The sequence below is a fragment of the Aotus nancymaae genome, unplaced genomic scaffold (assembly GCF_030222135.1).
Source record: "Aotus nancymaae isolate 86718 unplaced genomic scaffold, 86718_ANA_hifiasm-v0.15.2.pri h1tg000141l, whole genome shotgun sequence".
Classification (NCBI taxonomy): Eukaryota; Metazoa; Chordata; class Mammalia; order Primates; family Aotidae; genus Aotus; species Aotus nancymaae.
In genome coordinates, this window is record NW_026988556.1 from 1441236 (window position 1) to 2017951 (window position 576716).

Below are 576716 nucleotides of genomic sequence, written 5' to 3' on the forward strand. Positions count from 1 at the left end.
TGCCGGGGTCCAGGGACTCTAGACAGGGTAGGTGCCGAGGGCCTGGGTCTCTCAACAGGGGTAGGTGCCAGGGGTCCTGGGTCTCTGGATGGGGGTAGGTGCCGGGGGTCCTGGGCCTGGGTAGGTGCCAGGGTCCAAGGCCTCTGGACAGGGAAAGGTGCTGGAGGCCTGGGTCTCTGGACAGGGGTAGGTGGCGGGGTCCTGGGCCTCTGGACAGGGGTAGGTGCCTGGTGCCCGGACCTGTGGACAGGGAAAGGTGCTGGGGGCCTGGGTCTCTGAACAGGGGTAGCTGCCGGGGTCCAGGGCCTCTGGACAGGGGTAGGTGCCGGGGACCTGGGTCCCTGGACAGGGTTAGGTGCCGGGGTCCTGGGTCTCTGGACAGGGTAGGTGCCTGGGGCTTTGGCCTCTAGACAGGGGTAGTTGCCAGGGGGCCTGGCTCTCTGGACAGTTCTGGGGCGGGGGACCTGGGTCTCTGGACAGTGGCAGGTGCCTGGGTCCAAGGCATGTGGACAGGTGCAGGTACCGAGGGGCATGGGTCTCTTGACAGGGGCAGATGCGGGGACGCCTGGGTCTCTGGACAGGGGTAGATGCCGGGAGGCCTGGGTCTCTGGACAGGGGTAGCTGCCGGGGGCCTGGTTCTCTGGACAGGGGTAGGTGCCGGGGTGCCTGGGTCTCTGGACAGGGGTAGGTGCCGGGGGGCATTGGTCTGTGGACAGGGATAGGTGCCCGGGTGCCTGGGTCTGTGGACAGGGGTAGGGGCCGGTGTCCAGGGCCTCTGGACAGGACTAGGTGCCGGGGGTCCTGGGTCTCGGGACACAGTTAGGTGCCGGGGATCCTGAGTGTCTGGACCAGGGGTAGGTGCGGGCAGTCCTGGGTCTCTGGAGGGGTTTTGGTGCCAGGGGTCCTGGGTCTCTGGACGGGGGTAGGTGCCCGGGGTCGTGGGTCTCTGTACGGGGGTAGGTGCAGAGTGGCCTGGGTCTCTGGACGGGGCAGGTGCCGGGCGGCCTGGGTCTGTGGACAGGGGTAGGTGCTGGTGTCCAGGGCCTCTGGACAGGGCTAGGTGTCGGGGGTCCTGGGTCTCGGGACACGGTTAGGTGCCAGGGGTCCTGAGTGTCTGGACAGGGGTAGGTGCGGGGGGTCCTGGGTCTCTGGAGGGGTTTAGGAGCCAGGGTTCCTGGGTCTCTGGACGGGGGTAGGTGCCCGGGGTCGTGGGTCTCTGAACGGGGGTAGGTGATGGGGGGCCTGGGTCTCTGGACGGGGGCAGGCGCCGGGGGGCCTGGGTTTCTGGACATGGGCAGGTGCCTGGGTCCAGGGCCTCTGGACAGGGTCAGGTGCCGGGGGGCCTGGGTCTCTGGAAAGGGTCAGGTGCTGGGGCGCCTGGGTCTCTGGACATGGTCAGGTGTCTGGGGGCCTGGGTCTCTGGACAAGGGTAGGTGCCAGGGTCCAGGGCGTCTGAACGGGGTAGGTGCCAGGTGGCCTGGGTCTCTGGACAGGGGTAGGTGCCGGGCTCCAGGGCATCTATACGGGGTAGGTGCCAGGTGGCCTGGGTCTCTGGACAGGGGTAGATGCCAGGTGGCCTGGGTCTCTGGACAGGGACAGGTTCCGGGGCCCTGGGTCTCTGAACGGGGGTAGGTGATGGGGGGCCTGGGTCTCTGGATGGGGGTAGGTGCCGGGGTCCAGGGATTCTGTACAGGGGTAGGTGGGGGGATCCTGGGTCTCTGTACAGGGGTAGGTGCCGAGGTCCCTGGGTATCTGGACAGGGGCAGCTGCTGGGGGGCCTGGGTCTCTGGACCGATGTAGGTGCTGGGGGGCCTGGGCCTGGGTGGGTGCCGGGGTCCAGGGCCTCTGGACCGGCGCAGGTGCCGGGGGGAGTGGGTCTCTGGACAGGGGCAGGTGCCGGGGGCCTGGGACTCTGAACGGGGGTAGGTGCCGGGGGCAGGTGCCGGGGGCCTGGGTCTCTGGATAGGCGTAGGTGCCGGGGGCCTGGGTGTCTGGACAGGGGTAGGTGCCAGGGTGCCTGGGTTTCTGGACGGGGTAGGTGCCGGTGTAATGAGTCTCTGTACAGGAGTAGGTACGGGGGGGCCTGGGTCTCCGGACAGGGGCAGGTGCCGGGGTCCAGGGTCTGTGGACACGGGTATGTGCCAGGGGTCCTGTGTCTCTGGACGGAATAAGAGCCGGGGTCCCGGGTCTCTGGGCAGGGGTAGGTGCCGGGGGGCCTGGGTCTGTGGACAGGGGTAGGTGCAGGGATCCTGGGTCTCTGGAGAGGAGTAGGTGCCGGGGGTCCTGAGTCTGTGGATGGGTAGGTGCCAGGGTCCTGGGTCTCTGGACAGGGGTAGGTGCTGGGGGGCCTGGGCCTGGGTAGGTGCCGGGGTCCAGGGCCTCTGGACAGGGGCAGGTGCCGAGGGGCCTGGGTCTCTGGACAGGGGTAGGTGCCTGGGGGCCTGGGCCTGGGTAGGTGCCGGGGTCCAGGGCCTCTGGACAGTGGCAGGTGCCTGGGTGCCTCTGTCTCTGGAAAAAGGTAGGTGCCGGGGGGCCTGGGTCTCTGGACAAGGATAGGTGCCATGGGGCCTGGGCCTGGGTAGGTGCCGGAGTCTAGGGCCTCTGGTCAGGGGCAGGTGCCGGGGGGCCTGGTTCTATGGACAGGGGCAGGTGCCGGGGGCCTGGATATCTGTACGGGGGTAGTTGCCGGGGGGCCTCGGTCTCTGGACAGTGATACGTGCCGGGGTCCAGGGCCTCTGGACAGGGGTAGGTGACTGGGACCTGGGTCTCTGGACAGGGATAGATGCAAGGGGTCCTGGGTCTCTGGACGGAGTAAGTGCCGGGGGCCTGTGTCTCTGGACAGGGCTAGTTGCTGGGGGGCCTGGGTCTCTGGACAGGGGTAGGTCCCGGGGAGACTGTGCCTGGGTAGGTGCTGGGGTCCAGGGCCTCTGGACAGAGGCAGGTGGCGGGGGACCTAGGTCTCTGGACAGGGGTAGGTACCGTGGGGCTTGGGTCTTTGGACAGGGGTAGGTGCCGGGGGGCCTGGGCCTGGGTAGGTGCCAGGGTCCAGGGCCTCTGGACAGGGGCTGGTGCCGGGGGGCCTGGGTGTCTGGACAGGGGTAGGTGCCGGGGGGCATGGGGCTCTGGACAGGGGTAGATGCCTTGGTCCAGGGCCTCTGTACAAGGGCATGTTCCGGGGTCCTGGGTCTCTGGACAGGGGTAGGTGCCGGCGGCCTGTGTCCGTGGACGGGGATAGGTGCCGGGGGCCTGGGTCTCTGGACGGGGGTAGGTGCCAGGGGCCTGGGTCTGTGGCCGGGGGTAAGTGCCGGGGGGCCTGTGTCTCTGGACGGGGGTAGGTGCCAGCATCCAGTGCATCTAGACGGGGGTAGGTGCCGGGGACTTGGGTCTCTTGACAGGGGTAGGTGCCAGTGGTCCTGGTTCTCTGGACAGGGTAGGTGTCAGGGGTCCTGGGTCTCTGGACGGGGATAGGTGCCCGGGGTCGTGGGTCTCTTTACGGGGGAAGGTGCGGGTATCCTGGGTCTCTGGACAGGGGAAGGTGCCAGAGGGCCTGGGTCTCTGGACAGGGGAAGGTGCAGGGGGGCTGGGTCTCTGGACAAGGCTAGGTGCCAGGGAGCCTGAGCCAGGGTAGGTGCTGATGTTCTGGGTCTCTGGACAGTGGTAGGTGCCGGGGGGCCTGAGCCAGGGTAGATGCCGGTGTCCTGGGTCTCTGGACAGGGGTAGGTGCCGGGGGCCTGGGTCTCTGAATGGGGGTAGGAGCCGGGGGGCCTGGGTCTCTGGACGGGGGTAGGTGCCGGGGGGCCTGGGCCTGGGTAGGTGCCGGGGTCCAGGACCTCTGGACAGGGGCAGGTGCCAGTAGGGTGCCGGGTGGCCTGGGTCTCTGGACAGGGGTAGGTGCCGGGGTCCATTGCCTCTGGACAGGGGCAGGTGCCAGGTGCCTGGGTCTCTGGACACGGGCAGGTGCCGGGGGCGTGGGTCTCTGGACAGGGGTAGGTGTCGGGGGGCCTGCGTCTCTGGACAGGGGTAGGTGCCGGGGTCCAGTGCCTCTGGACAGGGGCAGGTGCCAGGTGCCTGGGTCTCTGGACACGGGCAGGTGCCGGGGGCGTGGGTGTCTGGACAGGGGTAGGTGTCGGGGGGCCTGCGTCTCTGGACAGGGGTAGGTGCCGGGGTGCCTGAGCCTGGGTAGGTGCCGGGGTCCAGGGCCTCTGGACAGGGGCAGGTGCACGGGGCCTGGGTCTCTGGATACGGGCAGGTGCTGGGGGCCTCGGGTCTCTGAACGGAGGTAGGGGCCGGGGGGCCTGGGTCTCTGGACAGGGGTAGGTGCCGGGATCCAGTGCCTCTGGACAGGGGCAGGTGCCGGGGGCCTGGTTCTCTGGACAGGGGTGGATGCCGGGGGCCTGGGTCTCTGGATACGGGCAGGTGCCGGGGGCCTTGGTCTCTGAATGGAGGTAGGTGCTGGGGGGCCTGGGTCTCTGGATGGGTCTAGATGCCAGGGTCCATGGCCTCTGGATGGGGGTAGGTGCCAGGGTCCTGGGTGTCTTGACGGGGGTAAATGCCAGGGGTCCTCGGTTTCTGGACGAGGGTAGGTGCGGGGGGCCTGGGTCTCTGGACGGTGGTAGGTGCCGGGGTGAATGGCCTCTGGACGGGTGCAAGGTGCCAGGGGGCCTGTGTCTCTGGACAGGGGTAGGTGCCGGGGGGCCTGGGACTGGGTAGGTGCCGGGGGTCCTGGGCCTCTCGACAGGTGCTGGTGCCGAGGGTTTGGGTCTCTGGACAGGGGCAGAGACTGGCTGAGCATAGTGTGATCCCTCCAGCTTTGTTCTTTTCACTTAAGATTGTCTTGGCTATACGGGCTCTTTTTTGGTTTCATGTGAAATTTAAAGTAGTTGTTTCTGGTTTTGTGAAGAAAATCAGTGGTAGCTTGAGGGGAATAGCACTGAATTTATAAATTACTTTTTTTTTTCACCATAATGATTCTTTCTACCCACGAGCATGGAATGTTTTTCCATTTGTTTGTGTCCTCTCTTATTTCTTTGAGCGGTGGTTTGTAGTTCTCCTTGAAGAGGTCCTTCACTTCCCTTGTAAATTGTATTCCTAGGTAATTTATTTTCTTTGTAACAATTGTGAATGGGAGGAGTTCACTCAAGGTTTGGCTCTCTGCTTGCCTGAGATGATGGGGTTTTGTAAATATACACTCATGTTGTCTGCAAACAGAGACAATTTGATGTCCTCTCTTCCTGTTTGAATACACTTTGTTTCTTTTTTTTGCTTGATTTCTCTGGCCAGAACTTCCAATGCTATGTTGAATAGGAGTGGTGAAAGCCGGCATCCTTGTCTTGTGCTGGATTTAAAGGGAATGATTCCAGCTTTTGCCCATTCATTATGGTACTGGCTATGGGTTTGTCATTAACAGCTCTTACTATTTTGAGATAGTTCTGTCAACACCTAGTTTATTGAGAGTTTTTAGCATGAAAGGGTGTTGAATTTTATCAAAGACCTTTTCTGCATCTATTGAGATAATCATGTGGTGTTTTTTTTTTTTTTTTTTTTTTTTTTTTTGGTCATTGGTTCTGTTTATGTGACGGATTACGTTTATTGATTTGCATGTGTTGAACCAGCCTTGCATCGCAGGGATGAAGCCCACTTGATTGTAATGGATAAGCTTTTTGATGTGCTGCTGGATTCGGTTTGCCAGTATTTTATTGAGGATTTTCAAATCAATGTTCATCAGCAATATCGGCCTGAAACTTTCTTTTTTTGTTGTCTCTCTGCCAGGTTTTAAAATCAGGATGATGCTGGCCTCATAAAACGAGTTAGGGAGGAGTTCCTCTTTTTCTATTGTTTGGAATAGTTTAGAAGGGATGGTACCAGCTCTTCTTTGTACCTCTGGTAGAATTTGGCTGTGAATCCATCTGGTCCTGGGCTTTTTTTGGTTAGTGGGCTATTCATTACTGCCTCAATTTCAGAAGTTCTTATTGGTCTATTTAGGGATTCGATGTCTTCCTGGTTTAGTCTTGGGAGGGTGTATGTGTCCAGGAATTTATCCATTTCTTCTAGATTTGCTGGTTTATTTGTGTAGAGGTGTTTGTAGTATCCTCTGATGGTAGTTGTATTTCTGTGGGATCAGTGGTGATATATCTTTTATCATTTTTGTGTCTCTATTTGATTCTTTTTTCTTCATTAGTTCTGTTTGTGATCTATCTATTTTGCTTTTTTCACAAAACATTATCATCAAAGTGAACAGGTAGCCTACAAAATGGGAGAAAATTTTTGCAATTTATCCAGGCCTGGGCCTGGGCAGGTGCCGGGGTCCAGGTCCTCTGGACAGGGCAAGGTGCCGGGGGGCCTGGGTCTCTGGACAGGAGTAGGTGCCGGTGCCAGGGGCCTGCGTCTCTGAACGGGGGTAGGTGCCGGGGGGCCTGGGTCTCTGGACGGGGGTAGGTGAAGGGGGAACTGGGTCTCTGAAGAGGGGTAGGTGCCGGGGGGCCTGGGTCTCTGGACAGGCGTAGCTGCTGGGGGCGTGGATCTCTGGCCAGGGGTAGGTGCCGGGGTCCTGAGTCTCTGGACAGGGTTACGTGCCTGGCGCCTGGGTCTCTGGACAGCTGTAGGTGCCGGGGGACCTTGGTATCTGGACAGGGGTAGGTGCCTGGGCCCTGGGCCTAGGTAGGTGCTAGGGTCCAGGGCCTCTCGACAGGGGCAGGTGCCGGGAGGCTTGGGTCTCTGGACAGGGATAGGTGCCAGTGGCCTGGGTCTCTGGACAGCAGTGGGTGCTGGGGTCCAGTGTCTCTGGACAGGGTAGGTACCAGGGGGCCTGGGTCTCTGGACGAGTGTAGGTGCCGGGGTGTCTGGGCCTGAGTAGACGCCGGAGTCCAGGGCGTCCGGACAGGGGCAGGTGCCGGGGGGCCTGGTTCTCTGGCCAGGGGTAGGTGCCGGGGCCTGGGTCTCTGGATAGAGGTAGGTGCCAGGGGCCTGGGTCTCTGGACAGGGGTAGGTGCGGGGGGCCTGGGTCTCTGGCCAGGGGCACGTGCCGGGGGACCTGGATCTCTGGATAGAGGCACGTGCCGGGGGCCTGGGTCTCTGGACAGGGGTAGGTGCCAGGGGACCTGGGTCTCTGGAAGGGGCAGGTGCCGGGGGGCCTGGGTCTCTGGACGGGGGTAGGTTCCGGGGGGCCTGAGTCTCTGGACGGGAGTAGGTGCAGGGGCCCGTGGGTCTCTGGACAGGGGTCGGTGCTGAGGGGTCTGGGCCTGGGTAGGTGGCAGGGTCGAGGGCCTCTAGACAGGGGCAGTTGCCGGGGTCCGCGGCTTCTGGACAGGGGCATTTGGCAGGGGGCCTGGGTCTCTGGACAGTGTCAGGTGCCGGGGTCCAGGGCCTCTGGACAGGGTTAGGTGTCGGAGGCCCTGGGTCTCTGGACAGGGGCAGGTGCCAGGGCGCCTGGGTCTCTGGACAGGGGCAGGTGCCGGGGGGCGTGGGTCTCTGGACAGGGCTAGGTGCCGGGGGACCTGGGTCTCCAGGAGGGCAGGTGCTGGGGCCTGGGTCTCTGAAGGGGGATAGGTGCCGGGGGCCCTGGGTCTCCGGACAGGGGTAGGTGCTGGAGTCCAGATCCTCTGGACAGGGTAGGTGCCGGGGGCCTGGGTCTCTGGACAGGGTTAGGTGCCAGGGGTCCTTGGTCTCTGGACGGGGGTAGGTGCCAGGGTCCAGGGCCTCTGGACAGGGGTAGGTGCAGGGGGACCTGGGTCTCTGGACATGGACAGGTGCCGGGGTCCCGGGTCTTTGGACAGGGGTAGGTGCCGGGGGTTGGGTCTCTGGACAGGTGTAGGTGCCGGGATCCTGAGTCTCTGGACAGGGGTAGGTGCCGTGGGGCCTGGGTCTCTGGACAGGGGTAGGTGCCGGGGGGCCTGGGTCTCTGGACAGGGGTAGGTGCCGGGGTCCAGGGCCTCTGGACACGTCTGGGTGCCGGGGGCCCTCGGTCTCTGGACAGGTGTAGGTGCCGGGGCCCTGGGCCTAGGTAGGTGCTAGGGTCCAGTGCCTCTCGACAGGGGCAGGTGACGGGAGGCTTGGGTCTCTGGACAGATGTAGGTGCCGGGGCCCTGGGCCTAGGTAGATGCTAGGGTCCAGGGCCTCTTGACAGGGGCAGGTGCCGGGAGGCTTGGGTTTCTGGACAGGGATAGGTGCCAGGGGCCTGGGTCTCTGGACAGGGGTGGGTGCTGGAGTCCAGTGTCTCTGGACAGGGTAGGTGCTGGGGGCCTGGGTCTCTGGACAGCCGTAGGTGCCAGGGGTCCTGGGTCTCTGGATGAGGGTAGGTGCCGGGAGGCCTGGGCCTGGGTAGGTACCGGGGTTCAGGGTGTCTGGACAGACGCAGGTGCTTGGGGGCCTGGATCTCTGGACATGGGCATATGCTGGGGGCCTGGGTTTCTGAACATTGGTAGGTGCCGGCGTCCAGAGCCTCTGAACAGGGTTGGGTGCCGGGGGCCCTGGGTCTCCGGACAGGGGTAGGTGCTGGAGTCCAGATCCTCTGGACAGGGTAGGTGCCAGGGGCCTGGGTCTCTGGACAGGGTTAGGTGCCAGGGGTCCTTGGTCTCTGGACGGGGGTAGGTGCCGGAGGGCCTGGGCCTGGGTAGGTGCCAGGGTCCAGGGCCTCTGGACAGGGGTAGGTGCAGGGGGACCTGGGTCTCTGGACACGGACAGGTGCCGGGGTCCCCGGTCTTTGGACAGGGGTAGGTGCCAGGGGTTGGGTCTCTGGACAGGTGTAGGTGCCGGGATCCTGAATCTCTGGACAGGGGTAGGTGCCGTGGGGCCTGGGTCTCTGGACAGGGGTAGGTGCCGGGGGGCCTGGGTCTCTGGACAGGGGTAGGTGCCGGGGTCCAGGGCCTCTGGACACGTCTGGGTGCCGGGGGCCCTCGGTCTCTGGACAGGTGTAGGTGCCGGGGCCCTGGGCCTAGGTAGGTGCTAGGGTCCAGTGCCTCTCGACAGGGGCAGGTGACGGGAGGCTTGGGTCTCTGGACAGATGTAGGTGCCGGGGCCCTGGGCCTAGGTAGATGCTAGGGTCCAGGGCCTCTTGACAGGGGCAGGTGCCGGGAGGCTTGGGTCTCTGGACAGGGATAGGTGCCAGGGGCCTGGGTCTCTGGACAGGGGTGGGTGCTGGGGTCCAGTGTCTCTGGACAGGGTAGGTTCTGTGGCCGGGGGTAAGTGCCGGGGGGCCTGTGTCTCTGGACGGGGGTAGGTGCCAGCATCCAGTGCATCTAGACGGGGGTAGGTGCCGGGGACTTGGGTCTCTTGTAGTCCCACCTACTTGGTCTCTTGACAGGGGTAGGTGCCAGTGGTCCTGGTTCTCTGGACAGGGTAGGTGTCAGGGGTCCTGGGTCTCTGGACGGGGATAGGTGCCCGGGGTCGTGGGTCTCTTTACGGGGGAAGGTGCGGGTATCCTGGGTCTCTGGACAGGGGAAGGTGCCAGAGGGCCTGGGTCTCTGGACAGGGGAAGGTGCAGGGGGGCTGGGTCTCTGGACAAGGCTAGGTGCCAGGGAGCCTGAGCCAGGGTAGGTGCTGATGTTCTGGGTCTCTGGACAGTGGTAGGTGCCGGGGGGCCTGAGCCAGGGTAGATGCCGGTGTCCTGGGTCTCTGGACAGGGGTAGGTGCCGGGGGCCTGGGTCTCTGAATGGGGGTAGGAGCCGGGGGGCCTGGGTCTCTGGACGGGATAGGTGCCGGGGGCCTGGGTCTCTGGACAAGGGTAGGTGCCGGCGGCCTGCGTGTCTGGACACGGGTAGGTGCCCCCGGTCCTGGGCCTCTGGACGGGGTAGGTACCGGGAGCCTGTGTCTCTGGACAGAGGTAGGTGCTGGGTTCCCGGGGTCTCTGGACAGGGGTAAGTGCTGGGTCCTGGATCTCTGGACAGTGGTAGGTGCCGGGGTCCAGGGCCTCTTGACAGGGACATGTGCCGGGGGTCTGGGTCTCTGGTCATGGGCAGGTGTGGTGGGCCTGAGTCGCTGAACGGTGGTAGTTCCCAGTGGGCCTGGTTGTCTGGACAAGGGTAGGTGGCGGGGTCCTGGGTCTCTGGACAGGGTTAGGTGCAGGGGCCTCGACAGGGGTAGGTGTTGGGGCCCTGGGCCTCTGGACAGGGGTAGGTGTTGGGGGACTTGGGTCTCTAGACAGGGGTAGGTGCAGGGTCCTGGGCCTCTGGACAGGGACAGGTGCCGGGGTCCCGGGCCTCTCGACAGGTGCAGGTGCCAGGGGGCCTGTGTCTCTGGACAGAGGCAGATGCTGGGGCGCCTGTTTCTCTCGACAGGGTTAGGTGCCGGGGGACCTGGGTCTCTGGACAGAGACAGGTGCCGGGGATCCTGGGTCTCTGGACAGGGGCAGTTGCCGGGGGCCTGGATCTCTGGACATGGACAGGTGCCGGGATCTAGGGCCTCTAGACAGGGTCAGGTGCCGGGGGGCCTGGGTCTCTGAACGGGGGTAACTACCGGGTTCCAGGGCATCTGGACAGGGGTTGGTGCTGGGGGCCTGGATGTCTGGACAGGGGTAGGTGCCGGGGTCCTGGGTCTCTGGACAGGGTAGGTGCCGAGGACCTGGGTCTCTGGCCAGGGGTAGGTGCCAGGGGGCCTGGGCCTGGGGAGGTGCCGGGGTCCAGGGCCTCTGGACAGGGGCAGGTGCCGGGGGCCTCGATCTCTGGACAGGGGCTGGTGCCGGGGTACAGGGCGTCTGGACAGGGGCAGGTGCCAGGGGACCTGGGTCTCTGGACAGGGGCAGGTTCCGGGGTCTAGCGCCTCTGGAAAGCTCTAGGTGCCGGAGGCCGTGGATCTCTGTACAGGGGTAGGTGCCGGTGTCCAGGGCCTCTGGAAAGGGGCAGGTGCCGGGGGGGCCTGGGTCTCTGGACAGGGGTAGGTGCCAGGGGGCCGGGGCCTGGGTAGGTGCCGGGGTCCAGGGCCTCTTGACAGGGGCAGGTGCCAGGAGGCCTGGGTCTCTAGACAGGGGTAGGTGCCAGGAGGCCTGGGCCTCTGGACAGGGGTAAGTGCCGGGTGGCCGTGGTCTCTGGACAGGGGTAGGTGCCGGGGGTCCAGGGTTTCTGGACGGGGGTAGGTGCCGGGGCCTGGGCCTGGGTAGGTGCCTGGGTCCAGGGCCTCTGGACAGGGGCCGGTGCCAGGGGGCCTGGGTCTGTGGACAGGGGCAGGTGCCGGAGGCCTAGGTCTCTGAATGGGGTTAGGTGCAGGGGGGCCTGGGTCTATTGACAGGGGCAGGTGCCGTGGGGCCTGGGTGTATTGACAGGGGCAGATGTGGGGGCACCTGTGTCTCTGGATAGGGGTAGGTGCGCGGGGCCTGGGTCTCTGGACAGGCGTAGGTGCCAAGGTTCCTGGGTCTCTGGAAAGGGGTATGAGCCGGGGGGCCTGGGCGCGGGTAAGTGCCAGGGTACAGGGTGTCTGGACAGGCGCAGTTGCTGGGGGTCCTGGATCTCTGGACATGGTCACGTGCCGGGGGCCTGGGTCGCTGAACGGGGGTAGTTGCCAGCGTCCAGGGCCTCTGGACAGGGTTAGGTGCAGGGGTCCTGGGTCTCTGGACAGGGGTAGGTGCCGGGTTCCTGGGTCTCTGGACAGGGTAGATGCCGGGGACCTGGGTCTCTGGACAGAGGTAGGCACCGGGGGCCTTGGGTCTCTGGACAGGGCTAGGTTCCAAGGGGGCGTGTTCTTGGGTATGTGCTAGGGTCCAGGGCCTCTCGACAGGGGCAGGTGCCGGGAGGCCTGGGTCTCAGGACAGGGGCAGGTGCCGGGGGCCTGGGTCTCTGAACGGGGTTAGGTGCCGGGGGGCCTGTGTCTCTGCACGGGGGTAGTTGCAGGGGGCCTTGGGTCTCTGGACAGGGGTAGGTGCCGGGAGGCCTGGGTCTATGGACAGGGGTAGGTGAAGGGGGGCCTGGGTCTCTGGACAGGTGCAGGTGCCGGAGCGCCTGGGTCTCTGGACAGGGGCAGGTGCCAGAGCGCCTGGGTCTCTGGACAGGCGTAGGTGCCCGGAGGCCTGGGCCTGGGTAGGTGCCGGGGTCCAGGGCCTCTGGATAGGGTTAGGTGCCGGGTTCCTGGGTCTCTGGACGTTGGTAGGTGCCGGGGGCTTCTGTCTCTGGACGGGAGTAGGTGCTGGGGGCCTGGGTCTCTCGACAGTGGTAGGTGCTGGGGGGCCTGGGTCTGTGGACAGCGGTAGGTGCCGGGGTCCAGGGCCTCTGGACAGGGTAGGTGCCGGGGGCCTGGGTCTATGAACATAGGTAGATTCCAGGGTCCTGGGTCTCTGGACAGGGGTAGGTTCCTGAGGGCCTGGGCCTGGGTAGGTGCCGGGGTCCAGGGCCTCTGAACAGGGTCTGGTCTGGGGGGCCTGGGTCTCTGAACATAGGTAGATTCCAGGGTCCTGGGTCTCTGGACGGCCGTAGGTGTCAGGCTGCCTGGGCCTGGGTGGGAGCCGGGGTCCAGGGCGTCTGGACAGGGGCAGATGCTGGGAACCTGGGTCCCTGGACAGGGGCAAGTGCCGGGGGCCTCTGTCTCTGGAAGGGACAGGTGCCGGGAGCCTGTGTCTCTGAACGGGGGTAGGTGCTGGGGAGCCTGTGCCTGAGTAGGTGCCGGGGTCCAGGGCCTCTCGGCAGGGTTAGGTGCCGGGGGGCCTGGGTCTCTGGACGGGGTAGGTGCCAGGAGCCTGGGTCTCTGGACAGGGGTAGGTGACGGGGGCCTGGGTCTCCGGACAGGGTAGGGGCTGGGGGCCTGGTTCTCTGGAAAGGGTTAGGTGTCGGGGTCCTGGGTCGCTGAACAGGGGTAGGTGTTGCGGTCCTGTGCCTCTGGACAGGGGTAGGTATTGGGGGACCTGGGTCTTTAGACAAGGGTAGGTGTGGGGTCCTGGGCCTCTGGACAGGGGCAGGTGCCGGGGTCCAGGGCCTCTCGACAGGGGCACGTGCCGTGGGGCCTGGGTCTCTGAACAGGGGTAGGTGCCGGGGGCCTGGGTCTCTGGACAGGGGCTGGTGCCGGGGGCCTGGGTCTCTCAACGGGGGTAGGTGCCTGGGGCCTGGGTCTCTGGACAGGGACAGGTGCCTGGGGGCCTGGGACTCGACATGGGTAGGTCCCGGGATCCAGGGCCTCTGGATACGGGCAGGTTCCGGGGGGCCTGGGTCTCTTGACAGGGGCAAATGCAGGGGCGCCTGGGTCTCTGGACAGGGATAAGTGCTGGCTGGCCTGGGTCTGGGGACAGGGGTAGGTTCCCGGGGGGCCCGGGTCTCTGGACAGGGGTACGTGCCGGGGTCCAGGGCCTCTGCACAGGGCTAGGTGCCGGGGGCCCTGGGTCTCTGGACAGGGGTAGGTGCCGGGGGCCTGGGTATCCGGACAGGGGTACCCTGGCCAGGGTCCAGGGCATCTGGACATGTTCAGGTGCCGCGGGCATGGGTCTTTTCACACGGGCAGATGCGGGGGCGCCTATGTCTCTGGACAGAGGTAGGTGCCGGAGGGCCTGGGTCTCTGGACAGGGGTAGATGCCGGCGGGCCTGGGTCTCTGGACAGGTGTAGGTGCCGGGGGTCCTGAATCTCTGGACAGGGGTAGGTGCCCAGAGCCTGGGTCTCTGGACAGGGGTAGGTGCCGGGGGGCCTGGGTCTGTGGACAGGGGTAGATGCCGGGGTCCAGGGCCTCTGGACAGGGCTAGGTGCCGGGGTGCCTGAGTCTCTGGACAGGGGTAGCTGCTGGGGGCGGGTGTCTCTGGGCAGGTGTAGGTGCCAGGGGTCCTGAGTCTCTGGACAGGGGAGGTGCCGGGGGCCCGGGTCTCAGGACAGGGGTAGGTGCCGGGGTCCTGAGTCTCTGGACAGGGGTAAGTGCCGGAGGCCTGGGTCTCTGGACAGGTGTAGGTGCCGGGACGCCTTGGTCTTTGGATAGGGGTAGGTGCTGCGGGGCCTGGGTCTCTGGAAGGGGCAGGTGCCTTGGTCTCTGTATAGGGGTAGGTGCTGGGGGGCCTGGGTCTCTGGAAGGGGCAGGTGCCGGGGGCCTAGGTCTCTGAACGGTGGTTGGTGCCAGGGGGCCTGGGTCTCTGGACGGGTAGGTGCCAGGGGTCCTTGGTCTCTGGACGGGGGCAGGTGCCAGGGGGCCTGGGCCTCGGTAGGTGCCGGGTTCCAGGGCCTCTGGACAGGGAAAGGTGCTGGGGGGACTGGGTCTCTGGACAGGGGCTGGTGCCGGGGGCCTGGGTCTCTGAACGGGGATAGGTGCCGGGATCCAGGGCCTCTGGACAGAGGTAGGTGACGGGGGCCTGGGTCTCCGGACAGGGTAGGGGCTGGGGGCCTGGTTCTCTGGAAAGGGTTAGGTGTCGGGGTCCTGGGTCGCTGAACAGGGGTAGGTGTTGCGGTCCTGTGCCTCTGGACAGGGGTAGGTATTGGGGGACCTGGGTCTTTAGACAAGGGTAGGTGTGGGGTCCTGGGCCTCTGGACAGGGGCAGGTGCCGGGGTCCAGGGCCTCTCGACAGGGGCACGTGCCGTGGGGCCTGGGTCTCTGAACAGGGGTAGGTGCCGGGGGCCTGGGTCTCTGGACAGGGGCTGGTGCCGGGGGCCTGGGTCTCTCAACGGGGGTAGGTGCCTGGGGCCTGGGTCTCTGGACAGGGACAGGTGCCTGGGGGCCTGGGACTCGACATGGGTAGGTCCCGGGATCCAGGGCCTCTGGATACGGGCAGGTTCCGGGGGGCCTGGGTCTCTTGACAGGGGCAAATGCAGGGGCGCCTGGGTCTCTGGACAGGGATAAGTGCTGGCTGGCCTGGGTCTGGGGACAGGGGTAGGTTCCCGGGGGGCCCGGGTCTCTGGACAGGGGTACGTGCCGGGGTCCAGGGCCTCTGCACAGGGCTAGGTGCCGGGGGCCCTGGGTCTCTGGACAGCGGTAGGTGCCGGGGGCCTGGGTATCCGGACAGGGGTACCCTGGCCAGGGTCCAGGGCATCTGGACATGTTCAGGTGCCGCGGGCATGGGTCTTTTCACACGGGCAGATGCGGGGGCGCCTATGTCTCTGGACAGAGGTAGGTGCCGGAGGGCCTGGGTCTCTGGACAGGGGTAGATGCCGGCGGGCCTGGGTCTCTGGACAGGTGTAGGTGCCGGGGGTCCTGAATCTCTGGACAGGGGTAGGTGCCCGGAGCCTGGGTCTCTGGACAGGGGTAGGTGCCGGGGGGCCTGGGTCTGTGGACAGGGGTAGATGCCGGGGTCCAGGGCCTCTGGACAGGGCTAGGTGCCGGGGTGCCTGAGTCTCTGGACAGGGGTAGCTGCTGGGGGCGGGTGTCTCTGGGCAGGTGTAGGTGCCAGGGGTCCTGAGTCTCTGGACAGGGGAGGTGCCGGGGGCCCGGGTCTCAGGACAGGGGTAGGTGCCGGGGTCCTGAGTCTCTGGACAGGGGTAAGTGCCGGAGGCCTGGGTCTCTGGACAGGTGTAGGTGCCGGGACGCCTTGGTCTTTGGATAGGGGTAGGTGCTGCGGGGCCTGGGTCTCTGGAAGGGGCAGGTGCCTTGGTCTCTGTATAGGGGTAGGTGCTGGGGGGCCTGGGTCTCTGGAAGGGGCAGGTGCCGGGGGCCTAGGTCTCTGAACGGTGGTTGGTGCCAGGGGGCCTGGGTCTCTGGACGGGTAGGTGCCAGGGGTCCTTGGTCTCTGGACGGGGGCAGGTGCCAGGGGGCCTGGGCCTCAGTAGGTGCCGGGTTCCAGGGCCTCTGGACAGGGAAAGGTGCTGGGGGGACTGGGTCTCTGGACAGGGGCTGGTGCCGGGGGCCTGGGTCTCTGAACGGGGATAGGTGCCGGGATCCAGGGCCTCTGGACAGAGGTAGGTGACGGGGGCCTGGGTCTCCGGACAGGGTAGGGGCTGGGGGCCTGGTTCTCTGGAAAGGGTTAGGTGTCGGGGTCCAGGGTCGCTGAACAGGGGTAGGTGTTGCGGTCCTGTGCCTCTGGACAGGGGTAGGTATTGGGGGACCTGGGTCTTTAGACAAGGGTAGTTGTGGGGTCCTGGGCCTCTGGACAGGGGCAGGTGCCGGGGTCCAGGGCCTCTCGACAGGGGCACGTGCCGTGGGGCCTGGGTCTCTGAACAGGGGTAGGTGCCGGGGGCCTGGGTCTCTGGACAGGGGCTGGTGCCGGGGGCCTGGGTCTCTCAACGGGGGTAGGTGCCTGGGGCCTGGGTCTCTGGACAGGGACAGGTGCCTGGGGGCCTGGGACTCGACATGGGTAGGTCCCGGGATCCAGGGCCTCTGGATACGGGCAGGTTCCGGGGGGCCTGGGTCTCTTGACAGGGGCAAATGCAGGGGCGCCTGGGTCTCCGGACAGGGATAAGTGCTGGCTGGCCAGGGTCTGGGGACAGGGGTAGGTTCCCGGGGGGCCCGGGTCTCTGGACAGGGGTACGTGCCGGGGTCCAGGGCCTCTGCACAGGGCTAGGTGCCGGGGGCCCTGGGTCTCTGGACAGCGGTAGGTGCCGGGGGCCTGGGTCTCTGGACAGGGGTAGGTGCCTAGGGGCCTGGGTCTCTGGACATGGGTAGGTGCGGGGTGCTGGACAGGGGTTGGTGTTGGGGGACCTCGGCCTCTGTACAGGGGTAGGGGTTTGGGGACCTTGGTCTCTGGACAGGGGTAGGTGCGGGGTCCTGGGCTTCTGGACAGAGGCAGCTGCCGGGGGTTGGGGTCTTTCGACAGGGGCAGATGCCGAGGGGCCTAGGCCTTGGTAGGTGCCGGAGTCCAGGGCCTCTGAACAGGGGCAGGTGCCGGGGCTTAGGTCTCTGTACAGGGGCAGGTGCCGGGGGGGCCTGGGTCTGTGGACAGGGGAAGGTGCCGGGGGGGCTGGGTGTCTGGACAGTGGTAGGTGTCGGAGGGGCTGGGTGTCTGGATAGTGGTAGGTGCCGGGGGGCCTGGGTCTCTGGACAGGGGTAGGTGCCGGGGGGCCCGGGTCTCTGCACAGGGCTAGGTGCCGGGGGGCCCGGGTCTCTGCACAGGTGTAGGTGCCGGGGGGCCCGGGTCTCTGCACAGGGGTAGGTGCCGGGGGGCCCGGGTCTCTTGACAGGTACAGGGGCCGGGGGGCCTGGGTATCCGGACAGGGGTACCCTGGCCAGGGTCCAGGGCATCTGGACATGTTCAGGTGCCGCGGGCATGGGTCTTTTCACACGGGCAGATGCGGGGGCGCCTATGTCTCTGGACAGAGGTAGGTGCCGGAGGGCCTGGGTCTCTGGACAGGGGTAGATGCCGGCGGGCCTGGGTCTCTGGACAGGTGTAGGTGCCGGGGGTCCTGAATCTCTGGACAGGGGTAGGTGCCCGGAGCCTGGGTCTCTGGACAGGGGTAGGTGCCGGGGGTCTTGGATCTTTGGACAGTGGTAGGTGCCGGGGGGCCTGGGTCTCTGGACAGGGGCAGGTGCTGGGGCCTGGGTCTCTGAACGGGGGTGGGTTGTGGGGGCATGGGTCTCTAGACGATGGTAGGTGCCGGGGGGCCTGGGCCTGGGTAGGTTCCGGGGTCCAGGGCCTCTGTACAGGGGCAGGTACTGGGGGGCCTGGGTCTCTGAACGGGGGTAGGTGCCAGGGGGCCTGGGTCTCTGGACAGGGGTAGGTGCCGGGGGTCCTGGGTCTCTGGACGGGGGTAGGTGCCGGGAGACCTGGGCCTGGGTAGGTGCCAGGGTCCAGGGCCTCTGGACAGGGGCAGGTGCCGGGGTCCTGGGTCTATGGACGGGACACGTGCCAGAGGCCTGGGTCTCTGGACCAGGGGTATGTCCAGTCCCGGGGGGCCTGGGACTGGCTAGGTGCCGGGTGTCCTGGGCCTCTCGACAGGGGCAGGTGCCGGGGGTTTGGGTCTCTCGACAGGGGCAGAGACTGGCTGAGCAGAAGCTCTTTCGTTAGATCCCATTTATCAATTTTGGCTCTTGTTGCAATGGCTTTTGCTGTTTTAGTCATGAAGTCTTTGCCCTTGCCTATGTCCTGGATGAGATTGCTTAGGTTTTCTTCTAGGGTATTTATAGTTTTAGTTTTTATGTTTGCGTCTTTAATCCATCTTAATTTTTGTGTAAGATGTAAGGAATGGGTCTAGTTTCTGTTTTCTGCATATGGCTAGCCAGTTTTCCCAGCACCATTGATTAAATTGGGAACCCTTTCCCCATTGCTTGTTCTTGACAGATTTGTGGAAGATCAGATGGTTGTGGACGCGTGGTGTTATTTCTGAGGTCTCTGTTCTGTTCCTTTGGTCTACATATTTAGTTCGTACCGGTACCATGCTGTTTTGGTTACTGTGTCTCTTTAGAACGGTCTCAAGTCAGGTAGTGTGATCCCTCCAGCTTTGTTCTTTTGACTTAGGATTGTCTTGGCTATACGGGCTCTTTTTTGGTTTCACATGAAATTTAAAGTAGTTGTTTCTGGTTTTGTGAAGAAAATCAGTGGTAGCTTGAGGGGAATAGCATTGAATTTACAAATTACTTTGGGCAGTATGGCCATTTTCACGATAATGATTCTTTCGACCCACGAGCATGGAATGTTTTTCCATTTGTTTGTGTCCTCTCTTATTTCTTTGAGCGGTAGCTTGTAGTTCTCCTTGAAGAGGTCCTTCACTTCCCTTGTAAGTTGTCTTCCTAGGTAATTTATTTTCTTTGTAACAATTGTGAATGGGAGGAGTTCACTCAAGGTTTGGCTCTCTGCTTGCCTGAGATGATGGGGTTTTGTAAATATACACTCATGTTGTCTGCAAACAGAGACAATTTGATGTCCTCTCTTCCTGTTTGAATACACTTTGTTTCTTTTTTTTTGCTTGATTTCTCTGGCCAGAGCTTCCAAATACTATGTTGAATAGGAGTGGTGAAAGCCGGCATCCTTGTCTTGTGCTGGATTTAAAGGGAATGATTCCAGCTTTTGCCCATTCATTATGGTACTGGCTATGGGTTTGTCATTAATAGCTCTTACTATTTAGAGATAGTTCTGTCAACACCTAGTTTACGGAGAGTTTTTAGCATGAAAGGGTGTTGAATTTTATCAAAGACCTTTTCTGCATCTATTGAGATAATCATGTGTGTGTTTTTTTTTGGTCATTGGCCAGGGATATGTGCCGGGGGCCTGGTTCTCTGCACAGGTTAGGTGCCGGGATCCAGGGCATCTGGACAGGGCTAGGTGCCGGGAGCCCAGGGTCTCTGGACAGAGGTAGTTGCTGGGGCCCTGGGCCTGGGTAGGTGCTAGGGTCCAGTGCCTCTGGACAGGGGCAGGTGCCGGAAGGCCTGGGTCGGTCTCTGGACAGGGTTAGGTGCCTGGGGGCCTGGGTCTCTGGACAGGGGTATGTGCCGGGGTCCAGGGCCTCTGGGCAGGGGTAGGTGCTGGGGGCCTGGTTCTCTGGACAGGGGTAGGTGCTGGGGGCCTTGGTCTCTGGACAGGGATAGGTGTACGGTCCTGGAAAGGGGTAGGTGTTAGGGGTCCTCGGCCTCTGGACAGGGGCAGGTGCAGGGGTCCAGGGCCTCTGGACAGGGGCAGGTGCCGAGGGTCTGGGCCTCTGGACAGGCGCAGGTGCCGGGGCGCATGGGTCTTTGGACAGGGGTAGGTGCCGGGGGCCTGAGTCTCTAGAAACTGGTAGGTGCCGGGGTCTGGGTCTCTGAACAGGGGTAGGTGCCAGGGCCCTGGGTCTCTGAACAGGGGTAGGTGCCAGGGGCCTGGGTCTCTGGACAGGGGCTGGTGCCGAGGAGCCTGGGTCTCTAGACAGGGGCAGGTGCCGAGGTCCAGGGCCTCTGGACAGGGCTAGGTGCCGGAGGCCCTGGGTCTCTGAACCGGGGTAGGTGCCGAGGGGCCTGGGACTTAGTAGGTGCTGGGCTCTAGGGCCTCTGGACAGAGGCAGTTGCCGGGGAGCCTGGGTCTCTAGACAGGGGTAGGTGCCGGGGTCCTGGGTCTCTGGACAGGGGTAGCCGCTGGGGTCCTGGGTCTCTGGACATGGGTAGGTGCCGGGGGCCTGGGTGTCTGGACAGGGTTAGGTGCCGGGGTCCTGCGTCTCTGGACGGGATAGGTGCCGGGGGCCTGTGTCTGTGGACATGGTTAGGTGCCGGGGGTTCTGGGTTTCTTGACAGGGGTAGGTCCCGGGGGGCCTGCGTCTCTGGATAGGGGTAGGTACCGGGGGCCTGTGTCTCTGGACAGGGGTAGGTTCCGGGGTCCAGGGCCTCTGGACAGGGCTAGGTGCCGGGGGACCTGATGTCTCTGGACAGGGCTTGGTGCCGGGGGGCCTGGATCTCTGGATAGTTGTCGGTGCCGAGGGGCCTGGGACTGGGTAGGTGCCGGGGTCCAGTGCCTCTGGACAGAGGCAGGTCCTGGGGTCCAGTGGCTCTGGACAGAGGCAGGTCCTGGGGAGCCTGGGTCTCTGGACAGGGGTAGGTGTCGCGGGGCCTGCATCTCTGGACAGGGCTAGATGTGGGGTCCTGGACCGGGGTAGGTGTTGGGGTCCTGGGCCTCTGGACAGGGGTAGGTGCCGGGGGCCTGGGTCTCTGGACGGGGGTAGGTGCCGGGGCCTGGGTCTCAGGACAGGGGTAGGTGCCGGGGTCCAGGGACTCTGCACAGAGCTGGGTGCCGGGTGCCCTGGGTCTCTGGACAGGGGTAGGTGCTGGGGAACCTGGGTCTCTGGACAGGTGTTGGTGCCGGGGTCCAGGGTCTCTGAACAGGGTAGGTGCCAGGGGCCTGGGTCTCTGGACAGGCGTAGGTGTCAAGAGTCCTGGGTCTCTGTACGGGAGTAGGTGCCAGGGGGCCTGGGCCTGGGTAGGTGCCTGAGTCCAGGGTGTCTGGACAGGGTCAGGTGCCAGTGGGCCTTGATCTCTGGACGGGGCCAGGTGCCGGGGTCCTGGGCCTCTGAACGGGGGTATCTGCCGGAGTCCAGGGCCTCTAGACTGGGTAGGTCCCGGGGGACTGGGTTTCTGGACAGCGGTAGGTGCCAGGGGTCTTGGTCCTCTGGACGGGGTAGGTACCGGGGGCCTGGGTCTCTTGACAAGGGTAAGTGCCTGGGGGCCTGGGCCTCTGGACAGGGGTAGGTGCCGGGGGGCCTGGGCCTGGGTAGGTGCCGGGGTCCAGGGCCTCTGGACAGGGGCAGGGGCCGGGGGCCCTGGGTCTCCGGACAGGGGCAGGTGCGGGGGGCCTGGGTTTCTGAACGGCGGGGGTAGGTGCCGGGGTGCCTGGGTCTCTGGACAGGGATAGGTGCCGGGCTCCATGGCCTCTGGATGGGGTAGGTGCAGGGGGCCTGGGTGTCTGGACAGGTGTAGGTGCCGGGGGGCCTTGGCCTGGGTAATTGCTGGGGTCCAGGGTGTCTGGACGGGTCAGCTGTCGGGGGCCAGGGTCTCTGAACGCGGGTAGCTGCCGGGGTCCAGGGCCTCTGCACAGGGGTAGGTGCCTGGGGGCCTGGGTCTCTGGACAGGGGTATGTGCCGGGGTCCAGGGCCTCTGGGCAGGGGTAGGTGCCCTCGGGGGCCTGGGTCCCTGGACGGGGTAGGTGCTGGGGGCCTGGTTCTCTGGACAGGGGTAGGTGCTGGGGGTCCTTGGTCTCTGGACAGGGATAGGTGCGTGGTCCTGGAAGGGGGTAGGTGTTAGGGGTCCTCGGCCTCTGGACAGGGGCAGGTGCAGGGGTCCAGGGCCTCTGGACAGGGGCAGGTGCCGAGGGTCTGGGCCTCTGGACAGGCGCAGGTGCCGGGGCGCATGGGTCTTTGGACAGGGGTAGGTGCCGGGGCGCCTGAGTCTCTAGAAACTGGTAGGTGCCGGGGTCTGGATCTCTGAACAGGGGTAGGTGCCAGGGGCCTGGGTCTCTGGACAGGGGCTGGTGCCGAGGAGCCTGGGTCTCTGGACAGGGGCAGGTGCCGAGGTCCGGGGCCTCTGGACAGGGCTAGGTGCCGGAGGCCCTGGGTCTCTGACCCGGGGTAGGTGCCGAGGGGCCTGGGACTTAGTAGGTGCTGGGCTCTAGGGCCTCTGGACAGAGGCAGTTGCCGGGGGGCCTGTGTCTCTAGACAGGGGTAGGTGCCGGGGTCCTGGGTCTCTGGACAGGGGTAGCTGCCAGGGTCCTGGGTCTCTGGACAGGGGTAGGTGCCGGGGGCCTGGGTGTCTGGACAGGGTTAGGTGCCGGGGTCCTGCGTCTCTGGACGGGATAGGTGCCGGGGGCCTGTGTCTGTGGACAGGGTTAGGTGCCGGGGGTTCTGGGTTTCTTGACAGGGGTAGGTCCCGGGGGGCCTGCGTCTCTGGACAGGGGTAGGTACCGGGGGCCTGTGTCTCTGGACAGGGGTAGGTTCCGGGGTCCAGGGCCTCTGGACAGGGCTAGGTGCCGGGGGACCTGATGTCTCTGGACAGGGCTTGGTGCCGGGGGGCCTGGATCTCTGGATAGTTGTCGGTGCCGAGGGGCCTGGGACTGGGTAGGTGCCGGGGTCCAGTGCCTCTGGACAGGGGTATGTGCCGGGGTCCAGAGCCTCTGGGCAGGGGTAGGTGCCCAGGGGCCTGGGTCCCTGGACGGGGTAGGTGCTGGGGGCCTGGTTCTCTGGACAGGGGTAGGTGCTGGGGGGCCTTGGTGTCTGGACAGGGATAGGTGCGTGGTCCTGGAAAGGGGTAGGTGTTAGGGGTCCTCGACCTCTGGACAGGGGCAGGTGCAGGGGTCCAGGGCCTCTGGACAGGGGCAGGTGCCGAGGGTCTGGGCCTCTGGACAGGCGCAGGTGCCGGGGCGCATGGGTCTTTGGACAGGGGTAGGTGCCGGGGGGCCCGGGTCTCTGCACAGGGGTAGGTGCCGGGGGGCCCAGGTCTCTGCACAGGGGTAGGTGCCGGGGGGCCCGGGTTTCTGCACAGGGGTAGGTGCCGGGGGGCCCGGGTCTCTTGACAGGTACAGGGGCCGGGGGGCCTGGGTATCCGGACAGGGGTACCCTGGCCAGGGTCCAGGGCATCTGGACATGTTCAGGTGCCGCGGGTATGGGTCTTTTCACACTGGCAGATGCGGGGGCGCCTATGTCTCTGGACAGAGGTAGGTGCCGGAGGGCCTGGGTCTCTGGACAGGGGTAGATGCCGGCGGGCCTGGGTCTCTGGACAGGTGTAGGTGCCGGGGGTCCTGAATCTCTGGACAGGGGTAGGTGCCCGGAGCCTGGGTCTCTGGACAGGGGTAGGTGCCGGGGGGCCTGGGTCTGTGGACAGGGGTAGATGCCGGGGTCCAGGGCCTCTGGACAGGGCTAGGTGCCGGGAGTCCTGGGTCTCTGGACAGGGACAGGTGCCGGGGGGCCTGGGTCTTTGGACAGGGGCAGTTGACGGGGGCCTGGGTCTCTGAACAGGGGTAGGTGCCAGGTGGCCTGGGTTTCTGGACAGGGGTAGGTCCCGGGTTCCAGGGCCTCTGGAAAGCGGCAGGTGCCGGGGGGCCTGGATGTGTGGACAGGGGTAGGGGCCGAGGGGCCTGGGTCTCTAGAGAGGGTAGGTGCTGGGGGCCTGGGCCTGGGTAGGTGCCGGGGTCCAGGGCCTCTGGACAGGGGTAGGTGCCGGTGGCCTGGGTCTCTGGACAAGGTTAGGTGCCAGGGGTCTTGGATCTCTGGACAAGGTAGGTACCAGGGCCCTGGGTCTCTGGACAGGGGTAGGTGCCAGGGTCTAGGGCCTCTGGAAAGCGGCAGGTGCCGGGGGGCCTGGGTGTTTGGACAGGGGTAGGGGCCGAGGGGCCTGGGTCTCTAGAAAGGGGTAGGTGCTGGGGGGCCTGGGCCTGGGTACGTGCCGGGGTCCAGGGCCTCTGGACAGGGGCAGATGCTGGGGGCCTGAGTCTCTGGATGGGGGTCGGTGCCGGTGTCCAGGGCCTCTGGACAGAGTAGCCGCCGGGGGCCTGGGTCTCTGGACAGGGGTAGGTGCCGGGGGACCCGGGTCTCTGGAAGGGGCAGGTGCCGAGGGCCTGGGCCTCTGAACGGGGGTACGTGCTGGGGGCCTGAGTCTCTCGACGGGGGTCGGTGCCGGGGTCCAGGGCCTCTGGACAGAGTAGCCGCTGGGGGCTTGGGTCTCTGGACAGGGTTAGGTGCCAGGGGTCCTGGGTCTCTGGACGGGGTAGGTGATGGTGTACTGGGTCTCTGGACAGGGGTAGGTGGCGGGGGTCCTGGGTCTCTGGACGGGGTAGGTGATGGTGTACTGGGTCTCTGGACAGGGGTAGGTGCCGGGGGGCCTGAGTCTCTTGACAGGTGTAGGTGCCGGGGGGCCTGGGTCTCTAGACAGGGGTAGGTGCCAGGGGGCCTGGGTCTGTGGACAGGGGTAGGTGCAGGGATCCTGGGTCTCTGGACAGGACTAGGTGCCGGGGGTCCTGAGTCTGTGGACAGGGGTAGGTGCCGGGGTCCTGGGTCTCTGGACAGGGGTAGGTGCTGGGGGGCCTGGGCCTGGGTAGTTGCCGGGGTCCAGGGCCTCTGGACAAGGGCAGGTGCCGAGGGGCCTGGGTCTCTGGACAAGGTTAGGTGCCGGGGGTCTCTTCAATGAGCATAAATTAGATTGTAATTTATAATAAATATAAAGTCTAATTAGAGAAAATGAGATAAAGAAAAGGTACGTCTTTAAATGAGTCTCAAAAGATGAACAGAAGCTTGTCAAGTATATCAGACAACAGTATAATGCTTGCTAAGTCATTGTGCGTGGGGCACAAGGGAGCAGGCAGGTGAGGTATCTAGGCTTCAGCACTAGAGTGGGGAAAAAGGATATTCTGCAGATGCAGTCAGCCTCTTCATGAAAGACCTTGTGCATGATGCCAATGTTAGCCCATGGGCCAGCACTCCCCAAACCGTGACCGTGGATTACCCAGAGGATAAAGGGTCCTAATTTCCAAGGTAAATTTGAGAAGAAGTTTGAGTTACGTGAAGTTAAACAGGATTTTTCTGAAGACCTTCTAAACAGGATTTTTTATATCTGTTAATATACAAATGTATATCACAACCCCTTTTCTCCCGAAATGCCTATCAACAACTCACAGAGCATCCTGTGAAAGATGCTCCTACAGGCAATGGACAAATTTTAAGAAGGAAAAGGACATGATTAGATTTGCTTATGAGAATAATCTTGCTCTCAGCAATGTGAAAAATGGATCAGAAGGGAGGGAGGCAGGCAGATCAGAGCAGACTATTTCAGCAGGCCAGTAGAGAGATGATGAAGTCCCGATGGAAAGGAGTGGCAGAGTGGGTGCAACCATGGTTCAGCACACTAGAGCCGATGACCCGATTTCAAGGAGGTAAGGGAGACTCTAGGAGAACTCCCAGACTGCTGGCATGGGCATCTTTCATTATGATGGAGATAAGAAGGGAGGAGCAAGTTTTTGAAGAGGTTAAGTTTAATTCATATTGATAAAATGATATTAACTGTGGCAGATTCAGGTGAAGATTTCCAGGTGACCATGAGTGGGGCTTAGAAGAAAAGTATTGGATCTATAGATATAAGCATATAGATATAGGTAGAGATATAGATAGGTGGATATAGATAGAGATATATGTTTATGTCTGCATTCTGGGCACAGGAAAGAGCACCCAGAAAGAACTGTAGGGTGTGAAGAGGAGAAGGGAGCCCTTTAGGATAGCAAGAATCAAGCAAGGTTCAGATAAAAAAGAGGCTCTTGGAAAGATGATTGAGAAGGAAAAAATGTTGCCACAGAAATAGAAACAAGTGAAATTAAACCAAAGGAGGAGTCTCCTTCAAGAGGCAGAAGCAGTAAACAGAATCAAATGCAATGGGAGGTTTGTCTCACACAGCAAGAAAGATTAGAATTCAAAAGTATAGATTGAATCAAGTATTAGGAAACCACAGGTAACCTAGGAAAGAATAAAGTAAGAGATCATGACTTAGGTATATAATTTTCCTTTAGATTAATCTCTGTGTATGCATGTTTGGAATCACTGGGGATGATTAAGGCTAATGACCAAAATAATAGTGAAAAAAATAGAAAATTTATGAATGATAGTCCTATATATACTTCTATTGGCTGATTTTGGGTTATATGAAATAAAATCTTATTTTGGTATGAATGGACAAACATGCTAATTATTCCCAGAGCCTGGCCATGTATGTTTCATGTGTAGAAGCTAAAAATACCCATGTGAAGAACAGGGTCCTACAATAGGAAATGGGAAGGGTATCAAGTTTTTTTTAGTTTTTTTACCCTTGGGGGTAAAGGACAGTCAGCTGCTTGTGAGAGAGCCTCCTTTAGTCATCTGGAGCCCAGGACATCTGCTTCTCATGGGAAAGACATCTGTCTTGTGGCCAGGACAGGGCATGAGAGCCCAGTGCCTCTTGGGAGCTACTGAGCAAGCTTCCAACCACAGGGATTGTCAGCAGTCTGCTTGTCGTTGTAAATGCCTTCAAATAGCCTATCCCATAAATTATAGAATTATAGACTGCTGGAAGAGGAGGCAATGCTAGAACTCATATGTCTTCTCATTACATAAATGCAGAAACTGAACCCCAGAAGTGGTTTTCCCAAAGTGAAATACTAAAATCTAGGGATCCCGATTACTAGTGCTTTTGCATCACAGTACAGCAGCTAACAACAGAAGACAGACTTTGACTGTTTACTAATCTATGCACCTATCCAAATGTAGTAGGCAGAATTCTAAGACGACCCCCAAAATTCCTGCCCCTGTGTACACATGCTGTTCAATCTCTTCCTCGAGTATGGGTGGGACTTGTGAATATGATGGGATGCCAGTCCCATGATTAGGTGATGCAGCAAAGGTGGGGGATAGTGCAGATATAATTAGAGCCCCAATTCAGTTGTTTTCAAGTTAGTCAAAAGTGATTATCCTTGAAAGATGTGACTGAATCAAGTGAAAGCCCTTAAAAGAGGGATTGAGCCCTTCTTAAGAGAATGGTCCATCTGGCCTTGAAGAAGTGAACAGCCATATTGTAAACTGCCTAGAGAGTGGGCCACATGGCAAGAAATGACAGATGGTTTCTAGGACTTAAGGATGGTCCTTGACTGACACTCCTCAAGGAAATGGGACCTCAGTTCTATAGTTGCTTAGAGCCAAATTCTTCCAGCAGCCTAAGGGAGAGCAAGACCTTAAAACAGAGGATTATCTGAGTAGCCAGTGAAACTCCTGACCTACAGCAACTGAGATGATTCATGGTGGATGTTTCCCACTGCTAACTTTGTGGTAACTTGTTACACAGCAATGAATAACTAAGACAACGAAATTCTCTCAGATGCAGCATACCTTTAAAAAGATTTCAAAAATGGTATTTACAGGCTGGGCATGGTGGTTCAAACCTGTAATCCCAGCACTTTGGGAGGCAGTGGCAGGCAGATCACTTGAGCCCAGGAGTTCAAGACCCACCTGGGCACCATGGCAAAGCCCATCTCTACCAAAAAAAAAAAAAATACAAAAAGTAGCCAGGCCTGGTGGCATGTACCTGTAGTCCCAGCTAGTCAGGAGACTGAGGTGGGAGGATTGCTTGAACCTGGGAGGTTGAGGCTGCAGTGAGCCAAGATCACATCACTGTACTCCAGCCTGGTTGAGAGTGAGTCCCTGTTGAAAGAAAGAAAGAGAGAAAGAGAGAAAGAAAAAGAGAGAGAAAGAGAGAGAGAGAAAGAGAGAGAGAAAGAGAGAAAGAAAGAGAAAGGAAGAAAGGGAAGGAGGGAAAATGTATTTACAACAGAGTGATTTCTTGAGTTGTCCTTAAAGGGATCCCTATGGTCACTTTTAAATTTTCTATAGAATATGTTTTCCTGTACCTCACCAAGACTCCAATCTGACTCAAGTTAGAGATAATGTGCTAAACTTTTAGATAGTTTATATATAGCTGTAATGCTGTGACAAAACAATGCTTTCTCTCTTTCTTATGATCATCTGGGAGTAGTGACAACTACAATTCTGACAACTAATTGACAGCAAAACAGTTGCCTCATTTTCCAAAAAGGTACTTGCATGTGGATAACACACGAAAAACACACACCAGAAAGTCTTCCAGACAAGGCTCAAAGTGGAGTGACTGGATTGTCAACATTAGTTCTGTGAGAAACATGGGGATGAGAGATTCATTTTCTTCTTGCCTTTCCACCACAAGGGGCCCCTGAAATGAGTATATTTACAGTGTTATAAAGACACAAGGATCAATATCTAAAACAAAATAAAAAAACAAGGCACATATAAACTTAAGGTTATATAATTAGCTGAATTCATAACCTTGACATGTAGAAAATATTTCAGAGAATAATAAAGCACAGAAAGAAAAAAAAAAGGCAAATATTGAAAGACTACATAACAATGTAAAACTTTTCTCCTTGTAAAAATACTACCAACAAAATGGAAAAGCAAACAATAAATGGGGAACCATATCAATAATGTATAGAACAGGTAGAAAGTTGATCATCTTTGAATAGACCTATAGTTGATATACTTAGTAGAAATAGATGCCAATAATATATTAATGAATGCTTACATAGAAATATATTCAAATACAAATATGCTTAAAGAGAAAAATGGGCAAAGGGCATAATCTGAGAATTCCTGAAAGCAAAATACAAATGATCAATTCACCTCTTTTGTCTCTTCCTTAAAATGGTTTATTTAGTAACAACATTTACAGAGAGTTTACTGTGTGCCAGGCACAGTGCTGGGTATTTGTGTAATTCCCATACCAACCTTCTTAAACAGGTTCTATTATCGTTCCCACAGGATCAAAATGGGATCTGGAGAAAGTAGAATGTTTCATCCAGGTCATGCTAGCTAGTAGGCAGCAGACCAGAATTCGGACCCAGATATTTCTGATTCCTAGACCTATGCCCTTATTCTTGTCCTGGGGTCATAATTAAAAGAATACAACATTTGAAAGCAGTGATATACCACTTTGTATCCAACAGACTGAGGAAAATTAAAATGAATGATAATATTTAGTGTGCATGTGGGTAAATGCTCATTCTTAAACACTGCTATAAATTGACAAAGCTTTCTGGAGCATATGTGTCAGTGTGTATGTATCAAAAGCCTTAAAAATGTGCATATTTCTGACTCAATTCTACATCTAGAAATTTTTTCTAAGGGGAAAAATATGAAATATGTGAAAAATATATAGACAAGGATACCCTTTGCAGCATTATTTTAAATAGTGGGAATGTTTATTTATGAGAATTATCATACATTTATCTGTGAGAATATCACATGGAAAAATGCATGTTGCCTTGAGAAATATTTCACAATACTGTATTGCTAAGACAAAAAAGCAAGGGATAAAGCAGTAAGGAAAGTATGATATCTTTTTTCCTCTTTGAAATAGTTATCTTTGGGTAGCAAAGGATGCTTTTCTTTGTATATTTCTGTGTTTTCCTAATTTTATACACTTAGCATAAATTACTTTTACATTAGAAAAGTGTGGCTTTTAAAATTTTGATAATATTTGTAAAAAGGAGAAATTCAGAATGGGGAGGAGAGAAAGCTATGAAAAGGAGTATATACTTTGATGTAACTTTTGGAAGAAAGGGAAACTAAGGCTGAGAGCATCAGGACTTGTACTGCATAATTAGGTTTCTGTGGCACGAGAGACTTAAGCTGTGAGGGTAGGAGGCTTTATGAAATGAGGTGAACATGTTTTGCTGTTTGTAGGTATTCTGGCAAGAAGCTATTAGTACTAAGGATAGAGAGAGGGAAAAACTTATTGGGAAATTGGAATATGAGATAATATGATCTTTCTTTTAGCTATGCTGGAATGCATAAATTTGTACTACTTCATCCAAACATCTTAAAGTACTCTGTGTCTTTAAGATCAACATCCTCATAAAAGGTCAACCCCTCAAAGCACAATAATTTGCTTCTTTTCACCTCTAAACTAATGTTTATCTCTTTTACTTATACCACTTTTCCTGCTTCTCCCTGCCAGTTTATGCCCACAAGAAAAACATTTATGTCCCCACAAACTATAAGCTTTTGGGGACAAAAATCCTGTCATCACTATATACCAACATCCAGCACAGGAATTGGTACACAGTAGATACTTAAGAAATATGTCAATGAATGCATGAATAAGCTTTAGCAAGTTCCTGTGACAGTAACTTTCTCTCAGCATGCATTTTTACTCCATTATTAGATACTTGTTGATATGCTGATTTTCAGTCTGCCATTTCATGTGTATTGTAGGGTCTGATTATAACATGAAATATTCTACACCAGGGGTCCCCAAGCCCAGGGCTGTGGACCAGGTACTGGTCTGGGCTGCACAGTAGGAGGTGAGTAGAGAGTGAGCATTACTGCCTGAACTCTGCCTCCCCTCAGATCAGCGGTAGCATTAGATTCTCACAGAAGCCCAAACCCTACTGTGAACTGTGCATGTGAGGGATCTAGGCTGCATGTTCCTTATGAGAATCTAATGCCTGATAATCTGAGGTGGAAGAGTTTTCATTCTGAAATCATCCCCAATAGTCTGCAGAAAAAAATGTCTTCCATGAAACTGGTCTCTGGTGTCCAAAAGGTTGGGGACTGCCGCTCTATGCACTTCTCAATTTTTTCAGCACACAGAAAATAGCATAATTCATAGAGCATAGTTTGCACTCCTCAATACATATTGACCAATAAAATATTCTTAATATTGTGTGAGTATACCTTTTTATCAGTGACTTCAGGCTTGTCTTCAGTAATCCATTTCTGAATGACATCTGCTGAAGGTGTTCGTTTTAGCTTGTCAGTGAGATGATTTAAAAGCGAATTAACAGAATTTACTGTTAAGACATGCATTGTATTCTCAATTAGATAGTCGTTTAGACGGATAAAGCTTAAAAGAAAAAAACAAATACAACTTCAGTTTTTTATTTTCACTATTTTTGACAGTGCCTCTAAAGCAAATACTTAAAATATAAAATATCATAATTTCTCCTTGAATTTCCATTTAATTATATTATAATATCTGAAATGTATTGTCTAGAAGAGATGTTCTTAGATATTCTTCCTTTTAAAACACAAATATATTCAAATATGTAGCATCAATTCAGTTAGACGTTCTAAATTTTCAATAGAATATTTAAAGAGTAATATAGCTGTTAGGGAAAATGCTCTAGTTTATCTAGCTAAAAGGGCCATAATTATTTTTAAAAGATGTTTTAAAGAAGAAATCAATGCATACAACATCTGTAACTTGCATTCTAATAGTAAAAGTGTAAAATCTTTGCTACTGAATAAATGTTGATGGCAATTGCTAACCCAAAGGTTTGAATTTTATGTTTCCTTACTTGAGCGCTTAGAATGCAGACTGAGTCAACAAGACATTTAGAATAATTCTACTCTGCTCAAGTGGAGCTCTAAGGCCTCTAATACTTCTAGGCCCTCTACAGTAGCCTCAGAGACCACTTCACTGATTTCTGTTGCCACACAGACAATTCATATATAAACTAGCTTACAGTTAAGATGCATTAAATAATTGCAAAAGTTGGATTAAGTCAGTGAGCACTGAATAACAATAATCAGTATTTTACTGTTCCATAGACATGAAGTTTTAGAATGATGAGAAATCCAAATTCTGGAACAGTTGAGGTCAAGATCCAGTTGGGTAAGCAGGTGTCAGAGCTAGTGCTAATGAAAGTCCCCTGGTGAGGTCCTAGGAGGGATAGTTCCCTTTCTGTCTCTCAGTGGCAAATCCCATTTTAGGGATTGGGTGCACCTTTGTGAAGTCATGCAGCTGTAGTTCTTTTGTGACCAAAAAGATGGAGTAAGTCCTCCAGGCCCACTTGAAGAGTTCTATAAATCTGTGTGCCTGATTTCTCCCTGCCACAGCCTGCTGTACTGCGAGTCTCCATGCCCAGGCTGAGCCAGAGGGAAACAAAGCCAGGGAGATCAAAGAGGAGCTCTTGGCCTTGGCCTCCTGCCCTGTATCTATCAGCTCACAGTCCCAGAGCTGCTTTGGTTGGTGGCAGTTTGGAGAGGAAGTCTTCTGGGCCATGCATTCAGGTTACTGTGTCCTGCAAATTTCTCATCACCATTTATGAACAATGTGTTAAAGGGTTCCATTTATTTTTTTTGAGATATCACTTACATGCTAGAAAAAATTCTACTTTTCATTTTAATTTTTCATAGTGTATACTTACGGTATACAACATGATGTTTTGATATACATAGTGAAATGATTACTCCAGTTATGCAAATTACCATATTCATCACTTTCTGGGGCTTAAGTTTTAATGAAACTTGAGAAAGATGGATACTATACTTTTTCTTGAAATAAAGAATAATCTTACCATGTCAGCCTCTTGCAATGATGCCTTTTGCTGGCCTGTTCTATATATGTCATTTTCGCAGAGTCTCCATAAGTGGGCAACTCATATGGAATATTAACGAAACTTACAATGCTCTGCCCTTTATAACAATCTAAGAATAACAGAAGGCACAACAACAAGTGTACCTGTGTAAAAGTTCCATTTCTTTCAATATGATTCAAAGAAAAGATAAATAAAATTCAAAAACAACAAAATATTTTGGTACATGAAGCATTTCAAACCTCCAAAACAGCCCAATTATCCAAAAAAATTTCACATCAAAGCATTTCAACTCAACAAGATTGTAGACGGTTTACAGACATTCTCATTAACAGAATTTGATCTGTATACTATGCTATCTCTTTCCCAGGAACACCTTTACCCTCCTTTTCTACCTACAATTTAGTCATCCTTTATAGTACACATCAACTGAGTCAATCCTAAGGTCAATCCAGCCCCTTAATTTTAACAAACCTATTGTCTGTGATAGTAGGCTGGACATACCTCTAAGCAGAGAGATGCTGAATCTACTCTAAAGTACTTATTAATTAAGATTCTGTATCCAGTTTAGAAATACTATATACAAACAGCAGTAATGGGAAAAATATGCAGTATTTACTACTTCTCTCTCTCCTTCAAAATATATTAAATTTATAACATCAATAAAATGTTTGGAACAATTGAAACATAGAATCATTATTTAAACTTAAGAAAAGTAAACTAAAAAAGGGCTGACATTTTAGAAAGCCACTACTTCTGATATATTGAGGTTCTTTCCCCTTCATACCCTCATAAGGTCCAAATGCACAGTCATCGGGAGCAAATCTTGCAGCGCGCAGAGCAAATCGACAGGCCTTCCTGACTACATCTTTTGCCTCATTTCGAAATTCTCCTAGGTGTTCTGTCACCTAGATATTGTTGAATATGTACAGTTAGCGATACTGAAGTATCAAAACTAGAGAAAAAAGTTTTGATTCTTATAGATAAAATTTGTTACCTCTGCTAGCCGTATGACTTGTGCAGCCTTGAATTCCTGCAGGGTGTAGGTGTGACACTTTTCAAAATAACAAAGTCCCATAAAACTCAAATGATAACACAATTCATTTATTTTAAGAAGAGCTGGTTGCAAATGCTGAATGAAAATAGGAATGTATTATTTAGTAAAAACATTCTGTATTTTAGAAGTATAAAACATTTAAAAAGCAAGAATGGTTATTAAGGATAATAAACACCTGTGTTAACTTTTGCTACAACTACAAAATGCATATATTAAAAGATCACTTCTATAACTCTTTTCTGAAAGTATTCCTTGAATTATCTAATTTGTCTAAATTCCTTTCTTTTGATTTTGAAAACACTTACATGTCTTTCAGCTACTTAAGGAGTAAGGCAAGTAACTTAAAGAGTTGAAGGCAAGTAATAGAAAACTGGGTGTTACCTTAAGTACTTTACAATGTCTAATCATAATGATAATGGAAAGGCTCATCTATTAATTTAAGAGGCAAGGACACAGAAAAAAGCCAAATTTGACATTAAATTGTTATTGGGTAACAAGTTGCTTTGGAAAACTGCTTCATGTTTTCTCAAAAGCTTAAACATAAAGTTGCTAATGACCCAGCAATTCCTCTCCTAGGTATAGGCCCAAGAAAAATGAAAACATACATCTAGACAAAAACTTGTACATGCATGTTCATAGCAGCATTATTCATAATAGCCAAAAATGGAAGCAATCCAAATAGCCATCAATAAATAAACAAATAAAATAGGTATATCCAATATAATTTGCCAATTTAAAAAATGCTATGCTACAACATAGAAGAACCTTGAAAACATTATGTTAAAAAAACAAAAGTCAGTTACAAAGGACCACATATAGTCAGTCTTCTGTATCCTCGGGTTCCACAGTCATGGATTCAAACAACTGCAGATTAAAATGTAGTGGGGTTTACAATGCTTGTGTCCATATTAAAAATGAATAGACTTTTTTGGGGTTATTATTTTCTAAGCAATATAGCATAACAACTATTTACATAGCATTTACATTGCATTAGGTATTATAAGTAATTTAGAGATAGAGATGACAAAGTATATAGGAGGATGTTTATAGGTTATACGCAAAAAAGCCATTTTATATAAGGGACTTGAGCATTAGGGATTTTGGTATTTGCTGGGGTGGTCCTGGAACCAATCCTCTATGGCACTGAGGGACAAGTGTATTGTATGATTCCATTTATGTGACATGTACAGAATAGGCCAGTCTATGGAGATAGAATGTAGATTAGTGGTTGCCTATAGTTGGGGGACGGGACAGGTGAGTCAGAAAGAAAAAGAAAGTGACCACTAATGGGTAATGAGATTTCCCTTGGAATGATAAATATATTCTAAAATTGACTGTGGTAATGGTTGATCAATTCTGTGAATATACTAAAAATAATTTAATTGTATACTTCAGATGTGTGAATTGTATGGTATGTAAATTATATATCAAAACTGTTATAAGAAAATGACATAGGCACAGGTGCCAACAAAACTGGTTATTTTAAAAAAATCATAAAAAGAAAAAATTCAAGGACAACTCAGTATGTCTCCCTTCAACCTTGTCTAGGGGAATCAGCCCTAGTTAACTAATTTTACATATAAGGCTAGTGGTAAGTGTGTGGGTAATTACAGCATTTAATACACATTTAAAATACACATTTTTTTTTTTTTTTTTTTTTTTTTTGAGACGGAGTCTCGCTCTTGTTACCCAGGCTGGAGTGCAATGGCGCGATCTCGGCTCACCGCAACCTCCGCCTCCTGGGTTCAGGCAATTCTCCTGCCTCAGCCTCCTGTAAAATACACATTTTAAGCAAGGATTGGCCTTGCTTAAAATGATGAGAGCTTTCTAGTCTGCTGAAACTAAATTTAAGAGAAGATACTCTAAAGGCCAAAACATCGCTGGTATGAATGGACACAGAATGACAACTCTCAGCACATAAAATAAGAGAACATGCTTTGAGGACTGATAGAAGTAATTTTAAAGACAAATCAAGGATGAACTATTTTACATATCTAGCAACAAATGTATGATATATGTAGTGTTCAATGCATGGTAAAAGATGAAAGATGCTAAAATAACTTCAAATAACTGATGGATCCTCAATGAAATTTGAGTTGCACGTCAAGAAGGTCTGGAATATTTTTTCACAACTCAGAATGCACAGTGGAATGGATGACTTGAGATAGTCCACCTTATATATTTGTCTTGTACTAATATTTATGTTAGCCAGAGACCTTGAAGGTTTCCCTATTGTGTGACTGGTATGCTGATAACAGTCTTTCGTATCACAATATGCAAAGTGAAGGAAATGACTAGTAAAAAGCAAACTTGAGGTAGTGTCATAGAAACAGACAGCTGAGGACCAGAATTCTGAGTGTGATGGTAATGATGACTGCAGTTTATTCCTAGGGGCCAAGTAGGAAACTTCTAACACAAGTTGAAATTCAATGGATAGAAATTTTAAATATGGTCACATACTCTTTAACAGTTCATTTTTCATGATCGTCCCATCATCCGAATTAAATATTAAAAATTTTCCTACTATATGAATCCATTGTAGAGGAAACATATAATATATTGGGAGATACTGACCCATGAAAATGAGGGCCGACTTATTTTGGACCATAAAGTCTAGAGTGTCTCAAAGATGAGAGGAGGTAATAGGGGTTACCAGCCTACTCTGCTCAAAATGACATATAACTTTCCTGATCAACAACAAAGGGAACCACAAATTCAAAAAATCAGAGGTGACTTCTAATCAAAAGAGATCTTTGCAACTCTGTTCTTATACTTTTGCATTTTGCAGCCCTAGTTAAAATGTAGAAACACCTCTAGATTGCCAGACTGTTAAATGACAAGACAGGATGAAAACTGGGAATTCCCTTAAGAATATAAAATATTTGATTTCAAGGACAGTCTATACCAACAGCTATAATAGATTCACACTTTCTTTTTTTGTAAGTAATTATTTTAAAATATGAATGAAAAATACATACAGGATTAACAATGAACAAATTTTTTTGTAGAGATTTTCGACATCCAGTGATTTTCTTGGAGCGGACATTCTTCCTCCATACACTAAAAGCTTTCCATTTCCGGAACAGTGAAAAGATGGGAATCTTAGTGAGTTCTCTGTGATATAGATATTCCTGTTCCCATCGATCAATTTCAATAAATTCAATGTCATCATTATAAAAGTGTGTTACTGCCTTTTGGCTAATAGTATAGTAGTCATTTTTATTGATGTTCTCATAGCTTACAACTCTATAAACAAATAAAAATTGAGACATAAATAAAGCATTCAATATGAAATGAAGCAATTGCATTATTCTTTTTGTTTTAAAGAGATAAAACATTTCTGGGAAACAAACATTATTTAGAGTTAAAAAATTCTAACAAACTACTTTCAGATTAAATACATTACTCAAGAAAATGAGCTGAACAAGTTGGGTTTATTATAAAGATTTCACAACTGTGGCAATATGCTTGATGATTTCAGTTACATGACTTTTACATTAAAATGAATTGACTATAAATTATAAATTTAATAGTACTATATCAAAGCTACCTGGAGATAAGTTTTCATTTATTATTAACTCTTTAGAAACTATTCAATACTAACAGCGTAAAAAAAATTTATGCTATTAAGTATTGACAGAATTATGAGAAAGATGAAAGTAAGGAAACATTAATTAGGTGAGACAAGAATCAAGAACAAGATTATATGTCCAGTTTATCACCAACAAAATTATTATTATTGATAAGTTATTTAGTTCATAATATCTCTCTTTCAACTATCATCATGGATATTCTTCAACTGTATGAGTAACAGAAAACTGATCAAGTAAAGAAGGAAAGCAAGAACAGAGTAAAAACAGGAGAAAGAAATGAAACAATGAAAACAGAGCTGATTCTCTAAAACTGCTTAAAATAAAAATATTCCTATAGCAAAATGATGTTTTCTGTAATTTTAGCTATAATGCTGAAATATTGAATGCAAGAAATATTCAGTAATACAACAAGTGTGAAATATGATATAGTACCTTATTGAAATATATTTTGGAATTTAGGGAAATAACATTTTCTAAAATGCTTCTCTTTCTTAGGAGAGCTTAGAATAACAAGATAAAGGTTAAGGGCAAAAAGAAAGCCCTAAATTGTTTCTATGTTAAAACTATGCAAAAATTACATGTACTAGACAGAAATTAGACAGGAACACTCTGGTGGAAATCGGCTGTTTTCCATGTCTTTCAGTCCTTGGCTCTACATTCGAACCTGTAGTCCACAGCCCTTTATTTTATTTTACTTAATTAATTTATTATTAGTAGTATTCCTACTACTATTATTATTTTTGACATGGAAGTTCACTGCAACCTCCGCCTCCTGGGTTCAAGTGATTCTCCTCCCTCAGCCTCCCGAATAGTGAAATTACAGGCACCCCACCACCATGCCCAGATAATTTTTGTATTTTTAGTAGAGATGGAGTTTCACCATGTTGGCCAGACTGGTCTCAAACTGCTGACCTCAAGCGATCTCCCTGCCTCAGACTTACAAAATTGCTGGGATTACAGGTGTGAGCCACCACGTCCAGGCCACAGCCCTTTTACATAGGCTTCAGGTTATTTGTGAAATCCCTGAAATTGTTGTATGGAAAATTCATGTATATATGTATGATAAGTTTTTAAGACATTGGAATAAAATTCTGTGTTTTGAGTCTATTAAAAAAAAAGTTAAGAACCACTAGTATAAATCATTTTTAGTTTTTAATTTCTATTTTCATTTTAATAAAACTGAGTAACAAAACTATTTTTAAAATTACGGCACACGAGACCAGAATGAAAGCAAACCCAAATCAAGAGCTGTTCATGTGAGCCTGCAAGGAGATCTGGGGCTGATGGTGCTGTGCGAAGTGGGAGAGGAATAGTAGTGCTTTTTTGTTGTTCAATGAAGATCAAGGGGTCCCTTGCCAAATTATTTTACAGTAAAACCTGTCTGAGTCCATCTGATATGTAACTTAGACTTCAAGACTTCTATTAATTTATAAAAGTATGTGTGTCTCATTTGAGATAACCACATGGACTGACTCTGCCAACTTGGGGGCTGCCATGGAAAAACCTTCAACCTGCTTGGCTTTTTTCCAACCTGATCCCACTATCTGACTTTTTGTCTGTGTTCTAATTAACTCACCCCAGAAATGTCAGGAAAAATGCCAGGTATTGCACAGGGCTGGTGAGGAATATGGAATTTATTTTACATGTTTTTCCTTTTCTCATTATCAATAGTTAAAGATAGAATTAGGGTATTCTTGAGGTGATTCTCTCTAAAATGTGAAACTTGAATTTGACACTGAAATTGTAATCAACTTCAGATGTTTCATTAACATCAGGCATCAAAGTTACCTAAAAACAAGAACAAATTGCTGACTGCGGCCCTGGTGCATGTCTGGAAAACTTGCTTTGTGTAGTCTACTGATGGCCCTTCCAGAAGGTGGTCGTTGTGGTCCATGAGTTAAATTCTAACTTGGAGTTCAGTGCCACCTAGAAATCCTTTTTACTTGTATTTCTCTTCTTATCGCAGATCTTCATTCTCAAGCCCCTAAGTATTTTCCTTCTTTACGCATCTCTACTCTTCACTGAACAAATGAACACAAGAGAGCCCTTTGCAAAGATTGGATCATTAGCATCAAAATCATCTGAGGTGCTGATTAAGAATATAGATTTCTGAGTCCAACACAGAATCAGAATCTTTATGTATTCCAAGAATCAAAGACAGTGAGTGAGGTGCCTGGGTCATTTTGATACACAATGTTGTTTGTGAACCACCAAACTTTATTACAAAACAAAAAGAATGTGAAAACAAGGCAAGCTCCCTCTCATACCCTCACTTGAAGTTCAACATACCATGTTTTTCCCCCTCTCATGCTTTCCTCCAAATGGAGATGGAGAGGTTTCACCTCACTTTTCTCTAACTCTAGTTTTTTGGCTATGTTTCCTCCACAACTAACAGTGTGTATAATGTCCCTTTAGCATATAGAAAATCTTTTCTTGATCCTGCCACATACTTAACTAAAATCCCACACTTTTCTTGTTAAGTTTCCTTTAGAATGGTGTGTGTCAATGGCCACATCCACCTTATCCATTCCTTCTTAGAGTTCCTGAAAATTGGTTTTGTTTCCTGCTGCTCTAATGCAATTATTTTCTCAAAGATCAACAGGGACTTCTTTCAAGCCCAATCCAGTCAGTAGGTAGAAGGGTCTGCAGGGTTAGGAAAATATTTGCAAAAAATAAGAAAGTGTATGCACATTTCTCTGTAATCCTAGTCTTAAGACTTTTTTCAATACTGAGAGGTCACCCCCCAGATCTACTCCTTAGACTGGCATGTTTTACTCTACATGCTCTGCCTCCAAGTAGTGATCCATTTCAGGAGTTGAACCACAACTCCTGTGATCATGACTGCCCACTCAGCATTTATTTCTTGGCACTCAGGATCAAACTTTAGCTGCCTCCTAGAGAGTGGTTTTGGATGTTTGTTCCACTAAGGCTTTTCCTTGAGGAAATAATCAGAAAAAGTAGGCTTTAAGAACCAAAAAGAAAACATTTAAAAATGCAAGTACTGTGTTACAAAATTCCTACTTTTCATATAAAGAAGATGACTTTTGGATCTAGTTAACTAGAGAACCTTGGTTAGTTAACTAATTAGATTGAGATGGAAGTCTCAAATAAAATTATATTTAACTATGCTCTACTGTCTCATAATTGGAAAAAATATATGTAGTGCTTTTTTGCTGTTCAATGAAGATCAAAGGGTCCCTTGTTAAATTATTTTACAGTAGAACCTGTCTGTATCTCTGAAATGAAACACAGGCTTCAAGACTTTCATTAATTTATAAAAGTATATGTGTCTCATTTGAGATAAGCATATAGACTGAGAGAATTGTGGGGCCCTTGTGGTAGGTCAATCATTGTCTTATTATTATTAATTTCAGATGTAATGCAAAGTGAACCTACTTTGGGGCTTAGAACTCCTCTGGGGTTTTTTAAAATTTTTCTCCTCCTGATATTTGATTTCCAAAACAATAAAACCTCAATGTGATGTTATTTCAAATAGTTCCATCTGTTATATACTGCAGTGATTGAAAATGCTTCTATTGATTCTTAAACCAATCTACCAGACTAATATTGCAGAAACATAGGTTTTTCTCATGTGACTGTTGTGCTCAAGAACCTTGAACAGCCCCTTATTGCTCCTGTCATTAAATCCAAGTTATTCTGCCAGGTATTTGTGGCACTGTCCTCCTGTTTCACATTAGTTCCTTCTCTGTCCACACAAATCATCCTCTTTAGGCAGGCTGATTTCTTCATCATATTCATCTTAGGTCATGCTTGAATGCATACATATGTCTTTGTTCACCCTGTTACCTCCTGCTTCTTTGAAGATTCCGATTTGTACAAGAAAGTTACTCCTTACGTGCTTTAAGGCTGAATTAGATAAGCTCTTGTGGCCCTATGCAACTCTAAGTTGTCTATTTTCATTATTATATGGCTTCAAGTATTATGATTTGGGTGTATTCATTGACTAAAGGTAAGCAAGCAAGTGCCTGGGAAGAAATAGGCCACTTCCTGAGTTCTGCATTTATCAACCTCAATCTGTTTGATAATGGTCCTTGTCATGACTCAATATGAGACTAGATCTAACCTAACCTGGGGAAGAGAAATGCTTGCTTTACTTCTGGTTTGATTAACCAAAGATGGCAAAATAAGTGGTAAAGAACTCCTTTTTTTAAGAGGAAATTTCCAAGTTTCATCACTAGGAGGGTGCTCTAGGGTCAATGTTTCTCAATGTATCATCTTTGGAGGAGCAGCATGAGCATTATGTGGGAATTGCATATTCTCAGGCCCCATCCTAGACCTATTAAATCATAAACTCTAGGAGTTTAACCATCTGTGTTTTAGCAAGTCTTTTAGGGCTTGAGAACTGCTGCTCTAGGTCCATGATGTGTAACTCTGAATCTTCGAATCACCTGGCAAGTTTTAAAGAAAAGCTCTTGCTCAGTCTCTACCACAGACCAATCAGATAAATCATAAGTAACAGGAATTGGAACCTGGGTGATTCTAATGAGCAGCTAAGGCTAAGACCTACTGCTCTAGGTTCTTCAGATTTTTGTGTGAAATAAAACCATCATCCTCTAAATCACCAGAACTCCAGAGCAGTGCCAGGATGTGTGTGCATGTATGTTTGTGTGTGCATGTGTTTGAAGGAAGGGCACGGAGTCAATCTGAAGTCTAGATCTAACCAATGTTTGCCTTTTATCTGTGTTGGAAAAAAGTAGATCTGATGTAAACTAGGGAAGAGAAATGCTTGTTGTACTTCTGGTTTGATTAACCAGAAGGAAGTTTTTTGATTATTCCAAATGAAAATCCAAAGGGCCCATAGTGTTTCCACTTGCTGACTCAAATTTGACTTAATCGATATAAATTTCTTCATAGATTAGCCTAAGAAAGCTACATTTTGTTAGACAACCTGGTGAGGTTTTTTGATAATATGGCTTCAAAATGATCTGTTCCTTACTACATAATATATATACTTCATTATAAAGTTTTAAAAAAATAATTATAGCTTCACACATAAACTAGAATGGCTCTACTTCAGAAGGTTTCAAGCTGATACCACTGATTAATTTGATAACATTTTTATACAAATAGGATATTTAGGCAAAAGGACAGGTCTGTTACTGCAGTTTACAAATCTATGTTTGAGATAATACAAATTATGCTGCCTGATTTCTCATCTCTTTTGACTACTGTGTTTGCCATATAGATCTGGTAGTTTTCTAGCTTTAACAGAAAATTTTCCATTATAAATGAGCAAAAAGATAAATATCTGTCAAAATTAAATCCATATTACCATGATACCATAAATTACCAAATTACCATAATTTAAGAGAATTGTAGACCTTAATATCAGAAAATGAGTTTTCAAAAATTATTAGGTAATTTCCATTTAGAAGGTTTTTAAAAATTCAAGGATGTAGTTTCAAGGATAGGTTTCATTAATTTAAGAAGTAAAATTATAAAAATTTCAAAAAAAATAAACATTACTTACACTTAAATATGATAAAAATATCTTTGAAAATTACAAAAGTCTACAGTGCTATTTATCAAGATAATTTTATTAGAATATGTTTTCAAATTATGCTTTGAAAAACTATTTTTGTGTTTTAAAAACAATTCATTATGAAATTCAATTAAGATTCAGATTTTTCCCAGTTGGTAACATCAAAAACCAAACAAGAGGAATGGAGGAAAGAAGGGATAGAAAAAATAATCAGAAACATCTAATTGCTTATTTTTTTAGGAACACATAATATTGCCTCAAAAGGAAAACACAAAAAATAAGAGCAAATCAAAAAGCAATGGCAACAAAAGCCAAAATAGACAAATGGGATCTAATTAAACTTAAGAGCTTCTACATAGCAAAATAAACAATAATTAGAGTGAACCAGCAACCAACAGAATGGGAAAAAGTTTTGGCAAGCTACCCATCTGACAAAGAGCTAATATCTAGAATCTACAAAGAACTAAAACAAATATACAAGAAAAAAACAAACACCCCATCAGAAAGTGGGTGAAAGATATGAACAGACACTTTCAAAAGAAGACATTTATGAGGCCAACAAACATGAAAAAATGCTCATCATCACTGGTCATTAGAGAAATGCAAATCAAAACTACATTGAGATACCATCTCACACCAGTTAGAATGGTGATCATTAAAAACTCTGGAGACAACAGATGCTGGAGAGGATGTGGAGAAATAGGAACTCTTTTACACTGTTGGTGGGAGTGTAAATTAGTTCAACCATTGTGGAAGACAGTGTGGCGATTCCTCAAGGATCTAGAAATAGAAATTCCGTTTGACCCAGCTATCCCATTACTTGGTATATAGCCAAAAGATTACAAATTGATCTATTATAAAGACACACAAATATATATGTTCATTGCGGCACTGTTTACAATAGCAAAGATGTGGAACCAACCCAAATGGTCATCAAACATAGACTGGATAAAGAAAATGTGGCACATATACACCATAGAATACTAGGTGGCCATAAAAAGGGTAAGTTCATGTCCTTTGCAGGAACAGATGAAGCTGGAAACCATCATTCTCAGCAAACTGACACAAGAACAGAAAACCAAACACTGCATGTTCTCACTCATAGTGGGTGTTGAACAATGAGAACACATGGACACAGGGAGGGGAGCATCACACACTGGGGTCTGTTGGGGGTTGGGGGGCTAGGGGAGGGATAGCAGGGGGTGGGAAAATTGGGGAGGGATAACATTAGGAGAAATACCTAATGTAGATGACAGGGAGATGGATGCAACAAACCACCATGGCATGTGTATACCTATTTAACAATCCTGCAAGATCTGCATATGTACCCCAGAACTTAAAGTAAAATAAAAAATAATAATAAAAACTAAGCAAGAATTTATTTATTTATTTTATTTAATTTTTTAATTGCATTTTAGGTTTTGGGGTACATGCGAAGAACATGCAAGATTGTTGCATAGGTACACACGTGGCAGTGTGATTTGCTGCCTTCCTCCCCTTCACCTATATCTGGCATTTCTCCCTATGCTCTCTCCCCAACTCCCCAGCCCCCACTGACCCTCCCCTATTTCCCTCCAACAGACCCCAGTGTGTAGTGCTCCCCTCCCTGTGTCCATGCGTTCTCATTGTTCAACACCCGCCTATAAGTGAGAACATGTGGTGTTTGATTTTCTGCTCTTGTGTCATTTTGCTGAGAATGATGGTTTCCAGGTTCATCCATGTCCCTACAAAATATTCCATGGTGTATACGTGCCACATTTTCCCTGTCCGGTCTATCGTTGATGGGCATTTGGGTTGGTTACAGGTCTTTGCTATTGGAAACAGAGCTGCAATGAACATTCGTGTGCATGTGTCCTTATAGTGGAACAATTTATAATCCTTTGGATATATACTGTTTCTCACATAGACAAAACAAACAGTTTTGCTGATAAACTGAGTTTGTCTTAGAAACCGAAAGGAAGTGTCTACAGTAACAATCAAACTCAGTTGGATGGTTCAACAGGAAGGTGGCAGAGGCTGTGTTGTGTTCCCACTATAGAGCTGCTCTCTGGCAGACGGGACTACACAGTCCTACCCACGGAAATATTTTCTGAATTCAGAACATTTAACAAGGTAACTATACAAATATTAGAAAAATAAAATTTCACCCATGGTAAATTTCTGGGTGATTGCGTTTTTTTAAAAAAATGTTTTTACCACCATGAACAACTGGGGCACACCGGGAGTCACTTGCTTGGCTGCAGCACACTTCTTGAGAAGCTTTGCTTTATAGCTGTGTTAAACATTTAGCATCTGGAACCACTGACTGGGCATTTGATACTCACTCAGACTATCAATTTTATGTAAATTGTGTGAGGATCTCATCACAAATTTTAAAATAATAAATATAAGCCATAATTTTAAAAAAGTAATAACACGATTCTCTTTAGTCAGCTGAATGATGAGTAGTGTGAGCCACAGATGAGAGTTCACACCCAGCTAGCTCCTTTTCCCTATTGAATTTTTTTTTTTAATTAAAAGATCTTAAATAACAACTTTAATTCTTTGGAAATGAGAGCCCAAAACTAGAGCCTCTATCACATAGTTCTGGGCCTCTAGACAATCTGTGGAGCCAAAATTTCTGGATCATTTCACTGGAGTCTGTTTTTAGCACTGAATCAGATGGTAAGTCAACAAGTACATGATGCTATAAAGCTGCAAGGCTGAGAGTGTCAATTTAGAAAATGGAAGCAAACAAATTCTTATTAGCTCTTTGGTCACATTTGGATTGAAAAGTATCTTCTCAGGTTATTGAGTTTAAATATGATTTTTGGATAGATATGCCCACTAACACATGATCAATTATTTTCCTCCAATTAGTAAAATCATAAGTGATAGGTTGTCTACTCAAAATATTAAACATATCTCTATGATATAACCCTTGAGCAAGTCCCCTAAAATCATAGAAATGGTCTTTACTAGTATTATTAGTTTCACAAAATGTTTTAAATCTTACTCTTCATTTCCTGCATATATCATGATCTAAATAAAATCTTTTACTTGATATTTCAATGTATGACCATGGAAAAGTGCACAGTTAGCGCACATAAAATCCTTGATTTTATGAGATTCACAATTTTCGCTCTCTGTCAATCCTAAGACAAAAATGAGAGGTTTACTGTCGTATGTAAATGTTCTCTCTGAGCAGGGCAAAGCCTTTCTTGCTGCACACACAGCTAAGTGCTCAGACACTACTGATTCCTACATGCCTTTTGCAGTCTAAATCTCTGCTCACAACTAACTGAAAAAACTCTTCTATAGCACAGGTTTTTAGTGATAATTGGAAAAAAAATTTTGAGCATATTTTTCTCAAACGTTTCATTGCACATTTGGGGTTAAAGCAAAATACCTGTCAGCACACTTTATAATGATATGCATACAGTCAGTTAATAAGGGAATCTTGCAAATAACTTATAACTTACTGTATTTTCTCTCTAAGCATATCTTGCCATAGGTGATTAAGCAATAGCATGACATATCATTTTTAAAAGATTTTTGTTACAGGAAATGCAACTTTAAATGATTTCCATAGTTTAAATCTCAATTTCTCATTTATTCCATTCTATATTGAGAAGCAGTATTTTGCATTTTGTTCAAATTTTTTTTTCTGGAAAAATTCAATAGGCTTATCAGAGAGAGAGATTATTGCTCTAGATTCAAAAATCATAAAAAATGCTTCCACAGCTTCACCACATTTGTTGGATAGTGAAGACATTCTTCAGCAGCAAACTCACAGTCTCACAGTTATTTTATCACATTACTTTTAAAAGGAGTTTGGTATAGCATGACCTCATCTTGTTGACACAGTATATACTATGATTAACTTCCAGTTTAGCTACTGCTAACTCCATAGCATCCAAATCATCATCTTTACTCATAAGGTTATGACATTTGGAGTTAAAGTTAGGGAGGAAAGTTTAACATCAAACCCTAAAATGCAATAATAATAACAAACCATGATTGTAAAATATCTTTCTAAATGAGACCTTACATATTACTATTAAGCATCACTTCTGAGAGTCCAAAAAAGTATAAAACATCAACTCAATTTCCCTAGTAGAAGTGCTCATTAATCTAGGAACAAATCTCCAGAACTGAACAAAAGCACAGTTCTCAGTCTCCTCTTCAATACTTTATCTTGTGCTGGTAAAAAGATGAGAATCAGTTCTACATGGAGCAAAATTTGGCTCTTCTCATAGTGGAAAATGAACATCACAAATAGCACTCCTTAATATCTGTGTTATTAGGAGATTATTTTTTCCCTGAAGAAAAAAACTATGAAAACATTTTTTGCACATGGATCAAGAAGTATGTTTTAAAATCACCAAAAAACCCACTTTCCATAAGTTTCCACTTAAGATCTACAACTTCTTCACCAAAGACGTATAAAAACCAGAAAAGGGAGTAAGGTAGTGGTAGGAATGACAATACTATTAAGGGTTTTTTTTTTTTTTTCATCAAAGAGTTTTAAATTACATTATATGTTAAGTCTTCCATTTAAAAAAAAATGAATTGTCTCATGTTGGAAAAAGCCTCTTTTATACTCCAATTCTTCATCTACCATCTCTTCTCCTTTTAACATTCCCAAATTAATGTATCTGAACTCAAACATGTATTTTTCCCTGATGATTCTGCTCCATTCAATCTTCTGTGTCTCAGCTGTAAAAGGAAAATAAATCTTGGGGCCCCAAAATCACTCAACTAAAGGTAAAAGTCAAGTTGGGAACTGCTTAGGGCAAACTTGCCTCCCATTCTATTCAAACTCACCCCTGTGCTGAGATAAATGCATATCTCATTGCCTCATTTGGAGAGGCTAATGAGAAACTCAAAGGAATGTCTCTTATCTACTTATGACCTGGAAGCCCCTTACTTGCTTTGAGTTTTTCCATCTTGGCCTTCAGTTGTCCCATCTTTCCAGTCTGAACCAATGTACATCTTACACATATTAACTGATCTCTCATGTCTCCCTAAAATGTATAAAGCCAAGCTGTGCCCTACCACCTTGGGCACATGTCATTAGGATCTCCTGAGGCTGTGCACATCCTCAACTTTGGCAAAATAAACTTTCTAAATTAACTGAGAACTGTCTCAGATCTCGGGGTTCACAGTCAACCACAACTCTACCCCTCTTGCTCAGACAACTGGATCATTAAACTCATCCTGTACTGTTTTCTGGTTATCTACCCTACATGTTTGTAAAAACATCCTGTTGGCTTCACCTTTAAATTATTTTCAGAAGAAAACATATTTCTTTTTTTTTTTTTTTTTTTTTACAGTGTTTCGGATTTATTTACTTTTTTTTATTGCATTTTAGGTTTTGGGGTACATGTGAAGAAAATGCAAGATTGTTGCATAGGTATACACATGGCAGTGTGATTTGCTGCCTTCCATATTTCTTATCACTCATCATGATATATCCTTTATCTCTTGTTCACTCTACTGTAGTCACACCAGCCTCCTCTTTGTCCCTTGAGCATGTCAGGTCTATTGCACTTCAGGACGTTTGTATTCACTTCCTGTTGCCTGGAATGCTCATAACTGCACTAGCACATAATTCATTCCTTCTCTTTCAAGTCCTCATTCAAACGCCAGCTTCTCAATGAGGCCCACCCTGATCACCCCAGTTAATTCACAACCTCTTCCTCAGCACTCCCAATCCTCTTTATCTCTATTTATTTTCTCCAATATTTATCACATTTTAGTATTCTACATAATTTACTCATGTACGGTTTATTATTGTCATCCTCTGCTAAAATGTCAGTTCCATGAGTGCAACAATTTTGATATGGATGGTTTACTAATGTGTCTCAAGCACGTAAAACAGTTTCTATTACAGAGATCATGCTCAACAAATTTTGCTGAATGATTGCACTTTCACAAGCATTTCTGTTCTTCCTACAAGTTATTGTTCACTCCTGTTAGGCTCTTTAAGATTTACAACAAATCTATCATTTTAAATTTTGATTAAAACTTTTACTTTAAAGCAACTTGCAGTCTCATAATTATGTGACTTCAAATTGTATCAACAACAAATGTGTCACAACAACACAGAGGAAGTGTGTGTATTTTATTCATCTATACGAATATCCTAAGTTATCAAGATCATTTTATTAAAAAATCCTTACTTCTACTCTATAAAGATGAAATAACATGAAAAACAAATCGTGCAGCACCTACTTTTTATATATTGCCATCCTCTTTTCTCAGTAATTATAAAGTATCAAAAATATGTTTGTAATACTGATTAAAAATATATGGCATAACATTGCATAAATATATGAGAAGCTCAATAATACAGATAAGATGGTTAATGTTTCTAAATGGATAAAGGGAATATAAATAAAAAATACATAATTGTTGCGATTAGGATTAATTTATCATTCGATGATAACCAAAATTATATTTGATTTTTATCATTAATAGTCAATCAATTATGAATAATATGTGCAATCTTATTTGTAATTTTTATGTTAAAGAAATTGTTTCATAAAAATAACTCACTTTAGATTATATGCATCATATTCAATGGATGATCTTGACACTGCAGGGATCATATAAAGAAATCCAAGATCTTCATTTTCACGTATTATTTTAATGATTTGCAAGGGATCACGAATGTTGGCTTTAATAACTTCTTCTCGGTCATGGAAAGTGTACTTAGGGTAAGCTGAAGATCTAGTCCTGAAGAGACCTCTTCTTCCAATACTGGTACGTGACAATTTAGGAGGAGAGGGCTGATAAATCTAAACAAAGCCAAGTTTTGAAAAAAAAAATGAGTCTTTGTACACACTCAAGAGTGACAAAATATGTCCCTCAAGGACTAATTGCCATATTGCATGAGATGTCTAGGCCTCAAAGGCAAGCGTCTTGTCACTCAAAATTTTCAAACCATTGTTAGGGAGCGATATTCTTCCTCATTACTGCCTATGCAGATACCCATCCTTTTCCCACAAAGCAGTCCCAGTTGTCAGCTCCTATTTTAACTCAATGTTTATTACATCAAAATATTACCTGGTCTTTGATATTCTTGGGAGCACTCCACGCTCCTTGCTTGATTGCTCTGCATCTATCTTCTCTGGAGCCTCTCCTCTCAACCTCCCCATCTGTTCCAACAACCTTGATGCTCTTCAGCGAGTGAAGTCTTGGACAGCTGTTATCATAACTCATAATAACTTTACTTCTTTGTGAATATGAGGGGTGGTTATATTGAGTATTGGGAATAATTATACGATAGCCTTAGAGAAGCATTGATTTTATTAACTAATATTGCTTGTTCCTTATACCAGTGCTTCTCAAACTTTAAATGTGCAGTGAATTACCTGGGGTTCTTATTAAAATGCAGATTTTTATTCAGTACAGCTAGGGTGGAGCCTGAGGTTCTGCCTTTCTAACCTGCTCTCCTGGATATGGATCCTGCTGACCATGGACTACACTTGGAACAGCAAGGCTGATTTCCACCCTGCCATGTCCACACACTCCAGCTTTGTACTACTCTCTGGGCTTCACAGTCTGTGCTCTCAGTGCCACTCACCCCCGCCCCCAGAAAACTTGGGTGGCATCACTCACATCTGTTGCTCTCATGGAGGAGGTTAATCATTGTGTTTGAGGAAATTTGACACTAACTCCAAAGGTCATCACCTTGCCTCTCTGACAGTGTAGGAGTAACTGGCTTTAAGATAAAAGTCACCATAGTGGACCTGCTTTGTTGAATAAGTACTGTAAATATATGCATGAGTATTTTATTGCCTATTAACATAGCTGGCAGAGGCTGCCATTTCTGCAGGGATTTATTGCTACAAGCTCTGTGGAACAACTTCTCCAGAAAATTTGTACTCATAGGGAACATTACACCCCATCTCTGATTAAATATACTCTATTGAATAGCAGTTGGAGAGAAGCCTAACAACAAGTTCAGAGCTGAAGGAAACACATCTTTGAACTTAAAAGGCAAATAAAATGTGTCTTTGAATTCTTGGCCAGGGATGGCAGCAATGGCACTGTTCTCTTCTGTGAATGAATAGGCCAAACCTGAACCAGAGAAAACGTATATCACCTTATTTCAATGTTGCAACAAGGGCTAATCCACTTTAGTATTTTTATGAGATTAAAGTATTACTGTTTTAACAGAAAATGCATTTATTTTATTTGTTCTAGTTTTTAAAAAGTCTTACTGCATTCTAAGTGGAAGATGTGTTCCATAACAGGGTTACATATTTTCCTCTGAGCACTAATTTCTCATTATGTAACTCAGTGGGAAAATGTGATTCACAACTTTAGCATTAACATAGGTTCAGATTTGGGGGTGGGAATTAAAGAAAGCATTTATTCATAAAATGTACAATGTCTGTAGTACTCCTCTCTGACGGATGTCCAGTATAATTTGAAAGTCAATTTCTTTCTTAATTAACAGAGGCTTCCAACTTCATTCCTTTCTGTCTTCCTTTATCTCCCAGAAATCCTCCTTGTTGCATTTTTATTTGAAACTCATACTGATAAATCAATATCTGAAAAAGTTACCTTTTTCTCAGAATAAATATCTTTTTTACTTTATGTAAAAATCCCCTTTTCCATATTTCTCTTTAATTCCTCTTTACTGAATTCTTCACTGAGTGACAGCTACAACCAAAAATCATAGCTCACAACCTAACATTCCTTTTCAGCCCCACTTTCATCCAGATGTCTGTACAATTTCCCTCCTTTTTTTAAAATTCAAATTCTTGAAGCCCTCTTTACGGCAAATGAATTAATTTACAGGCAATCAAATCTTTCCTGGCTCAGATCTTTTCTGGAGAAAGAGCTCCTTCTGTCTCCACTTCACTGACACCATAGTAAGTGAGGTTTTGTAATTTCCATATAATTCTTCATATGATTTCATTCTTTCAGGATGATCTCACCCAAACCCAAAGTAAGCTCCTGTCCATCTATCTTCTCCTCAAGCTCCCACCTCTCCCACCTTATCTATCCCATTAACTTTCCACACCTTTTTCTCAACTTAGTGTAACTCCCAAGGGTAGCTTTTATTCACTGACTGGCCCCCCAATGGCCAGGTGTAAGAGTCCTTTTTATTTAGTTTTTCATTATTTTGTACCTTAAACAACCAAAGAGAGCTCTTATACTCCTCTGTGCTGAGTGCTCACTTGTCCACCTACATACCTCTAGACTCTGAAATCCTTGAGGATAGACCTTGTCCTCAATTGTGCACATCTAGCACTTCTAACCCAAAGCTTGGAGCCAAACCAGCAATTAAATGTGTGACTGTCAAAGGATCCTCTCAACCAAAAGCTCAGAGAAATCTTGGCTCTATTGGTATCTTTACTGTAGATATGCCCTTCATATTCTCTCCCCTTACTGTTTTTTTCTTTAATTATCTATAGATATTCATTTAAACGCAAGCTCTGGTGATTTCTTCCCCAAGCTACCATTTCTTTTCTTTCTTTCTTTCTTTCTTTCTTTCTTTTTTTTTTTTTTGAGATGGAGTTTCATTATGCCATCCAGGCTGGAGTGCAATGGAGTAATCTCGGCTCACTGCAACCTCCGCCTCCTGGGTTCAAGTGATTCTCCTGCCTCAGCCTTCCAAGTAGCTGGGATTACAGGCATATGCCACCATATCCAGCTAATTTTTGTATTTTTAGTAGAGACAGGGTTTCACCATGTTGGTCAGGCTGGTCTCGAACTCCTGACCTCAGATGATCCACCTGTCTCCACTCTGCAACTCTCACCAGCTACACAAGTTGTCTTTCTAGTTGGCTTAGTCTCCATTTTATTACCCTTCACCAGGGTCTTCAAAGATTCCCATTTTTGGTAAAAATGATGAAAATTTCAAAAAAGTTAAAACATTCAAAATACTATTATGTCTTCTTTATCATGCAAAAGAAGGTCAGAAGGCACTGTACAGATGCTGAAAGTTTCCTTTATGATTTTCCTCCACTGTAAGAGTTTTCCTTAAACAGGAAGAATGAAAAAATGTCATATTCCCCAAACTCATTATGCAACTTAATAGAAAATGACTTTGCTACTATTTTTATGAGTTAAAAGCATGTTAGCAATGCTATACAAAACAAAATTAAGTTAAAAGAATCAATTAAGTATTTTAATATTATACCTGTATTTTTTTCATAGCATCTTCCTGCTCAAGAAACCGAGTAGATGATGTAACAGAACTTATTTTTGCTGTGCTTACTGGATGTTTAATGATTCCGGAAGTCATTAATTGAGATCGATTCTGTTCATTTATGTATTTTGGCTTTTTACGATCTTGGTAGACTTTTAGCACTGGCTTTGGGAAATAGAGAGACGTGTTAATCTTTTTAACATTCATATAAACTTGTTTCATTTTTCACTACCTTTGGACTCCTTTTCCTGTTGGAAATCGATCTCCTTGTACTAATTTCCTGTGAAAGACACAGTCCTAATAGTAACTACCACCATTGCCTGTCCCTGGTCTATTGCTTAAGTAAGACTTTTCTACCTAGATTCCATTAATTTTATACTTCAAATTATCAATGAATACTTACAAGAATAAATTACAACAGAAAAGGCTCAGAAGTATGAAATCATATACTCCCTAATTGTCCATTACAAACCCCCATCATTTATTAATACTCTACTGTGGGAAGAAGTGCACAATCCTCCCACCAAAATCATCAATCCCCAAAATCATCAATCACTTCTCATAGTCATAACTTATAGAAGATCTAAAAAAAATAGGTGGCATTATCTTAAGCTATCTAACTGAAAACTATGGCAATAAAACCCCCAGCTTTTAACATAATAAAGTGAATATTTCATTATAATGGCTTTTAGTTACTAAGCATTATGAGTTTAATCATGATAGCTAGTCTCTCATATACTGGGATAAGAAAAAAAGGCTTGAGATTAAGTAAAGAAAAGCAGTTAACTTTTCAGGTAAACTGCCTTTGGTTTCAGATGAAAATCCCTTTTGAGCGACTCCTGAAGAAAGGAAAAGCCTAGCTGGTGCTACAGAGATGAGGGAGATCTAAGTTACCTAATAGTGCTAAAAAGGAATAGAGACCAGAATCACAAGTTGAGAAGAAGAAGAAAAGTTGTCTGTTTACACAGGGTGACTTCACGGAGACCAAACAATGATCTATAAATATGATGTTAAGATAAATGCACATTTGGAAAACCCTTCTGTGAAACCTACTGAAATGAGTAAGGAAAACAAATAAGCATATGTTGAGAGATTTCATTACCACTAGATCTGCCTTAGAAGAGATCTTGAAAAGAAAAGTACTAAATACAAAAAGAAAAGACTATTAGCTGGTGCCCAGTGGAGTAGAGGCAAGCTCTACATAAATTGCAGATGTCTGGCAGTTGATACAGGCTGTTGGCTGGGACTTGTTCAGATAACATCTCCTCAGAGAGACCTTTCTAGTCACCCAATCTGAAGTAGTCTCTTCTTAGTGTCTACCACATTCTGTGTGTTCTTTTCTTTTCTTAGAGACAGGATCTTGCTCTGTCACTCAGGCTGGAGTGCAGTGGTATATTCATAGCTCACTGCAGCCTCGACCTCCTGGGCTCAACGATCCTTTCCCTTCACCTCCCAAAGTGCTGGGATTACAGGCATGAGCCACTGCGTTTGGCTTATTTTCTTAATAGTTACTATCACTAGATGAAATTGTTAGAATTACTAGAATGTCAACAGGAATCCTGTCTGCTTTGTTCATTTGCTTTGTTCCTTCCTCAGAGCATGACTCAAACCCTGGCACAGAGGAGGCACATAACAAACAAACTTTTAACATACATGAGTGGATGACACTGGTGACAAGTTGAACAACTTTAATGATCAACAGTTAATGATACACTTTTTTTTTTTTTGAGATGGAATCTTGTTCTGTCACCCATTTTGCAGTGCAGTGGCACAATCTCGGCTCACTGCAACCTCTGTCTCCTGGGTTCAAACAATTCTCTGCCTCAGCCTCCTGAGTGGCTGGGATTATAGGCACCCGCCACCATGCCCAGCTAATTTTTATATATTTAGTAGAGACGAGGTATCACCATCTTGGCCAGGCTGGTAAGTGAAGGCAAATATGTCAGAGAGAAATAGATGTAAAAAGTTTCACACTAATTCCATGGGAGCAAAATGGGAAGGTGGACTTGGTGCCCCACACATGTGGTGGCCCAGGCACACTGAACCCTGGGGAAGAGGAGGGCAGCAGTCAGTGCCACATCCACCATGCAAATGGAGGTGCAGTGTTAAACCAACAACAATAGCGACTTTGCATTTTGTGTTGATTCTGTTTGTATTGGTTTTGTATTTTCTTTGTATTTAAGGTGTCAATTTGTTTATTAACAATTAGAATTAATTCTTAGCATAATTTTTTTTCACATAAAGTAACATTAAATAAAAAATAACAAATTAGCATGATGGATTACGAATGCTTTCCTTCAAGAGAAATCAGTACTCAAACTTAAGTTTGAGAAGCAATAAAATAAGGATTAATATCCATATTTTTTAAAACTTAAAAATAAGCAAGATAAAGACAACTTAAAGTGGACAAAGGTTATGAACAGATAATCCACAAAATAAGTAATATATGTGGTGATGAATAAATGAAAATATACCTAACTTCATTAATAAGATGCAAATTATAACAATGTGATGCCATTTTTAACATATCAGTCTAGCAAAAATTAAAAAAAAAACTGATAGCACCAGGTTTGGCAAAGATGTGAGTAAACAGGTCCTCTCATACACTGTAGGTGAAAAAGTACATTTTTGGAGGGCAATCGGGTAATTTTTTTTGAAATTAAAAATGTACATATAACCTAAAGATACCATTTCTAGGAATGCACCTTGATATGTACAAAGACGCCATTCAACACAGCATTATCTGAAGTAGCAAAATAAAAACAAAATAAACAAAACCAAAAAAAACAAAACAAAAACAAAAAGGAAATTACTTGAACTCACATCAATATGAGACCAGTTAATCAGTACTGTGTTATGGTACCTCTATGCAACAAAGTACAGTGCAGCGGTTAGAAAAGACAGCTCTACATGCAAGGATGAGAAATATTTCTATATGATTAAGTGAAATAAGCACCTAGAAGATCAGTATGCATTGTATAATCTTACCTTAAAACTGTCTATGTTTATAAACACAAATATATATGCAAAAATATTTGAATAAACATAAAACAATCTGAAGGGCACACACTAATGATGGTAGCTAATGTCTAAGGGTGGAGAGGAGAACTTTCACTTTTTAATTTTTTTCCCTTTCACAGCTCCTTTACATACATTTATAATTATCCAAGGGCATAAATGGTTTCTAAAAATTAAGTATTTTCAACATGCACACAATTTTTTAAAGACAAAGGCATGTATGTTGAAAATAATAAAACTATATGTCTAAATATGACATGTTTACTAGATTTTCCAGTGTTAAATGGTACCCTAATATCTAAAAGAGTCTTAAAGCATACATAGTTAAGTATCTGTATTGTATATAATCCTAGAGAGGACTTAGCTGCCCAAAAACTTTGCCACTGAATCCTTTAACTTAAACAGTACCTAGAACTAAATATTTGTTGAATAAATATTTACCATATTTACAACTTCATAAAAAGTTCTTATCTTTTAGCTTTCATTCCTTCTTTGTCAATTCAGTCTAGAAATGACTTCCATCCTCCAAAGCAATTTTGGAACTTCCTCTGTGGCTACAGAGGCTAAAACAATGGTTTTTGAACTTACCAAAGGCTCTAGTTTTTTAGGCTGCTGTTGTTTTCTTGTCTTCTCCTGAGCTTTTGTAATGTGACTAAATGTTAGGATCCGTGTATCAGATTCATTTTCTGTGGATGTCACTCTTCCTTTGGCTTTTATGTTATTCAGTCTTGGAAGTGCAGAATTTTCTTCATACTCTTCAGTATTTGTCAGGTCAGATTCACTATCTGTGGCCTGAAAAGTCATTGTTACTCCTGGAAAGGATGGGGTGAGAAAAAAAAAATTAAAAGTAGATCAAAAAGATTGGGGAAGGAGGCTAGTGGAGAGGGACTTAAGGACTAGGAAGCATTGAATTTGCTCGCTGTCCTCAAATAAAACCCATCAAAGTTACCCCAGTCTTCCCAAACAGAGGATTTGAACCAAAGGAATAAAAAACTAGAAACTGTGCCTGGGCTTCAAGAACCCCTGTAGCTGGGGTGGAACCCAGGAATTTGCATTTCTTACAATTTCTTGGGTGATGCTGCTGCTGCTGCTGATCTGGGGACCACACTGGTCTAGATTTAGAAGGATGAAAGGAAATGCAATTAGTATTGAGATCATTGTTTCTCATCTCCTGGGAGCTTGTTAAAAATGCAGCTAATTCTAATACACACAGTCTGAAAAATACAGTATAGGTATTCAAGAAAAAAGAAGGGGGGAAAAAAAGAATTGAGGGCTCATTTCTGACACAGGGCTTCTGGAGCTTTAACGTGCAGGAGAATCACTTGCAGAGCTTGTTAAAATGAAGGTTCTGATTCATACACTGAGTAGCAAGGTACTAAAACACTAGAAATATAAGCCTTTTGTAATGGTCTTGCACTTCCACCACCACCACGCGCACTTCCACCACCACGCACACTTCCACCCCATTAGATGGGTGGATATACTTTGAAACACCTTTCAAAATAGTGTTAGCACAAGAGGTCTTGAATCAGATGTTGGCAGACCTAGGTTTTATATAGATCAGGGCTGGCCAATAGAAACATGAGAGCTTTGTATGCAATTTGAATTTTTCAAGTAATAGCATTTTTAAAAGAGAAACAGGTGAAATTAATTTTAATAATGTGTTTTATTTACCATATCCAAAATGTAATCATTTGAACACACAATATAAAAATTATAGTGATATTTTATTTTATCTTTTGGTACCACGCCTTCAAAATCCAGTGTGTTTTTTTTATATATGAGCACATTTCAATTCAGACTAGCCACGTGAGGTCTAATGATTACTGTATTTAACAGCGCAGGTCCAGACTTGACTACTCAGAGTGAGATCTTGGACAAGTCTCTTGATATCACTATTGCTTACTTTCCACCCCTCTAAAATGATAAGCAGATAGGAGGCAATCACTGAAATGCGTTTGCAGTGACTTTCTCTGCCTCTTTGAGCCTTTCCTTATGTTCTCTGAAAGCCAGGCTTTGTTTCTGGCCCAGAAATCAGAGCCCAAAGCCGAGGCTCAGTTCCCAGGACTCACCAAGTTAGAATAGAGCAATCGCTGCTGAGGGTCTCCAGAGAGAGCAACGCCTCGTTGGGAGTAGAAAGTCCTAGGTAGCGGTTAATGTTTCCCATTGCCTAGCGACCACCTGGCCTTTACAGATGCACAGCGCCACTGAGTAACATGTCGCTAGGCAACGCCGCAACCAGCCACAACTTTCGGTTCAGAAGCGCGCCAGGTAATCGAACCAATTAGTGTCTCCGAAACATTTCCTACGTCGTTGATTGGTGGAGAGTCCGCACAGCCCGGTTCCGTCTCTGCGCTGGAATTTGAATACTGTGCAGGAGGTGTAGCCAGTGCAGCCAAAGGAGGTTGTTAATTTTGTTTGTTTCTTTGCTTATCGACCACTCGCACCCATCTCAGCCTCCTACAGGAATCTCTTTTCTGTTTTCCTTCAAGAAGCTTAAGACTTGACATGCACTTTAATATAAATTTATCCGAAAGAGTGGAGAATTGCAGGAGAGGAATGTGAGTTGTGTAGACAGATGAGGTCCCACTCTCCAAGGGAACAACCACTCTGCATCCCTGTCCTACCCGCCGACCTCCTCACGAGTGTCCCAAGGCTCAAGAAATGTGGTCTCTTCTTCCCTCAAACTCCACTGTGACCTTCCAACTAATGTTCTTTTCCACTTGGAAGGTGACCTTGGTATCAGGCATAGGATGAGCCCATATTACTTGGTTCCCATACCCTTTCTACCAAAGCAGATCCTGGATCTTATTATGGCATTTAGTCTCACTTAAGTTCCCAAATGACTGTCGCTAATGTTGTATGGAGCGACCCCATCGAAGGCCAGTGCCTGTTGCTTACTCAAGATGCCTTATCCCAGTTACTGATCAGGAGAAGAAATTCTTTTATCTGCCTCGACGAATTCTTACACCAGATGGCCGAGCTCCAGTTTTCAACCTGCTCTCCAAAATGACATAATCACCACTGGAACTCATCATTTTCTTTTGCTCTTTTTGGTTGCTCTTTGTTATCTTGATATTTGTTTCTTGCTCTATGTGAAGTTCTTTACATTACGGTTCTCACAACCTGCATCTTCTCAGTCTTAACATATGCAGGTATGTATTTCATATGCTGGTATGATTCTCATAGAGAATCAACGATAGAGCTAAAATGGAGATTAGAGGTCACATAATCCAACTCCCTCATTTGATTAACAAGGGAATTGAAGCCCAGAGTGGGCGAGTAATTTATTCCAAAGACAAAACTAGGATGCAGATCTCCCAATACCTAATGAGAAACCGGTAACAGCAAGAGAGTAAAGTCAGTTTAGAAAAAATTTAAAGAATTCAGAAAAATTTCAAATGTAGACAAAATAAAGATTAATTAATTCCTCAGAGATGAAAAATACACACAAAACTAATCAGCTAGTAAAATGTAATCATTGATACAAACTAATAATGGAAAAAGAAATTCAAAGCCAACTCAATACATCAAAGCATAAAGTTGTAACAACAAGCAATGTTAGACACACCGCCAAAATAGATTTCATTTCAGATGTGCAGTGCAAGTTTTAATGTTTCCTTCAAAGTTTATGTAATGGAAACAAATCTATTGCTCCTCAATCCTAGACTCCCTTTTTTAGATTAAGTTGGATTTTATACAAGTGTTACCATGTGATCTGAAAGCATTCCAAAAGCAAAGAGTGTGTGTGTGTGTGTTTGTGTGTGTGTGTGTGTGAAGGGTTAGAAGACATAGGCATATAGAGTTTCACAAAGGTATTACTATATGAAACACTGCTCATCAAATCTCTCCAAGCTACTTTTTTAATGTGGCAAGATGTTATCTTCATTATCAACTGACCACTTACTAAATAAATGTAGACAGCTTTGTGTATAGCCTGCTTATTATTCTTATGGTTCTTATAAATAATCGTTACAATTTATTGGTTATTTCTTATGTGCCAAGTACTGTGCTATATACTTTGCATTCATTCTCTTAAGCACTTCTAACAAACATGAAATTCCCATTTCATAGCTATAGAACTAGGTTACAAATGGTTATTTACAAGTTCACATCTTTAAAAGTAAAAGTAAATCAGTTAAAATTTTTTTAGCGTTAGGTTAAGATTTATATACCAGGCCATTTGTGACATGTGTCATTTCACTAATCATTGCACTAACTTTATGTTAGAGATATTATTATACCTACTCCACAGATAGGAAATTGAAGCTTAAAGAGGTTATGTGACTTTCCCAAGTCACTCCAGAGGTAGTAAGTGGCAGAGCTAAGATACAAATCCAGATCTATCAACTTAAATTTCTATATGAATTTGAGCCCAAGATTATTGAATCATAGAATTCTGCTTCTGGATATATAGTGGACTATACTCTGAAAATTATGAATTTGGATAAAATCCGAGGCACATAATTTCAACTGAATTGCAGGGCTCACAGAAAAAAGGGAATCCTCAAAGGTCAAAACAATAATCAGATGAAACCAGAGCAATAAATAACATGGAAGCTGTGGGTGCTGTGGGTGCAAATGCCCATACAAAGAACATATACCTTCAGGGATTAATGCTGAGGAGAAATAGAAGACTAGGCCTTGCTTGAGTCTACATAAAATGGAAGAGCAAACTGAAGTTGTCACATACATCTGAGACTGTTGGAAGAACTATCCCCTCAGTAATAGGTTGGACTAGAAAAAAATTGGCAGTGATGAAAACCTACAGGAAAACCAGTATATTTCTACCTGCAGATCCCAGTTTAAAAATTGTTAAAAATATAATAGTCTCCTCCCAAGAATTTACAAGTATAGACAAAACTCTCTCACCAGTTCTGTTTTTCTTTTTCTTTTTAATTGGATTTAGACCTGAAGAAAGACAGTTCTGGGTTTTTAATTTATACTACCTATGTGGTCTGGGGAAAAAATGCAAGCTACTAGAAAATACTCACGAAGAGAAAGCCATCATCAACACTGAGTCCTTAGAATTCTCACAAGTTAGTTTCAGCCAAATATAAATTTACAATTAAAAAAAAACATACAGGAAAACAAGCCACTCCAAATAAGAGTTAGCAGAACAAACAACAGATTTAAAAGGCAAACATATTATATATTAGAACTCTTAAATATAGAATACATCAAAAATATTTATGAAATGTTCAAGGATAATGAAAATATAAAATTTCACAGTAATTATGGAAATAACATTAGCAAAAGTGGTAGAGTAGGGAACTCTCAAAGTCCATCCTTCCACAAAAGTTGTAAGACTTCAGTGACTTTAGAGATTTCAGTAACCACACGTGACAAAGCATAGGGTTTTTAAATAATAGTTTAGAAAAGTCAGCAACAAACAAATACAACCTACAACAAGCAGAAACAACAAATTCTGAGAAGACAGGAGAATCTGATTTCCGGAGTTGCCATATTACAATATTCAACATATCCAATTTTCAACCAAAAATATGAGACATGCAAACAAAGAAAGCATTGTCCACTTACAGGAAGAAAAAAATTAATTAATTATGAATTAAGATGTTAATTGTAATCATAGGGAAAACACTAAGAAAATAACTAAAATAAATAAATAAATAAAAAGTGAACCAAAATGGCACACTTAAAAAAATCTACCTCATACAAAAGAAGGCAATAATGAGAGAAATGAAAAATAACATAGAAAAACAAATAGAAAATATCAAAAGTAGGTCCTTCCTCATCAGTAATTATGTTAAATGGAAATTGATTAAACTTATCAGCTAAAAGGCAGAATGAATTAAAAAAAAAGACCCAAAAACATATTGTCTACAAGAGACATACTTTAGATTTAAAAACACAGACAGGTTGAAAATAAAATAATGGAAAAAATATATTTCATGCATACTCTAAGGAAAAGAAAGCTGGAGTGGCTATACTAATATTTAAAAAAAATGGACTTTAAGACAAACACTGTGATTAGAGATAAAGGTCCAGAAAAGAATCAATCCATCAAGAAGACATAACAATTATAAATATATTCACCTAACAACACAGCCCCAAAATATATGAAGTACAAACTGACAGAATTATTGAAGGGAGAAATGGACAATTCAACAATAGTTAAAAATTCTATCTTTCAGTAATGATGAAACAACTACTGCTATGGTTTGGATGTGTCCCCAAAAGTATGTATGTTGGAAAATTAATCCTCAATGCAACAGTGTTGAGAAGTGGGACCTAATAAGAGGTAATTAGGTAATAATGGAGACCTAATGCAGAGACTTCATGGGAAGTGGGCTAGTTATTGAGAAGGTTTGTTATACAAGTGAGTTTGGCCCTCTCTTGTTCTCTCATGTACTCTCTTGCCCTTCCATCTTCCATCATGGGCGAATGCAACATGATGTCCCTTACCAGATGCTTCTGGCCTCTCAATTTTGGCCTTCCCAGTCTCCAGAACTGTAAGATATAAATCTTTGTTCTTTATAAATTATCCAGCCTATGGTATGTATTCCATTATAGTCACCAAATTGACTAAGAGATTATAGAAAAGATTAATAAGGAAATAGAATAATTGAGCAACACTATTAACCAAACATACTTGACAAACATCTATAAAATGTCCCACCCCCAAAACAACAGAAAACACATTCTTTTCAAGTGTACATGAAACATTCTCCAAGATAGACCATGTGTTAGGCTGCAGAACAAGTCTCAATAAATGTTAAAAGTTTGAAGTCATATAAAATATCTTTTCTGATCACATAAAATAAAATTAGAAATACGAGGAAACTGAATCCAGCAGTATATTCAAAGGATTGTACACCATGGCCAAGTACAATTCATCGCAGGAATGAAAAAGTAGTTCAAAATAAAAAAAATCAATAAAAGTAATACATCATATTAATAGAAGAAGAGGGAAAAAGACAGCAGGATCATCTTAATTCATGAACAAAAAAGCATCTGATAAAAATCCAACACCATTTCATTATAAAAACATTAAACAAACTAAGAATAGAGGAAACATCTTCAATCTGATGAATGGTATTTGAAAAACCCATAGTTAACATCATACTCAGTGCTGAATGCCTCAAAACTTTCCTAATAAGATTAGAAATAAAACAAGTATGTCTGTTCTTGCCACTTCAATTGGATATTGTACTGAAATTTCAAGCCAGAGAAATTAGGCGAGAAAAAAGAGATAAAAGGCATCCAGATTAGAAAGGAGGAAGTAAAACTATATTTATAAATGAAATTATCTTATATAAAAATCTTAAAGAATTGACAAAATACAATTAGAGCTAATAAATGAGTTTAATAAAGTCACAGGATACATGATCAACACACAAAGGTTAGTTGTATTCATTCCTATGTTCTTGCAATGGACAATCCAAAAATAGAAAACAATTCTATTTAAAATAGCATTGCAAATGATAAAATATGTAGGAATAAATTGAATCAAAGAAGTGCCAGACTCACACACTGAAAACTAGAAAACATTGCTGAAAGAAATGTAAGACCTATGTAAATGGAAAGGCATCATGTGTTCATGAATCTGAAAACTTACTATTATTAAAATAGCAATATTCCCCAAATTGATGTACAGATTCAATACAATCCCTATCAAAACTACAACTGTCTTTTACAGAAGACAAGCTAATCCTAAAATTCATGTGGAATTGCAAGGGGACTTAAGTAGCCAAAATAATATTGAAAAGGAAAAACAAAGTTGCAGTACTCACATTTTCCCATCTCAAAACTTACTACAAAGCTATGAATATCAAAACAGTGTGGTAATGTCATAAGAATAGACATACAGATGAATATAATAGAATACTCCTGGATATTGTCCAAGACCACCAAGGAGGTACCTCTATGAGTCTGCAAAAACCACAGTGTTACTGGGCTTGGGGTGCCCCTCAAGCAGATGCAGCTTAGATTACAACACCCAAGTCCTTTTACATATCTAGAAAGCCTTCTGAAAAAGGATGGCTACAAACAAGTCCCGACAGTGAACACTACAATAAATACCTAATTCTTCAATTTCCAGACACTGAAGAACATGTACTAGCATCAACATTATCCAGGAAAACATGACCTCAACGAATGAACTAAATAAGCACCAGGAACCAATCCCGGAGAAACAGAGATATATGACCTCTGAGACAGAAAATTCAAAATAGCTGTGTTGGGGAAACTCAAAGAAATTCAAGATAACAGAGAGAAAGAATTCAGAATTCTATCAGATAAATTTAACAAAGAGATTAAAGTAATTAAAAAACATCAATCATAAATTCTGTAGCTAAAAAATGCAATAACATACTGAGGAATGCATTAGAGTCCTTTAATATTAGAATTCATCAAGCAGAGGAAAGAATTAGTAAGCTTGAAGACAGACTGTTTGAAAATACACAGAGAAGACAAAAAATAAAAAAAAACTAGTAAAAAACAATGAAGCATGCCTACAGGATCTAAAAAATAGGCTCAAAAGGGCAACTCTAAAAGTTACTGGCCTAAAAGAGGATGTGGAGAAAGAGATATGGGTAGAAAATTTATTTAAAGAGATAATAACAGCAAACTTCCCAAACTTATAGAAAGACATCAACATCCAAGCACAAAAATGTTACAGTACACCTAGCAGAGTTAATCCAAAGAACACTACCTCAAGGCATTTAATAACCAAACTCCCAAATGTCAGGGATAAAGAAAGGATCCCTGCTAAGGGCAACCAGAGAGAAAGGTCCTGTCACCCACAAAGGGAAGTCCATCAGACTCACAGCAGATCTCTCAGCAGAAACCCTACAAGCCAGAAGAGAGTGGGGGCCAATATTCAACATTCTTAAAGAAAAGAACTCTTGAATGTTGACTGGATAAACAATGAAATGAAGTCAGAAATAAAGATGTTCTTTGAAACCAAAGAGAATGAAGACACAACGTACCAGAATCTCTGGGACACATTTAAAGCACTATCTAGAGGAAAATATATAGCAATAAATGCCCACATGAGAAGCAAGAAAAGATGTAAAATTGACACCCTATCACCAAAATTGAAAGAGCTAGAGGAGGAAGATCAAAAATACTCAAAAGCTAGCAGAAGACAAGAAATAACTAAGATCAGAGTAGAACTGAAGGAGATAGAGACATAAAAAAACCTTCAAAAAATCAATAAATCCAGGAGCTGGTTGTTTGAAAAGATCAACAAAATAGACCACTAGCCAGATTAATAAAAAAGAAAAGAGAGAATAATCAAATAGATGCAATAAAAAACGATAAAGGAGATATCACCACAGATTCCACAGAAATACAAACCATCATTAGAGATTATTACAAACAACTCTATGCACATAAACCAGTAAACATGGAAGAAATGGATAAATTCCTGGACACTTGCATTCTCCCAAACCTAAACCAGGAAGAAGTCAAAACCCCGAATAGACTAATAACAAGGGCTGAAGTTGAGGCAGCAATTAATAGCCTATCACCCAAAAAAAGCCCAGGTCCAGATGGGTTCACAGCCAAATTCTACCAGACATACAAAGGGGAGCTAGTATCACTCCTTCTGAAACTATTCCAAACAATCCAAAAAGAGGAAATCCTTCCCAAATCATAAGAGACCAACATCATCCAAAACCCGGCAGAGACTCAACAAGAAAAGAAAATTTCAGGCCAATATCCATGATGAACATAGATGCAAAAATCTTCAATAAAATACTGGCAAACTGATTGCAACAGCACATTAAAAAGCTTATCCATCATGATCAAGTAGGTTTCATCCCAGGGATGCAAGGCTGGTTCAACATACGCAAGTCTATAAACGTAATTCACCGCATAAACAGAACCAAAGACAAAAACCACATGAATATCTCAATAGATGCAGAGAAGGCCTTCGACAAAATTCAACACCCCTTTAAGCTAAAAACTCTCAATAAACTAGGTATTGATGGAAATTATCTTAAAATAATAAAAGCTATTTATGACAAACCAACAGCCAATATCACACTGAATGGGCAAAAACGGGAAGCATTCCCTTTGAAATCTGGCACTAGACAAGGATGCTCTCTCTCACCATTCCTATTCAATATAGTACTGGAAGTTCTAGCCAGAGCAATCAGGCAAGAAAAAGAAATAAAGGGTATTCAATTAGGAAAGGAGGAAGTCAAATTGTCTCTATTTGCAGATGACATGATTGTATATCTAGAAGACCCCATCATCTCAGCCCAAAATCTCCTGAAACTGATAAGCAACTTCAGCAAAGTCTCAGGATACAAAATCAATGTGCAAAAATCACAATCATTCCTATGCACCAATAACAGACTTAAAGAGAGCCAAATCAAGAGTGAACTGCCATTCACAATTGCTACAAAGAGAATAAAATACCTAGGAATACAACTAACAAGGAACGTAAAGGACCTCTTCAAGGAGACCTACAAACCACTGCTCAACAAAATAAGAGAGGACACAAACAGATAGAGAAACATTCCATGCTCACGGTTAGGATGAATCAATATCGTGAAAATGGCCATACTGCCCAGAGTAATTTAATTCAATGCTAACCCTATCAAGCTACCAATGACCTTCTTCACAGAACTGGAAAAAACTACCTTAAACTTCATATGGAACCAAAAGAGAGCCTGCATAGCCAAGTCAATTTTAAGCAAAAAGAACAAAGCTGGAGGCATCACACTACCTGACTTCAAACTCTACTACAAGTCTACAGTAATCAAAACAGCATGGTACTGGTACCAAAACAGAGATATAGACCAATGGAACAGAACAGAGGTCTTGGAGGTAACGCCACACACCTACAACCATCTGATCTTTGACAAAACTCACAAAAACAAGAATGGGGAAAGGATCACTGTTTAATAAATGGTGTTGGGAAAACTGGCTAGCCTTGTGCAGAAAGTAGAAACTGGACCCCTTCCTGACACCTTACACTAAAATTAACTCCAGATGGATTAAAGACTTAAACGCAAGACCTAACGCCATAAAAACCCTAGAAGAAAACCTAGGCAAAACCATTCAGGACATAGGCATAGGCAAGGACTTCATGACTAAAACACCAAAAGCATTGGCAACAAAAGTCTAAATAGACAAATGGGACCTAATTAAACTCCAGAGCTTCTGCATAGCAAAAGAAACAGTCATTAGAGTGAATCAGCAACCAAAAGAATGGGAAAAATTTTTTGCAATCTACTCATCTGACAATGGGCTAATATCCAGAATCTATAAAGAATTAAAACAGATTTACAAGAGAAAAACAAGCCCATTCAAAAGTGGGCTAAAGATATGAACAGACATTTTACAAAAGAAGACATATATGAGGCCAACAAACATATGAAAAAATGCTCATCACCACTGGTCATTAGGGAAATGCAAATCAAAACCACATTGAGATACCATCTCATGCCAGTTAGAATGGCGATCATTAAAAAATCTGGAGACAACAGACACTGGAGAGGATGTGGAGAAATAGGAACACTTTTACACTGTTTTTGGCAGTGTAAATTAGTTCAACCATTGTGGAAGACAGTGTGGCGATTCCTCAAGGACCTAAAAGTAGAAATTCCATTTGATCCAGCAATCCCATTACTGGGTATGTATCCAAAGGATTATAAATCGTTCTATTATAAGGACATATGGACACGAATGTTCATTGCAGCACTGTTTACAATAGCAAAGACTTGGAACCAACCCAAATGCCCATCGACGATAGACTGGACAGGGAAAATGTGACACATATACAACATGGAATACTATGCAGCCATAAAAAACAATGAGTTTGTGTCCTTTGTAGGGACATGGATGAACCTGGAAACCATCATTCTCAGCAAACTGACACAAGAACAGAAAATCAAACACTGCATGTTCTCACTCATAGGCAGGTGTTGAAAAATGAGAACACATGGACACAGGGAGGGGATTATCACACACTGGGGTCTGTAGTGGGGGGAACTAAGGGAGGGACAGCAGCGGGTACGGAGTTGGGGATGGATGGCATGGGGAGAAATGCCAAATATAGGTGATGGGGAGGAAGGCAGCAAACTACATTGCCATGTGTGTACCTATGCAATAATCTTGCATGTTCTTCACATGTACCCCAAAACGTAAAATGCAATAAAATATATATTAAAAAAAAAAGAAAGGATCCTAAAAGCAACGAGAGTAAAGAAACAAATAATATACTATGGAGCTTCGATACATCTGGCAGGAGACTTTTCTATGGAAACCTTACAGGCCAGGAGAGAGTGACATGACATGTAAAGTGTTGAAGAAAAAACCAACAACTTTTACCCTAGAATAGTGTGTCTGGTAAAAATATCTATCATCAAACATGAAAGAGAAATAAAGCCTTTCCTATAAAAAGAAAGCTGAGGCATTTTATCATCACCAGATCTGTCCTACAAGAAATGCATAAGGGAATACTTCAGTTAGAAAGGAAACAACATTAGTGAGCAAAAAAATGATCACCTGAAGCTACAAATTCACTGGTAAGTCACAAAAAAACCCACAAAATATTATAACACTGTAACTGTGGTTTGTAAACTACTATTGTCCTAAGTATAAAGACTAAACAATGCAACAATAGCAAAAATAATAACTACAGCAACATTTCAAGACATGGCACAATAAGATATAACTAGAAACAACAAAAAGTTTAAAAGTGGGGGGATGAAGTCAAGGCATAGAGTTTTTGTTAGTTTTCTCTTCTGTTGTTTCTTTATGCAAACAATGTTAAGTTGTTATGAGGTTAACGTAATGAGTTCTAAGACAGTATTTGCAAGCCTCATGGTGATTTCAAACCAAAAACATACAATGAAGACACACACACACACACACACACACACACACACACACACACGCACACACGAAAGTAAATAATATCACCAAGGAAAATTACCTTTACTACTAGATGATAGGAAAGAAAGAAAGAAAGGAAGGAAGGAAGGAAGAGATGACCAGAAAACAAATAATAAAATGGCAGGAGTAAGTCCTTAGTTATCAATAATAACATTGAATGTAAATAAACTAAACTCTCCAATCAAAAGACATAGACTGGCTGAATGAAAAGACCTATTGATTCATTGCCTACAAGAAACACACATCCCCTATAAAGATGCACATAGATGGAAAATAAAGGGATGAAACAAGATATTCCATGCAAATAGAAACCAAAAAAGAGCAGCAGTTGCTATACTTATATCACACAAAATAGATTTCAAGACTGAAACTATAAGAAGAGACAAAGAAGGTCAGTATATAATGATAAAGGGGTCAATTTAGCAAGAGAATATAATAATTATAAATATATATGCACCCAATGCTGGAGCACCCGGATATATTAAGCAAATACTGTTAGAGCTAAAGAGAGATACAGGCCCCAATACAATAATAGTTGGAGACTTCAACACCCTACTTTCAACTTTGGACAGATATTTCAGACAGAAAATCAACAAAGAAACATCAGATTTAATCTGCAATTTAGACTAAATGGATCTAATAGATATATACAGAATATTTCATTCAATGGCTTCAGAATGCACATTCTTTTCCTTAGCACATGAATTATTCTCAAGGATAGCCCATATGTTAGGTCACAAGACAAGTCTGAAAACATTTTTAAAAACTGAAATAATATTGAGCATCTTCTCTGACCACAAAGGCATAAAATTAGAAATTAATAACAGGAGGAATTTTGGACCAACACAAATACATGGAAATTAAATAACATGCTCCTGAATGACCAGGAGTCAATGAAGAAATTAAGAAGGAAACTGAAAATTTTTTTGAACAAATCATAATGAAAACACAATATACCAAATCCTACGGGACACATCAAAAGCATTACTAAGAAGGACGTTTATAACTATAAGCGCCTACATGAAAAAAGAGGAAGAACTTCAAATAAACAATGTAATGATGCATCTTAAAGAACTGAAAAATCAAGAGTAACCCAAACCCAAAATTAGTAGAAGAAAAGAAATTATAAAGATCAGAACAGAAATAAGTGAAATTGAAACAAAGAAGACAAAAAAAGATCAATGAAACAAAAAGTTGGTTTTTTGGAAAGTTAAACAAAATTGGCAAACCATTAGCCAGGCTAATGAAGAAAAAAGAGGGAAGATCCCAATAAATAAGATCAGAAATAAAAAAGGTGACATTATAACTGATACTACAGAAATTCAAAGGATCATTAGTGGCTGTGATGACCAATTATATGCCAATAAATTGGAAAATGTAGAAAAATGAACACATTTCTAGACACATACAACCTACCAAGATTGAACCAGAAAGAAATCCAAAACCTGAAAAGACCAATAACAAGTAATGAGATCAAAGCCATAATAAGAAGTCTCCAGGTAAAGAAAAACCCAGGACCTGAAGGCGTCACTGCTGAATTTTACCAAACTTTAAAATAATAACTAATACCAATCCTACTCAAACGATTTCAAAAAACAGGAGAGGAGAGAACACTACTAAACTCATTCTACAAGGCCAGTATTACTCTGATAACAAAACCGGAGAAAGACCCACTTAAAAAAAAGAAAACTACAGGCTAATATCGCTGATGAATTTTGATGTAAGAAATCCCCAATAAAATATTAGCAAACTAAATTCAACAACACATTAGAAAGATCATTCAACATGATCAAATGGGACTTATCCCTGGAATGCAAGGATGACCCAACATATGTAAATTAATAAATGTAATACACCATATCGACAAAAGAAATGATACAACCATATGATCATTTCAGTTGATGCTGAAAAAGCATTTGATAAAATTCAACATCCCTTCAAGATAAAAACCCTCAAAATTCTGGGGATAGAAGGAACATATCTCAACATAATAAAAGCCATAAATGACAGATCCACAGTTAGTATCCTAATAACTGGGGAAGAATTGAAAGCCTTTCCTCTATGATTTGGAACATGACAAGGATGCCAACTTGTATCATTGTTATTCAGCATAGTAGTGGAAGTCTTAGTTAGAGCAATCCGACAGGAGAAAGTTACAAAGGACAGCCAAACTGGAAAGGAAGAAGCCAAGTTATCTTGTTTGCAGATGATATGATCTTATATGTGGAAAAATCTAAAGACTCCACACACACACACAAAAACTATTAGAACTGATAACCAAATTCAGTAAAGTTGCAGGAGACAAAAATCAACATACAAAAATCAGTAGCATTTCTATATGTAACAGTGAACAATCTGAAAAAGAAATAAAGAAGTAATCTCATTTACAATAGCCACAGATAAATTAACTCCCTAGGAATTAAAGAAGTGAAAGATCTCTATAATGAAAAGTATGAAACACTGATGAAAGAAATTGAAGAGGACACCAAAAAATGCAAAATATTCCATGTTCATGGACTGGAAGAATCAATATTGTTAAAATGTCTATACTACCTAAAGTAAGCTACAGATTCAGTGGAATCTCTATCAAATTACCAGTGCCATTCTTCACAGAAATAGAAAAGACAATCCTAAAATTTATATGGAACTTTAAAAAGACCTGGAATAGCCAAAGCTATCCTGAGCAAAAAGAGCGAAACTTGAGGAATCACATTACCTGACTTCAAAGCTTTATACTACAAAGCTATAGCAACCATAACAGCAAGCTACTGGCATAAAAACAAACACAGAGACAATGGAACAGAACAGAGAACCAGAAACGAATCCACACATCTACAGTGAACTCATTTTGGACAAAGGTGCCAAGAACATACACTGGGGAAAGACAGTCTCTTCAATAAATGGTGCTGGAAAAACTGGATATTCATATGCAGAATAATGAGACTAGACTTCTATCTCTCATCATATACAAAAATCAAATCAAAATGGATTAGAGACTTAAATCTAAGACCTCAGACTATGAAGCTGCTATGAGAAGGCACTGGGAAAAATCTTCAGGACACTGGTCTGGGAAAACATTTCTTGAGCAATACCCCACAAGCACAGGCAACCAAAGCAAACATGGACAAATGGGATCACATCAAGTTAAAAAGCTTCTGCACAGGAAAGAACACAAAGTGAAGAGACAACCCACAGAATGGGAGAAAATATTTGTAAACTACCCATCTGACAAGAGATTACTAACCAGAATATATAAGGAGCTAAAAGAACTCTACTGGGAAAAAAACTAATAAACTGATTTTAAAAAATGGCCAAAAGATTTGAACAGACATTTCTCAAAAGAAGATGCACAAATGTCAAACAGGCATACGAAAAGGTGCTCAACATCCTTGATCATCAATGTAAATCAAAACTACTATGAGATGTCATCTCACCTCAGTTAAAGTCAGGCAATAACAAACTCTGATGAGGATGTGCAGAAAAGGGAACCCTTGTACACTGGTGAAGGGGATGTAAATTAGTACAACCACTATGGAGAACTGTTTGGGGGTTCCTCAAAAAACTAGAACTTGAGCTACCATATGCTCTAGCAATCCCACTGCTGAATATATCCAAAAGAAAGGAAATCAATATTTTGAAGAGATATCTGTACTCCTATGTTTGTTCCAGCACTGTTTACAATATACACGATTTGGAAGCAACCTAAGTGTCCATCAACATTTGAATGAATAAAGAAAATGTGGTATGTATACACAATGGAGTGTATTCTTTTTATTAAGCCATGAAAAGAAGAAAATCGATTCATCTGCAACAACATGGATGGAACTGAATATTATTATGTTAAGTGAAATAAGCCAGGCACAGAAAGACAAACATTGCATGTTCTTACTTATTTGTGGGATCTGAAAATCAAAACAATTGACCTCATGGAAACACAGAGTAGAAGGATGGTTACTAGAGACTGGGAAGGGTAGTGGGAGGTTGTGGGGGAGGTGGCGATGGTTAATGGGTACAAAAAAAATAGAAAGAATGAGTAAGACCCATTATTTGCTAGCACAACAGGGTGACTATAATCAATAATATCTTAATTATACATTTTAAAATAATTTGAGGAGTGTAATTGGATTGTTTGCAACTCAAAGGATAAATGCTTGAGGGGATGGATACCTCATTCTCCATGAAGTGTTTATTCCCGTTGCATCCCTGTATCAAAACATCTCATGTACCCTATAAATATATGCACCTACAGTGCACCCACAACATTTAAAAAAATTAAAAAAACAGCAAATGGATGTGTGCCTCTCTTTGGTGACAACTGGGAAAATGAAAGATATGAGGGGTGACAGCCACCAAAGAACAGGAATGTGAACCCCATATCTGAGGCTATGGTGGTATTTTTTAAAAAAGAGTAGCATATGAATAGCTGAGCAGATGCTGAGATGGGACTCTGGGTCTGTACAAAATGCAGTACAAAATGCAGTGTGCTCTTGCTTATTTTGCTGCTTGTGAACTCTGCTCACTGTCACTTTGGAAACAAGAGGCCTTTGGCTTGAATCTAGGTGTTTTCCAGAACCTCATTAAATTACTCAGTTTTTTTTTAAAAAATCCAACCTTTCAAATTTTTTGAACTTGAGCAGCCTTCTATTCTAAAACCAAAAATGCTTTAGATATAGAATTTTTTGATGAAGCAAATGTAAAAAAATTCAAACAAATATTAGGGCTTTATGCACAGCAAGAAGCAAGGCTGAGAGTCTAAAGACAGGGTGATGGCCAGACACGCTGCCAAAAGAGCGAGTTCGAGAACCCTATTAGTGTGATAACTGGTGTGAGCTGGGCATGAGACTCCTTAGTCCCTCAGCCTACAGATTCATGGAAGAGGGATGGGGAAAATAACCCAGCTCTAGTATCTAGTCTCTGCAAGACCTTTGGGTAGGGCAGAATGAAGCGCAGAGATTCAGGACAAGTTGTTTGGTTTTCTGCAGGACCTGATTGGTGGTCCTGTGGAAGCTGAGGTACAGAAACCTATCTCATCTGGAAGGACTTTGCTGTACATAGCATACACAGCCCAGAGCTCACAGTAGAGAACTGAAAGGCTGGGAAGGGCCAAGACTTCTTCTAGGGATGTGGGCAATATGCCAAAAGTGGGGAGAGGCTGAGATCTGAAGTCCATGTCACTTTTCAGGGATCACTTGAGTCTGTGGCTGCAATTCTAATGCCATCTACTGCAGGTTTGCCCAGATGCCTTAGCACCCCTCCCTGGTTCCTTCCTGCTTATTTTCGTCCTAATGTTAGGCTTTTGGTCATTCAGTAGTGATTTTGTTGCTAAATTACAGTATGCCTACTCATAAAAATGTTACCATACTAATTTTCTTAGCTTATAAAAATCCAATTTTGCCAACTTGTTTTTACTGTTTTAAAAACTCCCTAGCAATAGCCTTTGACAGAAAATCCTGGGGCAGTTCAATGGCTTATAATTCTGGGTTGGTAATCCTATTTCACAGCTAAGATTCAGAGAGGTAACATTACTCTTCCAAGGCTACCACAGTCAGTAAATTACCAGGAAGGGATGTAGTAACCATATGACCAAGGTATTTTATTCCTAGGTATTAACCCATGCAAAATGAAAGAAAGTCTATATCTATACAAGCACTTGGATGTGAATTTTCATAGCAGCTTTATTTGTAATGGCCAAAGCCTGGAAACAACCCAAATGTCTATCAACAGGGGAATGGACAGGCAAATCATGGTACCTCCATATCATGGAATACTTCTCAGCAATAGAAAGAAACAATTTGTTGATACATAAAACAACATGGTCATATCTGAAAAACATTAGCTGAGCAAAAAAAGCAAAAAAAAAAAAAGAAAAACCCAGACATAAAAGAGTACATATTGTTGTGGCTGGGTGCGGTGTCTCATGCCTGTAATCCCAGAACTTTGGGAGGCCAAGGCTGGGGGGGTCACTAGAGGTCAGGAGTTCAAGATCTGCCTGGCCAACATGGTGAAACCCCATCTCTACTAAAAATATAAAAATTAGTTGGGTGTGGTGGTACACACCTGTGGCCCCAGCTACTTGGGAGGCTGAGGCATGAGAATCACTTAAACCTAGGAGGTGGAGGTTGCAGTGAGCCAAGATCCTGCCACTGTACTCCAGCATAGGTGACAGAGCGAGACTCCACCAAAAAAAAAAAAAAAAAAGTACATATTGTCTAATTACAATTATATGAATCTCTAGAAACTACAAATCTAATTTATAGTGATAGGGAATAGATCAGTTATTACCTGGGGCTGGGAGAGGGGTAGAGATTGACTGGCAAGGGGAACAACAAAATTTTGGGGAGTGATGGAAATGTGTTATATCTTGGTTACTTTGGTGGTTATGTGGGCATATGAATGTCTACAAACTCACTGTACTGAATTTCTTAGAACATGTGCATTTAAAAATATCTTTATTTTTAAATCCTGCTTTTACATTGAGAAAAATGAGTTAGTTTTACATTGAGAAAAATGAGTTAGTTACCTTTAAATTAGCACAAGAAAGCATAAGAAAGCATGAAGTGGAGGGACCATGAACTTGGTGGAGGCCAGGATAAAACAGATCAGGAACACTGCTGAAAGATTTAGTTTTTGATAAAAAGAAATGACATCTGTTCCATGTAGATGGAAGGAAGGTGGCAGTGGGTTAGGTAAAGTGATAGATTTGGGGTCTTATTTATTTTATTTCCTCTCTGAAGCAGGAGATGTGATCAGCTGCTGAGAAGGGTGGAGGTGGGAGTGGTAGAGGCTTCATATAATTTATATGGGAGGTAATGTTTCTTCGGCCTTGGCTGTCCAGTTTAATTTCAGGGTCTGTGAACCGCTTACAATTGTATTCACGTTTGTGTGTGTGCATTTCTTTGTCTATAACATTGATAAGATTCTCAAAAGAGTCTGTGACCAATCACCTCTCACAGATGAGAATTAGACATAGTCTGCAAGTGGGCCGCCCTTAAGTGCTGGCGTAAGTCATGCATGGGCCGCTCAACTTTCTGAGGGGTTAGTGATACCATATTCTGTTGCTTCATCACCACCTTGTGGTCAAATGCATGCATTACAGATTTTTTAATCGGGACAATGGTTTCTTTTTCTTTCTTTTTTCTTTTTTTTAAATTGCACTTCAGGTTCTGGGGTACATGTGCAGAACATACAGGACTGTTGCAATAGGTACATATATGGCAATATGGTTTGCTGCCTCTATCCCCTCAGCACCTATATCTGGCATTTCTCCCCATGTTATCCCTCCCAACCTCCCTACTCCCTGATGTCTCTCCCCTAATTCCCCTCAACAGACCCCAGTGTGTGATGCTCCCCTCCCTGTGTCCATATGTTCTCATTGTTCAACATCTGTCTACAAATGAGAATGTGTGGTGTTTGATTTTCTGTTCTTGTGTCAGTTTGCTGAGAATGATGGTTTCTAGATTCATCCATGTCCCTACAAAGGACATGAACTCATCGTTTCTTATGGCTGCATAGTATTCCATGGTGTATATGTGCCACATTTTCCTTAGGACAATGGGTTCTTAAATCTGAAAGGAACCTGAGGCATTATATGGTCTAATGCCCCATGAGTTATGAGAATTAATAATTATCAGAAAGTTTTCCTTCAAAATATTGAACCTATGTGAATATGTATGAGTGATACACCCTGCCAAGCCTAGATAATTACATTTCAAAACTTAAAGGTCTTTGCAGAGGTGATCTCTAAGTTAATGTTTTTGTGATTTGAAAAGGTCAAAGAGGCTGGATGTGGTAGCTCACACCTGTAATTCCAGCACTTTGGGAGGCCAAGGTGGGTGGGTCACTTGAGGTCAGGAAGTTGAGACCAGCCTGGCCAACATGGCGAAACCCTGTCTCTACTAAAAATACAAAAATTAGCTGGGCGTGGTGGTACATGCCTGTAACCCCAGCTACTGAGGAAACTGAGGCAGGAGACTCACTTGAACCAGGGAGGCAGAGGTTGCAGTGAGCTGAGATTGCCAGTGCACTTCAGCCTGGGGGACAGAGCAAGACTCTGTCTCAATCAATCAATCAATCAATCAATCGTCAAAGAGCTTTTAAACTTAACTGCATATTAGGATCACTTGAAGAGCTTTGAAAAATTCTGATGCCCAGGCCACAGATCATACAAATTAAACTCTCTAAGAGTGAGAGATCCAAACATTGATACTTTTTCTAAAGTGTCCCCTACCCCAGGTGATTCCCCAAAGACACATCTGAGAGCCTCTGCCACAGCACCTTGCTATTCAAGGTGTGATCCATGAACTAGCAGCATTGGCATCACCTGAAAAGCTTGCTAGTCATGCAGAATCTCAGATCCTGCTCCAGACTTTATGAATCAATCTACATTTTAATAATTCCCATGTGGTTCAGTTCACGTTAAATTTTAGAAGTGCTGCTACAGAGAACAGAATGGCTGTCCAGTAAGTCTGTGGGATATGGAAGGTGGGAATGGTGCCTGTAAGGTGGGTTTCTCATCTCTGATCACTTCCAGTTACAGGAAATGCCTTATATCTGTGCCTCTGTTGGAGAGTTCTAATTTTCAGAAAGTTCTGTTTTGGGCAGATGTCAAAATCTACTCTCTAGTCACTTCTACGAACTGTCCCCACACTTTTTTTTTTAAAGTTTGAACTCACATATTGTTCTACCCTTAATTTTCCTTCTTTCTCGCTCCCTCCTAAACTTCCAGTTTCTTTAGTCCATGTATATTTTTCAGAAGTCTCTTTAGTAATTCTACACTAAAAATGGCTCTCAGGACTGAAAGTGGGATTTTGAATGTGATGTGGCATAATGAGTACAGTAGGAAAATGATTTCCCTTCATCTAGAAATTCTACTAATGTCTACTTTTTGCTTCCTGAAAATCAGGATATTAGTCATGGTCTTCGTCAAATGCTACATTATAGAGAATATGTATCTAGCAAACAAACCAATATTGATGGTTCCAGGGTCTCAGATCTTTAATATGTTACCACTAATAATGTCCTGAGCTCTCAGAGAGAAACCAATGTGTGAGTCCTGGGCTGAGGTTTTTTGGACCTTTATCTCCAGTGGAGCCAGACTCTTGTCCCCCATTCTTTTCTCCTAGGACCACATCCTTTCACAGAGACAGCCCTTCCCTCCGTGTGGCTGTCAGGGAAAACCTGCAAACCCTGCCTGCTACCTCTGATCTCACTCTGTCCACTCTATCTTGCCTTTGACTCCAAAATCTGATGAGAAATCTCAGGAGCACGGTTTTCAGCAGAGACGCAGATTATTTCACCTCTTGTTTTTACCTTTTGACTTTGGGGCTCTCTGAGGTTCCTTCTAAAGCTGTTACAGAAGGAGGGAACGGTTTGTCCAAAAAGGGAGCAAAGTCACATTTGACCTCAAATTTCAGCCCTGAGGAACTTCAGGGAATAAACTCATACGCTTAGTGCTGGTCAAAGACTGTATGATTACCTAAGTAAAAATCCACATTCCAAGAAACTAACTGTCATAAACATAACTTTTGATCTTTCTCATCACGTCTTTCCCTTCACGGGCCACGAGTGCCCGTTCAGATTCCCGTCTCCCAGCAACCCTTCCGGGTCCAGGCACAAGGTACGCGGTGAGAAGTATTATTCTAATAGCAAATGAGGAAAGCGAAGGGGCAGGAAACGGGCCTAGGATACAAAGTTCTGGCACTGCTCTTCGCACCTCACCTCACCTCACTGTTTTTTCCTTCCTTGTCTTCAAGTCCCTAGTCTCCCGGGTGTCACTGCCGCTCTCTCGCTCGCTTCCCGCAGCCTCTCTCAAAAGCAACGAACCAGCCGCGGCCGTTAGACTACATTGCCCACAATGCCACTCGCCGGCCAGTCTCGCGTGGGGGTTTTCCCTCGGCTGCTGTTATAATTAATGTTAATCAAACCCAAGTTTCTAGGAAGGAGCCGAATTATTATCTCATTCTCCGATAGGATATCTTTTTATCTTCACCTGCCACCCCTGCTGTTTCGTGAACAATCCTCTGCAGTGGGAAATTTGTTCAGGCGACTACTGTGGCCACCCTCCGCCTCCTCCGGCCTTTGCCCCTGTTAGGTCCCCGGGGGCCTGGGAGTGTCATTGGCGGATGACCGCAATTCTTGCCGCTGCCGTTGACATCGCGACCATGGTCTCCGGCAGCAGCGGCCTAGCCGCCGCCCGCCTCCTGTCGCGCAGTTTCCTCCGTGAGTCCAATTAGGACTCTGTCTTCCTGGCGTTCGCGGGTTCTTGGCCCCACCGGACACAATGTTCTGGCCCAGGCCGTGGCTGGGTCCTCCAGGGCGGGACGTCGGCGGGGGCCTGGCAGCCGCTGGAATTCAGGCTTCGAGTGGGGGACTTTTACGGAGAAAGGAGTTTTTCTGGATACGACAGGAGCGGGGCATGACTTAGGCCGCTGGCAGATGGAGATATTGGGTGGCTGAGCTAGGATTCGGGTCTGGGAGCCCTGCAAATTTAGGAGTTTGCTTTCGGCCCCGCGGTGATGAGTGGCAGGGTGGGGGTGGCGTCTAGACTGGCCTTATTTGGAGTTGGGGGTGAAGAGGTCCAGGGTGAACTTGGTGGGGAGGGTAAGTGTCTGGGTTGAGAGGTGGGGGAAGAGTCTCAGTAGGAAGTTGGGGAGAGGAATGAGAGTGTCCCTACTGCGGAAAGGTTCTACACCTCGACTTCCCCCTCCGCAGGATTGTAACGTTAGGGGAAAGATAGTTTCTATACACAGAGTGAATTGAAATGGCCGCATAGACCCCTAGAAGCTTTTGGTTGGCCGGGACCTAAACCAGCATATTTGCAGTGTCTCCACCAGGCGGTTTGTGAACACATCAGTTCCCGAAAACTTAGCACCCAAGGTTGCTAGTCTTTGAGACATGCTGACTATGGAAAATTCTTGCTATATTCAAAGTCTCTGTGCTTGTCAGGTAGGTTATAGTAGAAAGAAACTTTGGAATCAGCCACATCATGGTTTGAAGTCTGGCTAGTCCCTTTTCAGTCTGTGTAATAACCCTGGACACTTTTCTTAATCTGTTTTTCACCTAATGTTTCCAATCAGATGAAAATATTAACATATTTTAATAAGTCTGATGCACCACCACCTGTAAGGTGATTTTGTTTACCATTAACAATGAAAAACGATTGCTTATTAAAATTGTGACACACCAATGGTTGTCACATGTATCCTGTTTTTTTTTAAAAAGTGAAGAAATATGAATCTTAGAAATGATAATGTGCAGGATGATCTGGGTTCACTGCAGAATAAGTGAAGCAATTTATATAAAGTATCCCGTATGTAGTAAACAGTTTTCTTCTCCGCTTTGCTATTAATTCAGCTGCTTGTGCTGAATATTGTATAAGACTTAATTCCTTTTTTGAGAAGATTACATTCTAAAAGTGTACCTTGATGAGTGTGAACTCTATAGCCAACACTTAGTTGCCAATCACTTGAAGACAAAGGTCTGGCTAGATAACTTTAGCAAGTATGAAATAGTTGGTTTGTTTGGTAAAGCTTCCTGGAGATTCTTATTGTGTAAGTTAAAAGGACAGTTGAGGATGTTGTGACCAGGTCAAAAAGGATTCATTATACCCAGTTATCACTCAGGTCAGTAGGATTTGAGCACCAAGAATGAAGTATATTGGATATGGTTTTAAACCAGCTTAATTTGAATAGAGACTAGGTTAGAATGTAGAAGACCAGATGTGCAGCACAGCCACTGTGTTGGGAAACCCCAGGAAGAAGTTGTCCACCTGTGTCTGTCTCTTCTGTGGTCTTGCTAGTCTGAGGTTCTGAAAGATCCTAGCTTCAGGTAGGTCTGCTGCGTAGAAGAATCTTGAGGAGAAAGGAAGAGTGTCTAAAAGATCTACTTCCTTACTCCACCTTTGGCAGTACTCTCAATCCTCTTCCCATAGAACTGGAAGTTCGTTCTTCCTAGACTCCCAGAACCATTTGGTCTTAAAGTGACCATCTGGTTTAGTTTTGTTACTGGAGTGGGCTTGAATTATCCAAGTCACGTGATTAACTTGTTATTAAGGGTCTGAAATCTAAACCAAGGTATATTCTATATTTAGAGGGGTTACAAACAGCAATGTTTAATGTATAAACACCTCTAAATTCACAAACCTCTAATTCCTCTTTCCCATGCCACATTTCTGAGCCCATTTTCACTTCCACAAGAAATATAGCAGCCACAACATCATCTTGCAAACTTTGTTTAAAGGGGCCATAAATTATTTAGGCTGTGAAGCTAATAGAGCTACAGCTGTTAGGGAATTTTGTTCCCTCTGTTAAGTTTCAACTTATGGTACATTACTTGCTGAAGGTCATAGAGTTGAAATATTGATTAGAGTTAGCAGCAGCAAAGAAACTCAGAGGAGCACTGCTAGAGGACTTCCAGAGCCCTGTTGGAAGGAAAGAAACAAAATCTGTTTTATAGCTTATGAAAAAAGGAAAAGGATCCAGTTGAAATGGAGAGAGAAAATACAATGAAAAAAATGAGACAGATTTCTTCCATGAGGAAGTTAAGGATTTCATAAGCACCCTTGAAGTTGAAATAGTGAAGTGAAGTTTAAAAGTCTTTTTAAAACTGGTCAGTAGTTTCTGTAACTTGAGTCTTTTAGAATAAATAGGGAATAAGAGCTAGTATTTTTGAACCTCAGAATTATGGTATTTTAATGCCAGAAAGTAAACCTTAAAACCCTACTGGTCCCATACCTTTGTATGGCAGATGAGGAAATCCAGAAAGTTTCCAGCCAGTATCAGAAGGGGCCCTAGCACCCAGGTCGTCTGTCTTTGCAGTATCCGTTCCATCAGCATGTACCGTGTGATATTTTCAGCTTCTTTTTTCGAAGCTCTGATTTTTTTTGGCAGTCTCAGTGGTGTGTTGAGAAGGTGACTATCCTATTCAAAGATGCTGCCTTCCTTTTCCCCGTGTTTGCTAAGTGTGTAGGCCTGTTTTTAGAATCAGAGAGCATTTAAAGTGTAGTTTGGAAAAGGAGATCCTCAGCAGTGATGTTTTGAATACTAGTATCTGTTGCCATTGCATCTAAGAATCAAATGTTTATTTCAGAAATACAAAATAGCCTTGATTCAGATGTACCAATGTAGCCATGAGATTTGATTTTCTGACATCAAATTTGTTTTTTCATAGAAACGTAATTGGAATGTTAAAAACAATTTCTCTGAAGTACAGGGCAACAATTTCATCAAGGGACTGCCATGCCATAGACCCACATTTTTTACATTATAACATTTCTTACATTAGGATGTGTCTTATTATTGATATCTTGGTGTTTTTTTTGAGACAGAGTTTTGCTCTTGTTGCGCAGGCTGGAGTACAATGGCGCAATCTCGGCTCACTGCAACCTCCACCTTCCAGGTTCAAGCGATTCTCCTGCCTCAGCCTCCTGAGTAGCTGGGATTATAGGCATGTGCCACCATGCCTGCCTAATTTTAAATTTTAGTAGAGACGCGGTTTCTCCATGTTGGTCAGGCTGGTCTCGAACTCCCAACCTCAGGTGATCCGCCCACTTCATTTTTTCTTTGTTACCAGTAATTAATAGTACTTCTTAAAAATCAATGATATTTTATATTTGATGAAATATGGTACTTACAGCTTATTAACTTCACCCATAAGTCAATATTAAATGAATATATAATTTCACATTTGAATAGTGGGTTGTTTGGGGTTTGTTGGTAAGTGACTGCTAGCTACTCTGCAGTATTATAAGGTCCTGTAGGTATAGACTACAATAGCCTGTGTCTTACATATGCATAATACCTATGGTTAATACATGTACATTTGTTAAATTCATGAGTACGTACATGAATAAATGTTTATCAGGGACACAGTTTGAGAGGTGAGTTGAAGGAGTATTGAGTATTTTATGAATAGAGTCTCGGGTCATTGGTTAGGAACATGGTACTGGTAATATAAGGCCATGGTTTGAGTCCCACCTGGGCAGGTGCTCTTTGGCCATAGCTTGTATCCTTTATCCTACCAGCCATCTTATAAATGATGTGGTTACTATCTGTGGTGAAGAGGACCAGTATGTGGCTGACAGGTACAAATCTATCATCCCTGTTGAAAACGCATCTCTCTCAGGTTACTCAGTCTCTTTGCTTCATTGTCTTTACTACAGTTTGTACTTTTGGTAGTTTTGTTTTTCTTTGTGTAATGTTTAGCTCTTTTACAGGGCAGGAAACTTCATGTGGGTAGGGCCTGAGCCTGTCTTGTTCACCTGTGAATCCCTAGCACCCGGTAGATAGCCTGTCACAGTGAACATCTCAAAGCAGTTTGGTCTACTCATTCTGCATCGGTAATAATAATGATAATAAAACAACTCTTAGGGATATAACACTTGCTCTATCCCAGGCACTGTTTTAAATGCTTTATATATTACTAACTCATTTAATTCTCTCATCAGCCTATGAAGTATATACTATTATTGTCCCTGTTTTATAGTGAGGGCTGCACCTTTACAAATGTATTATATGTTAAAAACTTAGAAGTATATTTGTGCATACTGCACATTATATGTAGACATGGATTAGTATGTTTATAAATATATATAAGATGCGCACAGGGGCATATAGAAAACATTTTTGGCTAGACTTACTTGATTTTAAAATAACATTTTTTCCTTTCTCTTTAGGGAGAGATTTGCCTTTGTGTTCATGTGGGTTGTAAACCCAGTTTTGGGAGTATACCAGACACTGTGCTACCTGGTGCCAGTTTAAGGAGTGATTTCTTATTAACATCACAGTCTCCTGGGGGCAGTTGTTATTCCACTTATAGATGGGAAGACTAAGACTAAGGGAGATCAAAAGATACGCCCTGGGTTATGTGGCTGGTGAAAGGCAGAGCATAAACTCAAGACCAGGCCTGTCTGATTCCTGGGATGATGTTCTCAGCTGCTCCTGGGGACACAGTCCCAAGGCTAAGCTGGACAATTTCTAAGAATCAGAAGAGAAGGAGGTGGTCTAGGATGTGGCAACTATAGCATTCGCCATCAGAAATTATTCCTGGTGGCCAACCTCACCTTTCTTGCTCTAATATTTTATTTAAAATACTTATCAACCAGGCGTGGTGGCTCATGCCTGTAATCCCAACACTTTGGGAGGCTGAGGCAGGCGGATCACTTGAGGTCAGGAGTTCAAGACCAGCCTGGCCAACGTGGTGAAAACCTGTCTCTGTTAAAAATACAAAAAAAATTAGCCAGGTTTGGTGGTGCGGGCCTGTAGTCCCAGCTACTCGGGAAGCTAAGGCAGGAGAATCGCTTGCACCTGGAAGATGGAGGTTGCAGTGGGCTGGGATCATGCCACTGCACTCCAGCCTGGGTGACAGGGTGACAGAGTGAGACTCCCATCTAAAATAAAATAAAATAAAATAAAATAATACGTATTTTCTTATTATTAGTAAAGCTAGGCATCTTGTCACATATTGATTTGCAGTTTGTCATCCATTGTGTTTCTTGTTCATGGCCTTTATCAGTTTTTCTCTTAGGCTTTGTGCTCCTCTTTTTGTTGGCTCTCCATGTTGCCCAGGTTAATTCCTTGTCTGTTAAATGTTATGAAAACACTCCCCTGGTCTGTCACTGCCTTTAACTCTGCCTGTAGTGTGTTTTACTCTGTCTGAATGCTTTCTTTTTTCATGTAGGGAAAGAGTCAATTTGTATTATTTTCTTTGGGTTTCATTTATTTAAAAAATGTTAGCAAGGCATTTGTACTAGATTAATGTAGCTTTGGGCACCAGCAGCATTTTAGGGCTGAACTTCTATGCAGTCCCAATATGAATTTTAGAGAAACCTATGATTTTTATATGTACAAAAATAGATACAGAGTTCTTTTCTCTCTTTCCTGATACATGGGAGTTCAAGATTGCCTTTTTCCAACTCACTGAAAAAGAGATGGACCTTATCATAGTAACTTGGTATAAGTGTTTCTTTTGGAGACCCAGTTTCTTGTCCTGGAATTCAGTGAAATGTTTCCCATGCACCTGCTGTGTATAAGGCACTGACCATATACCGCATCAAGATGAGTAAGACATGGTCCTGACACTCATGGAGTTTACAGTTAGCAGTCCTAAAAGTATTTAGATGGTACTTGAAATAATCTTGAAGTAAATTTAACCTTAGACAATTTTACTTAGAAATAATGTGGTAGGCCAGGCACGGTGGCTCAAGCCTGTAATCCCAGCACTTTGGGAGGCCGAGGCGGGCGGATCACGAGGTCAAGAGATCGAGACCATCCTGGTCAACATGGTGAAACCCCGTCTCTACTAAAAATACAAAAAAATTAGCTGGGCATAGTGGCACGTGCCTGTAATCCTAGCTACTCAGGAGGCTGAGGCAGGAGAATTGCCTGAACCCAGGAGGTGGAGGTTGCGGTGAGCCGAGATCATGCTATTGCACTCCAGCCTGGGTAACAAGAGCGAAACTCCGTCTCAAAAAAAAAAAAAAAAAAGAAATAATGTGGTAAAAAGAGTAAGAATATGTATGCATTCAGTAATATACTATGTGATGGTATTTATTATATACCACATGAAAGTGTTCGTAGCTTCTATTCTACTTAATCTTGGATCCTTTTTAAAGTTCCCCATTATGTTCATAAATCGTGTATATCATGTGAAGATTTAGGAATTCCTGATGTAATGTTCTACTTAAATGTTAATTTATATGGATTAATGTAAGCAAAATTCTCAAGAAGTTGAGGACATTAAATCTTTAATTGAAATGTAAGAGATATTTGTAAGATTGTTTGGCCACTAATGTATGCCTTGTGTTCTAAATTTCACTTTAGGAAATCACTCACCCTAGTAATTTGGTGGCTTTGTCACAGAGATCAGGTTTGTAGTTAAAACCAAAATATGATTAAGCAGTGACAGTGGAAGATTTGCACTGTGAACTACTTTGGTTAAGCAGTGGACAGTGGAAGATTTGCACTGTGAACTACTTTGCATTCTTGAGCAGAAGTGGAGTAGGCTATTTTTAATTGCTTAAGGTACTTCATTGATAATTTGGGTAGAAAAGAAATTAATTAGGGAAAGTGTAGAATCAGTTTGATTTAGTATTTACAGCAGCTAGAGGTTTGCTCTCTTCACCAGCCCAAATTAAGGAGAGTAGCGGAAGGGTTCTAGGAGGAAAGGTGAAGAACTGCAGTAGTGGAGATGTGGGGAGGCTGCTTTTGTGGGAAATCTCCAGCCTGAAATTCTGGGCCTTAAATTATTTAAGGTGGGGAAGAATAAGGAGAATGAGAGTGATTTAAAATTTGGTGAGTTTTACTTGGAATGTAAGCATATTTTGCATTATTTCCATTTGAATGCAAACACGGCAACAAAGAATTTTCTTCATTCTATGATGTCAGCAGTAGTAAAACTTATCATTGATTTGATAACAGTATTGCTTGAAATAGATCCACCAGTTTTTAGGTATGTCATGGTAGCATGGAGTGGCAGGTGACTGAGAGTTGGTTCTTTCTGGATTGTGTTACCTCAAGCTGTTGAGGAGTCAGAAATTAAGGTGAGGAGTATTATAACACAACTCGCCTTTAGGTCCTCCTTACAGCCATGACAGGTTGGAGAGCATGCTTGGTATAAAGAACCTGGGGTGGCGTGGGTTAATCTTCTGGTGTAGATTGAGTTTCTGGGATTCAAAAGGCATTTGTGGTGATTATGTTATACCATCATGGCTTGCTGGGCTCTTTAAGGTTTTCCGCTGGGTTTTAGAGGCTGCTCTGATTGCCGGCATTCCTCCTTTGGCTAGCCTAACATATCTTAGAGCAGTATTCTAGAAAAGGAAGCATATGATGGTCCATAATTCCTTGTCTGGATCTCCTGTGACAAGTTAATTCCTACTGTGCAGGGGCAGCTATCAGTTTAGGTGATATGGGCTCAAGTTAGGTAGCATGGGCCAGGGCTGGGGCAGAAGTGAAGAGAGTTTTTAACTGAGGAGAGGTCGTAACAGTGGCCCAGAAGCTGAATGAATCTCTTTCCTTTCTTTAGGAGCTTGGAGGTGAACTTATATGGGGTTTTAGGAGTGAACTACTGATAGCCTAGGTTTCAATTTGGAGGTAATCTCAATGAGGGATTCATTCCTTAACTCCACCCTCCCACCTCTCACACATACATAGACTTCTCTACCTTGAACAGGGATCCCAAATGCCCAAGGCTTTTTCTTATTTTGGTACTTTACACACCATGCAGTTGTGGCCCACTTTTATATCAGTTCAGATAGATTGTGAGTTCTTTGAGGACTGAGATACTGTCATTCATCACTTTATCCTTAGCACCTGGCATTATGTGACATTATGGTGGTATAGGTGCTCCCTAAATGTTGACTGAATAAATGAATGAACTCACATTTCAATACCAGATGATAACCTTGTCTGGCATCAGACAGGTTTCTTGTCAGGATGGAATGTGATCAAGAATTTCACTCCTTGCCTTTGAATACATATTTTGGATTTGCCTCTGAGATGATAATAGTCTATTAGTTCCAGCTCATCTGGAAGTGGGTCCATATGAGCTTAAGCCTGGTGCATGGATGGGGAGATCACACATGCATGAGCCTCTAAGATGGTAATAGTCTATTAGTTCTAGCTTATCTAGAAGTGGATCTGTATGAGCTTAGGCCTGTAGATGGGTAGATCACACACATCTACATCTATGCATTATAGTTTTCCAAGATTTACTTAATTAGATGCTGTAGGTTCTCAGGGGCATTGCACTGGCTGAGTAATATTAAAAGGCCAGGGGATTAGGAGGTGAGCTGCTGTTTATCACACTTCTGATATACTTTTTATGAGCACCAAAGATCTGATGTTGTAACATCTTGAGCTCCATAGAATTGATCCAGGAGTTCTGGAGTTACTATGAGAAAGTAGAGATCTTCATTGGTCTGTTATTGTAGCTGTGCTTTAGGGATACAGACAGACCTGTCTTTTCTCAGGGTGATGTCTCCTATGGAAGGAGAAGAGAATTGTCTGATCTTTGTTAAGTTAGTGAGTATAAGAATACTTGTAGAGAACCAAACTTTACCTACAAAAAGTATTTTGTTTTAACAAGTAGGTACTCCAGATATCCTGATCATAACATCTGATCTTATAATCAAATCTTCTACCTTCGTGTCTGAAAACTATGATATGATATGACCATTCGTTGAAGATTCCAGGAATGGGAGGGACTGGTAAAGCCGATTCTGCCACTAGTCAGGAATTGTAGCAGGGTAGGAAAGGGTGTAGCTTCTATACAAATATCATGGTTGTAGGTGTTCATCTGGGAGAAGTAGGAGCCAAGGGCAAGAATGGGTCTCACATGACAGCACTGGTGAGGGTGGGCTGTGCTGCATAGCTCAGTAGGGCCATGGTCTCAGGCCACAAATCCCTGCTGTGTCCACTAGCCTAGAGTCAAATGCTTAGCTATGACTGCTATGCCAGACCTTGACCTGCAAAGCTCTCTAATGGCCCCTTGTTGAGCACAGTCCAGTCTGAGAAAGCTGTCTGTTACCTAGCAGTTCTTTGTGTGCACGATATGCTACCCAGGTGGTAAGGGCTAAATCTGAACCTGTGTCCTTCCTGGAGATATAAGGGATTCCAAATACTTCTGCCAAAAGCAGATCTTGTTGCTCTTTCAGTTATGGAGTGTGAGGTCAGGACTTAGGTGGACAGGAGGCAATGATTTAAGGCAGAAAGCATGGAGTGGACTCTGGGCAAATACATGACAACATGTTCTTTTTTTTTGTTCAATAGAGATTACACCTTATGTTCTGTTCTTAGACTTGCTTCATGTACGACCACAATGATAGGTAGAAGTCCTGGCTACTTCGAAGGGGCCAGGGATGGGTCACAGAAAAGGCACATTGATAGTTAGAGGTTTAGAAAGTAGTCCACAATTTTGTCATCTATGTTCTTCCTACTGCTTTTTGAAATTTGGGGAGCTGGTTGTAGTAACTACTTAGATTTCTCAACCTAGGTCTTTTTTTTTTCACAAGCTGCTGCTTCTCTTGTCTACTTTCCTATTTATTTTATCTCTGTTTCTTTTATATGTGAGTCCATATCAGAAGAGATTAAGTGATTTTGGATTGTATTTTAGGTAAGTTTTATTCTATGACTTAACATTTAATATGTTGTTTGTACTAGAGAATGAGTTGCTGAGCGATTTTTACTTGTATTCCTGACAAAGTTTGCCTCTTAGCTTACCTATTTAAAGGTATTAGGCTTTAAAAATTTGGGCCAAATGGGAAACCACGTGGCTGTTTAGTAAACATTATTAATGGGGGTGACAGTTTTCAGTCCCTGGATTTAATTTAAACCATTTATCTTTGAGCCCCAGTTTTTTTTTTTCTAGGAAATAAAAATGATAAACTTTAGCTTTTTCTTTCTCAGTTCAGAAAAAACAACAAGATCATGGTTCTTGATAAAGAGGGGATCCTGGAGAATGGAACAATGTCTTTTTTTGTTTGTTTTTCTAACTTATTTCTGTGGTCTCTGTGTCTTATAAAAGGTGGCATTTAGGTTTGCCGTGATCACAAGATAGCTTGTGCATTACAGGATGTTTTCTTGTGATCAAGTTGAATTATGGTGCAAAGTTTAGAAAAATTATAATGTGTCATTTTTTTTTTTTTTTTCACCTCTTAGTGCCACAGAATGGAATTCGGCATTGTTCCTATACAGCTTCTCGGAAACATCTCTACGTTGATAAAAATACAAAGATTATTTGCCAGGGTTTCACTGGCAAACAGGTATGTGTATCTAGATTTTTATTTTCAAATGTAGACTACAGATATAACAAATTAACTATTTTTTTATTTTTAATATCACAAAAATAATATATCAGATTGTTGCAGAAAAATATACTGTACAGCAATGGATTTGTATCTCAGGAGGAGATTAGTTGCTATTGTCAGCCTATAACATAAAAATTGCATTTAAACTTACTTTGCGAAGGAGTATATTGCAAGCTTACTAGGACTATATTGTATTGGAGGCCCACATACTTTCTTTCAGCAAATACGACACTTGGTTTTCCTATAACGTTGAAACAGATTACTGTTTCTTTGAGCACTAGGTAAACTAGATTCTTGTGTTTAGGTTGTGTACAGACAAACAAACAAAAAAACATATTGTTAAATACAGAATCTCCATATTCAGTGTGGAGAAATGCTCAAACCCACAGAGTCTCTTGGATAATGAGACAAGCAGAAGAACCAGACCACTGACTTTTCCCAACTTACACTCTCTCTGGGACCATGATTGGGACTACCAGGCAAAATTCCCTGAAGTGTTTTAATTTATTCTCATTTATTTATATTCATTGTCTCATCTTCTTTCCTGTTCACATCATAGATTTTGTATAAGTGAAAATATATCTGTGATGTGATTCTGTAATAAAATGCCACCTAAGAATCTCCTTTCCATTTTCCTACCTTTCTACTCCCCAGGAATTCCTTCTGTTAATAAATTGGCATGTATCCTTTCAGATATTTTTCTTGTGCGTACAAACGTATTTATATAATATGTGTTTTGTAGTGTTTATTATACAGAACTGTACTTATATAATGTTATCCAGCATATAATATATATAATGTATATATCTATAAAATAGATACCTAAAAGTAAAATTGGATGTCATATGGTCTGTGTATTTAAAATTTTCATAGCTAAATCGAACTTTAAAACATTGGAGCAGATTTATATTTCCAGCATAGTAGATGTGCAGAATTTTTTAAAATGAGGAAGTACTACCAAATCAATTAGAGTATAATCTCTATACTCTAAGTGTCTTAACCCAAAGTATCCCTTTCTTTATTATTAAAGGAGATATGGCAAGATGAAAGCAGTCAATAATTTTTTTTGTAATTTAAGGTTAATGATTTTTCTGTAATTAAAAGAATTGTCAAGTCAATTCTTCAGTGTTTTGGTAATCTAGAGCAGAGGTGACTAAACTTATTCTGCAAAAGACCAGTTTGTAAACATTTTAAGTTTAGTGGGTCATACAGTCTCTGTTACAGCTACTCAAAAGCATTATAACAGCAAAAGCAGCCATAGAAAATAATGTCAATGAATGGGCCTGGGTGTGTTCCAATAAAACTTAATTTACAAAACCAGGTAGTGGGCCAAATCTTGTAGACTGCATTTAGCAGGTTGTTTCATATAAAATGGTTCTTTTGCTTTTTTACTTTTTTTCTGAAATAACTGAGCCCACAAATGTGTTGCAGTGGACTTTTCTTCTTTTTCTTCTTCCATTCCTCTATAACCTTAAAAAAAAATCTACCAATAACAAAAAATGAAGCACCCACTAAACCCTGAAATTTTGTTCCTGGTAAAAATGGCTGGGTGTGGTGGCCCACACCTGTAATCCTAGCACTTTGTGGGGCCAGAGCAGCAGGACTGCTTGAACCCAGGAGTTTGAGACCAGCCTGGGCAATATGGTGAGACCCCATCTCTAAAAAAAAAAAAAAAATAGGAAAATTAGCTGGGCATGGTGGCGCATGCCTGTGGTTCCAGCTATTCTGGAGACTGAGGTGGAAGGATCACTTGAGTTGAGAAGGTTGAGGGTGCAGTGAATCATGATTGAACCACTTAACACCAACTGGGATGACAGAGTGAGACCCTGCCTCAAGAAAAAAAGGTTTATTCTGATGGCCAAATGTCTTATATGTATGTCACCTCCGTTATATACATTCTAAGGAAAGAAGATCTTCATCCAAGATTTGAAGTGTGTTCTATCATCCCCTTCCCAATTGATGTTATATTTAGCTTGTTTTTTGTTATATATTAATATTATTAGCATATAATCAGAAGATGTTTGATTAACCCAAATTCCCCACATAAATTTATTATATATAATTTTATTTTTCTGTTTGCAAAATATTATATGATCCTGTGACATTTTAAGCTGTGGGCTTTTTTATAAGAACCATTGCCCATGGTGTAAGCACTATTGAGAACTGTCTCCATATTCTAAATTAGGTGATGGTTTGCCTAAATATTTAAATCCAAGGGTAGTTTTAGTGTTTTTCAGCTACTTGCATTTATATTGTTTCTCATTCACTCTCCTTGTTTTTGTTTTTAAAGTAAGTGAGTGTTAATTCCCTAAAGTTAGGTTTGTTGATTCAGATTCATTATAGACTTACTGATGAGGTCTGAAATTTATAGCTTACTTCCACAGTAAATCTGCATATTGTCTTATTAGTTTGTTTTCTCTGTACACACGTTATTTCACATAACAAATGAAAAATCCTTGTATTTTAGGGTAGGTTTCAGCAATGCAGATTTCCATTGGGTGCCATCTTGTTTCTTACACTGGCTTTATAAGTTGCTAAAATTATTCCTATTCCTAATTGTATACTGGCTGGTGATAATGGTAAAACTAAGGAAAATAAGCTTATTTTGAATAGATGTGTTATTCCTGTATAGCACTACTTTGTGATTAAAATTTGGTGCTTTTGAATTTACCTGGCAGTGTAGTCTAGGGCAATGCTTCTCAGTGTCTATAGCAAAAAACCCATGTGGGTGTTTGTTTTAAATTTTCAGTCTAATATGGATCAATATTTTTATAAAGTACAGTAAAAGCTGTAGCAATGTCGTACTGCTATATTTGCAAACATTTTTACTTTTTTTAAAATTAGATTTTTCCCCTCTCTCTCCCTTCCTTCCTTCCTTTTTTTTGTTTTCTTTTTCTTTTTCCTCTTACCTCATTGCAGAGCAGCAAGAGTCTGCATACTATACTTTGAATAGCACTGTTTTAAGAGAGAGAACACTGGCCTGTGGTTCTTTCAAAACTCTGTTCCTGACTTTAGACAAATTAATTAACATGCTTGGGGCCAAGTTTCCTATTTTGAAATAGAATTTCAATCAGAAAATTTCTGAAGTCCTTCTTAAGGCCCTAATTTTTATTCCTTTAATAGAATGTCAATAGTTGGAACCACATTTTGAATGACCACATAGATTCATTCATTTTTCAACAACTATTTATTGAATACCTACTGTATGTTGATTTAGGTGTCATATTGCAATGAACAAAGACATAAATCACTGTCTTCATGGAATTCACATTTTAGTGGTGGTGGGTGGAATGTATCAACAAAATCAATGAGTAGATTATGTGGTATGTTAGAGAGTACAATTGCTGTGGAAGAAATAAGCCAGGGAGATAGTTGGGCGGTTCTTGCCAGGAGTGGAGAGTGGCTGATCGAAGTCTGGAGGTGGTACATTATGAATGACATGCAAAATCTGGTAGAAAGATTGGAGAGGGCAGTGGGCCACCTGGAGGCAGTATCCCATACCTCTGACATGCACTGTGGGTATGGAGACTGTCCTTCAAAAGCAGGAGCAGCTCCCTATGTGCAGGCATTTGACTTGCTGCTTGCTGGTCCTGTGACAGAGTACTTGAAGATCAGTAAAGAGATTGGGGGAGACGTGCAGAAACATGCGGAGATGGTCCACACAGGTTTGAAGTTGGAGCGAGCTCTCTTGGTTACAGCTTCTCAGTGTCAACAGCCAGCAGATAACAAGCTTTCCGATTTGTTGGCACCCATCTCAGAGCAGATCAAAGAAGTGATAATCTTTCGGGAGAAGAACTGAGGCAGCAAGTTGTTTAATCGCCTGTCAGCTGTCAGCGAAAGCATCCAGGCCCTGGGCTGGGTTGCTGTGGCTCCCAAGCCTGGCCCTTATGTGAAAGAAATGAATGATGCTGCCATGTTTTATACAAACTGAGTCCTCAAAGAGTACAAAGATGTGAATAAGAAGCATGTAGACTGGGTCAAAGCTTATTCAAGTATATGGACAGAGCTGCAGGCTTACATTAAGGAGTTCCATACCACTGGACTGGCATGGAACAAAATGGGGCCTGTGGCAAAAGAACTGAGTGGACTGCCTTCTGGACTCTCTGCTGGATCAGATCCTCCTTCCCCTCCACCAGGCCCCCTCCTCCGCCAGTCTCTACCAGTTCAGGTTCAGATGAGTCTGCTTCCCACTCAGCACTGTTTGCGCAGATTAATCAGGGGGAGAGCATCACACATGCCCTGAAACACGTGTCTGATGACGTGAAGACTCACAAGAACCCTGCCTTGAAGACTCAGAGTGGTCCAGTACACACTGGCCCCAAGCCATTCTCTGCACCCAAACCCCAAACCAGTCACAAAGAAGGAGCCAGGTGTACTTGAACTGGAGGGCAAGAAATGGAGAGTGGAAAATCAGGAAAATGTTTCCAACCTGGTGATTGATGACACAGAGCTGAAACAGGTGGCTTACATTTACAAGTGTGTCAACACGACGTTGCAAATCAAGGGCAAAATTAACTCCATTGCAGTAGATAACTCTAAGAAACTTGGCCTGGTATTCGATGACGTAGTGGGCATTGTGGAGATAATCAACAGTAGGGATGTCAAAGTTCAGGTAATGGGTAAAGTGCCAACCATTTCCATCGACAAAAGAGATGGCTGCCATGCTTACCTGAGCAAGAATTCCCTGGATTGTGAAACAGTCACTGCCAAATCTTCTGAGAAGAACGTCCTCATTCCTACAGAAGGCAGTGGCTTTAATGAATTCCCAGTTCCTGAGCAGTTCAAGACCCTAGGAATGGGCAGAAGTTGGTCACCACAGTGACAGAAATTGCTGGATAAGTGAAGTGCCACTGCGTTCTTTGCCCTCCCTTCACACCATGGGATAAATCTGTATCAAGACGGTTCTTTTCTAGATTTTCTCTACCTTTTCTGCTCTTAAAACTGCTTCTCTGCTCTGAGAAGCACAACTGCCTGCCTTCACTGAAATATACCTCAGGCTGAGATTTGGGGTGGGATAGCTGGTCAGTTGATCTTCCGCAGGAAGGTGCAGCTTTTCCATATCAGCTCAACCATGCCACCAGTCCATTCTTAAGGAACTGCCAACCAGGACTGATGATGCATTTCAGCTTTGAGTTTTTGGGCATTATCCTACCAACAAACAGTCCATTGAGAAGAAAACAGTCCCAGGAATTAACAGATCAGAATGTTCACACTGGTTAATCTTTTTCTAACAATGAGAGTGAAGATAGCAGAAGCTGGTGTGTTTCCAGATGGTTCTTCTAATCAAATGAATTTTTTACTGTTGACAAGTGAGGCAAGGGTTGCACTGGACCAAAGGCTGAGGCTTGGCCATCTAGCATTCCACACAAAATTGTTCCCTATAAGCATTCCTTTTATTCTCTATTCCATCCTGGGTCTGCCTCAACCATGCTGTGGCAGTGCCCTTCATCCAGAGCAGTTAAAGAAGTCTTGGACCCTTTCTCTAGGATTCCTGCCCAGCACCTTCTACAGAGATGACTTAAAAGAAAAAAAAAAAAAGAAAAAACACACCATTCCGAGGAGTCTGGCATTCCTGAATCCTCCTTGCCTGCTGGGTGCCTGTTACCTGTCTTCACTGTCTCCTTTTCCCTGTCATGCTCATCAGCTATGGCTTCTATCCAAGCACCTGAACAGAGGACTAAAACCTCCATTGCAGGCTGGTTTTAGGTCTTGATTTACATAAGAATCTTACACAGCACTGCTAATGTAAAGTTCAGTTTTTTCCCTCTAGGACAAACACTTACCAAAATGTGCAACTTTTTTTGGTGGAAGAGAGATTGTCCTGTGATTTCTACCCATTTCCTGAGGCCTGTGGAAATAAACCTTTATGTACTTATTTTTCTTCTTTTTTTTTTTTTTGAAAGAAAGAAAAAGAATAAAGAAGAAGAGGAAAAAGGAAGAGAAAGAGAGAGAGAGAATGGGAGTATTGCTTTCTTGCCCAGGCTAGGATGCATTTTAGTAATGGGTATTGAAAACCTCTTTTATACCAATAATTATACTTGATGTAAACAGGAAGGAATAAGGGAAGAAAATAACAAATGAGCAGCCAACCAATATTTCATTTAAACCTATGAAATGCTATGCAATTACTGAGGAGTGATTTACTTCCAATTATGTAGTCACTTATGGAATAGGTGTGAGGTGGTAATGTATGTTTTATGTATTTGAAGTGGAGAGTTCTATAAATGTTTATTAAGTTTACTTGTTCCGGGTCTGAGTTCAAGTCCTGGATGTCCTTGTTAATTTTCTGTCTCGTTAATCTATAAAATCGTTAGCTCTTCTTGTTACATTGATCCTTTTGCCATTATGTAATGTCCTTCTTTGCCTCTTTTGCTCTTTGTTGCTTTAAAGGCTACTTTATCAGAGGCGAGAATTGCATCTCCTGCTTTTTATTTATTTGTTTATTTTTACTCTCTGATTGGTTGATAAATCTTCCTCCTTCTCTTTGTTTTGAGTCTTTGTGTGTCGTTGCATGTGAGATGGGTCTGGATGCAGCATACCAATGGGTTTTGGCTTTTTATCCAATTAGAATATATATAACTTTAATACTGGCATTTGATGCTAGCTGGCTGTTTTGCCCATTAGTTAGTGTAAATTTTTCATTGTGTTAATGTTCTTTTCTTTTTGATATATTTTTGGAAAGGCCGATATTGGTTGTTCCTTTATATGTATAGTGCTTCTTTCCGAAGCTCTTGTAAAGCAGGCCTGGTGGTGGTGAACTCTCTAAGTACTCATTTGTTCGCAAAGGATTTAATTTTTCCTTCGATTATAAAGCTTAGTTTGGCTGGATAGGAAATTCTGGGTTGAAAGTTCTTTTCTTTAAGGATGTTAAATATTGGTCCCCACTCTTTTCTGGCTTGTAGGGTTTCTGCTGAGAGATCTGCTGTAAGTCTGATAGGTTTCCCTTTATGGGTAACCTGACCTTTCTCTCTGGCTGCCCTTAGTATTTTCTCCTTCATTTCAACCCTAATAAATCTGGCAATTATGTGCCTTGGGGTTGGTCTTCTTGAAGAATATCTTTGTGGTGTTCTCTGTATTACCTGGAGTTGAATATTACCCTGCCTTGCCAGGTTGGGAAAGTTTTCCTGAATGATATCCTGAAGAGTATTTTCCAACTTGGATTCATTCTCTTCATCACATTCAGGTACACCTATCAAACGTAAATTAGGTCTTTTCACATAGTCCCATATTTCCTGGAGACTTTGCTCATTCCTTTTCATCCTTTTTTCTCCAATCTTGTCTTCTCATTTCATTTCACTGAGCTGGTTCTCGACTTCTGATATCCTTTCTTCTACTTGATCGATTCGACTGTTTAAACTTGTGCATGCTTCGCGAAGTTCTCGTGTTGTGTTTTTCAGCTCCATCAATTCACTTATATTCCTCTCTAAATTGTCCATTCTCGTTAACATTTCGTCAAACCTTTTTTCAAAGTTCTTAGTTTCTTTGCATTGGGTTAGAACAAGTTCTTTTAATTCACAGAAGTTTCTTATCACCCACGTTTTGAAACCTGCTTCTGTTATTGGGACACACTCGTAATCTATTAAGCCTTGTTCCGTTACTGATGAGGAATTGCGATCCCCTGTAGAGGGAGAGGCATTCTGATTTTGAGTATTCTCTGCCTTTTTACGCTGATTTCTTCGCTTCATTATATATTTATCTGTCTGTTGTCTTTGTAATTACCGACTTTCTAACTAGGTCTCTGAGCAGACGTCCAACTTGTTGATTCCCAGCGCCGAAATCTGAGCAATCCACTGTGCTGGCCAAAACAGCGGTGTTAAGATGGGTGGTGCTTTTCTGCCCGGAAATCTCCGGACTCTGCACCAAAAACTGGCACTCTAAGGCACCAGCAAAACCGCCGCGCCAGCCACAAGAGTCGCCCTGGCGACACGTGGGGCTCCTCTGCTGGGGATCTCCTGGTCCGTGAGCAACAAATATTCGTCTGAAAGTGTGGCGTCCTCTCGTTCTCTGCGCTTTCACTGGGAACTACGAGCCTGAGCTGCTAGTGATCAGCCATCTTGGATCTCTCTCAACCTTTATGTACTTAAAGTTAAAAAAAAAAAAAAAAGAAATAAGCCAGGGAAAGGAGGAGTGTGTGTAGTCCTGGTGGTTAGGACGGAGGAGAAGGAGATTTTATATCAGGTGGTCAGGGAAGGTCTGATATCTGAGTTAAGATGTAAAGGAGACATGGGAGTGAACCAAGAGGATATTTTAGGGAATGATTTTCCATGCAGAGGGCACAATGGGGCCATGAGGCAGGCATATGCCTGCTGTGTGTGTAAGCCGCAAGGCCAGCATGGCTGGAGAGTAATGAGCAGGCAGGTATGTGACTCTGATGTGGGGAGACAGCTTGTAGATTAACTTGTAGACCGGTATATGGAGTTTGGCTTTTACTTGACTGAAATCTAAAGCAATCAGAGTATTTGATTAGAGGGGTGCTGTGATCTTATGTTTTGACCAGATCACTCAGGCTGCTGTGGAGATTAGATTGAAGGGGAGCAAGACCAATAAGCATCAAGGTTGAAGTAACTTAGACCAATGTGATAGCAGTAGAAGGGGAAGGAGTTGTCGATTTTACTTTGAAGATAGAGCAATAAGACCTACTAATGGATCTGATATGAGATATATGAAAAAGAGAAGAATTAAGGATGACTTCGGTATTTTTGATGTGATGATCTGTAAGGAGTGAAATTGTCTTTAAATGAGATGGGGTAGATGGAGGGGAATGATTGGGAACTCAGTTTTGGACATGTTGAGTTTGAGATGCCTGCTAGTTCTCAAAGTGGAGGTATCAGGTAGGCAGTTGACAATGTGAGTATGGCGTTCAAGGCTTAGATAAGTGGGGTGTATGTGTCTTTGTGTATGTGGAAGGGGTCACCATATGGATGAGATGTATTGTTATGATAAGGGATGATACCACCAAGGGCATGAATTTAGACGAAAAAGAGAAGTTAAGGAGAGAGAAAGAGAAGAGGAAAACCAGGGGAAGTAGAGCCCCAGAAGCCTAGTGAAAAAGAATCTTTCAATCCTTGAAGCTGTTTTTGGTTGTCATAACTGGAGGGGGTTATGACAATTAGGAGGGTGTGGTACTGGCATCTAATGGGTGGAGCCCAGGGATGCTGCTAAATGTCCTACCAGGCACTGGACGACCTCTCATAAGAAAGAATCATCCTTCCAAAATGTCAGTAATGCTGAGGTTGAGGAGGAAAAGTGAATGGATAGAGAAATACAGGTTGTTGACTGGGCAGTATTAAAGGCTTACTTAAGATGAGTGATCATTAATTTAAAATGAGACCAGTTGACATGTTTTCTTTTCTTTTTTTTTTTTTCCCCTCTAGCCACTTTTTGGCTGCACATGTCTAGGCTTAGAGTAGGGGGCAAATTGGATTTAACCCAGGTTGTGGTTTTGCCAGATGTTTAAGTTGAAGTGAGAGAAAGCCAAGGTGGTTGTGGGAGGGTAATGATCTACCATGAATTTTAAACTTGAGGAGTGTGAGCACATGAGGAGTTGAGAAACAGGGAGCTTTTGATCACCAGCCAAGTTTGAAAACAGGGCATCAAAGAGGCCCCTGTTTATAGCTATTTTGGCTTTTCAGAGGCTTGTTTTGCTTCAAGCTTCAAAACTATGTTTAGTAAATAGATGGGCATGCTTCCTGTAGTTACTGTCTGGGAACAGTTAACCTATTTGTTTTTCTTTTCCTAAGTTGCTAGGATTGCTTTTGCTTCTCTTGGGCTTTCCAGTCTGCTGTTTCTCATGGATCTTGTGCTTTTTCCCCTCAGGGCACCTTTCACAGCCAGCAGGCATTGGAGTATGGCACCAAACTTGTTGGAGGAACCACTCCAGGGAAAGGAGGCCAGACACATCTGGGCTTACCAGTCTTTAACACCGTGAAGGAGGTAATTAATGCTACCTGAGTTTGGCAAGACATGAAAAGCCAGGGAAGAGCTAGCATTCTTTGGGTAGAGATCTTAATTGTGTTTCTTTTGGGAGAGTTACTTGCTGTTTGAAAATTCAGTAACCTAGAGAAATTTGAATTGCCGTCAAAACTGGTGTGTCATTTGTGTTTCTAGGTATGCATCAGCTATTAAAGGAAGAAGTGCTGTGGCCAGGCTTCTGTTTGTCTTTTTATCATTGCCTTACTTTTCTTCTTCCAGTATGTTAGTACAAATGTCAGCAACCACCACCTAATTCTTCCTTAGTGGGGACTATGCAGCAGGCACTGTGCTAGGTGTTTCATTCAGATTGCCCCTTTCAGGCCTCACTACAACCCTTGGAAATAGGTGCTGTTATCCTCCTCATTTTAAAGGTAAGGATGTTACTAGTGCAAAGAGGTTGAAGATCTTGCCCATGGTCTGGCAGCTGATAAGTGGCAGGCTTAGGATGGCTCAGAGTAAAGAGTGGTCCCATGTGAAGAAACTAAATTGTAGAGTTATATTTACAAATCACAGTGTCCTAAATTCTCAAATTATGGATTTCTTAATAATACCTTTAAAAATTATTTTTGAATTAAACTTTCTTTGTTACAAAACTGATATGTGCTTTTTCTAAAAATTCAGATGGTATAAAAGGTAAGTAAAGTTAAATTTTACAGTGTCTTCAACGTCTCAGATTTTGCCTCTGTAGGGAGCTAACTTAAGCTTAGTGTGTAGTCTTTCACTCTCTTTTTACTCTTATATGAATATTTACAAAACTAATAGTATTTAAAAGAAACTGTAGTGTAAATTATTGGGTATTTAATTTTAAAAATCTAAGAAATAAACTTAGTTTTTCGGGATGATGTGTTGATCAGCCTTAAATGTATTCTTCCCCTCTTCTTATGCATATTTTTAAGGTATATTTTAAAGCATTACATTTTTTAAGGCACAAATTTAAAGTCCTTCCTGCCTTAAATTCTACTATGGCTGATTTTATAACTTCAAAATATAGAGAGGATATATTTTTTCACAATTCCTCTAGGTCAACTTTTCTTTTGTCATGAGCCTTTTTTTTGCCTTTTTTTTTTTTTTTTTAAGGAAGTCTTGTTGCTAAGCAATCCATTTGTTATAATGACAAAAATAGTTGTGGTGTTTGGAATATTCTGTAAGTTTTTTTTGACCGATATTGTTTATTTTTCACCCATTCTGCTCTTACAAAGAGATTTTTGAATGAGTAGGGTTGATACCTTTCATCCATATGGTTTCCTAGCACAACATTTGCTGTTGTCACAGTCTAGCTTCTGGCAGTATTTGTAGCCTTTAGAGGTAGAGAACTACGTACTGTAGTTACTTTTCAGTAAAGTACCTACGTGCCCATGATTTGACTTCTTTTGGTTCCATACTAGTTTTAATATTTTTTTGTCTCCCCCTCTATTATCATCTTGAACAGAGTTTTAAAAAATTATTTTTAACCTCTGGCATCATTTGTGGATGATATTTTGGCGTCCTTTGACTCTGTTCACTGTCAGGATGCCTTTAGGTTTACTGACATGCCATAGTCTAAGAGAGTGAGATGTCACAGAAGCTTTCAATTCACAGTGGCATTCAAAGGGGACTGACAAAGGGCTATGCTTAATTCTGCTCTACTCTGACAGTGTAGTGAATTTGAGAATGGGAAGAATGCTATGTCTTTGGGGAGTGTCCTTTTCTTTACCCCAAGACATTATTAAAATGATAGTATTGAATTTATTTTATAATGTTTATGATTTAACCAATAATAAAGTGCTTCATCGTTAATGTTTCAGGCCAAAGAACAGACAGGAGCAACGGCTTCTGTCATTTATGTTCCTCCACCTTTTGCTGCAGCTGCTATTAATGAAGCTGTTGAGGCAGAAATTCCCTTGGTTGTGTGTATCACTGAAGGTATCCCACAGCAGGACATGGTACGAGTTAAGCACAAATTGCTGCACCAGGGAAAGACAAGGCTAATTGGGCCCAACTGCCCTGGAGTCATCAATGTGAGTGCAAAACATAAAAAGAAACCCAGATTAAGCCTCCCCCAAGGCTAAACAGCTTTGAGTGAATGCAAGTATATTTGTGTGTATGACCTGTGAGTGACTTTTTTTTTTCAACTTTTCTGAAACTATGATTTACTTTCAGCCTGGAGAATGTAAAATTGGTATCATGCCTGGTCATATTCACAAAAAAGGAAGGATTGGTGAGTTTGTTTGTTACTTTCTTATAGATTAAAACAAAAAATTATTTGCCTTAAACCCTCAAAACTCACAAAGAATTTGTGACTTTGCAAATCAAGTTTATTTTAATTAAATTGACTTGAGTAGAATTTATCAGGGAAGTTTTGTAGTCTATCAATTCTGTATCCTAAGTATAATAAGTTTCTTTGAGAAGCCATTACAGTTCTACAGAATCAGTGAAGACTTTGGCGGTGGGAGTTTAGATGTTTTTTTCCTGCTCAGCATTCTGTGTATTCTTCCATGTGTTTGCATGTATCAGTAGTTAATTTCGTTAACTATTATAACTTAGTTATTGCTAAGTAGTATTCTATTGTATAATTATACCACGATTTGTTTATTTATTTTCCCATTAATGAACATTTGGGTTGTTTACATGTTTGAGCCTTACGAACAAGACTTAGGTCAACATTTGTGTACAGGTCATTTTGTGGACAGATTTTTGTTTCTCTTGGGGAAAATGCATAGGAATGGACTTGCTAAGTCATGTTCGTATGGACATAAGTCGAATATGCTCAACTTTTTAAGTTCTGCAAAGTGACTATATCATTTTATATTTTCACTATTAATGTAGGAGAGTTTCAATTGCTCCATGTCTTTACAAACATTTTAGTATTGTTAGTCTTTTTAAATGTAGCCATTCTACTGGGAGTAAAATGGTATCTCTTGTGGTTTTGAGTGTCCCTGATGACTAATGATGCAGAGCATGTTTTCTTGTGCTTATAAGGCCATTCACATACCTGCTCAATAATCACCTTGCTCTTTTAGATATCACAAACTTTCTCAAAATGTTTTAGGTTCATGGGCACCTCAGAAAGCAGGGCAGTGATCAGAAAGGCAAATCAGATGGCCTATCATAGGAAAATTATATTGCTACTTGGTTAGTTCCTCGAGGAAATAGCCAAGGTAACATTTCAAAGTTAGCCACATTAGGCTTGTGTTTAGACTCTACACCAAACTTTAAACTATACAGTTTTTCAATCATAATAGATGATTTACAGTGTTTTTCTCTATCTATAAAGCATGGCTAACAATAATAAATAAGGGTAATTGTCATAATGGGTGAGTGTCGGTTGTGCAGTTTACAGGATTCGGTTAAAGGTTATGAGTTTTCTTTATTACTAATGTATCTTGGAGCTGTCAGCCCTGCTGCCAGTGGCAGTACTTGATAATTTCATGAGAGAGGTTACAGGGAGCTCCATAGGCCATCTGAATTCCAGTGGGGCCTCACTGATGCTCTTGTGCATATTTGAATATTACTTATATTCTTTGGTCTGTTTTGAAGGTTACTTCTATGGTCTTAAGGCGAGCATGGAAGGAATGCTCTGTGCTGAGTTCCTTTTCTGATCACAGCCCACCTTTCTAAGGTGCCCATAAACCTAAAAAATGAAAATCAAGAGAAGTTCAGGGAAGTCCTTTAGACATTGGCTTTGTGCATGGTCATAACACATTGATGAGACAGTCCTCTGGGAGACTGCTTTTAATTCCTTTGAAAAAGGGCTTTTTTTTCAAAGAGAGAAAATATGTGACACTGCAAGATTTTTGAGAGGATGAGGAGAGGAAGATGGTTATTTGTACCAACTATTCCTATTTTGGTACTATTGCTAATAGTCTCAATAGCCTCCTTGACTTCTGATCCTTAAGTTGAGAGTTAAGAGAAGAAGGATTTTTCAGTCCTTTAGCTATTTCTAAATGGAATATAATGTAATGCGCTAGCAGTATAATAGTGTAATGGATTTCCAGTTTTTGTTAATAAAAGCTAATGAAATTGCATATCTGCTAATTGAGTGTTATTGAAGGAAGTGATTGGATTCCAAATTGATAATATTTAACTGTACCATGTTATTTTTTCTTTTATGATAGACAGTTTGTTACTCTCAACCACATGTCATATGCTTGACTCTTCTGTCCTGTTTTAAAATTTTAATTAAACTGCCTATATTGAGATAATTATAAATTCATGTGTAGTTGTAAGAAATAATACAGACAGATCACTCTTTATTCAGTTAGCCCAATGACTAACATCTTGCAAAACTATAGTATTTTCATAAACGGGATGCTGACATTGATGCAGTCAATACAGAAAACTTTGCCATCACCACAAGTTTCCTTCATGTTACCCTTTTCTAGTCACTTCCCTCCTGCTTCCAACCCCTTCTCAATTCCTGACAAACAGTAATCTGCTCTCCAATTATATAATTTTGTCATTTCAAGAATGTTATATAAGTGGAATCATATAGAATGTAGCCTTCTGGGATTGCCTGTTTATATAGTCAGAATAAGTCTCTAGAGATTCATCCAGGTTGTTGTATGCATCAATAGTTTCTTTTTATTACTGAGTATTGATGGTGTGAATGTACTTCAGTTTATTTAACCATTCACCTGTTGAAAGACATCTGGGTTGTTTTTCATTTTGGCCTATTACAAGTACAGCTGCTATAAACATTTGTATACTGGTTTTTATGTGAACATTGTCTTCATTTTTTGGGGACAGATGTCCAGGAGCATGGTCGCTGGGTTGTATGATACTTGTATGTTAGTTTTTTAAGAAACAGCTAAATTGCTATCCAGTGTGGCTGTGCTGTTTTACATTTCTACCAGCAGTGTATAGTGATCCAGTTTCTCTGCAGTCTTGCCAGCATTTGATGGTGTCACTGTGTTTTTATTTTAGCTATTATGGTAAATGTTCAGTGATAACTCTTTGTACTTTTAATTTGTATTTGCCTAGTGACTAATGATATTATCTTTTCATAGATTATCTTTTTATAGATTTATTTGCCATCTGTTTATCTTTTTCAGTGAAGTGCCCCACCTTGGGTTTTGCCTATGTTCTAATTGGATTGTTTACTTTTTTATGGTTTAGTTTTGTTTTTTTTATGTTTTTTAACTTTTTTAACTTTTTTTAACTTTTTTTTATGTTTTATAAACTTTTTTATGTTTTTAGTTTTATATATTCTAGGTACTAATACTTTACTGGATGTGCAATTTACTTTTTCATATTTATGTTAAAGTGATCATGTGGGATTTTAATAGGAGTGCACCATTACATAAGTAGGTAGGCATTACCCACCTAACCTTCTCAGTGATGAAATGTCCCATAGCGGGGAGGGACAGTGTTGAGGACAGAGGATGTGGATGGGACAAAGGCACTGAGAATGGGGAAAAAGTGATAAATGAGAAATATGGGGGTAGAAGTTGTGGTGGTTGTCATTTGTTATGCGTTGGGGTTCAGTTAGTGAATAATCTTAAAACTATTGAAATTAAATTTCACTTAAGAGAGTGGCTTACTCCATTGATGAGTTTTCAGTTTCAACTCATTTATTAACATATATGAGCACCTTGTGTGCCTAGAACTGTGCTTTAAGCTGGAAACATAGGGGTTGTGAAGACTTATTTATTGACCCATTGGAAATTATAGTCTAGTGAAGAAGGTAGCTGCCATGGAATCTCAAGCACCATTGGTGGTCTCTTACTGAACCAGGTGGTAGGAGAACATTGTTCTTAATTGGAGAATCAGTGTGTGGTCAAGATATTCAAATTTCAGGCTGGTTGATCAAGCCTGACTATGTAGTTATTTTGCCAAGCCAAGATTATCAGATAAAAATTAAAACTTGAAATTTATCCTTTCCTTTTTTTCTTATGGGCCTTTTAAAGATGGACTATTCCATTTTACTGTGTCAGTAGCAGAAGGCCACGTTATGTGGTAGACTCAAGGGCAGGGCTCAGGCCAGCAGGTCATCTCCTTAGAGATGTTAAACTGTTGATCAGAGGCACTGTCCTGCCTTCTGAATAAAGAATTTGTGTTCGTTCCATCCCAAGGCAGTTTTTCTGTAATGGAAATATAAATAACTGCCCATTAAAGCTAGGTAGAATCAGTATTTTAGATCAGGTTTTAAGGACTTCTGCTTTTGGTAAAATTATTTTTATTTTTTAAAAAGCATTACTATGATTTTAATATAATTCTTAACAGTGTTGAAAGTATTAGCTAAAAGTGACCTCAAACTTAGTAGTGTTTGCTATAGCACTAGAAAAAAAAATTACCTGTAGTGTTCTCTTCATGATCCTCCCTCTGTCCTCAGTATTTGGAATCAGTACCTGCCTTAACCTCAGGAGCAAGAAGAGTTGACAAGCAATGAGCCCTGTAAACAGAGTTTATTGAAGGAAGATAAAGTACATTTAAAGAGAGGAGCTGCTGACCAGTTGGCTGACCACCTGGAAAACAGCTATGGCTGGTCTAGCTGGAAAAATAGTAGTAGCAGTGTTTATTTAAAGAGACAGTACACCCTGAGAGACGATTCAGAATAGACTGCTCGAAAGAGAAGATGAGCCAGCAGCAGCTAATGCTGGGGGACTCTCGTTATGAAAATCTTGCCTGATTATTCATGAACGGGCAGGAGGGGGTGTCAGTTGCAGCCATGTTTTAGGCGACCTCCTTGTGTGCACATGCTCTGTAGTTGTACATGCTAGTATACACGTCACAGGTCTCATTAGCATTTAAAATCTCTACCCGGGGTGTGGTTTTTACTATTATAATGAACAAAAGGCTACTGTAGGGCAAGTTATTGGAGGATTGCACACGCTTGTCAGCAGGGAAAGCCTCTACCATGATTATCTCTAGCTAGGGCCTGGTAAGTCCCCTTCAGAGCCAGAGGAGCCCAACCACAGGCCAGAAGTAGCCGATGTAGCCATTGCCTTTTTGTGGACTATCAGTGGGCAGCACCTCCAGGACTTTCCACAGGGCTCTCCTGATTGCTCATTTCTGGCCATCTGCCTACTCTGACATTCCTACTGTGTCTTATGGTAACATTAGGTCTAATTGTGAACCATTCAATGAATGAAGTTGTTTCTACCCAAAAAAGACTTATGGTTTCACGGTGGTAGGTAAGGTACAACTTCTGCTTATTTCCTAGTAATAAGGGCAATAGGAAATATAAAAGCTATAAAAGCACTGAGGAGATTTAGAGAAAGAGATTTTATCTCATTTCTCTTTGGGGGTGATCAGGAAAGACCTCAAAGAGAAAGTAGCATTTAATGTGGACCTTGAAGGATGATTAGAAGTTTTGTCAGATGGTGGAGGTGAAACACTCCATTTTAAGCAGAGCAAATGTGAAAAGATAGGAGAGCATGAAATATCAATGAGGATTAACCCAGTTTCACTCAGTAGGGAAATAGTAAGAAACAAGTCTGGAGAGGGAGGCTGGGGACTGTGCTGGGCTGGGGAGTTAGAGCAGAGTTCCACATGAAGTGAGGCATCATCGAGGACATAGGTGTCACTGTCTAGTGAAATGCATCTAAAAGAGCCATATGACAGTGTTCTGTGGGGTCTGTCTAGCAGTGACTGAGTTACATTCACAGTGTTCTTTCAATTTGACTGGTTGGTATGGAGAACCTGAAGTTGTTGTGTGCCCAAATGCATAGTAAGAATATGTGTGTTTATGCATAGGTCACAAACTTAGTACACATTAATATACAATGATAGTGGTGACATAGCACTTTGCTTAAAAAAGTAAACCTGCTGTATGGAAGTTGAGGTAGCTTATGGTTATGGTTTTTGTCCCAGGCTGACAAGAATTCTATTTGCCCCAGTAGGTTGATCATATTGTTAGAAAAGGGTCTTCTGAGTTCTTGAGAGTTGCTGCAAGGCAGAAGTTTAAGGAAAGTAAACCATGGACACCTGGATTGATTTTTCTGTTTGTCTAAAGTATTACATATTGTGCTTTGAATAAATTACCTTTTTGAAAGCTCAGCCAAGCATAGTAAACTACAAGAGAAGACAACTAGCTGTCACTCCTTTCTGGCCCCCACTGGCTCTCCTCCTTCAACACACGCCTAATCCAGATGTGAAATTAAGTGCTTTCACACAGGCCCATTTATAAAGGAAATTAGGTTGGAGACTTGATTACAGAGGGATCGTGACCTTATTCCCCAGTTTTCTTTATACTGATTTTAGAGCCTATATATTGGTTCAAAATTATTGGGAAAATAGTTATGGAGAAGATAGGTAGCATTTTAAAATGTAACTAATGCTAATTTTGATGATTTAATAGTTTGGGTACTGTATTAGTCTGTTTTACATTGCTACAAAGGAATATCTGAGACTGGGTAATTTATAAGAAAAGAGATTTGTTTAGCTTATGATTCTGCAGGCTATCAAACATGGCATTAGCATCTGTTCAGCTTCTGGTGAGGCCTCAGGAATCTTTTACTCATTGTGGAAGGTGAAGGGGGAGCAGGCATGTCACATGGTGAAAGGGAACGAGAAATTTCAGGATCTTTTTAAGAACCAGTTCTCATGTGAAGGAATAGAGTGAGAAGTCACTCATTACCATGGGAGGGCACAAAGCCATTCATGAAGGATCTGTCCCTATGACTGAAACATCTCCCACTGTGTCCCACCTCCAACATTGGGCGTCACATTTCAGCCTGAGATTTGGAGGGGACAAATATCCAAACTACATCATGGTAATATAAGTCTAATCTGTTACATTCTGCCACTGTAAGTATGATTGTACCTACCAAATTTATATTGCTATTATCCTCTTCATAAATATTCTCAGAAGAGGTAATTTAAGTCTTTCTTGCATTGTTTTTATAGTCATAAAATGACCTTACCTAATAATATACTTTCTCCTATGTCTAAATTTAAAAACCTCCCTGCTTTAATTTAAGCCTTTTCGTTTCATCATTTAAAGATACTATTGATTTTGATGCAAATAATGGAATGAATTTTATACCTATGTTAGTCACTCAAAGTGTTTGGTAATTTAGTTGACCATATTTTAGTCTAACGTAGAAACACAATCTAATATTTTTGAATTTCTTTCCTTAAGGCATCGTGTCCAGATCTGGCACCCTGACTTATGAAGCGGTTCACCAAACAACGCAAGTTGGATTAGGGCAGTCTTTGTGCGTTGGTGAGGGATTTTTGCTAAAATCCTTTTATTGGCATGTAGTGTGTTCGCCGAATGAGTATAATAATAATTACTGATTTTATTATTTGCAAAAGATTTTGATACTGTTATAAAAAGGAAATTATGATCTCAAATTTAATTTGCTTAAGTGTGAAGTTTTTCTGTAGTTTTTCAAGATTCATGGTCCAAGGTTTTATTTCTAGGTTGAAGAACTAACTAACATCTTGAGACACATGGCTCCTGGAGCACCTTGGTGCCTGAAAACATCACTTGTTTTGATTACTCTGAAGAAATGGTTCCTTATATTAGGACTTTTGTTGTCATTGCCATTATGTTTATCAGTGCTTCATATTTATTGAATTCTTTGCCATTCAATGTCTCATTCTTAAGGCAAGCCTCTCAGGTGTCTCTGAGTGGGAAAATTGTACTGTTAGAGCCTTATTGGCGAGAAAGTCAAGGTTGAGGGAGGTTCACTTCCTCAGAACCTCTCTTTTTATCACACCATACTGCTACCCACTTAAAACAAAATTACAAGTTTTTTAAAAAATTTATTTATTATACTTTAAGTTTTGGGGTACATGTGCAGATCGTGCAGGTTTTACATTTTAAAATAATTTCAATATTTGCTGCCAAAAGCCAAGGCAAATTACTCATTTTCATATTGATAAATATTCCTTCAATTTCTTAGAATACCTTTTAGAAGTATCTATACCAAAAAATCATAACATATAGGTGTTTTTATTAAGATCCAAATTCATAAATTAAATATTGAAAACATTCATTGAGCATTTCTACATGTAAAACATAATTTTAAGTGGAAGATATTTTAGTGTGACAGAGAATCAAGAAATGGTTTGAAACAGGCTTACCAATTCCTTCTTTTTTAGCTTCAGTTTTGAGTTTTTAAATGGAGGATAGTAATGTCTATCTCACAGAGAGGGTGGGAGAATTAGGAAATGACAGATCTAACATGTGCCAAAGCATAGGACTTGACATATGGTTGGCACTTAATAAATGCTGGTTTTCTTCCTCCACTCCATTCTTCAGAGATGCAGTGAAAAGTAAGAAATCAGTCCTGCCCTCATTAAGTTTGCAATTTAAAAATAAAAAGTGGCAGCCTGTCTGTATGGAACATTTACTTTAACCCTGTCCAAGTATTCCTTTTTAAATGTTGTGTAGTAGGGCCCTGATACGCAGGCTCTGTCATCATCCACTCTGGATCCGGAACAGGAGGGGTCAGGGCACTCACTGTCACTCACTGTCACATGTGTCTTAAAACTTGTGGGTTTCTCTGCAGCATAACTCATCAGATAGTTTCTTTGCTCAAAGAAATTTGTTAAATATTTATTCTTTCCTTTAGTGTAACATCAGCATCTTTTTAAAATGTTAATTTCTAAGGAGTTATCTGGGAATAATTTTGTGGGACAGAAGAGGTTTGATAAAGGAGCTAAAGCAAAAAGAGAGTTGTCTTTGTTACAGCCCTAGAATATTCCTGGTATATCAGGAACCAACCACCATTTAGTATTCATATAATATTACCAACAGAAATAAATGCAGCATTTTGTGATTTTAAAATATTAAATGTAAGAATAATAATACATTTAAAAATATTAGGGAGAAGGGGAAGAAAAATGATAAACCAGTTAAAAACATTTCTTCACCTAAATTCCATGGTTTGTCTTTAAATTTCCAGCTATTGATATTTTTTGACTTTTCAGGCATTGGAGGTGATCCTTTTAATGGAACAGATTTTATTGACTGCCTTGAAATCTTTTTGAATGATTCTGCCACAGAAGGCATCATATTGATTGGTGAAATTGGTGGCAATGCCGAAGAGAATGCTGCAGAATTTTTGAAGCAACATAATTCAGTAAGTTTGGGTTTGGAAAAATATGGCTCTTTGCTCTAAATACCAGAGGCTTGTTTCAGAAGTTATTTTTATTTTTTCAAAGATTAATTTTTCAAGAAAACATGAAAGATAAAACTTTCTGGCCAGGTGCAGTGGCTCATGCCTGTAATCCAGCACTTTGGGAGGCTGTGGCAGGTGGATCACGAGGTAGGCAGATCATGAGGTCAAGAGATAGTGACCATCCTGGCCAACATGGTGAAACCATGTCCCTACTAAAAATACTAAAATTAACTGGGTGTTGGCGGTGCACACCTGTAATCCCAGCTACTTGGGAGGCTGAGGCAGGAGAATTGCTTGAACTCAGGAGGTAGAGATTGCAGTGAGCTGAGATTGTGCCACTGCATTCCGGCCTGGTGACAGAGCGAGACTCCCTCTCAAAAACAAAACAAAACAAACAAAACAAAGGGGCCTTCTGTACTGGACACTTAGACAATTCTGGATTACTTCTGGGTTGATTCTCTACTTCCCTATTCTGAACTCTTCCTCCCTAGGCATGACCCCACACTTTGTGGTAAGTAAGTTGTTCACCTGCTGAGTGGATACATTTAGGCCATCAGCCTCAGAGCCCCCACTTGACCTGCAGACTTTGTTTTCACCTATGGTTGGTATTCTTTCTCCTGATCTCAGACGGAAATAGTGTTCTTTCTCTTTTTCAAGGCTGACCTAAAGATCCTATCCTCATGGCTTTTTTTCAGGATCTTGCTTCTCTCTAGTTTTAGACTTCCCTTGTGGAATGGCACTTCCCTTCAGAGATCAAGTAGAAAAGCTTTATTGTCTACATCCTGTGGAGGCTTTCCGTGTTGCCTCTCCCATAGAATCAAATGTAAAGGAATAGTGCTGAGTTGCGTCATAATTCTATTTAGCGTAAGGGAATTAAGCCCTATTCCTGTGGTGAAAGGAGAGACTGGGGTGCAGTAGTGACTGAAGCAGTTTGGTGTCCACCAGCCCCACTCAGTGAATTTGTGCTGTGGCCATTATTGTATCAGAGAACTGTGGGAAAAATATCAAGCAAGTGATTTTCAGAATTTCTCTTACACTGACGAATGAGTGAAAAACCCTCTTCAGGAGACTAGGCAAGAGAGTGGAGATAACTTTTTCTCTATGCTTATGAAAAAAATCTACCGGTGAATAAATTAAATGCCACAGAAAAATAATACTGGAGAGTTAAAGGAGCCAATAATATCATGTAAAGGGTAGTTTACACAAAACAAGACATATTTATTTGTGTTTTAAAGAATTTTAAAGGGCTATTTTGAATATTCTTGATTTTCTTCTTTGGTGACTTTAAGCCCTAACTCCCATATTAGATATGATTCAACTTTACCATCGTTCTTTCAATTTCTTTCCTTTTCATTCATTCTTGAATCTTCAGCAGTCTGGTTCCTGTCTGTCACTTAGAACTATATGACCTTGGGAATGCTTCTGAATCTTGTTGCCTCACTTTCCTTATTGGAAAAATGAGGATGTAGTAGTGCCTGCCCCCTAGAGTTATTTTAAGAACTGTGAAGTTTAAATGACTTAGTAACATATAGCATAGTAGTGCCCGGCGCTTAGTAAGCAGTCTTACTGAGCGTTTGCTGCTGTGGAATCTTCTTACTCTTCTGATACTGTTTTTGTAGAGGTCACCAGTGGCCTTGATTCATTTGTTATCCTCTCTATCCTCTTGGTTTCTTTCCTGGTTTTCCTCCTCTTTATCATTCCCTGGATCTGTTTTCTGTGCCTATTAGGTATGAATTGTTATCTTATATAAGCGACTTCATACTTAATGCAGTTTCTATGGCAGAAACCTGAGAACTATCTTTTATTTCTCTCTCATCTTGTTTCTACTCAGTTACCAAGATCTGTCTCTTAGACATGAGTGGTTTGTCTAGATTCAGAGCCTTGTCTGTACATAGTACATCTACTTTGGTTTGGGTCCTCATCCCGTCTCATCTGGACCATCTAAATGATTTCCTTCATGAGCTCTCTCATTTCTCCATCCACCTCCCTTTACTCTTAGGCCAGTCTGCTTATGGCCACCCAAATTATCTGCCCTTCTGAAACACAGGCATTGTTCTGTTTATCCTTGGTTCACATCAGACATTGTTTCCCATTACATGGCAGTTAAAGGGCGGATTTAGCATGAATTCCAGTCCTTCGCATATCATCCTAACCTTCCCTTTCAGATCCATTTTCCATCTGACATGCCAGTTTTCATTCTCACCTGCCTTTGTTTGTTTCTTCTGCAAGGCATGCTTAATATCTGACTTTTACTCTAGACTATGTTATGGACTGCAGGGAGCTGTTATCCTCAGTGCCCCACCCAGTCCCCTGGCACAGCAGGCACCAATACAGGTCAGGTATTGGTGGAATGGAAGAGTAGATTATTAGGGATTGTAGTAAAATGTTAGATTTCCTTGAAGTCAGAAAGTTGTATAGTTTGAAATTTACGTAAAAACTGACTTCTTTAAAAAAAGGAAAAGGTTTGGGTTAATACAGCATTGTACTATGTTAAATTGAATTTAAAATGTATTTGAGCCCAATTCTGAATCCCTTGAATAACTTAGTATTTAGTGGGAAAAATGAAGCAGACATTTTGTTTCATTTGGTACATGTTTCCTATTCTTGGTTAGTTCTTATGGAATTAATTTTTATTGAGAACCTAATGTGTACAAGATTCTAGGTTAAGCAGTTCAGATGCTACATTATATAAAACATCTAGTATACTTGGCATAGAGTAAACACTCGATAAACATGATCTACTGCTGCCTTTTCTGCTATCATTACAAAGATAATAATTATTTGCCAAAGTTCTGGTGTTTAACTTTTATTCTGATGCTTTGGTAAGATGTTTTCATTTTTTCTTTATGAATGAGGAAACTGGCACAGGAAGATTAGTAACTTGCCAAGGGTAGGTATACAGCAAACGAACCTGGGGTGAGATTCATACCCAGGTTAGCCTGACTTCTCCATTTCACCATGGAAGGATAAGGAGTCAGACTGAAGGAGTTAAGAACAGAGTCATCAGTTATGGGCATAGGCTCAGACTACACTGAGAGCATTCTAACTGGCCTTTCTGCTTTTAGACATTCATACTTTTCATCATTTGTGTCCTATTTTCAGACTACACTTCCCCATAGTCTTTTAGTTGTAGTTTTCTCCACTTCAAAAAAACCTCCAATGACTCTTTGTCAATGGGACAGATGCAAATTTGTTAGACATTCTAGGCTCATCAAAGTCTTGATCCTTTCTTGTGCAACAATATTCCCACTTTTTGGGGGGAACAGGAGAGCAGGAACAAGTAGAAATTAATGCCATTCAAACATGAGATTCTTATATTCTATGTAGGTCTTCTGAGTGAATGAATAACTTGTGGGGTCTTTTCTTTTTAATCCTATACCATAGATACTATAGTAGGTGCCAGGCATACTGAGATTAGTGAAAATATAACCTCTGTGTTCAGGGAATTCATAGTTAGTAAAAGAGCACATGGGGAATAGGTTATAGCCAGCATGTTGAATTTTATAGTAGAAAGATATAAAAGGTACAGCATAGTCACTGATGAGATGATCAACTATGAGGGCATTTGTGGGGAGGGTGGGAGGAAGAGTCAGGAAAGGCTTATAGGAGAAGAGTCAGATCTTACAAGTTAAGTAGGAGTTTGCAAAGTGTCCAAGGAGGGTGGAGAACATTTTCAGCAAAGGCACAGAGCTAGACTGGGGTGGAAGGTGGAAAGGCGGGAGATGAGGTAGGAGTAAGCAGTGTCTGACCATGTAGCTCCTTGCATACTGGCCTCTTAGTGGGAATCAGGGCAGTCAGTGGAACCAGAGTAGCAGTCATTCACTCCCATGTGCCACTCACAGTGAAAAGAAAAAAAAGCCAGTTTCACTTATGAATATCCTTGATGAAGTGATAAAAATTACTACTTTTATTAAATTATGACCCTGGAGTCAGTATTTTGTGATAAAATGGGAAATGAAGCACTTTCACAATTGAGCTGTGAGCTGAACTAGCTGCCCTTTTCGTGGAACACCAATTTTACTTGAAAGAGTGATTGGCAGACAAACTGGTTGTTCAGACCTGGGTATTTGACAGATCTCTTCTCAAAAATGAACAAAGTAAACCTGCTGTATCAAGGAAAACAGTTGATAGTATTTGTTGATAATAATAACATTTGAACTTTTTTTTTTTAATTTTTAAGTTCTAGGGTACATGTGCAGATCTTTCAGGATTGTTACATAGGTATACACATGCTATGGTGGTTTGCTACCTCCATCCCCCGATCACCTACATTAGGTATTTCTCCTAATGTTATCCGTGCCCAATCTCCCCACCCCCTGCTATCCCTACCCTAGTCCCCTACCCTGCAACAGACCCCAGTGTGTGATGTTCCCCTCACTGTGTCCATGTGTTTTCATTATTGAGCACCCCCTTATGAGTGAGAACATGTGGTATTTGGTTTTCTGTTCTTGTGTCAGTTTGCTGAGAATGATGGTTTCCAGATTCATCTATGTCCCTGCAAAGGACATGAACTCATCGTTTTTTATGGCTGCATAGTATTCCATGGTAATGTGCCACATCCTCTCTATCTAGTCTATCTTTGATGGGCATTTGGGTTGGTTCCAAGTCTTCGCTATTGTATACAGTGCCGCAGTGAACATACGTGTGTGTGTGTCTTTATAATAGAATGATTTATAATCCTTTGGGTATATACCCAGTAATGGGATTGCTGGGTCAAATGGTATTTCTGTTTCTAGGTCCTTGAGGAATCGCCACACTGTCTTCCACAATGGTTGAACTAATTTATACTCACACCAACAGTGTAGAAGTGTTCCTATTTCTCCACATCCTCTCCAGCATCCGTTGTCTTCAGATTTTTTAATGATCACCATTCTAACTGGTGTGAGATGGTATCTCAATGTAGTTTTGATTTGCATTTCTCTAATGTTCAGTGATGATGAGCATTTTTTCATGTTTGTTGGCCACATAAATGTCTTCTTTTGAAAAGTGTCTGTTCATATCTTTTGCCTACTTTTTGTTGAGGTTGTTTGTTTTTTTTCTCGTATATCTGTTTTAGTTCTTTGTAGATTCTGGATATTAGCCCTTTGTCAGATGGGTAGCTTGCAAAATTTTTTTCCCATTCTGTTGGTTGCCCATTTCAACTTTCAAGTGAATAATTAAAATTTTGGAAAGCTTGGATCTGCAACTGTGAGCTTGACAGCTTCCTCCTACCTAGAGGCTTTTCTAATGAGCTTGGCGGTGATACTGATAACTGGTTTGTTATTAAATGGTGTGTGTCAGCATTTGGAAGATATGCTTAACTCAGTGAACTCATATTTCCTAACTGAGGAATGCATATTACAAAATCATTGTAGTTAAAAGATCACTCAAAGTGCAAGACAGATTAATGGATTTCAAAGTAACAAAGGACAGAAAGTTCACTGCGAGGGTTTCATATTCCAACATTGCACCTAACTTTTAAGAAATGACTACTTGAAGAGATTTGTGTAGTATCAAAGAAGAATACTCCCAATTATCTGTAAAGCAATCAATTAAAATATGTCTCCCTTTTCCAATTACATACCTGTGTGAGGCTGGATTTTCCTTTTATACTTTAGCTTAAATAATATATTGCAACAGATTGAATGTAAAAGCAGTTATCAGAATCCATTTGTCTTTTATTAAGTTAAACATTAAAGAGTTGAAAATATAAGTGGTAAAATAATGCAACTCTTCTCACTAGAATGTTTTTTAAAGTTTAAAAAAAATATTTTTAAGTGAATTAACAAATATTAAATTTGTTTTAATTTCTAATATACTAAATATCATTAGATATAGTACATATAAACAAAAGCTCTTTGAGATCCTCAGTAATTCTTGTGATTATAAGGGATTCCCAGACCAAATGATTTGAGAGCTGCTGGTCTGGGGGGAAGAAAATAGTACCTAAGTGAAGCCTCTCAGGTTCCACTCGTGTTCAAATTCTGCCTTCTCCAGGCCTCTCTGTTTTACCTGGTTTCTTATTATCTCTGGACTTCTATTATGAACATGATATTACCATTCATTGTGAAACTTAATCATATATTCATATATTAGTTTATGGTATCTCTTAATGGATTGAGGTACATACATATTTTATTTCTTCAACTACTTTGCAAGTCTAGAGTATAGAAATTTTTATATTTTCTTTGTATGTTTTTTTTTCTTAAACCTCAGAATCTAGTTACATAGAGATTGTACATTACAATGGATTTTTGCTGAATAAAAGTAATTCCGATATTCCTTCTTAGATGTAGAATTCCAGATTGGAAAGGGCTTTTGGGTGTCAATCTAGTTTGGCCATTTTATTTCATAGATGAGGAAGCAGAAGTCTGGAGAAGTGATATGCCTTGTCCAAGGTCATGCAGCTTTCCTTACTAGGAAATTAAGCCGAGGTCCTTTCCTGTATACTTCCCATCTCATCTTTTTCTTTTAGCACATTCATTAAGGGTGAACCAATAATAAATTAAGGCATAGCATTAGGTTGAAGTAAAGCAACCCAGTCTTATGTCTTAAATTATTATTATCACAAATCATATAACATATTTTCCAGTATGCTTTTTTACTCTTCAAATGAAAGAGTCACATGTGTATTTGTGAAGTGAAAGTTTTGTATTCAACAGGTATAAACATTGGCTTAGTGTTGTATTCCTGAGTTTGTATGGAAAGTTAAAGGAGAATGCAGTGGTTTCAATCATGGTTTAATATTAGTGTTGGTTTTCCTAGGATGAATGGTGGGCTTTCCCCTGCCCAAGCCATTTAGCATTTACCAGCAGAGTCATGAATTTGAGGTCCAGTTTTGATTGACTTCTTCATTAGAGCGCTTAAAATATTACTTTCTTTCCAGGGTCCAAATTCCAAGCCTGTAGTGTCCTTCATTGCTGGTTTAACTGCTCCTCCTGGGAGGCGAATGGGTCATGCAGGAGCAATTATTGCTGGAGGAAAAGGTGGAGCTAAAGAGAAGATCTCTGCCCTTCAGAGTGCAGGAGTTGTGGTCAGTATGTCTCCTGCACAGCTGGGAACCACCATCTACAAGGTGAGCTCCAACAGTGGCCCAAGTGCTCTGAGGTTGCAGGCTTTCTCTGTGTCTGGCCACACTGGGTACTTGGAAATCATGGCCTTTGCTTCTGGGACTTAATTGGTTTTCTGATGTGCAGCTTAATAGTTTTTTTTTATCAACTCTGTTAATGTCCTAGTGCCCTAATTGGGCATGACCAGGAATAATATACTGATTTTAAAGCTTTCTTCTTTAAACATTGGGATTTGTATTTTTGTAAATGGCAAGATGTAACATACAAAACAGCATCTTAAAGATTGTATGTGTCATGATTTCCATTTTGAGGGTTTAGGAGGTAGCAGAGAACTGCTTTATGTTTTGTTACTTGTTTTTTCTTTTGTGATATAGCCACCCTGGTCCCATAGGTTTCTGTTTCTAGGAAGAAAGGGTTGAAAGCTGAATAACAAGAAATGGAAACTGAATGAAGAAGGAGTTGGGGTGGAAGGAGATCTAAAGAGGATGGGGAGATTGGTCCTGGCTGTGTTGTGATACCATTGTTACTTATAGGTTGAAGGAGTGACTTCTTAACCTCTTTTTATTTTTGCTTTTTCCTTTTTTAATAGAACATTATGGGTTAAAATATTCTAAGTAATTTGATGTCTTTTATAATCTCTTTGCACTGATTTTCAGCTTGTCTCTTTGAATGATCATTTAAGGCTCTCTCTCCCCTCATTATTTTCATGATGGTATAACCTTGCCAAAAAAAAAAAAGAGCAAAGAGCAACACAAAATTATTTTCTTAAGCATGCTGAACATAGGTACCAGCTGGTTTCCTAGCAGTGAATAGCATTCAGAGAGAATTTCAAAATCCTGATTTGGTGGTCTTCTTTGCCCTTGTCTTAGGGATAAATAAAGTGGACTCCTTGTTTTATTGAATCTTTGCATGATCCTGCTTTTGGAATATAACACTATGTGCCAAAGTGTTTGAAAGAAATATAGGTGGTTAGCGAGTTTGAGAAAGAATTTTATTTGAAGGTGGGAGAAAAGGAGAAAAGCAAATGCTTAAATTCACATTGGAGATGTGCGTTACCATTTTCTTCCAGTAAGTGGCAGCAGGCATCTACACATTGTATCCTAATTGCTACAATCTAGAAAAATAGGATTTTTGGTATTGTTTCCTTAAACACTACTTTGTTTAAGGTATTTGTTTGTTTCAGGTATTTCTAAGGTTCTTGACATTTTGTTCAAACCCTAACAATCTGTCTTAGCTTTATTCTCTGAGAAACTGAACAAACCTGTTTCCATTTCCTTATTAGAAGGGCTGGATGTGGTTCATATATTAGCACTACAGTTTGGATAAGCACAACAAAGTTTCTCAACTCCTCTAAAATTATTATTATACTGCTGTGAAAAAAATAAATATTATTCAAAACCTCTCTCTCCTTTTCTGGGTTTAGGAAAAATAAAAAGTTGAAGTTCTGCTTCTTGTTACGTGAAATTCAAGCTGACACAGACTAATTTTGAAAGCTGTTATTTTGTGTTCAAACACCCTCATCCTAGTACATTTTTCTTCTGTAATTTGGTTGTTCAAAGGATCCTAAAGATAATGGGTTTCAAAATATTTTGACCATAAATGTAATTTGGATCTTTCATCTTTTTATTCATTCCATTTCTCTTCTCTCTTCTGTTTCTGAAGGAATTTGAAAAGAGGAAGATGCTATGAAAGAAAAAAAAAATCTCAAAAAACTGTGGAATGGATCATTTAGACATGTGGCCCAGCAGCAGTTTGCTTCTGTTGTCTACTGATTATCAGCCTATGTGCCTGGCATCGGTCTTTCAGTGTAACTGGAAGCCAGAACAAGGTGGAGGATGTCCTGAATTAAGATGTTTTCACCTCATTGTATAACAGAGAGAGCCAATAAATCTGCCATTTGATTTGAATATTGTTTTGGAGACTTATTATTGTTCCAGTGTGAAGGATGAGGAGAGTAGGAGAAATGGAGGTGTATTTGTGTGTATATGTGTTTTAATGGGTTCTTTAGAGAACATTGTAATCAAAACCTCTAGGAGAATGAGGTTGTAACAGTTTCAACATGGCATTTGTCTGTCTTAAACATAGAATGACTTCAGGTATCTTTTGAATTATAGTTTTCTCATGTATGTACATAATAATCTCTGTCGTGCAGGGTAGTTCAAAGGGTTGGAGATAATGCATGCAGTCCCTGGCATGTAGTAAGGTAACTTAATTGTCATCAGTGCTTCCATCATCACTACCATCACCACCACACCATCATCATTATCATCATCAGGATTAGAGGCAGAAGCTCATTTATATTTCACTTTTTGCCTCATTGGGAAATGGAGAGTCTTCACCAATGCCATGCTTTTCTGTGGTTCTGCAGAGGGCTCTACCCTTTTCCATCCAGAGCCTACATTCTTTCTTTGAGATTTAAGACAGTCACTGCTAGAAAACTGGAAAGCTGTTAGCCATCCTACTTCATGTTCAAAAGGGAACTTGTTATAACAAGAAGTAATCCCAGTGGGTAATTGCCACTAAACAAGACAAAGAGGGTGCCTGTCATTAGGAACTTACATTTTGGACCAAAATATTATCAGATAGTATAACTGCCCTGAAGGAAACAAGTAAGAGCTTCAAAAATAATAATAAGGAGAAGCCCTGAATAAAGGCAGACTATGGAATTCTCCCTGGGGAGGGGACATGAGGTGACACGAGGACTGAGAAGGTACTAGCCATGCAAAAAGGTGTATGAGCACTCAGGTAAAGGAACAGCCTGTTCAAAGTCAGGGAGAGGGAAGAGCTCATTTTGAGGAGGTGAAGGAATACTGGGTGGTTCGAGATGGGTTTGGGGGCGTTTGAGGGGCCTGAGGAAATGTGTTTTGGGAGCTTGCATGACCATGCCGAGGCTGCTGCTCAGGACACAAAAAGCAGGTGTCAGGTGTCACAGACCAAGGAATTCTGCCCAGACCAAGGGACACATAATGATTGACTTTCAGTTCGAGTAGACTTTAGTTTCTGCTTGTTTCCTCAGCTTGAAAATGTGGATAATGGTTCACATGCCAGAGCGTACCTGGGTATACGTTATGTGGTATGTGAGGGCGCTCATCACAGGGCAGGTTTGGCTAGGGCTTGGCATTGCTCCATAAACTTGAGTGTATCCTGCTGTTGTGCTTGGGGCAGCCCAGGCTGCCCAGTTATTCCACATTACTGGCCCTGGGAGGAAGGCATTTCTTCCTTCCTCTAAACCAAGGACCCTATACGGAAAATATGTTGGTTGAACTCACTGGGACTTTGTGACCAGGATACAACTCAGATGATAGGTAGGTGACCTGTTTTAGCTCAGGCTACTATAACAAAATACCATAAACCAGATGGCTTAAATGTTTCTTTTTCACAGTTCCAGAGACTGGGAAGTCCACTCTCAGGATCCAGCAGGGTTGGGTTCTTGGTGAGGGCCTCCCCCTGGTCTACAGACAGTAATGTGTCCTCACAAGGTGGAAAGAGCTAGGTAGCTTGCTGGTCTCTTGTAAAGGCATTAATCCCATTCAGGAGATTTCTACCTTCATGACTTAAAAGTCCCACCTCACAATACCATCGCATTCTGATTAGGGTTTCAAAACACAAATTTGGAGTGACATAAATATTCAGTCCACTGCATGACCCTAACAGAAGACATCCTTTTCAGAGTCTACCCAGATGCAAGGCTCCTCTGGGATTGCCTCAGCACCCTGCCCTGTCCCCTGAGCATCTGCCCCAAGACTACATGTCTCTCTTCACCCCTCTGCTCCTGTTACCTAAACTAGGGAACTCAGTGTCTCTTTTATCTTCTTCCACCACCACCTCCATCTTCCCATTCCCTTTTATCTTCCCTTTTGCCACCTACCCTCTCCATTCCTCCTAGGATCCTGTGAGGCCACCTTCTCCTGACCATCTCTCTCACTTTTCCCCTCCTACAACCACCACTACCTGTGGTCTGACAGCTCAGAGAGCAGTGGGTGAAATATTAGGTTCTGGTGCTTCCTATTTCAGTTTTATAAACAAAAAAAGTGAAAAGGCAACTCACAACTCCAGTACATTTGAGAAACTTCTGTTATGCAAACTTTAAAACATTTACAAAAGAATTGTGATAGCGTAATGTACTCCCATGTACCCATCACCTAGCTTTGAAAATTATCAACATTCTCTCATTATTGTATGATCAGTATCTCCAATCCACCCATGTCCCAGAGTGGTGATATTGTTGTAAGAGTACGTGCCTGTTTTGAAGATTGCTAGAAGATGCTAGCTTGAGGATGTTCATAGATGTCCTTTAACATGTCAGGTAAATTCCCCTTTATTCTAAGTTAGCTAAATGTCTTTGTTAATGCTGTGGGACTTTTTTTTTTTTTTTTTTTTAAATGGGGAAGGGGTTTCACTATGCTTCCCAGGCTAGTCCCAAAATCCTGGCTCAAGCAATCCTTCTACCCTGACCTCCCAAAGTTCTGGGATTACAAACATGAGCCACTATGCCCAGCCTTGTTTATTTTTAAAATCATGAATGGCTGCTGAATTTTTTCCAGTGATTTTCCCGAATCTATTGAGATAACTATGTGTATTTTTTACTTTATTTTGTTAATATGGTCAATTTAAATGTTTGATTTTTAAATGTTAGCTTGCATTCCTGTTTGTAATTGCCACTTGGTCATGATCTTATCCTTGTCTTATATTGATGGATCGACTTGCTAATAGTTTGTTAAGAATTTTTATAAACATCATCATGAGGGGTATCGATCTTTATTTTCTTGTAATAAATTTCATACATGTCATTGCCAAGTTCAGTATCAGGGTTATATTGGATTTCTACAATAATTTGGAAAGTATTCTTTTTTCTTCTGCTTTCTGAAAGAGTTGGTGTAAGGTTGATATTGTTTCTTCCTTAGATTTAATAGAATTCACTAGTAAAACCATCTGAGCTTGAAATTTACTTTGTGAAAGCTTTTGATTATAAATTCAATTTCTTTGATAGATAAAGGGCCTTTCAAATTTCCTATTTGACCTTGTACCATTTTTTTGGTTTTTGCTACCTACCGCTTATTGGAAAAGACCTTTAAGTGAAAAGCTACAAACTCAGAAATCTCACCTGTCATAGTGACCTCTTCACAGGTAATCTCCTTCACTGTCTGCATGATTTTGGTCACTCTACAATGCTTTCAGGTAATTGTTTATAATTATAAAGAATTTGTCCAGATTTAGTAATTGTTATCTGCAGGAAGGTTAGTTAGATCAATCTATTCCATCATTGCCAGAAGCTGGAACTGACTGCATCTTTTAACACAAATGAAAAACCGCCTCTTCTTGGCCAGCACTGCCACTACCCTAGAATGAGTAGCGTGAACAGGGCAAGGCATGTCATTCTCACATGTAATCAGATTTTATTTTACTGAGGGTGTCAGATTTCACCCTGTCCTGTGAAAGTCACATGCAATGGCTTTCAGATACATCCACATCGTGGGTGAAGAAGTCCAAGGCCGAGATTTTAACAGATTTCTGTAGCCTAAAGCTCTCTTGGTCACTTCTGGTCTGGTGTTATGTTGCCACTGTTTTATGGCTTTGAATATCTCACACATTCACCATATCCCTAGGTCCACACTTCCCCAATGCAGAATGTAGCCCATTCTTGAATTCTCCACAACCCATTCTGGAAGCTTAGTTTGTGGTGGACCTTTTTCAAGAGAAGCAGCAGAGTGTTCTCAAGCTGGGAATATCAGTCATACTTTTTTTGAGTCATACCAAGGCCACAGAGAAATCATTTCCAGGGCACTCTTCTCCTGCAGCTCCTGTTGCAAGCCTTCACCTGTCTCAGGCTGAGTTACTACTTTTCCCTCCCACCCCAAGCTCCTCTGCCACAGCTCTGCGTCTCTACACTGCTCCAGTGCCAGCCATTGCCAACTCTGAAAATCACTTTCATTTCCTCTGCAGAGCCTTTAGCACTTACTGCATCTTTGCCCCAGCACGTCCCAGCTTTTCAGGATGTCCTGATCTTCAAAATCAAATACGTTAACACTCTCTAAACAATCACAATCACAGGTGTCCCCATGGGGGGACAAAAATACAAAGTACGTTACAAAATAGGACTCTCTTTTTGTCCTGTTTCTCCAGACTACAACCTGTAATCTGGCTGATTCCAGTTCAGTGTTATAGTCCACCACCAATTCACCAACACCAACTAGGTGTCCTACAGTTCTACTCAATTCTGACACTAACTACCTGAAGTTAACACTGACCTCATGGGGTAAGGGACTCAGCCCCACAAGGCTGTTCCCATTCCAATGCCAGTCAAAAGTCCTGATTGTGCCTTTGCCACCCACAGTTCTGTCTTATTTGGCTACAAATCTGGGGCTTCCCATAATCCCGTTCAGATTCAATAATCTGCTCTTTGACAATTCAGAGCTCTCTGAAGGCACCATACTTATGATGATTGCAGTTTTATCATAAATAATACAACTTCAACAGCCAAATGAAAGAGAAAGGCAAGGTCAGAAGGACCTTCTATCCCTGCAGGGTTGAGGTGTACCATCCTTCTGGGACACAATGTTGGTGCTGAGAGAGTAGTAAAGAGCTGAGATATTTCCAAAGAATAAAGAATGCTAAGTGGTAAAATAGGATTAACTGGAAATGATTACCATTTTTGGCCCTAGATCCCTTTTCAAATTCAATGAATGCTATGGACTCTTTGCCCAGAAATACATACCCTTGGACATCTTGGGTCCCAGGGTTAGATCCCTTGACTTAAAGCTTTTCCCTGAGGCATATGTATCATAATATTCAGCTCTTGGAGAAGGAAAGACTAAATCTTACATGAGAATTACAGGATTCATTGTGTCCCTCATCGTTGAAGCTAGTCTATCCTATTCAGGCAATTTATACCTGCTGCTAGAAAGGTGAGCATAATTTCCCACTGTCAATCCTTTGGAAGCACTTTTGCTTGTTTCTGAATGGCTTTGTTTGGTCCTGTCTTTTCTAGGTTCTGACCTTCTGGCTTTGCATCTCCTACTTTGATTCCTGGTCTGACTCTTGGACTGGACATTAGGAGCTCTTCTCCTGTGTATTTGAATGTTGGCTTTCCTTAGTGGATTTTGGCTTGGGTGACCCTTTAGTTTTCACCACCCTGAATTGTCCCTGGTAGGTGTCAGATGGCACACCCAAAGGTGAAGCTCCCTGAGATCAGCAACAGTGAGAAGCCATTACCACCTTTAGGTCTGAATTGGCAAGGGGTGGGAACTATTCCTAAAGCTGGTGAGAGGCCTCTGGCAGAAGCTGTGGCCCTGTGTAGAGGAACACAACCACTACATAACTCAAACCTGACACGGAGGGGTGAGGGGAATACATGCCCTGACCTCACACCTCTCGGAGGTCCTGTCAGTAGGAAGATTGGCTGAACTCAACTGGAAGTCAGAGAGTGGGAAAGTGCCGATTATGCCATGCCAAGAGCAGTCTCCTGGAGGCACACAGCAGGGCAGAGAAGGGTAGAAAACGGATCCAGAGGGCTGACTGGAAAAATCCCAATTCCATCTACCCTGACTCTCACACTTGGCCAACATCCTGGCCAGTGCAGCAGCAGGCCCCTTTTTGGGGGAATTTGCGGACAAACTAGGTATTAGATACTGTGGAAGGTTAGTGTGGGGCATATTTGGGGCAACACCTGATGCCTCCAGGGAAGTCCTTGGTGGAATTTGGCATACACCCTATACCAAGTGGTATTCTCCAGGAAAAAGAGAAAAAGTTAATATTTGGTGTGCTCTCGGAGGTTTTGAACGATAAAAGGGCATTTGCAGGGAAGTTTGCTATGGTATTAGGTTTCTTGAGTGTCCCATAAGACAAGTAAAGATAGCTTTAGGACTGTTCGGGAAGTGAGGGTTATAGCTGCAGATGAGCACCCTGGAGCCCAGGAGGTGAAGGGCCTGGGACCTGGGAGAGGAGAGGTCAGGAGGCTGGACCAATGCAGTGTCCCTGGAGAGTCCAGGATTCACACTGTATAGTTTCCCAGAGTCCTCATGGTAATCGTGCAGTTGTAAGTTTTTTGGTCCTAAACTGCTCTCTAACTGGGTTTTCTTTTTCTTTTATTTTTTCAGTTTTTCTTTTATTTTGTTTTTAATTTTTTTCCTTCAACTTTTATTTGAAGTTCTACGGTACATGTGCAGGAAGTGCAGGTTTGCTATATAGGTAAACATGTGCCATGGTGGTTCGCTACGCAGATCAACCCATCACCTAGGTATTAAGCACTGAATCTGTTAGCTATTCTTCCTGATGCTCTCCCTCCCTGCCACCCAAGGACAGGCCCCAGTGTGTGCTGTTCACCTCCATGTGTCCATGTGTTCTCATTTTTCAGTTCTCAAAGTGTTTCTCCCAAGGTCACCTGGTAGGAAACATTTTGCCCAGAGCAAGGCAGGCAGGATGGGACTTCTCCCTGAGGCTCACAGGCAGGTAGCACTGGCCAAGGGCACAGTTCCCTTTCTGTGGTTTCTATGTGGTTTTTCTTTGCCTCTTATTTTCTGGATGACAGAGAGGGACTGTAACTGACCCAGCTTTATTTTTCAGACAGGAGAGCTGAGATCATGGAGATAAAGTCTAATATCACAGCTGAGTTGGTGACAAACTGAAATTTGAATTGGGGTTGCCTCTCCTGGCTCCCAGACCTATGCCTCACTTTGGCAAGGGGCCTGCCAAGGGCATATGAGCCAGTCATCTGTGTGGAGGGCATATGAGCCAGTCAAAGTGGTTCAGAAGTGAAGGGGAGGAGCTCAGAATAGGCAGAAAGTTATTCAGAGTGAATTATACTTGTGACCTACTCTCTTTGAATTTAACATATTCTAGAAGTGGAATAGGTTTGCATTGAGATGGGGGGAACAGTCAGAGTGTGGTCTGTGGCCATGAGATGGAGTCAAACTGAAGGGCTGGGCAGGAGTCAGGACGTTGCCTTTGGCTTCAGGGGCTCAGAGCTCAACTCTTCTCATTAATGAGCTGACCACAGATGATTGGGATGGACGAAGCAAGAGGGTTGTGGTAGCTTTAGGAAAGGCCATTGGAAAAGGAATGGCAGTTCCACATCAGTTACACTTCATCAAGAATTCCATCAAAGCTCTTCAGGGCTGGGCATCTCTGATGTCCTATCTGGAACTGAGATTTGAAATTGCTCACGATCAAAAGCCTGGTTAGGTATGCTGTAACCCAAGGGAAAATTGAGCTGATAATGTAAAGGTCAGTACTCATAGCTGTTATTCAAATAAAGGAGTTCTGCCTTTTAATAACTTTTTAGCTCATTATTATTCTGATATTATGGAAAGGAAAGCATCTTCATAGCAGCTGAATTAATGGTGTTTCAATATTTGAGAACTTTTTTTGAAACAGGGTAGGCAAGGCCTCTGCAATATGATCTGGTTGGTTTCTGGTGATTCCTAGCAGCTGTGGAAGGTTAAGCAGTGACTCAGAGAAGAGTATGTCCCCTCCAACTAGGCATCTGCAGGTGACAGGTTTCCAGTGATGGGAAGAAGTAAAGGAGGTGCCCACAGAAGAGTCATCCTCAAATATCATCCAAGACTGGTGCTGTATAGTTGGACAAACCCTAAGATAAACCATGTATGTTTTGTTCTTCACTCAGACCGCCTCACCTGCTTAAAGTCCGTCTTCTTGTAAATCTATACTTTAACCCAAATGCCACCCCTCCTTCCATCAATATTCCCCAAACCCCACTGTCCACCCTAAAGCTCTTAGGGACTACGATTGGCATTTGACTTCCTGTGACCCAAATTATCTGTGCTCCTCATGGCGTTCAGCTGGGCCTGCAATTTGTATTTCCTGCATCTATCTGTCTTGTGCTTCCCAAGCAGACTATGTTTCTGAAGGGCAGAGCCTGAGTTTTATGTTTCTGTGTGTCTCTTGGAGTCATGCCCTATACCTACTTGGAGTCCAATAAATATTAAACAATAAATGATACTTTTTAGACCCAACTCTGCAGGGCTCAAAGGAATTGTTTTATGCACAAAGAAATAAAAAGCCAAAATCCAGCAAAATCACTTTCTTTTGCATTCTTCATTTTGATGAAGTCTCTAAGGTGTGTTTTTCTAGTTTCTTTATGCCCCTAATATACTCCAAATTACCTTATATTTCTGTTTTATCTAATAGATAGGAGGTGACATGTAAGGATACAGAGCCCCGGTCACCTAGAGTCATATCAAAATCTGTCAGAGTAATCTTAAAGAGATCACACCAGAACATTTTATTAAAGGGATTTACCTTGCATCAGGTAATTAGGCACTATAAAGTTAATTCATACTTGAAGGAAGAAACAGGAATGTGGGGTGTGTGTAATTCAGCCAGTTGAGACAATGATGATTCAGATTACTCTGGGAGAAACTACCATATATCATTCTGATCCAGGCACTATTTGGAGGTCATTGAACAGATGCCATTTGAGATACTGCTATACACTAGGAAAAAAGGAAAGTGAGAAAACAGCAGAAGATTTGAAATGATTCATATTCTGTGTCCAAGGTATTTAAACCCATAAGCTCTTCAACCTGCCCTCATTGCAGGGACATTCAAAGTTAATCCGTTGAACCGTCAACCTGAACTCAAATTAACCTACACTTTGCTTTTACACAGTAAGTAGATAAATGGTAATAGTTTAAAGATGTGTCTCCCTCTAAAAGCAGTTTTTAAAAAATGAGGGCTGACCCATTTCTCTCTTGCAGTCATTAGTCACCTGAGTTACTTTAGGGCAGTTGGTTACTCAGAATCAGCTCACAGGAATCCAGCATTCATCCAGCTTTCATCCAGTCACAGCCAAATCCTGCTCTTAGCATTCTTTGCTGAAAAAGACCATTACCACATGGCCACAACTACACTTACAGAAATTCTGCCCTTTACTTCCTCACCAGGCTCTATTTCCACCTATAAAATCAAACTTGACTAATTGCTAAGTCCATCTAAACTGTCTTACACAGAGGAATGGTTTATTATTATACGTAATATATGTGTGTATATGAACACACACACACACAATCTTCAAAGATGCAGCAAGCAGCAGAATCTTGGGGATCAAGTGCACCCATTTCTCTCACTAGGCAGTCTTTCTATGAGAGTCTGTGAGATTATCCTGCTTTTATGGGATGTCATAATCTCAGCTTTCTCTTTCTCAAAAATTACTAAGACAGATGAAAAATGCTCAATTTCTGAGACCGACAAGTGTGTCTATCTAATTCACAGCTGTAGCCTCAGAATCTGGTACACAGCAGATGTGAAATACTCCTTAGGTCATGCCCATAGACTACTAAGTGGTTTATAATAGTCAATGAAGATGATACATTTAAGATATAATCTAATAAATACATGTACATTTGTTAAATGACTAAATGAGTTCTGACTGCCTACACTATTGCTCTCTTCTGGCTGCTGGCCCAAATGGGAATGAGTGTGGTTAGAAGGGAGTGTTAGGTCTTAATTAGGCAGTTCCATTGGGAGGCACTCACCCTACTCAAGGCAATAGGAGCAGGATACAAATAGAGGTAGCTAGGCAGGCTTACCAAGGGGCCAATCAAGCTTAAGCCTCAAGGCTTCTTACTGCCCTTGGCCTTCCAAGGCTCTGTGAGTGGGTCCTGGCGATTCTGTATTCCCTACCTTGCATTCCTTTTGAAAAAATATTTAATTAACACATCCACCACTACCCATAGTTACCATTTGTGTGTGTGTGTGTGTGTGTGTGTGGTGTGAGGACACTTAAAATCTGTCATCAAATTTTAAGTACAGCACAGTGTTATTAACTGTAGTCACCATGCTGTACAGTAGCTCCCCAGAACGTATTACTCTTATCACTGAAAATTTGTGTTCTTTGACCAACATCTCCCTAATCCTACCACCCCTCATCCCTCAGCCCCTGGTAACTACCATTCCACTCTTTGCTTCAGCGAATTTGACTTCATCAGATTCCTCACATGAATGAGATCATGCAGTAATTTGTCTTTCTACATCTGGCTTATTTCACTTAGCATAATGCCCTCCAGGTTCATTCATGTTGTTGCAATTGGCAGAATTTCCTTCTTTCTAAAGGCTAAGTAATATTCCAGTGTGTGTGTGTATACAGTCATGCACTGCTCAACAATGGAGAAATGTTTGGAGCAATGTACCGTTAGGTGAATTTGTTATGTGAACATCACAGAGTATACTCACACAAACCTAGATGGCATTACCTAATACATATCTAGGCTCTGTGGTATAGCTTATTGCTCCTAAGTTACAAACCTGTATGGCATGTTAATATGCTGAATACTATGAGCAATAGTAACACAATGCTAAGTATTTGTGTATTTAAATACATCTAAACATAGAAAAAGTAAAGTAAAAGTACAATATACAAGAAAAAATTAGTACACCTGTATTAACATGTTTTTACTGTAACATTTTAATTTTATCAACATTTAAAGTTTTTAACCGTTTAATTCTTTTGTAATGCTACTTGGCATAAAACACAAATGTATTGTACAGCTGTACAAAAGTAATTTCTTTCTTTGTCTCCTTATTCTATAAGCTTTTAACTATTTATTTATTTATTTTTTAAGTAGAGATGAGGTTTTGCCATTTTGGACAGGCTGGTCTTAAACTCTTGACCTCAGGTGATCCACCTGCCTCAGCCTCCCGAAGTGCTGGGATTACAGGCGTGAGCCACCACACCTGGCCAAAAAATTTTTATATTTTTACTTTTTAAACATTTTTCTCAAAAACAAGGAGACAAAACACACACATCAGCCTATGCCTGCACAGGGTCAGGATCATCAGTGTGACTGTCTTCAGTCTCCATATCTTGTCCCATTAGAAGATCTTCAGGAGCAAAAACACACATGGAACTGTCATCTCCTAAGATAACAATGCCTTTGTCTGGATAATTCCTGAGGGACCTGCCTGAGGCTCTTCTTGAGGAGGTGTCACTCTTTTCAGAAATATGTCCATAGTGGCTTGCTTGGTTTAGTTCTTTTTTTCATTGTAGATGCACCATGAATATTCCTCTCTATTAATGAAAAGCTTTCAGCATGAGGGGCCATGTTTTCAAACGTTTTAAGGAGCTTTTTGAGGTCTGCAAAAGCTTCTGCTAAAGCATTCACTGTGAATTTTGCGGGGGGGTTCTTTTTCCTCTCCCACAGTTTCCTTTTTCTTGCTTCTTCTTCAACTATGTGTTCCTGCTCCATCATAATTTTATGGGGTTCATCATTGACCAAGATGTTACGTGGCTCATGACCACCTATACCAAATTTTTAAAAATCTATTTATCTGTTGAAGGACACAAGTTGTTTTCATATCTTGGCTATTGAGATCAATGTTGCAATAAACATGAAGATATATTATAGATATCTCTTCAAGATACTGATTTCATTTCCTTTGAATATTTACCCAAAAGTATATAACCTGAAGTGAGATGGCTGGATTGTGTAGTAGCTCTATTTCTAATTTTGGAGGAACACCCATGCTGGTTTCCATAATAGTGGAATTTACATTCCTATCAACAATGTACAAGGGTTTCCTTTTCTCCACACCATCACCAACCTTTGTTATGTTTTTTTTTTCTCTTTAGTAATAGCCATTCTAACAAGTGTGAGGTGATATCTCATTGTGGTTTTGATTTGCATTTTCCTAATGATTAGTGATGTTGAGCACCTTTCCATATACCTGTTGGCTACTTGTATGTCTTCTGTTTCCCATTTTTTAATTGGGCTATTTGATTTTTGCTTTTGAATTGTGTGAGTACCATATATATTTTGGATTTTAATAAAATCTTTATCACATACATGGTTTGAAAATCCTTTCTCCCATTTTGTAGGTTGCCCTTTCATTTTCATTGCTTCCTTTGTTGTGCAGAAACTTTTTAGTTTGGTGTATTTCCACTAGTTTATTTTTGCTTCTGTTGCCTGTGCTTTTGGTGTCATGTCTGAAAAAACATTGCCAAGACCAATGTGAAGGAGTTTTCCCATTTTCTTTTAGGGGAAACTGTAAAACTCCTAAAAGAAACTTTAATACACTTTGATGTAATATAAGGATCCAATTTCATTCTTCTGCATGTGGCTTTCCAGATTTCCCAGCACCATTTATTGAAGATACTATTGAAGTTACTATTGAATTTACTATTGAAGTTACTATCCAGATTTCCCAACACCATTTATTGAAGATACTATTGAAGTTTGATAACTATACCTTTGTAATATAGTTTGAAATCCCAGCCAGTATCATGCTGTTTTGATAACTATACTTTTGTAATATAGTTTGAAATCATTGTGATGCTGCCATCTTAGTTCCTTTCCTTTTTTTCTTTTTGAGACAGGGTCTCACTCTGTCACCCAGACTGGAGTGCAGCAGTGTGATCCCAGCTAACTATAGCCTTGACTTCCCAGGCTTAGGTGATCCTCCAACCTCAGCCTCCTGAGTAGCTGGGACTACAGGTATGTGCCACTATGCCCAACTAATTTTGTATTTTTTGTAGAGATCAGGTTTCACTATGTTGCCCAGGCTGGTCTTAAACTTCTAGGCTCAAACAATTCACCCGTCTTGGCCTCCCAAAGTGCTGGGATTATACACATGAGCCACCACGCCCGACCCCATCTTAGTTCTTTTTGCTCATTATTGCTTTGCTTATTAGGGGTCCTTTGTAGTTTCATACAAATTTTAGGATTACTTTTCTACTTACATGAAAAATGTCATTGGAGTTTTAATAGAGATTACATTGAATCAATCTGTAGATTGCTTTGGGAGACATGGACATTTTCACAATATTAATTCTTTCAATTCATGCACACAGGATATTGTTTTATTTATTTATGTCTTCTTTAATTTTAATTTAATTTAATTTTTTAAGAGACAGGTCTCACTATGTTGCCCAGGCTGGTCTTGAACTCCTGGGCTCAAGCAATTTTCCCCTTTGCAGTGTCCCAAAGTGCTGTGATTACAGGCATGAGTCACTGTGCCTAGCCTCTTCAATTTCTTTCCTGAATGCCTACAGTTTTCAGTATTCATATCTTTTACCTTATTAGTTAAGTTTATTTCTAAGTATTTCATTCTTTTTGATGTTGCTGTAAATGAGCTTGTTTTCTTAATTTTGGGGAGATTGTTCATTGTTAGTATATAGAAATGGTACTGATATTTTCATGCTGATTTTGTATCCTGCAACTTTACTGAATTTGTTTATTAGCTCTAACAGTTTTTGGTGGAGTATTTAGGGTTTTCTATGCATAAGATAATATATCTGCAAACAGACAATATAACTTCTTTTTCAATTTGGGTACTTTTTTTTTCCTTTTCTTGCCTATTTGCCCTGGCAAGGACTTCTTGTAGTATATTGAATAGAAGCGTCAAGAATAGGCACACATGTCTTGTTTATGATCTTAGAGGAAAAACTTTTAGCTTTTTTTCTTTTCTTTTTGCAGTTTTCCTATGGGATACCTCGCCTGTTATTCTCTTTGCTTCCTCAACCTACATACACTGTTAGACTGGAGAGTTTCTTCCCAGCTATTCTTTAGGTCTATCTTCTCAGATCCTCCAAATCTATATTTTGGCCCTCTCCCTGCCCTAACTAATTTCCTTTCAGTAGTAGCCTGCTGGTTTCTACTCTATCAATGATCATATACATTTGGCTTAGAGTTTGATATGGTTTGGCTCCGTGTCCCCACCCAAACCTCATCTGGAATTGTAATCTCCACGTGTCAGGAGAGGGGCCTTGTGGGAGGTGATTGGATCATGGCAGTGGATTTCTCCCTTGCTGTTCATATCATAGTAAATGAGTTCTGATGAGATCTGATTGTTTAAAAGTGTGTGGCATTTTCCCCTTCTCTCTCTCTCCTGCTTTGCCATGGTAAGTCGTGCTTGCTTCCTGTTCACCTTCTGCCAAGATTGCAAGTTTCCTGAGGCCTCCTAGCCATGCTTCCTTTACAGCCTGTGGAACTGTGAGTCAATTAAACCTATTTTCTTCATAAATTTCACAGTCTCAGGTAGTTCTTTATAGCAGTCTGAGTTATATGCATGCTTATCTGTTTAATATCTATCTCTCCCATAAGGTTGGTGAAAGTAGAATAACCTATTTTGTTTATTCACATTGACCATAGTAGACTCAGTGCCTGGCACATAGTATGTGCACATTGAATGTCTAATGAATAAAGTTAACAGATACTTTCATGGCACTGAGTGGAATCACATTGCATTATGGTTTACTTTGCTTTATTTTGCATGTTTTTACATTATTATTTCTTTCATTGTACATTCCTGCTCTTAGAAGGCAGGAACCATGTGTTTTTGTATCATTTGTGTCAGACACATAGATAGGTGCTTAAAGACATAACAGTTTAAAAAATCCTCTTATGCTCTCCCAGTGCTAGTGCAGTACATATGCTGTGATATTGCCAACTATTTGCTCTGAGGTGCCTAGGGCCTACCTTGGCATGCATGGTTTATTTTCCACTTTAGTAGCTGAGCTAGGGAAAGAATCTCTGAGTTCATGCTGCTTTTGGTATCTTCTTCCCTGTCCTTGTTGGCGAGGAAGCAATAAATTCATGTTTCCTTTGTTGGCAGCTCTAAGCAGCACCTAATACACTGGAGCTGTGATCCTCAGATTGTGCACAGGAGACTGCTGGGGAAACTTCCAACACCTGGGTCTCACACCAGTGTGATTACAGCATAACCTAGGTGGTGGGTGCGCCACTGAGGTGTTTTGAATTCTCCCAGGTGATTCTAATGTGCAGCCAGGGATGAGACTATTGGGGAAACAAACATGGCTGTGGCATCTTCTGGAGATGTTTTCATAGAATCTCTTCTGGAACTGGTCTAATTTTTGTGTTACAAACTCAAGCAGAGAAGCTTTGCTCCCAGGCTATGATCCATTTTTGTCATACACAAATGTGGAAGGAATAACCCCCTAAAGTCCCTGCGGCTTGCAAAACTTTGAAAGAGAAGTAGAACTTTGGGGCCTGGAGTTTCTCCTTTGAGTCCCTCTACTCTCTAGTCAGCAGAGCAGGCAGAATTAAATGAGGTGTGCAGCCTGTGGCGCTGATGTGATTTGGAACTTGATTATTTGGGGAGTCAGAATAGTTACAATGGAATTGTCACCAGGTGAAACAGAAGTGACATTTATCTAGCCTTAGGCCTTTCAACCTGGGATTCTAGGTGCTGGTTCAATTTGCAGTCAGAAGGCCTAGGTTTGATTCTCAATATTAATACTTACCATATGTGTGATTCTGGGCAAGTTACTTAACTCTCTGAGTCTCAAATCTTTATTTGCCAAATGGGAAGAATGGTATATGCGTCACTGGATTTTCTTGTGAGGGTTAAATGAACAATGTTTGTAAAATGATCGTACTGAGTACATAGCAAATACTCAACAAATGGTATCTGTTGGTAATAATAAAAGCAAATATAAGCTCTTGGAATACTTTACATGGCTAGGTTGTAGAGTCTGTGCCAGTAGGAATAATTTTATTGGTGTTTCTACTCCCAATCCCTGCTGCATATCCTAATAACATGTATAAAACTGAATTGTTTCCTAACAATTGTTTTGTAATTGATGTAAAAAATGTTTAGATCAAGCTCGTCCAATCTGCGGCCTGTGTTGGCTTGGAATGCAGCCCGACACAAATTTGTAAACTTTATGAAAACATTATGAGTACTTTTTGCAATTTTGTTTTAAAGCTCATCCGCTATCATTTGTGTTAGTGTATTTTGTCTGGCCCAGGACAATTCTTCTTCCAATGTGGCCCAGGGAAGCCTTTAAAGATTGGACATCCCAAGTTTAGATGAAGCATTTGGGCCTTCCTACATATTGGCATAATGTGAATCCAACCAGTTTGTTTTATAAAGTTAGAAACATCCTTCTTTTTTTTTTTTTTTTTTTTTTTAAATATGGAATCTCACTCTGTCACCCAGGCTGGAGTGCAATGGTGCTATCTCTGCTCACTGCCAACTCTGCCTCCCAGGTTCAAGTGATTCTTCTACCTGAGCCTCCTGAGTAGCTAGGATTACAGGCGTGTGGCACCATGCCTAGCTAATTTTTGTATTTTTAGTAGAGACAGGGTTTAATCATGTTGGTTAGACTGGTCTCAAACACTCCACCTAGTGATCCACCTACCTTGGCCTCCCAAAGGGCTGAGATTACAGGTGTGAGCCACCACACCCAGCTGGCAAATCCTTCTAATTAGAAGCTCTACCTTAATTTCTCCCAATAGAAAGCAAATGTGATGCATATAGGGTTGTCTTCACTAAATACACTTCCCATGACTTTCTTGATCACACAGACATTTGGAGTCTTTCTGATGACTTTAAGTCTCTGGCCAAGGACAGCCTATGTGTGGCTGAGTAGGGCTCTGTTGAGTCAATGATTTTCACCTGGCTGAACATGAAGTCACCTGAGAAGCTTTTAAAAATCCTGATGTCCAGTCTCCAGATTCTTTGAAGATGAGACTCGGGGATCGTATCTAACTGAAAGGTAAATCTAAATACAATACTGCATTTCCTAGATTCCCTTATATTTTGATTTTACAAATGACTCAGCTTTCTCCTAGCTGATACACTAATGCAAGCTTAGAAGAAGGACGTGAACATTGTGAGGCAAATAAAGTTGTGGAGGTGCTTTAAAAAAATTCTATAGCATCCGTAGCAGAGGGCCTAGTGTCTGGTTTCAGCTTTGTGGTTTCAGCTATTGAGAAGCAAATATTTATATTTAATTGTGGATAAAGATCACAGCAGAAGTAGCAGTTTTGGTGCTAACTGGTAGCTTCTTGATCTCAGCTTCCTGATCACAGCATAGGCAGCAGCTGCCTACGTAGGCAAGTTCTGCATTGTTTTGAGGGTCATTCCTGGGAGCTCAGCTCAATTATGTTAGTTTTTTGAATAAGTCGCCTAATAGTGAATTCTAAGTTCCTTCATACTAAATCTTGCCAGAATGAGTTCTACTGTGTGCTCTGAACCTGGAGTAATGTAGAAATCACTGCTAGAAGTGATTGTAGCAAACAAACATTCAGGGATGGGAATCTGGGGTGGATTCCATGACTTAGTTGGGTTTGAAGGCCCCTTGGGTTCCAGTAACCAGTAGAGGAGGGGCTACTGGTAGATCATGGCCAGGAGAAATGAAACCTTAAGTTACATAAGTTCCAGGGTAAGGAATAGTGTCTATTGGACTCCTGGCTCTCATGGACTGAGTGACTATATAGTTGGAGTAGGAATACAAGGACCATGGTGATGTGCTGGCTACTTAAAACAGCATTTGAAAACTTAAAAAGACTTGGAGTTTCAAATGTTCATTTTGAGGCTTAGGGAACTAGTGAGTTTCTTCTGCCCTAAAATAATCTCTTTTGTTGTTGCAGAGTTGATATAATCAAAATCATCTGCAGTGTCTGGTGTGTGTGTGAGGGGGAGGGGGCTGAGGGAGTTAATTAATTACAACACAGGTGGAGCTCACAGCCTCACCAGAACACCTGTGAAAGTTGAGCATTTATGAGAAGGAGTAGGTACCTAAAATTGGGAATTACTACACTAGGGAGGATTTGGAGAACGCTGACTCTCTCAATCTTACTGAGTCTCCCTTGTACCAGGGGCCTATATTTCTTGTATCTTGGGCTCTGCAAATACCCTCTTTCACCAAGCAGACACATGCCCATGAGACAGGAAGGGTGGTGTGGACACGGGGAGGGAGGTGCTTCCCTTCTGCTGCTGCCAATTATGGCAGAGGCAGTGTGGTATTGGAACCAGCATTTGTGGTGCAGCTCCCTGATTCCCTGGCTTGCTTCCTAACATGGCAGAACCTCTCTCGGAAGGTAAGTTCTAATGGGTTGTTTTAAAAGTTATTCTTGAAATCTCAGCCTTGAGCCTGCTTTTTTGGCATTATATTTAATAATTTTTTTTTCTGTCTCAAGTAGCTAGAGTAGATTCTGTCTTCTTCAACTGAACCCAGATACAGAGGGATAACACATTAATTCATCATCAGCTTTTAAAATTCCAGCTCAAATTACATGATTAAAGTCCTTTAAAGGCTTTAAAGTACCTGTTTTCTAGCCCCTAGAGAAATAACCTCCTCACAACCATAAAAGGCAGATGGAGAGGTTCTGCTTGAATCCCACCAGGGATAAGTTTTTTAGGCAACTCATTCTATTTTGAACAAATTCCAACTATTAAAGAAATTAGACTTGTCCCCAGAGCCTATTTGTAACTTGAGCCTGTTGATTTAAATTTCCGGTTAGCACATTGGTTTAGCTTTCTGCTTAGCTAAAAACTCAAATTCCTCCACATGAACCATTTGTAACACGGTTCCCAGATTCCTTAATGCTGCATTCAACTAGTTAAACGAGAGAGAGGAAAGAGGTGAGGGGGAGAGAAGTTATTCTTGGTGGAGATTGTGCAAGGTGTCTGCACGTGGCAGAATGTGCTGGTATAAATCTTTACGTAGAAAAGCAAAGCCAAAAGAGGGCTGAAGTATGTGATTAAAAACCTTGTTTTAAAGGAGTTTGTATACAAGCTCATGTTTATTTCTATGTTTCCAGCCTCCCTGGAACATTTTCTCCTCACGAGAATTTATCCTTCAACTACCTGTCCATCTTTATGTGTAAATTAATGATTCTTGGGTGATATACTATGTTGACAGCATGAATTTTATTTTATCCAGTGGGTAGTTACCCATGTTGAAAAAGAGACAGGAAAGAAAATTAAAAGCAAATCTTAAGTAAGAGGGTATTAGACCACATTCCCCTGTTTTCATTTCTCAAACTATCACTATCAACAAAAATAGTTATTCGTATGTTTATTGTCTGCCTTCCTCCGTCAGAATGTAGATTCCAAGAGGGTAAAGACTTTGTTTTAATCCTCATTGTATCCTTGAAGTCTGGTCCATTTTGTCCTCTGTTTACACAGTGTAGATTCTCAAAATATATGTATGTTTTGAAAAGAGGGAGGTGAAGGGAGATTGTGTTAGAGCAATAACAAATTACTAGGGCAATAACAAATTACCACAAATGTAGTCACTTAAAGCAACACACATTTATTATCTCACAGTTTGCATGGGTCAGGAATCTGGGCACTGCTTGACTAGTTCCTCTGCAGGCGTCTCCCCAAACTGTGTTCTCAACTGGAGGCTCATCTGAGAAAATATCCACTTCTGAGCTTACTGAGGTTGTTGGCAGGATTCATTGCCTTACAGTGTGACTGAAGGCTTCAGCTTCTTAACGTGTTATTGACTGGAGGCTATTCTCTGCCACGTGGTCCTCCCACAGGCAATTCACATGTGGCTGTTTGCATATTCTAGTAGGCTAAGACAGTCTTATATAATGCAACGTAATCAAGAAAGTGACATCCTGCCACCTTGGCAGTATTCTCTTGGTGAGAAGCAAGGCACAGATTCTGCCCCAACTCAAGGGAGGGGATTGTACAAGGGTGTGACTCGCTGGGGGTCACCTTAGGGCACATCTGCCATAGGAATTCAGGAAAGAATAGAAATGATCAGGGAGCCAGAGATGTGGCATTTTGTTTTTCAAGCATTTCTTCTGATGAAATTTACCCTCCATTTCAAAATCAGGATATCCTGCAGCTCACAGATTCCGATTAGGAAGCCCCCAGTCCTAGGCAATTTAGAAATTCCCAGGGCCTGGAATTGGATTTGCTTAATGATTTGCATTGTTTGGAATCTCTTTCTGGATTTTAGTTTCTCTCTGGTGAAGAAGAAATTTCAAGAGAGAGCATTAGACTGGATTTGGGTGCCTTACTACTTATGAAGTAGAAGAGTCTTCGTTAACAAGATGGGTAAAATTTTAAGCTGAGAATTTAAAGCATCCAGCAGGCTTGCCTGCAATGCCCCTGAGTCAATAGCTAAGAGGGTAGATTATATATACATATTTGAAAATCACAAGAGAAACAACAGAACAGATTGACTATGCTCGCATCAGAGGAGCCTGTGAAAGACCTAACATATTCAATTGAACCTAAGACATCATCAATTGTTAGGCACATTATCATTTATATGCCACTAAGGAATAAAAAATGAAGTGCTGGAAATTTAACAATGACAAGTCACTGGTTAGAAGACACATCACTATTTCAGAGATATTAGTACAAAAAATGTGTGGCTTAGGATTGAAGACTGCGATTGGCTTTTCAGAGTAAATGTATCTAGAATTGGTTTTACCTCCAGGAAGCCCTGATTCTCAGCGGAGTTGAGGCCCAGAAGACCTAGAAATATACTTGTTACTCTGCTGTCATTAGAAAAATAAATCATTACAGATGGAAATGTCTTTAGGAGTCATGTAACCCAGCCTCCCACCTAGGGAAGAGACAGATGGTCTGCCAGCCTCTGCCTAAATATTCTGAGACTTGAGGAACTCACTTCCTCGCACAATATCCTGTTTCATTTTGGGGTATATTTTATGAGGTGATGGGATCCCAGTTGAAACCTATATAACCCATGCTTATATAGATCTGACTCTGTATGTAAATATATGGGTGGTTAATAGAGTAGGTGTCACCTGTGGAATGATAAAATCAGAGTCCTGTAGACCCTCACCCTGAGAGGAGAGGACTTTAGGCTGACAACATGTGCCAATGACAGTGCCCCAGTTTATTCATTCATTCTTTCATTCAGTGAGAGTCCCTACCATGTGCCAAGGTCCAAATCAATGAGAGACACAAGTTCCCAGTCACTCCTCACAACTCCCTGCTCCTCCAACTCCAGTGTGAAAAACATAGAAGCATGCTCTAATTGGACAGGTTTGGCTTGGATACCTGCATGTGGTCCAATCAGCCACCCCTAATGTGGCTGTGACATAGTACAGACACTGTCACTGGTCTTTTCCTCCTGGGGGACTGTCACACAGCAGGTGTTTTGGGTCCCTGTATACATTACACTGCTGGATATCAGCTGGGGATGCACCATGACACACTGCTTTGCCTTGGACCTCAGAGAACCAGATTGAGAGTAAGAGCAGAGGAGGTGAAAAATAATTATGCCTCAGATTATTTTTATTAATCACAGCAGAGACACCCTTGATGAATTGCCCAAATAGTTGGGGATTATTGCAGTATAGTGGGACCTTCCTTGATGTTTCCATCACAGAAATCTGAGGGACAGAGCCAGTGACACATTATTTGCCAATGTTAACGAACACTGCTTTGACCACCAGTGAAGAAATCTATGGAGAAACACAATTATATTTTTACCAGATGTACTCATGATAACCTGCACCATTACAGTGGTTCTTAATTGTCATTAATAAAAAATTAACATTTTAAACTTTAGTAATACATTAATAAAGTGCTAGTGTGTTTTATGAATTCATATTTGTCCATAATCTCATTCTTCTCTGGTATAATTAATGAGACAATATTCAGACTCTTAAGAGGGACCTATGAATAGCTGTCTACGCTTAAATTAGATTTTGGAAAGTGCAAGCAGCCTTATTCCAAAGTCTGTGCCAATGACTTGTTGATGGTCGTTAAAAAGCTGAATGAAAAGTAAACTATTTTCTTTTGAAGATTAAAGTCATCTTTTTTATTTTATCATAGATGAATTAGATATATGAATAGGACAAGAACAATTTCCAAATTCATTGCAGTGCTCACTGTTAAAGCATGTTTTTTAACTGATGCTTTTCCAGGTTGATTTATATTGATTATTGGCATCCCGTAATTTTATTAATCCTAAAACATTTTTACTCTTCTCATTTCTAATTGTCCTTTCCTTTCTTCATCATTCTGTCTTGGTATTGTAGCATTTCATTTTAGAGAAATGGTGTATTTTATTTCTTCCACCTTGTTATTATATTAATGTTTTTCTTTCAATGTTGTTATGTTGCACTTTTCCCTCTCCCTCATGAGCTACATCTATAGAAGCTTCAAGTATTAACGAGTCTCTTTTCTTAATAAACTCCATGATCTGCCTTCTTTTATCTGAGTTCAGGCCCTCATCATCCTTTATGACAATGATTGTAGTGTCCTCGCTCTTCGCTCCACCTTCTTCTTTCTCCCAGAATATTCCTGACAGTATGTCATTCGCTTACCACTCTTCAATGGCTTCTTATTTTGTTTTAGATGAAAGCCTAATTTCCTTTCTGTGGCATGAAGCCTGTCCTGCTGACGGGTGACTGCTTCTGCTGCAGCTCCCTCAAATACACTCTATTTGGGCTGCACAACCTCGCTGCCCATTTTGGAATCGGCCCTCCTGGTAAGGCCTCTCTGCAACTGCATGTGCCATTCTTTGGTAGAATGCCAAGTCCTCTACAGTGTACAACTGGTACACTGAACAATTTCCCACTCACCTTTCCCACCTCAGTTCAGGGTCACCCTCTCTGTGAAACTTTTCAGTACCATCTGAGTCCAGGCAGATTGGCTGTATCCTCCTGTTTGTTTGGTAAATGCCTTTTTAAGTGCCTTTTTTCTAGACTGTGAACTTCTTAAAGGCAATGAATCTATCTCTATTTCTATTCCCAGAGTCCAGCACAGTACTTGGCCCAATTCAGATTTGTCAAATAAATGAGGAAAACAATACTATAGTATAAGAAAAAAAGATTTGTTTTGCAAATGATAGATAACATGACTTTTGATTTTCATGTGTTTTTTTTGTTTCAGTGAGAGTGACTTGCCTTCCCAGCTGTGCTGTGAGTTTTATGTGGACAGGGACCATGTTTTATACTTGGTTGGCTCCCACTTGGTCCTTACTAGAGTGTTGAGTATATAACAAAATCCCAGTAAATATTGTTTGATCACTGAAGAACTAAATGCAGCATATATTCTGATCACTTATATTTTACCTATATAATGTTTTCTTATTAAAATAAGGGTATGATAAATTAGCAATAATGTACTAATTATATGAACAAGGTCATATATGGGGACATGTGTAGAAAGGCTTAAATACCAAGGAACAAGTTCGTTCCCCTTAGGTGGAACCACTGCCACATGGCCACTAGGTGACGTTGGTTAGTCCAATCTTTCTCTAGCAACCAAGGATCTAGGAGCGTTGCACCTGCCAATCAGAAGGTCTTGAAACTTCCTTCTGGTGTACTCACTAATTTTAATATTTTTCCTCCTTAAAAACAGAAAAGCTAACAAAACCATGTGTCTTCACTGTCAGTCTACACACAATCTTATGAGTATCCTTTAGTTTTTCTTTTTCTCTCCAGGAGAGACTATCCTTCTTCTTTCCAATGATATAAAAATGACATAGGATGGAATCCTTTAAAATCCAAAAGCTCATCAGTTTATTAGCCCAGTGTCCATCAATAGTTACAAATAGTGCTTTAGACCAGTGATTCCCAAAGTGTGGTTCCCAAGGCAGCAGCAATCAGGACTATCCAGAAACTTGTTAAAGATGTACATTCTTGGGCCTCATCCCAGACTTACTAATTCAGAAACTAAGGAAGGCCACAGTCATCTGTGTTTTAACAAGCTTTCCAGGGAATAGTAACTCTGATGCATGCCAAAGTGTGAACACCAATGCTTTAGACCTTTAACAGTCATACAGCAACGCTAGAGCAAGACACAATCAGGTCTCATAGCTGCCAGAAAAAAACATGGAGAACAGTCATTAGGAGACTAGCCTTGAAGGCAGAGTCAGTTTGCATTCACATCCTGTCTCCACTGCTCACTTGTTTTGTGACCTGGAACAATGTACTCAGTTTCCCCATGGCTCGGATTCCTCAGTTCCTCATCTCTATCACTAAGATCACAGTTGTACCTACCTAATAGAGAGGGTTGTTGTAAGGAATGAATGAATTCCTATTTATAAATGCTTACAACAACGTCTGGCACAGAAAGAGTGCTATGTAAGTGGTAAATAAACTTTTTTTTTTGAAACAGGGTTTCACTCTGTTGCCCAGGCTGGAATGCAGTGGTGCAGCAGCCTCGAACTCCTGGGCTCAAGCAATCCTCTGGCCTCAGCCTCCCCACCATCTGGGACTATAGGCACGCATTATCATAACTGGCTAATTTTTACATCTTTCTTTTGTGGAGATGGGGGTCTTAAACTCCTGGCCTCAAGTGATCTGATCCTCCCGCCTTGGCCTCCCAAAGTGTTGGGATTACAGAGATGAACCACCATGTCTGGCAAAATAAGTGAACTTGAAGCCAAAGGTTTCAAGAATAATCTTCCAGGATAGGCCACCATGAGAGACACAGAGCAGGTGGGCGGAGCAGGGCACACCCCTTGCGGAGAAACCTTCGCTACTCCCTGCTGGTGACTACAGCCTATGTATTGGGTCAGAGTAGTTCTCCCAGAAGCTAAGGCAGCAGATGCAGAGTACAGAAATCTTTATCTATTGCAGCAGGATGGACAGCTGTGCTGTTCTGATTGCTGGAGGAGAAAGCATCAAGAAGTGCAGTTATGCTTCACCAGCACCTGGCAGGTGTCTGAGATCCTTGGGCTGTGATTTGGCTAAACCTTAGATTATGGAGCTTTCATATGTACTGCTTTTTTTAAAAAATCAGTGGCAATATCATCTAGGCACTAACATCCTCTCCTGTTGGTTGTAGTATATTCTCTATCAGTTGGCAGATTTGATGTATTTTAATCCAGCCTTTAGCTTTCTCTAATCTCGTTTCATCAATCCTCCTCTGCTTAGACATGTCTTCCCTCTTTTGGCAGACATGGCAGGTTTTTCATTTCCCTCATGTAAATGACTTGTTTATTACAGTAGTGGTCCCTGGTCTTTTGAAACAGCTTACAGATATCCTCAAATAGAGCTCAGAAAGGGCTTCATGAATAATAATGCCCGAGTAAACCCGATATGAGTTTGGACGCTGCCTCTTTGAAATTCATGTATCATCCTAAGTGCTGTCATTTAAGCAGAAAGTGTAGAAGGCTTCCTGTGAAGGCTGAGTCTAAAATATGCTTTTGTTACGAAACTTATCATTTCAGCACAAAACAAACAAACGGTGGAAAGCAAAGGTGGGAGTAGGTGATTCCTAGTATGTGTTTTACTTGAGCATAAAATTTGTTTTTCTAATTGTACTGAGACTTTTCACAGCCCCTGGTTTTAACTTTTTAATTTGCATTTCTTTTTCTATTAAATATTCCTCAGCTTCCTTGTATCTAGACTGTGAATTTATAATCTGAAGATGAGGAGATGGCTATCCAGAGTGAGTTATCTCTCAATTTTGTTTTCGCTTGTCTTGGGAGACAAAAGAGGATTGTCAGGTGTATTTGTATTATGGACTTCAGCTTCTGTCTAGATCACAGGTTCCCAAGCTTGGCTGCACTTTGTAATCACTTGGAAACTCTTGAAAAATACTGATGCCTGGGATCCATCAAAGATCTTCTGGTCTGGGTACTTCCTGGACATTGGGACTTTTCAAGGATACCTAGGTGATTCTAACATGTGACAAACTTTGAGACTACTTGTGCCTATTATGTTAACTCCATGGATTTGGAGATGGCCAGTCATTTCTGGAGAATGTGTCAGATGAACAACCAAAGTTTTTCTGGTGAGGAGGTTGAGTAGCTTCTTAGGGGAGAATCCATCTCTAAGGAGGAAGGAGCCAGGCAAACCCAGGTACAAAGGCCGTGAACTCTGCTTTTGGGAGTATTCACTTCACTCTGTCCCCTGCCTAGTGTCACAGCTGCAAATCTTAGACCTAGGGAGACAGAGGACTGTGAACAGAAATGACAAATATTTTCCAGTAAAATCTCAAAGCACTGGGTTCCAGCAGAACTAGTAACAGTGTGTGACGTAATTGGAGTGAGGAAGGTTGCTCTCTGTTTTGCTTCAGGCCATGGAACACATCAGGCCTCCCAAAGGCTGGAGAGTAGCAGTGTAAGTTGTCCATTGACCCACAGTGACCTCCAGCACAGACAGCAGAGCCAGAGTAGTGTAGAGAGATCCGCCTAGTGGGGTCTGCAAGAGCCTGGGTGGTATCTAACAGATATGCTGGGAGGACAGCAGATTTGTCAGGGTTCTGAAGTCATCTACGTGAGCAGGCAACAAAATGATAAAATTTGCTTGGATTCCATGTGTGTACCTATTTACCAGCAGGTGAGGCCTGAGAACTCAGGGCATAGTTTGTCTGTATAACTGAGGATGTGAGCATATAACTATACTGCTTCAAATTAGAAAATCAGAATGCTATCTTTCTGACCACATTGGTTTAGTTCCCCGTAAGAATGGTTAGACTTAATGGTATGACTTTTGTATGACTCAAGGAAATGGCAACACAAAGAGAATTTTGCCATTGCTGCAGAATTGCTGTGAAAGGAATTGTTCATTATATCATTCAGTGGTCCTCATAAAGTCCCATGTGATAAATTCCTTTCAGAACTCAAGGGTGAATTTATTTTAAATAATTGGCATGCTTCAATTTATGAGATAATAAGAACTGTGTAACTCATTACATGTCATACCTTCTCCTCCTCAGCAGTCAGGAATTTTAAAATCAAATAGGCTGCTTATAATAAATATAACCTCGGTATTAACAACATTGAATCTTCTTTTCTATTATGGTTTTAATTTTTTGCATGTTAATCTTTTGTTCTAAATAACTCTAAAATACTTTTTTAAAAGAAGCAAAGGGAAAACCAAAATCTCAGTTTAGTAGAATCCAATTAAATTTTTTTTCCTTTGTGGTATAATATATACAATTACCTGCACATATTTAAAGTATTAATGTAATATCTGATAAGTTTTGACATGTATATACCTGTGATATTGTAAAATACGTATTTTTCTTTCATCTATTTCTTGGTATCCAATTCCTAAAATCCTTAGAATCTCTAAAGTGATGTCTTTTTGTACACTAATGTTGTGTTGACTAATGCCTGGCAGTCCCTAGGTAGCTTCAGGATTGGGGGTGGTTACCAAAAAGACCAAGTCATGATTGAAGGTTGGGACTTCCAGCGCTACTCCGCTTTCCCTAGCCTGGGGTTAAGGGAGAGAAGAGAAGTGGCTAAAAGTTCATTTGGTCACTAATGGCCAATGGTTTAATGAATCATGCATATCCAATGACGTCTCCGTAAAAGATCCAAGAGGATGGGGTAAGGAGGGCTTCCACATAGTTGAGCACATGGAGGTTCCTGACGGTTGGTGTACACAGAGAGCACATGGAAGCTCCATGCCCCTTCCCTTATACCTCACTTTTTGTATCTCTTCATCTGTATCATTTATAATATCCTTTATAATAAGCTGGTAAATATAAGTGTTTCCTGAATTCTGTGAACTGCTCTAGCAAATTAATCAAACCTGAGAAGGGGGTTGTGGAAACTTTTATTTATAGTGGGTAGGTTGGTAGGGAGTTTATTAGTCTGTTTGCATGCTGCTGATAAAGACATATGCAAGACTGGGCAATTTACAAAAGAAATAGATTTAATGGACTTATAGTTCCACATGACTGGGGAGGCCTCACGATTATGGTGGAAGGCAAGGAGGAGCAAGTCACATGTTACATGGATGGCAGAAGGCAAAGGAGAGAACTTGGGCAGGGTAACTCCTCTTATTAAAACTATTAGATCTTGTGAGACCTCATTCACTATCACGAGAACAGCATGGGAATGACTTGCTCCCATAATTCAATTATCTCCCACCAGGTCCCTCCCACAACATGTGGAAATTCAAGATGAGATTTGGATTGAGACACAGCCAAGCCATATTAGGCAGACGCACAGGTAAAATGACCTGGGGCTTGTGACTGGTATCAGAAGTAGGGGGCAGCCTTATGGGACTGAGCCCTCAACCTGTGGGATTTGATGCTGTCTCCAGGTAGATAGTTTCAGAATTGAATTAGTGGGCATCCAGCTGGCTTCTGCAGGATTGCTTGCTTGCTTGGTATGGGGGTAAAACATCCCACACATTTGGTCACTGAAGTATTCTGTGTTGATCATTGTGGGATGAGAGCAGAGAAAAAACCTGTTTGTGCTTTTTCCACTCATAATTACTCTGGAACCATTAAACATCACCATGATTTAGATAACAAATGTTGTCTATCACCTCCCTGTTACTGACCACAGGTTCTTTGGTTCTCAATGCAACTGAAATTGCACATACCTCATTCTTCCTGGATATGGGACAAGAACTAGGGACCCACCAAATGGCAGGACTGAAAAAGCTGTAACACAAAATGCTGAAACACGACTCCCACTCACCATGTTGCAGGTGACAAGGAGAGAAGAATTACTGCCCCTTTGGGGAGCCCAGACTTAGGAGCTTCCCAAGCCAGGACTGTGACACCCTCTTTAGTGCTCTGCAGTTCCTAATGTTTGCAAGTTTCTGGGTGCCACCACGTTCCTCTCATCCAGATGCAGGTGCCTGTAGCAGAAGCCACGTGCAGTACATCTGGTCCAACCACAGCCTCACATGGAGCGGACACCTGTGCTGTCACCTGCAGCTGCTTGCCCAGCAGCAGCAGTCTGTGTGCCTGGCTGTACACAGTGGCCAGGTCCTGTGCTCACTTACCCACACACCCCTCACCACTCCACACCTTGCTCACCCTTGGCAGGTATGGGATATGGGCAAGTAGCATGATCTGAGTGCAGCCTGCTGAGCTGAGTGGACCCAACGAGCCCAGTGGGCACGACCAGTACTCAGGCAGAAGACGCTGCCAACCACGGAGGTTTCCGGCTGGTAAGCAACACCCCAGGGGTCCTGTAACACTAATTGGTATGTAATGGTATGATACTATAGTTTAGGCTGGCATTTCCCTAATGAGTAATCATGTTGAACTTCTTTTCATGTGTTTATTTGCAATTCATATACTTTGGTGAAAAAGCTGTTCAAATCTTTTGACAGTTTTAAAAATTGAGTCATTTTCTTATTGTTTTGAGTTCCTAATATGTTCTTGGATACAAGTCTTTTATTAGATATGTGATTTGAAAATCTTTTCTCAAAGTCTAAGTCTGTTTTTTCATGAATCTGATTCATCAGTTCACCATTTAAGCAACCCTAGCACAGTCCAGGCCTGGGAGGCTATGAAAGGTGATGCTTAGAATTATGTCCCCGAGACTCTGCAACATCTGCAGGTATCATCCTGCTCTGCAATCCTGTTCACTGAATGTCTTGGGCTAGCATAACCTATTTACAAATAAGGTCACATTCTGAGGTACTAGCAGTTAGGATTTCAACACATGAATGAATATTTGTGGGACACACCTCAACTCATGGCCATAGGCAATTGCATGTAGTTCAACCTAACAAAAACTTAACTCAGTCTCCCTGCTTTTAGTTCCTGACTTCCTCATAGCTTCTGCTTTGGATTGGCTGGACAATTCCAGATGAGTCACTTTTCTGGGTTCTGTGGAAGGCTACTTTAAAATGCAAATGTTTTTAGAATGACGTAGAGCAGTGGAGAACTCAGAAGACAAAAGTGGTTGATAGATAGTTCCACACACTTGGTGTGCAAGGAAAAAACATATTAGTCTGTTCTACAAATAAAACTTTCGTATAGCCCTATGCCTGTGTTAGCAAGAAATCCAATGTCAGTGAGGACAACTCTACCACCATTCTCAGGTCTTGGAATGTGTTTAATTGCCCACAATTCGTGATTGCTCTTGGTTTTTGTTCTCTTCCACGCTGTTCCCATTGAGCTTGACTCGCTTTACTCTGGCAGCATGGGGAATCCCACGGTATTTGTAACTGACCCTGGTAATTGTTTGCCTAATATCCATTTCTTCTTCTTACTTGCCATTGTAGCCCTGATTTTGTTTAGGGTGACCACGTGCCTAGCCCTAGGTGTCCATCACAGCTAGACTAGGTCATGTGACCTAGCCGGATATAAAGGAAGAGGGCTGCGAGAGCTTTTGGAAAACTCTTTGTTTTGCTGTTAGAAAGAACAGATGGAGCTGGTATCTTTCCTTCTTTTTTCCCACCTTGGCCACTCAAAGTGTTTACAGGAGTCAGCCATCGCACCCGGCCTAAAATTGCTTTTTGAAAAAATGTATTTTTTTATTCTTTTATTTAACAATTACTTGTCTAATTTGTGTATTACCATAACTTTATGACAGGGCTTATTAATTTAACTTTTACAAATGTGGAAACTGGCTGGGCACCATGGCTCACACCTGTAATTCCAGCACTTTGAGAGGCTAAAGCAGGCGGATCACCTGAGGTCAGCAGTTCAAGACTAGCCTGGCCAACATTGTGAAACCCCATCTCTATTAAATAATCAAAAAAATTAGCCGGGCATGGTGGCATGCGCCTGTAATCTCAGCTACTTGGGAGACTGGCGACAGAGCCAAACTCCATCTTAAAAAAAAACCTTGGAAACCGCGGTACAGAGAAAGGAAGTGGCTTTAAAAAAAAACTCAGTGGGGGGCTGGGTGCGGTGGCTCATGCCCGTAATTCCAGCATTTTGGGAGGCCGAGGCGGGCGGATCACCTGAGGTTGAGAGTTTGAGGCCAGCCTGGCCAACATGACGAAACCCCATCTCTACTAAAAATACAAAAAATTAGCTGGGCGTTGTGGTGGGCACCTATAATCCCAGCTACTCAGTAGGCTGAGGCAGGAGAATTGCTTGAATCCAGGAGGTAGAGGTTGCAGTGACCTGAGATTGCACCATTGCACTCCAAGCCTGGGCAATAAGAGCGAAACTCTGTCTCAAAAGAAAAAAGAAAAAAATGAAAAGAAGGTTATGTAACTGCAACTTAAATGCCTTAAAAAACAAGATCAGGCCAGATACAGTGACTCACATCTGTAATGCCAGCATTTTGGGAGGCCTTGGGCAGATTACTTGAGGTCAGGAGTTCGAGACCAAGGCCGGGCGCGGTGGCTCACGCCTGTAATCCCAGCACTTTGGGAGGCCGAGGCGGGTGGATCACGACGTCAAGAGATCGAGACCATCCTGGTCAACATGGTGAAACACCATCTCTACTAAAAATACAAAAAATTAGCTGGGCATGGTGGTGCGTGCCTGTAATCCCAGCTACTCAGGAAGCTGAGGCAGGAGAATTGCCTGAACCCAGGAGGCGGAGATTGCGGTGAGCCGAGATCGCGCCATTGCACTCCAGCCTGGGTAACAAGAGCGAAACTCCGTCTCAAAAAAAAAAAAAAAAAAAAAGGAGTTCGAGACCAGCCTCGGCAACATAGTGAAACCCCATCTCTACAAAAATACAAAAATTAGCAGGGTGTGGTGGCGCATGCCTGTATCTCAGCTGCTTGGAAGACTGATGCAGAAGAATCACTTGAACCCAGTACAGAGGTTGCAGTGAGCTGAAATCATGCCACTACACTCCAGCCTGGTGAGGACAGAGTGAGACTCCATCTCAAAAAACAAAAAACAAAAAAACAAAACCAAAGTCACAGGTTTGGGGCTAGTGAGATGTATTCTATTTACACTTATGAAAATTTAGGCAACATTTACAAATTGAAAGATTTTATTTATCTCTTTTTTTATTTAAGATTTTATACTTAAAAATTAATTTTATTTGCTAATAGAGACAGGGTCTCACTATGTTGCCTAGGCTGCTCTTGAACTCCCAGCCTCAAGTGATCCTTCTGCCTTGGCCTCCTAAAGTGCCAGGGTAACAGGGGTAAGCCTTTGGTAGATGATGTTACTGTTTAAAATGGCCCCCAGTGTAGTGCTGAAGTTGCCTAGAGTGCGTAAGTGCAAGAAGGCTATGATGTGCTTTACAAAGAAAATACATGTGTTAAATAAGTTTAGTTCAGGCATGAGTTATAGTGCTTTCAGCTGTGAGTTCAGTGTTAATGAATGAACATTATATATTAAATAAGGTGCCGTTCTCTTCTCTCTCTCTCTCTCTCTTTTTCTCTCTTTCTTTCTTTCTTGATGGAGTCTCACTCTTGTTGCTGGACTGGAGTGCAATGGCGCCATCTTGGCTCACTGCAACCTCTGCCTCCTGGGTTCAAGTGATTCTCTTGCCTCAGCCTCCTTGAGTAGCTGGGATTGCAGACGTCTACCACCATACTCAGACAATTTTTGTATTTTTAGTAGAGGTTTTGTCATGTTAACCAGGCTGGTCTCGAACTCCTGACCTCAGGTGAACTGCCCCCCCGCCCCCCTCCGCCCCCCACCCCACCTTCTAAGGTGCTGGAATTACAGGCATGAGCCACCGTGCCTGGCCAATAAGGTGCCTTTCAATAGAAGCACACATAAAGCAAGGCTAAGTATTGATCAGTTGATGAAAATGTTACAAGCAGAGGCTCACTTAACCCTATGTTTCTGCTAGGAACTTAACCCTGTTTCCACTAGGAATAACAGTTTAATATTTGCTCATCTTGTGTTTGTGGCAACTTTACAAAATATAACGACCATGAATAATAAGAATTGATGGTAGATTGAAACTTCTTAATCCAGGGAAGCACGTTACTTAAAAGACTGAAGTCAAACCCTTTGGTAAAGGCAGTATGTTCTAAATATTTCTTTCTCCCTTTCTCCCTCCCTCCTTCCCTCCCTTCTCTCTCTCTGTCTCTGTCTCTCTTTCTTTTTCTGAGACAAGGTTTTACTCTAGCTCAGGCCAAAGCACAGTGGTGCAATATCCTGGACTCAAGCAGTCCTCCCACCTCAGCGTCCTGAGTGGCTGGGGCTACAGGCATGCACCACCATGCCCGATTAATTTTGGTATTTTTTTGTAGAGACGGTTTTGCTGTGTTGCCCAGGCTGGCTTCCTGAGCTCAAGTGATCTGCCCGCCTCAGCCTCTCAAAGCACTGGGATTACAGGTGTGAGTCACCACGCTTGGCCAAAATATTTTTTTTTCTATAAACCTGGATTTTCACATTTCCGGCTTTCTTGATACACTGTTTTCGTCACTAGTATGTCTGCCATTTACACCCCAATTCCTTGAGAGCTGCCCCATCCACTTCTTTGTACAGTGCCTCTTAACAAACAGATACATTATAAATGCCAGTTGAGGCTGAGAGATACTCAGGGGCTGGGAGTGAAATGGCCTGGCCTCAGATGGACATGCACCACTGCTCAGCATTGTGCAACTGCTTAGAGATAATCCATCCAGCAGAGACCGTCCAGATCTCTGCAATCGAACCTGAAGCCTTTGTGAGAGAGAGGAATGTGATAGGATGATCCACGTCCTAAAGGGATGGGAGCAAACTATGAAATCAGGCTCTAGTTTCAACCTTGGCTGTATGTTGGGATCACCAGGGGAGCTTTAAAAGTATCATCTCTGTGATCGACACAGTGGCTCATGCCTGTAATCCCAGGACTTTGGGAGGCCGAGGTGGGCGGATCACAAGATCAGGAGTTTGAGACCAACCTGGCCAATACGGTGAAACCCTGTCACTACTAAAAATACAAAAATTAGCTGGGTGTGGTGGGGGGCAGTGCTTGTAGTCCTAGCTACTTGGAAGGCTGAGGCAGGAGAATCACTTGAACCCGGGAGGCAGACGTTGCAGTGAAGTGAGCCTAGATTGTGCCACTGCACTCCAGCCTGGGACACAGGGTGAGACTCCATCTCAAAAAAAGAAGAAAAAAAAAGGTAGCATCTCTGAGCCCCACCTCCAGCGATTCTGATGTGATTGGTCTGGGGTGGGACCCAGGGACTGGACTTTCAAAAGCTTTGTGGGTGATTCCCGTGCATAGCCAGAGTTTTGGATGCTGGTTTTGAGATCTGAAAAAGCGGGGACCATGAGGTCTCCCTGAGAGACAATGGGCTTCTCAGGTGTCTCTTAGCTGGTACCAGGTATGTCCTTCAGGCCCCTGAGACTCACTTCTTTAACTCTTGCCCAGTTGCTAAGGCAGGCATGGCACAAGCTCAAAACTGGTGACTGCTATTGCTTTCTCATCTTGGAATCGACATTTTAATTGAAAAGGAGGTGGTCCCATCCCCTTTTGATTGAAAAGGTGGGTCTTACCCCAGACCAATCAGATCAGAATCTCTGGAGGTAGGACCCAGATATGCTACTTTTAAAGCTCCCCTGGTGATCCCAACGTACAGCCAATGTTGAAACTGGAGTCCTAACGAGCCCCGATTTCATAGTTTGCTCCTGTCTATTTAGGACATGGATTGTCCTGACATGAACTCAAAAGTCTAAATCCTATTCTGATATCTTTTCTCTTGAAATGTGACTAATCCATTTCCTCCCACAGGTTCCTGACCACCCCTCCCCCCATATTATACCTTTATGTTGCCTCTTTTTTTTTTTTTAGCAAAGTGAGTTGAATTCTTTTTTGTGGACCATTAAGCGAGACCCGCCATCTTACTTCTTTGGCACGATCCATGTTCCGTACACCCGGGTCTGGGACTTCATCCCCGACAACTCTAAGGAGGCTTTCCTGCAGAGCAGCATTGTATACTTTGAGTTGGACCTCACAGACCCCTATACCATCTCAGCTCTCACCAGCTGTCAGATGCTGCCGCAGGGCGAGAACCTCCAAGACGTGCTCCCCAGGGACATCTACTGTCGCCTCAAGCGCCACCTGGAGTATGTCAAGCTCATGATGCCCTTGTGGATGACCCCAGACCAGCGCGGCAAGGGGCTCTACGCAGACTACCTCTTCAATGCCATTGCTGGGAACTGGGAGCGCAAGAGGCCTGTCTGGGTGATGCTCATGGTCAACTCCCTGACTGAAGTGGACATTAAGTCCCGTGGGGTGCCTGTCTTAGACTTGTTCCTTGCCCAGGAGGCTGAGAGGCTGAAGAAACAGACTGGGGCAGTGGAAAAGGTGGAAGAGCAGTGCCATCCATTGAATGGGTTGAACTTTTCACAGGTAAGACTCTCTTTGCATAAAAGACTTGGTGGCATTTGGTTGTATGGGTGAATCTGTTGAGTTCCAGTGCAGGTAATGGACCATGGGCATAGGTTGTCTAGAAATTGTCTTTGCTCAAAAATGCTTTTCCAGGGGGTTACAAAAAAGCCAGGTGGTTAGTAATATCACTTACTTGAGTATTGCCAAGAAAGAAAACTTGTTTTTTCTTATCATTCCAACAAATACTGTGTGCTTTTAAAATGCATTTTAGTTGAGATCCTTCATTAAGAAGCTGCTTTGAGGCCAGGTGCGGTGGCTCACACCTGTAATCCCAGTACTTTGGGAGGCCGAGGCGGGCAGATCATAAGGTCAAGAGATTGAGACCATCCTTGCCAAAATGCTGAAACCCCATCCCTACTAAAAATACAAAAATTAGCTGAATGTGGTGGTGTGCGCCTGTAGTCCCAGCTACTTGGGAGGCTGAGGCAGGAGAATTGCTTGAACCCAGGAGGCAGAGGTTGCAGTGAGTGGAGATCGTGCCACTGCACCATCCAGCCTGGGTGAGAGAGTGAGACTCTGTCTCAAAAAAAAAAGAAGCTGCTTTGAGAGATGTGGACATGTGGCTGCCACACCTGGTTGTCACAGGGCATGGCCTGGTTTGAAAATGATACTGGCCATTGCTGTTTTAGGTGACAGCAGTCTCTTTGAGGTCACTATTGTCCCTCTTCAGGTTACCTCCTCAGTTCCTTTCCTACGCAGTTATGCTCCTCTTACCTATGGTTTAAAGATCCTACCCCAGGGCGTTGGAATTTAGGCTGATGTTTAAGAAGTTGGTTCTTCAATTCTCATAAGCGATACTTTATTAAAATGTCATTGTTGAGTTGTTTCCATGAAACTTGTTTAAAATACATTAGATACTTCTGGAGACCAATGGGAGTTTCGCATTATGAAATAATGTGTTCTTGTTTTGTAAGCATTCTCAGTGGGTGGCCTTGAGATTTTGCTCCTCAGAATTTGAGCTTACTGTTAATCCAAATAGCTCAGCCTTAGCAGATTTTGACATACTGAAGTAGGATCGTTATTTAAAAGGTGTAAGGACATGTAACAGCCTAAAAGTAATGTTCCTGAGTTGATAATTATATCTTTAGAGAACTTATCTTGCTAAAATTCTATAATATTAATAAGTACTCAGATGCTATTCTATATGCTACAGTATTTGTTTGGCACACTAAGATTTATAGATAAGGGATCATTAATTGTCTGCATTGATCTCCTGGGGAAGATTTTCTTTCGTTATCATGGAAACCCAAAGAGCCAATGTTATAACCTTTTCAATGTCTTCATTTAATATAATATTTTGAAAAAGAAAGGTGCTTTGATTTGAAGGCTTATTGATTTTGACCAAATGAGTTTGAAATTCGTATTTTAATCGGAGTCAAAGTCTTCTTTCATACTCCCAGTTGGGGAAAAAGTCTTGCAAGTAAAATATTAGCTCAAGCAACGTATCTTTGAAGGAAGTTGTGCAACACTGTCTCTTAAGATAATATATTTAAGAGATATTTTAGAGCACTATAATTATAGACTACAGTGTCATGTTGATTTTAAAACACATTCTTAGGGTTTACGTAGGTGTTTAAGATGTATAAACTAAATTTCTTATAAGACCTTGAAATTAAGCTAGCAAGATAGAGTTGTTTAAATTTAGGAGGAAAACATGACTTGTTCTTTTTTTTTTTTTTTTAATAAAGACAGAGTTTCACCATGTTGGTCAGGCTGGTCTTGAACTCCCAACCTCAGGTGATTCGCCCGCCTTGGCCTCCAAAGTGCTTGGATTACAGGTGTGAGCCACCACACTGGGCGATGACTTGTTCTTAAGAGTCTTTTTTTCATGTAACTTCTCTATGTTTCATTTCTAGAGAGAAACCATAAAATATTCATAACCTGAGTATACAGCTCAATAACTTTTTTTTTCTTTTGGAGACAAAATCTCACTCTGTTGCCCAGGCTGGAGTGTAGTGGCATGATCTCAGCTCACTGCAGCTTCCACCTCCCAGGTTCAAGCGATCCTCCTGTCTGGGATTACAGGCACCTGCCACCACGCCTGGCTAATTTTTGTATTTTTAGTAGAGGTGGGGTTTCACCATGTTGGGCAGGCTGGTCTTGAACTTCTGGCCTCAAGCGATCTTCCTGCCTCAGCCTCTGAAAGTGCTGGGATTACAGGCATGAGTCACCACACCTGGCCTCAGTGTGTCACTTTCGACTGTCACTTAACTTCTCTGAACTTTAGATTTGTCATATTTCAATCGGGGATATTAAAACTTGCCCTACCATCCTGTTGTCAGAGGCAAATAAGAACAGCAAATTGGAAAGCACTTCATAAACATTATAGATATAAGCAGAAGGGAGTGAACATATAGTACCTAATGTGAGTCAGTCCTCACTGATAATTTTACATTTAACTCTTGAACTTCTCAAGATGGGTGGTACCATTGATTTTGCATAGGGAAATTGTTTTTCTCCTTGGTTTTCCTTAGACAAATATTGTTTTATAAAGAAGTTAAAGGAAAAGAGGACAAAAGCATAAAACAGAAGAGTTAGTGGAGGTTGCAAGTAAGAGGCATATGGGCTGAATCCGGCTCACAGCCCTGTTTTATGTGATTAGCATGCTATTTTTTTTTTCCTTTTTAATGACTAAATTGACAATATTTAAAAATTGAGAAATATCATATGGAGAACAGCCTGGTTTCTCTTGAGCCATCAGAAGATCTGGAGTACTGGAGCCATAATCCCAAATAGCAGCAGTTGGCTGGACTGAGCACTGGCTGCTCCCTTTAGATGGGGCCAATGTTGTCTTTCCAGTTGGCCGCAGTCCCCACTCCTCCCTGTTGACTTTCACCTAGCCCTGTTGACTTCTTTTAACTCATCTGCCTGAACCCGGTAGGCCTCATGGCTCTTGGTTTGTGGGTTGTAGGTCCCTGAATCTAGTTGAAGTCTGGCAACAGGTTATGTCCTTGACACAGATGCCTGGATTTGATCTTGTCATCTCAGGGCAAACATCATCCTTGCCACTCAGTATTGAATCAACTTATGAATTCCTGTTCTCCTTCACCTAAAGTTCTTGCCTGCTTGGAACTGCCGGCTACATTGCTTTCCCTATGTGAAGGAAGCACATAGCTTGAACCTGGAGGCTCAGCGGAGTGGGCTTACCAGGGTGGTGTCTCACCTCCCCCTTGTCTGCCCAGGTAGGTTCCCCTAGGGAAATGGTCTTGCTAAATCCCATCTCCATGCTCACACATCACTAGACATCTATGGACAGGCTCTGGGCATGGGGCGTTGCAATGCCTGCTTTGCCCTGTCTAAACATAGGACTCCCCTACCAATGGATTGGATGTCATCGTGGGGTGGGGCAGGAATCTGGGAAATCTCCAGTCTCCTCAGCATTGGAATCTGTCCTCTGGGACCCAGTCACGCCTTGGCTTGGGCTCTTTTTTGTCACATGCTGAAGGAACATGAATGCAACCAACAGTTGTGGAGTTTCCCTCTGCTTTCCACATGCAAGGCCTGCATCTTTGGGCTTTCGACATCCTAAGAGACAGTTAGTTGGTTGTAAAAGTCCTTTTGCAAACCCCAAGGTTGATGCCGAGGAGTTCTTATTTGAATTGCTATTATGTAAAGCATCACTTCTTTGTTACTGTTTACTCTTGCCAATAGATGGCACTAACATATTTCATATTTGCCCTTTTGGCTGTCACTCTGTACTTTTCAGTAAGATGGTCACTGCCAGTTCTTGTTCTTCGGGACCCTAACAACTGACTTTCTCTGCTTAAAAGACTCTTTCCCTCCACCCCGCACCGTAAAACCTTCAATAGTGGTTTAGGCCCAGCAAACATACTTTGAGATTGTATGAAACTGCAATTCTTGAGCTGTAGTTTTGGGGTATTGGAGAAGATGGGGACTTTGCTTCTTTGGAGCAAGTTGTCTTTAGTTTGGTTGGTCACCTAATAGAAGAAACGAATGACTCCAGGATGATTCTCTGGAAAGGTCCGGGGCAGAGTGGACTGGTGGAGGCAGCCCCGCTCCCCAGGAGCTCTGTGGTCTGGCTGGGGAGGAAGGGCAAATTCCTAGAAGGATGCCACCTCTCTCAGCCTGTGGTTACTAAGGGCTAGGTGGATGCTGGAGGAGTGGGAGCTGGGGAGGTGCTAGCTGTCCTGAGGAAGACTCCTAGGGAGGAAGGGGTCAGATTCTTTGAGGAAGGGGTGGCCTGCCAGGCCTAAGGGAGAGGATCCCCAGGATACTATGTGGTGGCTTGTGTTGTACTTTGCAGTCTCTGCATATTCTCACATTAGTGCCTGGGGTCTTAAGAACAAACCCTGAGGCTAGGAGGTCTTTGTTCCTAGAGGCCAAGGGAAGAGTGTGGGGCATCAGCCAGCAGAGGCCACTGGGGATGGTTTCCCGCTGGAATAACCCAGGAGAGGCCCACCTGGAGGCAGAGGGTGGGTCGGCTTGGGGTCACAGCAAGAATTAGCGCAGGACAGGCCTAGGCTCTCAGACCTCCTGTTTCTAATCCAACTCTGCCTCTGAGTGTCATGCGGGATCCCTATTGACTTCAGTGGGGATGGCACTAGGTTCAAAAGGCTGAAGAAGAGACCCAGAGCCAGCAAATGAGACACAGTGTTTATTGAGAGGACTGACTTACAGGGTGATCCAATGGCAGTGGGCCGGACAGGAGAATCCAAATCGCTGGTAAAAAGCATGCAGTTGAGATTGCACCTTCACTTAGCACCTGCACCTACATGGCAACCCTCATTTAACTCAAAGCAAAGGGCCTCAGACCCTTGTGTGGCCCATGTTCCACGGGATGGGCCAGGGGATCAGACGTTTCTTATAGATAAGGAATGAATCTCTGGGTTGGCCTCTCCTGGATTCCTTAGCTTGGAACTCAGAACATATATTTTTCTCCTGAAGTTATTGCTGTCAGGTGCACCTGCATGCACTGAGCGCTGCCACCTGCCAGACTTAGAGGAGTAATTGGCTGAGGGGTTCTGGCTTCCCCAGTATAAATTCCAATAAAAGCAGGAGGTCTCATTTTTTAAAAAAAATTGACCATGATGCTCATTGATGACTTTTCCACATTTTCCATGATCGATCTGGAAGACACCTGAGGATAGAGATCATGACATTCTATTTTTTCCTTGATAGGTTTGGTTTAAAATAGAGGCCTAGGAAAAATATGTAAACTCTCTGAAAGGGAATTCTTCCTAAAATATGGGCAGATTGATTCATGCAATGTCCTTAATCATGACCGTGGCCAGGCAGCTGGGTAGTGTGCAGGCCCACACTGTCCCCTCTGCCTGAAGCCCTTCCCTGTGCTGTCCCTCTGGCCAGGGGTTGAGTCAGCTCTCTCATTACTTCCCTGGTGAAGATTTCAAGTGCAGACTTGAAACTTGCAGGCTTTTTAGGGTCCCATGGAAGCCTCCACTGGGCCCCTGATCACTGCCTTCCAGCAGGTGCAGGCCCCTTCAGGCTGGGCCCTGCCCTCTTGGTCCTTGTATCCCTAGCTCCTGGTGTCGCACTGTCATGAGCGAGGTGCTTGTGAATGGTTGTTGGACAATGAATTGGCAGCTGCTGAATGTGTCAGCCAGGTAGGATGTGGGATAGTCAGATTTCAACATGCAGAGCTTAGACAGACTAGTGGGAGACCAGTGAAGTTGTAGGTACCTGGGCTGAAACACAGCACAATGTGAATGTGCACTGATGACTTAAAAAACTTGAATACAGCCTTTCTAAGAGCTGTGTAGCCATAGACTGACATCTTGAGATTCACATGAAGTCTCATGTGGGAGCAATTTGCTTTTATCCCACTCTTTTGCTTTTTTACGCTTTTTCCCAACATTGCTATGTATTATTTCCTGTTCTTAAACATGGCTGGGCTGAAGTGCTGCAGTTACTGTAGGGACCCCCGGAGCCTGACACACCTATTCTTTGAATAAGCCCTGTCTCTGCTTTCTCACAGGTGGCAATACAGATGTTATAGGTGGACAGTGTCATCATAAACTGGAAGTCTGGGTGGGTTCTTAGCTCCCTCAGGAGTGTCTTCTGCAGCATTTTTTCACATTGGATATCCCTTTAGTTTCTGATTTTTTTGACCAGAAGTAGAAAATCAAATCAACTTTGTACCTGAATGGCTGGCTGTGAAGCTCATGAACTTCCAGGCGCAGACTTTAGCTCTGTTTCCATCTGGGGACAGGCCTGCTCAAGACTTGAGTTGTCTTTCTTTTTATGGCCAATTTTTATTTGGGACACATTTCTTAAGCACTCAGCATAGGTGAGGCACTCTGTTTCTAATTCTGGAGATTCAAAGACAAAGCAAGTGTTGATCCTGCCTTCCCCTGGCTCTGGGCTGCCCCTCTAAAGTCCAAAGCATGCTTCAAAAAAAGAATCGGTATTTTTGTACCCATTTTTGTACAGGTTCCTGGCTGCCACACATGCTGCTGGGGCCCTGACCATGCCTAGGCTGTGTCTGACCCTGCCCAGCTGCTTTTGGGGTCCTAAGAAGGCACTTCAAGGGAAGTGCAGCCTAGTTTCTGCCTCATATCCCTGCCTCCTGACCTGGTGGACTAGGCTGGCAGTAGAGAGCTCCTTTGAAACCTTAGCAGCCACCTCTTCCTTGACACCTGCTTGGTGGATCAGCCCACGGACACCTCTAGACTTTAGGAATAACTCCCAGCATGTCTCCATGGTAAAAAGTATGCAGTTGATATAGCACCTCCGCTGAGCCCCTGATCGCTGCCTTCTAGCAGGCGCAGGCTCCTTCAGGCCTGGAGTCCACCTTCTAGGTAGGGGTAGTTGAGGCAGAGTCTACCCCACTAGAAGGAGAGGAAGAAGGTCAAGGAGACAGGTGGGACGGGGGCCAAGTTGTTATCTGGGATCCTCCCAGAAGCTGGTTAAGGTCTTGGTGTCAAGGTGCTCCATGGCCCAGAGACAGAGGAAGTGGGGGCTGCCCTGGACCCTAAAGTGGTTGCTGGTGGAGTAGCATCATGGCATGCCACAGGCATTAGGGCCCTTATTCTCTGTATTCTTTTTCTCTGTTCCTCCTGACACTTTTTGTGCTGACCTCCCTCCCTGAACTCTTCCACAGGCTCTTCCCTTTGCATTCACCATCATTTAGAGCTTGGGGAGCTTCAGCAGAGCTGCAGAATCATAAAATGAGGAATCCTAACAGGAGAGACCTCATTAGCTTCTCAACGCTCAGGTGAGAACTGCAGCTCACACTGAGCCTCTGCTCTTGAGGGTGCTTTGGGCAGGTGAGGTTGTTTATTGCTGAGCAGAATACAGGCAGGTGGGTTGCCGCTGCCTGACTTCCTGGGAAAGGACAGCTCTGGGATGCTCTGTGCTACCTGGGACTTCAGTGCTGTCTGAAGAGGCTGCCGATGGTTGCTGACACAACCCAGGCCCAGAAGTGATTTTGAAATGCTGTAGGGCAGGGGTCCCCAACCCCCAGGTCACAGACAGGTACTGAAGCTTCATCTGTATTTACAGCTGCTCCCCAGCCATTCCCTGTCACTGCATTACTGCCTGAGCTCCTCCTCCTGTCAGGTCAGTGGCACCATTAGATTCTCATAGGAACGTGAAGCCTGTTGTGAACTGTGCATGTGAGATCTGGATTGCATGCTTCTTATGAAAATCTGATGCCTGATTTCTCACTGTGCTCCATCACCCCCAGAAGGGACTGTCTAGTTGTAGGAAAACAAGCTCAGGGCTCTCACGGATTCTACGTTATGGTGAGTTGTAGAAGTATTTTATTATATATTACAATGCAATAATAATGGAAATGAAGTGCACAATAAATGAAATGTGCTTGAATCATCCCCAAACCATCCCCCAACAACATCCCCCAACATGGTCTGTAGAAAAATTGTGTTCCACAAAACCTGTTCCTGGTGCCAAAAAGGTTGGGGACCGCTGCTGTAGGGTAACACCCTATTGGATGGCCCTGTAAATCTATTAATAGGCTGATGGAAAGTGTTTGCAGATGTCTGAGGCAACCTGTGACTGAATCCAAGCTTGAGGGCCCGATACCTGCCTGGGCACCCCCTGCCCCCACTGCTCCCACCTCCCTTTCTGGATCTAGAACTTTCAAGATCCTGTCAACCCCTCACATTCCCCTCCACCCTGGCTCTGCCTCTCGAACGTGGCCTACATTTGGCTTCTGCCTGTGGGTGATCTGGGGGTGACCCCTCACACCTTCTCCACCTCTCCAGCAACCCCTGACCCTGACTCTGCTCTTGCTGTGACAGTTCAGAAAGCAGGAGCCATTGCCTAGAAGACAGAGGGGAGAAACTGTGGAGCATGGAAGAGAGAAGGAAATAAGCAGAGAAAAGGAGGCTTAGGAAAGGGATTCTGACAGCATGAGACTGGAGTTTTCTTGTTTTTCTGGTCCTCTCCCTTGGAGATGAAGTAGAATCACTGTTAAGTACCTTCAGTGGACATGAGGGCTTGTATTAGCTTGCTGGGGCTGCCATAAACCAAGTACCACACACTGGGTGGCTTAAACAACAGAAAATGACTGCCTCACGATTCTAGAGGCTAGAACTCTGAGAACGTGGAGTCGGCAAGGCTGGTTTCTTCCAAGGCCTCTCTCCTTGACTTGCGCGTGGCTGTCTTCTCCCTGTGTCTTCATGTCCTCGTCCCTCTGTCTGACCTAATTTCCTCTTCTTATAAAGACACCAGTCATACCGGATTATGGCTGACCCTTTTAACTTAAAGGCTCTATCTCCAAATAGTCATTTTCAGAGGTACAGCAGGGACAGGGGAGGTTTAGAAGTTTGACATATGAATTTAAGATTACACAGTTCAGCCCATAACATAGACCCAGGGTAAAGCTGCAAAGTTTGAGCATGGAAGGAGATTTTGATATCATTTCAAAGCTGTCTGATTTTAGGTGTCCAGTCAAAGTGAAATCTTGTGTAGAAGGTTTTTCACCTTGATGTGTGTGTGGTGGGGAGGAGAGCATCCAGCTGTGCCAAGTTCTTGGCAGGTGCTTGCATTGTGGCTAATTGTCTTAGCAAAGATCACTTGAGCCCAGAAGTTCGAGACCAGCCTGGACACCATAGTGAGACCTCCATCTCTCCAAAAAATAAACAAGACCGAGTCATGAGCCAGAGAGGCCATTTGGACTGCCAGTTTCCTACCTGTGATGTGGAATATTTAGGCTAAGCCAGTGGTTCTCAACGTGTGTCCCTGGACCGGCAGCATCAGCATCACCTGGGACTTGTTAGTAATGCAAAATTTGGGACCTTCATCCTAGACCTCCTGAACTGGAAACTCCAGGGGTGGGGCCAGCCATCTTTGGTCTAACCAGCCCTCCGGGTGATTCCGATGCACACGTAAGTTGGAGAACGACCAGGTTCTATTCTTGGTCTCTGCTCTGTTCCTGTTCTTGTATTGCCACTGTGTGTTACCTCAAGTTGCAGGGCTCAGAAGACCCTCTTTTCTCCACAACTCAGAGCGTCCACTGTCCATACCACCAATGAGAAGTTGCTCATTTGCTGCCGTGCAGTGGCTGTTGAATTATCAGACTTGTGGTTATTTAATTCTTTCATTGATGATTAACTTTCCAGGTGTTTCTTTTGTCTCCTGGCCTGGCACATAAACTCCTAGAGTGCAAGGATCTTGATTTAACCTCCCGCCACACCTTTTCTTTTTTTTTGGTATGGGTCTAGTGTAGTGCCTCGCACATGTCGGTGTTTACTAATTGCTGGGTGCGATTGGAGGGAGGTAGTTTTCTGATAGCTCAATCCGGCCACACTGTATTAAAAGACCAAACCACAGCAGCTACTCTTTGCTGGCTGTTTCCATCCATCTTTACCCTGACTTTTTCTCTTCTATTAACCTTCCCAGACTCATTTCTTCCTGCCACCAGGGCAGAGATGCTGCTTACATAATAATGTTAGTGACATTTTCCTGGTGGGTAACTCCCAACCAATAAAAAAATGCAAGTTAAACACACCCCAAGGGCAGTAGTGGGTGTGTGGCTCACGGGCTGTGGGGGCGGATTCCTTCCTTGCCTTGTGAGGGGTAGTTTTTGAATCTGTGGTGCAGGTTTTTTTTTAAATTTTTTATTTCTGTAGAGACCGGGTCTTGCTATGTTGCCTGGCTGGCCTCAAACTCCTGGCCTCTAATGATCTTCCCACCTCCGCCTCCCAAAGCACGGGGATTCCAGGTGTGGACCACTGTGTGCAGCCAAATGGGAATCAACCACCCCATGGTTCCACTGGAGTTTGAACCCGGGTCCTTTGGTGTGTAAAGCAGACATGATAACCATTACACTATGGAACCATGTGAGATGCAGTTTCATAGCTTCTCTCCAAACCAGTCCTGAACTTCAGGGAGCCTCATATTGAACAGCCTGAAAATGAAGGCTGTCCCAAGGCCCTTGATCGCTGGAAGGAGAAGTGACAGACACCCCTGCAGCTGGGGTGGATTTTGGGCACAGCCTGTCCTCATGAACCCAGTTTTTCTCCTTTCCTCCTTCTCTGGGGCTGTCATGGTAGAAAAATTGCCCAAGAATGTGACTGATGGGGAAAAGGTATACACATTTTATTTTCTAAATGTTATCCAGATTAATGAACATACTAGAATTTGAGCTGGATTTTTGAAGGAAGGCTAGGATTTAGTCAGGTAGGAAAAACAGAGAGCTATTCTGAATGGGCCAAAAGTGCAGGCAAATCCTGGAAAATTCGTGCTGTGCTGGCCATAGGGTAGCAGGCTGGGCCGAGCATTTGTGTAGGGGTCCGGGAGATGATGTTGGAGGGAGCTAGAGTGTGAGGCTGGGAAGCCCCAGTGTGTTCATGGGTAGAAGGGCTATACAGAAGCTGTTTTTAGTGGGGAGAGAGAGGCTGGACATGGTGGCTCAAACCTTTAATCCTAGCACTTTGGGAGGCTGAGGCAGGAGGATTGCTTGAGGCCAGGAGTTCAAGACCAGCCTGGGCAGCACAGTAAGACCCCGTCTCTATAAAAAATAAAACATTAGCTGGGCATGGTAGTGAGTGCCTGTAGACCTAGCTACTCGGGAGGCTCAGGCAGGAAGATCACTTGAGCTCATGAGTTTGAGGCTACAATGAGCTTTGATTGTACCATTGCATTCTGGCCTGGGTGACGGAGCAAGACTCTGTCTCTAACAAAATAAAAAATAAAGTCGAGGGAGGGATAGCACACAGCAGTGCTGCAGGGCAAGGCATTTGGCCATTGAGTGTGGCTGGGTAGGCTGAGACGCTCATCTACAGTGGTGTTGGAGGTTGTCTCTTTGCTGGGAGCCTTGGCTGTGTTAACCTCAGGACCCTGGGCCGTCAGGAGGGAGACATCGGGAGTCTGGGAACCGAGACAGCTGGGGAGTGAGATATTTGACTTTTACTGAGTTGATTTGTGTGTGGACTTGATAGTGTCCTATCAAGTAGTTTCCCATGTAGTTCATTCTACAAGGGAAAACCTGACATGGATGCTGATCATGGATACTGGAGAAAATTAAGAAAAACACCAGAGACTCTGTAGAAGTGACACAGTTTATAACCATTTAGATGAACTGCCTGGGTCTCATGCTTAACTGGTCCCAGTCACAAGTTCGTACGCGGTTAAGGAATTAACTTAACTTTACTGTGCTTTTGATTTCGTTCTTCAAGTCATTCTTCCTAGTTTGTTGACATAGTCTCGAAGCTGGGTTGTCTTGTCACAACTTTATAAAATGCAAAGGAAACTTACCTACCAAGCAGTAAAAGTTAGAAGAATGGAGATCTCCTGAGACAGCCCGGAAGTGCTTGGTAGAGGCTGTACATTTACTAGGACTTGTAGATAGAGAAATTAGTATTCATCCTCGTTGTTACCCCAGCATTGCATGGGATTTGGGGGAAGGAAGTCTATCTGCCTGCTTGGGCTGCTGTAACAGAATACCACAGCCTGGGTGGCTTCAACAACAGAAACGTATGTCTCACAGTTCCGGAGGCTCCAAGTTCAAGATCAAGGCAAATCCTCTCTCCTCGGCTTCCAGACGGTGTCTTCTTGCTGTGACCTCACACGGTCTTTTTTCTGTGTGGGCATTGGGAGAGATAGCTCTGGTGTCTCTTCCTCTTTTTATAAGGTCACAGTCCTGTTGGGTCAGGGACCCGCCCTTATGACCTCATTCAACTTTAATTACCTTCTTAAAGGCCCTTTCTCCAAATGTGGTAGCACTAGGGGTTAGAGCTTCAACATGACTTTTGCGGGGGACACAGTTTAGTGCATAACAGGAGAAGATGGATGTGCTCATTCAGCCCTCGGAAGTCAGGGCGGGAGCCGAACTGATTGAAAAGGAGAAGAAATGGTCAGGAGATGTGACTAAAGCAAACAGAAGGCTTGCTGGGTGTCCAGGAGGCAGTGCGAGGAAAAGAGAGGGAAGGCCCAGTTAGCCGTGTGCATCCTTCCAGGCTCTGTGTGCTCTCCGGGTATTCAGGAACCGTCATCGTTGACAACATGGCACTTCTTCAGGTTAAAACGTCACTGAAGATCAGTTTGTCTCCTCCTTATACTTGAGTCCTTTTGCTGAGAACTCAGGTCCAAGTTTTGAGAAGCACTTCCCCCTACCTCTGCCAAAAAGCAGACCTAGACATCCAAAGAAGTGTGTGGAAGCTTTAGCTCCCATCTGGCAGCCTCCATTAACGTGACACAGAGGAGCAGGACTTTCACCACCATCTTGCTTTGAGGGGCCACTCTAGACTCTTCCAAGGGAATAGTTCCTTTTCAGGTAAGGGAGGAGGTATTTGAAAGGGTGGCTGTGAAGGTAGAAAAGGAGCTTGAGAAGGACATCCCCACTGCCTGGAGAGCTAAGTGAGGTGGGGAGGCAAGGACCAGACACCCTCAAGGTGTCTTAAAAAATTATCTGGGTGAATGGTCTGAGGGCAAGGAAGACCCTTCCCCTACTGCTTCCAAACTGTACTTCAAGGGACCGAATGGCTTTCAAAAGTGAACTAAGAAAAAAGGAAGACACAACAACCCCACGCTCCAGAAGGTGAGGCCTGTGCTTGAACAGATGCGAAGCCCTTTGTTCCAGTACGGGGAGGATGGTGGGGTAGTGCGGGCCACTCTGAGCCGAGTAATGGGCGGTGCCTTTAATATGCAGAGCAGGCCTTTGATCTGAAGGGGATGAAAGTGCTGGAAAGAGGAGAGGCTTGCTGGGGGGCCTTTGTCTTTGACAAAAAAGGCATCTGCCGGACTCGAACCCCCTCACTCACCCCCTCAGCCCCTGGGCTAACGCAACAATGCCCCAACTGGGACCTGGGTCTCCCCACAGCTGAAGAAGTCTCAGGAAAGAGAAAGAGGCCTGCTGCAAATGTGGACAGGAGCTTAATCGATTCTTTCCACAGCCCAGAAAGAAAGGGAGAGAGAAGGGCTGAGGGGAGGCGAGGGGAGAGTGGAAAGGGGGACATGGGGGGTGGGGGAAAGGAAGGGTGGAATTTGAACCTTGAAGTAAACTGTCTGGTAATAAGACTGTGAAGTATTCTCCCGTGAGCACAACTTTCAGAAGGCAGTGCAGGTGGGGTGAGTGTGCCATTGGAGGGAGGGAGAAGGGCATTCAGCTGATGATAAGCCATGATTATGGTTAGACTGATAATCAGTTTTTAAAAAAGAGAGTATCATGTAAGGCAAGCACTAATGTGAAAATAGCAATCTGTGTATCTTACTGTGTTTTCCAAAAGGAAAATTAAGTCCCTTTAGGTTTTGCACCACAGGAAACGCCACACAAGGATGTTTTATCTTAGTTGTAATGTTTTCGACAGTTCTTTTCTTGTGGTCTCTTATCTCTTGCCCTTCTTGAAATCTAAACAAATGCAAATTAAAAGAGATTTGAAATGAGACAATCGATATAGAGATAAGCATTTTCTGCTTGTGGACAATTTTTGAGCCCATTCTGTGGCGTAGATGTACTCTCTGAATGTTAAGCTGATGATTCAGCCGGTGCCATATCATCGAGTCAGGTGTCCACTCAGGTGTAACTGGCATGGATGGCTTGGTTAGGGAAAGGCATGTGGAATCATGTCCTATATAGTGCTGTCCCTTCAGAGGCTGTGGTTTGGGTAGGGGTTGGGAGAGGAAGGGCACAGTGATTTGACACCTTTGGTGCACCAAGTAGGAGAGAAAGTTCTATAATCAGAGGATGGTTTTGTGGAGCTTTTCCCCAGAGGTGGAAGTTGACCTGATAATATGATCTCTGGGCAAGGGGCATTAATTAACGGGACAGGAAGGGTGAGTTTGAGGCTGTCGGTGCATCTTACCCTGTGGGGCTGTCTTAATCAGGACAGGGCATTCAGGAGACCCTGTCACCTCTCCTCTTAGAGGTACATGGGTCTGGGCAGTCAGGCAGGTCTTGCCCGAGGAGAAGTTGGCTTCAGAGGCCCAGGAAGCATGAAGGCCAGGCTTGCTGCCCGTTGCCCTGTTCTGCTGTGCAGCCTCTCAGTGGAAAGAATATGAACTTTGGAGACTGTGGATCTGGATTTGAATCCTGGCTCCCCCATTTCCTAGTATTGTGACCTTGAGTGAGATATTGAAGCTTTCTGAGTCTGTTATATTTGTGAAAGGGGTATGATGAAACAAACATTGTCAATTTGTAGTGAAGAATAAACAGAGAACCTTTGTAAAGTGTCCAGTACATAATGTTTCAGTAAGTTTGCTGTTGCTTTTGCTCTGACCACCCTAAGTAGTTGGGCTTACTTGTATCTAGTCTATATAGTTGTCCCTCAGTACCCATAAGGGATTGGTTCCAGGACCCACTCAGATACCAAAATTCAAGCATGCTCAAGTTCCTGCTAGAAAATGGCAAGTTGTATTTGCATACAACCTACACACAGCCTCCCAAATACTTTGTCGTCTCTACGTTACTTACAATAATAACACAATGAAAATGCAATGTAAATAGCTGTCGTACTGTATTTTTGTTTTTAAAAGTTGTATTATTTTTATTTTTTCAAATATAAGTAATGTATATTTATATATAATGTATGAAAATAAGTAAATAGATAAATAAATAAATACATACGTATTTTTTGAGACAGAATCTTGCTCTGTTGCCCAGATTGGAGTGCAGTTCTCAGCTCGCTGCAACCTCCGCCTCCCAAGTTCAAGTGATTCTCCTTCGTCAGCTTCCCGAGTAGCTGGGATTAAAGATGTGGGCCATCACACCTGACTAATTTTTGTATTTTTAGTAGACATGGGGTTTCACCATTTTGGCTGGTCTTGAACTCCTGACCTCAGGTGATCCACCCATCTTGGCCTCCCAAAGTGCTCAGATTACAGGTGTGAGCCACTGGTCCTGCCTTTTCCAAATATCTTTGGTTCATTGTTGGCTGAATCTGTGGATGCAGAACCCTTGGATACAAAGGTCCAACTGTATGCCTTTATATCCTGTCCCTGCTGACATGTTTTTACATCTTCAGTTTGGCTGGCCTAGTCCCATTTCTGTATTCCTAGGCATTCTTTTGCAAACTTTCAGGAGAGCCTGGGACAGGTTTGGGGTGGAATTCTGTTTCCGCATCCAGTAATGTGCCACCTTTTTGCCTTTCCTCCAGATTTGCATCTTGGAATGATTGGTTAGAAATCAATTGGTTTCAAAACCAATCTTGCCTGCCATTGGTTCAGAATCCTGGTTTAAGCCAATTAGCATACATCATTTTTCTGGCTACTCTTATTGGTCTGGATGTGAGCTTCTGTCTTAAATTGGCTCAGTTAGATGGAAAGTGGTTGAAGAGGGGTTTTCTTTTGCCCTGGCTAGGCTTGCATTTTCCAGTCATAAGGGCAGTTCAAGAATGAAGAAGTTACATAGCCCAGGGAGTCCTGATCTTATGATGCACCTCTGCTTTCGGGCTTGCTGCTGTGTGACAGTATGTTTCCTTATGGTTTAAACTATTGTAAATCTCTGTTCATCCTGATACCGCTGTCTCCATAACTGCTCCATATAAACTCCCATTTCTTACCTTAAATCACTATTTTCTTTGCATTTTTTACCAAACGTGTACCCCCAACAGCATGTTGTCTGGTCTTGTTTTTGAATTGTTCTGTAAGTGGAACCATATTTATATATATTCTCCTGTGTTTTGCCAGTTTCCTCAACATTGCATGATATTCATCCATGCTAGGGTATGGGCACTATTTATTTTCACTGTTGTAGGGTATCTCATGGATGCAAATACCACAGTTTACCAGTTCTCTTGTAGACAGATGTTTGGGCATTTTCCAGCATTTTGCTGTTTCAAATTATTTTGCCATAAACATTTACTACCTCCTCAGCAGTCTTAGACACGTTAGACTGAGAGGTGGGATCACTGCTTTTGTGGTAGGACTGGCTTCTTCACATTCTTCAAGAGAGCACACCCAACTGGGTCTCAGACCTGCAGGACCAGAACTGGGCTCCTCCCCTATTTGTGTGGTGCCCTAGCTCCTTCCTGGTGGGGCTGTGGTGAGGCAAAAAGCTGGTTCTGGTACCCCTGTATTGGGTTCCTAGGGCTGCAGCAATAAAGTACCACAAACTGGATGGCTTAAAACAGTAGAATTTTTTTTCTGCAGTTCTGGAGGCTGGAAATCTTATACTGACATGTTGGCCAGGAAGTGCTCTCTCTGAAGGACCTAGAGGAAAATTCCCCCTTCTGGCTTCTGGTGGTTGACACCAATCCTTGGTGTTTCTTGGCTTGTGGGAGCCTTACTCCAGTCCCTGCCTAATATGGTTTTGCTGTGTCCCCACCCAAATCTTGTATTGGACTGTAGTTTCTATAATCCCCATGTGTTGTGGGAGGGACCAGGTGGGAGGTAATTGAATCATGGGGGCGGTTACCTCCATGCTGTTCTCCCAATACTGAGTGAGTTCTCATAAGATATGATAGTTTTATAAGGGGCTTTTCCCCCTCTTGCTCACCATTTCTCCTTCCTGCCACCATGTGATGAAGGACATGTTTGCTTCTTCTGCCATGGTTGTAAATTTCCTGAGGCCTCCCCAGCCCTGCAAAACTGTGAGTCAATTAAACCTTCCTCCTTTATAAATCACCCAGTCTTGAGTATGTTTTTACTAACAGCATGTGAACGGACTAACACACTGCCTCTGGTGTCACATGGCATTCTCCCTGGGTGTCTCTGCATGGTCTTCTCCCTGTGGGTGACTGTCTTTCTGTGTCTAAATTTTTCTTTTTTACAAGGACACAGTCACATTGGATCAGAATCCACTCTAATGATCTGAATTATATCTGCAAGACCTTGTTTCCAAATAAGGTCACATTCATAGGTTCTGGGGGTTAGGATGAACTTACCTTTTGTGTGGAGGGATGACATTTAATCCCCACAACACCCTCTTTTGCCCTTTCTAGTGGTTCCACAGCTGGTTAAGGAGATGATTTTCAGATTGACCTGTCTTCCCTATCCTACAGTGAACTTTACCCTCCTGTGCTAATGTAAACTTCTCCTACTGGGAGATCTATCCTTCTTTTTCCTTATTTCCTTCTGGGCTTGCCGTTGGCCCAGGAGGCTCTGGCTTCCATTTCATTCACTCAGGGAGCTTTCATTCTGCACAGTGGAGATGAAGGTCTCATCACTGGGCCTTTGGCTGCTTCTACATTGGGCTTATTAGTCATCTTTGCAGTTGTCACATTCCTGCTGCCCTCTGGGGAGAGCCTGGTGGCTCTTCCAAGGACAAGATGCAACACCCTCCTCCACCCTGCCAACAGCCTGGGAGGACATATTGGCCCTGCTTCTGATAGCCAATCTAGCAACTCCTACCACCCCATGGTCATTCTGGCAACCCTTCTCCCCCAACCCCATGGTCATTCTGGCCACCTCTCTTCCCACCCCATGGTTATTCTGGCAACCCTCCCCCATCCCATGGTCATGCTGGCATCCCTCCCCCAATGCCATAGTCATTCTGGCAACCCTTTACCACCCTGTAATCATTCTGGCAATCCCTCCTCACCCCGTGGTCATTCTGGCAACCCCTCCCCCCAGCCCATGGTCATTTTGGCCACCCTCCCTCAACCCTGTGGTCATTCTGGCAACCCTCCCCTACTGGACGGTCATTCTGGCAACCCTCCCCCACCCCTTGGTCATGCTGGCAATCCTCCCTAACTCCATGGTCATTCTGACAACCCTCCCCCACTGCATGGTCATGCTGGCTGTGCTTATTCTTGGACCTCTGGTGGCTACTCCTGTCCTTGCTGTGTTGGTCTGTCCTGGGACGGCAGACTTGGTTGCTGCCACACTAAGAGAGCCTGCTGCAGCGCCTGTGTCTACCTGTGCCACCACCCCTGTTGTTGTCCTTTGCCGGGCTTCATAGGTTTATGACTGTAGAAGAGTGTGTGCTGGCGCAGCTATACTGACCCTTCCATGAATAGAGTTTGTGTGCGGTGGTTACGTTGGTGTCCCTCCCCCCAGCATAACCAGAGGAGATGACTCAGACATCTCAGGGACCACGTGGAGTCTCCTGATGCCAACCTAATCTTGACCCCCTTCTCCATGGAGCTCCATGGCCTGTGCTAAGGGGAGGAGAATCAAGCAAGGCCGAGAGGGCAGGATGGAGACCAGAGGGCTCTACTCCCGTTGCTTCTTGAGATGGAGCAAATTAAGGACTTACAAGTGTAATTACACTTGAGATCATCTAATCCCATCTTCCGTTTGTTGTAAGAATCCCATTTATGGTCATTTCAATCTTGACTGAACAGCCCCAGTGCCAGGGGAGCACCATTACAGTTCCCCAGGGAACCTCCTTGTACGTGTGTATATTACACACTTGTGCTGGTGTTTCTATGGGGGAGAGATTCCTAGAAGTAGGACATGCACATTTCCCATTTTGACAGCTACTGCTAGCAAATTAAAATTTGCATGTGTGAAAACACAGTGTACTGATATATGTAAATGAGTACATGGCAGTCATGGACAGAGAACTCAAAAAGAAAGGACTTTCTAATAGTTAAAATGTCTTACATTTTACAGGTGAGTGACTTGAGATGGATGGTTGTTTAAAAAGAAGAGCTTGGACAGTCAGGATGCTATAGAGGGGATTAAACACTGGGTATGAGATTAGAACAGCTGACAGCTAAGGCCTTAGATTCAGCCTTCTGGTACACTCTGAAAAAGCACTGGGACCCTCTCCAAGGTGACATCACCCACCGGTGGCTCATTTGTTTCTAGGCCCCTTCCACATGCAATGTCTGTTTCAGGTGAGCCTCAGAGAACACCTGTGTATCACCCGGAGCCCATCTCCTCGAGTGTTTGCAGAGACTGAGACTGGGCTGTGCTTGTCCTCTGCCATAGACACAGGCATCCATTGTATCCCTAGTTAGTGGTCTGGATTCCGCTAGGACCCTCTGCTGGTGTCCTCAAATAATAAAAGAGTTTTTCTCAATAAATAAGGCCTTTCTGTGTATCTGAAGTGGATACCGTTGCAGGTAGCAAGAATGGCGAGTAGCAAGCTTGAAACATAGCTACTGTTTCTTATAGTCTAGGACAGCAATCTTTATAGACTGCCAGGGAAGTAGCGTAGTTAGTGTGAAGGTCTTGGAGGTCTCTGGCTTCTTCCTTTAATGGCCTGTCCACATCCAGCAGGCTATTCACGGCCTGTGACTGGTCAGGCCAGCAGCATGATGTTAGGTAGTGGAGGAAGGGGCTGGTGGAAGCCATGGCCACTGTTAACCACTTGGATACGGTTCTGCACATCAATCACTTCTGTTTTGCTAAATAGGATAATGTTACTCTCAAACACTCTCCTCCCTTGGGTCATTGTCGCCAAAGGCCCCCTCCATGGGGGGTTGAGCATGCCTGCTGCTTGGCCATCAGGAGCCAGGTAATACAGTAACATAGATTCACCGTTCATGGTGCCACCTGGTTTTTGATGGGGGGAGGGGCAAACTATAGTTCTGGGGCAAGGGAGTGACTGGGATAGCTCATTTCTCTCTGGGGCCTCCACCTTGACCCCAAGCTCCTACTGTTTGCATTTATCCTCTACTGCTCTCTGTGACTGGTTGCTGTTACACACCCATCGGTTCTTGCCCCCTTTCCAACCCAAGAGCTACTCTGTCAGGGTAGGGCCACTACCATCTTCTTCCCCAAGTGTAGCTTAACCTCCCAGAGGACTGGCTGAGTCTGTGGGGGTGGAGGAGGGGGTGAGGAATGCCATCATTATTATTGTGATTATTATTATAATTGTAACTCTGTCCTGCTAACAGATTTGATCTTGAGTACTTTGCTGTCCCTCTCCTGGATGCTCAGAGTTCTGATATTCCACCATGCTTCCTTTTGTTCCTTTTTCCCCCAGAGGATCTTGCTTTTTCCCCAGGTACTGTTAAAAGATTGACAGTGAGTGACAAGGACCTATGTGAAGGCATTTGCTACCTGGCAATTTTTTGTTCAAGAGAACCCACTGGAGGTACATCACTGTGAGTAGCTTGGCAAGATGGTAGCCATATGGGAGACGTTAGAGAGGAATTCTCCTTGGAACATTCCACAAACTGGATTTGGAAACTTAAAATGTAGATTTCTTTTGAAATAATGTTTTAAAGAGTGATTTCTAGGCTAGTCCACAGAAAGGCTTATGTTTCCATGGAAAAACCGTAGAAAACAGTGTAACTGGCAGAAGCATGCTGGCCCATTCTGCCAGCACCCTAACAGCCCACATCCCTCCTGGTGAGAGTATGAGTCAGGCTCTAAAAGCTGTGGTGCAGGGAATTGGCATTCAGGTACCTGTTGGTGACTTGAGCCAGCAGTTGATTGCAGTGCAGCAAGACCGGCACCTCTCTAAGACATTTTATATTTGCAAGAGTTGGACATGTCAGGTGTTCATTTCTTTAGGTTCTTGAGGCTCTGACTCTGACAAGTCCTGTCTGTGGTTCCCAGCCTTGCCTGAGTATCGCAGTCACCTGGGGGTGGAGATTCATGAGGGCATAGCTGTGATTCAGAAGATGCCCATCTGGTGTACAAGCTGGTGTACAAAAGAGCTGGTGTACAAGCTTGGCTTGGTTTATATACAGCAATTACTCAGCAATTACTGATGAAAAGCTGGATGCACAATGTGGGCTGGTGTCTAAGATGAAGGGAAATAAGCAAGCCTATGGGTGGGTAGAGAATGCCAAGGTTTGTATCAACAGTGAAGTGATGGAGAATGACTTGCAATCTATGGTTTGGGAAATACTGCCTTAGAAGGTCTCAGGGAAAATCAGAACATCTGAGTGTCTGGAAGAGGAGGTTGGTCTGAGATCTGAGAGAAATGAACCCTGAAGCCTTACAGGATTGTCTGAACTATTGAGCTGTAGAATTCTGCTTGAGTTTCTCCTTGCAGTCAGCCAGAGGCAGCCTAAGCCCAGAGCAGAGGTCTCAGGACAGCTTTGGGTTGCGACAGTGGGGGATACATTTGGGGGTCTGCACCAAGGGTCTTCTGCACCTGAACTGTGTTTTCACTCAAAAGACTGCAGGGAATCTTGATTTTGTCCCTTTTTGCAGTCAGAAATTTTCCTTCTCCATTTCTGTGATTTGCCTCAGTCATTGATGTTATCTTATAGATAGGATATCTCAGGCTGCATTTCCTTCAAAAACAGTGAAGAATACATACTCACCAGACTTTGGCTTTTTATTTTCTGCTTGTTTTGTCTTACATTATAATATATACTTTCAGGACCAGGCGCAGTGGCTTACACCTGTAATCCCAGCACTTTGGGAGGCTGAGGGGGGTGGATCACTTGAGGCCAGGAGTTCAAGACCAGCCTGGCCAATATGGTGAAACCCCTTCTGTACAGAATTACAAAAATTAGCCAGGAGTGGTGGCAGGTGCATGTAATCCCAGCTATTCTGGTGGCTGAGGCATGAGAATCACTTGAATCCAGGAGGTCGAGGTTGCAGGGAGCTGAGACCGTGCCATTGTGCTCCAGCCTAGGCAACAGAGCAAGACTCCATCTCTCTCTCTCTCTCTCTCTTTCTACACACATATATATACACACACATACACACACACACACACACATACACACACACACATATATGTGTGTGTATATATATATATATATTTGTTCATGGAAAGGCTTTTACTGACTAAAGCCTTTGATTGACTTTTATTGGCCAAAGGAGAAATACAAAAGTGGAGGAGATTATCTATCTATCTATCTATCTATCTATCATTTTTATGTGGAGAGCATCCATGGAAAGAGATACAATGTGTTGGCAGCAGTGGTTGCTTTAAGGAAGACTGATTGGGGAACAGGAATTGGAAGGGGATCTATTTCTTTACACTGTTTAACATTTTTACCATATGCATACTATTAGAAAAAAACTAGCGCTGAGATTGACATGTGTTATGGGTTGAATTATGTCTTTGTCCCCAAATTCTTACATTGTAGTCCCAACCCCAAGTATCTCAGATTGTGACTATATTTGGAAACAGGGTTTTTGCAGGTGAGGAAGTTAGGATGAGGTCATTAGGGTGGGCTCTACTCAAAAATGACCTTATAAAAAAATGAAATTTGGACACAGAGATAGATACACAGGAAGAATGTGATGTGTGGATTGGAATTATGTAGCCACAAGCCAAGGAACCACCAGAAGCTAGGAGAGAGGCCTGGAATAGATCCTTCCCAACTTCTTCAGAGGGAGCATGACCTCGCCAACACCTTGGTTTCACACTTCTAGCATCCAGAATGGCAGGGCAGTACAATTCTGTGGTTTAAGCTACTCAATTTGTGGTATTTTGTTACGGCAGCCCTAGGAGCCTAACACAACAAGTGTAAAACGTTAGTAGAAACTGTAAAGGAAGGATTTGAATGCAGAAAGGGAGGCACAGTGGGAGGCAGTGAGCCTTCCAGGACCCATCCAGGACCCTTGTGCCTGCTCCTTTGCCTGTCTCCCTCCCGGTCACTGTCCCCAGCTCCTGGCTGGGCATGCTGCTTATTGCACATGGCCTTTTTGGATCTCCCAGAACAACAGTCCTTGTGCCCCAGGTGTGTTCAGCCGATTCACGTGAGGTGACTTGATCAGTGACAATGCCCCAGACAGGATGGCCCTCCTGGAAGAGGCCCTGGGGTCAACTTAACTGGTGGAGTTTCTGAGCAATTCTGTTATCCACAAGCCATATCCTGAAACCCCACATTTGTCAGACTGGCTCAGACTTCTCCAAGCACAGCAAGGAGAGTAAATTATGTAAGGAAGACTGACAGTCATTAGTCTTATCAGAGAGCGGGCCTTCAGAGATGCCACAGTAGTTTCTGAGGATGCTGTATCTGAGCCTCAGTGGTTTGAATGGGAAGGAGTTTAGGGTTGTGAATTGCTTCTGTGGTGCCCACGGAGATTTCCCTTGGAGTACCATCCTGCCCCGGATTTGGCTCCTCACTGGAGAGGGAGTTATCTCCTCTAGCTTCACAGATGGCTACCCATGGCCTGACCAAAGGCTCACCCCAAGAAAGTCACCTTCAGCAGGTCCCTGCCCCTGCCCAGCTTCACTCCAGGGCAGCCCGAAGCATGGACTTCCAGGTCTGGGCAGCGCAGGTGATAAAGGACTGCCACCTGGAGTGGGAGAGCTGGATGGCAATGACCTGCCTCCCTGGTTTGTGGTGGTGATGTGTGATCAGGCACCTCGAGTCATCAGGGGAGTATTCTGGCTCCAAAGAAAACCTGTAAGGGCCCTTTGATCTCACTCAGAGACTTTTTCTTCAGGAATCTATCTTGGGTCTTTCTCCAAAGAGTCTGTTTCAGTGAGGGCTTTCCCCAGTTTAAACATAAACAGTGCTCCAGAGACTTCCCCACATCACAGCTAAGCCAGAGAAGGAGGGGTTTGGAGTGGGCTGCCTCATCTATGATCCTGGGCCAAGCTGTCCTTGAGGCTTATCATGGAGCCTTCCTCTGATTTCCATTGACTGTGTCTCTTTGGACATATAGTGATCACTGTGTTTGGTGCTTGACATCTGCTGGTGAGCACAGCAGCCAAGGAAATCCAGCCCCTTCTACCTCATCGCTTAGCTAGTCTCTCCAGGAACTATACCTCTTGATCTCTTAGGTCAACGGCTTATCTTGTGCTAGGTTTTAATCTGTGAGAAGTTTAAGGCCTTTCAGAAGTAGTTGGGGTATAAATAAGCACAAAAGAAAGTCATGCTTCCCCTGGGTTGTTACTCGGATCATTGGCAGCAGCTCTAAAAGGAAAGGCATGTGGTGATTACAGGAAATCGTGCTAGAGATTTAAAAAGTACATTTCTGTGGCTTTTAGCAACAAAAGAAAGATTTAGCACCAACTCTGATGCACAGTTCACTGTTCAAACTTCCTTAAAAGAAGAGTGTTTATGGTATGGCCTCCTCATCACAGTGCTAGGTGACACGGGGTGACCTCCCTCCCCTCCACGCAAAATAGAAAGCAATGATCCTGGGATGATCAAGGGTTTTTGATTTGCTTGTGCATGGGCTGTCCTGGCATGCCTGAAATCAGAGTTTAATTTTGGGCCTCTGCCTTTTGTCCTTTTCCCAGAAGCTTCTATGATACATCAGACCTCCTTTCCACTCTTCATTTCAAGATTTTTCTTGAAAAATGCCCCCTTTTTCAGGTAAAAAAAAAAAGCTCCATTAAAGGCAAGGATCTTGCCTTGTTCATGAGTGCACCTTCAGTGCTTGGAAGAGTAGGCATATAATAACTACTCATTGACTGAATTAATGAATAGAAGAAGGGATGAATGAACGAACTTTAGGATCATTTAGCACTGTGACTCGCCTTGATTCTGTCCTTGATTAGTTGACACAGAATGAACTCTCATGATACCTTTCATCATCCCTTATGCCCTTCCATTCTTGATGTTCAGTCTGTCAACCACTCAGTTTCCAGAATCCTAGAGTAACTCAGGATCACGGTTGGCATTTTACTACCCTTCTTCTCACCCCCTCATCTCCTCCAACTTTGCTGTTCCCAGGCCTTCTGGTCCTTGAGGACCAGGGGACCAGAAACCTGTCACTGATGAGCAGCATTAGCCAGGTCACTGTCCTAATGTCCATCTTCTACCAGGGATTGTGGGTAATTCTCAGTAGGGAAGTATCTGATATCTTAAATCATTATAATGCACTAAACTCTCCAGTAGTCATTTTATTTTATTTTATTTTATTTATTTTTTGAGATGGAGTCTTGCTCTATTGCCCAGGCTGGAGTGCAGTAGCACAATCTCAGTTCACTGAAACCTCCGCCTCCCGGGTTCAAGCGATTCTCCTGCCTCAGCCTCCCACGTATCTGGGATTACAGATGCCCACCACCATGCCTGACTCATTTTTGTATTTTTAGTACAGAAAGTGTTTCACCATGTTGGCCAGGCTGGTCTTGAACTCCTAACCTCAAGGGATTCACCCTCATTGGCTTCCCAAAGTGCTGGGATTACAGGTGTCAACCACTGTGCCCGGCCTAAAGTTCTTATTTAATCTGTGATGTGGCTCATACACAAGTCTGCCCCAGTTTGCAGAATGACATGTCTGTTACAATGGGTGACTCAATCTTTTCCAAGTACCAACAAAACCTTAAGAAAGACTTTTCAAAATTAATGGACACTCTCGGAGGAAGATATTTAAGCACCTGGTAACCTGGGCTTGTGCTGAATGCTTTTAAGAGAATAGCAAAGCTCATCGGCAGGTATTTGTAAGCCAATCAGACTGTGATAATTTGGCTTGGATGAGTTAGATGGAGACAGAATATGTGGGACTTTGGCCTGGGGCTGAGCATACCTGACAGGTGTTTCATAATGCTCCTCTCTCTCCCCTCCCAAACTGTTGAAGGTTTGTTCCTCCAGCTAATCTGAAGTCAGATAGCAATTCCCAATTGTTGTGGGCAGGCCCTAATTGTATGGCTTTAGAATGCAGGTGCTTACACCTGTGGAAGGCTGAGTTGTCTCATTTAGATCAGTTTGCAGACAGGATGTATCTACTTCTCTGGCAGGGCTGTGATCCTGCATAGACTAGTCTGTTCTCACACTGCTAATGAAGATATACCCGAGACTGGGTAATTTGTAAAGGAAAGGAGTTTAATGCACTCACAGTTCCACATGGCCGGGGAGGCCTCACAATCATGGCGGAAGGTGGAGGAGGAACAAAGGCATGTCTTACATGGTGGAAGGCAAGACAGCGTGTGCAGGGGAACTCCCCTTTATAAAACCATCAGATCTCATGAGACTTATTCACCATCACGAGAACAGTGTAGGAAAGACCCACATCCATGATTCAATTACTTCCCACCGGGTTCCTCTCATGATGTGTGGGAATTGCGGGAGCTACAATTCAAGATGAGATTTGGGTGAGGACACAGCCAAACCATATCAACACATAACCAACCAGTCTTGTTACCTGCTCTGGCTTGTCACCAATAGAGAGGTGGGGAAGGTGGGAATATGGTATGGTCTAGAGGGTTCCAAGATAGAAGATGCTGTTGTGCAGAACCTTGGGGAGATGCCCTCCAGGAGAGGCTGGAGGTGCCTCTGCCAGAGAAAAGGGGGAGGTATTGAGAGAAGAGAGGATGGAGAGGTTTTACAAAGAGATATCTGCCTCTTTCTTTGGTTAAGGTTGTGTCACAGGCACAGAAAATATTAGAGTAACTGAGGAAGGTAACCATGTGGAAAGAGGGATGCTGTGGTTTGAATGTGTCCCCTCCAAAATTCAGATGTAGCTGGTGTGATACTGTTAAGATGTGAGGTCTTTAGGAGGTGATTAGGCTGTGAGGGCTCCTCTTTATGGGATTAAGGCCCTTATAAAAGGGGCGTCATGTAGCTGTTCAGTTTGCTTACCCTTCTGTCTTCTTCCGTGTGAGGATGCAGCGAGAGGGTCCTTACCAGACCAAAGGCCAGTGCCTTGGTCTTGGACTTCCCAGCCTCCAGAATAGTGAGAAATACATTTCTGTTCCTTCTAAATTACCCAGTCTCATTTTATTGTAGCAGCACAAATGGACTGAGACAAGGGGCATGCGTGCAGTGGGCCTGTGCCGCCCTGGCCCATGGGAGGCAGACCAGCAAGGCTTCTTGCCTCCTTGCCACTCAGGAAGAGGAGAGAATATGTGAAAGGAGAAAGGGGATTGGGGCTGGGTAGGGTCATTTGCTGACTTGAAACCTCTAATGCATAGTCAGTCTTTGCTGCAACACAGATGGACCAAGCCTGTCAGTATTGCAGCAAAGAGTGAGGGGATATTCCAGCAAAGGCAGCATCCCGTATGCTAATTACTGGGGAAGCACAAGAAAGGGGAGCTGTCAGAGGCTGTAGAGCTGCATCTGTACCTGGGGAAAGTGAGAGAGAAAATGCCACAGGATCATAAGTGTCTGGAGTCTTGTAGGGGGTGGCCAGACCCGCTTCCCGCCTGATATCAGGAACCCAACCTCCCCACCTCTGACCCAGCTCTCCAGTGCCCAGGAGAATTCCCTGCTTTGTAAAATAAATTCCCCTGGGCACTAGAGAGCTTGGTCAGAGCTGGGGAGATACAGTTCCTGGCATCAGGATCTTGAATCTGGATTTCCCTGAAGATATTCCAGTGAAGCTTTCTCTGGTGATGTGTGCCTCAGATATGTTTGGAAAACCCAGCATACTCCGTTCTTCATCAAGGAGACCCACATCACACATTAGTATATCAAAAACTGAGAAGTTCTGTAAAATTAAAACCTGTTTTTTTTCTTTTTTCTGAGACAGAGTCTTGCTGTCATCCAGCCTGAAGTTCAGTGGTGCAATCTCAGCTCACTGCAACCTCTGCCTCCCTGGTTTAAGCGATTCTTTAGCCTCAGCCTCCCGAGTAGCTGGGACCACAGGTGCATGCCACTGCGCCCAGCTAATTTTTGTATTTTTAGTAGAGACAGGGTTTCACCGTGTTGGACAGGCTGGTGTTTAATTTTCTTTAGCCTTCATTTATCCTATTTTCACATTAACTTCCATTAATATCTAATGGATCTAATGAATCCATTAGCTAGCAGTGCCACACTGATGGTTGAAAAAGATGCGTATAATGCATTTTAAATCATTACAGTGCACTAAGCTTTCCAGTAGTCATTTTATTTTATTTATTTTTTGAGATGGAGTCTTGCTGTCACACAGGCTGGAGTGCAGTGGCACAATCTCTGATGTAAAACCATCAGATCTCATGAGACTTATTCACTATCATGAGAAACGCATGGGAAAGACCCACCCCCATGATTCCATCACCTCCCACCAGGTCCCTCTTACAACACATGGGAACAGAGTATGCTGGGTTTCCCAAAGTTCCTGCCCAGTCCTTTATGTAATTGGAATCCGCTGGTAGGTGTGTCTGTGAGTCCCCAGCCTTCTCCCTGCCCTACCTCCTGGCTTCTTCAGTCATTCCTCAGAAGCCAGCTCTTGGGTTCCCTCACCTCTTGGTCATGCCCGTGGAAGAGTTCCAGGTTGTTGTGTCCTTCATAAGGCAGTTCCCCAAGTGTGTCTGATTGGGGCTGATTTGGGAAGGCCTGTCCTTTTCTTTGGACATTGTTAGGGGATTTGTGTTCCCTTTTTTTAGTAGCAGTATCCACATCCTTACATAATGAGCACAGACATGAGGGTAGTGCAAGCTATGGACAAAAGAAATAAGATGGCAGCAAACAGTTGCCTTGTTAGTGACCTTAAAGAAGGCCTTTCTTTCAGGTCATCTTTGCTTTAAACCAGACCCTCCTGCAGCAGGAGAGCCTGCGAGCGGGCAGTCTTCAGATCCCCTACACGACAGAGGATCTCATCAAACACTATAACTGCGGGGACCTCAGCTCCGTCATCCTCAGCCACGACAGCTCCCAGGTGAGTGCCCTTTCCTTCAGCCAAGCTCAGCATGCATTTAACTCTAAGAATAAAAACATTACCTGGCAACACCTTTACATCCTGTGTACAAAGGATTGAGGTCATGAGGGCTCTAAAAATAAAATGGGCAGATTTAGATGTCATTAAATGAGACACCGCAGCTAATGAAAGCTTTACAAACCTTGTAAGAACAGAGAGGGGTATTGATGAGGGTTAATTCTAGGATCTCAGCCAAAGGATGAAGCTTCAAAGGATTTAGCAGCGGGCCACATGAACCAGCCTTGAGGAAGGGAAGGGTTCTGAGTCTGATGGCCTCCTGGCTGACAGAGGTCACACTTTTGCAAAATGATGGTGCAGAGCTTTGGCTGCAGTTTCAGTGGCCTCCAGGAATGTGTGAGCATGATATAACTGTGTATTCATGGAATGCCTACAGGGTTGGGGTGTTGGAGCTGGGAAGGCTGCTAGCATTTGCAGACATGGATCATTGTATCCTGTGGTGTTGCAGGATGAGTGTGGCTGAGCTGGTGGAATGAGTGTTTGCCCAACTCAGGCCTTACCTATGGGCCATCGAGGGGAAGGAAGCAGCTGGTCAGGCCTCAGAAGATTATAGTCTCCTTCCAGGAGGGAAGTGGGATGGATCTCTGTTGTGCTTTTATCAACAGGCTTCCCACAGGACAAGCCATGGTGCCTTCCCCTGCTCTCTAAGACTGCATGCAAATGGCAAACACTAGCTAAACTTCTGAGGTAGGGGAGTGTGTTGTTTCCCCCAATCAGGACCAGTGTCTGCATGCATGAGGACACTGGCGAGGGGAGACAGGAACTAGTGGGTGTGGGTGATGCTGTCCAGGTGTATGTTAGATCTGGGGACCCAGCCATGAGGAGACATGCATGCACATGAGAGCTGAAGAAGGAATAGCAGCACTGGGAAGAAGGACAGTACAGGCTGAGTGCAGCATCGGCCCAGGAAGGTGACATTTCATTAATGACAGAAGCATCGAAAGACGTAATAAGCATCCCCAAAAATCTAGAGGAAGAGGAAGTCAAATCAAGACAAAATGAAGCAGGAGGAAAGAGAGAACGAGAAGCACATTAAAGAAGGAAAAACAGAGTTGTTGGTGGTGATAATTCTTACCTGCACTCTTGCTGGGGGTAGGGAAAGGGGGAGAAAAGTCAAGATCAATTGGGAAATTGACATTTGAAGCAAGCAGCAGAAGAAAGTTAATATGGGCAGAGGATTTGGTAGTTACATGGGCAAATGGTGAGGCTGATGGAGCAGATGATACAAATGTCTCTTGCATTTCTCTCCTGTGGCTCTCCCACACCTGCCCTGCCCACAGGGCTCCTACAGGAGGTGTGGGGTGTCAGGGAATGTGCTGCCACTGTGAGTGAGGACCAGGCGGGCCAGCAGGGAGTGGTGCAGGCTTTGGGTGATGTTTGGAATTTAGAAGGTAGAGCAGGATGTCAGAGGGAGGTCACCCTGTGTGACATTGCCTCTGTGGAGAGAGGGGCTCTGCTGAAGAGAAGAGATTTCGGGAAATGGGCAGGAGGATCTTACCTAAATGACATAATTTTTTAAAAAAGATGACAGAGTAGAAGATGAAGGCTGGTTGATTTGAAAATGAAAGAATATCATTTCAAGGCAGTTGTGGAAGGAGATCTGTTATCCATAAGATGGAAGTTAATATTATGTAATAGAGTCTGAGGACTTTGGAAAGATCTTTTGAGAGACTACTGGAAGCAGCAGCAGCAGCAGGCAGGGTAGCTACTGACAAAGGTAGTGGGTAACACTGTTAAGTCCCTGGGTGGAGGGGAGAGCATGCACCTGGGGAGGAGTGGGAGGCTGAGGTTTGGGAAGCCAGACAGCTGAGGGGGTGGGGAGAAAACAGAGTGCCAACCTGTAGACCCGGGCTGCAGGAACCACCTGATTGTCACAATTTTGATGCACTTGCATCCTGTCATTAGCCAAAATACGGAAACTGGCTAACATGTATACCAGAATCAAGTGAAATAATTAGCCAGGATGCCAAAGAACACTGGGGAAAGCAAGGGAGAGAAATAGAAGTGGAGAAATAATGAAAATGTAAAGTATAGGATTTATAAAACATTTAAGTATTATAGAAATTTCATGTTTTTGGTAATAAAATCTAAAATATGTAACTATATAAAACTATTTTTATAAGAAAAGCATGTGTAAATCACACAAGTTAAAATTATGGATGTGTGGTGCAAAGATGCTGTCCTTTTTTTTTCTTTTTTTTTTTTTGAGATAGAGTCTCACTCTGTCACCCAGGCTGGAGTGCAGTGGCATGATCTTGGCTCGCTGCAACCTCTGCCTCCTGGGTTCAAGCGATTCTCCTGCCTCAGCCTCCAGAGTAGCTGGGACTACAGGCGCGCGCCACCATACCCGGCTAATTGTTTGTATTTTTAGTAGAGATGGGGTTTCACCGTGTTAGCCAGGACGGTCTTGATCTCCTGACCTCGAGATCTGCCCACCTCGGCCTCCCAAAATGCTGGGATTACAGGAGTGAGCCACTGCACCTGGCCCGATGGTGTCCTTTTATAAACATCAGACAGAACCATTGAAGTAAAACAGAAGTACAGTTTTAAATAGCATCAGAGTTCATTCAGTGTACTTCACTTAATATTTGTTCACTTTGGTTACAGAGAATGTGATATAGTTGGAAATGTAGCAGACAGGAAACTCCAAGAACGGTGTCATTCTTCTCTTGTCAACGTCTTGACCATCTAGGTTGGGGGATTTGATGCTCCAGTGAAGTAACTTTGTTAATAACTTTGTTGCCTCTTATTTTATTTTATTTCTCTTTATTTTCATGGAGGTTCCCAATTTTATTAATGCCACACTACCACCTCAGGAGCGCATCACTGCTCAGGAGATTGACAGCTACTTACGCCAGGAGCTGATCTACAAGCGGAATGAGAGAATAGGGAAGCGGGTGAAGGCCCTTTTGGAGGAGTTCCCTGACAAAGGCTTCTTCTTTGCCTTTGGAGCTGGTGAGTAGTGGGTCACCTCTAATTAGCCTCTGAATCTGGGGCTTCTCTCAAGAAGGGAATGTTGAGGTGAGCCCCTGCTTAGAGCCTGTGTTAGTCATGAAGTGAGATGAAGGGAGTGACACCGTCCTTGACTTGTTTTAGTTGCAGAGTGGCTCCAGCTGGGGCTGGAGCATCTAGCACGGTTGAAATGTTGCTGAATGAGCTGGTGCATGAGACTTCACCCATAGCTCTCTCTACACATGAGCCAGCTGGGAAGGCATTTTTCCCCTCTGAACTTCACACTTAATCTCAACTTCTTCCTGGTACTTTAAACTTCGTAAACTTTCACTAAAAATCTGTCTGTCTTTACTCTTCTACCTGACAATAAGCCTCCCAAGTCCAAGGCCTGGGGCTGATGCATCAGCTGTAATTGACTGTTAACAGCGTCTGTGGAGACAGAATAGGACAATTACTTGCTTTTGTAGGCTTCTTGAAGTAAATTCTCTCCTCTTGAGTAACTCTGACATGGAATTCTTTGCAGCCTCGGGAACTGAGGATGGAAATGACAGAGGCTGGGCAGTATGCAGAAAGATCATTTGCTGGGCTGGGTTTTATTCTTTCATATTTTTCTGCTAACTTCATAAACTTGGACAAGTCATGTTCCTCAGTTTCTTTACCAGTAAGATAGGGAGTTGGAGCGAAGCAATTCTGAAATGGTGGGATGAGGGCCTCCAAAAACCTATTCTTCCATAACAGCAATAAGAACACTGGAAAAAATGGTCAAAATCAACTTTTCCACAGTTCTGGAAATTAATTAAAGGCTTGCAATAATCCTAGAAGTGTTTATTTAAGAAAACAGGGTGAATTTTGATAGAAGTAGTGGGCTTCGTGGCATTTTAATTTGTTCTGTTTTTCATCTCCCTTTTCCCAGTTTCACAGTAGCCTTGAAAGTTAGGAGCCTTGAACTACAGTAGCTGTGAAAACCATTTGCCTAATGGTTACTGGAGGGGACAGAATGGGTTCAGAGTTCCTCCAAAGCTCCATCCTCAAAGAATCATCACTATTTGACATATCTAATAGCTCCCTATAAGTTCCATTCCCAAGCTTGTCTTCATTTGACCTGACTCAGAGCTTGCTCTGTGTGAATAGCCCTATTCTTAGGGTGTTTGTTGAAAACAATCAGTGATAGCTGTTTAACATCATAGTTGCTGGAAATGGCAATATTAATTGAAACTTACAAGGGGCTGCCCAAAAAACTTAGGAAAATCCCATAGGGGATTTTGAAAAGCTCTAACATATTCCTAGAAAGCCACATGCATGAGAAGGGCTGTGCACACCTGAGGAGGTCCTAATCTCTCACTTCTGGCTGCTCTTGAGGCTCTGTGCAAGCAGAATGTGAAAGCTAAGGAAGGGTCATAAATTGCCTGCGTAACATCAAAGACATGTCCCAAAACTCACACAGCTCCTCTGCAAAGGCTGGGATCTTAAGGAATTTAAGGAAATCTCTATTTAGTCATTAGTCAGCCACTAAGCTAACTGAGCAGATCCTTCAGTGATCACACACACCACAAAGAATACAGATTTTAGAGACTTAGTCCTGGAAAATCACTAAACAAATGGCAACAACAATGTACCTGGAAAGAGGGGAGAGGAGATATGAGTTCTGGAGTTGGTGTGTTATATTATTTAAATGTCTAGTTTTCAATAAAAACAATTATAAGGCACTTAATATGTTTGATCTACTAGAAAAAGAGTATAACACTAGTTGTTATTATATATATGTTCAAAAAACTAAAGGAGGCTGGGCACGGTGGCTCATGCCTGTAATCCTAGCACTTTGGGAGGTTGAAGCAGATGGATCACCTGAGGCCTGGCCAATATGGCAAAACCCCATGTCTACTAATAATACAAAAATTATTCAGGTGTCATGGCACGTTCCTGTAATCCCAGCTACTCAGAAGACTGAGGCAGGAGAATCACTTGAACCTGGGAGGCGGAGGTTGCAGTGAGCCAAGATCATGCCACTGTACTCCAGTCTGGGTCACAAGAATGAAATTCCATTTCCAAAAAAACAAGCACCCCCCCACCAAAAACCCCCCCCAAAACTAAAATAAACCATATCTAAATAATTAAAGGAAAGTTTGAGAACAATATCTTACCAGATACAAAATATCAATAAAAATTATTTAAAAAGAACCAAATAGAAGTTCTGGAATTGAAAGTGTAGGAACTGAAATGAAAAATTTACTAGAGGGGCTGAACAGTAGATTTAAACTGACTGAAGAAGAATCAACATACATGAAGGTGGCCTATTGAGATGATTCAGTATGAGAAAGAGAAAGGAAAAGGAATGAAGAAAAATGAATAGATCTTCAGATACCTGTGAGACATCCTCAAATGTGCCAATGTATACCTAATGGGAGTGCCAGAAGACAGGAGAGGAAAAAAAATATTTGAATTAAAAAAATGCTTACGCCTGTAATCCCAGCACTTTGGAGGCCGAGGCGGGTGGATCACAAGGTCAAGAGATCGAGACCATCCTGGTCAACATGGTGAAAGCCCGTCTCTACTAAAAATACAAAAAATTTGCTGGGCATGGTGGCGCGTGCCTGTAATCCCAGCTACTCAGGAGGCTGAGGCAGGAGAATTGCCTGAACCCAGGAGGCGGAGGTTGCAGTGAGCCGAGATCACACCATTGCACTCCAGCCTGGGTAACAAGAGTGAAACTCCGTCTCAAAAAAAAAAAATGCTTGAAAATGTCTCAAATTTGATGAAAAACATTGCTTTGCACATCCAATGAATGAACTATAAGTTTTATAAAATAAAAAAGTTAAACACCGAGGCATATCATAGCCAAACTGTCAAAAGCCAAAGACACAGAGTCTTGAAAACAGTGACAGCAAATCAGACAAAGGATCCCCAATAGGATTAACAGCAGATATCTCATCAGAAGCCATGCAAGCCAGAAGGCTATGGGGGACATATTCAAGATGCTGAAATAAAAGACTGTTAAACATTGCCACATCCAGCAAAACTCAAAAACAAAGGAGAAATATGTTGCATGTCAGCTTAATCGAATTTGTATCTGCTGTTGTAGGATAAAGTATTCTTTAAATGTCAATTAGATCAATTTGATTGATGATGCTCTTCAGTTCAACTATATTCCCTATCTGATAATTCCAGAATCTCTATTATGTCTGAGTCTGGGTCTGATACTTTCATTGTTTCTTCAGACTGTAATTTTTCTTGTCTCCCAGCGTGCCTTGTAATTTTTAATTGAAAGCTGGACATTATGTATCCGGCAATGGGAAGTGAGGGAAATATGTTTTTAGTGTGAGAGTTTATGTTACTCTTTCTCAGAGTTGGGCTGTTTAGTGTTTTGGTGTGGTCTGAGTGTTCCTTAAAATTCATGTGTTGAATTATTTCATTATTATCATATTAACATGTGGGGCCTTTGGAAAGTGATTGCATTAACATGTGGGGCCATGGTATTAACAGGTGGGGCCTTTGGGAAGTGATTAAGTCATGAAGGTTCCACATTCATGAGTGGATTCATGCCTTTTAAAAGGACAGGAGGAAAGTAGCTTAGGCTCTTTTTTTGTCCTTGTGCCTTCCACCATGTGAAGATTTAGCATGAGCCCCTCCTGCCATGTGAAGACTCAGCAAGAAGGTCCTCTGTTGGGCGTGGTGGTGCATGCCTGTAATCCCAGCACCTTGGAAGGCCATGGCAGGAGGATCACTTGAGCTCAGGAGTTTGAGATCAGCCTGGTCAACACAGTGAGACCCCCATCTCTACAAACATCAAATAAAAATTTAGCCAGGCATAGTGATGTGTGCTTGTAGTCCCTGCTACTTGGGAAGCTGAGATGGGAGGATCTCTTGAGCACTGGAGGTTGAGGCTGAAGTGAGCTATGAACATGCCACTGCACTTCAGCCTGGGTGACAGAGCAAGACTCTCTGTATTGAAAAAAAAAAAAAAGCTCTCATGAGGCGCTGAATGCCTATGCCTAGATTTTGGACTTCCCAGCCTGTAGAACTGCGAGAAATAAATTTCCGTTGTTTATAAATGACCCAGTCTGGGGTATTTTGTAACAGCTACACATACTAAGGCATGTTTGCTGTAACTCTAGGTCCCAGAGGCTTCAGTTTCCTCTAGTATCCTCTAGTTTTTCCTCTAGCTTTTTGTCTTTGTATTTTCTTAAGAACTCTTCTTAAATAGAGTCTGAGTCTCGCTGCCCTTTCACCTGTAATCCACTGTTATTTTACTGGAGCCCTATTGATGTGGTGCTAAAGTAAAGATACCATTTCATATTCACTAGGCTGTGATAAAAAACGATGAATGGTAAAAGGTTTTGGTGAAGAAGATATGGGGAAATTAGCACCTTCATACATTGCTACTGGGAATGTAAAATGGTGTAGCCATTTTGGAAAAGCTGTTTAGCAGTTTTTCAAAATCAAACATTGGGCTACCATTTGACTCAGCATTTCAACTTCCAGATATATGCCTAGGATAATTGAAAACATATATCCATAAGAAAATTTGTACATGGATATTCATGGCAGCATTATTTATAATAGCCAAAAAATGGAACCAATCCTACTATCCATCAACTGACAGGGATATTTAAGGTGATATATACACACAATGGACTATTATTTGGCCATAAAAAGGAAAGAGGTACTGATATATGGTACTACGTGGATAGACTTTGAAAACATTGTGCTAAGTGAAAACAGCCAGTCACAAAATCGTGTGATTATATTTATATGGAATGTCCAGAACAGGCAGATCTATAGAGACAGAAAGTATTAATAGATTAGTGGTTGCCAGGGGGTGGGGTCAGGAATGATGAAAATGTTTTACAATTTGATAGTGGTCGTGCTCGTACGACTTTCTGAATACACAAAAAATCACTGAATGGCATACTATAAAAGGATGAATTTTATGTCGTGTGAATTCTATTCAAACGTTAATGAAACTGTTATAGAAATATGAGAGGTTTGGCTTCCACATCATGCTCATTGAAAACTTCTGCCACAAAACAAATTGCAGTTTCTGCTCTCAGCAGTGCCTGTGAGTATATGGTAGTTTTCTACTTCTGTAAGTCCTGTGTTTCATGTCTGGATTGGGCACTGTGTACACATTTGCACTGTCTCAACAAATGGCTTCCTGTAACAAAGCTGTTAGCCTGGGCCTCACCCTTGAGGTACCACAACAGTGGTGCGAGCCCTAGATGAGGATGTTAGGAAACAGAGCCCGTGGTGGGCGGTATCCCAGTGCACCACCCCGGGTCTGCATGAATGGAAGGTACCCAGGTGCTGGAGTGGGGCTTTTGCTTTCCACTCCTGCCAGACTTAGGTGAGCATCGAAAAGCTTCCCCGATGTCCAATGCAGGGGTAAGGAGGCTTTGGGGAGAGGGGAAAGGTCAACTGGGTTTTGGGCTGGTGGGAGTTTGGGGCATAGCTTGGACTGAGCAGTTTGGTGGGTGGGCCCTCGGATGGGGGCTTGCCCAGTACTCCGGGCTTGATTTGTCATACTGATGCAGTGCTAGACGGGGGCACATAGCCCCTGGGCACTTCGGGCATTGGGAGTGCCCAGGAGCTGTGAGCCCCCGTCTAGCACTGCCTCCTTCTAGGGCAAAGTTATCTTCCTGTAGCCGCTTTCTCTCTGTGCTTTCTGAAGGCTACGTTGAGCAGAGGAAACTATATAAATTGCTCCCAAACGCATGACTGTGTACTTTTAAAATTTAAAAGCTGTGTGGCTAGCAAACTTTTAATTGCGAAATGAAGATAACCGAAAACGGAAAGTACTGGAGTTTTAAAATCAAGCAGCAACTTTTGTCATGGGGATCTGGATATAAAATGTGAAGATTGGAAATGGAAATCACCTTTGGAGTAGAAGAAAGATTGAAGTCACAAGTGCTAAGTGGAAACTATAATCACTTGTTCTATGAATTGCCAGTTATTTGCAAATGAATAACCTAGGATGAGTGGTGAAAGACACAACCTTTTTTCTCACTTAGGTGTAGATCTGAAATCAGCCCGTGCTGATTTTTGGCTCCTGTTTGCCAGGGTTACTTCTTCAGTGGGCTTAGCCTCCTCTCCGACCCCACATTTCTAGGTAACAGCTAGCACCCCTGCACTGGCAGCTGTTTCTAGTTAGGATCTGGTCTAGGTTGTGGGGAGGAGAGGGGAGATGGGAGGGAATGGTTTTGCCAGACTTCCCTTTCTGAGCCCCTGCTGACCGATGAACACCTGCTTTGATGCATGAGGGTGAAAGTGAAAGCAGGAGCCATGGGCCTTCTGCTTCCTTGTTGGGCCTGTTTACTGTACTGCCATAGGCTCCCAGGGTTCCCTGGTTGGGGCTCCTGAGACCATAGTGGGTTTGTCCTATGCAGAAACCTCCAAGAAGGACAGATCTGAGATTACGTTGCCTTTGCTTTTTCTAGAAAGCGGTGATTGGGAAGTAGCCATTCCTTCAGTCCCACCAGCCTCCCTGTTTTCTTAGAGAGCACATTTACATTTCATTCCTTCCTGTAGTTGGAATTTCCTTTTTTTTTTTTTAAATTGGGACAGAGTCTTGCTCTGTCACCCAGGTTGGAGTTCAGTGGCCTGATCTCAGCTCACTGCAACCTCTGCCTCCTGGGTTCAAGCGATTCTCCTGCCTCAGCCTCCTGAGTAGCTGGGATTACAAGCACCTGCCACCATGCCTGGCTAATTTTTGTATTTTTAGTAGAGATGGGGTTTTACCATGTTGGCCAGGTTGCTCCTGACCTCAGGTGATCTACCTGCCTCGGCCTCCCAAAGTGCTGGGATTACAGGTGTGAGCCACTGTACCTGGCCTGAATTCTTGTATTTTCTCCAGACCAGTGTCCTCACCTTTCAGTATCCTGCTCACATATCACCTCCTCTGGGAGGTCTTACCAGGTTGCAGTTTGATGTCCAGGCTTTCCCCTTAGCTGTGTGACTTCAGGTAACTCGCTGCATTGTTCTGATCTTCATTGTCATCGTCTCTGAAATGCTACTGATGCTCCCTACCTGCCTCGCAGGACTGTTGGCAGGCCTGATTCCAGAAGCTCTCTGGAACTGTACTGTGCTGGACAGATAGGAAGGGGACTTGCCAGGGTAATTTCTCGGTTCTAGGGCGTGTGTCTGGGGAGAGCGTTTGGTGGTCCTGAGAGCTGCAGCATTTCTGGTTGTTTTTCTCACTGCAGGTCATTTCATGGGCAACCACACAGTGCTGGATGTTTTGCGACGTGAAGGCTATGAGGTAGAACACGCCCCCGCTGGACGACCCATCCACAAGTAACCGTCCTACGCTTCTGTCTTGGCTGGGGAGCTGAGGCCCTCACAGGGCTGCCTGGGCACCAGGGTGGACTGCTGTCTTGAGGAGCTCCAGAGAACCCCTGTTTGGTCGTTTCCCCCACGCTGGACGTTTGGCACCAGCTCAGCTGGCTCTGTGTGGTTGGGCTGTGTCAGACGTGATTGGCAGGAGGGACACTCTGGGGTGCAGAGGCCGCACTGGTCTCCTCAGCAGTGTTTGGGGAGTGGGGGAAGGTGAAGGGAGGGTTGTCCAGGGGTCGGGGTGGGGCTAGCAGGGGAAGGGAGGAGTAATTAGGCTTAATGTCCAATGTTCTTTGACCCAGGTGTTTTGGGAGTTTTCAGGAGGCAGAATGGGGGAATCGGGCGTGACAGTGGTAAATAGGCCAGAGGGGCTAGGGGTGCAGGAAGTGCGTGTCTGGCCACTCTCAGGGGCAGGAGAAGCTCTTTCTCTTTCTCTGAGCTGTTTCCTCCTCCCTAGGTTTATTTCTCTCTTTTTCTTTCTTTTTTTGGTCAAACTGCCCCCTGCCCCCACAGACCTTTCTGTAAAGACCTCAGGAGGCCCAGCCCCCGGCCCCTCAGCAATGCTGTCTGCCACTGGCCTCCCAACTGGTCGTCCGTCCTGGTGGGCCCCAGGTGTCCTTCCCCTTCCCCTTTCCCTGTAGTCGTCTGCTCGGACTGTCATAGCCAAAACCACAGACTGGGTGATTTCATCAACAGAAACGCACTTCTCACAGCTCTGGAGGCTGGAAGTCCCGGATCAAGGTGTCAACGGGACTGGTTTCTCTTGGGGTCTCTCTGTTTGGTTTGTAGATGGCCGCCTTCTCTTCCTGCCAGCACATGGCGCTTTTTCCTGTAAGCTAGCGTCCCTGGCCTCTCTTCTAGTAAGGACACCCGTCATATTGGACTAGGGTCCTCATTTTAACAGAATCACCTCTTTAAAGGCCCTAACTCCCAATAGTCACATTCTGAGGTACTGGGATTGGGGCTTCAACATGTGAATGTGGGGGACGCCTATCAGCTCCTAACATCCCCTCCATTTCTCTGGCCCCTACTCCCTCACGATCCATGGTCAGCAGCCCCCTCTCCTGGCAGAGGTCTCAGCTGTAGCGAGAGTGCTCCAGGATGCAAATACCCATCCCTGACAGAGGATCCAGCTGTGGTGTCTGCCCAATGGCCGCTCATCTCCAGCTGCCCTCTTTCTCCTCAGAAGGCCCCCCTTCATCACACCTTGTCTCCCTGTCCCCTGTCACCCCAGAGGCTCATGCCTGGCAGGAGCCATGATTTTTCCAGTGTCCCTCTAGGTGGGAAATCCTGGACACATCCTGACTTCTCTTATCCCCACCTTTCTTCATGCCCTGTACTTACTGTGTCAATAGTGACTGCCCTTCACAGAGCACTTTCTAGTTTACAGAAGCCCTGATGTGAGCCTGCGCATTTCCCTCCTCCAGGCCTTTGGCTTCCTCCAGTGAAGACTGGCTGGGATTTGTCCTTCCCCATTTCCGTGGCCACCGCACCCTCCCAGGCCCTTCTCCCTCAGGTTCATTCTTCGCCCTTCTGTGGGACTAATCTTTCCAGTGTCCCGTATTCAAACCCTCCACGGTTTTTGATTGTTCTCTTCCAAAGTCATTGTCTTTACTCGGAGGTCTTAGCACTAAGACCCTACCCTTCCTGCAGCAGGGATCTGCTGCTTGCTTCAGAAGAGCTTCCCTCCCGTTCCTGCCTCTCCACCTTTATCGATGCTACTCCCCACACCGAGGAGCCCTCCTCTCCTCCCCTTGATGCGGGTGGGGGTGGGAGAATCCTACCCCTGCCTGAGTCTGCTCTGCTGCAGGCTCACACTCCTTCCTGTTCTCCTTCAAGTCTGGAGGAGCCAGCCCTTAGGGGTTCTCTGCACCCTGCAGGACCGTGGGTCTTTCCTCCCCCACTGGGCTCTCTCTGGTCCCTTCTCAGCCCCTCCCACTGGGCTGACTGGGCTGGGGTTCCACATACTGTCCCTGGGGTGCTGGAGAGGGCCCTGCCTGGGGAGTGTGTGTGTGTGTGTAATGTGTTTGGTATATCTGATGTTTTGTGTGTGTCTGGTGTGTGGTGTGTGTGAGGGGTGTGTGGTGTGAGGGGTGTGTGATGTTTGTGTGTAGGGTTTGTGTGGTGTGTATCTAGTGTGCAATGTGTATGTGAGGGGTGTATGTGCGTGGTAGTGGGCATGTGTGTGGTGCATGTGTGTGTGGTGCATGTCTGGTGTGTGTTTGGTACATGTGGTGTGTATGTGGTATGTGGGGTGTGTGTGGTGTGTAGTGTGCATGTATGTGGTGCATGTCTGGTGTGTGTGTTGTGTATGTGTGTGGTGCACGTCTAGTGTGTGTATAGTGTGCGGTGCATATTTGGTGTGTGTGTTGTGTGTGCATGTGTGTGTTGTGTGTGGTGCATGTCTGATGTATGTGTTGTGCATATGTGTGGTGTGTGTGGTACGTGTGTGTGGTGTGTGTGGTATATGTGGGGTGTGTGTATAGTGTGCATGTGTGTGGTGCATATTTGGTGTGTGTGTTGTGTGTGCATGTGTGTGGTGTATGTCTGATGTATGTATTGTGTATATGTGGTGTGTGTGGTGTATGTGGTGTGTGTGGTGTGTGTACGTGTGTGGGGTATATGTGGGCTGTATGTGTGTGTATTGTGTGTGTTGCTGGTTGTTTCTAGGCTCCCTAATTCTGCCTGTAACCCTGACGCCTGCCCTTGGGGGAAGGAAGGTCAGGAATCGGTCTTTTTAGAAGCTCTCCAGGAGATTCTGATGCCCACTGAAGGCTGAGAACCAGTGTTCTCATTTCCCCAGGGAGGAAAAGAACATTTATTGGTGGATCATCAGGTGGTAGCCAGGTTTATTTACTCTCAGTTATTTCTCAAAACCAGCCTGCAAGGGGAGTGTTTCTTCTCATTTACTAATGAAGAAACTGAAAGGTCACACAGTTAACCAGGGCCCAGAAATAGCTCAGACCCTTCTATCTCCCAGACCTTTCCTTTCTGTCTTTCTTCTCCCACCTTTTACTTCCTAGCCTTTATGTCTTTGTTCGTGCAGTTTCCTCCGCCAGGGATTCTTTCCCTACCCCCACTACCCTCAGTTCTATCAGAATCTGTGAGATCCAGCACGTTGCCACACCTTCCTCCATCGCTCCATCCTGGGTTCATCCTGTGCATGACCCCAAGGAACCTATGATTTGTGCTTCTACAGCGGCCTTTAGCAAGAGCTCTCTCTTTCTTCTAGAGCCTTCTGGACAAGGATCTAATTTTCAAAATTGGATTTCCAGAAGTATCTATCTTGGCATCTGGCGCATGATGGGATCTCAAATAGGACTGATTATGTGTAACTAATATTATTGCTGGTACTGCTCACGTGCATTCATTTATTCAGCCAGTGGGGGACCTGAGAGGTTTTAAGGGTGAACGTGCATACAGTGGTCCCAGGTGAAGCCATGAGGGAGGATGAGGTCTCCAAAGGAGAGGAAGAAGGGGCAGGGTCCTGGGAGGCTAAGGGCCCAGGAAAGTGGGTGGGGGAGAATGCCTACAATGAGGGGCTGGCAAGGAGGACCAGGGCAGCGGGGGGATATCCGTGTCCTTCTTCCCCTCCTCAGCAGCCATATGGTAGTCCTTAAGGGATGATTCTGGTCATGTGGAACTGGAATCCAGGGCAGGCTGGTGTGGTTGGGGACAGGAGGGCTGTTAAGTGATGATCTAGCTTACTTCAGGCTCTGCCAGCTGCCTTAGTCTTGGGGCAGGGCCTTCAAGCTAGAGGCCCTTACCCCAATTTTTGGGGTATTGGGGAGACAGAGATGGGTGTGCATGTTGGGGTATGGGGAGGGCAACTATTGGCCGCCACGCTCCACCTGTCAGCAGGCTGGAAAACTTAGGAAATGCTCCTGAATGTGAGGCTGCCCTTCTCTGAGCAGAGAAGACAAAGAGATGCAGTTTCTGTTGGGCTAATCTGCAGAGGGCTTAGGCAGTTCCTCCCTCCTCCCACTAGGATAATGGATACTATGTTAGCTTTCTATCACTGCTATAACAAATAATCACAAACTCAGTGGCTTAAAACAACACAGATTCATTATTTTATACTTCTGGAGATCAGAAGTCTGACACAGGTTTCACTGGCTGAAATCAAGGTGTTAGCAGGGCTGCATTCCCTTCTGGAGGCTCTGGGGAATTTGTTTTCTTTCCCTTTCCAGCTTCTAGAGGCTGCCCACATTCCTTGGCTTGTGGAGCCTTCTTCCATCTTCAAAGCCAGCAATGTTGCATCTCTATTACCATTCTTCCATAGTCACATCCCCCTCTGACTGCAGAAGGGTTCTCTGCTTTTAAGGGCCCGTGTGATTAGATTGGGCACACCTGGATCTGGGCTATTTTCCTCATCTTAAGGTCCTTAACTTAATCACATCTTCAAAGTTCCTTTTACCCTGTAAGGTAATGTGTTCAGAGCTTCCGGGGGCTAGGTCATGAACATCTTTGGGGATCCGGAAGATGTCCCTTTGGTTACACAGTGGGGTGCTCTAAGGTTCTGGTCAGCCGTGCTAGGGTTTATACAGCTTCACTTATTCTCAGAAGACTGGGAGAAGGGGGATGCATCTGAAGTAAGCATCTTCTGTGTGCTCAGCACTGTGTGAAGCATGGTGCTTGGACCATTTTAATCCTCACAGTACTGCGGTGGGATAGCTTAGTTTTATATAAGCAGAAGAGGCTCAGAAAGGTCAGTTATCTTGTCTCAGGCTCCAAGCCTGGGCTGTTTTCCTTGCCAACCAGTGTGCTTCTTTCTTGGATACTTCCACGGAGGAGGCTGTGTGAAATGCAGGTAGGGGACAAACAGGCTGTGAGCACAAGGGGTAGTCCTATGTTGTAGCCAAAATGACCACGGGCTTAAGTTTAGTTAAACTGTGAGAATCCAGACTGGCCCAAACATGATAATCTAGATCTTGAGCCTGTGATGGGATCCAGCCCAGCGGTTCTGTGAGGGATTGGGTGTGTTCAGCAGCTGGAATTTTCTATTTGGGACAGAAAAGCAGCCACCCCTATTGACCTAGGTACCCTTAAACCCCTGTCTGAGCCCATGTGAGCATTTGTCTGTAGGATCTCTCCCTGGAGATTATAGTGACACTAATTTATACTCTTCGTATTTTCTACAATGAGAATGGATTAGATTTATGACATGAAAAAAATCTCAACAATGAATGTTACTTAAAAATGGCACAGAATCCTTCCTGGAACCTTGCGCAGGTCAGTTTTTTCACCCCAGTCTTCAGTTTCCTCAATCATAAAGTAGGTGTTAGATTCCTCAGGACTCCTTAGCTCAGAAATATGAGGGAGATAAAAACCAGGAAGAGTAAAGCTAATTTCTTCCTGATCCCTACCTTCCAACTCCCACCCAGGGCTGTTAACTCGGCTCTTAAGCCCTGGCCTTGGCTACCTGGAGTTTCTGGGGTGAGGTCTTTGTTGTGAGTTGAACAGAAACAAAGCTATGATTTGTCTCACTGCGAGGACCCACTGTTTCAAGCCATAAGACACAGCCCTAGTGAGTTTGAGACCATGTTCCTTGCTAAGTCAAAGCAACAGACTTTTCTTGAGTGCTTACCATGTACCAGGACCTGTTTGGGTCATATGGAGGCCAAGGATGACACAGACGTAGTCTCTGCCAAGGGCAGAGGGCTTGGTGGGCATGGTGCTGCCTGACCATCTGTTCTTGAAGCCTCTAGGATGGTGGTCCCCAACCTTTTTGGCACCAGGGACTGATTTCATGGAAAATTTTTTCATGGATTGGGGAAGTGGAGGTGGTTTTGGGATGAGACTGTTTTACCGCATATCATCAGGCATCAGGCTCCTTAGAGTCTCATAAGGAGTGTGCAACCTAGATCCCTAGCACACACAGTTCACAATAGGGGTTCCGCTCCTATGAGAATCTGATACCCCTGCTGATCTGAGAGGATGTGGAGCTCAGGTGGTAATATGGTTGCTCGCCTGCTGCTCACATCCTGCTGTGTGGCCCAGTTCCTAACAAGCCACAGACCAGTGCTTAGTCCACGGCTTGGGGCCTGGGGACTCCTGCCCTAGGAGGCCACCTGAATCCTAGAGAGCCTTGATGGGGCCACATTCCCTTTCTAGGTTCTAGTTTCTCTGCTGTAACAGTAAAAGGATTCATTTAAGTGGCGTCACAATTACGTACCAGGCATTGTGCTGAGCTCAGGAGATAGTAATGAATATATTAAGCCCTGTCCTCCCAAGAACCTTCTAGGATATGACTGCTTCTGGGGTCCTTAGTCTCAGGTTCAGAGTAGGGGCCTTTTTCAATCCTTTGCCATTTGAGGAATTCCCCTCTTTTATCTTTTTTGCCCAATGTAAGTCTTTCCCTTTTTTGCTTTCCCTCTTATATACTTCGTCCCGTCTTCACACAAGGCCATTAGCACTGACTTCTCAGACTCTGCCATGTTGTGGTTCAAAACTGAGGCCCATTCTGGCAAGGTAGATGGTTCATCAAGGCTGTTTCAGAGTAATTGAGTTCTTACATGTGCTGGTCAGTGGCACCTGTATCAATGGATGAGGAAAGCCCTAGACATGGCATAGCCACTGCTCCCCCTCCTCAGGCAGACGGGAGCTTCAGGACCCTCACTGCTGCCTACATCAGAAGACAATGGGATTGACATCTAGTAGAATTCTTCTCTTTCTGCTCCCCCATCCCCTTCACCAAACCCTTGACAAAAGTTCTGTTGTTGGAAGAAACTTGGTCCTTCTAAAAGCTTATTTCTTCACTAAAAGAAGTATTTGGTGACTATAGTCACCTTTAGGGGAAAACTGGAAGCAAGTCTGAGTTTCCTATCAGTTGTGAAAATCTCTTTGGGAAAGATGATTTCAGGCCAGATCTGTGATTAAGTGGTTGGACGACAGCCCTGAGAGCCCCTTCCTGAATAAAGCCTTCAAGAGGGTACAGAAAGGGTTAGCAGGGTTTAGGGCTACTTCAGTTGTTTTAAGCAAATGGCATTTAAACATTTTCCATCTGTCTTTCAAAGCTTTATTGTTCACTAGCCAGAGTGGTGACATTTGCCTGTATTTGGGGCCTGAGGTGGGAGAATCACCTGAGCCCAGGAGTTTGAGGCTACAGTGAGGTATGATTGGGCCATGGCACTCTAGCCTGAGTGACTTAGGGAAATCTGGTCTCTAAAAAAACAAAAACAACAACAACAACAAAGCCCTGTAATTGTCAGTGACTTCCTAGACAGGGCTGACTTGTTCATTGTTGGAAAAGTAAATACTGTACATGAAATAGTTTAAAAATCTTGGATCTTTCTCCCCAGGACTAGGGAATTTGGAGAGAGTAGGGTGAGGATATCTGAGGGGGAAAAAGGTATCAAAAAAAATCAATTCCCAAGGTAATTTCAAGAACCAGGTAACTTCTGCCCTCCCTGGCCAGCTTGAACTTTCAGGTTATCTGCTGTCATGAAACCCTGAAGTGTAAGAGAGCTGGGGGAGGCGCCATGCTGTGTGATCCTCCTCCAAATACCTCCTCCTTCCACTTCTGTACAGAGGGAAGAGTAAAAAGACCTCTCCACGGCCCACTCCATTCACCATCTTTGCTCCCAAAGTGCCCACCCTGGAACTACTGGCACCGGAAGCCGTGTCCTCAGTGCACTCAACGCTGCCACCCCTTGTGTCCCGGCCTGGAAGTGCCGACCTGCCCGGTGAGGCCGTGCAGAAGTTCCAGAAGAAGTGGAGGCGGCCACAGCGGAGGCAGCGACTCCGGCAATTCAGCGATCTGTGGGTCCGCATGGAGGAGAGGTCAGGCAGGTAGGCTGAGTCGGGTTGGCATCCACCTTTACCCTGGTGAGCAGACCCAGGAATGCCTCTCACACTGGTTGTGATGGGCAAGGGTGAGGTCTTTCCTTGTTGTGAGTTGAACAGAAACAAAGCTATGATTTGTCTGTGAGGATGTGCTGTTTCAAGCCATGGAACATAGCCCTAGTGAGTTTGAGACCATGTTCCTTGCTAAGTCAAAGCAACAGATTTTTCTTGAGTGCTTACCATGTACCAGGACCTTTTTGGGTCATATGGAGGCCAAGGATGACACAGACATAGTCTCTACCATGGGCAGAGGGCTTGGTGGGCATGGTGCTGCCTGACCATCTGTTCTTTTTTCTTTATTCTTTTTTTTTTTTTTGAGACGGAGTTTCGCTCTTGTTACCCAGGCTGGAGTGCGATGGCGCGATCTCAGCTCACCGCAACCTCCGCCTCCTGGGTTCAAGCAATTCTCCTGCTTCAGCTTCCTGAGTAGCTGGGATTACAGGCACGTGCCACCATGCCCCGCTAATTTTTTGTATTTTTAGTAGAGATGGTGTTTCACCATGTTGACCAGGATGGTCTCGATCTCTTGACCTCATGATCCACCCACCTCGGCCTCCCAAAGTGCTGGGATTACAGGTGTGAGCCTCTGCGCCCGGCCGACCATCTGTTCTTGAAGCCTCTAGAACAGTGGTCACCAACCTTTTTGGCACCAGGGACTGATTTCGTGGAAGAAAATTTTTCCACAGATCGGGGAGTAGGGGATGGTTTTGGGATGAAACTCTTCCACCTCATATCGTCGTGATACAGATGTAGTCTCTATCAAAGCTTTCTCTTTCCTCATGATCCCAGGCACCCTTTTTCTGTCCCCTGTGACAAAAGCGAATCCAGATTTAGGGTAGCTGCTTCAAGCCAGGGCAAGGGCAACATGTTTATGCTTGTTAAAGAACAAGTCTGCAGGTAGGATGACTCTGTTAAAAGTGGAAGGCGTCTGGAAAGGTTGCAAAGAACTTGATTTTTCAGATCTTTCTCCATGGTAGATTCAGGGAGAATGTCATAGATTTGCAGAGCTGGAAGCAGCTCGATAGGCATGGGCGTGTTTAACCCCCACATTGTAAGGGAAGGGTTGTGACCCTACACCAAACGTAGTCTCAGAAATGGCTGGGGAGGAGATTGGAGGTGGATAGACGAGCCTGAGTCTGCAGGGCACAAGACATCTGGAAGAACTACCCCAGAGAGGCTAGGAGCAGGAATCCAATTAAATTAATCTCAGGCTTATTGAGTCCGTCCTTTGTGCCTGCTGTTGTGTTGGGTGCTGTCTGTGTGGGGCCAACCAGAAGTGGGCCTTGCCATCATGGACCTTGCAGTCTGGTGAGGAAGATGGATTTTTGGGTAGATAATCTGCAATGGAAGTGTAAGGTGCTATGGGTGTATGTGTGGTGCATGCATATGTGTGTGTGTGTGTGTTGGAGGTTACTACTTAGGGTCAAGGGTCAGGAAAGTTTTCCTTTGAGGAAGCATCCTTTTGGCTTATCCTGAGTAGAAGCCAAATTGGAACCTTGTGAATACAGCGTCTGAGTCTGAATCAGTAGATGTAGAGATCCAGTGCCTACACAGGTGCTTAATAAATGTAGAATGAATGAGTGAATGAATGAACAACTGAATAGGGAAGGGGAAGGGTTGAGGGCAGAGGTAACAATGTGAAAGCCTGGCTGGAGGGAATGATTGTGTTAAAGAAGCCAAGATAAAGTAATTCTGGCTGGAGCCTGGGAAGTAAAGGAGTAGTGAGGTGAGATGTGTCCAGAGAGGTAAACAGGGAGGGAAGTAGGGACCCACTGAAAGGTCTGAAGCAGGCATGTGATATGCTATGTGATTTGCAGTTTAAACGGACAGAAGCTAGCAGCCAGATGGGACCTGGAGAATGTGGACAGCTTCTCATGGTGTTCATGTCCCAGGGTGACTCATGAACCATCCTCCACTGATGCAGGAATAAATTCACCTGTTTAGTACTTTTTCAAACAGGGCCATTTCCTTTAAGGTGGCCATGGAGTTGGGCACTTTATACCTCAGCTGAGCTGAAAGATCTGGGTGGGCCTGAGGTCACGGGCCCCTCAAGTTGTACTGTCTTGACCCAGTATACCTACATGTTGTTCACATCAGGCCTGGACTTGGGCAGGTGAGTGAGGCAGAGACCCAGGGAGGAATCTGCATGGTCTGGCTCTGCCTCTGTGGTGGCCAGTGAGGAAAGTCCCTGCCTAAGATTGCCCAGAGGCTAATAATTAGCAAACTTTGAATTGGGCCTTATACCAAGACTTTCAATAATCTTTGAATGAAGAACCAAATTGCCAGGGACAGTTGGCAGTCTGCTGGTCTTAATATCCTCTGCCATTGGGTTTTCTGGTAGCAGTGGCCAAAGACATGAAAGAGGGCCAGAGATATAGGAAGCCTATTAACATACTAATACCCATTCCTGTCTTTTAGGAGGGAGATGAAGAGAAGCTGTGTGGGCATTTGGGGGCCTTGGAGTGTGCAGTGGTTTCTGCTGTGCTTTCAGACCCTTTCTCTTTGCTTCCTAGTGACATGGTCCCGCAACTCCAGGTCTCTGTCCTGGACAGGCACATCTCCACTGAGCTGCGGCTCCTTCGCCATGGGCATTCCCACCGCAGCCGGTTGGTGGCCAGCAGTGCCTGCCTGTCTCTCTGGACTCCTGTGTTCTGGGTGCTGGTGCTGGCTTTCCAAACAGAGACACCTCTGCTGTAATGACTGGAAGTACCAGGCTAAGACCCTGATCCCTTGGACTTGAAGGATGGCCTTTCCTGTACTCCACACTCTGGTCTAGCCTTGATGGGCCCAATCCAGGAGAGACTTCTCCCAAAAAAGAAGCCCAGTGTTGATTCTTCTCTTTCCAAGGAATGTGACTTCAGGTTATCCAACTTTGGGGGGAGGTGTACAGTTTGGTAACACATTGAGTTGTGTGAAAATAAATTATAAATGAGTTGTATGAAAATAATTAAATACCTTTTTTGTGTGTAGACTTTTATTCATGATGTGTATATATCAGGCAGACAACTTCTTCTCTCACACCCTCTGAATCCTTTCACTCCCTCCCCCGGGTCCTGCACTTCTCAGCTACAGCTCTGATCCCTTTGGGCCCTGGCTTTGGATCCTTTCCCTTTCTTTGTGTCACTCTTGGTTCTGGATGCAGGGGAGTTGGTAGGCCATGGAACTTGTGGTCTGTACCTCTCTATTCAAGCTCTGGTGAATAGGGTACTCCCTGTGCCCTGAGAGATGCTTTGATTTTGTATAATGTGTGTGTCTCACTGACATGCTGGAGGATGGGTAGGGGAGCGGGGATAGGCTTTGTCAGAGGTGCTGTGCAAGAAAGTTTTTTTTTTTTTTTATCAACACAAATTGAGCCATTTAAATAAAAAAGCTAGTCCAAAAAAGGGTCTCACTCTACAGAGATTAAATCATTTCCAAATCACAGTGAAAGAGACATGAGTAATTAACCAATTTTCTTTTCTACTATGTGCTTTGGAGATACCTCACTAAAATTTGGTATCTGACACAACAGAATAACATTTGCAGAATGTAATATTGTAGTGACAGTACTGAGGTTGATTGTACAGACTATTAAATGGTTACATCTTAGTTATTTATATGGAATATTGGTCCAATAACATAAAAATAGAGAACAGCATCTAGAAATTTATCTCATTCGATGTTCAGAGATAAGAGTTAACCATCCTAAGAAAGCAATTTTCATACTACTCCCAATCCCCATCTTGTTATTTATTATTTACATGTCTGTTGTCAATGTTTTTTCTAAATAAAAATCTTATTGGGACTCTCTCTATAAAATGTGTAAGAGTAGAAATTCCCCAGTTGAATCTGAACTGGGAGCTTTTAACCTTGCCCAGGCGATCTCCCTCCCCTAACCACCATGGTTCCGGATCAAGGTCCTACCTGTGGCAAGCTTCCTTTATGGTCCTGGGCCTCTGAGTAGCCCATAAAAACCCTGGGCAGAAGGTCTGTCCAGGACTTGGGTGGGGCCAATAAGAAGTAGTTGTATTTGTCCCCTGATCTGGTTTAGGGTAAGGCTGATTGCCTGGGTTTGTTGCTCTGGCTTCCTTTCGTTTTCTGAGGCATTTGTGGGTTCATGCTCAATTATTTCCAGGGCCCAGAACATCTCTGTGACTTTATTGAAAGAGTGGTGTGATGGCACTCAGGACCCATGTCCATCACTTTGGTTCCATTCTGCACCACCTGTATTGCAGGGGTAGGCGGGCAAAAACTCCCAAATCCTCTTGCTGCTATGATTAATTCTCCAATGAGATACACTCATGGGATATTTGGAAAATAAAAGTGAGCAGAGAGTCTTTTTCTTGAGAAGTGGGCATGGGTATGTGCAGGCTGCAGCAGACATAAGTTTGTGCGGTGGCCAGTTCTCTGCAGCCCCCTCTTCCCCTGCTTCAGTGTGGAGTAGCTGCAAGGTTGGCATGGTTTTTCCTTCAGGGCTCCCACCCTGGAGTACAGATGCTGTGATGCCTAATACCAGCTCTTTGACTTCTGCAGTGGCAGCTGTTCCTGAAACCATGTTAGTACCTATTTCTGCTTGAAACACCAAGAGTAGTTTCTGATTTGTGCACTGATTTCTGGTAAAAGTGGTGTTCCCTGCTTCTCTGTGACTTGAGTCTGTTCTTAACCTCGATAGGTATGGGGATAAAGTGAGGAGGCAGAGATAAACTGGGAGGGTAGGATCACTGTGGCTGACTCTGTTCCTCCAATTCTTTGTAAGAGGGTGGTGTGGTTCCTATCAAGGGCTCAATCCTAGCTGGGTGATTCCCTTGTTTCTTGGGTCACATTATGGCCAAGGAAGCAGACAGACCATTACAGGCAGGACTGACACAAGATGGTTTGTCACAGTGGCTGCTCCATTTTAGAACTGACCCACCAACCTCTGCTTTTGAGGTGGCAGAGGCTCCAATGCACCTGGCTGGGACTTCGTTAGTTTTCACACAGATTCATCCTGAAGTGGAAGGGGAAAATCCTCCGTCCTTGGGCAGGACTGGCCTGCCCTTTTGTGAAAGCACAGGCTCTTCCAAGGATTGTGATGTAGCCCCATGGAATGGGGAACTGACATCACGAGCAGATCTCTTATCCTGCTCCTTTGCTCTACCAGTTGTGCCCGCTGCATCAACCTCCCATGCACTGGACTCTGAGAGCCTTAATCTAGTCTAGAAATGGAAGCACCTGGAGTGGCAGAGGTGGCCCAGGGTGTCCCGTCCGTCTTGGTGCCGGGAAGAGGCCGTGACGCTGCCCGCGGTGGTGGGGGTTGGCGACGGAGCGCGTTGGTGCCAGGACCGGGGTCCGAGGCGTGCTCTCTGCCCACAGAAATGAGCCGTCAGACTGCTACAGCATGACCTACCGGTATCTCAAAGTGTCCACCATCCCAGAGGGTGCCTGCCCTGACTGACACAACTGCATCCAACAATGACTTGGCAAGTCTTTTTGAGTGTCCAGTCTGCTTTGACTATGTGTTACCACCCATTCTTCAATGTCAGAGTGGCCATCTTGTTTGTAGCAACTGTGGCCCAAAGCTCACATGTTGTCCAACTTGCCGGGGCCCGTTGGGATCCATTTGCAACTTGGCTATGGAGAAAGTGGCTAATTCAGTATTTTTCCCGTGTAAATATGCCTCTTCTGGATGTGAAATAACTCTGCCGCACACAGAAAAAGCAGACCACGAAGAGCTCTGTGAGTTTAGGCCTTATCCCTGTCTGTGCCCTGGTGCTTCCTGTAAATGGCAAGGCTCTCTGGATGCTGTAATGCCCCATCTGATGCATCAGCATAAGTCCATTACAACCCTACAGGGAGAGGATATAGTTTTCCTTGCTACAGACATTAATCTTCCTGGTGCTGTTCACTGGGTGATGATGCAGTCCTGTTTTGGCTTTCACTTCATGTTAGTCTTGGAGAAACAGGAAACATATGATGGTCACCAGCAGTTCTTTGCAATCGTACAGCTGATAGGAACACACAAGCAAGCTGAAAATTTTGCTTACCGACTTGAGCTAAATGGTCATAGGCGATGATTGACTTGGGAAGCAACTCCTTGATCTATTCATGAAGGAATTGCAACAGCCATTATGAATAGTGACTGTCTAGTTTTTGACAACAGCATTGCACAGCTTTTTGCAGAAAATGGCAATTTAGGCATCAATGTAACTATTTCCATGTGTTGAAATGGCAATCAAACATTTTGTGGCCAGTATTTAAAACTTCAGTTTCACAGAAAATAAGGCACCTTTCTGCCTGCCAATCTAAAACTCTCTTGGTAGGTGAAAGCTAGACACATGAAGGTAAATAAAAAGAAAGGCTGTTAAATACAGGAAACAGTTGCATGTAGTAACACTAATATATTTAAAAGTAAGTCAACAGTAAACCACTGAAAAAATGTATGTATGTACACCCAAGATGGGCATCTTTTGTATTAAGAAAGAAGAAAGCATTGTAAAATACTTCTGAGTTTTGTGTTTGCTGTAGATTGTATTGTTGAAAAATAATGGTTTTTTTTTTTGTTATGTTTCTGCATGTGTGGGTGTGTGCGTGTTTGGGTTTTTTTCCTTTAACTGACAAGCCATCTTGAGTGGTCATGGGCCACTGCTTTTTCCCCTTTGTGAGTCAATACATAGTGCTGCTGTGTGCTTTTTTGTGTGTGTATTTGCTAATTTTTATTAATTCTAGTTTTTCATTAAATAAATTTGACTTTCTTTTCTGTAATTCAGGTTTTGCCTCACTTTTTTTTGGTACCATTTTAAAGTTAGTGTCTTTTGATATGCATAATTGTTTATGGTAAAATTTATAACATGCATTCAATACATACTTTCTTTTCCCCATTAATCAGTTCATTAGAAATATTTTAAAATCAGCTATTTTATGAAGCTATGAGTTCCAGAAAGTAAAGGTGAAATCGGGAAAATTATCAAAAGCTATTTAAAGCATCTAAAAGATGGTCTCTCTTTCTCTCTTCTACAGATGAGTCACACCTTTGAGCTTAATCTTTGAAAGGTTAGAGAATCAATTGATTCTTATAATGAAAATTGGGCTTTTGTTTCCTTTTTCAAATATCTTGGACAAATCATCTGTTTAAAATTTGTTCTTGTATTTACTGGTTTTGCAGAAGAAGGCATCGTCATGCACGGTATTTGTAATTAAAAGCAAATCATTTGTTTAAAAAGGCAGTTTGCAAAAAAAAAATGTTTTTGGTCTTTTATAATTCTCATTAAAAGAATATCAGGAGAGAGCTCTAAGATGGCTGATCACTAGCAGCTCGGGATTGTAGCTCTCAGTGAAAGTGCAGAGAGCGAGAGGACACCACACTTTCAGACGAATTTTTGTTGCTCACGGACCAGGAGATTCCCAGCGGAGGAGCCCCATGGGTCACCAGGGTGACTCTTGTGGCCGGCACGGCGGTTTTGCTGGTGTCTTGGTGTGACAGTTCTTGGTGCAGAGTGAGCAGGACTGGCTCCCCTTTTGGCCAATGTTGTTTGGAGCTCCAGGAAGACAGAGTCGCCTATTCAGCTGATTGAAGGACGGACTCAGGAAGGGAGCTAGACCAGAGATTCCCGGGCAGAAAAGCACCATCAATCTTAACACCGCTGTTTTAGCCGGTGCAGTGGATTGCTCAGATTTTGGCGCTGGGAATCAACAAGTTGGACGTCCACTCAGAGACCTAATTTGAAAGTCAGTAATCACAAAGACGACAGGTGGATAAATTTACAATGATGGGAAGAAACCAGCGTAAAAAGGCTGAGAATACCCAAAATCAGAATGCCTCTCCCTCTACAGGGGATCACAGTTCCTCATCAGCAATAGAACAAGGCCTGATGGAGAATGAGTGCGTTCCATTAACAGAAGTAGGCTTTAGAAGGTGGATGATAAGAAACTTCTGTGAATTAAAAGAACTTGTTCTAACCCAATGCAAAGAAACTAAGAACTTTGAAAAAAGGTTTGATGAAATCCTAACGAGAATAGACAATTTAGAGAGGAATATAAGTGAATTAATGGAGCTGAAAAACACAACACGAGAACTTCGTGAAGTATGCACAAGTTTTAACAGTCGAATTGATCAAGCAGAAGAAAGGATATCAGAGGCCGAAGACCAACTTAATGAAATAAAACGAGAAGTCCAGATGAGAGAAAAAAGGATAAAAAGGAATGAGCAAAGTCTCCAAGAAATATGGGACTATGTGAAAAGACCTAATCTACGTTTGATAGGTGTACCTGAATGTGACGAAGAGAATGAATCCAAGTTGGAAAACATTCTTCAGGATATTATTTAGGAAAACTTTCCCAACCTAGTAAGGCAGGACAATATTCAACTCCAGGTAATACAGAGAACACCACAAAGATATTCCTCAAGAAGACCAACCCCAAGGCACATAATCGTCAGATTCATTAGGGTTGAAATGAAGGAGAAAATACTAAGGGCAGCCAGAGAGAAAGGTCAGGTTACCCACAAAGGGAAACCTATCAGACTTACAGCAGATCTCTCAGCAGAAACCCTACGAGCCAGAAAAGAGTGGGGGCCAATATTCAACATCCTTGAAGAAAATAATTTTCAACCCAGAATTTCATATCCAGCCAAACTAAGCTTCACAAGTGAAGGAAAAATAAAATCTTTTGTGAACAAGCAAGTACTTAGAGATTTCACCATCACCAGACCTGCTTTACAAGAGCTTCTGAAAGAAGCACTACACATATAAAGGAACAACCAGTATCAGCCTTTCCAAAAATATTCCAAAAATATATCAAAAAGTAAACAGCATTAACATAATGAAGAACTTACATCAACTGATGGGCAAAACAGCCAGCTAGCATCAAATGGCAGTATTAAACTCATATATATTATTAACGGGATAAAAAGCCAAAACCCATCGGTATGCTGTGTCCAGACCCATCTCACATGCAACGACACACAAAGACTCAAAACAAAGGGATGGAGGAAGATTTACCAACCAAACGGAGAGCAAAAATAAATAAATAAATAAAAAGCAGGAGTTGCAACTCTCATCTCTGATAAATAGACTTTAAAGCAACAAAGATCAAAAGAGGCAAAGAAGGACATTCACCCAATACAGGAGCACCCAGATACATAAGACAAGTTCTTAATGACTTATAAGAGACTTAGCCTCCCACACAATAATAGTGAGAGACTGTAACATCACATTGTCAATATTAGACTGATCAACGAGATAGAAAATTAACAAGGACATTCAGGACTTGAACTCAGACCCGGAACAAGTAAACTTAATAAACATTTACAGAACTCTCCACTTCAAATACACAAAACATACATTACCACCTCACACCTATTCCAAAAGTGACTACATAATTGGAAGTAAATCACTCCTCAGTAATCACATAGCATTTCATAGGTTTAAATGAAATATTGGTTGGCTGCTTGTTTGTTATTTTCTTCCCTTATTCCTTCCTGTCTCCATTGTTAAGCACAATTACTGGCATAAAAGAGGTTTTCAATTCCCATTTTAAGACTGCATTCTAGCCTGGGCAATAAAGCAATACTCTCATTCTCTCTCCCTCTTTCTCTTCCTTTTTCTTCCTCTTCTTCATTCTTTTTTTTTTCTTTCTCTCTTTCTTTCTTCAAAAAAAAAAAAAAAAAAAACAAATAAAATAAAAGAATATCTGGCAAAAAAAAAAAAAAAAAAAAGAAATGGAAGCACCTGGGATCTTTCCTATCAGGGTGAAGAGGAAAGAAGCCTGTGTGAGGAAGCGAGTGCTGAGTCCTGACTCCTTCTGGGGGTCCCAGAAGGTAACTGATGGGAAGCTGCCTGACACTCACTTAGGGTCGGGGAGCAGGCTTACTAGGTGGGTGTTGAATCCACTGCTTCTACATCAGAGCTTGGATTGCTGATAGAGAGAACTCAAAACACTTTAAGGTCATAAGAGAAATAAAAGTCATATTTAATACTTTTAAGTCAAATCAGAATTAACACCATTTTGCTCACATAGAAATTATTCAAACCTTTCTCCCCCATTAGGAAAGATTTCTGGCCTGGTTCTTTTTCAGTGCTTAGGTGGCACCTTCTCACTCACTCAGCTGGCAGAGCAAAGCTGATCCCTTGGCAATCCAGTAGTCATTGGACCGCTTGGAGGGTAAGAGGACGGTTACCACAAAGTTGGTTGAATGTCCTAGTTGAGGATATAGGAAAAAAAGGGTTGTTACATAGATAATAGCTTCCACATACACAGAGAGAGGCTACTAAGAGTCAAGACATCTGGGTTCCAGGCCTGACTGCCCTAAAGATGTTGGACAAATAGTCCTTTATGGGTCTGTTTTATGCTCTATAAAATGAAGATTTTAGAACAAATAATTATTTAGGACTCATCCAGCTTAGACTTCACAGAGGTTTTTTTTTTTTGAGACAGGGTCTCACTCTATCACCCAGGCTGGAGTGCAGTGGTGTGATCTCAGCTAGCTGCAACCTCTGCCTTCCTGGGTTCAAGTGATTCTCCTACCTCGGCCTCTTGAGTAGCTAGGACTATAGGCGCATATCACCATGCCCGGCTAATTTAGTAGAGATGGGGTTTCACCAGTTGGCCAGGCTGGTCTCAAACGGCTAGCCTCAAATGACCCACCTGCCTCGGCCTCCCAAAGTGCTGGGATTACAGGCATGAGCCACCACTACCAGCCTAATAATTTATTAATAACCAGGATTCAAAGGAGCTTCATATCTGGCAACAGTGATGTTTCTCTTAAATCTGTCCATTGGTAGGTTTCCCTCTGCTTCTTTTGCCGCCCCCTTGTAATATATTTGTTGAAACAACCAGACTGTTTGTCCTGTTAAGTTTCCCATAATCTGGATTTTGATGGCAGCATTGCTGTGGTGATTTTAAATATATTCCTCTCTTCCTGTAAGGGGTGGTTAGATCTAGAGGCATGACTACATTCAGGTTTGAGGGGTTTTTTTTCCTTTTTCTTATTTTGAGATAGGGTCTCATTCTTTTGTCCAGGTCGGAGTGCAGTGGTGTGATTATGGCTAACTGCAGACTTGAACTCCTCGACTCAAGCGATCCTCCTGCCTCAGTCTCCCAAGCATGCTAATTATTGTATTTTTTGTAGAGAGGGGGTCTCACCATCTTGCCCAGGCTGGCAGGTTTGAGTTTTAAGAATACTTCTTAGGTAGTACGTACTTCTATCAGGAAGCACATTGTGTCTGATTGCCTTTCTTTTTTGGAATATTAGTGGCCATTGATGACTACTATATAGGACTACCCCTCTTTTAAATAGCTGAAAAAGAGTTTCTGCTGATCCTTGTACAAAATGGGGTTTCTGTCACAGTTTCAGATAAGGTTAGGTTGTTGGTCCCCTCTCCTTACTGATTTGTAAGAATTCCTTATGCCAGGCTTCTATAGTTCAGATGTTTGATCCCTCCAAATCTCATGTTCAAGTTGATCCCCAATGTTGGAGATGGGGCTTAATGGAAGGTGTTTGGGTGATGGGGGTCAGATCCCTCATGAGTAGATTAATACTCTTTGGGATCGGGGGTGAGTTGTCACTTTATTAGTTCTTGTGAGAGCTGCTTGTTAAAGAGTCTGGTGCCTCCCTCCCATCTTGCTTTCTTCCTCTCTCGCCATGGAATCCTTAGACACCAGCTCCCTTTCGCCTTCTGCTATGAGTGGAAACAGCCTGAAGCCCTCACCAGAAGCAGATGCTGGCATCGTGCTTCTTCTATAGCCTGCGGAACCACGAGCCAAGTAAACTTTTCTTTAAAGTTACTCAACCTCAGGTATTCCTTTATAGAAACACAAACAGAAACAAACTAAGACAGTTGGATTTTTAAATTATTATTATTGAGATGGGAGTCTCACTATATTGCCCAAGCTGGTGTCGAACTCTTGGGCTCAAGTGATCCTCCCACCTCAGCCTCCTAAGTAGCTGTGACTATAGGCACATGATACCACACCTGGCTAGACAGTTGGATTTTTTTCAAAAAAGAAGATCAGTGATGATTAATTTAGAGACTTTGTGTGTTCCAAACTGTCTCTATTCCCTTCCCTTTGGAAGATGGTTTGGTTGCGTTTTGAATTCTGCTTCAAAGATATTTTCCCTCAACCCTTTGAAGATGGTTCTCCATTATCTTCTTACGTGCACTGTGGATAATGAGAGTTGACTGATGTCAACCTGATTCTTATTCTCTGGGATTTCAGTTCCAGCATATATTATACATTGTCTTTTCTCTTTGGTTGTTTTGAGAATTTTTTTTGTTTTGGTCTCTGACAGTCTCTAAGTATCATTTTGGTATGTCTAGGTTTCTTTGAAGATTTGATTATTTGTTGTTATGTTGCTAAAAATCATCCCTTTCACTTTGTAAGACCTCATAATCTAAGGATTCAAGTGTTTCTTTAGTTTTGGGAAATTACCAGCCATTCTCTTTTTTCAAACATTCTCACTCTTCCATTCTTTACTTTCTCTTTCCAGGTTGCCTAACTAGAAAAAATGTTGCAAATTCTGGCTCCTTCTACAGGGTCACTTCTTTCTCCCTCTCATTGTGCTGTATTCAAGGGGACTTCCCTGGCTCATTTTCTTTGCTCATTCTTCAGCTGTCACCTTGGTGTAAATGTTGAGGTGGCTTTCTTTCTGTCTGGTTTCTTTTTTCAGGGCTGTATATCAGCTTCAGATCCACTCAGTTTTGCATCAGGGCTTTCCATTTATTTGTCTGTTTACTTATTTATGATGGTGTTTTTGCTCTTGTTACCCAGGCTGGACTGCAGTGGCATAATCTTGACTCACTGCAACCTCTGCCTCCAGGTTCAAGCGATTCTCCTGCCTCAGCCTCTCAAGTAGCTGAGAATACAGGTGCCTGCCACCAAGCCTGGCCAATTTTTTGTATTTAGTAGAGACAGAGTTTCACCATGTTGATCAGGCTGGTCTTTAACTCCTGACCTCAGGTGATCCACCTGCCTCAGCCTCCCAAAGTGCTGGGATTACAGGCATGAGCCACCTTTCCCGGCCTATTCACTTATTTTAAAATCTCTTTTATGGTGAGTAAAAATGGATTTGGTGGAGAAAGAGAGATTTTAGTGTCTATTCAGGCCACCACTTTAAAAATGGAAGTCTCTACTTGTTAAACTCTATTTTCTACTCGTTAGATTCTAATAGAAGCAAGAATTAATTTATAATATTAATCTACACTCGGAACAAATAGAATTTACAATTATACTTAGGAATTTTGTATGTTTTAGATGGCTTCATTTTAAGTCTAGTTAATTGGCCCAAGGGAGATCTTGGGCCAATTACAGCTTAGTGTTTGGACTTGGATTGAAGATTGTATTCAGTCATTATTTGAACTAATCTTAAGAACATCCTCACCTGTGGTTGAGAGTGTTCCTGCCCGGGCCCCTGTTTTATAAAGTGGGGAGTGGTAAAGTGTTGGACTTGGCTCATAATTTTGTTGCGGTTCAAAATGCACCACAGGCAGCATTGGATTCATCTGTCCAGGCAATGCATCTTCTATCACCATCTCCTTATCATCCCAACGAAAAGCATCCATGAACATCCCATGAACAAGAACGCCATCCTCAGGAGAAGGCAACTGAAAGATATCCACATGTTTCAAAGTAAGAGGGGGAAAGGGAGCAGCAGGCGTGGGTCATTTCCTATATCCCATATCCTCACTAGGTAATTCTAAACAACACTCTATACATCGCTGTTATTATTCACATTTTAGAGAGGGCAATCCAGAGGCTCTGAGAGGCAAAAAATGTAACAATAATGTAATGACTTTTCCCCTTTTCATGGGAAGTGGGTAAGAGAGCTGGGATTATCATCTGTTATTCTTAGCAAGGTTTTTCAAGGATTTGGATGCCCTCCTAGAAGACAGATTATATATCTGAGATAATATTTGCAGAGTGCCTATGGAAAATTCCTTTTCGTTTTTCCTTTTTTTTTTTTTTAAATTGTGCTTACTTTTTAATGTTTCTACTAAATAAGAAAGAGGAAGAGTGAGAGACCCTGCCCATCAGAGTCCTGTGATTGGATGTCTCTCCTGGTGCACATTTTTTTTTTTTTTTTTTTTGCCAATTGTGGGCATCTGGGTCATTCTTCCTCAAACACTGAGTGGATTTGGCCAGTTCTGGCCCCAGGTCTTTGGATAATTGGAGCCTCACATCTGTAGGCAGAGGACTAAGCAGTGTGGATAATAGGTAGTGCATTTTATAGTGAATAAAAGGATGGTAAACTAAATTCTTCTTAGCTGGTCTTTGCTTTTTGGTGTCCTAAACTTTCTGTTTCTTGGGTGCAGCAGGGTGGGCCTTCCTGTTTTTGGACTGCCACATATGTTTATGCAGGTTTGCCTGAAAACTATCCTGCTACCTACTGGGTGTCCAGTATCTGGGCATCCACCCACAGGGAGCACCTTTTCCTATGCTGCACCAAGGCGACAAATGGGCTGCCAGTGACCTTGCCTGTTTTTAACAGAGATAGAGCTGTGTTTAGACCAGTACATACGCTGGTCACATGACATTGGCTGTTTCACTTACACCGCACTACTGGCCTGTCTCCTGGTCTGTTGGTGGCAGACATTTGCTAGGTGGGTCAGGAGACAGGCCAGCTAGACAGTCTGAGGTCTCCCCAGATCTCCGAGATTGTAAGGCATTGTCATGGCTCAGCACATATGACCCAAGCAGAGACATGGTGTGAAATGGGATGGGGTGGAGAGACAGAGCCCTGGTGGTCACTGTAAACTTCTGTCTGTTAGAATCAGCTTCTGCAGCAGATGAAGTGTGCTGGGCACAGGCCAGGGCAGCCTCCTGGAAGGCTCCGGTGGGGGCTTTTATGTGGGTGCTGCTTTGCCTTCCTGAAGCCTCAAGTTTTCCTGACATGGGCCTGGGACACCCTCCTCTTAAGACAGGAAGGGTCTTAAAATGATAAGAGGTGCAGACATGTTAGCAATTGCTCCAGCACACATAGCTAGTGAAAAAGGTGTCAGAATTCAAACTCAGGCTTGTCTAGTTTTTTCTTTCTCTTTTTTTTATTTTTTGAGATGGAGTTTTGCTCTTGTTGCTCAGGCTGGAGTGCAATGGTGCGATTTTAGCTCACCACAACCTTTGCCTCCCGGATTCAAGCGATTCTCCTGCCTCAGCCTTCCAAGTAGCTGGGATTACAGGCATGCGCCACCATGTCCGGCTAATTTTGTATTTTTAGTAGAGATGGAGTTTCTCTATGTTGGTCAGGTTGATCTTGAACTCCCAACCTCAGATGATTCTCCCGCCTCGGCCTCCCAAAGTGCTGGGATTACAGGCATGAGCCACTGCGCCTGGTCTGTTGGTCTAGTTTTTAAACCCTTGCTTTTAACCTCTTGCTATATTGCTTCTGTAAGAGGTAGAAGGTTATTAAAGGTAGCTAAAAAAATATTGCTTTGAAAATATTTCTATAAATCAGACTAGTTTAGGCAGTTCCCATCTGGTCACTGCTAACTGGGGAGCTTATCTTGGAGGTGTGATTGCTACCTTGCCCTTCTTGCTCCTGTTAATTGGAGGTGGTGGGGGAGTGGGACATGGGAGGTTGTCTGAAATCTTCAGGGACAGTGGGATAGAAGCTGCTTTGCCATAACAGCCAGGTAGGACAATACCTCCATGTCCATGGGCAGTTCTTGTCCAAACTGCACTGTCTTGGCAGCTTCTATCACTGCAGCTTGATCCCGATAGGTGGGAATTATGTTGTATTTGAAACTCAGCTCATCTATAGGCAAACTGTATTTTCGAGCATGATTTTGAAGAGTTCCTGTAATTATGAAAATCAGAAAGCTAGGTTTAAACAACACTGCTACTCTCCAGGCACTATCCCCCTTCACCCCAACCAGGCTGCCCTGGCATTAGACAGCCTTCCCACCATAGAGAAGACCCAACTGTTAACACCTTACTCGGAGTTCACAGGGTCAGGAAGCCTGTGGGTCATGTTGGGAGGTAAGAGCCCAAGAGATGGACAAACTCTGGCCCTGGTTAGGAAGGGAAGGAAGAAGGCCAGTCTGCAGTGCATTGCCCTGCCATGTGGGAGACAAAGCAGTGAGGCAGTTTCAGAGCCTAATCTCACTAACTTTAAGATTTTGCCCTGCTTGTTTTATATGGGCTGTTTAATAGGTATTAAGAATGAGAGAGATGCTGGGCGCGGGGGCTCACGCCTGTGATCCCAGCACTTTGGGAGTCCGAGGCAGGTGGATCAGGAGGTCAAGAGATCAAGACCATCTTGGCCAACATGGTGAAACCCCATCTCTACTAAAAACACAAAAATTAGCTGGGCTTGGTGGCATGCACCTGTAGTCCCAGCTACTTGGGAGGCTGAGGCAGTAGAATCAATTGAACCCAGTAGGTGGAGGTTGCAGTGAGCTGAGATCACACCACTGCACTCCAGCCTGGTGACAGAGCAAGACTCCACCTCAGGAAAAAAAAAAAAGAATGACAGAGATGAAGGGCTTGGCTAATTAGCATTGAGTTGCTAACAGACTCTAGCCCCATCTGAGGCTCTCTAGCCAGATTCCCCAAGGGCTGATGGAGGCACATAAGAGAATTTCTTAGAGGGAAGGAAGCTGCTCACAGCTGGGACCTGAGCAGGTGGACAGCAGTTGGTGCCCCCGAGAGTGGGTCACATGGGGAACTGAGGCACACTCTGTGTGTTCATGGAGGCAGCAGTGCCTGCACTTACGTAACCTGAGAGGGGCAGGGATTAGGTTGCTGGGGAACATCTGCCATTTCTGCCATCTTTCCTGTACCCTCAACAAGTGAGGAAGTGCAGGACCTTGTTGGATTGCCCTAAGATCAATATCCTCACTATTAGAGCATTAGCAGCCATGCCATTTCCCCAGTACCTCAAAACTCTGTGTATGACAAGTCATGCCTTTCCTGTGGGGTTTTTCTAGGAAAAGCACTGGTACCTGTTAGAAATCCTTGAGGAAAGAAGAAACCGGAGATCCAGTAGGACTTAGGCTGTCCTCTTTTGAGCCACAACTGAAGGAGAAACATGCTTATAATAAACATTATTTCTGGGATAGCATTTGTCTTCTAAAGCAAAGTCCTATTTGGGGAGAGCTTCTCAGGAGGCAGAATCTAAAGCAGCCCTGAGTTAGTCACCGCCCCCACTTCACTGCCTGTCCCATTCCCCTTCCTGTTCTGCCAGCCTGATGACTGCAGACCCAAAGCCTGGTTATTGTGGGATATGTGAGAGGGAGACAGCAGCAAAGTTGTCTGGGGTTTGGACTCATCTCAGTTGGTCTATACCTCACTGTGGGGTCCCATGAACTAGAGCTGAAACCCCAAGGATGCCTGGAATTGAAATGGAATGTGGGGATGAGTGCCTAGGGCAAATGATATAATCAGTGTAAGACCATTCTGGACATTTCTGTTTCTCTGGGCTCAGACTATCCATCAGTGACTATGGATATATTCAGTCAGAGCTTCCTAGGGACCTTAGGCCAGCTATGCCATCATATTCATCAAAGCCTAGTGAAGGGAATTTTCTTACATCCACAAATGAGGTCCTCAGGATAAGGTCTTTGACCCACGATCCTAGTGGCTTCAGGGATGGGTAGGCTGTGTTGGACCACAGAGCGGGAACCTGGTTGTTAAGGAAACTGTTATATACTTTTTCCATTTCTTCAGACATCACCACCAATCCAGCGATGGCTTTGTTGAGTGTTTCTAGAGAAGTCTGAAAGAACAAAAAAGGGATTTAAGGTGCTGGTGGCCTTTGCAGATGTCATTTTCCAGTCAATGACACACATTCATGGCAGCAGGGGCTACCTTGCCGGGAGATGCCACTTGCTGGGTTCTATCCTCTTTGTACACTGTCTGCTGGGCCAGACCCTCCAATATCTCCTGCATTATTACAATATATGACTGTTGCGATGTAGCACTTGAGGGTGGCAGTTAGTAGCAGAGTCCAATGTGCTGGAAAGAAGGAAGCAGAAATGCTTCCTGAAGCCTGGAGAAGTGGCTGGGAGAAATGCCACTGTCCAGCACTCCTCGAGGCCGAAAGAAAAATAGGCCTGACTGTGATTTGAGAATCACAGAGCGTGAGGAAGTGGTGGAGATGGGGACTGAGAACCACCTCATGCCACTGCTCATTTCTGCTAAGGGGGTTCCCCCAACCCCGAGAGTTAGAGTAGAAAAAATATTTTTTTTTTTTTTTTTGAGACGGAGTTTTGCTCTGTCCCCTCGCTGGAGTGCAGTGGCGTGATCTTGGCTCACTGCAACCTCCGCTTCCTGGGTTCAAGCAATTCTCCTGCCTCAGCCTCCCAAGTAGTTGGGATTACTGGGGTGTACTGCCATGCCCAGCTAATTTTTGTATTTTTGGTAGAGATGGAGTTTTGCCATATTGGCCAGACTGATCTTGAACTCCTGTTGTCAGGTGATCCGCCCACCTCGGCCTCTCAAAGTGCTGGGATTACAGATGTGAGCCACTGTGCCCAGCCAGAAAGGGGAGAGTCTTAGATGAGACTAATCTTCCAGCTGGCATCAGAGGGTCTCCTTGTACTGGAAACACCTCCTTAAAACATGTCTCGTAGCCTCTCCTCCTCTCATCAGAAGATGGAGGCAGGCCATAGTCCGGAGAGACACTGGGCTGGAGTGGAGTACAGGGCGATGTTTGCCCCCTGGCTAAAGACGAAGGAGAGCATATAGGTGGGTACGGTCCCCATAGGTTGCAGTGTTGTGAAAACAGTCATATATGGGGAAAATATAATAGGAAGATGTTAGAGGTAAAATTTATGTTAATTAAACAACCAAATAAGGCCTGGGACCACATGCACTTTCTTAGCAACAGGCGCTGTGTGGATGAAACCAGGCTACATATCCTTCCATTCTTTCATAGATTTATTTGAGGTTCCCTTCTCCCTGCACCTCTTTTCACAAGAGGCAGTGGTAGAAAAAATAAGTGCTTTACTTAGATTTGTCCTTAAGATCTGAGGAACCATCTGCAGCAGAGTGCAGGAAGGAGGCCCTTAGCCAGAGCCAAGACAACCTCCGTGTTAGACCTGGAAATAGGAAGAAGTAGCAGAATACTCATCTAAAATGCAGAGTGAACACATACAATGAGAGGTGGAGGGAACAGACTGCTGAGACCTTCACGATCTGCTTAAAATAGAGAGAGGTCATGTTGCAGTTGATTCTCCCTCAGGAGGCAGCCAACACACAGATGTATTAAATGGGAGAAAGAGTACTTCAAAGGCTTTCCTTGCCCTATGGCTCGAAGCCTATACAGGGTGGCCTTGTCACTCCCAGGACCTGCCCTATCCCACAGTTCTGTCTGGAGGAGAGTGGGTTCGCCAGGATGGCATTACCCAAGACTCCTGGGTGCTGCTGTCTTCCCTGGCTTTCTTATTGTCACCACAGTGCTGCCTGGCTGTTCCCAAGGGGAAGGGAAGGTGAGGCTGGGAACAAAGCCAGGGCAAGGCAGGAGCAGGCCTTACGGTCTAGGACTAGAGGTCAGGTGAGGAAGGCTTCTGGCACAGTCACAGCATGCCTTGGTGGGCACCTCTCTTCTGATGGGAATGCTTGGCTGTGATTCCTGATGGCCCTGTGGGCCACCTGACACTGGGCTCCTCCAGTTATGCTTCCATTAGGTGAATTCCTCCGTTAGTGGTGATCTGGGGTTTGTTTGGCCAGAAGAAGTGACCAAGGGAGATTTGAGAGTCACATTTGTTCACTCATACATTCAAATATTTATGGAAGATTTAGTATGTCAGTTACTAAGGAAACAAAGATGACAAATACAACAGCTCCTTTGTCTTTAAGAAATTCTTTGTTACAGTAGCCATACTCATGGGGGAAAATTATAAAAAATGTAAGAAACACAGTGGTGGACACAGACACTTGAGATGACGGGGCCTTGAAGATGGGACCCTAATTCATCTGGCAGTAGAGGGAAGGGCTGGTCTCTCCAGAAAGACATTATGGAGGAAGTGACATCTGAATTTATCTTCAAGTGGGTGAAAGTTCATGGAAAGGGCAAGACATAAGTAGCATCCATTTCCTGGTCTTCCTCAGAACAACAGCATCTCCTTAGTGCTAGCTGGGCACATAGTACTCCCTCTAGAGACTGCGTTTTCCAGCCACCCTTGCAGCTGGGGTGTGGCCATGTGATCAAGTTTTGGCTAATGGGATACAAGAAGAACCTCTGGATCACATCTGTATAAGGAAGCTGCTTTTCCTTGCCTCTCTCTTTCCTGCTTCCTACTGGCTGGCAAAAGGGGATAATTGGGGCAGCCACCTTAGACCCAGACACGGAAGTTGTCTGTTGAGACTAGAAGAGCCAACCTGTTTATCCCTGGATGAGCTCACAAAGCAGAATTAACTACCTCCCCTAGACAGGGCTCCCTCTAGGCTGTTAGGAGAGAGTAAAGTGAATATTTATCTTGTTTTGGACTATGTTATTGGGATCTTTATCATAGCAGTCTTTAGTCTATGCCCCAATTCATCCAATATAGAAGGAGATAAGCCCTGACCTGGAGACCTGATCAGGAGACTGAGAGAGGAGAGAGACTTAGCTTGCTGACTTTGGTGCATACCCGGCTAGATGCCATAGTCCCAAGGTGAAGACTACATACTCAGCTGACCCAGGGCCCATCTAACCAACAAACCTAGGTATTGCCAGCCAAGCAGCAACATCTGGAGACTTTGCCTTTCTGATAGGGAACAGAAATGGTCTTTTGCTGTAAAAGATCTCTCTCAGTTCTACCCCAATCTTATCCCCAAGTCTAGACCTTGAACTAGGCATTTGGTTTCCTGCTTAGCAGTAACACTTTTGCTGTTAATGCTCAATATTTGCTAATAGTTATTCTTTTTCTTTTATCAAAGTTATGCACAGAGAAACTAGGAAGACCTTTAACCATCATTATAAATACAAGGCAGTGCAGAGAAAGTATCTATGAACATAAAGCAGAGGATGAAACAGGTGTTTGCAAATTTCAGTGGCATTAAAACCATCTGGGGAGTTTATTTAAAATTCATATTCCCAGGCTCTGCTTCAAGAAATTCTAACTCAGTAGGTCTTGATTGGGATCAAGGAATCCACATGTTGAACACACGCCACAGGGGACTCTAATGCAGGCATTTTGTGTCCTGCACTTTGAAAAATTTTGGTTTTCATAGTCTTGCTTAAAGACTATGCTGTTAAATGCAAACTAGACATTAGGAACAAGCAATGAATCACTCCTAGTTGAGTGCTTAGGTCTCTGATCAATTTCTCGTGAGTCAATAGAATCTAAGGGTGTAAGTTAGGATAGGGAGGAGACTGAGAATTTGTAATGTTACATATCCACTCCGTCATTATTAGAAAATGGGAATACAGATTCATTAGACAAGGGTAAATTCATTTTTAGACCAACTGGGCTTGAAGAGTTGTTAGTGTATTCAAATGAAAATGCTGAAGTGATGGGAACGGAAAAATTTCATATTACACAATTCTCTACAAAGCTTTGATGCTCGATAGCAAAGATGGAAGTAAGCTCTCATACATGAATTAATTTCAGCAGGTTGTTAAACCGGTCCACTTCCTGTCCAAGAACAATGGTCAAGGAGTTCAGGCGTCCTTGAGGATCCTTGATGAAAAGGCTCTCAGAAGCACCCTCCATTTCCAGTTTTTCTGAAATATACACAGTGATTCCTCAGGCCAGTCATCATTGATTTGTTCTCACAATATTGCTAAGGCAATGTGCTTATCTTAACATTTAAAAAAAGCCAGCTTCTCTCATTGTTTAAACCAGATACATAGGATTTAAATATGATATTTTTATAATTTAGAATGCTTTTGTGATTCACCTGTGTTTATGTAAAAGCGATCATAGAAAATTATGCTTAAATTCATGTGTATCAGGGCATATATATATATATATATATATATACACACACTCACTGTTTTTTCTCTCAAACATTAAGCCATTGCATTTTATTTCCTCCCTTAAAGCATGTTCCCTATGGGTATTTTCATCTTCCTAGTGTGGGCTATGTGGTCTATGGCCCTGGGACAGGGGATGTAGGTCCCAAGTTACTTAAATGAGATCATAGAGAGACTGGCTGTGCTAACATAGGAGGAGGACTAGAAAAGGGAAGGAGAAACCTGCTCATTTTCATTCTGGTTGACTGTGGGGAAGAGGTGAGGGTTGAGAGGGAAGAGGATGAAATGGAAGGTCAGTATGGCTCAGTGGTATCTGCAAGTCTGATGAGGGGTTTGAAAAGTCTCCAATGTGGAATGAGGGGTTTGGCAGGAGGGCACAGGAAGGTGTGCCTGGCTTTGCCTTATTGGGAGGCAGAACCCTGAAGGCTTCATTGGCAAAGGCTAGCAGGACAAAGCTGTTGCCTGGCAGACAAGGAACATTCCAGAAACTAGGCTTGAAGAGTTGTTAGTGGATCCAAATGGAAATGTTGGATGGCCCAGTGACCCCGAGTCTCCCCCTCTGCCATACAGGTGTTTAAATCTCCCGCTTCCTTGCTCACCTGCACTGCAAAGGAAAGGTTGGGGACAGGAGACAGAGAGGAGACAGACTTAGTGTTTATCCCACATTACTGGCCATTATTTAAAGGGACTGACTGCATTATTAAACAGGCCCATGGTTCAAACTGAATGGAAAATGTAGCTCTTCTTTCTCCCTACAATCATCACATGCAGGCTCAGATGAAGAATCATATGAGCTACGAAAGAGGAAGGAACAGCATTTTCCTTGCATATCTGAGAAAAGTATGTGTAAACAAATGGCTATGACATACATATATCAATTTTTTTTCTTGACCACACATATTTGGCTGCTGGACAAAAATCCCATAGCAGTGCCAATGAGTCTAATCTCTTGGGTCCACAGTGCTGTGGTTACATGTCCCTGGTCTTCTCTTTCCACCATTCTTCTAAGGGCTATTTCAAACCCTCAGTGCATTTGTTGAGCTAATTGCTTCCCTGCGCTCTCAGTCTCAGCAGATGAACTGCTTAGCATTTCACAGTAAAAGTACAAGCTTTATGAAGCTTAGAGAGAAAAACCTCATAGGTGTCAGTGCGATTCTACAAAACAAGTGCACGGTCTCTCTAGCTGTCCATTCATCCCTCCATCTTTTTCCCAACCAGCACTCCATCTTATACTTATTGATCTTATATTTATTGACTCTATTTGCTTCAACAACAGAATTCTCTACCCAAGTAGACATTCTCTTGAGGGCCTGCTTCTAGAAGGCAGATAACTGACTTCTGAAATCACAGGGCTCCTTTTCTTCCAGCAGGACTCAGTCACTATTTTTTTCTGCCTCAATTTTCTTTTTCCTGTAATGACATCTCTTCCAAGCATAAATAAATAAGACATCTAAATCTCCTGTGGATCTAAGAAAAATCTTAAAATAGATCTCTTGTGATCATTCAGGGAGATTCTTTCACTTATCAGAAAACAAGGTGAAAGTAATTTAGCCATTTCTTCTAAATAGAGAAAAAAAATAAATGAATTCTAGAGCAGAACTGTCTAGTAGAACTTTTAATGATGACGGAAGTGTTCTCTATCTGTACCGTTCAATATGATAGCACTTGAAATGTGACTGGTACAAATGAGGAAATGAATTTTAAATTAAATTTAAATTTAGGTAGCCACATGTGGCTAGTGGCTATTTTCTTGCACAGCACAGGTCTAGAGACATTAGAATAATGAAACCAAGGGAAGCTCAGGAAAGTCATGTTAAAGTTGCGTTGAGCTGGAAACCAGTTTCCTCCTAATGCTTCTGGGAGTTGGGATGTTAAGCTTCTATAAGCTTCTAGTCTATAAATGAAGAGCTCCATGTCAAAAGAGCTCCTTAGGTAAAAAAAAAAAAAAAAAAAAAAAAAAAAAAAGCCTACATAATAAACAGGTTTAGATACCTGTTTATCACTCAGTTCTCTGAGTTTATTCCGAAAATTTCCATTACATACAGATTCCTAAAATTATTTATTACCTGGAACTCTGGTTTGGACAGAAGCAACATGTTAGTTCTTGAACAATTTCGTCATTGCTTTTTCCCTCTCCACCAGTAGATGACCTTGGCTGAACCTCAAGTATGGTGTTGATTAAAGTGTTGGTCTCTTTGTACTGTAATGGCAGTAAGAGAAAAGACTGAAATTCTCAAAAAAAAATTTGCAACACATATAATTACTTACAGAAGTAAAGGCATTTCTCTAAAACAATAATATTTATTTTCACTTTATTTTATTGTGGTAAGAACAATTAACATGATATCTACCCTCTTAACAAATGTTAAGTGTGCAAGACATTATCGTTGACTATATGTACAATGTTGCACAAAAGATCTCTAGTGCTGATCGATCTTGCTTGATTGCAAGTTTATACCTGTTGATTAGTCCCTCCCATTTCCCCGTCTCCCCAGCCCCTGGTAACTACCATTCCACTCTTTAATTCTATGAATTTCACTATTTTAGATAACTCCATAAAAGCTAAATCATGTAGTATTTGTGTTTTTGTGACTGGCTTAAGGAAATTTTATTTTCTATCTTGAAGGTAGAGTTGGTAAAATGCGGTCATTGGAAATGCCTAGTACCTAGTTGTTACTGACACTAAAATTTTTTTTGTTGAACAACAATGTGCTTAATGGGCTGGGCCCAGTGGTTTATGCCTGTAATCCCAACACTTTGGGTGGTCAAGGCAGGAGGATTGCTTTTAGCCCAAGAGGGATTGCTTTAGCCCAAGAGTTTGAGACCAGCGTGGGCAACACAGTAAGACTCTGTTCCTACACACACAGAACAAAAATTAGCTGGGTGTGGTGGTGTGCACCTGTGGTGGGAGGCTGAATGGGGGATAGCTTGAGCCCAGGAGTTAGAAGTTGAGGTGAACTATGATCTCACTACTGCACTCTAGCCTGGGCGACAGAGGGAGACGCTATTTCAAAAGGAAAGAAAACAAAAATAAATAAATAAATGTACCTAATGCTGCTGAACTGTACACTTAAAAATGATTAAAATGTATATTTTCTCATATATATTTTACTATAATAAAGAATGGTTAAACATTTTAAGCTAATCAGTTAAAAGAAATTATGAAAGTGAGAAAAAAATAATGAGAACACAGTTTCAGGTCATCTATTTAACTTTTTTTAAAAAATAAAAATATGGTCTATTATAGGAAATTGAGTTAATCAATTTATGTAATATTAATTCATTTTCAATATTATGAGTCTTCTCATAGCACAGAAAAATCCTCATGAACTATGCTTTAAGTGACTATGTGATAATTTAAGTTACAACGTAATACTACTTATGGTATGAATGAACTATAATTAATATGAGCTACTTATCTATTTTTTGGAAATTTCTAGTTTTTAAAATTTTATTAGACTTTTTTTTTTTTCTTTTTGAGATGGAGTCTCACTCTGTTGCCCAGGCTGGAGTGTAGTGGCATGATCTTGGCTCACTGCAACCTCTACTTCCCAGGCTCAAGCAATTCTTTTGCCTCATCCTCCTGAGTAGCTGGGATTACAGGCACCTGCCGCCATGCCTGGCTAATTTTTATATTTTTAGTAGAGACAGGGTTTCACCATGTTGGCCAGGCTGGTCTTGAACTCCTGGCCTCAAGTGACACACCTGCTTTGGCCTCTCAAAGTGCTGGGATTACAAGCGTCAGCCACTGTGCCCAGCTGATCTTATTAGACTTCAGGGATAGAATATGTATGTATGAATTTCATCCACCATTTTTGAAATTCTTTAAATGATACGTAGAGGCAATATTTTAAAACTGGGTATTACCATATTAATTTCTAAAAACATTGTATCAATTTATATTTCCAACAATAGTGTATCATAAAACCTTGTGTCTTTGCAAGATTAATGTTATTACTTAAACAAATATTTGCAATTTAATAGATAAAAAATAGTTTCTCATTTTTTGCACTTTTTTTTTTTTAGTGATGGAATCTCTCTCTGTTACCCAGGCTGGAGTGCAGTGGCAAAATCTTGGCTCACTGCAACCTCCGTCTCCTGGGTTCAAGAGATTCTTCTGCCTCAGCCTCCCGAGTAACTTGGACCATAGGTGTGTACCACCATGCCCGGCTAATTTTTGTATTTTTAGTAGAGACGAGGTTTCACCATACTGGCCAGGTTGGTCTTGACTCCTGACCTCATGATTCGCTGGCCTCAGCCTCCCAAAGTGCTGGGATTACAGGTGTGAGCCACTGTGCCTGGCCACATTTTTCACCCAGTCAATGTGCCTGGCCACATATTTTTTAAGATTTAAAGTCTTAAAAATTAAATTCTTAAATTTAAATTCTTCAAGATCTTAAAAAATATATTCATTGACCATCTATATTACTTGTTTATAAATTATTCATAATGTTTTTGCAAATTTTTGATTTTTAGCATTTTATATTATTAATTTATTAGATGATTCTATAATATGAAAAACTAATTTTTTCTGTTTTTTTTTTGTTTAGAAATGTTTTGATTTGCCACTTGTAATTTTTTTTTAAAAAATTTTAGATTCGGAGGGTACATGTGCAGGTTTGTCACATGGATGTATTGCATGGTGCTGAGGTTTGGGCTTCTATTGAACTTCCCCAAATAGTGAACATAGTACCTAATAGGTTGTTTTTCAAATCTTTTCTTCCTTCCTTTTTCCCCGCTTTTGGAGTCCCCAGTGTCTATTGTTCCCATCATTATGTCCATGTGTACCTAGCGTTTAGTGTCCACTTATAAGTGAGAACATGCAGTATTTGGTTTTGTTTCTGCATTAATTCACTTTGGATAATGGCCTCCAGCTGCATCAATTTGCTGCAAAGGACATGATTTTTTGTGGCTGTGTAGTATTCCATGGTGTACATGTTCCACATTTTCTTTGTCCATTCCACTGTTGATGGACACCTATGTTGATTCTATGATCCTATGTCTTTGAGATTGTGAATAGAGCTGTGAACATATGAGTGCATGTGTTTTTTTGGTAGAATGGTTTATTTTCCTTTGGGTCTATATCCAGTATGGGATTGCTGGGTTGAATGTTACTTATATTTTCAGTTTTTTTGAGAAATCTCCAAATTGCTTTTCACAGGGGCTGAACTAATTTACAATCCCACCAACAGCGCATAAGCATTCTGTTTTTTCTATAACCTTTACCAATATGTAATTTTTTGACTTTTTAATAATTGCCATTCTGACTGGTGTGAGATGGTATCTCAATGTGGTTTTGATTTGCATTTCTCTGATGATTAGTGATGTTGAGCATTTTTTCATGTTTGTTGGCTGCTTGTATGTCTTTTTTTTTGAGAAGTGTCTATTCATGTCCATTGCCCCCTTTTAATGGGGTTGTTTTTTGCTTGTTGGTTTCTTTAAGTTCCTTATAGATTTTGGATATTAGTCTTTTTGTCAGATGCATACTTTGCACATATATTTTCCCATTCTGTAGGTTGTCTGTTTACTCTCTTGATAGTTTCTTTTGCTAGGCAGAAGCTCTTCATTTTAATTAGGTCACAATTATCAATTTTTGTTTTTGTTGCATTTGCTTTTGAGGTCTTAGCCATAAATTCTTTGCCTAGGCCAATGTCCTGGTATTCCCTAGGTTTTCTTCTAGGATTTTAATAGTTTGAGGTGTCACATTTAATTCTTTAATTCATCTTGAGTTAATTTTTGTATATGATGAGAGGTAGGAGTTGAGTTTTATTCTTCTGTATATGGTTAGCCAGTTTGCTTAGCACCACTTATTGAATAGAGTGTCCTTTCCCATTGTTTATTTTTGTCAACTTTGTTGAAGATCAATTGGTTGTAGGTATGTAAATTTATTTCTGTGTTCTCTATTCCATTGGTCTACGAGTCTATTTTTTGTACCCGTACCATGCTGTTTTGGATACTGTAGTCTTATATAATACCTCTGGCTTTGTTCTTTTTTCTTAGAATTGCTTTGATAATTCAAGTTCTTTTTTGGTTTCCTGAATTTTAGAATGTTCTTTTCTAATTCTGTGAAAAATGATGTTGGTAGTTTGACAGGAATAGATTAAAATGTGTGATTGCTTTGGGCAATATGGGCATTTTTATGATATAAATTCTTCCAATCCATGAGCATGAAATGTTTCTACATTTGTTTGTGTCATCCATGATCTCTTTCAGCAGTGTTCTGTAATTCTTGTAGAGATGTTTCACCTCCTTAGTTAGATGTATTCTTAGGCATTTTATTTTTCTTATGGCAATTGTGAATGGCATTGTGTTTTTGATTTGGTCCTCAGCTTAAACATTTTTGATGTATAGAAATGCTACTGATTTTTGTACACTGATTTTGTATCATCCTGTAACTTTACTGAAGGAGTTTATTAGGTCTGATAGTCCTTTGGCAGAATCTTTAGGATTTTCTGTGCACAGAACCATATTGTCAGTGAAGAGAGAGAATTTGACTTCCTCTTTTCCTATCTGGATGCATTTTATTTCTTTCTCTTGCCTGATTACTCTGGCTAGGACTTCGATTACTATTAATATGTTCAATAGGAGTGGTAAGAGTGAAAATCCTTGTCTTGTTCCAGTTCTCAGAGAAAATGCTTCCAGTTTTTTCTGTGAAGTATGATATTGGCTATGGGCTTGTCATAGATGGATCTTATTACTTTGTGGTATGTTTCTTTGATGCCTAGTTTGTTGAGGGCTTTTATCATTAAAGAATGTTGGATTTTATTGAATGCTTTTTTGGCACTGATTGACATAATCATATGGTTTTGTTTTAAATTCTGTTTATGCAATGAATTACATTTATTGATTTGTATGTTGAACCATCCTTGCATCCCAAGAATAAAGCCCACTTGATTGTGGTGGATTATCCTTTTGGCGTGCTATTGGATTAGATTTCCCAGTATTTTGTTGAGGATTTTTGAGTTTATGTTCATCAGGGTTATTGGCTTGTAGTTTTCTCTTTTGGTTGTGTCTTTGATTTCATAGAATAAGTTAGGGAGGAATCCCTCCTCTTTGATTTTTTGGAATAATTTCCAAAGGATTGGTACTAGCTCTTCTTTGTACATCTGATAGAATTTGTCTGTGAATTCATCTGGTCCAAAACTTGTTTTGATTGGTAGGTTTTTTTAAATTGCTGATTCAATTTTGTAACTTATTATTGATCTGTTTAGGTTTCTATTTCTTTCTGGTTCAATCTTGGGAGGCTGTGTATTTCCAAGAGTTTATTCATTTCCTTTAGGTTTTCTAGTTTGTGCACATAAACATATTTGTAGTAGTCTCTGAGGATCTTTTATGTTTTTGTGGGAGCAGTTATTAGGTCACATTGTCATTTCTAATTGTGCTTATTTGTATCTTTTTTTCTTTGTTAATCTAGCTAACAGTTTATCAATCTTTTTTAACTTTCCAATGAGCTAACTTTTGTTGTTGTCGACCTTTGTATGCTTTTTTCTTTTTGGTTCCAATTTCATTTAGTTCTGTTCTGATTTTAGTTATTTCTTTTCTTCTGCAAGCTTGAGTTTAGGTTGTTCTTGTTTTTCTAATTCCTTTGGGTGCAACATTAGGTTGTTAATTTGAGATCTTTCTATTAATATCTTCTTGATGCAGGTAGTTAGCGTCATAAACTTTCCTCATAACACTGTTTTTGTTGCATCTCAGAGCTTTTGGTATCTTGTCTGTATTTTCACTTGTTTCAAAGAATTTTTAGATTTTTGCCTTGATTTCTTTGTTTACTCAAAAGTCATTCAGGAGCATGTTGTTTAGTTTCCATGTATTTGTGTGGTTTTGAGAGTTCCTCTTGGTATTGATTTCTAATTATATTCCACTGTGTTCTGAGAAGACACTTGGTATGATTTTAATTTTTTAAATTTGTTGAGACTTGCCTTATGACCAAGCATATGGTCAATATTAGAGTATGTTTTGGGTGCAGATGAGAAGAATGTATATTCTGTAGTTATTGGTGGAATATTCTGTAGATGTCTATTAGGTCCAATTAGTCAAGGATTGAATTTAAGTCCAGAATTTCTTTGTTAGTTTTTTTCCTTGATGATCTGTCTGATGTTGTCAGTGGAGTGTTGAAGTTCCCCTACCCTCTGTCCCTCTGGTTATTGTGTGGCTGTAGAAGTCTTTTCTTAGGTAGAAGTAATTATAAGTCTGGATGTTCCAATGTTGGGAGCATATATAGTTAGGATCATTAAATCTTCTTGAATTGAACTCTTTATCATTATATCATGCCCTCTTTGTCCTTTTTTACTGTCGTTAGTTTATCATGCCCTCTTTGTCCTTTTTTACTGTCGTTAGTTTACAGTCTGATTTTTCTGATGCAAGAATAGCATCCTCTGATCTTTTTCATTTTATTTCCATGATAGATCTTTTTCCATCTCTTTACTTTGAGCCTATAGTTGTCATTACATATGAGATGGGTCTCTTGAAGACAGCAGAAAGATGGGTCTTGTTTTTTTAATCCAATTTGCCATTTTATGTCTTTTAAGTAGAATGTTTAGGTCATTTATATTCAGGTTAATATTGATATGTGAGGTTTTGTTTCTGTTGTGGTGTTGTTTCTATTGTGGTGCTGAAGTTCTTGTGCTGATTCCTTCTCATCTGAAGGAGCTGATGCTTTTTTTTTTTTTAATTCACTGTTGTTTGGATGGAGTTTGACTTTTTATTCTTTTTTTTCCTGGAGGGTATGACTGTGGTATATGTTATGCACAATCAGTTGGCTTTGTTTCTGGATGCCTTCAGAGGGCCAACGGTCTATATGGATTCTTTGGTTACATATAGGTTCATGCAGTGTGTTCGAGAGGCATTGCCTGTAGCAATGTTATTTTTGTTTGGTATTGTAATTCAGGCTGTAGTCCAGTAAATGGTGCTTAAAAGAGCCAGTACATAGGCTCTTAGCCACAATAGCCCTCAGTGGGGGTGGAGGCACCAGAGAAGTGCAAAAAGCATGCTCTTCCAGCTCACAGTTACCTTCAGCAGGGTTGGGTCCAATGGAGAATCACAGAGAAGCAGCTTACTGCAGTATACACACTTACCAGGCTCCAACAGGGAGAGCTCCAATGGGAAGGCAGGGGAGGGTGGAAAATGAGAGATGGTCCCTCTTTAAGTCCATTCCTAGGCCTTGGTGGTGTCCCTTTCAGTGGCTGGCATCACACCCCTATATACTTTGTCCCAAGTGGGGCTTTGATGGAGTGCGCTCCCTCCTTTCCTAGGGGTGGTTTGCACCAAAGACTAAGTCTCTAGATGACCCTTTACTCCTTAGGTAACTGCCTGTCTCCTGTGCTTGCCAAAGTTAGAGTGAGTTGTGGAGTATTTCTGCAGGCGGTTTGGTGATGCAGTGGTTCAAAGGTGGAGGCTCCCTGGACAGGGTAGTGGCACTGCTGGTGTACAACCAATATGGCATCAACTGCCTAGGTCTCAACCCAGTGGATGGCTGTGGGACCTGCCCAGCTCATGCTCCCTGACCTTGTGGGTCTCCCTCCAGTCTCTGCCCAGATAGCAGGACCAACCAGCTAGGCTTGTCCCAAGCCATTTGTGTCCAGATCACTAAGCCAGCTCAGGCATTGTGGGCCATGAAACTTCATAAGGGAGAAGTGGTGGCTGTTAGGCCATGCCTGTCTTGGTCCAGTCTTGAAAAAGGAGGGGTGACCATCTCTCATGCTGGCACACAAATCTGTGTCATACTCTTCTTTGTGTTCTGACAGTGGGGCTTCTCCCCTACTTGAGCTCAGGCCACAGATATCAACTTGATATCCTGGGTGGTGTGCTTGTGTCCTGGGGAGTTGGGAAAATTGCGGATTTTTCCTTTGGCCTCTAGGTGTCAAGCACTCGCTGTGATGGAGGTGGTAAACTACTCCTGGGTTGCCAATAAAACACTCAGGCAGGGCTGTGGAGGCTGTGCTGTGGGCACTCTCCTGCAGGAGCAGCCTCACAGGTGGTCTTGAGAGGGACCAATAGGCAAAGAGGTGCATGGATTAGGGCCTGTAGCAATGGTGGTGGGGTCTGTCTTGAGGTATGAGCATGCCCAGGCCCTGCTCTTTCCTGGCCTGGCAGACAGCAGGAGCTACAGCCACTCAGTGTAACATGGAGAGCCTTGGGGGATGAGTGTCTGTGGTCATATTACCTTACAGCTGCACAGCATAGCCAAGCCTTCTAGGCTCTGTGTAGGTTCAAACTGTGCCTCTGCTTATTCTTTGGGCAGTTCTGCTTGCCAGTCCAAAGGTGTGTGGGGGTCATGGGAACTCCTGTGATAGGGTCTCAGCAGTCCATGGCAGGAATGTGGTGCCCTGGGGTTTCTTCACTGACTTCTTCTTTAGGTCCAGTCCAAGTCCAGGGGCTGGTTCTGGTGCCTGGTGACCCCAAGCAGGCCTAGGTCATAGGAGAGCCTTGAGTGCATGCTGAAGAGAGACTACCCTTAGGTAATGGTGCATCCTCACAAGTTCTTACGTAGAGGAGTAAAACAACCCAGTTTGCTCTGGGTTATGATGTGGTACTGTGACCATGCTTTTAATAAACAGTGTTTTAATTTACCTGCTTTGGACATTTGTCACTGTACTTTTATAATTGAATCATGTATGGATCCACAAACCTTTGTGTAATATGACACAAATGTGCCCAGCCTGGTGGAAGAAGGGCAAAGAAAGACAGTTATATTATTATTGAAATCCTCATGTAATTGTTGGACTGTGATTAGGTAGATTATGGATGAACTAGGCAGAAGGCCTGGAGATGGAGGGGCTTTGCCAGTGACAGGAAAAATGCATGATGGTCTTAGGATTCTGTGAAGGATCCAGAGGGACCAGACTAAATTGGAACCAAATGTTGAAATCAAGGTGAAACAATTATTTTATTTGTTTATTTAGGAAGATCATAATTACCAGAGTGAGTAGATGTGATTATTGATGTTTCGAGTTTATATACACAACATAAATATGTATTTTAAGAGGAAAGGCCACATACCTGGAAGACTAGATTGGCATTTTCATGCATTCCAAAAATTTCTGGGTCATCAATCAAAGGCAGATTTTCAATGTAGTCCTGAAACTCTTGCAGGCTGTCAGTCATGGGTGCAAAATAGATGCCTGTTATTAAAAACACAGAAGACAAATATGTCTCAAATAGACTGGCTTTGTACTGCCGAGTTTGATTCTTCTTTGCACGGTGCAGATGGTGTTTGCAATCAGCTGCCTCATTTAGAAAGGGGGATTGTTTTTCCTAAGTTTTCATTGCTGTGTCTAGTTTTGCTACCTTTTCTTCAGGCCTTGAGAATCTGATTACTGTCCTAACTTTTCAGATGTCTTCTCCAGAGCATTTAAAGATGTTGAGAATCCAGGGATATGCTGCTGAAAGGGGTATCTTATGAAGGTCTCCACATTTATGTTGAAAGGTGTAACTTATCAAGGGCTTAAATTTATGCTTGTGTTAGAGATTGCTTTCATGTTTGTTTGATAAACAACAACAGCCCTCTCCAATTCCCCAAACCAAAAGCTACATTTGCCAAACATTGAATTCTAGGGTTATTCAACTATCTATAGTGATTGCAGGAAAAACAGTTGAATCTTTATTTTTTTTTTGAGACACAGTTTGCTTGTCGCGCAGCTGGAGTGCAATGCAATGGCATGATCTTGGCTCACCGCAACCTCTGTCTCCCAGGTTGAAGTGATTCTCCTGCCCCAGCCTCCCGAATAGCTGGGATTACGGGCCACTACACCAGCTAATTTTTGTATTTTTAGAAGAGATGGGGTTTTACCATCTTGGCCAGGCTGGTCTCAAACTGCTGACCTCAGGTGATCCACCTGCCTTGGCCTCCCAAAATGCTGGGATTACAAGCATGAGCCACCATGCCTAGCCTACAGTTGAATCTTATCAGCTTTGACTGATGCTCAGTGGTAGGAGCTTTTATGAACTTGTACTAATCAAGTTGCTCCTTCCAAGGGGATCAACACTCAGGACAATTAATCTGTTTGCTGTCTGACTCACAATGAGCTATCACCGACTCACAGATCTGGTTTTTACTCAACTTACTGTAATAGACATTTTGTTTTCTTTATTTTTAAAAAAACTTTTATATAATAATAATCATAATATTTATTATTATTTAGAGACTTGGTCTTTTAATGTTGCCCAGGCTGGAATTGAATTCCTGAGCTCAAGTGATTCTCCCACCTCAGCCTCCTGAGTATCTGGGACCATAGACATGTGCCACCATGTCTGAATGTTTTATTTGATTATATTCAAAATATACTAGAATATAACATTGAAAACACATTTAGACACAATGCAATAAATTTTAAAATCAAATAACTGAAAGTAGTTACCACACACTATGTATCTCTGTGACTACTATCAAACTCGCTCTGAAGGTGATCAAGCATGGGATAGGGTGTGGCCAGAACAGGGTTGTGGAGACCAGACACAGACAGCCATTGGATGGAAAACTGAGAGATGCTCTCAACGGCTTCTTGGGAAAGTCCTTTTCTGTAATACTGAAAAGTCATTCACCTGATTCAGAGTATTTATAATCTTCTTCTAATGTCTCAGGAGAAAAAAATCTTTTCAAGATAGTACGAAGGCATCTTTGATCCCAGGTGTCTGTGACTCTACCACCATAAGTAATTTCACCTGAAAAGGAATTTGTATTTTGAAATTATTACTGTTTTTTAAAAAATTGATAGGCATACCCAATTTTTAAATTGTAATGTTTATATATACATTTATTTGGTACTGAAAATGGAACGCACACATCAGAATTTCCTTCCACCACCCCATCAAAGATAATAAAAGTCAATTTTTGAAAAATAGAAAAAATCTACTATATGTATGCTACCCTTATTATTTTGCTGTTTTAGTTTTCAGAAACTAAAGCCACTGCACTCTATTTACCTATTTCTTTTTTCTTTTTGTTCTTTTGCTTTGAAATATTGATTTTAAATCTTATCATTGATTGCAATATTCTAAAACATACACACTTTCCATCAAACAGTGCTTCTTTTGGAGCCAATGAGTAAAATGGAATCTAGTAGCAAGGCATTCAAGCTCTATACATTCCTTATAAATTACTGCTATCAAAGTTAAAAGGAAAGATAGATTCAAAATGAAAGGGAAAACTCACTTCATAGTAATTATAAGGAATTATAACTGGTTGGTATCCCATCTCTCTTTCCAAAGAGAAGCTACTTTCCATGTACTCCATTGTCATTCCAAAATTATGTGTAGCAAGGAAGCACACTGGAATCTGTTGCTGATATAATTTCTTTAATATTCCAGATCCATTGCTACAATTCACCATTCACCACTGTTGTGTTCCTGGAAGGATTTCACCTGTGATACCAACACTGTCAACTTCTGAATCCTCCAACTGTCGATCCATTCTCATCTCTATTTCTTCCATCATGTCAGGAAGAAAAAATAATTTTTTCTTTCTCTTTCAAGCTGAGATGATTGGTTGGGAGAAAGTTATTTCAGTCTTTGGAATCACAATAATTTATTTCTTCCAAGACTGCAATGTCCTTATGTGCACATCCTGTAGGGATGCCTGTCTTCCCTCTCCTGTTGGAGTACCTCTCGTCAGTCTTGCTAGATTAGCCACTAAAGGAGAAGGGAGGGGAAGTAGGTACCAGGGCTGATGGTTAAGTTGCTGAATCCTTGTATTAGCAATTCCAAGAGGTAAAAAGATGTTCTGTACCTTCCTGAGAATATTCTTCAGTGACCCTCTGGGAAATCTTGGAAGACAAAATTGGGTTAAATCTCTGTCATGGGTCCATCTAATATGGGCCTAACTTGAAGCTCCTCTTGGGTCCTTGTCACCGGAACATAAAGCTCTAGTGTCTCTAATTGCATGATGATGTCAGGGAAAGAAGGGTGTCTTAACATATATTATTCTAAAATAAGTTTCCAACTAAAGTATCTGCATTTTGACAAGCAGTACAGAAATGTTTTCCTTACAAATCAACAGATTTTGTGCTTCTCCATCCAGATTTGACTTTATCCTATTTCTTGGGTCAAACTGAGTAAACAAGGAACTCTGTCATTTTGACTCAGGGTAGATGACTCACAGCTCACTTTCAAGAAGGAGTCTTCTGGCTTTGGTCTTCTCAGAAGAGGGACCATGGTTGTATGCATGCACGTGTACTGGTGTCTGTGTGTGGCGTTAACCATCTATGCCACTGCCTGGTCTGGCCCCAGCATCATGGTTCCTATGGGTCCCACTGCAGAACTCAACATAGGGGCTTCCCCCTTCTCTTCTTTTCCCATCCCTGTGGGCTGGGTCAGGGATGGTTCAATAAAAACTGGAGAGGCCTGAGGTTTGACTTTGTCTTTGTCAACTTTGAGCTCAGATCCACCCCTAATACCACTCCTGGATGTATGTATTGCTGCAACCTACACTACAAAATCTGAAGGTCCTCCTCCAATCCCAAATACCTTCCAGTATTTAAAGCCTCCTAAGTATTTCTCTGTTTATTCTCTCCTGTCTAGTTTCTCCACTGGTATTGACATACCTCCATGTTCAATCCCTCATTTTGCTTTTATTACAGCTTTGTGAATTGTTGCACCTCTCCCAGTCTAAAAGACCATAATTGCTAACCAGTGTTTGTAAGTTACAGCAAAATTTATTAGCAAGACACGTAGGTCTTTCAAGATTTGCCCGCAGCTTATCTTTTTAGTGTTGTCGAAGACACAACTGCCCTCCAAACACACCTCCTCTTTTGGAGCTACTAACTATTTCTCTAGTAGTGCCATGTCCCACACACTGTTGGCCTCCCCTAATCCCCACACCTTATTTGAGGTATAATTGGTATTCAAAAAACTGCACATAATTCATGTATACAATTTAGTGAGTTTTGACATATGTATATACTTATGTTGCTATGGCACATAGCATATGGCAAACATATCCATCACCTCCAACAATTTCTTCATGCCCTCCACTGTTTTTGTGGTTAGAATACTTAACATGAAATCTACCCTCTTGACAAATTTTAAAGTACAAAATACCTTATGATTAACTGTAAATGCTATATTGTACAACAGATCTCCATAACTTACTCATCTTGTGTAACTCTAATTTTATACTAATTGAACAACAACTCCCCATTTTCCTCCTCCCTCTATCCTGTGATAGCCACCATTCTCTTGTCCACTTCTAGACTTTTGATGATTACAGATGCTTCATATAAGAGGAATCACGCAGTATTTGTCTTTCTGTGACTAGCTTATTTCACTTAGCATATAGCATAATGTCTATTAGGTCCATCTATGCTGTCACAAATGGTAGGATTTCTTTCTTTTTAAAGGATAAATAGTATTCCATTTTATGTAATTACTATACTTTCTTTATCCATTTATATGTTGATGGGCATTTGGGTTGTTTCCATATATTGGCTACTATGAATGATTCATTATCTCCATCAGCTTTTGGTAGGCAGAGACTATGTCATCTTTGATATCCAGCATCTATCGTAATAGTACTAACCAGTATTTTCTGAATTAATCCATAAACAAATGCCTAAAAAACTCACCAGTAGCAAGTATTGCCACCTGCATAAAGCATTGTCTTTTCACTCCTATCTTTTTTTAAAAACAGTTTCAATGAGATATAATTAAAAACATAACAAAATGCACATATAACAGATATATGTAAAAGAATATATATTGAATATATATCTATTCTTATAGATATTACATATATATAATTTATTATTTTTTAAAATTTATAGAGTTGTCCAGTCATCATTACAATCTAATTTTAGAACATTTCCATTTCCCCATCAAAAGAAATATTGTGCTCATTTGCTGTCACTCCTCATGTCTACTCCTTGTCCTATGCAACCCCTGAACTACTTTCCATCCCTATAGATTTGACTTATCTGGAAATTTCATATAAATAGAATTGTACTTGTGGTCTTTTGTGTCTGACTTCTTTTACTTAGCATAATGTTTTTGAGGTTTATTTATGTTGTTGTATGTATCAGTACTTTATTCTTTTTTATGGTGAAATAAGATTCTATTTATGGATATGCCATATTTTACTTAGCCATTCACCAGTTAATGGACATTTTTGGACATTATGAACAAAGCTGTTATGAACATTTGTGCACACGTTTTTGTGAGGATATATGTTTTACTTTTTCCTAAGTACTTATTTATGAGTAGAATTGCTAAGTCATTTGGCAACTCTATTTAAATTTTTTTTTCAAAGCAGCAGGACAATTTTACATTGCCACCAGAAGCATACGAGGGTTCCAATTTTTCCATATGTTCACCAGTATTTGTTATTGTCTTTTTAAAATTATAGTCATTCTAGTAGGTGTGAAGTGGCATTTAATTAGAGATTTAACTTTCATTTCCCTCATGACAAATTGAGTGTCTTCGCATGTGCTTACTGGGCATTTGTGCATCTTCTTTGGTGAAATGTCTATTCAAATCAAATCTTCAACCATTTTAATATTGAGTTATTTTTCTTATTATTGAGTTGTAAGAGATTTTTATATACTTTGGATACAAGTCCCTTATCACATGTATGATTTGCAAATATTTTCTCTCAGTCTGTGTCTTGCCTTTTCACTTTCTTGATGGTGTGTGTTGACATGTTGAAGTTTTAGATGTTGATGAAGTCCAATGTATTTTCTTTTTTGTGTCATGTCTTGGAAGTCAATGACTAACCCCAAGTCACAATTTACTCCAAAGCTTTCTTCTAAGAGATTTACCTTTATCTATTAATTGTAGGTCTGTCACCCATTTTGAATTAATTTTTGTGCATGGTATAAGATAAGGGTCCAAATTTATCCTTTTGTAGAAGGACACCCAATTGCCCCAGCATCATGTGTTGAAAAGACTATCCTTCCCCTATGGAATTGTCTTGTCACCTTTGTTGAAAATCAGTGGTCATAAATATAAGGGTCACTTTTGGATATTCTCAATTCTATTCAATTGATTTGTAAGTTTATTCTTTTTTTAAAAAAATATAGATGCTATTTCTCAACACAAGCTCCATCAATTCAAGTTATTTTTGTAAGCAATGAAACCAGCCATTCAGTCCATCCCTAAAGAACTGATGGTCCTGGGAGTTTAACCATGTCACTGCAGTCTTTTTTTTCTACCTTAACCAAAGAAAAATGGGTGCTCTTTAACGAAATTTTAGTATTAGGAAACACAGAAGTCAGAGGGAGCCAAATTAGGTCTGTAAGGTGAATATCTAATAATTTCCCATAAAAACTCTTGTGAAAGTGTTCTAGTTTGATGAGAGGCCTGAATAGCATTGTTGGAGTAGAGAAGGACTCTCTGGTGAATGTTCTTAGGAATTTTTCTGTTAAAGCTTTGGCTAACTTTTTCAAAACACTCTCATAATAAGCAGATGTTATCATTCTTTGGCTCTCCAGAAAGTCAAGAAGCAAAATGCCTTGAGCATTCCAAAAAACTGTTGCCATGAGCTTTGTTCTTGACTAGTCTGCTTTTGCTTTGACTAGACCACTTCTATCCCTTGGTAGCCATTGCTTTGATTGTGCTTTGTTTTCAGGATTGTACTGGTAAAGTCATGTTCCATCTCCTATTATAATTCTTCAAAGAAATGCTTCAGGATCTTGACTGCACTTGTTTCAATTTCCATTGAGAGCTTTGCTCTTGTCTGCCTCTGATCTGGTTTTAAGAGTTTTGGCACCTATTGAGTGGAAAGTTTGCTCAACTTTAATTTTAGTTGAAATTGTGTCAAATGAACCTATTGAGATATCTATGGTGTTGGCTGTTGTTTCTGCTGTTAATTGCTGGTGCTCTTCAGTGAGGGCATGAACAAGCTTAATTTTTTCTTTGCAAATCAATGTGGATGGCCTGCTGCTGTGAGCTTCATCTTCAACACTGTCTTGGCCCTTCTTAAAACTAGTTATCCATTTATAAACTGCTACTGATTTATTTGGGGCATTGTCCCTATAAAGTTTTTGTAAAGTATCAATATTTCACCATTCTACCACACAAGATTCACCATAAATTTGACACTTTTTCTGCTTCAATTTTAGCAGAATTGATGTTGCACTGACAGGGTCTCATTGCAAATTGATGTCTTATTCTTCTTAGTGCCTCAAACTAGATCCAGAAACAGAATTTTCAACACAGATTGAAGATCCAAAATTTTAAAAACTGGAACACCTTTTAAAATTTTCCCATAAAATCAGTCTTATTTACAGAAGTACTTGGGATATTTGTTGCTGAGATTTCTTGTTTTCTTCAGCACAATTGTTTGACCGTTCTGAGACTCTTCTGACCAAGACTAGGTGCTGGCCTGGAGGGAACAGTGGATGGGTGCCACATAAAAATAAATTGACCCGATAAATGCTCTGCTCCCTTCATGCCAGAAACAAGAAATGTGATAGAGCTATCACCACCACCGCCAAGTCAAAATCTATGTCTATTCTTATGCCAGTGCCACAATGACTTGTTATAACTTTGTAGTAAGTTTTGAAATTGGGAAACATAACTCTTTTGACTTCATTCTTTTTTTTTAAGATTGTTTTTGCCACTTGAGGTCCTTCAGATTTTCATAATCAGCTTATCAATTTCTGCAACAAGCCAGATGCTCTGGGTGTAACAGTCTTCTGTTACATAGGGATTGCATTAAATCTATAGATTGGTCTGGCAAATTACTTTTTACCTCCCCAATTACTTTCATAGCAGTAGAGACTGAGGTAACCTGAAACATTGAGGGTTGTAGGAGAGGGAGAAAGAAAAGGATAATAAGAAACAGGAAAATTCAGGGTAAGCAGAGGATACCAGAGAACAATTTTGCCTACCTTACCACTGTGTAAAGCAATTTTGGCCTCATTGGGATGGCTTGGGGCAGGAGTATAAAGTAACCTCCCAAATTCCAAGCCTTTCCCCATTGGTCCACTCTGGGGAATGGTCCTAATCTATTTTTACTGTTATTTTGCTGCCTCCATCTCAAATATGTTTTAACGTTGCATTTTGCCTTTTTGGTTCTAGATTAGCTGATATCCTTCTGCTGTTCTTCATTTCCCTTACTTGCCAATGAAAATCATCCATTTCCTTTCTGTCCCTGTTCAGAGCTCCTCCTTCCCCCACTTCCCGGTACAAATATCCTCTTCCTTACTACTTGAGCCCACATGGTCCAAATTGGTTCTATTTTTGGCAACAAGATCCCTATGTAGTCACAGTTAATATTTACCAAAAATTTAATTTCTGAAAGATTTTTCCTTTTTCACAGGTATATCTGAATTAATAGGTCTCTACCAGTTAATTAATGCTTAGGTTCTTTTGAATTTAAGATCATGGACTCTGGAGGCTATACTGCCTGGGTTCAAATCTTGGCCCCAGCACTTTGTAAATGGTGTGCCTTAGTTTTCTCATGTGTAACGGTGATAATAATAATCCTCATATTATAAGATTGTTATGAGGATTAAATCTGCTGATTCTTGGGAAGTGCTTAAAATAGTGCTTGGCATGTAGCAAGCATGATTTTTCCTATTACTACTTGAGAAAGCATCTGTCCCATTTTCTATGTGTGAATATTCTCATGATGTCCTTACATGTTCTTGTCACAATCTTATCTTCACACAGGGAACATCAAAAGTCATCATCACCACCATTAAACACTGGGGGAGGACATCCCATCTGTGTAAGGGCCAGGTGGGCATAAACAACAACTTTGTGGAACACAGCTGGAAGCCCTGGCTGCAAGGATGTACTCACCAGTAATGTAAATCAGTGCATCCCAGGGAATTTTTCCTTCTTTACAATAGAGGTTGAGGTTCAGTAAAGCACATTCCCTGTCACTGTCATTAAATTCATAGCAGATATTCCAACCAAGGGGGCCAAACTTCTTTCTCTCCTAGAATGAAAAATGAAAATGGTCTGAAATAAAATTTGATAATATTAATTTTGTGTAAAATGTTGAAAACTAAAAAGAAGTTTCCATTGAAATTGGGCATCCCTACTCTACAAAATCAGTAAAAATCATGTAGCTCAACTTCAGCTAGGCTTTCACCAAAGAGAGGAAGTACTTCTTCCTTCAATATTGGCTCCTCCTCATATTTCTAAAAGAAAATTTGCTATTACTAGAAATGTGATAGACCTGTTAAAAGAACATTTTTTAAAGCATTTTCTCATCAAAGGAGGAAAAAAAATTTCACCTATAGTCTTTTGGCATAAAAATACTGATATAATCTATCCATCTGGTGGAGAGAGCTATTCCCTACTGTTCTAAGGAGTCTGTCCATGGTTTTTTAATTATGCCACACACAGAATCATATTCCTTGTTTCATGACACACTATCATTAAATCCTCCCCCAACTTCCTTTGTCATCTCCCTATCCTACCTGCATTTCTTAAATTTGAAATTGATAATTGTGCCAGAGGATTGGTTCCAAGTTCCCTGCTCTTGATCTCAAAATTTTCCTAAAGCTTAAATTACCTCCTCATCTCAGCTGCTTTTGTTAGCAGAACAAGGGCCTCACACCCAGAACTCCTGACCCCAGCCTGTCAGACTTCCCCTTAGATCTTTTAACCTATTTATCTTATATCTTTGGCATCTTTTCTTTTTTCTTTTTCTTTTTTTTTTTTTGAGACAGAGTCTTGATCTGTCACCCAGGCTGGAGTGCAGTGGCATGAACACTGCTCATTCAGCCTTGACCTCCCAGCCTCAAGCAATCCTCCCACTTCAGCCTCCTGAGTAGCTGGGACTATAGGCATGTGCCACCATGCCTAGCTATTTTTAAAAAATTACTTGTAGAGACGGGGTTTCGCTACGTTGCCCAGACTGGTCTTGAACTCCTAGGCTCAAGCGATCTGCCCACGTTGGTCTCCCAAAGTGTTGGGATTACAAGCATGAGCCACTGCGCCCAGTCTGATTCATTCATTCATTCATTCATTCATTCATTCTCTGTAGACCACACATGTTTGAAAACCAGGAAGCTAATATAATAAATATGCCATCTAAAATATGTATTTGGAGAGTTAGAATTCAAGTACAAGGTTACAGGATGAATACCAGACCAAGCAGTGACATTTGAACAGAGGAAAGGAGACAGTGGTTCTGAGTTGAAGGTAATTTTTCAGGGAACTTGGGGCTTCAGTCATATTGGAGAAAGAGGCCGTTAAGGGACATAACCTCATTCAAAAGAACAGGTGAGAGTAAAGCTATTGTAAGAAAACAAAGAAGGACTTGATGACTGATAAAATATGTATGTACAAAGAGGAAGAATAAAAGCGATCTTTAAGTTCTGATTGTAGGTGATTGAGAGAATGGGACCACTGATTTTAGTAGAGTTTGGAGGGGAAGCAGATTTTGGGCAGGAGGCAGAGCTGAGGAAATCTATTTTGAGCTTGTTGAATTGAATTGAACCTGCTGCACTCATCCAAGTGATGGTATTCTGTAGGCAGATCAGATGAGAGGTGAGAGCTGAAGCTGTGAAATACTGAGGCAAGGGGAGTATAGAGATTGAAGGTTGAATTAAAACAACTTGAGTTCAGACACAGAATGGGGCCTTCAGCATTTGGCAATGACATTTACATGCTTTTACTTAATTCTTACTATCTATTTCATAATACACTTCTTTGTTGCTATTAAAAAGCAGAGTTGAGTGTACCTGAATAATTGCATGGAAGAAACAAATGCCAAATATTATTTGTCTCCATTTTTTTCCAAGTATATTTTCTTCAAAAAACGAAGGTGTCATTTCAGTAAATGCTCGTCTGATATTTGCACGTAAGCCTTTTGGAGGCTCATTGGTCACCTGGATTTAGATAGAATACACATGGCAGAGAGAGTGATTGTGTAGATTTGCATTATTTCTGAATAACACACATAGACTGAAGCCATTGAGAGGATGTAGATAGCTGATGTTCATGAAGAGGTGGGGACCATTCCTGGCATGTTCAAACCTGCTTTGAATCTTGCTCAGGCACAGTACAGGAAGAATAGGCAATGGCAGGGTTCTCAGGCCAACAGTGGTTGAACCACATGAACAAGAACCTCAGACACTTCCATTTGGTGTCCATTTTTTCTAAACCTAGGCCAGAAAGCATGCTTAGGGTTTCCTTATTGAATTTTGCATGATCCCGACATAGGGCATTGTCCCATAGTTTGTCCCCTGATGTCCTATGATATGGGGCAGGGAGGGAAGAAGTACCTCTTGTTCCTCATATGCAGAGGCTTGCCACAGATCATAAACTTCCGGCATTAAAATCCAGCAGCCACACTAGTATGGCTTGTAGGCCTCCTGTCTCTCAGATGCTGAAACATTCCCTTAACTCTGGAAGGAGTTCCTTTCTCATCACTCTGTACCCTTAACATTTTCTTGTGAGGGTGAGAGCTGGAAGAGTTGAACGACCAATAGGACTAGAATATGCAAGGCTGGGTTGGGAAATCGTTTCCCTGCTTGCTATAGGTGAAAGGTTACTGACCTCACTTCCACACCCTGGCCACACAGACCTCCACATGCGTCTGCGCAGGCTCTGGTCTCCCTGGAGGCACTAGGTGTATATTCTGAAACCAACCATTTCACATTGTTCCAACCATATGCATAAATTACCTTAACAGAATTTTGAAGAACTGTAGCAGGAAATGTATTACTAGGCATGGAGCTTAAAAAAAGTCGAAAAGTGTCCTTGATAGCACTACCTGTTTAAAAAAAAGATAAAACAACAAAAAAGAAAAATGTTTAGTTGGTAGTAGCACTTTTCTTTAAGAAATAATTATCCTAGAGAAGGAAAAAATGCTATAAGCTTTGTTTAAAGACCTAGTTAATCTCTTTCAAGTATATTGTAAACTGTTTTAAAATGGGAGTAAGATACGTTGTTTTAGAAACTTCATGGTAGGAGGGTTGGCAGTTTAGAAGCAGGCACATTTGGGTAAATAAATTAGAGACATATTAATCTTTAATACTTGCTGAACTATTAAGGGCCTTATCTTTGAAATGGGAAACACTTTCATTTGAAAAAGAGGGCAGTTATCGCCCAGGTATGTATTCTCATGAGGATTTTTTGACCGTTCAGTTTAACACAAGTTGCATGAAAATGGCCAAAAAGCCCTACTGAGAAGAGATTTCTCCCCTCAGTAGAAAATTTGCAAAGGAAACAAGGGAGCAAGGATATGGAGATATTCCATGCGTGGCATTAGCACGTTAAGTCAATGCACTTACTTTCTGAGCTATGGACAGAGGACCCAAGAAAGAATGAGCTCCACTGTAGGTTCAAAAAGCCAAAGTAAAGTTGGAAAAATCATTGCTTCCATCACAGGAAGACACAGGAATCATCCAAGGACAACTTCCTTGGCATTGTTTTTTAAGTACATATTATGCTGTTTCTCAAACGTGCTAGGCTGGCTCCCTCTCTAGGGCCTTTGCACTGGCTGTTCACTCAGACTTCCTTACTTTCTTCATGTCTTGGTCAAATATCACCTTCCCAAAGACGTCTACTCAGACTAAACCATTTAAAATTGCTATCTTCCTGGCACCTACTCACATCCCATCTCAATTTTTCTGATCCTCCTTACCTTACTCTCCTTTTTATTTTTTCCAAAGCACAACCATGTTCCACCATGCCATATACGTTACTTATTTAACATATGGTTTATTCATTGCCCGTCTTGCCCCAACTAGAATGGAAACTCTATGAGGACAAATATCTATGGCTGTTTTCTTCACCAGCATATCCTAGAAAAGTATATGGTACACAGTAGGTCCTTAATTATTTATGGAATGAATGACTGCAAATCAAAGCTGATTTCATGCTTCTTGGTTTGGCAACCTAAATTCATAAGCCATATTAAATGGCCCAAATTAAAAGTTAGTTCTATCAAATTCTAGAGCAACACTAACACTGCTTGCATAGTAAAAACTATTAGGCAAAGAAGTCAAACAACAACTAAAGTCTTAGGGCCAATGATTTCGGTAACCAAAAAAACAAAAGGAAGAAGGCCAGGTTTGGAGAAGCATTTTTTCCATACTTTTGTTCTTATAATTGCAAAAGCACCAAGATTCTTAACTTTCATAGACATCGTAGAATTTTAGGGCTGGACTAGAAAAGAATCTTAGAAATCATCTTAGTACAGGACTTTTCATGATGACATCATGTAGTCATTTTACAGCTGGGGAAACAGACCCAGAAAAAAGATACGATACGCACAGTCAGGAAGTGGTGGGGCAGAACTCTACAGAGGTGACAGGATTTCAAGTCCTGAGGTTTTATTTTATTTTTTCTTTTTCTTCCGTTTGTATTTTCAGCTTACTACCTGAACGTATTTTATTTCATACTGGTTCAAGTTAAACATCAAAACTTAAATGGTTAGGTTATAAATGATTATAGCAAGGGCCAGAAAAGGATTTTTCCATCCACTTAAGTTTAGTAATCACTTAAAATATACAAAAAACTTCAGCTGGCTTCATTAGCCCATCCAGTCTCCTTGAAGAACGGGCAAATGCTCTTGTTCTAGTTATAGTGAAGCTGAAAGGCATCTCCATATTCTGGAGGCTCATATAGTACCATCATAGCAAATTGCTTTTTTGATGCCTCTCTCGCATTTTTTTTCTTAATTATATTCCTAATCATCAGGGACCTATGACCAGTACTGAAGACCTCCTTGTCATTTCTCTTTAATTATTTAAATAGAAATAAGCCACAGGCTCAACAGGAAGCAGGCCATCTCTTATTTGACCATGAAAGAGTGGAAATAGTGGAAATTCTGAATGGTGGATGTCCTTACTTTTGTTGGAAGCAGCCTGCAGAAGGCTTGTCAGTGAGGGCAGGGGGCCAGGAAGTGAAGGGCCTTTAGGGAAAGGTTGCTAACCCCTGAGTTGGCTCAGTGACCAGTGCAGACTGGGGACTTTGTAAAGGAGCAGCTCTTCACTTTAACAAGTAGCACTAAGTAAAGTGATTTGCAAGATCATCTGCATAGCTCTCACCTTTCCAGAAAGCTTTCTGTAGTCAGGGCACGAAGGAAGGCCTCAGAGAAAGGGCTCTCTCTGGATATGCTTGTCTGGTGGTTCTCCCCCAGGGCTTCCCAGCAGAGTGGTAGGGTGGGACCCACACGATTTCTTACCAGTAAAATAGTACCTGAGGTTTTGGTTATTTTTATACTAACACTTTAAAATGAATAGATTCTAATTCCACTTATCTCTTTGCAGCCCATTATACTTTCTTGAATGGGCAAGAAAGTGGGGAGATAATAGCTAGTGCAAGCAACTATGAGTAATGCTGGGCACGCCCATGGGGTGGGTGTGGCTCTGAGACACATGTAAAGATTAGTTGTCATGTGGCTTACAGAGGATAAAAGACAGTAAAACACTACTCTAAGGGAATTGGTGGTAATTTGAACTCTGTTCCTTTACATTTCATATTTTATAGGGAAGGATTTAATTTCTTTTGTTTGTCCTAAGTATATTTTTCTGTTTCTTTTTATTATGCCAATAAGTAATATATTTCAAATTCAAATGACTTCTCATAGAAGGCAATAAGAAACAGAAATGATCCAGTGGATCCTAGCTTCAACTTGGACATCTGAAGACCTTTTTTCAAATCCTGGTTGTGTAAATTAGCTAAAACTGTCTAGATCTCAATTTCTCCTCTTAATATAGGGAAACACAATGCCTACGATAATGAATTACTATAAGGAATGAATTCAACAAGAAAAGGTTAACTAAAAATAATATCATTATGCAAGGGCTATGTGCTCAACACATCTGGATCTGTGAAGGTTTTAATGAGCTCTTCCATTGCCAACATCCAAGAAACAGCAAGATGGCAGTTTTGCAAAAATACCCAGTTTCCTGATTTCATTGCATCCTTGATCATTTTTTCAGCAATAGGTCCTTGTCCTTGCCCCAGTGAAACTGACTGCACCCTGAATTGAAAAGCAAAAACAAAATACTATCTTATGCTATTTTAAAGCAAAACTAATATCAAGAAATGTAAATACATTAGACTCTTGCTTAGGATATACGTACGTTTTGAATCCTCATTCCAATAGGAGTCCAAATATGTTTTTCTTATTTCTTGTTTTTAAAAACATTTTTACCATGACCCACAGAGAAAAGTATAAAAGCTGAATATACAGTTCTACAAATGATCACAAATCAATAACTGTGGTTGAGAAGAGAACTATGTTGATACCCCAGAGACATTTCTCCTATGCCTCTCTCCACCTTAACGATTTCCTCTTCCTTCTTCCCACAGGTAATCACTATCCTAACTTCTAACAGAACAATAGATCAATTTTTAAAAACTTAAAAAAATTACAGCCTAACACATATACAGAAAAATATATATTATTAGTATATGGATCAACGAATTCTCACAAAGCAAATGTGTACATGTACCACCACTCAGGTCAAAAAACAGTATCTTTCCTTATCCCAAAAGGCAAAAGCAGTTTTGAATTTGAATGCCATCGATTAATCACACAACATCTGTGAAAGCCAATGCTGGAAACTAGCTACAACTAAGGAACCTGTGCAAAGGTTGGCCCTCTGAAAGCACCCAGAAACAGTCAATGAACTGTATGCAACATACACCACAGTAGAATCGTCAAAGGAAAATAGGCATACAAAAATAAAAAGCCTCAGTGAAATGACAGCAACCTGAAAATGATAAATGCCAGTCCTTTGGATAATTAGGAGTCAGCACAAGAACTCTAGCAATTCAAAAAGCAGAGTGAAAAAATCAGAGTGTTTCCTTACCTCCGAAAAATTGCAGGCCGGGCGCAGTGGCTCACGCCTGTAATCCCAGCACTTTGTGAGGCCGAGGTGGGTGGATCACCCGGAGTTCGAGACCAGTGTTTCCAACATGGTGAAACCCGTCTCTACTTAAGAAATACAAAAATTAGCTGGGGATGGTGGCAAGTGCCTGTAATCCCACCTACTCAGGAGGCTGAGGCAGGAGACTCATTTGAACTCAGGAGGTGGAGGTTGCAGTGAGCCAAGACCATGCCATTGTACTCTAGCACTCTAGCCTGGGCAACAGAGTGAGATTCTGACTCAAAAAAAAAAAAAAAAAAAAAAAGATCGCAATGGATCCTACCAGATTGAAATGTCTGAAATGACAGACATAAAATTCAGAATCTAGATGACAAGGAAGCTCAATGAGATCCAAGAGAAAGTTGAAATCCAGTCCAAAGAAGCCAGTAAAATGATCCAAGAGTTGAAAGATGACATAGCTATATGAAGAAGAAACAAAACTGAACACTTGGAATTGAAAAATTCACTACTGGAATTTCAAAATACAACTGGAAGCCTTAACAACATACTAGGCCAAGTCAGAAAAAGAATTTCAGAGCTCAAAGACTGTTCCCTCAAAACAACCCAGTTAGGCAAAAATAAAGAAAAAAGAATTTAAAAAATGAACAAAGCCTACGAGAAATATGAGATTATGCAAAGACATAAAACCTATGCCATACTGGCATTCCTGAAAGAGGAGAAAAGGTAAACAACTTGGGTGACATATTTGAGAATATAGTCCATGAAAGTTTCCCCAATATTGCTAGAGAGGGACATGCAATTTCAAGAAATTCAGAGAAACCCTGGGAGATACTATATAAGATGACCATCCCCAAGACACATAGTTGTCAGACTTTCCATGATCAATATGAAAAAAAAATTCTTAAAGGCAGCTCAAGGAAAAGCCAGATCACTTACAAAGGTCATCCCATCAGGCTAAGAGCAGACTTTTCAGCAAAAACATTACAAGCCACAAGAGATAAGAGACCTATATTCAGCATTCCTAAAGAAAAGAAATTCCAGCCAACAATTTCTTATCCTATCAGACTAAGTTTCATAAGCAAAGGAGAAATAAAACCTTTTCCAGATAAGCAATTCCTAAGGCAATTCCTTGCAATTAGACCAGCATTACAAAAGATTCATAAGAGAGCTCTAAACACAGAAATGCAGGAGTGATACCTGCTACCACAAAGACACACTTAAGTCCAGAGCCCATAGACTCTATAAAGCAACTACACAATCAAGACTACAAAGCAACCAGCTAAAAACATCACAACAGGATCAAAACCTTACATATCAATATTAACCTTGGATATAAGTGGTCTAAACACCCCATTTAAGCGGCACAGAGTAGCAAGTTGGATAAAAAAAAAAAAAACCCAACCATCTGCTATCTTCAAGAGACCCATTTCTCATGTAACAAAATCCATAGGCTCAAAGTAAAGGGATAGAGAAAGATCTATCATGCAAAAGGAAAACAAGAGAGAAGGGGGTGACTATTCTTATATTGTAGAAATAAGACTAAATTGACAACAGTAAAAAAGAACAAAGAAAGGCATTACATAATGGTAATGGATTGAATTCAACAAAAAGACTTAACTATCCTAAATATAGACGCATCCAACATTGGAACATTCAGATTCATAAGACAACTACTTCAAGACCTGGAAAAGATTTGGAAAGCCACATCCTAATAGTGGGAGACTTCAACATCCCACGGACAGTGTTAGGCATTGAGGCAGAAAACTAAAAAAAAATTCTGGACATAAATTAGACACTTAATTAATTGGACCTAAGAGATAGCTATAGAATACTCCACCCATCAACCACAGAGTATACATTTTTCTCATCTGCATATGGAACATAGTCTAAGATCAACCACATGCTCAGCCATAATAGAGTTGATAGATTCAAAAAGATCAAAATCATACCAAGCATATTCTCAGACACCAGTGGAATTAAAATAGAAATCAATACCAAGATCTCTCAAAACCACACAATTAAGATGGAAACTAAACAACTTTCTTCTGAATGTCTTTTGGGTAAACAACAAATTAAGGCAGAAATAAAACACCTCTTTGAAATAAATGAAAGGAGAGAAATAATATACTGAAATCTCTGGGATGCAGCAAAAGCAGTGTTAATAGTTTACAGTGTGTCTGGGTGCAGGGCCTGTAATCCCAGCACTTTGGGAGGCTGAGGTGGAGGGCACTTAAACTGTTTGAGATCATCCTGGGCAACCTGGCAAAACCCTATCTCTACAAAAAATACAAAAATTAACCAAGCATGGAGGTATGTGCCTGCAGTCCTGGCTACCCAGGAGGTAGAGAAGGGAGGATCTCCTGAGCCTGGGGAGGTTGAGGCAGCAGTGAGCCATGATCACACCACTACAGTACAGCCTGGACAACAGAGTAAGACCTTGTCTCCAAAAAAAAAAAAAAAAAAATTTTATAGAGCTAAATGCCTACACTGAGAATTAGATTCACCATCTAACATTGCAATTAGAGGAACTAGAAAAACAAGAGCAAACAACTCTTCAAGTTAGCAGAAGAAAAGGAATAGGGATAAAAATCAGAGCAGAACTAAATGAAATTGAGACCCCCAAATCCATACAAAGAATTAATAAAACCAGGTGCTGGAGCTGTTGCCACGAGTCTGGATTTCACTGCTGTGCACCCCGATGCCTGCCTGATGTGCATTCCCAATTCTTTTTGGTTTCAAGTTCAATATGGCAACTCTCAAGGATCAGCTGATTCATAATCTTCTAAAGGAAGAACAGATCCCCCAGAATAAGATTACAGCTGTTGGGGTTGGCACATCCCAACCTGTGCCATGCCAACAAGTCCATGAAGGACTTGGCAGATGAACTTGCTCTTGTTGATGCCATGGAAGATAAATTGAAGGGAGAGATGATGGATCTCCAACATGGCAGCCTTTTCCTTAGAACACTGAAGATTGTTTCTGGGAAAGACTATAAACTCCAAGCTGGTCATTGGGCTAGGGCACAACAGCAAGAGGGAGAAAGCCATCTTAATTTGGTCTAGCGTAATGTGAACATCTTTAATTTCATCATTCTTAATGTAAAATACAGTCTGAACAGCAAGTTGCTTATTGTTTCAAATCCAGTAGATATCTTGACCTATGTGGCTTGGAAGATAAGTGGCTTTCCCCAAAACTATGTTACTGGAAGTGGTTGCAATCTGGATTCAGTCCAATTCCGTTACCTGATGGGGAAAGGCTGGGAGTTCACCCATTAAGCTGTCATGGGTGGGTCCTTGGGGAACATGGAGATTCTAGTGTGCCTGTATGGAGTGGAGTGAACGTTGCTGGTGTCTCCCTGAAGACTCTGTATCCTGATTTAGGGACTGATACAGACAAGGAACAGTGGAAAGAGTTTCACAAGTAGGTGGTTGAGAGTGCATACAAGGTAATCAAACTCAAACGCTACACATCCTGGGCCACTGGACTCTGTGGCAGATTTGGCAGAGAGTATAATGAAGAATCTTAGGGGGGTGCACCCAATTTCTACGATGATTAAGGGTCTCTATGGAATAAATGATGATGTCTTCCTTAGTGTTCCTTGCATTTTGGGACAGAATGGAATCTCAGACCTTGTGAAGAGACCTGTTTGAATAAGAGTGCAGATACACTTTGTGAGATCCAAAAAGAGCTGTGATTTTAAAGTCTTCTGATGTCATATCATTTCACTGTCTAGGCTACAACAGGATTTTAGTTGGAGGTTGTGCATGTTGTCTTTTTTATCTGATCTGTGATTAAAGCAGCAATATTTTAAGATGGACTGGGAAAAATATCTATTCCTGAAGTTAGAAATAGGAATGGCTTGTAAAATCCTACAGCTATATCCTGATGCTGGATGGTACCAATCTTGTGTAGTCCTCAACTGGTTACTGTGAAATAGTTCTACCACCTCTGAGGTACCACTGCCAATGCTGCACATGCTGCAGTTGCCCCTTGAGCCAGATGGATGCTTACCCTGTGTTATATACCCAATATCCGGCACAGACACAACAAAAATAAAAACTTCAGGCCAATATCCCTGATGAACATAGATGCAAAAATTCTCAACAAAATACTAGAAAAGTGAATCCAGCAGCATATAAAAAAGTTAATTCACCATGACCAAGTAGGTCTCATTCTGGGATGCAACGCTGGTTCAAAATACACAAATTAGTAAATGTGACTCAATCTTCCATGACAAACCCACAGCCACATCATACTGAATGGGCAAAAGCTGGAACCATTCCCCTTGAGAACTGGAACAAGACAAGGATTCCTACTCTCACCACTCCTTTTCAACATAGTACTAGAAATCATAGCCAAAGCAATCAGGCAAGAGAAAGAAATAGAAGGCATCCAAATAGGAAAATAAGAACTCATACTACCTTTCTTCTCCAACCATTTGATTCTGTAACTAGAAAACTAATAAACATCTTCAGTAAGTTTCAGGATACAAAACCAATGTACAAAAATAAATAGCATTTCTGTACAACAATAATATTTAAACTGAGAGCCAAATCAAGAAAGCAATGCCATTTACAACAGCCACAAAAAGAATAATACATCTAACCAAGGAGTTGAAAGATCTTTACAAGGAGGAATACAAAATACTACCAGAAGAAATAATAAATGACACAAACAAATGGAAAAGCATTCCATGCTCATTCCCTTGAAGAATCAATACTGTTAAAATGACCATACTGCCCAAAGTAATATACACATTCAAGACTATTCCTATCAAACTACCCATATTATTGCAAAACTATTCTAAAATTCATATATAACCAAAAAAGAATTGAAATGGCCAAAGCAATCCTGAACAAAAAGAACAAAGCTGGGGCATTACATTACCCAACTCCAAACCATACTATAAGGCTACAGTAACCAAAGCAGCATGGTACTGATACAAAAACAGACACATAGACCAATAGAACAGAATAAAGACCTCAGAAATAAAGCTGCACACCTATAGTCATCTCATCTTTGACAAAGTTGACATTAATAAGCAATGGGGAAAAGATTTTCTATTTAATCAATCATGTTGGGATAGGACAGCTGACTAGCTATATGCAGAAGAATGAAACTGGACTCTTATGTTTCACTACATAACAAAATTAACTCCAGATGGATTAAAGATTTAAATGTAAGACCTCAAACTATAAAAATCTTAGAAGATAATCCAGGAAATATCATTTTAGACATCAGCCTTGAAAAACAATTTATGATTAAGTCCTCCAAAGCAATTGCAACAAAAACAAAAATTGATACATGGGACCAAATTAAGTGAAAGACCTTCTGTTCAGGAAAAGAAACTATCAACAGGGTAAACACAACCTACAGAATGGGAGAAAATATGTATCTGAAGCAAATCTAATATTCAGAATCTATAAGGAACTTAATTCAACAAGCAAAAAACAACTTCATTAAAAAGTGGACAAAAGATATGAATAGACAATTCTCAAAAGAAGACATTCAGGTGTCCAAAAGCATATAAAAATGCTCAACATCACTAGTCATCAGAGAAATGAAAATAAAAACCACAGTGAGATACCATTTCACACCAATCAGAATGGCTATTATAAAAAAGTCAAAAATTAAGATAAGCTGGTGAGGGTGCATAGAAAAGGGAACACTTACACACTGTTGGTGTATAAACTACATTAGCTTACAATGTAAACTAATTCAGACACTTGGGAAAGCAGTTTGGAGATATATGAAAGAACTTAAAACAGAATTACCGTTCAACCCACACTGTTCCCATTAATGGGTATATATCCTAAAGAAAATCCATTGTTCCACTAAGGAAGACATATGCACTTGCGGTATTCATATTAGAAAAGATATTCAATCAATCTAGATTCTCTCATAATGGTGAATTGGATAAAGAAAATATAAACTATGGAATATGATGCAGCCACAAAGAGTAATAAAATCATGCCCTTTGCTGCAACATCGATGCAGCTTGAGGTCATTATTATAACTAAATTAACACAGAAATAGAAAACCAAATACCACATGTTCTCATTTATAGGGGAAGCTAAACATTGGGTACACATGGATGTAAAGATTGGAAAAATGGACACTGGAGACTACTAGATAGGGGAGGAGGAGAAGGTTGAAAAACTAACCATTGGGTATGATGCACACTACTTGAGTGACAGGATCATTTGTATCCAAACCTCAGCAATATGCAACATACACGTTAAAAAACCTAAGTCTCAAGTAAAAGTTGAAGTTTTAAAAAGTGAATAAAGTATTTTCTAATTTGCCTTGTGATTTCTTAAAAGTGTATCATTTAATTTCCATATATTTGTGAATTAGCCATATTTCCTTCTGTTATTTATCTCTAGTTTTTTTCTCTGTTTGAAAATATGCTTTTTATGGCTCAATCTTTTTAAGTTTATTGAGACTTGTTTTGTGGCCTGACATATAAACTATCCAGGAGAATGTTCTGTGTGTACTTGAGAAGAATGTTTATTCTGATATTGTTGGGTACAGTGTTCTATATATGTCTGTCAGATCTATTAAAATTAGTTTTAGTGTTGTTGAAGTCTACTTATTTATTTTTCATAATTGTTCTATCCATTATTAAAGGTGGGACACTGAAATTTCCAACTGTTATCTTTGAACTATTTCTGCCTTCAATTCTGTCAGTTTTTATTTTATATATTTTGGGACTTGGTTGTTAGGTGCATAGGTATTTACAACTGTTATGTCTTTTTGATGATTGACATCATTAAAGTATATCCTGCTTTGTCTTTTGTAACAACTTTTGTCTTGAAGTACATATATTTTTTGATATTATTATAGCCACTTCAGCTCTTTTAGTTACTGGTTGGATCTAACGTGAATCTCTTGGAGGCAGCATGTAATTGAATTGTGTGTGTGTGTGTGTCTGTGTGTGTTTTAAATCCATTCTTCCAATCTCTGTCTTTAAATTGGAGACTTTAATCCATTTGCATTTAACATAACTACTAATAAGGAAGAATTTACTTCTATCATTTTGTTTTTTTTTTACATGTCATATCCTTTTTGTTCCTCAATTCCTCCATCATTGCCTTCTTTGTGTTAGATATTGATTTTAATTCTCTGTTCTTTTACTATATTGTATATAGTTTTAGTTGTTTTCATAGTGATCATGTCATGGATTACAATTAACATCTGAATTTATAAAAATTAAAATTTGAAATAATACCAATTTAGTTTCAATTGTATACAAAATTTGCTACTACATAGCTCTGCCCTCTCTTGTGTTGTTATTGTGTTACAAACTACATTTTTATACATTATGTTACCATCAGCATATATTTGTAATTATTGTTTTAGGCTTTTGCCTTTTTAATTATATACAAAATGAAAAGAGGAATTATAAACCAAAAATATATTCTTAGTGACATATATTTACCTATGTAGTTACCCTCACTTGGGTTATGTATTTCTTTGTGTCAGTTCAAGTTGCTGTCTAGTGTTCTTTCATTTTAGTCTGAACAACTCCTTTTAGTATTTCTTGCAAGGCAGTTCTACTAGTGACAGACCTTTTCAATTTTTGTTTACCTGGGAATATTTTAAATTTTTCTTTATTTTTGAAAAATTATTTTGCCAGATATAGAATTCTTGGTTAACAGTCTCTCTTTCCCCCTGAGCACTTTGAATAGCGTATTCCTTCTGGCACCATGGTTTCTGTTGAGAATCAGCCATTAATTTTAATGAGAATCTCTTATCTGTGAAAACTCATTTCTCTTTTGCTGCTTTCAGGATTATTTCTTTGTCTTGTTTTTTGATAGTTTGATTATAATGTGTCATAGTATAGCTCTCTTTGAGTTTCCTACTTAGAATTCGTTAAGGTCTTTGGATGTGTAGATTCATATCTTCCATCAATTTGGGAAGTATGGGCCATTATTTCTTCAAATATTCTTTCTTTCTCCCACTCTCTTGTCTCCTCAGATTTCCATTAGTGTATATTGGTATGGTTGATGGTATCTCTCAGGTCTCTTAGGTTCTCTGTCTCTTTTTTTTTTTTTTTTTTGAAACTAGATCTTGCTCTGCCACATAGGCTACAGTGCAGTGGTAAAACTGTAGGTCACTGAGGCCTCAAACTCCTGGGCTTAAGTGATCTTCTTGCCTCAGCCTCCCAAGTAGCTGGGACTACAGGCACATGCCACCATGTCAGGCTAGTTATTATTTTTTGTAGAGGCAGTGTCTTGCCTTCTTGCCTAGGCTGGTCTGCAACTTCTGGCTTCACATGATCCTTCCACCTTGGTATCCTACAGTGTTGGGGTTACAGTTGTGAGCCACTATACTTGGCAGGTTCTGTTTGTATTTTTGTCTTTCTGCTCATCAAACTGAGTAATCTCAATGGACCTAGCTTCATGTTCATGGTTCTTTCTTCCATTTTTCAACATCTATTGTTGTATCCCTTTTGTATATTTTTCATTTTAATTATTGTACTTTTTATCTCCAGAATTTCTACTTCGTTCCTTTTAATAAATTCTATCCCATTGATATTCTCTATTTTGGTGAGGCATCATTCTCATGTTTTCCTTTAGTTCTTGGTTCATGTCTCCTTTAACTATATGAGCATATTTTAAATAATTGATTTAAAGTTTTTGTCTAGTAAGCCCAATGTCTGGTATCCATCAGGGTCAGTTTTTATTGTTTTTGAATGGGTCATAATTTCTTATTTCTTTGGATGCTTTGTATTTTTTGTTGCTGTTGTTGAAAAGCAGACATTTAGAATATTATAATGCCAAAACTCTGGAAATTAGACTGTCTCCACTTCCCAGTGTTTTTTGTTGCTGTCTTAGGTTTAATGACTTTTGTGAACTAATTTTGTAAGGTCAGTATTTTTTGTTGTATGTCTCTATTCGATTAGTTTAGTGTTCAGCTAGTAATTCAACAAAAATTTCATTAAATGTCTGAAGCAACAACAACAAAAATTTCCCAGATTTTGCAGATGGGCTCTGAGTGTGCCTTGGGGTATGACTTCAACACTCAGTTGGGCAGTTTGCAAGTCTTCATTCACCTTCACTTCCTGGTTGGGCCCAACTTGAGATTGGCCAGAGGTTAGAGCTTAGTTCCTTTTCCTGTCTTTTTTGAGTATACACTCAATCTTGAACATGAGTGTGGACTTCTGGATTCCCAAAAATATGTGGGAGATTTTCAAAGCCTTTATTTCCCAAAGCATCTTTCTCTCACCTTTCCTCCCAGGCTTTCTGCTTTGTCTGCTAGTTGCCTCAACTGTTATCCCTTGGGCTAGGAGACAGTGGCTTATACATGTGCCTTTAAATAATTTTGACAAAATCTTCCAGGGTAGTACCTCTCTCCTGGAGCATTCTTAGTTAGATTAAATAAAAGTAAGACCTGTGAGCTAGTCCTTCAAAGAGCTACCAGACAGGCCAGAACAAATAACTACAATCCCCCAAGAACAAGATCTTTTCTGTTCACTATGGCACCAGGAACTCACACCAGGTATGCAGGCGTACTCTCTTTAAGTCTACTGCTAAGCTAGAGAATGTGGGTTGGGGTAAGTTAAAATGCCACAAAGCTCTCCTGCCTAGATTCAGTTGCCTTTTCTTTATTAAGCATTCACTTGGTTGCTGTAAACCTTCAGTTATTTTCCAGAGTTTTGATAAAGTTGATTCTGACAGTTTTTGCCAGACTGTTATTTTTGTGTTGTCATGCCAAGTGTCAGGTTCCAGCCCATGCTGAGGTCCAAGGGGAGTGGGTGGATGGCTGACGGATAGGTGAAAGAACACTTGGGGGGCCACAGGCAGGTGAAATATGGCTTTTATTCTCTGGCTCCACTCTGCTCTATCTTTATATTGGTTGCCTGCTCTGACTGCAGCCCTTCTCATTGGCTGGCTCCATGGCTCCTGCTGTCCCCATGGCTCTCCCTTACAGGGTCAGCAGTTCCACTCTCTCTCTCTGGGCGTGAACCATATGTGCAGCATCAGCAGGGCAGTTGTACCTTTTACAGACAATAGTGGCTCAGAGCCAAGTATGAGCTTACAAAAACAGGTTACATAACAAGTAGAGTTGTGTGTCTGCGCCAAACTCGCTGAGTCACACTGACCCAGTTATCTGTCTTGGCCTACTCTTAACTGGAGCACATTCATTTTCCTTACATGTGTAGAGATAGATTTTTGGCATTTCTACTTTGCCATTGTTTGCCGATATTTAACACCTGTCTTGGTTATTCTTGGTTCTTGTGTTTATACGTAAGTTTTACAAGTATCTTGTCAATTTCCACCCAAAACACCAAATGGTATTTTGATTTAGTGGCATTGAATATATAGAACAACTTGAGGAGAACTGATATCTTTACAATATTGAGTCTTCCAATTAATAAACATGGCATATCCATCCATTTATTTAGGTCTTTTTGACTTCCTTCAGTAATATTATATACTTCTCTGTGGTGACATCTTACCTATCTTTATTATAATTATCTTGAAGTTTTTGATTTTTTATGCTTTTATTGTGGGAAGGTTTTTAATAATAAATTTCTTTTATAATTATTGGACTATTTAGACATGCTATTTATGCTTATCAGTTGTTAAAAGTTATATTTTTTGAGGAAGTGTTAAATTTCATTAAAATTTTCAAATTCACTGGCAAGATTTTTTTAAAATATAGTCATTTTAATGTCTGCTGATCTGTAATGATATTATCTTATTCATTTTGATAAAATTTTTTAGACTCTATTTATTTCATCAGTTTCAGCAGGAATTTATTAGTTTTACTAAGCTTGAAAAATCAACTTCTGGTCCTTTGGATCTTGTCTATTGTATGTTTCCTAAGTCATTAATTTTTGCTCTTACTTTTATTTTTTAAATTCTAGTAGAATTTAACTACTAAGTTTTAGAGTTTTAAAAATATAACATATATATTTAAGCCTATAAATTTCCCTCAAATTCTGGCTTTAGGAGCATCTCACAAGTTTTGATGTATTTCCACCATTATTCTGCTTAGTTTAATTTTGGGTTTTCATTTTCAATTTCTTCTTTGTCTGAAAAAGGCTTAATGTTGACTTCAGTTTTAAAAGAAGTTTTGACAGTAATTTGCTTTCCGCACTTAGAATATATGTCTTCCATATCTCATTATTTCTGCAGAGAAAACAGTCAATGGCATCTTTGAAGTTAATTTGTTTTTAATATGTTCTTTTTTCCCCCCACAATTCACTGTAATGGGTCTAGGTAGATAATTTTCCTTGCATTTATTATTCTTGGCATTTAGGAGACTTTTAGTAGAGTTAATATAATTTGTGGATTGATGTCTTGTTTTGGAAAATTCTTAGCCATTGTTTATTAAAATATTCTGCACTCTTCTCTCCTGGGACTCAAGTTACACTTTATTAGATCTTGTTATTGTATCTCTGTCTCTTATCTTCTCTTCCATCTTTTTCATTGTTTTGTCTCTTCATGCTTTCAATTCACCAAACTGATAAATTGAATTCTTACTTTCAGTTACACATATGCACACACTTATTATGAATATATATATGTGTGTGTGTGTGTATACTTTTTTTTAAAACAGGATCTCACTCTGTCACTCAGGCTGGAGTGCAGTGGCGTGAATATGGCTTACTGCAGTCTCAACTTCCTGTGCTCAAGTGATCCTCTTGTCTCAGCCTCCTGAGTAGCTGGGACTACAGGTGTGCATCACTCCACCTGGCTAATATTTTTGTAAAGATAGGTTCTTACTATGTTGTCCAGGCTGGTCTCAAGTGATCCTCCTACATCAGCCTCCCAAAGTGCTGAGGTTACAGGCATAGGCCACTGTGCCTGGCTCAGTTATATTTTTAAATTCTAGAATTTTATTTTAAGTAATTAAAATTCTCAATCAATTTTCTCAATTTTTTATTTCCTTGGACATTTTAAATGTTATCTTAAAATTAATGTCATGTATCCATTATCAGGATACTCTGTGCTCTATTTCTAATATATATTGTTTTTCTTGGTTTTTAAGGATGTAGTCTGGCCTTCTTATATATACGGTTATATTTTCTTGTGCAGTTAAACTTTTCTGCTCCCTCAGATAAGATTTATGTTTTCTGGCAGGCATCCAGAGATACTAGTAATCAGGGATCATCTTAACCTCTTCAACAAACCATTTATTTCTTACCTGGCATTATTTGTTTTGATAAATCTCCTCTGAGTGCAAACAATGTAAGGGGGGTTTACTGGCCTCCCCTCTTACTTAGTGGGCTCTGGGTTCTTATTTTGTCCCCTTTGTCCTTTGAAGGAATCAAAAATTCTGCTCAGCTTTGCAGCCCCTTAGCCTCCTCCTCTGGTGCCTCTAGGGAAAAAATGGCCATGAGCACTGGGCTCATTGCTCTAGGTTTTCCATTCCTCCTAAATATTCTTCATCATTTTATTAATTCTCCAGACCTTAAAATATACATTTCCTTAAATATTTTATCTATGGTTTCTAAGTGTTCTTAGTGAAAATATTGATCTGAGTTCTTAGTTTGTTATTACTGGAATAAGAAGTCCACAAATATGCATAAATTTAACTCTTAAGTGCTACATTACTATACCCTACAGGTTTTTATATGTAATATTGCTTTTATCATCTACTTCCACTTATGGAAAATTCCCATTATGTTTTCTCTTTAACACATGGATGTACACAAGTGCATGTTTTTGTTTCCCAAAATGTTTAAAAATAATGTTTTAAGATAGATTTCTGAAGATTTTTATTGTGGTCAGAGAAAACATCTGTCTTCTTTTAGAAATATGTGTCTCTCTAAACACATGGCTAATTTTTGTAAATGTTCCATGCATACTTGAAAATCTTGCATTTGTTATATTTGTTAAGTGTAGAAATCAAAGTTCTTAATTTCACTGTCTGAATATTTTTACCAGTTTTGCAACTTTTGTGTGCTGTATGACAGTTTCAGATGTGTTAAAATTTTCCATATTAATGTTGATTTATCAATTTCTTCTTGCATAAATTTCTCCAGTTTTTGCTTTATATAGTTCAAGATCTGTTGTTAGTTGTGTACAATTTCACGATTGGTGTCTCTTCTTCATAGACTGTCCTGTATATCATATAGTTTTTCTTTTCATCCTTAATAATTTTTTTGCTTCAAACTCTGTGATATACATTGGAACTATTACTAGCTTTCCTTTAGTATTTGCATGGCATATCTTTTGAATTTCTTTATTTTCTACCTTTCTGTATTGTTTTTATATTGTATATGTGGTTTCTAAGTAGGATATAACTAAAAATTGTTTTTGAAATCTAACTTGGTCACTTTTATTTGTTCTTAGGTGAGATATTTATAGCTATTTAGGTATTTGCATTAATTTCTACTCTCTAGTTTGATTTTTTGGTTTGCTATACCTCATCTTTGATTTTCTTTATTCCTATCTACTTCTGAATTGAAATATTGGATTATATATTCTTTTTCTCCTCTGCTTGCTTGGAAGCTACAGATCATTGATCACTTTAGTGTTTTTCCCTAAAATTTTAACACATACATTAAACCACTAGTTTTCCTAAGGGAATATAGTGATTCTATACTTCTTCTTTCCTCCTGAATATATCAAGAAATTAGCACACATTGGCTAGTGTTTAATAACCTTCCTAATTTTCTAAGTGTCATCTTCAATTATACCTTTACTTTAAAAATTATGAAATACTTAAGAGTCACAAAAGTGATAAAGTTAATACACTGTGTATCCAGGTATCCACAACCCAGCTTAAGAAATAAAACATTATCTACATGATCTCAGCTTGCGGTCTACCTCTCCCTGATTACTTCTCTTTCATGACCTAACCTCTACTCACAAGGTCACTTCTATTCTGGATTTCATATAATTTCTCTACCTTTCTTAACACTTTTATTTAAAAAAATATGAAGTCCTAAATAATACATGCAATTATCTGTATGTGTAATAATTTTGCACATTTTATCCTACTTCTTAAATATTTAGTTCTCCTGAAATATATATATTTTTGCTCAATATTAGTTTGTGTGATGTAGTCATATTGATAGACATTATTCTAGTATATTCATTTTCATGGCTATAGTGTATTACATAACATTTTATGAATATATCAATCTATATACTCATTTTCTAGATGAAAATTTAGGTTATTTCCAACTTTTGTTATTACAAACAGTGCTTCTGTAAATGTTCTTGATACTATTCACAATAGCAACAATATGGAATCAACGTAGGTATGTACTCATCAACAGTAGAGTGGATAAAAAAATGTATATATACACCATGGAATGCCATGCAGTCATAAAAAAAAATGATATGTTCTCTGCAGCAACATGGATGCAGTGGAGGCCATTATCTTAAATGAATTAATGTAGGAACAGAAAACCAAATACCACATGGGTCTAAGAGTTGAAATTATGAAGAAAATGTGATTGAACATGGCTTCTTGTATACATATAACAGATGTTTTTTCTCTAGGACGGAAATTCGGTAGTGAATTGTTGAGATATTGAAGATGCCCTCTTTGACTGTGATATATACTGCCAAATAATTTTTGCCTATTTTTTACTCCTCTTGCAACATGAATTGTTTCCATAGCTCCAGATCTTTGCCACCATTTTGCCAATTGGATAGGTGTGAAATGGCATCTTTTCATGGTTTTAATTTGTTGTTTCCAAATTACTAGTAAGGTTGGACATATTTTCATATGCTTATTAGGCATTTAATTTTCCTTTTCTGAGAATTCTCTGTATTTTTTGTCTTTATTTCTATTGGGTTGTTTTCTTTTTCTTACTGATTCACAGAAACTCTTAATAAGTCTACAGTAATACTTTGTTGAGATTTCAGAACCGAAGGCAAATGTTTAGGATCGTTTGATGATTTATCTTATGTGTCAACTTGTACAAGACATGAGATATTTACATATTTGGTCACACATTATTCAGGATGTGTCTGTAAGGGTGTTTCTGGGTGAGAGTAGCATTTAAATTAATAGATGGAGTAAAGCAAATTGCCCTTCCTGAGTGAGAGGAACTTAGCTAATCAATTGAAGACCCGAATAGAACAAAAGGGCTGAATAAGAAAGAACTTCTCGGAGAGAGATCCAAGATGGCTGATGATTAGCAGCTCGGGCACGTACCTCCCAGTGAAAGCGCAAAGAACAAGAGGATGCCACACTTTCAGACGAATATTAGTTGCTCACGGACCAGGAGATTCCCAGTGGAGGAGCTCCACGGGTCGCCAGGGCAACTCTTGTGGCCGGCGTGGCGGTTTTGCTGGTGCCTTAGCACGCCAGTTCTTGGTGCAGAGTCCGGAGATTCCTGGGCAGAAAAGCACCATCAATCTTAACACCGCTGTTTTGGCCGGCTCGGTGGATTGCTCAGATTTCGGCGCAGGGAATCAACAAGTTGGACGTCAGAGACCCAGTTAGAAAGTCGGTAATTATAAAGACGACAGACGGACAAATATATAGTGAAGGGAAGAAACCAGCGTAAAAACGTAGAGAATACTCAAAATCAGAATGCCTCTCCCTCTACAGGGGATTGCAATTCCTCATCAGTAACGGAACAAGGCTTAATAGATTACACGTGTGTTCCAATAACAGAAGCAGGTTTCAAAACGTGGGTGATAAGAAACTTCTGTGAATTAAAAGAACTTGTTCTAACCCAATGCAAAGAAACTAAGAACCTTGAAAAAAGGTTTGATGAAATGTTAACGAGAATGGACAATTTAGAGAAGAATATAAGTGAATTGATGGAGCTGAAAAACACAACACGAGAACTTCGCGAAGCATGCACAAGTTTAAACAGTCGAATTGATCAAGCAGAAGGAAGGATATCAGAAGTCGAGGACCAGCTCAGTGAAATGAAACGAGAAGACAAGAATGCAGAAAAAAGGATGAAAAGGAATGAGCAAAGTCTCCAGGAAATATGGGACTATGTGAAAAGACCTAATTTACGTTTGATAGGTGTACCTGAATGTGATGAAGAGAATGAATCCAAGTTGGAAAATACTCTTCAGGATATCATTCAGGAAAATTTTCCCAACCTGGCAAGGCAGGGTAATATTCAACTCCAGGTAATACAGAGAACACCACAAAGATATTCTTCAAGAAGACCAACCCCAAGGCACATAATCGCCAGATTTATTAGGGTTGAAATGAAGGAGAAAATACTAAGGGCAGCCAGAGAGAAAGGTCAGGTTACCCATAAAGGGAAACCTATCAGACTTACAGCAGATCTCTCAGCAGAAACCTACAAGCCAGAAAAGAGTGGGGACCAATATTTAACATCCTTAAAGAAAAGAACTTTCAACCCAGAATTTCCTATCCAGCCAAACTAAGCTTTATGAGCGAAGGAAAAATTAAATCTTTTGCGAACAAACAAGTACTTAGAGAGTTCACCACCACCAGGCCTGCTTTACAAGAGCTTCTGAAAGAAGCACTATACATATAAAGGAACAACCAATATCGGCCTTTCCAAAAATATATCAAAAAGCAAAGAACTTTAACACAATAAAAAATTTACATCAACTAATGGGCAAAACAGCCAGCTAGCATCAAACGCTGGTATTAAACTTATATATATTTTAATTGGATAAAAAGCCAAAACCCATCGGTATGCTGCATCCGGGCCCATCTTACATGCAACAATACACAAAGACTCAGAGAGAAGGAGGAAGATTTACCAATCAAACAGAGTAAAAATAAACAAATAAACAAAAAGCAGTAGATGCAATTCTCGCCTCTGATAAAGTAGACTTTAAAGCAACAAAGATCAAAAGAGGCGAGGAATGACATTACATAATGGCAAAAGGATCAATGCAACAAGTAGAGCTAACGATTCTATAGATCAACGAGACAGAAAATTAACAAGGACATTCAGAACTTGAACTCAGACCCGGAACAAGTAAACTTAATAAACATTTATAGAACTCTCCACTTCAAATACACAAAACATACATTACCACCTCACACCTATTCCAAAGGTGACTATATAATTGGAAGTAAATCACTCCTCAGTAATCGCATAGCATTTCATAGGTTTAAATTAAATATTGGTTGGCAGTTTGTTTGTTATCTTCTTCCCTTACTCCTTCCTGACTACATCATTAAGTATAATTATCAGTATAGAAGAGGTTTTCAATTCCCATTACTAAATTGCATTCTAGCCTGGGCAAGAAAGCAATACTCCTATTCTCTCTCCCTCTTTCTTTTCCTTCTCCCTCCTCCCCATTCTCTCTCTCTCTTTCTCTTCCTTTTTCCTCCTTCCTATTCTCTCTCTCTCTTTCTCTTAAAAAAAAAAAGAAAAGAAGAAAAAAGAAAAAGAAAGAACTTCTCCTGCCTGACTATTAAGCAGGAACATCGAGTTTTTCTGACCTTTAGACTCAGACTGTAACACTGGCTCTTGTGTCTCAAGCCTGCTGAATTTTGGACTGGTACTTATACCCTCAGCTCTCTTGGCTCTCAGGCTTTTGGACTAAGACTGGAACTACACATAAGTGGTCCTAAGTTTTCAGTTGTTGACTGCAAATCTTGCAATTTCTCACACACACACACACACACACCCCTTATTATTTCTCTATCTCTGGAGACTTCTAACTAATACAGAACGTGAACTCCAAATGAAGAAATGGAACCCATCATTAATTCTCAGTCCAAAGACAAGGCCAGTCCAGCCACTCCATGCAGGAACCCATCAGAGCTGAAGGCTACCTCGTGGATCTAAGACCCCTATTCTCCTCTGCCATTGTGTGGTCTGTGTACTTTTCTGCCCACCTGGATACCATCTTGGAGAGGATTAGGGATAGAAAGGGGAGTTAGGAAGACTGAACTTTCATTAAAAAAAAGAAGAAGAAAAAAAAAACCAAATCAGCTTACTGTAAAGGAGACATTTAAATCAGAAGAATATAATGTAAATGGGCAAGTTTAAATATCCCCCTTGTCCCTATTACCCAGCAAAGTGAAGACTCATGAGAAAGATGAGATTAATAATAGGACATAAAGAGCTCGTTTTTTGTACATTTGATTTTAAAGAGTAAGCTTCAGTACCTTTTTTGTTATGTTAAAATCTTGTGTTAAATGCCAAACAAATTTCAATCATTATTCCACTAGATTATTATACTTCAACATTTTAAGCAATTTCTCCTTTGCTTAAATAAAATTTACAGCTACTTTTATGATTTTTGACCCTATTTTAACCATAGCTAACTATTAACATATCTTAATTTATTTAGTAAGAGATACCTGAATATAAGAATTTGTGCTCTGTAAGGGGAAGAACAAAGGCAAGTTTTAACAAAGAGATGTTCATATGCATAAGCAGTATTAAAACTGCACAACATGACCTTACCGTTCTGAATATCCACTTTCCCGGGCAAACCTCTGAAATGCACCCATGGGATCTGAGCCTGTGCTTAAGATGAATACCAGCGGAGTGTTGAATGACATGTCTTGATACAGGGTAGCCAGGTCCACAGGTGGTGTCTCTACAAACTGTTTCCCAAGATTTTCTATCACAAAATCTGTAAGAGCAAAAACCACCTGAAAGTTTAAAAGAAAAAAGTATGTTGACTGAGGATCCTTCACAATTTTATCCTAATTTTCTCCTCCAACTCCTCAGAGGATGATGCCCTGTGTTTTTGTACTTATTCTGCCTTGATTGGATATACATCTTTCCACAGACATTTTTATTTAGTGGATTTGTTCACTAAATATCTGTGGACAGCTATGGTTCTCATGATTCACAAGCAAGATGAAATATCAGGTAAGAGGGAAGTCCCTCAACATTCACTCTATCTATGAAGCTGCTGTCTCCCCTTCCTTGCCTCTTCTGTTTTGTCTTTTTCACATTCTTGTGGACTTTAGTTTCAGTCTCCCCATTGTCTCTTTCTGCATTATTGATTTCTGTTTCCTTGATATTCCTATCATCATACAATTAAGCATTACTATATTCCATCCTTAAAACCAAAACAAAGATCTTCCCTCGATGGCAGCTACTTTTCCAGCCACTATTTGATTCTTTGCAACCATTCACAAGCCAACTTTTCAGAAAATTGGCTTCATTTGTTGTCTCCCTTTCTTCATCTCATTCACTCACCAGACACTTCTGACCCCTCTCTGGAACTAACCTCAGCCTTGATGGTTATGCCCGGGTCTGGCCATTTCCTACATCAATTTGGTTCTTTCACTGATCCTACCCTACCATATCTATCTCATTCCTGTTCTTGCAGGTCTCGTCCCTCCCCAGCCCATATGGAGACTTCATGTGAGATAGAAAAATGTATCTCCTCTTCAAGGGACTTTTAATGTGCCAGAAAGCTGTCATGAAAATACACAGCCTATAACACCTGCAATGTGAATGGCTCCCCCATGGGTTGCTCAGTGGACATCCTGCACAACTGTAAACAGCAGCCCTGCCCTTAGCCTTCCACTAGCTATCAACACTGTTCTGTCCAAACAAGCCTTACTCTGTGTGTGTGTGTGTGTGTGTGTGTGTGTGTGTGTGTAATCCTGTTGGGCAGGGAGGTGTCCCAACCTGGTCTAGGGCCATGGCCTTGGATCATACCCTTCTGTGGCCAACTTGGGAAAAGATAGTGTTCACATGCCTGTTCCTTTAAGTGGGGATGTATTATGGTACTAACTATAAAGGTGTCAGAGTCTAGAAGGAACAGCCATGCAAGAGGGCCATCACGTTCGGGGCTTAGTTCTAATTCTAGTTGTGTCACTGTGTGGCTAAGTATAAATCACTTAGCCTTTCCAACATCAATTTCTTTATATTTTGTTTCAGATAGACACTCTTTTTTTTTGTATAAATTTATGGGGTAAAAGTGTAATTTCGTAACATACCTAGACTGCATTAGTGGTTGAGTCAGGGCTGTTAAGGTTTCTGTCACCTGAATAATGTACACTGTGCTCATTAGGTAATTTTTCATCATCCATCCCCTTCCTACCTCCTCACCCCTGAGTCTCCATTGTCTATCATTCCTTTCTCTACATTCATGTGTACATAATATTTAGCTCTCTCTTATGAGTGAGAACATGTGGTATTTGCCTTTCTGCATCCTGTTTCAATTAAGATAGCGGCCTCCAGTTCCATCTATGTTGCTGCAAAAGACATGACTTTATCTATTTTTTATGGTTGAATATAGTATTCCATTGTGTATATATACCACATTTTCTTTATCCAATCATCCATTGATAGACACGTAGGTCAATTCCATATCTTTGCTACTGTGAATGGTGTTGTGATAAACATATGAGTGCAATTATCTTTTTTATATAGTGATTCCTTTCCTTTGGGTAGATAGCTAGAAGTGAAGCTGCTGGATGAAATGACACGTTCTTTTTACCTTTCTGTTTTTTTTTTTTTGAGATGGAGTTTTGCTCTTGTTGCCCAGGCTGGAGTGCAATAGTATAATCTTGGCTCACCACAACCTCTGCCTCCGAGGTTCAAGCAATTCTCCTGCCTCAGCCTCCCGAGTAGCTGGGATTACAGGCATGCGCCACCATGCCCAGCTAATTTTGTATATTTAGTAGAGACAGGGTTTCTCTATATTGGTCAGGCTGGTCTTGAACTCTTGACTTTGTGATCCACCCACCTGAGCCTCCCAAAGTTCTGGGATTATAGGTGTGAGCCACCGTGCCTGGCCTCAGGTCTTATTTTTACGTCTTTAAGTCTTCCTTAGTTGTTTTTTGTATATGGTCAGAGGTAGGGGTCCAGTTTCATTCTTCTGCATGTGGCAATCCAATTTTCCCACCACCATTTACTGAAAGAAGTATCTTTTCCCCATTGTATGTTCTTGTTGACTTTGCCAAAGATCAGGTGGCTGCAAATATGTGGCTTTATTTCTGGGTTTTCTATTCTGTTTCATTGACCTATGTGCCTAATTTTATAACAGTGCCATGCTATTTTGGTTACTATAACCTTATAATATAATTTAAGATGCTTCCAGCTTTGTTCTTTTTGCTTAGTTATTGCATTGGCTACTTGAGTTCTTTTTTTTGTTCTATATAATTTTAGGATTGCTTTTTCTAATTCTGTGAAAAATGATGTTGATATTTTATAGGGTTTGCATGGAATCTGTAGATTGCTTTGGACAGTATGGTCATTTTATCGATATTAATTCTTCTTATCCATGGGCATGGGATGTTTTTCTATTTATTTGTGTCATCCACAATTTCTTTCTTCAGTGTTTCATAGTTTTCTTGTAGAGATTTTTCAATTCCTTGGTTAAATATATTCCTAGGGACTGTATTTTTTTTTTTTTTTTTTTTTTTTTTTTAGACAGAGTCTTGCTCTGTTATCCAGGCTGGAGTGCAGTGGGATGATCTTGGGCCACTGCAACCTCCACCTCTTGGGTTCAAGCAGTCCTCCAGCTTCAGCCTCTTGAGTAGCTGGGATTACAGGCATGCACCACCATGCCCAGCTAATTTTTTGTATTTTTAGTAGAGACGGGGTTTCACCATGTTGCCCAAGCTTGTCTCGAATTCCTTAGCTCGGGCAATCCACCTGTCTTGTTCTCCCAAAGTGCTCAGATTACAGGTGTGAGCCACTGCACTCTTCCAGGTACTGTATTTTTTTTCTTTGTAGCTATTATAAATTGGTTTGCCTTGAGTCTCAGTCTCGGATGAGACTTTGGACTTTGAAACTTTGAGTTAGCACTGGGATGAGTTAAGACTTTTGAGAACTTTGGGAAGGCATGATTGTATTTTGCAATATGAGAAGGACATGAGATTTGGGGGACCAGGAGTGGAATAATACAGTTTGGATGTTTGTCGCCTCCCAATCTCATGTTGAAATGTGATCCCCAATATTGAAGGTAGGGCCTAGTGGGAAGTGTTTGGGTCATGGAGGTGTAGCCCTCATAAATTGCTTGGTGCCCTCTCCATAGAAATGAGTGAATTCTTGCTTTAGTAGCTCCACAAAAGATAGACATTTAAAGCAATTTGGTGCCTCGTTCCCCTCTTTCTGGCTTCCTCTCTCACCATATGATATGCTTGCTCTCCCTTTGCCTTTCACCATATGTAAAAGCTTCCTGAAGCCTCACCAGAAGCCAAGAAGATGCTGGTACCATGCTTGTACAGCCTGCAGAACTGTGAGCCAAATAAAACTCCTTTCTTTATAAATTACCCAGCCTCAGGCATTCCTTTATAGCAATGCAAAGCAGAGTAACACACAGAGATTGCAGAAAATCCTACAACATAGCCTCAACACCTCCCAATTATGCTTTCGTCTTTTCCAGTTAGTTCTTTCTTCCTTTTCCAAAAGAAACAACCACCATTTTTCTCTAATGCTTCCTGAAATTCACCACTCAAATCCTTAGCAGATAATATTATTCCCTTATTAACAACAAAATTAGGAATTATATCTAAATACATAGAAACTTGAACTGTCCTGAATGCTGTATTCATTCTGTTGATAACTAGTGCTGTGTTGAAACTTGTACCTCCTTGGTTTCCATGACACTTTTTTTCTCCTAACGTTTTTCCTGGCCCTCTGCTATTCCTTCTCATGGACTCCTTATCCTTTCTCTCCACCTTTTAAAAGTTGGTGGTAATCAGAGCTTCATTGTTTGCCCATCTTTTCTCTTATTCTATTCTGTTTTATTCCTCTACAATCCTAACAACTCTGAGTTTTACTTTCCAACTGAATGCTGATTCCCAAATCTCTATTTCTAATTCACATATCTCTCTACAGTTTCCTACTTCCATATGAGCTGACTTCCAGACTGCTATCCACTCTGATAGCTGTAGAATCAACAGCGTCTTTCTCTCACATATTACTCCTTTCACATTTGCTTAGTTGTTGGCACAACTATCCCCTTTGGCATGCAAACAGAAACTGGGAGCCACATCAATTGCCTCATCTCCATGCGCCCCTTCATCTCTCTAATCTACTATTTCTGTCTTAATTCAGGCTGCCATAATTTCTTTTATCTTCAAACAGGTCCTGGTAACTATGGCTTTGTGCCCTTCAAAGTCTCCTCTTCGTTGTTATCAAGATCTGAAAGGCCCATTATTTCCCTTCTAAAGCTTCCCAACAGACCCTATCCCTCCAGCAGAGAGCACGGTACTCTAATGGCACACACCAGGGAAAGGATAACCATGGCCCTGGCTGGCTCTCCTTCATGATTCTCTACATAACACATTATGTTCCAGTAACAAAGAACCATGTTTCATTTTTTTGAGTCATCTCTTGAACTTGGCCATTGTTACTCTCAAATAAATTTATAAATCATAACTGGCTAGTGAGCTTTAGTAGAAATAATTGTAACATAGTCCTTCAATTTAAAAAAATGTCCTACCTTTTCTTCTTTACAACATTTAATAAGAATAAGCTTATGGAAAGAGTTCAATCCTGCACGCCAAGGATCCTGGTGTGCGGCCTCCTTTTCCTGTCTCATGTGTTTCTCTTTGTGTTTCATTTTACAATAGCCTTCCCATTCCTGTGGGTTAATATATGTCTCAAAAGATCCTGGAAACACAATTTAAAAAGATAATTTAATTAGATTTGTTTTGACTTTGAAATTAAATTATGTTTGTTAATTTAACAATATCTCTGTATTTACTAACAGTTTTAACCACAAGTACACTCTAAATACATCAGTCTCCCTGCTACCCAACCTAATAAAAAAGTAAATAATTTAAAATGTAATCAGAAAACAGCAGCAAACCACTTACAAAAAAATGAAAACAAAACAAAATAATAGAAAGGTTAAAAATAAAAAGGATGCATAGAGATACTTAAGCAAATGTGAGTGAAAAGATCAAAGTGATAAGAGTTAATATTGAGTTAACCAGAATTCAAAGCAAATATAATTAAATGGGACAAAGTAGATTCTTATATTAATTAAAATAACAAATTCATTAGAAAATAAACCCTCGTGTGCCAGAAAATAGCATAAAGATATGTCAAATAGTCACTGTTGGAGGTAGAAGAAAAGGCAAGAAAAAAATAACATCAGTCTATGACAAATGAAGTAAACTTAAAATTCTGGCATATATAATTTGAACAATATAAATAATAGCTGAATATATTGACATATTTACATTATGCCCTAATAAACAATATATCATCCCCTGCTCCCTGGCTATAGAATATTTATAAGAAATGAATTTGTATCTTATATGAAGATTAAAATCATAGTTAGCTTTTACAATGTTTATAACAGGTACTAAGAATTAGCACTGAAATTTCTGTAGGTACAGAGTGCATGTGACATAACCCTTTCAGAAAGCCAAAATAACTAATGTGTTCTCCAGTGAGGAAACAGGTTTCTTGGGTTGGCCATTAGGCACAATTGTTGGCTTGCATTTCAGGCTAGAAAACAACTTTCTCTAGCTTGTCTGCAGGGGCTCTCCTCTGGGGGCTTAATCATAGCAATCAGAAAGCTAGTGACACAAAAATTTGGTGACACTTCTGACCATGGCCTTGGGGTAGTGTTCATCTTTGCAAAACTTCTAATTTATATGTGGAATACAGACAATTACAAGGTATGAGATCACAAGGCATACCACACCACATTACTCTTTAGTTAAAGGTGTTTGCATTATTCTGAAAACCAGGTAGCAGAAGCATGTATTGCAAAAGGACAACTTTTCCAGTGAGGTTCTCATTATCTATTGTGTAAGCATTAGGACTCTAGCTAAGATGGGAGAAAATAATGCATAAAATATGCATTATAAGATGGGATCTAATAATGCTTTATTTATTTATTTATTTGGAGACAGAGTCTCACTCTGTTGCCCAGCCAGGAGTACAGTGGTGCAATCTCAGCTCACTGCAACCTCTGCCTCCCAGGTTCAAGCAATTTTCCAGCTTCAGCCTCCTGAGTAGTTGGGACTACAGGTGTGCACCACCACACCAGGCTATTTTTCTGTATTTTCGGAGAGACCGGGTTTCACCATATTGGCCAGGCTGGTCTCCAACTCCATAGCAAGCATTTTAGTCTTAGGTGAGATTGAATGTTTTGGAAGGGGAGAAGGGTCCTCCCAGGCAGAATTGAGCAGTGAATGTGAAGACTGCCCCAGTAATAGGTGCTGGTATTATTCTCTCTCACAGGACTGGAGTGGGAGGAGAGCTGCTAAAGCTGAGGCTTTTCCCAGAGGGCAAGACTTGCAGCCAGAGACAGCTTTGCAAACTAGAACTGGTCTGCATGGGTCATTATGAGGTGTCCCAGCCTGCTTCCTTGGTCAATTGGGGAACAGTGCCCCACCAGCTCTGAAGAGTGGGAGAGAGGCAGACTCCCTTCCCCTGGAGATCTAACCCTTCATGCAGACTGTCCCTAAGGGAGGGGAGAGTACAGCCCACCAAAACCCCTTGGATAAAAGAAAATGTGAGTGCAGTGCCAGCCACTGAAGGCTGTACCACCAAAGCCTGGGAATGGACATGGAGAGGGGCTTACACTTGCTCTGCCACCCCTCTTCTCAGTGCCCTGTCATGGATTTGGAAATGATTTTCACATTGGGGCCTGGGGAATGTGGGCTGAAAGAGCCTGTGTCTCAAGCTTCTTCAGCAGCTCCACCCTACTGAAGGTGAATGTGCTTTGCGGAGGTGCTTTTTGTATTTCTAGAGTGCCTCCACCCCTGCTTGTACCCATCATTTCTTACTCTTAAGCACCATCTACTAGATTGCATCCTGAATTATACCACCAAGTAAAATTACATTGCTACAACAAGCAACTTCTGAAAAAGCCACTGCATGAACCTATTTGGAACCAAGGAATCTGTACAGAGTTGGCACTCTGAAAGCATCTAGAAATGAAGCCAATTAATCATACATAATATACACCACAGTCATACCCCCCAAGGGAAAAAGAGTAAACAAAAAGTCCCATCCAAATGAAAGCAAATTTAAAAAAATAAAAGAGAAGTATCAGCTCTCTCAGATGAGTAACCAGTGCAGAACCCCAGCAATACAAAAGGCCAGAATGTTTCATCACCTCCAAAGGATCTCACTAGCTCCCAAGCAATGGATCCTAACCAGAATGAAATGTCTGAAATGACAGATATAGAATTCAGAATATGGATGGCAAGGAAACTCAATGAGATGCAAGAGGAAGTTGAAATCCCACAAAGAAGCCAGAAAATTGATCTAAGTTATGAAAGACAACATAGCTATATTAAGAAGGAACCAACAGAAGTTCTGGAATTGAAAAATTCATATCAGGAATTTCAAATACATATGAAAGCCTTAACAATAGACTAGACCAGGCAAAAGAAAGACTTTCAGAGCTTGAAGACCAGTCTGTCAAAATGACCCAGTCAGACAAAAGTAAAAAAGAATTGAAAAAATGAACAAAGCCTTTGAGAAATATGGGATTATGTAAAGTGACCAAACCTATGACTTACTGGCATTCTTGAGAGAGAAGGAAAGAGAGTTAGCAACTTGGAAAACATATTTGAGGATATATAATTGAGGAAAATTTACCCCAATCTTGCTAGAGAGTTTGACATGCAAATACAAAAAATTCAGAGAACTCCTATAAGATACTACACAAGATCACCATCCCCAAGGCACACAGTTGTAGGACTAACCAAAGTCCATATGAAAGAAAGAACTTTAAAGGTATCTAGAGAAAAGGGTCATATTGCTTATAAAGGGAAACCTATCAGACTAACATCAGATTATTCAGCACAAACCTTATAAGCCAGAAGAAATTGGGGGCCCATGACATGGATGAACCTGGAAGCCATCATTCTCAGCAAACTGACACAAGAACAGAAAATCAAACACCGCCTGTTCTCACTCATAGGCGGGTGTTGAACAATGAGAACACATGATCACAGGGAGGGGAGCACTACACACTGGGGTCTGTTGGGGGGAAATAGGGGAGGGACAGCAGGAGGGTGGGGAGTTGGGGAGAGATAGCATGGGGAGAAATGCCAGATATAGGTGAAGGGGAGGAAGGCAGCAAATCACACTGCCATGTGTGTACCTATGCAACAATCTTGCATGTTCTTCACATGTACCCCAAAACCTAAAATGCAATAAAAAAAACAACAAAAACAAAAGCTACCAGAAGAAATAAAAGAACTACAATCAGAGCAGAACTGAACAAAATTGAGACATCAAAAACCATACAAAGGATCAATGAAGCAAAAAGTTGGTTTCTCGAAAGGATAAACAAGATTGATAGACCACAGCTAGATTAACAAGGAAAAGAAGAGAGAAGATCCTAATGAGCATAATCAGAAATAACAAAAGTGACATCACAAACTATCCTCCAGAAATATAAAGGATCTTCAGAGGGTACTATGATATGCCTCTATCTCTATGCACACAAACTAGAAAAATCTAGAGAAATGGATCAATTCCTGGAAGCATACAATCTCCCAAGATTGAACCAGAAAAAAACAAAAATCCTGAACAGATTAATCATGAGTAATGAAATTGAATCAGGAATAAAAACCTACCACCCAAGCAATCAATGGGTGGGGTGGGGTGGCGGGGGGGAACCCTGGACAACCAGATTGTACCAGATGTGCAAAGAAGAGCTGGTACCAATTCCACTGAAACTATCCCAAAAAATTGAGGCAGAGAGACTCCTCACTATCTCATTCTATGAAGCTAGCATCATCCTAATAGCAATATCTGGCACAGACACAACAAGAAAAGAAAACTAAAGACCAATATCCCTGATGAAAATAGACCCAAAAATCTTCAACAAAATACTAACAAACTGAATTCAGCAGCATATCAAAAAGTTAATTCATCATAATCAAGTGAGCTTTATTCCTGGGATGCAAGGATGATTCAACATATACAAATCAATAAATGTGATTCACTTCATAAGCAGAACCAAAAACAAAACCATATGATCACCTCAATAGATGAGGAAAAGCATTTGATAAAATTCAACATCTCTTTATGATAAAAATCCTCAACAAACTAGGCATAGAAGGAACATAACTCAAAATAATGAGAACCATCAATGACAAACCCACAGACAACATTATACTGAAAGGGCAAAAGCTGGAAGCATTCCCTTGTAAGAACTAAAACAAGACATAGATGTCTACTCTCACCACTCCTATTCAATGTAGTACTGGAAGTCCTAGTCAAAGCAACCAGGCAGGAGAAGGAAATTTATCCAAATAGGAAAAGAAGAAGTCAAAGTATCTCTCTTCACTAACAATATGATTCTGTACCTAGAAAATCCTAAGGATTCTACCAAAAGACTCCTAGACCTGATAAATGACTTCAACAAAGTCTTCTGATATAAAGTGAATGTACAAAAATCAGTAGCATTTCTATACACCAATAATGTTTAAGTTGAGGAACAAATAAAGAATGCAATTCCATTTAAAATAGCCACAGAAAATATCTAGGAATACATCTAACCAAGGAAGTGAAAAATCTCTATAAGAGTAACTACAAAACACTGCTGAAAGAAAGGATGATACAAACAAAGGGAAAAACATCTCACACTTACGGGTTGGAAGAATCAACATTGTTAAAATGACTATACCATCCACAGTAGTCTGCATATTTAATGCTATTCCTACCAAATTACCAATGTCATTGCCCACAGAATTAGGAAAAACTATTCTAAAATTCACATGAAACAAAAAATGTGCCCAGACAGCCAAGACAATCCTAGTAAAAAAGAAGAAAGCCAGAGGCATCACATTATCCAACATGTAAATATACTACAAGACTACAGTAACCAAACCAACATGATACTGGTATAAAAGTAGACATATGGACCAATGGAACAGAATAGAGACCCCTGAATAAAGCCACACACCTACAACCAACTCATCTTCGACAAAGTGAACAAAAATAACGTGGAGTGGATATTCTAGTCAATAAATGAGCTGGGAAAATTGGCTAGCTATATGCAGAAGAATGAAACTGGACCCCCTATCTCTCACCATATACAAAAATGAACTCAACGTTGAAGTAAGACCTCAACCTATGAAAATCCTAGAAAATCTAGAAAATACTCTTCTAGTCATTGGTCTAGGCAAAGCATTTATGATGCAGAGTCCAAAAGCAAATGCAACAAAATAAAAAATAGACAAATGGGATTTAAACTAAAGAGCTTCTGGATGAAACGCAAAAGAAAATATCAATTGAGTGAACAGACAATGTACAGAACGGGAGAATATATTTGCAAACTATGCATCTCACAAAGAACTAATATTCAGAATCTATAAAGAACTTAAATCAACAAAAAGTAAGTAAGCCCATTAAAAACTGGGCAAAGAACATGAACAGACACTTCTCAAAAGAAGACATACAAGCTGCCAACAAACATACGAAAAAATGCTCAACATAACTAATCATCAGAGAAATGCAAATCAAAACCACAATGAGACACCATCTTACACCAGTCAGAATGGCTATTATTAAAAAGTCAAAAAATCATAGATGTTGGCAAGGTTATGGAGAAAAGAGAATGCTTACATACTGTTGCTGAGAATACAAATTAGTTCAGCCTCTGTGAAAAGCAGTTTGAAAATCTCTCAAAAAGCTGAAAATAGAACTGTTGTTCAACCCACAATCCCATTACTAGGTATATACCCAAAGGAAAATAAATCATTCTGCCAAAAGACACCTGCACTCATATGTTTAACGCAGCACTATTCATAACAGCAAAGACATAGAATTAACCTAGGTGCCCATCAACAGTGAACTGGACAAAGAAAATGTGATACATAGACACATGGAATACTATGTAACCATAAAATGAATGAAATTATGTCCTTTGCAGCAACATGGATATAGCTGGAGGCCACTGTCCTAAGTGAATTAATATAGAAACAGAAAATCAAATACTGTATGGTCTCACTTATAAGTGGGAGCTAAACGTTGGGTACACACAGAAACAAAGGATGGAACAATAGACACTGAGGACTCCAAAAGAGGAGATGGAGGGAGGCAGCAACGGTTGAAAACCTGCTTATTGAGTGCCATGTTCATTACCTGGGCAATGAGATCACTGGAAGCCCAAACTTCCCCAGCATGCAATATACCCATGTAACAAACCAGCACATATACTCCCTGATTCAAAAATAAAAATAATAAATTAAAAAAGGAAATATATTTAAGGCAAAAAGCATTAAAAAGTGAAGAGGAATTTTTTTAATAAAAAGGAACAATTACTAAGAACTTAACTCTAAATCTACTTTTATATACTGGCATAGTTTCACAATTAGAACGGGAAAAATTCCAAAATTACAAAGGAAAATTGCCAATCATAGTGGTATACCTTAATATAGCTCTCTTAGAATGTGACACATCAAATATAAAAACATTAGTAAGATAAATACCACAATTAGCATGTTCGAACTAAAGGTCACATATGGAAACTTGCATTCAAGAAATGACATGCATGGAATATTTTATATAAATGAAACATGTGCCAGGCTGCAAAGGAAGTGTATATAATTCCAAAGAGTCAATTTCATAAGAACCATGAGTAAAATTTCCATAATGCAATTAAATTATAAACAATAAAAAGGTAGCCCCCTAAATCCTAAAATGGTTTTGAACTAAAAAGTGTAGTTTTAGAATTGAAAGGGCTATATATTAAAACTTGTAGGGAAAAATTAATACATAATGTTATAATTCAGAGTAGTTGTCACCTTTGAGGAAGAGAGAAGGGAGAGAGAATAAGGGGATTCTGCCGGTACTGTTCTATTTCTTGATCTGGATGATGGCTTTGTGATAGTTAATCAAATTGTATAATTTTGATTTGCACACTTTTCTAGATGTATGTTATCCTTCAATAAAAAGTTAAAAAAAACTTATGGGATGCAGCTAAAGCAATACACAAATGTATATTTGTATTCTCAAATATACATATATATATACACAAAATATATGTATGTGTATATATATATATATATAAAATAGTAATCATGAAATATTGAAAAGTCATAGGCCGAGAAGTCAACTCAAGAAATTGTGAAAACAAATAATTCACAGTTTCTTAGAAATGAAGGAAGTTCCTAGTGAAAAGTATTGACAGTGCAGAAGAGGTTAAAGAAAACGTTAAGATTAGGATTCAAGCAGATTCTTTTTGTCACATTACCTAAGCGTATGCAAATAGGATGTGACAATATATTTTGGGTAAGTCCATGAAAAACTGGAAATGATTCTTCCAAGTCACAGCATGCAAACCATGTAGCAGTAAGCAGCCAGGGAGCTTCAGGCTTAGGTGGGCGTTCCTATTTGAAGACAGAAAGAAAATGAATATTCACAAAGGCAATCCAAAATAATCTTTCACCTTGTCCAAGTGAAAAATCAAGCTCTAATAGTATGTTAAAATAATCATTTTCCTAGGAAAAGTAATACAATATGGTGAAATAGCAATGGTGTTGAATCAATTCTAATTTTGGACCTTTGCACAGAAGTATAGCTGCTAAAAACTTTTCAGATTGACATTTACAGAAAACAAAGCTGATCAACTAAATCTGCCACTTTCAGCCTGTTTTCCAACACCCTACATCAATCTTTCCCCACTCATCAAATGTTCCTATGCTTAATAATTTTTCTCTAGAGAATAATTTTTCTTTAGAGAACTAGTCTCCAAATGGGATTCCCAGATGTTCTCACCCCTAGGAGATACAGAAAGCTGAGTATGGAACAGTATCAGTAGCAAGACAAATGCCAACCTTATTCCAGCTGTGATAAGTGTTTGTTTAACTATTTTAGATATTCTTAGAAACTTCTGGGAGAAGTATTATGCCATCTGGCAATATTCCATGAAGTACTTGTATATGGGCAAACAGTTTTAAAAGAGACAGAGAAACAGCTGTGATTGTAAGACTGAAACTAGTTCTTTAAAATTTCCTGAATATTTGCCTGAGGTTCCTTACTATGTCTAAAAACAGGTTTATTGAGGTATCATTCACATACTAAGCAATTCATCCATTTGAAGTATATAACCCAATGATTTTAATATATTCACAGATACGTACAACCACCATTACAATTTAGAACATTTAATTTCTCAAAAAGATACTGTGTACACTTTAGCTTTTACTCCCCTTTAATCCCATCCCTTCAACCCTAAGCAACTGCTAAACTACTTACTGTCTCTATATATTTACCTATTATGGGCACTTCATGTAAATCAAATTATATTATATGTGGGCTTTTGTGATGGACTTCTTAGCTTAGTGTTTTTGAGATTCATCCATGTTGTAGCATGTATAATTTAACCAGTAAATACAATGGAAATATTCCAAAAACTGAAAAAAACTCAAAATCCGAAACACTTCTGGGCCCATATGCAACCTGTAATGCATTGTTGCAACTCTAAGCATGCACCCCCTCCCCAAAGGCTTGTTATTTGTTTAACAACTGACTGGATTATTTTGTTTAAACTTGCTTATTTGTTTAACAACTGACTGGATTATTTTAGTGGAGTCTCCCCACAACCCCTGCACAGCTTGAAGCCTCTAATGTTGCTTCTCAAGCGGTGCAGCCTTAGGAATGACCACAGTTACCCTGAGATGATTATAGTTTTTTCAGGGCTCTTTTTGGTAGTTTCTTTCCCTGACTGCATCTAGCTGCTAAGCACCACTAAGAGTGGGCTGATTGCCCTGAAATTTTTAACAGTGCTCTTGGGGACATACATTTCTCCTCAGACTACAACATTCAAAGTTGGGCGCCTTTGAAGGAGTTGCCGAGATCAGTGTTTGGGTTTTCTTCTGGTCTTTGGCAGGCCTCTCTCTCAGTGTCTTCTCCTAAGTTATCTCTGGCAAATGAGCTGGCTTATAGCTTTGTCTCTCGGTCCAGTAATTTCATCAATTTTTCAATAGCTGTTCACTACAATCTTTATTGTTTTAGAGAGCATCATTAGGCTTAAACTTTTTCATACTCTGTTGGAAATGAAGTCAGTTACCTGTGAGGAGATAAGGAACTTTCTTTTTTATAGTCTGCTTCTCCCACTCAGGCAAAATCTCCAAGCCAGCGGCATGACAAGGCTACACTTTTTCCCGAGTCATATTTTAGCTCTAGGAGCTGAGTATGCCATGGGTGGGAAGACAGTAGCCTCAGGTCTCCTCAGCTTGCCTCTGCCATTGAGGAACTACTATTTTAGGAGCTGGGAAAACAGTGATGATGCACTGAACACAGAGCCCCAGTCTCCCAGTGGGGGCTGGGTGGAAGAAGGCAGCCCCACCTTCTGGCTATACTCAACAGGAACTTATCCTTAGCAGTAGGTAGCTGTGGGCAGGATAAGAAATGCTGAAGTCCTGTCCTCCTCAGGAATATGGCCCTTTAACTGGCAGCAGGGAGTAGGCAGGAGTCCTGTGCTCTTAGCTGCATCAGTCTGGAGTGCAGTTTCTATCTCACTAAGCTGGGAGCAGGAAGGGAGGGAGTGGGTCTAGGTTCAAAGACCACAGACTCTTGCTCTCCTTACTGAAACTTTAGTAAATTTTCTCAAATAAATGTTTATTCATTTGCTATATGTGACCAAGACCATTTCCAGATACTTTAAATGATGCTTATATAATTTTCAACAGGTTTGCTGGGGAGCAGGTTGAAGATCCTCACACTGTAATGCTGGAGGTGGCATTTCCCTGAGTTACATCTTGATCCCAGATAAACCTTTCAAAGACTCTTATATTAGTTAAAGTTCATAGGCATTTCCAAATTTCTAGTACACAATTCTGAGTGGTTTTGCAGTATTTTGATCTCTAATAAGAATCTGTAAAACAAATCACTGGTCACTTGTTGTAAAACAAATCACTCGTGTAAATTTTAATGAATTTTCCAGAAAATAGATTTCATGTAAAGTTTTCTGGGTATGCTATTATATACTAGCATCATTTTTTAGATTCCTAGCATTAAGAGAAAATGCTTTAAAAAAAGCTTGTCGGCTGGGTGTGGTGGCTCACACCTTGTAATCCCAGCACTTTGGGAGGCCGAGGTGGGCGGATCATGAGGTCAGGAGTTCAAGACCAGCCTGGCCAAGATGGTGAAACCCCGTCTCTACTAAAAATACAAAAATTAGCTGGGCATGGTGGTGTGCACGTGTAATCTCAGCTACTCAGGAGGTGGAGGCAGAGAATTGCTTGTACCTGAGAGGTAAAGGTTGCAGTGAGCCAAGATCACACCACTGCACAGCTTCGGTGACAGAGTGAGACTCCATTTCAAAAAAAAAAAATAAAATTTCTTGTCCAACCAACAGCCCACAGGCCACATGTAGCCCAGGATGGTTTTGAATGTGGCCCAATACAAATTTGTAAAGTTTCTTAAAACATGATGTGATTTTTTTGAGATTGTTTTTTCTTTAAGCTCATCAGCTATCGTTAGTGTTAGTGTATTTTATGTGTGGCCCAAGAGAATTATTCTTCTTCCAGTGTGGCCCAGGGAAGCCAAAAGATTGGACACACCTGCTTCAAAACATCATCATTTAAAAACATTACTTGTCTAGACTGAATATCGCCAATGATAATAGCCTGGAGACCTCAATTTCCAGAAATCCATTTACCTTGTCCACATGTGATAGAAACCTGCAGATGCTTCAAGCTTTGTGTATTGGTTCCAGTTGTTTTCTCTTTGTCCTTAAACTCTAACTGTTGTGGTTTGATCCTGGAAATACCAACTTCTGCTCACGCCAGCCAGTCTCCAGTTGCAGACCCGGGCATCTCCCCCACCTTTTGTTTTTGTTGCCACCTTCTGGAAATCTATGTTTTGCTTATCTGAATTTTCTTTAAATTTGTGGGCCACTAGTTTGTGGTATGTGTGTGGATTAAGCCACTTTAAGGGACTGGAGCAAGCAGGATAAGCAGATGAATATGAAGAAGGGAACTGCAGCAGAACTCATATTATAGAAAGTGACAATCAAGTTATTTTGTCACTTCCCATGCTTTATAATGAAAAATATCTCCAGGCAAGAGAGGGTCATGGTTTTTAAAAAACTATTGCTAAGTCTGTGAATTACAACTTTTGTTGGATTTTAGCTCTTTATATTTGTAAGAAGGTCAGCTTTACAAAACATGTTCACTTCTACTAGCTCACTGGTTACTCCCAACATTCCTTTTTGATAGATGAGGACAGTGCTCCATACAGAGGTTAAATGATACATTACACAGCTAGTTGGAGGCAGAGCTGAGTTATAACCTGGGTCTCCTGACCCCAGTTCCCCTCCACTGGGCCACACAGCCAAATTTATGACCTTCAGCCACCAGAGTCACCACAGAGCACTGATAGGTGCTTGTGGGCTCTATCTAGACTAACGATTGTTGCATCGGTCTGTTTTCATGCTGCTAATGAAGATATACCTGAGACTGGGTAATTTATAAAGAAAAAGAGGTTTAATGGACTCACAGTTCCAGGTGGCTAGGGAGGCCTCACAATCATGGCAGAAGGCAAAAGGCACATCTTACATGGCAGCAGGTGAGAGAGAATGAAAATGGTTCTACTATAAGGACACATGCACACGAATGTTCATTGCAGCACAGTTTACAATAGCAAAGACCTGGAACCAACCCAAATGCCCATCGATGATAGACTGGACAGGAAAAATGTGGCACATATACACCATGGAATATTATGCAGCCATTAAAAATGAGGAGTTCGCGTCCTTTGTAGGGACATGGATGAACCTGGAAACCATCATTCTCAGCAAACTGACACAAGAACACAAAACCAAACACCACATGTTCTCACTCATAGGAGGGTGTTGAACAAGGAGAACACATGGACACAGGGAGGGGAGCACTATACACGGGGGTCTGTTGCAGGGGAGTGGGGGGGACAGTGGGGGGAGGGAGTTGGGGAGGGATAGCATGGGGAGAAATGCCAGATATGGGTGAGGGAGAGGGAGGCAGCAAATCACACTGCCATGAATGCACCTATGCAACAACTTTGCATGTTTTTCACATGTACCCCAAAACCTAAAATGCAATAAAAAAAAACAAAAAAACAAAAAAACAAAAAAACAAAAAGAAAATGAAGCGAAAGAGGTTTTCTCTTATAAAACCATCAGGTCTCATGAGACTAATTCACTACCACGAGAACAGTATGGGAGAAACTGCTCCCATGATTCAATTATCTCCCAACAGGTCCCTCCTACAGCACATGGGAATTATGGGAGCTACAATTCAAAATGAGATTTGGGTAGCAACACAGCCAAACCATATCAATCATCATCTAAGTGGGAAATAGTTACCTTTTCCAATCCTGCAGAACCTCGGAGAAAGAAATTCCATTCAGCATCAGTTAGAGTTCCTTGCTGACGCATAATCTCAACACAGAGCATAAAGCTATAGATGAGTTTATGTTGTTCAAAAAGTCCTCTTGAAACATTGACATAAGCAGTTAGGAGAGTTTGTTCTAGTAGTATGTCCAGGCGCTGTCGCAGATTTTCTGTCTTTACAGACGTTTCAATGGTGGTATTGAACAACTGTGAAAGAGAGCTGTATCAATGCCTCTGATTTAATTCATTCTCTGGGGAGAAAAAAAAAACCCTCTATCTCCCTTGCTAGCATTCAGTGAGTAAATGGCAGCATGAGAGATGAATACAGTAAGTCTTCAATGTGGCCAACAGGTTCTTGGAAACTGAGACTTTAAGTGAAATGAATGCACAGCAGGTCTTTGAATTATGAACAACCTTGCTTTCGAAATCATTTTGCTATTATATTGATAAGACAAAAAGAACTGATTTCATTATATGTCATTTTGCTTAACAAAGTCACAGTTTCCAAGAACCTATCCACAACATTGAGGACTTACTGTACTATGAAAAAGTCTAGAATTCATCCCAAAGTGATATGTGCTATTTGTTTTCTACACTCCCCGTTCTCTCTTATTTTTTAGCAATGGATCAATGCCAAGCTCTTGACAATATTTAAAAGGTATCATCTTGATGTGAGACATGAAACTTTGGAAAATGAAGGTGAGCTGGCAGGACCAGTTTTTTCACATCTTCAACCCAGATTTGACAAACCCTTCACTTTGGGGTGAGAGATGTAACAGCAAGGTAAGCTCATGCTTATTTCCTAGCACTTCCCCAAGATAATTCTTAGCGTGTAGAAACAATGTGCTAGAATTTTCCTTGAAATGTAAGAGAAACTGATTTTAAAGGAGATTTCTAACCTGTTTCCTACCTGGAAGTTTTGAAAGGAGAATCAGTATTCCAAAGGTATTCAAAACTATCCCATATTATAAAGATATAGAAGGCAGTAGAGATGGTGGCATTGAAGGATTAGGCCTGAGGTAGCCCTCCCCATTTTCTGCAACTTCTAAGAGGAGTGGAAGGGATATCAAAAAATTCCTAAAGGCCCCAAGCTGTGTGAGGAAGCTGAACAAAGCCTGAATGTGTGGCCTTCCATGAAAGTCATGGGGCAAGGGGGTCTTGCAGCAGAAACTCAGGGGAAGTCCCATCAGGGTCCTGAGGGGCATGTGATTACAGTCTCAGGATCCACAGTCTGAGGGGTAAAGGTGGGAGGTGAGGCAGTACCTGCCCAATCCCTGGGATCAAGATATATTATTCATGGTGAGGGCAGATGGATCAGAACAGACTGGCAGCTGGAAGCCTGCTAAGGACCAAAGCAGATCAGAGCCAAGAAGTGTCCTCTACTCATTCCTAGAAATACTGTGCTGAGGCTGTACAGGCCCTTCCTACCCACCCCTTCTACAAATAAGATGGAGCACAAATGGAAAATGGCCTGACTGTGTCAGTCTCCTCAACAAAATGGTCTCCATTCCCCAAAGTTAAAAGGGCTTAGAGGAAGCCTACAATTATTGTAAAGTCCTTGTTAATTTTCCTGAAAGCTTGGTTGACAAGGATAATAGATTTTTGTTTTAACACATTCAGGAGAAAAGAGAATTCAGTCTTCTTTAACAATCTGCTAAGAAGCATAGAGGTTAAAGCCCAGTGAATATGTCATAAATATGGTACCAAAATAAAACATGGGAAATCTCAAAATTCCCTAAAGAATTTCACTGTGAAATGGGTTTGGTAGAGGGTATCCTGGCCAAGGCTGTCACCTACAGATATGTTTTGGATTTCTGATTTCCCTTCTAATCCATAAAACTCCAGAGCTTTGATAATTCATCCTATATCACTTTTACTTTCGGCCCAAGATATTTTAGGATATCTTCATTTTTATTTTTTGAAGGAGATTTTAAAACCCTGAAAAGCATAAATTCCAAAACACCCAGGATAAGAAAAGTATTATCAAAAAGTCATTTAGGTGGCATTAAAGGATTGGTAATTCTTATTTTGCTTGGGTTAATACCTGTTAACTAAAGGAAGGGAGCAGAGATATGAGAACCCAAACCCTTGTCTCTAGGAATTGAGGTTTGAACCCAGCACAGATGGCTTTTAAAAGCTGCTAAAGTGAACATCTTGTTGAAAGACAGCCCAGGCCTATCTAAACAACATGACTCCCATTTCCTTCAATTCCTCATTTCCATTCTTTCCTAGAAATGGAAATTGCTCCTGGACCTCCAACTATTATGAAGGGTACTAAATAAGACCTCTAGAGGAAAAACCAAGCTTGGTCTAATGTCATAAGAATTGTTTGAATACTGGAAATTCAGTAAGAATTACTGGAACGTTATATGCAGAGATCAAAACAGACTCTTCATGAAACACTCATGAGTGTTATGTGGTGCTATACACCATTGGGGATATGGGATGGGTGAGGCTTCATTTTTGCCTCCTGGGAGTTCAGATTCCAGCAGGAGAGAGAAGGCAACCACCCAAGACAATGTGGGTTAACATTATGGCATATGAAGCATATAAAATGTTTTGGATAAAAACTGCTGAAACTGTTTGCTATTCCTCCTCCCATTGAGAGGTAGAGTCTAAATCCCCTTCTCTCAAACTTGGACTATCCTAGTGATTTGATTGACCAACAGACTGTAGCAGAATTGATGTTGCATGAACTTCAAGGTTAGGTCAGAAAAAGCCCTGGAGCTTCCACCTTGGTTTCTTTGGATGTTTGCTTTGGGGAGAGGCCCTCTTGGAACCCAGTTGCCCTGTAGTGAGAAGCCCAAGCCACATGAAGAGGCCACTGCAGGTGCCATGGGTGACAGCCCAGCCATGTGAGCCAGACATTTTGGATGTCCATTCTAGTCAGCTTCCAGATGTTTGCAGCCCCAGCAGCAGGTTTTGCTCGAGAAAGTGGCATTTAGGTTGGGAGTGAAGGCATTCTAAAGAGAGGGAGTGTCAGAAACACAAAAGCATCCAGTTAATCTTGGGAATGTAAATAGATTAATTTGGCTATTGCAGAGGAGTCATGAGAAAGGTGACTGGAGAGATGAAACAGGGACAGGCTGGATGTGGCTTTGGATTCCAGACTATAGAGTCTGAATTGTGTTGATGGGAAATATCTGTGAAAATTCATTTAGAACCTAGGCCTGTGGAACAGTGTTTTGAAAACACTAGGCCTAGGCTGGCCTGGCTTCCAGGTGTGTGAGCCAGCATTGACTATCCAGGGCCATGTAACAGGAAATAAAGATATGTTGCAGGGAAAGAGCATCATGTTCACAGTTCTCCACTGTTTTCTACCAAGTGGCATGCAAGGAGGGAGAGGCCTTTGTTGGCTGAGTTGCGTCATGGGTAGGGTATGAGTATGGATGAACAGAAAAGTCAAAGCAAGTTAAACTGCTCTACCCAGAAGAGGAGACAGCACTGCCAAGAGACTGAGCCAGGGAGGCTATGGTGGGGTGGGCTGAGAGGAGGCCACTGGCACCTGAGAGAACCTCTGGAGTGAATCTCTGGAGAGAACCTCTGATGCAGTTGCTGTGTAGTGAGTAATGCAAACTCTCTGTCTCCCCTGGGAGTCTTTAGCAAAATTGACATTGCCTGCTGAAGCTTTGTGGCATTGAATTTGCTTTTGGGAGAAAAAAGAATGCTGCTACAGAGGATAAGGGGTGAAAACATCCTACTCATGAGACAGCAGATGAAATTCAACTGTGAATATGAGCTAAAGAAGAGAGACTGAAATAAAACAAGAGAGTCTTATAGTCATGTGGTGAAAGTGGGGCAGGAACAGGAAAGATCCCTCTAAATCAAAGGCGGGTGCAGCGAAGGAAGAGGGACAGGCTGTTGCATAAAATGTTTGGGAAATAAAAGATACATAAACCAATCTGGTAAAGGTCGATGCTGTTCAGACTTGAGATATAGCAGAAACACTAACAGTGGAAAGGAATCTAGATTACTGCAGAGGATGTCTGAAGAAATGGCACTGAGCTGTGACTCTTAAAAAAGAGAGAAAGGCAGGCCTAAATGAAAACAAGCATGCTAATTAGTTGAGGAAGTTAGGAGCAAATGAAACTTGCAAAGCAGCCTTCTTCTCTTCCTCTCCAGAGTGTTCTGTGCATATCAGGCAATCGAATCTTTAAAAATATTCTAAATTTTATATGTACATATATATAATAATCAATAACTCTATTCTAAAAACTGAATCTTTGGAAGGGCTGGTGGAACCACTCTTTTTTTTTTTTTGAGACAGAGTCACGCTCTGTTGCCCAGGCTGGAGTACAGTGGCATGATCTTCACTTACTGCAACCTCCGCCTCCTGAGCTCAAGCAATTCTCCTGCCCCAGCCTCCTGAGTAGCTGGGATTACAGGCACATGCCACAACACCTGGATAATTTTTGTATTTTTAGTAGAGATGGGGTTTCCCATGTTGGCCAGGGTGGTCTTGAACCTCTGACCTCATGTGATCCACCCACCTTGGCCTCCCAAAGTGCTGGGATTACAGGTATGAGCCATTGCACCTAGCTGGAACCACTGTTGAATCATTCGTGCACCTGGAAGATTTTACCTGATAACTAGACCCATGGCTTGTGTGAGGCAAGAAGTAATTTAACAGGTGTAATGGAAGCCAAAGAGATGACTTTCATTAACAACAGGAAAACACTTACCTGTTTAAAGTATTTTAACGAGTACTGGTACATAGGATCTATTTCTGAGAGGCTTGCAATGACAAAGTACATCAGAGAGCCTCGAGTGGCCACTGGACGATACTTCTCACGAGCCACATTGATCATCTGCTCAGTGGACTCTGCTTCTTCCAGCCTGGTTTTAATGGCACCAGAAGTGATCTGAATAAACATATAATAACAAGTTCTTAGGGATCTGTTCCAGAAAAATAGTGGGACTTTTGGAATGTATCCAGTTAGGTCTAGGGAAGAAATAAGGATAGAATGAGTTGGTGATTACAGCAAGGGGTCCCGAGGTAGAAAGACTGAGTCTCAGGGCTTGGCGACCTGAATAAGCTGACCTTTCTTCCTTCTAGTGTTAAGAATAGGCAGAGGGCAACAGGCAATACAAGTAGCTTTGAAAACATAGGAACAGCACATTTCTGAGACTCAATCTGAGTTACTCCTACAATGCAAACACTAACACAGCACTCCTAATTGCTCCTGAACTTCTTTGTGAGAAGTCCAGGGCTCACACAATGAATGAAGGTATGAAAAGAGAAGGGATACCCAGGAAAACGCCCAAAAGAATGGAGTAGAGAGTTGCTGGAAGGCAGTGGCACCACATCCCTCCCTGGAATAACAAGGGTGACTAATATTCTTATTCTTTACATAGTGTTCCCAGGTACAGACATGTGGGATAGAAGCTGTTTTTTGTGGAGGATTATAACCCTAAGTGAGTTACAGAAGATTTCGGGGTCTTTTGGTTTTCTGCACTTTGGGTTTGTGGGTCTGGGGAGCCCTCTGGCCAATAGACCTTCCAAGATTCCCTTCTCTGTGTCTTTCAGTCTCTCTCTCTCTTTCTTTTTTTCTAAATTAATTAATTACTCTTTCAAAAAAAATGTATTTTTTATTGCATTTTAGGTTTTGGGGTACTGTGAAGGACATGCACAACTGTTGCATAGGTAGACACATGGCAGTGTGATCTGCTGCCTTCCTCGCCATCACCTATATCTGGCATTTCTCCCCATGCTATCTCTCCCCAACTTCCCACCCCCTGCTGTCCCTCCCCTATTTCCTCCTGACAGACCTCAGTGTGTGATGCTCCCCTCCCTGTGTCCATGAGTTCTCATTGTTCAACACTTGCCTGTGAGTGAGAACATGCGGTGTTTGATTTTCTGTTCTTGTGTCAGTTTGCTGAGAATAATGGTTTCCAGGTTCATTCATGTCCCTACAAAGGACACGAACTCATCGTTTTTGATGGCTGCATAATATTCCATGTATATGTGCCACATTTTCCCTGTCCAGTCTATCATTGATGGGCATTTGGGTTGGTTCCAGGTCTTTGCTATTGTAAACAGTACTGCAATGAACATTCGTGTGCATGTGTCCTTATAGTAGAACAATTTATAATCCTTTGGATATTTACCCAGTAATGGGATTGCTGGGTCAAATGGAATTTCTATTTCTAGGTCCTTGAGGAATCGCCACACTGTCTTCCACAATTACACTCCCACCAATAGTGTAAAAGTGTTCCTATTTCTCCACATCCTCTCCAGCATCTGTTGTCTCCTGATTTTTTAATGATCACCATTCTAACTGGCATGAGATGGTATCTCAGTGTAGTTTTGATTGTATTTCTCTAATGACCAGTGATGATGAGCATTTTTTCATATGTTTGTTGGCCTCATATATGTTTTCTTTTGTAAAGTGTCTGTTCATATCCTTTGCCCACTTTTGAATGAGCTTGTTTGATTTTTTCTTGTAAATCGGTTTTAGTTCTTTGTAGATTCTGGATTATCAGCCCTTTGTCAGATGGGTAGACTGCAAAAATTTTTTCCCATTCTGTTGGTTGCCAATTCACTCTAATGATTGTTTCTTTTGCTGTGCAGAAGCTGTGGAGTTTGATTAGGTCCCATTTGTCTATTTTTGCTTTTGTTGCCAATGCTTTTGGTGTTTTGGTCATGAAGTCTTTGCCTACGCCTATGTCCTGAATGGTTTTGCCTAGGGTTTCTTCTAGGGTTTTTATGGTGTTAGGTCTTATGTTTAAGTCTTTAATCAATCTGGAGTTAATTTTAGTGTAAGGTGTCAGGAAGGGGTCCAGTTTCTGCTTTCTGCATATGGCTATCAGTTTTCCCAACACCATTTATTAAACAGGGAATCCTTTCCCCATTGCTTGTTTTTGTTAGGTTTGTCAAAGATCAGATGGTTGTAGATGTGTTGTGTTGCCTCCGAGGCCTCTGTTCTGTTCCATTGGTCTATATATCTGTTTTGCTACCAGTACCATGCTGTTTTGCTTACTGTAGCCTTGTAGTATAGTTTGAAGTCTGGTAGTGTGATGCCTCCCGCTTTGTTCCTTTTGCTTACAATTGACTTGGCTATGTGGGCTCTCCTTTGGTTCCATATGAAGTTTAAGGTGGTTTTTTACAGTTCTGTGAAGAAGGTCATTGGTAGCTTGATGGGGATAGCGTTGAATCTGTAAATTACTTTGGGCAGTATGGCCATTTTCATGATATTGATTCTTCCTAACCATGAACATGGAATGTTTCTCCATCTGTTTGTGTCCTCTCTTATTTCGTTGAGCAGTGGTTTGTAGTTCTCCTTGAAGAGGTCCTTTACGTACCTTGTTAGTTGTATTCCTAGGTATTTTATTCTCTTTGTAGCAATTGTGAATGGAAGTTCATTCTTGATTTGGCTCTCTTTAAGTCTGTTATTGGTGTATAGGATTGCTTGTGATTTTTGCACATTGATTTTGTATCCTGAGACTTTGCTGAAGTTGCTTATCAATTTCAGGAGATACTGGGCTGAGACGATGGGGTCTTCTAGATATACAATCATGTCATCTGCAAATAGAGACAATTTGACTTCCTCCTTTCCTATTTGAATACCCTTTATTTCTTTTTCTTGCCTGATTGCTCTGGCTAGAACTTCCAATACTATATTGAGTAGGAGTGGTGAGAGAGGGCATCCGTCTAGTGCCAGATTTCAAAGGGAATGCTTCCAGTTTTTGCCCATTCAGTATGTTATGGGCTGTCAGTTTGTCATAAATAGCTTTTATTATTTTGAGATACGTTCCATTGATACCCAGTTTATTGAGGGTTTTTAGCATAAAGGGCTGTTGAATTTTGTCAAAAGCCTTCTCTGCATCAATTGAGATAATCATGTGGTTTTTGTCTTTGGTTCTGTTTATGTGGTGAATTACGTTTATTGACTTGCATATGTTGAACCAGCCTTGCATCCCCGGGATGAAGCCTACTTGATCATGGTGGATAAGCTTTTTGATGTACTGTTGCAATCGGTTTGCCAGTATTTTATTGAAGATTTTTGCATCTATGTTAATCATGGATATTAGCCTGAAGTTTTCTTTCCTTGTTGAGCCTCTGTCGGGTTTTGGTATCAGGATGATGTTGGTCTCATAAAATGATTTGGAAAGGATTCCCTCTTTTTGGATTGTTTGGAATAGTTTCAGAAGGAATGGTATCAGCTCCTCTTTGTATGTCTGGTAGAATTCGGCTGTGAACCCATCTGAACCTGGGCTTTTTTTGGGTGGTAGGCTATTAATTGCTGCCTCAACTTCAGCCCTTGTTATTGGTCTATTCAGGGTTTCAGCTTCTTCCTGGTTTAGTCTTGGGAGGATGCAAGTGTCCAGGAATTTATCCATTTCTTCCAGGTTTACTAGTTCATGTGCATAGAGTTGTTTGTAATAATCTCTGATGATGGTTTGTATTTCTGTGGGATCTGTGGTGATATCCTCTTTATTGTTTTTTATTGCATGTATTGATTATTCTCTCTTTTCTTTTTTATTAATCTGGCTAGTGGTCTGTCTCTTTTGTTGATCTTTTTGAAAAATCAGGTCCTAGACTTATTGATTTTTTGAAGGGTTTTTTGTGTCTCTATTCTCCTTCCGTTCTGCTTTGTTCTTTTCCTTGCTTCTCATGTGGGCATTTATTGCTACAAATTTTCCTCTAGATATTGGTTTAAATGTGTTCCAGGGATTCTGGTCCGTTGTATATTCGATCTCGTTGGTTTCGAATAACATCTTTATTTCTGCCTTCATTTCACTGTTTATCCAGTCAACATTCAAGAGCCAGCTGTTCAGTTTCCATGAAGTTGTGCGGTTCTAGTTAGTTTCTTAATCCTGAGTTCTAATTTGATTGCACCGTGGTCTGAGAGACTGTTATGATTTCTGTTCTTCGGTATTTGCTGAGGAGTGATTTACATCCAATTATGTGGTCAATTTTAGAGTAGGTATGATGTGGTGCTCAGAAGAATGGGGTGGAGAGTTCTGTAGATGTCTATCAGGTTTGCTTGGTCCAGATCTGAGTTCAAGTCCTGCATATCCTTGTTAATTTTCTGTCTTGTTGATCCATCTAATATTGACAGTGGAATGTCAAGGTTTCCCACTAACATTGTGTGGAAGTCTAAGTCTCTTTGTAGGTTGTTAGGAACTTGCTTTATGTAATTAGGTGCTCCTGTATTGGGTGCATATATATTTAGGATCATTAGGTCTGTTTGTTGCATTGATCCTTTTACCATTATGTAATGCCCTTTTGTCTCTTTTGATCTTTGTTGGTTTAAAGTCTATTTTATCAGAGACTAGGATTGCAATTCCTGCTTTTTTTTTGATCTCCATTTTCTTGGTAAATCTTCCTCCATCCCTTTATTTTGAGCCTATGTGCATCATTGCATGTGAGGTGGGTTTCCTGGATACAGTATGCTGATGGGTTTTGATTTTTTATCCAATTTGCCAGTCTGTGTCTTTGATTGAGGCATTTAGCCCATTTACATTTAAGGTTAATATTGTTATGTGTGAATTTGATCCTGCCATTTTGATGCTAGCTGGTTGTTTTGCCCATTAATTGATGCAGTTTCTTCATTGTGTTGATGCTCTTTACGATTTGGTCAATTTTTGGAGTGTCTGGTAATGATTGTTCCTTTGTATCCTTAGTGCTTCTTTCAGGAGCTCTTGTAAGGCAGGCCCAGTGATGATGAAATCTCTGAGCAATTGCATGTTCATAAAGGATTTTATTTCTTCTCTGTGTATGAAGCTTAGTTTGGCTGGATATGAAATTCTAGGTTGAAAGTTATTTTCTTTAAGGATGTTGAATACTGGCCTACACTCTTCTGGCCTGTAGGGTTTCTGCCGAGAGATCTGCTGTGAGTCTGATGGGCTTCCCTTTGTGAGTAACCCGACCTTTCTCTCTGGCTGCGCTTAGCATTTTTTCATATATTTCAACCCTGGTGAATCTGACGATTATGTGCCTTGGGGTTGCTCTTCTTGAGGAATATCTTTGTGGTGTTCTCTGTATTTCCTGGACTTGAATATTGGCCTGTCTTGTTAGGTTGTGAAGTTCTCCTGGATAATAACCTGAAGAGTGTTTTTCAGCTTGGATTCATTCTCTCCATCACATTCAGGTACACCTGTCAAATGTAGATTAGGTCTTTTCACATAATCCCATATTTCTTGGAGGCTTTGTTCATTTCTTTTCACTCTTTTTTCTCTAATCTTGCCTTCTTGTTCTATTTCATTGAGGTGATCTTCAATTTCTGATATCCTTTCTTCTGCTTGGTTGATTTGGCTATTGAAACTTGGGGCTTTCGAAGTTCTCGTGTTGTGTTTTTCAGCTCCATCAATTCATTTATACTCTTCTCTAAGCTGTTTATCATCATTAGCATTTTGTCAAACCTTTTTTCAAGGTTCTTAGTTTCTTTGCATTGCGTTAGAACATGTTTGTTTAGCTCAGAGAAGTTTGTTATTACCCACTTTCTGAAGCTTGTTTCTGTCAATTCATCAGACTAATTCTCTATCCAGCCTTGTCCCCTTGCTGGTGAGGAGTTGTGATCCCTTGGAGGAGGGGAAGCATTTTGGTTTTGGGTGTTTTCATCCTTTTTGCACTGGTTTCTTCACATCTTTGTGGTTTTATCTACCTGTGGTCTTTGTAGTTGGTAACTTTCGGAAGAGGTCTCTGAGTGGACGTCCTTTTTGTTGATGAAGTTATTTATTTCCGTTTTTTAGTTTTGCTTCTAACAGTCAAGCTCCTCTGCTGTAGGACTGCTGGAGGTCCACTCCAGACCTTGCTTGCTTGGGGATCACCCGTGGTGGCTGTAGAACAGTAAGGGTTGCTGCCAGGTTCTTCTTCTGTTATCTTTGTCCCAGAAGGATACCTGCAAGATGTCAGCCTGAGCTCTCCTTTATGAGGTGTCTCTTTGGATATATGCCTTGGGGAGCTGCTTGGGGAGACAGTCTGTCCCTTTTAGGAGCTAAAGTGCTGAGCTATGAGCTATGTTGTTCCATTCAGAGCTGTTGGGCAGGTACATTTAAGTCTGCTGCAGCAGAACTCATAACTGCCTTTTTTTCTCAGGTGCTCTGTCCTGGGAAGGTGGGGCTTTATTTATAAGTTCCTGATATGCTGCTGCCTTTTTTCAGAGATGCCCTGCTCAGCAAGGAGGTATCCTAGTCATAGTCTGCCAGCAGAAGCATTGGTGAGCTGCCGTGGGCTCTGCCCAGTTGCTGTTTTGATATTGCAATCTCAAGGGACTGTATGACATAAAGCAGTCAACCAGTTTTTAGGTCAACAAAAGCAAAAAAAAAAACCTATGTGCTTCTGGCTTAATAAAGACAAAGGGATTTTTGTTTTTCAGTAGATTATTTTGTTTCTCACAAATGTATGAAAATCATTTTGAAAGCTGTGTTCTTAGTATACACTCCTTAAATGATGGTTTGAATCTGAGAAACAATTTACTGAAGAAGTTTAATGTAAAACTTCATCTTACTATCAACACATTTTTGTTGAGTAACAATTATGTGCAACCACTGTGTGCAATCCTTGGAGAAGGAATATCAAAATGAACTATTCACAGATTCCCACTGCATAGAACTTAACAACCTAACAGAAGAGATAGGCCATGTAATTGCATAATTGTGACATAGGGTAAACAGTGACAAGTGCTGTACTAGAGATTCAGATAAGACACTGTAGAAGTTCTGAGGAGGAGGAAGTTAATTTCCACTGGGAATATCAGAGAGGCTTCCTGCAGGTGATGGCATTCATATAAAAGTTTACTGTCTTTGTTCCTTTCAATTTATATCTTGTTCCAGTTCTTTACATTATGTGTTTTATTTAAGAAATGCGGACAAGACAAGAGGAGCAGTGGTCTACAGTTTCTCAACGTTTCTTTGGTTGGCAAGGAGCCCCGACACGAAGGACCTGTTGTGTGTCCATGGAAGCCCGGTGTGGCCCCCGTCTTGCTTTAAAAGCTCTTGCAGGACCCTCAAAGGCTGTAGCTATAGCTTCTGAAGTAACACACTTTCTATAAATACTAAAAATATTTTACTTGCCTTTGAATCCTGGAGTGTGTCAATAAGTTCTTCATTGTCCAGAATATTTCCTTCAGAGGTGAAGAGCATTCTCAGAATTTTCTCTTCGATAGTTTTCAACTGGTTTTTATCAGCGTTAATCCTCATGATGAGCTTGATTCTTTGTTCTTCCAACTTGGGTTTTTCAAGTCGCACCACATCACTAAAACCAAAGTTCAGATACCTAAATTATGTCTCTGCCCCAAAGTTGCTTCTATTTTTCTTTCTCTGTTTGTAAGCATTCTTATTCTGAATACTATTTAGCTGAGCATTAATGCTGATAGCTGAATCTGAATGCAAAACATGTCTCTTTTGCTAGGTTTACACAGTAGCTTATGACTCAACTACATGTTAGTTCTGATTCTTCATTTTGTATTTGAGAGATGCATGCTATGAAGTTCCCATACCTTCTGCTCATCTCTTAGGAAGACCTGCTTAACACTTGATCTCTCTAATTCAGTTTCTGTCTCTAACACTTGCTTGTGCCAAGATGAAAATGGTGCCTGGAATATTTATGGTGCCTGGGATAGTCTTTCTGTATCAACATGGGAGGTTCTGAAATCACACCACCTCTGTGAAATGATTTTTGATTGCATGTGAAAAAGGAGCCTTACCTCCAGCTTCAACTCTGTAGAAACATGTGAACTTGTATCTCCCTTCACTTGTTCTTTCATAATTTGCTCCCAGTCTCCATTTGCAAGAGTTAATCTTTATTAAGCACTACTCTATGCCACACATCTTGCTGAGAGTTTTATGTGGATTATCTATTAATCCTTCGAATGCCCCTCTAAGGTGGGCACTGTGGTTATCGCCCCCAGCTTGCAGATGAACAAACAGACACTAGTGAGTCACTTCCTAAGATCACATGGCTATGAGAGGCCAAGGTGGGCTTGTACCTGGGTCTGCTGGCTCCAGAGCATGTGCTGTTACTAGTATGCTGCCTCAAGTAACAACCCATTATTTACTCGTTATGTACATGCTGAATTCAGATACCTTGAAATTATTATATAAAGAATATTAAAAATCATAACCTGAAATTCAAGTGTTTAAATAAGTTTTTCGTAAGAGAGGGGTTTAAAGAATTTTTAAGATAAAGGTGAGCTCAGGAAACAGCTTGAGAGAAACAATAAGTTAAGAATCAAAAGGGCCTGCCAAGAAAGTCTATGAGATAAGTTAGAGTTTCTGGAAACAGAAAGGAAGACAGAAGAAGGTGGACTATCTGAGTGGTTGAATGGAATTCCTTGGAGTTGAAAAATGGCCTGTATTAAAGATTTAAACATAAGTGCCAACACCATAAAAACCCTAGAAGAAAACCCAGGCAATACGATTCAGGACATAGGCATGGGCAAGGACTTCATGACTAAATCACCAAAAGCAATGGCAAGAAAAGTCAAAATAGACAAATGAGATCCAATTAAACTAAAGAGCTTCTGCACAGCAAAAGAAACTATCATTAGAGTGAACTGGCAATCAAGAGAACAGGAAAACATTTTTTGCAGTCTACCCATCTGACAAAGGCCTAATATCCAGAATCTACAAAGAACTTACCCAATTTTACAAGAAAAAAACAAACAAACAATCCTATCAAAAAGTGGATGAAGGATATGAAAAGACACTCTCAAAGAAGTTATTTGTGCAGCCAACAAACATATGAGAAAAAGCTCATCATCACTGGTCAAGAGAGAAATGCAAATCAAAACCACATTGAGATACCATCTCACGCCAGTTAGAATGGCGATCATTAAAAAATCAGGAGACAACAGATGCTGGAGAGGTTGTGGAGAAACAGGAATGCTTTTACACTGTTCATAGGAGTGTAAATTAGTTCAACCATTGTGGAAGACAGTGTGGTGATTCCTCAAGGATCTAGAACTAGAGATATCATTGACCCAGCAATCCCATTACTGGTTATATACCCAAAGGATTATAAATCATTACATTATAAAGACACATGCACACATATGTTTATTGTGGCACTGTTCACAATAGCAAAGACTTGGAACCAACCCAAATGCCCATCAATGATAGGCTGGATAAAGGAAATGTGGCATAGATACACCATGGAATATTATGAAGCCATAAAAAAGGATGAGTTCATGTACTTGGCAGGGACATGGATGAACCTGGAAACTATCATTCTCAGCAAACTTACACAAGAACAGAAAACCAAACAATGCGTGTTCTTACCCTTAAGTGGGTGTTGAACAGTGAGAACACATGGACACGGGGAGGGGAACATCACACACCGTGGCCTGTCAGGGGGTGGGCGGCTAGGGAAGGGATAGCATTAGGAGAAATATCTAATGTAGATGATGGGGTGATGGATGCAGCAAACCACCATGGCACGTGTATACTTATGTAACAAACCTGTACGTTCTGCACATGTACCCCAGAACTTAAAATATAATAGAAAAAAAAAAAGAAAAATGGTGCTGCCCCAGAAAGACTAAGGCATTGTGGTTGGCATTCTCCAGGAGGCAGGGAGGTGAACTGTGGTGTTCAAAATTGAGAGGATCTGAGGAAAACTGTAATGAGCAACTGAGCATAATGAGTATCTCTGCCTGTCCAGGAGCTCAGCAGAGTAGAGGACAACTGAAATAGGTGACAGCCTGTCAGAACACAGGCAGACCCAGATCTATCCTCACCCTGGCTTTGGGCTGTTAGCTTCCTCTTTCAATGCCATCAATCTAGGAGAAATAGCAGGGAGATTATGCACCCCATGACTGAGTCCCAGCATTTCCCATGCTCTGATCAGGGCACTTCTTCTTGTCCCAGGCAGCCTAACATGCTGGCAGCTTAGTGACATAGCTGAGTTTAATTATGCACAAGAATAAACTGGTATGCAAAATGTTCAGCCAAGTCCTTACAACAAATTCATAAAATATGGTGAAATAACCTTTAATTGGAAAGAAGTTAACCTAGTGGAAGGTAAGCAAGTTAGTAGCTGGCAGAATAATTCCTAAAACAAACTAGAGAAACAAGACTTAAGCTCATTAGTGACAACAAGGGTAAGTCAGGATGATCTTGACTTGAATATAAGAGATACTTTTTTGAACATGGGTCTAAATTATATGTTTCTTTAGAGTGACTGAAAATACATATATATGTATTCCTATATACATACATATGTGTACATATGTGTTGGTTAAATATATATTAAATATAAAATTAATTTTGAATCAACCTCAATGCTATTATTTTAATAAATATTTTAAAAGTTTTTCTCCTGAACCTCTTGGCTAATTCTGATGATTAATATTAACAACTCATAATCCGATAGTCAGGAAATAGGGATCTAATCACATACAGAGTACACTAAGAAAGGATATATATATGTGTATTATATATATTTTATATATATGCATATATATGTGTGTATTATATATATATTATATAATATATATGTGTGCATTATACATATATTTTATATATTATATAACACACATTATTATATACATATTATATATATTTAATACACACCTATATATGCATATAAAATATATATAAAATATGCATATATAGGTGTGTATTATATATATATATTTGAAGTGGACAGTTAAATACACTAAGAAAACACCTAAAGACCAGTGAAGCAGGAACAAATGTATTTGGAGTAGCTGCTTTTTCACAGATATGGACCAGTGCATTTCTAGGAACAACAGAAAGACTGAGTTTATTCACTTGCTCAAGCTGGAAATCCTAGTGAAGGGAAGAGGCAGGGCATGGCTGCCAGCCTGGTTCTAACAGTTGGGGGGAATTAAGGGTCTATCGTTGTTGTCCTTGAGAAGACAGTGGGCAAGATCAGCTGCCATGAGCAACTACAGAAATATTAAAGAACTTGGCCATTTACTTGTATTTTTTTTTGATTATGGGTTCATGTATAGTACTTTTACACAGCAGAAATTTTCTTTGTCAGTATTTCCAAACAAAATATTTAGGAAACCCATGACACCCTCTCCCCTCCCCTCAGTTTCCTTTTTTTTTTTTTTTACCTTAACAACTGATCCTCCAGACCTGATTTTGTTACAGTGAAATTGATAATGGTAACTTTAATGCATACCTGGAAGAGAAGCACAGAGTGCATAAAAATGTTTAAGTGCAAACTAATATAATACCTTTCTTTATTAGAACACAGCTCATTACTACCCAGGTGGATGTATCTCAGGTCTAACTGCACACACACTTACCCCCACACATACTTTTGGTGTAATGTAGCTTATAAAATCCTCATATGTTTTTCCCTGCCAGTATGAATTACAATCTTGTTCCTGAAACACCAGTTATAGAATCCTACATGGTGTTTTACAGAAAGGTGAGCCAGCAAAGGATGAAAAGCAGTATTTTGGAATCAATGGCTTGGGTTCAAATTTGAGCTGCACCCTTTAGTGACTGTGTGATCTTGGATGAGCCACTCATTTGTGCTAAGCTTTAGTTTCTGATATTAAAAAATTTGGATAATTATATTAACAACTCATAGGGTAGCTGAGAGAACTAAATGAGGTAATAAAATCACTTAGTTACTTATGATACAATGTATCTGCTTGAAAGAAGCTATTATTGATAAATAAAACTTTACATGCTTTGTCTAATATTTTAATAAAAATATTACTAAAATATATTCTGACATCAGTTGATAAGTCAATAGCAAAAACTAGTAAGTATAACTAGAGTGTGTGAATGAATACATTGCATCTGAAGGATTTTGTAATATGTATTACATATTGTAATTTTATAATATTTACCACATTACAAAATCCTTGAAGTAGGATTGATCTCCTTTTAGAGATGATTGACTTGAGGATCCTGAAAATGTGATAATTTGCCCCCTGTCACAGAGCTAGGCTTGGGTCTTGTGGGCAATATAACCTCTCAAAAGTCAAATATTCAGAAATCATACATTGAAAGCTGGCATGTTGGTTACAGTTCTTTTTTGGGGGCAGTCTCTATCACCTCAAGCATTTATCATTTCTTCGAGTTAAAAACATTCTAATTATGCTCTTTTAGTTATTTAAAAATGTACAATACATTATTGTTGACTGTAGTCATTCTGTTGCACTATTATATGCTAAATCTTACTTTTTCTATCTAACTATATTTTTGTCTCCATTAACTATCCCTACCTTACTGCCTCTCTCCATTCTTCTTCCCAGCCTCTGGTAATGTTGGTCACTTTTCTAAACTCTGAAATGGGACTTGGGACATAAGCCCTGGCAGTGGCTGTGTAATTACACTCCTCGAGGCTGACAAGGAAAATCCTAACTTAAACTTTCAATGATATTTCCCCATCTTATTCAAGAAATGTGCCAATTTCATTCAACCTGAACATATCTGGTGAAGACAAATAGCTATGAGCAATTCAATAGCTAAAAGGAAAGTGAGTCTCTTTGGAATAGTGTATTGGAAACAGAAAGAGTAACATATATATGTATATATATGTGTGTGTGTGTCAGCCTTTGGAAAGTGACACTCCTTGGAATGGAATATATATTTGGAATGGAATGGAGTGACACTCTTTGGAAAGGATATTTTTGGGAGGGTGGTGGTTGTGAAGAAGTAAAGTTCTGAGGTCAAGTTCCTCGTCTAGGTAAGAGCCTGCAGAGTGTGCAGATGTGCCTGGAGCTGGGGCAGGACCTGGGCACGTGGGGTGGGAGTTGTGGCCAGGTGGAGCCTTGTGGGAGCTCTGTGGGAGGGGCAATGGATTCCCAGCTGTCTTCATTTCTGTTGCAACTATCTTGGACATTGTAGTACTAGAGGAGGGGGTTCTTCTAGAGTCTACTGAGTCTCAGGGACATGTATAGGGAGTGGAGCTCACACAGTTCCTCTCAAAGAATCTAAGAGCATGTGAAGGGGACAAGATGCCCCCACCACCCATAACTCTAAGTATTGACATTGGACCACTGGATCATGATTCTCTAATGTTGTTTTGCTCCTAGAGTTTTCAAATAGGTGACCTCTTTATTTGGGCATATATGCTGTAGGCATTTGCACATTTAAACAATGACACCTCCTCCTCCCTTCACCCCAGCCCCATGGACTCTCAATTAAGCTCTGATTCATTTATTAGTCATAATAACAGGAACAAAGCAGTCTTTGCCAAAGGAGGGAAGAGAGAGTTTAGAAGGGAGGTGCCTTGTGCTTAGGAGGAGTGGCTGTGGACCAGGAGGGAGATGGCGAGGGCACTGGAGAGGTGCGAAGTGGGGAGAGACACAGCATTGGCCTGGGCCCCGGTGGGCAGGGGCTTGCAACCTAACTAGATGGTGATGACAAGGGTGATTGGAATCAGAATAAAAACTCAGAAGAGAAGCAAGAGTGGAGGATGTGTATAGGAGATGAGGGAGAATGGGGGAGAGATTTCCTTCCAGGTGGGAGCCCATCAAACTTCAGACTCATCACATCATGATAAACAGTTGAGAATTCCAGACCAGCAGTTCATACCTCAGGCAGATAGTGGGGATTTTGCAGTTTGGTTGTCATATAGAACCTAAAGTTTTTGTCATAATCAATGTCTGAGTCTCCAAGACGGATAAGTAGCCGGCCACCACTGATAAAAATTTGTTTCAAAAGGATGGGTTCTAGAGCTGGATCCAAGGTTTCCTTAAGCTTAGAAATTAAAACAGGACAATACAAAAAGAAGCAATTAAAATGGATAGCATCAACTTCACAAAATTCCTTAGGCCTCAAAATGTATTGTGAATGAACAATTTTTCAGTGATCTGATGGATATTTATTAACATCCTCACACTACCTCTAACAGTACCTATTTTCCAGTGAGCATTTTATTAGCAATCTAAGGAAATAAGAGCATCTGAAGGCAATACATCTATTTAGATTAATCTTATACACTATTCATTTCCATGGGAAGAAGAGAGAAGCTGGGTAGATTAAGTAACTGCAGGTTGGACTTCAACAAGCCCCATACAAATGAAGATCTGTTCATTTTCATGGTTGTTTAAAACCAGGGACTGGCAATTGACAGCCTGCAGGCCAAATCTGGCCCTGTGGCCATTTTTCTATGACTCTTGAGCTATGAATGTTTTTAACCTTTTTTAAGGATTGTAAAAACATATAAACAAAAAAACACTACACCAAAACAAAAAAGAATATGCACAGAGACTGCATGAAGCCTGCAAAAACTGAAATATTTACTCCTTGGCTCTCTACAGAAAAAGTGTCTGTGAATGCCTATTCTACATGATAGTTATGCCTTTTTCTTCAAAGTGAATCTGACTGTTGGTAGGAATGTGAGTATGCAGACATTGCCCAGGGATCTCATCAGAAACATCTTTATGTCAGGACGCATGTGAGGGGGTCCCATGGCTCAGGGGCTTTAAATATTTGACTGTCATCCATAGTAACAAATTTATTTCACATTGTGACATGGTACCCATACATGTAAATTCTTCAAACAAAAGTTTATGAGATAAGATTTACCCGTATTCAATATAATTTTGGGTTAAAAAAATTCTATTTCATTTGAATATGTTGATTGAGATGGCCTAAACTGATTTCATACCCATGAATGGGTGGAGACAGTTTGAATATACCACCCTAGCAAATGTAGAAAGCAGCTAGGGGTATAATGCTGATGACCCTAAGGCACAGAAAGTCTGGAAGAACCGGTTAGAGTGTCCTGTTCCTGGCCGGAGCCCTGACAAAGGCCCACCCCCTCTCCCAAGAGCACTCTGCTATAGTTAAAAGACTCTTCCATCCAGAGGTCAAACATCACAGAAAACCTTTTGTCCGCTGCCATGAAAGAGGAAAGTCCCTCAGGACCTCCTGTGTCATGAAGTAAACCTGAGTTCAGGAGTCCAGTTTGGGGCTAAAATACCTGTGCCAAAGATTTCCGAAGAGTTTACCCTCTCCTGTGACTGAGATCCATTACAGAACCACCCTCGTGTTGGTTAAGGCCAAGCTTAGTCACACTGAGGCCCCTTGTGCTCTTTGTGGCTTGAGTCGGGAAGAGTGTAACTTGTGGATTTGCTAGGCAGGCAAGGCTGATTGGATAGTTTATGTGACCCTTCTAGGCCTCAGTTTCTTCATTGACAAAATGGGATAACAATAGTAACTATCTTGTGACGCGGCAGTGAGGATTAATGAGTTAATATACATAAAACACTGAGAACAGAGTCTGGCATGGAATGAACATGCAATAAATATTAGTTAATGCTAACAAATTAATTACAATTCCTAGTCATCGTGCAGCTGCTGCAGCTAAACTGCCCTGGTCTATGGTCTTTTTGAGCTTTCCGTCTTTCTGCTGAAGCAGAGATACTCCTAGGCATGCTTAAACTGAGACTTAACTCATAGCCCATGCTTTTGTTCACTCATTTTTTTCTTACTTATAGGAAAATCAGTCAATTTCTTTTGTGCCCAGGGCCTTTGCACATGCTGTTCCCTTTGCCTGGGAAGCCCTTCTCTCTAAGCCTGTCATATGGTTGAGCTCATCACGCAGGTCACAGCTTAAATTACTCCCTTTAGCCACATATCTAAGTCAGACCAGCCTTAGTGGTCTATCCCTTGGTGACTATCCCAGCCCCCTCCTTTTGCCCTTTCAAAGCTCTCATCACAAGTTTTCTTTCTCTCCCTCTCTCATTTCTTCTCTTTTTCTTTCTCTGTCTACTATCTCTGACCCCACCTCAATTGTAAGCTACTGAGGATAGAAACCACATCTATATTGTTTGTCACTGTTTCTCAAATAATGTTGGAATGAGGGAACAGTTTAAAAAACATCCATTCTTGCAATGATAGCCATAGAAATGGAGCACCTAGACTCAACAAACAACACTGCCCTCCCTTTTCTCTTTCTTTCTTTCTTTTTTTTTTTTTTAACAAAAGTTCATTCTTATCTAATTCACTTAATCCAATTCTGAGCTATGCCCAGGTAAAGCATAATCTTTATACCCTCTAGAATATTTTACTGGCTTTACGTCATTAGTGTAGGTACATAATCCTGAACTGCACTACTGTTGTGAATTTTCAGAGAAGCTCACCATCAAGGACCATAATGAGGCCTGTGAAATAGCAGTGTCAGGAAACAGAGACCAGCCCTCTTAACACCAAAACCATGTCTGAAAGTCAACAGATCCTCCCTCCCACTCCCCTTGCAATATGATAATGTATTGTTACCGATTTGAAAATGGAGTTGACTGGTGTTTTTAGCATGAGGGGATGTGGCCTGTATAGGATTCCATGTATGACTTGAAAGTTGGGAACTAACATGAGAAAAGACAGTGAAAAGCAAACCTCTTCCAGTAAGACAGGTAAACCAAGTCGGATTGAATTCTCGAGTATTCGTAAGAAATTACTATCTGTAAGCTTAATGATCTTTAAACCACTTTTGCTTTCCTTGTTCCTTATCCAACGGTTTGCCTGTTTGGAAAAACACAGAGCAGAATATTTGCTTCAGGGCATAATAAATGGCGAGAAAGCAAAAGCTTTAGAAGAAAGGGTGGAAATGTTATTCAATCTAGAAACAAATTTGAAATATGTATACTATACTGCCCCTACTGCCCCTGGCAATAAAGATATCTTTCAAGCCCAATGTTTGGGACTCTTCTCTTTGTTCAGATTTGGAAAAAGTAAAGAAAAGAGTCATCTGGGAACAGAGGTCATGACTGTGGTATTCAAGTTTGTCTCCCTTGCTTCCACGGTGCCTCCCTTTTCCAAACCCTATTTAGTATGACCTGATCCATGAACTTAGGGAGTCACAAAAGGATGCTGGAGAATGTAAATTCCAGTCAGGCTTGGCCTAAAATTCTATCATACCCTGACTTCATTCTCATTCCTCAGACCTTTTAGGAACAAGGACTACAGAAGAATGAAGACCTGTGGATTTCTGTCCTAACAGAAAACAAAAAACGAATGGTCAGTCCCCTAAACAAAATCAATCAAAATCAAGTATCAGAGCACTTCAACTCTTTCTTTCTTAGTTTCTCACCCACAAAATGAAGGACTTGGATTAGAGGACTTTTACACTCTCGTCTGGGTCTAAATCTCCATGTATGTTAAATCTAAGTCTCCAAGTATATTAAAATCCACTTTTATAATTTTTAATAGATAGCTCAACATTAAGCAGAACCAAAAGACCACTCTTGTAAACATTTGCTACACACCTGATCTTGGGGATCAATCATCAAAGGCCATCGTCTGGCTTGAGTAACCAAAATGCCGTTTTCTGTTGACGTCAAGTCACGGGGCAGCCCATCAGTGTTCCACTGCCGTATCTCATAGGGATCTCCAAGAATGTTAATGAGACTGAAGGAAGGGTTGATTGGGATCTCCAGAGACTGACAGTCCTGGATCCAACACTCTATAAGCTGTAGAAGGGGGAAGGCTTACTTGAGTAGAGTCAGGAACAATCAGTAAATGAGGGCACATGCAAAATGTGGTGGGCAGCGGTAAGTCAGTGCCTAAAGAGATAAGCCCTCCCTGTCTCCACAGGCATGCTGGCATCAGAGCATGGGACACAGGAAGCAGACTAAAATCAGGAGATCCAGGTACTCTAACCATACCATTAGTTAGATGTGACTTTGGAAACATCATTACCCCATTTGGACCTCAGTTGTCTCGTGTAAATGACTGGGTTTTCAACCAGGTTTGTATTTTCCCTGTTGGGAGACTGTGAAAGCATGTGGAGAAGTTTGGGGTTATCACAATGACTGAGGGTGTACAAGCAATCAGTAGATGAGGGAAAGGGATGTTAGCATCTGACCTCCTTCAATGAGTGGTGCAGTCATGCACAACAGAGAACTGTCTGTCCCCAAAATGCATAATTGGCTCCAGTGAGAAATATGGCACCCCAAGACCTTAGAGCTCCTGGAGACTCTATATGAGAGTCCTATATTAGGTTTTATAACTCAAGGACAAGGGTAAACATTTTCAGGAAGACATTTAAAAAAAAAATGACTGTAAAATCCATTCAAATAATTTCATTTCCTGGAAAATGCATGTAGATGAAACTTCTATTTTCTGATAAATGAGAGGCTTTCTTTCTTATAGAGATAAAAGCCTAAGTAAGCACAGATTCCTCCTGTCCTGCCTTCCACTTTCTGTTGACTGGCCTTCTGTTGCAGTTTCACCAATTGAGAACATCTCATCCAGGCTAGCTTTACATACCACTTCTGATCACAAGGGCGGCAGGGGGACTCACTGTCCCTTTTCCTTCCCCCGGGTTTCCGAGTTGTGTAAACGATGAATATGAATAGCTTCTAAGACAAGAGAAGGAAAGGGAGGAATGTGTGAAGCAAAGTCTAGGGGTAGACCAACACGAGCTGAAGGTGGAATGGAGGGCTGAAATATATAAAGAAATTCTGCCATGAAGAACCTCTATAGTGGACAGCCTCCATGCGAATTCAGAAAAATAAACCAGCCCCGGTTCCAGTTTCAGCTTCTTCCTATCCTCCTTACAGAAAGTAGGGTTACTCACTGACTGCCTGTACTGGGCTGTGAAAGCCCCACAGTAGGCCACACAAGCTGCTGCTATAAACACGTTCCCAGTGATATTTGATACTTCTTCCTCAAACTTCTGTATGCTTTCTTCCCATCGAACGTGCTCATCTTCTAATGCAGCCGTCAGCTTTCCAGCACGTACTAGACGTGCTTTTGTCAGGGCCATGGTCTTTGCTAGAAAATTTTAAGAAAATCAGATTATATTATTCAATATTTTTGTAAAATATTAAAAGCTTATTTACCTGCTTCTTTTTATAGCAGAATTAGTATTTTTAGCCAATGATGTCAATACATCTCTATGAAACCTCACACCAATTCAGCGTTCATTCCCATTTCGGAACCAAGTCTAAGTTTGCCTCTTCCATATTGAGAGCTCTTTTTCGATACTCTATTACTCTGGCTGATGCTTTCTATGCCCTTGTAGTATTTAGTTTCTGGGTCAAATTCACACACTATTTTGTGTTTTAATGTAACATGCTCCAGTAAGGCTTGTTCGGGTAAAGGATGCTGAATATATAAAACATATGAGTTCTTATTTGATACTAGAAGGCTAACGGAAATACACTGTATATGTTGGATAAAAGCTGAAGTCTGACTGACTAAAAGTTCTTGCTATTTTTGAAAATCAGACATTTCCTGGCCAATGTAAATTCTATGAGATACTTACCCAGACTTTCTTTTTCATTTATACTTTTGTCATATTCATCTTGTAAGGCCTTTATTTGATTTTCCACTTGTCTTAATAATGCTTGCTTTTCTCTCAGGGTAGCCACGGTAATGTCAAGTTCAGCCTAATAAGATCAAGCAACTGTTTAAGAAAAGGCCCCAAAAGAAGGCTGAATTTGCCCATTAATAATACAGATCTTAAAAAATTTACATATGTTCCTCTTTTCAGGTCCAAAAAGACTTTGACATGATATATAAAGTTGAAACAAATATAAATTAAAGTAAAATACCAGAACAGAAGTAAATAAAACAAAACAAAATCAATAAAAAGGTCTAACAAAATAAATCATAATAAAGAAACAGGTGTACCAAGCATTTAGGATGAATCAGTTACCACAATGGATTATTAATTTTAAATGATGCAACAAATTAAATATTCATGCAATAGTGGAAATTAATATTTCCTAACTAGTTATCCACATCAGAGGCCTGCAAACTATGGCCTGCAGGTCACATCTAGCCTGCTGCCTGTTTTTGTACAGTCTGCAAGCTAAGAATGGTTTTTACATTTTTAAATAATTAGAAAATTTTTTAAAAGAATAATATTTTGTGAAATGTGATAATTGTGTGAAATTTGAATTCCAGTGTCAATAAATAAAGTTACATTGGAACACAGTCATGCTTATTCATTTATATATTGTCAATGACTGTTTTTGTGCTGCAACAGCAGAGCTGAGTGCTCGCAGCAGAGACCACATAGTCTGTAATGCATAACATACTTATTATTTGGGTCTTTCTAGAAAAAGTTTGCCAATCCCTGCTCTATAGCCACAGTTCTTTTCAGTAACCTGTCTACTAAATGATCATTCTTTTTTCTTCTTGGGAAGATGAAGGGCCTCACAACTGATGGCAGGGTTAAGCTGCTTCTAAAACCTCGGATGACACCATCAAGCGTGGAAGTATTTAGTAAAGGGAAATATAGACCATCAGATGCTTGAGCTAAAAAGTACCTTAACAAATAATAGATCTAATTCTCTTTTCTCAGATGAATATACTGAGGAACTCATGTTCCTCTTAGGCTGAAAGAAGGCTGATTTCAGAGGTAATTTCTGAAAGAATATTGCCAGCTCTCGTTTAAAACAAAAGCTAATTTCCAAAAGTTTCTGTCACTGTCTATATTGTGTAGGACCACAGTAACACTATATACAGAACTTGAATGATTGGCGATAATGGCCTTCAATTCTATAAAATATCACAATCTGGACAATGTACCTGTGCAGCACGGAGCTTTTGTCTTTTCGGTTCGACTTCCTTGACCACTCGAGAGTACAAATCCATAGCTCGTACCCACATGCACATAGATTTACATGCTTTGGACACTTTCTCCACTTTTTCAGGCACAAAATCAGGATTATTAATATACTTTTGAAGCTTTGCCAATATCTGAGGCTTTATGTTCTCCTTATCGTATTCTAAAAGCCTTTTCAGAAAGTTAGAGTCACCAAGAATTTGCTTTGCTGACGGCCAATCAGGCCTGAAAGACAGACATGATAAATTAATAGCACTGGAATTAAGTAATATAAGAATGAAAGAAATGTATTCCTTTGAGAATTATGATATTATCCCAATAAGTAGGTAGTTTTAATCTTGGTACTATAATTCTGGTAATTGGTAGTTAGGTGCACCACAATTAATTCATGGGGCAAAATGAAAATGGGTGTCTAAGGTCGTTCCCTGCAACCCAGCTTTGGTAGAGAAAGAATTATAAAATTGTGGAGTTTTAGAAATGTAAGCCATTATAGAAACAATATTTTTATTTTTAAAATGCTGTAGGCACTCACATTTTACCTCCTTTGTCATAGTTCCCACCCTTAAAATCTCCTGCCAGGACACTGCAATTGCTTTCTAACTGGGCTTTATGTCTCTTTGAACTTTGCTCTTCTGAACGTTTGCCAGATTGATCTTTCTACCATGAAAATCTGATTAGGTAATAAATGTTCAATGATTATCAGTCCCTTCTGCCCACAGCTCTCTATCTGTGCTCTGCAGAGCTCTAAGGGCCCTACTGAGGTACCAGTTTAAGAGTCAGTGGTGACCTCTCCGCCCTGTCTCCTGGAGGCCTGGTGGTGGTGTGGTGCTCTGAGCCCTTTGCTCAGTTTTACATAGAAAGGTTCATATAACATAATTTTATTGAAAACAAGTTGGTATTGCTAAAGAAAGTTTGAAAACTACATCTCTCCAAGATGAAATCTTAAGTGTCAAGTGCAGCATTCAAGACCTTTCATGATGTAATCACTGGCCTCCTGCCCAGCCCCATCACATTCCAAGAACATCAAAGCTCATTCCTGACTTGTCTATGGTCCCACTGAGCATCACTTTCCAAAAAACCTGCTTGCATATCCCCAGCTGGACTTAGGCACTCTTGTCTCAGCACTCCCAATACTATACAACTCTCATATTGTAATGAAATTACTAGTTTTCATATCTATCTTCCCACTAGCCTGTGTATATCTTGTAGAGGAAAACTTATCTTCCATCATCTAGTACAAAATAGATGTTGGGGAAGAAAATACTCCTTAAATCAATTTATTGAATGACCAACTGAAACAATGAGAGGGTGGAGAAGGGAATGAAGATATGAATTAACATGAAGGAAAACAGTAAAGAACTCTCACCAGGTATCGTGGCAATACATGATTCTGAATTACTCACTTGGCATTCAAGAGAATGGAGATTGCTTCCATTACAGTCATGACCAAATCTGGGGGCTTTGTAAAAACTCTGATCTCAGATATATCTGCCTTATCTAAGGAATCCAGTGCTTTATTGGCAGCATCAAGTGCGGGTAATGCCTCGTCAAGATCTCTTTGAGCATCATCAGCTATTGCTTGGGTTTCTTCAGCTTTGACTTTTGCTATTGCTTCATCCTCCTGCACCGTGTTACGAACCTAACCATTGAAACATGACTGCTTAAGTGGCCTCATCATTTGAATTTTAATGTTTAAAACAAAGCCAATAATAATGAGTCATATTTGCCCTTTGAATTAGAGTAACAATGAGAGGGAATTAGCTAGATTGCATTTTATGCTCTCCTTTGTCCATCTATGCCATGTTGATAGCATAATGAATATAAACTTATTATAACAAACAGTTCCATCTTAGGAGAGGAATAGCTGCTTTATTTTTTATTTTTTGAGACAGAGTCTTGCTCTGTCACCAGGTGCGATGTTGGAGTACAGTGGCACAATCTCAGCTCACTGCAATCTCCGCCTCCTGGGTTCAAGCAATTCTCCTGCCTCAGCCTCCTTAGTAGCTGGGACTACAGGCAGACGCCACCACACCCAGCTAATTTTTGTATTTTTTAGTAGAGATGGGGTTTCACCATGTTGGCCAGGATGGTCTCGATCTCTTGACCTCCTGATCTGCCCACCTCAGCCTCCCAAAGTGCTGGGATTACAGGTGTGAGCCATCGCGCCTGGCCAGAATAGCTGCTTTATATTTGTAGGTGGTGCTTTTCTCATAATTCTCTGTCCCATTCATTGGGCTGCATCAATTCTTGGGGACAGAGCCAAGCTGATTTAGTAAAGGGAGATTTTTTATAACTTCAAAGCATTGCTAAATTGCAAAAAAAAAAATCTTTGCTAAATCTATCACTTAATTATTTTAATGACATAGATAATAAAATAATCCAATCATGCCTCATTGTACATAAGTGATGAGTTGCTGACTGAAGCCTTTCCTACATTCTCAGGAAATGCAGCATACCTGATCAGCACTTTCTTGATCCACTGTCAATTTTTCCATCAGGGCTTCAACATCTTGTGACTTTTTTAAAAGCACAGGCTCTAAAGCTGAAAGATCTAATTTCATTTTATCTACTAGTACATTTGTTTCTAGTAGCTTGGTGAGACCATTCTTCACCCGATCTCGTGCCTAAGTGACAATGAAAATTTCTATTAAAATGAGTATTATAAACTCTAAGTTTACCAGTATTTAACACATATTACTCATGTATTAGACTTTTACATCGACAGAATTGGTAAATCAGTTTGTAGTAACTCAGGTTGTGAACATATTACAAATTGGAAAATGTTCAGGTAATGGAACTCTAGGAATGGCCATGACATTCATCACAGTTGTTTGGATCTATACCCTCTGGCCATAGCAGTGAGGCATCACTGGGCTGTGGCTCACTGAGAGTGAGGACCACATGCTACTGATTTTATTCCCTGTGGTAGTATGTTGAATGAGTGAGAAACAAGTTCAGATGTGAATCCCTGGAGGCTGGAGTTCTGGGAGCTTGTTTGCTCTAGCCAGCAGGGCTGAGGACCCCTAGGGAGATGAGGTCCAGAGGGCCTAGCTCTGGCTGCTAGATTCAAACCCTACTTCCCAGTGGTAGAAAACTCTTGACCATAATCAAAGGGGTGGTAATCTGGTGAAGGAGACACCTGAGAAGAACTGTTTTTCTTTTTTTAAAATATATTTTCTTGCACTTTAGGTTCTGGGGTACATGTGAAGAACACGCAGGATTGTTGCATAGTAATTACATGGCAATGTGGTTTGCTGCCTCCATCCCCAACATCTATATCTGGCATTTCTCCGCATGTTATCCCACCCCAACTCCCTAGCCCCCACTGTCCCTCCCATAGTCCCCCCCAACAGACCCCAATGTGTGTTGCTCCTCTCTCTGTTCCATGTGTTCTTATTGTTCAACACCTACCTGTAAGTGAGAACATGCATTGTTTGATTTTCTGTTCTTGTGTCAATTTGCTGAGAATGATGGTTTCCAGGTTCATCCATGTCCCTACAAAGGACACAAACTCATCGTTTTTTATGGCTGCATAGTATTCCATGGTGTATATGTGCCACATTTTTCCTGTCCAGTTTATCATTGATGGGCATTTGGGTTGGTTCCAGGTCTTTGCTATTGTAAACAGTGCCACAATGAACATACGTGTGCATGTGTCTTTACAACAGAACGATTTATAATCATTTGGATATACACCCAGTAATGGGATTGCTGGGTCAAATGGAATTTCTATTTCTAGGTCCTTGAGGAATCGTCACATTGTCTTCCAAAATGGTTCAACTAATTTACGCTCCCACAAACAGTGTAAAAGTGTTCCTATTTCTCCATATCCTCTCCAGCATCTGTTGTCTCCAGATTTTTTAATGATCACCATTCTAACTGGTGTGAGATGGTATGTCAATGTGCTTTTGATTTGCATTTCTCTAGTGACCAGTGATGATGAGCATTTTTTCATGTTTGTTGCCTCATATATGCCTTCTTTTGAAAAGTGTCTGTTCATATCCTTTGCCCACTTTTGAATGGGTTTGTTTGTTTTTTTCTTGTAACTCTGTTCCAGTTCTTTGTAGATTCTGGATATTAGCCCTTTGTCAGACAGGTAGATTGCAAAATTTTTTTCCCATTCTGTTGGTTGCCGATTCACTCTAATGATTGTTTCTTTTGATGTGCAGAAGCTCTGGAGTTTAATTAGATCCCATTTGTCTATTTTGGCTTTTGTTGCCAATGCTTTTGATGTTTTAGTCATGAAGTCCTTGCCTAAGCCTATGTCTTGAATGTTTTTGCCTAGGTTTTCTTCTAGGGGTTTTATGGTGTTAGGTCTTAATGTTTAAGTCTTTAAGCCATCTGGAGTTGATTTTGGTGTAAGGTGTCAAGAAGGGGTCCAGTTTCTGCTTTCTGCACACTGCTAGCCAGTTTTCCCAACACCATTTATTAAACAGGGAATCCATTCCCCATTGCTTGTTTTTGTCAGGTTTGTCAAAGATCAGATGGTTGTAGATGTGTAGTGTTGCCTCCAAAGACTCTGTTCTGCTCCATTGGTCTATATCTCTGTTTTGGTACCAGTACCATGCTGTTTTGATTACTGTAGCCTTGTAGTATAGTTTGAAGTCAGGGAGTGTGATGCCTCCAGCTTTGTTCTTTTTGCTTACAATTGACTTGGCTATGTGAGCTCTCTTTTGGTTCCATATAAAGTTTAATGTGGTTATTTCCAGTTCTTTGAAGAGGGTCATAGGTAGCTTGATGGGGATAGCATTGAATCTATAAATTACTTTGGGCAGTATGGCCATTTTCACAATATTGATTCTTCCTAACCATGAGCATGGAATGTTTTCCTATCTGTTTGTGTCCTCTCTAATTTCCTTGAGCAGTGGTTTGTAGTTCTCCTTGAAGAGGTCCTTTACATCCTTTGTTAGTTGTATTCCTAGGTATTTTATTCTCTTTGTAGCAATTGTGAATGGCAGTTCGTTCTTGATTTGGCTCTCTTTAAGTCTGTTACAGGTTTATAGGAATGCTTGTGATTTCTGCAAATTGATTTTGTATCTTGATATTTTGCTGAAGTTGCTTATCAGTTTCAAGAGATTTTGGGCTGAGATGATGGGGTCTTCTAAATATACAATCATGTCATCTGCAAATAGAGACAATTTGAATTCCTCATCTCCTAATTTAATACCCTTTATTTCTTTTTCCTTCCTGATTGCTCTGGCTAGAACTTCCAATACAATACTGAATAGGAGTGGTGAGAGAGGGCATCCTTTTCTAGTGCCACATTTCAAAGGGAATGCTTCCAGTTTTTGCCCATTCAGTATGATATTGGCTGTGGGTTTGTCGTAAATAGCTTTTATTATTTTGAGATAGGTTCCATCGATACCTAGCTTATTGAGAGTTTTTAGCATAAAGGAGCTGTTGAATTTTGTCGAAGGCCTTCTCTGCATCTATTGAGATAATCATGTGGTTTTTGTATTTGGTTCTGTTTATGTGGTGAATTACGTTTATAAACTTGAGTATGTTGAACCAGCCTGGCATCCCCAGGATGAAGCCTACTTGATCGTGATGGATAAGCTTTTTGATGTGCTGTTGCAATCAGTTTGCCAGTATTTTATTGAAGATTTTTGCACCTATGTTCATCATGGATATTGGCCTGAAGATTTCTTTCCTGTTGAGTGTCTGCCAGGTTTTGGTATCAGGATGATGTTGGTCTCATAAAATGATCTGGGAAGGATTCCATCTTTTTAGATTGTTTGGAATAGTTTCAGAAGGAGTGGTACCAGCTCCTCTTTGTATGTCTGGTAGAATTTGGCTGTGAACCCATCTGGACCTGGGCTTTTTTTGGTTGGTAGGCTATTAATTGCTGCCTCAACTTCAGCCCTTCTTATTGGTCTATTTGTTAATTTTCTGTCTCATTGAGCTGTCTAATATCGACAGTGAAGTGGTAAAGTCTCCCACTATTATTGTGTGGGAGTCTAAGTCTCTTTGTAGGTCGTTAAGAACTTGCTTTATGTATATAGGTGCTCCTGTATTGGGTACATATATATTTAGGATCCTTAGCTCTTCTTGTTGCATTGATCCTTTTACCATTAAATAATGCCCTTTGGTCTCTTTTGGTCTTTGCTGGTTTAAAGTGTATTTTATCAGAGAATAGGACTGCAACTCCTGCTTTCTTTTGCTCTCCATTTGCTTGGTAAATCTTCCTCCATCCCTTTATTTTGAGCCTATGCGTATTCTTGCACGTGAGATGGGTTTCCTGGATACAGCACACTGATGGGTTTTGACTTTTTATCCAATTTGCCAGTCTGTTTCTTTTGATTGGGGCATTTAGCCCATTTACATCTAAGGTTAATATTGTTATGTGTGAATTTGATCCTGCCATTTTGATGCTAGCTGGTTGTTTTGCCCATTAATTGATGCAGTTTCTTCATTGTGTCAATGCTCTTTACCATTTGGTACGTTTTTGGAGTGGCTGGTACTGGTTGTTCCTTTCTATGTTTAGTGCTTCTTTCAGGAGCTCTTGTAAGGCAGGCCTGGTGGTGATGAAATCTCTGAGCAATTCCTTGTTCATAAAGGATTTTATTTGTCCTTCACCAATGAAGAGCTTAGTCTGGCTGGATATGAAATTCTAGGTTGAAAGTTCTTGTTTTTAAGGATGTTGAATATTGGCCCCCACTCTTCTGGCCTGTAGGGTTTCTGCTGAGAGATCCCCTGTAAGTCTAATGGGCTTCCCTTTGTGGGTAACCCGACCTTTCTCTCTGCCTGCCCTCTGCATTTTTTCCTTCATTTCAACCCTGGTGAATCTGATGATTATCTGCTTTGGGGTTGCTCTTCTTGAGGAATATCTCTGTGGTGTTCTCTGTATTTCCTGGACTTGAATATTGGCCTGCCTTGCTAGGTTGGGGAAGTTCTCCTGGATAATATACTGAAGAGTGTTTTTCAGCTTGGATTCATTCTCTCCATCATATTCAGGTACACCTATCAAAAGTAGATTAGGTCTTTTCACATAATCCCATATTTTTTGGAGGCTTTGTTCATTTCTTTTCACTCTTTTTTCTCTATTCTTGCTTTCTTGTTTTATTTCGTTGAGTTGATCTTCAATCTCTGATATCCTTTCTTCTGCTTGGTCGATGCGGCTGAACTTTGTATACTTCACGAAGTTCTCATGTTGTGTTTTTCAGCTCCATCAATTCATTTTTATTCTTCTCTAAGCTGTTTATTCTCATTAGCATTTTGTCAAGCCTCTTTTCAAGGTTCTTAGTTTCTTTTCATTGGGTTAGAACATGTTCGTTTAGCTCAGATTAGTTTGTTATTACCCACTTTCTGAAGCCTGTTTCCGTCAATTCATCAGACTAATTCTCCATCCAGCCTTGTTCCCTTGCTGGTGAGGAGTTGTGATCCCTTGGAGGAGCAGAGACATTCTGGTTTTGGGTGTTTTCATCCTTTTTGTGCTGGTTTCTTCCTATCTTTGTAGATTTATCTACCTGTGGTCTTTCTAGTTGGTGACTTTCAGATGGGGTCTCTGAGTGGAGGTCCTTTTTGTTGATGATGAAGTTATATCTTTCTGTTTTTTAGTTTTCCTTCTAACAGTCAGGACCCTCTGCTGTAGGACTGCTGGAGGTCCACTCCAGACCCTGCTTGCTTGGGGATCACCTGCAGTGGCTACAGAACAGTAAGGGTTGCTGCCAGTTTCTTCTTTTGTTATCTTTGTCCCAGAAGGATACCAGCCAGATGTCAGCCTGAGCTCTCCTTTATGAGGTGTCTCTTTGGATATACGGGGGTGAGGGAGTTGCTTAAGGAGACAGTGTGTCCCTTATAGGAGCTCATGTGCTGGGCTGTCACCTCCGTTGTTCCGTTCAGAACTGCTCAAAGGTACATTTAAATCTGCTGCAGCAGAACTCAACCACCTTTTTTTCTCAGGTGCTCTGTCCTGTGAAGGTGGGGCTTTATTTATAAGTTCCTTATGTGCTGCTGCCTTTTTTCAGAGATGCCCTGCACATTGAGGAGATAGTCTAGTAACAGTCTGCCAGCAGAGGCATTGCTGAGCTGCCGTGTGCTCTGCCCAGCTGCTGTGTGAATTTCCCTGTGGTTTTGTTTATAGAGGTATAGTTAGAACTGCCTCAGTAATGGCAGTCTACCTCAGTAATGGCAGACTGCCTTGGTAGTGGTGGACTGCCTCGGTAATGGTGGACTGCCTTGGTAATGGCAGATGCCCTTCCCTCCACAGAGCTGGACCATCCCAGGTCCAGCTGTGCTTGCTGTGAAACTCTCAATCCAGAGCATTTCAGATTGCTGGTCTTTGTGGGGGTGGGACCCGCTGTGCCACATCACCTGGCTCCCTGATTCAGCCCCCTTTTTTTCAGTTGAATGGATGATTCTGTCTCCAAGGTGTTCCAGCTGCTAGTTGAAAAGACCGCCCAGATTTGTGTGAGTTTTTTTTGCAGAGACCTGCTGTGCTAGCTGAAACAGCCATGCTGGAGACTTGTGGCGCTTTTCTGCCTGGGAATCTCCTGGTCTGTGGGCAGTAAAAATTTGTTTGGAGATGTGGTGATCACTCACCCTCTGCGTTCTCGCTGGGAACTTCATTCCAGAGCTGTTCCTATTTGGCTATCTTGGATCCAACCCCTGAAGAACTGTTTTTCGAAGGTGAGTCAGAAAGCTTGGCTCAAATGGGCAGATTTCGAAAATATCAGTCTAATTATTTCATGAGGCCGGCATTTTATCAGGTTAATATCCTCTGAAAAAATTTAACTATCTATATTGTGCTTCCCTTTTTAGTGTGTTTAAAATGTAGTAAATTGTAGGTCATGTTAATATCCTGATGTTGATGATGATGATGATGATGATGATGGCAGTTTCTATTTTCTGAACACTTTATATGTGTCAGATCATAGTTCCAGGAATTCACTAACAGTCTCTTAAATTCCACAACAATCCAAGAGGTAGATATAGATTTTTTTTTTAGCTTTATTTTCTCCTAAGACTTAGAGAAGTTACTAATGTGCTCAAAGTTGCACAGCTAGAGACAGAACATAGGCTGTACATAGTCTGGCTGATACCCCAGCCCTTGCTCTTAGTCAGAACCACTGACACATGTTCTTTAAGACACTATCTTTGTTGCTTAACAAAATGTTTTCCTCTGTATTAAATACCACAGAGACGACTAGCTCACCACACAACTTTGATGGTCTTGTGACGCCTATATCATTCTACTGAGTCAAGGATACTTGCATAAATGAAAGAAGGAAAATATAATTATTGAGAAAGGAGAAGGCCCTAAGACCAAGAGCAGGAAACACTTTTTGGGTCATATTTTAGGTTGTCAGGGACACATGTCAGGATGGAGAGGGCTTGATATGGTTTGGATCTGATTCCCCATCCAAATCTCATGTTGAAATGTAACCCCCAATGCTGAAGGTGGGGCCTGGTGGGAGGTAATTGGATCATGGGGGCAATTTCTCATGGTTTAATGCCATCCCCACTTAGTGCTGTCATTGTGATAGTGAGTTCTTGTGAGATTTGGTTGTTTAAAAGTTTATGGCACCACCCCCCTCTCTCTTGTTCCTGCTCTTGCCATATAAGATGTGCCTGTTTCCTCTTTGCCTTCTGCCATGATTGAAAGTTTCCTGAGGCCTCCCCCAAAGCTGAGGAGATGCCAGCATTAAGCTTCCTGTACAACCTGCAGAACCATGAGTTAATTACATCTCTTTTCTTATGAATTACCCAATCTCAGGTATTTCTTTATAAGCAGTGTGATAATGGGCTAACACAGGGCTCTGACAGGTAAGACCATGCATAGAGTTTCCACACATTCTTAGAAGTTTTGAGTTCAAGCAAAACAACACATTAATGGACAATGTTGAACCTACTGAAATGATCTGCCTCCTTTTTTCAGACAGCATAGACTGGTAAAGATTGATAAGCTCCAGGTAGGAGGTGGTTGTTGTGTAGTACCGCCTGCGCAGTTCATTGTAATAGCGCTCTGCCATGCTGGAGACACTCAAGTGAATGTTCACGCACATCAATGAAAGTTTTTCTTTCCATTCTTCATTTCCAGCATCGACTTGTGAGAAAAATGTCTTTGACACAGAAAGAAGTGCTTCTCTGGGCCACTGTAAATAAAGAAAAAAAAATCTAGAAAATCTGTTGTGTCATTTCAATAATATACAGTTTAATACTAAGAAAAACATATTTCTATGGCTGCGTGTGGTGGCTTACATCTGTCATCCCAGCACTTTGGGAGGCTGAGGCAGGTCGATCATGAGGTCAAGAGGTCGAGACCATCCTGGCCAACACGGTAAACCCCGTCTTTACTAAAAATACAAAAATTAGCTGGGTGTGGTGGCATGCACCTGTAGTCCCAGCTACTCGGGAGGCTGAGACAGGAGAATTCCTTGAACCCGGGAGGCAGAGGTTGCAGTAAGCCAAGATCGAGACACTGCACGCCAGCCTGGCACCTGGAGACAGAGCGAGACTGTCTCAAAAAGAAAAAAAAAAAAGAAAAAGAAAAACATATTTCTCATGAACTCCTTCTTGCCCAGTCCCCTCTTCACCTAGTTAACATAGACACATGTCTGTGGTGCTTAGTGAACTGAATGGTTCTGTCCATTTGAAGGGTGCATGGGTCTGTATTTGCTGATCGGTATGTCTCCACAGTATCATGCACACAGAAGTTGTTCAATAAATATTTGTTGACTGTATGAATTAATGATTGGGTGTCTCTGGAATTCCCTAAATAAATCACAGATATTACAAGGACCTTATGTCCTCATTCCGTTTGTTACATAGTTGGGACCTCATGTCCAGCATTATAATTACTGTCCTGCACACCTCAACTCCTTTACTCCTCTCTCGCTTCTTTGAACTCACCTGAACATTGGTCAAATGCAAGTCTTTTACCCCATGCCTGCAACTGTGCACCTGAGCATGGCTGGAGAAAAACACACAACCTTGCTGATTAGTATCACTTTAAATTTATGATAATTAGCTTCTTAGTGCAGCCCAGAAATGCTTCTACATTTTCTAATACATCAGTTTTGTGCTCTCCTGAGTATTTCACACTTGATTCTACTTCTTCAGACTGCTGACAGTCTTTCTTCTTCACTCTCAGCTGATGACCTTGCTACCCATATTAACAAAAAATAACAACAATGCAAATAGAACTTCAATGAGCTCTTACCCCCATATCTTCCCACTTGCCTGCATCTGTGCTCATATATTCTGCCTCCCTATCTGTTACTCAAGAGTAAGCTGTGGATGGTCCCTGACCAGGTCAGTACCTTCTCTGATGACTTGATCTCAACCCTTCTTGCTTACTCAAGGATACTGGTCCCACAGTGTTTAACTTGGTATGCTGCATCATCAATATATTTATCTTTTCTTGGTCATTTACATCAGCATACATGCATGCCACTTGTGTTTCACATTTAAAAATACTTCTCTCCTCACCTCACATGTCCCTAGCTCTTACCGTCTCTCTCTGCTTTCCTTTGGGGCAAAACTCGAATGTGTTGCCTATAATCATAACTCAGATTTCTCTTCCCTCTTCTCTCTTGAATCCTTTCCCCCACCATTCATTGGAATAGATCTTGTCAACGGATAACTTCCACATTGCTAACTTCAATGGTCTTCTCTTCCTTTACAAATTCTGTTTTGTCTTTGTTCTATGATTGCCATGGTCATTCCCTATGTGGATAAATTCCTAGTAGGCTTTAAAGCTAATACAAATACAAGTACCCATGAGTTACTCTTGAACAATGTGTTACCCCTTTAAAGTCATGCAAGTCCAACTCCTCAAAGAGATATCCTGGGATGTCACCAACCTGTACAAACCAGTCAATGGTGCAGCAATTCACAAGAGATGGAAACATCCTGCATCGGGACCGAAAGGTCTCCCCAACTGGGCTCATGCAGAGAACAATGTGCAGCTTCTGACGCACTCTGCTGATAAAGTATTGAAACACCTGACAAAAAGAAAGAGATTTTTCCAGTTTAAAACAATGATTAAACAACAATGAAAATTAGTGTTGGCTAATGCATCTGAGGCTCCCAACATCAAATATAAAATGTCAGCATAGTAGATATGTATATTTTCTTGTTCAATATTCACTCCAACCTCTTTCTCTCACACAGTCTGGAAAGATTAAAAATGACATTTTGCAAACTCCATTGCAACTAAGGTTCTGGATGTAATTTAGGTCCGCTTCATCCATGTACTTGAGGAGACCCTTTGAATAAAGGGCCATTCATACAAGGTTTTGCTGTGGGAAAGAGGACAACTGGGAGAGAGGGGCAGGGTGCACAGCATCAGGTTTTACAGGTGCAGAACCTGGCAGAAGTTACATGGTATGGAAGCTTTTTTTCTTTTTTAACTTTTATTTTAGATTCTGGAGGTACATGTGCAGCTTTGTTGCAAAGGTATATTGCGTGATGCTGGGGTTTGTAGTATGACTGATCTCGTCACCCGGGAAGTGAGCACAGTACCCAATAGGTAGTTTTTCAACCCTTTCATCCCTTCCTCCCTCCCTGCTCTATTCTGCGGTATCTACTGTTCCCATCTTTATGTCCATGTGTACACAGTGTTTAGCTATAAGTGAGAACAGATGGTGTTTGGTTTTCTGTTTCTGCATTATTTGCTTATGATAATGACCTTCAGCTGCATCCATGTTGCAGCAAAGGATATGATTTCATTCTTTGTAATGGCTGTGTAGTATTCCATGGTATACATGTACGACATTTTCTTTATCTAACCCACCATTGACGGGCACCTGAGTTGGTTCCATGTCTTTGCTATTGTGAATAGTGCTGCAATGAATATATGGGTGCATGTGTCTTTTTGGTCTTTTTGGTAGAATGATCTATTTTCCTTTGGGTATATACCAGTAATGGGACTGCTGTATCAAATGGTAGTTCAATTCTTAGTTCTTTGAGAAACCATCCTGGAGCTATTATCTCTGGAAGTGGCTCCTGATTTCAGCTGCTTCCTGATGTGACAGAGGACACATACCTATGGAGCTGGTAGCTGACGCAGAGGCACACTGACTGGTTTAGTGGCTCCCTGCTTCAGCAGGAATGATTGTGATAGAGGCAGCCACCTCCTTGATCATTGACTTATACAGTGTACATTTTATATTCATTCCAAGGAGTTAAGTCTGGGATTTCTTTCTTTGGCTCTTCCAATGATTCAGTATCCCTTTAATAAATCCCTTCCTGGGCCAGGCACAGTGGTTCACGCCTGTAATCTCATCTCAGCACTTTGGGAGACCAAGGCAGGTGGATCACCTGAGGTCAGGAGATCGAGATCATCCTGGCCCAACATGGTGAAACTCCGTTTCTATTAAAAATACAAAAATTAGCTGGACGTGGTAGTATGCTCCTGTAGTCCCAGCTACTTGGGAGGCTGAGGTAGAAGAATTGCAGTGTGTGAAATAAACCGGTGCTTAAAGAGAAGTAAGAGAGGCTAGCCAGTTTGGACAAGACTATGACCTCTGTGGGGCAGTGGGATTTCTGTTTTCTGCTTCTGACAGAACTTTCTGTAAGTCTGGTGAACCAATGCTCTAAATACTGAAAATAAAATATATAGAATACAAAGGAAACCAATTATCTTGAAAAAAATTCTATTCACGGACCCCTTAAGGGGATGTATGAATGGTTAAGTAAAAGGTGAAGGAACCTTTTTTTGACAAAGCCACATAATTACTCTGGCATGTCCTACCTCGTCTCTGTTCCCTTCGGAAATTCCTACTTCTTTTGCTTTTGGTCTAGAGGCTGCTAAAACCTGCTCCAGTTCATCCTTTTCAAATAAATTAGGCACTTCACCTGAGTTCAGGATGTTATTTATCTCCTCTAGGAACTCCTCCACGACAATCTGTAGAAGAAAGAGGTGATCATTACAACTTGCCCAATCATTTTCCATTTATTTTATAAAGCAAATATTTGTTCTAAAATTCAAATGAATCAATTTCATCTTTAAGAGAAGGTAATCTTAAAATTTACATGGAACCCTGAAGTTCTAACATAGTGAGTACACTGATTTTTCATTTTTTGTGTTTTGTTTCTTAGCAGGCATTCATATTTTACCTGGGTCAAGTCATATGTGCAAGTATTTTATATTCTGCCCCTTTCAATTATTATTTTATCATTAATACTAACCCATAGTTCTGTACAGTACTCATCATATTTATCACAAATATAGAAGCACAATGCACCACTGAGCTGATGCACCATACATTTACATGGACAGAGATAGTTTACAGTCTTGTTTACATTATAAGAACAATTTTAGGAATATAGTTTTTCTCCTCAGTTGGATTATTTTCTTGGAACAAATTCCGAGGAGTGAGATTAGCAATTAAATGCATAAATATTTTCTGGATTTTGAAGATTTTACTATTTCTCATTCAATTCAACTGTAACTTCATTAATTTTTAACATTTATTTTTGTTAATTTGGGAAGTATAATAAATGCTTTCTTTTGGAGAATTTATTTTGGATGTTTTTGATTATTACCAAGGGAAAATATTATCCCATATTTATTATTGTCCATTAAAAAATCTGCCTAAACTTTGCAAACATCTGCATCTTGGAGTTTTCTTTCAAGTCTGCATGAGTAATTTATATGTTTTGAAATAGACTTTTTGTCTCTCAACATTGATGCAAATTTTTAAAAGTAATCTCTCATTTACCTTTTTTTCAGTGAACTTTTTAGTTATATAGAAGTTTGAGTATTATATATTTTTCTATGACAAGATCTGTTCTTTTATTTTCTTCATTTGATACTTTTTGTTTTTCTTAATGAACTTGGTATAATTGTGTGTGTCAATTTCCCCTAGGAACAAACAGTAGTTTTCTGTGTTCTAATTTATATTTGCTTTTATCTTGTTTCATTTTCTTATTTCTCTTGTGACATTTTTCCCTCCTAAAGTTTTAAGAAAATTAATTTGTAGCCGGGTGCGGTGGCTCACGCCTTTAATCCCAGCACTTTGGGAGGCCGAGGCGGGTGGATCATGAGGTCAAGAGATCGAGACCATTCTGGTCAACATTGTGAAACCCCGTCGCTACTAAAAATACAAAAAATCAGCTGGGCATGGTGGCGCGTGCCTGTAATCACAGCTACTCAGGAGGCTGAGGCAGGAGAATTGCCTGAACCCAGGAGGCGGAGGTTGCAGTGAGCCGAGATCGCGCCATTGCGGAGTAACAAGAGCGAAACTCCGTCAAAAAAAAAAAAAAAAAAAAAGAAAATTAATTTTTGTAGTTTCTAATTTTTGATTCAAATTTATAAATGTAAATTTGAGAGCCGTTTGGTTGCATTCTACAGATTTTTATTTATATTGTTTATTTTTCCTAATCTCTAAGAAGTTTTCATTTTCTTGATCTTTATATGAATGTTTTAAAGTCCTAAGACACATCATTAATTTCTCCTTTGATTAAAGCATGGGTAAAGAATGTTATGAGTACAGCTTATACTTTTAACAATTTAATAAAAATTTCTTTAAATTTAATACATGATTAATTTCTGTAAACATTCAGTAGTATTAGAAAATATTTGCTTTCTCTATAAAATATGAACTATAGTATATAGCTATTAATTGTAGCTTAGACATTATTTTATGCAAAATATTTAATCATACTTATTTCTACTTTTGTTAGCTATAGCCAATTAAACTCTATTTTTAACATCTTGTTTCTCTCAATTTCTTCTCACATTTATAATAGTTTTGTGTATACATATAAATCTATATATAGACATACGCATTTTTATTTTTATGGTTATGTTTACTATTCGTTACTCTAGAACATCTGAGGTTGATCGGGGCTTCCAACAGAATGTAATAGCTTTTTGTCTGAAGAGAACTAACACAATATAGCTTGATCTTTGGAGGTTTAATACTTGGGAGACTTTTTACATTGTTTGATTTTTAAGGGCAATGTTAAAAAGACTATCAGAGGTTTCCATTGTTGGCCTCTTGCTGCAGGAGCCGTATGCTGAAGACCATGTCTGGGAGCTTCTACTTTGTAATTGTTGGACACCGTGATAATGCAGTTTTTGAAATGGAGGTTTTGCCAGCTGGGAAGGCAGAATCCTGACCATTGTCATCGGAACCAGTTCATAGTTCATGCTGCTCTCGACCTCGCAGATGAGAACATGTGGCTGTTGAACAACATGTTCTTGAAAACTGTGGACAAGTTCAACGAGTAACGACTCGTTGACGTGTGTCAGCACATGTCACCGCAGGGCATATGAGATTTATTATGCTTCATGACATAAGACAAGAAGATGGAATAAAGAACTTCTTTACTGATGTTTATGATTTATATATAAAGTTTTCAATGAATCCATTTTATGAACCCAATTCTCCTATTCGATCAAGTGCCATTGACAGAAAAGTTCAGTTTCTTGGGCAGAAGCATCTTTTAAGCTGAATGCAGAAAATTCTGAAACAAGTCACCAAAATGGTGTATACTCAGGAATGTGTACATTGTAAGTTACTTGAATTAAATCACCTGGAAAACTTTTGTGTAGTCTCAGCTTATCTAAACCTAATGAAATTCCTTCTATATTTAAAAATAGTACATTCTGTTTCATGTCACATATCAACTGGTATTTCCTTGTGAACAGTGTTATTTATAAAGAGTTTGTTATCAAAAATAAATATTTTTATTTAAAAATTGGGAATAAGCTTTTGACTTGGCCAATTTAGATAGGTTGATCTTTTGCTTTTTTGAGATGGAGTTTTGCTCTGTTGCCCAGGCTGGAGTGCAATGGTGCTTGGCTCTCTGCAACCTTGGCCTCCTGACTCCAAGTGATTCTCCTGCCTCAGCCTCCCAAAGTGCTGGGATTACCGGGGTGAGCCACCGTGTCCAGCCCAGATAGGTTGATCTTAATGTAACAATCCAAAAACAAATGTCATAGTCAAGATTTGGTAAATGGATTTAAAACTAAATATTTAAAACTAAAATATTCTGCAGTTGGGAATGAAATGCGATAGGACATAATAAATGTTAATTTATGTATACATTTAGAGATATTATAAAAATGTATAGGCAATGTACACAGCACTACTCAAGAAGCCAAAGAAACACTTGTGCAGTGCTGAGTGTCACATGTCTGCTTCTGCCAGAGGCTAGGAATAGTGATCCTGCTATAATGTGAGAACCTGGATCCACGTTTGTGGAATAAAAGGCTGGGAGCAGTTGCAGGCCACATTGAAGTTTGTTATTTCTGTCACTTAATATTCTTGTATTTCCTTTCCCTCAGAGAAACTGTTGATATCAGTACTTGTAAAAAGTTGTAAGGCAATTTTTAGGATTGTTGTCAAAGAAAAGCTTGGATTACATTAACATTTGTACTCAGCCTTTTAGGTGATACACCAGAGGGGGCTGGGAATGGTCTCTTTGTTCCTATGATAAGTAGATCTTACTGTAAAATAGCAAATGTCCATTGAAAAGCAAGTAATACAATCTGCGCTAATTGGGAGCATTTGAACAATTTTGTTCCATTCTGAATAACATTTGAGCAAGTAATTCTAAGCTTTGTCTTGTATCCTTGTGAAACTGCTACCATCATATTTACCCTATTTATTTGATTTCTTAAATAAAGATGTTTGTTCCAGGAAAAAAACACTATCAGAAGTATCTTAATTTTAGGATAATTAGAAACTACAGATAAGCAAAACTAAGAAAACAGAAATCACTCACAATCCCATGATGCGAATGTTTTCTCTTTGTACATAGGACATACATGTCTAGATATACATTAAAATGTGTATGTTGCTATAATTTTAAAGTTTTTACATAGTGCTCTAGTATATGGTTATATCAGATTTTATGTATATGACTTTCTTTCACTGGACATTAATACTCTTTCAGATTATTATTTAAAAAATTGCAATAGATATTCTTAAACATGTAATTTTGTATGTAGCTTTTATTATAATGTAAAAGAAATGGAAGGCTTTACCTACATATTGCCAATTACCTTCCAGAAAGATTTTGCTAATTTATAATCACCCAGTGAAGTATCAACAAGTCTATTATTCCTACACCTTTGCCAATTCTGTATATTATTATTTTTAACCTTTACTAATTTGTAAGGCCAAGCCATTGGCATTTTTATTTATTGCAATTTCCTTCATCAGTGGTGAAGTTGAAAATTTCTTCAGTTGTTTAAAGTCCTTTGTTTTTTGGAATGTGTATTTATATTCTATCACATTTTTTTCTATTTCCTCTATAGTTGTGGGTTTTTCCTTTTTCATTTGTAATAGGTATTTTTATACTAAGATATAAACTCATTGCATGCTACAGATATTAAAAATATTTTTCCAATTTTGTGTTTGTATTTAATTCTGCTTACAATATTTTTAAAACATGTATGCATCAAATCTATTACTTTTTAATTCCTTGGCTAACTTCTAGATGGGTTTATTTTCTCTAAAGACAAAATACCCAAGAATATCCAACGTAGAAAGTCCTCCACTATAGAATTAATTCAAGTTGGCTATTGTAGTTATAGATGTAATCCTACTTCAATTTAAAGGTAATTTAACCAAAAACAGAGCCCTTATTTTTTCCTTTCTGTAGGTAAAGCATGTTTCTGTAATTGAATTTTTAGTAAATTATTTTCTTATATGCACTTTTATACAGTTTATTACCTTCTGTTATCTTTGGCTTTTCCCTCAAAGAAAAGTTAAAAACTTACCTGCTCGACCTTTGATCAAATGTAATTACTAAGAATTTAAAGAGGGAAATAATATTTGGTAAAATAAATAAAAATGTATTATAAAAGTCTTTTACAAGCTGCAGGAAATCTGTTATCAAAGGGAACAATCCCTTGAACTTCATCCTACACACCGTTCAAAGCACACGCCCGATTGTAACACCCATACATTTCCTGTTCTTACCCATGGGCTATCTAAACACATACCTGGGTGTCAGTGAAAAGGAAAACCATATTCTTGTCTTCTATACCAGCCATTTTGTACAACTTCCTTAGGTCTTCATGAAAACTGTTATAATTATATCCCCGGCTGAGTTCAATCTGCAAACATTTGTAGCCACATATATGAGCTGCAAGTCTTGTGAGAGACTGCTTTCCTGTGCCTCCTACTCCCACAAGCAGGGCATTGCCTCTTTCTTGACGTATCATCCGAGCAATCCTGCAAACATCAGAGCAGAGAAAGGTTTATTTCAAGTTCACAGACCTGGCTTCTGCTCAGAGAGCCTGCCCCAGCGTGGAAGGCTGGTGGCCAGTGGAGGTTCCTCCCTGGACAGGATGTTGCAAGGGAAGAGCAGGCTGCATCTCAGGCCAAGGTTTGGTGAATAGCACTGCTGGGCTTTTCTTCATTCTTTCCCCCATTCCTAACAGCCTGTTAGGTCTTGGCTCTAGTTGTACAAATTTAGAATAAAGTAAAATCTCTTTTCCTTGAAGTCTGAAGAGCTTTGTTGGAGACCTTAGCCGATCTAGGCCACAACTTATATTGTCAATTGGCAAGCCCAGGTTTCCATTTATAAGAATGAGTGAGCAGAAAAATCACTGAACCTAGAAAAAGACACCATAGTGCAGAAGGAGAGATCAACAGAACACTTTTGAGATAGATTTACTACAGGATACCAACAAAAGTTTAGAAAGTTTCATGTTAATTCCTGTTAAGATTCATGTTAACAGGAATTTTGAAAAGAATTGTGATCATGATACTAGAGTGAGCCTCAAAAAGGAGAAAAAAAACCCCCAAATTTAGGAAAAGTTGGATAGAGATGGAAACCAAAAACCCGAGTGGAAGGTAATGAGTCTCACAAACACAATACCATGGAGAGTTAAACAGAAAAAGTAGAGGCCAAAGTCCAGTAATATAACCAGAACTCAGAAAAAAGATCGCAATCTTAAAATAATGAGAGATAAAATGGAAGATAAGGAGGGCAAATCTAGGAGAAACAAATGGGATCCCAGAGGCCACATCATAGAAATTACAGGAATGAGAAGAGGGAATAGAACTGAGGCAATGGTGACTGACATAATAGAAGAAACTATTGGAGCTGAACCCACAGACCCAAAGATTAAGAAAGGAAAAGAGGAGAGGCAAAACACTAAATATTTCCTAGGAGAACTATAAGTAATTTACATATAGAGATTTTAGAGCTGAAATCTATGTTTTAGACATAACTGAAAAGTTTATGATTATCTAATGCAGAAATAATAGATTATCCCCAAAGGACCAAATAATTTTAGGCTGGTTTCAGACATATATTCTACAAGATGACACTTTATAAGACAATGGTTAGAGGGAGAAAAATACCATGTTATGGCTCAGAGAATAAATAATCTGCAAACTCTCCTTATAAGATTCCTTGAAGATATACAGAAGTATGAATAAAATGTAAAAACCTGGGAAGTGGGAAGGGATATCATATAAAGGTGACCAGTATGTATGAGAATCAGTTCTATACATTGTTAAGATGACAGAAAAGGAAGAGACAATGTCAACAAATTCATCTTAAGAGGATACAAAATGTAAACATAATCAAAAAATTATCATCACCATTATCTAAAATCTTAGACTGGGTTAACAGAAACTAGAAATCATGGGAGAAATGTAAAAGCAGGTTTAGTCATTTTTCCTCTTTCTCCTCCTCCTTCTTCTGGGAAGTTTCTCTCTCTCTCTCTTTCATCTATCTATCTAGATTACTTATATTGCGATAATTGAAGAAAACAATGTTCAAATATTTTAAAATTGTAGTGACTATTATTTTTTTTATTATGAAAACATCACATGGTCACTGTAACGCATGAGAAAAAATGTTGCTAACTCTTTCCCACACATAAAACTCCATCATGGGGGACTGGATGATGTCCAGTTCTCTATGAGAACAGTGCATAACATTTGGTGGGTGCTCCATCAATTTTACATTCAAGTATCCAACTTCTAGACACTGCAACAGTTATGAAGTAAAGAACACTGATTAGTTATTAGACACGATGGCAGGATAGAAGAGCTATGTATTGTAAGAATAGAACAGGGAGTCTACAAGGACTTATTTAAAAAGTCTTCCTCCAGTACAAAGCACAGACTCCCAGTCATTATTTAGGATCTTCTGAAATAAGAATCAAGCTTTCAAATTTGTTTCCTCCACCTTTAAACCCTCTCCTGCTCCTCAGACAGGTCCACTTTTTCCATACCTTAAATGCCTTGGTAAGACGGCTTTGTCTAAAACAGGGGTCAGCAAACTATGGCCTGTGGGCCAAATCCTGCCTCTTCACTATGTGGTTTTTTAATGGCGCCTGAGCTAAGAATGGTTTTTAGATTTCCTTTTAATGGTTGAAAAAAAATCTTTAAAAAGTAATATTTCATATGTGAAAATCCTTTGAAACTCAAATATCAGTGTCTATAAATAAAGTTCTGTTGAAACATAGCCAAGCTCATTCACTCACTTACTGTCTGTGGCTGCTTATGCATTATGACAGCAAGGTTGAATAGTTACAGTGTGATCTGCAGAGTCTGAATATTTTCTATCTAGCCCTTTACAAAAGTAGTTTGTCAACCTCTTGCCCAGAACTTTTGGCCAACTCCTTTACTAGAACAATAAAGACCCATAGGCATCATTGTCATTGCTATGTGTCTGCCACAATATGCATCTAATGAAAGACACATCAGAGGTCTATTTGCTTATTGCTCTTCAGCTGCCCATGAGAGTATTTTTCTTATTTTTCCCATAATGTACAAGTGTCCTACAGTTGATGAAATATTGAATATGATAAAAATCTTGCACTTTACATATCACTCTTTCCTGATTTCATGTACTTTATTACTTATAGTAGTTTGATTATTTCTTTTTTTTTTTTTTTTTTTTTTTTTGAGACGGAGTCTCGCTCTTGTTACCCAGGCTGGAGCACAATGGCGCGATCTCGGCTCACCGCAACCTCCGCCTCCTGGGTTCAGGCAATTCTCCTGCCTCAGCCTCCTGAGTAGCTGGGATTACAGGCACGCGCCACTGTGCCCAGCTAATTTTTTTTTTTTTTGTATTAGTAGAGACGGGGTTTCACAATGTTGACCAGGATGGTCTCGATCTCTTGACCTCGTGATCCACCCGCCTCGGCCTCCCAAAGTAGTTTGGTTATTTCTATCCAAAACTACTGGAAACAAATTACTTGTCTGTTCTGCTTTGTAGTGTTATTTTTTTCTAGCAATTTACTTGTAAATGGATTGAAAACTCCCCCCAGTAAGAATCCTCTAAGGTAGCAGGTAAGTTACATGTTCTCTTATGTAGTAGGCAAGAGATGATTCTCCTAATTAATGGCTTATATACTAATAGACTTATTCTACTATTCTTGGAGTGTGATGACAACTTTGGGGACATACAATGGGCAGAAAGTGCCTGGTGTATTAGCTCTTTGAAAGCACAGGCTTTAAAGCAAAATTTCCCCCAAGTTAGAAGACTTTTACTTACCCTATGTCAAAAAGCCAAAAACTAAAATGTCACCAACAAATGGAAATATAGTATGTGCTAAATTACCATTTAGTAATTAATCCATAAGTCACTTTCATAACAAAGTCCTTTCCATTGCTAATCAGCATTAGGTGTTTGAAAGCTCTTACAAGCAGAAATATGTTTTCTCTGATTCCTAACTACTGATCCTCTCTTGAATAAAAGAGAACAGTCTACATCGTTATTGACATGGCTGTCCTTTGTGCCTCTGAAAACCAAATCTTCACCATTCTACAAACGGTTTTTAATTTCCTTCTATAATATTTTAAGCAAACCTTGAGGGGCCTGGTAATTCTCTTTCACAAGAGCAAGAAAGATTATAAATAGAATTAAACCAACTTTGTCTATGGTCTGGTCTATTCTCCAGGAAGTTTCTCAGACCAAAATGCTGCCATTATTTTTTTTTCCTTGCAGGCTTAGGGCCTGCCTGAGCGATGGGAATAAAAGTTGTTAGGGGATAGCATGTGGGTATGCTGCCAGAGGGACAGAGGGGAAGCAAGTGGCATCTGGACAGGCCAGTGACAAACGACCTATGTTATAACACTTAATCTGTGACAAACATAAATCTTGAATTAGGATTAATTAAAGAGCTGAAATATGGAAAAGGTAAAGACTTTATTGCTTATGGTTTATGTGAAAAAATCCTGGGGATTTAACTGTCAGTCTTAACAAGAACCAATGCTAAAAGGTAGTTGACACAGGAAAAAAACCAAAGCCATGAAAATCTTGCTGCAGCAGTAGACCATGGGAAATCCTGCTCTCACTGTATTTCACTGTATTTATTCCACAGAATCTGATATCAAATCTGGATGCTATATTTTAAGTAGAACCTTGAAAAATTATAAAGTGCTCAGTATTTGAAGGCTGGAAATAAATCTCTAATAGTCAATAAGAAAGATATGGGATAATTTTGCTTGGAGAAGATAAAGCTAAGAAGAATATGGGAATAATTTTCAAATATTTGGAGAGATGTTATGAAAAAAGTGAGCCAATTTTGGGAAGGGGCACCCGTAGTGGAGTTAGAGTTGAAGCACTGGCTGTGATCCCCACCTGCCACTCACTGACTAGAGGACTTTGGACCATTTACCTAATCTCTCTGTGGCACACTGTGTTGTCCAAAAAGTGGCTGCAATAGTGCCTCTAGTCCTACTTGCTCTTTGATCCCATCAAGAGACAGGGTCTCTGTCCTCTTCTTATGACCCTGAGTGGACCTGTATAACTGCACGGACTAGAAGAGCATGGTAGAAATGATGCTATGTGACTTCCAAGGCTACATCAAAAAGGTGGTTTGGCTTCTGCCTGGCTCTCTGTCTTGGAGCACTTGCTTTTGGAGCCCTGAGCCACCATGTGAGAAGTCCAGATACCCTGATACTGTCATGCTGAAAGACAAGTGGAGAGACTACCTGGAAGCAGAGATGCTCCAGGCACTCCAGCAGCTATCTGACTGCAACTGCAAGAGAGATGCCCAGAGAGAACAGCTGGGAAAATTGAGAGATGATAAAATGAATCTACTAAGGGTAGGAGTGGCTTGTTATGTAGCAATATACCACTGGGACATTCTCTGAGCTTTATTTGTAAAGAGATTATAATACTGAGCTACAGAGAGAGTGTTTTACCAGGTAAATGAGATGCTCCACATCATGGTTTCATACCCACACTGAGTGCCTTAAATCACGACTACTCCACAGGATGGAATGGATACCAGAAGCACAGGAAGTAGAGGTTGGCTTATCCTGGAAGAATCATTTTAACATTAGAACTATCAAACAGGACAGGAGCCACTTCCAAAAGTGTGCCCCAAGGCCTGCAGATATTTAGGCTGGATGCTCATGAATGTGTCAAGTGCCCTCATAGGACACTTGTAGTGGAGAAGAGTCAGACTCGCAAGCAGGTGAAATGTATGATCCTGGATTGAACTTGTTTTGCTCTAATTTTGAAGCTCCCCTTTCTTTAGGCATGCATGGAATTAGCCTTCTTATAGTGTACATGTATCTCTGTAAACAACCCCATATCCTTTTTGTAACAAGACAGGACGGATAAAAATGAACAAAAACCATCTGTTAATATTTAACAAAAATAATGATTCTACAGAAAGCTCATTCCATAAATATTTAAAATAAATTAAACAATGACTCAAGTTATAGTGAGAATTAATAAAAGACCTCTGACCATCTAGCAATCTGTTTAAAGAGTTTTATACAACTTATTTTTTTTACCCTTTATTACAAAAAAATTAAATCAATGCATTATTGGGCGCCTTATAGCACTATACCTTGAAACATGTTCTACAGCATCCTGGAAGAACACCAACTTTACTTCTTTGGGATTTGTGAGATTATAATCGTCAAGATAGTCCTGTAGAACATTTCCAATTTTCTCTATATCAGGCATGTCATCATAAATCCGATCAGCTTTATCTGCTCCAAACTATAATTTATGGGAGAAGAAGCAAGTTGGATCAATTCTGATGGAACATATTCATAACAAGCATAACCTGGAAAATCCATTTCATTTAACTTCTTTAAGAGCTACACTGGAATTTTGAAGATCTTTGCAATAAAATTTATGCAGAAGCTCAGAAAGAGGGTTTTGATTTTTCTCACAATTCTACATTGTGGTTTCATGTTTTTTTTTGAGATGGAGTCTCTCTCTGTTGCTCAGGATGGAGTGCAGTGGTTTGATCAGCTCACTACAACTTTTGCCTCCCAGGTCCAAGTGATTTTCCTGCCTCAGCCTCCTAAGTAGCTGGGATTACAGATGTCCACCACCATGCCCAGTTTATTTTTGTATTTTTAGTAGAGATGGGGTTTCACCATATTGACTGGTCTCCAGCTCCTGATCTCAAATGATACACCCATCTCTGCTTCCTGAAGTGCTGGAATTATAGGTGCGAGCCACTGCGCCCAACCTGGTTTCATATTTTTGCTGTTAGGTTACTGATATTAGAAAAGCTAACTGGTTAAAAACTGTGCATAATAGACTGCTATTATTATAAAAAAATCATGCCAGAACTATTTGTAGTTTTTAAATAGCAGTCATCTAGTGTTACCTAAATTGTTGAGAATGAAATTCAGGTGTAAATTATAGAGAGTCAAGTCTTACTTTAATCTATTGATGATGTCTCTTCTCTATTGTATATAGCAACTGCCCCAGGGGCACTTTCTCCTGGACTCTTTTACTAAAACACACATAGGCTATGCAAGAAGAGTCTAGCAGTTCCTTTTCTGTTTATTCCCTCATCTAATAATACAATCACTAGAAACACACAGGAAAATAATCTTGGGAAACAAACTTTGGACCATACTTCTAATAATAAATATATATACTTTACAAAAATACGTAGTTTATCTTTTTTATTTGTCAGGTGTAACACTTATCTAGAGTGGAGTTACCAGAGTAGTGAGGTACTGTATACATATAATATAAAGACGACTTCCTTTATGTGTTGGCATTGATTGAGAGCCTGCTATGTACCTCTATGCAGGAACCTGGGAACTTAAGATGAACAAAAACAGACCTGGTCTCTGCCCTCTTGGAGACACTAGGAATGTTTTACTTGAACAAGGGGCACCTTAGTAAAACAACATGGTTATCTGCCAATGTAGGTAGGGTAGTGAGATAGCAGATTTATTCTAGGCAGGTCTCGAGGGTAAAAATTACCAGAAGGTAAAATTAGGTTTAGAGGGTAAAAATTAGGTAGGTAGTATTGTGGAGACAGGCTTGAGGAACTCATAAGGGAATACAAAGGAAGTTAAATATAACAAAAAAATTGGTACTAATTAGAGTTACCCTGAAATGAAGAGGACAATTCTCTTAACCAAGTAGCTTCATTATGTAGAGTATAATAAGGGGGAATTCCTGAATTAAGAGACTAGACCACTCTGCTCTCTTCCAGATTGAATACCAGATGGCTCTCTGAGTCAAAGTGTTTCCAAAATGAATGTAATTAGATCAGGAGTCAGCAAACTTCTTCTGTAAAGGGCCAGATAGTAAATATTCTAGGCTTTGCAAGTCATATAGTCTTTGTCACTATTACTGCACTCTGCTGTTGTAGAGCAAAAGCAACCATTGGTTGTGGCTATGTTCCAGAGAATTTTGTTTACAAAAATAGGTGGCAGGCAGATAAAAGTTGGCTGACATCTGGTCTAGATCTTAACTCTCCACACAGGTAAAGTTTTTATAGAATATGAATTTGCATTGGAAAATAGTAACTGCTTTATAATTTTCAAATGAGGTCAAGTCAGTCTAACATACTTGCCTTAATGAAATCTCCAAATATGATGGGCTTATTCAAAAAATATTCCAGGCCAATTGCAATTCCAAAATGTTTATCTATTTAAAGAACAAAATCAAGTTTTTAATGTAATGATAATGTTGAACGCAATATTTTAGTGATAAAACATATAGAATAATAGCTACTACTTTACTTAGAAGACTTAATTAATATATATATAAACTAAGAGAATACTGTGTTAACACCATGCCACTTTAGTTTGACTGATAATCTCCCAAGTTTAAGTGTAACGATACTTAATAAATAATTTAAAACATTTCTTAAATAATGAATATTGGATACTTATATAAGAAATAAGAAGTACTTTAGAATTATCTTGGCTTCTTATCAGACAAAGTACTGTTTCTCCTACTTTCTCTCCTCTACTTAAAACTTCATAATAAATTAAAATATTAATGCTTCCTGAATTTATTTATTTATTTTTGTATTTTTAGTAGAGATGGGGTCTTGCCTTGTTGCCCAGGCTGGTCTCAAACTTCTGAGCCCAAGGGATCCACCCACCCAGCCACCCAAAGTGCTGGGATTATAGGCGTGAACCATCATGCCTGGCTGACCCTTCCTGAATCTTAATAAAATTATTTTATAATATTACATAATATTTCATATATTTTAAATATTTGAACCATCAAAGAAAATAATTTTTACTCATAAATGATGAAAATTCATTTTGTGTTAACTTTATAGAAACCAAATTGCTTTTCTACTCAAATAAAAAAAGAATAGCTAAATAAAGATTCATATTTACTGGCCATTTCTGTCAGAATAACATGGAAATAGTGCTTATCTTCATTATTAATTAAGCGATCATGGAAGACTCTTTGACACTCATGGCAAAAGAGTCTAAATATTTGAATTTCTTCTCTTATTGTTCCTGAATCACATTGGAGGATACCTGTTTTTTAGAAAAAGAAAAAAAAAAAGAAAAATTCTACATTTTCAGAATCTCTAGCAATAGTTTAATTAGGAAATCCTTAAGTACAACTTTATCCCTATATTGCCAAAAATGAATGCTTCCCTAGTAGATATACACATATGCTAATAGTGACCTCATTTTTTGATAACAAAACTGGGACACATTATTTGACAAAAACATTTTTTTACCTGTTTTGTGATGTTTCTTTAACTGAGCATTTTGAGTGGTCAAACTTCACAATATAAGCAAAGTTCATCTCATTATTACATAGGTTGCAATATGTTAAGTGAAGAGTCTCACATTACTTTAAAATATACTAAAGTATATATATTTACTTATCTTGCAACTTTCCCCCTCCCAATGCTTATACTGTTTCTGAATCTCCCATTTCTCTCTCTTTCTTCCCCAATGTTCAGTTCTTACCAAATGCCCTGGACCTTCTGGCTTCTACTAAGATCATTCTGAGTACTCATTTCATTAATGTTAATTGTTATTTCAAACACAGTTCTAATGATTTCAAGTTACAATCAAAGCAACAATGTACAGGAATTCCTGGAAATGGTCCTTCTCCACAGGGACCACCAATATGGGGCTCCTCACACTGTAGACAAGGGCAGGGACAGTGTCTACTGTGCACGTGGGCACACTCAGCAGAGAGTGTGTACCACATAGCATGGTAGGTACTGCTCATGTTGCTTTGGAATACTAGAGTATTTCTACAGATAATGATGCTACCTTTATTTTTGCATCTCATATTTGTGTCTGTGTTTGTGTATGACATATATGTTTCTTGAAATGCTTGAAGTTTTAATTATTTTCAGTTAATATTTGTAGAAATAAGGAAATTTCTAGGACCTTTGGATGAAATGCGGGGACAAGGAGAAAGAGATTCAACATTGGAATTTCCTGGGTATTTTATGACGTGTAATTTCAGAGATAAAGTCTGGAATTTTGAAGCTCAAAAATTATCTTAAAAATAGGAATAGAAAAGCAATGGGGAAAGATAATAAATAAATGACTAGATTAGACAATGTCTGAGGATCAGGAAGTAAGTCTGAAGCAGTTCATGAAAGAAAGCCATATTCTAATGTTTTCTAGGAAAATTGAGTTCATGAATCACAGGACTAAACTGCTAGTATAAGAGGGTAAGATTTCAGTGGAGGAAGAGGTAAACAAATTATTGTGCCATCCTGTGGCAAGGATGGTGTGCCAGCTTTGAGAGTCCTTCAGGCTCTTGGAGGAAGAAAAAGAAAAGAGTCACAGAGCCTTCACATGGGAGTTGGGAAGATCAGGAACCTGTGTGAGAACTGTGCATTAGGGAGGAGCAGGAAGGGTCTGCAGGGTTCTTCATGCCTAAGCTCCTGCCATGGTTCAGCATCTTCTAGTTCATTCCCAGACTTGTTAAAGCACAACAAGTAATGACTTAGATTGTGATGAAGACAGGAAAGAGGGCTGGCTTTGAAAGAGGCAATCATTGCTTCGGCTTCACATGAAAGCACTCCATAGCTTTTGCTTTGGCTACTTTGCAGATACTGAAAACAAACTTATAAATGTTAGTTAGACTCTTTTTAGAGAAAAAAAAATATTGGCTGGGCACGGTGGCATGTAATCCCAGCACTTTGGGAGGCTAAGGCGGGTGGATCACCTGAGGTCAGGAGTTCAAAACCAGCCTGGCCAACATGGCAAAATCCCATCTCTACTAAAAATACAAAAATTAGCGGGCATGGTGGCGTGCACCTGTGGTCTCAGCTACTCAGGAGGCTGAGGCTGGAGAATTGCTTGAAGCCAGGACGCAGAGGTTGCAGTGAGTCAAGATCGCACCACTGCACTCCAGCCTGGGCAACAAGAGCAAAACTCTATCTCACAAAAAAACAAACAAACAAAAAAGAGTGGTGTAGAACAAAGGGAACTGGCTGGGGAGTCAGGAGTGAAGCAGATCATGGATCAACTAAGAGTTAGTGTCCTTTTTTATACAAAATCGAGGGAGATTTGTTTATTCATCTAAATATTCATTCATTCAGTGCCAGGCCCAATTAGCACTGGGATGCAGTTGGCCATGTGAAATACATACAGCCCTAGGGGAGCTGATGTCCTAGTGGAAGAGACAGATACATAAACACATATATATGCATAGAAATATGTGCGATATGATTTCAGGTAATAGGAGCTATGAAGGGACATGGGAAAGTTTTGCTGAGGAGGTGACATTTAAGCAGGGAGAATGAGCCACATGGGTATCTGGTGTCAGAGCATTCCAAGTGATGTACAGAGGTCCCTGGGCAGGCCCAATTTCAGGAATGGCAAGGAGGTGGCAGTAGCAAGGAGGAAAGTGGTAGGCAATGAAAGGGAGAGGAAACCCGGATCCAGATCACACAGAGACTCAACACAGACAAGTGCTGGAAGCAGCCTCTGAGTCCCTCTGAACAGGGTAAATGGACAACTGGAAGCAGGAGATTAGAGAGGAGGTTAGTGGTGTAGAGGATGGAGTGGTGAGAAGTGGTTAGATTTGGGATATATTCTGAAAATAAAGCTGTCAGGATTGTTCGTGGATTGCATAGGGGTTTTCACGGCTCCTGGCCAGATCAACTAATGGTAGTCTCCTCTGGGGATGGGGTATGTACACATGGCCAGGGTAGAAGGGAAAAGCAAGAATTCAATTTTGACATGCCAAGTTTCGCAGGCCAGCTGGATGCCTGAGGGAGGACACTGAGAAGGAAGCTGGATATGCAAGTCAGACACTTAAGAGGAGAGGTGGGAGCTGGAGGCAGGCACTCCAGTGCCATCTCTGAGTAGATGGTATTTGATGTTGATGCTATAGAATTGACAAAAATTACTGAGGGAATATGTGTGTAGATCTGAAGATCAAGCCCTGTGGCCCCAACATTTTGAGGTAGGGAAGAGGAGGAGCAGCTATCAAAACAGACTGAGTGACAGCAGGCAGTAAGGGAGGACCCCAGGGGAGCCTTCCCTGGACCACTGGAGAAGGTGGGGAGGGGCAAGTTGTGTGGACACTGCTGTGACGTTAAGGTGCTGCTGAGAGCTAACCAGTGGATCTGAGCAGATGGAGACAGGACTCAGGAAGAACAGTTTAGTGCAGTGTCGGGTATCAGACTTTGATGGACATATATTAAAGTGAGAACCAGAAGGAATAAGTGGGACAGAATGGTCTCTTCTCCCCATCTCACTTAGAGCAGAGAAGTGGTAGAGGTACCATCAGGGAATACGAGATTGAAAGAAAATTATTTTTGTTTAAGATGAGAGGTATGATAGTGGTTTTCTATGCTGTTAGGCATGATCTAATGAAAAAGGAAACAATGAAGATGAGAAGTGGGAATTATGAGAGTACAATCCTTGAGTAGACAGGAGAGGATGCGGTTTGGTGCTAGAAGGACCATTGGCACTGATAGATGCAGGGGCAGCTCAGCACAGGGAAGGAAGATGCAAGTTGTCTGGGAGATTTAGAAGATGAAGCAGCTCTGGTCCAATTGCTTCAGTTTTTTTTTTTTCAGTGAAAGAGAGTAATCAGCTGGGAGTGAGAAATGGGAGGTGGTGTTGGCCATGTGAAATAGTTGTGAAGTACTCAGCCTGAACAGGGACAGGCGATGGGATTTCCAGGTGAGTCACAGACACCTGCATGCATACAATGTTACTGAGAGATTTGGAGGCTAATGGAAAAAAAAGGGAGGGTGAAGATTAGAAAACAAGGGTTCAGTACAGTACCTTGCACACATTTGGATAAGTCTCTCAAGTTAAAGATGTAATGGGACTTGGCAGGTGTTGGCAGGAGGTCAACTCTCATTCTGTTATAAATCTCAACTGAGGCTTCTACAATGCTTGATGCAGTTTGCTTTACAGCTGGAGGAAAATCACTCAGGAAGCCATTTAAGATGGCCTAGAACCAGAAACATAATATGAGAGGATTACATTTATATAATATTTAAATATCTATCTTTTAAATACTCCAGATGATATATTTTCTAGTAATACATAGAAAGCCAAATTCTAACATAAAGGCTTTTGGTATCAAAGTTCTTCTGCTCATTTCAGAAAACATTCTCAAGCATGCGCTCACTCTTGTCTTCTGTGATTGTTTTGTGATGCCTGAGTGGCATTCATATCTGACTAGTGAATTTACATGAATGTACTCTCAAGTTTAGATCTCTGCTTGAGGTGAGTCCAAGGGGTCTTCACAAAGGGCACAAACTCAACTGGAAATGAACGGAAACCCTCTCTCTCACTTTTGTGGATGAGTGACCACCACTCTCATAGACTTTCATCTTTATGTATATTTTAAGTGTGACTTACTTGCAACGGTGAACTCCACCATACCTCAGCTTCCCCATCTCAGTAGCTGGCCATTCCCTCCTAAGTTCAGATCAGGAGCTTGGAAGTCTCTTTAGACACCTCCCATTCTCTGTCCCATACAATCAATTTTGAACACATTTCTTGGGTCTGTTTTCTTCCCTCTGTTTCCCCGGACATCATCCCATTCTGGACCCCACTCTTTTTCATCTGAGCTTCTCCCCTCTCTCCTTCACTCTGGCCTCTCCACTTCCATCCTGGTCTCCCTGCTGGTTTACCCTTCCCCCAACTCCCTCACTTCACCCCTCCCTTCATTGCTCCCTATGTCTCTGCCACAGTAGCCTGAACACCCCTGCTCCTTCCCAGCTCAGGCCCCTTCACTGCTGCTCGCCTCTCTCTGTGCCCACCCCTCTGTGCTTGGCAGGTGCCTTTTCATCCTTCATGTTTTAGGTTACATGCTGTCTCTCCAGAGAGGCCTTTCCTTGCCACTCAATCTAAAACAAGTCCTCCTATCAGTCTTTCTGATCTTCTCATCCATAACATCACAACTTGAACATATGTATTTATTAGCTAGTTGTTGGACCCTCAAGTGCTTGGAAAATCATTATTGTTTTTTAAATAGATAAATTCTTATCACCATTAACCCTGGAGTAACTCATGGGAGAAGCCACTAGAATGCATATCAATGTTTGCAAGTTAGTCCAATCTAGAGTTGTGACTTCAGATTTGGTGTCAAATATGAGATCCTTTGAAATAAGCCTGAGTATTTGTTTTCAGTGGGCCTCTTGTTTAACATTTGCTTTAACTTGTGAGGATGATCTTTTTAGGTACCCCCTCCTGGTACTCCAACATGAGTTTAACATACTCCACATGGTCTGTATTTTGTGTAGGACCTTCCCAAACCCAATCTTAAAATTTGAAATCTGTCCAGTTGTATGTGTGTGGTGGAGAACAGACGAGCTGATAATTTTATTTATATATATATGTATGTAAAAAGTTCCAGCCTTCTGTTCTCCATGACACAAATACAAATACAGTTTCTAACATACACATGAGTAACTGTGTCTATATCTAGATATCTCATTCATCTATTCATTATCTGTGTCCATGGAAGAAGATCCATGAGGACAGGGATGATACACCAATGTCAGGCATATGGAAGGTGCCCAACTGTTTAGTGAATGAATTAAAGGCTACTAAATTGGTATTCATACATTAAAATTAACATCCCATTATAGAATTTACTAAGGACCACAACCTGGCATTATACTTAAGGGTCTGGCTTACATGATCTGTTTGGTAACTTTGCAAAACTCTTACTAGGAACATGTACAGAAGATATAGCCAGATTTCTCAGTTTTGGGGGAGGGATTCTTTGGCATAAGCACACTATCAGTAGTTTATGGAGCTGATCATGGTTTTCAATTACTGCTGTTACAGCTTTCTAATTAGAAATTTCATTAAATTTGATTTACCTGGTTGTGTGCTGTTCAGTTTACCCTTAGAGTGTATAGTGATGCATATTTTAGCACATAAATTTCCAATAAGTGAACACTCAGGTTTGTATGAACTGTGGTTCAAGAAAGAGTCACTTATAATGTACATATTCCAGCTGTGCAAACTGTGACTAAGCATTAGTAGTACTGCATATATGTACTGTTTAATTAATTTGCAACAGACTATCAAAGAAAGTACAGTGATAGGACTAATTGTATTAACACTAATAGGTGATTAAAAACATCATTTATAATATATAGGTACTATTTAGACTCATAGGCTTCTTTTACATAGTATAAGTAAATCTATTTATATATGTTGCTAACAATAAATTTAACTTATTGATTTTGCTCTTCTTCAGTTCTTGATTATCTCCAAGTTCTTTCTCCTCCAAACAGTAATGAAGGACAGGGCACATGGGTGATGAATTCTTGGGTCCTGCTTAGGTGGGTTGTGATGAAAAATGAAGTTTGAGATCCACAGGGCTACCGCAAATTTATTTTTTTCTACAGGCAAAATACCCTGCCTGTTGTAATGAGAGCAATATGCTTTCCCACATGAATTCAGTCCAAGCCAGTAGCCCCCAGAATCTCTCAGTTTTGCCACATTTCATTTACATTTCCCCTTATAGCTAGTGTGAGTTTTAAACATAAACCTGTAAAAGTTACAGGGGGAAGAAGCAGCCCTATCACAGCCAGTTTTCAGCTGTGATATGCTTGCTGGATGATGTTCCCATGGGTGACACATTTCCATGGACATGATAATTCCACAGGAGGTTGAGAGTTTATATATATATATATATATATATATATATATATATATATATATATATATTTTAATTGCACTTTAGGTTCTGGGGTACACGTGCAGATCATGCAGGATTATTGCATAGGTACATACATGGCAATGTGGTTTGCTGCCTCCATCCCCCCATCACCTATATCTGGCATTTATCCTCATGTTATCCCTTCCCAACTCCCTACCCCCCACTGCCCCTCCCCTAGTCACCCCCAACAGACCCTAGTGTGTGATGCTCCCCTCCATGTGTCCATGTGTTCTCATTGTTCAACACCCGTCTGTGAGTGAGAACACGTGGTATTTGATTTTCTGTTCTTGGGTCAGTTTGCTGAGAATGATGGTTTCCAGATTCATCCATGTCCCTACAAAGGACATGAACTCATCATTTTTTATGGCTGCATAGTATTCCATGGTGTATATGTGCCACATTTTCCCTGTCCAGTCTATCATTGATTGGCATTTGGGTTGGTTCCAGGTCTTTGATACTGGAAACAGTGCAGCAATGAACATACGTGTACATATGCCTTTATAATAGAATGATTTATAACCCTTTGGATATATACCCAGTAATGGGATTGCTGGGTCAAATAGAATTTCTATTTCTAGGTCCTTGAGGAATTGCCACACTGTCTTCCATAATAGTTGAACTAATTTACACTCCCATCAACAGTGTAAAAGTGTTCCTATTTATCCACATCCTCTCCAGCATCTGTTGTCTCCAGATTTTTTAATGATCGGCATTCTAACTGGCATGAGATCATGAGATAGTATCTCAATGTGCTTTTGATTTGCCTTTCTCTAATGACCAGTGATGATGAGCATTTTTTCATATGTTTGTTGGCCTCATATTGGTCTTCTTTTGAAAAGCGTCCATATCCTTTGCCCACTTTTGAATGGGTTTGTTTGTTTTATTCTTGTAAATCTGTTTTAATTCTTTGTAGATTCTGGATATTAGCCCTTTGTCAGATGGGTAGATTGCAAAAATTTTTTCCCATCCCGTTGGTTGCCGATTCACTCTAATGATTATTTCTTTTGCTGTACAGAAGCTCTGGAGTTCGATTAGGTCCCATTTGTCTATTTTGGCTTTTGTTGCCAATGCTTTTGGTGTTTTAGTCATGAAGTCCTTGCCTATGCCTATGTCCTGAATGGTTTTGTCCAGATTTTCTTCTCAGGTTTTTATGGTGTTAGGTCTTATGTTTAAGTCCTTAATCCATCTGGAGTTAATTTTAGTGTAAGGTGTCAGGAAGGCATCCAGTTTTTGCTTTCTGCACAGGACTAGTCAGTTTTCCCAACACCATTTATTAAACAGGGAATCCTTTCCCCATTGCTTGTTTTCGTCAGGTTTGTCAAAGATTAGACGGTTGTAGATGTGTGGCATTGCCTCTGAGGCCTCTATTCTGTTTCATTGGTCTATATCTCTGTTTTGGTACCAGTACCATGCTGTTTTGATTACTGTAGCCTTGTAGTATAGTTTGAAGTCAGGGAGTGTGATGCCTCCAGCTTTGTTCTTTCTGCTTAGAATTGTCTTGGCTATTCAGGCTCTCTTTTGGTTCCATATGAAGTTCAAGGTGGTTATTTCCAGTTTTTTGAAGAGGGTCATAGGTAGCTTGATGGGGATAGCATTGAATCTATAAATTACTTTGGGCAGTATGGCCATTTTCACGATATTGATTCTTCCTAACCATGAGCATGAAATGTTTTTCCATCTGTTTGTGTCCTCTCTTATTTCCCTCAGCACTGGTTTGTAGTTCTCCTTGAAGAGGTACTTCACATACGTTGTTAGTTGTATTTCTAGGTATTTTATTCTCTTTGTAGCAATTATGAATGGCAGTTCATTCTTGATTTGGCTCTCTTTTAGTCTGTTATTAGTGTATAGGAATGCTTGTGATTTCTGCACATTGATTTTGTATCCTGAGACTTTGCTGAAGTTGTTTATCAGTTTAAGGAGATTTTGGGCTGAGACACTGGGGTCTTCTAAATATACAATTGTGTTGCCTGCAAATAGAGACAATCTGATTTCCTCTTTTCGTACCTGAATACCCTTTATTTCTTTTTCTAGCCTGATTGCTCCGGCTAGAACATCCAATAGTATATTGAATAGTAGTGGTGAGAGAGGTCATCCTTGTCTAGTGCCAGATTTCAAAGAGAATGCTTCCAGTTTTTGCCCATTCAGTATGATATTGGCTGTGGGTTTGTCATAAATAGCTTTTTATTATTTTGAGATATGTTCCGTTGACACCTAGTTTATTGAGAGTTTTTAGCATAAAGGGCTGTTGAATTTTGTCAAAGGTCTTCTCTGCATCTTTTGAGATAATCATGTGGTTTTTGCCTTTGGTTCTGTTTATGTGGTGGATTATGTTTATAGTCTTGTGTATGTTGAACCAGCCTTGCATCCCTGGGATGAAACCTACTTGATCGTGATGGATAAGCTTTTTGATGTGCTATTGCAATTGGTTTGCCAGTATTTTATTGAAGATTTTTGCATCTATGTTCATCGTGGATATTGGCCTGAAGTTTTCTTTTCTTGTTGAGTCTCTGCCAGGTTTTGGTATCAGGATGATGTTGGTCTCATAAAACGATTTGGGAAGGAGTCCCTCTTTTTGTATTGTTTGGAATAGTTTCAGAAGGAGTGGTACCAGCTCCTCTTTGTATGTCTGGTAGAATTTGGCTGTGAACCCGTCAGGATCTGGACTTTCTTTGGTTGGTAGGCTATTAATTGCTGCCTCAGCTTCAGCCCTTGTTATTGGTTTATTCAGGGTTTCAGCTTCTTCCTGGTTTAGGCTTGGGAGGATGCAAGTGTCCAGGAATATATCCATTTCTTTCAGGTTTACTGGTTTATGTGCATAGAGTTGTTTGTAGTAATCTCTGATGGTAGTTTGTATTTCTGTGGAATCACTGGTGATATCCCCTTTATCATTTTTTATTGCATCTATTTGATTCTTCTCTCTTTTTTTTATTAATCTGGCTAGCGGTCTATTTTGTTGATTTTTTCAAAAAACGAGCAACTGGATTTAATGATTTTTTGAAGGGTTTTTTATGTCTCTATCGCCTTTAGTTATGCTCTGATCTTGGTTATTTCTTGTCTTCTGCTAGCTTTTGAGTTTTTTTGATCTTGCTCCTCTAACTCTTTCAATTCTGATGATAGGGTATCTATTTTAGATCTTTCCTTGCTTCTCATGTGGGCATTCAGTGCTGTAAATTTTCCTCTGGACACTGCTTTAAATGTGTCCCAGAGATTCTGGTACATTGTGTCTTCATTTGTTGGTTTTGAAGAACATCTTTATTTCTGCCTTCATTTCATTGTTCATTCAGTCAACATTCAAGAGCCAGTTGTTCAGTTTCCATGAAGTTGTGCAGTTCTGAGTTAGTTCTTAATCCTGACTTCTAATTTGATTGTATTGTGGTTTGAGAGACTGTTTGTTATGATTTCCATTCTTTTGCATATGCTGAGCAGAGATTTACTTCCAATTATGTGGTCGATTTTAGAGTAGGTGTGATGTGGTGCTGAGAAGAATGTATATTCTGTGGATTTGGGGTGGAGAGTTCTGTAAATGTCTATTAGGTTTGCTTGGTCCAGATCTGAGTTCAAGTCATGGATATCCTTGTTAATTTTCTGTCTTCTTCATCTGTCTAATATTGACAGTGGAATGTCAAAGTCTCCCACTATTATTGTGTGGAAGTCTAAGTCTCTTTGTAGGTCATTAAGAACTTGCTTTATGTAACTGGGTGCTCCTGTATTGGGTGTGTATATATTTAGAATTGTTAGCTCTTCTTGTTGCATTGATCCTTTTACCATTATGTAATTTCCTCCTTTGTGTCTTTTGATCTTTGTTGGTTTAAAGTCTGTATTATCAGAGACTAGGTTTGCAACTCCTGCTTTTTTTTTTGCTCTCCATTTGCTTGGTAAATCTTCCTCCATCCCTTTATTTTGAGCCTATGTGTGTCCTTGCACATGAGATGGGTTTCCTGGATACAGCACACCAATGGGTTTTGACTTTTTATCCAATTTGCCAGTCTGTGTCTTTTGACTGGGGCATTTAGCCCATTTACATTTAAGGTTAATATTGTCATGTGTGAATTTGATCCTGCCATTTTGATGCTAGCTGGTTGTTTTGCCCATTAGTTGATGCGGTTTCTTTGTGTTAATGCTCTTTACCATTTGGTACATTTTTGGAGTGGCTGGTACTGGTTTTTCCTTTCTATGTTTAGTGCTTCTTTTAGGAGCTCTTGTAAGGCGGGCCTGGTGGTGACGAAATCTCTGAGCAATTGCTTGTTCATAAAGGATTTTATTTCTCCTTCACTAATGAAGCTTAGTTTGGCTGGATATGAAATTCTAGGTTGAAAGTTCTTTTCTTTAATGATGTTGAATATTGGCTCCTACTCTCTTCTGGCTTATAGGGTTTTTTTCCAAGAGATCCACTGGGAGTCCGATGGGTTTCTCTTTGTGGGTAACCCGACCCTTGTCTCTGCCTACCTTTAGCATTTTTCCCTTTATTTCAATGCTGATGAATCTGATGATTATGTACTTTGGGGTTGCTCTTCTTGAGGAATATCTTTGTGGTGTTCTCTGTATTTCCTGGACTTGAATATTGGCCTTCCTTGCTAGGTTGTGGAGGTTGTCCTGGATAATATCCTGAAGAGTGTTTTTCAGCTTGGATTCATTCTTTCCATCATATTCAGGTACACCTATCAAAAGTAGATTGGTCTTTTCACATAATCCCCTATTTCTTGGAAGCTTGTTCATTTCTTTTTACTCTTTTTTCTCTAATCTTGCCTTCTCATTTTATTTTATTGAGTTGATCTTCAATCTCTGATATCCTTTCTTCTGCTTGTTTGACTCAGCTATTGAAACTTATCTATGCTTAGCAAAATTCTTGTGTTGTGTTTTTCAGCCACATCAATTCATTTATACTCTTCTCTAAGCTGTTTATTCTTGTTAGCATTTTGTCAAACCTTTTTTTAAGGTTCTTAGTTTCTTTGCATTGGGTTAGAACATGTTCTTTCAGCTCAGAGAAGTTTGTTATTATTCACCTTCTGAAGCCTGTTTCTGTCAATTTATCAGACTCATTCTCCATCCAGCTTTGTTCCGTTGCTGGTGAGGAGTTGTGATCCCTTGGAGGAGAGGCGTTCTGATTTTTGGTGTTTTCATCTTTTTACAATAGTTTCTACCCATCTTTGTGGATCTATCTGTACTTGTGGTCTTTGTAGTTGGTGACTTTTGGATGGGGTCTCTGAGTGGATGTCCTTTTTGTTGATGTTGAACTTATTTCTTACTGTTTTTCAGTTTTCCTTCTAAAAGTCAGGCCCCTCTGCTGGAGGGCCACACCAGACCCTGATTGCTTCGGGATCACCTGTGGTGGCTGCAGAACAGTAAGGGTTGCTGCCAGTTTCTTCTTCTGTTATCTTCATCCTAGAAGGATACCTGCCAGATGTCAACCTGAGCTCTCCTTTATGAGGTGTCTATCTGCATATATGGGGGTCAGGGAGCTGCTTGTGGAGACAGTCTGTCTCTTATAGGACCTCATGTGCTGAGTTGGGAGCTTCGTTGTTCCATTCAGAGCTGCTGGGCAGGTACATTTATGTCTGATGCAGTGGAACTCATAACTGCCTTTTTTCCCAGGTGTTCTGTCCTGGGAAGGTGGGGCTTTATTTATAACTTCCTGATGTGCTGCTGCCTTTTTTCAGAGATGCCCTGCCCAGCAAGGAGGTAGCCTAGTCACAGTCTGCCAGTAGAGGCATTGCTGAACTGCTGTGGGCTCTGCCCAGCTCCTGTGTGGACTTCCTTGTGGTTTTGTTTACAGAGGTATGGTTAGAACTGCCTTGGTAATGGTGGTCTGCATCAGGAATGCGGATTGCCTCGGTAATGGCGGACTGCCTCAGTAATGGTGGATTGCCTTGTTCATGGCGGATTCCCTCGGTAATGTTGGACTGCCTTGGTAATGGCGGACTGCCTCAGTAATGGCAGACTTCCTCAGTAGTGGTGGACTACCTTGGTAATGATGGACACCCTTCCCCCCACAGAGCTGGCATCCCGGATCCAGCTGCACTTTCTGCAAAACTCTCAATCCAGAGCGTTTCAGATTGCTGGTCTTTGTGTGGGTGAGGACCATCGAGCCAGATCACTGGGCTCCCTGTTTCAGCCTGCCTTTTTTCAGTCAAATGGGTGGCTCTGTCTCACAGGCATTCCAGGTGCCTATTAAAATGGCCACCCAGATTTGTGTGAGTTTTTTTTTGTGGAGACCTGCTCTGCCAGCTGAAACAGCCATGCTGGAAACACAGGAATCTCCTGGTCTGTGGGCAGTAAAAACTCATTTGGAAATGCAGAGGTCACTCACCCTCTGCCTTGTTCTTGCTGGGAACTGCACTCCAGAGCTGTTCCTATTCGGCCATCTTGGATCCACCCCCTTTCATACTTTCTAAAGCACTCTCCCAACATTTTTCAAAATGTGGCAGTTTTTATATATAATTTTGACATTAGCTCTTAAACAGTTTATTGGAACTACTTCAGTTTATTAAAACAATTTCCCACAAATATAAGCTATTTCAATACAAATAGAAAACTCCTTTCCACATACTGAAGGTTGTATACATGAGGGCTCTGTCCCTCTTGAGAGAGGGCTTCCACTAGAAGAAGCTGATATTGGTGAATACGGAGGTTCACTTAATTGCCACATCCTTGGGCCTTATTGTCCACATCACTGTCATTAGCTTCTCCAGACCAGTCACCTGGACTTTCTTATTCTACCTTTGTGCCCACCTTACCATTTCCTGTCTCTGCAGTTGCATTCACCCAGCACTTCCGGTTCCCAAGCTCTGTTTCTCCCTGTTAATTCCCAGCATCCCCAAGACACAGCTGACAATCTCTCTTCTCTAAGCAACCTTTGCAGGTTGGTAATGTGGGGCTTTAGTCATGCTGCTTCATATTCTCTCCTCGTTCTACTCAAAATAATCTGCCTCACAATCTGCTGAGCACTTGTAGGGCAGACACTATTATTTTCCCATATAAAGGATGAGGAAGCAGCTGGTTAGGGAAGTTAGTACAGGTGGATGAAATATAGGTTATTGTTCTTAGTGATGGTGGCCAAGGAGATGAGTTCTGTTTTAGGTGTGTTGAGCTTGAGCTCCCTGGCATATCAGGTGTCAGGTCTGGTAGCAAGTGGACACACAGACCTGGTGGTTAGGTATCAGATGAGCACAGAGGCAGGGACTGGGTAGTGATGAGATCTGCTAAAAACTGTATGTGGAGTGCTAAGTGGCAGGGACCTGAGATGCAGCCTTCTCTAAAGGTATGGGTTTTGTTTGCACAATCTTTCTGCATTTCTAGAACTCTCTGAGACCAACAGACACAGAAGGTGGTGATGCAAATGCCTGCCAGCTACTCTCCAGGTGTCCATATTTCCTGAGCCCCTGCTCAGGAAAGAGATGGATAGATGGATTCCCTGGAAACACAAGACACCACTTTGATTATGGGAACCTTGGAACAAATGTTTTCTTTTCCCACTTTTGCCTAAGTTCAAATCAACACTCACCTGAAAAATCTGTTTCAGACTGTGCTCTGAGGGCACTGGGAGGCACAGCATGCTGAAGTGTCTGATGAAGCGGGGAGTCACAGGGTTGCGGCCACCGCCTGGAGGCGCACATGCCGATACAATTGTTACATCCTGTGTGCAGAGAAATCCACTGGGGTCACTCAGCAAAGAACAAAATAAGACCTGCCTATCCCAATGGTAGGACTTCCCAAATGCCAGCATTGCATTGTATATTTTTTGGTGCATGTTAAATGACTTAATTCTCACAATCATTCCAAGAGATCACTATAATTACAGGTGGGGCACATGCAGGGAGCAGCAAAAGACCCTTGGATCAGAGCAGCCATTCATGGCCATATGTGGGAACCCCAGAGGCCAGGGCAAGGCATTTCCATGTGATTTGTTTGGCAGAGAGGAGCCACTGAGCACTGGCCTGGTGGGAGGTTTGGCAGTCATTCCCTTCCCACCCTCATCCCCATGGCACTGATTCAGGGGAATTCTAAACCTGCAAAGGACACATGATATTTTCTCCTCACTGCTTTGTTGGGAAGATAAAGTTAGATAGACTTACCTGGAAAGTAAAAAGCCTTACATGCAAAAGGCTTCTTTGTTTATAAAGAGGTCTAATTATACTCTCTTTTTAGGAAAGGTTTTCCTGTTTAATACAGGCTCTAAATACAGTCTGGAAGAAGAAAGCTGCTAACTACTTCCCAGGAACTGAACAAGGGTTCATCTTCCATCTGGGGCTCCCTGTATTGATGACTGAAGCCCCTTTGTCAGGACCTATTAACTGTGCCCCATCAGTTTTCACCTCTACGCAGCTAGAATTCTCTCTGCAGTCTCCATTTATCCCTCTGGCTCGTACACTCATTTTTCACTTCAAAGAATGTTTATGCCTTATTTAAACTCTCATTTTGATAGAAAGTGCTCTACCTGGATATTCCAAGGCTCTGGAGCTTAGCAAGAGGGGCAGAGAGGAATCTTAGATCAAATCACATACTCAGGAGCCAAATGGCCTGGGCTCTAATCCCAGTTTTGCCACTTACTAGTAGTGTGACCTTGGGCCAGTCATATGGCTCCACACTCTTGGCCTGTTTCTTGATCTATAAAACAGGGCTGACAGCATTATCCATCTTATAGTGATGCTGGGTGCCAGTAGGTGGGAAACACCTAGAATAGTGCCTGGTATAATTATTGGTTTTTATCCTGAGCAAAACTAAACATGCCTCCCACCCCCTTCTTGTCGAGGGTGTTGGTTTCTGTTCTCCAGAACAAAAATCGGGCAGTTAACCTAGGTTCCCCCTTCTCTCTCTTGATTCCATACCCCACCTGTGATGGTTAATACTGAGTGTCAACTTAATTGGATTGAAGGATACAAAGTATTGATTCTGGGTGTGTCTGTGAGAGTGTTGCCAAAGAAGATTAACATTTGAGTCAGTGGGCTGGGAAAGGCAGACCCATCCTTAACCAGTCCTTAATCGTGGGTACAATCTAATCAGCTGCCAGTGTGGCTAGACTATAAACAGGCAGAAAAATGTGAAAAGAGCAACTGGTCTAGCCTCCCAGCCTATATCTTACTCCCGTGTTGGATGCTTCCTGCCCTTGAACATTGGACTCCAAATTCTTCAGTTTTGGAACTTGGACTGGCTCTCCTTGCTCCTTAGACTGCAGATGGCCTATTGTAGGACATTGTGATTGTGTGAGTTAATACTTAATAAACTCCCTTTCATGTATCCATATCTATTCCATTAGTTCTGTCCCTCTAGAAAACCCTGATTAATACACCACCAGTTCTGCTGACCTGCCTTCTGGCTTCTAAACCCTTCTGACCACACACATCACCACAGGAGACTCAACCCTCATCTCTTCTCCTCTAGGCTACTGCAGTTGCCTCTGGTCTTGCCTCCTCTTGAGCTCATCCCTCTCTTGCAGCCAAGGGGATCTTTTTTTTTTTTTCTTTTTAATTGGATTTTACGTTTTGAGGTACATGTGAAAAACATGCAAGATTGTTGCATAGGTGCATATGTGGCAGTGTGATTTGCTGCCTTCCTCCCCTTCACCTATATGTGGCATTTCTCCCCATGCTATCTCTCCCCAACTCCCCACCCCCCGCTGTCCCTCCACTCCCCCGCAACAGACCCCAGTGTATAGTGCTCCCCTCCCTGTGTTCATGTGTCCCCATTGTTCAACACCCGTCTATGAGTGAGAACATGTGATGTTTGATTTTGTGTTCTTGTGTCAGTTTGCTGAGAATGATGGTTTCCAGGTTCATCCATTTCCCTACAAAGGATGCGAACTCATCGTTTTTGATGGCTGCATAATATTCCATGGTGTATATGTGCCACATTTTCCTTGTCCAGTCTATCATCGATGGGCATTTGGGTTGGTTCCAGGTCTTTGCTATTGTAAACTGTGGTGCAATGAACATTCGTGTGCATGTGTCCTTATAGTAGAACGATTTATAATCCTTTGGATAGATACCCAGTAATGGGATTGCTGGGTCAAATGGAATTTCTATTTCTAGGTCCTTGAGGAATCACCACACTGTCTTCCACAATGGTTGAACTAATTTACACTCCCACCAACAGTGTAAAAGTGTTCCTATTTCTCCACATCCTCTCCAGCATCTGTTGTCTCCAGAGTTCTTAATGATCACCATTCTAACTGGCATGAGATGGTATCTCAATGTAGTTTTGATTTGCATTTCTCTAATGACCAGTGATGATGAGCATTTTTTCATATGCTTGCTGGCCTCATGTGTGTCTTCTTTTGTAAAGTATCTGTTCATATCCTTCGCACACTTTTGAATGGACTTATTTGTTTTTTTTATTGTAAATCTGTTTTAGTTCGTTGTAAATTCTGGATAAAGGCCCTTTGTCAGATGGGTAGGCTGCAAAAATTTTTTCCCATTCTGTTGGTTGCCAATTCACTCTAATGACTGTTTCTTTTGCTGTGCAGAAGCTGTGGAGTTTGATTAGGTCCCATTTGTCTATTTTGGCTTTTGTTGCCAATGCTTTTGGTGTTTTGGTCATGAAGTCCTTGCCTATGCCTATGTCCTGAATGGTTTTGCCTAGGTTTTCTTCTAGGGTTTTTATGGTGTTAGGTCTTATGTTTAAGTCTTTAAGCCATCTGGAGTTAATTTTAGTGTAAGGTGTCAGGAAGGGGTCCAGTTTCTGCTTTCTGCATATGGCTAGCCAGTTTTCCCAGCACCATTTATTAAACAGGGAATCCTTTCCCCATTGCTTGTTTTTATCAGGTTTGTCAAAGATCGGATGGTTGTAGATATGTTGTGTTGCCACCAAGGCCTCTGTTCTCTTCCATTGTTCTATATCTCTGTTTTGGTACCAGTACCATGCTGTTTTGATTACTGTAGCCTTGTAGTAGAGTTTGATGTCCGGTAGTGTGATGCCTCCCGCTTTGTTCTTTTTGCTTAGAATTGACTTGGCTATGCGGGCTCTCTTTTGGTTCCATATGAAGTTTAAGGTGGTTTTTTCCAGTTCTGTGAAGAAGGTCATAGGTAGTTTGATGGGGATAGCGTTGAATCTGTAAATTACTTTGGGCAGTATGGCCATTTTCACGATATTGATTCTGCCTAACCATGAACATGGAATATTTCTCCATCTGATTGTGTCCTCTCTTATTTCGTTGAGCAGTGGTTTGTAGTTCTCCTTGAAGAGGTCCTTTACATTCCTTGTTAGTTGTATTCCTAGGTATTTTATTCTCTTTGTAGTGATTGTGAATGGCAGTTCATTCTTGATTTGGCTCTCTTTAAGTCTGTTATTGGTGTATAGGAATGCTTGTGATTTTTGCACATTGATTTTGTATCCTGAGACTTTGCTGAAGTTGCTTATCAGTTTCAGGAGATTCTGGGCTGAGACGATGGTGTCTTCTAGATACACAATCATATTGTCTGCAAATAGAGACAATTTGACTTCCTCCTTTCCTAATTGAATACCCTTTATTTCTTTTTCTTGCCTGATTGCTCTGGCTAGAACTTCCAGTACTATATTAAATAGGAGTGGTGAGACAGGGCATCCTTGTCTAGTGCCCGATTTCAAAGGGAATGCTTCCAGTTTTTGCCCATTCAGTATGATATTGGCTGTTGGTTTGTCATAAATAGCTTTTATTATTTTGAGATACGTTCCATCAATACCTAGTTTATTGAGGGTTTTTAGCATAAAGGGCTGTTGAATTTTGTCAAAGGCCTTCTCTGCATCAATTGAGATAATCATGTGGTTTTTGTCTTTGGTTCTGTTTATGTGGTGAATTATATTTATAGACTTGCATATGTTGAACCAGTCTTGCATCCCTGTGATGAATCCTACTTGATCATGGTGGATAAGCTTTTTGATGTGCTGTTGCAATCGGCTTGCCTGTATTTTATTGAAGAATTTTGCATCTATGTTCATCATGGATATTGGCCTGTAGTTTTCTTTTCTTGTTGAGTCTCTGCCGGGTTTTGGTATCAGGATGATGTTGGTCTCATAGAATGATGTGGGAAGGATTCCCTCTTTTTGGATTATTTGGAATAGTTGCAGAAGGAATGGTACCAGTTCCTCTTTGTATGTCTGGTAGAATTTGGCTGTGAACTCATCTGGACCTGGGCTTTTTTGGGGTGGTAGGCTCCCAACTGCTGCCTCGACTTCAGACCTTGTTATTGGTCTATTCAGGGTTTCGACTTCTTCCTGGTTTAGGCTTGGGAGGAGGCAACTGTCCAGGAATTTATCCATTTCTTGCAGGTTTTCTAGTTTATGTGCATAGAGTTGTTTGTAATAATCTCTGATGATGGTTTGAATTTCTGTGGCAAATGTGGTGATATCCCCTTTATCATTTTTTATTGCATCTATTTGGTTATTCTCTCTTTTCTTTTTTATTAATCTGGCTACTGGTCTATTTTGCTGTTCTTTTCAAAAAACCAGCTCCTGGATTTATTGATTTTTTTGAAGGGTTTTTCGTGTCTCTATCTCCTTCAATTCTGCTCTGATCTTATTTCTTGTCTTCGGCTAGGTTTTGAGTTTTTTTGATCTTGCTCCTCTAGCTCTTTCAATTTTGACGATAGAGTGTCAATTTTAGATCTGAGAAGAATGTATATTCTGTGGATTTGGGGTAGAGAATTCTGTAAATGTCTATTAGGTTTGCTTGGTCCAGGTCTGAGTTCAAGTCATGGATATCCTTGTTAATTTTCTGTCTCGTTGATCTGTCTAATATTGACAATGGTGTGTTGAAATCTCCCACTGTTATTGTGTGGGAGTCTAAGTCTCTTTGTAAGTCATTAAGAACTTGCCTTATGTATCTGGGTGCTCCTGTGTTAGATGCATATATATTTAGGATCGTTAGCTCTTCTTGTTGCATTGATCTTTTTACCATTATGTAATGTCCTTCTTTGTCTCTTTTGATCTTTGTTGCTTTAAAGTCTATTTTATCAGAGATGAGAATTGCAACTCCTGCTTTTTTTTTGCTCTCCATTTACTTGGTAAATCTTCCTGCATCCCTTTATTTTGAGACTTTGTGTACCCTTGCATGTGAGATGGGTTTCCTGGATACAGCACACTGAATGGTTTTGGCTTTTTATCCAATTTGCCAGTCTGTGTCCTTTGATCGGGGCATTTAGTCCATTTACATTTAAGGTTAATATTGTTATGTGTGAATTTGATCCTGCCATTTTGATGCTAGCCGGCTGTTTTGCCCATTGGTTGATGCAGATTCTTCATTGTGTTGATGCTCTTTACCATTTGGTGTGTTTTTGGAGTGGCTGGTACTGGCTGTTCTTTTCTATGTGTAGTGCCTCTTTCAGGAGCTCTTGTAAAGCTGGTCTGGTGGTGATGAAATCTCTGAGTACTTGCTTGTTCACAAAGGATTTTATTTTTCCTTCACTTACGAAGCTTAGTTTGGCTGGATATGAAATTCTAGGTTGAAAGTTCTTTTCTTTAAGGATGTTGAATGTCGGCCCCCACTCTCTTCTGGCTTGTAGGGTTTCTGCTGAGAGATCTGCTGTGAGTCTGATGGGCTTCCCTTTGTGGGTAACCCGACCTTTCTCTCTGGCTGCCCTTAGTATTTTCTCCTTCATTTCAACCCTGGTGAATCTGACGATTATATGCCTTGGGGTTGCTCTTCTTGAGGAATATCTTTGTGGTGTTCTCTGTGTTTCCTGGACTTGAATATTGGCCTGCCTTGCTAGGTTGGGGAAGTTTTCCTGGATAATACCCTGAAGAGTATTTTCCAGCTTGGATTCATTCTCTTTGTCACATTCAGGTACACCTATCAAACGTAGATTAGGTCTTTTCACATAGTCCCATATTTCTTGTTGACTTTGTTCATTCCTTTTTACTCTGTTTTCTCTAATCTTGCCTTCTCATTTTATTTCATTGAGTTGATCCTCGACCTCTGATATCCTTTCTTCTGCTTGGTCAATTCGGCTGTTGAAACTTGTGCATGCTTTGCGAAGTTCTCGTGTTGTGTTTTTTAGCTCCATCAATTCACTTATATTTCTCTCTAAGTTGTCCATTCTCATTAGCATTTCATCAAATCTTTTTTCAAGGTTCTTAGTTTCTTTGCATTGGGTTAGAACATGTTCTTTTAGCTCATGGAAGTTTCTCATTACCCACTTTCTGAAGGCTGATTCTGTCATTTCATCACACTCATTCTCCATCCAGTCTTGTTCCCTTGCTGGTGAGGAGTTGTGATCCCTTGTAGGAGGAGAGGTGTTCTGGTTTCAGGTGTTTTCATCCTTTTTGCGCTGGTTTCTTCCCATCTTTGTGGATTTATCCACCTGTCGGCTGCCAAGGGGATCTTTCCATAACATTTCCTTCAGCAGTTCCTCAGCACTTACAGGATAAATCCAAGTTCTTCCTTCTGGGCCACAGCACTGTGTGATGTGACCTCTGCCTCTATTTTTGCTTTGGTGCTTACATTTCACATCATCATAGTATTTTACATTCCCCATTTCTGTGGTGTAGAACGCTCCCTTTCCCTGCTTTGGCATGCATGCCTTCAGAATCCAGCTCCAACATCACTTCCTCTAGGAGGTTTCTCCCATCCTCAACCCAACCCCAATCCATGACTCTCTCCTTTCTCTCCCCTCTCATCACTATGCATTAGAAATGTGTGTCCACCCTCTGAAGGTGAGCTCTCTGGGAGTCATGGACTTTCTCACTTGTCCATGAATCTCTTGAATCAAGCATGATAAAAACTCAATATGGATTGAATGCATTGAATAACATGGAGGAAAAACTGAGGCTACATGTTATGGGCTGAATTGTGTCCCCTGTCCCAAAATCATATGTTGAAGTCTTAACCTCAGTGTCTCAGAATGTGACTGCATTTGAGATAGGGTCTTTAAAGAGGTGATAAGTGAAAATGAGGTCATTAGGGTGAGCCCTAATACAGTATGACAGGAGTCCTTATAAAAAGAGATTCAGACACAGACATGGAGGGAAGCCCATGTCAAGATATAGGGAAAGAGTGTTCAGAAGAAACCAATCCTGTGGACACCCTGTTCTTAGATGTCTAGTCTTCAGAATTATGAGAAAATAAATTTCTGTTGTGCAAGCCACCCCATCTGTGGTACTTTGTTATGGTAGTCTCACAAACTATCCGTCATATTTCCTTGACATTTACATTTAAGCACACCAAGTAATTTAAAAGCTAAAGTAACCTGTATTTCTTTCCAAAAGAGTTTGTTTCTGTCATAAAATCCCCCAAAATCTTGATACTGCCGAAGTAATTCTATCGGAGGCTGAGAGCCATAGCGATCCAGTCTGGGCATGTTTAAATCATCAACAAAAATTATAATTTGTTTGTTTCCTGGTGCTCCTGGGGAAAGAAAGTGAATTTAAGAATTATGTTTTTCCTTTAGGAAATGGAAGACAAAGCTGAGGTATGACTTTGGACTCAATGACATCCTATAGGTCATAGAGAGCTCACTTCTGAGTCCTGCTTGGAGGAGGACAGACTTTCTTCTGGCCCCACCCAGGCCCCTGCAGGGAGATGTGGTCCTTGTCAGGAAGTCCACAAGGTCATGCATGGTGGCCCTCACCCTCATTGGGGCACAAGATGGTGGCCATTCTCCAGCAGGGAGTGAACCTTTCTCTGTTTCAGTCACACACACTGCCCTCAACAACTGTGTGACTTGGGCATGAGTGAGGAATGTCATTTTCTTTCCATAGTTGGAAGAGGAAGAATGCCAAAGTTTCCTTTCATAAATGTCATCACACCACCCTCACAGGGAAAATAGGTTATATATTCAAAAGCATCCTGATCACATCAAAGGAAAATCCAGTGCAATGGGGCCACATTTAAATAAATATACATACTCATTAGAAAAAGCAATGAGTTTTAGCAGAGAAAAGAGAGACCTGATGGGCAAATAGCCATGTCCCTGTGGTTGGGATAATTATGGGAACTGATTCCAAGGTAAACTGAGTGCTCCATTCCATCTATGTCCTGCTGGAAGCCAAGTAACAGGACAGAGGGCAAAGAAGGAGTCTAAGAGAAATATTCCTAAGGAGTTGGTGCCCCCAGCAGAAAACAGAATGACATCTGTTGCCCTGTGCCTACTTGAGCAGAAGAGAGAGGACAGGGAGAGGAGGTGGTAAAGCAGCTGGTGGCACCATTGCTTGGCATGACAGGGCCTGGTAGATGGTGGGCAATATGGGAGGCAGCCAAGCCTGAAAACTGACTGGTGTGCCATCCCAGAGACTGCAGACTGAGCAAGTGGGCCCTACCTACAAGAGGCTGCAGGATGGACTACTGGAGGGTGAAGGATGAGGTCCTGATTTCCACCTTCAGGGAAACTTCCAGTGGTGAGGCCAATGCCTGACCTGCAAACATCTCTTTTAGGAGTTGCTTACAAGAGCCCACTCCTGAAAGCCTGCCTCACAGACAGCATGGACACCACTCAGTGCCAGCTGGAGAAGCAGGGACCAGTCATGGAGAGGCCCATCTAAGCACTGCTTAGGGAGAAGACACTTGTCCTTTCCTTCTTCTCCTCCCATTTCCTGCATACTCCAGCCTCCTACAGGGAGGGTAGGGAGAAGCAAAGAGAACCCCATGACCCCTTCACCTCCCATATGTATCTGGAGCCACAAACCTGGCTTATGACACATGAGAGGAGGAGCTTTGAATTGGGTATTGAATTGAAGCTTTACACTGGCCCAGACTACAAATGTCTGAAGGTGACCAGAAGGTTATGCTATTTTTCTAAGCAGTTAATAAAGGAAGGTGGGGAAGTTACCACAAAACCTGGCTGAAAGTACTGACAGAATTAAAAATCAAAACAGTCTCATGCCTATTCCTCACTGAGTTCAGATAACTCAATATGCCAGATATACTGAGGTTTGTTTGTTTTAAATAAGGGGAAATCAGTGCATGTTGTAAGAACCTGCATGGAGAGAGATAGAGCCATGGAGAAGCAGAGATTGAAGATGTTCTGAGTTGAAGGTGATGATAGAAATAAATGACTTGCTTGGTAACACTAAGACAATCTACATAGCTAGCATAAAAAATGTCATAAACAGAATCACCTTTACAAGTAAATTAAGCAAATAAAATATCCAATTGTAATTTCATTACATGCACTATTTATGTTATTTATTAACTTAATGAATAATTTGTGTGGCACAAACTTAAATGATGATTCTTACCTAGAATATTTTTTCTTTTTCTCTCCAATTTTGACTCAATGATCTCTTGTGTCCTTGCAGATGAAGTTCGAGCAGAAAAATTCAGGTAAACAGGGACATAGCCAGCTGATTCTTGAATTGTATTTAGCAATCCTTTTGTAATCACAGACTTAAATTAAAAATAAGTTAATTAATGTCACATCAACATAATCTCTTTCAGTTGTCTATATCTGTAATCATTTGGTACCATGGGTAAGAAACAAGATAAAAAGAGAGAGGTTAAAGCCAGCTTAAAATGTCTGCCTTCTCTTACTGGAGATTCCATTTAGTTATATTTTTCAGAACCAAAGAGATATTCTAATCAGCACTATCTCAGCAAAAAGTTTTATTTCAGTTTCATACCAAAATCTACCTTGGTTACTCTTCAAGCCAATTTATGGAAAGAGTCACAGAAAGATCCAAATTTCTTTTAGAATTATTTTTTTGGGGGGAAACAGTGAAGTCCTGTTTATGTGGATTCTCCAAAACCTAGAAGCCCAAATCATCAATATTCCTTCTCCATTCTACTTTAACAAAAAACACAAGTAGTCAAGGATATCATTTTTGTATCAGGTAGAAATGAAAAGGCAGGAGGGGATAGGCTGATCTCCATCAGCAGTCTTGGGAATGCATACTCCCCTGGCCAATTCCCATCCAAACCAGTGCAGTGGTAGCCCCCAAAATACCAAGAGATAAAACATAAAAGCCCCTAAACACATATGCTGGCCTACAGGGCCCTCTAGTTCATATAATATCAACTCCAAAAAATGTATTCAGAAACCAGCAAACTTTGGAACAATTCCCAGGATCAATATAGATTCAGTAGAATGTTCTTCCTAATAAAGTGCTAAAAGTTAAAAATAATTCCTCTTAGAATTAATATCACTTCTGGTGCTGACATTTCTATGTCTACCACACCCTCATTTTTGGAAAGAACTTCTTTTTTGATGTAAGTTTCCTACCTTGCCTACTCCAGTTATTCCAGTAAACAACACAGAACGCTTGACTGCCAGTAGTTTTTCCATTAAATACCCATAGCGTACTGTATCAGTTGTGGGGACAAGCATTTCAAAAAATGGAACATCTCGGTTGTATTTGAAGGTAGGTATGATTCGTTCCCAGGGATCCAGCCGTTTGGTGTCAAAGTTCATATGAATGCTCCATAGATCACCAGAACTGGGAAGCTAAAGTACAAAATTAAATACCACTTTCAATAGGCTACAGGCAATATTGACACACAGTAGTAGATACATTCACATAGAAACAAAGGCAGTCACAAAACCTAAATGGATTTGGATTTCTTTGTTCTTTGTAGAGACATAGTTATTTAGGTATCTGAGACTAGTTATTTAAACAAAATTATGCAACACAATGCATTAAAATATCCGTTATACTGATTACATTAAAACCCATGTCAGAATTGTAAAGCATTTTTAATTAAATTTAACAGTCAGGGGCTTATTCCATGCCAAATACTGTCTGTGATGCTGAGGACAAATGCTGAATGAGACACAGCCTCTGTCTTCAATGACCTGGTAATCCCCCCTGGGGGACATAAGCACTTCAGTTAATACCCATGGGGAAATAAGGTCTCTAAAGGAGTTTATAACAATCACACACACACACACACACACACACACACACACACACACAGAGGGGTGGCTCATTTCTATTTGCAGGGAAGTTATGGTGATGGCTAGAGATTCAGGAAGGATTCCAGGGGTGGTAATGCTACAACTCAGACTTGAAGAACAAACTGGAGTCAGATGGGCAAAAAAGGGATGGAATAGCGGTGGGAAAGAAGGGGTCAAGATTCAGACTGATAAAACAGGATCAGAAGTCTGATGCCATGAAAGCATTGCATACAGTGAGATGAGGCTGGAAATACAGATGGGCCAGATTATAAAAAAGCTTTACTTATTAAAGATCTTAGAGCAACAGTTCAGTGAGGGATTCTAAGTAGGTAAGTAACATAATCAGATTGCATTTCAGAAGTTTCATCCTGGCAGTTGTACAGAGAAACTTCATGCTGCAATGTCAGCACCAGAGTTGCTTGAAGCTCATTTGACAGTGACTTTTAGTAAGAAATTAATTTTTCATTGATTCTGTACATACATATATATGTGTATCTACAAACGTGTAAAATATTTTACCCCTACTATGTGCAATTCACTCTACTTTCTATTTTTTTTTTTTTAAACTCAAGGTATACATAATTTTTTTGGTCAAATTTTAAGAGTCCATTTTAGAGAGTTTTAACATATGTAAATGTTAATATAATCACCCTAGATTAAATCATAGAACATGTACAGCACCTCGGAAGGTTTCTTTCTTCTACTTTTTTGGCAATCCTAGTTTGTCTATTTGACTGTACTCTCACCAATGCCACACTCTTAATTGCTGCTGTTTTATCGTCTTCATTTATTCAAGTCATGTAGTTTAAGTCCTCCAAATGTGTGTTCCTTCAAGATTATCTTACTTATTATAGGTCTTTTATATTTTTATATAAATTTTAGAATGAGATTGTCAGATTTCATAGAAAAAATCTGTTGAGATTTTGGGATTGAAGTTGCCTAAAATCTTCAAAATATTTTGGGAAGAACTGATAACTTAATAATAGCATCTCAATCCATGAACATAGTGTATCTCTCCATTTATACAGATCTTTTAAAATTTCTCTCAACAATGTTCTGTAATTTTCAGCAGAGGTCTTTCACATCATTCATTAATTTTATTCCTAAGTGCTTGGTATTTTGTTGCTTTTGAAAACAGTATTGTTTTAAATTTTCACTTGTTAACTATTAGTGGACCTTATATCCAAGGGCCTTACTAATTTTCTTATTAATTGTAATCATTTGTAGATGTTTTAGGATTTTCTATATGTTCAGTCATTTTTATCTGCAGGTAATGACTATTTTACTTCTTCCTTTCCAAAGTTTATATGTTTTATTTATTTTTCTTGCCTTATTGCACTGGCTAGACTCTCCAATATAGTGTTGACAAAAAGTTGTAATAGAGGATATTTCCATTTTAAAAACTAGGTTGTGACCCTTTCACTTGAATTCATGACGAGTTAATAGATTGTGATCTTTAACTTTAAAAATACTGGGCCGGGCGCGGTGGCTAACGCCTGTAATCCCAGCACTTTGGGAGGCCGAGGTGGGTGGATCATGAGGTCAAGAGATCGAGACCATCCTGGTCAACATGGTGAAACCCCGTCTCTACTAAAAATACAAAAAATTAGCTGGGCATGGTGGCGCGTGCCTGTAATCCCAGCTACTCAGGAGGCTGAGGCAGGAGAATTGCCTGAACCCAGGAGGCGGAGGTTGTGGTGAGCCGAGATTGCGCCATTGCACTCCAGCCTGGGTAACAAGAGCTAAACTCCGTCTCAAAAAAAAAAAAAAAAAAAAAAAAATACTGGTAGAAAGGGTGAATTAGATAGGACTGGAGCAAAAGCAAAGGAATACTAAATAGGCTATTTTAATAGCCCAGGGAAGAAATGATAAGAACCTGGGTTATCCAAAGGCAGCAAGGATGAAGAAAAAGAACATATTTTAAAAAAAACTTAAGTAATAAAATTTATTGAACACTGAGATACTATTATCTAATTTACATTTGATATTCAAATATTGCCATTTTTTCCAATAATATTATTTATAGCTATATTTTTCCAAATCTAAGATGCAATCCAGGATCATGCATTGCATTTAATTATCTCTCTTTAGTCAAAAGTCTCTCAACTTTGTCTCATGACATAGACATATTTGAAAAATATAGTCCATTTTATTTTATTAAATATTCATTGGTTTGGGTTTTCTAGGTGTATCCTCATGATTAGATTCAAGTTACATATTTTTAAAAGAACTATCACAGAAGCAAGATTATATCTTTCACAGTGTCCCATATCAGGAGGCAGGCATAGGATTGTCTTAATGTTAATTAAGTTAAATTGATCATATAGCTAAGGTGCTGTTTGCAAGGTTGTTTTTCTTTACTAAATACTCTGAAACTATGTAAATATTGCTTATCATGACACCTCCACCCATTAGTTTTAGTATCCATTGATGACTCCTGCCTAAATCAATTATTACAAGAATGGTTGCAAGGTGATTATAAGAAAGTTTTTCTTTCTTCCTACTTATTTAGTCATGCACATTTTTATTATGAGTATTATTATTAAAAGGGTTATGATCCTATACTATGATTATTGATTTTGATGCTAAAATCTATCCAGTTTTGATCAGTGGAAGTCCCTTCAAACTTCCTTCTGTGTTCTTTTGACATGTCACATCATTCTTTGAGCACTTTTTTACTATGTGACATACAATAGTTTTTTGTATCTTCCCTGATCCAGTCTTGAAATCAACTATTTTACTAAGAATTTCTCATTTCCTTTAGTGGAGAATGACAATAGTGTTTAAAAATAAGTATACTAGATATGCTCATTGCTGCTATCAAGATATCTTTATGTGTAGTTCCTTTCAGCACATAGACTAGAAAATTTATACACACACACACACACACACACACCAATTTTCATACATTTACTTATTTAAAGACAGAGTCTTGCTCTGTTGCCCAGGCTGGAGTGCAGCAGTACGATCATAGCTCAGTGCAGCCTCAAACTCCTGGGCTCAAGTAATCTCCTTACCTCAGTCTCCTGAGTAGCTAGGACTACAGGTATGCACCATTGAACTTGGCTACTAAAAATTTTTAGAGACAGGGTCTTGCTATATTGTGCAGGTCTCAAACTCCTGGCCTCAAGTGGTCCTCCTACCTTGGCCTCCCAAAGCGCTGAGATTACAGGTGTGAGCCATGTGCCCAGGCAATTTTCAAACATTTATATGTATATATGTTAATGTTTTGAGTATCAGTGAGTACTGAGGCCTGCAATTCCAATGCAATAATACAGAGTATATTCTAATTTTCCTCCTTCCGTATTCGTAAATCCCCTCTCTAACGGTGAGAAATTCATTGCCATTATTCTCAATACATTTACTTACATAGTCAATCTTAGAATATATAGCAAGTACCATCCTAGCAATTAAAAATAGCTAACCAATCACCCTGTGAAAAATAAATTTACTAACTAGAATTCAATATTTGTTTATAGTAGAGAGTTTTTATATATTTATACATCTTACTTTTTTTCATATGACTGGGAGAGTACTCCTAACTTATGAAATATGATAAACGTTAACTATGGTTGGAAAAACTCGAATAATTTTAGAAACCAGCTTAGTGTACATGTTACATTTTCAGTAGAACTAAAGCTCTTAATCTTAAAATTTAATTTTAATAATTCGGAATTATGTTAAAATATAATTTATTTGGTTCTTACCCTGGCATCAGGATTATCATCAAATTGTGTTCGAATAAATGTATCAAAAGAATCCCAATAGTGTTCAGTTAGGTTTCCACCCAAAGCCCACAGATAACAGAATACAAAAGTCTGACATAGTATAGTGTTCAGTTTTATTTGTTCCTGAAAGAATAAAGAGAAACAGAGTTAATATTTTATATATAAACATAAAAAGAATCCTAAGCTGCGAAGTGTAAAGATGTTTTTATTTCATTTAGACTCACATATTTTTAAATGGGCACAGTGTATGCTTCTTATGCTTCATTCAATGTTTCACAGAGTAGTGTTTTCTTATGGTTATATATTACAACCACTGATGAGAAATTGAATGAGAAGGAATATGTAGGGGAAAAAAGTCCAAGCTTGTTTTTCAACTGATTGTTATAACTTTTTTAATGCCTGCATGAAGGTATGTAAGCAGATTGAGAATATGTTGTATCGGGAATACGTTGTAGACTGTAAGAGAATTCAAAATTGAGTAGTGGAATAAATTATACACTCTAATGTTCCTTCTAGCTTTGAGATTCTATGAATGTAATAGTAGCTATTAGTTCCCTGTAAAATTAACTTAAAAATAAAATGATTATATTTTAGAATGGAGTCATTTCTTTGCAAAGAATTTATATAATAATCTAATTTTTCTAGCTTCATAGCAGTAAGAAAATGCTTCATACCATTGCCAAGTTAACTCCATCTTTCCCAAGTATCAGGGACTCCAATAAGCAACAGAGTGTAGTAACTTTGCTGATGTCCACTTGTGGAATTGCTTGGCTGCACTTTTTATTGATAAAATGTAAACCTTCATCAACATAACGTTGGAAAAGATTCAATATATATTCTTGGGTTTCCTCATTCAGCTGAAAATGAAACAAACGATAGTTTAACAAGACTTAATAAATATATAATTAAGTTTAGAAACAGGTTGGTTAAAATCTGAGTATTTCTCTATATTCAGTGACCTTTAGACCAAAGGCTATAACTATCACAACATACTAAACAAATTAAATTTTAAGGAAACCCTTTATGACTGGGAAGGGATACATGGGGCAGATTATATGTAGTTGATCATGCTCTATTTCTTGGTCTGGCAATTGATTCAAAGGTGTTAATTTCATAATTATTTCTTAAGCTGCCTATATATATTTCATGCACTCTTCTATATTGATGTTCTTTCACCATTATTAACAATGAAAAAGAAGAAACACAGAAGACAACATATTTTTTTTATTGCGTTTTAGGTTTTGGGGTACATGTGAAAAACATGCAAGGTTGTTGCATAGGTGCATACGTGGCAGTGTGATTTGCTGCCTTCTTCCCCTTCACCTATATCTGGCATTTCTCCCCATGCTATCCCTCCCTGACTCACCACCCCTCCCCGCTGTCCCCCCCACTCCCCCCAACAGACCCCAGTGTATAGTGCTCCCTTCCCTGTGTCCATGTGTTCTCATTGTTCAACACCCTCCTATGAGTGAGAACATGCGGTGTTTGATTTTGTGTTCTTGTGTCAGTTTGCTGAGAATGATGGTTTCCAGGTTCATCCATGAGAAGACAACATTTTAATATCAATGTAAGATAGTAATTTCTAAAGATTTAAAAGTGAACTTAGCCCCTCTCACTACTCATTCAATGTTGTCCTGGAAGTCCTAGCTAATGCAATGGAACAATAAAAGGAAGTAAAAGGTATACAGACTGGGAAGGAAGGAATAATACTGTCTTTGTTTACAAATAACATAATTGTCTATATAGAAAATCTGCCTAAATTGACAAAACAAAACAAAACTGAAACTCATAGGCAATCGTAGCAAAGTTGCAGGATATGAGGTTAACATATACAAGTCAATTATTTTCTTATACATCAGCAAGAAGCAACTGGAACTTGAAATTAAAAATATGACACAATTTATATTAGTGCCAAAAATTAATTATAAATATAACAAAGTATGTACTAGATTTATATAAGACAAGCTACAGAAAGTATAGAACTACTAAATAAATTGAGAGAAATATCACATTCATGGATAGGAAGACTAAATAGTCTTAAGATGTCAATTTCTCTTATATTATCTATAAATTCAACACAATTTCAGTTAAAATTCCAGTAAGTTACTTTGTGGATGAATTGACAAACTGATTCTAAAGTTTATATGGAAAGGCAAAAGACCCAGAATAAACAACACAACAATGAAGAAAAAGAACAAAGTTGAAAAACTGACACTACCCAGCTTCAAGACTTACTATACAGCTGCAGTAATCAAGAAAGTGGGGTATTGGTGAAAGAATGGACAAATAGATCAATGGAACAGAATGGAGAGCACAGAAATAGACCTACATAGTCAACTGATTTTGACAAAACAGCAAAGTCAATCTGATGAAGAAAGGACAGTCTTTTCAACAAGTGGTGCTGGAACAACTGGATATACCCATGCAAAAAAAAAAAAAAAAAAAAAAAAAAAGAATCTAGAAACAGACCTTAAACCTGCCTAAAAATTAACTGAAAATAAATGTAAAACACAAAATATAAAACGTTAGAAGATAACAGGAGAAAATCTACATGACTTTGGGCTTGGTGGTGAATTTTTGGGTATGACACCAAAGCCACCATCCATGAAAAAAAAAAAACAATAAGTTGGATTTCATTAAAATTAACTTCTACTCTGTGAAAGACGTTGTAAAGGGAATAGAAGATGAAATATTTATTCAATCTGAAGAGAAACCGGAGTATTGTTAAAAAAATAAAAGGACAAGCCACAGACTGGGAGAAAATATTTGCAAAAGATATAATCTGATAAAGAATTGAATTCAAAATATGCAAAGAACTCTTAAAATTCAACAATAAGAAAACAAACAACCCAACTTAAAAATGGACTAAAGACCTTCCTAATAGACACCTCACGACATATGATTCATAGAGAGCAAACAAACATATGAGAATATGCTAAAGCCATATGTCATTAGAAATTGCAAATTAAAACAAGATACTACTACATGCACATTAGAATGGATAAAATCCACAACACTGACGATGCCAAATGCTGTCAAGGATGTGAGCAACAGGAATCCTCATTCACTGTTGGTGGGAATACAAAATGATACAGCCACATTAGAAGACAGTCTTACAGTTCCGTACAGAGCTAAATATATACTATATGATTCAGCAACCACATTCCTAGGTATTTACCCAAATATGGTGAAAACTATGTCCACACAAAAACCTGCACATTAATGCTTATTAAGAGTTTAATTCATAATTGCCAAAACTTGGAAACAACCAAGATGTCTTTCAGTAGGTGAACTGGTATGTGAACTGTGGTACATTCATACAACAAAATATTATCCAATGCTAAAAAGAAATAAGCTACCAAACCACAGAAAGACATGGAAGTACCTTAAATGAATATTACCAAGTGAAAAAAGCCAGTCTGAAAAGGCTACGTACTGTATGATTCAACTGTATCACATTCTGGAAAAGGTAAAACTATAGAGATAGTAAAAAGATCAGTGGTTGCCAGGATTTTAGGGATGGAGAGGAGGGATGAATATGTGGAGTTTAGAGGATTTTTAGAGCAATGAAACTATTCTGCCTGATACTATAACGGTGGAAACATGACATTATGCATTTTTCAAAACACATAAATTGTATACAAAGAGTGACTCTAAACTATGGACTTCGGTTAATAAGAATATATAAATACTGGTTCACCATTTATGCAAAATGTTAATAATAGAAGAAACTGTTTGGGGGAGAGGAAGTACATGGGAACTCTCATTTCTGTTCAATTTTTCTATAAACTTAAAACTGCTGTAAACATAAAAGTAGCCTGTTAATTTTTTAAAAAGTGAATTCAGAAAAGTTTAAAAATTTTAAGGTAGCCAATGATAAGCTCTCAATTCTGAGAATTACTATCTATATAATAAGGTACTTTGAGACTAGATCATAATATTCTTAAAATGTTGATGCCTAAAAAGGAGGAAAACAATAATTTTCTGGCTCATCTTTGGAGGGGAAGAGGCAGAGAAGAAGATGGTTTACTTGGAGTAGGGGATGAGATGGGGGGAAACATCTCAAAGGACTACTTGTTAAGGTAAAGAGAAAAATTCTATGTTAGAATGGAGAGGCTACAGAAGGTAGTATGAAACTGAATTGTTTTCAATAATAATATATAAACTTTACTTCACTTTGGGTGGAATTATACCTCTGAGGTTAGAATGTGTCTTGGGTCATGAACCTACAATTGGGGTAGGATGTAAACTATTTTTTCTTTTATCTTTGGCTGTTTGGGGCTCTGAAAATCCAAAAGCAATGACGGTTAGTGTCTGGACTTAAATATTCTTTTTCTTCATTGTGTTTCCCCTCTTTCTACAAAGCTTTCTTCAGAGTCTCAACGCCTCAGGCTGTTGTAGCTGTGTTTTTAGGGACTCAAAAAAGTGGCTTGTGTTTGTAGTCTGGGGAGAAGCCAGACAGAAGAGGCAGGAGGCAGGGTGAGTAGGCAGGCTGGCGGGCTGGCAGGCTGGGATAACAAGGAATGGGGACAGATTTGGGGAGCAGATAAACATTCCTGAAGGATTCCAGGAATTCTTAGGGAGTACTAGGTAAAATAATGAAGTCCCCTCAATGAAGAACAATGAATCCTTAACCTATTATTTGTACATTTGAAGGTAGTGCGTGTCCTGACAGATGGAGATATTGGGTAGTATCTGGTTGCACTTACTTTTTCAGAAATACCTGTCATCCAAGTTTTAACATAAGGCATCCATTTCAGTTCTTCAGGATCCACAAACACCATTCCACATCGACTGACTGTTGCAGGGGAGGCAACTCGCAGATCTTGCACCTAAAGTTGAAGAAAGTTGGAACAGGAAACAGCTAATATGATGCTTCTTTATTTCTCCAACTTCAGTGTTCACACTTTTAAAACGATTCACACTTTTAAAGTCTAACTTAGCACTGAAAGGCTTTGTGTGGAAGAGAGTGGGAGAGCAATACGTAATTAGAAATGGAGGAGGAAAGTTACATGAGGTGTAAGGTGAAAAAAATTCCCACAAGTGTAGGAGGATACTGTCAAATCCTATGAGCAGGAATAGGTATTTTTTTCTTTCTTCCCTTTGCTTTTCTCTAGTCTCCTTTTCATTCTTGTATTAGAAACCCTAGCACACAGTAGGCATTCAATCAGTATTTGATGAATGAATATAACACAGATGGTATCCTTCATAATGTTTGTAGCTGTACTTGGTCCACATTCCTCGTCTAATCCCTCATCAAATATTCATATCACAGTGGGATAATTTATTCTTATTAAATATAATAATTGTTTAATTTGAAATGCATTTCAAATCTCTGTCTCTCTCTCCAAAGGAAAGCAAGTGCTAAGGAAGCCAGAATTTATTTTGTTCTTCCTATTTATAGAGACAAGAACATTTGAGACTTTGACTGTCAGGACTGATAATCTATTACAAAAGGATAACTTAATAAGTAAACAGAGCACAATAATAGACATTATAGATAGTAAAGGCTACATCAGCATGAGAAAAAAATGTAATGATGGTATGCCAATTTAATGAATTATTTCACTCCATAGTAATGTGCACGCTTACCTCAAAAAGCATGTGAATTTGAGGTGTGAGTTTAATCCTCTCACTGTTAGCCAGGCAAAGCATCTTGTTATCATCCAGCACTGTATTCATGTTTTCAATCCAAAGAGCATCTACTGGCCCATCACTGATGATCCATTTATGGTCTTCTGAAGTATCATTCACAGCTGCTCGGACACTTAGTGCCATCAAACCATCTTTCCATTCCAAGGTTAAGTTATTAACTTCTCCATATAATTCACCCATGGTAATTGATTTAGGGTTGAGAACATATGTTTTAACTGCCCGGTAAAAGGGATTTTCTATCCCAAGTTTTTGTAAATTTCCTAAAGTTTCTGCTAGTACTCGGTAAACTGTGGTCTTGCCACCTCCTGTTGGCCCAACTAACATAACACCATGCCTTACTAGCATAGTTTCATAAAACTGTATTACTTTTCTAACCATACACATCTCAGGCTGAAGATTTCGTCCATTCATGACATCCACAATTGTTGACTGTAAAATACCATAATCATGTTCTGGAATTTGGACTCCAGGAAAAAGATCTGATATGATTCCACTGTCAAAACAAAAATAAAATCAATTAGAAAGAACTGGTCATTGATATTTCCCCATATTTGTCACAATAAATGAAATATTATGAGTCTTATTGTTTCTCATCGATCTTTCTCTTCTGAACATGTACAGTATTAGTTTGTCCTACGTGCTGTACCAGAATCTATCATTTCTCTGATATTACATATGATTTTGTTTGTTTCCTGTATAGTCGACCAATGTTCTTAAGTATATTAGGAGCTTTTTGGGAGTAAGCAATATCTCTTATGTTTCTTTCTGTATTTCCCACAGTACATGGCATATACCAAACATATAGGTGATGAACTTATTTTTAATTATTTAAAAAATTATAAAATACCTCATTTAAAAAATTTAAAATTATTTGAAAATTATATTTGTAGCTCAACTTTTCCTAAAATCACCTACATATACTGCTAATTGTATGTGAATATTCAGAAAAATAAGGTGAATATACAAATAAAAATTAGATTAGGTAAGAAAGGGAGGAAGGAAAAATGTGACTGTTTCTATAGGGGAAAAAAAGCTAAAACCTTACCTCACATTATATACACATATACATTTGTGATACAGTTAAAATCTTACATAAGGTGATGAAAGTACAAGAGAGAAATTTTGCAACATTGTGGTAAGGTGGTCTTTCTAAGAAAGACAGGAAATCTATAATTGTAAAACTAATGTTGATAAGAGTGAAAAAAACAAACAGACAAACCCCAAACTTCTGTGAGATAAAAGGCTTTATATACAAACTTATAGCATGAATGAGAGACTTAGAAAAACATTTCCAATGTTTACGTCAAATAAAGGTTATGAGTTTCTATAAATCAATAAGTAAGAGTATAATTGGAACATGCTCCAAGAATAATAATTATAAACGAATAATGAACATAGAAAATAATGCCCAATGACACTAATAGTTAAAGAAATGAATATTAAAATAGGCTACTGCATTTGGCCTCTCTTTAAAACATTTATGGGAAAATATGCGCCTTCATAAAACCACTTATGTAAATGTAAAAGGGTAAGCCATCTTTGGAGGACAACTTGAGAGAATCCATTTAAATTAAAAATGTGCAAACCCTATGACCTAGGAAACTTGCTTCCAGGAATCTCCCTGTAGAAATATCATACACTCGCAAAGATATATGTATAGGAATGTCCATCATTAGAATAGAAAACAATTAGGAAAAATCTAAATGTCCATATATGACCTTTCACATTAAAGTAGATCTGTAGGTTTACTATGTCTCAAAGTACAATTTTATATAATAGCAGTCTAGCAGCTGTTAAAAAAAATAGACTCATGCATATATACTAACATGACAAAAAGATGCTCATGATATATTACTAATTGAAAAAGCAACAGCTGTAAACATACAAATGTATTAAAAGCAATACATGAAAGTGCCAACCAAGTTCTTTCTCCAGGAAGATAGAACAGACTTACTTTTCCCTATTCCTTCCATTAAGTACAACTAAAACCCCTGTAAATTATGTGTAAGTAAAATAAATATAAGAAGACTCTGAAAGGTAGAGAGAAAGCAGACTGGCTAGGTGCCTTAAGATGCAAGCAATAATGTGGTGATAAGTCCCTTGTGTCCTTTTGTCTTTTATATCCTGGCAATCCAGAAATGCCAATGGGCACAGATTTTTTTTTTTTTTTAAAAAGCCCCAGGAAAAGCTTACTGTCTTTATTCAAAGGACAAGGAAAGGGGCAGCCCAGCAAGACAGAAAACTTTGAGGCAATAACAACCCTATTCTAACCAAACATCACAGAAAAATCCTGAGGTATTTATTCCTACCCACACCAGCAGAGACTGAATGCGGAGCCCAGACTTCCACTCTAGCTAACGTGTAACAAGTTTCCCCAAATTCCTCTCCTCATTTTCTCATGGTGTTAGAGAAACAAAATAGGGATAAAGCACTTTCATCCTCACTGGGAGGTAATGATGCCCCCTTTGGTATTAGTGGAGACCATATGGGAAGCTTGGACTTCCAGCCCCATCCAGGAATAATGGAGCATCCCTCCCTCTCTCTGATGGATGGCATCAGAGGAGGCTCAGTGGAGAGTCAGGACTTTTACCACTCTCCAGGCGTAATAAAGCTGTCTTCCCCTGTGGCATCAGTGGAGATCATGTGGTGAGCAGTAATAAGGCGCTTCTACTGTTCTACCCAGGACATTATCACGGGACGACATTATCCGGGGGAGCTGGAACTCCTACCCTTACACAGCAGAAATGACTGCTCCCAACAGATAACAACAGAGGTTGAATTCTATCCCCACCTGGCAGTAACAAAGTTGCATTTCTAATTTCTCTTGCTGGTGTGGCATCAGGGAAAGCCAGCTAAAACAAGTTTAAATAAGATCTAGAGTCTCATGACATAATACCTTAGATAAGTAGGCTTCAATAAAAATAATTCATCATATCAAAAGCCAGAAAGATCTCAAAGTAAACTAAGAGAGACAATTAACAAATGTTAACACTGAGATGAGAGAGATGTTAAAACTGTCTGACAAATTTGTTTTATTTCTTAAGGGATAGAGTCTCACTATACTGGCCAGGCTGGCCTTGAACTTCTGGGCTCAAGCAATCTTCCTGCCTCAGCCATCTGACTAGCCAGGACTATAGGTACATGTGACTACACACAGGTGAGATCATTATCTTAAAATACACATTGTAAAAATGTTTTAAGGACCCATTATGAACACGTTAGAAACAAAAGAATATAAGGACACCTCAGACAAAAAAAAAAAAAAAGAGAAAAGAAAAAAAGAATATACAAAGAGCCTATTTGAAATTTTAGAACTGAAAAAATATAATAACAAATCAATAGATGGTTTCAAGAGAAAAAATGGAAAGGATAGAAAAAAGAATTGGTAAACTGAAAGACAGAATAATAGAAGTTACCCAATCTGAACAAGATAGAGAAAACTGTCTGAAAAAAGAAATGAGCAGCCCTTGGGGACCTATGGAAATATAACAAAAGATCTAACATTTGTGTCATTGGAGTCTCAAATGATGGGGAAAGACGAAAGAGCTGAAGAAGTATTCAGAGAAATAATGACTGAAAATGTCACGCATTTGCCAAAAAGCATGAACCTACAGATTTAAGAAGTTGATCAAATCTCAAACATGATAAACCCAAAGAAATCCATGTGAAGATACGACATAGTCAAACTTCTAAAAATGGATGACAAAGAAAAAAAATCTTAGCAGCAGTCAGAAGAAAAAAAAAAAAAGACACCTTACCAACAGGGAAAAAACGCATAAAATGACAGCAGAATTCATGCAGGCTGACAGGAAGTGGTACATCTTTTTAAAAAAATGTTTTATTTTCAGTTCTGGGGTACATGTGAAGTTTTGCTACATAGGTAAACACGTGCCATGGTGGTTCGCTGCACCTATCAACTCATCACCTAGGTATTAAGCCCAGCATGCATTAGCTATTTTCCCTAATTCTCTCCCTTTCCCCGCCCCACCCACAAGCAGGACCACTACTCCGTACTCCCCGCCCCCGACAGGCTCCAGGCCCTGCTCTTCTCCCTGTGTCCACGTGTTCTCATTTTTCAGCTCCCACTTACAAGCGAGAACATGCGGTATTTGGTTTTCTGTTCCTGCATTAGTTTGCTGAGGATAATGGCTTCCAGCTTCATCTATGTCCCTGCAAAGAACATGATCTCATTCCTTTTTATGGTTGCATATATATGGGAAGTGGTACAACAGCTTTCAAGTACTGAAAGAACTGTCACTCCAGAATCCTATTCCCAGGGAAAATATCCCTCTGTAATGAAGGGAAATCAAGACATTCTCAGATAAATGAAAAGTGATCAAATTTGTAGTCAGCAGATCTACCATGAAGAATGGCTAAGGGAAGTTCTCTAAGCAAAAAGAAAATGATGAAAGAAGCAAACTTGGAGCATCAGAAAGGATGAACACGATAAACAAAAATATGAGTTCCAATTATAAACATGGTACTACGATTTATTGTGAAACTTAATCATATATTTATATATATGCATCCTTCAGAGATGTTGGGGGTTCAGTTTCAGACCACTACAATAAAGTGAATATAGCAATAAAGCAACTCATATAAATTTTTTTGTTTCCCACTGCATATAAAATTTATCTTTATGCTATACTGTAGTCATTTAAGCATACAATAGTGTATGTCTAAAAGATGTACATACCTTTATTTAAAAACACTTTATTGCTAAAAAAGGCAAATGACCATCTGAGCCTTCGGCAAGTCATAATCTTTTTGCTGGCAGAGGGTCTTACCTTAATGTTGATAGCTGCTGACTGAACAGGGTGGTAGTTGCTGAAGGTTGCAGTGATTGTGGCAATTTCTTAAAACAAGACAACAATAATGTTTGCCACATTCATTGACTCTTCCTTTCATGAAAAGTATCTATGTAGCATGTGATGTTGTTTGACAGCATTTTACCCACAGCAGAACTTTCAAAATTGAAGTCAGTTCTCTTGAACCCTTCCACTGCTTTATCAACTATATTTACGTAATAGTCTAAGTCTTTTGTTGTCATTTTAACACCATTCACAGCATCTTCACTAGGAATAGATCTCATCTCAGGAAACTATTTTCTTTGCTAATCCATAAGAAGCAACTCCTCATCCATTTAAGTTTGATCATGAGAATGCAGCCATTCAGTCACGTCTTCAGGTTCCACTTCTAATTCTAGTTCTCTTGCTATTTCCACTACTTCTACAGTCACTTCCTCAATTGAGGTCTTGAATCCCTCAAAATCATCCATAAGGGTTGGAATCAACTGTTTCCAAATTCTTGTTAACATTGGCATGCTGTCTTACCATGAATAATAAATGTTCTTAACGATATCTAGAATGACGAATCCTTTTCAGAAGGTTTTTAAATTAACTTTGCCTGGATCCATTAGAGTAATCACTATCTATGGCAGATATAGCATCACAAAATATATTTCTTAAATAATAAGACTTGAAAGTTGAAAGTACTCCTTGATCCATGGGCTACAGAATGGATGTTGTGTTAGCAGGCATGAAAACAACATTCATCATCTTGTACATCTCTCTTAGAGGCCTTGAGTGACCAGGTCCATTGCCAATGAGCAGTGACATTTTGAAAGTGTCTTTTTTTCTGAGCAATAGCTCTCAATGGTGGGTTTAACCTTTTTCTCATTTAGAACAAAAAAGGGCAGCTTGTTGCCAGTACTCATTTAATTTTACATAAACATGCTCTTTGAGGCCGAAGCAAATCTGACTGCTTTTCAGTGTGAAAATAAAATATAAAACTGTTCTTAGAGTTATTTCTAAACAGAACTAACATTAGAATCATCCAAATCATCAGAGTCATCTATTTTGGAAAAATCAGATTCATCAGATGAAACTTTGGCCAACAATTATGAAAAAGATGGTAACATCATGCATAGAAATGTTATGCTTTCTAGGATTTGATATTTTTAGTGATCAAGAATTACTATGTTTTGTAAGTGGAAATACCACTACTAAAAAAGAATGCTATAGAATGATGATGCCTTTTGTTTCCAAAGTCAACATACTAGAGCAACGTGAAAATAATAATAAAAGTGAGATATTTCATGGCAAAGTTATCTCAGGTTAAATTCTGCAGCTGCCAAGTGCTGCCAGTGAGTACTCTTGGGGCAAATGGGAAAAGGGTTAAAATATTCAGTAAACCATGCTCTAAACAGACGTGCTGTCATCCAGGCTTTGTTGTTTCATTTTTAGAGCACAGGCAGAGTAGACTGAGTGTAATTCTTAAGGGTCCTAGGGTTTTTGGAGTGGTAAATGAGCACTGGCTTTGACTTAGAATCACCAGTTGCTTTAGCCCCTGACTAGAGTCAGCCTGGCCTTTAAAGCTTTGAAGCCAGGCATTGATTTCTCCTTTTTCACTATGAAAGTCCTATATGGCATCATCTTCTAATAGAATGGTGTTTTATCTACATTAAAAATCTGTTGCGTAGTGTAGCCACCTTCATCAGTGTTCTTAGCTAGATCTGGATAACTTATTACAGCCTCTACATCAGCATTTGTTACTTTACCTTGTATCTTATGTTATGAAAATAGCTTCTTTGCTTCAACTTCATGAAGGAAACTTCATGAAGCTAGCTAGGAAAAGAAGTTTGAAGCTAGCTACTTCACCAGGGGTAGATCCCGCCTCAAGAAACTACTTTTGGCTGGGCACAGTGGCTCACACCTGTAATCTCAGCACTTTGGGAAGCTGAGGCAGGCTAATGACTTGAGGCCAGGAGTTCAAGACCAATCTTGCCAACATGGTGAAACTCTGTCTTTGCCAAAAATACAAAATTAGCGAGAGGTGATGGCGTCATCTGTAATCCCAGCTACTTGGGAGGCTGAGGCAGGAGAATTGCTTGAACCTAGGAGGCAGAGGTTGTAGTGAGCCAAGATTGTGTCAGTCTACTCCAGTCTTGGTGACAGAGCAAAACTCCATCTCAAAACAAACAAACAAACAAACAAACAAAGACTGACTTTCTTTGCTAATCTATAAGAAGCAACTCCTCATCCATGCAGTTTTATTATGAGATTGCAGTAATTCAGTCACATCTCTGCTAGCTTTGAACTTTTCTTCCACAGCTTTCTCACCGGCTGTCATCCTTTATAGAATCGAAGAGAGTTAGGGCCTTGATCTGGATTAGACATTGGCTTAATAGGAATGTTGTGGCTGCTTTAATCTTTTATTCAGACCACTAAAACTTTCTCCATATCAGCAATAAGGTTACTTTCTCTTTCTTATCATTCATGTATTCAATGAAGTAGCACTTCTAATTTCTTTCAATGTCTTGTCCTTTGCATTCACAATAGGCTGTTTGGCACAAAAGGTCTAGCTTTCAGCCTGTCTTGGCTTTTGACATGCCTTCCTCACTAAGCTAATTGTTTCTAGCTTCTGATTTAAAGTGAGAGATGTGTGACTCTCCCTTTCACTTGAACACTAGAGACCATTGTAGGGTCATTAGTTGGCCTAACTTCAATATTATTGTCTCGGAGAAGAGGGAGGCCCAAAGAGGAGAGAGATGGGAGAATGGCTGTCGGTGGAGCAGACAGAGCACACACATTTATCAGTTAAGTTTGCTGTCATGTATGGGTGCAGTTTGTGGTGCTCCCAGAACAACTGCATAGCAACATCAAAGATCACTGATTACAGATCCAACAGATATAATAATAAAAATGTTTGAAATATTGTGAGAATTACTAAAATGTGCCACACATACACACGGTGAACACAAGCTGTTGGAAAAACTGTGCCGATAAACTTGCTTGATGAAGGTTTACAAACCTTCAATTTGTAAAATACACGATATCTGTGAAGTGCAGTAAAATAAGTGAAATAAAATGAGGTATGCCTGTAGATACCTCTGCCCTCAACATTAGAGACACAGACATTCACATACATGGGATCACAGCAAACTAGTATGAAAGCCAGTGTCAGGGTAGGAAAATGTGAACTGTAATTGATAAACTGCTTGAGGCTAGATGTGCAGATGTCTGAGAGTTAAAAACTCCAGAGGCATCCAGTCACAGGGTGGAGGGGCACATCTTTTGTGAGTTTTACCTCTAGGAGCTCAACCAGGTTCTTGGAGTAAATATCTGAGAGAAATCCCATCATGCGAAATGTTTGCAATCTATGCATCTGGCAAAGTTCTAATATCCAGCATCTATAAGGAACTTAAACAAACTTACAGGAAAAAACAAACAGCCCCATTAAACAGTGGACAACGTACATCAACAGACACTTCTCAAAAGAAGACATAGATGCAGCCAAAAAACATATAAAAAAAGCTAAACATTACTGATTAATAGAGAAATGCAAATCAAAAGCACAATGTGAAACCATCTCATGCCATTTAGAATGGCTATTATTATTACTATTATTACTGTTATTATTTTTTTGAAACAGAGTTTCACTCTTGTTGTCCAGGTTGGAGTGCAATGGCATGATCTCCACTTACTGTCACCTCTGCCTCCCGGGTTAAAGAGATTCTCCTGACTCAGCCTCCCAAATAGCTGGGATTACAGGCGTGTGCAAGCACGCCTGGCTAATTTTGTATTTTTTGTAGAAATGGGGTTTTATCATATTGGTCAGGCTGGTCTCAGGCTGGATCACCTCAAATGATCCACCTGCCTCGGCCTCCCAAAGTGCTGGGATTACAGGTGTGAGCCACTGTACCCATCCTAGAATGGCTATTATTAAAAAGTCAAAAAAAAAAAAACCCAAAAAACTACAGGTGCTGGCAAGGTTGTGGAGAAAAAGGAATGCTTTTACATTGTTGGTGGGAGTGTGAATTAGTTCAATCATTGTGGAAAGCAGTTTGGTGATTCCCTAAAGAGCTAAAAACAGAACTACCATTTGACCCAGCAATTCCATTACTGGGTATATACCTAAAGAAATAGAAGTCATTCTATTATAAAGACACATGCATATGTATGTTCATTGCAGCATTATTCAAAATAGCAAAGACATGTAACCCATCTAAAAGCCCACCAATGGTAGACTGGATAAAGAAAATGTGGTACAGTCTGGTTGTGGTGGCTCACGCCTGTAATCCCAGCACTTTGGGAGTCCAAGGTGGGTGGATCACAAGGTCAAGAGATGGAGACCATCCTGGCCAACATAGTGAAACCCTATCTCTACTAAAAATAAAATAAAAATAAAATTAGCCGGGTGTGGTGGCATGCACCTGTAGTCCCAGCTACTCGGGAGGCTGAGGCAGGAGAATTGCGTGAACCCGGCAGGCGGAGGTTGCAGTGAGCAGAGGTCATGCCACTGCACTCCAGCCTGGTGCCAGAGCGAGAATCTGTCTTAAAAAAAAAAAAAAAGAAAATGTGATACATATGCACCATGGAATAGTATGCAGCCATAAAAAAGGAATGAGATTATAAGCTTTGCAGAAACGTGGATGGAGCTGGAGGCAATTTTCCTTAGTAAACTAATGCAGGAACAGAAAACCAAATACTGTGTGCTCTCACTTATAAGTGGGAGCTAAATGATGAGAACACATGGACACATGGTGGGGAACCACACATACAAGAGCCTGCTGGAGGGTGGGGAGTGGGAGGAGAGAGAGGGTCAAGAAGAATAGCTAGTGGATGCTGGGCTGAATACCTGGGTGATGTGATGATCTGTGCAGCAACCCACCATGGCACACGTTTACCTATGTAACAAACCCACACATCCTGCACATGCGTCCCTGAACTTAAGAGTTGGAAATGAAAAAAAAAAAAAATCACATTTAAAAAAAAAAGAAAGAAAGAAATTCCCTCATGCTTCTGGCAGGGGAGGGGAAAAGAAACCACTCTGAAATAGGCAAGAGCACTGCTCTTCCTAAGAAGAAGCCAGGAGAGTTAACCAGAGCCTAACCTGCTAGAGTTTTGTCAGAGCCTAATAGACCTGGGGGAAGGGAAATATCAACTCCAGCTGGCTCTGGCCTTTCACTGGGAGAAGGAAAAACCCAACTCTAGGGCACTCTGCCAACCTGTATCACCTAACAGGGGGAGAAAAAACTGAGAAACACTTATGAAGCTTACAATTCAAAGGCATAGGCTCATTAAAAGACTGAGTCCTAATCCTAGGACAATAGAGCATTTTCCCTCCTGCTGCACCATACCACATTACTTAGGGCCAATTTACCTTTGTCCTAGTTCCTTTTAACCACTGCATCATGTCCAGCTATCAAGAAAAAATTGTGAGGCATACTAAAAGGTAAAAAATACAATCTGAAGAGACAGAGCAAGCAGTACAACCAGACATGGGACGGATATTGAAATTATCGGACAGGGATTTAGAACAACGATGATTAATATGTGAAAGGCTCTAATGGATAAAATGGACAGCATGCAGAAACAGCTGGGCAATGTAAGCAGAGATATGGAAAGCCAAAGAAAGAAGCAAAAAGAAATGCATTATAAAAAATCAGCACACTATAACAGAGATGAAGAATGCCTTTGATAGACACTAGTAGATTGGACACAGCTGAGGAAAGTATCTCTGAGCTTGAGGGTACCTCAATAGAAACCTCTGAAACTGGAAAGAGAATAAAGACTGGAAAAGCAACATAATACCCAAGAACCACGGCACAGCTACAAAAGGAGTACCATGTGTGCAATGGGAATACCAGAAGGTAAGAGAGGGAGAAAGGAACAGAAGAAATATTTGTGTGTGTGTGTGTGTGTGTATATATATATATATATATATATATATATATATATATATATATATATATATAATTGCACTTTAGGTTCTGGGGTACATGTGCAGAACATGCAGGATTGTTGCATAGGTACATACATGGCAATGTGGTTTGCTGCCTCCATCCCTGTCACCTATATCTGGCATTTCTCCCCATGTTATCCCTCCTCAACTCCCTACCCCCCCACTGTCCCTCCCCTAGTCCCCCGAAACAGACTCCAGTGTGTGATGCTCCCCTCCCTGTGTCCCAGAAGAAGTATTTGAAAGAATAATGACAGAATTTCCCCAAATAAATGTCACACATCAAACTTTAGATGTAGGAAACTCAGAAAACACTAAGCAGGATAAATATCAAAAAATTATACTGAGGCATGTCATTTTAAAACCATAGAAAATTAAAGATAAAGAAGAATATAGAAAGAAGCCGGAAGGAAAGAAAAACTCACTTTACCTATAGAGAAGCAAAGATAAGAATTACATTTGACTTCTCAGAAAACTACGCAAGCAAGAGGAGAATGGAGTGAAACATATGAGAAAACCCCTACCAACCTAGAATTCTGTACTCTGTGAAATTATCCTGCAAAAGTGAAGGAGAAATAAAGACTTTCTCAGACAAATAAATATCGAGAAAATTTGTTGTCAGTAGTCTTGCCTTGTAAGAAATATTAAAAGAAGTTATTTAGAGAGAAGAAAAATAACATAGGTCAGAAACTCTGATCTACCTAAAAAAAAGAGCACGGAAGAAGGAATGATTGAAGGTAAAATAAAAACTTTCATTTTTCTTGGCTGGGTGTGGTGGCTCACACCTGTAATCCCAGCACTTTGGGAGGCTGAGGGGGGCAGATTGCCTGAGGTCAGGAGTTCAAGACCAGTTTGGCCAATATGGTGAAAACTCGTCTCTACTAAAAATAAAAAAAATTAAAAAAAAAAAAATTAGTTGGGCCTAGTGGCATGCGCCTGAAATCCCAGCTACTGAGGAGGCTGAGGCAGGGGAATTGCTTGAACCAGGGAGGTGGTGGTTGCAGTGAGCCGAGATCATGCCACTGCACTCCAGACTGGGCGACAGAGGGAGATTCCGTCTCAAAAAAACAAAGCGAAAAAACAAGTAAACAACAAAAAAAACCTTTTTATTAGTCTTAATTGATCTAACAGATAACAGTTTGTTCAAAATAGTAATAGCAACAATGTATTTAATTATGTATGCCTATGTGTATATAATATATATGCTTTTGTATGCTCATGTATAAGTAAAATGAATGACAGCAATGTCACAAGGGATGGAAGGGAGGAATTAGAAGGGAGGAATGGATTGTTATTACAAGGTGCTCACATTTCCCATGAAATGGTATAGTGTTAATTGAAAGTGGGCTTAGATTAGTTGTAAATGTGTCTTGCAAAATCTAGGGCAACTGCTGAAATAAGTTAAAAAAAAAAAAAAGAAATGGCATAAAGGTAGTGTTAAGAAGTTTGGAGGGGGATAGCAAAATAACTAAATAAAAGAGTTGGAAAATGATTGTTTTTGGAAAGTGGGAGTTGGTGAAAGGCTGGGGACTGTTGCTTTCCGTGAGACCAATTTATGAAACTATTTTCTTTTTACATGTACTATATACATGTATAACTTGGAGAAATGTAAAATTAAATAACAAACAATGAAATGGATAAAAACAATCATATTTATGTTAAGACCCAGTTCTGACTTTTTTTGAGTCAGAAACTTCTCTTACATCAGTAACTTATGGCCAAATGCTAATTTGTATAGCACATAGTCTGGTGATTAATATTTTGATTAAAAAACATAAATGATTGAAATTATGCCCAAACTTTAGTATATTTAAGAGTATTTTCTAAACTACATGATAAGTTTCTCTAGAAAAGATGAGAAAGTTTTCAGTTCGTTAGAGAAAGAAATAATTGAAGATAAGACTACCATTTGCTTCTACATGATAGCCATGCTTTACTTGGCAATGTCCAGAAACTTACCTAAACAGAAGAGCATCATCTGTGAGAAATTTTGGCAAATTGGAGTCTCGTAAAGCTCTTATCAACACCACATCTTCATTTAGGTTTGGGTTTTCTCTTTTTAAAGATCTAAATTCAAAGGAATATTTTGGATAATATCACAAGAATATAAGGTTGAACGTGATTTTCTAAACCTGTGGGAAGGGCAGAGCCCTTCCTCTGAGGATTCCTGCTAGAAGGAGAGGATCATTTTCCCTTGTGTGCTCAGCGTTCATCTCCATCAGAGCACACTGACAAAGCCTGCAATGGCTATGGAGCCTTAAGGAGAATGACAAGGACATCTTCTCAACACACTCCCCAATCCCAATTTCATTCAACCTGAATTCATAGCTCCCTGAATACACCACAATGATTCCTATTCCTGTGATTTTCTTTTCTCTCTGCCCAGAATATCTTGCCTTGTTCTTTGCCTGCTCTTATTTCCCCTTCAAAACCCAGCCTAGTGACTCCCTTCTCTAGAAAGCTCCTGTCCTCTATCCTTCTCAGTGAACCTCGGATGGGTGCGGCCCTGTTGTTGCCCTCCCTGAATTGCAGCCTATGTGACTGCACACCGGTCTGTCTCTACGACCCACTGGACTGTGGCTGTGCTCCTTCAGTGCAAGTGTTATCCAAACTTCTTAGTATTCCTAGTCCTTAAATAGACATCCTGTAAAGAGGGGACATATTATATCTGAGAGGTTAAAAGAACAGTGAGTAGGAAACTGCAGGGAGATTTGTGCAGAACCCAGTGATACAGGAGCCAGGCAGAGGGTTCCTGGATGTGCAGAATCTGAGCCAATGAGCCAGGGCCTGAGAGGAAGGACTAGAGAGAAAATAGGTCATCTCAGAGGCTCTGAACAAGTTGGGGGATTCCAGATATAGTAGTTTGAAGAAGTTATAAAGAGAAAAGTTGGGGCCTGAAAAGAGGAAAGACTGTTTATTAGACACTAGAAAGAAGCTTAGGCTTGGACCCCATTACAAAGACAAAGGTGAAATCTAAGACATAAGCTGCACTGAATTGAAATGAAGTTTCTTTACACTCCTGAGGCTTTCTCAGGCAACATGTATGACTGGCCTTGTTGCATATGCATAACAGACAGTGTGACTTTTAAGTCTAGTCACACCAACTTATGGTGGTAAAGGCTTTGTACACAAAAACCTAATGTCTGAATTTGAGTTCAGGGGAAGTGAATGTTATCCAAAGCCTAGATGGGGATCAGTTTCCATCGAGGATAACCATGTGAGGATTCACAGTAAAGAACTATCATGGGATGAGGGGAGAGAACCTGTGTCGCTTTGTCATGGGAGTGTCAAGATAAGAATGATGACAACAGCAGCAGCCAACATTTATTAATCACTTGCTGTGTGCCAGGCATCTCTCTGAGAGCCTTTCCTGAGTTACCCATTTAATGTGTTTGATCACATGGTTTGGGATTTCACTCTTGACTGCTTTGGTTTCTTACCCAGCCATGACCAGGACAGACTTCACAGCTCTCATGCCAAAGTCGTAGTGATCTTGCTGAGACAGCTGCTCACTGCAAAGCTTATACATCTGAGTCATTTTTCTTGCTAATGTTTTACTGGATTCAAATCCTTCTGAATATAGAATTACCTAGAATAGAAAAAATAATGCAATGCTTATTATATTGAATTGATATCAATGTATCTGCATGATACCAACATATTCAAAATTGACTTTAAGCATTATACCTTCCCAAGTTGTTATGTCATTTAATAAAGAAACATAAAGATTGAAGGGAAAAAGGCTTTCTGTGCCATAGGAAACTAGAAGGCAGAATATTGTATGGGGTATACCTAGGCACTGATTCTGTTTTCCTTCTACAGATGAAGATGTAGCTTTGGGGACATTTGGTTCAAGGAGCAGAAGAGCTCAGTTTTTGAAAATGTTCCTGTCATGAAAGTTTGATGGTGTTATTAGGCCCAAGTACAAAAGCAAGAATTGAGCTTCTCTGATCTGACAGGAGCGCCACCCTAGTGGACAGTGATTGCCACCAGCTCCCTTAGTTTCCCTAGGAGTCAAGGGAAGCCATGCAGATTGTCAGCCTCTCCTCTGCCTTTCTTCTGACAAGTTTCTGCATCCTTGGTTACATTAATCAGATGATGCTTAGTGTCTTTGACAGTGAAGCTGGCTGTGGACCTTTTTTCTATTTATAATCTGCCTGAAAAACTGCAGTTGGCTTTAGATGTGGAATTTGGAATAAGGCAGAGTTCTTACTGGTGTCTGTTTTGTTTTCTGCTCTATCCCTGCTGACTAGGTTAGTGCTCTGCACACAGTAGGTGATTAAAAAAATTTACTGACAGGCCAGGTGCAGTGGCTCATGCCTGTAATCCCAGCATTTTGGGAGGCCGAGGTGGGTGGATTACTTGAGGTCAAGAATTCGAGAGCAGCCTGACCAACATGGTGAAACCATCTCTACTAAAAATATAAAAAATTAGCCGGGCTTGGTGAAAGGAGCCTATAATCCTAGCTACTTGGGAGGCTGAGGCAGGAGAATGGCTTGAACCTGGGAGGAGGAGGTTTCAGTGAGCCAAGATCGTGCCATTGTACTCCAGCCTGGGCGACAGAGCCAGACTCCGTCTCAAAGAAAAAAAAAATTTTGATGACAGAATCTAATTCATTTAAACTCTAAAAGTAGTAAGAACAGCACTCGAAGACTAGACTTTTAAATTTGTCCCATCTATTACTGAGTGATATAACAATAGGACAAAGCACGAGGTGTGGACAATATGTTGGACTGGGCTCTAAACCTGTTTTTTTTTCTTACCAGGTTGGGACAATGAGCAAGTCATTTATTGTTCCTGTTTGTAGAGAGGGTCAAGATACTACCTGCCTTAACTGCCTCCCAACCCCACCATGCCAACAGTGGGTATGGGGGACCCCTGAGTTGCTGTAAGCATTATTCTAATTGATATAGTTTGGATGTTTATCCCTATCCAAGTCTCACATTGGATTATAATTCCCAGTGCTGAAGGTGGGGGCTGATGGGAGGTGTTCGGGTCATAGGGGTGGATCCTCGATCCCCCATGGCTTAGTGCTGCTTTGCAATAGTGAGTGAGTTCTCCTGCAATCTGGTCATTTAAAAGTGTGGGGCACCCCCCACCCACTCTTTCTCTCTCATTCCTGTTTTTGCCATGTGCAGTGCCTGCTCCCGCTTCACCTTCCACCATGAGTAAAAGCTCCTTAAGGCCACCCTAGAAGCCTAGCAGATGCCAGTACCACACTTTCTGTACAGGCTGCAGAGACATGAGCCAATTAAACCTCTTTTTTAAAATAAATTACCCAGTCTCAGGTACTTCTTTATGGCAATGCAAGAAAGACCGAATACACTAATATAGGTTGTAATTTTTCTAATGATAGGCTTTGGCACAATCTATTCTTAAGCAATTACTTTTATTTCACCTAGAAGAATATTTAAAATTAGCTGTTATCACAGGAATTTATTAGCTAAAGGAGTGATCTGTGCTTTCTGAGAAATTCCATCCTAAAGGGGTAGTGTCCCTTGTTATGAAATGCAGCACTGAGCATACAAGGGGCTTTCTGGAGTCCTAACAATGCCTTATATTTTGGTCTTGGTGGTCACATAGATGAATACATGCATAAGAATTCACTGAGCTGCACCCTTATGAGCTGTGCTCTTTATTGTATATAAATTATAACCTAATAAAAAGTGCCATGAAAAATATGCATAAAATGTATCTGGATGCAGTCGCATGTGCCTGTAGTCCCAGCTACTTAGAGGCTGAGGTGGGAGGACTGCTTGAGCTTCATTTGGTTCCAACCTGGGCAGCATAGTGAGACCCTGTTTCTTTCTTTTTTTTTTTTTTTTAAAGTACAACATTTAAATATATCAATTCTTTTTTTAAAAATTATTTTATTTTTAACTAATTAAATATTTATTTATTTATTTTGTGACTACATTATGGGACTGGCTAATTTTTATATTTTTGGTAGAGATGGGATTCCACCATATTACCCAGGTTGTTCTCTAACTCCTGGGCTCAAGCCATCCTTCCACTTTGGCCTCCCAAAGTGCTGGGATTATAGGTCTGAGCCACTGTGCTTGGCTAAACACATCAATTTTTGGCTAGCATTTAAATTCTTGGCTATTTAAACCCAGTTTAAATAGAAAGATGACTAATTAGATACAGAAAAAACAAACACAATTATAAAGAATTAATTTGTTAATGGTTACTATTTTTCAACTAAGTTGATACAGACTTATAAACCATCTCCACCTATCATAGTGAGGCTTCTACTCAACATTCCTTGACTCCAGTAAAAAATAATGTGCAAAGAGAAATAAAAATAATCTGTGTTTTTGTAACCAATTCGGACATTTTAATTCCTAGAGAGGAACTGAAAAACCCCAATTAACTGGTTAATTAAATTCATTGATTCTTTCCAGTTTTAGGGGCCTATTATATTCCATATGCCATTCTGGGTATTATGGATATAGCAGTGAACAACAAACATGCAGAACTTAACATTCCACGTCGCAACAATCATATCCACACTTATTAATGGATAACCATTACTAGGGGCATTCATAACGGAAACTTTCTACATTGATAGAGTTGAATGGTAAATAAAAGAAAGAAGTTTACATTTCTGCTGCTTCATAATGTGATGCTCACCTCTGCAATCAAGGCATAATTTGGAACCATCATCGCAAATGGTCTAAACAGGGCTTTCAAATTATCAGGCAATTCGGTTCTGCCTGCATAACCAGGATTCATCATGATGAAGGCTGCGCAAGTCACCACCAACTTTATTTCCTGCCCCTCAAACATGAATCTAGAGAGCTGTTCAAAGATAAAGTATAAGTTAACACTCCTCCAGACACTTGTAAAACTTTTGACCTAATTATTACTTGAATACGAGACACATGTAATGAAGCACTGAAGCAAAGACTACTGAATCCTGCTGCTGCACAACAGGGAACATTTCTGATTCTGTCCTGCCTACTTCACATCTCTTCTGGGCTCAGTGTTTCCTGATTTCTGCCTCTCTGCATCTGCCTTGCCCAAATTGTCTCTTCCTTCCTGGCCAAGTCCTAAGATCTTCTAGGCCTGAACATTTGCTGAGACTTTTTATTTCAACTTTCTATTTTTTTTTTTTTTTTTTTTTTTTTTTTTGAGACAGGGTTTTGCTTTGTTTCCTATGCTGGAGTGCAAGTGGCATGATCAGAGCTCACTGCAGCCTTGACATCTTAGGCTCAAGCAATCCTCCTACCTCAGCCTGCCCAGTAGCTGGGACCACAGGCATGCTCTGCCATGCCCTGCTAATTTTCTATTCATCTTAGATTTCCTGACCATTAAACCTTCTCCAGTCCCACTTTCTGGTATTCCCCAAGAAATTCCAACCTAATCTTAGTTCTTGAGTTGTTGAGGCCCCACTGTCACAGTTTTTGTCATCTCCCCTCCACTTTTACTCAACAGCAAACACTTGTTGAGCACCTGTTGCAGATGAGGCACTAGGTGAGGCATGGAGGCACACAGCTGAAGGATCCTCACTCTTGAGCCCTCCAGAAACTCCCAGGCTTGCTGTCTGCAATCAACCTGGAAACCATGATCACAAAGTGCAACATATGCTACAGTGCAGGTGTGTGCAAAGCCTATGGGGGTAGCAGGCAACCTGCTTGGGATCTGAAGAAGGAAGAAGGATGTTTCAGGTAGGAGAACAGGGGCACCATTCCAGGAAAAGGGAGCAGGAGCAAGAAATCACTGGGCGTTCCGGAAATGACCAGCAATTCACTTTGCTAAAGGGCAAAGTTCCAGAAAGTATAGTTAGGCTGGGCCTAAGCATCTTGATTGTTTACTGCTAATCTAAAACTAAGGAATTTAGATTTTGTCCCATGTTTTGGGGGAAGCAGAGAAGACTCCTAAGTAGATCGATAGAATTAAAGTTGGCAGCGAAGAGGTTAGACAGGCTACAGACAGGGATACCAGTGAGGAACGATCACTGGGGACATGAGAGCCAGAATTCAAGAGGCGTAAGTGGGGAGGAGAAGCATCTCACAGATAAAATTAACAGGATTTGGTGATGGCTTAGATTCTGGGACTGATAGTGATGGGTCAATTCCAAGGTGAGTTCTAGGTTTCTAGTTGGGCCACTAGATGAGGGTGCTATTAACAGGCATGAGGAACACAGGGGAAGACCAAGATGGAGTAGGGTGATGTGCCACAGCCTGGAGGAGAGAATGTGTGGTGCAACTGGAGACCATTTCTGCTGCTGCTGAATGGTTGTTTGTGCTAGCGAACCTCTCCATTTCTGTGGTTTAGTTTATCTATGCCAGGGGATATACCCTACTCCAGCTGTCTCATTTGGCACTGGCAGCTTGAGGATGAGGCTGGTTATCCGCAGATGCTCTCCTATCTTCCTCTGCCCTCATATGACTGTTCTCTAGTGACAAAGCTTCAATCCTGCCTCTGCCTCTACTGTCTCTGGTCCCTGTCCCCTTACTCCATACACTTTGCTCTCAGTGAATTGCTCAGCCAGATGATAATCACTTGCATAATACGGACTATGCTATCTCTGTATTTAAAGATCTTGTATTTAACATAGGCCTCCCCAGAGTATGCGGGAACAGGAGAGAGTACAGATAAGGGAGCTTAGATTTTAGGATCTGATAAATTTTGGTGTCCGTGAAAATATTTTTTAACTTTGAATTATTTCCACCTATTACGTTGGGGGAAATGACATAGGCTTCATATAGGTTTGGTGTAAGATGAAATATGTGTGAGCACATACCACAATGACTTACACAATTTAGCAGCTCACTAAAGTCCAAGTCATGATTTCTTTTTATTTGTTCTATAACTTGCTTTTTTGCAGAGGCGATAATCAAAATATTTAACAATTCTTACCAGGGTGCCTTCCAATGAGATAGCCTCTGCCTCTGAAGCTAGAGCTGAGTCTAGAGTCCTCCAAGCTATGCTAGGATGAACTCTTATTGGTGTACCCAGGGGAGGTCTGAGGCTCTTCTGAAAGGACCAAGGGAGTAGTGGGGGCCCTCACAGGGCTTGGAGCAGTGCTGTTTTGGTTTGCAGAGGCTGAACACCAGTGCTGCCCATTGTGACCAGATCTCAGAAGGTCAACACAGAGTGGTAGAGACTTGGTCCCAACCTTCACTGCCATCAGTTTCTGAATATGAAAACCCCTCTCTAGAGACATGTTTATAAGGGGCTAAAACAAATTTTAAATAACAGGACCACTCAGTATCTTCATCTGACCTCATTCTCTTTAGATTTTCCAGTCCAGTTAGTTCTGGAGAGCCAAGGTACCCTTGAGATCCCGTAATCTGTGTAGCTATTCCTCCCTAACTTTTTTAGTACCTCTTTCCTAAAATGTCACTTCCTGTGAGTTAATTGCAAACTTAAGGACTGCTACCATGATAGTCGATTGCCCAATGCCTTACCTTTGCCGCTTTGGCATTCCTAATGGTAATGAGTTGCTGTGCAATGACGGATAGAACTTCTATGTCAATTCGATTAAATTCATCAAAGCAGCACCAGGCCCCTGACTGTGCCAAGCCACTGAAGAAGCGCCCCATCATCTGAAATCAAAATAAAGCAGTTCAACTTTGTATTGCGTAGTTCAACTCCTTCAAAACTTAAATTTTGAGCTGAAATGTAAAAAAAGGTGGTATCTACAAATACGCAATAGTTTTATGTGAATATTGGACTCTGCCAGAAGTAAACACTTTTCTACATGAGGAAATATCTTTTTGAGTCTAAGTGATTTGAATCTGTTTTATTTTTAAATAAAATGACAATCTGACCAATTTTCCTTCTTGTTTATAAACTCCACTCACCTATGTAAATATGTAATAGACACCCAAATAATCTAACACATGGAATGTACAAACTTAAGGACTTTAAAAAAACTTGAAAAATTTTACTAATGGAAGATTTCATTATCTTTAGAAGGTATTCTAGAAGGCAGACACACACAAGAACTACTGAGCAGAAGGCATAGCAGCGCAGATTATGGCAATGATTCTTAATTTCTTCTACAGCAGAATCCTAATGGTGGAGGAAAATAAGTATGTACCATCTAAAGTGTTGCATTTCTTTTGGGGACTTGAGATATTGGTTAAGCATGTGTACAAATCTTGCATTATACCACAGATCTATCTCTTTAACAATAGAACTAATGGTTTTAAAATTTCAAGGTGGTCAACTGAACTACTTCCTCCCCTTCCTCTGATTCCCACAAAACACAGAGAGACTGATAGATCGGCGTCTCTCTCTCCTTTTCTGTGTCCACACTTAATACCTGTACTTGCTTGATAAAAACATAATGGAAAGGGAAACCAGCAGGAAGAAAGTTTTGGATAAAAAGCTGGAATAGGCTAGGCACAGTGGCTCACGCTTGTAATCCCAGCACTTTGGGAGGCTGAAGTGGGCAGATCACGAAGTCAAGAGATGGAGACCATCCTGGCCAACATGGAAACCCCGTCTCTACTAAAAATACAGAAATTATGTGGGTGTGGTGGTACGCACCTGTGGGACTACGTGGGACATGTGAAGCCTGCTGGCCACACATTCTGTACTTCCACAGAGCTCTTGGTAGTTCTTTCATTCAAGGAAGGGCCATTTGGGTGAAACAAGCTGTTTATACTAATTAAATTAGTTCTTCATCTATACTTATAAACCAAAATAAGTAAGATTCAAGAAAGAGAAGGAATGAGAAGAATGAACTAATGAGGAACTTTAGAGAAAGTGGAGATAATGTAGAAGACAAAATAATTTTACAAAATTCAAATGGAATTCTCAGAGAGATTTGGGAGGGAAACACATTCCTAAAATAAAACAAGATACTCTATAAAAGGAATTAGTCAGAGATAAGAAATAGTCCCAGGAAATTAGTAATAACATAGCCAAGAGAAGAGAAATGGAATGAATGGATGGAATGATAGCACGGGCAGGACTAAAGACCAAGTTGGTATTCTGTACAACAAAGCTGAGGAACGCTTCCATGTTGTGAAGGAATGGTCTTCATACTTAGGATACATGTAAGCCCTGGCATACATGCAGACTTCCCAAGGGATACTTAAGAACAAACAGTTTTAAAGGAAATAACAGAGAAAATTCCAGATCTTGATCTGTGATACAGACTCTTTGCTAATATTTTTCTCTCTGAGAACATGTCTGTGGTCATGCTGGTTCTTGATTTCCATTTGCCCTTCAAAAATGACCCTCTTTCTCTGCCAATCCTGGCTGTGCAGTTTGTGCCTGGCTGTGGAGGAGAGTGGGGGGTTTGAAATCCAGCCCTGACATGGCTGGTGAGTTGGTGTACATGTGCCACATGCATAGAGGCTCAGTAGATGATACTAGCAGCTTTGCTCTTATCCAAACCAAATCTTGCTATGGACCATTGCCCCAGATGCAAAAACCTCCAGGGTGCCAAAGGAGCAGTTCCAAACATTGATCAGGAACACAGGAAGGCTTGCAATGACTGACTGGCTAACAAATACTTTCTCAAGTCAAGTAATTTCCAATTCTTTGTTTTCAGCAAAAGTGAAGGACAGAGTCAATGCCTACAGGTCAAAGATAACCAGAAACACACCTGTAGTCAAACACAATTGAGTTTACCACTTGTTCCAGTAAGGGAGACCACACACTGGGGAACCAAGGATTCTCTCAGTAAAAGGACATTAGGAGGATTTGGGCTTTTGTTAGAAAATTCTGGGGAAGGGTCAGTGAAGAAAGGTTTTGCTTTGTTAATTTTTGAGAGCTACTGTAACAAATTGCCATAAACTGAATGGCTTAAAGCAGCAGCAATTTATTATCTAACAGTTCTAGAGGCTAGAAGTCTGAAATCAAGGTATCAGCAAAGCCATGCTTGATCTGAAGGCCCTCGGGGAGGATTCTTCCTTGTCTCTTGGTAGCTCCTAGTGGTTGCTGGCAACCCTTGGGATTCCTTAGCTTCTTGTACTGCATCACTCTGATTTCTACCTCCTGTATACCGTCACTTGGCCATCTTCTCTGTGTGTCTATATCCACATTTTTCTCTTCTTATAAAGGCACTAGTTATTGGATTAGGGCCCATACAATTCCAGTATGACCTCATTTTAAACATCAGAATCTTTACAAATATAAAGACTCAAATTAGGTAACATTCACAGATACTAGGCATGAGGACTTGAGCATATTTTGAGGGAACACAATTCAATCCACAACACTGTGGATTAGGTGCCGGTAGGATATCATAATAATATTACCTAGAAGGCTGATGGATAGCTGGCTGAGGCTATCATTGGTAAAGGTGAAGCAGTTACACAGGTTAGCCGGGAGAGGGGGATGTTAGATTATTTTTGTGGTTTGGACAGAATTCTTGTGTGTTCTCAGACACGATTATGGCATCTCATTCCATAATGGATGCATTGTGACCTGGTCTGTAGTTGGTGGTCTGTGAAATTGTTTGTGTTCAACTGGAGAAGCAAATAGTCTGAGACAGGTCAGCTTTCAGCTGACAGCAGTCAGGGGCTATTTTGTTTTGTTTTTCAGAGATGAATTGTGTAGCAATTAATTGACCATTAGAAATAAGTTTTGGTGTTATTTCTACCATTTTATTTTGTGATGATTTCTACTTTAAAAAATCCTTATATTTTGAAAGATTTCAAACATAGACAAGGGGTGAAAGAACGTATACATCATCCAGCGTAACAATTACCAATATTCTGCTATTTTCAAAATACTCTCCAACATTTTTTGTTGTTACAGTATTTTAAAGCAAACCCTAGGCATCATATTATTTCACCATAAACTCTGTAACATGTAAAAACCCCAAAATTACCCAAATCAATACTGTTAACTTACTCAAAGAAAAATCCAATAAATATTTTATATCATGTTCAATTTTTCTCAATGGTACTAATATTGTCCTTTTACAGTTGGTTTGTTCGGATAAAGATATAAGCAAAGTAGAAACATTGCATTTGGTTACTGTGTCTCTTAAATCTCTTTAAATTATAGCAGTTCCCTGAATCCCCTCTCTTTTATGCAATTCATTTTTGAAGGTCTGTAAGTTATTTTTCCCTACAGAATTCCCCTGATTCCATATTTAGCTGATTGTATTCTTGTGGTGTTAACATGTTCCTCTATCTTATACACTGTACTTCTTGAAAACTAGAGACTGAAGTAGATTTATAAGTTTGCAGTTTAATTGTTTTGAACAGGAATAATTGATAGCTTACATATCATAACAGGAGATACGTATTTCCTAATTGTCAAAGTTGTGACTGACCAGTAGATTACTAGCTGTACTTGTCCATTATAAATTTTCTAATTGGTCTTTAGTGGTTTTAGCAATAAAGGCCATTGCTAGATACATTATTTTTTAAACGTTGCAAAATACCAATTTATAATGTTATCATCCTTTCTGCATTTATTAATTGTGATTATTCTATAAGGAATTTTCCTCATCAACTTTTTTATTACCCCCCAAAACAGTCCACAGAAAAGGCAGGATAAATACTTAATTCTTTTTCTTTATCAATTTTTCAAATAAGTTGTTGCTCTGGAAACCTCCAAGGTGATCAATGAATTTTGTTTTATACTTTTTCATTAATCATTGTATATTAATGAATTTAAAAATGTTTTATGTGTTTTGATCCACTTCAGTTATTATTATCATTCTCACATTGTCCCATCTTTGGTCAATGAAGAACCCCTTTTAGTAACATTCTGATTACTAATATGATCACATAAATTTTTGGTATTTTGTTGTTGTTGTTTCAGATAGGACAGGATGTTGCAGGCTCATTTTATGCAACATCCTAGAGCCAGCTCTGGTTACTTTTAGTAGGAACAGGTACTTAAGACTACAGTCTGGGTACTGGAGGTGATCACTGTTTTTAGGCTGTCAGTGTCCCTTTTTAGAGGACAGAACTAAGAGATAACACTTAACTGAGAGAAGAAATCAGTATCAAAAACATATTAAAAACCTGCTACTCAATTTTAAAAAGCATAAGCAAGCCAAGAGAACACGAGGAAATGAAGTAAATAGGTATTTCATAGATGAGAAATCCTAGATTGAAAAGACATTTAACCTCACTAGTGACCAGGGGAATGCAATGGGATACCATTTCATGCTTCTCAGATTGACAACAGTTATGGAGCCTGACAGCATGGTCAAGGATGTGAAGTGTAGGCAGCTCTCATATTTTGAACTTTTTTTGTAACATTTTGAAAATATTAGAGATTTTCAAAAATATAAAACAGTGGGACTTTTTTTGTTTGGAAGGTTTTCAACAAAAACATGTTTATGTTAACATATATTAGGTTTACTGTTACTTTTTAAACAAAAATTTATATATATATATATATTACACAGTATTGAATTCAGGGTAAGGTTTTTCAATACAGTGATATATATATATATATGTACATATATATATACACATATTGAAATACAGTATTGAAAAACCTTACCCTGAATTCCCGCCTCCCACATATTTCATGTTCAATATGCCATTCACTGAATTGCCAATTTCCTACCGTAAGCTTAGTCCTTATTCCTAGGTTTCCCTGCTATTCCATCTTATACCTCATCTCATTTCTTTCTTCTTACTGACATGTATAGATTTTTTATTTTTTCACCATTTGACAAATCATCCCTAGCCTTGATTCTTACCCAGACTACCCAGACCACTATGTGTTGACTCTTCTCCTTGCTCTATTCATTCCACTTTAGCCATTCTTTGCCTCATTTCTTTTCCCTTGCTTGTGATCACTCCATCCTCACCTTATTTTGTTATGTCATGTTGCAAATAGAGAAAAACACATAAAACACTTAATGTTAATATTCAGATGCAAGAACTATACCTTGTAGTCCAAACCATCGGAACAGTTAAAGACCACACACTGGATGGCAAGAGCTTTTGCCAGATCTTTAGTAGTCTCTGTTTTCCCAGTGCCAGCAGGACCAGCTGGTGCACCCCCAAGGTCAAGCTGCAAAGCTCCCATGAGGCATAGATAGCAGCGATCCTGAAGAAAGCAATGAATTATCATTACAAAGGGAACCGACTCAGGTCACAAATTAAGTCATTTCCTTTCTATGGGGGAAGGATTACTATTTTCTATGAAAAATATAGCAGTTAAAATACACCAAAAGATCCATGCACATAATTAAATAATGCAAATCTTTGCTTTACAAACATGTATTTATAGTAAATCCTTTTAAAAGTTAATGTCATATAAAACTTTTTAAGACTTTTGATTGAAAAGCACTCATGTCAATATTAACTTAAGTGATCAATAACTCACTGTGAGAGGAGTAATAACCAATCTTGGGCATGCACCCAAATATTCATAGCCATAAGTGTACTGAGAGAGTGCCATTCTGGCCACGCAATTATCCAGGTCTGTATCCCAGTAATAGCGCAGTTGTCTCTGCCAGTCAAAGGATTCAACTGTCTCCACCTACATGCGATATACATATTAGATATGCTCATTTCAAAAAGAAGTGTGTAATTTTACTTAAATGAAATAGTTACCTTAGATTGAATGAGTTCAGTGACTATATCTCTTGCATGCACATCAATAGTAATCAATGCAGTTAGGATGTTTCTGTGTAATTTTGGAAGACTGCCTCGAACTATTGTAGCCAGGGCATTTAATCTCTACAAATTAAAAAAAAATTGTCATGGTGAATTTTCCAATATCAGCTTACATATATACATTATCTCTTTCACCATTTAATTTGGAGAGACATTGCTAAAAACCATCTAATTTTAAGAATCTATAATTCTGTGACCAAACAGGACAATACTTTTATTTAATTCCCATAAGACTTCTGTGAAATATATACTGTCTTTACCCCACTGTACATTTGCAGAAACTGGAGGTCAGAGAGCATAAGTAACTTGATGGCAGGCATACAATTATGAAGTAACAAAAATGAGACCTGAGTAGACATTTGCCTTGAGGAAAGCCCATGCTCTTAACTACTATGTGATGATTCTCTAGAGGAGCGTGTTCTCCCTAAAAATTAAATGTAGTTAAAGGTGATACTCTTCAATTTTAGGGGTGGTTTTTCCATTAATAATCAGAAAATCTGAGCATTTTAACTTAGCCAATAACTGAATAAACGAAAACATTTTTGGAAAGAGTGAGCTAAATTTTTACTTGATCTTTACTAAATAATTAAATCTTTTTCAAAGAAAAGCAGTGCCTCTGAGGACCTTGCACCATTGTGCTGAAATGTCACTTAGTAAGGCCAACCCTGATGTGGGACCACCTCTACATAGAGGCAATGGAACTTTCTTTAGGGAGTCATTTCTCTTTTCTGAAGCTATGGAGATGAAATTTATTTGAGGGATTTCATGAGAGTGTTTTCTCTTATTTCAATAAAGTTGTTTTATTCAGTAAATAAATATTTATTGAATGTTTACATATAAATATATAGAGAGAGTGGTTTTATTTCAATAAAGTTGTTTTGTTCAATAAAGCTCTTTCATTTTTCTGTTTTAAGGGTGAATCTTTAATATAGTATTGCTTGGAAGTAGAATTGAATTGGAAGTTAAAAGTTGGCCTTTGTCCTTACCAGACATACCATTTGTAAATATTTTCCTTAATTCTCTAGGTTGCCTTTTCACTCTGTTGATTGTTTCCCTTTGCTGTGCAAAAGCTTTTAAGTTTGATATAATCCCATTGATGTATTTTTTGCTTTTGTTGCTTGTGCTTTTGGTATCATATCCAAGAAATCAATGCCAACGCCAATGTCAAAGATTTTCACTTATGTCTTCTTCTAGGAGTTTTACAGTTTCAGGTCTTACATTTAAATCCTTAATCCATTTTGAGTTGATTTTTGTGTATGGTGTAAGATAAGGGTCTAATTGCTCCTAGAACTCAATAGCAAAAACCAAATAACCCAACTGAAAAATGAGCAGGGGACTAGCATAGACATTTCTCAGAAAAAGGCATACAAGGGGCTAACTAGGTATATGAAAAAAGGCTCAATGTCACTAATCATAAGGGACATGCAAATAAAAACCATAATGAGATGTCGTCTCACAACTGGTAGGGTGACTATTATCAAAAAATCAAAAGATAACCCATGTTGGCAAGGGTGTGGAGAAAAGAGAACCCTGGTATGCTGCCGGTGGGAATGTAAACATGGTGCAGCCATTATGGAAAACAATATGCTGGCTCCTCAAAAAATTAAAAATAGAACTACCATATGACCCAGTAATCCCACTCTGGTACATATCCAAAAGAAATGAAGTCCAAAGGAGATTATCTACACTCCTACGTTCATTGCAGCATTATTCACAACAGCCAAGATGTGGAAAAAACCTAAGTGTCCATCCATGGATGAATGAATAAAGAGAATGTGAACTGGGCATGGTGGCTCATGTCTGTAATCCTAGCACTTTGGGAGGTCAAGGCAGGAAGACCACTTGAGGGAAGCTTTTGAGACCTGCCTGAGCAATACAGTGAGACCCTGTCTCTACAAAAAATAATAATAATGATAATTAGCCGGGTGCTATGATTTTATCCCTGCACTCCAGCCTGGGAGACAGAGTGAGATCCTCTTTCTTAAAAAAGAAAAAAAAAAAAAAAGAAAAAAGAAAATGTGGTATACACATACAATGAAATATTTATTATTCCATCTTAAAAAAAGGAGGAAATCCCATTACCTGTAACACCATGATTGAACCAGGTGGATATTAAGCTAAATGAAATGAGTCAGTCATAGAAAGATAAGTCCTGCATGCTCTATTTATGTGAGGTCTAAAATAGCTAAATTTATAGAAAAGGAGTAGTATGGTGATTACAGGGAGCTAGGGAGAGGGGGAAATGTGGAGTTGCTGTTCAACAAGTATAAAGTTTTAGTGCTATTTAAATGCTATTTAGTAAAATAGCATTTCCTAGCTATAGCTAAAAGCTCTTGATGGTATTTAAATTCTTTGAATCATTTATTGTTTGTTAGTTGCCTGACAGTTCTACAAAACAGCAGAAATAGAATTAAAGCCTAGAAATAGAAATGGCATGAATCTGGAGGTTTTCCTGGACTAAATAAACTTCCCTGAGAGGTATGCAGGAACTAGTGAACACAGTTTGTCCTTAAAAGTTGCAAACCATTATAACCCTGATGTTTTATTCTGGAATTGTTTTTCCTCCTATTTTCACAAGTATTCATATAAATACTACACAAACATTAAAGTAGTGTCTCTAAAAAAAGTGGAACGCAAATCATTTTAGTGAGAATTCCAAAACTTTGTAAGTCATGTCAGCACATGAGAATTTCTGAAAAAGTGAATTTGCATTAACCATGCTTAAAAAACCCACACTAAGACCATCTTGCAAGTCAACAATGTCACCGTGTCACAGATCTCACCTCAAAATTTACTTTTTCAAAATCCTCCAGGGCCGCTATATGATTACTGTCTTCTGTTTCCAGGCATTTGGTCAAATCACGGCACCACATAATTTGAGAAATGGTCAGGATAACCTGCAAGAAAACATCCTTCTTAAATATGTGATGTATATCACCGAAAATTAATTCAGAAATATGAAATGTGAGTGTGAGTTACTTGAGAAGGGTGGCCAGCAATCACCCAGTCTGTCCTCAGCTTCCCCTGATAGTCAGCGATGGCAGCTTTGCACAGGTGCCGCAGAGATGTGAACATGGCTTCTTCCACTTTACCAAGCCATTCTTCTACATTGCCTTGGGCCTTGAGGCCTTTCCCCAAGCTAACCTAAAAGGTAATCAGAGCATTGATGAAGTAGCTTTTGTGGGACTTGTAAGCTGTATACCTTCTGTATTTCCATGACAGAATCCTGAGCTATGTAAATGCTGAAGCCTGACCGCAAATACTGAAACTTCTATTGATATTCCACTATACAGCTATCTCCTTTCGCCCCACCTATTGCTTCATTTTACTGCTTCCACTTGGAGTCAACTCCCTGAAAGAGGAGTCTATATGCACTGCATGGATTTCTTCACTTATTTTCACTTTCCTACTTGCTGCCATCTGATTTTTGTCTCCGATCACTTCTGTAAACCTGTCTACTAAGGTTACCCAGGTCCTCCCAACTCGAAAGTTCAAATGACACTTTTCAGTTCTTGTATCTATTTTTTTGGACTTCCAATGGCCTGTCATGACTGATTTGGTTTCTTTCATCTGCTCTTCTTCTAACCTGTCTTTAAATTTCATGTTTTCCCAAGATTCTATCCTTGGTCTTCCCCTTTCTCTTTTGCACCAGTGATGAGCAAATTCTTTTGCAAGAGGATCAATTCAGAACAAATAAAGGTTTATATGTTCCCATAGATACACACTGTGTTCTTACTGGACCCAATTCCTTGGCATTTCCCTGCACAGTTCCTGTGTCTGCAATGTCACCCATGTCCATGTAGAAGATACTCCCCCTTCCATCTTACTTGACTTTGTGTATGTGTACATATATGTGGCTCTCCTCTGTGAAGCCACTTGGTTCCTCACAGTGTGCTAATATATTCACTCTCTTAGTGTTCCCCACATACCAGGAGCTGGGCAATGCCCTGGAGATGCTGCCTCTAGCAACTAACATTTCCATAGTGCTTATTGGGTACTGCTTTAGTATACTATCCCCTGAACAGGCTCATCATTCCATTAATCAGATACAATTACTAATCCCCATCTTTTGGATGAGATTAAAGGGTAGGACTTAGTTCAAGTGGCCTGATAGTAGAACCAATGCTCTTAATCAGTCCACTGGCGTGCCTTTTGTGGAGAGTTGAATAAGACATGGTTCTAGTTTGCTCCACTCTATTTCCAACAACAGAACACATGTCTTTGTTACTGTATTTTCTGTGGTGATTTTCAGTTGTTTTTTTGACTACTTCTCTGCTAGACTTTGAGCTCTTTGAGGGCAAGAATTTTATTTTGGTTATTCTTGAAGCTGCTGAGCCAGCAGTGTATTTGTATGCTTAGAGTGAGAATAACCCTAGAAGAGTAACAAAGTTCATCATAAAGAAATATAAACAAAAGCACCTCACCCTTTCTCCCTCTGGTGACAGCATTGCTAAAATATCATTAGTATAAACCTTTTCTGGTTCTCCATCAATGCCAGGAATCTTTCCTTCGGCAGGAGGCATGAGAGCAAATTCGAGCTTTGAAATGGAGTCGAAGCATTTCCTTAAGTGTGGCTGCACAGCCTGTGGATTTCGTGTCTGGGCCAAAATCTCCAGAAGTTCATCATTTGACAAGAAGTAAAATCTGCAGTAAAGAACATCCTTAAAATGTAAGTTGAAATTGAAGTAAAGTCTTAGATAGACATAAAAGATAAATTCCTTAGCCACATCTCTTCCCTGTCTACCAATTTCCTGGACTTCCAATTATTCGGTCATGGGTTTCTGGGGAGGCCACATATCTCTAAACATGATTTCTGTGAAAATTAGTGATGATGCACCTAGGTGTGATGATGCATACCTAGAATTAGTGCCTAGTACATAAAAGATATGTACATAAAAATTGTAAAAATGCTAGAAACTGTTGTGTTCACATATCTGTTTTACCTGGCTTTAAGCCTCCAGAGTGAAAACATATTATTTGTTTTCCCTAAAATCTGGCCTAGTATGTCACACATAACTGGTATTCAGTACATGATTTGTTGAAGAGTTAATAGATGGACGGGTAGTTGCAGGAGAACCTTATTGGGTTCTGTGAATGTGTACTGGGCCATTCTCTTAACCCAAAGGTATGCACTATTCCCTGCAGTACATGCTACTGTGAAAAGGGGCATAATATAATTTTGCCAGCACACCATTTCCAACCATGTGAAGCTATGTAGAAACAAAACATTTATGTATATTTCAATATTATTACCAGCAAGATAGGTAAAGGAAATTATAAACTTACAGAAGATTATTTTGCCATAGATTGGGGTTGGCAAATAACAGCCCACAGGACAAATCTGGCCCACCACTAGTTTTTGTAAATAAAGCTTCATTGTCACACAGCCATGCAGACATACTGTCTGTGGTTCCTTTTGTGCTACAATAGTGGACCTGGCTACAGAGACTGTAAAGCCTACAAAGCCTTGAGTATCTACTATGTGACCTTTTATGAAAGAAAAATTGTTTGTGTCTCCTCTCGAAAACCCAGAATATTCTAAATGCCAGTCTTCGTGTAATATAGTTTTTGTATTATGTGTAATCTCTCCAAATCACTCAAAAGGAATTTGATTTATTTTTCCAACTGACTATCCTAGTTCATATTAAAACAGGTTAGAGCAATTAACTATTAGTGTTTAAGACAGTGATTTCCAAATTTTTTTTTCAGTCAAGGATCCTTTTTATTGCTGTTCCTATCTCTAACTCGCTTATGTTTTGGAGGACTAAATGTATAAACCAGCAGTTAGTAAATGCTCTAGATTGTTGATTGTCAACTTAGCAATATCCCTGCATCAGGGAAAAGCTGGAATGACATTTCTAGAATCTCTTTCCAGTAAGGTTTTAATTTAGATGCTGCCTATGAGACGCTCTTCTATGTGACTGAGAAGGTAGAAGGAAGCAAAGCCATTACTCCCCAACTTGAGCATGGATGACTGAAGTGGGTGGGATTTTATCTTTGGTTTTCAGGTGTCCTCCTGACAATTCCTCCCTTTCTTGTTGCAGGAAGCTGACACTTTGGTGGCACTTCCCTGAGACCTCTGCCTGTATTTCTGGATTTCCTCAAAGTGGTCCTCAGTTCTTCCCTTCTTCTGCCTCTAGCACCAGTGAAAACTTCTAATTCCCTGAATGAAACTTTTGCTCTAAACACCTAGAGTGGCTTCTGTGTTTTTGGCCAAACCTTTCCCAAGTAATATAACCAGATGTTAAAGTTTCAGTTTTGGCTGAAGTTCTAGGACTAGAGTTGTCACATTTCAAAGTGAGATATCAGGTCACCTGGGGCTGACTCATAAGGAGATGGGTAAAGACTCTGGAGTTCTCACTTGCCTGAGGATATGAAAGTGTAAAAGCTGAAAAGACTGGACAGCTAGAGATAGGAATATTTTTTTGGTAGAGAGATGCGCTAAGGGTGCTTGCTATGCCCATGAGAAAGGGTGGGGTTCACTCTCCTCAAGACTAGCCATCTCAGAAAGCTTAACATGGATTTCCACCAATTAACCTAAAGAAAATTGCTCAGGCAACACCAGTCTCTAACCGTTTATGCACACATCTGTGCACACATACACACATGCACAGGCACACATATTCATTCAACAGTAATATGATAAAGCAATTGGGTAATGAAGAATCATTTCAATTTGTGAGATCTAAAAATCAAAACAATTGAACTCATGGAGATAGAGAGTAGAAGGATGGTTACCAGAGGCTGGGAAGGGTAGTGGAAGGATTGGGGTTGGGGAGGTGGGGATATTTAACGGGTACAAAAAATAGGAAGAGTGAATAAGACTTAGTATTTGATAGTACAACAGGGTGACTATAGTCAATAATAATTTAGTCATCAATAATAATTTAATAGTCAATAATAATTTAATTGTACATTTAAAATAACTAAGAGAGCATAACTGGATTGTTTGTAACACAAGGAATAAATGCTTATGGAGATGAATACCCCATTTTACATGATGTGATTATTATGCATTATATGCCTATGTCAAAACATGTTATGTACCCCATAAATATACACACCGATATATCCACAAAAATTACAATAAAATAAAATTATTTCAGCAACTTAGATACTTATCCACTTAAATATTATTGAATATTGTATCTTTGTCCTTGAGATTTATACTCCCCAATTAAGATAACTAGCTGGATTTTCATTATCTTAGATCTTTTTGTCTCTCTAGTTCCTTGATGCCTTGAGGTTATAACTATAACCTCAACTTGATCGACAATCGTAACTACTAAAAAGTATCTTAGGTTGCTTTATAAACTTACCTTGGAAAGATAACTCTTTTTGATTCTAAGTATGCCTCTAGGCACTTCTGAATTTGGTCAAGTAATGCATTATTGTTTTGAAAAGTTTCCAGAAGTCCTGTTCATTAAAAAAAATAGTATTGGTAAAACTGTGTTAAAATCCAATTTTTTTTTCAGAAAAAATTATCACTTTAAAATATAATCAATTTATGAATCTTCTTTCTAGAAAACTCTTTAATAAAACTCTTTAATAAAAATATGCTTTGAAATGTTCAAATCTAAAGTTAAAATGAGTCATGAAATTGAAATGGCAGTAAAAAAATTACAATCACATCATCAGCAAATGCTGACAGTTTGACGTCCTCTTTACCAAGCTGGATGTCCAGACAGTATCTGCTGTCTTCAAGAGACTCACCTAACCCATAACAACTCACATAAACGTAAGGTAAAGGAGTGGAAAAAGATATTCCAAGCAAATGGACACCAAAAGCGAGCAGTAGTAGTTATTCTTATAAAAGACAAAACAAACTTTAAAGCAAAGCCATTTAAAAAAGACAAAGAAGGATATTATATAATGATAAAAGGACTTTTCCAAGAAGAAAATATCATGGTTCTAAATATATATGCACCTAAAACTGGAGCTCCCAAATTTATGAATTTATAAAACAATTACTACTAGACTTAAGAAATGAGATAAACAGCAACACAATAATAGTGGGGGACTTCAATACTCCACTGACAGCACTAGACAGGTCATCAAGATAGAAAGTCAACAAAGAAACAACTTAAACTACACCCTAGAACAAATGGACTCAACAGATATTTACAGAACATTCTACCCAACAAATGCAGAACATACATTCTATTCATCAGCACATAGAATATTCTCCAAGATAGACCACATGATAGGCCACAAAACAAGTCTCAATAAATTTAAGAAAATCAAAATTATATCAGGTACTTTCTCAGATCACAGGTGAATAAAACTGGAAATCAACTCCAAAAGGAATCCTCAAAACCATACAAATACATAAAAATTAAATAACCCTAAACACTCATTCAAAAAGCTCCTAGAACTGATCAATGAATTCAGCAAAGTTTCAGGATACAAAATTAATGTACATAAGTCAGTAGCTCTGCTATACATCAACAGTGACCAAGCTGAAAATCAAATCAAGAACTCAACCCTTTTTACAATAGCTGCATAAAAAAATAAACAAACAAACAACTTAGAAATACACCTAACCAAGGAGGTGAAAGACCTCTACAAAGAAAACTAGAAAACACTGCTGAAAGAAATCATACAACACAAACAAATGGAAACATATCCTATGCTCATGAATGGGTAGAATCAATATTGTGAAAATGGCCATACTGCCATAAACAATCTATAAACTTAATGCAATTATCATCAATATACCACCATCATTCTTCACAGAGTTAGAAAAAAACAATTTTAAAATTCATATGGGACCAAAAAAGAGCCCACATATCCAAAGCAAGACAAAGCAAGAAGAACAAATCTGGAGGCGTCACATTATCTGACTTTATACTATAAGGCCATAGTCACCAAAACAGCATGGTACTGGTATAAAAATTGGCACATAGACCAATGGAACAGAATAGATAACCTGAAAATAAAGCAAAATACTTACAGCCAACTGATCTTCAACAAAGCAAGCAAAAACATCAAGTAAGGAAAGGACACTCTATTCAACAAATGGTCCAGGGATAACTTGCAAGCCACATGTAGAAAAATGAAACTGGATCTTCAATTCTCACGTTATACAAAAATCAAATCAAGATGGATCAAACACTTAAATCTAAGACCTAAAACCATAACAATTCTGGAAGATAATATTGGAAAAAATCCTTCTTGACATTGACTTAGGCAAAAACTTCATGACCAAAATCCCAAAGCAAATGCAACAAAAACAAAGATAAATATATGAGACTTAAACTAAAAAGCTTCTGCACAGCAAAAGAAACAATAAGCAGAGTAAACAGAGAACTCATAGAGTGAGAGAAAATCTTCACAATCTGTACATCTGGCAATGGACTAATATCCAGAATCTACAAGGAACTCTAAACAAGTCAGCAAGAAAAAAGCAATCCCATCAAAAAGTGAGCTAAGGGCATGAATAGACAATGCTCAAAGAAGATATACAAATGGCCTACAAACATATGAAAAAATGTTCAACACCAGGAATTATCAGGGAAATGCAAATCAAAACCACAATGCAATACCACCCTACTCCTGCCAAGAATGGCTAAAATAAAAAACAAATGATAGGTGTTTGTGTGGAGGTGGTGAAAAGGGAACACTTTTTCACTCCTGGTGGGAATGTAAACTAGGACAACCACTATGGAAAACAGTGTGGTGACTCCTTAAAGAACTAAAAAGTGGATCTACCATTTGATCCAGTAATCCTATTACTGGGTAACTACCCAGAAGAAAAGAAGTCATTATATAAAAAATATTATGCACATGCATGTTTATAACAGCACAATTTGCAATTGCAAAAAATACAGAACCAGCCCCAATGTCTATCAATCAATGAATGGGTAAAGAAAATGTGTGTATATATGCCATGGCATACTACTCAGCCATAAAAGGGAACGAAATAATGCATTTGCAGCAACCTGGATGGATTTGGAGACCATTATTCTAAGGGAAGTAAATCAGGAATGGAAAATCAAGCATTATATGTTCTAAATCATAAATGGGAGCTAAGCTATGAGGACACAAAGGTGTAAGAATGATACAATGGACTTAGGCAATGAGGGGTAAGGGTTGGAGGGAGGTGACGGATGACAAGATAAAAGACTACACATTGGGTACAGTGTACACTGCTTGGGTGGTGGGTGCACCAAAATTCTCAGAAATCACCACTAAAGAACTTATTCATGTAACCATATATCACCTGTTATCCTAAAACCTATTGAAACACAAATAAATAAATAAAAGAAATGCAATGGCAGTGGTATGGTCTTTTCAATAAAAGGTATTAACTAAAAAATCAAGAAAGATAATTTTAAGTAAAATTAAAATATACTGTTAATATTTTAAAAGCTTTGGTATTATTTGATAAAGGAATGCTCTAATACATTAAAATGGGGGACACTAAGAATTTTAACTATTACCTTTAATAATAATTTAAGTATTTACAAAGTGTGAACAAGTACATTTAATATGAAACATTTTTAGCTGGTGTATCCCACTTTTGGGGGGCTAGGAGTACAAATCCAAAGCCAAGCAGTTGCCTTCTCCTTGACTCTCCCAACAAAGCCAGAGTCTATACTTACTCATTGTCTGTCACTTTCTTACTGGCATCTTTTCTGTATCTTCTGCCATCTTTAAATGCCAAAATTGTGGGGATGGGATACTATTTCTTTATCATTAAACTACAGCTCCTTAAGGAGCAAGATCCATGTCTTGTTTATCTTTGTAGTTTTGGTGCCTATCACAGTAGCTGATATCCCCACCTGAAGAAGATTCTCTGCCCAAGAATCAAATCCACAGTCTTTATCATGGTTTCCAAGGGTCTATGTAATCAATAAGCAGTCTGATGCCCAGTCCCCCACCTAAGTAGCCTTGCCTCTCTTGCTTCACCACCTAAGCCCTTCTTCTGCATTCCACTGCAGCTCTCATTGGCTTTCTTGCAAATAGTTGTGCATGTGAAGCATGCACTTGCCTTTGGAGCCTTGCTTTGATTTTCCCTCCTCTTTTAACAATGTTCCTTTGATAACATACATGACTCACTCCCTTGTTTCTGCAGGTTTCTTCTCAAAAGCTTTATCAAGAAAAAAGCCTTCTGTCTGTTTGTCTGTCTGTCTCTCCCTCTCTCTATCCCTCCCTCCCTCCCTCCCTCCCCCTCTGGCCCCTTTACTCTATTTTTTTTCATAGCTTTATCATCACCTAAAATGATCTATATAAGTCATATAAGTCTCTGTTCTTATCTTAGATCCTTAGAAGCAGATGCATTTTTGAATCAATTTTTTTTTAAATTTCATAAATTATATTTTATAACAAGTCTAGTAGGGACTGGGACAGCACTCTGTAATCAAACATAGCCTTCACAGCAAAATGTTTCAACATGACAAGTGAGTGCAGTAGATAGAATAATGGCCCTTTAGAGATGTTCATGTCCTAATCCCCCAAACCTGTCAATATGTTAGTATACATGGAAAAGAACTTTGCAGATGTGATTAAGTTAGATCAGGATCATGTGATGAAGAGACTGTCCTGGATTGTCTGGTGGACTGATCATACATAGGCCATTATAAGCAGGAGGCAGGAAGGTTGGAGGCTGATAAGGAGATGTGATGACAGAAACAGAGGTTAGTGTGCTGAGATTACAGGCTGGAAGAGGGCCATGAGCCAAGGAATGTAGGCTGCCTCTAAAAGACCCAAAGAGTTTTCAATTCTATTATTCCATATAGTGTTCTTTTCCATTTCTGTCTTATGTCAGAGTTTTTGGGCAAAGAGTACAGCCCAGCAGCTGCTGCAGGGAAGCTGTCTGAGGATATTTACCAGGCTGCACCATGTGCTGCTATTTCCTGGACAACAGGCAAGCTTGCCAAGGCTTTTACTTAAAGCATAAAGTTCAAGAGCCACATATGTGCGCCCTGAAAGACTTTGATTCCACAGCCACAGAAACAGAACTTATTAAAACACATTTCAACCTTGAGACTAGAAATGCAATAAATGGTAATATTTTTTTAACTAGTTTTAATGACTTCATTAAAAATAAGGCATGGAAATTTTCATGGCTATAAATCTGTGGAGGAGCTTTAACAGAGTATCAACTGAATGTGAATGTTTGTCTCCTTATCAAAATTCTGAGATGAAAACATCACTGATACCCTAGAGTAATGTCTCCAAATCATAAAAACAGCAAAAATAGGCAGATTCTCCTTTTCCAAAACTACAAACTAAGCTGAGAGATAATAATAATATAAAAAGTCTAGTGTTCCATTGACATTGTTTAGTAAGTGTGTCAAATGCAAGTATTCTTTGTTACCCATACTGACTAGAATCAAGGGCTGAATGTACCACGTTATTAGGTTCCCAGAGAAGAGAAACATTTTAGGTGATTGTAGTCTTTTTTGCTTGTTTGGAATTTTGTTTTATACCTGGCTGAGTAGCAGCTCGAAGAGCATTAGGCAGCCGATTCACCTTCCTCATGATTTCCTTCCATGACTTATCCACCTGAAGGAACATCTTGGCCTCTGCAGGCAATTGCCTCTGAATATCTGGAGCATTGAAAATACTTTCTAGGTAGAGCCAGTTTCTCTGGCAGGTCAGCCACTCTTCCTAGGAGAAAAATACAGACATTGTCAAATTTTAATTCCCCTATTAAAAACATATGGTTATAGTAAAAATCATGACAGAAGGAATCACTATATCTTTTTCCTTGAGGGTGGTGTTATGACTCCTCACAGGTCTTTTGAAATTAAATTCCTTACAAGGTCCAAGATTCACCTTAGTGTGATTTCATCCCACTGTCTACAGGTTTTCCATGTAGTTACCAGAGGTCTAACGGGTTTTCCATGTAGTTACCAGAATAGATCCAGAGAAACATGATTAAAATACCCACAGCAAAGATTCAGGGGGCAGCACCATGCTTATGTAAGAAAATCTAGAGGGAAGAGGAAAGTTTAGTGACCATTTTCAAATATATACAAGATGTTTGTGAAAAAAGTTTGTTTTTTTCTCTCATCTCTATCATGTATATATTCTTCCTTTACCTTTCTTTAAAAAAAGAAAATTAAAAAAAAACCCTGCTCATGACAGCAAATGTGGAGACTGGAAGAAGAAAATCATGCATTCCCTTGGCTTTTAGGCAATCACTGTCAAAAAGAAATCAGAAATACAGGGTCAGAAATTAAATGTCTGTAGACCTCACCTTTCGTCTGTGTCTCCTGCTGTTATTGCATGTGTGCACCAAAAATCCATGAAAGAGTTCCTCACTTCTCACTCTAGGTTTGGGAGTAAGCTCAAATTTCACAACCACTTCCTGGTTTATCTCAGGTCTCACACTTTCCAAGCAATTCATTCTCTGGAGGGTCCTCATTATTCAGCTCAGGCTTCTTTCAAGACCCTCTATGAAAATGTCCCCCTTCACTTTGATCTGTAGTCCCTCCCTTCACAAAGTTCGGCCATCAGTCCAGAAGGCTGGACAGGGCCCAGACAATGTGGTTGGTTGAAGAAGATGAATTTCTGAGAAAGTTCTCTTTGTAACAAAGTTGGAACAAGTTATTTTTTCATCTTACTTCCTTTATTATTTCATAGATAACTTTTCAGATTAGAAAATCTGGAAACCTAAACATAATTAAGTCAAGCTAAGTATCTGAAGTCTAAGAAAGAGACTGGATGGGAACAAAGTGAGATTAGTGTAAGTGGGTTCTTTGCTTTGCTATGGGACAATTGAAGGTGGAATAAAATTAAAAGGACATGTGTACCACAAGGAAAGATTCCAAGGAGACTTCAAGCAACAAAGAGCATTCTTCCAGTAAATATAAAGTTACAGCAAGATTCATAAGGTGGCCCCTAAGATGTGGTGTTTACATCCTTGTGTAATCCTCTCCCCTTGAGTGTGGGTGCCATCTGTGACTCGCTCCCAGGCATATGGGATGTGGCAAAGATAACAGAATGTACATAATTATGTTCATATTATGTAAGGCTGTACTAGTCATCTTGCTAGGATCCTTTTCTTCCTTGCTAGACTGATGTAGCCAACAGTCATGTTGGGGAAGCCCACACATAAAAAAACAAAAGAAAACAAAACAAAAACCTGTGGGCAATGCCTAGGAGCTGAGGATGGCCTCCAGCTGAGAGCCAGCAAGAAATTGAAGCCCTTAGTCCAAGAATTGCAATAAAATAATTTCTTCCAACAACTGGAGTGAGCTTGGAAGTGGATCATTCCCTAGTTAAACTTCTGATGAGAACCCAGTCTGGCTGACATCATGTTTGCAACCTTGTAAGACCCTGAGGAAGAGGCCTCAGGTAAACCATGCCAGAATTCCTGAGCCACAGAAACTGTGAGATAATAAATATATATTGTTTAAGTTTGTAGTATTTGTTTCACAGCAAAATAAGAATATGGGCATGCTTTGTTTTACTGTGTTTCACTTTATTGCACTTTGCAGATATTGCATTTTTTACAAATTGAAGTTTGGAGGCAACCCTGCATCAAGAAAGTTAATTCATGCCATTTTTTCCAACAACATGTTCTCACTTTATCTCTGGGTCACATTTTGGTAATTCTTGCAATATTTAGAACTTTAAAAATACTATTATTAAGAATTATTATTTTTATATCTGTTATGGTGATCTGTGATCAGTCATCTTTGATATTAAGATTATAATTGTTTTGGGGTACCATAAACCATGCCCATATGAGATGGCAAACTTAACTGATAAGTATTATATATGTTCTGATTGCTCCACTGACTGGCTGTTCCCCTGTTCCCCCATCTCATTTCTTCTCTTCAGTGTCCTCCCCCCAACTCCCTGAGACACAACAATATTGAAATTAAGCCAATTCATAACACTACAAGGGCTTAAGTGTTCAAGTGAAAGAAAGAGTCACATGTCTCTCAATTTAAATCAAAAGTTAGAAATGATTAAACTTAGTTAAGAAGGCATATCAAAATCCAAGATATGTCAAAAGCTTAGCCTCTTGGACCAAACAGTTAAGACAGTTGTGAATGTAACTTCAGTGAACACACAAATGATAAAAAGTCAAAAACCTATTTCTGATTTGGAGAAACTTTGAGTGGTCTGAATAGAAAATAAAACCAGCTACAACATTCCCTTAAGCCAAAGCCTAGTCCGAGGCAAGACCCTAACTCTTTTCAATGAGAGGTGAGAAATCTGTGGAAGAAAAGTTTGAAGGAGGCAGAGGTTGATTCGTGAGACTGAAAGAAGCTATCACTGTAACATAATAGTGCAAGGTGAAGCAGAAAGTGCCGATAAAGCTGCAGCAAGTTATCCAGAAGATTTAGCTAAGATCATTGGTGAAGGTGGCTACTCTCAACATCAGATTTTCAATGCAGACACAATAGCCTTCTATTAGAAGAAAATGCCATCTAGACTTTCATAGCTAATGAAGATAAGCCAATGCCTGGCTTCAAAGACTCAGAGGACAGGCTGACTCATGTTAGGGAAAAATGCAGGTGATGACTTTGAGTTAAAACCAATGCTCATTTACCATTCAAAAAACCTCAAGGCCTTTAAGAATTATGCTAAATCTACTCTTGTCTATGCTCTAAAAATGAAACAAGAAAGCCCATGTGACAGCATATCTGTTTAAAGCATCATTTATTAAAGATTTAAGCCTACTGTTAGACCTACTGCTCAGAAGAAAAGACTTCTTTCAAAGTATTACTGTTCATTGACAATGGACCTGGTTACCCAAGAGCTCTTATGGAGATGTACAAGGAGATTAACGTTGTTTTCATGCCTGCTAACACAACATCCATTCTGCAGCCCATGGATTAAGGAGTACTTTAAACTTTAAAGTCTTATTATTTAAGAAATACATTTTGTAAGGGGTTATATCTGCCATAGATAGTAATTCCTCTGATGGATCTGGGAAAAGTGAATTTAAAAACCCTCTGGAAAGGACTATTCATTCCAGATGCCATTGAAAATATTTGTCATTTATGGGAGGAGGTCAAAATATTAACACTAATAGGAGTTTGGAAGAAGCTGATTCTACTGTATAGATTACTTTGAGGGATTCAAGACATCAGTGGAGGAAATAACAGCAGACGTAGTGGAAATAGAAGGAGAACTAGAATTAGAAGTGGAGCCTGAAGATGTGACTGAATTGCTGCAATATTATGATAAAACTTGAACAGATGAGGAGTTGCTTCTTATGGATGAGCAAAGAAAGTGGTTTTATGAGATGGAATCTACTCCTGGTGAAAATGCTATAAACATTGTTGAAATGACAACAAAGGATTTAGGATATTACATAAACATAGTTGGTAAAACAGCAGCAGGGCTTGAGAACATTGAGTCCAATTTTGAAAGAAGTCTGTCATGGGTAAAATGCTATAAAATATTGCATGCTACAAAGAATTTTTTTTTATAAAAGGAACAGTCAATAAATGTGGCAAACTTCATTGCTGCCTTATTTTAGGAAATTGCCACAGCTCCCTGCCACCTTCAGCAACCACCCATAAACATTGAGGCAAGATCTTCTACCAGCCAAAAGATGATGAGTCACTGAAGGCTCAGATAATCATTAGCATTTTTAGCAATATAGCATTGCACACTTAATGGACCACAGTACAGTATAAAAATAATTTCAACTTATATTTCAGATTCAGGGTTACATGTGCAGGTTTGTTAAATGAGTATGCTGTGTAATGCTGAGGTTTGAGATATGAATGACCTTTTCACTCAGATAGCGAGCATAGTATCCAATAGATAGTTTTTCTGCTTTTCTGCTTTTGCACCCTTCCTTCTCTCCCCTCTTTAGTAGTCTCCAGTGTCTATTGTTCCTATCTTTATGTCCATGTGTTCCCAATTCAACACAACTTCTTATGTTCTTGGAAACAAAAAATTCATGTGGCTTTCTTTATTGCAACGTTTGGATTATTGTGGTGGTTTGGAACCAAATCTGCCATATCACTGAAGTATACCTGTGCGCCATATCACTGAAGTATACCTGTGCAAGGGTGATGGTAATAGCATTAAGCTGTATACTTATGTAAAGAAGAGCTCAATACCTGTGCATTTCTCTTACATTCTAAACACGACAACGTGTCCACAGTTAAAGCTTCCATTATAAAACCATACAATATTTAAATAATAAAACAAATTATTTCTAAGGTCCTTGTGACTCTCTAATTCTCTGAGTGTATTAATTGAAATTATTCTTACTCACCAGTGTTTGATTAAATAAAGCAAGTTGTTTTTGCCATTCATCCACTCGAGTTTTCTGTGGACCAATGTAATGTGATGAGGCAAGGGTTGCAACATTGATGGTGCTATCATCAAGAAGGACCTTTAAAGGAAGGGGAAGAAAATATATGCAGCACCACGTATTTGTGCTCTCAGTAATATTTCAGATACATAATCCCAAGAGTCCACGTAAAGGCAAACTCATTGAATTAATAGCTTAGCCCCTCCTACTGTTTCCTACTCATCAATTTCCCCTCATTATTCACATCTTTGTGGCACTGTGATGTTCTTTCAAAGGTCACCCAGGACTTCTGATTGCCAAATTTCTGTTGCTCCTGTAATTATTAATGGTACAAGTTTTTGTATGCTTCGACACTCTTCTCCTCTCTCCCCCCACTATTAGGTAACTAGTACTTTCTTAACACAATTTGATCACGTGGTCTTGCCTTCATTTCTCAAAATATCATATACTAGCAAAATTGCCTGTTGTCTGTCCAGTGAATTATCACTTTCTCTCAATTATCTTAAGGGAGAAATGAACTCATTCATATCAACCTCTGAATGGTTATAATAGTTTCTCCTCCACCTCCATAGTCTACTACTCCCCTTTATACAACAGCATCTCTCACAGAGCACGTGACTTTTTAAAAATGTGTCTGTTAATCTGAAAGATTTAATGATCCATTTCAATAATAAGCTTTTGAGAGTAGAAGCCGCACCATCTGACATCAATTGCCCTAAACTTACTGACCTCTTTGAGTCTCCTCTCCCATCCACAGTGCAGAGTGATGTCTGGTCTTGCTCTTCCAACCTATACCTGGCAAAGCCATTTTACCTCTAATTCTAGTCTCAGTACACTCTATTAGGCCAGAGCATTGCCTTTTAAGTTGGGCTACGTGACTGAGCTCTCTTTGCTAAACAAACGTTCCTTCAGATTTTAAATGATAAAGACAATTCCAAACACACGGGTTAGATTTATTTTCTTTTATGGTTGACAGAGCATGGCCGTCGTTTCCTAATTTCAACACATTCAAGTGAATTTAGCCTTTTAGTGTGCTATAAACATGAAATGTTCATTCAGGTTTCTTTGCCTTGTTTACAGGGTTTGAAGCGGCCTTTAAATTTTTCTATGTCTATCAAATCCCATCTAATATTTAAGATCCACCTTGTTATGACTGGTCTAGGAAGAATGCTCTGATCATTTCAGCTGTAACTGATCTTTCTGTTTTCCTAAATTCCTCAACAGTTACCAACTACAGGTTGCAACTCTTACATATATATGCCATTTTTAATGCTTTGTTAAATATTTCATGTACGAGCATTTGTGTCAATTATTTGCATTCATCTTGCTTTTCCAATTAGATTTTTTCTTCTTAAGTGACTCTCATTTTATTCCCTCATCATAATCTCTCACAGAAGATTTAGAACTAGCTGTGGCTGGAATCTTTACCATAAGTTTTCAATAATCTGGTTACCCACCTGTATGTCATCTGTGCCGCCCAGTATAAACACATCTTTGGCATCATGGTGAGGCAGAATGACAAATTCAGTTGTTTTCCAAGAGTCCTCCACCTTAGAAATAATTCAAGTCTTAGGATATCTAAATTCACTGTGTTTAGATAATCAATAAATTCATGGGAGATGAAATAAGTAAAAACTTCATAATTATCTCATTTTCCTCCTTATTGCCCTTTAAAATTCAAAAAATCTTCTTCTTGGATAGATGACACTGACTTGCTTAATTTTATTTGATATTAACACACATGCTTTGAGAGAAAAAAATCTTTTTATGCAGATGATTAGTAGGTGTGTATATATCTTTAGGGTAAGGAGATAGTATCAAAACTAAGAAAATCTTAATGTCTTTTGAAGCATTTAACAGATTTCTCTGGTAGTTTGGAAGATAATGTATTTGGGTTTAAAAGATCTTTCTTGGTATATAGTTTTTTATATAAGCATGCACATTTCAAACCTTGTGGCCATCAAGTTCCTATGTGCTATAGGATAAGCAGAAGGAGGAGATTTTTAGAGGTGAAAACAGTAATATCTGTTGTAAGGAAACAATAGAGGGATGACTAATAATGAGAGAGTGAAAGCTGCAACATTGAAAAATCCATCCAGATTACCAAAAGTGAATCTGAACACTTTCACATTCCCTAATTATATAGATAAATATATATTCCAGATTTACCTTTTTAAGAATTGCTTCTAAGGCAGCTTCTCCAGAAACCTGTCCAGATATGTCCCGGATTTCTTGACCAAAGTCAAAAACATGCAACTCGGAGAGTCTCTCCAAGGTTAATGGAATTTCAGTATCCACTAGAGTGGCATCAACTGTTTGTTCAATAGCTGCCCAATGTCTTGGCTTCAAAGCCGGATTCCTCAAGTCAATGATAACTGGAAGCTGAAAAACAAACACTCTCAGAGACATGAAGACATGATGCTTTTTATCTTAAAAATATAACCCAAAGCTTCTGGTTTCAAATTGTGCATGTAGAGAGCTGGAAAGAGCACCACTTACCCATCTTTCCACAAAGCAAAATCTGGACAACTGTAAATTAATGACTCTAATTGAGCCTATTGAAAACCAAGTTTGCAGGGCAGAATCAACTCAAAGTTTGGAGGGAGATTGATACCAACAGGTTTCTCCACAAGGAGAAACAGTAACTGAGAATTTTCCTACTGGGGCAGATTCCTTGGGATGACATATGAACTATTAAGAAGATAAGAAGATTCAGCTAAATTTAAAAAATAGAGTGCTAAAGATTAAGTGTGGGGTAGCAGGAGAATGGAAAGTCTCTGAGCCTACAAATACAGTGGTGTTGACAGTGAAGATTGAAAGGACTCTTAAGCAAGCTTCCTTTATGATGCTGGCTGGGGGAGGGAAACAGTGGCCATTATATAGTAATTCTAACAAATTCATCTTCCTCTGTGGAACAAACCCCTTGACGTACAGAGAAAGGAACAACAAACTGCTACCTTAAGGCACTGGTGATAACTCATTGACAATGTCTTCCCATAACTGGAGAAATAGAACATGGAAAAAAACAATTTACCCTTGCGGGAGGGACAGAAATAAATGCTAGGCTCACTACAGCTGGAGAAGTGGGAGCAACACCTGCGATAGGAATTCTGAGAACAAGAGCTATAGCACCTCACTAAGATAGAGGTTTAATCAGAGCATGAGGGGAATGTTCCTTCTCACCTCTCCCACCAGGTTAACAAATGTTGAATAAGAATACCAGTGGGATACAGAGTAGAAAGCTGCAAATGACAGATTCTCAGTGGGGCACAACACAAAGGGAAGACCCAAGGTCAGGGGAAAATAGGAATTGAGAAAATAACCTTTGGTAAACCAGCCCAACCCAAAATTCAAGGTATCACTAGAAAAATTTGAAGCCTGTGGTGCACTGAGGGTAACCATAGCAACATCAACCCTTAAACCTAGCCCAATTCCTAACTACATTTAACACAACATGTCACACAAAAATCCAAGTAGAAGAAGAGGCATGCTCATTTCCAAGCATAAATATTATTTGCTTTGGTATTTACCGTACTATATAAGATATCTGGCTTTGAACAGAAAATTAAGATGCATGTGAAAAGGCAAGAAAAAACACACATCTAAGAGACAAAACAATAATCAGACCCAGAAATGATACATATGTTGGAAGTAGATAATTTAAAATAACTATGATTAATATGTTAAAGGTGCTAATGGAAAAGGTAGATAACAAGCAAAATCAGTTGGGAAATGTCAACAGAGAGATGGAAAGTACAATTACAAATTGAACTAAAATGCTAGAAATAAAAAAGACAGTACAAAAGATAAAGAATGCCTTTAATGGGTTTAACACAGCCAAGGAATTAATGAACTTGAAGATAAGTGCGTATAAATTCCAGAAACTGACATGCAGAGAAAAAAGAGGGAGAAGAGAAAATAAAAACAAAACAGAGCATCCAAGACCTGTGGGACAATGTCAAATCGCCTAATGTACATATCATAGAAATCACAGAAGGAAAAGAGAGACAGAAAACAGAGCAGAAGAAATGCTTGAAAAATAACAGCTACAAAAATTTTCAAAATTAAAAACAAGTACCAAATCACAGATCCAAGAAACTCAAGAGAACATCAAGCAAAATAAATTTGAAAAGTAAACAACAACATACGCACACCTAGGCATACTCTATTCCTAACTGATGAGAATCAAGACGAAGAGAAAATCTTGAAGGTGGCCAGACAAAAAAGGACATATCATCTATAGAACAACAAGAATTTAAGGAGAGAGATCCAAGATGGCCGATTACTAGCAGCTCAGGATTGTAGCTCCCAGTGAAAGCGCAGAGAACAAGAGGACGCCACACTTTCAGACGAATTTTTGTTGCTCATGGACCAGGAGATTCCCAGCAGAGGAGTCCCACGGGTCGCCAGCGTGACTCTTGTGGCCAGTGCGGCGGTTTTGCCGGCTCCCTGGCATGGTGGTTCTTGGTGCAGAGTAAACGGGACTGGGTCCCCTTCTGGTCAATGTTTGGAACTCTGGGAAGGCAGAGTTGCCTATTCAGCTGATTGAAAAAGGGACTCAAGAAGGAAGCCAGACCGGAGATTCCCAGGCAGAAAAGCACCATCAATCTTAACACCGCTGTTTTAGTCGGCGCAGTGGGTTGCTCAGATTCTGGCGCTGGGAATCAACAAGTTGGATATCCACTCAGAGACCTAATTTGAAAGTCGGTAATTACAAAGACGACAGGTGGATAAATTTACAATGATGGGAAGAAACCAGCATAAAAAGGCTGAGAATACCCAAAATCAGAATGCCTCTCCCTCTACAGGGGATCACAGTTCCTCATCAACAAGGGAACAAGGCCAGATGGAGAATGAGTGTGTTCCATTAACAGAATTAGGCTTCAGAAAGTGGATAATAAGAAACTTCTGTGAGTTAAAAGAACATGTCCTTGCCCAACATAAAGAAACTAAGAACCTTGAAAAAAGGTTTGATGAAATCCTAATGAGAATAGACAATTTAGAGAGGAATATAAGTGAATTAATGGAACTGAAGAATACAATACAAGAACTCTGTGAAGTATGCACAGGTTTTAACAGTCGAATTCATCAAGCAGAAGAAAGGATATCAGAGGTCGAAGACCAACTTAATGAAATGAAATGAGAAGACAAGATTAGAGAAGAAAGAGTAAAAAGGAATGAGCAAACTCTCCAAGAAATACGGGACTATGTGAAAAGACCTAATTTACATTTGATAGGTGTACCTGAATGTCATGAAGAGAATGAATCCAAGCTGGAAAATATTCTTCAGGATATTATTCAGGAAAACTTTCCTAACCTAGTAAGGCAGGACAATACTCAACTCCAGCTAATCCAGAGAACATCACAAAGATATTCCTCAAGCAGAGCAACCCCAAGACACATAAACATTAGATTCACCAGGGTTGAAATAAAGGAGAAAATTCTAAGGGCAGCTAGAGAGAAAGGTCAGGTTACCCATAAAGGGAAGCCTATCAGACTCACAGCAGATCTCTCAGCAGAAACCCTACAAACTAGAAGAGAGTGGGGGTCAATATTCAATATCCTCAAAGAAAAGAATTTTCAACCTAGAATCTCATATCCAGCCAAACTAAGCTTCATAAACGAAGGAAAAATAAAATTTTTCATGAACAAGCAAGCACTCAGAGATTTCATCACCACCAGGCCTGCTTTACAAGAGCTTCCGAAAGAAGCATTATACACAGAAAGGAACAACCAGTATCAGTCATCCCAAAAACTTACCAAACGGTAAGGAGTATCTCCATAATGAAGAATCTACATCAACTAATGGGCAAAATAGCCAGCTAGCATTAAACGACAATATTAAACTCACAAATATCAATATTAATTCTAAATTTAAATGGATTAAATGCCCCAATCAATGACACAGACAGGTAAATTGAATAAAAAGTCAAAACCCATCGGTATGCTGTATCCAGATCCATCTCATAAGCAAGGACACACGAAGACTCAAAACAAAGGGTTGGTGGAAGACTTACCAATGAAATGGAGAGGAAAAAAAAAAAAAAAAAAAACCAGGAAGCGATCCAAGATGGCCGATTAGGAGGAAGTCGGGATTGCAGCTCCGAGAGAAGGTGCAGAGGGTGAGTGGACGCTGCATTTCCAGACAGATTTTTACTGCCCACAGACCAGGAGATTCACAGGAGGAGGAGCCCCACGGGTCGCCAGCACCGCTGGTCTGACCGGCGTGGCCGCTCAGCCCACACCCTGGGGCGGGGGGCAGTGGCTCGTTGAGCAGAGTGAGAAAGACTGAATCCCCTCTGAGCCAGCAAGGGGAGCTGAAACAGGAAGTCAAGCCAGGAGATTCCTGGGCAAGGGCGCACTACGAATCTCAGAGCTGAAGCTTCGGCTGATGCAGCGGCTCACAGGGCAGCAGATTTTTACTGCCCACGGACCAGGAGATTCACAGACGGAGGAGCCCCATGGGTTGCCAGCGCCACTGGTTGGACTGGAGCGGCTGCTCGGCCAACACCTGGTACAGGGGGCAGCAGCTCCTTGTGCAGAGTGAACAAGACTGGGTCCCCTCTGGGCCAGCAAGGGGAGCTGAGGCAGGGAGTCAAGCCAAGAGATTCCCAGGCAAAGAGGGCGCCACGGGAAGCACGGCTGAACCCGGGATGGTCCAGCTCAGTGGGGGAGTGGCGTCCCCCACGGGGAAACACCCTGCAGTTCCCAGGGCAATTTGCAGTAACCAAGGTAACCAGCCACTACAGAGACTCCGTCACTACAGGGGCGGGCCAAGTTAGCAGAAGCAGTTCTAACTACACCCATATAAACAGGACTGCAGGGAAGTTCACACGGAAGCTGAAGTTCACACAGCAGCTCAGCAAAGCCTCTGCAGGCTGAGTGTGACTAGGCTGCCACCTTGTGGAAAGAGAAAATGATAGCAGGACAGTGGGAAATCATAAAGCACTAACTCCCTGGGACAGAACACCTGGGGGGAAGAAAAGGGGGTTTATGAGTTCTGCTGCTGCAGACTTAAAATTACCAAAATCAGAAAGACAGCAACTACAAAGTCGATAGGTGGATAAATCCACAAAGATGGGAAGAAACCAGAGCAAAAAGGATGAAAACACCCAAAACCAGAACACCTCTCCTCCTACAAGGGAGCGCAACTCCTCACCAGCAAGGGAACAAGACTGGATGGAGAATGAGTGTGATGAAATGACAGAATCAGCTTTCAGAAAATGGATAATAAGAAACTTCCGTGAGCTAAAAGAACATGTTCTAACCCAATGCAAAGAAACCAAGAACCTTGAAAAAAGACTTGACAAAATGCTAATGAGAATGGACAACTTAGAGAGGAATATGAGTGAATTGATGGAGCTGAAAAACACAACACGAGCACTTCGCGAAGCATGCACAAGTTTCAACAGCCGAATTGACCAAGCAGAAGAAAAGATATCAGAGGTCGAAGATCAACTCAATGAAATAAAACGAGAAGGTAAGATTAGAGAAAACAGGGCAAAAAGGAATGAACAAAGTCAACAAGAATTATGGGACTATGTGAAAAGACCTAATCTACGTTTGATAGGGGTACCTGAATGTGACGAAGAGAATGAATCCAAGCTGGAAAATACTCTTCAGGATATTATCCAGGAAAACTTCCCCAACCTAGCAAGGCAGGCCAATATTCAAGTCCAGGAAATACAGAGAACACCAAAGATATTCCTCTAGAAGAGCAACCCCAAGGCACATAATCATCAGATTCACCAGGGTCGAAATGAAGGAGAAAATACTAAGGGCAGCCAGAGAGAAAGGTTGGGTTGCCCATAAAGGGAAGCCCATCAGACTCACAGCAGATCTCTCAGCAGAAACCCTACAAGCCAGAAGAGAGTGAGGGCCGATATTCAACACCCTTAAAGAAAAGAACTTTCAACCCAGAATTTCATATCCAGCCAAACTAAGCTTCATAAGTGAAGGAAAAATAAAATCCTTTGAGAACAAACAAGTACTCAGAGATTTCATCACCACCAGACCAGCTTTACAAGAGCTCCTGAAGGAGGCACTACACATAGAAAAGAACAACCAGTACCAGCCACTCCAAAAACACACGAAATGGTAAAGAGCATCAACACAATGAAGAATCTGCAGCAATCAATGGGCAAAACAGCTAGCTAGCATCAAAATGACAGGATCGAATTCACACTTAACAATATTAATCCTAAATGTAAACGGACTAAATGCCCCAATCAAAAGACACAGACTGGCAAATTGGATAAAAAGCCAAAACCCATCAGTGTGCTGTATCCAGGAAACCCACCTCACATGCAAGGATACACAAAGGTTCAAAATAAAGGGATGGAGGAAGATTTTCCAAGCAAATGGAGAGCAAAAAAAAGCAGGAGTGGCAATTCTCATCTCTGATAAAATAGACTTTAAAGCAACAAAGATCAAAAGAGACAAAGAAGGACATTACATAATGGTAAAAGGATCAATGCAACAAGAAGAGCTAACGATCCTAAATATATATGCACCTAATACAGGAGCACCCAGATACATAAGGCAAGTTCTTAAAGACTTACAAAGAGACAGACTCCCACACAATAATAGTGGGAGACTTCAACACACCATTGTCAATATTAGACAGATCAACGAGACAGAAAATTAACAAGGATATCCAGGATTTGAACTCAGACCTGGAACAAGCAAGCCTAATAGACATTTACAGAACTGTCCACCCCAAATCCACAGAATATACATTCTTCTCAGCACCACATCACACCTACTCTAAAATTGACCACATAATTGGAAGTAAATCACTCCTCAGCAAATGCAAAAGAACGGAAACCATAACAAACAGTCTCTCAGACCACAGTGCAATCAAGTTAGAACTCAGAATTCAGAAACCAACCCAGAACCGCATAGCCTCATGGAAAATGAACAACTTTCTCCTGAATGTTGACTGGATAAACAATGAAATGAAGGCAGAAATAAAGATGTTCTTCGAAACCAACGAGAACGAAGACACCACATACCAGAATCTCTGGGACACATTTAAAGCAGTCTCTAGAGGAAAATATATAGCAATAAGTGCACACATGAGAAGAAAGGAGAGATATAAAATTGACACCCTATCGTCAAAATTCAAAGAGCTAGAGGAGCAAGATCAAAATAACTCAAAACCTAGCAGAAGACAAGATATAACTAAGATCAAAGCAGAATTGAAGGAGATAGAGACACGAAAAACCCTACAAAAAATCAATAAATCCAGGAGCTGGTTTTTTGAAAAGATCAACAAAATAGACAGACCACTAGCCAGACTAATAAAAAAGAAAAGAGAGAATAACCAAATAGATGCAATAAAAAATGATAAAGGGGATATCACCACAGATGCCACAGAAATTCAAACCATCATCAGAGATTATTACAAACCACTCTATGCACATAAAATAGTAAACCTGAAAGAAATGGATAAATTATTGGACAGTTGCCTCCTCCCAAGCCTAAACCAGGAAGAAGTCGAAACCCTGAATAGACCAATAACAAGGTCTGAAGTCGAGGTAGCAATTAAGAGCCTACCACCCAAAAAAAGCCCAGGCCCAGATGGGTTCACAGCCGAATTCTACCAGACATACAAAGAGGAACTGGTACCATTCCTACTGAAACGATTCCAAATAATCCAAAAAGAGGGAATCCTTCCCAAATCATTTTATGAGACGAACATCATCCTAATACCAAAACCCGGCAGAGACTCAACAAGAAAAGAAAACTACAGGCCAATATCCATGATGAACATAGATGCAAAAATCTTCAATAAAATACTGGCAAGCCGATTGCAACAGCACATCAAAAAGCTTATCCATCATGATCAAGTAGAATTCATCCCGGGAATGCAAGGCTGGTTCAAAATACGCAAGTCTATAAATGTAATTCACCACATAAACAGAACCAAAGACAAAAACCACATGATTATCTCAATTGATGCAGAGAAGGCCTTCGACAAAATTCAACAGCCCTTTATGCTAAAAACTCTCAATAAACTAGGTATCGACGGGACGTATCTCAAAATAATAAAAGCTATTTATGACAAACCCACAGCCAATATCATACTGAATGGGCAAAAACTGGAAGCATTCCCTTTGAAATCAGGCACTAGACAAGGATGCCCTGTCTCACCACTCCTATTCAATATAGTACTGGAAGTTCTAGCCAGAGCAATCAGGCAAGAAAAAGAAATAAAGGGTATTCAATTAGGAAAGGAGGAAGTCAAATTGTCTCTATTTGCAGACGACATGATTGTATATCTAGAAGACCCCATCATCTCAGCCCAAAATCTCCTGAAACTGATAAGCAACTTCAGCAAAGTCTCAGGATACAAAATCAATGTGCAAAAATCACAGCTTTCCTATACACCAATAACAGACTTAAAGAGAACCAAATTAAGAACGAACTGCCATTCACAATTGCTACAAAGAGAATAAAATACCTAGGAATGCAACTAACAAGGAACGTAAAGGACCTTTTCAAGGAGAACTACAAACCACTGCTCAACGAAATAAGAGAGGACACAAACAGATGGAGAAACATTCCATGTTCATGGTTAGGAAGAATTAATATCGTGAAAATGGCCATACTGCCCAAAGTAATTTACAGATTCAACGCTATCCCCATCAAGCTACCAATGACTTTCTTCACAGAACTGGAAAAAAACACCTTAAACTTCACATGGAACCAAAAGAGAGCCCGCATAGCCAAGTCAATTCTAAGCAAAAAGAACAAAGCGGGAGGCATCACACTACCGGACATCAAACTCTACTACAAGGCTACAGTAATCAAAACAGCATGGTACTGGTACCAAAACAGAGATATAGACCAATGGAACAGAACAGAGGCGTCGGAGGCGACACAACATATCTACAACCACCCGATCTTTGACAAACCTGATAAAAACAAGCAATGGGGAAAGGATTCCCTGTTCAATAAGTGGTGTTGGGAAAACTGGCTAGCCATATGCAGAAAGCAGAAACTGGACCCCTTCCTGACACCTTACACTAAAATTGACTCCAGATGGATTAAAGACTTAAACATAAGACGTAACACCATAAAAACACTAGAAGGAAACCTAGGCAAAACCATTCAGGACATAGGCGTAGGCAAGGACTTTATGACCAAAACACCAAAAGCATTGGCAACAAAAGCCAAAATAGACAAATGGGACCTAATCAAACTCCACAGCTTCTGCACGGCAAAAGAAACAGTCAATAGAGTGAATCGGCAACCAACAGAATGGGAAAAAATTTTTGCTGCCTACCCGTCTGACAAAGGGCTGATATCCAGATTTACAATGAGCTAAAACAGATTTACAAGAAAAAAACACACAAGCCCATTCAAAAGTGGGCGAGGGATATGAACAGATACTTTACAAAAGAAGACATACATGAGGCCAGCAAGCATATGTAAAAATGCTCATCATCACTGGTCATTAGAGAAATGCAAATCAAAACTACATTGAGATACCATCTCACGCCAGTTAGAATGGCGATCATTAAAAACTCTGGAGACAACAGATGCTGGAGAGGATGTGGAGAAATAGGAACACTTTTACACCGTTGGTGGGAGTGTAAATTAGTTCAACCATTGTAGAAGACAGTGTGGCGATTCCTCAAGGACCTAGAAATAGAAATTCCATTTGACCCAGCAATCCCATTACTGGGCATATATCCAAAGGATTATAAATCGTTCTACTATAAGGACACATGCACACAAATGTTCATTGCAGCACAGTTTACAATAGCAAAGACCTGGAACCAACCCAAATGCCCATCGATGATAGACTGGACAGGGAAAATGTGGCACATATACACCATGGAATATTATGCAGCCATCAAAAACGATGAGTTCGCGTCCTTTGTAGGGACATGGATGAACCTGGAAACCATCATTCTCAGCAAACTGACACAAGAACACAAAATCAAACACCGCATGTTCTCACTCATAGGAGAGTGTTGAACAATGAGAACACATGGACACAGGGAGGGGAGCACTATATACTGGGGTCTGTTGGGGGGAGTGGGGGAGACAGTGGGGGGGGTGGGGAGTTGGGGAGGGATAGCATGGGGAGAAATGCCAGATATAGGCGAAGGGGAGGAAGGCAGCAAATCACACTGCCACGTATGCACCTATGCAATAATCTTGCATGTTTTTCACAGGTACCCCCAAACCTAAAATGCAATAAAAAAAAAAAAAACCAGTTGTAACTTTCGTCTCTGACAAAATAGACTTTAACAGTAACAAAGACTAAAAGAAACAAAGAAGGACATTACATAATGGTAAAAGGATCAATGCAACAACAGGAGTCAATGATCATAAATATATATACACCCAATATAGGAACACCCAGATACATAAGACAAGTTCTTTTTTTTTTTTTTATGTTTTATTTATTTATTTATTTATTTATTTTTTTTTTTTTTTTTATTGCATTTTAGGTTTTGGGGTACATGTGAAAAACATGCAAGGTTGTTGCATAGGTACATATGTGACAGTGTGATTTGCTGCCTTCCTCCCCTTCACCTATATCTGGCATTTCTCCCCATGCTATCCCTCCCCAACTCCCTGCCCCCCTCTATCCGCCCCTCTCCCCCCCAACAGACCCCAGTGTATAGTGCTCCCCTCCCTGTGTCCATGTGTTCTCATTGTTCAACACCCACCTATGAGTGAGAACATGTGGTGTTTGATTTTCTGTTCTTGTGTCAGTTTGCTGAGAATGATGGTTTCCAGGTTCATCCATGTCCCTACAAAGGACGCGAACTCATCGTTTTTGATGGCTGCATAATATTCCATGGTGTATATGTGCCACATTTTCCCTGTCCAGTCTATCATCGATGGGCATTTGGGTTGGTTCCAGGTCTTTGCTATTGTAAACTGTGCTGCAATGAACATTCGTGTGCATGTGTCCTTATAGTAGAACGATTTATAATCCTTTGGATATATACCCAGTAATGGGATTGCTGGGTCAAATGGAATTTCTATTTCTAGGTCCTTGAGGAATCGCCACACGGGTGTAAGACAAGTTCTTAATGACTTATAAAGAGACTTGGACTCCCGCACAATAATATCGGGAGACTTTGACATCATATTGTTAATATTTGACAGATCAACAAGATAGAAAATTAACAGGGACATCTATGATTAGAACTCAGACCTGGAACAAGTAAACTCAGTGAATATTTATAGAATTCTTCACCCCAGGTCCACAGAACATACATTTTTCTCAGTATCACCTTACACCTATTTTGAAAGTGACCACATAATTGGAAGTAAATCACTCTTCAGCGTTTGCATAGCATTTCACAGACTTAAATGAAATATTGGTTGGCTGTTTGTTATTTTCTTCTCTTATTCCTTCCTGTCTCCGCTGTTAAGCACAATTATCAGCAAAAAACAGGTTTTTGATACCTATTTTTAGATTGCATTCCAGCCTGGGCAATAGAGCAAGACTCCTGTTCTCTCTCCCCCTTTCTCTTTCTCTCTCTTTCTAAGAAAAAAAAAAAAAAGAATTTAAAACTACAGCAGACTGCTTGTCCAAAATCATGCAAACAAGAAAAGAGTACCTCCAAATTACTGAAGGAAAAACAGAAACAAAAACTGTTGGCTCAGAATTATATACCCAGTGAAAATATCATTCAAAACTAAAGGATAAAGACTTCTTCAAAATAAAAACTGAGGGAATTAATTATTACCATACTTACTCTATTAGAAATATTAAAGGATATTCTTTAGGCAGAATGAACATGTTATGAGTCAGAAACTTAGATCCACACAAAGCAATAAAGAACATTGGAAATGGAATACATGTAAAGTAAAATTCATTTTCCTTCTTATTTTTATTGCTCCAAAAGGTAACTGTCTGGAGCAAAAATAGTAAAAATGAGTTATATTTATAGTATATATAAGTATAGACCTAACAACATCACCACAAAGAATGTATGGAGGAATTAATTGGGTGTATACTATTATAAGGTCTTTACACTACATGTAAAATAGTAAAATATTTGAAGGTTGATTTAATTATAAATTTATATTTTAAGCCTAGAATAACAATTTTAAACAATTTTCTAAAAATTGTATAAAAAGTATGAATAATTTCATTGAGAAGATAAAATGAAATAATAAAATATGCAATTAAATTAAAAGAAGGCACAAAAAGAGAGAAAAAGAAACAAAGAACCAGTAGACCAAAACAGCTGGCAAGGTGGTAGAATCAATACGACTATAGATATAATGACTTAAAATGTGAATGGTCTACACACACATGTTAAGAGACTAAGAATATTGGATTAAAAAAAAGAAGTCAATTGTATGCTATCTAAAAAAATCTATTTTAAATATAAAAACACATATAAAAGTAAAAATGGAGAAAGCCATATCATATGAACACTGAAAGAAAGCTGAACTAGCTATATTAATTTCAGATAATGTAAATGTTAGAAAGGAATCTTATCAGAGATAAAGAGAGACAATTCATAAATGATGAAAGGATCAATTCCTCAAAAAGAAATAACAATACAAAATGTGCACACTTCCAACAACAGAGCATCAAATTAAATGAAGCACCACTATCTTGAGGTGGCAGTAACATCATAAAATGATTCATTCATTCATTCAATCATTTATTTGTATCAGTATGAATTCATGGATATTTATTTTATAACTTGGGCTATAATACAATATTAGATTTTTTTCGCCTGAAATTATTAAGGCTTTGGCCATCGAGACTTCTTTGCCCTTTTGATATTCTCCCATGATTTTGTTTTTTGAGCCTTTCTTACTTCCTGTCACTTCAAGATGCTCCAGGCTCATCTTGTATACTTCCTGACACAATTTAATAGTAATAAAAATGAAAATCTAGATACAAATTATGCTTATTGTTACCGGGGTGTCAATGCTTTTAGGAGGTGGAACATAAATTTCCATCCCTTACGTATGGCTGTGCATAGTAACTTCCTTTCAGATAATACAATACGGAAAGAGCAATCTAATAATCCTATTTCTAGTTATTTACTCAAGTTAATAGAAAACTCATGTTCACACAAAACAAAAAGTTGTACATGAAAGTTTATAGCAGTTTTATTAATAATCACTACAAAGTGAGACAGAACACAGATATCTTTCATCAAGTGAATGAATAAATAAACTATGATCTATCTATATAATGAAATACGGAAATAAAAATAAATGAACTGGCTGGGCGTGATAGCTCAGGCCTGTGATTCCAACACTTTGAGAGGCTGAAGCAGAAGGATCACTTGAGCCCAGGAGTTCAAGATCAGCATGAGCAACACAGTGAGATCCTGTCTCATTCTGTCACAGATGCTGGAGAGGATGTGGAGAAATAGGAATGCTTTTACGCTGTTGGTGGTAGCATTAAGTTAGCTCAACCATTGTGGAAGACAGTGTGACAATTCCTTAAGGATCTAGAACTAGAAATACCATTTGACCCAGCAATCCTATTACTGGGTATATACCCAAAGGATTATAAATCATTCTACTATAAAGACACATGCACGCATACGTTTATTGCAGTACTGTTCACAATAGCAAAGACTTGGAACCAAACAAAATGCCCATCAATGATAGACTGGATAAAGAAAATGTGGTACATATACACCATGGAATACTATGCAGCCATAAAAAAGGATGAGTTAATGTCCTTTTCAGGCACATGGATGAAGCTGGAAACCATCATTCTCAGCAAACTAACACAGGAATAGAAAACCAAACACCGCATATTCTCACTCATAAGTGGGAGTCAAACAATGAGAACACATGGACACAGGGAGGGGAACATCACATACTGGGACCTGCTGGCGGGTGGGGGACAAGGAGAGGGATAGCATTAGTAGAAATACCTAACGTAGATGATAGGTTGATGGGTGCAGCAAACCACCATGGCACATGTATACCTATGTAACGAACTTGCATGTTCTGCACAGGTATCCCAGAACTTAAAGTATAATATATATATATATTTTTTGAGACTGAGTTTTGCTCTTGTTACCCAGGTTGGAGTGCAATGGCGCGATCTCGGCTCACTGCAACCTCTGCCTCCTGGGTTCAGGCAATTCTCCTGCCTCAGCCTCCTGAGTAGCTGGGATTGCAGGCACACGTCACCATGCCCAGCTAATTTTTTGTATTTTTAGTAGAGACGGGGTTTCACCATGTTGACCAGGATGTCAACAATCCCAAAGTGCTGGGATTACAGGCGTGAGCCACCGCACCCGGCTAAAGTATAATTTTAAAAAAGCAAGAAATGAACTATTGCTTCACATGACAACAAGGAAGAATCTTTTTTCTTTCTTTTTTTTTTTTTAAGGAAGAAAGAAAGAAAGAAAGAAAAAAAAAGAATGAAGAAGAGGAAGAAAAAGGAAGAGAAAGAGAGAGAGAGAATGGGAGTACTGCTTTCTTGCCCAGGCTAGAATGCATTTTAGAAAAGGGTATTGAAAACCTCTTTTATACCAATAATTATACTTAATGATGTAGACAGGAAGGAATAAGGGAAGAAAATAACAAACAGCCAACCAATATTTCATTTAAACCTATGAAAAGGCTATGCGATTACTGAGGAGTGATTTACTTCCAATTATGTAGTCTCTTTTGGAATAGGTGTGAGGTGGTAATGTGCATTTTGTGTATTTAAAGTGGAGAGTTCTATAAATGTTTATTAAGTTTACTTGTTCCGGGTCTGAGTTCAAGTCCTGGATGTCCTTGTTAATTTTCTGTCTCATTGATCTATAGAATCGTTAGCTCTTCTTGTTACATTGATCCTTTTGCCATTATGTAATGTCCTTCTTTGCCTCTTTTGATCTTTATTGCTTTAAAGTCTATTTTATCAGAGGTGAAAATTGCATCTCCGACTTTTTATTTATTTGTTTATTTTTACTCTCTGTTTGGTTGGTAAATCTTCCTCCATCCCTTTGTTTTGAGTCTTTGTGTATCGTTGCATGTGAGATGGATCGGATGCAGCATACTGATGGGTTTTGGCTTTTTGTCTAATTTGAATATATACGATTTTAATACTGCCATTTGATGCTAGCTGGTTGTTTTGCCCATTAGTTGGTGTAAATTTTTCTTTGTGTTGATGCTCTTTGCTTTTTTATATATTTTTGGAAAGGCTGATATTGGTTGTTCCTTTATATGTATAGTGCTTCTTTCAGAAGCTCTTGTAAAGCAGGCCTGGTGGTGGTGAAATCTCTAAGTACTTGCTTGTTCGCAAAAGATTTAATTTTTCCTTCGCTTGTAAAGCTTAGTTTGGCTGGATAGGAAATTCTGGGTTGAAAGTTCTCTTCTTTAAGGATGTTAAATATTGGTCCCCGCTCTTTTCTGGCTTGTAGGGTTTCTGCTGAGAGATCTGCTGTAAGTCTGATAGGTTTCCCTTTGTGGGTAACCTGACCTTTCTCTCTGGCTGCCCTTAGTATTTTCTTCTTCATTTCAACCCTAATGAATCTGACGATTATGTGCCTTGGGGTTGGTCTTCTTGAGGAATATCTTTGTGGTGTTCTCTGTATTACCTGGAGTTGAATATTGTCCTGCCTTACTAGGTTGGGAAAGTTTTCCTGAATGATATCCTGAAGAGTATTTTCCAACTTGGATTCATTCTCTTCGTCACATTCAGGTACACCTATCAAATGTAAATTAGGTCTTTTCACATAGTCCCATATTTCCTGGAGACTTTGCTCATTCCTTTTTATCCTTTTTTCTGCAATCTTGTCTTCTCATTTCATTTCACTGAGCTGGTACTCAACCTCTGATATCCTTTCTTCTGCTTGATCAATTTGACTGTTAAAACTTGTGCATACTTCGTGAAGTTCTTGTGTTGTGTTTTTCAGCTCCATCAATTCACTTATATTCCTCTCTAAACTGTCCATTCTCGTTAGCATTTTGTCAAACCTTTTTTCAAGGTTCTTAGTTTCTTTGCATTGGGTTAGAACAAGTTCTTTTAATTCACAGAAGTTTCTTATCACCCACCTTTTGAAACCTGCTTCTGATAATGGAACACACTCATTCTCCATTAAGCCTTGTTCCGTTGCTGATGAGGAACTGCGATCCTCTGTAGAGGGAGAGGCATTCTGATTTTGAGTATTCTCTGCCTTTTTAGGCTGGTTTCTTCCCTTCATTATATATTTATCCCTCTGTAGTCTTTGTAATTACCGACTTTCTAACTAGGTCTCTGAGCGGACGTCCAACTTGTTGATTCCCAGGGCTGAAATCTGAGCAATCCACTGTACCGGCCAAAACAGCGGTGTTAAGATTGATGGTGCTTTTCTGTCCAGGAATCTCCAGACTCTGCACCAAGAACTGCCACGCTGAGGCGCCAACAAAACCGCCGCGCCGGCCACAAGAGTCGCCGTGGCGACCCGTGGGGCTCCTTCGCTGGGAATCTCTTGGTCCATGAGCAACAAAAATTCGTCTGAAAGTGTGGTGTCCTCTCATTCTCTGTGCTTTCACTGGGAAATATGATCCCGAGCTGCTAGTGATCAGCCATCTTGGATCTCTCTCCTCTTTTTCTTAAAAAATTATAATTCACAGAGTTATGCTACTATCACCTCTATCTGATTTTAGAACATGTCATCACCCCAAAAGGAAACTCCATACTCATTAGGTCCCATAAGCAGTCACTCCTATTTCTTCCTCCCCATAGTGCCTGGTAACCATGAGTTTATTTTGTCACTATAGATTTCTCTATTCTGGACATTTCATATAAATGACATATGCTATCTGGCCTTTTTTTGTGTGACTGGCTTCTTTTACTTTGCATTATGATTTTAAATTTTTTATCTTAATTTTTGCAGACACTAGGTCCCACTATGATGTACAGGCTGGTCTTGAACTCCTGGGCTCAAGTGATCCTCCCACCTTGCCTTCCAAAGTATTGGTCACTGCACCCAGCCTAGCATCATGTTTTTAACGTTTGTCTATTCTGTTGCACATATGACTTAATTTCATTTTGCTACTGAATAAAATTTCATCATATAGATGTGCCACATTTTATTTCTCCATGTTATTAATTGATGGAAATTTGTTTTTTTTCTCACTTTTGGCTATTATGAACAAGGCTGCTATGAACATTTGTATTGAAGTTTCTGTGTGAATACATGCTTTCAATAATCTTGGACATCTATCTAGAAGCAGAATTACTTGGTAATATGGTAGGTCTATATTTTACATCTTGAGCAAACGCCAGACTATTTTCCAAAGTGGCTGTACCACCTTACAATCCTACCAGCAACATGTGAAAGTTCTAATTTCTGCATATTCCATACAATACTTATTCCTATATAATCTGTCTCTTTGATCATAGCCATCCTAGGGAGTGTGAAGTGCTATCTCATTGTGGCTTTGATTTGCATTTCCCTAATAACTAATGGTGTTCAGTATCTTTTCATGTGTCTTCTTTGCGGAAAGGTGTATTCAAATCCTTTGCCCATTTTAAAGGGTTATTTGTCTTTTTATTTGTAAGAGTATGTTATATATTTTGGGTACAATCACATAGAGGGATCTTAAATGCATTTTGCTGAGTGAATGAAGCCAGACCCAAAAGGCTGCATATTGTATTATTTCATTTAGATAACATTCTGTAAAAGGAAAAACTATAGAAGACAGAAGACAGATCAGTGGTTGTCTGGAATTGTGATAAAGAGAAAGGCTAACTACAAAGGGACAACACAAACAAATTATTTGGGTAATGAAATTGTTCTGTATGGGATTGTTGTATTAGATACATTACTCATTTCTAAAAACTCACAGAACTGTATGCCACAAAAAGTGACCTCTACTGTATTCAAGTTAAAAAAATATATAAACCAGGATTTCAAGGGAACCCAAGTTGGAATGCAAACTATAACAAATAAATGTGTTTATTATTGCAAGATACAATCACACTAAAGGCAATAAAGAAGAAAGAAGCTGACTTAAACAACTTGGGAAGTGTTTTGACTAGATATTGTAAGCTAAAGGGGAAAAAATATTGTGCAAATAATGCTCTTTTCAAGGTGGAAAATTTTCTTCCCATTGTGTCTGAAGCTTTACTTACTTTTCTTTTCCACATCTTTTTAGTTCTTGATTTCATCTTTAAAAAACAAAAAAATAAAAAAACTAAAATTGCCCAGGTGTGGTGGCTCATGCCTCTAATCCCAGCAATTCGGGAGGCTGAGGTGGGGATCATCTGAGGTCAGGATTTTGAGACCAGCCTGACCAACATGGTGAAACCCTGTCTCAACCAAGAAAAATACAAAAAATTAGCCAGGCGTGGTGGTGGGTGCCTGTAATCCCAGCTACTCGGGAGGCTGAAGGAGGAGAATCTTTCAGACCCAGGAGGCAGAAATTGCAGTGAGACGAGACTGTGTCACTGCATTCCAGCCTGGGCAACAAGAGTGAAACTCCATCTCAAAAAACAAACAAAACAACAACAACAAAATACCCTAAAATTGTTTAAAAAACTAAAATCATATCCCTTTTTGTTAACCATTTCAAGCACTGGCTTAGCTGAGTTGGTTTCAAAGAGCCAGCCCTGTACACCTGGAGCCTGGTTTCCCAACTTTCTTCACATCATAGCACATCTGGAAAATGGCATAGTTATGTGGTGCAGTTATGCAAATGGACAAGGTGGATTGGACAAGTTTACCCCAGCCTCAACTAGCTCCCTAAGGGTTTGAGTGGATCAGTATCTTAGTACAACTACAACCTATTCCTGCACTATTTCCCCTAACACTTGGGAAACACTCTGAATGCCCCTTCTAACCACAGTATTCAACTGCATGATTTGGCCAACTGAAGACAGGGATGCAGCCTGTGCCACTGCAAAAAAAATGAATTTGACTATTGTTTTTTTCTGTCTGCAGAGCTGACTAATTTAATCAGGGAATAATTCCTGATTTTGGTCTCATTAGCATCAATTAATAACCAACTGGCCAAGAGTTTTTGAAATAATTTCTATCAACCTTACCTTTTCTTTCATGGTTTCCACCTTGTATTTGAGCTGGGGCACTACACTGTTGGGTGGCAAACCTTTTTCCAGTAGAGACACAAATTTAGCATATTTAGAAACTTGACCATTGAGAACTTCTGGATCCAGGCAATCAAATTTGGACTATGAAAAATTTAAAACAAAGCAAAACAAGTTAAAACATAAAATCAAAGTCAAGTTTGAAATACTAAAAAAATTTAAAAAAGTTAATCCAAATCTACACTATATTTTTGGAAATGGCTTTACCTATTAAATTGCTAAAAATATTATATATCCAGCATCACCTGTTTATTTCTTTCATGTTCTTGTCTCCCACATCATCAAATATAGTATTGCAGTCTCTGCAATTTATTTCTGAGGATTAATATTCATAAAGTCCTCGAAGGAGACAAGTAGCTAATTTTTTGCTCTTGCTAACCAGAAATTTCTCACCTAGTAGTCTTCTATTATTTGATTATGCACCTGTTTAACATAAATATTTTAAAGATGTACCACAATATACTTATAGATCTATAATTATTTTTCTCATTATGTAAACATATATGTATACACATATATTGACATGATAGATAGCCATACATGTACACTGATGGCAGCAGAAAATTTGTAAACCTTCATTTTTCTTTTTTCGTAAATTCATTTTCCTTCTGCTCCCTAATGGATTTTCTTGTGTATTTCCTAGGGTGAATGCATCCTACATTGGAAGTCACTGCTCTAATCCACAGTGGTAATCAGAAAATTCTCTAAGCTGCTTCTTCTTAAGAATATTTTTTTACTGCTGAGATAAGTGACAAATGAGTTAAAGGAGAGCACTTAAAACTGATGTTACAGCATGCGTTTGTTTTTGTTTGTTTGTTTTCTATTTTCTCCACCAAAAGGTAAGTTCTATGTTTGAACTTTGTTCTTCTTATTCTCCACTGGCACTCCCAGCAACTAGAACATTATCTGAAACATATTTTACCATGTTACTGTTTTTTAACCAATCCATGTGGCTTCTAATTATAGGCATCAGCATAGGTAGGATGAATAAGAAGTGTAAAACAATATTTGTAAAGTTGATAGTATTTCTAACATGTCCATACCACACATGAAAATATAGGTGGCCATCTATTTTGCCTCGTAGAGAGTTGACCCTTGTTAAGATTGAATATAGGGTAGATCCTAGAAACAAAACTCTATGATGGCTGTTGATATTTGGCTAATTTAAAAAGTTTACTACTGAGCTCTCAAAGGAAGATCCTAGATTTTATCACTCTATTCCATTACAGTGAACAAAATGGCTTCCTTTTTTAAAGGACAACAAAAACAGAAACCTAAAGTGTGTAGATCACAAATAAAATGCTACAATCCTTAAGAACACTGGAGCGTATGATGACAACACTGTTTGGAAGCCACAAAGTGATTAAATGTCACACAGCATGTTCCGTTGATACTTCCACTATGTAGCCTTCTAACATGAAGGACCTGAGAAGCCTGGCTTACAAGAATACTTTCTGCTCTGTAGCATACAGTGACATAAGGACCTTTATGATTTTCACTGGAAAGTTTATAAATATTCTCAGAAAATGATACCATTGCATATTTACTGACATTAAGAAAAGCACCAGATTGTTAAAAGTTATAATTCAAATTATAAGAATTTAAGATTAATTCATATAAAAATAATTTAAGAACTGAAGGCTTTTTTTTCCCCTACCTTTAACCATTCTTGTTGGAGTTCATCCCATTCAGAGAAAGAATCCCAGAGCAATTGTTTGAGCTCCAGTTCAGCACTAACTTCTTCCAAAGCTTCAAACTTGGACACTTCTACCTATAAAAATGTAGTAAACAAAATGTGCAATTTAGTTTTCAGATATAATGATCATATGCTAGTCTCCTATTAGTAATTCTTGGTACAGTGATTACTTGGCAGAATGTAAGGCTTAAATGGGTTAAGAAAAGGAGCACTAGAAACAAACGAAAAAAAAAAACTCCATAAAACCCCACATGTTACAATTTCCATTAGAGTAACAAAATATAACTCCTGGTATTTCCTTAGGACTTAAATATTTTCCAAAGACATAAATATTATAAGAGTAACATAGGCATTCTTCTTTGAGTTGGATTATACATGCACATTTGTGCTAGACCTTCTAGGGAAAGCAGATGAGTCTTTAGAGGCACCGATTTCTGTTAGGTTTCTGTACTTAAATGGCATAAGAGGAAATGACTGTGCGGTAGCCGGTGGGGAAGACGGTGAAGTTTAAGATGGAGAGGACAGTGTGGTTTCTTACTTTTTTCTAACCATGGATTGTATACGAACCTTATGGAGAAGAAGGATGCAAGAAAATCTGAAGAAGGTGTTTTCATGAGAAGTGTTTTAAGACTGCCTTGGCTCAACGGTGGGGAAACCTTCAGGGAGTTGGTTGCACAGAAATTTTTGGGCTTTGACATTAGGAATTTAGTCTTATTTTCCATTAAGAATTGCAAATGATTTCCTGTAACCTAGATCAGTTAGGCTTTCACTCCTATTCTCCAAATAATTGAGAGCCACAGAAGGCAGGCTAGATCAGAGGCAATCAGGAAGGAATCAGTCATGGAAGATGGAAGGAGAAAGACACACTTCTATTTCAGGTTCTGTGTTTTCTAAAAATTTATTTTTTAACTAATTTTTTCTTCTGGTGGTAAAAACTACATTACATGAGATCTATTCTTTTAACAAATTTTTAAGTGTAAAGTACAGTAATGATAATGATAACAATGTTAACAAAGTTATTTAACGTACTTTTTCTAGTACTTTTTCACCTTGTATAACTGAAACTTTATACACATAGAACAGCTCCTCATTTCCCCTTCCTCCCAGCCTCTGGAAACCACCATTCTACTTCTGCTTATATGAGTTTGACTACTTTAGATATCTCATATAAATGAGATCATGCAGCCTTTGTAGCTGGCTTATTTCACTAAGCATAATGTCCTCCAGGTTCATCTATGCTGTGGCATAACAGGATTTTCTCCTTTTGTGAGATGGAGTAAAATTCTATTTTATGTAGATACCACATTATCTTTATCCATTCATCTGCTGATGGACATGTAGGTTGTTTCCATATCTTGGCTATTGAGAACAATGCTTCAATGAACATGGGAGTGAAAATATATCTTCAAGAGCCTGATTCAATTATTTGGGATATATGTCCATAAATGGGATCATTGGGTCATATGGTAGTTCTATTTTTAATTTTTGAGTAACCACCATGCTCTTTTCCATAGTGTTTGTACCATTTTACATTCTTATCTACAGTGTAAAGGATTCAATTTCTTCACATCCTTGCCAACATTTGTCATTCATTTTATTTTTATAATGGTCATTCTAACAGATGTGAGGTGATACCTTCTTGTGGTTTGATTTTAATTTCCCTGATGATTATTGATGTTGAGTGTCTTTTCACATGATGTTGGCCATTTGTATGTCTTCTCTAGAGAAATATTCATTCACGTCCTTTGTCCATTAAAAAATTTGGGTTATTTGCTTTTTTGGCTGAGTTATAGGAGTTCCTTATATATAAGGAGTTTGGATGATAACCTCTTATCAAGTATATAATTTGCAAATATTTTCTCACATTCTGTATTTGCCTGTTTACTCTGTTGATTGTTCCCTTTGCTTTGCAGAAGTTCTTTAGTTTGATGTAGTTCCATTTGACTATTTTTGTTTTTGTTGCATTGGTTTTTGGTGTCACATCCAAGAAATCACAGCCAAGGCCAATGTCATAAAATTCATGAAATTTCCCCTACAATTACTTCTAGGAATTTTATAGTTTTAGGTCTTTTGTTTAAATATTTAATACATTCATTTTGAGTTGATTTTTGTATACGGGTTCAGCTTCATTCTTTTGCATGTGACTATCCAGTTCCTTAACACTATTTGTTGAAAAGACTATCCTTTCCCTGTTGTGTATTTTTGGCACCTTTGCCAAAGATGAGTTGACTATATTTGTTGATTTATTTTCGGGCTTTCCATTCTGTTTCATTGGTCTATATGTCTGAATGTATGCTGGTACCATACTATTTTAATTACTATAGCTTTGTAATATGTTTTTAGATCAAGAAATGTGAGCCCTCCAGCTTTTTTCTTGTTTCTCAAGATTGTTTTGGGTACTTGAGATCTTCTGTGTTCCCTATAAATTTTAGGATTTGTTTTTAATATTTCTGTAAAAAATGTCACTGGGAATTTGATAGGGATTGCATTGAATGTATAGGTCACTTTGGGTAGTATAGGTATTTTAACAATATTGTCTTCTAATCAATGAACATGGGATATCTCTCCATTTATTTGTGTATTCTTTCATCATAGGTTTTTAGTTTTCAGTGTGTGAGTCTTTTACCTCCTAGGTTAAATTTATTTCTACTTTATTATTATTATTTTTGATGCTGTTATAAATGGCATGCTATTTTTTGATGCTATTATAAATTGTTTCCTTTATCTTTTGGATTGTTTGTTGTTAATATATAGAAATGCAACTAATTTATGTAGGTTGATTTTGTATTCTACAACTTTGCTGAGTTTATTTATTAGTTTTAATTTTTTTCCCCCTAGAATCTTAGGGTTTTCTACATATAAGACATCTAGAAAATGCTGGATCCTGTCACTACTCCAAGACAGGTGATACAGAAGTGTGTCCCTTGAGCAGTCCCCTGATAATGTACAACATTGGACAGCCACTTCAAATCTTTCCTTGTCCAGGTAGAAGCTGAGATTTGGGAGTTCTTGCTTGTTTACTCTGTACTTAGTCAGGGGTCGGGGGAGGGGTGTTAATGGCTAGTGAGTACAAACTGGTCCAAACTATTGCTTTTGTTCTCAGTGGCTTCCAACCTGGGGTCCTTTCCTGTCCATAACCAAATTCAGGAAAGAGAGAAACCAATCTCTCAGGCAGACCCCTAAAATGTCAGCATGCCATATATTCCATCCAGTTTGTTTTTCTCTCCCTCCCCAGGAAGAAGCTAAGAACTTCCTCCTAATTGTGTAGCACTGTGTTGGAGGCAGGAATTATAGTGAAAGGGTGTTAGAAATTATTCTACTGGCTTCAATAAACTGCTTATATACTTACCCATGGTGCAAGAGACTTTCAACTTGTCTTTATATTTCTCACAAAAGAAATTGGTTCAAGGGTCGTTGAGTCAGTACGTCCAAGGGAAAAAGGAAGGGCGGGGGCTTCATACTCTGCCATCTTGGTAACAGGACCAATGTTATTCTTTCTGACTCAAGGAGTGCTCACATGTGTGTTGTAGCATTTTTTTTTTTTTTTTGGAGATAGAGTCTTACACTGTCACTTGGGCTGGAGTGCAGTGACGCAATCTCAGCTCACTGCAACCTCTGCCTGTCAGGTACAAGCGATTCTCCGATTCTCCTGCCTCAGCCCCCCTTGAGTAGGTGGAATTACAGGCACCTGCCATCATGCCCAGCTAATTTTTTGTATTTTTAGTAGAGATGGGGTTTCACCATATCGGCCAGGCTGGTCTCAAACTCCTGACCTCGTGATTTGCCCCCCTCGGCCTCCCAAAGTGCTGAGATTACAGGTGTGAGCCACCGCACCTGGATGAGTTGTAGCTTTTTATCAAGTAGTATTTCCTCCATATCTTGTTCCTTACTACATACCTTCCTGTCTTGTCTGGGAATAACAACTTTGATGCTGTTCTGCCTCAAGTATCACCAGCCTTATTGCCTGGTATCAAGTTCATTATTTTCAGATTTCTCTACCAATCCCTGGACCCTGAGTACAGAGCATGCCAGATCACTTTCTGATCATCCATCTGGGGCTCTGGAAGAGACAGGTGCATTCCCCTATGGGGTTCAAGCATGTTCCTCCAAGACTTTTGGGGAGACCAATGGCATCTTCCTTTTGCTAGGGAGCCCCTAGTTTTGACACAGAATATTTTCTTTTCTATTCTCTTTTCTTGTTGATCTAAAAGCTATTCAAAACACCTGCATCTGTTGCCCCTTTCTCTTCATGTTTTTTGAAATACCTCTTTTAGTCTTTCAAATAAACCTTTTTTTTTTTTTCGGAGACAGGGTCTCACTCTGTCACCCAGGCTGGAGTGCAGTGGTGCGATCTTAGCTCACAGCAACCTCCACTTCCTGGGATCAAGTGATCTTCCCACTTTAGCCCCCCAAGTAGCTGGGACTACAGGTGTGTGCCACCATGCCTGGCTAATTTTTATATTTTTAGTAGAGATGGGGTTTCACTATGTTGGCCAGGCTGGTTTCCAACTCCTGAGCTTAAGTGATCCAACTGCTTCGATCTCTCAAAGTGCTGGGATTATAGGCATAAGCCACTGCTCCTGGTCCTCAAATATACCCTTTTACACCCATTTGTCCCTGGCTTAGCTGGGGATGTCATGTTTCTCAAATTGGCACATAAAACCAGGTTTAATGAGGTGATATTAATGGAATCATAAAATACATATGAATGTAAAAGAAGCCTGAATATTACTTAAGAAAGGATAGTGTGGTTTTAATTGACCACATTAAAAAATCCACCTATATTTTAACATAGAAAGTACAGTTCCTTGTCTGAAAGTTTTGTGTAATTCACAATTACTTTTAATAAGAAAAATATTTGGTATCTCATGTGTACTAGTCTTTAAACACTTCAAATGCAGGTAACATATCATATTTTATATCTGAGAGTATTTGTAGCACACTGACTAGCACATAGTTGTCCAAACATTGAATGTTTACAGTTACGTTATTGAAGTCCTTGTGTATATATGCCATTTCTATGCACACATTTCTAAGACAGATAGTGTAAAACTGTCATTACCTTAAAATTCTTCTGATAGGACTTATATTGAAATGCACGTTTTTGAAGGTCAGCCAGAACAGACTGCAGATTATTCAATATGAGCCTTATTTTGTCTTGGTCAGCAGAGATATCTAAAATCTGTGGATCCTGTAAATTTAAGACAGGTTTTGGTTAGTCATTCCTGCTTTTTGATAAAGACCAATTAAATTAAATGAATTAATAAACATTTTTAAGAGAGTCATTTAATTCTCTTTTCTTTTTGATTTTTAGAAATGATATTTAAAATTGTTGCTTTCCTGAATTTTAAAGCAATGCATATACATTATAAAAAGTACAGATTTGTATAAAAGTGCCATGGAGATAAAATTGTTTTAAAACATTATCTAATATATTCTCCTTATCTATTTTCATTTCCTACACTTCTTCAACCAGTGTGACTTCAGATAAGGAGAGGTGAATGCAACAGGGAAGAGAAGGAAGGGGATATGATATAAGGTAAATTTCCATTGTACAATAAAGGAATTGAAAGGCCTTTGTATTCTAAGGTGATAGAAGAGAGAAAATGAAAAATATAAATAGAAAGACATATGTTTTATGGCTGACCTGTTAGGATTTAAACCCCAGTGAATGGGAATGGAATAGTTCAAGAACAAAGCAGAAGCATGTAATTAGGTTTGGGATAATCTGAGAAAATGGAAGGAATCTGAGAACCATTACAGCTCACGGAGGCTAGTTATTCCATGTCTTAGTCCGCATGGCTGTGCATTCAAACTGGCAACATGCTCTAGATTAGAAAAAGTCAAGGGATGTGTCCAGGACGAAGGAGCTTATATTGGCATTCTGGTGTCTTGTGACTTGGTATGATATGCAGGGAATCCTGAAGTTTTCATGTGTCTTGATTCTGATAGTGGGGACTGCTGAGAGAACTAGTGGACCAGAAGATGTCTGAGGCCAGGATGAGAAAGCTACAGATTACTTGCGACTGTAGGCTATGATGGATTGCAGCATAGGGGCTACATGGTGCCTGAAGAACCAGGAAAGACCCTTAGTTATTAACAGCAACCTGGGACAAGCAGGTGCAGCCCAGCCGAACTGCACTGGAAGCTGCTATGGTCCAGAAGATAGCATAATGAACAAATGACCTGTCCCTCCCATCTATGCACCATGAAAAAATGCAAGCTTCCCTTATGGGGCAATAGGTAGGAGGGGATGGTGGCATAGGTGAAAAAATGCCCCATAGAAAGTTAAATTTTCAGTTGAATTAAAATCTATCCAAAAGAGACCCGGGTAGAATGGAACAGATGTTTCAAACTGAAATAAATTGAGTTATCATCAGTTGCCACATTTAGGTTTTCTCCCTAATTCCCCACAACAGCAGGAATGGGGGTCTTGACAGCAAGATGGTGTCATTTATGGAAATAATGAATTTACAGTTCTTTGCCCAAGAGAATTAATTTCAAACCTTCTATAGAAGAAGCACTAGTTAGAATGAGCCCATGCTTTCATTTTTGTGTATGTGCATCATGCTATTTAAAATGCATGATTTGCATGCACATATTAATTACAGCACTATCAACAATAGCAAAGACATGGAATCAACCTAAATGATCATGAATATAAGACTGGATAAAGAAAATGTGGTACATATACACCATGGAACACTATGAAGCCATAAAAAAAGAACAAGATTATGTCCTTTGCAGGAATATAGATGGAGCTGGAGGCCATTATTCATAGCAAACTAATGCAGGAACAGAAAACCAAGTATCTCATGTTCTCACTTGTAAGTGAAAGCTAAATGATGAGAACACATGGACACAAACAGAAACAGCAGACACTGGGACCTACCTGAGGGTGAAGAGTGGGAGGAGGGAGAAGATCAGAAAAAAATATCTATTGGGTACTAGACCTGGTACCTGGGTGACACAATAACCTATACAGCAAACCTCTGAGATATGAGTTTACCTATATAATAAAACTGCACATGTATCCCTGAACCCAAAATAAAAGTTTTTATAGAAATTTTAAAAAAAGCATGATTACACATCAAGCATTTGCTAGCACTTGTGCTTTCTCTAACTATCTATACATAGATATTCATATTAACAGTATGCGGTGTGTAGAATACAGTATATGGTATGCAGTTAATAGCAGACTATTAACCATTGAAAGTAGACTACTTAAGCTTGAATCCAGATTCCTCCATTTAATGTCTGTGTAACCCTTGGGAAGTTACTTAACCCTGTGCCTTAGTTTCCTTTTCTGTAAAATGTGAATAATAAAATCCTAAAGTATTTTGATAACTAAGTAAGTTAAAACATGAAAACATACATAAGAAGTTTCTAGGACTATTACTCATCATTGACCAAAATGGTAATAATCCCAATTTCTGTCACCCATGAAGCGAATAATTGTAAATACAATAAAATACTATACAGCAACAAACATGAATAAACTACATCCACAAATAGAAACATGGATGAATCTTAGGAACATAAAAAAATAAAGGGCACACTATATGGTTTTAAATAATAGAAGTTCAAAAACTGGAAATTTATAGTATTTCCACTCCAGATGGCCTGCCACTGCTATCACACCTGCTGCAGCAGGGAGGCATGGACAGGGCTACATGCTACATGGAGCCAGTGGGAGCTAGGGACAAGTGGGAGCCTCAACCCTTCCAAGTCGGGGTGGGAGCTGTAGCCACCCAAACTGCCACTGCAGACTCAGTCAGCCCTGTGCTTTTGAGGGTATGAGAAGGCCCTCCTGCCCTCACAGGCTTGGCTGTGTCTGCTACTGCTGCCTGGTCTCTCCCCACTCTGATCTTGGAAGGGAGAGAGGCCAGGCAGTGGGAACAGGCACTTCACTGATCTTCTCCAATTCTGGAGCAAAGTCAGGGCCCAGCCTGGATGCCATGAACCGCAGCAGGAGGTAGACAGATTCCTGAGTGGAAGGAGGTGGGTCCCCAGTGAGGCTCCACCTTCAGGCCCTTCCTAGCCTGAAAGCTAGGGCCCAGGCTGCCAGTCCCACAGACCAGTGTGGGAACTTGTGATGCCTTTTCCAGCCTGCCCGTGATCCCCCATGGGACAATCAGTGCATACTTCCTCTCCCTGAGGTACATAAAAGCCCTGGGCTCAGCCAGAGCTGAGCAGACAATGGGACAACCAGCTGCAGAGGGGAGTTACCCTCTCTGCTGAGAGTTTCAGAGACCTGTAGAGATGTCGGGGCTACCAGTTTCAGAGAGGAGCAACCCACTCTAGGGCCTCCTCTCTGCTAGGAGTTGGGCATACATTGGGACAATCAGCTGCAGAGAGGAGCTACCCTATCCATGCCTCCTCTCTGCTGAGAGCTGCAGAGACGATGGGACAACCTGCCTGCGGAGAGGAGCCACCCACTCCAGAGCCTCTTCTCTGCTGAGAACTGAACACTCAATGGGATAACTTGCCCACAGAGAGGAGCTACCCACTGCCAATCTCCTCTGAGCTGTTCTAGCACTGAATAAAGCTCCTCTTAATCTTGCTCACCCTCCACTTGTCTGCATACTTCATTCTTCCTAGATGCAGGACAAGAACTTGAGCAAAGGCGCCACCAGCCACAGAGGTTTCTGGCCAGAAAAATCATACCCCAAAGATCCCAAAACAAAAGGATTAACAATTAGGAGGGAACACTAGGGTATCATAATGCTTTAGTTGTTGACATGAGTAGTGGATACATAGATATGTTTACTTTTAGATAATTCATTGAATTGTACAGTAATAAGTTAGGTACACTTTTGTCTCTAATAAAATACAAAAGTACTTCAGTACAAAAGTAAAAACAATGTGAAGTCCTTAGAACACTGCTTGACAAATAGGAAGCACACAATGTGAGCTGTTTTACATTTCCACATTAATAGATGTAAAGGTATACTGTAATCTTTAATAGTCTGTACTGTATTCTTTTGAGTCAATGTACCATATATCTTTTCTATAGTAAAAGTGGTACAAGTTAACCAAATATTCTTCACTACCAGTTACCAGTTTTATACTCTGTCTCTTTCTAAAGGTGAATTTTCTAATATGCTTGCAAAGTTTATTTTTATTTTGTATTTAGCTTTTACTTTAGGTTCAGGGGTATATGTGCAGGTTTGTTATACAAGTAAATTTGTGTCATGGGGGTTTGTTGTATAAATTATTTAATCACTTAAGTATTAAGCGAACTTAAAAATGTGACAATAGCTGTAATATGTGCTAGCAAGTCATTAAAACACTCTGTAAAATAATAAATACAAGTAGGACTAGAATTTAATTGACTAAATTCAATATTATACATATGCTTTGTGATAGTCTGAAATATATTTCCTACTTAAAGAGAGATTTTGAAACATTAATTTTTAAGTAGCAGCTCAAAGACATTGTTAATTGGTTAGAACAAAACTACAAAAACTAAAGCTACATCCATTAAATGTGTTCTCTAAATGGTTTGAAGACTGGTCTTAATTATTCTCACCACAAAAAATGATGTATGTGAGGTGACAGACACATTAATTAGCTTAACAATATCACAATGTATACATGTATCAAAGCATCACATTATACACTGTAAATATATGTAATTTTTATTTGTTGATTATACTTTAATAAACAAATGTAATAGTCAAACTTTTCATGTTGTTATTTACAAAATCCTGATTTAGCTTACCTGTGCTTGCAGTTTTACTTCATTTACTTCGTTATTTAATTCTTCAAGATCACTACCCAAATGTACACAAAATTGCTTAATGCTTGATTCTCTATCACCCACTGCTTTATCAATGGCATTCCGAACAGCAACAATGGATGGCTTCATAGTTGCAAAAACAGCAAAGTCTTCAGGAGGTGTGGGCACCTGATATTGTTCAATAAGCTTGTACATTTGAATCACTGTATTCCCTTCATCTTCAAGGCTTTCAATCTAAATGGAAACATAGTTTGCTCATTAAATGTAGCAGAGTCCTATTATACTCTTAAAGTTTGTTCTAATACGAGACAGCCACTGTACCATATGAACACTGTATTAGTCTGTTCTCCTGTTGCTAAATAAAGACATACCCAAGAATGGGTAATTTATAAAAGAAAGGTTTAATGGACTCACAGTTCCACATGGCTGGGGAGGCCTCACAATCATGGCTGAAGGCAAGGGAGAAGCAAAGGCATGTCTTATATGGTGGCAGGCAAAAGAATTTGTGCAGGGGAACTCCCATTTATAAAACCATTAGATCTCATGAGACTTACTACCACAAGAACAGTATGGAGGAAACCATCCCCATGATTCAATTATCTCCACCTGGCCCCATCCTTGACACATGGGACTTCAATTCAAGGTGAAATTGGGGTGGGGATGCAGCCAAACCATATGAAACATCAAATGTGAATAGTCAGCACAGGAGGAGTGTATTTTAATATTATAGTCAAATTTGCTAAGGCCTGCTGGATGAGAAATATACTCATTGCTACAACACAGGTAATCAAGTTAGGAGGTAAACTGTTGAGAGCTGAGCTCTTATAAATGTTTCCTCTTTCTTTCTGTTTAGTTCTTTAGTTGTATTAAACAATGCTAATATTTAAAGTTTTCTGAGAAAACATGTGCTGTGAGGTTGTTCAGCTAAGGTATCTGAGCTTCCAGGCATGTGTGATGGGCAGTGATCATCTCAGAGCAGTTCCTGAGGAATTGACACGCTGTGGACTTGGCTGCACAGTTTCAGAACACATATCTAAGGTGAGATTCCCACTATCCTTTAATAAATTATTTTACTACAGCCCAATGATTACTAAACATCTACATTTTGGTTTCTCACTTTTAGTGGACAGTATTGTTTGTCTTTCCTAATTTTCTGGCAAGGGATCCCACAATTTTGGGAAAACTCCTTACCCCCAGCTCTGTCATATGGTTATAGAGGGAGCAGCCATGTTCACACTACTTGGTCCAACTTCCTGGCCACAAGCTGAACCAAGGAGCATCAAACCGTGATCTAAAGAACTTAGCTCAGTCTGGCCTTTCTCTCCAACATAGGAATAGTTAGGACTGAGGCCATTTGCTTTCATATGGAGACAGAACAGGTCATTAACATGAGAAGATAACTGCAGAGAGGCTTTTAGAGAAATAGTTCTCAATCTTTAGCCTTCATTGCAATGACCTTGGAAAGCTTGTTAAAACAGATTGCCGAGCCCCTCCCAAGTTTACTTTAAGTTCAGGGGTACATGTGCAGGTTTGTTATACAAGTAAATACAGAAGGTCTAGCAAGTCATAAAAATACTGTAGTCGCTTAGGGTGGGTCCCAAGAATGTACATTTCTAGCCCATCCTCAGGTGATGCTGCTGCTGCTGATTTGGAGTCCCCCTTTGAGAACCAGGTTCTAGAGAGGAGCAGAGATGAGAGAAGGAGAGAGGCATTTTCTTTAAAAGCCCTAGCTCTATCCATACTTTAGGATTCTGAAAGATATTTCTGCAAATTTAGAATAAATCTTCCCATTTTCTAAGCTATTTATGTGGGTTTTTGTGACTTTCAACCAAAGTTTCTAACACCTTGAACAAGTTACTTATAGAACTAAGTTTCTCTACATCACGATCTGTTCATCTTCCTGTATTTCCTCTATTTTGGGTAAATATATATCCAGGTTTCTCTGGAATGTCCTGGATTTACACTTATTGTTCTAGTATAATTATTAATAGCATCTCTTTGACTCTCAGAAAAATGTTCTGATCAGACAATGAATTATGTAGCCTACCTTCCTTATACTGGTATGAATTTGCTACCTACCTTTTCGCTGAAGAATGATACCTAAAAGTCACCTCATTCTCCTCTCACTGTTCCCTCATTCAGTTGTTCATTAAGTCCTTTCAATTCTACTTAATGACTTTATCATTAATTTCTTCTCTCCTATCCTTGAAAACACTGCTTTAGTTACACAGAGTTCATCAAATGTCAATCAAACATTCTTTCTCCAAAGCACATCTATCACTAAATCTTGTTTATGTCACGTTGCCTCCTGTCTTTCCACATGGCATTCCCTCTCCCTGGAATGCCCACCTGAATGTTTCATGTATTTTATGACAGCTTAAATACCCCATTCTCCACACAGCCTTCTGTAACTCATAGGCAACATTAACTACAAACCTCCCAGTGCTAAAACAGTATCTTATACCTATGCTCATTGTATCAGAATTATCTGCTTGCATTTAAGACTCAGCTCCTTGAAAGAAGGTTTATTCATTGTTGTAATTTTTGCACCTGCTAAGTGGTGCTCACTAAACTTGCTGACTGAATTAATGAAGTTCCAGAAAAAGTTTTTGTGTGTGCAGAGCATCTCCCTCAAGGAAGCTGCTTTCCAAACACATCACTCAGCAAACACAGACAACCTCCTGGAGATGGGACACAGTCTGTTTTCTGCATACTGCATGGACTTGCTGTTCTGGAACCACAAGGTAATCGCAGCTGACCCTCAGCAGCCATTGATTATGATGTGACCCTACCTTCTTGACATAGTTTATAGGACAGAATAGGAGCTCTGAATAAATTTACTAGACCTTTAAAATCAATATTGAAAAAGAAAGATTATCTCTTTCTTGCTGACTGGCTAGACTTGCAAGTTGTAGCTTGGGAGCAGCTGGTGGCTATGTGTGCTGCTGTGGTCAGAAGAAGCAGAAGCAGCTGTCTGCAGAGGGAGAGAAGTGAAGCAGACTCTCAGAGAGATGCAGAGAGGAGAGATGGAAGGAAAGACTACCGGGTCTTCCCACAGCTGTCCTATTCCTGGTTCTGGTCAGTTCCTGAGCCTAGTTACGTTCCTGATTGGGAGTTCCATGAAGCACCCCTGAATCCTTAAATGGGATCCCTATTTTGGCCTAAGCTTTCTCAAGCGGGTTTGGGTTATTTGTTTGAAGTGGTTTAATGAATACAAACAATAATAACTGCTTGGCATCTTTATACTTCTGGGACAATGAGTAAGCAAACCTGAGGAGAACCACAATTATCCGCCTTTTTGAGAAAGCATGATTTCTTGAAATGAGAAACACTGTTACCTTTGTAGTCATGTGAAATAGCATTTATTATTAATTTGGTTAATAATATATAACATTTATTCAGTTTATGTTTTTTATTTGAAACATTTCTTCAATTTTCAGAAATTTAAGAAAATAATTTAGCTATATTTTCAGTTCCAACCTAATATGAATGAAAGTTCATGAAAAACTGACTATTGAAGCCAAATGCTAGATTGCTTCCCACAGGGAAGAGCCTGAGAGGAGAAAACCAAGTTTCCAGAGAAAAAGAAGCAAGAGAGATAAAGGAGTGTATGTGTATGTGTGTGTGTGTATCTCTGTGTGTATGTGTATGTGAGTGTGTGCATGTGGTGTGTGTGTGTGTGTGTGTGTGTGTAAGAAAGAGAAATAGAGACCTGACTCCATCTGCATCACTTGAGTCCCCAAATCTACTTTTTTTCCTCACCTCCACCTTCTCACTTAAGTAGGTTTTTGCTGGGTTTCTTTTATTCTTAACAGTAAGGTTCCTGACTATGCACCCAGATTACCATTAGGATTAATATCTAGATTACAATCTTATTACTATTTACTAAAAATTAGAATTCCAATAAACTATGGTTGAGAACATTGGCTATGCAGTCAAAGAGACTCAAATCTAAATTCTAACTCTATCACATACATACATATCTGTGATCTTGGATAACACATCCTATTTTGGTTTCTGTTTCCTTATCTGCAGCATGAGAATAAATTATCATCCACACTTCTCAAGCTTTTGTGAGAATTAAAAATGTAATGCATGTAGAAAATGTAATATGATGCCTGGCTAGTAGTAAGAGTCTGATAACTGTTGGCTGCTTTATTCCTGTGATATAGAACATTCACTTACTTTGAGGTATGCCACTAAATCAGCTGTCTTTTGCCCTTTAGTCCTTCACTTTTTCTTGTCCTATGTCTTCCTTCCTACTGTGAGATCCAGAATATTAAGTTACATGAGATAATCAACTCACCCGTTCCTGAATTTCATCAAGAATTAAGCTATGAACATATTCTGTGGTAGTAGTTGGAACAAATTCAAGTTTATACTCTGCATCTTGTGCCTCAGAGATAATGGCATCTACTTTTCTCTTACTTTGAAGAGGAAGCATAAAATTTAGTACCTAAGAAAGAAAATAATGTGAATTGTAAATAGTTGAATATTTTCATTTTATTATATATTTTAGCCAAATCCTAATTGGACATCTGTAAAAATCAGCAAATACTGGAAGCAGCAGAGGATATAAAGAGACTTCTTTTCTCATTAAATCACTGCTAGTTAAATAGCCAACAGGAAGACCAGGTTTTGAAGATCATTTCCACAGCTTACCAAAAATTTTCCCTTCTAATATCTTGCAGGTAAGCTTCCTGCTTCTTTGTCCTATGTAGTGGACATTGTGCTGCCCCCTCCAGCATCAGTCCCACTCCTTTCATGCTGGATGCTAGCCATGCAGTTTGGAGGAAATTAATCTCTCCTTCAGAAACAAATATGGAGTCTGACTGATCACTTGGCAAATAGAACATGGCTTTTTTGGCCAAAGTGATCAGATTAAGGTTGTATTAGTCTATTTTCACACTGCTGTAAAGCACTGCCCGAGACTGGGTGATTTATAAAGGAAAGAGGTTTAACTGACTCACAGTTCAGCATGTCTGGGGAGGCCTCAGGAAACTTACAATCATGGCAGAAGGTAAAGGGGAAGCAAGGCAATTAGAGCTATCATCATCCTAGGCAGGGATATCTTTGAGAAATGACTGAGTTCTGCCCCAGGCCCTTGTGACTCTGCTTAAAGCACACATTCCTGCTGACTCTTGTACCTGGGGCAGCAAAATAGTCACCAACATGCTCTTAACGAGAAACAACACACTGAGCACAGTGGAACTGTACTAGGCAACCCCCGCAGTCTCAGGCTGCGGTGGGCGTCTGTCCTGCATGCGACCCAGACCACCCTGACCCCTGGGCCTGCCTGCCCAGGCCTGCATGCTGCACACTCCCTGTGTTTGTGCAGATCCTGGCCAGTATGAAGTTGTTGCTCTTGTCTTGTCTTTTCTTACAGAGTCTTCCTCCCTTTATAGAATGTCAACCAAAGAGTGCCCTCCTCCCCGCTCAGCCTCCTCTTTAGCTAGCCTCCCCATCTCATCACTGTGCATGTCTGTGACCTTTGGTAATCATTTACAGTACCACATAGAACCCTGTATTGTGCACACAAGGCAGCAGGAATGAGAAGCATATGAGAGTGCAGGAAAAACCACAATTTATAAAACCATCAGAGCTTGTTAGAATTCACTCACTATCAGGACAACAGCATTGGGAAACTACTCCCATAATCCAATCAATTCCTGTCAGGTTCCTCCCTTAACACCTGGGGATTACAGTTCAAGATGGGATTTGGGTGGGGACACAAAGCTACACCATATCAAGGGTGAACTTCTGACTTTAGTTGATTCCATCAGATAGCGGCCCGGCACTTTTATTTATAGCTGAGAGACATGTGTACTCAGAACCCCCGTCTCTTTTCCTTTCTCTCTATATACAAATAGAGAAATAATTGGCTTGTGGAGCTTTTGACAATCATGTCACAAATGCCTTAGGATGAAGCCTACACATAAGGAGGCTCAGGAAAGAGAATGAAAGAATTGGTTCCTTGGTAACACCACTGAACCACTAGATCATACCTCCTTGATATCGACCCAATCTCTGGAGTTTTTAGATGTATATGCCAATAACTCTTCTGTTTGCTTAAGCCAGTTTGAGTTCAGTTTTCTTGGGCTTACGGTAAATATACCCAAATATTTATTGATCATACAGTAGTTTGTTGAAAATGAATTAAATTTGCTCCAATTATATACATAATTATATATATATAAAAGAAATATATGCATTTTTTTTTTTACCAGATGAAGAAGCAAAACTCTAGAAGAAAGCCCAATGCCATACAATTAATTAATGACAGAACCTATTAGCCTCAGGTCTGTACTCTTTTATATAGTGCTTTACCTTCCATCATCTACCAGGGACCAGAAAATGTTTTCTGTAAGAGCCACATAGTAAATATTTTAGATTTGTAGCATATACAGTCTCTGTCACAACTACTCAACTTTGTCCTTGTAGGAAGAAAGCAGCCATAGATGATACGTAGAACATTGTCATGGATGTGTTCCAATAAAACTGCATGCATACAAAACAAGAGGCAGGTTGGGTTGATTCTGTGGGCTGTAGTTTTCCAATCCGTTTTATATCATTGTCTCTTTGTGGGCATTTGGGAAGATACAAATATATTCTGGCTCCAAAGGAAATGATTGTATTTGTTCTGCAACTTATTACAGAAATTTCCCTAGCTCTAGAGTTTGCCAAAACATAACCAGACCTTTAGGGACAATTCCAGCTCAGAAAATGATTTCCTAAACTTGATCTTGGTGGTCTAGAATCAACCATCACTCCCTCTGGGATATTGAATTGTTACTGTAGTATCCTCTCTACATGTCTTGAAATGCTCTGACAATGGAAAAATGCGTAAGAGCAAGAGGCTAGTGTGAGGCCTGCAGTCCCCTCCATTATCTCATCTAAAAGCTGATTATGCTTGTGACAAAAAGACTATAGAACTTTTCTTAGAAATTAAGGATGCCCAATAGTCTTAGGTTAATTTTGATTAACCAAAACACACAATACTGGAAAATAAATAATAGGTTTTTGTGCAGTATAAAAATGATAAAATAATTGTAGAGAAATAATTAAAAATTTTTCCAGTATATAGTTACCTCTAAGCATCGCAAAGGTGATGGAATTAACTTCTCTCTTAGCAGCTTAGTGTCAATGAGCAGCAATCCTACATTTCTGGTGGGTCTGAGAGCTACTGCATCCTTGTGCTGTTTGTGATATTTTTCCAGTTGTCCACTAAAAAAGTTAACATCTACATAAAAAAATCACATAAAGCATAAAATATACCATATTGGATTTTAAAAGATCATTACAAAATATTTTAAAAATCATTGCAGTAATAAACTTACACATATATTTATAATGTTATTATCAGTACTTAGAGTATCTCATATAATTTAAAAATGCTAATTTGGACTGCTTTATAGTATTTTATTCTGGTGATAAAGAAACTAATATTTTATAATATAAATATGTTTTCTGGCTCCTATGAAGAGATGACAGAAGAAAATAACCTGTAAGTGCATTAGAGAATCTAGTCTGGAATTGACTAGATGTCAGAGTTAGGTTGGTTTCAAGTTGGGCTTAATCTGAATGTTCTCTCCCACATGGTATCTCAAAGTAAAGCATTTTGAGAATATTAACAACAACAAAATTTGAAACATGAGAGATCACACATAGCTAAAGTTATCTCGGTTCCTCTTCCCAACACATCTCTCTGTCATTCCTGCACCCTACATCATGGTCAAAGCCTTCATCAATTTGCATATGCTGCTGTTGCATTTTGATAATCTTCTTGCCTCCATTTTCTCCCTCATCCAATCCACCTGGAACCAATGGAAATCTGATTATCCTTGAATATACTCCCATAATACTATCAGTCAAAAATAGCTCTCTATCTAAAGCATATACAATTCTAAACTTCTCTGCTTGTCTTTCAAAATTCTGTACCCTCTGGCCTCTAAAAATTTAGCTAATTTTATTTCTAATTACCTCCTCCATTTGGATCAAATTGATTTCCCTACTGACTACCCTTTTTCTTCCTTCCATAATCTTCCTCCATCACCCTAAAGAGAAAAGGGTGCTGTTTCTTGTCTTTATTCATGCCACCTTTATTCATGCCACCTCCTCTCCTGATTATAAGGGGTAGTTTGATACAGTGTAAAGAACACACCAGAGAAAGTATTAGAAGACCTGAACTCAGGTCTCTAACCCATGTGTGGCCTTAGGAAAGTCGCTTAGTCTTTCTGAGCTTCAGCTTCCTCATAATGTAAAACAGAAACAACAATTATCTCCCTTACGTCAGAAAGTTTTGATTTGTGTATTTTTGAAAGCCGAATAAATTAAGATGTTAAATAATCTGAGAGGTCCTATGGTAAGGATACCTGTATAATGCTGTGTTGCCTAGTATTTTCCAAATTTTTTTGAGCACCATCTTTATTTCATGACATCATGTAATTATCCTTCAGAACAGTGCCAATGAAGACAACTTTGGGAACCACTGATTTGGTCCCAAACTCTTATTTTATACATAGAGAAAACTGAGATCAATTGAGGTCAAATGAGTTGGCTCTGGCCACATAGCCTTAAAGGAATAAAAGATTAAAGCCGATAGTTGAGAAATACTATTTCTCTTTGAAATTGAAGAGAGGCAGTACATAAAACGATTAAGCAGACAAGCTTTCAAGTCAGAGAAATTGGATTCTAAACTACTCACTAGCTGTTTAATCTTGAAGTTGCCTCATCTCTATAAATCTGTTTTATTTTCTTTCTTTATTTTCTTTTCTTTCTTTCCTTTCTTTCTCTCTCTCTCTCTCTCTCTGTCTTTCTTTCTTTCTTTGACAGAGTCTCGCTCTGTTGCCAGGCTGGAGTGCAGTGGCACGATCTTGGCTTACTGCCACCTCTGCCTCCCAGGTTCAAGCTATTCTCGTACCTCAGCCTCCTGAGTAGCTAAGATTACAGGCACATGCCACCACACCTGGCTAAGTTTTATATTTTTAGTAGAGATGGAGTTTAACCATATTGGCCAGGATGGTTTCAATCTCCTGACCTTGTGATCCACCTGCCTCGGTCTCCCAAAGTGCTGGGATTACAGGCATGAGCCACCATGCCTGGCCTCTGTTTTCTTTTTATAAAATGGCAATACTAATACTCTGCTCAGAATTGTGAAGATTGGATGAGATGTCTAAATATTACTTAGAGCAGTATCTATTATGCTGTAAGTGCTCAGTTAAATGCATAAATTACTAGTAAACACCGGCACTTATAGGAATTTGATGGTGGGATGTGGCTTATTGTCAGGACGCCAGAACCTATCTGCTGCTCATTCTTGGAGGTGGGACAGGCAGCAATCTGGCTAAAAGTTCAGTTAGACATTTATTAAGGATCTACAATATGTGCTAAGCAATGTTGTAGTCATTTGAGGATATAAAATACCAGGTAAGGATGATATCTAAGGGCAAAGCCCACTTCTATAAGCCTCTGGCAACTTAGTGATTTAAGATGTATTGGAGGTTCCAAACAGAGGAGGAGCACAGAAGTTAGGAGTCCAGGCCAAGGTACTCCAAAGTCCCAGCCATCAAAGTATTGGAACTGGGAGATCTGGTTTCAGCATTGGGTTTCAAAGGCACGACTGGAAAGTCAAGGTAGAACTAGCTGAAGAGCAACTTGGGAGTCAGGGGACTTCGCCCTGATGGGAGCTTGCTGAGAGATCACAGTTATCCAATGTGAGGACTGTGGTAGCAGGAGGCTAGGAAGCCTTGGGCTCAGGATATGAGTAGAAAGCTCAGGGATTAGAATGGGCTATTTTGATCACGCCTCCTTTTTGTGCCAAATGCCAGGCTCCATGCCCTGTTGCCACTGTGATGCCATGCCTCAGCACGGAAAGTGTCACGTCCTATGTCCCTGTCAGTGTGCTTCTGTTCAGCATACACTAAGTCTCTGTGTGATAGTGTTGCCAAAGAACAATGGAAGTAGGCTTGTCTAAATTTTGTTTTCTAAATTGGGGCCCCATTTTGGTCTCTCTAACAACTTGGTATCTTGAAGACTCAGACTTCTGCCAAGATGGCCGAATAGGAACAGCTTTGGTCTGCAGTTCTCAGGGATAGTGATCCAGAAAGCGAGTGATCTCCACATTTCCAACTGAGGTACCAGGTTCATCTCACTGGGACTGGTTAGACAGTGGGAGTAGCCCAAGGAGGGCAAACTGAAGTAGGGTGGGGTGTTGCCTCACCCAGGAAGTGCAAGAGGCCAGAGAACTCCCTCTCCTAGCCAAGGGAAGCCACCAGGAACTTTTCTGGACACTCTAGCACTCTGGCTAAGATACTGCTCTTTTCCAACAGTCTTCATAACCCACAGACCAGGAAATTCCCTCTGGTGCCTAAAACACCAGTGCCCTGGGTTTCCAGCACACAACTGGATGGCCATTGTACTGCAGCAGTATTTTTTTTTTTTTTTAAGTCTCATACCCTAGTGGAGCCTGGAACACCAGCGAGACAGAACCACTCATTCCCCTGAGAAAAAGGGGGTGGAAACCAGGGAGCCAAGTGATCTGGCTCAGCAGGTCCCACTCCCATGAAAACCAGCAAGCTAAGATCCACTGGCTTGAAATTCTTGCAGCTAGCACAGCAGTCTTAGCTTGACCTTGGGCTTTCGAGGTCAGTGGCAGGGAAGGGTGTCTGCCATTACTGAGGCTCGAGTAGGCGGTTCTAAACTCACCTGGAAGTTTACACAGCAACTGGGTGAAGCCCACAGCAGCTCAGCAAAGCCACTGCAGGCAGACTGTGACTAGATTCTCTACGTGCTGGGCAGGGCATCTCTGAAAAAGGCAGCAGCCCATCAGGGACTTAAAAAAAAGCCCCCATCTTCCTGGGACAGAGCACTTGGGAAAAGGGGCAGTTATGGGTTCCACTTCAGCAGACTTAAATGTCCCTGCCCAGCAGCTCTGACAGGACCAATGGCTCTCCCAGCACAGCACTTGAGCTCTGATAAGGGGCAGAGTGCCTGCTCAAGTGGCTCCCTGACCCCCATTTATCCTAAGAGATACCTCATACAGGAGAACTCTGGCTGACATCTGGCAAGTACCCTTCTGGGACAAAGCTACCCAGAGGAAAGAATATCTGCTGTTCTGCAGAGGAAAGAATCTTTGCTGTTCTGCAGCCCCCATGGGTGATTCCCAGGAAAGCAGGGTCTGGAGTGGACCTCCAACAGACCTGCAGCAGAGGGGCCTGACTGTTAAAAGGAAAACTAAAAAACAGAAAGAAATAGCTTCAATATCAACAGAAAGGATGTCCATTCAGAGACCCTATTCAAAAGTCACCAACTTTAAAGACCAAAGGTAGAAAAATCCATGAAGATGGAAAGAAAAAAGCACAAAAAGGCTGAAGTCGCACCAAAAACCAGAAAGCCTTCCCCTACAAGGGATCACAACTCCTCACCAGCAAGGGAACAAAACTGGATGGAAAATGAATTTGATGAATTGACAGAAGTAGGCTTCACAAGGTGAGTAATAACAAACTTCTCTGAGCTAAAGGAGCATGTTCTAACCCAATGCAAGGTAACTAAGAACCTTAAAAAAGGTTAGATGAAATGCTAACTAGAATAACCAGCACAGAGAAGAACATAAACGACCTGATAGAGCTGAAAAACACAGCATGGGAACTTCGTGAAGCATACACACATTTCAATAGCTGAACTGATCAAGCAGAAGAAAGGATATCAGAGATTGACGATCAACTCAGTGAAATAAAGTGAGAGGGCAAGATTAGAGAAAAAAGAGTAAAAAGAAATAAAGCCTCCAAGAAATACGGGATTATGTGAAAAGACATAATCTACGTTTGATCAATGTACCTGAATGTGACAGGAAGAATAAAATCAAGTTGGAAAACACTCTTGAGGTGAACTTCCCTAACCTAGCAAGGCAGGCCAACATTCAAATTCGGGAAATACAGAGAACACCGCAAAGATATTCCTCAAGAAGAGCAACCCCAAGGCACATAACCATCAGATTCACCAGCATTGAAATGAAGGGAAAAATGCTAGAGGCAGCCAGAGAGAAACATTGGGTTCCCTGCAAAGGGAGGGCCATCAGACTGACAGTGGATCTCTTGGCAGAAACCCTATAAGTCAGAAGAGTAGGGTCCAATATTCAACATCCTTAAAGAAAAGAATTTTCAACCAATAATTTCATATCCAGCTAAACTAAGCTTCATAAGTGACAGAGAAATAAAATCCCTTACAGACAAGGAACTGCTGAGAGATTTTGTCACCACCAGGCCTGCCTTACAAGAGTTCCTGAAAGAAGTACTAAACATGGAAAGGAACAACCAGTACCACCCACTGCAAAAGCATATCAAATTGTAAAGACCATCAACATTGTGAAGAAACTAACAGGCATCAACTAACAGGCAAAACAACCAGCTACCATCAAAATGGCAAGATCAAATTCACACATGATAATATTAACCTTAAATGTAAATGGGCTAAATGCCCCAATTAAAAGACACAGACTGGCAAATTGGATAGAGTTAAGACCCATCAGTGTGCTGTATTCAGGAGACCCAACTCACTTGCAAAGACACATAGGCTCAAAATAAAGAAATGGAGGAATTACCAAGCAAATGGAGAGCAAAAAAAAAAAAAAAAAGAAAAAGAAAAGCAGGGGTTGCAATCCTAGTCTCTGATAAAACAGACTTTAAAGCAACAAAGATCAAAAAAGACAAAAGGGCACTACATAATGGTAAAGGAACCAATGCAACAAGAAGAGCTAACTATCCTAAATATATATGCACCTAATATAGGAGCACCCAGATACATAAAGCAAGGTGACCTACACAGAGACTTAGGCTCCCACACAATCATAGTGGGAGACTTTAACATTCCACTGTCAATATTAGACAGCTCAACGAGACAGAAAATTAACAAGGATATCTAGGACTTGGACTCTGATTTGGACCAAGCGGACCTAACAGACATATACAGAACTCTCCACCTGAAATCCACAGAATGTACATTCTTCTCAGCACCACATCTCACTTTGTCTAAAACTGACCACATAATTGGAAGTAAATCACTCGTCAGCAAATGCAAAAAATGGAAATAATAAAAAACAGTCTCTCAGACCACAGTGCAAGCAAATTAGGACTCAGGACTAAGGAACTTACTCAAAACTGCATAACTACATGGAAACTGAACAACCTGCTCTTGAATGACTACTGGATAAATAATGAAATGAAGGCAGAAATAAAGATGTTCTTCAAAACCAATGAGAATGAAGACACAATGTACCAGAATCTCTAGCACACATTTAAAGCAGTGTATAGAGGGAAATATATACTATTAAGTGCCCACATGAGAAGTGAGGAAAGATCTAAAATTGATACCCTAATATCATGATTAAAAGAACTAGAGGAGCAAGATCAAAAAAACTCAAAAGCTAGAAGAAGACAAGAAATGACTAAGGTCAGAGTAGAACTGAAGGAGATAGTGACACAAAAAAACCTTCAAAAAAATCCATAAATCCAGGAGTTGGTTTTTTGAGAAGATCAACAAAATAGATAGACTGCTAGCCAGATCAATAAAAAAGAATAGAGAGAAGAATCAAATAGATGCAATAAAAATGATAAAGGGCATATCACCACCAATTCCACAGAAATACAAACTACCATCAGAGATTATGCACATAAACCAGTAAATATGGAAGAAATGGATAAATTCCTAGACACTTAAACCCTCCCAAGACTAAACCAGGAGGAAGTTGAATCTCTGAATAGACCAGTAACAAGGTCTGAAGTTGAGGCAGCAATTAATAGCCTACCAACCAAAAAAAGTTCAGGACCAGACAGGTTAACAGCCAAATTCTACCAGAGGTACAAAGAGGAGTTGGTACCATTCCTTCTGAAACTATTGCAAACAATACAAAAAGAGGGAATCCTCCCTAACTCATTTAATGAGAGCAACATCATCCTGACACCAAAACCTGGAAGAGATACAACTATAAAAGAATATTTCAGGCCAATATCCATGATGAACATTCATGCAAAAATCCTCAATAAAATACTGGCAAACTGAATGCAACAGCACATTAAAAAGCTTATCCATCACGATCAAGTCACCTTCATCCCTGGGATGCAAGGCTGGTTCAACATACACAAATCAATAAATGTAATCCATCACATGAACAGAAGCAAAGACAAAAACCACATAATTATCTCAATAGATGCAGAGAAGGCCTTAGACAAAATTCAACAGCAATTTATGCTAAAAACTCTCAATAAACTAGGTATCTATGGAACATATCTCAAAATAATAAGAGCTATTTACAACAAACCCACAGCCAATATCATACTGAATGGGCAAAAACTAGAAGCATTCCCTTTGAAAACTGGCACAAGACAAGGATGCCCTCTCTTACCACTCCTGTTCAACATAGTATTGGAATTTCTGGCCAGGGCAATCAGGCAAGAAAAAGAAATAAAGATTATTCAATTAGGAAAAGATGAAGTCAAATTGTCTCCATTTGCAGATGACAAGATTGTATATTTAGAAGACCCCATCATCTCAGCCCAAAATCTTCTTAGGCTGATAAGCAACTTCAGCAAAGTCTCAGGATACTGAGAATACAGACACATAAAATATATGTGGAAAAATCACAGGTATTCCTATACACCAATAACAGACATAGAGTCAAATTGTGAGTGAACTCCCATTCACAAATGCTACAAAGAGAGTAAAATACCTAGGAAAACAACTAACAAGGGATGTGAAGGATCTCTTCAAGGAGAGCCAGAAACCACTGCTCAAGGAAATAAGAGAGGACACAAACAGATGGCAAAACATTCCATGCTCATGGTTAGGAAGAATCAATATCATGAAAATGGCCATGCTGCCAAAAGTAATTTATAAATTCAATGCTATCCCCATCAAGCTACCATTGACTTTCTTCACAGAATTGGAAAAAAACACCTTAAACTTCATATGGAACCAAAAGAGAGCCCACATAGCCAAGAAAATCCTAAGCAAAAAACAACAAAAAAAAAACCAAAAACAAAACAAAACAAAAAAAAACCCAGGAGAGAGATCCAAGATGGCCCGTTAGGAGGAGCTCAGGATTGCAGGTCCGAGTGAAAGCACAGAGGGTGAGTGGACGCTGCATTTCCAGACGGATTTTTACTGCCCACAGACCAGGAGATTCACAGGTGGAGGAGCCCCATGGGTCGCCAGCGCAGCTGTTATGGCTGGCGTGGCTGTTTGGCCTGCGCCCTGGCGCAGCGGTTCCCAGTGCAGAGTGAGCAAGACTGTGTCCCCTCTTAGCCAGCAAGGGGAGCTGAAACGGGGAGACAGGCCAGGAGATTCCCAGGCAAAAAAGTGCCACGAATCTCAGAGGCGCGGTTTCAGCCAGCGCAGCAGCTCCCGGTGCAGAGTAAACGAGACGGTGTCCCCTCTTAGCCAGCAAGGGGAGCTGAAACAGGGAGCCAGGCCAGGAGATTCCTGGGCAAAAAAGTGCCATGAATCTCAGAGCTGCAGTTTCAGCCAGCGCAGTGGGTCGCCACACGGGAAATCACACAGATCCTGGCGCCTATTCAACAGGCGACCAGGTCACCTGGTAGAGAGCCGACCGTTCAACTAAAAAACAAAAGGCTCTGAGGCAGGGAGCCAGGTGACCAGGCCCGGCCGGTCCCACCCTCACAAAAACAAAAACAAAAACAAAAAAACAGCAATTGGAAACGCTCTGGGTTGAGACTTTCGCAGTAAGCACAACTGAACCCGGTACGGTGCAGCTCTGTGGAGGAGGGGCGTCTGCCATTACGGAGGAAGCCTGCAGTTCCTGAGGCAACCTGCCGTTGCCAAGGCAACCCGCCATTACAGAGAGAGTCCATCACTACCGAGGTGGGCCAACATAGTGGAAGCAGTTCTAACTACACCCACAAGAACAGGACTGCAGGAAAGTTCACATGGCAGCTGGGCAGAGCCCACAGCAGCTCAGCGAAGCCTCTGCAGGCTGAGAGTGACTAGGCTGCCTCCTTGTGGGCAGGGAAAAAGGCAGCAGCACAGCGGAAACTCATAAAGCCCTAACTCCCTGGGACAGTACACCTGATGAAAAAAAAAAGGGGGGTTTATGAGTTCTGCTGCTGCAGACTTAAACTTACCAAAATCAGAAACTCAGCAACTACAAAGTCAACAGGTGGATAAATCCACAAAGATGGGAAGAAACCAGCACAAAAAGGATGAAAACACCCGAAACGAGAACACCTCTCCTCCTACAAGGGAGCACAACTCCTCACCAGCAAGGGAACAAGACTGGATGGAGAATGAGTGTGATGAAATGACAGAATCAGCCTTCAGAAAGTGGATAATAAGAAACTTCCATGATCTAAAAGAACATGTTCTAACCCAAGGGAAAGAAACTAAGAACCTTAAAAAAAGACTTGACGAAATGCTAACGAGAATGGACAACTTAGAGAGGAATATGAGTGAATTGATGGAGCTGAAAAACACAACACGAGAACTTCGTGAAGCATGCACAAGTTTCAACAGCCGAATTGACCAAGCAGAAGAAAAGATATCAGAGGTCGAAGATCAACTCAATGAAATAAAACGAGAAGGCAAGATTAGAAAAAACAGGGTAAAAAGGAATGAACAAAGTCAACAAGAAATATGGGACTATGTGAAAAGACCTAATCTACGTTTGATAGGGGTACCTGAATGTGACGAAGAGAATGAATCCAAGATGGAACATGCTCTTCAGGATATTATCCAGGAAAACTTCCCCAACCTAGCAAGGCAGGCCAATATTCAAGTCCAGGAAATACAGAGAACACCACAAAGACATTCCTCTAGAAGAGCAACCTCAAGGCACATAATCGTCAGATTCACCAGGGTTGAAATGAAGGAGAAAATACTAAGGGCAGCCAGAGAGAAAGGTCGGCTTACCCACAAAGGGAAGCCCATCAGACTCACAGCAGATCTCTCAGCAGAAACCCTACAAGCTAGAAGAGAGTGGGGGCTGATATTCAACATCCTTAAAGAAAAGAACTTTCAACCCAGAATTTCATATCCAGCCAAACTAAGCTTCATAAGTGAAGGAAAAATAAAATCCTTTGTGAACAAGCAAGTACTCAGAGATTTCATCACCACCAGACCAGCTTTACAAGAGCTCCTGAAAGAGGCACTACACATAGAAAAGAACAACCAGTACCAGCCACTCCAAAAACACACCAAATGGTAAAGAGCATCAACACAATGAAGAATTTGCATCAACCAATGGGAAAAACAGCCAGCTAGCATCAAAATGACAGGATCAAATTCACACATAACAATATTAACCCTAAATGTAAATGGACTAAATGCCCCGATCAAAAGACACAGACTGGCAAATTGGATAAAAAGCCAAAACCCATCAGTGTGCTGTATCCAGGAAACCCATCTCACATGCAAGGATACACAAAGGCTCAAAATAAAGGGATGGAGGAAGATTTACCAAGCAAATGGAGAGCAAAAAAAAGCAGGAGTGGCAATTCTCATCTCTGATAAAATAGACTTTAAAGCAACAAAGATCAAAAGAGACAAAGAAGGACATTACATAATGGTAAAAGGATCAATGCAACAAGAAGAGCTAACGATCCTAAATATATATGCACCTAATACAAGAGCACCCAGATACATAAGGCAAGTTCTTAAAGACTTACAAAGAGACTTAGACTCCCACACAATAATAGTGGGAGACTTCAACACACCATTGTCAGTATTAGACAGAACAACCAGACAGAAAATTAACAAAGATATCCAGGACTTGAACTCAGACCTGGAACAAGCAAGCCTAATAGACATTTACAGAACTGTCCACCCCAAATCCACAGAATATACGTTCTTCTCAGCACCACATCACACCTACTCTAAAATTGACCACATAATTGGAAGTAAATCACTCCTCAGCAAATGCAAAAGAACGGAAACCATAGCAAACAGTCTCTCAGACCACAGTGCAATCAAGTTAGAACTCAGAATTCAGAAACCAACCCAGAACCGCACAGCCTCATGGAAAATGAACAACTTTCTCCTGAATGTTGACTGGATAAACAATGAAATGAAGGCAGAAATAAAGATGTTCTTCGAAACCAACGAGAACGAAGACACCACATACCAGAATCTCTGGGACACATTTAAAGCAGTCTCCAAAGGAAAATATATAGCAATAAGTGCATACATGAGAAGAAAGGAGAGATATAAAATTGACACCCTATCATCAAATTGAAAGAGCTAGAGGAGCAAGATCAAAAAAACTCAAAACCTAGCAGAAGACAAGAAATAACTAAGATCAGAGCAGAATTGAAGGAGATAGAGACACGAAAAACCCTTCAAAAAATCAATAAATCCAGGAGCTGGTTTTTTGAAAAGATCAACAAAATAGACAGACCACTATCCAGACTAATAAAAAAGAAAAGAGAGAATAACCAAATAGATGCAATAAAAAATGATAAAGGGGATATCACCACAGATTCCACAGAAATTCAAACCATCATCAGAGATGATTACAAACAACTCTATGCAGATAAACTAGAAAACCTGGAAGAAATGGATAAATTATTGGACAGTTGCCTCCTCCCAAGCCTAAACCAGGAAGAAGTCGAAACCCTGAACAGACCAATAACAAGGTCTGAAGTCCAGGCAGCAATTAAGAGCCTACCACCCCAAAAAAGCCCAGGTCCAGATGGATTCACAGCCGAATTCTACCAGACATGCAAAGAGGAACTGGTACCATTCATACTGAAACTATTCCAAATAATCCAAAAAGAGGGAATCCTTCCCAAATCATTTTATGAGACCAACATCATCCTGATACCAAAACCCGGTGGAGACTCAACAAGAAAAGAAAACTACAGGCCAATATCCATGATGAACATAGATGCAAAAATCTTCAATAAAATAATGGCAAGCCGATTACAACAGCCCATCAAAAAGCTTATCCACCATGATCAAGTAGGATTCATCCCGGGGATGCAAGGCTGGTTCAATATACACAAGTCTATAAATGTAATTCACCACATAAACAGAACCAAAGACAAAAACCACATGATTATCTCAATTGATGCAGAGAAGGCCTTCGACAAAATTCAGCAGCCCTTTATGCTAAAAACCCTCAATGAACTAGGTATTGACGGAAAGTATCTCAAAATAATAAAAGCTATTTATGACAAACCCACAGCCAATATCATACTGAATGGGCAAAAACTGGAAGCATTCCCTTTGAAATCTGGCACTAGTCAAGGATGCCCTCTCTCACCACTCCTATTCAATATAATACTGGAAGTTCTAGCCACAGCAATCAGGCAAGAAAAAGAAATGAAGAGTATTCAGTTAGGAAAGGAGGAAGTCAAATTGTCTCTATTTGCAGATGACATGATTGTATATCTAGAAGACCCCATCATCTCAGCCCAAAATCCCCTGAAACTGATAAGCAACTTCAGCAAAGTCTCAGAATACAAAATCAATGTGCAAAAATGACAAGCATTCCTATACACCAATAACAGACTTAAAGAGAGCCAAATCAAGAACGAACAGCCATTCACAATTGCTACAAAGAGAATAAAATACCTAGGAATGCAACTAACAAGGAACGTAAAGGACCTCTTCAAGGAGAACTACAAACCGCTGCTCAACGAAATAAGAGAGGACACAAACAGATGGAGAAACATTCCATGTTCACGGTTAGGAAGAATCAATATCGTGAAAATGGCCACACTGCCCAAAGTAACTTACAGATTCAACGCTATCCCCATCAAGCTACCAATGACCTTCTTCACAGAACTGGAAAAAACCACCTTAAACTTCATATGGAACCAAAAGAGAGCCCGCATAGCCAAGTCCATCCTAAGCAAAAAGAACAAAGTGGGAGGCATCACACTACTGGACATCAAACTCTACTACAAGTCTACAGTAATCAAAACAGCATGGTACTGGTACCAAAACAGAGATATAGACCAATGGAACAGAACAGAGGCCTCGGAGGCAACACAACATATCTACAACCATCCGATCTTTGACAAACCTGATAAAAACAAGCAATGAGGAAAGGATTCCCTGTTTAATAAATGGTGCTGGGAAAACTGGCTAGCCATATGCAGAAAGCAGAAACTGGACCCCTTCCTGACACCTTACACTAAAATTAACTCCAGATGGATTAAAGACTTAAACATAAGACCTAACACCATAAAAACCCTAGAAGAAAACCTAGGCAAAACCATTCAGGACATAGGTGTAGGCAAGGCCTTCATAACCAAAACACCAAAAGCATTGGCAACAAAAGCCAAAATAGACAAATGGGACCTAATCAAACTCCACAGCTTCTGTACAGTGAAAGAAACAGTCAATAGAGTGAATCGGCAACCAACAGAATGGGAAAAAATTTTTGCAGCCTACCCATCTGACAAAGGGCTGATATCCAGAATTTACAACGAACTAAAACAGATTTACAAGAAAAAAACAAACAAGCCCATTGAAAAATGGGCAAAGGATATGAACAGATACTTTACAAAGGAAGACATACATGAGGCCAGTAAGCCTATGAAAAAATGCTCATCATCACTGGTCATTAGAGAAATGCAAATCAAAACTACATTGAGATACCATCTCACGCCAGTTAGAATGGCAATGATTAAAAAATCTGGAGACCACAGATGCTGGAGAGGATGTGGAGAAATAGGAATACTTTTACACTGTTGGTGGGAGTGTAAATTAGTTCAACCATTGTCGAAGACAGTGTGGTGATTCCTCAAGGACCTAGAAATAGAAATTCCATTTGACCCAGCAATCCCATTACTGGGTATATAACCAAAGGATTATAAATCATTCTACTATAAGGACACATGCACACGAATGTTCATTGCAGCACAGTTTACAATAGCAAAGACCTGGAACCAAACCAAATGCCCATCAATGATAGACTGGACAGGAAAAATGTGGCACATATACAGCATGGAATATTATGCAGTCATCAAAAACGATGAGTTCATGTCCTTTGTATGGACATGGATGAACCTGGAAACCACCATTCTCAGCAAACTGACACAAGAACACAAAATCAAACATTGCATGTTCTCACTCATAGACGGGTGTTGAACAATGGGAACACATGGACACAGGGAGGGGAGCACTATACACTGGGGTGTGCTGGAGGGAGTGGGGGGGGACAGCCGGGGGTGGGAAGTTGGGGAGACATAGCATGGGGAGAAATGCCACATATAGGTGAAGGGGAGGAAGGCAGCAAATCACACTGCCACGTATGCACCTATGCAACAATCTTGCATGTTTTTCACATGTACCCCAAAACCTAAAATGCAATTAAAAAATAAAATCTAGTGTATTAGAAGAAAAAAAAAAAAAAAACCAAAGCTGGCAGCATCATGCTACCTGACTTCAAACTACAGTACAAGACTACAGTAATCAAAATAGCATGGTACTGGTACCAAAATGGAGATATAGACCAGTGGAACAGAACAGAGGACTTGGAAGCAATGCCACATATCTACAACCATCTGATCTTTGACAAACTTGACAAAAACAAACAATGGGGAAAGGATTCCCTACTTAATAAATGGTGTTGGGAAAACTGGCTAGCCATATGCAGGAAGCTGAAACTGGATCCCTTCCTTACACCTTACACAAAAATTAATTCCATATGAATTAAAGATTTAAACATAAGACGCAACAGCATAAAAACCCTAGAACAAAACCTAGGCAAAACCATTCAGGACACAGGCATAGGCAAGTACTTCATGACTAAAACATCAAAAGCAGTGGAAACAAAAGCCAAAATAGACAAATGGGATCTAATTAAACTTAAGAGCTTCTGCATAGCAGAAGAAACAATCATTAGAGTGAACCAGCAACCAAAAGAATGGGAAAAAAATTTTGCAAGCTACCTATCTGACAAAGGGCTAATAACCAGAATCTATGAAGAACTTAAACAAATTTACAAGAAAAAAACAACCCTATCAAAAAGTAGACAAAGGATATGAACAGACACTTTTCAAAAGAAGACATTTATTCAGCCAACAAACATATGAAAGAATGCTTATCACCACTGGTCATTAGAGAAATGCAAATCAAAACCTCATTGAGATACCATCTCATGCCAGTTAGAATGGTGATCATTAAAAAAATCAGGAGACAACAGATGCTGGAGAGGATGTGGAGAAGTAGGAATACTTTTACAGTGTTCATGGGAGTGTAAATTAGTATAATCATTGTGGAAGACAGTGTGGTGATTCCTCAAGGATCTAGAACTAGAAATACCATTTGACTCAGCAATCCCATTACTAGATATATACCCACAGGATTACAAAACATTCAATTGTAAAGACCCATGAACAGGAATATTTATTGTGGCACTGTTTACAATAGTGAATTCTTGGAACCAACCCAAATGCCCATCAAAGATAGACTGGATAAGGAAAATGTGGCACATATACACCATAGAATACTATGCAGCCATAAAAAAGAATGAGTTCCTGTCCTTTGCAGGGACACGGCTGAAGCTGGAAACCATCATTCTCAGCAAATTGACACAGAACAGAAAAACCAAACAGCGCATGTTCTCACTCATAGTGCATGTTGAACAATGAGAACACATGGACAAAGGGAGGGGAACATCACACAGGTGGGCCTGTCAGGGGTGGGGGCCTAGGGGAGGGATAGCAGGGGGTGGGAGGATTGGGGAGGGATAACATTAGAAGAAATATCTAATGTAGATGACGGGGTGTTGGATGCAGCAAACCACCATGGCATGTGTATACCTATGTAACAAACCTGCATGATCTATATGTGTACCTCAGAACTTAAAGTATAATAAAAAGAAAAAAAGAAAAAAGAAAAAAAAAGACTCAGTTTCAGATTTTTGAAATTCAAGGGACATAACAACCAAATACAATGCCTGATCTTGGACTTGATCCCTGGCCAAATCAGCTGGAAGCTACTTTACTTAGGGAATTTTGAGCATGGAATAAGTGTATATATTAAGGAATTGCTATTGGGGGAGGTGATGCTATTTTCATTCTGTAGAAACATGTTTTAGAGATGCATATTGAATTATTTAACAAGAATGGAATGTGTAATTTACTGTAACATACTTCAGTGTAATAAAGAATAAGGAGTTGAAAGAAAAACATAACAATAGTTCAGGTGTGCCTTCCTGCCAGGTGAGGGAGAGCCTTTAAAAGAGGTGTAGCCATCAAGAACACAGACGTTTTATTTTCACTGTCTGGGTCTGCCTCTCAGCACTGCCTCGTGAAGTATCACCATCTCAGTTATCGCCCCTTCCTTATTGGAGACAATGAACCATCCCTACCCCTGTGGCAGGCCCTCTCCTGGAGGAAAAGCAGAACAATAGGAGAGTAGGTTTCCCAAACTGCTTCACTCCACAAACGTTTTCCAAGCCATTTGTGAATGGCCTTAATAAGACTGGAAATGTGTCTCCTAGAAAGATCTAGGCTTGGGGGCAGGCACCAGAATAAAACAACTGTCGGAGAGAGATCCAAGATGGCCGCTTAGGAGGAACTCGGGAAAGCAGCTCTGAGAGAAAGCACAGAGGGTGAGTGGACGCCGTATTTCCAGACTGACTTTTACTGCCCACAGACCAGGAGATTCACACGCAGAGAAACCACACGGGTCGCTAGCGCTGCTGGCGCCGCTGGCTTGAACGGCGCAGCCGCTGGGCCGGCACCCTGAGGCAACGGCTCACTGTACAAAGTGAGAGAGTCTGAGTCCCCTATAAGCCAGCAAGGGGAGCTGAAACGGGGAGCCAGGCCAGCGCCACGAATCTCAGAGCCGCGGCTTTAGCCAACGCAGCGGCTCCGGAGGCAGATCAGATGAGACGGTGTCCCCTCTTACCCAGCAAGAAGACCTGAAACACAACTGAAACCGGGACGGTCCAGCTCTGTGGAGGAGGGGCGTTCTCCATAGGCACCCTGCTGTTCCCAGGGCAATCTAACAAGGCAATCCGCCACTACAGAGACTCCGTCACTACAGGGGCAGGCCAACATCGCGGAAGCAGTTCTAACTACACCCAGAAGTTCACACGGAAGCTGGGTGGAGCCCACAGCAGCTTAGCGAAGCCTCTGCAACCTGAGTGTGACTAGGCTGCCACCTTGTGGGCAGGGAAAACAGCAACCGCACAGGGGAACATCATAAAACCGTAACTCCCTGGGACAGAACACCTGGGGGGAAGAGCAGGGGGTTTATGAGTTCTGCCACAGCAGACTTAAAATTACCAAAATCAGAAAGACAACATCTACAAAGTCAACAGGTGGATAAATCCACAAAGATGGGAAGAAACCAGCGCAAAAAGGATGAAAACACCCAAAACCAGAACACTTCTCCTCCTACAAGGGATCACAACTCCTCACCAGCAAGGGAACAAGACTGGATGGAGAATGAGTGTGATGAAATGACAGAATCAGCTTTCAGAAAGTGGATAATAAGAAACTTCCGTGAGCTAAAAGAACATGTTCTAACCCAATGCAAAGAAACTAAGAACCTTGAAAAAAGACTTGACGAAATGCTAACAAGAATGGACAACTTAGAGAGGAATATGAGCGAATTGATGGAGCTGAAAAACACAACACGAGAACTTCGTGAAGCATGCACAAGTTTCAACAGCCGAATTGACCAAGCAGAAGAAAGGATATCAGAGGTCGAAGATCAACTCAATGAAATAAAACGAAAAGGCAAGATTAGAGAAAACAGGGTAAAAAGGAATGAACAAAGTCAACAAGAAATATGGGACTATGTGAAAAGACCTAATCTACGTTTGATAGGTGTACCTGAATGTGATGAAGAGAATGCATCCAAGCTGGAAAACACTCTTCAGGATATTATCCAGGAAAACTTCCCCAACCTAACAAGGCAGGCCAAGATTCAAGTCCAGGAAATACAGAGAACACCACAAAGATACTCCTCTAGAAGAGCAACCCCAAGACACATAATCATCAGATTCACCAGGGTTGAAATGAAGGAGAAAATACTAAGGGCAGCCAGAGAGAAAGGTCGGGTTACCCACAAAGGGAAGCCCATCAGACTCACTGCAGATCTCTCAGCAGAAACCCTACAGGCCAGAAGAGAGTGGGGGCCGATATTCAACATCCTTAAGGAAAAGAACTTTCAACCCAGAATTTCGTATCCAGCCAAACTAAGCTTCATAAGTGAAGGAAAAATAAAATCCTTTGTGAACAAGCAAGAACTCAGAGAGTTCATCACCACCAGACCAGCTCTACAAGAGCTCCTGAAGGAGGCACTACACATAGAAAAGAACAACCAGTACCAGCCACTCCAAAAACACATGAAAAGGTAAAGAGCATCAACACAATGAAGAATCTGCATCAACCAAAGGGCAAAACAGCCACCTAGCACCAAAATGACAGGATCGAATTCACACATAACAATATTAACCCTAAATGTAAACGGACTAAATGCCCCAATCAAAAGACACAGACTGGCAAATTGGATAAAAAGCCAAAACCCATCAGTGTGCTGTATCCAGGAAACCCATCTCGCATGCAAGGATACACAAAGGCTCAAAATAAAGGGATGGAGGAAGATTTACCAAGCAACTGGAGAGCAAAAAAAAGCAGGAGTTGCAATTCTCATCTCTGATAAAATAGACTTTAAAGCAACAAAGATCAAAAGAGACAAAGAAGGACATTACATAATGGTAAAAGGATCAATGCAGCAAGAAGAGCTAACGATCCTAAATATATATGCACCTAATACAGGAGCACCCAGATACATAAGGCAAGTTCTTAAAGACTTACAAAGAGACTTAGACTCCCACACAATAATAGTGGGAGACTTCAACACACCATTGTCAATATTAGACAGATCAACGAGACAGAAAATTAACAAGGATATCCAGGACTTGAACTCAGACCTGGAACAAGCAAACCTAATAGACATTTACAGAACTCTCCACCCCAAATCCACAGAATATACATTCTTCTCAGCACCACATCACACCTACTCTAAAATTGACCACATAATTGGAAGTAAATCACTCCTCAGCAAATGCAAAAGAACGGAAACCATAACAAACAGTCTCTCAGACCACAGTGCAATCAAGTTAGAACTCAGAATTCAGAAACCAACCCAGAACCGCACAGCCTCATGGAAAATGAACAACTTTCTCCTGAATGTTGACTGGATAAACAATGAAATGAAGGCAGAAATAAAGACGTTCTTCGAAACCAACGAGAATGAAGACACCACATACCAGAATCTCTGGGACACATTTAAAGCAGTCTCTAGAGGAAAATATATAGCAATTAGTGCCCACATGAGAAGAAAGGAGAGATCTAAAATTGACACCCTATCGTCAAAATTGAAAGAGCTAGAGGAGCAAGATCAAAAAAACTCAAAACCTAGCAGAAGACAAGAAATAACTAAGATCAAAGCAGAATTGAAGGAGATAGAGACACGAAAAACCCTTCAAAAAATCAATAAATCCAGGAGCTGGTTTTTTGAAAAGATCAACAAAATAGACAGACCACTAGCCAGACTAATAAAAAAGAAAAGAGAGAATAATCAAATAGATGCAATAAAAAATGACAAAGGGGATATCACCACAGATTCCACAGAAATTCAAACCATCATCAGAGATTATTACAAACAACTCTATGCACATAAATTAGAAAACCTGGAGGAAATGGATAAATTCCTGGACAGCTGCCTCCTCCCAAGCCTAAACCAGGAAGAAGTCGAAACCCTGAATAGACCAATAACAAGGTCTGAAGTCGAGGCAGCAATTAAGAGCCTACCACCCAAAAAAAGCCTAGGTCCAGATGGGTTCACAGCCGAATTCTACCAGACATACAAAGAGGAACTGATACCATTCATACTGAAACTATTCCAAATAATCCAAAAAGAGGGAATCCTTCCCAAATCATTTTATGAGACCAACATCATCCTAATACCAAAACCTGGCAGAGACTCAACAAGAAAAGAAAACTACAGGCCAATATCCATGATGAACATAGATGCAAAAATCTTCAATAAAATAATGGCAAGCCGATTACAACAGCACATCAAAAAGCTTATCCACCATGATCAAGTAGGATTCATCCCAGGGATGCAAGGCTGGTTCAATATACGCAAGTCTATAAATGTAATTCACCACATAAACAGAACCAAAGACAAAAACCACATGATTATCTCAATTGATGCAGAGAAGGCCTTCGACAAAATTCAACAGCCCTTTATGCTAAAAACCCTCAATAAACTAGGTATCGATGGAACGTATCTCAAAATAATAAAAGCTATTTACGACAAACCGACAGCCAATATCATACTGAACGGGCAAAAACTGGAAGCATTCCCTTTGAAATCTGGCACTAGACAAGGATGCCCTCTCTCACCACTCCTATTCAATATAGTACTGGAAGTTCTAGCCAGAGCAATCAGGCAAGAAAAAGAAATAAAGGGTATTCAAGTAGGAAAGGAGGAAGTCAAATTGTCTCTATTTGCAGACGACATGATTGTATATCTAGAAGACCCCCTCATCTCAGCCCAAAAGCTCCTGAAACTGATAAGCAACTTCAGCAAAGTCTCAGGATACAAAATCAATGTGCAAAAATCACAAGCATTCCTATACACCAATAACAGACTTAAAGAGAGCCAAATCAAGAACGAACTGCCATTCACAATTGCTACAAAGAGAATAAAATACCTAGGAATGCAACTAACAAGGAATGAAAAGGACCTCTTCAAGGAGAACTACAAATCACTGCTCAACGAAATAAGAGAGGACACAAACAGATGGAGAAACATTCCATGTTCATGGTTAGGAAGAATTAATATCGTGAAAATGGCCATACTGCCCAAAGTAATATACAGATTCAATGCTATCCCCATCAAGCTACCAATGACCTTCTTCACAGAACTGGAAAAAACCACCTTAAACTTCATATGGAACCAAAAGAGAGCCCGCATAGCCAAGTCAACTCTAAGCAAAAAGAACAAAGCAGGAGGCATCACACTACCAGACATCAAACTCTACTACAAGGCTACAGTAATCAAAACAGCATGGTACTGGTACCAAAACAGAGATATAGACCAATGGAACAGAACAGAGGCGTCGGAGGCAACACAACATATCTACAACCACCCGATCTTTGACAAACCTGATAAAAACAAGCAATGGGGAAAGGATTCCCTGTTCAATAAGTGGTGTTGGGAAAACTGGCTAGCCATATGCAGAAAGCAGAAACTGGACCCCTTCCTGACACCTTACACTAAAATTGACTCCAGATGGATTAAAGACTTAAACATAAGACCTAACACCATAAAATCACTAGAAGGAAACCTAGGCAAAACCATTCAGGACATAGGCGTAGGCAAGGACTTCACGACCAAAACACCAAAAGCATTGGCAACAAAAGCCAAAATAGACAAATGGGACCTAATCAAACTCCACAGCTTCTGCACAGCAAAAGAAACAGTCAATAGAGTGAATCGGCAACCAACAGAATGGGAAAAAATTTTTGCAGCCTACCCATCTGACAAAGGGCTGATATCCAGAATTTACAACGAGCTAAAAAAGATTTACAAGAAAAAAACAAACAAGCCCATTCAAAAGTGGGCGAAGGATATGAACAGATACTTTACAAAAGAAGACATACATGAGGCCAACAAGCATATGAAAAAATGCTCATCATCACTGGCCATTAGAGAAATGCAAATCAAAACTACATTGAGATACCATCTCACACCAGTTAGAATGGCAATCATTAAAAAATCTGGAGAAAACAGATGCTGGAGAGGATGTGGAGAAATAGGAACACTTTTACACTGTTGGTGGGAGTGTAAATTAGTTCAACCATTGTGGAAAACAGTGTGGCGATTCCTCAAGGACCTAGAAATAGAAATTCCATTTGACCCAGCAATCCCATTACTGGGCATATATCCAAAGGATTATAAATCGTTCTACTATAAGGACACATGCACACGAATGTTCATAGCAGCACAGTTTACAATAGCAAAGACCTGGAACCAACCCAAATGCCCATCGATGATAGACTGGACAGGAAAAATGTGGCACATATACACCATGGAATATTATGCAGCCATTAAAAACGAGGAGTTCGCGTCCTTTGTAGGGACATGGATGAACCTGGAAACCATCATTCTCAGCAAACTGACACAAGAACACAAAATCAAACACCACATGTTCTCACTCATAGGCGGGTGTTGAACAAGGAGAACAGATGGACACAGGGAGGGGAGCACTATACATGGGGGTCTGTTGTGGGGGAGTGGGGGGGACAGCGGGGGGGTGGGGAATTGGGGAGGGATATCATGGGGAGAAATGCCATATATGGGTGAAGGGGAGGAAGGCAGCAAATCACACTGCCACGTATGCACCTATGCAACAACCTTGCATGTTTTTCACATGTACCCCAAAACCTAAAATGCAATAAATAAATATTTAAAAAAAAAAAAAAAAAAAAAAAAAGAAAAACATAACAATATAAAGAGAAAATTAGTGCTGCTTCGTAGAGGAAAGTGTCAACATAATTATTTTTATATGTAAGAAAATAAAGCAAGCCCATGAAATAAAAGAGAATATGAAAGACATGCTTCATGTTTTAAAATAGCAAACAAATATACTTATTTTTATAATTTTCTGAGAACTTGCTTGCCTGAAATTTCACTTGGGTATTGTAGATTATCTTTTTTTTGTTAAAGATAATATTAGTGAAATAAAATTGTTTTCCCTTAGGTCTAATTTCATGAGTTGTTGATTCATACCCACCAGATCTTAATGTAGACCCAGAAGAGAAAAGAATAAGTTCCTGAGATAGAAAAACTTATGTAAACTTTATTTAATGGAATTGGTAAAGGTATCCATTCTTTTCAACTCCTTCCCATATGCAGGCCATATACTCTTAGCACTGATACAACTTTAAACAAAATGATAAGCTATTAGAAAGGAATGGCTTTCCATAATATCCTGAAATAAAATGCTAATACTGAATAAGGATAAAGGAAAAAAGTAATTCTATAGAAAATAACCTAGAAATTAATTAACTCTTGTCTTTTGTCAGGCCAACTATTTTGGGCTACTATTTCTGTCCCCAAAGACCACCAAATAGAAACCTAAAAGACAACAAATCTCAGTATTCCTATAAAAAGAATTAGTAAGTATAATTGGACAAGTTACTAGGTTCCTGAAGTTTAAGAGCTTGTAAATCAAGACTTTGATTTTCCTTGAAGAATATCTGGAACTTTTCAAATGTTGCTGCATAGATGCGGGCAGATTCAAATGCTGCCTGAATGGTTTCCTAAATGTTATAAATAAGTAGACAAATATGACCATATTTTAGTTAAGCAGAATTTAATTCAATATAATTAAACAGAAAAACCGACACAAGCATACATACTTTGTGCCCAATAGCATGTTTTGATTTGGGAAACATGAATGAAGGAAGGAAGGTATCATCCTTGATATCAGTAGCAATTTATGCATTCAAGAAGAAATTGCTATGAAATTTAAAAAAATTAATCTTTAAACCTGCCCCTTTTGAAGAATTATTTCTTATGACTGAAAGGAAACACACTTGTAATTTGTTTATGCTTCATGGTGAACTTACATATTGCTAGTAAACATCCGGCAAAGAGACAGTACCTGTTTATTTCCCAAACTGTATATCTTATGTCTTAAAGTGTTTTTGAGCAAGGACAAAACTGTTTAGCATGCCCACAAAATCACTTGCTGAATCTTCCTTCAAATCCTCTGCATTGGCCAGTCTCTTATTCCAAAATGTCCTTCATACTTTGCCATAGTAAAAACCTTTTCTTCATCTCTCTTAAACTTGGTTCTAACCCGTATTTCCCCACAAAGTTTTTTTAAACCAAGACAATGATTTCAGTCTGTTTAATAACTATGTCAAGATACATTATATGGTCAAAGTCTATGAAAGGCAGTTAGGATTTGCTTGCTGTTGGCCCACATCGACTTGACTGTGCTCCTTACCTTTTCCTTGTGCTTTCTACCAAGACTTGTAAATGCCTGCAATTTGTCCCAGGAGAACCAGAGGTGATCAATGTAATTACACAAATCCCAGAGTCATGCCTTATGGTAGTAGAAAGTCTAATTACACAGAATAGCACACACCCCATATATCTATATTTAGTTATTTGTTCATTTATTTTATTTTGATAGGCTTTTATGTAATCTTCCAGAATGTTTCTGCTGTTTCTTTCTTTATAATAAAAATGGAAAAAAATTGTATCAAGCTATGGGTCCTTTGAACTGACTAAATAGTGTCTCTGATATGTGATCATGCCAGTGCTGGAGACGATGTAAGTCTTGTAAATGGAAAGCCTCACCAATGTTCAAAATATTATTTCAAAATATTTTTATTTTGAAATAATGTATGATTCACAAGAGAGATACTGGAATAGTACAAAGAATTTCATATATCTGTCACTAAAATTCCCTAAATTTCAATAATTTATCATATTTACTTTATAATTCTCTCTATATACATATTATTATACTTTGAAATTTGGGAGAAAGTTGCAGACATGTGGCATATTTACCCCTACATATTTCAGGGTTTATTTGCCAAACACAAGGACATTTTCTTACATAACCATAGTATAATGGTCCAAATCAGGAAACTAACATGGATATTAATATTGTTATCTAAATATAGACTTCATACAAATTCTACCATTTGTTTCAGTAATAAATTTCATAGTAGAAGGACAAAATGTTTTTTGTTCTTGTCTACTTTCCTACCTAGGATCATGTATTGCCTCTTTTCATATCTTTTTGGTTTTCTTCAATCTGGGACAATACCTCAATCTTTCTTTGCCTTGTATGACCTTCACATTTTTTAAAGGTATCTTTCAAAATGTGTGCACAGTTGTGTGCATATGTGCATGTGTGTGTTTTGTATTTCCTTATGATTAGATTCAGATTTAAATTTTGACAGTAATACTACATAAGTGATGTGTGTTCTCTGCAGCCTCTCACAGGGCACTTGTTGATTTGTCTCATTACTGGTAATATTAACACATTGGCTAAGGCAGTGTTTGCCAGGCTTATCTCTGTAAACTCACTATTTTTCCCTTTGAAACCAATAAATAGCTTATGGATAGAAAATTTGAAGCTATGTAAATATCCCATTTCTCATCATACTTTTGTATATGCATTTTAGTACACAATAGAGATTCTTGCTGATTGCTGATGGCTTCTGTATTGATTTTTCTATTTGTCTTTGCTTTCTACATGTATTTGTTTGCATTCTACCAAAAGAAAAACTTTCTCTTCTCACTCATTTATTTAATTTGTTCATTCATTATTTCACAGTATGGACTCATATATTCTCATTTATTCAAGGGATTTGGTACCTATCAAATTGTCCCAGGGAGACCCTTTGAGCTGGCTTTTTGTCCTTTCTACATGTCTCCATTGTTCTTTGGGCATGTTCTTATTTTTTAGCTCAATAATATTTTCTAGGCTCATATTGTACTATCCTGCACCACTCTTTGAAGAAGAGAGTTCTGCAAAGAGAACAGAGAGAGCTCCTTTCGATTGGGAATGATATATAGAAACCGACATGTGGATACTAGATGTGCTCATTGGTATTGGTATGTCATTGCTTCTAGGCTATTTCAGCAGACAGGTCTAGGAAACACACATACACCCCACATACAATCATGAAACCCTACACATTTCTTTATCTTTCCACAGATCAATTAAAAATCCATGAGTTCACAACTCCGTTCCAATGGAACAACATAGGGTTCATTCTAGCCTTCCTCTTCCATATTTGTAACTTCCTTTCTGAGGATGAGTAACCTCATCTCATCATTCACAATATGTTTACTTATTTTGCTCAACTCTAAATAAAATACACAGAAAGTAGTTTCAGCATTGCTAACACACTAATACCACTGTAAAAAACAACTTACTAACCAGAGTTCAGTATTTGCTGCAGTTATGGTGGTTTTCGTCCTTAGGGTATGTGGCCAAAATACTGTGCTCAAAAGTTACTTGGCTTAGTTATTTTCCCCCTTCCCTTTAGTGTGATTATTTATTTCACTTGCAATACATGCAGGTTTATTTTTGTTTGTATTTTGTTTTAGGCTTTTGGTCTCCATTTTGTTGATTTTTGTTAGAACTACATTAAGAGGTATACTCAGAAAATAGTCACTTCCCCATTTTTTTTCAGTTTTTACCCACCATCCTCACCCTTTCTACACTATCTCCTCTAGGTAACTAATTTCTTTAGTGTCTGGTTTATCTCCCTTTCCTTCCTACTTTTGACATGAACAGTAGTATACTATAGATTTTCTTCTGTACTTTGCCTTTTCAATCTAACAATATATTCTGGAAATCACTCCATATTAATTATAGCCAACTTCCTCATCCATTTATTCAGCCACATAGTACTCCTTTGTGTGGATGTGCCATAGATTATTCAATAATTTTTCTATTCATGGCTATTTTGGCAGTTTCCAATATTTTTTTTTGCAGTCATAAACAATGCTGCAATAAGTAACCTAGTGCATATGTACTTACGTATTGTTGAAAAAGTATTATTATTATTTTTTTTAGATGGAGTCTCACTCTGTTGCTCAGGCTGGAGTGCAGTGGCACAATCGCAGCTCACTGCAACCTGTGCCTCCCAGGTTTAAGCTATTCTCTGCCTCAGCCTCCCAAGTAGCTGGGATTACAGGCACCCACCACCATGCCTGGCTATTTTTTTTTTTTTGGTATTTTTAGTAGAGATGGGGTTTTACCTTCTTGGCCAAGAACTCCTGACCTTGTGATCCACCCATCTCAGCCTCCCAAAGTTCTGGGATTACAAGCATGAGCCACCGCGCCTGACTGAAAATGTATTTTTAGGGTACATTTTAAAGGTGGTATTGTTGGGTCAAAAGGTAAATGCATGTATAGTTTTGTTTTGCAAAATTTTTATTTTTTGCATTCCTACAAGCATAATGTGAGTGTTTGTTTTCCCATAGGCTAATCACCAGAAAGTACTGGTATACTTTTTGATTTTGCTAATCTGATAGTTGAGAAATTATACTCAATTTTATTTTAATTCACATTTATAAGTAGACTGTCATTTCATATGTTTAGATGCTATATTTAGTGAATTTTTATCACATGTTTTGACCATTTTTCTTTTTTAAAATTTAATTTAAGTTCCAGGATACATGTGCAGGATGTGCAGGTTTGTTATATAGGTAAATGTATGCCATGGTGGTTTGCTGCACCTATCAACCTATCGCCTAGGTATTAAACCCCACATACATTAGTTAGTTATCCTGTTGTTCTCCCTCCTGACACACCCTGACAGGTCCCAGTGTGTGTTGTTCCCTTCCCTGTGCCCATGTGTTCTCATTGTTCAGCTTCCACTTATAAGTGAGAATATGTGGTGTTTTCTGTTTCTGTGTTAGTTCAATGAGGATAATGGCTTCTAGTTCCATCATGTCCCTGCAAAGGACATGATCTTGTTCTTTTTTTATGGCTGTGTAGTATTCCACAGTGTATATATATCACATTTTTGTTATCCAGTCTATCACTGATGGGCATTTGGGTTGATTCCATGTCTTTTCTATTGTGAATAGTGCTGCAATGAACATGCATGTCAATATATCTTCATAATAGAATAAATATTCCTTGGGGTATATGCCCAGCAATGAGATTTCTGGGTCAAATGGTATTTCTGGTTCTAGGTCTTTGAGGAATCACCACAATGTTTTCCACAATGGTTGAACTAATTTCACCAGCAGTGTAAAAGTGTTCCTATTTCTCCACAGCCTCACTATCATCTGTTGTTTCTTGACGTTTTAATAATTGCCATTCTGACTGGTGTGGGTGGTATCTCACTGTGGTTTTGATTTGCATTTCTCTAACGATAGTAATGTTGAGTTTTTTTTAAATGTGTTTGTTGGCTGCATAAATGTCTTCTTTTGTGAAGTGTCTCCTCATGTCCTTTGCCCAGATTGCAAAAATGCCTCCTATTCTGTAGGTTGTCTGTTTTGATGATAGTTTCTTTTGTTGTGCAGAAGCTCTTTAGTTTAATTTAATCCCATTTGTCAATTTTTGCTTTTGTTGCAACTGCTTTTGATGTTTTGTCTTGAAATCTTTGCCCACACCTATGTCCTGAATGATATTGCGTAGATTTTCTTCTAGGGTTTTTATAGTTTTGGGTTTTACATTTAAGTCTTTAATCCATCTTGAGTTAATTTTTGTATCAAGTGTAAGGAAGGGGTCCAGTTTCAATTTTCTGCATATGGCTAGCCAGTTCTCCCAGCACCATTTACTAAATAGGGAATCCTTTCCCCACTGTCTGTTTTTGTCGGGTTTGTCAAAGATTAGATGATTGTGCAGTCTTATTTCTGAAACCTCTATTCTGTGTCATTGGTCTATGTGTCTGTTTTTGTACCAGTATCATACTGTTTTGGTTACTGTAGCCTTATAGTATAGTTTGAAGTTGAGCAGCATGATGCTTCCAGCTTTGTTCTTTTTGCTTATGATTGTCTTTGTTATAAGGGCTCTTTTTGGTTCCATGTGAATTTTAAAGTAGTTTTTTTCTAGTTCTGTGAAGAATGTGTTTTGATCATTTTTCTACCTAGTTTTTGTTTCCCTTCTCTCTAGTATTAGAAATATGAGCCCTTAGCTTTACTATATGATGCAAATAGATTCTCCCTGTTTATAACTGTATTATTACTTTGTTTACAATGTTTCCTTGCAAAAGATTCATTTGTGTATAATCAAATTTATCAATTCATTCTATTCTTGCACCTAGACTTTTGAGTCATAGATAACTTTTTTAATGAACAAATTATAAAATAATTTGTCCATCTTTACTTAAACATGTGTGTACAATGTGAACTATAGATCTAATTTTATCTTTATCCAAATAGCTATTCAGTTGTACCAGCTCCATTTATGAAAAAAATTCATATTTGTCTCATTGATTTGAGATACTATATATTTTATACATTTCTATATGTACTTTGGTGTCTATTCTGTTCTGGTCTGACAGCTCTCTGTGTGGCAGTACTATATTCTTTTAATTATTGACTGCATATATTAAATATTTGGGTAGTATAGTACCCCTCATAGCTTTTCTTTTTTCAACATTTTTGTAGTTATTCTTACATGTCTATTTATGCATATAAGCTTTATTATAAACTTATCAGTATTTTTATTGGCATATGTTAAAATTATAAATTAACCTAGAGAGAAAAAACACCTTCATCACGTTGAGTCATCCCATTTAAGAAATTTTTTCCAAGTCTATTGTTGTGTCTTCCAGACTTTTAAAAAACATAAAATTGTTCTTCATAAGGATTTTTAGCATTTCTTATTAAATTTATTCCTAAATATATTACCTTCTTTGTTGCTATTATGAAAGAAGTATTTTTCATCAGGCATTTTCAATATTCTAGAATAACTGAGGTAGCATTGTGACTATCGGCTGGTCTTCGGAGATTTAATAAATTTCCCCCATTTGGGCCTGGTGCTTTTCGTAGAGTGTTTCTTTGGTAACTTTCTCTATATCTTCTGTAGATATTGGTAGGTGTTCTATTTCTAATGTGAACAATTCCAATAAATATATTTCCCTAAAAAACTCTCAATTTTAACTAACCCTGAATGTAAATGGTCTAAATGCTCCATGTAAAAGACATAGAGAGGACAGCTGGATAAAAAGACGAGACTCAACCATTTGCTGTCTTCAAGAGACCCATCTCAAATGGAAAACCAAAAAAAGCAGGAGGTCACTATTCTAATAGCAGATAAAATAGAGTATAAACCAACACCAATTAAGAAGGAAAAAAAAAAGGGCATTACATAATGATAAAGGGTATGATTCAACAAGAAGGCTATTCTAAATATATACATAGCCAACACTGGAGCACCCAGGTTAATTAAAAAGTTACTTCTAGACCTACAAAAGGACATGGACAGCCACACGACAATAGTGGGAGACTTGAACATGCCCACTAACAATGACAGATCATTGAGACAGAAAACTAACAAATAAATTGTAGACTTAAACTCAACACTCAAACAACTGAACCTAATAAACATCTACAGAATACTCTACCAGACAATCACAGAATATATGTTCTTCTCATCTGTACACAGAACATATTCTAAGATTGACCAGATGTTCAGTCATAAGAAGTCTCAATAAATTAAAAAAATTAAAAATCATACCAAGTATACTCTTGAACCACAGTGCAATAAAAATAAAAATCAATATCAAAAAGATCTCTCAAAACTACACAAATACATGAAAATTAAACAACTTGCTCCTGAATAACTACTATATGAATAATAAAATAGAGGCAGAAATTTAAAAAGTTTTTCAAATCAATAAAAATAGGGACACAAATTACCAAAATAACTGAGATGAAGCTAAAGTAGTATTAAAGGGAAAATTTATCATGCTAAATGCATTCTTCAAGAAGTTAGAAAGTTCTCAAATTAAGAATCTAACTTTGCACCTAGAAGAACTGGGAAAAAAACAACCAACCCCAAGGCTAGCAGACAAAAAGAAATAACTAAAATTAGAGAAGAACTGGATGAAACTGAGGTACAAAAAATCCACATAAAAGATCAATAACACCAAAAGTTTGTTTGCTAAAAGAATAAACCAGACTGATACACTCACTAGCTAGATTAACAAATAAAAAGATCCAGATAAACACGACAAGAATTGACAAAGATGAAATTACAACAGATTCTAGAGAAATAAAAAAGATTCCCAGAGACTGTTGTGAATAATTACATGTACACAAATTAGAAAATCTAGAGGAAATGGATAAATTCCTGGAAATATACAACTTGCCAAGACTGAACCAGAATGAAAGTAAAACCCTGAACAGATCAGTAACAAGTTCTGAAATTGAATCAATAATAAAAAACAAAACAAAACAAAAGTCCTGGACAAGATGGATTCACAGTCAAATTTTTCCAGATATACAGAGAAGAACTGGTACCAGCCCTATCTAAAACTGTTCCAAAATATCAAAGAGGAAGGTTTCCTTCCTAACTCCTTCTGTTAAATCCTAAGCCAGTATCACCCTGACACCAATATCTGGCAGAGACATAATGAATAAAGAAAACTTCAGGTCAATATTCCTGATGAACATAGATACAAAAAATCCTTAACAAAATACTAGTGAACAGAATCTAGAAGTACATCAAAAAGTTAATACATCACAAACAAATAGACTTTATTCCTGGGATTCAAGGGTGGTTTAACATATGCAAATCAATAAATTTGATTCATCACATGAACAGAATTAAAAGCAAAAATCATACAATCATCTCAATAGATACAGAAACAGCTTCTGATAAAATCCAACATCGCTTCATAATAAAATCCCCAAGCAGACTAAGCATCAAAGGAACATACTTCAAAATAAGAACCATCTATGACAAACACACAGCCAACATCATACTGCATGGGCAAAAGTTGAAACCATTCCCCTTGAGACCTAGAACAAGACAAGAATACTCATCCTTACAGCTCCTATTTATCATAGTGCTGGAAGTTCTAGTCAGAGCAATCAAGCAAGAGAAAGATATAAAAGGCATACAAATAGGAATAGAAGAAAGCAAATGATCTCTTTTTGCTGATGATATAATTCTATACCTAAAACCCCCTAAAGACTCTTCCAAAAGGACCCTAGAACTGATAAACGACTTCAGTAAAGTTTCGGAATACAAAATAAATATGCAAAAGTCAGTATCATTTCTATACACCTTAAATGGTCAAGTTGAGATTCAAATCAGTAACTTAATCCCATTTATGGTAGCCACATACATTCAAAATGAAATTCCTAGGAATACAGCCAAACCAAGGAGGTAAAAGATCTCTACTGGAAGAACTACAAAATACTGCTGAAATAAATCAGAGATGGAAAAACATTCCATGCTCGTGGACTGGAAGAATTAATATTGCTAAAATGACCATAATGCCAAAGCAATTTACAGATTCAATGCAATTCCTATCAAACTACTTACATCTTTTCTCACAGAATTAGAAAAAACTATTCTAAAATTCATATGGAACCAAAAAAGAGCCCACTAGCCAAAGCATTTCTAAGCAAAAACAACAAAGCTAGGGTAGCATGTTAACTGGCTTCAAACTATGCTACAAGGCTACAGTAAACAAAACAACAAGGTATTGGTACAAAAACAGACACAGAGACCAATAGAACATAATAGAGAACCCAGAAATAAAGCTGCATACCCACAACCATCTAATCTTTGACAAAGCTGACAGAAGCAAGCAATGGGGAAATGATTCCCTAGTCAATAAATGGTGCTCAAATAACTCACTAGCCATATGCAGAAGAATGAAACTGTACCTTTACCTTTCACCATATAGAAAAATTAACTCAAGATGGATTAGAGATTTAAATGTACAATCACAATCTATAAAATTCCTACAAGAAAACCTAGGAAATATCCTATTCAACATAGGCTTGATATAGAATTTTTGGTTGTTTGCAAAGACAATTGTAACAAAAATAAAAATTGACAAGTGGTACCAAATTAAACTAAACAGCACCTGCACAGTAAAAGAAATTATCAATAGAGTAAACAGACAACCTACAGAATGGGAGAAAATATTCACAAACTATGCATTTGACAAAGGTCTAATATCCAGAATCTATTAAAAACTTAACAAGCAAAAAAAAACCTCATCAAAAAACGGGCAAAGGACATGAATAGACACTTCTCAAAAGAAGACATACAAGCAATCAGCAAACATGAAAAAAATGCTCATTATAACTAATCATCAGAGAAATGCAAATCAAAACCACAATGAGATACCATCTCATATAAGTCAGAATGGCTATTATGAAAGCCAATAAATAACAGTTATTTCTCCATACCTGGGGAGGCTATGTAGAAACGGTAATGCTTATACACAGTTGTGAAAATGTAAATTAATTCATCCACTATGAAAAACAGTTTCAAAGAACTTAAAACAGAGCTATGATTTGACCTAGCAATCCCATTATTGGGTATGTACCTGTATTAGTCTGTTCTCACACTGCTAATAAAGACATACCCAAGACTGAGTACTTTATGAAACAAAAAAAAAAAAAGAGGTTTGATGTACTCACAATTCCATATGGTTGGGGAGACCTCCCAATCATGGCAGAAGGCAAAGGATGGCCAAAGGCAGTCTTACATGGTGGCAGGCAAGAGAATATGTGCAGGGAAACTGCCCTATATAAAACCATCAGATCTCATGAGACTTATTCACTATCACGAGAATGACCCAGGAAAATCTGCCCCTATGATTCAATTACCTCCCACCAGGTCCCTCCCACCACACATGGGGATTATGAGAGCTACAATTCAAGATGAGATTTGGGTGGCACACAGCCAAGCCATATTCAATACCCAAAGGAAAATATATCATTCTACCAAAAACAAGCCAGTCTTCAAATAAAACCCTCATCATTGAGACTCTAATGAGCTTCCCTGCTAGGTGATATTTCACTTGTGTTGTCAAAATCCACTGCTGGAGGAATTAAGTGCCTCCTGCGTGACTCTACTGGAGAGGACTCTTGGAAGTGGTGTCTTGTTTCCTCTGAACTTTACCCCATGTGCCTTTTCCCTTTGTTAATTTGCTTTATATCCTTACAATTTAATACATCATAGCCATGAGTACAGTTATATACTAAGTCCTGTGAGGTCTCCTAGAAAATCATAGCATCTGGCATTAAGGATCCTTGACTCATAGGATCCCAAGCTCCACTTTCTTATTGTTTAAATTTGCCCCTACAACATTGAGGATTTCTTCATTTTTTGTCTTTCTAAATCATTTTGTTTTGGATTTCTCTCTTGTATCCAGCATATTGTTTTTTCTTGCCTTGTGAGCCAAATTGAAAATCTTTTTCTTTTAATAGATGAATTGAACTCATTTATATTCATTACATTACTGATATATTTGGTCCCAACTTGGTCACATTATTTTCTATGTGTCTTATGGTTACATGTGAGCTTCTTTCTTTCTTTCTCTGAGTGACAATATATTTTTTAAAAAATACCATTAGTCACTTGTTTCCTTATTAACCTTTTATATTTTTATTTGTTGGTTTTTACTGATATTCTTTAATTTTATCCTATTAACTGTATATCAATCAATAACCCTATTCTACTTTTCTCTTATTCTCTTCCTTCTCTATTTTTAAAGTTGTATTATTTCTACTTCATTAGAACATACATTCATATACTAGTCTCCTATTCTTGTCTATATCTTTGTTTTAGGCTTAGATAGATCTACAATTAAATATGTTAAATATTCTCCACCAGCTTTTTCCCCCCAAAGTTATTTCTTAGCTAGATGAAACTTATCCTGTAGTAGATTCCTAATGAGTACAAAATTCCCTGGGTTCTTACATGTTGAAAACTATTTTTGTATAGCCTTGATACTTAAAGGACCTGCTTGGCTAGATAAAAGTCTTGATTCACATTTTTTCCCATGAGTTTCTTTTAAAAATGCTCCTCCATTATTGGCTCACTTTGTATGTTGTTTTTGAGAAGTCTGATGCTAGTCTAATTCTCTTACCTCTGTAAGACCTGTAGAAATTTTTTTTAGATTTTAAATCTAATAATTTTAAAAGGCTATATCTCAGAGTTGATTGTTGTGGGTTATTTTCCAAGGAACTCTGTAGGCCCTTTCAATGTGTAGATTCAAATTTTCTTTTCCTGAACTATAGTTATAAATGTTTGCTCTATCCTCTTCTTTTGCGTTTCTCTTACAGACACTCCAATTATATGTATGTTGTTTCTTCTTTGCCTCTCTTCCATTATAATAATTTTTTTCTCTGACCCCTTTTACTGATTTCTCTATCTTATTTTCATTCATTCTCTTGGCTGTTTTCTTATCTTTCTTCTATACTCATTATTTTTTCCCATCATTCTTCTATAGTCATGTTAAACTTTTTAACTTATTCTCCTTTGAGCACTATGTAATTTAGCCTTCATTTCTGATTTTGTCTTTTTTCCCTTCCACTTGTATTTTGAATCTTTAATTTTTAATTCAGTTTGGCTTTTTGTATATTTGAGTGCTTATTTGAGAATATTTACTTGTGTGTAGTGTTGCTTTTGCTTCATGGTTATTAGTAGACTTGCATGTAGTTAATCTATTTTAATTTTTTTAGCTCATGGATTGGGGTGATTTATAAGATTTTAGTTTAAGAGAATTCTGTTCTATCAGTGGAGCAAAATGAAATCTGTTTTATTTTATTTTATGGTGACAGGGAAAAAGTTGGATATATTCTCACTTATTTGATTTTTTTTTTTTGGGGGGGACAGAGTCTTCCTCTGCTGCCCAGGCACTGGCATGATCATGGCTCACTACAGCCTTTGCCTCTGGGGCTCAAGTGATCTTCCCACCTCAGCCTCCCAAGTAGGTTCTTTTTTGTCTTGCAGAACTTACATTTTCAGTAGTTGCTTCATTTCCTCTGTATCATCCAATGTTCACATAATGCCTCATATTCTTTAGAAATTTTTAAATTCTTATTTTTAACATTATTTCCTCCCCCAGAACTAATGCCATCTTGAATAGCTTGAATTTTTAAGTCCCTTTCCAGTAGTCAGTCCTCTGATACACCAGGACTTTTAAAAAATAATTTTTGTATATAGGGTGGGCTTCTTCTTCTCTGTGACTTTAGATTAACCTCAGGCCTGCTGATAGCTACTTGCTTCTCTCTTTTGTAGATTTCCCAAGGACTGGCTTCCCTGTCTGCAATGGCTGTGGCAGGAGCATGAGAAAGAAGGTTCATTGGTATTTGTGTTTATTTTTCTACTTAAACGTAATTTGACATTTGGGTATTCTCTTTCTTTTAGTTACTTGCTAAAGGCATAAATTTTGTTTAGTTTTATTTGTTTTTCTTGTAAGTTCTTATTAGTTTTGGAAGATATGTGGGTGATTCATATTTAGACAGTTGCCATTATCCTTGGCTCTCTGAATTGAAAATATAACTTTTAATTACAAATGTTATAGCCATAATTAAAAGAATAATTGTCTAAGGGAGAGAAATTTGTTGAGTCAGAAAACCATTTTGGTACCAGAAAATCTGGTAGTGAATGAAATAAGATTGTAGAATACCCTCCTTAGTATAAGTATTAATGCAAAAGAAACAAAGAACTAGGGTGAAATTTTGGAGTTGGAACATATGTCATATGTCAATTTGTATACATAGAGTCAATTTGCAAAGTTAAAATTATGAAAGAGGCCAAACTAACATGGTGGGAGATTATAACTTTTGAACTGATGATTTAAAATAATGTAGCTAAAAATTCCACCATAAACAGAGACAGTAGTAGATGGAAAATGTTGTTTGCTTTTAAAATCATACCATGACAGTTACAACCATTATCTTGATGAAATAAAGAGATTAAAACACTGCTAATTTTAAGTTATGTAGTAATGTATATATAATGGATATTTATGACTGACAAATGGTTAAATTTTAAGTGTGAGAATTACAGTAGCACTTTGGTGTCAAGCACAAAAGGCATTTGCAGTATGTTGAGGGCTGCATTTCTACTCTCCAAACAGGAAATTAGGTTACCCAGAGATGAAGGAGAGAAACAAGCCAAGGAATAATGCTATTCTTTCCCTCCTCACATCAATCACCTCTCTAAGTATGATTCTGAGTTTAAAAATTGGGACATCTAAGATAAAAATTTTAATGTGTGGAATAATATTTTCAAAGTCTTCAGGGGCTATGGATAGATGCCATTATATTTATTTTCCAAAGGTCCTAAAATAGTGAAACACTATGCTTCTGTTTTAATAAAACATTAGACATGTAATGAAAAAAATGACTTAAGTAAAGGCTCTGCCTGTGTCTCAGCATCCTTAACTGCCAGGCTTACTTCCCTAAAAACACATGCACATGGATCGCTAATGATATGTAACTGTTTCTCCAGATATTTTGATGCTTTTTAAAAATTATTTCATGCTTAACAGAACAATTTCTAGAGAACAAAGATTATCATCAAATTTTAGCATTTAGAGATTAGGCATATTCCAATTTTCATATATAGAACATTTAAAGGTAAGAAAGGAAAAAAATATATATTACTCAAGTTCATCTATATTTAGAATATTATAAAATAGTTTTCATCAGAGTAAATATACCTTTATTTGAGAAATAATTGTGTGAAAATTCTTATCATCCTCAAATACTGCTGCTAAGCTTGGCCCAGTTCCACAGGTTTTTTCTTCAAGTTTGTTGTTAATACAAGGGCTGGTGAAAGCATCAAAATATGAATCAGGCACGAGATTGGGAATAGATAATACAGTGTTTTGACAATGATTAACTGCACCCAAAATGCCATCCTGTTAGAGAGAAAAGCATAAACATAAATGTAAACATGTATATTTATAAATATTTTTGAATTTTACTTAATGCTAAAATAAATAAGAATAGTTTATTCAACCAGGCCAGGTTTTTGCTGATTCTGAGTATATGACAAATCAAAAGACATGGCCCTACCTTCAGGACACATGTTTTCTAATTGACAGAGACAAAAAAGTAGCAATACATTGTGATGCGTTCTATATTTAAAGTGTGAACAAAACACCAGCAGGTCACAATGGAAGGAAAGCCAAGGAAACGTACAGGAAAATGTAAAGGGAGGGTGAAAAGGGTTTATATTCTGAGTAGTAATTTATATTCTAGAAAGCTAATCTATGAGAAAAAATAGACCTGTAAACAAAGATCTATGTGCAAGGACAATCACTGTAGTATTGCTCCTATTAATAACTAATTAGAGAAACACTTAAGTGTTCAAAAATAGAAGTATAGTTATATAAGTTGTGGTGGTTTTATACCATGGAAAATTACACATCCTTACAAAATGGCATCTCCCAGAAATCATTTAATGACATGAGAAAAAGCTTATGATATAATGTTAAAGTGTGAAAGAAAGAGAGTGAGCAGGATATAAAACTGGTATATAATATTATCTCAATGTAAACATGTATCTATATCTATCTCTGTACATAACCTCATGGTAAGGTAGGTATGTCAGCATATTAGTATGCACTAAAGACTGGACAGAGCATATAAAAATGTTAATGGGTTTTTATTTTTGGACACTTGCATCCCCGTCCAGAGACCCAGGACCCCTGACACCTACCCTGTCCAGAGAACCAGGACCACTGGCACCTACCCCTGTCAAGAGACCCAAGTCCCCGGCACCTACCCCCGTCTAGATGCACTGGATGCTGGCACCTACCCCCGTCCAGAGACACAGGCCCCCCGGCACTTACCCCCGGCCACAGACCCAGGCCCCTGGCACCTACCCCCGTCCAGAGACCCAGGCCCCCGGCACCTATCCCCGTCCACGGACACAGGCCGCCGGCACCTACCCCTGTCCAGAGACCCAGGACCCCGGAACATGCCCTTGTACAGAGGCCCTGGACCAAGGCATCTACCCCTGTCCAGAGCCCCATGCCCCCCGGCACCTACCCCTGTCCAGACACCCAGGCCCCCCGGCACCAGCCCCTGTCCAGAGGCCCTGGACCCTGGCACCTACCCAGGCCCAGGCCCCCCGGCACCTACCCCTGTCCAAAGACCCAAGCCCCACGGTACCTACCCCTGTCCAGAGACCTAGGTCCCCCGCCACCTGCCTCTGTCCAGAGGCCCTGGACCCCAGCACCTACCCAGGCACAGTCTCCCCGGGACCTACCCCTGTCCAGAGACCCAGGCCCCCCAGCAACTAGCCCTGTCCAGAGACACAGGCCCCCGGCACTTACTCCGTCCAGAGACCCAGGACCCCTTGCATCTATCCCTGTCCAGAGACCCAGGTCCCAGTCACCTACCCCTGTCCAGAGGCCCTGGACCCCGGCACGTATCACTGTCCAGAGACCGAGGCCCCCCGGCAACTACCCCCGTACAGATATCCAGGCCCCCGGCACCTGCCCCTGTCCATAGAACCAGGCCCCCCGGCACCTGCCCCTGACCAGAGGCCCTAGACTCCGGCACCTACCCAGGCCCAGGCCCCATGGCACCTATCCTTGTCCAGAGACCCAGGCCCCCCGGCACCTACCTTTTTCCAGAGACAGAGGCACCCAGGCACCTGCCACTGTCCAGAGGCCCTGGACCCCGGCACCTACCCAGGCCCAGGCCCCCAGGCACCTACCCCTGTCCAGAGACCCAGGCCCCTCGGCACCTGCCCCTGTCCAGAGGCCCTGGACCCCGGCACCTACCCAGGCCCAGGCCCCCCAGCACCTACCCCTGTCCAGAGACCCAGGACCCTGGCACCTACCCATTCACAGACTCAGGACCCCCGGCACCTACTCCTCTCCAGAGACCCAGGATCCCTGCACCTACCCCTGTCCACAGACCCAGGCCCCCCGGCACCTACCCCTGCCCAGAGACCCGGGACCCCGGCTCTTATTCCGTCCAGAGACACAGGACCCCTGGCACATACCCGTGTCCACAGACCCTGGACCCCGGCACCTGCCCCTGTCCGGAGACCCAGGCCCCCCGTACCTACTCCTGTACAGAGACTCATTACACCGGCACCTACCCCGTCCAGAAACCCAGGCACCCTGGCACCTACCCCTGTCCAGAAACCCAGGCCCCCGGCACCTACGCCTATCCAGAGACCCAGGCCCCCGGCACCTGAACCTGTCCAGAGACCCAGGCCCCACGGCACCTACCCCTGTCCAGAGACGCAGGCCACCCAGCACCTGCCCCTGTCCAGAGGCCTTGGACCCCGGCACCTGCCCCCGACCAGAGACCGAGGCCTCCCGGCACCTGCCCCGTCCAGAGACCCAGGCCTCCCGGCACCTGCCCCTGTCCAGAGACCCAGGCCTCCCGGCACCTACCCCTCTCCAGAGACCCAGGCCCCCCTGCACCTACCCCTGTCCAGAGAACCAAGCCCCCCAAACCTACCCTGTCCAGAGACCCAGGCCCCCGGCACCTACCCCGTCCAGAGATGCAGACCCCCGGAACCTACCCCTGTCCAGAGACCGAGGCCCCCCGGCACCTACCCCTGTTCAGAGACCGAGGCCCCTCGACACCTGCCCCTGTGCAGAGGCCCTGGACCCTGGTACCAACCCAGATCCAGGCCCCCTAGCACCTACCCGTGTCCAGAGACGCAGGCCCCTCGGCATCTACCACTGTCCAGAGACCCAGGACCCCGGCACCTACCCCTGTCCAGAGGCCCTGGACGCCGGCAGCTACCCCCGTTCAGAGACCCAGGCCCCCAGCACGTGACCGTGTCCAGAGATCCAGGCCCCCCAGCACCTGCGCCTGTCGAGACACACTGGACCCTGGCATCTACCCACGCCCAAGCCCCCCGGCACCTACCCCCGTCCAGAGACCAAGGAACCTTGGCACCTACGCCTGTCCAGAGACCCAGGCCCCGGACACCTACCCCTTTCCAGAGACACAGGTGCCCCTGCATCTGCCCCTGTCAATAGACCCAGGCCCCACGGCACCTGCCCCTGTCCAGAGGCCCAGGACCCCGCCACCTACCCCTGTCCAGAGACCCAGGCCTCCAGCACCTTTCCCTGTCCAGAGGCCTTGGACCCTGGCACCTACCCAGGCCCAGGACCCCCGGCACCTACCCCCATCCAGAGACCCAGGACCCCTGGCACCTAACCCTGTTGAGAGACCCAGGCCCTCGGCACCTACCCTGTCTAGAGTCCCTGGACCCCGGCACCTACCCCTGTCCAAATACCCAGGCCCCCTCACACCTGCCCCCGTTCTGAGACCCAGGTCCCCGGCACCTGCCCCTCCAGAGAGTCAGGCCGCCCGGCACCTACCCCTGATCAGAGACCCAGGCCCCCTGGCACCTACCCCTGTCTGGAGACCCAGGAGCCCCTGCATTTGCCCCTGTTAAGGCACCCGGGCCCCTGGGCACCTGCTCCTGTCCAGAGGCCCTGGATCCCAGCACCTGCTCCTGTCCAGAGGCCCTGGATCCCAGCACCTGCCCCTGTCCAGAGACCCAGGACCCCGGCACCTACCCCTGTCCAGAGACCCAGGCCCCCCTGTACCTACCCCTCTCCATAGACCCAGGGCCCCCGGCAACTACCTCTGTGCAGAGACCCAGGCCCCTATGCACCTATCCCTGTCCACAGTCCCAGGCCCCCGGCACCTGCCGCTATCCAGAGACCCAGGCCCCCCGGCACCTCCCCCTCTCCAGAGACCCAGGCGCCCCGGCACCTGAACCTGTCCAGAGACCCAGGCCCCACGGCACCTACCCCTGTCCAGAGACGCAGGCCACCCGGCACCTGCCCCTGTCCAGAGGCCTTGGACCCCGGCACCTGCCCCCGACCAGAGACCGAGGCCTCCCGGCACCTGCCCCGTCCAGAGACCCAGGCCTCCCGGCACCTGCCCCTGTCCAGAGACCCAGGCCTCCCGGCACCTACCCCTCTCCAGAGACCCAGGCCCCCCTGCACCTACCCCTGTCCAGAGAACCAAGCCCCCCAAACCTACCCTGTCCAGAGACCCAGGCCCCCGGCACCTACCCCGTCCAGAGATGCAGACCCCCGGCACCTACCCCTGTCCAGAGACCGAGGCCCCCCGGCACCTACCCCCGTTCAGAGACCGAGGCCCCTCGACACCTGCCCCTGTGCAGAGGCCCTGGACCCTGGTACCAACCCAGATCCAGGCCCCCTAGCACCTACCCGTGTCCAGAGACGCAGGCCCCTCGGCATCTACCACTGTCCAGAGACCCAGGACCCCGGCACCTACCCCTGTCCAGAGGCCCTGGACCCCGGCACCAACCCCTGTCCAGAGACGCAGGCTCCCGGGCACCTACCCCTGTTCAGAGACCCAGGGCCCCCGGCACATAGCCCTGTGCAGAGTCCCTGGACCCCGGCACCTACCCCTGTCCAGAGACCCAGGCCCCCCGGCACCTACCCCTGTCCAGAGACCCAGGCCAGCCGGCACCTACCCCTGTCCAGAGGCTCATGCCCTCTGGCACCTATCCCTGTCCAGAGACCAAGGCCCTCCGGCACCTACAGCGGTCCAGAGACCCAGGCCCAAGGCACCTACATCTGTCCAGAGACATAGGCGCCCCCGCATCTGCCCCTGTCAAGAGACTCATGCCCCCGGCACCTGAACATGTCCAGATGCCCTGGACCCCGGCACCTGCCCCTGTCCAGATACCCAGGCCCCCCGGTCACTGCACCTGTCCAGAGACCCAGGCCCCCCAGCACCTACCCCTGTCCAGAGACCCAGCACCCCCGGCACCTTCCCCCGTCCAGAGACCCAGGACCCCTGGCACCTACACGTGTCCAGACACCCAGGACCCTGGCACCAACCCCTGTCCAGAGGCCATAGACCCCGGCACCAACCCCTGTCCAGAGACGCAGGCTCCCGGACACCTACCCCTGTTCAGAGACCCAGGGCCCTGGCACCTAGCCCTGTGCAGAGACCCAGGCTCCCGGGCACCTACCCCTGTCCAGAGACCCAGGCCCCCCGGCACCTACCCCTGTCCAGAGACCCAGGCCAGCCAGCACCTACCCCTGTCCAGAGGCTCATGCCCTCCGGCACCTATCCCTGTCCAGAGACCAAGGCCCTCCGGCACCTACAGCGGTCCAGAGACCCAGGCCCAAGGCACCTACATCTGTCCAGAGACATAGGCGCCCCCGCATCTGCCCCTGTCAAGAGACTCATGCCCCCGGCACCTGCCCCTGTCCAGATACCCAGGCCCTCCTGTCCCTGCACCTGTCCAGAGACCCAGGCCCCCCAGCACCTATCCCTGTCCAGAGACCCAGCACCCCCGGCACCTTCCCCCGTCCAGAGACCCAGGCCCCCGGCACCTACCCCTGTCCAGACACCCAGCACCCCCGGCACCTTCCCCTGTCCAGAGACCCAGGCCCCCGGCACCTACCCCTGTGTAGAGACCCAGGCCCCCCAGCACCTACCCCTGTCCGGAGAACCAGGCCCCTGGCACCTGCCCCTCTCCAGAGACCTAAACCCCCGGCACCTGACCCTGTTCAGAGGCCCTGGACCCGGGCACCTACCCATGCCCAGGCCCCTCGGCACCTGACCCTGTCCAGGGACCCAAACCCCTGGCACCTGCCTCTGTCCAAAGGCCCAGGACCCTGCATCTACCCCTATCCAGAGACCAGGGTCCCCCAACACCTATCCCGGTCCAGAGGCCGAGGTCCCCCAACACCTACCCCTGTACAGCACCCCGCACCTACCCCTCTCCAGTGACCCAGGCCCCCAGGCACCTACCTGTGTCCAGAGACCCTGGCCCCCAGGCACCTACCTGTTTCCAGAGACCCTGGCCCCCCGGCACCTACTCCTGTCCAGAGACCCAGCCCCCGGCACCTACCCTTTCCAGAGACCCAGGACACCGGCGCCTACCCCTGTCCAGAGACCCAGGCCCCCCGCACCTACCCCTGTCCAGAGTCCCTGGACCCTGGAAGCTACCCCCGTTGAGACCCAGGCCCCCGACAGCTGCCCCTGTCCAGACATCCTGGACCCCGGCAATTACCCAGGCCGTGGCCCCCTGGCAAGTACCCCCGTCCAGAGACCCAGGACCCCTGGCACCTACACCTGTCCAGACACCCAGTCCCCTGGCACCTACCCCTGTCCAGAGGCCATGGACCCTGGCACCTATCCCTGTCCAGAGACCCAGGTACCCCGGCACCTTCCCCCGTTCAGAGACCCAGGCCTCTGGCACCTGCCTCTGTCCAGAGACCCTGGACCCCGGCACCCACACAGGCCCAGGCCCCCCGGCACCTACCCCTGTCCAGAGACACAGGCCCCCAGGCACTTACCCTTGTCCAGAGATCCAGGACCCGGGCACCTACCCCTGTCCAGAGACACAGGCCCACGGCACCTACCCGGTCTGGAGGCCCAGGAACCCTGGCACCTACCCCCGTCCAGAAATGCAGGCCCCCGGGACCTACACTGTCCAGAAGCCCTGGAGCCCGGCAGCTACCCCCGTTCAGAGACCCAAGCCCCCAGCACCTACACCTGTCCAGAGAACCAGGCCCCCAGCACCTGCCCCTGCCCAGAGGCCCTGGACCCCGGCACATACCCCTGTCCAGAGACCCAGGCCCCCAGGCACCTAACCCTGTCCAGAGACCGACCCAGGCCTTCCGGCACCTGCCCCGTCCAGAGGCACTGGACCCTAGCACCTACCCAGGCACAGGGCCCCAGCAACTACCTCTGTCCAGAGACCCTGGGCTCCTGGCACCTAGCCCTGTCCAGATGCCCTGGATCCCGCCACCGAACCTGTGCAGAGAACCAGGCCCCCGGCACATTTCCCTGGCCAATGACCAAAAAAAAAACCACACATGATTATCTCAATAGATGCAGAAAAGGTCTTTGATAAAATTCAACACCCTTTCATGCTAAAAACTCTCAATAAACTAGGTGTTGACAGAACTATCTCAAAATAGTAAGAGCTGTTAATGACAAACCCATAGCCAGTACCATAATGAATGGGCAAAAGCTGGAATCATTCCCTTTAAATCCAGCACAAGACAAGGATGCCGGCTTTCACCACTCCTATTCAACATAGCATTGGAAGTTCTGGCCAGAGAAATCAAGCAAAAAAAAGAAACAAAGTGTATTCAAACAGGAAGAGAGGACATCAAATTGTCTCTGTTTGCAGACAACATGAGTGTATATTTACAAAACCCCATCATCTCAGGCAAGCAGAGAGCCAAACCTTGAGTGAACTCCTCCCATTCACAATTGTTACAAAGAAAATAAATTACCTAGGAAGACAACTTACAAGGGAAGTGAAGGACCTCTTCAAGGAGAACTACAAGCTACCGCTCAAAGAAATAAGAGAGGACACAAACAAATGGAAAAACATTCCATGCTCGTGGGTCGAAAGAATCATTATCGTGAAAATGGCCATACTGCCCAAAGTAATTTGTAAATTCAATGCTATTCCCCTCAAGCTACCACTGATTTTCTTCACAAAACCAGAAACAACTACTTTAAATTTCATGTGAAACCAAAAAAGAGCCCGGATAGCCAAGACAATCCTAAGTCAAAAGAACAAAGCTGGAGGGATCACACTACCTGACTTGAGACCGTTCTAAAGAGACACAGTAACCAAAACAGCATGGTACCGGTACGAACTAAATATGTAGACCAAAGGAACAGAACAGAGACCTCAGAAATAATACCACGCGTCCACAACCATCTGATCTTCCACAAATCTGTCAAGAACAGGCAATGGGGAAAGGGTTCCCAGTTTAATCAATGGTGCTGGGAAAACTGGCTAGCCATATGCAGAAAACAGAAACTAGACCCATTCCTTACATCTTACACAAAAATTAAGATGGATTAAAGACGCAAACATAAAAACTAAAACTATAAATACCCTAGAAGAAAACCTAAGCAATCTCATCCAGGACATAGGCAAGGGCAAAGACTTCATGACGATAACAGCAAAAGCCATTGCAACAAAAGCCAAAATTGATAAATGGGATCTAACGAAAGAGCTTCTGCTCAGCCAGTCTCTGCCCCTGTCGAGAGACCCAAACCCCCGGCACCTGCCCCTGTCGAGAGGCCCAGGACCCCCGGCACCTAGCCAGTCCCAGGCCCCCCGGGACTGGACATACCCCTGTCAAGAGACCCAGGCCTCTGGCACGTGTCCCGTCCATAGACCCAGGACCCTGGCACCTGCCCCTGTCCAGAGGCCCTGGACCCTGGCATCTACCCAGGCCCAGGTCTCCCGGCACCTACCCCCGTCCAGAGACCCAGGACCCCCGGCACCTACCCCTGTCCAGAGACCCAGGCCCCCTGGCACCTGCCCCCGTTCAGAGACCCAGGCCCCCCAGTACCTGCCCCTGTCCAGAGGCCCTGGACCCCGGAACCTACCCAGGCCCAGGCCACCCGGCACCTACCATCGTCTAGAGACCCATGCCCCCAGAACCCACCCCCGTTCAGAGACCCAGGCCCCAGCACCTGCCCCTGTCCAGAGACCCAGGCCCCCCGGCACCTACCACTGTCCAAAGACCCAAGACCCCTGGCACTTACCTGTGTCAAGAGACCCAGGCCCCCCGGCACCTGCCTCTGTCCAGAGACCCAGGTCCCCCGGAACCTACCCCTGTCCACAGAACCAGGCCCCCCGGCACATGCCCCTGTCCAGAGGCCCTGGACCGCGACACCTACCCAGGCCCAGGCCCCCGGGCACCTACCCCTGTCCAGAGACCAAGGTCCCCTGGCACCTGCCCCTCTCCAGAGACCTAAACCCCCGGCACCTGCCCCTGTTCAGAGGCCCTGGACCCCGGCACGTACCCAGGCCAAGGCCCCTCGGCACCTGACTCTGTCCAGAGACCAAGGCCCCTCGGCACCTACAGCTGTCCAGAGACTCAGGACCCCAGCACCTGAACATGTCCAGATGCCCTGAACCCCGGCACCCGCCCCTGTCCAGATACCCAGGCCCCCGGTCCCTGCACCTGTCCAGAGACCCAAGCAATTAGGCACCTACCCCTGTGTAGCGACCCAGGCCCCCCAGCACCTACCCCTGTCCGGAGACCCAGGACCCTGGCACCTGCCCCTCTCCAGAGACCTAAACCCCCGGCACCTGCCCCTGTTCAGAGGCCCTCGACCCCGGAACCTACCCAAGCCAAGGCCCCTCGGCACCTGACCCTGTCCAGAGACCCAAACACGCGGCACCTGCCTCTTTCGAGAGACCCAGGACCCCGCACCTTCCCCTGTCCAGAGACCAAAATCCCCAAACACCTACCCCTGTCCAGAGACCCAACATCCCCAAACACCTACCCCTGTCCAGAGACCCAACCCCCAGCACCTACCTTTTCCAGAGACCCAGATACCGGCGCCTACCCCTGTCCAGAGACCCAGGCCCCCGGCACCTACCCCTGTGCAGAGGCCCTGGACCCCGGCAGCTACCCGCGTTCAGAGACCCTGGCCCCCGACAGCTGCCCCGTCCAGACACCTTGGACCCCAGCAATTACCCAGGCCAAGCCCTCCCGGCACCTACACCTGTCCAGACACCCAGGCCCCCTGCACCTACCCCATCCAGAGGCCATGGAGCCAGGCACCTATCCCTGTCCAGAAACCCAGGCCCCCCGCACCTGCCCCTGTCCAGAGACCAAGGCCCCCTGGCACCTGCCCCTATCCAGAGGCCCTGGACCCCGGCACCTACACAGGCCCAGGCCCCCCGGCACCTATCCCTGTCCAGAGGACCAGGCTACCCGGCACCTACCCCTATCCGAAGACTCAGGCCCACGACACTTACCCTGTCCAGAGACCGAGGACCCCTCCACCTACCCCTGTCCAGAGACCCAGGCCCATGGCACTTACCACGTCCAGAGACCGAGGACCCCTGGCACCTACCCCTGTCCAGAGACTCAGGCACCCCGGCACCTAGCCCTGTCCAGAGGCCCTGGACCCCGGCATCTACCCCTGTCCAGAGACCCAGACCCCCTGGCACCTACCCCTGTCCAGAGACCAAAGACCCCCAGCACGTGCCCGTGTCAAGAGACTCAGGCCCCACAGCACCTGCCTCTGTCCAGAGACCCAGGTCCCCCGGAACCTACCCCTGTCCACAGACCCAGGCCCCCCGGCACATGCCCCTGTCCAGAGACCCTGGACCGCGACACGTAGCCAGGCCCAGGCCCCCCGGCACCTACCCCTGTCCAGAGACCAAGGCCCCCTGGCACCTGCCCCTATCCAGAGGCCCTGGACCCCGGCACCTACACAGGCCCAGGCCCCCCGGCACCTATCCCTGTCCAGAGAACCAGGCTCCCTGGCACTTGCCCCTATCCAGGGTCCCAGGCCCACGACACTTACCCCGTCCAGAGACCGAGGACTCCTGACACCTACCCCTGTCCAGAGACCCAGGCCCATGGCACTTACCACGTCCAGAGACAGACGACCCGCGGCACTTACCCCTGTCCAGAGACCCAGGCCCCCACGGCACCTACCCCTGTCCAGAGACTCAGGCACCCCGGCACCTAGCCCTGTCCAGAGGCCCTGGACCCCGGCACCTGCCCCTGTCAAGGGACCCAGGCTCCCCGGCACCTGCCCCTGTCCAGAGACCAAGGCCCCCCGGCACCTACAGCTGTCCAGAGACTCAGGACCCCGGCACCTGAACATGTCCAGATACCCAGGCCCCCCGGTCCCTGCACCTGTCCAGAGACCCAAGCACCTAGGCACCTACCCCTGTGTAGAGATCCAGGCCCCCCGGCACCTACCCCTGTCCAGAGACCAAGGCCCCCTGGCACCTGCCCCTCTCCAGAGAGCTAAACCCCCGGCACCTGCCCCTGTTCAGAGGCCCTGGACCCCGGCACCTACCCAGGCCAAGGCCCCTCGGCACCTGACTCTGTCCAGAGACCAAGGCCCCTCGGCACCTACAGCTGTCCAGAGACTCAGGACCCCAGCACCTGAACATGTCCAGATGCCCTGAACCCCGGCACCTGCCCCCGTCCAGATACCCAGGCCCCCGGTCCCTGCAGCTGTCCAGAGACCCAAGCACCTAGGCACCTACCCCTGTGTAGCGACCCAGGCCCCCCAGCACCTTCCCCTGTCCGGAGACCCAGGCCCCTGGCACCTGCCGCTCTCCAGAGACCCAAACACCCGGCACCTGCCTCTTTCGAGAGACCCAGGACCCCGCACCTTCCCCTGTCCAGAGACCAAAATCCCCAAACACCTACCCCTGTCCAGAGAACCAACATCCCCAAACATCTACCCCTGTCCAGAGACCCAACCCCCAGCACCTACCCTTTCCAGAGACCCAGATACCGGCGCCTACCCCTGTCCAGAGACCCAGGCCCCCGGCACCTACCCCTGTGCAGAGGCCCTGGACCCCTGCAGCTACCCGCGTTCAGAGACCCTGGCCCCCGACAGCTGCCCCGTCCAGACACCCTGGACCCCAGCAAATACCCAGGCCAAGGCCCCCCGGCACCTACACCTGTCCAGACACCCAGGTCCCCTGCCCCTACCCCATCCAGAGGCCATGGAGCCCGGCACCTATCCCTGTCCAGAAACCCAGGACCCCCGGCACCTACCCCTGTCCAGAGACCCAGGCCCCCCGGCACCTACCCCTGTCCAGAGACCCAGGCTCCGGGCACCTACCCCTGTCCAGAGATTCAGGACCCCCGGCACCTACACCTGTCCAGAGACCCAGGCCCGCCGGCATCTACCCCTGTCCAGAGACCCAGGCCCTCCGGCACCTACCTCTGTGCAGAGACATAGGCGCCCCCGCATCTGCCCGTGTGAAAAAACCCATGCCCGCGGCACCTGAACATGTCCAGATGCCCTGGACCCTGGCCAGGGTACCCGTGTCCGGATACCCAGGCCCCCCGGCCCCTGTACCTGTCAAGAGACCCGGGCCCCCCGGCACCTACCCCTGTGCAGAGACCCGGGCCCCCCAGCACCTACCCCTGTGCAGAGACCCGGGACCCCCGGCACCTACCCCTGTCCAGAGACCCGGGCCCCCCGGCACCTACCACTATCCAGACACCCAGCCCCTCCGACACCTACCACTGTCCAGACACCCAGCCCCTCCGACACCTACCACTGTCCAGACACCCAGCCCCTCCGACACCTACCACTGTCCAGACACCCAGCACCCCCGGCACCTTCCCCTGTCCACAGACCCAGGCCCCCCCCGGCACCTGCCCCTGTACAGAGACCTAAGCCCCGGCACCTGCCCCTGTTCAGAGGCCCTGGCCTCCGGCACCTACAAAGGCCTAGGCCCCTCGGCATCTGCCCCTGTCGAAAGACCCCAACCCCCGGCAGCTGCCTCTGTCCAGAAGCCCAGGACCCCGCACCTACCCCTGTCCAGAGACCAAGGTCCCCCAACACCTACCCCTGTACAGAGGCCGAGGTCCCCCAACACCAACCCCTGTCCAGCACCCCGCACCTACCCATGTCCAGAGACCCAGGCCCCCAGGCACCTACCCCTGTCCAGAGACCCAGGCCCCCGGCACCTACCCCTGTCCAGAGACCCAGAGCCCCCAGCACCTAGCCCTGTGCAGAGGCCCTGGACCCCGGCACGTACCCCTGTCCAGAGACCCGGGCCCCCGGGAACCTACCCCTGTCCCCAGACCCAGGCCAGCCAGCACTTATCCCTGTCCAGAGACCCAGGCGCCCCTGCATTTGCCCCTGTCAAGAGACCCAGGCCCCCCGGAACCTGCCCGTATCCAGAGGCCCTGGATCCCGGGACCTACCCATGTCGAGTCCCAGGCCCCCAGGCACCTGTCCCTGTCCAGAGACCCAGGCCCCAGGCACCTACCCCCGTTGAGAGACCCAGGCCCCCGGCACCAGCCCCTGTCCAGAGGCCCAGGACCCCACACCTACCCTTGTCTAAAGACCCAGGTCCCCCAATACCTACCCCTGTCCAGAGGCACAGGACCGCAACACCTACCCCTGTTCAGGAACCCGCACCTACCCCTGTTCAGCGACCCAGGACCCCGACACCTAACCCTTTCCAGAGAACCAGGCCCCCAGCCCCTACCCTGTCCGGAGACCCAGGCCCCCGTCACCTACCTCTGTCCAGAGGCCCTGGATCCCGGCACCTATCCCCATTCAGAGACCCAGGCCCCCGGAACCAGCCCCTGTCCAGAGACCCAGTCCCCCCAGCACCTTTCCCTGTCCAGAGGCCCTGGAACCCGGCACCTACCGAGGCCCAGGCCCCCTGGCAAAGAGGCCGGCAACGGCCAGTAAGTGGAGACAGGAGAGTGGCGGCCACGTTGGCTGGGTGCGGAGGAAATGGGAAGACGGAGGAGTACGGGCCGGCGAAGAAGGAGCGCGCGCCCGCCCCGAGACCGAGGCCCGCCCCGCCCGGGTCCCCGTCGAGGGCCGGCCGGCAGTGGGCGCGGTGCGGGCGCCGCCGGAAGGACAATTCCCGAACGGACTCCGCGCAGGCCGCGCTCGCCTACACCCTCGGGCAGGCCGCCGCAACCCTGGCACGCCCGCAACCCGCACCCCGTCAGGGGCCTGCAAGACCCACCCTCCCCCGCGCGGACCTTACCTGCTGGCCGCTGAGGCCGCCGTCCACATGCCCGCAGTTGCCGCCGTTACTCGTTCGCGCTCCAGCCAGTCCCAGCCCGAGCCAGAAGGCGCCTCCACGCCGACGCTCCCTCGCGGCGGACGCCAACGACTCCGCAACCGCCAGACGACCCGCGCACTGCCCCCGACGGACTGCAACTGCAACACTGGCGCTCGCTACGCAGACGCAGTGGAGCAGGACGCAGGCGCCGCGCAGCGGGGCGGGGCCGTGGAGCGAGGCGCAGGCGCGGTGCAGCGGGAGCGGGCGATGGAGTGGGGCGCAGGCGCGGTGTAGCGAGACGGGGCGGTGGAGCAGCGCCGCGGGCGCGGTGAAGCGCGGCGGGGCGGGGCTTTGGAGTAGGCGACTAAGGCGGGGCCCCAGCTCGGGACTTCCAGGTGCGCGCCCGGAAAGGGCGGCGGCAGGCCCCCGGAGCCCTGGAGCTTGAGGGAGCGCAGCTTTTCTCCGAGGGCAGGCAGCCAGAGAAGGGCTTCGTTTTTACGCAGTAAGACTTTCTTTTCTTTTTTTTTTTTTTTTTTTTTTGGAGACGGAATTTCGCTCTTGTTACTCACGCGGGAGTGCAATGGCGCGATCTCGGCTCACCGCAACCTCTGCCTCCCGGGTTCAGGCAATTCTCCTGCCTCAGCCTCCTGAGTAGCTGGGATTACAGGCACGCGCCACCGTGCCTAGCTAATTTTTTGTATTTTTAGTAGACACACGGTTTCACCGCGTTGACCAGGATGGTCTCGATATCTTGACCTTGTGATCCACCCGCCTCGGCCTCCCAAAGTGCTGGGATTACAGGCGAGAGCCACGACCCTCGGCATTTTTTTTTTTTTGAGACAGAGTTGTACTCTGTCTCACAGGCAAGAGTGCAGTGGTGCGATCTCAGCTCATTGAAACCCCGGCCTCCCAGGTTCAAGCAATTCTCTTGCCTTGAACTCCCGAGTAGCTGAAAACACAGGCGAACACCATCATGGCCATCTAATTTAAAAAAAAAAAAAAAAAAAAAAAAAAAAAGGCCGGGCTTGGTAACTCACGCCTGTAATCCCAGCGCTTTGGGAGTCCGAGGCGGGTGAATCACGAGATCAAGAGATCAAGACCTTCCTGGTCAACATGGTGATACCCTGCCTCTAGTAAAAAGACAAAAAATTAGATGGGCACGGTGGCCCGTACCTGTAATCCTAGCTACTCAGGAGGCTGAGGCAGGAGAATTGCCTGAACCCGGGAGGCGGAGGTTGCGGTGAGCCGAGACCTCGCTATTGCACTCCAGCCTGGGTAACAAGAGCGAAACTCCGTCTCTAAAACAAAACAAAACAAAATTACCTGGCCATGGTGCTGCATCCCTGTGGTTCCAGATACTCAGGACGCCAAGGCAGGAGAATCGCTTGAACCCGGGAGGTGGAGGTTGCGAAGAGCCGAGATCGCGCCATTGGACTCCACCCTGGGTAACAAGAGCGAAACTCTGTTCTTGTTTTTTTTTTTTCAGGCTGGAGTGCAGTGGTGCGATCTCAGCTCATTGCAACCCCCGCCTCCCAGGTTCAAGCGATTCTCCTGCCTTGGCTTCCTGAGTAGCTGGAACCACAGGCATGCACCACCACGGCCAGCTAATTTTTTTTTTTTTTTGAGACGGAGTTTGGCTCTTGTTACCCAGGCTGGAGTGCAAAGCCGCGATCTAGGCCCACCGCAACCTCCGCCTCCCGGGTTCAGGCAATTCTCCTGCCTCAGCCTCCTTAGTAGCTGGGATTACAGGCACGCGCCACCGTGCCCAGCTAATTTTTTGAATTTTTTGTAGAGACGGTGTTTCACCACGTTGACCACGATGGTCTCGATCTCTTGACTTCGTGATCCACCCGCCTCGGCCTCCCAAGGTGCTGGGATTACAGGCCTCAGCCACTACACGCAGCCTTTTTTTTTTTTTTAGACAGAGTCTTTCTCTGTCTCCCAGGCTGGAGTGCCGTGGTGCGATATCACCTCATTGCAACCCCAGCCTACCAGGTTCAAGCGATTCTCCTGCCTTGGCCTCCTGAGTAGCTGGAACCACAGGCATGCACCACCACGGCCAGCTAATTTTTTTTTTTTTGAGACGGAGTTTGGCTCTTGTTACCCAGGCTGGAGTGCAAAGGCGCGATCTCGGCCCACCGCAACCCCCGCCTCCCAGTTTCAAGCGATTCTCCTGCCTTGGCCGCCTGAGTAGCTGGAACCACAGGCATGCAGCACCATGGTCAGCTAATTTTTTTTTTTTTTTTTTTTTGAGACCCTATTTCGCTCTTACTACCCAGGCTGGAGTGCAATGTCGCGATCTCGGCTCACCGCAACCTCCGCCTCCCGGGTTCAGGCAATTCTCTTGCCTCAGCCCCCAGAGTAGCTGGGATTACAGGCACGCGCCACCGTGCCCAGCTAATTTTTCGTATTTTTAGTAGAGACAGGGTTTCACCATGTTGACCAGGATGGTCTCAATCTCTTCACCTCGTGCTCCACCTGCCTCGGCCTCCCAAAGTGCTGGGATTACAGGCGTGAGCCATGACCCTCGGCCTTCTGTTCCCCAGGCTGGAGTGCAGTGCTGCGATCTCAGCTCATTGCAACCCCCGCCTCCCAGGTTCAAGCGGTTCTCCTGCCTTGGCCTCCTGAGTAGCTGGAACCACAGGCATGCACCAACATGGCCAGCTAATTTTTTTTTTTTTTTTTCTTTTTGAGGCTGGAGTGCAGTGGTGCAATCTCAGCTCATTGCCACCCCTGCCTCCCAGGTACAAGCGATTCTCCTGCCTTGGCCTCCCGAGTAGCTGGAAACACAGGAATACACCGCCATGGCCAGCTAATTAAAAAAAAAACAAAAACAAAAAACGCCGGGCGTGGTGGCTCACGCCTGCAATCCCAGCACTTTGGTAGGCCGAGGCGGGTGGATCACGAGGTGAAGAGATCGAGACCATCCTGGTCAACATGATGAAACCCTGTCTCTAGTAAAAATACAAAAAATTAGCCGGGCACGGTGGCGCGTGCCTGTAATCCCAGCTCCTCAGGAGGCTGAGGCAGGAGAATTGCCTCAACCCGGGAGACGGAGCTTGCCGTGAGCCGAAATGGTGCCATTACACTCCAGTCTGGGTAACAAGAGCAAAACTCCGTCTCAAAAAAAAAAAAAAAAATTAGGTGGCCATGGTGGTGCATGCCTGTGGTTGCAGCTACTCAGGGGGCCAAGGCAGGAGAATCGCTTGTACCTGGGAGGCGAGGGTTGCAATGGGCTGAGATGGAACCACTGCACTCCAGCCTGGGAGACAGAGTAAGACTGTCTCAAAAAACAAAAAAAAAAAGGCCAGTCCTGCTGGCTTACGCCTGTAATCCCAGCACTTTCGAAGGCCGAGGCGGGTGGATCACGAGGTCAACAGATCGAGACCATCCTGATCAACATGGTGAAACCCCGTCTCTACTAAAACTACAAAAAATTGGCTAGGTACGGTGGCGCGTGCCTGTAATCCCAGCTACTCAGGAGGCTGAGGCAGGAGAATTGCGTGAACCCGGGTGGCAGAGGTTGCGGTGGGCCCAGATCGCGTCATTGCACTGCAGCCTGGGTAACAAGAGCGAAACTCCGTCTCAAAAGGAAAACAAAAAAAAAAATTGGCTGGCCATGGTGTTGCATGCCTGTGTTTCCAGCTACTCAGGAGGCCAAGGCAGGAGAATCGCTTGAACCTGGGAGGCGGCGGTTGCACTGAGCTGAGATCGCACCACTGCACTCCAGCCTGGGGAACAGAGTAAGACTCTGTCTCAAAAAAAAAAAGGCCGAGGGTCGTCGCTCACGCCTGGAATCCCAGCACTTTGAGAAGCGGAGTCCGGTGGATCACGAGGTCAAGAGATCGAGACCATCCTGGTCAACATGGTGAAACCCCGTCTCTACTAAAAATACAAAAAATTACCTGGGCACGGTGGCGAGTGCCTGTAATCCCAGCTACTCAGGAGTCTGAGGCAGGAGAATTGCCTCACCCCGGGAGGCGGAGGTTGCGATGAGCCGAGATCGCGCCTTTGGACTCGTCCATGGGTAACAAGAGCAAAACACCGCTCTTTTTCTTTTTTTTTTTTTTCAGACTGGAGTGCAGTAATGCGATCTCAGTTCATTGCCACCCCCGCCTCCAAGGTTAAGCCATTCTCCTGCCTTAGCCTCCTGAGTAGCTGGAACCACAGGCATGCACCACCACGGCCAGCTAATTTTTTTTTTTTTTTTTTTTTTGAGACGGAGTTTGGCTCTTGTTACCCAGGCTGGAGTGCAAAGGCGCGATCTCGGCCCACCGCAACCTCCGCCTCCCGGGTTCAGGCAATTCTCCTGCCTCAGCCTCCTTAGTAGCTGGGATTACAGGAACGCGCCACCGTGCCCAGCTAATTTTTTGAATTTTTTGTAGAGACGGGGTTTCACCACGTTGACCAGGATGGTCTCGATCTCTTGACCTCGTGATCCACCCGCCTTGGCCTCCCAAAGTGCTGGGATTACAGGCGTCAGCCACCACTCGCAGCCTTTTTTTTTTTTTAGACAGAGTCTTTCTCTGTCTCCCAGGCTGGAGTGCCGTGGTGCGATATCACTTCATTGCAACCCCAGCCTGCCAGGTTCAAGCGATTCTACTGCCTTGCCCGCCTGAGTAGCTGGAACCACAGGCATGCACCACCACGGCCAGCTAATTTTTTCTTTTTTGAGACGGAGTTTCGCTCTTGTTACCCAGGCTGGAGTGCAAAGGCGCGATCTCGGCCCACCGCAACCCCCGCCTCCCAGTTTGAAGCGATTCTCCTGCCTTGGCCGCCTGAGTAGCTGGAACCACAGGCATGCAGCACCATGGTCAGCTAATTGTTTTTTTTTTTTTTTTTTTTGAGACCCTGTTTTGCTGTTGCTACCCAGGCTGGAGTGCAATGACGCGATCTCGGCTCACCGCAACCTCCGCCTCCCGGGTTCAGGCAATTCTCTTGCCTCAGCCCCCTGAGTAGCTGGGATTACAGGCACGCGCCACCGTGCCCAGCTAATTCTTCGTATTTTTAGTAGAGACAGGGTTTCACCATGTTGACCAGGATGGTCTCAATCTCTTCACCTCGTGCTCCACCCGCCTCGGCCTCACAAAGTGCTGGGATTACAGGCGTGAGCCATGACCCTCGGCCTTCTGTTCCCCAGGCTGGAGTGCAGTGCTGCGATCTCAGCTCATTGCAACCCCCGCCTCGCAGGTTCAAGCGGTTCTCCTGCCTTGGCCTCCTGAGTAGCTGGAACCACAGGCATGCACCAACATGGCCAGCTAATTTTTTTTTTTTTTCTTTTTGAGGCTGGAGTGCAGTGGTGCAATCTCAGCTCATTGCCACCCCTGCCTCCCAGGTACAAGCGATTCTCCTGCCTTGGCCTCCCGAGTAGCTGGAAACACAGGAATACACCGCCATGGCCAGCTAATTAAAAAAAAAAACAAAAACAAAAAACGCCGGGCGTGGTGGCTCACGCCTGTAATCCCAGCACTTTGGTAGGCCGAGGCGGGTGGATCACGAGGTGAAGAGATCGAGACCATCCTGGTCAACATGATGAAACCCTGTCTCTAGTTAAAATACAAAAAATTAGCCGGGCACGGTGGCGCGTGCCTGTAATCCCAGCTCCTCAGGAGGCTGAGGCAGGAGAATTGCCTCAACCCGGGAGACGGAGCTTGCCGTGAGCCGAAATGGCGCCATTGCACTCCAGTCTGGGCAACAAGAGCAAAACTCCGTCTCAAAAAAAAAAAAAAATTAGGTGGCCATGGTGGTGCATGCCTGTGGTTGCAGCTACTCAGGTGGCCAAGGCAGGAGAATCGCTTGTACCAGGGAGGCGAGGGTTGCAATGAGCTTAAATCGCACCACTGCACTCCAGCCTGGGAGACAGTTTAAGACTCCGTCTCAAAAAAAAAAAAAAAAAAAAAAATTGCTGGCCGTGGTGGTGCATGCCCGTGGTTCCGCTGCTCAGGAGACCAAGGAGGGAGAATCGCTTGAACCTGGGAGGCGGGGGTTGCAATGGGCTGAGATGGAACCACTGCACTCCAGCCTGGGAGACAGAGTAAGACTGTCTCAAAAAACAAACAAAAAAAAGGCCAGTCGTGCTGGCTTACGCCTGTAATCCCAACACTTTCGAAGGCCGAGGCGGGTGGATCACGAGGTCAACAGATCAAGACCATCCTGATCAACATGGTGAAACCCCATCTCTACTAAAACTACAAAAAATTGGCTAGGTACGGTGGCGCGTGCCTGTAATCCCAGCTACTCAGGAGGCTGAGGCAGGAGAATTGCGTGAACCCGGGTGGCAGAGGTTGCGGTGGGCCCAGATCGCGTCATTGCACTGCAGCCTGGGTAACAAGAGCGAAACTCCGTCTCAAAAAGAAAACAAAAAAAAAAATTGGCTGGCCATGGTGTTGCATGCCTGTGGTTCCAGCTATTCAGGAGGCCAAGGCAGGAGAATCGCTTGAACCTGGGAGGCGGCGGTTGCACTGAGCTGAGATCGCACCACTGCACTCCAGCCTGGGGAACAGAGTAAGACTCTGTCTCAAAAAAAAAAAGGCCGAGGGTCGTCGCTCACGAATGGAATCCCAGCACTTTGAGAAGCGGAGTCCGGTGGATCACGAGGTCAAGAGATCGAGACCATCCTGGTCAACATGGTGAAACCCCGTCTCTACTAAAAATACAAAAAATTACCTGGGCACGGTGGCGAGTGCCTGTAATCCCAGCTACTCAGGAGTCTGAGGCAGGAGAATTGCCTCACCCCGGGAGGCGGAGGTTGCGATGAGCCGAGATCGCGCCATTGGACTCGTCCCTGGGTAACAAGAGCAAAACACCGCTCTTTTTCTTTTTTTTTTTTTTTCAGGCTGGAGTGCAGTGATGCGATCTCAGTTCATTGCCACCCCCGCCTCCCAGGTCAAGGCATTCTCCTGCCTTAGCCTCCTGAGTAGCTGGAACCACAGGCATGCACCACCACGGCCAGCTAATTTTTTTTTTTTTTTTGAGACGGAGTTTGGCTCTTGTTACCCAGGCTGGAGTGCAAAGCCGCGATCTAGGCCCACCGCAACCTCCGCCTCCCGGGTTCAGGCAATTCTCCTGCCTCAGCCTCCTTAGTAGCTGGGATTACAGGCACGCGCCACCGTGCCCAGCTAATTTTCTGAATTTTTTGTAGAGACGGGGTTTCACCACGTTGACCAGGATGGTCTCGATCTCTTGACCTCGTGATCCACCCGCCTTGGCCTCCCAAGGTGCTGGGATTACAGGCGTCAGCCACCACGCGCAGCCTTTTTTTTTTTTTAGACAGAGTCTTTCTCTGTCTCCCAGGCTGGAGTGCGGTGGTGCGATATCACTTCATTGCAACCCCAGCCTGCCAGGTTCAAGCGATTCTCCTGCCTTGGTCCCCTGAGTAGCTGGAACCGCAGGCATGCACCACCACGGTCAGCTAATTTTTTTTTTTTTTGAGACGGAGTTTGGCTCTTGTTACCCAGGCTGGAGTGCAAAGGCGCGATCTCGGCCCACCGCAACCCCCGCCTCCCAGTTTGAAGCGATTCTCCTGCCTTGGCCGCCTGAGTAGCTGGAACCACAGGCATGCAGCACCATGGTCAGCTAATTGTTTTTTTTTTTTTTTTTTTTGAGACCCTGTTTTGCTGTTGCTACCGAGGCTGGAGTGCAATGACGCGATCTCGGCTCACCGCAACCTCCGCCTCCCGGGTTCTGGCAATTGTCCTGCCTCAGCCTCCTGAGTAGCTGGGATTACAGCCACGCACCACCGTGCCCAGCTAATTTTTTGTATTTTCAGTAGAGACGCGGTTTGACCACGTTGAACAGGTTGGTCTCAATCCCTTGACCTCGTTATCCACCCACCTCGGCCTCCCAAAGTGCTGGGATTACAGGCGTGAGCCATGACGCTCGGCCTTCTGTTCCCCAGGCTGGAGTGCAGTGCTGCGATCTCAGCTCATTGCAACCCCCGCCTCCCAGGTTCAAGCGGTTCTCCTGCCTTGGCCTCCCGAGTAGCTGGAAACATAGGAATGCACCAACATGGCCAGCTAATTAAAAAAAAACAAAAACAAAAAACGCCGGGCGTGGTGGCTCACGCCTGTAATCCCAGCACTTTGGTAGACCGAGGCGGGTGGATCACGAGGTGAAGAGATCGAGACCATCCTGGTCAACATGATGAAACCCTGTCTCTAGTTAAAATACAAAAAATTAGCCGGGCACAGTGGCGCGTGCCTGTAATCCCAGCTCCTCAGGAGGCTGAGGCAGGAGAATTGCCTCAACCCGGGAGATGGAGCTTGCCGTGAGCCGAAATGGCGCCATTGCACTCCAGTCTGGGTAACAAGAGCAAAACTCCGTCTCAAAAAAAAAAAAAAAATTAGGTGGCCATGGTGGTGCATGCCTGTGGTTGCAGCGACTCAGGTGGCCATGGCAGGAGAATCGCTTGTACCTGGGAGGCGAGGGTTGCAATGAGATTAGATCGCACCACTGCACTCCAGCCTGGGAGACAGTTTAAGACTCCGTCTCAAAAAAAAAAAAAAAAAAAATTGCTGGCCGTGGTGGTGCATGCCCGTGGTTCCGCTGCTCAGGAGACCAAGGAGGGAGAATCGCTTGAACCTGGGAGGCGGGGTTGCAACGGGGTTGCAACGGGCTGAGATGGAACCACTGCACTCCAGCCTGGGAGACAGAGTAAGACTGTCTCAAAAAACAAAAAAAAAAAGGCCAGTCGTGCTGGCTTACGCCTGTAATCCCAGCACTTTCGAAGGCCGAGGCGGGTGGATCACGAGGTCAACAGATCGAGACCATCCTGATCAACATGGTGAAACCCCGTCTCTACTAAAACTACAAAAAATTGGCTAGGTACAGTGGCGCGTGCCTGTAATCCCAGCTACTCAGGAGCCTGAGGCAAGAGAATTGCCTGAACCTGGGAGGCGGAGGTTGCGGTGAGCCGAGATCGCGTCATTGCACTCCAGCCTGGGTAGCAAGAGCGAAACACGGTCTCAAAAAAAAAAAAAAAAATTAGCTGGCCTTGGTGCTGCATGCCTGTGGTTCCAGCTACTCAGGCGGCCAAGGCAGGAGAATCCCTTGAAACTGGGAGGCGGGGATTGCGGTGGGCCGAGATCGTGCCTTTGCACTCCAGCCTGGGTAACGAGCTAAACTCCGCCTCAGAAAAAAAAAAATTAGCTGGCCGTGGTGGTGCTTGCCTGTGGTTCCAGCTACTCAGGAGGCCAAGGCAGGAGAATGGCTTGACCTGGGAGGCGGGGGTGGCAATGAACTGAGATCGCACCACTGCACTCCAGCCTGAAAAAAAAAAAAAAAAAAAAGAGCAGAGTTTTGCTCTTGTTACCCAGGGTGGAGTCCAATGGCGCGATCTCGGCTCGTCGCAACCTCCGCCTCCCGGGTTGAGGCAATTCTCCTGCCTCAGCCTCCTGAGTAGCTGGGATTACAGGCACTCGCCACCGTGCCCAGGTAATTTTTTGTATCTTTAGTAGAGACGGGATTTCACCATGTTGACCAGGATGGTCTCGATCTCTTGACCTCGTGATCCACCGGACTCCGCCTCTCAAAGTGCTGGGATTACAGGCGTGAGCCACGACCCTCGGCCTTTTTTTTTTTTTGAGACAGAGTCTTACTCTGTCCCCTAGGCTGGAGTGCAGTGGTGCGATCTCAGCTCAGTGCAACCGCCGCCTCCCAGGTTCAAGCGATTCTCCTGCCTTGGCCTCCTGAGTAGCTGGAACCACAGGCATGCAACACCATGGCCAGCTAATTTTTGTTTTGTTTTGCTTTTGAGACGGAGTTTCGCTCTCGTTATCCAGGCTGCAGTGCAATGACGCGATCTGGGCCCACCGCCACCTCCGCCTCCCGGGTTCAGGCAATTCTCCTGCCTCAGCCTCCTGAGTAGCTGGGATTACAGGCACGCGCCACCGTACCTACCCAATTTTTTGTATTTTTAGTAGAGACGGGGTTTCACCATGTTGACCAGGATGGTCTCGATCTGTTGACCTCGTGATCCACCCGCCTCGGCCTTCCAAAGTGCTGGCATTACAGGCGTAAGCCACCACGACTGGCCTTTTTTTTGTTTGTTTTTTGAGACAGAGTCTTACTCTGTCTCCCAGGCTGGACTGCAGTGGTTCCACCTCAGCCCATTGCAACCCCCGCCTCCCAGGTTCAAGCGATTCTCCCACCTTGGTCTCCTGAGCAGCGGAACCACAGGCATGCACCACCACGGCCAGCAATTTTTTTTTTTTTCTTTGAGACGGAGTCTTAAACTGTCTCCCAGGCTGGAGTGCAGTGGTGCGATCTAAGCTCATTGCAACCCCCACCTCCCAGGTACAACAAGCGATTCTCCTGCCTTGGCCACCTGAGTAGCTGGAACCACAGGCATGCACCACCATGGCCACCTAATTTTTTTTTTTTTTTGAGTCGGAGTTTCGCTCTCGTTACCCAGACTGGAGTGCAATGGCGCCATTTCGGCTCACCGCAAGCTCCGTCTCCCGGGTTGAGGCAATTCTCCTGCCTCAGCCTCCTGAGGAGCTGGGATTACAGGCACGCGCCACCGTGCCCGGCTAATTTTTTGTATTTTTACTAGAGACAGGGATTCACCATGTTGACCAGGATGGTCTCGATCTCTTCACCTCGTGATCCACCCGCCTCGGCCTACCAAAGTGCTGGGATTACAGGCGTGAGCCACCATGCCCGGCGTTTTTTGTTTTTTTTTTTTAATTAGCTGGCCATGGTGGTGCATTCCTGTGTTTCCAGCTACTCGGGAGGCCAAGGCAGGAGAATCTCTGGACCTGGGAGGCGGGGGTTGCAATGAGCTGAGATCGCACCACTGCACTCCAGTCTGAAAAAGAAAAAAAAAAAAAAAAAAAAATTAGCTGGCCGTGTTGGTGCATGCCTGTGGTTCCAGCTACTCAGGAGGCCAAGGCAGGAGAACCGCTTGAACCTGGGAGGCGGGGGTTGCAATGAGCTGAGATGGCAGCACTGCACTCCAGCCTGGGGAACAGAAGGCCGAGGGTCATGGCTCACGCCTGTGATCCCAGCACTTTGGGATTCCGAGGTGGGTGGATCACGAGGTCAAGGGATTGAGACCATCCTGTTCAACGTGGTGAAACCGCGTCTCTACTGAAAATACAAAAAATTAGCTGGGCACGGTGGTGCGTGCCTGTAATCCCAGCTACTCCGGAGGCTGAGGCAGGACAATTGCCTGAAACCGGGAGGCGGAGGTTTCGGCGAGCCGACATCGCGCCATTGCAGTCCAGCCTAGGTAACAAGAGCGAAACTCCGTCTCAACAAAAAGAAGAAAAAAAAAATTAGCTGGCCGTGGTGGTGCATGCCTGTGGTTCCAGCTAATCAGGAGGCCAAGGCAGGAGAATCGCTTGAACCTGGGAGGCTAGGGTTGCAATGAGCTGAGATGCCACCACTGCACTCCAGCCTGGGAGACAGAGTAAGACTCTGTCTCAAGGAAAACAAAAAAAAAGGCCGGGCGTGGTGGATTACGCCTGTAATCCCAGCACTTTCGAAGGCCGAGGCGGGTGGATCACGAGGTCAACAGATCGAGACCATCCTGATCAACATGGTGAAACCCCGTCTCTACTAAAACAACAAAAAATTGGCTAGGTACGGTGGCGCGTGCCTGTAATCCCAGCTACTCAGGAGGCTGAGGCAAGAGAATTGCCTGAACCTGGGAGGCGGAGGTTGCGGTGAGCCGAGATCGCGTCATTGCACTCCAGCCTGGGTAGCAAGAGTGAAACACGGTCTCAAAAAAAAAAAAAAAAATTAGCTGGCCATGGTGCTGCATGCCTGTGGTTCCAGCTACTCAGGCGGCCAAGGCAGGAGAATCCCTTGAAACTGGGAGGCGGGGATTGCGGTGGGCCGAGATCGCGCCTTTGCACTCCAGCCTGGGTAACGAGCTAAACTCCGCCTCAGAAAAAAAAAAATTAGCTGGCCGTGGTGGTGCATGCCTGTGGTTCCAGCTACTCAGGAGGCCAAGGCAGGAGAATGGCTTGACCTGGGAGGCGGGGGTGGCAATGAACTGAGATCGCACCACTGCACTCCAGCCTGAAAAAAAAAAAAAAAAAAAGAGCAGAGTTTTGCTCTTGTTACCCAGGGTGGAGTCCAATGGCGCGATCTCGGCTCGTCGCAACCTCCGCCTCCCGGGTTGAGGCAATTCTCCTGCCTCAGCCTCCTGAGTAGCTGGGATTACAGGCACTCGCCACCGTGCCCAGGTAATTTTTTGTATCTTTAGTAGAGATGGGATTTCACCATGTTGACCAGGATGGTCTCGATCTCTTGACCTCGTGATCCACCGGACTCCGCCTCTCAAAGTGCTGGGATTACAGGCGTGAGCCACGACCCTCGGCCTTTTTTTTTTTTTTTGAGACAGAGTCTTACTCTGTCCCCCAGGCTGGAGTACAGTGGTGCGATCTCAGCTCAGTGCAACCGCCGCCTCCCAGGTTCAAGCGATTCTCCTGCCTTGGCCTCCTGAGTAGCTGGAACCACAGGCATGCAACACCATGGCCAGCTAATTTTTGTTTTGTTTTGCTTTTGAGACGGAGTTTCGCTCTCGTTATCCAGGCTGCAGTGCAATGACGCGATCTGGGCCCACCGCCACCTCCGCCTCCCGGGTTCAGGCAATTCTCCTGCCTCAGCCTCCTGAGTAGCTGGGATTACAGGCACGCGCCACCGTACCTACCCAATTTTTTGTATTTTTAGTAGAGACGGGGTTTCACCATGTTGACCAGGATGGTCTCGATCTGTTGACCTCGTGATCCACCCGCCTCGGCCTTCCAAAGTGCTGGCATTACAGGCGTAAGCCACCACGACTGGCCTTTTTTTTGTTTGTTTTTTGAGACAGAGTCTTACTCTGTCTCCCAGGCTGGACTGCAGTGGTTCCACCTCAGCCCATTGCAACCCCCGCCTCCCAGGTTCAAGCGATTCTCCCACCTTGGTCTCCTGAGCAGCGGAACCACAGGCATGCACCACCACGGCCAGCAATTTTTTTTTTTTTCTTTGAGACGGAGTCTTAAACTGTCTCCCAGGCTGGAGTGCAGTGGTGCGATCTAAGCTCATTGCAACCCCCGCCTCCCAAGTACAACAAGCGATTCTCCTGCCTTGGCCACCTGAGTAGCTGGAACCACAGGCATGCACCACCATGGCCACCTAATTTTTTTTTTTTTTTGAGTCGGAGTTTCGCTCTCGTTACCCAGACTGGAGTGCAATGGCGCCATTTCGGCTCACCGCAAGCTCCGTCTCCCGGGTTGAGGCAATTCTCCTGCCTCAGCCTCCTGAGGAGCTGGGATTACAGGCACGCGCCACCGTGCCCGGCTAATTTTTTGTATTTTTACTAGAGACAGGGTTTCACCATGTTGACCAGGATGGTCTCGATCTCTTCACCTCGTGATCCACCCGCCTCGGCCTACCAAAGTGCTGGGATTACAGGCGTGAGCCACCATGCCCGGCGTTTTTTTTTTTTTTTTTTTTAATTAGCTGGCCATGGTGGTGCATTCCTGTGTTTCCAGCTACTCGGGAGGCCAAGGCAGGAGAATCGCTGGACCTGGGAGGCGGGGGTTGCAATGAGCTGAGATCGCACCACTGCACTCCAGTCTGAAAAAGAAAAAAAAAAAAAAAAAAAATTAGCTGGCCGTGTTGGTGCATGCCTGTGGTTCCAGCTACTCAGGAGGCCAAGGCAGGAGAACCGCTTGAACCTGGGAGGCGGGGGTTGCAATGAGCTGAGATGGCAGCACTGCACTCCAGCCTGGGGAACAGAAGGCCGAGGGTCATGGCTCACGCCTGTAATCCCAGCACTTTGGGATGCCGAGGTGGGTGCATCACGAGGTCAAGGGATTGAGACCATCCTGTTCAACGTGGTGAAACCGCGTCTCTACTGAAAATACAAAAAATTAGCTGGGCACGGTGGTGCGTGCCTGTAATCCCAGCTACTCAGGAGGCTGAGGCAGGACAACTGCCTGAACCCAGGAGGCGGAGGTTTCGGTGAGCCGACATCGCGCCATTGCAGTCCAGCCTAGGTAACAAGAGCGAAACTCCGTCTCAACAAAAAGAAGAAAAAAAAAATTAGCTGGCCGTGGTGGTGCATGCCTGTGGTTCCAGCTAATCAGGAGGCCAAGGCAGGAGAATCGCTTGAACCTGGGAGGCGGGGGTTGCAATGAGCTGACATGGCACCACTGCACTCCAGCCTGGGAGACAGAGTAAGACTCTGTCTCAAAGAAAACAAAAAAAAAGGCCGGGCGTGGTGGATTACGCCTGTAATCCCAGCACTTTGGGAGGCCGAGGCGGGTGGAGCACGAGGTGAAGAGATTGAGACCATCCTGGTCAACATGGTGAAACCCTGTCTCTACTAAAAATACGAAAAATTAGCTGGGCACGGTGGCGCGTGCCTGTAATCCCAGCTACTCAGGAGGCTGAGGCAAGAGAATTGCCTGAACCCGGGAGTCGGAGGTTGCTGTGAGCCCAGATCGCGTCATTGCACTCCAGCCTGGGTAGCAAGAGCGAAACACGGTCTCAAAAAAAAAAAAAAAAAAAAATTAGCTGGCCATGGTGCTGCATGCCTGTGGTTCCAGCTACTCAGGAGGCCAAGGCAGGAGAATCCCTTGAAACTGGGAGGCGGGGGTTGCGGTGGGCCACGATCGCGCCTTTGCACTCCAGCCTGGGTAATGAGCCAAACTCCGCCTCAGAAAAAAAAAAATTAGCTGGCCGTGGTGGTGCATGCCTGTGGTTCCAGCTACTCAGGAGGCCAAGGCAGGAGAATGGCTTGACCTGGGAGGCGGGGGTGGCAATGAACTGAGATCGCACCACTGCACTCCAGCCTGAAAAAAAAAAAAAAAGAGCAGAGTTTTGCTCTTGTTACCCAGGGTGGAGTCCAATGGCTCGATCCCGGCTCATCGTAACCTCCGCCTCCCGAGTTGAGGCAATTCTCCTGCCTCAGCCTCCTGAGTAGCTGGGATTACAGGCACTCGCCACCGTGCCCAGGTAATTTTTAGTATTTTTAGTAGAGACGGGGTTTCACCATGTTGACCAGGATGGTCTCGATCTCTTGACCTCGTGATCCACCGGACTCCGCCTCTCAAAGTGCTGAGATTACAGTCGTGAGCCACGACCCTCGGCCTTTTTTTTTTTTGAGACAGAGTCTTACTCTGTCCCCCAGGCTGGAGTGTAGTGGTGCGATCTCAGTTCAGTGAAACCGCCGCCTCCCAGGTTCAAGCAATTCTCCTGCCTTGGCCTCCTGAGTAGCTGGAACCACAGGCATGCAACACCATGGCCACCTAATTTTTTTTTTTTGAGTCGGAGTTTCGCTCTTGTTACCCAGACTGGAGTGCAATGGCGCCATTTCGGCTCACCGGAAGCTCCATCTCCCGGGTTGAGGCAATTCTCCTGCCTCAGCCTCCTGAGGAGCTGGGATTACAGGCACGCGCCACCATGCCCAGCTAATTTTTTGTATTGTTACTAGAGACAGGGTTTCACCATGTTGACCAGGATGGTCTCGATCTCTTCACCTCGTGATCCACCCACCTCGGCCTACCAAAGTGCTGGGATTACAGGCGTGAGCCACCACGCTCGGAGTTTCTTTTTTTTTTTTTAATTAGCTGGCCATGGTGGTGCATTCCTGTGTTTCCAGCTACTCGGGAGGCCAAGGCAGGAGAATCGCTTGACCTGGGAAGCGGTGGTTGCAATGAGCTGAGATCGCACCACTGCACTCCAGTCTGAAAAAAAAAAAAAAAAAAAAAAAAAATTAGCTGGCCGTGTTGGTGCATGCCTGTGGTTCCAGCTACTCAGGAGGCCAAGGCAGGAGAACCGCTTGAACCTGGGAGGCGGGGGTTGCAATGAGCTGAGATGGCAGCACTGCACTCCAGCCTGGGGAACAGAAGGCCGAGGGTCATGGCTCACGCCTGTAATCCCAGCACTTTGGGATGCCGAGGTGGGTGGATCACGAGGTCAAGGGATTGAGACCATCCTGTTCAACGTGGTGAAAGCCCGTCTCTACTAACAATACAAAAAATTAGCTGGGCATGGTGGCGCGTGCCTGTAATCCCAGCTACTCAGGAGGCTGAGGCAGGAATATTGCCTGATCCCAGGAGTCGGAGGTTGCGGTGAGCTGAGATCCCGCCATTGCACTGCAGCCTGGGTAACAAGAGCGAAACTCCGTCTTAAAAAAAAAAAAAAAAAAATCCTCCGGGCGCGGTGGCTGACGCTTGTAGTACCAGCACTGCTTGAGGCGAAGGCGCATTGATCACGACGTCAAGAGATCGAGAACATCCTGGTCAACACGATGAAACCCTGTCTCTACTAAGAATACAAAAAATTAGCTGGGCATGGAGTCGCGTGTCTTTAATCCCATCTACACAGGAGGCTGAGGCAGGAGAATTGCTTGAACCCGGGAGGTGGAGGTTGCAGTGAGCCGAGATCACACCACTGCACTCCAGCCTGGGTGACAGAGCGAGACTCCATCTCAAAAAAAAAAGAAAACCGGTAATTTCCTATTCCTTTTTTCAACCTCCCCGATCCCCGTTACGTGGCTACGTCAAGTCTCCCAGGTTAACAAGAACATACCATTGTTCACTCAGTTCCAAAACTTGGAATTGGACATTCGCTGTCAATGAAAATCAGCTTAGACTGGGCACCACACTGACTTCGGAACAATGACTGCCATCGTTGGCAGTTTTCTCCTTGCTTCCCCCAGAACCCTTCTCTTCCCTTCTTTTCAATGTTTTCATAGGCAATGGCCTAAGTTTACCACTTTCTATAAAAGGACTACAGAGGGGCTCTAATTAGCACCCTAGTCAGTTCCCAGTCCAGCAGCTAGTTCTTCTACTTTGGACAGTATCTCTGTCCAAATTGAATACTCTCACTCAATTTGTTATTATACTAAGATGTTAAAAGAGTGGGACAGGCTTACCTAATTCTCTTAGAAAAATTCAAGTAGTTTGCCAGCATATACCAGTAAGATCATGATATTGATATATTAATATTACTTTTACACACACACAATTATATATCTATCTATATATATATATATCTCCATCTATTAGTTTTATTCATAGGGTAAAAGAGGAATGAAGTTTTACTTGTTTTTGCAGAACATATAAAATTTCAAGGATTCTTGGAAATAAAGATTATTCATTTAACTTCAAAATTTAGTAGGTAACTGTCACCCTGCTAATGAGATATGATATAATCTAGTCAAACAAGTTCCTAGAAAACAATAGAGGACTTGAGTTAATCAAGTATTACCAATAAAAGTATGGTTGCCCAGTGAAGATCAGGAAACTATTTCTTGTTTCCACCTGAAGAATATTTTCTTTTTTTGGTGGGGGGAAAGGGGGGCAGGCACAGAGTCTCACTTTGTCACCCAGGCTGGAGTGTAGTGATGCAATCTCGGCTCACTGCAACCTCCGCCTCCCAGGTTTAAGCAATTCTCCTGCCTCAGCCTCCAGAGTAGCTGGGATTACAGGCATCTGCCACCACATCTGGGTAATTTCTGTATTTTTAGTAGAGCTGGAATTTCACCATGTTGGCCAGACTAGTCTCAAACTCCTGACCTCAGGTGATCTTCCCATCTCAGCCTCCCAAAGTGCTGGGATTACAAACGTAAACCACCGCACCCAGCCCAGAATCTTTTCTAACAATGTTTCTGTTTCTCCTTGAAAACATCTTTTTTTCTGTTCCTCATTAACTATAGTAAACCTGAGAAAGGAATTTGGCAGGATTTGTTTCAACAAGATGCAGGTCACAAAGACCCCGCTGATAAAACAGGATAAGAAGCGGGTCAAAATGCACGAAAACCAAGATGGCGATACAGGAGACCTCTGGTTGTCCTCACTGCTAATTATATCTAATGATAGTTATATACACTAATTAACATGCTAAAAGACACTCCTGGTAGCCAGAATGCCTCTCTAGATTCCTCCTCTCTGGGCAGGACATCTTCTGAAAGAAAGGCAGCAGCCCCAATCAAGGGTTATAGATAAAACTCCCATCTCCCAGGGACAGAGCACCTGGGGGAAAGGGTGGCTGTGGGTGCAGCTTCAGCAGACTTAAATGTTCCTTCCTGCTGGCTCTGAAGAGAGCAGTGGATCTCCCAGCACAGCACTCGAGCTCTGCTAAGGGACAAACTGCCTCCTCAAATGGTTCCCTGACCCACGTGCCTGACTGGGTGATACCTCCCACCAGGGATCAATAGACACCTCATACAGGAGAGCTCCAGCTGGCATCTGGTGGGTGCCCCACTGGGACAAAACTTCCAGAGGAAGGAACAAGCAGCAATCTTTGCTGTTCTGCAGCCTCCACTGGTGATGCCCAGGCAAACAGGGTCTGAAGTGGACCTCCAGCAAATTCCAGCAGACCTACAGCAGAGGGGCCTGACTGTTAGAAGGAAAACTAACAAATGAAATGAATGAAAAATGTTAAGGGCAGCCAGAGAGAAAGGTCAGGTTACCCACGAAGGGAAGCCCATCAGACCAACAGCAGATCTCTCTGCAGAAACCCTACAAGCCAGAAGAGAGTGGGGGCCAATATTCAACATTCTTAAAGAAAAGAATTTTCAACCCAAAATTTCATAACCAGCCAACTAAGCTTCATAAGTGAAGGAGAAAAAATAAAATCCTCGTCTGTAAAATCCTTTACAGACAAGCAAATGCTGAGAGATTTTGTCACCACCAGGCCTGCCTTACAAGAGCTCCTGAAGGAAGCACTAAAAAAGGAAAGGAACAACCAGTACCAGCCACTTCATGTGGCCTCTCTGGCTGAATCCCAGTTTGGGGGTTCTCCCTGTGACAAATCAAAGTTGCCTTGTTTTTTAGACTTTAGATAAACTGGATAAAGAGTATCAGGAGGAAATGATTTTTCCGTTACTAAAGATAAACAATATCCTCATGTTCAATGATATTACAAATGGGCAATAAGAAATTTAAATGAGATAGAAAAGTACAGAGATTAAAAGCATGGGTTTAAATCTTCACTCCCCCACCTACTAGTCATGTGAACTTGGACAAATTATTTAACCTGTATGGGGTTCTGCTTCCTCTTCTGAACAATGAGGATAATAGTTCCCACTTGCGGTTACTAAGTTTATACATGTGAAACACTTAGAACAGCATCTAAATATGTAAGTAGTCAGCAAATGATAGCTGCTTGACTCAAGTTTATAAATAAGAAGGCAAAAGAAATAGCAAGATATATGAAAATGATATTCATATATAGTATGTTTTTAATTTAGAAGCAAGGAGGGAATTTGTTAGTGTATTTTCTCAGTTATATAGTCTGGGAGAGTATTTAATAAACTATTATCTAGCTGCAGTAAATATTGTACAATTACATTTTAAAATTTAGGCCAATCTACATTTCAACGTCATATAATTTTTAAAATACCATCAATTGTAAGAAGCTCCCAATTTCAGAGATATTAAAATGTGAAAAAAAATGCACATTTCAGATTTAATGAAGTAGAGAGTAAAAGAGATGGAACACAGTACAGCAATATTCCAAGCATCGGATATTTTATAGTCTCATCTTTCCCATAGAAGCTGGGAACTAAAATCCAACTTCTAAACATGCATAGCTGGTTTTGTTTTGCTTTTGTTTTGTTTGTTTGTTTTTTGTTTTGTTTTTAAAGCAAAGCCCACCAGAGACAGCACCGTGTATGTGACTGGCAAGTCAACAGCAGAAGAAAGGAGTACTTTTATTAGAATTCTTGACCTAAAAAGCCAAGTCCCAATAGCGAAAAAACAATGAACAAAGAAAGAGGAAGAAAAACGTTGTGAAAGACAGAAGAGAGGACAGTGGAAATGGGATATGATAGAGAAAGCTACAAGATAAACAGACATTCTTGACAACGTAACAAAACATTCTAGCAGCTTTCAGTGGAGGAGCAGACAGGTCCTGTAGACCAACATGCTCGTGAAATCAGGCCCCACTACAACATCAGAAAGGATGCCAAGAAAATTAGAACTGTTAAACTAAAAGGGACATAAAGTACAGTCCATGAATACTCAGAGAGAACAGTAAGCATACTATTCCCTAATACACCCCAGCACAAAATTGCTACACATTACTGATGGGAGTATACGAATGGTGTAGACACACAAGGAAAGCTGAGTACCACTGATGTTACTTAGTTCGCAAGCTGGGATTACAGGTCAGAAAGAGTTACATCTCATGTTCCGTCTGCTCTATACCAAGCCACTAAGTCAGCCTCTCCTTGAATATCCTCATTATTAAGAAACTCATGATCACTGCAAGACCCAAACTCCACTTTCTGATGGTATTGGTAGAAAATTCTTATGTTGGTTGGGCTTGGTGGCTAATGCTGGTAATCCCAGCACTTTGGGAGGCCACAGCAGGAGGATCACTTGAGCCCAGGAGTTCAGGGTTTCAGTGAGCTATGATCATGCCACCATATTCCAGTCCAGGTAACAGAGTGGAGACACTGTCTCTTTAAAAAAACAAAAAGTAAAAAATAATTATTACATTGAACCAAAATGTACCAACTAGTTTGGGGTTCTTCTGTTTATTCGATATCTATTGATCTCCTGAATGGATTTTGAGAGGCCCTTGAGGAGCAATCGATGACTACAGAATTAGGGACTATAGGGTAGACACAGAGAAAAACAAGGAGAAACTTGGTGAAGAAATTGAGGTGACTGACAAGAGTGAAAGCAGGAGAAATTGTTTCTAGTCAGGGAAAGTTTAATAGGGCTGACCTCAGGTCCTAACCAGGAGATATGTGGGTCATGAAAGACGAACAACTGTCATGTGAGTCACCAGGCCATCAGGGATGTGGGAGAAAGCCAGGCTTCATGCAGAAAACTGGGTGGGTCTGTGTTGAAATTCAGGTTTTAGGGAACTTTCTAAACATAAAGCTGGGGCTACTTAAGACAGCAGAGAAGGAAAGACTGAGCAAAGAGGTCAGCAACAAAAGGCAGCTTTGGAAGGGGCTAGGGAGGTGAGGGCTTAGCCAGAGGGATTGAAAGGGAATGGGAAGACATTCCTGGAAGAGCTTGCACTTAGGGCAGCTTGGTCCTTGTAAACAAACGTGAACCAATGAGACAAACATTAGATTACACATACACAAAAGCTGCCGCGAGGAACTGTTGGGGCATGAAAAACAACACACCAAAATATGGCACTTTGGCGTGCTGAACTAAAGCAGCAGCCACAGGGGCAGAGCAAGATGGTGGAATAGGAGTCTACACTGTTTGTCACCCACCCCAGGAGGAACAGCAAATTTTAACAACTAACTACATACAAAAGACACCCATCATAAAGAACCAAAAATCAGCTGAGCATTCACAGCAGCTGGTTTTAACTTCATATGACTGAGACACTGAAGAGAATAGGAAAGACCATCTTGAAGTGCCAGTTCCAGCACTCCCCCATCTCCCAGCAGAGGTCAGATTCTGTGCTTTTGGGAGAGGGAGAGCACAGCAGTTGTGAGGTTTTGCTTCGAACTCGCTCTGGGCCCATCAAAGTGCTGCCCTGTCAGTGAAAAGCAGAACCAGGCTGCACTCAGATGACATCTAACCAGCCAGGCGCAGTGGCTCATGCCTGTAATCCCAGCACTTTGGGAGGCCGAGGTGGGCAGATCACGAGGTCAAGAGATCAAGACCATCCTGGCCAACATGGTGAAACCCCGTCTCTACTAAAAAATACAAAAATTAGCTGGGCATGGTGGTGCGTGCCTGTAGTCCCAGCTACTTGGGAGGCTGAGGCAAGAGAATTGCTTTAACCTGGGAGCCGGAGGTTGCAGTGAGCCAAGATCGTGCCACTGCACTCCAGCCTGGCACCTGGCAACAGAGCTAGACTCTGTCTCAAAAGAAAAAAAAAAAAAAAGATGACATCTAACCACAAAGGGAGCATTTGGACTGGCCTTAGCCAGAGGAAAATCACCCACCACAGCAGTCAGAGCTTGAGTTCCCACAAGCCTCACCATCGCAAGTCAGAGTGCTCTGGGGCCTTAAAGTGGACCTGAGGGGCGATTTAGACCCCAAGGACTGCAATTCCTAGGCAAGTCCTAGTGCTGAGATGGGCCCACAGCCAGTGGACTGGGGTAGGGGGCACAGGACCTACTAAGACACCAGCCAGGGTGAATAAGGGAGTGCTTCTGCCATGCGTCTCCCATCCCCAGTAATGGCACGTGGTGGAGAGAAATCTGTGCATTTACGAGAGGGAGATCGCAGTGACTGGAGGACTTTACACTTGACTCAGTGCTGCCCTGTCACAGCGGAAACCTGGCAGGATTTATTACCTGCTGATAAAGAGCCCCAGGGCCCTGAATTATCAACAGCAACATCCAGGTAATAAACATAGGCACATACAATGGAGCTCCAATACATCGAGCACTTTTCAGTGGAATCCTTACAGGCTAGGAGAGAGTACATGACATATTTACAGTGCTGAAGAAAAAAAAATTTACCCTAGAAAAGTATATCAGCAAAAATATCCTTTAAGCATGAAGGAGAAATAAAGACTTTCCCAGACAAACAAAAGCTAAGACATTTTATCAATACCAGACCTGTCCTACAAAAAATGTTAAAGGATACTTCAACCAAAAAGAAAAAAACAAACAAACATTAATTAGCAATAAGAAAGCATCTGAAGGTACAAGACTCACTGGTAACCGCACAAAGAAAAACACAAAATATAATGTGGCAATTTCTGGTGTATGAAATACTCTTAAGTAGAAAGACTAAACCATGAACTAATCAAAAATAATAAGTACAACAACTTTTCAAGACATAGACAGTACAATGAGGCATAAAAGAGGCCAGGTGTGGTGGCTCACACCTGACCCAGCACTTTGGGAGACTAGTCGGGCAGATCACAAGGTCAGGAGATCGAGACTCTCCTGGATAACACAGTGAAACTCCATCTCTACTGAAAATACAAAAAAAGTAGCCAGGCAAGGTGGCATGTGCCTGTAGTCCCAGCTACTCAGGTGACAGAGGCAGGAGAATCACTTGAACCCGGGAGCTGGAGGCTGCAGTGAGGCGAGATCACACCACTACACCCCAGCCTGGAGGCAGAGTGAAACTCCATCTCAAAAAAAAAAAAAAAAGACATAAAAAGAAACAAAAATTAAAAGGGGAGGACAAAGCTAAAGTGTATAGCATTTTATTCATTTTCTTTTTTGCTTGTTTATTTCTGTTGTCACCCATTTAAAATAATGGGTTACAAGATACTATTTGCAAGCTAAATACTAACTGTTGTGTTTTATGTGTGTCCACTGTGTGCATGTCCAACATACAATGGACACACAAAAAATAAAAAGAAATTAAAGCATATCATCAGAGAAAATCATCTTTACTAAAACAAAGACAGGAAGAAAGGAAAGAAGGAAGAGAAAACCAAAAAACAACCAGAAAACAAATAAAATGGTAGTAGTGCTTACCTACCAATAATAACATTGATTGTAAATCAGTTAAACTCTCTAATCAAAAGACATACAGTTGGCCAGGTACAGTGGCTCACATCTGTAGTCTCAGCACTTTGGGAGGCCAAGGTGGGTGGATCACGAGGTCAAGAGTTCAAGACCAGCCTAACCAAGATGGTGAAATCCTGCCTCTACTAAAAATACAAAAAAATTAGATAAGCGTGGTGGTAGGTGCCTGTAATCCCAGCTACTCAGGAGGCTGAGGCAGGAGAATCGTTTGAACCCGGGAGGCGGAGGTTGCAGTGAACCGAGATCATGCCACTGCACTCCAGCCTAGGTGACAGAGCGAGACTCCATCTAAATATAACCAACTAAATAAAAAATTCAAAAAAACTGAAACTATATCAAGCATCTTCTCTGACTGCAATGGAATAAAGCTACAAATCACTAACAAGAGGAATTTTGAAACCTATACAAACACAGGAAAATTAAATAATATGCTCCTGAATGAACAGTGAGTCAATGAAAACATTACAAAGGAAACTGAGAAATTTCTTGAAACAAATAATAATGGAAACACAACCAACCAAAATATATGAGATACAGTGAAAGTAGTACTAAGAAGGAAATTTATACCTTTAAGTGCTTACATCAAAAAAGAAGAAAAACTTCAAATAAATAACCTAATAATACATCTAGAACTAGAAGAGCAAACCGAACTCAAAATTAGAACAAACAATAAAGATCAGAGCAGAAATAAATAAATTTGAAATGAATAAAATATAAAATATCAATAAATATTATTCACAACATGGATGGAACTGGAGGCCAATACGCTAAGTGAAACAGGTCAGTCAAGAAAGACAAACTTTGCATGTTCTCACTTATTTGTGGGTGCCAAAAATCAAAACAACTGAACTCAGGGAGATAGAAGAAAAGAATAATGGTTACCAGATGCTGGGAAGTGTAGTGGTGGAAAAGGAGAAATGCGGATGATTAATGAGTACAAAGAAAATGATAGAAAGAATAAATAAGTGCCGGGTGCGGTGGCTCACACCTGTAACCCCAGCACTTTGGGAGGCCGAGGTGGGTAGATCACCAGGTCAAGAGATCAAGACCATCCTGGTCAACATGGTGAAACCCTGTCTCTACTAAAAATACAAAAAATTAGCTGGGCATGGTGGTGCATGTAATCCCAGTTACTCAGGAGGCTGAGGCAGGAGAATCACTTGAACCCAGGATACGGAGGTTGCAGTGAGCTGAGATCGCACCACTGCTCTCCAGCCTGGTGAAAGAGCAAGATTCCATCTCCAAAATAAATAAATAAGACTTAGTATCTGATAGTGCAACAGGGTGACTATAGTTAATAATAATTGGACATTTTATAACTATAAGAGTATAATTGGATTATTTGTAATGCAAGGATGAATGCTTAACAGAATGGTTACTCCATTTTCTATGATGTAATTATTACTTATTGCATGCCTATATCAATACCCCATAAATATATATACCAACTCTATACCCACAAAAATAAATGATTTTTTTGTTTTTGTTTTTTGGTTTTTTTGGGGGATGGAGTCTCACTCTGTTGTCAAGCTGGAGTGCAGTGACCTGATCTCAGCTCACTGCAACCTCTGCCTCCTGGGTTCAAGAAATTCTTCTGCCTCAGCCTCCCAAGTAGCTGGGACTACAGGCGAGCGCCACCATGCCCAGCTAATTTTTGTATTTTTAGTAGAGACGAGATTTTATTATGTTGGCCAGGATGGTCTAGATCTGCCTTGGCCTCCCAGAGTGCTGGGATCACAGGCATGAGCCAAAGTACCCGACCAATAAATAAATATTTTTTAAAAGAAGTAGGCCGGAGCTAGTCCAATGGTAGTGGTTATCAGAACTTATTAACATTAGCGTCACTAAAGTTAGTATACAACACCCCCTTCCACCCCCGCTAAATTTGACTGGTTTAAAAAAAAAAAAAAAAAGGCTGGGCACAGCAACTCACGCCTGTAATCCCAGCACTTTGGGGGACCGAGGAGAGCGGATCATGAGGTCAAGAGATCAAGACCATCCTGGCCAACATGGTGAAACCCCATCTCTACTAAAAAATACAAAATTAGCTGGGCATAGTGGTGCGCGCCTGTAGTCCCAGCTACTCAGGAGGCTGAGGAAGGAGAATTGCTTGAACCAGGGAGGTAGAAGTTGTAGTGAGCCAAGATCGCGCCACTGCACTCCAGCCTGGTGCCTGGTGACAGAGCAAGACTCTGTCTCAAAAAACAAAGGTAGGCCAGGTGTGGTGGCTCACGCCTGTAATCCTAGCACTGGGAGGCAGAGGCAGGTGATCACCTGAGGTCAGGAGTTCAAGACCAGCCTGGCCAACACGGTAAAACACCGTCTCTACTAAAATTATAAAAATTAGCTCAGTGTGGTGTTGGGTGCCTGTAATCCCACCTACTCGGGAGGCTGAGGGGGGAGAACAGATTGAAACCAGGAGGCAGAGGTTGCAGTGAGCCCAGATCGTGCCATTGCACTCCAGCCTGGTGACAAGAGCAAAACTCCACCTCAAAAAAAAAAAAAAGTAGCTTCAAGGTCTCTCTGGCCTTCCCTCCCCATCTCTCAGTTATCTTTCTCTCCCAAAATACAGCATGAGGCTGTTCTCTGTAGTTCCTTCATCTACCTAGAAATGGACCCCCAAAGAAGAATACAATTGCCTTCAATCCTGTTGACAGAAAAAGCCAAATTCTGTAAAATTTTTAAGGTTTATTCTGAGCCAAACACGAGTGACGGCCTGAAGCACAGTCTCCAGAGGTCCTGAGAAAGCATGCCCAAGCTGATTGGATTATAACTTGGTTTTATAGATTTTAGGGAGATTTCCAGATTGCGTCGGCAAGCTGTTGCTCCAACCAGATGCATAAGCCAGCACACACAAGCTCCCGGATGACCTTGAGGGCACAAATGAGATGTTCAGTTCCCCAAAGATGGATGCAGCACAGTCCAAAGTGTGCCTTCCTCTGAAGGTTTGTCTTAGACACAACAGTGGTATTAAAATTATGCATCGTATTCCCCCTTCTAGGATAAAAATTACCAATACTGCTAACATACTGGTAAGTCATTAATATGACAGCGTAATTTACACAGCATGTAAATGTTACATGTTAGACAACTTTCTGCAGAGTAAACGAAGATCATTTTGTTTAAAAGCTCTATTTTTCTATAGAGGGCTTTTTGGTAATTTTTTTATATATATAGTTTAAGTTCTGGGACACATGTGCAGAACATGCAGGTTTGTTACATAGGTATCCATGTGCCATAGCGGTTTGCTGCACCCATCACCCCATCATCTACATTAGGTATTTCTCTAATGCTATGCCTCCTCTAGTCCCCCAACCTCCTGGTAATTATTTTTAACCAAATTTGGCTGTAATTTGTTTTTTAATTTTTATTTTTGGAGACAGAGTCTTACTCTGTTGCCCAGGCCTGAGCGCAGTGGCACAATTACGGCTCCAATGCAGCCTTGACCTTGCAACCTCAAGCAATCCTCCCACCTCAGACTCCTGAGTAGTTGGGACTACAGGCATGCACCACTATGGCTGGCTAATTTTTTTTTTTTTTTTTTCCTAGAAAAAGGGTCTCCCTATTGCCCAACCTGGCCTGAACTTCTGGGCTCAAGCAATCCTCCCACTTAGGCCCCACAAAGTGCTGGAACACAGGTGTGAGCCACCATACCCAGCCTATCACATAATTTAATAACTTCCAATTGAAGGAGCACAAGAACTTTCCACTCCAAAACATGACCTCCTGAAATGAGTATTTTGAATTAAAAGCCCTTAGAAATCAAAAGGTATTAGGAAGAGACTTTTCCTCTAGCTACATAAACACCAGATAGACCCAACAAAAACAATGGTTTTTCCTTCCCTGGGTTATCTCACTATCTACTGAAGAAAAGATGACCAAGAATGTAACCAGACCTGATCAGATCTTTCTACAAAATACCATCTGTCTCTCAGAATCATTCCATTTCCAAAGAGAATCATTTACATGTTAATCTCTCTCCCCTCATCCACTCATTCTCCATGGTAATCAATTATTACTCAGCAGAATTACCAATATTCCCTATCTCCTCCTCCCTTCTGAAATAAGGTTATGTAAGTATTTGGGCCCACTGGGACACTGGGTAATCATTCTATGGTTCTCATGTGTGCATGTTAATAAATTTGTATGTTTTTTCTCTATTTGCCTTATTCTTTTTTCTTTTAAGATGGAGTCTTGCTCTGTCGCCTAGGCTAGAGTTCAGCGGCACAATCTCAGTTCACTGCAACCTCCACCTCCTAAGTTCAAGTGATTCTCCTGCCTCAGCTTCCTGAGTAGCTGGGACTAACTACAGATACCCACCACCATGCCCTGGGAATTTTTGTACTTTTAGTAGAGACTAAAAGTTTCACCATGTTGGCCAGGCTAGTCTAGAACTCCTGACCTCAGGTGATCCGCCCACCTTGGCCTCCCAAAGTGCTGGGATTACAGGAGTGAGCTACTGCACCCGGCTAGTATGCCTTTTTGAGTTGATTTTTATACTGCATTGCACTTAAAATGGTAAGCAATGACCCCTCAGTATTCTTCAGTTTGGGGTATCTTATAATTTATATGGTTCCACTTGCTGACTTTTCACCTCCTAGCATTTTCTTTTTTTTTTTTTTTGAGATAGAATCTCACTCTGTAACCCAGGCTGGAGTGCAGTGGTGCAATCTCGGCTCACTGCCACCTCCACCCCCCAGGTTTAAGCGACTCTCCTGCCTCAGCCTCCCGAGTAGCTGGGATTACAGGTGTGTGCCACCATACCCAGCTAATTTTTGTTTTGTTTTGTTTTGTTTTTTGAGATTGAGTTTCACTCTTGATACCCAGGCTGGAGTGCAATGGCGCGATCTCGGCTCACCGCAACCTCTGCCTCCTGGATTCAGGCAATTCTCCTGCCTCAGCCTCCCGAGTAGCTGGGATTACAGGCACGCGCCACCAAGCCTAGCTAATTTTTTGTATTTTTAGTAGAGACGGGGTTTCATCAAGTTGGCCAGACTGGTCTCGAACTCCTGAACTCAGGTGATTGGCCCACCTCGGCCTCCCAAAATGCTGGGATTACAGGCATGAGCCACAGCACCTGGCCCATACGTTTAAAAAATACTAAAAATACAAAAATTAGCTGGGTATGGTGGTGGGTACCAGTAATCCCAACTATTCAGGAGGCTGAGCCAGGAGAATCACTTGAACCTGGGAGGTGGAGGTTGCAGTGAGCCAAGATCATGCTGTTGCACTCCAGCCTGGGTGACAGAGTGAGACTCCGTCTCAAAAAAATAAGTAAGTAAAGTCTAGGATGACCTCACTGAGGGAGAAGGGAAAAGTAGCCTATAAATGAGAGTAAAGAGGCAAATCATGGAAGGTAACAGAGGAGAAATGTCTCTGAGGACTGGGCTTATCTGCCAGATTAGGAAAAGGAGCTGCAACAAAGGAGACTAGAAACCAAGTCTGAAGTGACAGGTCAGCTGAGCTCACTTCAGATACCCTAGTCTGATAAAAATTGTATATGGGCACAAATTCAGGTCTACTTCAAGAGGGAGAGGGTGGAGTGGAGATAAAGGGCAAAGTAGGAAAGACCCGTACAGATACAAAGAGTGCGATTAGAAGTCAAACAGAAATGAGCAAAAAGTTCTTTTCGCTCTACTAAATCCCGTCTCTACTAAAAATACAAAACTTAGCCAGGCGTGGTGGCACACACCTGTATTCCTAGCCACTCAGGAGGCTGAGGTGGGGAATTGATTAAACTTGGGCGATGGAGAATACAGTGAGCCAAGATCACACCACTGCACTCCAGCCTGGGTGATAGAGTGTAATTCTCTCTCAAAAAACAGAAAGAAAAGATGCATTAATGATATACATACACACCATCCATCATTTTATTGTAAATCTTTACTTGTTTAAAACATTGTATGATCCTAATACTAAAGATAGATTTATTTTAAAACATAACATAGACTTGCTAATGTTGCAGATAATATTAGCTCTAACATATGAACACAAATGACGTCGTCATTGCTTTACATTTGGCCGTTCAAAGTCCTGGAAAACATTAAGAACAGGTGCTAACAAGCATGAAGGTCTGCATCCCGCCTCTGAAACGTACGAGGTACAGGGTACTGCAACAGGATTTTGTTTTTTCCGTCTCTAAAATTGTAATAATACCACCTATTTTTGCAGGGTTGTTATAGGAACTGAATGTAACATACACATAGTCCTGGTTCAGTGCCAGAATTCAATAAATAGTACTTTTTCATATTGCTCTTACCAAAATTTCTATCCGTCTTCCTCAAACAAAGATGAAATCAGTCCTCTCATTAATCCTGAAGTTCTCAGGATACTGGAGTATAAGCTGAAAATGTGAGCATTCCAGCCATGGTGAGTACCAGAAAAGGAACTGTACTCACACAGAAGGTTTACCAAGTAAATAATGTGAAAAGTCCCTCACCACAAAGCATCCAGATGCTGAATAAACTACAACAGATACTCAGATACAACAAATGCATTGCTGAGCTCATAACAAAATAAAGGAGGTGCCCAAGGGCAAGAAAAAAAAAAAAGAACCCTAAATCTAACTACAAGTAACTAACTTGTAAGACCATGCTGCCCAAGAGGCAAAGCCATTGCCAGGAACCTGAAAGCCTAGGGGACTAAGAGCCTTGCAGGGGACCCAAGGTTTTGGCCTTGGGTTTTCACAATAGGAAAAAGCTGAACCTGAGATCTGGGACTAAGGTTCCATAAAAGGGAGGACTGGGCCGGGTGTGGTAGCTCACACCTGTAATCTCAGCATTTTGGGAGGCCAAGGTGGGTGGATCACTTGAGGTTAGGTGTTTGAGACCAGCCTGGACACCATGGTGAAAACTGTCTCTACGAAAATGCAAAAATTAGCCAGGTGTGGTGGCAGGTACCTGTAACCCCAGCTACTCTGGAGGCTGAGGCAGGAGAATCGATTGAATCTGGTAGGCGGAGGTTGCAGTGAGTCGATATCACGCCACTGCACTCTAGCCTGGGTGATAGAACAAGACTCAGTCTCAAAAAAAAAAAGCAGGGGCAGGGCAGGGGGGTGAAGTACTGGAAGGCAGATTTTTCTCAGGTCACCTTCTATTTAAAAAAAAAACCTGCCGGCCAGGCACAGTAGCTAACACCTGTAATCCCAGCACTTTGGGAGCCCGAGGCCAGTACATCACAAGGTCAAGAGATCGAGACCATCCTGGCCAACTTGGTGAAACCCTGTCTCTACTGAAAATATAAAAATCTACTGGGTGTGGTGGCACATGCTTGTAGTCCCAGTTTCTAGGGAGGCTGAGGCAGGAAAATCACTTAGACCTGGGACATGGAGGCTACAGTGAGCTGAGGTCGTGCCACTGCACTTTAGCCTGATGACAAAGCAAGATTCTGTCTCAAAAACAAACAGAAAAAAAAAAACCCTGCCTTCCATCAAAGCAAACTGCGAAAATCTGTAGACCTATACCAAGCCTAAGTGGGAAAATAAACATCCCCTAAGCAAGCCTACACTACCCTGAAGTTAGGAAAATGCTGGCTAATAAATTAAAGCTGGGTTGAAAGTAAAAACAAGGGGGGTGGGGAAGTGGGGGGAGAGAGCATGGGGAGAAATGCTAGATATAGGTGATGGGGAGGAAGGCAGCAAATCACACTGCCACGTGTGTACCTATGCAACAATTTTGCATGTTCTTCACATGTACCCCAAAACCTAAAATACAATTTAAAAAAAAAGAAAGTAAAAACAAATATTTGCTACAGAAAGGCATCTTCAATACATACCCTTAAGAATTCCCATAAAAACTAAGGAATTATAAGGCAATAAGCCACCTTGAATGAGTTGGCAGGAACATTCAATAGACAGACTCTGGCCAGGCATGGTGGCTCACACCTATAATCCCAGCACTTTGGGAGGCTGAAGCAGGAGGATCACTTGAGCCCTGGAGTTTGAGGCTGCAGTGAGCTATAATCATGCCACTGTACTCCAGCCTGGGTGACAGAGCAAGATCCTGTCTCAAAAATAAATTAATTTAGCTGGGTGTGGTGGCTCACGCCTGTAATCCCAGCACTTTGGGCGGCTGAGGTGGGCAGATCACTTGGTCAGAAGTTTGAGACCAGTCCAATCAACTGGTGAAACCCCATCTCTACTACAAATACAAACATTAGCCTGGCATGGTGGTGCACCTATAATCCCAGTTACTCAGGAGGCTGAGACAGTAGAATTGCTTGAACCCGGGAGGCAGAAGTTGTAGTGAGCTGAGATGCCGAGACTTTGCCACTGCACTGCAGCCTGGGTGACAGAGCGAGACTCAGTCTCAAAAAAAAAAAAAAGACTCTCCTCCTCTCCTCTACGCCAAAGGGCTTCAGATATTTAATTATAGAAAAGAAAAAAGAAAAGGGTTTAGAAAGAGCTGGATCAAATAAAGGACGAAATAAGATGGCAGAAATAAATCCAAATAAGTACAAATAAATCAGTACTTACAAATGGACTAAACTGATACAGTAGATTTAACAAAGAATTTTTAAACTTACTTTGTGCGTGTATGTATTTATATTCTTTGAATGTATGAATTTTTTATAATGGAAAAGGCCATTTTGAGAGAGGGTAACCAAATGACTTCTGGATCTTTAAACTTTAATTTATGAGCCACAATAGTCAAAATATTTCCCCCACTCCACGCCTAAACACAACCTGGTGTCTTTTACCCACTTCGCTCTCTTAGCACTTCTTAGCCACTTGCTGAGGACTAGGACTAAAGAAACCACTTCATTTTCCAAAGAGGCTACTTTACGAATATGTGGTAAGAGCACTGCCTCTGATGCCAACACACTCATGTTTGAATCCCGGCTAACCAGTTACCAGTTAATAATGCCAAGCAAGTTAGTAAAACTCTCTGTGTCTCAACTTTTCAGTTGTAAAATGAGCATAATGTTACCTACTTAGTAGGATTACTGTAAACAAAATTCACACACACGCATATTTGTGTGTACCACAATACAGTTCTCAATACAGAAAATGCATTCAATAGCCAGGCGCAGCGGCTCAAGTCTGTAATCCCAGCACTTTGGGAGGCTGAGGTGGGTGGATAACCTGATGTCAGAAGTTTGAGACCAGCCTGGCCAACATGGTGAAACCCTGCCTCTATTAAAAGTACAAAAATATCATGCCACTGCACTCCAGCCTGGGCAACAGAGCAAGACTTTGTCTCAGGAAAAAAAAAAAAAAAGCAAAAAGGCCAGGCCCAGTGGCTCACACCTGTAATCCCAGCACTTTGGGAGGCCGAGGCAGGCAGATCACCTGAGGTCGGGAGTTCAAGACCAGCCTGACCAACACGGAGAAACCCTGTCTCTACTAAAAATACAAAAAAATTAGCCTGGCGTGGTGGCACACACCTACAATCCTAGCTACTGGGGAGGCTGAGGCAGGAAAATTGCTTGAGCCTGGGAGGCGGAGGTTGTAGTGAACCAATATAGTGCCATTGCACTGCAGCCTGGGCAACAAGAACGAAACTCTGTCTCGAAAAAAACAAAGTACAAAAATTAGCTGGGCATGGTGGCAAGTGCCTGTAATCCCAGCTACTCAAGAGGCTGAGGCAGGAGAATCGCCTGAACCCGGGAGGCAGAGGTTGTGGTGAGCCAAGATTGTGTCATTGCACTCCAGCCTAGGCGACAAGAGCGAAACTCTATCTCAAAAAAAAAGAAAGAAAATGTAATGCATTCAATAAATAGTAGCTATTGTGAACATCGCAGGGGGACAGCATTAATTCATTAATGTATTTAACTATCTATAGAATATCTCCCATATGCCAGACTTCTGGAGACACAGAAGAGTAAAAGTATCCTTGTTATGACACTGTTTGCTTTGTGCCAGACATTTACCTATACAATTTTACTTAATCCTGCCAGCAATCTGACGAAATACTGTTTTTTTTTTGGCGGGGGTGTTTAATTAAGAGATGGAGTCTTGCTACGTTGCTCAGGCTAGAGTACAGCAGCTATTCATAGGTGCAATCCTAGCATACTGCATCCTCGACTCCTGGTTTGTAACGATTCTTCTGCCTCAGCCTCCCAAGTAGCTGAGACTACAGGCATCCAGATGAGGAAACTTATTAAGAGACAGTCCAATTCACACAGCTATATGGAAGAGGGACCAGAACATGAGTGCTATATAACCCCAAAGTCTATGTCTTAATTACTTCACCTCTCTGCTTCACTTAAATGGGGAGCTTCACATTCAGAAATATACAAAGGGTGTAGTTGGTACACTTTACTTTCATTATTTCTGGCGAAAAAGTATAGAACTCTAAAAACAGCAGGGTTTATAACCACAGAACATGACACAGCAATGCTAAATGGAATTATCTGCCAAGTTCTTGAGTTTTCAGTTTTTGTACCTTCTTAAGAGGGAAAATAACATCTTAATTGAGTAATGCCTACTTTGTAATGTGTTTAAATCTTGTGGTTTTCATATATAAATATTTTTCTAGGTGCTATAGAATGAACTGGCACTTTTCAGCAACTTAAATCTGGTTTACTTTTTGTTGAAGGGGGAAGAAACTAGTTAACTAATGATAAATAGTTCAATGAGACTATTGAACTGATAGGGAGGCAGATTTGAGTAAAAAAAGGAAGTGAAAATAAATAAATAAATAAATAAAATTAAAAAGGGGCGGGAGGAAAAAAATAAAAAAGGAAGCACTTTCTAAATTATTTTTTACCCTTCCAAAATTGAACAGGGTGTGGTCATCCAGTAGTTTGAGACTACTTCTCAAAACACTAGATCATTCTCCTACAAATATTATAGATTTTATTATGGGAAGGGGAATGGGGAATGGCTGTACCTCTTAAGATAATTACTTTTGACCCTGAAAATAGCAACAAGAACTTTGAGTTTCAGCCAGCTTACAATATCGAGACAATGTAACCACCTAGAAAAGGTATTGATAGGTTCTCCATTTTAAAAAACTGCTCTGAATTTTCTTTGAATAAAAGAAAAAAAAAAGGTGTGTGCCTGTAGTCCCCCCATCTACTTAGGAGGCTGAGGCAGAAGGATAGCTTTGAGCCCATGAGTTCGAGGCTGTAGTGAGCTACAACTGCACCTATGAACAGCACTCTAGCCTTAGCCTGGGCAACACAGTGAGACCCCATCTCTCTCTGACTCCCCTCCTCTCTCTTGCTCTTTTTAATCTTTCTTCTCTTTCTCTTTCTTTTTGAGACAGGGTCTTACTCTGTTGCCCAGGCTAAAATACAGTGGAACGATCATGGGTCACTGCAGCCTCCACCTCCTGAGCTCAAGCGTTCCTCCCACTTCAGCCGGTGTGTGTCACCATACCCGGGTCATTTTTTGTACAGACAGGGTTTCGAAATTTTGCCAGGCTGGTCTCAAACTCCTGGGCTCAAGCGATCCTCCCCGTCAGCCTCCCAAAGTGCTGAGATGACAGGCATGAGCCACCGTGCCAAGCAACTGCATTTCTTAAAAAAAAAAAAAAAGAAAAAAGAAAAAAGGCCTGGCCAATATGGTGAAATCCCATCTCTACTAAAAGCACAAAATTAGCCCGGCTTGGTGGCAGGCACCTATAACCCCAGCTACTCAGGAGGCTGAGGCAGGAGAATCACTTGAACCCAGGAGGGGGAGGTTGCAGTGAGCCAAGGATCAAGCCACTATACTCCAGCCTGCAGGACAAGAGTGAAACTGCGTCTCCAAAAAAAAAAAAAAAAAAAAAAAGAGAAAGAATGGAAAAGAAAATAAATCTTTCTTCTATAAGCACAGCCACCTTGTAGAAATGATTCGTAGACTGCCGCAACTCCATTTACCCTTACTGCTAAGGGAGCACTTCCTCTTTCACCTACTCACTGAGTTTGAAATGAAGGCAGGTGATTTTAAGTAAAATGATGATATATGGAATTTGAGGCCAGGTGCAGTGGCTCACATCTGTAATCCCAGCACTTTGGGAGGCCACGGCAGGCGGATCACTTGAAGTCAGGAGTTCGAGACCAGCCCGAGCAACATGGTGGAACTCCGTCTCTACTAAAAACACAAAAATTAGTTGGGTGTGATGGCGCATGCCTGTAATCCCAGCTACTCGGGAAGCTGAGGCAGGAGAATCGCTTGAACCGGGGAGGCAGAGGTTGCAGTACGCCCAGATCGTGCCTATGCACTCCAGCCTGGGCAAGAGAGAGACTCCATCTCAAAAAAATGAAATAAATAATTTGGTGCCCACTAACCTCCTGTTGAAAACAGCTGATGATTAACAAAGTCTGTATATTAAATAACTTGAAAAATCATTAAATAAATACCTTCAATGCAAAGCAAATCATTTTCATTTGATAAGGAAGAAAACGCTCTCCCATTAATTTGAGTGAATCACATCTAAGACTGGAAGATAATTCAGAAACTGTTTCACTAGTGTCCTCATTTTGAAGACGAGGAAATGAAGATCCAAAGCACTGTAATTCAGTTACTTGTTGACATATTTTCTCACCTCACGACTTCTGCTCTTATTTAGTGTAGTTTTTAATTCATGTTTTTCTGCTGTATGCCTACTACAACTTTAGGACCAGGACTAAAAGAGAACATTTGAAAGCTCTAACATTTATCATAAATTGCCATAACGTATTTGCTTAATTACAGTGAAACGCGTGAAAGTAATTAGAATTATTTGTATTTCTGCTGCTCAAATGAGGGTTTGCCTGCTAAGCTGGCCTACGTAACAGACATCTCTGGCTACCGCATAAAGGAGAGGAGGGGATTTTTAAAAAGTTTTGCAAATCAAAGAAAAAAGAAATCCCTAGTTTCAAACTCGCCTGGGAAGAGAACACATTTATAACACAGGGGAGATTATGTGCCCTTGAATAGATAACCTTGAGAACTTCTTTAAGATTCGATGAGAATTCAGAAATCAACACACCGCATTACTGATACCTGAACTTATTAACACAAAAACAGCAATAATGATTCTGTTTTCTGATATTAGGAATAGGTTTTCTTAGAAGACTTGCCGCTTTTCACACTCAGCCTGGGAGTCAAGCGTCCCTTTAAGATACCTAGGCTCACCGCACCTAGGTTATCAGACCTGGGCGGACCAGCCTCCCCTTCACCGCACTAGGCCTTCGCCCCGGCTCCCCAGAGCAGGAATTTAGTGAAGCAGCTTAAGTTTCAGTAGCTAGAAAACTGGTCTTACCTATCACTAAAAAAAAGAGAGAGAGAAAAAGGATTATACCTTTACTTTCGGAATTCTCTGCGCAGTGACTAGGGCTAGGCGGGTTCCCACCCAACGCCCTCTGGGCGAAGGGACAGCATAGCTAAGGGAGTGGGCGGCCGAGCGCAGCCTTCCACGACGAGGCTCCCGAACCAGTTCCGCGGCGGGCGGAGAGCGCGCACCTGCAGGGCGCTGGGCGCTCCCTCCCCCGCACTCACGCGCCAGGCCGCCCTTCCCCCGGCCCCGAGGCGCTTACCTGTGGCGCCTGCGGGCACCTGGCCCTTGAAGGCAGCCGTCCCTGCACGTCCCGGCTGCGACACGGACCTGCTCCAGGGCCGGGGGACTCCGGGCGGCAGGTAGGAGGGGTTGGACTTCCTCCGGATCGCCACCCGCCTGAAGTTGGAGCTGCCATCGCCGCTCATCGTGCCGGGCTCCGCCGCCGCTCCGCGAGCCCTCCCGCCCCCGTCCGGCCGCGAGCCGACCCTGGGGGGCGTCGCCTGCATGTCCGGGTTGGGCGGACTCCGACAGCGCCCTCTACTGCGGCGTCTCCTCAGCCTTCTCTCCCTCTCGGGTTCGGGACGCGTCCTCCGGGCGTCGCGGCCAATCGCGTGCGACTCTTCCTGCTGCAGCCGCGGCGGCGCCTCGGTCTCTGCGGCTCCCACACTCGCCCAAAGCCGCCACCGCAGCGGCCGGCCCGGGACTGCCTCCACCCCTTCCTCTCCGGAGCCAATCGCCGGCAGCCCCCAAGGGCGGGAGAAGGAGAGCGCGGAGGGTCAGCCCGTCTGCGCCGCCGCCGCCTCCTCCGGCCGGGGAAGCCGCCAAGTACTTGCCGTGCCCCGCGGATCGCCCTGGGCGAGGCCCAGAGCCGGAGCCGGTTCGCTCGGGCCGGCCCCGCCCCGCCGCGCCATCGCCCCGCCACCGCCCCGCCCGCCGGCCGAGGGAAGCCGCGGGGGCGCGCACCTGCGGCCGCACACCTGGGGTGCTGCGTGGCGGAGCCGCGCTCACCTGCGGGCCACGCAGTGCATTCGAGACGCCTAGCTACTCTGAAGCCTGTCCAAGGTGCTTGCATTCTCGCGGACCCACGTTCTGAGGGTCGCTTATGTGTCTCAAGCCGTTGTGCTGAACCGTTGATAATAATCTTATGTCCTAAAACTACCGAATAAGTAGCACCAGATAAGGAAATCAAGGTGCTGAACCTAGAGTGGGGTCACAAAGCACTGGAGAGCTGGCGTCTCCGCACCGAAGTGTGTCCTTACTCCACTGAACCAAACATCTTGCCAGCAGTTCGGCACAGAAAATGAAATGAGTGTGGAAGTAAAAGAGGAAGGGTAGGGAGCTGAGGTGGCTCAGGCCAGTTTTGGCGCTTCAGGAGGCAAGGCTACGCGTTCGAGGCCGACCTGGGCAACATAAGCACCTCTCATTCATTTAAAAAAGAAAAGAAAAAGAGAGAGAGAAGAAAGAAAGAAGAGGGGTAGAACTAACAATCCACAGGTTTCCAGAGGAGCAGCAGACCCTCCATCATTCAGGACTCATTGAGGACTTAGTTAGGAGTGCACTTCACAGTCCTTTTACTTTGTGTGTTTGTTTTGAGACAGGGTCTCGCTCTGTCACCAAGGCTGGAGTGCAGTGGTGTGATCACAGCTCACTGCAGCCTCGACCTCCTGGGCTCAAGTGATTCTCCTGCCTCAGCCTCCTGAGTAGCTGGGACTACAGGTGTGTACCACCACTGCCTAATTTTTGTAGTTTTTGTAGAGAGGAAGTCTCCCTATGTTGTCTAGGCTGGTCTCTAACTCCAGGGCTCAAGCAATCCTACTGCCTTAGCCTCCCAAAGCGCTGGGATACAGGCTAGAGTCACTGGGCCCAGCCTGGAGTCCTTTTAAATTATCAAGTCATGTTTTTGTTTTTAACATCAGCTAAATACTAACTTGAAGAAAATGCTTGTTTGTTTGTTTTTTAGGTACAGGGTCACACTCTGACCCAAGCTGGAGTACAGTGGCCTGATCATGACTCACTGCAGCCTCGACCTTCTGGGATCAAGGAATCCTACTGCCTCAACCCCACCACTTGGAACTACAGGCCCACACCACCACACTCAGCTAATTATTGTTAGTAGTTTTATTTATTAATATATTTACTTTTAGTGGAGATGAAGTTTTCCTATGTTGACCAGACTGGTCTCCAACTCCTGGACTCAAGCATTCCTCCCACCTTGGCTTCCCAAAGTGTTGGGACTACAGCTGTGAGCCATAGTGCCTGCCAAAAAATATATTTTAAATTGACTTGCTTATCTACATTTGAAAATTCACTACTCTAATAACAAAGAGGCTGTGTCCCAAAATCAGACAGATGGGAAGCAAGAAGACAGCATTCTAAGTACCTCAGCTCAAGCCGAGTTCCCCAACCGTCACTTCCACCTTTCTTCAAAAGGTCCCTTATCGAGGTACCATCTCCAGCCCCCTGAAGTGTGAGGGTAATTCAATCTTTCTCAGCCTTTGTAGAGGGTAGTTCAACTGTTTCAGTCTCCCTGGCTGCTACTCCAGTACACATACATACTCCCAAGGAGAAGGAACTAGCCCTCTAATGTTTTATGCAGCCATTCAGATCTTTATTAAAAGGAGCTTTTACTCCCTTAGGATTTATTATTCCTCTATCAATGTATTGCAACTATTTATTCTCTTTCTGAGTAGCTGCACTATTATCTACTGTGCCATATAGTATCAAAATTAATTTAAACAAGTAGTTTCAAATATAAATTAAAGAAGAAAGTTTGGCCTCCATATACACAAATTAACTGTAAATGCAAATTTCTAACAGTTTATTTGCTTCAGTAAAAAGATGGTGTTGAAATCAACAATACTATGGTAGCAATTTGGCTTAGAGCAACATTTTTTTTTTTTGAGACTGAGTTTTGCTCTTGTTGCCCAGGCTGGAGTACAGTGGGTGATCTTGGCTCACCACAACCTCCACCTCCTGGGTTCAAGCAGTTCTCCTGCCTCAGCCTCCCAAGTAGCTGGGATTACAGGCATGTGCCACCATGCTCGGCTAATTTTGTATTTTTAGTTGAGACGGAGTTTCTCTATATTGGTCAGGCTAGTCTCAAACTCCCACCCTCAGGTGATCCACCCGCCTCAGCGCCCCAAAGTGCTGGGATTACAGGCATGAGCCACCGCTCCTGGCCTATGTTATATATATTTATCTTTCTTAGTTCAACTTGTTTACATTTCCTAATGATATTTGTTCACATCAGTGAATGTCGGTATTTTCTGATGGAATATTTTCTAACAAATATCATCTGACATCCCCTCTATCAATATTGCTGCTGCTTATTAATTTCTGATAGAAACTATTTCTAAGGGACCTTGCATTTTATGACTAGGTTTTGAAGCACTGAAATAATGGGGTCAAATGTAGTTTATTTGTTTTCAAGTTATTGTACGTTAAGATATTGAATATCATTCTGTCTTTTTTTTTTTTTTTTGAGACGGAGTTTCACTTTTGTTGCCCAGGCTACCAGGCTAGAGTGTAATGGCATGATCCCGACTCACCGAAACCTCTGCCTCCCAGGTTCAAGCAATTCTCCTGCCTCAGCCTCCCAAGTAGGTGGGATTACAGGCATGTGCCACCACGCCCAACTAATCTTGTATTTTTAGTAGAGATGGGGTTTCTCCATGTTGGTCGGCCTGCTCTTGAACTCCCAACCTCAGGTGATCAACCCACCTCGGCCTCTGAAAGTGCTGGGCTTACAGGCATGAGCCACCATGCCCAGCCCATATAGACTTAATATAACATTTATTTATCTTTTTTTTAAAAGACAGAGTCACTCTGTTGCCCAGGCTGGAGTGCAGTGGCACAATCTTGGCTCACTGCAATCTCTGCCTCCTGGGTTCAAGCAATTCTCCTGCCTCAGCCTCCTGAGTAGCTGGAATTACAGGCACCTGCCACCACACCTGGCTAATTTTTGTGTTTTTAGTAGAGATGGGGTTTCACCATGTTGGCCAGGATGATCTCAAACCACTGACCTCCAGTGATCCACCTGCCTCACCCTCCCAAAGTGCTGGGATTACAGGTGTGAGCCACCATGCCTGGCCTATATTTATTTATTTATATAGCTAATAGGATATTTGCCCCTAATTCATCAACACATGTTGAATGAGAGCCTGAATACAGTAATGAGAACAGTAGATGTTTATGCTCCATGTCTCTGTGGTTGAAACAATGCTGAATGCTCAGCAAACCCTTTATTTTCCTTCTTAGCACACATGGAGACTGCACTTAAACCTTCCCTTGTTGTTAGGTGGAAGCATGTAACTAGCTTCTACTCAAACGTTTGTGGGCAGAAGAGATATGTGCCACCTACAGCCCTGATTTCTGAAACCTCACCATGAAACTTTCTATGCTTCTTCTCAAAGTCCAGCTGGAATGCAGAAGAGCCAGTGGAGGGCCTGGAGCTCATGGTAGAGCAGCTCCATGGAAAGGAGCTGGGAACCCAGAATCACTCATTTCCCCAGGAACTGACATATCAAATCAGATACAGGAAGATAATGGACTGATTCATGTTCCTTATATTTTATCTTTATATTTCCCAATGGAGCAAAACATATGTATATTGACATATATCTTTATATTCTGATTAAAGTATTTTAAGCAAATATTCAACTGAAATAATCAGTCTCAGATTAGTCTTTACTAAGCAGTATGAAACAAAAAAGGAATACTCAGGAGGAAAAGTATGAATTGACCAACTGATTCAACTACTGATACATCACTTCCAAAACTAGCGTTTAATAGAAGTCAAAACTTTACAGCAGATTCACTCATATTGTAATCTTACTGGAGAAGGATAAAACTTATTTGATTGTGATAACAAATAGTTATTTCCTCAGTAAAGTGAATTATAAATTTATTAGTTATTCACTTTGATGCTGTCACTGGGTAGGAATTTAATTTTACCTTTATTAAAGTAATAAAGGTCACTAAAAGGTAGGAATCATAGCTAACTTCTCTTTTTTTGAGACAGTCCCACTGTGTCACTCAGGCTGGAGTGCAGTGACACGATCTTAGTTCACTGCAACCTCTGCCTCCCAGGTTCAAGCAATTCTCCTGCCAAAGCCTCCCGAGTAGCTGGGACTACAGGCCTACACCACCACGCCCAGCTAATTTTTGTATTTTTAGTAGAGATGGGGTTTCACCATGTTGGCCAAGATGGTCTCGATCTCTTGACCTCATGATCCACTGCCTCGGCCTCCCAAAGTGCTGGGATTATAGGCATGAGCCAACACGCCCAGCAGAATCATGCTAACTTTATGTAGTAGCATTACGGGGCTGACATACAGAAGGTAATCTCATGAGGACCTAACTGAAGAAGATGACACATTTATTTAATAGGATCTTAATAAGCAATATGGGCCAGGCACGGTGGCTCACGCCTGTAATTCTAGCACTTTGGAAGACTGAGGTGAGTGGATGACGAGGTCAAGAGATCAAGACCATCCTGGCCAACGTGGTGAAACCCCGTCTATACTAAAAATACAAAAACTAGCTGGGCGTGGTGGTGCATGGAACCTCCTGAGTAGTCCCAGCTACTCGGGAGGCTGAGGCAGGAGAATCGCTTGAACCCAGGAGGTGAGGGTTGCAGTGAGCTGAGATCGTGCCACTGCACTCCAACCTTGTGACAGGGCGCAAATTTGGATCTAAATAAATAAATAAATAGTATGACATTTTGAGTTGGTACAAGTTGAGATTTCAATAAAGTTTTGTATGTATATGCACATAACCTTATATATAATTATATATATGATTATAAAATTTCTGACATGTTAATTTCCATGTCTATATTTGACCGTGAATATATAAACACACCTGTTAGAAGGTTTGCACAAATTTGAGGGGTCACTGAAACATAACTGTATGAGTTTAGCCTTGTACTTATATTGACCACTATTGCTCTTCAAAAAGAAGTGATCAGCCAATATCTTTTAAAAATCATATAGAAAATGGAAATAAAACAGTTATTTTCTAAAGCACACAGTCCCTGGCATCATGGTGTCTATAATTCATGAAATTAGGAGAGAGACCCAAACAAATCCCAGTCTACTGGGAGAAACCTTTTTTAAATTTTATTTTAATTTTTTTTAGAGATGGGGTCTCACTATGTTGCTCAGGCTGGAGTGCAGTGGCTATTCACAGGTGCGATCCCAGTACTAATGAGCACGGGAGTTTTGACCTGCTCCGTTTCCGACCTGGGCCGGTTCACCCCTCCTTGGGCAACTGGTGGTTCCCCGCTCCCGGGAGGTCACCTTATTGATGCCGAACTTAGTGCGGACACCCGATCGGCATAGCGCACTACAGCCCAGAACTCCTGGGCTCAAGTGATCCTCCAGCCTCAGCCTCCCGAGTAGCTAGGACTACAGGCACGCGCCACCGTGCCTGGCCTTTTTTTTTTTTTTTTTTTTTTTGAGACAGAATCTCCCTCTGTTGCCTAGACTGGAGTACAATGGTGTGATCTCAGCTCACTGCAACCTCCACCCCCAGGGTTCTAGTGATTCTCCTGCCTCAGCCTCCCAAGTAACTGGGATTACAGGCATGAGTCATCACAACCAGCTAATTTTCTTTGTATTTTTAGTAGAGACAGGGTTTTGCCTTGTTGGCCAGTCTGGTCTCGAACTCCTGACCTCAGGTGATCCACCTGCCATGGCCTCCCAAAGTGCTAGAATTACAGGCATGAGCCACCAAGCCCAGCCTAGGAGACACTTTTAGAGGAAGTCAGAATGGTGACCTGAAAGATGAGGAGTTGGCCTAGTGGAGGGGATAAAGAGTTACCCCAGTGTGCCGGATGCGGTGGCTCATGCCTGTCATCCCAGCACTTTGGGAAGCTGAGGCAGGCAGATCACCTGAGGTCGGGAGTTCAGGACCAGCCGGACCAACATGGAGAAACCCCTTATCTACTAAAAATACAAAATTAGCCGGCCGTGGTGGTGCATGCCTGTAATCCTAGGGAGGCTGAAGGGGGTAGATCACCTGAGGTCAAGAGTTCTAGACCAGCCTGACCAATATGATGAAATCTCGTCTCTACTAAAAATACAAAAATTAGTCAGGCATGGTGGCAAGCACCTGTAATCCCAGCTACTAGGGAGGCTAAGGCAGGAGAATCACTTGAACCTGGGAGGCGGAGGTTGTGGTGAGCCAAGATCATGCCATTGCACTCCAGGCTGGGCAACAAGAGCAAAACTCCACCTCAAAAAAAAAAAAAAAAAGAGTTACCCCAGTGCAAGGAACAAAGGATATACAAGAGGGTGTGGGGGGCAGAAGGGAAGAGACAGAGAAAGAGATGTGCACTCACAGAGCGTGGCAAAAGAGAAATGAAGTTGGAAAAAATGTAGGGCTGGATCATTAAGGACTTTGTAAGTCAGGCGAACAGGATCATTCCGACGACAACGGTATAATTTTAAAGAGTTTTAAGGAAGGGGTGATGTCAGGTGTTTATTGCGGACTGTGGGAGGGAGAAAAGGATAATTGTTCAATGAATATAGAATTCAGTATGAAAAAGTCCTAAAGATACAGTTAACACTGTAGTGTAGTAGTAATACACTTAAAATGGTTAAGATGGTAAATTTCGTGTTGTGTTTTTTTACCACATACATAAAAAAAACCTCAATGACCAAGTTTATTCATGCAGACAATGATGTATTAGTTTTCAACAATTATATAATGCCATTGATTATAAGATGCAACCCTATTTCAGAGATTTTTTTTTTTTTTTGACTTGGAGTCTCACTCTGTCACCAGGCTGGAGTGCAATGGCGAGATCTCTGCTCACTGCAACCTCCACCCCTCCTGGGTGCAAGCGATTTTCCTGCTTCAGCCTCTCCAGTAGCTGGGACTACAGGCATGCGCCACCACACCCGGCTAATTTTTGTATTTTTAGTAGAAACAGAGTTTCACCATGTTGGCCAGGATGCTCTCGATCTCCTGACCTCATGATCCTCCCGCCTCGGCCTCCCAAAGTCCTGGGATTATAGGCATGAGCCATTGCGCCCAGCCTAAGCTCTGTCATATTATACTTTTGTACATTCCATGATAAGGTCAACAGAAGGTGACTCACTGAAGCTATAAGACTATTGTGCCAATCTATAATTCTAAATTTACATATTTCTCCAATGACACTATTGCTTTATACAAGGCTTACACATCCAATAGGCATTTGCAGTAGCCCACACAGCTCTGCATAATTAGATTCAACAGAGGCTGGGCACAGTGGCTCATACCTGTAATCCCAGGACTTTGGGCAGCTGAAGTACGAGGATCACCTGAGCCCAGGAGTTCAAGACCAGCCTAGGCAACATAGTGAAATTCTGTCTCTACCAAAAGAAATTTTTTTTAAAATTTTTTAATTAGCTGGGCATGGTGGCATGCACATGTAGCCTCAACTACTTGGGAGGCTGAGGTAGGAAAACCACTTGAGCCCCAGAGGTTGAGAATGCAGAGAGCCATGATTGTACCACTGCACTCCAGCCTGGGCAAAAGAGTGAGACCGTGTCTCAAATAAACAAATTGAAAAAAGAATTCAACAGTATACTCTGAAATTCTCCATAAAAAAGAGACAAACTATAAATCTAAAGTCAGTGATATTATTTATGTAGACTTCAAATAGGTTTTTTTTTTCAAAGAAGACACAAATAGGTATCTGATAAACAGAATATTGGGAATAAAAAATATTTTTTAGGCCGGGCGCGGTGGCTCAAGCCTGTAATCCCAGCACTTTGGGAGGCCGAGGCGGGTGGATCACGAGGTCAAGAGCTCGAGACCATCCTGGTCAACATGGTGAAACCCTGTCTCTACTAATACAAAAAATTAGCTGGGCACGGTGGCGCGTGCCTGTAATCCCAGCTACTCAGGAGGCTGAGGCAGGAGAATTGCCTGAACCCAGGAGGCGGAGGTTGCGGTGAGCCGAGATCGCGCCATTGCACTCCAGCCTGGGTATCAAGAGCTAAACTCCGTCTCAAAAAAAAATATATATATATATATATATTTTTTTTTTTTAAAAAGCAAGGTATAAATATTTTCACAGTAATAGTTTTCAATTTGTTGAGAGAAAACAGTCTTCTCATTTTTGAGTCTCCAAATTGCAAATCAAAAACTTTGCTCATGAGGCTGGTCTGAATGCAGTGGTGTTTACAATAAACTGACCACAACCAGTTACAGATTTCTTTCCTTCTTCTCTGCTTTCCATAACTAGCCTTAAAACAAAAACAAAATAAAACCAGGCTGAGCATGGTGGCTTATGGCTGTAATCCCAATGGTTTGGGAGGCTCAGGTGAGAGGATTTCTTGAGTCCAGGAGTTTGAGACCAGCCCAGGCGAGAAGATGAGCCCTCCTCTTTACAGAGGAAAGAAAAAAAGAAAGATTTTAGGCTGGGCATGATGGCTCACACCTGTAATCCCAGCACTTTGGGAGGCTGAGGTGGGTGGATCACCTGAGGTCAGGAGTTGGAGATCAGCCTGGCCAACATGGTGAAACCCTGTCTCCACTAAAAATACAAAAAAATTAGCTGGTTGAGGTGATAGGTGCCTGTAATCCTAGCTACTCGGGAGGCTGAGGCAGGAGAATTGCTTGAACCTGGGAGGCGGATGTTGCAGTGAGCTGAGATTGCGTTACTGCACTCCAGCCTGGGCAACAAGACCAAGACTCCGTCTCAAAAAAAAAAAAAAAAGTATTATTACATTGCTAAGATTTGCATAAGTTTTTTTGTCAAGTGTTACCATTTTTCTTAGGTTTATATAGATTCAAACTTCAAACCTGGCTATTTTAGTAGAATTAACAACAATCAGTGTATATTTAAAAGTCAGCCTTTGCTTTATTCACATGAATAGTTGTCCTAACTCTGGGTTACTTTATTAGAAAATAAAAGCCATGTTACTAAATATATTTATGTAATATGTAAAAGGCATTATTGCATTCCATATCTAAGTAAGTACTAGGAGTACTTAACAAATATCAAACAGCTGGGCATGGTGGCTCACACCTGTAATCCCAGCTCTTAGGGAGGGTGAGGTGGGTAGATCAACTGAGGTCAGGAGTTCAAGACCAGCCTGGCCAACATGGTGAAACCCCATCTCTACTAAAAATACAAAAATTAACCAGGCATGATGGCAGGCACCTGTAATCTCAGCTACTCTGGAGGCTGAGGCAGGGAGAATTGCTTGAACCCAGGAGGCAGAGGTTGCAGTGAGTTGAGATCATGCCACTGCACTCCAGCCTAGGCAACAGAGTAAGACTCCATCTCAAAAAACAAAAATAAACACAAAACAAAATTAATATCAAACAAAGATGAGAATAAAATCTAATTGGTGAAAATCTTACCTATTGAGTCTATTCAATTATTTCTTGTGAAGAGTTCTCGTTTTCTTTTTGCATCAGTGGAATCTAAAAAATTCCTTTATGATCAACTGATGGAGGAAAATTATACCAACTATCAAACAAAAAGCACTGGAATATGCGCTGAAGTAATGGCATTCTCCTGGCACTTGCAACCCTATACTGAAATATACCCATGCTTCTAAAGCAGTTCCATTAATTTAGGATATATAAATTCAATATAATATAGTTAAAATCTGTTCTAGAATGCATCTGATAAAGTTTGAAAACAGACTTAGAGAGCCTGTGACAACTTCTATTTTCAGATGGAAAAACTGTGGCTAAGGTATTAAACAAATTATTCAAGAACTGATTGTGTTCTTAAAGATCCCCTAGATCAGCAAATACACAGGGTGATAATTGGCTAAGTGATGATCACACCAATTAGCCTGCGGAGGCAGTGTCAGATTTTTAAGTTCAAGATCCTATTAACAGCCGAGACATTATTATACTTCTCACTGGCAGAGCTTCTCTGTACCCTTGGACAGGATTTGCATCTCTGCCTCACAGCCAGGAAGTTTGGGAGACATCTGCTCAGTTCAGGATAAAAACTTAATTTCATCTGGAATAAATTAGATTATTTTTCTTCAGATTGGCCACAGATAAAGGTCTGCCAATTCCATTCATTTATTTCTCAAATGTTTGTTTCTCTTTTTCTAGTAATGAAGAAATATATATTTATTGTAGCCAGTTTGAAAGACATGGAAAAGTAGAAAGGAGCAATACAATTCACTCATAATCTCTCTAAATGGAAACTGCTGTTAACATTTTGGTGCCTTTCCTTGAATCACACTGAATATACAATTTTAAATCCTGTTTTTCCCATTTTAACATTTATGGTGAATATTTTTTGTACATTATTAAAAGTTTCGAATTACAATATTTTGAAGGTTGACACAATATTCTATAGGATGGATAAATTATACTTTTTAAAAAGCAAAATACTTTCCTATATTAGCTAAAAGTTGCTTCAAGATTTTTACTGTTGTAAATAATGATAAGCCATTTCGCCATTTCCCCCTTTCCCCCAGGGCAAATAAAGAAAAAATATATATAAATAATGATGCCGTTAAAATCTTTCTTTTTTCTTTTCTTTTCTTTTTTTTTTTTTGAGATGGAGTCCCACTCAATCGCTCTGGCTGGAGTGCAGCGGCGCGATCTCAGCTCACCGCAACCTCCACCTCCCGGGTTCAAGCGATTCTCCTGCCTCAGCTTGCCGAGTAGCTGGGACTACAAGCGCACACCACCTCGTCCAGCCGTTTTTTTTCGCCCCTATCTCAGGTGATCCGCCCGCCCTGGCCTCCCTAAGTGCTGAGATTACAGGCTTCAGCTACCGCGCCCAGCCGCTAATATTATTTTTAATAACACCGTACCTAGATAATTGGAGTCATATATATTGACAGGCATGAAATTCTTTCATTCATTTATACATGGGTTAATTCAGCAAATATTATTGAGAACTTATTTTGTGCCAGATTCTACTCTAGGGGCTTAAGATACATTAGAGAACAAAAAACAGTAGTATTGGTGGGGCGCGGTGGCTCACGTCTGTAATCCCAGCACTTTGGAAGGTCAGGAGTTTGAGACCAGCCTGGTCAACATGGTGAAACCTGTCTCTATTAAAAATACGAAACATTAGCCGAGCTGGTGGTGCATCCTTGTAATCCCAGCTACTCAGGAGGCTGAGGCAGGAGAATCACTTCAACCCAGGAAGCGGAGGTTGTGGTGAGCTGACATTGCATTGCACCCTAGCCTGGGTTAGAAGAGCAAAACACCGTCTAATAATAATAATAGCTACTAAAGACTAAACGCTGTTTGAAAGATGTTATACATGTTATTTCATTTAATCTTTGCAATAACCTTGCCAAGTAGGCTTTTTGGCTTTATTTATTTATTTATTTTTGAGATGGAGTCTCACTCTGTTGCCTAGGCTGGAGTGCAGTGGCACCATCTCAACTCACTGCAACCTCCCCCTCCCAGGTTCAAGCAATTCTGCCTTCTCAGCCTACCGAGTAGCTGGAATTACAAACACATGCAACTATACCCGACTGATTTTTGTATTTAGTAGAGCCAGGATTTCACCATGTTGGCCAGGCTGGTCTCAAACTCCTGACCTCAAGTGATCCATCCAGCCAATTTTTTTTTCCTGACCTCAGATGATCTGCCCATCTTGGCCTCTCAAAGTGCTGGGGTTACAGGCATGAGCCACTGCACCTGGCCCAAGTAGGCATTTTTAAATTCTCATTTAAAAAATGAGACCATTTAAGCTTGGAGAGGCTAGGAACCTTTCTAGAGTGACAGAGCTAGCAAGTGCCAGGGTTAGAATTTAAACAAAATTTTATGTTTTTAAAAATAATTCTGCTGACATAGTCTGCCATGGAACAAATGTTGTTGTTGTTTGTTTGTTTTGAAAGGGAGTCTTGCTCTGTCACCGGGCTGGAGTACAGTGGTGTGATCTCAGCTCACTGCAACCTCCGGCTCCCGGGTTCAAGGGATTCTCCTGCCTCAGCCTCCCAAGTAGCTGGGATTACAGGAGCCTGCCACCACACCCACCTAATTTTTGTATTTATAGTAGAGACAGGGTTTCATCATGTGGGCCAGGATGGTCCTGATTTCTTGACCTCGTGATCCCCCATTGGCCTCCCAAAGTGCTGGGATTACAGGCCTGAGCCACTGCCCCCAGCCTGGAACAAATATTTATCTAGATTTTGTGCTTTTATTTCTGGCTTCATTGTGAACTTTTTGAGAGCCTATATTTTATTAATTTTTTTTTGGATAGATGATGTACTGACATAGTTGAAAACAATATAAAAAAGGCATTCATGCCCTGGCAGAGTCTGGCTTCCACCCTTTTATCATACACTTTGCTTTTTTACAGATAACCATTTCTATTGGTTTCTGCTCTTACTTTATGCAAAACAAGAAAATCTTAATATATATTTTTATTATACATGAACACCCATATACTCAAAATCAATGAATTTCAATGAAGTAAATAAATTCTTTCTTTTTGGATTTATCTGGAATAAAGGTTGACATGATTCACTGATTAATCTTGGACTAACAGCTCTTTTCGGTTAGGCAAATCTTCCTGTGACATTTGACTGACATTATTAATATTTTACAGCTTCAAAGGACATCAAACTATAAAAGTATCAGTAGGGTTCTTAAATTAGTTTTGCTTTAATAGACACTAATTAAAGTATCTACCACTGCTTTTTTGAGGATTTAAAGATTTTTATAATCTTAGTATGACCTGATACATATGTCAGAGTTTAGAAATTTTGAGTTGACATGCTATGGCTGCACTGGAATGTGGAAGTATTGCAAGATTCAGCTTTAGAATTCTTTGGTATATTAGCATTAAATGTTTTTCCCCAGGACATAAACATATTAATGTTTTTCCTTCCAAGCACAGAAACTAGGAAATCTATTTTGTTAAAAAAAAAAAAAAGTCCAGTTTCCTTTCTTTTTTCTTTTCTTTCCTTTTCTTTTTTTTGAGAAGGAGTCTTGCTCTGTCACCCAGGCTGGAGTGCAGTGGCCTCGGCTTACTGCAACCTCTGCCTCCCGGGTTCAAGCGATTCTCCTGCCTCAGCCTCCTGAGTAGCTGGGATTACAGGCACATGCCACCATGCACAGCTAATTTTTGTATTTTTAGTAGAGACGGGGTTTCACCATGTTGGTCAGGCTGGTCTCTAACTCTTGACTTCGTGATCTGCCTGCTTCGGCCTCCCAAAGTGCTGGGATTACAGGAGTGAGCCACCGCACCCGACCACAAAGCCCAGTTTCTGAATAGCTACATTCAGTGTTGAATCATTATTTCAGCATATTTTAGGGGCAAGACTGGCTTCATGGCCTGTTGATCCCTGCAGTCAAATAAGATCCTGTGCCTAGAAGGACCCCTTGCCTGGCCTAATGCTTTGCTGTCACTGTCTTGAAATTCTTCCTATATTTTGAGCAAGCAGACCCACATTTTCATTTTGCACTGGGGCTGGCAACTTACATAGACAAGTCCATCTTGGGATATGAAAAATACATCTATCCTACTATTTATAGTCTTTTACCTGACCTTAGTAGTAACAGAAGTTAACTTATTGAATTATCCTTCTTTTATCCCCTACTGATATAGATAATAAAGAAAATGAGAGGCTGGGTGCAGTGGCTCATGCCTGTAATTCCAGCACTTTGGGAGGCCAAGGCAGGTGGATCACCTGAGGTCAGGAGTTCGAGACCAGCCTGACCAACATGGTGAAACCCCAGCTCCACTAACAATACAAAAAATTAGCCGTGGGTGGTGATGGGCATCTGTAATCTCAGCTACTCAGGAGGCTGAGGCAGGAGAATTGCTTGAACCCAGGAGGCGGAGGTTGCAGTGAGCTGAGCTTGCCCCATTGCACTCCAACCTGGGCAACAAAATCAAAACTCCATCTCACAAAAATAACAAATAATAAATAAATATTTTTAAAAAAGAAAATGAGGTATTCTTACTATGTTTCTTTACTAGTTAATAAGCAGCCACTATATTTATGATTTATGTTGCTTCCTACATTCAAATCATATTATAAATTGTTTACTTTTGACACTGGCAATATTTTTCCCAGAGATTTATCTTCCTTGACAGTTACTTTGTGGATTAATTATTCTGAGGTTCTTCTAAAGCACTTAAGTGTAGTTGATTCATAAATTGTTTAAGAAGAAACTCAGTTGGGCATGGTGAGTCATGCCTGTGTAATCCCAGCACTTTGGGAGGCCAAGGAGGGAGGATCGCTTGAGTCTAGGGGTTTGAGACCAGATTGGGCAACATAGAGAGACCTTGTCTCTACAAAAAATAAAAAATTAGCCAGGCATGATGGTGTGCACCTGTGGTCCTAGCTACTTGGGAGGCTGCAGTGGGAGGGTCACTTGAGCCTGTGAGGTCAGGGCTGCAGTGAACTGTGATCTTGTCACAAACACACACACACACACACACAGAACAACTCTTAAATTATTTCATCATACATAGCCTCCTATTACAGTGTTAGAAATCTAGCTTTTAGATTCACTAATAATGATAGCAACAAGCATTCACTTAAAGGCCATTTCCCCCAATTCGTTGATACTTAGTGTCTGCTATAATTATATAAGTAGGTGACATTAGGTTCTGATGTTTAGTACCTGCTATAATTATGTAAGTAGGTGACATTAGGTTCTGTAAACTCAATTCTGGATGTCTTATGAGAAAGCTAGATATCAAGAAGCCAAGAAACTCACTTCTCAGGAAGAACTACTCTAATTCAAAATTGACTGAGTTCCCACAATGTACCAGTCAGCATGTATACAACCAAAAACTAAGAAAATCCTTTCCTGGCTGGGGTAGGTTGTTCATCCCTATAATCACAACACTTTCAGAGGCTGAGGTGGGAGAATTACTTAAGCCCAGGAGTTCAAGACCAGCCTAGGGAACATAGTGGGACCTCATCTGTACAAAAAAATTTAAACAATTAGCCAGGAATGTGCACACCTGTGATCCCAGCTACTTGGGAGGCTGACATGGCAGACTTGCTTAAGTCCTGGAGGTTGAGGATGCAGTGAGCCAAGATCATGCCACTGCACTCCTGCCTAGGTGACAGAGTGAGGCCATGTTTCAAAAGAAAAAAAAAAAGAAAATCCCTTCCACAAGTTCCCATTAATTCTGATATCTTTCTCATCCCTCGTGGGTTGCAGGAATCCTCCCAATGCCTTCACAATATAGGCTGTCCAAGTTGCCTGCAAAATGTATGGATGAGAAGAGACTTTCTTGATGTTTCATTTTGAATGTGACAGACTACAGCTTTATCATGTAAGAGAAAGTGAAGTATCAAATAGACTTATAGATCCAACCTCAAAGAAAAACAATAGCTTTGGCAAGAGAAAAAGAAGAGATTTTTAGAAAAGTTTACATGATTATTTCTAGTGTTGTATTTATACAACAGGTAAGCAGACAACTTTAGCTAGGATGGTTGGCTGCCCGTGTTGCATGAATTTGATTAGCTATAATGAGGATTGCATTACATGTTTCAACTCACTAGAATGCGATGCAAGTCCATATTCTCTCTGGATCTTCCCTTCCTCCACCCTTTAAATAAAATCGAATCAAAGTGGATGGCTCCCGAAGCAGCTGATGTACTACAATATGTATTTAATAGGAGGAGCTAGTAAATTAACCTTCCTCAAAGTTTTGGAACTCTGCTGTTCCTTCATAGGAAAGAGAACAGCAAGGAATTGTCTCCCAAAATAATGCATACAAACTTCATTCTTCTTCTTTCATCAAAATAATGTTTCCTGTTTTAAAACAAGCATTTGCTCATATTGGTACATTCCTAATCAAATTCAGCCAAGTATATCCTCCTGCCAAATTAGCTTTCTAGAAAACATTACAAGTAGAAGAGGTGATACTGGAGGCAATGAGCAGAGTTGATACACATTATTTACCAGTAATGTACAGAATTGTTATTAAAGCAGCCAGATGCAGTGGCTCATGTCTGTAATCCCAGCATTTTGGGAGGCCGAGGCAGGTAGATCATCTGAGGTCATCCTGACCAACATGGAAAAATCCTTGTCTCTACTAAAAATACAAAATTAGCCAGGCATGGTGGCACATGCCTGTAATCTTAGCTACTCTGGAGGCTGAGGCAGTAGAACTGCTTGAAGCCGGGAGGCGGAGGTTGTGGTGAGCTGAGATTGCACCACTGCACTCCAGCCTGAGCAACAAGAGCAAAACTCTGTCTCAAAAAAAAAAAAAAAAAATTGTTGTTAAAGCAAAGTATTTAGTTTTTAGTTCAAATAAGCTCTCACTTTGAATAAACATATAGATCACATCTGAATTCATATACATTTTTTCCTTTTTGTAAGTATACATCAAAATGACATACAGAAAAACCACTTAATTTGATAAAAAGGCAGCATTAATGAAATGAACAAAAAATAACCAGTTTATTTACTGGAAAAAGTTATACATTACACCATATTCAGTTGGTAACACAAACCAAGATATAAGAATCAATATATTGGCTTCTGGTTATTTTCTTAGCACTGGAGTGCCTTTGCCAACCATTGAGTGCATGATCAGATTACACAAATACAAGCACATATGTCTCATGGATTCTCCCATGAGACATTATTCACTTAGGATTGTCTACAATAAAAAAATTCTAAAGTACAAGCAATAATAAATTAATAAGAATTTTTTGAATTTAAAATAAATGCATGTGTCTTTGAGCACATCTCTTTTGAAATTAATATTTTTTAAAATAACAAGAAAAAAGTTTCTTAGATCAGTCTTTTAGTCATGTTTTCATATGGTATTTATCAGTAGGTGGAAACATTTCACATTATTTAACCCCAAAAGGCAATAAAACTTCAATTAAATGTAGGAACAGTTGAGTCATTATAACAATAATACAGTGTACAAATCAGGGTTGGCCACACAATATACATGTTAATACTGGAAAGAAATACAATATCAGAATCATGGATGGTTCATCACATCAGTATAATCATGCAAATAAAAACACTGAGTAGATTATAAAAATGTCATAAGTGATTTCCAAATAATAATTGTTTGACTCTCATAGTGAAACCATTGAGCTTAAACATTTCGTGAGAATAATGTTAAAATGATGTATTTCCTCTAAGATTGGCTGCACAAATCATACCTATGAACCCGATGATTCATTCTGTATCTCCATGGTCTATCATTGAATAGTTATTTTTAAATAAAATGATATTTCCCCTTACTTTATAGTTCTCTCATCTTTGTTTTAAAATGACTTTTTTTAAAAGAAAAACATATTTACACTAAGAAGCACCAGATTTACTTCTCAGTGTTTTCATTAGAGAACAATGATCGTAGAGTAGTTCTGAAAAAAAAAAAGAGTGAAAAATGTGTTCTCAACGACTGTTCTACAGCAATTAAACTCCAAAAACAGGAATAATCTGGCTCAGCAGCTTATCCAGGCTTCAGATTAAATAGGGAAAATTTTAAATAATTCAAGAAGTAAGGACTAGAAATACACTGAGGATTAGAGCCATGCATTTCAGTATGGAAAGGAGACTAGGTACAGATTAAAATCTCCTTGCGTTCCTAATGGACAGAAGATCACAGAGAAATGAGACTCCTATAGTGTTCATCTTATGAATATGGGAACGCTCACATGATGTGAAATAACTCAGGCAAACATTTTACACTGCATATTTCTATGCACTCTAGCTCTTAACTAAAGGCAGTTAATTGCTCTTCTTAAGTAGAATACTATTTCTGGAAAATTCTCAGTTGTGAAACATGTCTTAATACTAAATATGTCTTTCAATTACACTTTCAATAATAAGGATGAAAGACATGTCTACATGAAATCTTTCAGGTGTTAACATAATAGGATCAGGTTAGGGCTGGGTGCAGTAGCTCATGCCTGTAATCCTAGCACTTTGGGAGGCCGAGGTGGGTGGATCACCTGAGGTCAGGAGTTCAAGACCAGCCTGGCCATCATGGTGAAAGCTCATCTTAAAAAAAAAAAAAAAAAGGAGCAGGTTACAAATGCAACACATCAGGGACTATGGTAATTAAGTTGGCATATAAATAAAGAATAACTTAATTTTTGACACAACGCACCTGGGGGCACTATTACAGACAATAGAAAAGGTCACTCGGGAGCTAGATTGATCTTGTAGTTCCATAGAAGTTGATTTTAAGGTAAAAAAAGTACTTGTCAATATCAGCACTGATCATTCTATCTGTCATAACCTATCATAACTCCAGTTCAACAGCTTTTTGAAGAATTATGTTCCCTTTACTTGAAAACATATTCTTGTAGATTTTTTGCAGTCTTAAATATAAGGATTACTTAAAATCACTCTAGTTTATAAACAAACAAAAAACTGGAGGGCAAATTTTTAAAATTGTGAACTTTATTGTATAAATTTCTTTCAAATTTAGCCATACTTCCTACCTACCATATCAATGTATTTGTGGCAGCCTGGGGTTGAACCAGCACAGTTCCTTACTGGAAATCCATCAGCTTCTCCTGATGTCTCTGAGGGACAGATTGTAACTTTTGGCTGATTATGATAATTATACATTAAAATTGACACTCATCCCAGAAGAAAGGATATTTTATTTCTTCCTTTTCATGTTTTGTGATCTCCATTTGAGACACGCAGAGAACTTTATTTAATACAGAATATCCAGAAATCTCTACATTCTTAGATTACTGGACCAATGTTTTGTGCTTGTTTCAAACAAAAGAACTTAATCTGCACAAGGATATTTTCCAAAGCATGAAAAAGCAAATGTTGTATATTGAAGATCCTTTTAAATAAAGACAAAATCCGAAATGTGTTTGCCCCCACTAAGGGATTGCATACCTTCTATTTTTGAAGTATTCCTGAGGACATTGTTTTTTAGACTATGAAAATTGAAGTTTTTTAGTAAAAGTACTATATTCTGAATAATTTTAAAGATACCATGAAATATAGCTGGAAGAAAAAATAACACCAGCAATCCTTTTTTTCCCAACCAATATCTTGGAAAAATTAAGATTGCTAACCTATTTTCTTTTCTTTTTTTTTTTTTTTAATTGCATTTTAGGTTTTGGGGTACATGTGAAAAACATGCAAAGTTGTTGCATAGGTGCATTCATGGCAGTGTGATTTGCTGCCTCCCTCCCCCTCACCCATATCTGGCATTTCTCCCCATGCTATCCCTCCCCAACTCCCCCCCCCCGCTGTCCCCTCCACTCCCCCGCAACAGACCCCCGTGTATAGTGCTCCCCTCCCTGTGTCCATGTGTTCTCCTTGTTCAACACCCGCCTATGAGTGAGAACATGTGGTGTTTGGTTTTGTGTTCTTGTGTCAGTTTGCTGAGAATGATGGTTTCCAGGTTCATCCATGTCCCTACAAAGGACGCGAACTCCTCATTTTTAATGGCTGCATAATATTCCATGGTATATATGTGCCACATTTTTCCTGTCCAGTCTATCATTGATGGGCATTTGGGTTGGTTCCAGGTCTTTGCTATTGTAAACTGTGCTGCTATGAACATTCGTGTGCATGTGTCCTTATAGTAGAACGATTTATAATCCTTTGGATATATGCCCAGTAATGGGATTGCTGGGTCAAATGGAATTTCTATTTCTAGGTCCTTGAGGAATCGCCACACTGTTTTCCACAGTGGTTGAACTAATTTACACTCCCACCAACAGTGTAAAAGTGTTCCTATTTCTCCACATCCTCTCCAGCATCTATTTTCTCCAGATTTTTTAATGATCGCCATTCTAACTGGCGTGAGATGGTATCTCAATGTAGTTTTGATTTGCATTTCTCTAATGACCAGTGATGATGAGCATTTTTTCATATGTTTGTTGGCCTCTTGTATGTCTTCTTTTGTAAAGTATCTGTTCATATCCTTCGCCCATTTTTGAATGGGCTTGTTTGTTTTTTTCTTGTAAATCTTTTTTAGCTCATTGTAAATTCTGGATATCAGCCCTTTGTCAGATAGGTAGGCTGCAAAAATTTTTTCCCATTCTGTTGGTTGCCAATTCACTCTATTGACTGTTTCTTTTGCCGTGCAGAAGCTGTGGAGTTTGATTAGGTCCCATTTGTCTATTTTGGCTTTTGTTGCCAATGCTTTTGGTGTTTTGGTCATAAAGTCCTTGCCTACGTCTATGTCCTGAATGGTTTTGCCTAGGTTTCCTTCTAGTGTTTTTATGGTGTTAGGCCTTATGTTTAAGTCTTTAATCCATCTGGAGTCAATTTTAGTGTAAGGTGTCAGGAAGGGGTCGAGTTTCTGCTTTCTGCATATGGTTAGCCAGTTTTCCCAACACCACTTATTGAACAGGGAATCCTTTCCCCATTGCTTGTTTTTATCAGGTTTGTCAAAGATCGGGTGGTTGTAGATATGTGCTAACCTATTTTCAAATATAAAATATTTTATGATTAACCAGTAACACTTTAATATGTTTTAAAACTTAAAAGAATCACAGAATTATGAGCTCCCAGAATTGAAATGCATTTTTCTATCTTGCCACTTAATACTTACTAGACCACCAATGTTAAATTTTTAAAAAACAAATATTCCTTATGAAGATCAATTTCCATGTTGATTTTTCAGTGTTAAAAATCTCTTTCCATGGAGGATCCAAGATGGCCGCTTAGGAGGAAGTCGGGATTGCAGCTCCGAGAAAAGGCGCAGAGGGTGAGTGGACGCCACATTTCCAGACGGATTTTTACTGCCCACAGACCAGGAGACTCACAGGAGGACAAGCCCCACGGGTTGCCAGCACCGCTGGTTTGAGTGGCGTGGCCGCTCAGCCTACGCCCTGGGGCAGGGGGCAGTGGCTTCTTATGCAGAGCGAGAGAGACAGAGTTCCCTCTGAGCCAGCAAGGGGAGGTGAAGCAGGGAACCAAGCCAGGAGACCCCGGGCAAGGGAGCGCCACGAATCTCAGAGCCGCTGCTTCAGCTGACGCAGTGGCACACAGGGCAGTGGATTTTAACTGCCCACAGACCAGGAGATTCACAGGCGGAGAAGCTCCACGGGTTCCTAGCGCCGCTGGTTTGACCAGAGCAGCCGCTCGGCCTGCACCGGGGGCGGGGAGCAGCGGCTCCTTGAGCAAAGTGAACAAGACTGTGTCCCCTCTGGGCCAGCAAGGGGAGCTGTGGCAAGGAGGCAAGCCAAGAGATTACCGGGCAAAGAGGGCCCCTCTGGAAACACGCCTGAACCCGGGACGGTCCAGCTCTGTGGGGGAGGGGCGTCCTCCATCGGGAAACACCCTGCAGTTCCCGGGGCAATTTTCCGTAACCAAGACAACCCGCCACTACAGAGACTCCGTCACTACAGGGGCGGGCCAGCATAGCGGAAGCAGTTCTAACTACACCCACAGGACTGCAGGGAAGCTCACACGGAAGCTGGGTGGAGCCCAAAACACCTCAGGGAAGCCTCTGCAGGCTGAGTGTGACTAGACTGCCACCTTGTGGGCAGGGAAAACAGTAGCAACACAGCTGAAAAGCATAAAGCGCTAACCCCCTCGGCCGGAACACCTGGGGAGAAGAAAAGGGGGTTTATGAGTTCAGCTGCTGCAGACTTAAAATTACCAAAAGCAGAAAGACAGCAACTACAAAGTCAATAGGTGGATAAATCCACAAAGATGGGAAGAAACCAGTACAAAAAGGATGAAAACACCCAAAAGCAGAACACCTCTCCCCCTACAAGGCAGCATAACTCCTCACCAGCTCGGGAACAAGACAGAGAACGAGTGTGATGAAATGACAGAATCAGCTTTCAGAAAATGGATAATAAGAAACTTCTGTGAGCTAAAAGAACACGTTCTAACCCAATGCAAAGAAACTAAGAACCTTGAAAAAAGACTTGATGAAATGCTAACGAGAATGGACAACTTAGAGAGGAATATGAGTGAATTGATGGAGCTGAAAAACACAACACGAGAACTTCGCGAAGCATGCACAAGTTTCAACAGCAGAATTGACCAAACAGAAGAAAGGATATCAGAAGTCGAAGATCAACTCAATGAAATAAAACGAGAAGGGAAGATTAGAGAAAACAAGGTAAAAAGGAATGAACAGAGTCAACAAGAAATATGGGACTACGTGAAAAGACCTAATCTACGTTTGATAGGTGTACCTGAATGTGACGAAGAGAATGCATCCAAGCTGGAAAATACTCTTCAGGATATTATCCAGAAAAACTTCCCCAACCTAGCAAGGCAGGCCAATATTCAAGTCCAGGAAATACAAAGAACACCACAAAGATATTCCTCTAGAAGAGCAACCCCAAGGCACATAATCATCAGATTCACCAGGGTTGAAATGAAGGAGAAAATACTAAGGGCAGCCAGAGAGAAAGGTTGGGTTACCCACAAAGGGAAACCCATCAGACTCACAGCAGATCTCTCAGCAGAAACCCTACAGGCCAGAAGAGAGTGGGGGCCGATATTCAACATCCTTAAAGAAAAGAACTTTCAACCCAGAATTTCATATCCAGCCAAACTAAGCTTCATAAGTGAAGGAAAAATAAAATCCTTTGTGAACAAGCAAGTACTCACAGATTTCATCACCACCAGACCAGCTTTACAAGAGCTCCTGAAGGAGACACTACACATAGAAAAAAACAACCAGCACCAGCCACTCCAAAAATGCACGAAATGGTAAAGAGCAGCAACACAATGAAGAATCTCCATCAACCAATGGGCAAAACAGCCAGCTAGCATCAAAATGACAGGACCAAACTCACACATAACAATATTAACCCTAAATGTAAATGGACTAAATGCACCAATCAAAAGACACAGACTGACAAATTGGATAAAAAGCCAAAACCCATCAGTGTGCTGTATCCAGGAAACCCACCTCACATGCAAGGATACACAAAGGCTCAAAATAAAGGGATGGAGGAAGATTTACCAAGCAAACGGAGAGCAAAAAAAAGCAGGAGTGGCAATTCTCATCTCTGATAAAATAGACTTTAAAGCAACAAAGCTCAAAAGAGACAAAGAAGGACATTACATAATGGTAAAAGGATCAATGCAACAAGAAGAGCTAACGATCCTAAATATATATGCACCTAATACAGGAGCACCCAGATACATAAGGCAAGTTCTTAAAGACTTGCAAAGAGACTTAGACTCCCACACATTAATAGTGGGAGACTTCAACACACCATTGTCAATATTAGACAGATCAACGAGACAGAAAATTAATAAGGATATCAAGGACTTGAACTCAGACCTGGAACAAGCAAACCTAATAGACATTTACAGAACTCTCCAGCCCAAATCCACAGAATATACATTCCTCTCAGCACCACATCACACCTACTCTAAAATTGACCACATAATTGGAAGTAAATCACTCCTCAGCAAATGCAAAAGAACGGAAACCATAACAAACAGTCTCTCAGACCACAGTGCAATCAAGTTAGAACTCAGAATTCAGAAGCCAACCCAGAACTGCACAGTCTCATGGAAATTGAACAACTTTCTTCTGAATGTTGACTGGATAAACACTGAAATGAAGGCAGAAATAAAGATGTTCTTAGAAACCAACGAGAACGAAGACACCACATACCAGAATCTCTGGGACACATTTAAAGCAGTCTCTAGAGGAAAATATATAGCAATAAGTGCCCACATGAGAAGAAAGAAGAGAACTAAAATTGACACCCTATCATCAAAATTGAAAGAGCTAGAGGAACAAGATCAAAAAAACTCAAAACCTAGCAGAAGACAAGAAATAACTAAGATCAAAGCAGAATTGAAGGAGATAGAGACACGAAAAACTCTACAAAAAATCAATAAATCCAGGAGCTGGTTTTCTGAAAAGATCAGCAAAATAGACAGACCACTAGCCAAACTAATAAAAAAGAAAAGAGAGAATAACCAAATAGATGCAATAAAAAATGATAAAGGGGATATCACCACAGATGCCACAGAAATTCAAACCATCATCAGAGATTATTACAAACAACTCTATGCACATAAATTAGAAAACCTGGAAGAAATGGATAAATTCCTGGACAGTAGCCTCCTCCCATGCCTAAACCAGGAAGAAGTCGAAACCCTGAATAGACCAATAACAAGGTCTGAAGTCGAGGCAGCAATTAAGAGCCTACCACCCAAAAAAAGCCCAGGCCCAGATGGTTTCACAGCCGAATTCTACCAGACATACAAAGAGGAACTGGTACCATTCCTACTGAAATTATTACAAATAATCCAAAAAGAGGGAATCCTTCCCAAATCATTTTATGAGACCAACATCATCCTAATACCAAAACCTGGCAGAGACTCAAGAAAAGAAAACTACAGGCCAATATCCATGATGAACATAGATGCAAAATCTTCAATAAAATACTGGCAAGCCGATTACAACAACACATCAAAAAGCTTATCCACCATGACCAAGTAGGATTCATCCCGGGGATGCAAGGCTGGTTCAATATATGCAAGTCTATAAATGTAATTCACCACATAAACAGAACCAAAAACAAAAACCACATGATTATCTCAATTGATGCAGAGAAGGTCTTCGACAAAATTCAACAGCCCTTTATGCTAAAAACTCTCAATAAACTAGGTCTCAACGGAACGTATCTCAAAATAATAAAAGCTATCTATGACAAACCGACAGCCAATATCATACTGAATGGGCAAAAACTGGAAGCATTCCCTTTGAAATCTGGCACTAGACAAGGATGCCCTCTCTCACCACTCCTATTCAATATAGTACTGGAAGTTCTAGCCAGAGCAATCAGGCAAGAAAAAGAAATAAAGGGTATTCGATTAGGAAAGGAGGAAGTCAAATTGTCTCTATTTGCAGATGACATGATTGTATATCTAGAAGACCCCATCACCTCAGCCCCAAATCTCCTGAAACTGATAAGCAACTTCAGCGAAGTCTCAGGATACAAAATCAATGTGCAAAAATCACAAGCATTCCTATACACCAATAACAGACTTAAAGAGAGCCAAATCAAGAACGAACTGCCATTCACAATTGCTACAAAGAGAATAAAATACCTAGGAATACAACTAACAAGGAACGTAAAGGACCTCTTCAAGGAGAACTACAAATCACTGCTCAACGAAATAAGAGAGGATACAAACAGATGGAGAAACATTCCATGTTCATGGTTAGGAAGAATTAATATCGTGAAAATGGCCATACTGCCCAAAGTAATTTACAGATTCAACGCTATCCCCATCAAGCTACCAATGACCTTCCTCACAGAACTGGAAAAAACCACCTTAAACTTCATATGGAACCAAAAGAGAGCCCGCATAGCCAAGTCAATTCTAAGCAAAAAGAACAAAGCGGGAGGCATCACACTACCGGACATCAAACTCTACTACAAGGCTACAGTAATCAAAACAGCATGGTACTGGTACCAAAACAGAGATATAGACCAATGGAACAGAACAGAGGCATCGGAGGCAACACAACATATCTACAACCACCCGATCTTTGACAAACCTGACAAAAACAAGCAATGGGGAAAGGATTCCCTGTTCAATAAGTGGTGTTAGGAAAACTGGCTGGCCATATGCAGAAAGCAGAAACTGGACCCCTTCCTGACACCTTACACTAAAATCGACTCCAGATGGATTAAAGACTTAAACATAAGATGTAACACCATAAAAACACTAGAAGGAAACCTAGGCAAAACCATTCAGGACATAGGCGTAGGCAAGGACTTTATGACCAAAACACCAAAAGCATTGGCAACAAAAGCCAAAATAGACAAATGGGACCTAATCAAACTCCACAGCTTCTGCACGGCAAAAGAAACAGTCAATAGAGTGAATTGGCAACCAACAGAATGGGAAAAAATTTTTGCAGCCTACCCGTCTGACAAAGGGCTGATATCCAGAATTTACAAGGAACTAAAAAAGATTTACAAGAAAAAAAGAAGCCCACTCAGAAATGGGCGAAGGATATGAACAGATACTTTACAAAAGAAGACATACATAAGGCCAACAAACATATGAAAAAATGCTCATCATCACTGGTCATTAGAGAAATGCAAATCAAAACTACATTGAGATACCATCTCACGCCAGTTAGAATGGCGATCATTAAAAAATCTGGAGAAAACAGATGCTGGAGAGGATGTGGAGAAATAGGAACACTTTTACACTGTTGGTGGGAGTGTAAATTAGTTCAACCACTGTGGAAAACAGTGTGGCGATTCCTCAAGGATCTAGAAATAGAAATTCCATTTGACCCAGCAATCCCATTACTGGGCATATATCCAAAGGATTATAAATCGTTCTACTATAAGGACACATGCACACGAATGTTCATAGCAGCACAGTTTACAATAGCAAAGACCTGGAACCAGCCCAAATGCCCATCAATGATAGACTGGACAGGAAAAATGTGGCACATATACACCATGGAATATTATGCAGCCATTAAAAACGAGGAGTTCACATCCTTCGTAGGGACATGGATGAACCTGGAAAACATCATTCTCAGCAAACTGACACAAGAACACAAAATCAAACACCACATGTTCTCACTCATAGGCGGGTGTTGAACAAGGAGAACACATGGACACAGGGAGGGGAGCACTATACATGGGGGTCTCTTGGGGGGGAGGGGGGATAGTGGGGTGGTGGGGAGTTGGGGAGGGATAGCATGGGGAGAAATGCCAAATATAGGTGAAGGGGAGGGAGGCAGCAAATCATACTGCCACGTATACACCTATGCAACAACCTTGCATGTTTTTCACATGTACCCCAAAACCTAAAATGCAATAAAAAAAAAAAAAGAGTACTTTGAGTGTGATTATATTCAGCATAAAAGAGTATTTTGAGAGGGAGTATATTTTTTATAAAAGAGTACTTCCAGTGTGATTATATTCAATATATAATAGTAATTTGAGAGGGAGTATATTTTTTATAAAACAGTACTTCCAGTGTGATTACATTCAATTGAAAGAGTATTTTGAGAGGGTGTGTATTTTTTATAAAAGAGTACTTCTAGTTTGATTATATTCAACATAAAGAGTACCTTGAGAGGCAGTATATTTCTTATAAAAGAGTACTTTGAGTGTGATTATATTCAAAATAAAGAGTACTTTGAGAGGGAGTATTTTTTTTTATAAAAGAGTACTTTGAGTGTGATTATATTCAATACAAAAGAGTATTTTGAGAGGGAGTGTATTTTTTAAAAAAGAGTAGTCCGAGTGTGATTATATTCAATTTAAAAGAGTACTTTGAGAGGGAGTATATTTTTTATAAAAGAGTACTTTGAGTGTGATTATATTCAACATAAATGAGTACTTTGAGAGGGAGTATATTTTTTATAAAAGAGCACTTCCAGTGTGATTGTATTCAATATATAAGAGTACTTTGAGAGGGAGCATGATTTTTATAAATGAGTATATCCAGTGTGATTATATTCAATATAAAAGAGTACTTTGAGAGGGAATATATTTTTTATAAAAGATTACTTTTAGTGTGATTATATTCAGTATAAAAGAGTACTTTGAGAGGGCATATATTTTTTATAAAAGAGGACTTTGAGTGTGATTATATTCAAAATAAAAGAGTACTTTGAGAGGGTTTATATTTTTTAAACATTTGTACTTTGAGTGTGATTATATTCAATAAAACAGAGTATTTTGAGAGGGAGTATATTTTTTATAAAAGAATACATGGAGTGTGATTATATTCAATATAAAATAGTACTTTGAGAGGGAGTATATTTTTTATAAAAGAGTACTTTTAGTGGGATTATTTTCAATATAAAAGAGTAGTTTGAGAGGGAGCATATTTTTCTTAAGAGACTAATTTGAGTGTGATAATATTCAGTATAAAAGAGTACATTGAGAGGGAGAATATTTTGTATGAAAGAGTAGTTCTGGTGTGATTATATAAAATATAAAAGAGTACTTTGAGAAGTAGTATATTTTTTATAAAAGAGTGCTTTGAGTGGGATTATATTCAATATAAAAGAGTACTTTGAGAGGGGGTATATTTTTTATAAAAGAGTACTTCCAATGTGATTATATTAAAAAAAAAAAAGAATACTTTGAGGGGGAGTATATTTTTTATAAAAGAGTACTTTTAGTGTTATTATATTCAATATAAAAGAGTAATTTGAGAAAGAGTATATTTTTTATAAAAGAGTACTTCCAGTGTGATTATATTCAATATAAACGAGTATTTTGAGAGGAAGTATATTTTTTATAAAAGACCACTTCCAGTGTGATTATATTCAATATTAAAGAGTACTTGGAGAGGGAGTATATTTTTTATAAAAGAGGACTTTGAGTGTGATTATATTCAGAATGAAAGAGTAGTTTGAGAGGGTTTATATTTTTAAAAAAATTGTACATTGAGTGTAATTATATTAAATATAAAAGAGTACTTTGGGAGGGAGTACATTTTTTATAAAAGAGTACATCCAGTGTGATTATATAAAATATGAAAGAGTACTTTGAGAGGTGGTATATTTTTTATAAAAGAGTACTTTGAGTATGATTACATTCAATATATAAGAGTACTTTGTGAGGGAGTTTATTTTTTATAAAAGAGTACGACCAGTGTGATTATATTAAAAAAAAAAGAGTACTTTGAGAGGGAGTACATTTTTTATAAAAGAGTACTTTGAGTGTGATTATATTCAACATAAGTGAGTACTTTGATAGGGAGTATATTTTTAATAAAAGAGTACTTCCAGTGTGATTATATTTAATATAAAAGAGAACTTTGAGAGGGAGTATATTTTTTATAAAAGAGGACTTTGAGTGTGATTATATTCAAAATAAATGAATACTTTGAGAGGGTTTATATTTTTTAAAAATTTGTACTTTGGGTGTGATTATAGTCAATAAAAAAGAGTACTTTGAGAGGGAGTATATTTTTCATAAAAGAATACATTGAGTGTAATTATATTCAATATAAAAGAGTACATTGAGAGGGAGTATATTTTTTATAAATGAGTACTTTGAGTGTGATTATATTCAATGTAAAAGATTACTTTGAGAGGGAGTATATTTTTTATAAAAGAGTGCTTTGAGCGTGATTATAGTCAACATAAAATAGTACCTTGAGAGGGAGTATATTTTTTATAAAAGGATACATCCTGTGTGATTATATTCAATATTAAAGAGTAATTTGAGAGGGAGTATATTTTTTATAAAAGAGTACTTCCATTGTGAATATATTCAATATAAAAGAATATTTTGAGAGAGAGTATATTTTTTATAAAAGTGTACTTCCAGTGTGATTATATTCGATATAAAAGAGCACTATGAGAGGGAGTATATTTTTTATAAAAGAGTACTTTGAGTGTGATTATATTCAATATGAAAGAGTATTTTGAGAGGGAGTATATTTTTTATAAGAGACTAATTTGAGTGTGATTATATTCAGTATAAAAGAGTACATTGTGAGGGAGTATATTTTTTATAAAACAGTAGATCAGGTGTGATTATATAAAATATAATTTAATAGTTTGAGAGGGAGTATATTTTTTATAAAACAGTACTTTGAGTGTGATTATATTCAACATAAAAGAGTACTTTGAGATGGATTATATTTTTTATAAAAGTGTACTTCCAGTGTGATTATATTTAAAATAAAAGAGTACTTTCAGAGGGAGTATTTTTTTATAAAAGATTACTTTGAGTGTGATTATATTCAACATAAATGAGTACTTTGAGAGGGATTATGTTTTTTATAATGGAGCACTTCCAGTGTGATTGTATTCAATATAAAAGAGTACTTTGAGAGGGAGTATAATTTTTATAAATGAGTGTTTCCAGTGTGATCATATTCAATATAAAAGAGTACATTGAGAGGGAGTATATTTTTTATAAAAGAGTACTTCCAGTGTGATTATATTTCATATAAAAGAGTACTTTGAGAGGGAGTATATTTTTTTATAAAAGAGTAGTTTGAGTGTGATTATATTCAATATAAAAGAGTATTTTGAGAGGGAGTATATTTTTTAAAAATGAGTACTTCGAGTGTGATTATATTCAATTTAAAAGAGTACTTTGAGAGGGAGTATATTTTTTATAAGAGTCTAATTTTAGTGTGATTATATTCAGTATAAAGAGTATATTGTGAGGGAGTATATTTTTTATAAAAGAGCACTTCCAGTGTGATTGTATTCAATATAGCTATTTTTGTTCACAGAGACATGACAGTCTAGGTAAAAAATCTGAAAGAATAAAAATTAAAACTCCTGTAACTAATAAGTGAAATAGCAAGGCTGCAGGATACCAGGTTAATATACAAATTAATATCAATTACCAGTAATAAACAAGTGTAATTTGAAATTAAAAACACAATACTATTTACATCAGAACCCCCCATAAAATTTTTTCACCAAATGAAGAAATGTATCTTCAAATGAAATACATCTTCATTTGATGGGTGAACTCAATAGATCAGATTAAATATATCTTCAGCAAAGAAGGAATACAGATGGCAAATAGGCATGTGAAAAGATGTTCCTCATCATATATCATTAGGGAAATGCAAATTAAAACCACAAGATACTACTATACACCTATTAGAATGGTCAAAATCCAGAACACTGACAACACCAAGTGCTGACAAGGATGTGAAGCACAAGAACTCTCATTCATTGCTAGTGGAAGTGCAAAACAGTACAGCCATTTTGGAAATCCGTTTGGTGGATTCTTATCAAACTAAACCTACACTTACCATGTAATACAGCAATCATCGTCCTTGTTATGCACCCAAATGAATTGAAAATTTATGTCCCTACAAAAACCTGCACATGGTTGTTTATAGTAGCTTTATTTATAATTGCCAAAACATGGAAGCAACCAAGATGTCCTTCAGTAGGTGAATAGATAAACTGTGGCACATTCAGACAATGGGATATTATTTAGCTTCAGTGCTAAAGAGAAATGTATCAAGACATTAAAAGATATAGAGGAGACCTATGCATATTACTTAGTGAAATAATCCAGTCTGAAAAGGCTATATTCACCGTAATCTCAACTATATAACACTTTGGAAAAGGCAATATTACGGAGACAGTAAAAAGATCAGTGATTGCCGGGGGTTGTTTTGGGGTGATGAGGAGTAAAAATGGATAAATAGGTGGAGCGCAGATTATTCTAACAGTAAAACTACTCTGTGTGATACTATAATGCTGGATTCATGTCATTATACATTTGTCCAAAACAATGAATGTGCAGCACCAGGAGTGGACCCTCATCTAAACTACGGACTTTGGGTAATAATAATGTGTCATTGCACATTCATCAATTATAGCGAATATACCAACGCTGTGCATTGTGGGGAGGGGGAAGGGAGTATATGGGATATCGCCATAACTTCCTCTCAATTTTGCTGTGAACCTAAACTGTTCTAGAAAAAAAATGTTTAAAAAAAAACCAAAAAACAAAAAAACAAGTGGCAGGCCAGGTTTGGTCCAGAGACGTCATTCTTTGCTGCCCTACAGCCTACAGGGTCTCAGTGCTGGACTGAACTCATGGGAAACTACCAGGCACATACACTGCTCCCCCGAGCAGATGTCAGAGCAGTTAATGGGGGAATTACAAATCTATCTGACTTCTCCATGTTTTTCTCCAGAGACAATATCCGACTGAAGCCAGTTTACAGTCTCTCAATGAAGGGTGATGGCAGGCTTTTGGTTTTGTTTTGGTTTTTGTACTAACTTTCATGCCTCAGCGATCTGTGGCAATCCAAGCACCTATTAAAACAACTCTGCTGTTCCTGCC

General features: G+C 41.7%; 4 protein-coding genes and 5 pseudogenes across 9 annotated transcripts; 6 read left to right on the forward strand and 3 right to left on the reverse strand.

The window, feature by feature from the left end:
* Positions 1-6046: 6046 nt before the first annotated feature.
* LOC135272894 (dynein axonemal heavy chain 6-like) lies at positions 6047-78525 on the reverse strand. 6 transcript variants are annotated; one of them, XM_064371605.1, is made up of 11 exons: positions 78040-78525; positions 56033-56256; positions 52418-52591; positions 48817-49058; positions 36159-36426; positions 33121-33255; positions 32911-33031; positions 32106-32235; positions 30481-30649; positions 27842-27958; positions 6047-6109 (listed from the first exon to the last, which is right to left on the reverse strand). In XM_064371605.1, the coding sequence occupies exons 2-11, from the start codon at positions 56246-56248 to the stop codon at positions 6062-6064; spliced, it is 1620 nt and encodes a 539-aa protein (XP_064227675.1). In that variant the 5' UTR covers positions 56249-56256; positions 78040-78525; the 3' UTR covers positions 6047-6061. The 6 variants fall into 6 exon arrangements, with proteins under 6 accessions (XP_064227675.1, XP_064227677.1, XP_064227676.1 ...); XM_064371607.1 differs by lacking the exon at positions 6047-6109 and adding an exon at positions 18623-18651 and having other exon boundaries at positions 78040-78524; XM_064371606.1 differs by lacking the exon at positions 6047-6109 and adding an exon at positions 24933-27414 and having other exon boundaries at positions 78040-78524.
* Positions 78411-119096, forward strand: LOC105717688 (succinate-CoA ligase GDP/ADP-forming subunit alpha). Its single transcript, XM_064371610.1, has 9 exons — positions 78411-78535; positions 88969-89072; positions 98934-99050; positions 100874-101086; positions 101229-101286; positions 108151-108234; positions 109950-110101; positions 117006-117194; positions 118852-119096. Exons 1-9 carry the CDS (start codon positions 78439-78441, stop codon positions 118876-118878), a joined length of 1041 nt encoding a protein of 346 aa, XP_064227680.1. The 5' UTR covers positions 78411-78438; the 3' UTR covers positions 118879-119096.
* Positions 89867-94049, forward strand: LOC135272896 (adenylyl cyclase-associated protein 1-like; annotated as a pseudogene).
* A 4915-nt stretch (positions 119097-124011) lies between the features above and the next one.
* On the forward strand, positions 124012-207569 carry LOC135272882 (metalloprotease TIKI1-like). Its single transcript, XM_064371594.1, has 8 exons — positions 124012-124094; positions 136901-136988; positions 153251-153811; positions 182420-182566; positions 185404-185578; positions 192772-192862; positions 200432-200692; positions 203260-207569. The coding sequence occupies exons 1-8, from the start codon at positions 124012-124014 to the stop codon at positions 203441-203443; spliced, it is 1590 nt and encodes a 529-aa protein (XP_064227664.1). The 3' UTR covers positions 203444-207569.
* LOC135272898 (dynein axonemal heavy chain 6-like) lies at positions 204133-246693 on the reverse strand (annotated as a pseudogene).
* LOC105722847 (E3 ubiquitin-protein ligase SIAH1-like) lies at positions 205927-207569 on the forward strand (annotated as a pseudogene).
* Positions 246694-248156: 1463 nt separating the features above from the next.
* LOC110569221 (dynein axonemal heavy chain 6-like) lies at positions 248157-456607 on the reverse strand. The gene is made up of 53 exons (XM_064371611.1): positions 456527-456607; positions 453745-453894; positions 449421-449672; positions 444759-444887; positions 439658-439771; positions 437941-438084; positions 419127-419339; positions 418415-418507; positions 416919-417038; positions 412153-412333; positions 407038-407134; positions 404143-404362; positions 402698-402862; positions 402502-402615; positions 399656-399781; positions 399426-399581; positions 398985-399146; positions 393572-393709; positions 390789-390956; positions 387596-387744; positions 386115-386222; positions 373350-373905; positions 372467-372589; positions 368432-368614; positions 367737-367880; positions 363358-363579; positions 362378-362525; positions 360391-360548; positions 352737-352868; positions 342331-342502; positions 338443-338589; positions 337662-337735; positions 335676-335830; positions 329847-330078; positions 324639-324791; positions 322747-322887; positions 320794-321036; positions 313399-313566; positions 312346-312581; positions 310906-311167; positions 309635-309758; positions 308945-309141; positions 307632-307835; positions 306763-306888; positions 303955-304119; positions 301512-301579; positions 297502-297682; positions 290166-290345; positions 285457-285690; positions 280363-280498; positions 272626-272795; positions 267672-267862; positions 248157-248478 (listed from the first exon to the last, which is right to left on the reverse strand). Exons 2-53 carry the CDS (start codon positions 453880-453882, stop codon positions 248301-248303), a joined length of 8790 nt encoding a protein of 2929 aa, XP_064227681.1. The 5' UTR covers positions 453883-453894; positions 456527-456607; the 3' UTR covers positions 248157-248300.
* On the forward strand, positions 252078-253025 carry LOC135272869 (L-lactate dehydrogenase A chain-like; annotated as a pseudogene).
* Positions 326862-327511, forward strand: LOC135272876 (trafficking protein particle complex subunit 2-like; annotated as a pseudogene).
* Positions 456608-576716: the final 120109 nt, after the last annotated feature.

Coding starts and splice junctions, on each gene's coding strand:
- LOC135272894 (XM_064371604.1), bottom strand. CDS start 56,248: ATGACTTTTCAGGCCACAGATAGTGAATCTGACCTGACAAATACTGAA. Junction 52,592..56,032: donor CTAAAAAACTAGAGCCTTTG/GTAAGTTCAAAA, acceptor TATTTCCCAAAG/CCAGTGCTAAAAGTCTACCA. Junction 36,427..48,816: donor TATGATGCATATAATCTAAA/GTGAGTTATTTT, acceptor ATTTGTTTATAG/AGTTGTAAGCTATGAGAACA.
- LOC105717688 (XM_064371610.1), top strand. CDS start 78,439: ATGACCGCAATTCTTGCCGCTGCCGTTGACATCGCGACCATGGTCTCC. Junction 78,536..88,968: donor CCTGTCGCGCAGTTTCCTCC/GTGAGTCCAATT, acceptor TTCACCTCTTAG/TGCCACAGAATGGAATTCGG. Junction 101,087..101,228: donor ACTGCCCTGGAGTCATCAAT/GTGAGTGCAAAA, acceptor ATTTACTTTCAG/CCTGGAGAATGTAAAATTGG.
- LOC135272882 (XM_064371594.1), top strand. CDS start 124,012: ATGAGAATTACAGGATTCATTGTGTCCCTCATCGTTGAAGCTAGTCTA. Junction 124,095..136,900: donor TTATACCTGCTGCTAGAAAG/GTGAGCATAATT, acceptor CAATTATGGCAG/AGGCAGTGTGGTATTGGAAC. Junction 136,989..153,250: donor GGCAGAACCTCTCTCGGAAG/GTAAGTTCTAAT, acceptor TTTTTTTTTTAG/CAAAGTGAGTTGAATTCTTT.
- LOC110569221 (XM_064371611.1), bottom strand. CDS start 453,882: ATGCTTCCTCTTCAAAGTAAGAGAAAAGTAGATGCCATTATCTCTGAG. Junction 402,616..402,697: donor TTGCTGGCCACCCTTCTCAA/GTAACTCACACT, acceptor GTTTTCTTGCAG/GTTATCCTGACCATTTCTCA. Junction 387,745..390,788: donor ATTATGCCTTGATTGCAGAG/GTGAGCATCACA, acceptor TTTCTATTCTAG/GTAATTCTATATTCAGAAGG.